Source organism: Homo sapiens, chromosome 2 (assembly GCF_000001405.40).
Source record: "Homo sapiens chromosome 2, GRCh38.p14 Primary Assembly".
In the NCBI taxonomy this organism is placed as follows: Eukaryota; Metazoa; Chordata; class Mammalia; order Primates; family Hominidae; genus Homo; species Homo sapiens.
In genome coordinates, this window is record NC_000002.12 from 169,641,647 (window position 1) to 170,087,942 (window position 446,296).

A 446,296-nucleotide genomic window follows, 5' to 3' on the forward strand; every position below is an offset into this window, starting at 1 on the left:
GTGTCTTTTGCCCAGCAAACTTTCAAGGTTAAGCTCGGAATTTGTATTACTGTCTACTAGATCACTACCATTTGCTTCTTAAGTCCTCCGCATTTTTTTCAGCATTAGGATCACTGTAATAGATCCTGTGCCTATAACAGAGTGGTGAAGTCATGTAAACATAAATGTTAATTGAATTCTGTAAAACATTACCTAGTTTGGGGGCTGTTTTTTCTTACATTAGACATGTAGGGAAAATGCACTTAGTTGAGAGTGCGTCATTGAAAATATATGCCTAGTTATACTGAATATTGACAATGAAAGGTATATACCTAGGTAAAAACCTTCTGAACATTCAGTAGTTTGTATGTGTTAACACGTGAATATTATTAAACTCCCAAAATCTGGAGTGTTCTTAAAAGCTTTATCCAAGAAAATGTATAAAATGCAAGTGCAACAAATGAACTGCAAACTGTGCATTAAAATAACTTCAGGCATCAATTCGCTTTTTCTATTTACTTCCTAGGTTTCTTTCCTAAACATATTTCCTTACCTGATAACTTTGTTATCATAATTTTGTTTCATAATTTTTACATTTCCCCACTCCCATCAAAGTCCTCTCAGTAATCAGAATGCCTTGTTCCAATTTATGTCTTTGCCACAGATTTTATCTATGAGTTTCTCTTATCAAATTAGCAGATTAGAGTAGTTGCGTTTCCACTGCTGTGCTTCAGTTCTTTTCATTGAATTATTTTGTGATTAACATTGTGTAGCCTTACCTTTCTTCTCAGTATACTCTAGTAGAAAGCCCAGCCCAATTTAAAGTAAAATAAATTGTATATATAAGGCAGAAAAACTAGTAATGTCTGGTGTTTTATGTTATCCTTCACTCAAACTAAGTTGGTTGTATAACACTTTTATGTAATTAACCGTTACGTAGAAACTTATTTCCTGTTTTATAATATGGGGGAAGATAGCTGTCTAAAATTACTAATTACCACTATATATTGTATTTATGTAATTTAAAGGAAAGGATATATGGCAGAAGTTCCCAGACTTTCTTGGTTCACTTTACCTGTGTCTCAGTAATTTTAACATGGTGTTATCCCTGCGCCAGAATAAATACCTAACAGATCGGTTTATTAAAAGGCCAGGAGCACACCTATAATCCCATAACTGGGAGGCTGAGGCAGGAGGATTGCTTGAGTCCAAGAGCTTGAGGCTGCAGTGAGTTGTGATTGTGCCACTGCACTCCAACCTGGGCCACAGAGTGAGACCCAGTCTCTAATAAAAAATAAATAAAAAGTTCACATAGCTAAAGTATATCTAACAACTTAGCCATTTGAAATTTTAAAAAATATTTTTACAGTTCCATTCTTAACCACAATTAGTTACTAATGGAATGTGTGCAAATGTTGGTCACAGCACAACTTCTCAAACCTCAAAATCAGATCACACACCATCCTCTACTATAATACATTGATTTTGTGCAATATATGAGTTTTATCCCATCAGCTGCTGAAAATTCAGCTTTACAAACAGGATATCATCAAAAGGCACAGTGCATTTAATATGTTGAACTACCTCAAGCTAGTCTTACAGATGTCAGGTAATTTGTTTCAAAAATTTGTGAGTTCACTGTGGTTCCTCAGTATGCCTTGGCACACAATTTGGCAATCAGTAGATAGTGTTGTTTTAAATAACCAGCTATTTTACTCCTTTAAAACAGTTCATTTTTTAAAACCCGAGGTCCATAAACCCACAAACAGTAACTCAGAATGATGGTTGCCTACAGAATCTGCCATTTTAAAAAAGTACAACCCAGGTATACTAAGCCACAATCTTAGATGTATGTTAGTCACTGTGCTGTGCAGTCTATTAGAGGGCATTGTGGAAGTCCTTAAAACTGTATGCACAATTGTAGAGTATATGTGTATGTGTACCTTACTGCTGAAAAAGCCACTAAGTTTTATCAGATTCCAAGAGGCTCATGACATAAGTAATGTTTGCTCTAAGATTTGGTCTCTTATAGAATGATACACTGAACAATTTACACCTTTACCCAGCATTCCCCTGTGTAGGAATCTATCTCAAAGGTTAACTGACAAAAATATGAAAAAAAAAAAAAAAAAAGGCAGCTGTTAATTACAGAATTTATAATAGCTGAAGACTGGAAACCACACAAATATCTATTGGTATGCCACTGGTTGAATAAACGGGTACACCCTTGCAAGAGAATACTATGTCAGTTGGAAAAGAAGATATTTATATCTGCTGTGTTGTGTCTCTAAGCTATATTAAGTGAAAAGAACGAAGTTATTTTGTGTAAGTAAAATATATGTGTATTTGCTTTTAAAGAGAAATAAGCAAAGGATACAACAGTGAAATGGCAACCTAAGGAAGGAAAAGTATTTGCAAATCATTTATCTGAAAAGGGATCAATCTAGAATACATAATAACTACAACTCAACAACAAAACAAATAACATGAAAAAAATGGGCAAAGGACTTGGAACAGATATTTCTCCAAAGATGATAGACAAATGGCCAGCAAGCATATGAAAAAACGTTCAACGTCACTAATCCTTAGGGAATGCAAATCAAAATCACAATGAGATATCATCTCACAGCCACTCAGGATGTCTACTGTCAAAAAAACATGTTGGTGAGGATGTGCACCTTGTGCACTGTTGGAAATGTAAAAGGGTTCAGCTGCTATGGAGAAAAGTATGAGTTTCTAAAAATTTAGAATTATATGATTCAGCAATTCTACTTCTGGGTATATATCCAAAAGAATGGAAAGGATCTTAGAGCTATTTGTACGTCCATGTTTAAAGCAGCATTATTCACAATAGCCAAGAGGTGGAAGCAACCCAAGTGTCCATTCATGAAGGAATGAATAAACAAAATGTGATATACATACAATGGAGTATTCAGCTTTAAAAAGGAAGAAAACTGACATAAACTACAACATGGATGAACCTTGAGGACCGTACACTAAATGAAATAGTCACAAAAGGACCTATACTGTAGTGGTCAAAATTCACAGAAACAGAATGGTGTTTCCCAGTAGCTGAGGGGAGGGGGAAATGGAGACTAGTTGTTTTATACAGAGTTTCAATTGTGCAAGATGAAAAAATTCTGCAGATTGTTCAGCAATATGAAGATACTTAACACTATTGAACGATATACTTAGAAATGGTTAAGACATTAAATTAGGTGTTCTGTGTTTTTTACCTAAGAAATGAAAAAAAAAATTAAACAGTGGGGGAATGCAGTTCACAAAATCACACAAAATTCAGTGGTACTAAGTACATTCACAGTATCGTGTAGTCATGACCATTATCTAGTTCCAGAAGTTTTTGGTGCTCCACCTGGAAACCCCCTACTCATGAAGCAGTCACTCCCCATTCCCCTTCCCCACAGCCCCTGGTAACTGCTAATCTGCTTTGTCTCTTTGGAAACAAGTTTTGTTGTCTAAAGTTGGCAAAACTACATGTAGAATTATTTTAAGTGACCTCAAAACATGATAATGTGTACATGTCTAGTAAGATATACTCTATAAAATAAACCACAAAGAAGTCTTCATTCAATAATCCTATTGTTAGTGTAATAATGCTGGTAATGTTATCTGATACTAACTGCTGAAGGACAAAGCAAATAAGCATATGAATTTCTGCTGAAGAGAAATATATCAAGGAGAATATTATTCAGCCATAAACCAAAATGAGGCACTGATAAATGGCACAACATGAATGAACCTTGAAAATATGCTAAGTGAAATAAGCCAGACACAAGGCCACAGTATGATTCTGTTTATTCAAAATACCCAGTATAGGCAAAGCAGATAAAGTTACCAGGAGCTGTGGGGAAGGGGAATGGGGAGTGACTGCTTAATGAATGGGTATGGGGTTTCTAGTAAGAGCACTGAAAAATTCTGGAACTACACAATGGTCATGGCTACACAATATTTTGAATGTACTTAATACCACTGAATGTACATTTAAAAAGTAAACTTGTGTATTTTACCACAGTTAAAAAAAGGAATCTCAAAATTGGGGTTTTATATATACCCAAAAGAAATACTGAGAACAATCAATTAAATCAGACATAATTGTACTTAGATGAAGAACAGCTTTATTAACTGAAATCCATTTATATTTGAAGCTCATATATGCTACAACTTAGTCTTCTCAATGTTAAAAATAATTTTTTTCTACCATGTAAAACCTAGCCTTCTCTTTGACTTTTGAAAATTATATTTTGGTCCCTGAGAGTTATAAAAAGGGAGCTGGACTCCAGTAACATCATTTGCCTGATAGCTGGGTCTTAATCCACCTCTGTCCACAAACACTGGTCCACGGCCACCTCCAGGTCCTTCCTGTACAGCTTTTACAAGAGGGTAAATATATTTATTTGTTGTTTCCGATTCAAGTTCAATTACCTCTCTGGCATAGTCCTGAAATTCTTTCTCCTTTTCAGCCACAAGAGCTTCAGTAAGTCTGCAATAATCTAATTCTGCTTGTTTTGCTTGCTTTGCATTAAACTTATTTTTGGCCTATTTGGGAAAGAAAGGAAATTTAACTTAATATTGGTTAAGAACATGAACTTTCTAAATATACATAGCATTTGAAAATGTAGGTATAATTTTCTAAACTCATTGATACTTTACAAGTTCTGATTTAACAACTATATACTATCATTTATTTCAGAATCTTTCCTATCATGCTCAAAGTGGTGGTGCAATGAAACCTTTATTAATAGCCTTATGTGATACATTTGCAAATAGCACAGTGAAATAGCGAAAATTATGAAATTTAGATAAAACTCAGGTAACTGAGTTTAGAGTCCTGTTTCAATCACAAGATGTGAACTTTGGTGGTTTAGAATGCACACCCACCATTGTCTCTAACCATCCACTATTCTGGAGGAATTCACTCAACTCTACTGTGCTGGGTCAGCCCAATATACTATGTCCCCAGCCACATAAGATTAAATCAGCAGTGAATATCTGGACTAAAACCATTTACATTATCTATTTCCCGAAAATTTAAAATTGGAACAGTGAGTGACATTTATCAATGTAGGTTGAGAAGGCACTGAGTGGAATAAGTAGGCAATTTGCCAAAAGCCAATTTACCAATATTTTATACAAATTTTGTCGTTTAATTCTTTATATTAATTTACATTGGATGAGATTCTTTTTATGGCTTTTCTGTGATGCTCTGGTTGGCAACTTCTCATTTTGTATTCTCTGTGGCATTTTAAGAAATGTTGAGTTTATTTTTTAAAATAACAGTTACTTTGACTACTTAGGAATATATTTAATATTCATAAAAATATTTCTCAAAATCCAAAATGTTGGCATAAAATAGTAACCCAAACCTGATATCTATCATAAATTTAAATTTTTGATGGAATAGAGCAACCATATTAGTGTGAAATATCAAATTTTTCATTATTGAGTGCTACAATTCAAAATTCAGTTTACATACTATTTGTGAAATTGGGGATAAAATGCCAGAGTTTTAAAAAGTAGAAAATGACAATAAGATTGGAGAAAAAGTCAAAAAAAAGCTAAAATCGATCTCTAATCGAAGGTAAAATGCTAATATTTGGGAACTTAATAAGCAGCAATTTGGATATGTTTAGTAAATGTAGAAAAATATTGAGGGAACAGAAAGAACCACTTGAAGCACAGAAAGGAAGTGACAATGGAAGGAAAGAATTACTATAATGGAACATATGATTGGTACCTCACATTTGATATGCATTAAGCATAAATATATAAAGAAAAAGTTCCAAAAAATTAAGTTTAAAATCCTAAAAAACGCTAACAGATGAAGGTAAAGTACCTTCGAAGTACATTTGGAAGATAATAGCTAATTAACTGTCTGAAAACTGGAAAATAAGGCAAAAAAAATCAAGTATTCTGTTTTTTTCTTTAAAAATTGTACCTAAGAGGAACCAAGTATTTGATCAAGAAAACTTCTTAAAGACTTCAACAAGTAAATCAGAAGGATTCCAAATACTGATCTTATTTGATCGTGATTGAAACAACAAACTATTTTGGCACCTGGCCAAAAATTTAAAACTTTTATACATCAAAGATACTATCAATGGAGTAAAAAGGTAACTCATGGGATGGAAGAAGACATTTCCAAATCATGTATCTGATAAGAGATTTAATACACAGAGTATTTTTAAAACTTCTAAAACCCAACAACAAAAAATCCAATTCAAAAATGGAGGCCGGGCACAGTGGCTCATGCGTAGTCGTAGCACTTTGGGAGGCCGAAGCCAAGGTGGGCACTTCAGGTCAGGAGTTCGAGACCAGCCTGGACAACATGGTGAAACCCCATCTCTACTAAAAATACAAAAATTAGCCCAGCGTGGTGGTGGGCACCTGTAATCCCAGCTACTTGGGAGGCTGAGGCAGGAGAATTGCTTGAACCCTGGAGGCAGAGGTTGCACTGAGCCGAGAGTGGGTATCATGCCACTGCACTCCAGCCTGGGCAACAGAGCAAAACTCTGTCTCAAAAAAAAAAAAAAAAAAAAAAAAAAAAGTGAAAACCAAACAGAAAAGGACAAATATTGTCTGATTCCATTTATGAGGTACCTAGAATAATCAAATCCATTGAGATAGTAAAACAGAGGTTACTCAGACTGGAGAAAAGAGGGGATAGGGAGTTACTGTTTAACATGTACAGAGTTTTAGTACAGGATGATGAAAAACCCTGGAGATGTATAGTGGCCATGATCAATGTGAATGTACTCAATGCCTCTGAACTGTACACTTAACCATGCTTAAAATGGTACTTTTTATGTTATGTATATTTTACCACAATAAAAATCAATTTTAAAAAACTCAGCACTAAGAAAACAACCCAATTAAAAATTGGCAACACTCTTAAATAGACACTTCACAAAAGAAGGTATGCAGATGGCTAGCAAGGATGTGAAAAAAATGTCCATTATCTTTGGTCATTAGAGAAATGTAAAATAAAGCCATAAGATATCACTATACTAGAATAGTTAAAATTAAGGGATGACTATCAAGTGTTGATGAGTATGTGGAGTAAGTTGTGCTTGCATACATTGCTGGTAGGAATGGAAAATGGTACAACCATTTCAAAAACAGGTTTTAGTTACAAATGATTGGATGCTAGGTCCTCTACACATCTTTTAAAATCTGATATCTCCATTCCTCAAATCTGAAACCTATGAGATCGCAATCAACATAGTCTCTGAGATATGGGAAAAAAGTAAAACAAGATGAACATTATGGCCTCCACATGCATTTGTATTTTCTTTAATATTTACTGAAGTATAATAGACACTAAAGAAGGATAAACATTCATTTAAAAGATAAAACTCACATGGGAACTTCACTGGAGATAGAAACAAACCTCACATTTTTAATACATTTTATTGTGTCATAACCATAATGACCATTTTTTTCTTACCTGATGAAACTGCTTGGGAGTAGAAAACTAGCATGAATTCTGTATTATATACTTATTACTAACATAATTATAAACATTCAGGAGTAATTACCATTTGCTGAATATGGGCATCTTGAACCTCTTGATGTTCTTTATCAGCTTTGCATTTTTTCTCCTTTTCATGTTCCCAGAAAATCTGATCTGCTTTCATGACAGCCAGCAATTGTTCTTTAGCCTCTATTTTTCTTTGTCTTTCTTCTTCCTCTTTATTTTTCATCTAGATGTTTAAAGGCAAAGGAAACATATAAAACCAGTTATAGCAACCAGTCTTGTCTGAAAAGGCACAGAGTCAGAGAGTTGAAGCAGAGGAGAGTCAGCCAGGAGCAATGCAGGAGCAGAAAAGTGCATGCACCTGGGGTGGTTCCCATGCGGCCAGTTTACTTTGGTTTTGTTCTATTTCCTGAATATCAGAAAATACCCAAGTGCTATAGGACAATCCTTATTGGCTTGAAAAAGATGAAAAGCAAGATCTTCTCAAGGAAGGGAAATATATGTAAGTAAAAAATTAATTGCTCCAGCCATACTTGGTGGCTCAACACCTGTAATCTCAGCACTTTGGGAGGCCGAGGTGGGCGGATCACCTCGGGAGGTCAGGAGTTCGAGACCAGCCTGACCAACATGGAGAAACGCTGTCTCTACTAAAAATACAAAATTAGCCAGTCATGGTGGCGCATGCCTGTAATCTCAGCTACTCTGGAGACTGAGGCAGGAGAATTGCTTGAACCCAGGAGGCGAAGGTTGAGGTGAGCTGAGATCGCACCACTGCACTCTAGCCTGGGCAAAACTCTGTCTCAAAAAAAAAAAAATTGCTCCAATGTGTATAAACTATCCAAATTAAATGTTATGACAGTCATGTAAGATATGTTTTAAAATATTAAGAAACAGAAATGTATAATTTTTACATGGTTTGTCTTTAAAACCTACAAATGAAAAGTATAACAAATAACCTTTGCGTTTCAGATGGTTCTGAAACAGAAGAGATTATTACTTTGCATCTATAAATATCTTTTTTGTAACTGTCGTGTCATCTTTGTTAGGAAGTAAACATTGTCCAATTTCAAAAATACAGGAAGATAATTCATACATTGTTTTTAATATCTTGGCTAGTTTTTGGTTAGAGAGGCAGATGAGATGGAAAACACAGTGGAAAGGTCCTAACTCTGTCTTTCTATTTTTATTTTCATAATTGAATTGTTTACCACAATGGCTCGATATTCTGCAATTGTTTTTAATTCTGCTTTGTTTTTTTCATCTTTTTCTCTTTCTCTTTTTTCCCATTCAGCCTCAGCTTCTGCAATATCTCTAGCAATAATCATATCTTCATTGTCAAGTTTCTCTTTCAACAGTTCACTCAGGAAGTTATGTATTCTTTCTCTTCGTTTCTCCATAAGCCTATAACAAAATAACCATACTCGTCAAATCTTCATGAACACATGTCCAATGGAGCCAACATAATTTAATTAGGGAATCTGAGATATTTTGCAGTCTCTTACAAAACTAACAGGAGCCCCATTGCTCCTTACATATATTATTTTAAGTGGACATTATTTTTTAACTATAAAGTAACATATATTCTAAAATCCAAAGACAGTAATATGTATAATCTGTGTGTGTGTGTGTGTGTGTGTGTGTGTGTGTGTGTTTAAGAAATAAGATCTTAAAATTATCTACACTGAAAAATATTTTAGGCCAGGTGTGGTAGCTCATGCCTGTAATCCCAACACTTTGGGAGGCTGAGGTGGTAGGATCGCTTGAGCCCAGGAGTTAAGAGACCAGCCTGGGCAAGATGGCAAGACCCCATCTCCACAAATTTTTTAAGCTGGGCGTGGTGGCTCATACCTGTAATCCCAGCACTTTGGGAGGCTGAGGCGAGCACATCACGAGGTCAGGAGTTCGAGACTAGCCTGACCAACATGGTGAAACCCTGTCTCCACTAAAAATACAAAAATTAGCCGGGCGTGGTGGCAGGCGCCTGTAATCCCAGCTACTCAGGAGGCTGAGGCATGAGAATCGCTTGAACCTAGGAGGCGTAGGTTGCAGTCAGCCGAGATCACACCACTGCACTCCAGCCTGGGCGACAGAGCAAGACTCTGTCTGAAAAAAAAAAAAAAAAAATTTAGCCAAGCGCAGTGGCACGGACCTGTAGTCCCAGCTACTCAGGAGGCTGAGGCAGGAGGACTGCTTGAGCCCAGGGGTTCAAGGTGGCAGTGAGCTATGTACCACTGTACTCCAGCCTGAGTGACAGAGTGAGACTCTATTAAAAAAAAAGAAAAAAAATTTTTTTTGAGACTGAGTCTCACTGTCACCCAGGCTGGAGTGCAGTGGCACAATCTTGGCTCACTGCAACCTCCACCTCCTGGGTTCAAGCGATTCTCCTGCCTCAGCCCAGCTAGTTTTTTTATTTTTAGTAGAGAGGGAGTTTCACCATGTACCCAGGCTGGTCTTGAACTCTTGACCTCAAGTGATCCGCCCGCCTCAGCCTCCCAAAATGCTGGGATTACAGGTGTGAGCCACTGCACCTGGCCACAGAAAATATTTCAATATTTTATCAGACTACCCTGCTTACTCTATCATTGGAGGCTGAGGCTATAAAAGGCCTTTATTTAAATAAAATCAAGGAAATAATCTAATAAAAGTTATCAAAATCCTAAATATCCATCCCCTCACAATACTCTGTCTGGAATTTATTCACAGCACTTTTTTAACTTGATCTGTTTAAATTTCTCCCTTTACACTATAAGGTTCCTTTTTTTTTTTTTTTTTTAAGAGACAGGATTTTGCTATGCTGGCCAGGCTGGTCTCAAACTCCTGGCCTCAAGCAATCCTCCTACTTTGGCCTCTCAAATTCACTATGAGATTCCTCAGGTCAGAAATTGAATGGGTCCTCTCTCTAGTTAAGAGCCTAAGCATGTGCCTGGTACATCATAAGAATACATCTTGTTAAATTAGGGCATTTTTATTTATGAAATTGCATAAAAAATAATTTTGTTGTGACAAATTCACTTAGTGAATTGGCAAAGCAGCATGTGAGAAATGATGAGAAAGGATACAGTGCATACTCCAAGGAAATTACAATTTAAAGTGGAGAAAAGACATTTATGCAAATGTCTTTATAGTTATAGAAGACAAAAGATAATAAATGCCATGAGAAAGCTAGAAAATGATATGGACAAATGAGAAAAAAAGAAAGCCTTCAGAGAAAAGGTGACATTTCTGGTAGAATTCCAAAAAATAGTATTTTAAACAGTTTTATTGATTGCTTACTATGCTCCTGACACTATTCCCGGTGCTGGGGACAGACATAACAGTGAACAAAAACATTAGAAGTTGGGCATGGTGGTGCGCACCTTTAGTCCCAACTACTCAAGAGGCTAAGATAGAAGGATCCCTTGAGGCTATGAGGTTGAGGCTACAGGGCACTGTGATCACGCCTGTGAATGGTCATTGTCCTCCACCCTGGGCAACATAGCAAGACCTCATCTCTAAAAAAAAGTTTTAATAAAAATAAAAATCTCTGCCCTCATGGGGCTTTCATGATTGCTGGAGGAGAGGGACAGTAAACAAAATAAATAGTTTTAAAAAATAGCCGGGCGCAGTGGCTCACGCCTGTAATCCCAGCACTTTGGGAGGCCGAGGCGGGCGGATCACGAGGTCAGGAGATCGAGACCATCCTGGCTAACACGGTGAAACCCCGTCTCTACTAAAAATTACAAAAAAAAAACTAGCCGGGCCTGGTGGCGGGCTCCTGTAGTCCCAACTACTTGGGAGGCTGAGGCAGGAGAATGGCGTGAACCCGGGAGGTGGAGCTTGCAGTAAGCCGAGATCGCGCCACTGCACTCCAGCCTGGGCGACAGAGCAAGACTCCGTCTCAAAAAAAAAAAAAAAAAAAAAAAAAAAAAAATATATATATATATATATATATATATATATATATATATGTATGTGTGTATATATATGTATGTATATATATATAGTGCTATATATCAAGCAACGAGGGCGAGGAAAGCAGGTAAAGTGATAAGCAATTGGGGAGGGGGTATAATTTTAAATAAAGTAGTCAGAGAAAGCCTCAATGAGAAGGTAATATTTAAGTACAGATCTGAAAGAGTTAAGAAAGCAAGTTACGTGCTCTCTGGAGGTGAGCATTCCTTAGAGCAGGCAGAGGCCAGTCCAGTGCAGGTGAGAAGAGGGAGAGGAGGGAATAGTAAGAGAAGAGGTCTGAGGGATAAGGCTGGGAGGGATGAGCTGGGAAGATGGAAATTTGGGTAGGTGGAGAGCCTTATGGGCCATTGTAAAGACTAAGTGAGATGTGAAGCCATCAGAGGATTTTGCACAAGGGGAAAGCATGATTTAGACAGAAACCCCCTGTACTGCAATCTGGCCTCCTACTCTTACCTCTACACCCCATACCAAACTGCTCACTAATATAAGCAATGTCCTCTAAATCTGATGAATACTTCATTTTAAAAATTGTACTTAATCCCATTACGACCTAATACTGATGACTGCTCCCTTCTTACTGAGAGTCTTCTCTCTGATGTTTCCCTGGTTTTCCTCCAATCTCTGGAAACTATTTATTGGTCTTCGTGTTATCTTCTTTTTCCATTTGACTTTTAAATGGAGTTCCCTAGGGACTATGCCACCTTCATTTCTTACCTACTCACCCTAGGTGAGCTCATCTGTATCGACAACTCCAACTACCACTTATATACCAATGACTCACAAAGCCATCTTCAGCTCATACTTCCTCTGGGATGGCAGATCAGCATTTCTGACCATCTACAAGATGATGTCCTCACACCCACGTCCCAAACTGAAATCAAGTCACTGAATGCTCTAGTCATATATAAAATAAGATCTCTGTTCCTAAAGACTACTGTCATAATAATCATAAAATCATAATAATTTCAGATAGTACTTTATTATACACATTATTAAAGCCTACCTGTGTGTTTCAGCCTCTTTTTCTTTCCCCATTTGTATAAGACGCTTTTTTGCTTTGATGAATTTTCTCATCTTTTCATCTTCTTCCTCTTGCTGCTGCTGTTCTACAGCTTTGATAATATGTTTATCCTGCATATGTTCCTTGGGGGAAAAATTGTATATATTAACTTATCACAAAGAAAAATATCTTTCAACATATCAGTAGCTAACAAGAACCTGTCAAATGGTCACAGCTTCTGACCCAGTTATTTCTCTCCTGGAAATTTTATCCCAAAGAGATGATCAGAGAAGTGCATAAAGGTTTATGTGTCATGTAATTTATCTCAAAGTTATTTATAATAGCAAAAAAATGGAAACAACCTCTAAATATTCAATCATAGAGAATAATCATTGAGAATATAGTTAAATAAATCATACTCTCAATTACATGAGATGTGATTCAAATAATATAATCAATAAGTAGGTGGGGGAAAGCAGAATATGTAACATTACATAGTATATTCCAATTTCACAAATACATGTAAGTACAACTTTATAATGTATAAATGACTGGAAGAAATGTGTCAAATGTTAACAGTAGTTATCCCTGGGGTATGAGATAATAGGTAACTTTTATATCTTCTTAATGCTTTTCTGTATTTCTCTTCAAGTATCTCATGTCTTTAAAGTATACAATTTAAAATAATTGTATAAGAAAAAATACACCAAATATATATATATAATATAAAGTTCATTTAATGTTTGAATAGTCATATGGTTCAAAAACCAAAAATGTTTTTTTACATACACAGTGTAGCGAGCGTCCTTCCACTCCATCCACTATGTCTCTTCCTAATCCTCCCTCCAGACTCAAATCACTATTGCTAGTTTCTTGTCCAAACTTTGCTTTTGCATACATATAAGAAAAAACAGATATGTATTCTAACAAAAATTGTAAAAGTAGGTCACTAGTATTTAAAACAAAAAGTAAAATCTGTTCATATTAGCATATGTTCTATGATCTCAGCCTGAGTTAGCCATCATAAAAACAGATGCCATTGAGCACAATAGCCTGAATATATAGATATATTAGTATATTCTGTTATTTAGACAGGGTGTCTGTTGCCCAGGGTGCAGTGGCATGATCACAGCTCATGAAAGCCTTGAACTCTGGGGCTCAAGGGAAACTCCCACCTCAGCCACCAGAGTAGCTGGGGCTACAGGCACGAGCCACCGTGCCTGGCATATTCTGTTATTATGTAAGTAGAAACCAATTCAAGGTAAAAGTTGTTAGGGGCATCACTTAATCTTCCAATATATTTATAACTCAGGGTCTACTATGTGCCCAGCACTCTTAACTAATCTCCTATTTTATGGGTTAATTTTAAAAGCCTGTAATCTGGATAGGAAATATATTGGTCAATATGATCAATATGAAAAACTAAAGCAAACAGCAAACTGTTAAAAGTGTTTTGGATAATTCCTTACATGTTTTATTTTGCTGTTTTCTCCAAGTTTATTCTAATATTCACAAAGACTTTTTATAATACAAAAAATACAGATTTGATTAACACAGAGTTAATTCTCATTTTTCAATATTGAAAGCTTAAGCTCAAGGTCATATAGCCAGTAAATGGCAGAGTTAGCATTAAAAACTAGGTCTGTCCTACTCCAAGCCTACTTGGAGACATAAAAATTATTCCACCCCTTAACCAATAATCAGATTTTAATGAAAACAATAACAACATTTCAAGTAAAAGTCTTAGGAATTAAAATTTTCATAGCTAAAATAAAAAAATTAATAGAAGACTTAGAATACAAAGTTGAAACTCAGTAGAACAAAAAGAAAACGGCAGAAACAATTAGTTGCCTAAGCTTCGTTAGCAGCAGGACCCAGATTTTATTCAGGGTAGAAATATGCTCAGCTGAAAGACTACATGTGCAGCTTTCTTTTCAGCCAGGTGTAACAAAATTATGACCAATGAGATTCAGGGAAAACTGTTAAGTGGGACTTCTTGGAAAATTCCTTAAAAGGAGAACAGCCTGGGCAACATACCAGAACCATCTCTACAAAAAAGACCACAAAAATTAGACAGGTATGGCAGCACATGCCTGTAGTCCCAGCTACCAGGCAGGCTGAGGTGGGAGGATCACTTAAGCCCAGGAAGTCAAGGCTGCAGTGAGCCAACATCGTGCCACTGCACTCCAGCCTGGGAAACAGAGTGAGACCCTGTCTCAAAAAAAGAGGAAGAGGAAGAAGAGGAAGAAGAAGAAGGAGGAGAAGGAGAAGAGAGGAAGAGGAGGAAAAAGGAAGAAGAAAGAGGAAAGAGGAGGAAGAGGAGGAGGAGGATGAAGTAGAGAAGGAGGAGGACGAGGAAGAGAAGGAAGAGGAGGAAGATGAAGTAGAGAAGGAGGAGGAGGAGAAGGTGGTGGAGAAGGAGGTGCGGGAGGAGGAGGAGGAGGAGGAGGAGAAGGAGACAGGAAATAGAGTACTCCCTTTTGACCTTCATCCTTTCTTCTTTCTTGCTATCCAGAATGTGGAGATGAGGGCTAAAACTCCAGCAGCTATTCAGGGCCATGAGGCAAACTTGAGAACAGATGCCATCTATGTACAAAGAATAACAGAGTAGACCGGGCGTGGTGACTCACACCTGTAATCCCAGCACTTTGGGAGGCTGAGGCAGGCAGATCACCTGAGGTCAGGAGTTCAAGACCAGCCTGGCCAACATGGTGAAAACCCATCTCTACTAAAAACACAAAAATTAGTGGGGTATGGCGGTGGGTGCCTGTAATCCCAGCTACTTGGGAGGCTGAGGCAGGGAGAATTGCTTGAACCTGGGAGGCAGAGGTTGCAGTGAGCTGAGATCATGCCACTGCACTCCAGCCTGGGTGACAGAATAAGACTCCATCTCAAAAAAAAAAAAAAAAAAAAAAAGAACAGAGTAAAAAAAAAAGAGAAGAAGGTGTCGAAGGTGTCTTAGTCCCTGTTAATTCTATAGCTGCCATTACCAGACACCCCTGCACTTTAAACCTGTATATTATTTTGGGTTTTCTATCACATGCATTTAAGCCTTCTCTTAACTAATGAGAAAAGATTCTTAGACATTAGAGCATTATTTCAAAAAATCCAATGTCTATCAGAGGGATTCTAGAACAATAGAAAGATAAAATGGGAGGGGACAAAATTATCTAAGAAATAAAACAATAAAAGTTCTCAGGATGAAAGAAATATGTTTACAGAATAAAAGCATCAACTGAATGCCCAGAAAAATGAATGAAGGCACATAATTCAAGGCACATCTGTAAAATTTTGGAGCACCAGAGATAAAGACAGGACCCTAAAACCATTCGGACAGAAAGAAGAAAAAGAAAAAAAGAAAAATGGCTGGGCACAGTGGCTCATGCTTGTAATCACAGCACTTCAGGAGGCCAAGGCGGACAGATCACTTGAGGCCAAGAGTTCGAGACCAGCCTAGTCAACATGGCGAAACCCTGTCTCTATTAAAAGTACAAAAATTAGCCGGGTATGTGGCACATGCCTGTAATCCCAGCTACTCGGGAGGCTGAGGCACAGGAAGTGCTTAAGCCCAGGAGGCAGAGGTTGCAGCAGTGAGCCAAGATCATGCCACTGCACTCCAGCCAGGGAGGCAGGGTGAAACTGTCTCAAAACAAAATGAAACAAAAAAAAAATAAGAAAGAAAAGTAAAAATGATTACATATGTCAGATGAAGATCATCAATGGCATCATACTTTTCAGTAGCAATACTGGATGCCAGAGGAATATGAAACAATTAATACAAAATTCTGAATTCTGAACCCAGAATTCTATAACCAATCAAACTGTAAATCATGCATGACTTTAAAAGATAAGCTTTTCATACTATCATACTTGTCCTTAAAAAATAATAAAATAAATAAAAATGAGTAAAAAATAAACTTTTCAGATAATTAAAAAATTTTACCTCTCATACACCCATTCTTAAGGAAGCTATTCAAAGGTGTATTATAGCAAGACGAGGGAGTAAATCAAGAAAGAAAAAGACATAAGCTTCAGGAAATCAGAGATTTAGCCCTAGAAAGTAATATTCTATGCACACATCACAGTTTTTAATGTTAACAAAGGTGAAACACATAACATACACCCTTACAAAAAAGGTCAAAATGTAAAATTAAAACTTTAAACTCTTAAAAACTACAAAAAAGTTTGTGTTGGCTACCATTTGTACAACATATTTAAACATTTTCATTTTGTGGCAGCACATGAAAAAAGTGATAGTAGAAAATAAAGTCATTGGGGGTTTTCAAATAGCAGAATTGGCAGTTTTGCCATGTAGGAGAAGCAAATAAATATTAGTTTCCCCAAAATTCACATTTGAAAATATTTAGATAAAAGTCACAGAATTTTTCTCAGTAGAGACCCCAATAATTAGCTGCTGTAGGTTACCTGTTTGAAAGGACAATATCTCTTTAGAGTATAACTTTACTAATTTGGGTATAGAGAAGAAGTCTTAGGAATAAGAACATGATCTTAAAGGAGAGAAGAGGAACAGAGGAAGACATAAAAGCAAGAAAAATGTCATGGTAATTGCAATCACTAAAAAACTGTATTCTCAGTCAGTGCAGAATACTGTCTTCTGTCTACAACAGGTGCTTATTCCCGAACTGTTATTGCATCATGGATTTAATTTGCTTGGAGTTAGTCTGATCATTCAAATGTTTTATTGTGTACCGGAGAGCATTTAGAAGATATTTTACACTATTAGGAGGTTGGTCCTTAAGAACTCTGATACAGGCCAGTTGTGGTAGCTCATGTCTATAATCCCAGAACCATGGGAGGCCAAGGCAGGAGGACTGCTTGACCTCAGGAGTTGGAGACCAGCCTAGGAAACATAGCCCATCTCTATAAAAAATTTTTTAAAGTAGCCAGGCATAGTGGTGTATGCCTAGTCCCATCTACTCAGAATGCTAAGGTGGGAGAATCACTTAAGCCTGGGAAGTCAAGGCTTCAGTGAGCCGTGATCATGCCACTGCACTCCAGCCTGGGCAACAGAGCAAGACCCTATCTCAAAAAATAAAATAAATAAAAAATCAGGAAGATATGTTACCTTTGTCCACCAGATTGGGCTTTAAAAAAAAGAACTTGGTACAACCTTTCATACCAAGTTTGGAAGTTTTGGCAAATGCTCCCACTGAATATACTTAATCATAGAGTCTTATGATACCTACTGTATTAGTCCATTCTCAAATTACTATAAAGAACTACCTGAAACTGGGTAATTTATGAAGAAAAGAGGTTTAAATAGGCTCAAAGTTCCACAGGTTGTACAGGAAGCATGGCTGGGAGGCCTCAGGAAACTTAACAATCATGGCATAAGGCAAAGAGGAAGTAAGCATGTCTTCAAATGATGGTAAGACAGAGAGAGTGTGAAGGGGGAAGTGCTACACACTTTTAAACAACAAAATCTCATGAGAATTCACTCACAAGACAGCACTAGGAGGATGGTGTTAAACCATTAGAAACCACCCCCGATGATCTAATCACTTCCCATCAGGACCCACCTCCAACACTTGGGATCACAATTCAACAAGGGATTTGGGTGGCAATACAGAGCCAAACCATATCATTCTGCTCTTAACCCCTCCCAAATCTCATGTCCTTCTCATATTTCAAAACCAATTATGCCTTCCCAACAGTCCCCAAAGTCTTAACTCATTCCAGCATTAACTCAAAAGTTTCTTTACTGGAAGACTTTTTATTATGGCTTCAATCTCATCCCTTGTTATTGGTCTGTTCAGGTTTTGGATTTCTTCATGGTTCAATCTTGATAGGTTGTATGTGTCTAGGAACTTATCCATGTATTCTTGATTGTCCAATTTATTGACATATAGTTGCTCATACTAGCCTCTAATGATCTTTTGAATTTCTGCAGCATCAGTTGTAATGTCTCATTTTTCATCTCTGAGTTTTTTTATTCAGGTCTTCTCTTTTTTTCTTAATCTGGCTAGAGGTTTGTAAATTTTGTTTATCTTTAAAAAAAAAAAGACAACTTTTCTGGCTGGGCACGGTGGCTCATGCCTGCAATCCTAGCACTTTGGGAGTCCAAGGCGAGCAGATCACAAGGTCAGGAGTTCAAGACCAGCCTGGCCAACATGGTGAAATCTTGTCTCTACTAAAAAAAATACAAAAATTAGCTGAGCGTGGTGGTGCGTGCCTGTAATCCTAGCTACTCAGGAGGCTGAGACAGAAGAATTGCTTGAACCCAGGAGGCAGAGGTTGCAGTGAGCTGAGATCACACCATTGCACTCCAACCTGGTTGACAGAGCAAGACTCTGTCTCAAAAAAAAAAAAATCAACTTTTCATTTCACTGTTTTTTTTTGTTTTGTTTTGTTTCTTTCCATTTCATTTATTTCTGCTCTGATCTTTATTATTTATTTTCTTCTACTAATTTTGCACTTGGTTTGTGTCTAGGGATTTTGGGTTTGGTTTGCTCTTGCTTTTCTAGTTCTTTAAGATGCCTCATTAGGTTGCTTATTTTATATATATATATATATTTTTTTTTTTTTCTTTGAGACAGAGTCTTGCTCTATTGCCCAGGCTGGAGTGCAGTGGCACGATCTTGACTCACTGCAACCTCCACTTAGGGCTCAAGCAATCCTCCAGCCTCAGCCTCCTGAGTAGCTGGGACCACAGGCGTGCACCACCCTGCCTGGCTATTTTTTGTATTTTTTGTGGAGACAGGGTTTCACCATGTTGGCCAGGCTGGTCTCGAACTCCTGAGCTCAAAGAGATCTGCCTGCCTTAGCCTCCCAAAGTGCTAGGATTATAGGCATGAGCCACTACGCCTGGCCTGATGGTACATTATTAATCCTTATACAACTCAATGTTCTTCTATAATAGCTGAAATCATTCTGTATAGCAGGATTTGTCATCCTGAGTTCATCAAACCAGAGTGTGAAATGAAGAACTTCTGAAAACTCTTTAGCAGAAGCCTGTTCTTGCACTAGATGCTGGGTGGGAGAATATGGCGTACTTGTCAAGGCTCCCTGAAGACCTTTTAATGCTGCTTCTAACCGCTGAGACAATTCATAAAATTTCTTTAATTTGCCTCCCAGTGGAACAAATGCACCCCATGCCTTCTCTTGCAACTTCTCATCTGCTGGCTGCTGGATTACCTCTTGTATTTCATGGTCATCTCCTCTGTATGACTGTAAGTCCTCCAAGATGCCGTTTGCATCTTTTAATACTACATTCACCTAATTAATTATAAATTTCCTTTTCAGATTCTGTAGGCTGGGCATTTTCAGGCACTGCTTGTAATTCTATCCTTATCCTTTTATCCTCCTCTTGAACCTCCAAGCACTCTCAGCCCCTCTCCTCTGCCCTCCAGGGGCTGAGCTGCACAGACAGCTCCTCAGCAGTGCTAGGGGAAGCCCCAGGCCTGGAGCTAGAGAGCAGTGGCACTGGGACGAGAAGACCCTTCAAACATGCCCCTGTGGTGAACTGCGACAAAAATATTACCATTTGTGGAGCACATATTAATGGCACAACAGACACCAAACATAAATCACCCCATTCATTCCTCACAACTCTCAAGAAAATATATTCATTGTTTTAAAATCTCATTTTCTCTTCTCTCTTTCTTGTTCATGCATGAGAGCACATGCACATAAAACCACAGCAAATATAGCTATCCCAAAAGGATGCACTCCCTTAGAAACCCAACTTAATAGCAACTTGTTTTCTACTCCACTTTTTTTTAAATATTAAAAGTTAGGCATTTGCAGGCACAGAAAGACAAATATATTATGTTCTCACTCATTATGTGTGAGCTAAAAAGTGATCTAGTGGAGGCAGGGACTAGAATGACAGTTATTCTATCAGAAGCTGGTAAGGATGTGGAGACACAGTGGGGATGTACAAACTTACAGTTAGATATAAGGAATAAGTTCTAGTGTTTGATAGCCTAGTGGGGGGACTATAGTTAACAACAATATATTGTACATTTCAAAATAACTAGAAGATTTGAAATGTTCCCAACACGAAGAAATGATAAATGTTCAAGGTGACAGATAACCTAAATTCCCTTACTTGATCATTACATAATGTATGCATGGGTCAAAATACCACATGTACTCCATAAACATGTACAAATATATTATGTATCAATTTTAAAAGTTGGGCATTTGACTTTGAACCTTTTTGGAACTTTTGCCCTTTCAACTTACAAGAAACCGTCTCCTGCTTTCATGCATCTCTTCTCTTTTCTTTTCTAGTTTTTTTCTCATTTCAATTTCATATAATGCATTCTGTCGCTTTATTTCCTCAGCATCTTTTTCTTCATATTTTTTCCTTCTTTCCTCTTCTTCCTCATGTTCCTTTATTCTAAAGCAAAAACATAATTATAATTGAGAACAAAGCAGAAAAATAGGTTATATTTTTAAGAAATGAATTCAATTCCAACCTGGAATGAGTTGAAGCTGCAAGGAAAAATCTGTGAATTTCTTTGGGGGAAAAGAACAGACATTAAATAGCAGTGACTAAAACTAATCCAATCTTGGTTAACCTAGAATTGGCAATACTTTCCTTGCTTCAAAATTTATTTCATTACTCACCCAAGTAAGTGTTCTTTTCCTTTAGAAAGAACCAGTTAATGGGATGACAGTAAGAAGAAATGGTGACATTATTTTACAGAAAGGTTCCTAATCCCTAGTGCTTCCCAACTTCAGCCCTAGATGATGCTACATAAGCCATGGGCCTAGCCTCTCAAGGAATGCAGTTTGATGGAATGAAAGGAAGAAAGGTCTCCTTACTCAACTGACCACTTGGGTTGTAATTCTTTCTGTAGCCAGTATTGACTAGCTGATAATTTCTTCTGAATTGTGAGCCTCCCTGGCTATCTTTCAGAACACATGTGTGAGTTCCTCAGAGATCCCTGAGGGTCCTCCTCACTGCAGAGCCCTGATCTGAGTGATTTAGCTCCAGCTCCATCTCTTCAGCTCACCCCTAAACCCCACCACTATCGCTACCAGGAGCTCCCACACTAAGCAGTTGATTAAAGACTCCAGGTCTCAAAGGCCCTTCATCCAGCAGCCAAACCTCTGCATACTGGCAAGACAGCGCAAGTCCAAGTTGTCTCCTTGCCCATGGAAAACTCACGCATCCTTGCTAGCCAATCAACAATATACAGGCTTTCTCACTACTCTATCTGCCCTCTCTCTCTTTTTTTTTTTTTTCCTGAAAAGGTAGGCATAGGGCAGGTCGACAACCCACCTAAATAGATGAATGTCTGAGGAATAAACCTTTCTTTCTTTAAAAAAATTTTTTTCTATAGAAATGGGGTCTTGCTATGTTGCCCAGGCTGGTCTCAAACTCCTGGACTGAAGCAATCCTCCCGCCTAAGCCTCCCAAAGTGTTGGGATTACAGGCATGAGCCAATGTACCCAGCCAACCTTTCTTTCATATGCACCCAATCGAGAAAACATTTTTTACTGGAGTCCCCTCACTCAGGTTCAGGGAAGGGAAAATTCCCTTCCCCTATGCCATGGAGGACTGTACAGTTAAGTGAGCCAACAAGTTCACTTTGTTACTGTTAAGCCAATTCAGGACAGGAGATTCCTACTTGATTCATCTGTGCAGAATAATAAGCTTTAGAGTCAGATTCACTCTCTTTAGGAGGAGGTAAGAAAAAGATCACTGTTGGCCAATGCTAAACCAGGTTTACGATTGCCCTAAAAATAATAATAAAAAAAAAAAACCAAGCTTCCAGAATTTTGTTAGAATTATTTAATATTTTATATCTACCAATCTCCTAGAAGCAAACTCACAAGTCAACAATCAAGATTTGAAGAACATGTCTGGGCGCAGTGGCTCACGCCTGTAATCCCAGCACTTTGGGAGGCCAAGGCGGGCGGATCACCTGAGGTCAGGAGTTTGAGACCAGCCTGGCCAACATAATGAAACCCCAACTCTACTAAAAAAAAAAAAAAAAAAAAAATTTGGCCGGATGTGGTGGTGCCCACCTGTAGACCCAGCTACTTGGGAGGCTGAGGCAGGAAATTGCTTGAACCTGGGTGGCAGAGATTGCAGAGACCTGAGATCACGCCACTGCACTCTGGCCTGAGTGGGAGCAAGACCCTGTCTCAAAAACAAAAAAAAAGATTTGAAGAACATTGTAAAAAGAGATTCATCCAATTCTAAGACCAGAAGCTTTCAAAGTTTTTAAATTGCTACTTTAAGGGAAAACAAGAAGATACTTTAAAATTTTTCAGCTTTAGCATTTCTTAGCAAATCTGGAAATCACTAACATTATAACTATGCATCCATTGGATAATGCATCATTTCAGCAAAAAATTTACCTATTCTAAGAATAATAACAAAAATGTCTCTAAAGTCAGTTAAAATGTAATATATTGCCAGTGACTTACATAATAATTTACAATAATTAAAAATTTAATTAGCTGTCAAAAGGGACTTTTTCCTTAGTTTGGGTAGTTTGAATAGACTTGTCATCTATATGCCATTAATTTGGTTTAATGCAAAGTTAACTTGTTGAAGTAAATTTGAGATCCTCTAGTTCAAGGAAGAAACACATAACATTCATATCATTACTTCCAGCTCCCATTCCCAAAGCAGAGTCAGCAACCAGCACAAAACTCTTTCCTGCTGATTCTTGGTCCTTCTCAAACAATGCATTGGGAAGCCTCCACCAGGCAATCAGAGTTGAATATGTCAACGCCTTGCTCTTCCTGAGTCAGCTCCTTGCTATCCTTGATTCACATTCTGAAGATTCCAAATCTGTACTTATCTAGCACAGATCTGATTCTTGGGCTTATATAGATGTTGTATAGTTCTCCTGTAAAAGCAAGAAAGACCACTACCCAAAATTTGGTTCAGATGTCCAGACTGATGACACTACATCCCAAGAAAACTTGGTAGAAAGTATTACTCACATGAGGGACTCCTGGGAAGAGCTGGGCAGGCACAAGTAGGTCTTGATTGCTTTGGACAAAGCAGAGGGAAGTGGGACTGAGGAAAAGTTTCTGAGCAGGAGGGATTTAAATTAAGCACTTGTGCCAAAAGAGGAGGAGGAGAGTTCCAGGAGCCTTCTTATCAGCCTGTACAGATGTAGGGCCAAAAGGGAAGTGAGGGTGAGGCCTAAAAAAGAAGTCAGTAGTCAAACATCCAAACTGAGTTCTCTCTCTCTATTACAACAGACAGGTTTCATTCTTTCATTTTTAAAAACTGTTTTTTGAGACTGGTCTCACTCTGTCATCCAGGCTGGAGTGTAGTGGTACAATCATAGCTCACTGCAACCTCATAGTTCACTGCAACCTCAAACTCCTGGGTTCAAGTGATCCTTCTGCCTCAGGCTCCCAAGCTGGAACTACAGGCATGCATCACCACACCCAGCTAATTCCAGCTATTTTTTTTTTTTAAGAGAGACAGAGTTGTTGCAGGGGAAGGATGGCTATCTGGGCTATTGGCATGAGGGTAAAAGAATTTGCCAAGACAATTGTAGATAAAGAAAGGCAAATTTATTAGAAAAAGTATAAAAATACGTTGCCAGTGAGGCAATGGGCAGCCTACAACAGAGAGGCTGACTACAAGGAAACAAGGCTTGCTGGAGGTTTTATAGGATAGTGTTTATGCTGTATGCTGAGGAGGGCTTTGTGCAGTACTGATAACATCAAGGTTGCAGTGAGCTTGTGGTAGTTGAGTACAGGAAGATTGTGAATTATTTGTGCAGAAGGGCTATATGTCCTGAACCAGGAAGAAAGGCAGGCTTGTAGCTTATCTGCATCTTCTTTTGGCTTTTTCTTGCTCCCACCAGCCTGACTCCTTTTCCCTAATTAGGACTCCACAGGGGACTCACTATGTTACCCAGGATGGTCTTTGAACTCCTGGGCTCAAGTGATCCTCCCTGCTTGACCTCCCCAAACTGCTAGGATGATAGGCATGAGCCACCATGCCCAGCCTACCTTGATTCTTATAAAGACAACCCACTAGGCATCATCACCTGGCTATTACACAGGTACTTTACCTTCTCTATGTCTAAAACCAAATTCATCATCCTCCTCTTCTAAACTGATCCTTTTGGTCTCTTTTCTTTATTTTGGTGAACAGTACCACCATCTTTTCAGTTACCTATGCTAGGGACTTAAGAATTATACCTAACTCTTCTCTAATCCTTAGACCTCTCATTCATTTACCTAGTATTTATTGAATTTCTACTACAATGATAAAACAGACATGGCTCACTCAAGAAGCTCGAATTCTAGTGAGGGAGACAAGAAAAAACAAACAAACAAATAAAGTACAGGCATACCTCAGAGATATTGTGGGCTTGGTTCCAAACTAGTGCAATAAAATGAATATCTCAATAAAGTAAGTCACTCAAATCTCAATAAAGTATAGTCACTCAAGCCCACAATATCTCTGAGGTATGCCTGTACTTTATTTGTTTGTTTGTTTTTGCTTGTCTCCTTCACTAGAATTCGAGCTTCTTGAGTGAGCCATGTCATCTACATCTACTGATGTAGCCATTCCATCTACTTCAGGCTTTTGAAGGCTGAAGTGGCTGTGGCAATTTATTAAAATAAGACAATGAAGTTTGCCATATTCATTGACTCTTCACAGAAGATTTCTCTGTAGTACGTAATGCTGTTGGATGGCATTTAACCCACAGTAGGACTTCTTTCAAAATTAGAGTCAATCCTCTCCACCTGCTGCTGCTTTATCAACTAAGTTTATATAATATTCTAAATCCTTTGCTGCCATTTGAATGGTTTTCACAGCATCTTCACCCACAGTAGATTCCATCTCAAGAAACCACTTTCTTTGCTCATCCGTAAGAATCAGCTTCTCATCCATTCAAGTTTTATCATGAGATTGCAGCAATTCACTCACATCTTCAGGCTCCACTTCTAATTCTAGTTATCTTGCTATTGACACCACATCTGCAGTTACTTTCTCCACTGAAGTCTTGAACCCCTCAAAGTCATCCATGAAGTTTGGAATCAACTTCTTCCAAACTCTTATTAATGTTGATATTTTAACCTTCTCCCATGAATCACAAATTTTCTTTTTTCTTTTTTTTTTTTTTTGATGGAGTTTCACTCTTGTTGCCCAGGCTGGAGTGCAATGGCGCAATCTCGGCTCACTGCAACCTCTGCCCCCCGGGTTCAAGAGATTCTCCTGCCTCAGCCTCCTGAGTAGCTAGGATTACAGGTGCCCGCCACCATGCCTGGCTAATTTTTGTATTTTTAGTACAGACAGCGTTTCACCATGTTGGCCAGGCTGGTCTCGAACTCCTGACCTCAGGTGATCCAACCACCTCGGCCTCCCAAAGTGCTGGGATTACAGGCATGAGCCACTGTGCCTGGCCCAAATGTTCTTAATGGCAACTGGAATGGTGAATCCTTTCCAGAAGGTTTTCAATTTACTTTCCCCAGATCCATTAGAGGAATCATTATCTATGGCAGCTACAGTCTTATGAAATGCATTTCTTTAACAGTAAGACTTGAAAGTCTAAATTACTCCTTGATCCATGGGCTGCAGAATGGACGTTATGTTAACAGCCATGAAAACAACATTAATCTCTTGTATATCTCCATCAGAACTTATTACTGCTCATTGACAATGACCAGGTGCATTGTCAATGAGCAGTAATATTTTGAAAGGAATATTTTTTTCTGAGCAGCAGATGTCAATAGTGGGCTTAAAATATTCAGTAAGCCTTGCTGTAAACACGTGTGATGTCATCTTAGCTTTGTAGTTCCATTTCAGAGCCCAGGCAGAGAAGATTTAACATAATTCTTAAGGGTCCTAGGATTTTTAGAATGGTAAATGAGCAATGGCTTCAACTTAAAGTCACCAGCTACATTAGCTGCTAACAAGGGAGTCAGTCTGCCCTTTGAAGCTTTAAAGCCAGGCATTGATTTCTCTTCTAGCTATGAAAGTCCTAGATGGCATTTTCTTCCAATGTAAGACTGCTTCATCTACACTGGAAATCTGTTGTTTAGTGTGGCCACCTTCATCAATGATTTTAGCCAGATCTTCTGGATAACTTGCTGCAGCTTTTACATTAGCACTTGATGCTTCACCTTGTACATTTATGTTATGGAGGCAGCTTCTTTCCTCAAACCTCATGAACCAACTTCTGCTAGCTTCAGGTTTTTCTTCTGCAGTGTCTGTACCTCTCCAGCCATCACAGACTTGAAGAGAGTTAGGACCTCATTCTGGATTAGGCTTTGGCTTAAGGGAATGTCAGGGCTGGTTTGAGCTTCTATCCAAACCATTAGAATTTTCTCCATATCAGCAGTAAGGCTGTTTGGCTCTCTTATCATTTGTTTGTTCACTAGAGTAGCACTTTTAATTTCCTTCAAGAACTTTTCCTTTCCATTCACAGCTTGGCTGTTTGGTGGAAGAGACTCAGCTTTCAGCCTATTTTGGCTTTTGACATGTCTTCCTCACTAAGTTTAATCATTTCTAGCTTTTGATTTCAAGTGAGAGACGTGCAACTCTTCCTTTCATTTGAATACTTAGAGGCTATTATAAGGTTATTAATTGGCCTGATTTCAATATTGTTGTGTCTCAGGGAAGAAGGAGGCCCAAGGAAAGAGAGAGAGATAGGAGAACAGTGCTTGGTAGAGCAGTCAGAACACACAAAATATTCCTCAATTAAGTTTGCCATCTTATATGGGTACAGTTCGTGGCACCCCAAAACATTACAATAGTAACATCAAAGATCACTGATCACAGATCACCATAATAGATACAGTAATATTGAGGAATTTGAAATACAGCGAGAGTTACCAAAATGTGACACAGAGACATAAAGTGACATGCTGTTGAACAAATGGTGCTGATAAATTCGCTCAATGCAGGGTTGCCACAAATCTTCGATTTGTAAAAAACACAATATCTGCAAAGTACAATAAAGCAAAGCACAATCAAACAAGGTATGTCTATAAATAGACAATGTAATTACAAATCGTAGTGTTTTTTAAAAAATAAGAGACTAAGTAAAAGAGTAATAATTGAGGTACTTAGATAACTTTGACCAAAGTTGAACTCTAAGACAGGAAGGCCTCTCTGAGCTGGTAAGAGGTCCACAGATGAAGAATGGAAGGGTAAAATTCCAGACCATAGAGAAAACATGAGGCAAGCAAGAGCTTGGTAGATGTTCGAGGCCCTGGAAGATCAGTATAATGGAGGCATCATAACTAAGAGGAAGGACTGGTAAGAGAGGAGGTTGCGAAGTAGGCAGGCCAGATCATACAGAGCCTTGGAGGGGATGTCAAATTTCCATTTTATTTTAAGTTGAATGGAAAGCCATTGAAGTGCTTAAGGTAGAATAATAATATGATCAATTTTCATCTTGATAAAATATCTCTGGATGATAAGTAAAGAAGAATTTGGCAAATAAATAATGTGAGGCCAATTAAGAGACTGATACAACAACCCATGTGAATACATGAGAGTGGCCTGGACTAGATGATGGCAGTAAATTCATGATTTGTTTTGGAGAAAAAAATCAACATGAATTGCTGAGAGATCTGATGTGGAAGATAAAGGAAAATGAGGAATCAAGGTGAATTATTAGGTTTCTGGTTTGAAAAACTGGTTGGATAAAGATGCCGCTGGAGGAGGCGGAGCTTGCAGTGAGACAAGATCGCACCACTGCACTCCAGTCTGGGCGACACAGCGAGACTCCGTCTTAAAAAAAAAAAAAAAAAAATGCCGCTGGAAACGCTGGAAATCAATAATTCTGTGTAGACATTTTAAGTTTGAGATACTATGAGACATTGAAATGGAGATACCATGGAAGCAGCTGGATATGTGAAGCTGGGGTTCAAAGGGATGGTCTAGACTAGAGTTATCAGATTTAGGATGGCACTTACATCTGTAAAATGGATGAGATCACTTAAGCCCTCTTCTCTCTTTCTACTCTTTCCCTAAATAATCTTTATCTAGGAAAAAGTGATGCAAACTATCCTATGACCATTTTTTCTTTTTTTGTGTGTGAAGCTGATGGGATTAACAGACAGTAATTAGTGAGTTTTTTCTTAAGCAAAGTCTATGTGTCTGTTCCTAGAGGAAGCCTTACCTATATATAGAAGAAAGAAGACCTATACAGTGTCTATAGCTACGGTGTTAAGTTTCTTTTTAATAATTATGTGTAAGATTCCTGGTCAAAATCCCTCTATTTTGGGATTTTGGTGTCACTGTGGTATCTTATTTGTCTTATCGCCGTCACACCCACTGGGCTATGAGTCACACAAAGACTCTTATACTAGTCAAAGCCCCACAGTAGCATAGGATAGATTGTTTAGAAAGCATGTGAAAATTTTCACTTTCAGGCACAGGGCCAGCAGCTGTGCAATATGTTTCAGTTTTATATTGCTGAATAACTAATTACTCTAAAACTTAATAGCTTAAAACAATGAACACTTATTATCTCATACCATTCCTGAGAGTCAGAAACCTGGGAGTGACTTAGTTGGATGGTTCTCAACTAATGTTGTAGTCAAGATGTCAGTTGAAGCAGTAGTCATCCAAGGGCTTAAATGAGCCTGGAGAATCCACTGTCACATATTTGGTGTCAGGATACCTCAGGTCCTTGCCACATGGACCTCTCCATTGATCTGCTTGAGTATCCTTACACCACAGCAGTTAGGTTCCCCAATGAGCAATCCATGGGAGACAGCAAGGAGGAAGCCACATTGCCTTTAGTATCCTAAGCTTAGATGTCACACACCATTATTTCTGACACATTCTATTTCTTGGAAATGAGTTACTATGTATAGCCACACTTAAGAGGGAGATAAATTGGGCTCCATCCTCTGAAGGAAGGAGTATCAAAGAACGTATGGAAATATTTTAAATCACCGCAAGGTAGCACTTGGTAATACAATTAATAGGGCATGCAAAAAGAGACTTGCCCCTTGGTAATCTGCAATTTCCATTTCTTTGTGATTAAAATAATTAAAATACGGTCTCTGCCCAAAGAAGACAGTCATTCCAAATTTTGGCAGGCCTTAAGGCACATGACCTACAAAAGACACCATGAGCCGATCCTAGCCTATCTCTCCAACCTTATCTTTCACAATGCCCCCTTTGTCTTTTATACTACAGCCATCTTGACTACTTGGAGTTCTCCAAATCCACCATATTCTATCCCACTCTGGGCCTTCACTTGTGCTTAAAATACCTCTACAGCCCACTTTTAGCATGGCTTATTACTATTCATTCTTTGAAATTAGGCGCAGGAACCAGTTTCTTCTGCAAAGCCTTCTCTAGACTGGGTCAGATACTCATTTTACATGCTTCCACACACCCTCTACACATATTTGCCAAAATATTTATCATTACATTCTAATTATTTGTTCCATTTCTGTACTCTCCACTCCCAGATTCTGAACTTCTTTTTGAGATGGAGTGTCGCTCTTGTTGCCCAGGCTGGAGTACAATGGCACGATCTTGGCTCACTTCAACCTTCGCCTCCCAGGTTCAAGCAATTCTCTTGCCTCAGCCTCCTGAGTAGCTAAGATTACAGGCATGTGCCACCATGCTTGGCTAATTTTGTATTTTTTTAGTAGAGACAGGGTTTCACCATGTTGGTCAAGCTGGTCTCAAACTCCTGACCTCAAGTGATCCACCCACCTCGGCCTACCAAAATGCTGGGATTGGGAGGCGTGAGCCACCGCGCCCAGCCGTGAACTTCTTAAGAAGACTACATCATATTCATCTTTGTATTCTCAATGACTAGAATAGTGCCTGGCAAAAGGAGGTTGTTCAATAAATGTTTGTATGAATGAATGAAGGAATATCCTAATGAATGAATAAATAGCCTATTTTGAAATTTTGCTCCTGAATAAACTCTTATTCAAGAAAAGGGAAAGTAACTCTCCTTTGCATCTCTTTTTTGCTACATGCTCCTCTTCCCAACTCAGGTTAATACCAGTGCTACTATTCCATTTCTATTGGTTTAAAGAGGTTTTTTATAGGTTCATCCCTATTCGTAACAGTATTTTAAAGTAACATGCATTCTGAATTCTATAAAACCCATACATGAATAAACATTAAACAGAATATAGCTTGGCGATAAGTTTGTAAACTCATACACTTAAACAAATATATAATAATAGATTTATAATTTCCTATGTTGTTTCCAACTACAGATTTGAATGTTTCTTATTAAATTTAAGCTGTAGGACTTTGGAAACAAATTGGCAACCCAGGTTCACATGTTGAACATCTCTATTAGTCAGGGGTTTTCCAGAGAAACAGAACCAAGAGGGTGTGTGTGTATGTGTGAGTTTATTTGGGAGAATTAGCTCACACTATTACAAGGCGAAGTCCCACAATAGTCTGTCTGCAAACTGAGGAAGACAGAAACCCGTAGTGTTCAGTCGGAGTCCAAAAGCCTCAAAACCAGGGAAGCTCACAGTGCAGCCTTCAGTCTGTGGCCAAAGGCCCAAGAGCCCCCAGCAAGCTGCTGGTGCAAGTCCCAGAGTCTAATGACGGAAGAACCTGGAATCTGATGTCCAAGGGCAGGAAAAGCAGAAGGAAGCATCTGGCACCAATAGATAAGGAAGCCAGAAGGCTCAGCAAGCAAGAGTAGCCTACCTTCTTCTACCTGCTTTGTTCTAGCTGTGCCGGCAGCCGACTGGATGGTGCCCACCCACCTTGAGGGTGGGTCTTCTTCTCCCAGACCACTGACTCAAATGTCTGTCTCCTCTGGTGACACCCTCACAGACACACCCAGAAACGACACTTTACCAGCCATCTAGGCATCCTTCAATCCCATCAAGTTGACATCTAATATTAACCATCACAACATCCTCCCTCTCCTAATTCCCCAAAATGCAACCAATATAAAGGAGAAATTCTATACCACTGGTCTTACCCACATAACTGAATTTTCAAGAGATTTCAAAAGAAAATAGAACAGTTGAGAGTACAGTGAGGATAGGTAACACTTGGTCACCATGCACAAGGACAAAGCCCACCATGAGAAGTAAGTAAAGGAATTTATGCTGACGTCAGAGCTTGATGAACATTTCCGAGACTGCACTGAAGATATGCCAAAGAAACAACGAAAATAAATCCTACACCAGCTTGAACCTCTAACCTACTGACACATACTACAAGGAAAAAACACGATGTGGCCCAAACACAGCCCAGATACAAAGGCTATAGGAGGATAGACAGCCTGTGAAGGTGTTAGCACTTGCCAGGTAGCTTGCTGGAAATCTGACTGCCACCTCTGAGCTGCAATATAACAAAAGAGATTTCTCAAACACAAGTGATTCACTGGTCAAAGACTTGCCTTCCTCTGCCAATGGCTTTGTCCCTAACTTGCACAAACCTTTAGATCTCTACACTGCCAAAGAAAAACATTACAATAAATCCAAAGGTTTTTCTTCCCTTGTTACTAAGGACTGAATTGAAAAATACACAATTTGGTAATATATATATATTCTGAGAACTGATGTCTGTGTCATTTAGACATAATGTGATTTTGATAAATTATATATGTGACATACAGGTATGTGAAAAAAGCATGTAATAAGACAATGCTGCTAATTCAAATTTCATTTTATAAAATGTGAGTATATATGTTCAGGAAAAAAGTCTGTGTCGCCAGATCAATGACTGCCAGAGGCTGGGAACAGGAGATAGAACTTAGAGCAAAGGGGCATGAGGGAAATTTTGGGAGTGATGGAAATGTTCCATATCTTGATTTGAGTGGTAGTTATGCAGCTATACTTTTTAAAAGGTGAATTTTACTGAATGCAAATTTTATTTCAATAAGGCTGATGCCTCCTTCATTAAAAAAAAACTCTGCATGGCTATATACCAAAACAGTAATAGTAACTTCCTTTGGTAGTTTAGATTTATTATTCAAAAAAGATTCACTCCCTTCCCCTTCCTGTCTCAATTTAATGGAAGTCTACTTCTCTGTTCCATTATTGTTGTTGGGGTTGGCCATGTGGTTGCTTTAGACTGATGGAAGGCCAAGTATACTTCCTTCTCCATTGACTTTGGGTTACGCTGTGTTTTTGCATGCTCAGGCTTGCTCTCTTGCATCTCTATCAATACCATGTGAAAAGTTTCCCCATGTGGCTGCTTCATCCTGAACCTCAGAATGTATACACATGGAGCGGATCAGAATACTCTCCACAACAATAAGCAAACCCAGCCAGTCCTACAGCTTGAAGAAAAGCTGCCCAGCTGATTCCAGCCTAGATCAGCCAACCCCCAGATGCATGAGAAGTAAACATGTTTTTTTTGCATGCCACTAGATTGTGTGGTTGTGTATTATGTTGCATTATTATGACAATAATAACCAATATACAATCTCTGGGTAAGAAAGTGATAGCGATTTTTAACCTCCTTTTTGTACTTTTTCTACTGACTAATTATTTTAGCATGTATTACTTTTATAATTAGAAAAAAGCTACATCCATTATGAGAAAACGAGAAAGGTACAAAAAGGTATTTTATGTATACATACTGTTTTAGATGATCTTTGGCAAGAGCCACCCTTTCTCTGTGTCGTTTTTCTGCTTTTTCTTGTTCTTCTTTAAAAGCTTTTTCAATGTTGAGTTTCAACTGTTCCTCCCATTTTTTATCTGATTTTATCTTACTCTTTCGGAATTCAATCTGGGCATCACGTTCTTTCATAACTCTACTAAGAAGAAGTCCCGACTACAAAAGAAAAATTATAGTACTTTAAGGAAATGATGCCTAATTATGTACAGATATGTTAAAGATATATAAAAATACAAGAAAACTCAAGTAGTACATGAAAGTTTTTCACTCTTTCTGTCTGGTAAAATTGATATTGCTTTGCATTTTCAATGGCCTTTTTTCTTTTTCCTTGTTTGTATATTTCTTCTTCCAGATCAAGAATTTGTCTTTCTGCCTCTATTTCTTCATCACGCTTCTTTTTGGCTTCAAGTTTCTGTTCTTTCATCCCCTGTAAAAAGACAAACACAATTTTTTGTTTTCATTTTTCAATTTAATTTTACTACAGTTTAACATAATAATATGATAATTTGAGCTTTTATGTTTTTATTGTATTTGTAATATTTTATTAATAAATAAAATGAGGCTACACTTATGAGCTTATTTTTTAGACCGACCTTTTTAGGTAGATAACACATTTACATGGTTCAAAATCCCAAAATATTATAGAGGTATATGAACTTCTCCTTTTGTATTAATCTGTTCTCACATTTCTATAAAGAAATACCAGAGACTGGGTAATTTATAAAGAAAAAAGATTTAATTAGCTCACAGTTCTGTAGGCTGTACAGGAAGGATGATGCTGGCATCTGCTCAGCTTCTGGAGAGGCCTTAGGAAACTTACAATTGTGGCGGAAGGCAAAGGGGGAGCAGGCATGTCATGGCCAGAGCAGAAACAAGAAAGTGAAGGCAGGAGGTGGTACACACTTTTAAATGACCACATCTCACGAGAACACAGTCACTATTTCGAGGACAGTACCAATGGGGATGGTGCTAAACCATTCATGAGAAATCTGCCCCCATGATCCACTCACCTCCCAGCAGGCCCCACCTCCAACACTGGGAATTACATTTCAATATGATATCTGAATGGAGACACACATCCAAACTATATCACCTTCCAACCCATCTGCAATCTCCTCTCATTCTAAGATAACCACTATTAGTTTCTTTTGTCTACTTCCAAAGTTCCTCTCCACAGTTACACAATAAATATATATCTCACTCCTTTTGCTCCTTTAAAAAACCAACAGTTGTATATTTTATATGCTCTTCTATAACTCTGAGGCCTTCACTCCTCATGTCATATGAGGTCTTCCTTTTCCTTATTGGTCCTATTTCCTATGTCCTAAGAAAACCTTGTTTACTCTGATATCCTGAAGATATTCTATTATTTATGTTAAAAGTTTTAGTGTTTTGCCATTTAAATTTAGGTGTTTCGTCTGGCTGAAATCCATTTTTCTGCATTCTGTACTATTGAGATGTAATTTAATCTCTTTCATATGCCAATTATCCCAGTATCAGTTGTTGAATTCCCACCCTTTCCTTTCCTATTTGCAATGAAATTTTTGTTATATGTCAAGTTCCTATATATAACATGGGTTTGTTTCTAGGTTCTCTCTTCTGACCTATTATTTTGTCATTCTCCGTGTCTATATCATAGTTTTTACTACTATGGGTTTATAGACAGTCTTGCTGGTAAGATGAATCATCATTTATTATTCATCTTTAATACCAATGGAGAGTTAAAGCGTTACATGTGCTACTTCTGTGTTACAAAAAAAAAAAAAGGATATATCCCCATCCCCTATCCCTTTATGTACCAGGGACGTTTTTAAAATCAAGTTTTCTATATTATAATTTACATGTGCCCTTATAGTGTAGAGTTTACAAATGCATACAGTCACTTACAAAATAGTTCCATCCTCCCAAAAAATCCCATCATGTCTTATAGTCAACCACTCCCCCTACCTGTAGGCCCTGGCAACCACTGATCTGTTTTCTCTCCCTATAGTTTTGCTTTTTTCAGAATGTCGTATGTTACATATATTAGTCCATCATATAATTCTTCCCTCTTTGAGAAAAGAAAGAATTAATAAATTATGACCATTGTTCCTAAAGCGAGGTACTATAAGTTTTCTATGTCCTTTCCCAAAGATAAATAATGTATACTGCAACAAAGTAAGGAAACAGGCAATGTTAAAAAGAAAAAAAAACAAGTGAGAACTCTCCAGACTGAGTTTATGCCTATCTGTAGTTTTAATAATTCTACCATAAAACAAAAATAACCCTGCCTCTCAGTGCCTCAAACAATGGAGGAAAGTAGGGTGGAGGGAGGGATTACCTTTTCCCAGCATTTCTCCCCAGGCGAGATAATAAAAGGAGTCAGGGGACACCTCCCCATTTCAAAGAAGTTTCCCATTCATGCATAAGGAGCTAAACTGGGCTACTATAACCTTCAGGCAGAGGGAGGCCAGCAGATGCACAGAGAGGAGCACAGCAAAAGCACTATGCAGTTCCAGAGAGAGGAAGAGGCAGGCAAGACAGACAAATCAGAGGCAAATGACGAGAAGCTGCCTTGGTTCTTCACAGTTTCGAGTACTCTGGCTTTCTGCGCAACCCTGCGTCATAACAATAAACAGCACGACTCTGATACTCAAACTAGATAAAGATATTTCAAGAAAACTATGGACCAATATCCCTCATGAACACAGATACAAAAATTAATAACATTTTAGCAAATTCAATCCATCAAAAGGATAATACATTAAGACCAATGGGGTTTTATCTTAGGAATGCAAGCTTGGTTGAATATTTAAAAATCAATCAGTGTAATTCACAATTTTAACAAACTAGAAAATAAGAACCTCGTGATAATCTCAATAGACATCAAAAAAAGTACTTTAAAAAATCTAACATCCATTTCTGATTTTAAAAGAACCAAAACACTCAACAATTTCGATATAGAAGGCAACTTCAACTTGATTAGGGACATCTACAAAAACCATACACTTAGCATCATACTTAAAGGTGAAAGAATGAGTACTTTTTCCCCAAAGTCAGGAATAAGGCAAGAATATCTACCTTCACTACATTTATTCAATATCATATTGGAGCTTCTAGCAAGTGCAGTAAGTCAAGAAAAAGAAACAGGCATCCAGATTGGAAAAAAAAGAATTAAAACTGTCTTTATTCTCTGATGCCATGATTGTCTATGTAGGAAATCTGATGGAATCTATCAAGAAGGGACTAGAACTAATAAGTGAGATTAGCCATGTTGCAGGATACCAGATCAATACAGGAAAAATTTACTGTATTTCTAAAGCTAACAATAGCAGATTGAAACTTTTAAAAATACCATTTACCATAATATTAAAAATATGAAATATTTAGGGATAAATCCAACGAAAGATGTATAAAACCTATATACTGAAAACTATAAAACACTGCTGACAGAAATTAAGACTTAGGCTGGGCGCGGTGGCTCACGCCTGTAATCCCAGCACTTTGGGAGGCCGAGGTGGGCGGATCATCTGAGGTCGGGAGTTCGAGACCAGCCTGACCAACATAAAGAAACCCCGTCTCTACTAAAAATACAAAATTAGCCAGGCATGGTGGCGCATGCCTGTAATCTCAGCTACTCCAGGAGACAGAGGCAGGAGAATTGCTTGAACCCGGGAGGCGGAGGTTGCAGTGAGCCGAGACCTTACCATTATACTCCAGCCTGGGCAACAAGAGCGAAACTCTGTTGCAAAAAAAAAAAAAAAAAAAAAAGAAAGAAAGAAAGAAATTAAGCCTTAAACAAATAGAGAGAATATGTTCATGGTTCAGAAGATTCAATATTGTCATAATGTAACTATCTCCAAATTGATCTAGAGATTCAACACAATCCCAATAAAAATTCCAGCTGGCTTTTTCGCATGAATTGACAAGCAGATTCTAAATTTCATAATGGCCAGGTACAGTGTCTCACGCCTGTAATCCCGGCACTTTGGGAGGCCAAGGCTGGCAGATCACTTGAAGTCAGGAGTTAGAGACCAGCCTGGCCAACATGATGAAACCCAGTCTCTACTAAAAATACAAAAATTAGCCGGGCATGATGGTGCGGGCCTGTATTCCCAGCTACTCAGGAGACTGAGGCAGGAGAATTGCTTGAACCCGGGAGGTGGAGGTTGCAGTGAGCCGAGATCACACCACTGCACTCCAGACTAGGCGACAGAGTGAGACTCCATTTCAAAAAAAATAAAAATAAAATAAAAAATTAAAATTAAAAGAATCATAAGGATGTGCAAAGGACCTAGAATAGTGAAAACAACTTTGAAAAAGAAATGATTTCAAGACCTATTATTAAATCTACAGTCATCAAGACAGTGTATTATTGGAGTAAAGACAGATAAATAGAGCAATAAAACAGAATAGATAGTGCAGAAATGTCGCCTGAATATATATACGCAAGTGGATTTTCAAGAAAAGTTCAAAGGCAATGTAGTGGATAAAGAATGGTATTTTCAATAAATTATGCAAGAACAATTGATCTTCATACACAAAAACAAAAAAAATCAATACCTCATTGCATATAAGCACATATTTAAAATGGTTCATAGACCTATACAGGAAACCAAAAAATATGTATTTCTTTCCAACTTTTATTTTAGGTTCAAAGGCTACATGCGCAGGTTTGTTACACAGGTAAATTGCAAGTCACAAGGATTTGGTGTGCAGATAATTTTGTCACCCAGGTAATCAGCATAATATCCAGTCGACATCTTCCTCCCACCCTCCTCCATCCTTAAGCAGGTGCCAGTGTCGGCTGGGCGCAGTGGCTCAGGCCTGTAATCCCAGCACTTTGGAAGCCGAGGCAGGTGGATCACGAGGTCAGGATATCAAGACCATCCTGGCTAACATGGTGAAAACCCATCTCTACAAAATAAAATACAAAAAATTAGCCAGGCATGGTTGCAGATGCCTGTAGTCCCAGCTGCTCAGGAGGCTGAGGCAGGAGAATGGCGTGAACCCTGGAGGTGGAGCTTGCAGTCAGCCGAGATTGCCCCACTGCACTCTAGCCTGGGTGACAGAACGAGACTCCATCTCAAAAAAAAAAAAAAAAAAAAAAAGGTGCCAGTGTCTACTGTTACCTTCTTTGTGTCCATGTGTACTCAGCATTTACCTCCCACCTATAAGTGAGAACATGCAGTATTTGGTGAAATCTAAAATTTTAAAACTTCTAAAAGAAAACATAGGAGAAAATCTTTGTGACATTAGATTAGGTAAAGATTTCTTGGATAAGCCACTAAAAGAATGATATATACAAGAAAAATTGATAAACCATACTTCACTAAAAGTAAAAACTTTTGCTTTTCAAAAGACACAGTAAGGAAATGAAAAGTCAAGATATAGAGTGGGAGAAAATATTTTCAAGTCAAATACCTAATAATGAATTTGTATTTGGAATATAGTTTAAAAATTATCTAAGCTCAATGACAAAACTAATTTTAAAATGGGAAAAATATTTGAATGGATACATCAACAAAGAAGATATACTGATAGAAAATAAGTTCAGGAAGAGATATTCAACATCATTTTTACTTAGAGAAATTCAAATTAAAACTATAATGAGATATTGCACACCTATTAGAATGTTTATAATTAAAAAGACCAACTATACCAAGTGTTGTTGAGGATGGAGAGGAAATAGAACTCTCAAAGATTATTATTGGGAATGCAAAATTACAACTACTTTGGATAACAGTTTGGAAGTTTCTTACAAAGTTAAATATACACCTATCATAAAAGACAGCTATTCTACACGAAGATATTTACTAAGAGAAATGGAAGCATATGTCCATACATAGACTTATAAGTGAATGTTCATAGCAGCTTTGTTTGTAATAGCCAAAAAGGGAAACAGCTCAAATGTCAACGTTTCATTGATGTCAACCATCAAAAAGTGACCAAATAAACAAACTGTGGTATATCCATACAATGGAATACGATTCAGCAATAAAAATTAACAATTGATACCCACAACATGAATGAATCTCAAAGTAATTGTGTTGAATGAAATCTGTAATAGGAAGCAGATCGGTGGTTACCTAAGGATCCAGAAGAGGAGCAGGGAGAAATAAGAGGGAACAAAACAGGTCATGAGGAAATTTTGGGGTGAAGAACATGTTCATTATCCTAATAGTAATGATGGTTTTGGGGTTTATACATATGTCAAAATTATAGGATTGTACATTTCAAATATGTCCAATTCATTGTATATCACTTATACCTAAATAACACTGTTGAAAATATGTTTCGATGCATTTTTATGAAATTTTACATGTAAAAAAATTTATAAAAAGAAGCATAAGAGTACTAAGAAACAAGAGTAAGTCTTCAGTGCATGTGTACTCCTGGATGGTTAATACTTACTGCATATGTATTAGTCCAGTGTTTTACCACTTCTTGAGATCGCAAATGCATTTCTTTCTTTGCCTTTCTTTCTGCACGGAGGCATGCTGCTTCTCTTGTCAACCTGTCAAGGCTATCTTGAATCCTTTTCCACTCATCGTGTGGAATTATGGTGACCTGCTGGAGATCTACTTTGCTAGGTAGAAGAGGCAGATAGAGAACTTGATCTTCTTCAGAGTTTCTTATTTCTAATAAATTGTAAAAAATGATTATTAAAGACTTACGGGAACAGTTTAAGTGATATTCGTCTGAGAAGTTCCGATATTGGCATGATAACTGGAAATTATTTCAAATACTTAATTTACTCTTGTTATCCTAAGAACAGCTATGATTAAGTGAAAAAAAAAATACAAAGCCTTGAAATCAGAAGGCATATATTTGAGTCCTTGCTTAATCACTTCCTTACTGTGTAAACTTGGGCAAGTCATTTAACTTTTTGGAATCTCAGTATCCTCATCTTTAAAATAGAGATCTCCTAGTAATACCCATCCCAACAGCTTGTTATAAAAGTATTTTTCAAAGTTAACAAAGTGGCAGTTTATAAATGGATAACTTTGTGGGTGGGTGTTCATCTTTTGGGGCTGTAGGCACTATGACTGACTCTACTCAACCTCTTCCCACTGAGCAGCAGCAACATAATTTGGAGAACTCACTATAGTCCCAGGGTGGGCCTAATTGGTTTAAGAACACTTGTATCTCCATTGTCAATCATTATTTCTTTAAAAAGCAAAGAAACAGGACAAAAGGTTTACTTGCAACTTTTAGAAAAGTTCTTCCTTGTTCTTCTGGGAGAGACATCCAAAAGACTCTCAAGCTAAGTTTGAACAAGGAAGAAAGACAGACAAACAGCTATGACCACAAGATAAACCAGCCTTGAATGAAGTTATTATTGCAAAGAAGCTGTTACTGCAAAGAAGAAACAATGGGAGAATCTGAGGCAATGATGATCTCTTTATTCTGCTAATCAACTCAACCTGAAGCCTGGAGTTCCTGTTATAAAGTTAAAAAATGTCCTTATTTTTGAAGATGATTGAGTTGGGTGTTCCGTTATATGAATTTAAAGCATCCTAAATGAAACAGTGGAACTCATAACAGATCTCCTTGGAAAAACGGTCCTACCCTTTTAATCGATCAAGGTTCTTAATTACTAACAGCCAAACTTACTCTAACTAATTTAGGCAGAAAAGGAATTAATTAAGGGGCATTAAGTAATGGACTCAATCTCCTAGAGAGCCATAGTCATCCTTATAAGCTATATATGCAAGACATCATACAAACCACATCATGAGGTTCCAGTGAGGGCCCATGGCAACCGGCTTTGTGTAGGCATCTCAACTTGCCCCATTTACAACTTGCCCCACTGGATACCATTTACTTGAATACTTGAATCTTCGCCACTGTTGCCTCTGAAATTGGTACTCTGTTGTTGCCATTTTCTATACACACACACACACACACAAACTGATTCAACATGCTGTTTGTTTCCTTATATTGCTCTCTTCAGAATATAAATCTGGCATATGTAAAATTGATTGGCTGAGTCTTTGTCCCATGCTTGCACTCTAACTGTAAGGGTGGCTGAAAAAGTGAATTCTGCCTTCTGTCTTAAGGAGGTAAGACATCAAAGGAAGGAAATTCACCAAAATAGGAAAGGCATTTGAACAACGATGGGTGGCCACAGGCATAACAAAGGTAGGACAGCAGAGTGGGTAAGAGTGTGGATTCTGGAGTCAGACTACCTGAACTTTTTCTGAACATACCATATATTAACTATATGAATCTAGATAAAATTATTTTACCCTTCTGAATCTGTTTCCTTAATTGCAAAATGGGGTCATTAACAGTATCTACTGTACGTAAAGAATTTAAGACTAGCGCCTGGTACATAATATGTTCTCAACAAATATTAGCTATTATTATTTTTACTATTAGTATGAGGAGAAGAATGAAACAAGTAGAGAGAAAGGCAGAAGCAAGAAAATCACGTGGTTCCAGAAAGAGAAAGATACTGAAAGAAAAGCCTTTAGGACCAAATAAAGTCTTCTTGGGGTTTAAATTAAGGCAGGTAGAGGTGAGAACTTGGTGACTAAACTAAAGTGTGAGTTTACAACCACAGGCACTATCTTGCCTACCACATACCAAACCTCTGCACGCAAAATAAAGCCAAACAAAGCTGATTTTATCATGAATCTTTAGTTGCAAAGAGTATCATCATGACTCTTTAGTTGCAAATGACTAATCTAACTCACAGCAGTTACGATAAAAAGAAGAATACTGTGTCTCCCGTATCTGGGGATTGTGGTGTAACTTGATTCAGAACACTGTTCTACTTAAGAGTCATGACCAATACATCCTTACAGCCTTGTAACAAATTTCCTTTATTTTGCCTAAACCAGCTCAGCTTGGCTTTTGTTACCTGCAATCAGAAGCTAACCAAACAACGGTCTCTAAGTTAAACCATCTGCCTTTTGATTAACAAATTGCTAGGCATGTTAATATCTTTGTCTGACCCAAGAGTCATTCTAAACTTAATTCGCTAAAATTCTAAAGAGGGTCAGTATAGCACATGGCCTATTCTGGCAGGAGCTGCTCTCCACAAAGTATACAGTGGTAAGTGGGCCTTGGCAGCGGTGGCAGGAGAGCAGGATGTTAGAAAGCTATGCAGTGCAAAGTGTGATCCCTCCTGTTTGACATCTCAAATCTTTAGTAGAGTTAACTGTTCACAGGATGTTTTATTCAAATAGATCTTTTCATGGACTCTGACACAGGAACAAACAAAGAGAACAGCCACAAATGTGGGAATAGAGTTGGGTAACCACAAAGAAAAAAAAAGCCCACAGAAAGCTTGGGAAAGGCTTTTTACTATCTCAGGCCACTGAAGTTGGGGCAAGTTCCCCATATCTTTGGAGATCAGGAGAGCCCTGGTTGAGAACAGAGCTATAGATGATTTCATATATCCCCACTTTAATCCACTGGTTGATGTAAAATTTAGCTCTTAGAGGGCAATCTTACTTCCAAGATTCCTACCCCACAGTAGCTCTCATACAATGTCAGTAGAGGCTGTTAGAGAAGTTGAAGAAGGGCAGGCCACAGTTGAATGAAGGGACATGAAAGACAGAGACAGATGGACAGAGAGAGAATATAAATAGGCAGACTCGCAAGCAGGAGAGAGGGGACAAAAGCAGTGGCAAGTTACCTAAAAGTGTCTAAAATCAGTCCATGTACCTGCCATATTGACACATTTTCCATGGATTAGATCATCTTTTTATTGAGTTATAATACACATAAAAATCCGCCACTGTAAACAGTAGCATTCAATGGTTTTTACTCTACTGTCAAAGCTGGGCAACTATCACTACTATCTAATTCAGAACACTTTCATCATTCCAGAAGGAAACTCTGTATGCATTAGCAGTCCTCTCCTCCTCATAGCTCCTGGCAACCACTAATCTACTTTCTGGCTCTACGGATTTGCCCATTGGAGACATTTCATGTGCATGGAATCATACAATATGTGGCATTTTATATCTGGCTTCTTTCACTCAAATAATGTTTTCAAGGTTCATTCACATTGTAGAATGTATCAATACTTGATTCCTTTTCGTTGTTGTTGTTGTTGTTGTTGTTGAGATGAGTCTGTCTCCATCGCCCAGGGTGGAAAGCTGTGGCACAATCTCGGTTCACTGCAACCTCCATCTCCCGGGTTCAAGCAATTCTCCTGCCTAGCCTCCCAAGTAGCTGGGACTACAGTCATGCACCACCATGCCCAGCTAATTTTTTTTGTATTTTTAGTAGACATGGAGTTTCACTGTGTTGGCCAGGCTGGTCTCAAACTCCTGGCCTCAAGTGATCCACCTGCCTTGGCCTCCCAAAGTGCTGAGATTACAGGTGTGAGCAACCATGCCTGGCCCTAATTCCTTTTTATGGCTGAGTAATATTCCATTCTATAGAAGTAGCACATTTTGTTTATCCATTCATCAGTTGATGGATATTAGGGGTGTTTCCACCATTTGACTATTATGAATAATTCTGTTATGAACATTCACAGGTTTCTGTGTGGACACATATTTTTCATTATCTTTGGTATATGCTTAGGAACAGAATTATAACTCCATATTTAACATTTTGAGAAAGTACCAAATTGTTTTTCAAAGTAGCTGTACTATTTTACATTTCCACTAACAACATACGAAGGTTTCAATTTCTCCACATCCTTCCCAACAGTTATTACTGTCCCTTTATTTTTTCACTCATCCTAGTGGGTGGGAAGTAGTATCTCACTGTAGTGTTGATTTGTATTTCTATAATAGCTAATGAAGTTGAGCATCATTTCATGTGCTTATTGGCTATTTATACATCTTGTTTGGAGAAATATCAGTTCAAATCATTTGTCCCTTTTTAAAAATGGGCTGTCTTTTTATTGTTGAGTTGTAAGAATTCTTTATAATCTGGATTATAGATCCTTAGCATATATATAATTTACAAATATCTTCTCCCATTCGGTGGATGTATTTGCACTTTTTGATAGTGTTCTTTGATGTATTAATACTAAAGTTTTTAATTTTGAGGAAGGCCAAATCTGTTTTTCTTGGGTTGATTGTGCTTTTGGTGTCATATCTAAGAAATTGTTGCCTAATCCAAGATAATAAAGATGTATGTATAAGTTTTCTTCTAATAGTTTTATAGTTCTAGCTTTTATATTTAGTTATATGATTCATTTCAAACTAATATTTGTATGTGGTGTGAGGTGTCTATAAATTTGGGAGTCAAAATTCATTATTTTGCATATGGATATCCACTTATCCCAGCACCATTTGTTAAAAATTCTACTCTTTCCCCATTGCATTAACATTCTTGTCAAAACCCACTTAGTATAGATGTATGGGTTTATTTCATTATTTCTATTACACTCATCTATATGTCTTTCCTTAAGCCAACACCACAATCTCTTGGTGACTGTAGTTTTTTTTATTGTTTTTAGAAACAGGGTCTCTCTATGTAGCCCTGGCTGGAGTGCAGTGGCTATTCATAAGCACAACCATTGTGCACTACACCCTCGAACTCCCGGTCTCAAGTGATCCTTCTGGCCACAACCACCTGAGTAGCTGGGACTATAGGTGCACATTCCCATGTCCAGCCAATGAGTGTAGCTTTGTAGTAAGTCTTAATATCATGAAGCGTGAGTCCTCCTACTTATTAATATTTCTTCAGATTCAAAATTGTTTTAGCTATTCTATTGTCCTTTTCATTTCCATATGAATTCTAAGATCAGCTTGTCAATATCAACAAAAAAGCCAAGTAGAATTTTGATAGGAATTGTGTTGAATGTGTAGATCAATTTGGGAAGTATTGCCATCTGTCTTAGTCCATTTTCTGTTGCTATAACAGAATACCTGAAACTAGATAATTTATAAAGAACAGGATTTTATTTCTTAGAATTATAGAGGCTCAGAAGTGCAAGGTTGAGGGGCTGCATTTGGTGAGGGCTTTCTTGCTGGTAAGGTCTCTCTGCAGAGTCTGGAAGTAATGCAGGGCATCATATGGCAAGGGGGCTGAGGATGCTAGCTCAGATCTCTCTTCCTCTTCTTATGAAGCCAACAGTCTCAATTCCAGCATAAGCCATTAATCCATTCACAGCAAGACCCCATTTCTAATCCATTCATGAAAGCAGATCCCTCATGACCCAATCACTTCTTAAAGGCCCCACCTCTCAATACTGTCATTTTGGGAATTAATTTTCAACATGAGTTTTGAAGGGGACAAATATTCAAACCATCTTAACAATACTAAATCTCCCAGCCCATTAACATGAAATATGTATTAGTATATTTTCATGCTGCTGATAAAGACATACCTGAGACTGGAGAGAAAAAAAGGTTTAGTTGGACTTACAGTTCCACATGGCTGGGGAGGCCTCAGAATCATGGTGAGAGGCAAAAGGCACTTCTTACATGGTGGCAGCAACAGAAAACGAGGAAGAAGCAAAAGCGGAAGTCCCTGATAATCCCATCAGATCTCATGAGACGTATTCACTATTATAAGAATGGCATGGTAAAGACCAGCCCCCATGATTCAATTACCTCTCCCTGGGTCCCTCCCACAACGTGTAGGAATTCTGGGAGATACAATTCAAGTTGAGATTTGGGTGGGGACACAGCCAAACCATATCATTCTGCCCCTGGCCCCCTCTAAATCTCATGTCCTCACATTTCAAAACCAATCATGCCTTCACAACAGTCCCCCAAAGTCTTAACTCATTTCAGCATTAACCCAAAAGTCCATAGTCCAAAGTCTCATTTGAGACAAGGCAAGTCCCTTCTGCCTATGAGCCTGTAAAATGAAAAGCAAGCTAGTTACTTCCTAGATACGATAGGGGTACAGGTATTGGGTAAATACAGCCATTCCAAATGGGAGACATTGGCCAAAACAAAGGGGCTGCAGGACCCATGCAAGTCCAAAATCCAGCAGGAATCAAATTTTAAAGCTCCAAAATGATCTCCTTTGACTCTAGGTCTCACATTCAGGTCATGCTGATGCAAAAGGTGGGGACCCATGGTCTTTGGCAGTTCTGCCCCTGTGGCCTTGCAGGGTACAGCCTCCCTCCTGGCTGCTTTCACGGACTGGCATTGAGTGTCTGCGGCTTTTCCAGGCGCATGGTGCAAGCTGTCAGTGGATCCACCATGCTGGGGTCTGAAGGACGGTGGCCCTCTTCTCACAGCTCCACTAGATAATGCCCCATTAGGGACTCTACGTGGGAGCTCCGGCCCCACAATTCCCTTCTGCATTGCCCTAGCAGAGGTTCTCCATGAGGGCCCTGCCTCTGCAGCAAACTTTTGCCTGGACATCCAGGCATTTCCATACATCTTCTGAAATCTAGGTGGAGGTTCCCAAACCTCAATTCTTGACTTCTGTGCACCTACAGGCTCAACACCATGTGGAAGCTGCCAAGGCTTGGGGCTTCCACCCTCTGAAGCCACAGCATGAGCTCTACATTGGCCCCTTTCAGCCATGGCTGGAGCAGCTGGGACACAGGGCACCAAGTCTATAGGCTGCACACAGCACAGGGACCCTGGTCCTGGCCCATAAAACCATTTTTTCCTCCTGGATCTCTGGGCCTGTGACAGGAGGGGCTGCTGTGAAGGTCTCTGACATGGCCTGGAGACATTTTCCCCATGGTCCTGGGGATTAACATTAGGCTTCTTGATGCTTATGCAGATTTCTGCAGCTGGCTTGAATTTCTCCCCAGAAAACTGGTTTTTCTTTTCTATTGCATAGTCAGGCTACAAATTTTCTGAATTTTTATGCTCTGTTTCCCTTTTGAAACTGAATGCTCTTAACAGTACCCAACTCACCTCTTGAATGCTTTGCTGCTTAGAAATTTCTTCTGCCAGATCAGGCTACAAATTTTCTGAATTTTTATGCTCTGTTTCCCTTTTAAAACTGAATGCCCTTAACAGTATCCAACTCACCTCTTGAATGCTTTGCTGCTTAGAAATTTCTTCTGCGAGGTACCCTAAATCATCTTTCTCAAAGTTCCACAAATCTCTAGGGCAGAGGTAAAATGACGCTAGTCTTTTTGCTAAAACATAGCAAGAATCACCTTTACTCCAGTTTCCAGAAAGTTCCTCATCTCCATCTGAGACCATCTCAGCCTGCATTTTATTGTCCATGTCGCTATCAGCATTTTGGTCAAAGGCATTCAACAAGTCTCTAGGAAGTTCCAAACTTTCCCACATTTTCCTGTCTTCTTCTGAGCTCTTCAAACTGTTCCAATCTCTGCCTGTTACCCAGTGCCAAAGTCACTTCCACATTTTCAGTTATCTTTTCAGCAATGCCCCACTCTGCTGGTACCAATTTACTGTATTAGTCCGTTTTCACACTGCTGATAAAGACATACCTAAGACTGGGAAAAAGAGGTTTAGTTAGACCTACAGTTCCACATGGCTGGGGAGGCCTCAGAATCATGGCAGGAGTTGAAAGACACTTCTTACATGGTGGTGGCAAGAGAAAATGAGGAAGAAGCAAAAGTGGAAATCCCTGATAAACCCATTGATCTCATAAGACTGAATTACTATCACAAGAATAGCACGGGAAAGACTGGCCCCCATGATTCAATTATCTCCCCCTGGGTCCCTCCCACAACTCATGGGAATTTTGGGAGATACAATTCAAGTTGAGATTTGGGTCAGGACACATCCAAACTATATCAAGATGTCTTTCCATTTATTTATATCTTTAATTTTTTCAATAATGTTTTGTAGTTTTTTAAAGGGTAAATTTTTGCTTATTCCTAAGTATTTTTCTTTAGAAATAAAAACTTTTCCTAAGTATTTTGGTGCTATTGTAAATGGAATTGTTTTCTTAAGTTCATCATCAGATTCTTCATTGCAAGTGTACAGAAATACCATTTTGTAAACTGATCATCTTTCAATGCCACTAAACTTTATTAGATCTTATAAATGTTTAGTACATTCTTTAGGATTTTTAATATAGAATATCATGTCATCTGTGAATATAGAAAGTTTTATTTCTTCCTTTCCAATCTGGATGGCCTTTTGTTTTGCTTGCCTAAATGCCATGGCTAGAATTTCCAGTATGATGTTAAACAGAAGTGACGAAAGCAGGCATACTTTTCTTTTCCTGATCAGGGTTTCAGTCTATCACCATTAACTATGATGTTAGCTATGGGCTTTTCATAGGTCTCCTTCATCAGGTTAAGAAAATTCCCTTCTATTCCCAGTTTGTTGTTTTTATCATAAATGGATGTTAGATTTGTCAAATGTTTTTTCTATTAGGATAATCATGTAGTTTTGTTCCTTATTCTATTTACACAGTGTACTACATTAATTGTTTTTAAACCAACCTTGCATTCTTGGGATAAATACCACTTGGTCATGGTATATAATAATTTTTTATATGTTGTTGGATTTGGTTTGCTAGTATTTTATTTAATTAATTAACTTATTTTTTGAGATGGGGTCTTACTATGTTGCCCAGGCTGGAGCGCAGTGGCTATTTACAAGTGTGACCATAGCACATTACAGCCTCAAATTCCTGGCCTCAAGTGGTCCTCCCACTTCAGCCTCCCAAGTAGCTGGGAGGTGTGTGCCACATCTAGCTCATGTGCTAAAACTATGTTGAAGATTTTTGCATCTCTATTCATAAAGGATAATGATCTATAGTTTTCTTGTGATATCTTTGTCTGATGTTGGTATCAGGGTAATACTGCCCTTATAGAATGAGCTGGAAAGTGCTCCTTCCTCTTATTTTTTAAAAAGTTTTTGAAGGATTTATGTTAATATTTCATTAAAAATTTAGTAGAATTAGCCAATGAAGCCATCTGGTACCCAGTTTTTCTTTGTGAGAATTTTTTCAATTAATAATTGAAGGTGGGATCACCTGAGGTCAGGAGTTTGAGACACGCCTGGCCAACATGGCGAAACCCCATCTCTACTAAAAGTACAAAAATTAACCAGGTGTGGTGGCGGGTGCCTGTAATCCCAGCTACTCAGGAGGCTGAGGCAGGAGAATCACTTGAACCTGGGAGGCAGAGGTTGCAGTGAGCCGAGATCATGCCACTGCACTCCAGCCTGGGTGACAAGAGCAAGACTCTGTCTCAAAAAAAAAAAAAAAAGAATTCTTGAAGACTTTTTCTTTCAGTAATTTGAATATATTAGCCTGCTGCCCCTGGACTCCATAATTTCTTATAAGAAATTTGTTGTTAATCTTATTGAGGATTACTTTTATGTAATGTCATTTCTCTTTTGTGCTTTCAAGATTTTCTCTGTCTTTAGCTTTCAACAGTTTGATCATGATGTGTACAGCTGTTGATCTCTTTGAGTTGAGTTTACCATACTTAGAGGATCACTGAGCCTTTTGATTGTGTGATGTTTTTCATCAAATTTGGAAAGCTTTTGGCCATTAATTCTTCAAATTTTTCTACCCCTTTCTCTGCTCTTTTTCTTCCAGAACTCGAGTTACATTTATGTTGGCATATTTGCTGGTGCCCTACATTTCTCTGAAGATCTGCTCATTTTTCTTCATTCTTTTATCTTTTTTTCTTTCTCATTATTCTGAGACTGAATAATCTCAATTGACTTATCTTCAAGTTCACTGATTATGTCTTCTGCAAGTTCAAATCAGCTATTGATCCCTCTAGTTAATTTTTTAATTCAGTTATTGTGCTTTTCAACTCCAACATTTCTGTTCAGTTCCTTTTTATAATTTTTTTAAATATTCATTGATATCCTCTATTTGGTAAGACAACATTCTTAATACTTTTCTATAGTTCTTTAGACTTTTGTTTTAGTTCTTTAAATATATTTACAATAGCTATAAATTTACAAAAGTTTGTATCTAGTAAATCCAACATCTGGGCTTACAACAACTGCAACTGCACAGTTTTAGGTCAGTTGGGGGGGCAGTCTCTGATTTCCTATCTTTTGTCCACCCCTACTTCTGTAGACATCCTCCCCGCCACTTCCACTCCCCCTTTCCCTCTTCCACCCATTCAACTGAGCACAAAATGGCCAGACTTCCACAGAGCCAAAAGATGATTATTGAGGATGCTTTCAACTTGGTGGAGTCCATTTCAAAGACACTTTCTATTGAAACCTTTTTCTTGTGTTTGGGTCATACTTTATTTCTTTTCATCTTTCATAATTTTTATTAAAAACTGTACATATATGTGTCAACTCTGGAAATCAGATTTCTACATACACCCAAAGTTTCTCATTCCTGCTGTTGTTGTTTGTTTCAGGACTTCTCTGAACCAATTCTGTAGTCTGTATTCTTTGTCACATGTGGCCACTGGAGTCACTGCAGTCTCTGGTTTGCTTAGTGGTCAGCTAATAACTAGACAGACATATCTTTGGATGACTGGAACTAACAAGTCTCCCAGTCTTTGCCAAAGGACTGTCTATGAGTATTAAGGCATGCCTTCAATGCTCGGGCAGGCAATTTACAACTCCATCTTAGCCTCTACTTCTTTCTTAAACAGAGTCTCAAGGTAAGTCATAGGTGAGAGGCATTTGCAGGTCTTTCCTGGGCATATACATAGCTCTATGCATGCACTTGGCCTTCTAGATTCCCAGGAATATGTCAGGAGCTTTCCAAAGCCCCCTATGGACATATCACTTCCCAACTGATCCTTTTAAGATTTTCGGTCAGCTTGTTGTTTGCCTCCCAACTGTATCACTGCCTGCCTGTTTCATGCTGTTATAACAGAATACCTGAGACTCGGTAATTCATAAGGAATAGAAATTTATTGGCTTATGGTTCTGGAGGCTGAGAAAGCTAGTATCGAGGTGCCAGCATCTGGCAGGGGCCTTCTTGCCGCATCATAACATGATGGAAGGCATTACATGGCAAAAGGGCAAAGAGAGGGCAACAGGCGCACGCACACACACACACACACACACACACACACACACACACCACACAGAGACAGAGAGAGAGAGAGAGAAAGAAGAGGGCCAACTTTCCCACTTTTATAATGAACCCATTCCCCAGATAATGGCATTAATCCCTTTACTCTGCCCTCATGGCCTATCACCTCTCATTAGTCCCTACCTTCCAACATTTTTACATTGGGGATTAAGTTCCCACACATGCCTCTGATAGCTGTGATATTTAAAATTGCCACTGAACATTTGACAAACATACTTGGTGAGTTTGAAGTCAGACTAAATAACAATAAGCCTCATGAGTGAGATTTTCCAAGGAACTATCAAACATGTCGAATAATAACAGTTGTCTGGCTTTGGAGTGGGTCAAATTCTGTTTTGTCCCCTCTACCAGTTGCTAAGTCACTATTTTTCACTGTGATTACTGTGGTTATCTAGGCTGACACGGGGCTGGGAGAAAAGTATAGGACTATGGCAAGTTAAAATGCCAAAAACCTTGCTGTTGTTACAAAAATCCAGCTGTTTTTCTTTAGTAAACACTCTACAAATTGTTGCAAGCCTTTGGTTAATTTCCAGAGTTCTGAAAAAGTCGATATTGATGATTTTTGCCACTGTTCTTGTTGATTTTATGGAGGAGAGGATTTCAGGCATAGATCCTATTTCACCATTCTGGCTGATGTCATCCCACTAAATCTTTATAAATTATTTATTTTACTAATAGCTGCACACATCTCTGAACCTCTCTCCAACTTAGCCTTCCCCTAAAAATGGAGATTAAAATTTAGCAGTGAGGCTCAGGTGGAAGCTTTTGAGCTAGTTGCCACAAAACATTATTTAACAACTATTAGGTAAATCTAAACCAGGTAGTGCAGAAATGCATATGCAGGAAAGTGAATGTGTGGGACTAATTGTGCTTTTCCAAAACTGGCCATGTTGGTACTGTTTCTTTCCTTTTACATGGCAAAAGTCCGCTGCTAACCTCATAAAACCTCCACTGCATAAATATCCACTAGTGAAGAATGACTGGCTGTCACTCTGCATCTGGTGCAGGGGGCACTATTGCTACAGAAGCTCGGGCAATGACATGAAGATACTTCAAATTGCCAAAGTTCTAGTTGTCACCATGACAACATTAATTGCTAATTTACAGACGTAAGAAACTGTTGTAGCTAGAATTGATAGAGTTCTTTAGAAGTCTATTTCTATTCCAAAATCAAATTGTTATAACAGGTCACCTGAATTACAGTACTTTATGTCACACGATTTTTTTTTAACTCTCTAAAAGCATTTGACTTAGAGAGAGACCTTATATTTACTTTAGAGAGGAGGAAATGGAGATATTTCCTTCAGAGACTTTTAGTAAAGACCAATCAGCAGGTTTGCAGAAGAGCCAAGCCTCTAAAGAGGTGACTTATATTTCCAAGAGATATTCCAATTCAATCAGTGAATAACAAACTTTAAGCGTGCGGGAAATTTAACAAAACCCAGACTCTCAGAGCTGCAACTGCGCAGTTTTAGGTCAGCTGGGGCTGGGGGTGGGGGTCTCTGATTTCCTATCTTTTCTCCACCCCTATTTCTGTAAACATTCTCCCACCCACTTCCACTCCCCGTTTCCCTCCTTCACCCATTCACCTGAGGGCAAGACGGCCTAACTTCACACAGAGCCCAAAGATGCTTATTGAGGATGCTTTCGACCTGGTGGAGTCCATTTCAAAAGGCAACTGAAGCCCTCATTCGGCATCCTCGCCTCTCACTCCATGCCGGGGGTCCAGAAACAATCCCTGTCCCTGGATAGGTCAGTTTAGCTCACCTGTACTTTCCTTCGCCCGTCCACAGCGCCGTCCAAACCGTACCAGCATCTCTGACGAGGTGTCCATGATGCTCCTAGATCTGGAAAAGTGACTGTGGCGCCAAGCGCCGCGGACGCCAGCCGGTGGAGTTGTTACTCGTACCACGCGGTTGCTTGGCAACGCCGCCGGAAGTGACGCCAGCCGTAGCCGAGGAACAAGGGAGGTGCTGCAGTTGGCGGTCGGGCTAGAGAAGAGAGGCGCCTGCGCTTGCGAGCTGGGCTTGTGAGTGGGGCTGCCGAGAGGGCAGGCGTGGGGCGAGGCCAAAGGACTGAACCCGCAGGAGCGTCACGGGCGCCGGGGCGGCTGCCGACGGCGGGACTGGGTCAGTGAGAAGCCCGTGGGCCCCCGCCCTGCCTGCTACTCCCATCCCCACCTGCGCGCTCCCCATGGGGGACGACCCCCGATTGGGTCCGATGCCTACCCTCGGGGTGGAGCCGGCAGGTGTGTGAGCGCGCGAGGCCTAGGCGTGGTGTGTGCGTCCGCAGATCTCCTCGCGGGTGGAGTGTGAGGAGCAAAGCCCTCCCTTAACTATAAAAACCCGCGGATTCGCTGACATAAACGCTGTTTTTTTAATCCTTTGGTTTCTGAGGCATGGTCAGGACTAGATGGGGCCAAGTTTTTTAAAAATAGGAATGTTAAAACGTAATGATATGCTTAGAATATTTACGTTAGGACCTTTGAGATATTTTAAATTTCTTGGTAAATACATGACCACAGAAATCTGTTAGGAGTAGCTGCGCGTTTGGTTTCAAAAGATGCTTTTCTAACACATTGATGTACAGATAACTTCATTACTAACAAGTTGGCTCTGACGTGTACACATAATGCACCAAATTGGAGTCTCTCAAAATGAAAGAACAAAAAGATTTTTAATAACGAATGTTCTAACACATAGTCGTGCTATTTTTCTTTAGGTTTTCTATCAGATGTTCCACGTAATAATGCTGGTAAGTATGGAATAATTAAGAAAATATTTGAAGACAGAAATTAGTTTGTGCACATACAGCGCTGGTAGGTTTTTGGAACTATACCTTAAAAAGTGTCAAGAACTGGGGGCCAGGCGCGGTGGCTCACGCCTGTAATCCCAGCACTTTGGGAGGCCGAGGCGGGCGGATCACGAGGTCAGGAGATCGAGACCATCCTGGCTAACACGGTGAAACCCTGTCTCTAGCAAAAATACAAAAAAATTAGCCAGGCGTGGTGGCGGGCGCCTGTAGTTCCAGGTACTCTGGAGGCTGAGGCAGGAGAATGGCGTGAACCTGGGAGGCGGAGCTTGCAGTGAGCCGACCATCGTGCCACTGCACTCCAGCCTGGGCGACAGAGCGAGACTCCGTCTCAAAAAAAAAAAAAGTTTCAAGAACTGGGAAGGAACAGAGATTTTTACCCTGTTTGCAGGCTAACTTAGCCTGGCAGTTTCATGGAAGACACAAGACTATTCATTTCAGGAATGAATTACTCCCAGCAGTAGCCAGTAAATCAGCAATTTCGCCTGAGTTCCCTAAAGCCCCAGTTCCCACAGGATAATGCAAAGTGGGCAAGAAGTCACCTAGATGTAGTGTGTGTCGAATTACAGGAAAGGAGCCCTGAGCTTAGGGAACCCAGATCTTTATCATTTGGACAAATAAGCATGTTTCTCAAGGCTGTCCAGTGTACAAACATCCTTGAGACAATAGTCTAGAGGAAAGGGCAGTCAGTAAGACATGCAGAACCACCAGAGACGCAGGGAAAATTGTCTCCCAACAACAATTTTCTGGAATTTTAACAAAATTGGTTACAAAAGTATTGAATCTCATGATTTGATGTCAGTTACTTGCCAATTTGACATGGTGGTCAGATATAATTTGACTTCAGACTCGAGATTCCAGCTCCAACCTGTGGATTGTCACAACCAAGTCAATCTAGAGTTATTTGTCCTATACCCACCACTCTTTTATTTCTTTGTTGTGAATTTAATAAGGTAGCATATGCACTCTGATCTGAAACAGAGTTTAAATTATTCTGAGAAGAAAAAAATTTTATTACAAAATTGATGTAGAAAAAGTGTGAACTACGGTTGAACCAACCATAACCATCCCACTGCACATGTAAACATTTTCTAAAACAAAAACAGGATTATACTGTACACACTATTTTGTGACTTGCTTATTTAATTTGAACTGAATATCTTGGCTTTTACTGGCTGGATATTCTGTTATTTGCTATCACATGCATATCTTACTTAATTATTTCCCAATTCTTGGATGTCTGTGTAGTTTTTAATTTTCATTATTGTGTAAAGTATGCAGGATATTGTTACACTATGGAAACATTGCAGACATACCAAATAGACATAGATTGTGCTTTTGAAGAGAACAGTTAACTTTTTGGAATTTTAACAAATTGGTTTCAAAACAGATTCACATTCTTAAAACTAAATCTTTGTTCATATTCTTAATTTTTGGAGACATTTTAATTTCTAGTACAGCACTAAATGTCTATTGACAACAGAATGTGGAACTCCTCTATTATTAAACAAGTACAAAGAAAAAATGGACTCTGAAAATCTCAATCAGCTTAACACTGATTTTATCCACTGGACAAAAACTTATTTTCACATAACATTTCTTATTTTCGACACCAAGTCGATACCAAGTGGAAAGCAAAACTTTGTTCTCCTATTGCCAAAAGATGCTTTTCTGACATTAGAAAAACAACATAATTAGAAAATACAAAAAAAAAAATTTTTTTTTTTTTGACACGGAGTCTCGCTCTGTTGCCCAGGCTAGAGTGCAGTGGCGCGATCTCGGCTCACTGCAAGCTCCGCCTCCCAGGTTCATACCATTCTCCTGCCTCAGTCTCCCAAGTAGCTAGGACTACAGGTGCCCGCCACCACGCCCAGCTAATTTTTTGTATTTTTAGTAGAGATGGGGTTTCACTGTGTTAGCCAGGATGGTCTCCATTTCCTGACCTCGTGATCCCCCGCCTCGGCCTTCCAAAGTGCTGGGATTACAGGCGTGAGCCACTGCGCCCGGCCTGAAAATACAAATGTTAAAGCTTTTAAAATACTTTTATTAATTTTAGGAGTTAAGAAGTTTCCATTATTTTGCTCCAAACCAGAAGACTCTGTTCCCTGTATATAGAATAGGAGTAATATTTGAAAACAACTGGCTGATGTTTAAAACTGAAGATTGTCATGATTGTTTATCCTAATCCCAATGCTGAAGTAAGATTGTCTTGGAAATACTAAGTTGGGTAAGTATTTTTTAAAGGTTTATGTTGAGTGGTGAGAAAATACTAACAGAAAAAGATGGGAAAATTTTAAAAGTGCACTTTCAGATCAGCAGGGGAACTATGTTACCTCAGTCTCATGCTATTTTGAGGCTAATAATTCAGGAATTTCAGTAATTTGTGGCTAATTAAGTTTAGGTTTGAGGCAGTTTTCAAACAACAGTGAGTTACATTTGAAATTTGTTTTAATTATAAATTCAGAATTCTCAAAAAGCATATTTAATTTAAAATGTGCCTAGTTACAGTACTACTGTGATTGTCAATTATGCCTTATTATTTATTACATTGTTTCTGTAGGAAAGTGAATTCTGCATTTAAATTTCAGGGAACCAGTCAGAAGCATCTGGATTAGGCATTTAGTGATACAAGGATCCAGAATAACAAAAACTATGTACCAGCCACATTCACACAACAGGTGATACCCCTATAGGTTAATTATTCTCTAGATATTCTAAATTAAGAGACACAGAATACTTAGTCTTATGTGAGTCAAGAGCTCTATTCTGTCTTCACTACTGGGTGTCTACTGTTATAAACTGGAGAATATGTGTGGTTAAATGCCATGTTTTTCATTTTTAATTGATCTTTTTCTTATTGCTGTGGTTCTTTGCCTTTTTAGGATTTCTTGTAAAAACCTCAAAATGGTTATAAAGAGTATCACAGATGTGGTGTTATGGTTAGTGTGTACTTTGAAAGTAATGAATGTTTTTATGTAATTAAATATCTTTCTGCCAAAATTACCTACTTAGTGTTATATTTTTAAACTAATGAGTAGTCATTAAATATTCTATTTTTTAACACTAGAATTTGGTACTTAAAAGCATGAAGTCTGGAATCAAATCAACCTAAGATTCCAGCTCTGGCACTTTACTAACACCTAACCACTTCAAGATCCAGCTTATATATCTTTAAGATGAGGATAATAATGATTCCTACTTAATAGGGTTGTGACAATTAAATGGTATGATATTGCAAAGTTTTTAGGTCAGTGCCTGACATATAATGACTCTCAAAATTATTATTATTATCTGTTTACACACATTAATTATATCCTTTTCTGGATATTCTATATAGTTATTTTTTATAAATAATGTTTATTCTTACCATCAGTTGACCAGCTTATTCTTTCCTTTTCTCTTGAGATTTATAATTAATCACCTTCATTATATTCTAATGAAAACAGAGACATAAGTAATTGTCACACCACAAACAGTATGATTACTCAGGTGTATTCAAATTATTTGGCACCCCAGAGCTAAACTATCTAGAGCAGCTATAAATAAACATGTGAAAACTCTTAACCAAGTTACTTCTAGTTTGGAAGAATTAAATTGGCCTCCAGTTCTCAGGTAATTTGTTTAGAATATCATATAGAGTGTCAGCAATCATTTACTTATAATATTGATATTTAGAAATTGATTTTAAGCTAAATACTTTTTTAATTTTTTTGATTTCCACCTTTTAAGTTCAGGGGTACATGTGCAGGATGTGTAGATTTGTTACATAGGTAAGTGTGTGCCCTGATGGTTTGCTGCACAGATCATCACATCACCTAGGTATTGAGCCCAGCATCCACTAGCTGTTTTCCTGATGCTCTGCCTCCTCCCACCCCCACCCTCTGACAGGTCCCAGGGTATGTTATTCCCTTCCACGTGTTCTCATGATTCAGCTCCCACTTATAAGTGAGAACACATGGTGTTTGGTTTTTCTTGTTGTTGTTCCTGTGTTAGTTTGCTGAGGATAATGGCTTCCAGATCCATCCATGTCCCTGTAAAGGACATCATCTCATTCCTTTTTATAGCTGCATAATATTCCATGGTGTATAAGTACCTCATTTTCTTTATCCAGTCTGTCATTGATGGGCATTTAGGTTGATCCCATGTCTTTGCTATTGTGAACAGTGCTGCAGTGAACATACGCTTGCATGTATCTTTATAATAGAATGATTTACATTCCTTTGGGTATATACCCAGTAATGGGATTACTGGGTCAAGTGGTATTTCTGCCTCTACGTCTTTGAGGAATCACCACACTGTCTTCCACGATGGTTGAACTAATTTAATTTACACTCCTACCAACAGTGTAAAAGTGTTCCTTTTTCTCCACAACCTTGCCAGCATCTGTTATTTTTTGGCTTTTTAATAATAGCCATTCTGACTAGTATAAGATGGTATCTCGTTGTGGCTTTAGTTTGCATTTCTCTAATGATCAGTGATGTTGAGCTTTTTTTTCATATATTTCTTGGGCACATGTATTGTCTTCTTTCCAGAATTGTCTGTTTGTGTCTTTGCCCACTTCTTAATGGGGCTGTTTGTTTTTTCTTGTAAATTTGTTTAAGTTCCTTATCAAGGAACTACATGATTCTTATCAAAAAGGATTTTGGACAGATTTTATGGGCAGAGTCTTTAACTATTTGGGAGCTAAAGGTGTAAGAGAAGATAAAATGAAAAGAGCAGTGACATCGATGCCTTTCACTTCAGGGATGGTGGAACTTTTCAACTTTATAATAGTTGCTGGATATTAGACCTTTGTCAGATGGATAAATTGCAAAAATTTTCTCCCATTCTCTAAGTTGTCTGTTTACTCTGTTGATAGTTTCTTTTGCTGTGCAGAAGCTCTTTAGTTTAATTAGATACCATTTGTCAATTTTTGCTGTTGTTGCATTTGCTTTTGGCATCTTTGTCATGAAACCTTTGCCTTTGCTGTGTCCTGAATTGTATTGCCTAGATTTTCTTCTAGGTTTTTTATAGTGTTGGGTTTTACACTTAAGTCTTTAATCCACCTTGAGTTGATTTTTGTATATGGTGTTAAGGAAGGGGTCCAGTTTGTTTTCTGCATATGGCTAGCCAGTTATCCCAGCACCATTTATTAAATAGGGAATCCTTTCCCCATTGCTTGTTTTTGTTACTAAATACCTTTTCTTAAAAAGTTATTTTACATCTTCCAAGATTTCATGTTATGTTAAATTTGTTCAGAATTTTGGTTAGTACACAGAGAGTCCTTTATACATGATCTGTTATTTAATATGAGGATTGTAAATATTTTAATCTAATAAAATAAGTGTGGTTTGATTGATAATTTAATGATAGTAAGAAATGCTTTTTTTTCTTTCTTATAAATTCTATAAGAAACACACCTCCAGGAACACAATAATACTATGAATGTCCTTTTTATATATTTTGTTTTCCACTTAAAATACTCAAATACGAACTTTGCTTCTTAGAGAAAAGTGGTTAGGTAGTGGTCTTGAAGTGCTTAATTACTTTGTTTATATTCCTCCCTTTAGCAGATTAACATTTAGTTATGTTTATTAAATAAGTATTTTAGCTAGATATGTAAACAGAGTTTGTTTAGGGAATAATATTTCTTCTTTTTCAGGGTAATCCAAATCTATTTCTGGAACCATGAAAATTTTGCTAGTTTTTGACTTTGACAATACAATCATAGATGACAATAGTGACACTTGGATTGTACAATGTGCTCCCAACAAAAAGCTTCCTATTGAACTACGTGATTCTTATCGAAAAGGATTTTGGACAGAATTTATGGGCAGAGTCTTTAAGTATTTGGGAGATAAGGGTGTAAGAGAACATGAAATGAAAAGAGCAGTGACATCATTGCCTTTCACTCCAGGGATGGTGGAACTCTTCAACTTTATAAGAAAGAATAAGGATAAATTTGACTGCATTATTATTTCAGATTCAAATTCGGTCTTCATAGATTGGGTTTTAGAAGCTGCCAGTTTTCATGACATATTTGATAAAGTGTTTACAAATCCAGCAGCTTTTAATAGCAATGGTCATCTCACTGTTGAAAATTATCATACTCATTCTTGCAATAGATGCCCAAAGAATCTTTGCAAAAAGGTAGTTTTGATAGAATTTGTAGATAAACAGTTACAACAGGGAGTGAATTATACACAAATTGTTTATATTGGTGATGGTGGAAATGATGTCTGTCCAGTCACCTTTTTAAAGAATGATGATGTTGCCATGCCACGGAAAGGATATACCTTACAGAAAACTCTTTCCAGAATGTCTCAAAATCTTGAGCCTATGGAATATTCTGTTGTAGTTTGGTCCTCAGGTGTTGATATAATTTCTCATTTACAATTTCTAATAAAGGATTAATATGTCAGCAATTGAAAAGTGTATCACTTAAGATTAGGTTCAGCAGCATAAAACTAAAACCCCAAATACCAGAGGCTTAAAAAAAAAAAAGAGAGAGAATTTTTTTTTCCTCTCACATGAAAGAATTCCAGAGGTAAGTATTTCAGGGTTGCTGTGTTAGTCTACCAACCTCAGCACTTGGCATTCAACCCATGATCCAAGGTTGCTGGTGAAGCTCTAGCCCTCACAGCAGCACTCTGGCCAGCAAGAAAGAGGGCAGTGAGAAAGTTACATCCCCTGTCTAAAGAAATTTCCCAGAAGTTGTACCCAACACTTCTATTTAAATGTCACTGGCCAAACTTAGTCATAATGCCTTACTTGTAAATAGCAAGGAAGGATGGAAAATATAGCTTTCATTCCAGGTAGTCATGTGCCCAGGAAAAGTTGGGGAAAAAAGTACAGAATTGAGTTAGGTACAGCTAGTGGTCTCCACTAAAGGTGGTTGATAGTTTATATTTTTTAATTTATTCCTGGAGCAAGTAAGCATATTTTATTCTCTTAGATATTCCTCCTTTTTTGAGACAAGGTCTCTGTCACCCAGCCTGGATTGCAGTGACTTGATCTCCGCACATTGCAGCCCCAACCGCCTGGGCTCAAGTGATGCTCGCACCTCAGCCTCCTGAGGAGCTAGGACTACAGGCTCGTGCCATCATGCCAGCTAATGTTTTGTTATTTTTTGTTAGAGATGAGGTCTCACTACTTTGCACAGATCTCAAAATCTTAGATTCAAGTGATCCTCCTGCCTTGGTTTCCCAAAGTTCTGGGATTACAGGCATGAGCCACTGTGGCCAGCCAGATATTTATTTTAAAAGTATATCCAGTAGTTACAGATCTTAAAAAATAAAGTCTGATGCTTTATTCACATAAGAATAAAAGGCTACCAAATTTATATAATATCCTCCCAAACCAGTGTATTTTAAAGATAGGGATGCAGTATCTATTGTTGAAGTTTTCATCAATTTCAGGCTTTCCGTTTGAAGTGAAGTACATATTAATGTCCTTCAGATATTCTAACTTCATATCATAGCACCATAGACAACTACAGTAGCTAGTTTAATCGGTGTGTTGTTTATATTTGGCAATGCAGTTTTGAGCAATTCAATACTGTATGTAATTTGCAGGAATACTCAGTATTTAAGACTTTCATATAGGGATATTAGCAAAATATCAACTGATCTAAAATGTTTTATAAGTCCATGCTAATTTCTAGATTGATGTTTTAGCCATAAAAATGCAGTATTTAATAATATTTTATTTTCCAAATTATGGAAAGCTTCAGAAATAGAAATATTCAATATAATTAGTACTCTCTAATCTTTTTTCTAGGTTGAAAAATCTTTGTTTTGCTTTAGGTTAGATTATGTTGAAACACATCTGTGTTTCAGATGTGTTCAGAGCTGAGGTCTCAGCTGAGGCTCCACTGAAGCAGGATTCACTTCCAAAATAACAGAGTTGTTGCCAATATTCAGTTCGTAGCAAACTACTGGAACAAGAATCTGTTTTCTTGCTGAGTGAATTTCTTGCCATGTGGCCCTCTCCAAATGCTGGACATAAAAAAGTAGGCTGAGCACAATGGCGCACACCTGTAATCCCAGCAGTTTGGGAAGCCAAAGTAGGAGGATCGCTTGAGGCCAGGAGTTCAAAACTAGCCTGGGCAATATAGGGAGACCCCCATCTCTACAATAAATAAAAATAAAAGCTTTCATTTACAATGATGGTAGACCAAGAAATTTGTCCTAGATCTTCACTGAGAACATCTAGAAAAGCTGGCAGCTGAACAAAATTTTAAAAACATCTGGGCTGGGCACGGTGGCTCACACCTTTAATCCCAGCACTTTGGGAGGCAAGGCTAGGGGATCACTTGAGCTCAGGAGTTTGAGAACAGCCTCAGCAACATAGGGAGACCCCATCTCTTAAAAAAAAAAAGATAAACTAAAAATAAATTAATTAAAAACACCTGGTTGAAGACATCAGCGAGCTGGCAACAATGAAGAATTCCTAAGGAAACAGAAACTTTGTTAGGGGAGCTGTTTTCCCTTGTGTTGGCCAATTCTGTGAGTGGTAAGTGATTGCTGAGCTGTTGAATGGCCATTTTGACAACCTTATGGGACAAGGAAGAAGGGGCCTGCACTGGTAAACCCTTTCCCTTACTTGGAGTGAGGATCCCAAATGGCTACTCATTAGGAGTAACAGTGGTCCAGAAGTAAGCAGGCCTTCAAAGGGATGGCAGCTCAGCTTCAAATACCCTCAGTTTCTGAAATTAGATTGAGGTTATCTAAGGTTTTTAGAGCTCTCAGATGCATGGCAGAAGCAAATCTACATTTGCTTTTCAGGAAGAAATTAACATCCTAGGTGTGGCAGACAGACTCTAAGGTGGCCACTATGATCCCTGTCCCCTGGTATTCCTTGTGTGGAGGGAGACTCCCATGACTTGATTCTAATCCATAGACTACCACGAAGATGATGAGATGGACATGATTACAGCAAATTCTAATGTTCATCTTATTAAGAGACTCTTGTTGACTTTGAAGAAGCAAGCTGCCATGATGTAAACCAGCCTTTGGAGAGGGCCTCATGGCAAGAAACTAAGGGTGGCCTCTAGCCAGTAGTCAGCAAGAAAACAGATCCTTGTTCTAGTAGTGTGCCAGGAACTGAAGATTGCCAACAACCTTGTTATTTTGGAAGTGAATCCTGGTTCAGTGGAGCCCTAGCTGAGACCTTAGCTCTGGCTAACACCTTGATTGCAGTCTTTTGAGACCAGGAAACAGAAAGAAGCCAGCTAATCTGTGCTTGGACTCCTGACCCACAGAACCTGTGAGATAATAAATGTGTCTTGTTCTTAACACACCAGATTTGTGGTAATATTGTTACACAGTGTAGAAAACTAACAAACTAGGCCTCAAAATAAATCTATAAACAGTTTTGCAGGTACACTGTAGAACACACAATAAAAAGTAGCCACAGAAAGAGACATGAGTGAATACCAGCAGGAGCTTCTATTTAAACATCTGTAGGGACCTCCAGATATTGGAGTTTTCAGAGACAAGCTTAAAAAAAAAAAGAAAAAGAAAATTAAACTTACAAGAATTTTGGCAAAGAACTGAAAATTATATTAAAAACAAAATGAAACAGCTAGATGGGGGGGATAAGTTCTAGCATTCTTCTGCACTGTAGGATGACTATAGTTAATAATATATATTTCCAAATAGAGGATATTGAATGTTCCCAACACAAATGAGAAATGTTTTGAGTTGAAGAATATGCTGATTTCCCTGATCTAATCACTGTGCAGTAAATGTATCAACATATCACCATATATGCCATAAATATGTACAATTATTTTGTGTCAATTTAAAAAAAATTTTAAAGGAAACACTAGAACTGAAAATTAGCATGCTTGAAATTAGGAGACTGATGGATAGAATTGACAGAACAGGCATAGCTGAAGAAAGAATTGGTGAATGAACACAAATTAGAAAAAAAAATCCAGAATGATGCAGAGAGACAAAATAATAAAAATACAAAAGTTGAGACATAGATTTAGTAAAAGATCTAACAGAGGAAATTTATGTCCCAAGAGAGGAGAGAGAAAATGAAACATAAGCAATAGTTTAAGAGATAATTATTGGCTGGGCGTGGTGGCTCATGCCTGTAATCTCAGCACTTTGGGAGGCCTAGGCAGGTGGATCACAAGGTCAGGAGATCGAGACCATCCTGGCTAACATGGTGAAACACCACCTCTACTAAAAATACAAAAAAATTAGCCAGGTATGGTGGTGGGCGCCTGTGGTCCCAGCTACTCGGGAGGCTGAGGCAGGAGAATGGTGTGAACCCGGGAGGTGGAGCTTGCTTGCAGTGAGCCGAGATTGCACCACTGCACTTCAGCCTGGGGGACAGATTGAGACTCTGTCTCAAAAAAAAGAAAAAAAAAAGATAATTATTAAAAACTTTACAAAATTGAAAGATAGATCCTGAGGCAGGACTTGGGTAAAACAAACAAACAAAAAAATACAAAAAATATATTTAAAAACTTTGTAAAAAAATTGAAAGACATCAAACTTCAGATTCAAGAACGCTTATAAACCCCAAACAGGATAAATAAAATGAAAACCACATGAAATTACACCATTGTAAAACTGCTGATAACCAAAGATGGAAAAAGTATAAAGAAGCCAAAAGAAATATTACTTTGAAAGGAGCAACAATTAAGCTAATAGCTGGCATTTTTTCTTTCTTTCTTAAATGCTTGATAGAATACAACAGTGAAACTATCCAGACCTGGAGTTTTCTCTGTTGAAAGGTTTTAACCACGAATTCCATTTCTTTTACGGATATAGGACATTGTGAAGCTTTTCTTGAGCAAGCTTTGGTAGTTTGATTGTGTTAATTATCTATTGCTACACAATAAATTATTGCAAAACTTAACAGCTTGGAAAAATAAACAGTTATCTCAGTTTCTGTGGGTCAGGAATTCAGGAGCATTTAGCTCAGTAGTTCTGGCTCAGGATCAAGAATGGGTCAAGATGTTAACTAAGGCTGAAGCCATATGAAAGCTTGACTGGGGCTAGAGTATCTGCTTCCAAGGTGGCCCACTCGTGGTTTTTGGCAAGAAGCCTCATTTCCTTATTGGCTATTGACAGGAGGCCTCAGTTTCTCACTGATAGAAAGGCTCAAGGTATTGCTGATTGGCAGAAGGCTTCATTTTCCAACTACATGGGCCTCTCCATAGTGCTGATCAAGTATCCTTAAAAAAAGAAAAGGTAGCTGTTTTCTTGCCAAGTGAGTGAGCCAAGAGAAAGGGCAAAGAAGAAACCACAGGCCAGGCGTGGTGGCTGATGCCCTTAATCCCAGCACTTTGGAAGGCCGAGGTGGGTGGATCACCTGAGCTCAGGAGTTCAAGACCAGCCTGGCCAACATGGAAACCCCATCTCTACTAAAAAGTAGCTGGGTGTGGTGGCAGGCGCTAGTAATCCCAGCTACTTGGGAGGCTGAGGCAGGAGAATCGCTTGAACCCGGGAGGCGGAGGTTGCAGTGGCCGGAGATTGTGCCTTTGCACTCCATCCTGGGCGACAAGGGCAAAACTCCGTCTTAAAAAATAATAATAAAAATTAAAAAAGAAGAAACTACAAGGCCTTTTGTTACCTATATCAGAAGTGGCAGAGGCCGGGCACGGTGGCTCAGGCCTGTAATCCCAGCACTTTGGGAGGCCGAGGCGGGCAGATCACGACCATCCTGACTTAACACGGTGAAACCCCTTCTCTACTAAAAATACAAAAAATGAGCCGGGCGTGGTGGTGGGCACCTGTAGTCCCAGCTACTCGGGTGGCTCAGGCAGGAGAATGGCGTGAACCTGGGAGGCGGAGCTTGCAGTGAGCCGAGATCGCGCCACTGCACTCCAGCCTGGGCAACAGCTTGAGACTCCGTCTCAAAAAAAAAAAAAGGTGGCACACCATTACTTCTGCCATATTCTGTTTGTTAAAATAGAACACTAGTCTAACCCACACTGAAAAAGAGGAGAATTAGACACCACCTTGGGGTGAATGAAAGTCAAAAAAATGTGTGGACATTTAAAAACCACTAGTGTCACTTGAGGACTTTGTTCATTTGGTCAAAGTAGTGAAATTTATGAGCATGTTTTTCATAATGTTCTTTTATTAACCCTTTAATTTTATAGCATATGCCTATATGCCCACTATCTAGATTCTACCATTAACATTTGACTCTTCTTGTTTTGTCATATATCTATCTATTCTATGTAGCCATCCTTTTTTTTCTTCCGCCTTTTTTACGTAAGTATTGTCTTTTCTCTTTTCTTCTTTGCTCCCCAGTTGATTAAACCAGTGTTTCTCTGGGGCTGATTGGGACTCAAGTGTCTTCCAGCTTTGTGTGAGCTCTGGGAATTGTTTAGCTTATAGTTCCGAGGGTCATTCTCTGCCCAGACTTACTGGGTTTCATCCTACACAAGTATATCTTAGTATTCAACCACAGACTCAAGGGGACATCCTCCCTTGCAGATTTCTGGAACTCTTTCTTGATTTACCTTCTTCCTTTCTGGTACTCTGCCCTGCAAATTCCAGCCACTTTTGCCTCCCCAAACTGATCTCCATTCCTTCAACTCAACAAGACTACTGTGGTCTGTTTGGGGGATCCCCCCCTCCCCGCACCTTGGGCTGGAATGTGTCTCCAGGCAAAAGTACAGGCAATTATAAGGCTCTCCTCATTTGTTTCTTCTCTCTCAGGGACCACAGTTCTGTACTGCTTGTTGACCAATGCTTGAAAACTGTTATTTCATATCTTTTGTCCAGTTTTTAAATTATTTACAGTGGGAGGATTAGTCCAGTCCCACTTCCTCCAGAAAGAGTAATTCTGGAATCTCATTTTTATTTTCTAATGCAACATAGTGGTAAGACCTCCACTCTGAATTAGAAAGACCTGAATTTGAATTCTAGCTCTGAATTGAATAAATAGCTTCTTAATATTGTGGTTTTCTTTTAAGTGGGGATAATGAAATTCCCTATCTCCTGAGATTATTGTGAAGATTTACTGAATTAGGCATTGTATTAATTTACTGTGGCTGCTGTAACAAATTACTACAAACTGGGTGACTTAAAACACAGTTTTGGAGACCAAAAGTCCAAAACAGTTTCACTGAGCTGAAATCAAGGTGTCAATAGGACCACGGTCCTTCGCGGGCCCTAGGGGGGATTCATTCCTTGCCTCTTCCACCTTCTGATGGCCACAGGCCTTTGGCTTATGGCTGCATCACTCCAATCTCTGCCTTCATAGTTACATTCTTTTCTCCTCTTCTCTCTGTATCAAATTCCCCTCTGCCCCTTTCTTATAAGGATTGCATTTAGGACCCGCCCAGATAATCTAGGATAATCCCCTCATTTTTAAGATCCTTAATCACATCTGCAACCCATTTTTCTTACAAGGCAACATTTACAAGTTTCAGGGATTAGAACATGATGTCTTTCTGTGGCCATTATTTAGCCTACTACGAGGTGATAAAGCATTTGACACACATTCACTAATAATCAAAACATTTAACAAACACTACAAGGCACCAAGGCACCAACCTATCAGATAATAATCACCAACTAATAAGAATGGATGCTGGCCACAAACCCCCCTAACAGTGCCTTTGGCTGAATAGCAGCCCTGTACTTGCCATATGCCAGCATCTCACACATCCTATACACCGAATAAATATGAGTTCATTGAGATCCGACTTAAGTCATTTCTACTACTTCTTAAATGTCTGGGCATGTTCTTTGGTCATTTATTTGCAGGGTCTTGTGTTCTGCTTCTCTATTTGTCTGAGTACTTCATATAGGGAGGATGCTAACATTCGCATATTTGTGACAAATGTTTGCATTATATTGTGTTAATATTTTCTAAATCTTATACTTGATTATATGTATCTAGATAATATGTTCTTAACCTTCATTTTTAAATATATACATTTAAATTGAGTATATGGCTTATTATCTCATTAGGTTGTATTAAACTTAATGAAATAAATATACTGATATACACTAACTAGGCTTTTTGAATGCAAGATTCTTCTTTAAATCTTTTTCTTTGCAAACAAAAGGATCTCTGTTTTCCCCAAAGATAAGCAAATTTGTCATGGCCAGTTTTTATTATGCTTAAACATGCACTTATAAAATAGAGATGTTAGAGTTAAATGTGAATTGCAAAGACTTGTTTTTTTTTTTTTTTTTTTTGGAGACAGTGTCTCTGTAGCCCAGGCTGGAGTGCAGTGATGCAATCACAGCTCACTGCAACCTCAAACTCCTGGACTTAAGCAATCTTCCAGTCTCAGCCTCCCAAGTAGCTGGGGGAATACAGGGACACACCACCATGCCCAATTTATTTATTTATTTATTTATTTAGCAGAGACAAAGTTCTCGCTATATTGCTCAGGCTAGTCTCAAACTGCTAATCTCAAGCAATCCTCCTGCCTCAGCCTCCCAAAGTGCTGGGATTACAGGTGGGCATCACTGTGCCTGGCTGAAAAGACTATTAAAGTCATGATAGGGTTGGATAGAGAAGTAGAGTATAGAAACCTCTTGTTTGTCACATGAGTCTCTTTAGGACAGTTGTAGTAGGCAGAATTCTAAAATGGTCCCCAAGACTTACCCCCACTGTACACACCCTGTTACTGTAAATTTGATGTATCTACTACCTTGACTAGGTTACGTTTTATGGCACAGTTGACCTAATTATCCAGGTGGACCTGCCCTAATCAGATGAGCCTTTTAAAAGCAAAGAATTTTCTTGGCTGGTTGCAGAAGAGAAAGTCAGAGAGTTGAAGCATATAGGCCATTGCTGGCTTAAAGATGGACGCAGGTATGTAGTAAGGAATGTGGGCAACCTCTAGGAGCTGAGAGCAGTTCCTGGATGACAGCCAGCAAGGAAACTGGGACCTCAGTCCTGCAAGGAAATGAATTCTGCCAACAACCACTTGATCTTGGAAGAGGACCTCAAGCCTCAGATGAGAAACACAGTCCAGGCTGACACCTTGATTATAGCTTGGTGAGACCTTTGAGCAGAGAGCCCAGTCACATTATGGCCTTACTTATGACCTACAGAAACTGGGAGATAATAAACTCTTGCTTTAAATTGCTACATTTGTGGCAATAGAAAACTAATATCTAATTCCATCTCTCAAGGAATAGATAGCCTAATTTCACAGGCATACTTTTTTTGTAATTATGTGTTTAGCAATTTATACTATAAAATACTGAATTGTTTTTTATCCTTCAGACTAAACACCAAGCATCATTGTGATGTGTGAAGAGATGCTAGTTAAAATGTATCTGCCCTTGAGAGTTCTAAGGGTGATCTAATTTTTCTGCAAATCTATTTTTTAATTTTTAATAATATGAATATGATTTTTTTTAAATGAAAAATTTAAAGAAATAACCACCCCACAATCATCTACCAGTGAATGGGCCAGAGAAGAGCTGCCAGACAAGATTGACTACATAATCATTAGGCCCAGAACACAGTGAAAATGCAGCATCCCTTGTTCAAAAAAATTATTAAGAATTTCAAGACACGGCAGCAGAGCATTAAACCAAGAGTGGGGTCCTTCTGAACATGGGGTCCTATGTGATGGCACAGGTCACAAAACCATGGAGCCAACCAGCTCTGTGCCCAGACCTTCTCCAGCACCTTCCAGATAAAAGCTTAACTAAGAGCTACATACTTTCCAAAGGCACCATTGCTTCTTCACTGGGTGACATTTGCAAAATAATTGCCCATAATGCCACCATCTAGGACAATGAGATCCTTTCAGAATTTTCTCCAAGCTTGTATGTGTATATGGATGTGTGTTTGTGTATGTGTCTCTTTGACACAGGTGGATTGTTCTTAACAATTGTTGTACTATTGTGTCACTTAAAATTATAGCAGGAGTATTTCTCTGTATTAATAAATAGTATTTAAGAATAAAATTTAAATATTTACATATTTCCAATCTTTTATATAAGAAAATCTCAGCAAGGTCACAGAACTAAGTAATAAAAGGATACTTCAAAAGCAGGTTATCTTGAGTCAAGATAACTAAATTCTAGTCCTAGCTCTAATAGCTAATTAGCTGTGTGACTTTTGTAAATAATTTCACTTTTCTGGAACTCATTTTATTTTCTGTAAAATGACTAGATTAATGGATTTTTATCCCCCTAAATACTTTCCAGTTCTAAAATTCTATAATTCCAGTATCATTATGGATTTGAGTGGTCTCTAGGTCTGGCTATGGCTATAAGGGGCTTTTAAAATCTATCCTTTGAATGAAACTAAGTCATTATCCAATTTTTAAGGCCTTTAGAAGGAGGTTTTTGTTTTACTGTAATTTAAAACCATTTGGGGGTCAGCCTTTGTCGTGTTCAGTGTCAGGTTCCAGCCCAACTGAGGGCTGAGGGAGTGGGTGGATGTGGGGCAGGGAGCTGGAAGAACACTCGAGAGACACCAGGTAGATGAGACATGGCCTTATTCAGCAGCCCCCACACCTGCAGCTGCATGGCCAGCTCTCCCTTGGCTTCAGGGTCAGTAGCTTAACTGTTTCTCTGGGCACAAGTGAGCCAAGCTGTGTCCTGGCTCCCCCACCGTCTGTCTGCAAAGGACGGCTCTGACTCTCTCTCCCAGTGCACCAGCACAACGTCAACAGGGCAATCATACATTTTACAGACAATAGTGGCATAGAGCCAACTGATGGCCTTCCCATGTATGGCTACATGGCTGTGATAACAAGTGGAGTTATATGCCTGCGCTCTAAACCTGCTGAGTCACACAGGATGTAAACATCCTACCTCGGCCTATCCTTAACCAAAGCACAGCCATGTTCCTTACACTCCACCCCCTAGGCCAAGGGAGACATAGGCCTTGGATACAGGTTATATGCATAAGCTTTGGGTACATAGGCTTGATATACACACACAAGGCCTTATACATAAGTTTTGGGCACACGAGTTTGATAAACAGGCTTGGCACACAGGCCTTACATTCCACCCCCTGGAATGAGGGAGTTCTTTTAGTGGGGATCCATGCACATAGGGCAGCACCCTGAACTCATAGGTCACAACAACAATACAGAGAACAACAACCTACTATAAATATTCCTGTTACGTTACCTATGATTATTAGAGCCCAGCATAGGGTAGTGCCCAGAGGCACCCACTGTCTCTGCAGAGGGTCATCAGTAAGGTGCTCAATAGCCTTAATCTCCTGTGACACCCCTTGTAAAGCTACCATTATGTTCTAGTGGATGTCAGGGATAAATGTACAAAATTGTGTCCCTCCAAGGGCACAGGTGCCACCCTGAGCAACTGTGACTATGTTTAAGGCCATCCGATTTTGCAGCACCACCTTCCTGATCTGATCAACCTCATCAGTTAGCAAAAGGAGAGCAACTCGGGTGTAATTCAGGGCCCGAGCTGTGTGCTCTGCAAGGGCTGTAACTTGCATTTCTATAGTAACGACACCTGCTCCAGGGATAGTTATTGCTAAGGGGTGGAGCCACCAGAGGGTGGCAAAAACTGGGAACGCAGTGCCTCCCAGTTATTCGGGCAACTAGGCAATGTGGGAAGCACAGTGGCAGGCACAGAAAACCACCCCCAAGTAAAACATCCAGTCCAATTGGCTGGTAGATATCGCCATTTGGTTTATGGGCCCCACAGACCCATAAACTCTCAGGGGGCACAAAGTCCATTGGAGCCCAGCCTTGGTAAGGCCGCTTGTTCCACAACACCCTTGGTGTGGTGACATGTTATGTTTGCACAAACCTCAGCAGGCCACCATCCCACAGTGACTTCACCCCAGTGCTGCTCTATGCATCGTGGTACCTGCGATGGGGGCACCACGTGTTCTCCCATTAGCCAGCCCCACCCATCATAGACACTACGAGTCAGCCAGGGGGCAGGCTTGCCATGGGTTTTGCGACACCCCCTGTCCAAAGCCTGCCGTGTTGCATCCCACCAATTGTCTGTGGAACCACAAGTTTCTAGTCGTGTCCAGTTTTTCACAGAAGCTGGGTGCATGTGCCAGGGCAAGCCATCCACAGCTGCTGCTGGAAGGGTAGTACAGATCCAACAGTTGGAGACATTGGTCACCTCAGCGTAGGTGTGGGCCCAGTCCACAATGCAGTTGGAGCATGCCAACCTACGGCCAGAATGACAAAGTAGGCACAGATACTAACAAGGGTAAATCATGTCCCTTAGGCCAAATGCAAGCCAACTTTTATCTCTAGATAACAATGTAGCTGCCAAGGGCTTCTGCCCTGGGTGATGGTACCACACCTTATCAGCTGCTTGTGGTTCTTTTGGGTCCTGTATCCATGCCAAAGTCACAAGGGAGCTCATAATAGGCCACACAGACAGTACATATGTTCCCCCCACCAGAGGAGGGTTCCTTTCCTGGCTATTCCCCTACGAACAGTCAATCATGGAGGCCACACATTAAATACCCAGGGAATAACATATAAGTCATACTGCAGACCCTCCCCCAAGGGGGCTATGATAGCCAACCATCTGCAGTGAGGGGCTTGGAGGGTCCATGGCTAACACCAGGTTTTGTTTGTTTGTTTGTTTCCCTACCTTTAGGGGCATTGGGGCAGGCAATAACAGATTGCCGTTTGTCCCCATACCTGGTTGGAGAGGGTCATCCTTCCTCTCATAGATCTGGCCACATGGCCTGGCCCTACATGGGCTGGTGACTAACTAATTCTGTAACTTTCAGGTAATTAACCACAATGTTAAGCGTTGATAAACTGCCCAGCATTGGTGTAGATTACCATGGGTGTCACCTCCTTGGTGATCCTCATCCGTGTTGCCCTGAGCTCAACTTATTAGCTACTTTGCCCACTCTTGGTATCAAACCATATAATGTCAGTAGTAGGCTGGACTGCAGCAGCAATCCAGGCAGCAGCAGTACTCTGGCTAGACCTGTCTATATATTATGCCTCATCAGGAATGGGGCCGGGGGTGCCTCAGGCTCCATGGCCTTATCTTGCATGAGGACTACAGGCCCTAAGACCTCTTGTAACTCTGCTGCTAAGGGACTTGTATTCAGTGTACTTCACTGCTCTAAGTAGGTGCCCCACTTTGATAAAGTGCTGTCCCAGTCTGTGCTGTCCCAGTCTGGAAGGGTCGCTACCCATGAACGTAGCAGCCATCCTGCTATTGGGTAAGTCATCTGCATGATGACTGTAGCCTGTTCTGCCATGCTCTTATGAGTCTGAAGGGCAGCATATGCAGTTACTAACTGCTTCCCAGTCCAGGGGGTCATTATCCATGAACATACCCATCCTGCTATTACTAACTGCTTCTCTATCAATAAAGACAAGCTCAGCTCCATAGTTGGGGCCAAAAGCCTACTGGCATACTCAAGCACTCCGTGCACTGCTATAGGCCCTAACTGAAACTATCTGTGGTCACATGCACATCTAGCCTAAATGGGCACCTCTGATCAACTACCCATAGGGCTTGTGCCTGCTAAATAGCCTGCTTGAGATAGCCAGGACAGCTGTCTCAACCTCACCATCCAATCCCAGGCAAGAGGGGCATTGTCGCTTTCAAATCTGCAAGATAATCGGAGGTTAATATGACATTATCAATAAAACGATGACACATGGTGGGGCTATGCATCTAGCCCTGCAGCAACACTGTGAAAGTCCATTGTCATCCTCCCATGAAGGCAAGCTGTTCGTGGCTCTCTGGAGCAATGTCAGTGGAGAAGAATGCATTATTCACATTCATCACAGAGTAGTACTGTCCCAGTTCCGTTGTCAAGCGGTTCATCAAATCCATGATGGAGGGTACAGCTGCATGCTGAGAGGGTGTTACTTTATTCAGTTCCCGATAATCCACTGGTATTCGCCCAGTTCCATCAGGCTTTCTGACTGGCCATACCAGGGAATTGTAGGGGCTATGGGTGCCATGCACTATTTGCACCTCCTCTAACTTCTGAATAGTCTCAGTTATGGCTGTATGCCCCCCTGACAAACAGTATTGATGAGTGGAGGTATCCTGTTGGGGTTGTGGCAGAGCTTGGGCTGGTGATGTGTATTGTCCCTGCAGTATCAGCTTTACTGCACTAACTCAGAGCCTGAATTCTCCAGCCATGGTGTGCAAGTCCAGACCATGCAAAATGTCCACTGCCAGAATATATTCAGGTATGAGAGAGACATACACAGTGTATAGGCGGAGAGCCAAGTGGCTGATGCCAAGATAAAGAGACACAGGTTTCACTTTCACTGACCAGCTTTCATAGCTGGTAATAAATGCAGCTCTGCCAGAAAACTTATCCGGGTTCCCATAAACTAGGCTGCAGTCTGCACCAGTATCTACCAGTGCTAGGACCCGCTGTGACCCACTGTACATTAGTCGGGGACCAGCGGATTACTAGCACCACATACAGCCTCTGGTTGTCTGGTTCCCCACACCGAGCTGCATATCTCAGCCAGTTCCCTAATCAAACAAGAAAGGCTCCATATCTCCGCCTGTCTGCAAACAGTCCTTGAGTTGCGGTGTCCAGGCGGGAGTGGGTTGAACAACATTGCTTCACCCCCCATTTAAGCATTCTCCGGAATTGCTGCTCTGGGGACAGTTGCCTCCAAAGAGCCAAGAGCATTCCATTGGGTTGCCTGTTAGTTTTCTCCGGAGCAACCCCAGCTGCAAGTAAATCAATCCACATCTGCATGCAGGTCACCTGCCAGGCTGCTTTTTATCACATGGGATGGTTATCTGCGGAGGGGGCACCTTCCCCTTCTTTCTGGCACGGGTTCCCCGGTCCAGCTGATGCCTTCTGCCTCCCCCAGGACTGCCATAACAGTAGTCACTTCATGTATGTGGCACCCCACATATGGGGTGAGAACAGCAGCTAGAGAGTCAAAAGCACTCGGGGGCAATGAGCCCAGCACAAGACTCCTCATGTGCGAGGTAAAGTGTTCATCATCTGGTCCCCGGGTGTTTAGATCAAACAGCCTGCTGCATACCCAGCTCTCAGAGTATCTGCACCAAATTAGTATATGACTGCCATTTACTCACAGTTTCTGGTATCTTTCTGGCGTCATTCCAAACAGTCCATATGGCTGCCATTAGCCACTCGATTAACGTGTGGTCATCCTGCCCTTGTGCTAACTGTCCACACAGCTGCAGCTGCTGATGAAGGGAGGGATGAGTTGTGATAGAATCCAGCTTCTCCCTCTCAGAGGCAGAGCAAGAAATGCTGTCAGTTCCCTAGGATACTGCCGACACTGTTTACCTAATTCCTGCAACTCAGTGGGGGTATAAACACTATAAGAGGTGTGTTCCACCACTGTGTGGCCAGGGGATAGGGGTGGGGGTCCCTGGGCTCTCCCCTGGGGTCCCATCAGCTGCTCATGGTCTATCTTCTGATGGATCACAGGGCGAGCCCGCAGCAGAGAAGCTGCCTCCTCCTCAGCATCAGACCCAATGGGAGTGTCCGGCCAGGAGGACTGGCTGAAGGTCGCGCTGACAGCTGTTGCTAACTCCTGTTCCAGGTTGTTTATCTGGGCCTCTAAGCGCCCTGCTTGCACATGGAGGTCCCTCTCCACACACCCCACCCCCCCACCCCGCCCCAGGTTTTGCTCCAAGCTGTGCATTTGGGCTCCCGGGCACTGGGCTTGTGCCTGAAAGTCCCTTACCTGTGCTGTGTCCTGCAGGGACTGAGCATGAAACTCAGTTTCTGACTGAATCAGAAACGCCCATCCGACTCTGCCGGCAAAGGTCATTCCTTCTTGGTGCTGTGAGCTTCCAGATGCTTCTCCACACTCATGGGAGACCCATTCACTGCCTCCCACGTTTCCACTGGGGCCTACCCGAGCAGCATCTCTGCCACGGGGTACCACAGCCCATGCTGTGGCCACATAGCCAACCCGGGAGCCTCAGGGGCTGAAGACCTACTCACCTCATCCTGCTGACTACACCAAGTATGCTCAGGGTTAGGTTCCAGCCCCAGCTGAGGGCTGAGGGGAGTGGGTGGATGTGGGGCAGGAAACTGGAAGAACACTAGAGAGACAGCAGGTAGATGAGACATGGCTTTATTCAGCAGCCCCCACACCTGCAGCTGCATGGCCGTCTGCAAAGACAGACAGCTCTGACTCTGTCTTTCTCTGGGTGCCAGCATGCCTGCACAGTGTCAACAGGGCATTTATAGCTTTTACAGACAATAGTGGCGTAGAGCCAAGTGATGGCCTTCCCGTGTTTTGACTACATGGCTGTGATAACAAGTGGAGTTATACGCCTGTGCTCTAAACTCACTGAGTCACACAGGATGTAAACATCCTACTTTGGCCTATCCTTGACCAAAATGCAGCCATATTTCTTACAGCCTTGTTTGCCATTTCTTATCATATTAGATTGTAGACTTGAACTTTACATATTGCTTAGTTTTCTTGTCTTTGAGGTAATTTCCTTATCTGGCACGATATTGGCTCACCGCAACCTCTGCCTCTGGGGTTCAAACGATTCTCCTGCCTCAACCTCCCAAGTAGGTGGGATTACAGGCATGCACCACCGTGCCTGGCTAATTTTTTTTATTTTTAGTAGAGACATGGTCTCTCCATGTTGGTCAGGCTGGTCTTAAACTCCCAACCTGAAGTGATCCACCCGCCTAGGCCTCCCAAATTGCTGGGATTACAGGCATGACCCACCATGCCTGGCCTATTTTTATTTTCATAACTCTCCTCTGACCTACTCACAGGTCCTCTCTGACCTTCAAAATTGTCCCTGAACCAGACAAAGTACTGTATGCAAGGGTCAAGTCACTGATTATCCTTTTCATTTTCCTCTTATAAGCATTATCTTTCTCCTCTCTTCCTTTTTTTTATTTCCCATCAATGTATTAGGATGGTATTTCTCTGGGAATCATGTTAAAATGCCAGTTCTCTTTCAATAAGCCTGGGGTGGGACTTGAGATTCTGCCTTTCTAACATATCCACAGGTTATGTTGATGCTACTCCCTGAACCACACATTCAGTAGCATAGTATATTCCAGTGAAATGTGCTTTGTTAAAAAAGTTTTTTAAATAACCTCTTTCCCACAACCCTAAGTAGTAGCAATCCACAGAATTGTGAGTGTTGTACTGGACCCGTATTAACCTAATAGTGATGGCACTGTGTTTGGGAGACAGAAGAAGAGACCCAGAGCCAGCAAACAAGACATGGGGTTTCACTGGAGGCTTACCTACAGGGGACAGTGTGCAGTGGCGGCAGGCCGGACAGGATATCTGCATAGCCCAGTGATGGCGGGCTGGGCAGAAGAACTGCAACTGCTTGCAAAACACATACAGTTTATATACCATTTTCACCTAGCACCCTCCCCCTAACAACCTCCACCTGGCAACCTCCATTTAACCCAAAACAAAGGGCCTCAATGTGGCCGGGCGCGATGGCTCATGCCTGTAATCCCAGCACTTTGGGAGGCCGAGGCAGGCAGATCACGAGGTCAGGAGATCGAGATCATCCTGGCTAACAGGGTGAAACCCCGTCTCCACTAAAAACGCAAAAAAATTAGCTGGGTGTGGTGGCGGGTGCCTGTAGTCCCAGCTACTTGGGAGGCTGAGGCAGGAGAATGGCGTGAACTCGGGAGGCGGAGCTTGCAGTGAGCCGGGATCGCGCCACTGCACTCCAGCCTGGGCGACAGAGTGAGACTCCGTCTCAAAAAAAAAAAAAAAAAAAAAAAAAAAGGATAAAAAACCAAAGGGCCTCAATGTAGTGGCAAGTTCCATGAGAGGGGCTGGGGACTCAGATGTTTCTCATAGACAAGGAATGGCTCTCCAGGTTGGCCACTCCCAGATAGCTTGGAACTTCCACGTGCATTCAGGTTCATCTGCCATAGAGGGCATTCTCAGTTATGCTTCAGTTATTGCATCAGGTATGTTTACCATACAGTGAGGTAGTGTACCCTTTTTCCAGGAATGCTCACAGGACATAACTAAATTGTGCATTGATACTACAAATACTTCATATACTTAGATGCCTCTTGATTAACTCATCCTGCTGAGTCTAGCACCATTTCCTATAAAGACATTAAGAACCTGAAAGCAATCTTGACTGGCCCATAGGTCAAGTCTGGGTGCCACTGAAATAATCTGAAAGTCAATTCAACCCTTAAAATTGAGTCCAACCATCCTGTCTAAATAAGCAGCCGAATGTGATGACTTTCAAGCTTACCTGCCACAGAATAACCTGCCAAGAATAACCTACCCCAGCTCCTGTGCCTACCCCAAAGAGGAAGTACTAGACACAGAAATAAACTGTTAGAATAGGACCTGGTATACTATGTGACTGAATGCAGGCTTTCTCAACTTTGGTACCATAGGCATTTGAGGCTAGATAATTTCTTTGGTGGAGGAGGATGGGGAAAGAGCTTCCTGTGCAGTGTAGGATATTTAGCAGCATCTCTGACCTCTACTCAATAGCAGAGCAGAGCAGTTGCTCCCCCCACCTCAAGTTATAACAACTAAAAATGTCTCCAGATACTGCCACATATCTCCTGCACAATAAAATTGCCCTTATTTGAGAACCCACTTACTTAATGCTTAAAAGTCCACTTGCGGATCAAGTGAAGTTACAGCAATTGTACATACTGTATGTATATATTAAATAATGGCTTCTCTTTCCTATAAAAAATTTTTGTTATCAAGTTCATAGCCTTGTCACAGCATAGCAATCATCATTTGAGCGTTTAACAAATATTTTTGATGCCTAACTCAGTCAAAAGTTAGGCATTTTTTTGGTAATGCCTACTTTTACTTCTTGTGCTAGATACTTCTTGTGTCAAGTACACATTAGATTACTTTCCTACCTAGGTATTATATATGTATTATGGCTACATCTATTCACTTAAATCTGCTTTTTTTTTTTTTTTTTGAGATGGAGTTTTGTTCTGTCACCCAGGCTGGAGTGCAATGGTGCAATCTCGGCTCACTGCAACCTTTGCCTCCCAGGTTCAAGCGATTCTCCTGCCTCAGCCTCCTGAGTAGCTGGGATTACAGGCCCATGCCACCACGCCTGGCTAGTTTTTGTATTTTTAGTAGAGATGGGGTTTCACCATATTGGCCAGACTGGTCTCGAACTCCTGACCTCAGGTGATCCACCCACCTTGGCCTCCCAAAGTGCTGGGATTACAGGCATGAGCCACCACGCCCAGCCTTAAATCTGCTTTTAAAAGTCTTTTGTAGCACAAGCTATAATCATATCTCTATTCTCCTTGTTTTTTAATGCTATATTTGATATCCGTTTACTTTTACAGCATTTGAATGTTTTAGATCCTGGTTGAAACTAGCCCTGAAGAAGAATTAGATATTTCTCTTTACAGTCTTACAAACTCCTTTAAGGGACAGCCGATAGATTGATGAGATGAGGTACAGATGAGGTACACCATGAGATGGGGTACAGTGACTCTGTTAATAATGTGAGCGGTGTTGGACTTTATAGCAACCTCACTACTCGATACTGGATAATGCTTTTTTTTTTTTTTTTTTTTTTTTAGAAGATGGAAGAGTCCATTATTGACCTAATAACCCCAAAGTACATCTTCAGATGAGAACAGTTGTAGAGGACATGTGGTTAATAATGAATTGACCAAACCCTTTTACCTAATACCCTACATTTTGTGTAACCTGTTGGATTTCTTTTTTAGGTGGACAGTGTGGTAGTTACGTTGTAAATAGATTTTTTTAGAGACAGGATCTCTGTCTGTCACTTAGGCTGGAGTGCAGTGATATAAACACGGCTCACTGCAGCCTCAACCTCCTGGGCTCAAGTGATCCACCCACCTCAGCCTGCTGTGTAGCTAGGACCACAGATATGTGCCACAATGCCTGACTAATTTTTTCATTTTTGTGTACAGATTTGGTCTCGTCACATAGATTTTTAGATGTGCTCTGCAGGGCATATGGAACAATATGTTCTGAGCCAAAAGCTAAATCTATTCTACTTGTTTGTGTTGTACAAAATAATGTCTGTGTGATGATGGTTCATATGGAAACAAAATATTAACATGGATGTTTCCCAAAACAGAATTCTCCAAAACTCCCATTGTTTACGGAAGATGTTACTTAGCAAAAAAAATTAGTTTCTCATTTATATCTAAATAATAAATTTTCAGTCGTGTAGCTAAACAAATACCAAAAAAATATTTACAATTAAACTAAATACTGGTTGCTGCATGGACATTTATAATCAGTGTAAAATGGAAACCTTGCTCATTCACATTTTTTCTGCCACTCTACAGTTATACTCTGGATTTTATTACATACTGCTATGGTTTGAATGTGTTCTCTCCAAAATTCAGGTGTTGAAACTCAATGGTTGATGTGATAGCATTAAGAGGGAGGGATTAGGCCTGGTGCGGTGGCTCACGCCTGTAATCCCAACGCTTTGGGAGGCCAAGGCGGGCGGATCACGAGGTCAGGAGATGGAGACCATCCTGGCTAACAGGATGAAACCCCGTCTCTACTGAAAATAGAAAAAATTAGCCGAGCGTTGTGGCAGGCGCCTGTAGTCCCAGGTACTGGGGAGGCTGAGGCAGGAGAATGGTGTGAACCCGGGAGGCGGAGCTTGCAGTGAGCCGAGATCGCGCCACTGCACTCCAGCCTGGGCAACAGAGCGAGACTCTGCCTCAAAAAAAAAAAAAAAAAAAAAAAAAAAAAAAAAAAAAAAAAAAGAGGTAGGGCTTTCAGGAAGTGATTAGGTCATGAGGGCTTCTCCACTCGTGAATGGGATTAAGGCCCTTTCAAAAGAGGTTTCACACAGCACTAAGCTAGCTTCCACCATGTAAAGGATGGCCTTCCACCTTGAGAGGACACAGCATTCCTCTCCTCTGAAGGATGTAGCAATAAGGGCCATCTCAGAAGGAGAAAGCAGCCCTCACCAGACAATCAAACCTGTCAGCACCGTGGTCTTGTACTTCTCAGTCTCCGGAACTGTGACAAAATCTATTTCTTTTCTTTTCTTTTTTTTTTTTTTGAGACGGAGTCTCGCTCTGTCACCCAGGCTGGAGTGCAGTGGCCCGATCTCGGCTCACTGCAAGCTCTGCCTCCTGGGTTCACGCCATTCTCCTGCCTCGGCCTCCCGAGTAGCTGGGACTACAGGCGCCCGCCACCGTGCCCGGCTAATTTTTGTATTTTTAGTAGAGACGGGGTTTCACCGTGTTAGCCAGGATGGTCTCGATCTCCTGACCTTGTGATCCGCCCGCCTTGGCCTCCCAAAGTGCTGGGATTACAGGCTTGAGCCACAGTGCCCCGCCAATCAATTTCTTTTCTTTATAAATTAGCCAAATTAGCCAGTCTCGGTCCTCCCCTCCCCTCCCCTCCCCTCCCCTCCCCTCCCCTTCCCTTCCTTCTCCTCCTCTCCTTTCCCTCCCTTCCCTCCCCTCCCCTCTTTTTTTTGAGATGGAGTCTTGCTCTGTTGCCCAGGCTGGATTGCAGCGGCAGGACCTTGGCTCACTGCAACCTGCGCCTCCCGGGTTCGAGCGATTCTCCTGCCTCAACCTCCCAAGTAGCTGCAACTACAGGCACACACCACCACCCCTGGCTAATTTTTTTGTATTTTTAGTAGAGATGGGGTTTCACCATGTTGGCCAGGCTGGTCTCGAACTCCTGACCTCAGGTGATCCATCCACTTCGGCCTCCCAAAGTGCTGGGATTACAGGCGTGAGCCACCACGCCTGGCCAGGTATTTTCTTATAGCAATTCCAAAAAGGACTAAGACATGTACCAAAATCACAACTCTTTTCACCACCAAATTTAAGCAATATTTTATTATCCTCAGTTCAATATGAAAGTATATTCTTTGGGGGATTTATTGACAACTTAGCTCTTTTCACATTTAAATCCAGAACACTATCGTGTTCCACAATTTTTAGTATTGAAAATACTTCATTCAACAAATATTTTTGGGTACCTACTATGTGCAAAAAACAAAATAAACTGTGGAAGTATAAGAAGTGTAGGATTATATCTTACGAAGAATGATGTCCTTCAAAGAATTTACAATTTGATTGAAGAGGTGGGATGTGAACATATATAATACATAATACCAAGATATGCTTCATAAACATCTTAGTAATCATCACACTAACAAAAGTACTTGAGAGGAAAAGATGATTACAAAGCATTGAGTTTTGTAATCAATCAGTTAATTGTAAAATAAGAGAAGCCTTATGAAAGAGGTAGACAGTGGTCCATGCCTTAAAGCAAGCTTATCCAACCCATGCCCGTGGGCTGCAAGTGGCCCAGGATTGCTTTGAATGTGGCCCAACACAAATTTGTAAATTATGTTAAAACATTATGAGAGTTATTTGCTTTTGTTTTTTTTAGCTCATCAGCTATCATTAGTGTTAGTGTATTTTCTATGTGGCCCAAGACGGTTCTTCTTCCAGTGTGACCCAGGGAACCCAAAAGATTGGACACCCCTGCCTTAAAGGATAAGAAGCATTCGGATAGATGAAAAGGACTCCACAGAACTTTCCAGATGATGGAAACAATATGAACTGAAATGGGAGTGAGCACAGATTGTTCATCAGGTAGTGATGAGGGGGCTGGCTTGATGAAGTTAAGGGTTTAAACCGGGGAGTAGCAGAATAAAGCTTTGTAAGTGGAATTTGGCCAATTTATGGTCTGGTTTGAAACCCGATTAGAGGAGTTTGAACTTTTTCTTGGTAGCACTTACGAGCAAGTAAAGGGAAGTGATATGGCCGGGCACGGTGGCTCACACCTGTAATCCCAGCACTTTGGGAGGTGGAGGCAGGTAGATCACCTGAGGTCAGGAGTTCGAGACAAGCCTGGCCAACATGGTGAAACCCCTAATTCAAAAATTAGCCAGGCGTGGTGGCGCACACTTGTAATCCCAGCACTTTGGGAAGCTGAGGCGGGAGAATCACTTGAACCCGGGAGGTGGAGGTTGCCGTGAGCTGAGATCATGCCACTGCACTCCAGCCTGGGCTACAAGAGCGACATTCTGTGTCAAAAAAAAAAAAAAAAAAAATTGGGTGGGGGGATGTGATGTGAGGAAAATGGTGTTTGGGGAGGATTAAAGATGGTATACAACTTCAGAGGGAAATAGAGAGACTGAGACAGAAACATCTTGCAGTAAACCAGATGAGAAGTGATAAAGACCTGGATAAGAGTGATATCAGAGGGAATGAAAATGAAGGGATGGATAAACCCAATGCTTTGAATTTGAAAAATGAAAAACAGCACAAAACTTTTAGACCATATGCTGCAGGAGGGCAGAGTCTGTGGATTAAGTCACTTTTGCAATTTCTTAAACAACTATGTGCCCTTGAGCAAGTTTTTAAAGAAACTGAGTCTTACTCTTAATCCAGTCGTTTTCATTTACACAACAAATATTTGTTTGTTTGTTTGTTTGTTTTTTGAGACGTAGTCTCACTCTGCTGCCCAGGCTAGAGTGCAGTGGCACGATCTCGGCTCACTGCAACCTCAACCTCCCTGGTTCAAGCGATTCTCCTGCCTCACGCCTCCCAAGTAGCTGGGACTACAGGTGCGTGCCACTAAGCCCGGCTAATTTTTTGTATTTTTAGTAGAAATGGGGTTTGACCATGTTAGCCAGGATGGTCTCGCTCTCCTGACCTCATGATCCACCCGCCTCAGCCTCCCAAAATGCTGGGATTTCAGGCATGAGCCACCATGCCCAGCCACAATATATATTTCTTGAGCATCTGTTACATGTTTTGAACTATATATAGCAATGAGGAAAACATGAAAATCACTGCTTTCACGGAGCTAACATTCTAGTGGGAGAAACGCAATAAGCAAAATACATAATATAAATGGTAATAAGTACTATGGATTAAAATAAAGCAGGGAAGGGGAATAGAGAATAGCAAATTGTAGTAGCAAAATCTTTTTTTTTTTTTTTTTTTTTTTTGAGACAGAGCCTTGCTCTGTTGCCCAGGCTGAAGTGCAGTAGTGCAGTCTTGGCTCACTGCAACCTCCACCTCCCGGGTTCAAGTGATTCTCCTGCCTCAGCCTCCTGAGTAGCTGGGACTACAGGCATGCACCACAACGCCCAGCTAATTTTTGTATTGTTAGTAGAGATGGGGTTTCACCATGTTGGCCAGGCTGGTCTTGAATTTCTGACCTCAGGTGATCCGGCCGACTCCACTTCCCAAAGCACTGGGATTACAGGCATGAGCCACCATGCCCGGCTGCAAAATCATTTTGAACACATTGGTAAAAGAAGGAATTGCTGGGAAGGTGGCATTTGAGCAAAAACCTGATGGAACCCCACAAGCACAGACAACTAAAGCAAAAATGGATAAGTGGGATCACATCAAGTTAAAAAGCTTCTGCACACCAAAGGAAACAATCAACAAAGTGAAGAGACACTCCACAGAATGGGAGAGAATATTTGCAAACTATCCATCTGACAAGAGATCAATAACCAGAATATATAAGTTGCTCAAACAACTCTATAGGAAAAAATCTAATAGTCCGATTTAAAAATGAGCAAAAGATCTGAATAGACATCTCTCAAAATGAGACATACAAATGGCAAACAGGCATATGAAAAGGTGCTCAACATCATTGATCATCAGAGAAATGCAAATCAAAACTACAATTAGGCAGGGCGGGGTGGTTCTCACCTATAATCCCAACAATTTGGGAGGCTGAGGTGGGTGGATCACTTGAGGCCAGGAGTTCAAGACCAGCCTGGCCAACATGGCGAAACCTTGTCTCTACTAAAAATACAAAAATTAGCCAGGTATGGTGGTGCATGCCTTTAGTTTCAGCTACCTGGGAGGCTGAGGTGGGAGAATCAGGGAAAATCGCCCGAGGCTATAGTCGAGGCTGAAGTTAGCTGTAATCATGCCATTGCTCTCCAGCTTGGGTGAAAGAGAAAGACCCTTTCTTTAAAAACTCTTAAAAATAGAACTACCGTGTGATCCAGCAATCCTGCTGCTGGGTACTGCTGCTGGGTATATACCCAAAAGAAAGAAATCAGTACATTAAAGAGACATCTGCACTCTCATGTTTGTTGCACCATTGTTCACAATAGCCAAGATTTGGAAGTAACCTAAGTGTCTATCTATAGATGAATGGATAAAGAAAACATGGTACATATACACAATGAAGTACTATTCAGCTGTAAAAAAGAACGAGATCCTGTCATTCGCAGCAACATGGATAGAACTGGAATGTCATTATATTAAGTGAAATAAGCCAGGCACAGAAAGACAAACATCACATGTTCTCACTTATTTGTGGGAGCTAAAAATTAAAACAATTGAGATAGAAAGTAGAAGGAAGTTTACCAGGGGCTGGGAAGGGTAGTGGGGGACTGTGGGGATGTTTAATTGGTACAAAAACTAGTTTAAAAGAATAAATAGGACCTAGTATTTGCTAGCACAACAGGGTGACTATAGCCAATAATAATTATACATTTTCAAATAACTAAAAGAGTATAATTGGATTGTTTGTAACACAAAGGATAGATGCTTGAGGTGATGGATACCCCATTTACCATGATGTGATTATTACACATTGCATGTCTGCATCAAAGTATCTCACGTACCCTATAAATATATACACGTACTATGAACCCACAAAAATTTTAAAAAGGCAGGGTGCAGTGGCTCATGCCTGTAATCCCAGCACTCTCGGAGGCCGAAGTGGGAGGATCACTGGAGGTCACATGTTCGAGACCAGCCTGACCAACATGGCAAAACCCTATCTCTACTAAAATACAACAATTAGCTGGGTGTGGTGGCATGTACCTGTAATCCCAGCTACTCGGGAGGCCTAGGCAGGAGAATCACTTGAACCTGGGAGGCAGAGGTTGCAGTGAGCTGATATCACACCATTGTACTCCAGCCTGGGTGACAGAGCAAGACTCTGTCTCAAAAAAAAAAAAAAGAAAATTAAAAAAAAAAATCCTAATGGAGGTGAGAGAGCCAGTCCTGTAGTGGTAGCTGGGAAAAGAGCAGTCCAGGCGAAAGGAATAGCTAGTAGCAAAGCCCGGAGAAAGCCCTGAGGCACCGCCTCCTGGTGAGAGGCAAAGCAGAGCTGGATGTGGGGATCCAGGAGCCTGTTATAAGTACTCTGGCTTTTACTGAATGAGCCAGGAAGTCTTTGGCGAGCTTTAATCTCTGACTTATAGAATAATATCAGTCTTTCTTGGGTTAGTTGAGCCAATGCTCTTACTTGTATTCTTTCTCCATCGCTTATAATGGAAAAAGCCCTAGTTTATTATCCTTCTGTCTTGTATTAATTTTATCTGGGATTGAGCTCTGTGGCACAGAAACATATTCTCAAATAAACTGCTATCTTTTAAATAGTAATAATACTCCCTCAAACAGTAATAGGCTAATTCCTGTTTTGGGACCAGATCAGTGGTCTTTCAAATCTAATAAGTTTGAAAAACTATGTACTCACTTCCATATTTTTAAATCGATATTGGAAACTTTTCATCACAAGTTTAAATATTTGCCAAGGTTGTAATTTCTAACATGTTATAAATAATGACTGTTAAATAATACTTTTAAATCTATTTAGTAAAAACTAAATATAGCCGTTCAAAACCACTGTCATTCATTTAAAAATACATAAACAAGTTGTTCTTTAAAAGTGGGAAATTTTTGGCTTCCTAGTACTTACCATGGTCTGTGTTCTTACGCTGACTGTATAGAAACAGGAGGCAGAGTAAACCGACCCCACATATACCTCAGCCCAGGCCCTGTGCTGCGTCTGTATTGTGAATCAGGAGACATGGAGTTCAGAAAAAAAAACTATTGGAAGTTTTTATTTTCTCATTTTTAAAATTTAGTTCTCAGTCTTCTTTCTTCTTGAGTTCGTACTTCCATTCTACTTCTCTTAGAGAAGGTTGTCCCACTGAAAATACAGGCAGTCCTCACTTTGCACAATAATACAGGACCTTCAAAATAACTGTACAAGTTGAAAATGTATAATGTGATCTAAATAATCAATGGGAAAAATTATGATTGTCCTATGACCTTTACATTTTTTTGTCACAACATTATGAACTCTCTTACTATTCGTTAAAATGTATAGGGAAATAAAGAACATGGTAAGACTGATATTTACTTAGTATACTGCAATTTAAAACATTAGAAACATTGATAAAGTGTTATGTTTCTTTGTAAACACTTAACAATAGTAGTTCGCTTAGTTTCTTGCCTTCTTGTCATAAAACTTATGATTTGGCGTACTCATCTTTCTACGCCTTGATGGACTGTCATAGTTTTACGTTTGGATCAACTTCCAATGTGTTATCCTTTGCATTTTCGATGTGGTGAAATATCTCCAAGAGTTCCTTTAATGTGAAGTTTTTTGCCAGGATCACTTCCTTTGAGACATAAGGTGACTCACTTATGTCATGAGTTCACCTGCACTAAGTTCCCTGGCTGCATATCTGAATTCTCTCCAATGGTGGTAGTGTAAACATTCCCATGGTCAGCTATTTCCTCTATAACCTCATTGTGTTCATTTCACTTTTTTTTTGTTGATTTTTTTAGACGGAGTTTTGCTCTTGTCACCCAGGCCGAAGTGCAATGGCACAATCTTGGCTCACTGCAACCTCCGCCTCCCAGGTTCAAGTGATTCTCCTGCCTCAGTCTCTGAGTAGCTGGGATTACAGGCACCCACCACTACGCCTGGCTAGTTTTTGTATTTTTAGTAGACACAGGGTTTCACCATGTTGGCCAGGCTGGTCTCGAACTCCTGACCTCAGGTGATCCGCCTACCTTGGCCTCCCAAAGTGCTGGAATTACAGGCGTAAGCCACCATGCCCAGCCATTTCACATTTTATTTGCGGTATTGTCACTTTTTATTTCCATGCCATACTTTCATCCTTGTTGGTCAATACCCTTTCTCAATCACCCATTTTTGTAAAATGTCACATGGGTTTTTTACTAGCAGACAAGGAGACAATGCAACTGCAAGCCTTACTGTCTGTATGTGAACTGACAGATGCACAGAGATCAATCACTGACAGACTTTGAAAGAAGATACATGATTGGTCACTGATCAGGATGCGCATTTGTTAATGTAGTAATTCATGGACCTGAGGAGCTAGCAGCAAATTTGTATTTTATGCAGTTACTCAGAGTTAATTTACTTCAGTAACTGAAATTTGAAACCTTGTTCTCAGGGGACAGGTGTTATTTAACTAAACCATGGTAACTAAAATTCATACATATTGGAACCATTCAAAGAAAGCATTTTTGGCCAGGCCAAAAAAAAGAAAGACTTTTCTGTATGGTTTTATACTGAATATCTTTTATTAATCTCTTAACCTTCTCTGTGACAAAAATGTGTATAAATTACAATTTGTATGTCCTTGATGGTTTTATATCTTTGGTTATTTTACAAATCCTGGTCTAATTAATATTATAATTATTATTATAATTAATTAAACATAAATATGTTTAAATCAAAAGTAAAAAATTATTAAAAATTATTTCAATCTGATGAATAGGGCTACTTTCATTTAGAGTATGAAGTCAAGTAGTGCTTACTGCTGGAATGAGACAGTATTTAGGTTCAATAATGTTCCTGCTTAACATTTCTATAGACATAATCGCTGAGAAAACATGTTCACAGAGACAAATAGGTAAGAATGAGATAAATTTTATCATAGTGGCCGGGCGCGATGGCTCATGCCTGTAATCCCAGCACTTCGGGAGGCTGAGACAGGTGGATCACCTGAGGTCAGGAGTTCAAGACCAGCCTAGCCAACATGGCAAAACCCCATCTCTACTAAAAATACAAAAATGAACTGGGCGTGGTAGCATGCACCTATAGTCCAGCTAATCAGGAGGCTGAGGGAGGAGAATCTCTTGAACCTGGGAGGCAGCAGTTGCAGTGAGCCAAGATTACACCATTGCACTCCAGCCTGGGTGACAGAGTAAGACTCCGTCTCAAAAAAAAAAAAACAAACAAAAAACCTTTTTTATAGTAATGCCATTCATTTTGTCATTCCCTCCAAATTATTTGCCAAAAATCCTCTTTCACTTTTGCTGGAAACCAGGAATTGGAAACCTGTGACTTGCAAAAGCATTTTTACCTAGTTATTAGAATGTTCACTTTCTTATTTTACAGGAAACATACCAAAAAAGGTTTTACCAAGACACATCGGCTGCAGGGCAGCCACAGATACCTGCGTTGGTTGTGTACTATACAACTCCTGAGAGCAGTGTTTACACTGTACTCTACTTAAGTTGCATGAGCTGGAATTGTGCAGTGCACAATTTGCAAAGCTGTATGTGGTAGCCTTATACATTTTACCTACTATTGTTTTTTATTTTGAGACGGAGTCTCACTCTGTCGCCCAGGCTGGAGTGCTATGGCGCAATCTTGGCTCACTGTAACCTCCGCCTCCCAGGTTCAAGAGATTCTCCTGCCTCAGCCTCCTGAGTGGCTGGGATTATAGGCGTATACCACCACACCTGGCTAATTTTTGTATTTTTAGTAGAGATGGGGTTTCACCATGTTGGTCAGGATGGTCTTAAACTCCTGACCTCATGATCTGCCTGCCTCGGTCTCCCAAAGTGCTGGGATTACAGGCGTGAGCCAATGGGCCTGGCCTTTTTTTTTTTTTTTTAACTTGGCAGCAACTTGTTTAATCCAGTATGTAAATGAAGTATACAAAATGTTCTATCTATGCCCATCATCTACACACATTGTTAATGATATCACAGCATATCAAACATTTAATGGCATGGCTGTACTTAGTGGAAAGATGTACTAATAAGGTAAAAATTATAAATAAAATCATTATTTTTAGAACTCGGAGTCCTTTGAAAGCTGAAGTGTGATGTCAATAAGTCATCTAACTCCATGCCAAGCTTAGTATCTGCCAAATCATTTATGTCTCATTTCCATGGCAGCACTTTATTTCTTTAAGACTTGGAACCACAGATGGCACATCTGTTTTCTTGAACGGTATCATTAATTTATTTGATTTATGAATGCTAATTATATGTTTCTGAATGCATCAAATCTATCAGCATTTGCAATGGTCTCTTTGATAAGCACATGGTAAAGAGGAACTATGCCAGGCAATACCCTTCAGGACCTGCTCTTCTCTTAGCAAAGTGAAGCAGTATAATAGTCTAATATGTAATATACACTGATATACACTTTTAAGTAGTAATTCACAACCAGGGAACATCACGAAATGAAAGCAAGAGTTTTAGTTGGTTCATGCAGCCATCTGAAATAACTGCATAAATGAGAATATAGTGAATTCTATTATTCATGAATCATTTATTATTACATGTAGTTATGATTCCAGAAGCCCTTACTCCAAGTTAGATGGAGCCTATATTTTTTTATACATCAAACTTGGCAAACAGTAATTATAGCTGCAAAAACAGCCATCTCTACACTTCAGTGACAAAAATGGAGAGAAGTCTCCTTCAATCAGTCACAATTGTGTCCTTGAATGGCAACAGTGACAACAGCATCACTATCAGTTATGAAGGGCAAGCTATAATTACTATTAACTATGAAGTTCATAATTTCTGAAGAAATGTTAAGAAGATGCTAATTTCCAAATTAAGGTTGTGATGCAGAATTAAGTGTAAATATTCTTTCATTATAGTAGCTAACATTTATATATCAAGTCCTAAGTGCTTCATTATTAATTTGTCTTTCCAATAACCTTAGGTTAGGTTGAGAAAGTATCCATGTTGTCTGTGTTTTACAGATCTGAAGACGAAGGATCAGAGAAGTTTAGTAATTTGTGAGAGGCTATATGTTGGATAAGTGGCAGAGATGAGCCTTAAGCCCGAAACTAAATCTCATATGCTTTCCTTTTCTAACTATACTGTTTACCAGATGTTGGGATGTTAAACTTTCATCCTTCTTCCTTTTGGGTCCAACACATTCTCTTATTTGTCCATAAGAATCACCTGCTGCCCTTGATTAGAATGCAGATCCCTAGGTCTCCACCCCGCAGACGTCTGTGCGTGGGGTGTGGTAGTTGTGGGGGCTGCATAACCAGCATCTTACATAATTCAATTAAGATGATCTGACTTGTGGAATTAAACTAAAACCCACCCACAGGAGAACCAACAGATGCTATTTATTCAGAGTTTGCTGTAGAAGGGAGTCCCACTCACCATCACTTTGTCAGAGGCTCAAAGGTGGGGCAGACGAGTGGGAAAGCTTTATAGAAGTGAAGAAAAGCCCCCGGTATGCTCTGATTGGAAGTTGTTGGCATGGGAAAGCTGCAGGTGGGCTACTAGAAGCGGGGGTATTTTATGTGATGGGTTTGCGGAACATATTTGGCTTTCTCTGGTTGGTGCAGAGGTGGAACTAGGGGTAAAAATAGGGAAGTTGCACTTTGGAAGTCCCAGGCAGGAAGATCGCTTGAGTCCAGGAGTTTGAGACCAGCCTGGGCAACATAGTGAGACCCTGTCATGAAAAAATATTTAAAATTTTTCAAAAATTGCACATCTGTAGTCGTAGGTACTTGGGAGGTTGAGGCAGAGGATCTCTTGAGACCAGGAGATCGAGGCTGCAGTGAGCTAAGATCGTGCGACTACATTCCAGGCTGGGCAACATAGCAAGACCCTGTCTCAAAAAAGAAAAAAAATAGGGAAATTGCCAGTCGTTGACTACTTCCTGACTGTTCTGGTTCAGCTGCTACCAAGGTTGTGGTCTGGCTTCCTGGGCTTCTTATGTGGTTCAGAGTTCTGTTGTCACATACTATCTGGCCATTCATGTATATTGCGTTTCTGAGACCATACTCTGGGAAACACATGGTCCTCTGGTGGTGGTGAAGGTCCCTGTGAGCTAGGGACCATCTGTCAACACTCTTATCACTACTAGTGTCTATCCCTATCAGGCACTAGAAGCACTTAATAAAATCTTGCGAATGAATGAATGAATGATATACAAAAATATTTGATACTGGCTTTAGTTGGAACAAGAAAATGAACTTTGTGTACCACATAGACATCTGTGACTAGAGTGGCCGTCACCAGAAAGGCTGCTCCTTCCAGCTGCTATGCTCTAAATACAATAACCTGAATCTTAGCACGACTGGACTTCGCCTGGACTTCGCCTTGGCCCCGGCTGCCCAAAGTTTCTCTCAAAGCTTCAGCTTAACCCCTGATGTGCTCACCAGCACCAAGGCGCCCTCCTGAGTGCTTTGCTGGGGGTGGGATGGCGTTTGTGGGAAAGGCCGGCTACTTCTGGCATTTCAACGGCGCCTCCAATCCCTGACCTTTAGTTGTGCCCCATTCTCTCCACTCTTTCCCCCTTCTCTGTCCTCACGATTGAGTCTGGGCTGGCGAAGCCTACTGAGGGAGGGGAGTGTACACACATGCACACGCGCGCGCGCGCACACACACACACACACACACACACTCATATATGGTGTTATTAATAATTCAGGACTCAGAGTTTATCTAAGAGAAGACGCTCGACCGGGTGTGAGAGAGCGCGCGGGACAGAGAGCGAGCCAAGGAAGGGGAAGGCGGCGGCGCGCGCTGTCTCCTGGGGAAGCAGTCCCACCTGCTGTGGGGGGCGCCGCTGGGGAGGGGCCGAGCCGTGCTCACGCCTGCACGCCCCGCCCCGCTCGCCGCACGGCCCGGCGACGGGGGAGTTCCCGCGAGTGGCCTCGCGCCCAGACCGTGCGGGGGGCTGTTCGGGTGGAGGCGGGGGAGCCGCCGGGACACCAAAATAGGAGCTGCTTGTGGGGTGGAGCGGCACTAGCTGGCGGCTTCCGAGCGCCTCTTCCAAAGATGGTCAGAGGGGCCGGAGGCGTCCCCGCTCCCGCTCGCTACTAGCCCGCGGGCCAGCGCCGCGTCCCGAGCCCCGGCGGGAGGTAGGTGCGGTGTGGACCCGCAGCCCGAGGCCGGCCTGCTGGGAGCGAGCGGGGCCGGGCGCGGGGAGCGGGGCCGGGCGCGGGCAGCGGGGCCGGGCGCGGGCAGCGAGGCCGCGCGGGAGAGGAGCGCAGACAATGGCCGCGCGGGCGCCGGGCCGGGCCGAACGCGTTGCGCTGGGGCTGCCTGCGGCGTCCTTCCCACACCTGCGCGGAGCGCCGGGCAGAGGGACGCGGGCACCGGGCCCGCGGGCGGCACGCGGCGCCCTCGAGTCCAGCCCCGCTCCTGGCCCCGGGGCGGGGCGGTCTCCGGGCGGGAACGTGGGCCGGGGCCCAGGCGCGGGGCGCGCGGAAACCCCTGCGGCGGGCGCGGGGGAGGGGGCGAGGGCTGCAAGGGCTGCGCCGAGCTGCCTTCCTTTCTCTCCTTCCTTAAGCGAAAGGGCTCGGGATTTCCCTTTTCCGAGACCTCTTCTTGTCCATTTATATTTCCATCATCCCTTTCTTGGCATTTCGATGTGATTTGAAAGGGAGACGAGCTTGGGGAAAAGGTTGAATTGGGGCCGAGCCGAGACAGCTGAGGTCCGGCCTCGAGTGGGGTGACCCTCGGACACTTGCCTTGCCTAGTGTGGGATCTCATCTCCGAACGCCAGGCCAGGGTAGATTGCGGTGAATGGAATAGCAAATCAGTACTCTCAAAAGGACTACTGAAAAATCCAGGAGCCTCATTTCAAGCTCCGAGCTACCCTGAATTTAAATTGACCACCATATAAATGATCAAACAGTCCATCCACATTTTGCATTTATTATTTAGATGCTGAACTTAGTCCAGTTTTGGAGTATATCCGATGATAGTCAAGTTATTTAGCGTTGATTATTTGAGAGAATGTGCAACATTGAAAACACATTTGTTATTTCATATTTATTGCAGCCATGGCTCTAAAAGGACAAGAAGATTATATTTATCTTTTCAAGGATTCAACACATCCAGTGGATTTTCTGGATGCATTCAGAACATTTTACTTGGATGGATTATTTACTGATATTACTCTTCAGTGTCCTTCAGGCATAATTTTCCATTGTCACCGAGCCGTTTTAGCTGCTTGCAGCAATTATTTTAAGGCAATGTTCACAGCTGACATGAAAGAAAAATTTAAAAATAAAATAAAACTCTCTGGCATCCACCATGATATTCTGGAAGGCCTTGTAAATTATGCATACACTTCCCAAATTGAAATAACTAAAAGAAATGTTCAAAGCCTGCTTGAGGCAGCGGATCTGCTACAGTTCCTTTCAGTAAAGAAGGCTTGTGAGCGGTTTTTGGTAAGGCACTTGGATATTGATAATTGTATTGGAATGCACTCCTTTGCAGAATTTCATGTGTGTCCAGAACTAGAGAAGGAATCTCGAAGAATTCTATGTTCAAAGTTTAAGGAAGTGTGGCAACAAGAAGAATTTCTGGAAATCAGCCTTGAAAAGTTTCTCTTTATCTTGTCCAGAAAGAATCTCAGTGTTTGGAAAGAAGAAGCTATCATAGAGCCAGTTATTAAGTGGACTGCTCATGATGTAGAAAATCGAATTGAATGCCTCTATAATCTACTGAGCTATATCAACATTGATATAGATCCAGTGTACTTAAAAACAGCCTTAGGCCTTCAAAGAAGCTGCCTGCTCACCGAAAATAAGATCCGCTCCCTAATATACAATGCCTTGAATCCCATGCATAAAGAGATTTCCCAGAGGTCCACAGCCACAATGTATATAATTGGAGGCTATTACTGGCATCCTTTATCAGAGGTTCACATATGGGATCCTTTGACAAATGTTTGGATTCAGGGAGCAGAAATACCAGATTATACCAGGGAGAGCTATGGTGTTACATGTTTAGGACCCAACATTTATGTAACTGGGGGCTACAGGACGGATAACATAGAAGCTCTTGACACAGTGTGGATCTATAACAGTGAAAGTGATGAATGGACAGAAGGTTTGCCAATGCTCAATGCCAGGTATTACCACTGTGCAGTCACCTTGGGTGGCTGTGTCTATGCTTTAGGTGGTTACAGAAAAGGGGCTCCAGCAGAAGAGGCTGAGTTCTATGATCCTTTAAAAGAGAAATGGATTCCTATTGCAAACATGATTAAAGGTAAGTGGAGATTATGTTTATTTTGTATTTTTTAGATGTCTGGAGCTAGGCCAGCAGTCTCACTTCTCTTGAATTTATCACTTTGGGATGCTATCTAGGAACTATAGTTAATTATACAAATAATGCTACACAGAATGTTCCAGATAAAAACAGTATAGCATAGTTCCCAACTTGTCTGAGAGTTATGAGAATTTATATTCAAGTCAAGGGCTAGATGAAGAGACAAATCTGGACAGTTTTTCATTTTTTCATGTTCTTAAAATTGAACCCTTTAAAATTCTGCTATTCAACTTTTTCCTCTCAAAATACGCTGATCAGCTCTCAAGAGGTCCTTCATTAAAACCTTGGAAGGTTTGGTCCCTACAGGATGTAACAAAGTACATTCTTCCAGGAACTAGAGACAACGTCTGCTTTTGCAATTCAGTCCTCTCTGAGAGGGGCAGACACCATACTCTCCCTCATGTGGCCCACAGAACCCGGCACACCCCTGGGTCTCGGTATCTGTCTGATAAACACTATTTTCTGCTGTGTTTGGCGATTTGTTTGCCTTGCTCTCCTTCTCTCCCACTGGAAAAAAAGTTAAACGGGAATCTTATTTCATTGTATTTATTCATTGGTGCTGAGGAGTTGTACAAAAACAACTGGTAGGTCGTTACCAAATTTGTATCATTTTGTCCCAAATGTTTCTTCCCAGGCTTTTCTGTTTCTTTTTTAATGCTAGTGAGAGTGTGGGAATTTGACCTGGTCTGGAAATCTGACCTGGTATGATCCTTGGATGACAGGCAGGAAGCTGAGAGGCAGAACAGTCTTGGGATCAGGCACGCTGCCTCTGAAGCTAAACTGCCTGCATCCAGATCCCTGCTTTCCTCTTACTTGCTGATGAGCTCTGGCAAATTGTTTAATCACCCTGTGCCCCCGTTTTGTCATCTGTATAATGGGGATGACAATATTACCTAGTCTCGGATCATTGAGAGGATTAAATTAATCTATGCTTGTGAAGTGCCTAGAACAGTGTCTGACACAGAGTAAGCATGCTATAAATGTTACGCATGATTGTCCTGAATGTCGGTATTGAAGGACATGTCAGCTCTTATAGAGCAGAAATTGATTTCATGTGAAGTTGTGACCACTGTCACACCAGGGTGGGAGAAGGTAGCAGAAAGCCCGGTGCTGTTGCTCCCCTGGTTTTTGTCTTTGCCTGAGTCTCACCACTACTTGCCGATTCCAGGAGGGCTCTGAATGTCCTGACCCCTCTTCTGCAAAAGAAATAAGAAAAGTCCATATATTTAAGGAGCTATTGTAAACTAGCATACATTTCTGATTCTGTTTTTTAAGGATGATATAACAGTTTCAATGGTTTTGTGGTTCAGAGTATATTTCTTTTTCTTTTTCTTTTTTTTTTTTTGAGATGGAGTCTCACTCTGTCTCCCAGGCTGGAATGCAGTGGCGTGATCTTGGCTCACTGCAACCTCTGCCTCCCGGGTTCAAGCAGTTCTCCTGCCTCAGCCTCCTGAGTAGCTGGGATTACAGGCATGTGCCACCACACCTAGGTAATTTTTGTATTTTTAGTAGAGACGGGGTTTCACCATGTTGGCCAGGCTGGTCTTGAACTCCTGACCTCAAGTGATCCCCCCACCTTGGCCTCCCAAAGTGCTGGGATTACAAGGGTGGGTTCAGAGTATATTTCTTTGAGAATGAAAGCTTATTACTTTACTGAAATTTTAAAAATTTATATTTAGAACAGTGCTTGTTGAAAAAAGATATGCTGCGATGGTGTATCTACTGTGAAACAAAAGCCATATGCATGCTTGCGTTAACCTTGAGTGGAGTAGGAGACCCTCATACCTCAAAGTCCTCCCTCACCTGCTAACTGGGTCTGAAATTCCAGTTTTATACTTTGAACTCAAAGCTTTGATTCTTGTTTATATCTAGTCATCCCAGGGAGAGGTAACACTGCCAGTTATGTGCAGTTTTGACTACTGCTTGTTTTGGTGGGTGGACTCATACAGAACTTTTTTTAAACAATTTTTAAAATTTTATTTTTAATTTTTAAAACTAGAAATGGCGGGGGGTCTCACTATGTTGCCCAGGCTGGTCTTGAACCCCTGGCCTCAAATGATTCTCCTACCTTGGCCTCCCAAAGTGCGGGGATTATAGGTGTGAACCACCACACCCAGCCATACTGAACTTTTAGATTCCCATTTTTTGGTAGAAAGGATAACATTTTTTTCAATTCGTTTTATTTTGTAGCCTTGAAGTGAAATAGCAGCTTTCTCTGGTAATAAACTTAATTTGGGTACAGTCAAATTTAAAATTTATTACCTTTTTTTGGTCCTGGACCCAAATTAAGTTCACTAATGTACAGAGAATAAATAAATACTTGGCTGTTTAGGAACTCCTGAATCTTTATTTTTTTCCATCATAACTGCTCTACTTATAAATCCACTTTTATTTTGGAATAGAAAGGAACAAGAAGATTGAACTGTATCATGCAAAATGGTGCTAGGTAAAAGTTAGTGGAAAGACAAAACCAACGTTTTCAACTAAAATGATCCTCATCATCTTTCTTCCTTTCTTCATCTTCCCTCCAAACCTATTTCCTCCCCCTCCTCCCCCTCCCCTTCCTCACCCTCCCCTCTCTTCCCCCTTCCCCTCCCTCTCCTCCCTATCTCCCTTTCATGTTTCGCCTATCTTCCTCTTTCTTCCTCCTCCTTCCCTCTCCTCCCCCTCCTCCCTCTCCTCCCCCTTCCCCTCCCCCTCCCCCTCCTCCCCTTCCCCTCCCCCATCTCCTCTCCCTCCTTCTGCCTTCTTCTTCCTCCTCCTCCTTCCCCTCCCTCTCCTTCCCCTCCTCGACTTCCCCCACCCCTCCTTGTTTTGGCATCAGTGATTCCAGTTTTTCCAGCTCAGGACCTCAAAATCGGTTTGGTTTGCCTCTGCGTCAGTCAGTCATCAAGACCTGTGTGTTTTACCTGTCTCTTTCCTCTATGCTCTTCCCTCCATACCCAAAGCCCCTTCAAAATCAGGCCCTCGAGACCGCCCACCCTGGCCAGTAACTAGATCTTTCTGGTACCTGTTCTTCCTTTGTTAGTTGCTCTATTCCTCTGTTTAAAAACCTTTAAAATCTGGCTGAATTAAATCCAGATTCTTTGTTGGGCATCAGTAAGTATCCTTTGCTACATGGCTTCAACTTACCATGCCAGCCTTAAAGTCCCATGCAACAACCCTCAATGTGCCACCTGCCCTGGTCAAACTGGGCTACTTAACATTGTCCAGTAAGCCTTTGCACTGGCTTTTCCCTCTGTCTAGAATGGCCTCCTCTCATCTATACTTGCCAACTTCCTACCATCACCCAGGTCAAATTCCACCACCACCTGCTGTGATTTCCCTCGTCAAATGCAGTGTTTTCTTGCCCTGACCATGCCCAGCAGTTCATCTGTCCCTTTTTTCATGGTGTTTCTTCCATTTTATATCTAGTGTTCTAATTACAGCCATGTGCCACTTAACAATGGGGATATGTTCTGAGAAATGTGTGATTAGGCAATTTTGTCATGTGAACGTTATACTTAAACAACAGGCTATACCATACTAATTCTACAGCCTAATACACACCTAGGCTGTGTGGTATAGCCTGTTACTCCTAGGCTTCAGACCTGTACAGCATGTTACTATACTGAATATTCTAAGCAGTATAACACAATGGTAAGTCTTTGTGTATCTAAACATAGAAACAGTACAGTAAAAATACAGCATAAAAGATAAAAATGGTAGACCTATTTGGGGCACTTACCATGAATGGAGCTTGCAGGACTGGAAGTTGTTCTGGTTGAGTCGGTGAGTAAGTGGGGAGGGATTGTGAAGGCCTAGGACATTACTGTACACTACTGTAGACTTTTTACTTTTTTTGAGACAGGGTCTTGCTCTGACACGTACGCTGGACTGCGGTGATGTAAACATAGCTCACTGCAGCCTTGACCTCCTGAGATCAAGCAATCCTCCCACCTCAGCCTCCCGAGTAGCTGGGACTACAGGCACATGCTATCACACGTGGCTACTTTTTTATTTTTTGTAGAGATGTGGTCTCACTTTGTAGTCCAAGCTGGTCTCAAACTCCTCCTGGGCTCAAGTGATCCCCTGCCTCAGCCTCCTAAACTTCTGGAATTACAGGCATTACTGTAGACTTTATATAGCTTATAAAAATACTTTCTTTTTATCCTTATTCTATAAGCTTTTTTTTTTTTTGAGACGGAGTCTCGCTCTGTCACCCAGGCTGGAGTGCAGTGGCACTGTCTTGGCTCACTGCAAGCTCAGTCTCCTGGGTTCACGCCATTCTCCTGCCTCAGCCTCCCGAGTAGCTAGGACTACAGGCGCCCACCACCACGTCCTGCTAATTTTTTGTATTTTTAGTAGAGACGGGGTTTCACCGTGTTAGCCAGGATGGTCTCAATCTCCTGACCTCGTGATCCACCCACCTTGACCTCCCAAAGTGCTGGGATTACAGGCGTGAGCCACTGCGCCCGGCCTCTATAAGCTTTTTTATATTATATATATATATATATATATATATAACTTATTTATTGATTTTTTTACTCGTTAAACTTTTTTGTTAAAAAAGTAAGACACAGACATACACATTAGCTGAGGCCTATACAGGGTCAGGATCATCAATGTCAGAGTCATCAATATCACTGTCTTCCACCTCCACATCTTGTCCCACTTGCAGGCTTTCAAGGGCAATAACAGGCATAGAGCTATCCTCTCCTATGATAATAATGCCTTCTTCTGGAATACCTCTTGAAGGACCTGCCAGAGGCGTAGATTTATTTACAACAGCATCACCAGAAACACATGAGAATGCTTTATGCCATGTCTTTAAAACAGCTACCACAGTATCACTAGGTGATAGGACATTTTCCACTCCATTATAATTTTATGGAGATCATTGTGCGTGGTGCATGGCTGTGTTTGTGTGCACGTCTCACCCTCTCTTAAGAGCACAAAGAGCCTTCCTTTTTTATTCTTTTGTCCCTTATAGCACTTAGCACAGTACCTTGCATTTTACCATCAGTAATAACAAAAACAACAATAAATTTAGCCCAGGGTTCACTGCAAAAAAGAACAAAAGATCAATCTAAAGATGTGATTTTAATTAATACGTAGGTGTGGGAAATGCTACTGCCTGTGTCTTACATGATGTTATCTACGTCATTGGTGGCCACTGTGGCTACAGAGGAAGCTGCACCTATGACAAAGTTCAGAGCTACAATTCCGATATCAACGAATGGAGCCTCATCACCTCCAGTCCACATCCAGGTAACAAAAATACTGTCTCAAATAGTGTATGTTGTGATGTAGTTTAGTAGCATAAAGGATGGCTAAAAATGGACTGGAAATAGAAAATGCTGATTTTATTGTAGACTACACATGGGTAGAATTAAAAGTCTCAAAATATTCATATATGTCCATCTAACAATAATCACAATGAGATTCTGATTGGGTCACATCTACAAATATTTTCCCTGATGTCTTTATACAATGCACATTGTAAGTCTGTGTGGTCAAAAATATTAGCGTCTTTAAAATTTTTTTCCTTTATATGCCATCTTTCATTTATGACATTAATTATATAAAATACAATGTTCATAAGTAGTTGAAAAGCACCATTCTATCAAATAGTCAGAAAGGGTACCCAGTGATTGAAGTTCAGCTAGAAATTGTTTCCTGTTTTAGAAGCATGTTCTTTCTAGGTTTCACTTACTATTAAGCACTCACTCCTACAATGTGCAGAGCCATATGTTGGCCTTACCTTAACACTCATACAGGGAACATGCTGTCTGCCCATAAGGAATGGCCTACCTTCTTGGATGTCTTCTGTTCTTTGACTTGTGTCTTTGTGAAGAGCTCAGAGGGAAGCACAAGTTTTAGTCTGTTTCAGTTATGCCATAGGTTTAAGTTGTTTTCATTAGGAAAGATTCATATCATCGTACCACCATGTTACCTTGAATCATTTTCCATAGAGCATCAGGCTTCCATGTGGGTCAGTGGAGGGGGTAGTGGAAATTCACAAGCTGGAACCATCTGAGAGGACTAGTAATACTTACCATAGATCAGGCACTGGCTAAGCACTTCATATGTGTATTACCTCAGATTCTCACTACAAGTCTGTGAGCAGGTATTGTTTGTCACCATTTTACATATTTGGAAATGGAGGCTTAGAAACAATAAGTAACTTTTCCAAGGTCACAGTTTCACAGTTTGAAAGTGGTAGACCAGGGTTCAAAATCTGACAGTCTGATTCCATAACTTGTGCTGTAGCCACTAAACAATCTGTCTCTCCTTCAGGGAGCAGACTCTCCTGCTTTCAACCAAGGCAGCTACTTCCAGCCCATACATCATCTATCCCATATGATGGTTAATCTGAAGCACACCTAAATCTGGTGCTGCATCTCCATATGCCCAGGCTTTGCATGAGAAGGAACTTTAGCCCCAGGCTTCCCTGGCTGCAAAGACACCATGGAATGGGTAAACTTCTCCCTCCTAGTAGCCCAAATGGACCATCCCAGACTCCCCACCACTTTCTGCTGTGATCAGTGAAGTTATAATGGAAAGGAATAGTAACAACTCACAGTGAGAAATAGCTAGCATTTATTCAGTCAGTGTGTGGCAGGCACAAACTATTCCAGTAATTTTACATGTATAATCTGTTTAAACCTCAAAATAATTCCATGAGCTAGGTACTGTTTTTATCACATTTTATAGGACACTGAGGGTCAAAGAGATTATATAAATTGCCCAAGGTTAGCCAGCTAGTGCTTATTAGAACTGAGGTTCAAACCTAGACAGACTGGCTTGAACTTCACTATTATCTCACCTGAACCTCATGTTACCCTTAGAAGTTAGATGTTACTCTGCCTATTTTGTGGATAAGCTTATCTTTACAAAGAAAATCCGATACATGAAAAGTCAGAATTCACAAATTAGAGGGCAGTTATTTATATTATAAATTTAATGTATATGTCATTAAGAGTTTCCCTCAAAAATAAGTTTTCCATAACAGATTTCATATAGCTTATTAACTACATGAAAAAGAGTCTGAGAGACAGTGTCACTTTGGACTTAATCCAAAGTATTAATAAGTCATGGCAAATTGAAAATCCAAAATAAATGTTAAATTATAATATAAATCAATGGTAACATAATATGCATCCACATGTAGTTTTGATTTACATTGAACTTTTTCCTGATGAAACATAAAAAACAGATTTTAAATCAGTACCTTGCATGATGTGTTCTGTTTAGCTTTCACAGTCCTTAAAATATTTTTGAACTGGCTTGTTACCAATATTTAAAATTTAAGAGAATTTCAAGTAAAAATCATTATTTCTGTCCTTTAAAAGAAAAGGGAAGACCTAGCAGCCTTGGATGTATTCCTTCTAGGCAGCAGTCACGGGAGCCAGGGGGTAGCTGTTCCCCTAAATGAGGCTTGTGTGCTCCGTTTCACCACAGTCCTTCCAATTCTCCTCACGTCACTGACCTAGGGGGCCTGTGCCGTTGTTTTTCTTGCTCCCAGCTGGCTTTGCTCAGCTAGTCTGTTAAATCCTTAAGCTCTTGAAGGCTGTGCATCTGCATCCACTGAATTATAGCAAGGTTTGTTTCTTAAGGATTTTAGCAGTACCTCCTGAGGAATTAAAATGTCATCCTTGAGTTGACTTCATAGAGATACATTGCTTACACTGAGAAGAAATGACTACTATTATTTTTTAAAGATAATATAAGTATTATATTTTATCTTAACCCCTTTAATGGGGTAGTTTGTGTAATTGGAAAACATGGGACTATAGTTGCATTGAATTCAAGGTGACATTTATTGAGACCCTACATTGGAAAAGGTAGGATTCTGATAATTATGTAAGATGATTAAGTGTTAGTCTTTACTGCCGTAGGAGCTCAGAATCCAGGAGCAAATATACATACATAATGGAAATACAGGACAGTCTCTGCTAAGTTCTGTAAAAACAAGTGCTATTGAAATTGAGAATAAAAAGAGTGTAAGTCTAATTAAGGGAAATCTGACTATCTTAGAATGCTTCCAACGGTAGGTGGTTATGAGCTGGGCCTTAAAGAATGGCCCCAAATAAGGAAGGTAGTTTTTGAGGAAGGGTTTTTCTGGCAAGAAGTCAGCCCAGTGGAGGAAGGTGGAAAGGAAAGTTTCAGGTGTATTCCATTACCTGGGAGCAGACATGAATGAATGGAATGTAAGAGGGTAGAATGGGAGATCGGATGGGAGAGTTCAGTTGGAGAGCATGTCATGGAGAGCTTTGAATGGCAGTCTGGGTAATTTTTTTTTTTTTTGAGATGGAGTCTTGCTGTGTTGCCCAGGCTGGAGTGCAGTGGTGTGATCTCGGCTAACCGCAACATCCGCATCCCAGGTTCAAGGTATTCTCCTGCCTCAACGTCCCAAGTAGCTGAGATTACAGGCGCTGCTACTTTGCCCGGCTAATTTTTCATATTTTTAGTAGAGATGGGGTTTCACCGTGTTAGCCAGGCTGGTCTCAAACTCCTGACCTTGTGATTCACCTTCCTCAGCCTCCCAAAGTGCTGGGATTACAGGCTTGAGCCACCACAACCAGCTCAGTCTGGGTAATTTTTAAAATGCAGAATCATAAAGGTTTTCGAGCAAGAGAATGATGTGTGATCAGCTCTAGGTTTTTGTTTTTTGTTTTTTTTTTTTTAAAGACAGTCTCGCTCTGTTGCTTAGGCTGGAGTGCAGTGGCACAATCTTGGGTTCAGCGATTCTTGTGTCTCAGCCTCCCAGGTAGCTGGGATTACAGGCATGCACCACCACGCCTGGCTAATTTTTGTATTTTTTTTTAGTAGAGACGGGGTTTCACTATGTTGGCCAGGCTGGTCTTGAACTCCTGGCCTAAAGTCATCCACCCGCCTCAGCCTCCCAAAGCACTGGGCCACTGCACCTGGCCCAGCTCTGGTTTTAAGAAGAGAACTCTTGGCTGGGCGCGGTGGCTCACGCCTGTAATCCCTGCACTTTGGGAGGCCAAGGTGGGCGGATCATGAGGTCAGGAGATCGAGACCATCCTGGCTAACATGGTGAAACCCCATCTCTACTAAAAATACAAAAAAATTAGCTGGGCATGGTGGCGGGCACCTGTAGTCCTAGCTACTCGGGAGGCTGAGCCAGGAGAATGGTGTGAACCCGGGAGGCAGAGCTTGCAGTGAGCTGAAGATCGTGCCCCTGCACTCCAGCCTGGGTGACAGAGTGAGACTCCGTCTCAAAAAAAAAAAAAAAAAAAAAAAAAAGGAAGAGAACTCCTTTTAGGTAGATTGGGAGAAAGACAGCAAGGGGATCTACTAACACTATTGTGTTTAACCAAGGGAGAAATGCTGAAAGCCTGAAGAAGTGGTAGGAGTAGAAAAGAGGGGCCGATGTGAGGAATGTCATAGATTCAACAGCTGATTGCTTCCTTGGCTGACAGCATACAGGAGATGAAGGAGAGAAAGGAGTTGACAGTCGTCTCAGGGTCTCTGGCCGGTTGTCTGAGAGAATGAGGTATACTGAAGGAGAAGCTGACAGGAAGGGAGAAGAGGGGAGATGATGAGCTCGATTTTATAGTTTAGAGCAAAGGAATCATTGGATAACCCAAAAGAGCTGTCCAGCAGGCAAAGGGAAATGTGGGTTTGCAGCTGAGAAGGAGGGAGGTAGCTGAATGTAGAGATCTGGGGATTGTTTGCTTGGATGGTGGCTCTGGGTATGGGGATGAATAAGATGCCTTGGTAGGGTGGGACCAGCAATACAGCTATGGGCAGAATCCTAGGAAACGGGCAGAGTTGAGGGATAAGCTGAGGAACAAGAGGGTGTGAAGAGCCGAGAGGAAGCAGTATGTGATAAAGGAGGACCTGTGGAGAGTTGTGTGAAGTGGGGAGAGAACTTTCCTGGCCCTGCCATTTATTTACCTGCCTTGCCATCGGCAAGTAGACTAAGCTCTTGGGCCTTACCTTCCAGTGAAATCAGAAAGTTAGACTACATAAACTTTACAGGCTCTTCAATGAGAAAAGATCTTAGGAAAAAAAATTGAAATCAATTCAAATGGATATTGTGGTTTTCTCTGAATCCCTCTAGCTGTTTGTTCATATCACTCATCTAACACTGAATACAGACTGCTGTGTGTTGATGTTTTATACTTCTGTGTAAACTTTTGAGCCGTGACAGATGGTGTCACTCCCATTCTTGATTATTCATTTGTTCACTCATTCATGTCTAACATATCTGCTGTGTGCATCCTACATGCTGCTATATACTCAGTGCTAGGAGCACAGTGAGCAAGGCACAGTCCCAGAGCCTCAGTGGCTTAGAGGGGTTAACTAACAAGAAAAAACGCAATTACAGCTCAGGAAGAAAAAGTTCCTATCCACAACAATAGAACATGTGTTGTATTTGAGTAAAAGAGAAAAAATGATTAGGAATCACTTTACTTAAATATTTTTACTGCTATAGGAAGACAGATGGCTTTCTTAACATATGAATCAAAAATTGGGGTGTTTTGATAAACTTCAAGTAATTTAAGAAAAGCCTAGTGAGTGATGTTGAATCACTTTTACCAACTGATAAAATATTTGAACTATCATTTTCACAATAACCATTAGTTGAATGATTCATATAATTGATATAAGCAGTGTTTCACAAGTACTTGAAACAAGTAAATCCTATAAAAATTCAACATATAAATAACTGGAAAGTAAAAAATGAGTTTTTAACAAGTAGGATAATTATTTTCTTGGATGTCAGTAACGAGAAAAATATGTGGAAATGAAGCAAAAATGCAATCTTCTAAGACTTTCCTTAGCTGTCAAAACCTAGGGAGGGCCAGGCACGGTGGCTCACGCCTGTAATCTCAGTGCATTATTTGAGTCCAGGAGTTCAAGACTAGCACCTGGGCAACATGGCAAAACCCCATCTCTATTAAAAATACAAAAATTAGCCAGGCATGGTGGTGCGCACCCGTAATCTCAGCTACAGTGCACACCTGTAATCTTGGCTACTTGGGTGGCTGAAGCATAAGAATCACTTGAACCCGGGAAGCAGAGGTTGCAGTGAGCCGAGATTGCGCCACTGCACTCCAGCCTGGGAGACAGAGCGAGACTCTGTCTCTAAAAAAAAAAAAAAAAAAACTGAGGGAGAACTTTACTGGTAAGAAGTTGTCTTCCACTCCTAAAGAGGAAATCACTTTTTTTTTTTTTTTTTTTAAGAGACAGGGTCTCACCGTGTTGCCCAGACTAGCCTTGAAGTCCTGGGCTCAAGCAATCCTCCAGCCTCAGCCTCCCCAGTAGCTAGGATTACAGGTGTGCACCACCACATTCATCTGGAAATCGCATTTCTGATTGTATTATTCTTTCTAAAGAGGGGCTTGCTTATAAGCTTTCCTTCTACGTTATAATGTGAGGACACATTGGGACACAAGCGTACAAAGTACAATTCATTCATTATTCAACACATATTTATCGAATTCTCACAAGGTGCCAGACAGTTGCCATTCTCCAATTAGGAATAGGTTAGTGAGCAGGACACAGTTCCTGTGCTGCCAGGAGGGAGAGAGAGACGATAAGAAACACACCTGGCTCACACCTGTAAGCCCTGCACTTTGAGAGGCTGAGGCAGAGGAGGATCTCTTGAGGCCAGGAGTTGTAGACCAGCCTGGGCAACAAAGGGAGACCCCATCTCTACAAAAATACAAAAATTAGCCAGTTGTGATGATGTGTACCTATAGTCCCAGCTTCTTGAGAGGCTGAGATGGGAGGATTACTTGAGCCCAGGAATTTGAGGCTATATTGAGCTATGATTGTGCCATTGCACTCCAACCTGGGTGACAGAGCAAGACCCTGTCTCTAGGAAAGAAAAGAAAAGAAACATTCCAGATAATGAGAAGTGCTATGGAGAGAATTAAAATAGGATGATGTGGTAGAGACGCCTGCCTGGCCACTTCAGGCTGGGTGGTCAGGGAATGCCCTTTGAAGAGGTGAGAGTAAGACAAGACCGGAATGACAGGAAGGACGCAGCTGTGCAGAGACCTGGGGAGAGGAGAGACTTCAAGGCAGAAGGAACAGCTCAGCGATAGTGCGCTAAATCTTTCCTTGCTTTAATTTGAATGCACTGACAAATCCTCCTCTTCCTTTGGGGCTCCAGCGAAAGGTTTTTAAGTGTAATTTTATGACTGATATTCCCAGAGAGTGAACTGACAGGCTAGGAGTGACGATAAAAGCGGGTGTGTGGAAGAAAACAGGGCAGAGACCAGGATGAGGCAAATGAGATGCTTCAGGCACAAAATGTAAGGCCATGCAGTGCAAATGACTCACAGAGTTCTGCCTCCCTGCATTTTGCACCCTAAGCACTTCGCTAGCCTCACTCTTGTCACAGCCCTGGGAAGAAGGGAGAAGTAGAGTTGTGAGATATGCTGGTGCTTTGAAGATCCAGCAGGTTTGGGTGTAGAGGGGGAGATAAAATGGAAAACATTAAAACAGCCTAGGAGGAGGACCGCCCCCCCCCCCCCCCATATACATACTTCCAGCCCCAGGACCCGGATCCCACACAGCAGCCCTCCGCCTGGGGGCACCCTTCACAGCTTCTCAGGATGATAGACTGTCATGCCCCACGAGTCTGGGTACGTTTCTTTAGCTTCTTGAGTTCATAACTGGACTGGCAGTGTGAGAAGCACACAAGGCCACCCTGTGTGGCACCTGTGACAGCAGGCATGCCAGATTGCCTGCCATTGGTTAAGGAGACAGCTGCCAAGACCTGAAGGGACACCACTGCTTATCGAGGGTATCTTTCTATAAGGATTCTACTGCTACCATCTTTTACAGATAGGTGTCAAGTAAAAGTTGTCTGTGTTGGGAAATTCCCAGAAAGGTGATCTGTTGGGTGAGTTCCTCCCTGGCCTCCTACAGAGCCAGCTAAGGACAAGCTGAAGGATAATGGCAGCATGGCAGGAACAGGCGATCTGAATTAGGTGACAGGGAATGATTTTCAGCCTCAGCGTTGCAGTATTGTGTGCCTGAATCAAAATACCACCACTCCCTATTTTTTGTGTGCTAAATTTTAAAGGATTATTACATTACCACACTGTGGAATCTCTTTTGTTTGTTATCCTTTAAAAAAATGCTGTTTTCTTTTTTTCTTTTTAAAAGAATATGGATTGTGCTCAGTTCCGTTTGAAAATAAGCTCTATCTAGTCGGCGGACAAACTACAATCACAGAATGCTATGACCCTGAACAAAATGAATGGAGAGAGATAGCTCCCATGATGGAAAGGAGGATGGAGTGCGGTGCCGTCATCATGAATGGATGTATTTATGTCACTGGAGGATACTCCTACTCAAAGGGAACGTATCTTCAGAGCATTGAGAAATATGATCCAGATCTTAATAAGTGGGAAATAGTGGGTAATCTTCCCAGTGCCATGCGGTCTCATGGGTGTGTTTGTGTGTATAATGTCTAATTGAATCTGCAGAAATGACCAAGCAATCACTTTTTTGGAGTATAGTTTTATAAAAAAAGAATGCAGGGTTTGAAGTTCCTTACCTGATAATTGTGTCTGGCACATGATAGGGGATCAGTAAATTGTAATTCCTAACCCTACTGTACTCCCAAACATGGTGATTCATGGTCAAGAAAAATCTTATATATATATATATATACACACACACATATATGTGTTCATATATATGTATACATATATATGTGTATATATACGTATGTATACATATATGTGTATATATACGTATGTATGTATACATATGTGTATATATAGTATGTATGTATACATGTATGTGTATATATACGTATGTATGTATACATATATGTGTATACATATATATGTGTGTATATATATACACATATATACGTATATATGTGTATATATATACACAGTTGAATCAGTGGGATTAATACCTATAATCTCTGGTTTTCAAAGGTAATATAGAATATTTGACACTTGGTAAAAGGTGAACTACCTTTGTAGTGAATCTTTTCCTCTTGGTAGCATCAACACTGGGGATAAATCAGAACCATTCTGTGGAATGAAATGTTTCTCAAGAGCCTATAATATAGTAGATAGTGCATATTAAGATGTCTGGCTGGGCATGGTGGCTCATGCCTGTAATCCCAGCACTTTGGGAGGCTGAGGCGGGAGGATCACTTGAGCCTAGAAGTTGGAGACTAACCTGGCGAGACCCTGTCTCAAAAAAAAAAAAAAATCAATTTAGCTAGCAGGAATTTGACATTTAAAGAGGGAATCTTCTCTACCTCTACAAAATCAACCCTTAACACTTTTTTCACCTTCAGAATTATTTAGAATGTGGATTTACTTTGTCTAGTTTTTTCCTTTATAGTGTAATTTATTGTTACTCTCTATTTACTGACTACCAGAGATATACAAAATACTGTGCAAAAGATTGTTACTGTTCAAAGAGCTTACAAACTAAATTTAAAAGAATAGCAAGTCTGAAAAATAGAAGATAGTCAAATATTTGTTTATGCTAAGAACTGTTTTTAATTTTCAGCTTTGATGTAAATTGCTAGCTTAGTTGTCTTTAGTTCAAGCATGTTAGGAAATCCTCTTTATTCTTAAATATAGATACATGTCTGCATATATGATTGAATTTTAGAGCCAGAAAGCATGTAGAGCAGTTGTGATTAGTAGAAAATACACTGACAAGAAGATATTTGCATTTATTTCCCAAAGCTGCCAGTAACTAGATTTTGTGACTTAAGTCATTTAACCTCTCCTTGATTAGAGCTTCCTGAGCCATGCACACTGGCACTGCAAATCACAGACAGGCCTAGATACAGATCCCCTCACCCCTTGCTACATCCAAAGGTGGCCTGGGTGGCTGGAGCCTCTGGGCCAGAACCACCTTTGTCCATTTTCCTCAGTGTGCCTACAGCATCGCTTTCCATGTGTGCCATAACTTGGGAATAGTTGGGATGTGTTGCTTAACTCCTTTACACCATTAGTTATCTGTGAGACCATCTATTCCACACTCTTCATTTTTTAAAAAGAGACAATAATTATTTTTAACTCACTGAAGTTTAAAACTACCTAGCATTTCTGATTAAAAAAAATTTAGAAGGAAAATTTTAATGCATTTATTTCAGATGGCGTTTTAAATAGATACAACCCTTTGGAAACACAATATGGTACTACATAGCAAGGGCTGTAAAAATGACCATATCCTTTGCCCCATAAATTCTACTTCTATACTTTTAACCTTAAAAATAATTCAGAAAAAAGATAAATGCATGAAGACATTTATGTCTGCATTCTTTATAATAACAAAAATTGGGGAAAAAAACTCCATGTCAAGAAAGTGGGATAAGAAAAATAGTGAAGTATTATACTGCCATTAAAATAATTATTTGGAAGACTGTAGAAACGTGGACATGTTTGATATGGTAAGTAAAATGAGCACAATACAAAATAGTATGCATACTATGATTGTGACTTTGTAAAATCTTTATGCATGTGGAAGGTAATCTGCAAAACAAATTCATTGTGTTAGTGTAGCGGGATATGGAATGACTTTATTTATTTAAATCTTTTCTTTAATATTACTTTGTATTTTCAATAAAAATAAATCACTGTACATAGTAAGACTGCTTGAATTTGGGCTGATTGGGTTGCAGGATAGTCTGAATTAATGAAAACAAGTGAGTTATACACTACTTCAATCTGTAATTGAATTGTAGACTATTTTATTGCTCTGAAGAACATTTAGCAATTAATGCTAGAACTAATATGCTGCTCAGTAGTGCTTTAGAGATCCACTTTATGGCATAGGTGAGAACAATTGCAGTCACCTTCCCCTCCTTTGCCAGTTTATGTAGGTCCTATGAACTCCTGAGTCAAGTCTGGCCTTCTCTGGAAAGTCTTTCCTGTTTCAGCCACAGTAAGACTCCCATTGTCACATTTAAGAATTGGTCATTTATATATGAATTGTGTATCTCTTGGCTAAGTTAGAGATTATGGACCGCATCTTATTATTGGCCTTCTCAAGATCTAGTATTTCATATGTACGTCCAGCATACAAGGACGATGATATGGATTATTTTTACAGAAAAGCATGCTGGAGGTGCTTGAAGGATCTTGAAAATAGTTTGTGATCTGAGGTATTTAATTTTCAGCTCCTATTTTCTGTTTGTTTTTTGAATTTTTATTTTTATTTTTATTTTTTTATTTTTAGTAGAGAGAGGGTTTCACCATGTTAGCCAGGCAGGTCTTGAACTCTTGACCTCAGGTGATCCGCCCATCTTGGCGTCCCAAAGTGCTAGGATTACAGGCATAAGCCACTGCACCTGGCCTCTTTTTGAATTTTTAAAATGCTGTACTTTGTGTCAAAAGCTCCTGTTTTCTGTTAGAAAACATTTTTGCTATGGATTTGTGCACAGCAAAAAGGATTACAAAGGTGTACAGGTTTGTCAACTTTTTCAAATTTGAAGTCACTGCGGTATGATGAAAAATATTTTACTAAGGCCAAACATTTTAGTAATCCCAGCCTGTAATCCCACGCCTGTAATCCCAGTACTTTGGGAGGCTGGGGTGGGAGAATTGCTTGAGGCCAGGAGTTCGAGACCAGTCTGGGAAACATAGGGAGACCTTATCTGTACAAAAAATAAAAAAAATTAGCCCAGCATGGTGCATGCCTGTAGTTCCAGCTACTTGGGAGACTGAGTAGGGAGGATCCCTTGAGCCCAGGAGTTTCAGGTTACAGAGAGCCATGATCACACTGTACTCCATCCTGAGCAACGGAGTGAGACCTTGTCTCTACAAAAAAAAAAATATATCTATCTATCTATCTATCTATATATATATATATATCTATATATATATATATCTATATATATATATCTATATATATATATCTATATATATATATATCTATATATATATCTATATATATATGTATGTATGTATGTATTTTTGTATTTTTGTCTTTCACTAAAATCAAATGCAAGCCATTGCTTTGGGAGGTCAAACATTATTTTACAAAATAGTGAAAATCATGGAGATTATTTTAAGCGTGGATTAATTAAGATGAGTTTATCCAAATTTTAGAAGCTGTTATTTCTCTTAGGTTTTATTTTCAGTGTTTTAGCTGGAACTGAAAGAGGATTAGCATCTAGGGTACTTGCTCAAAGGCACATTGCCCTATGTTTTCACATTTATATAAATAAATATCTGTAAGCCCCAACTCTCAATGTGACTATATTTGGAGATACAGCCTTTATGGAAGTAATTAAGGTTAAATGAGGTACTGAGGATAGGGCCCTGATTTAACATAAGTGTCATTATAAGAAAAGACATCTTGCTGTCTGAAAGCCAGAAGCAAGCCCTCACCAGAACCCAACCATATTGGCACCCTGATCTCAAACTTCCAGCCTCCAGAACTGTGAGAATAAAAATTGCTTGTTTGCCACCCATTATGGTAGCCCAAGCTGACTAATACAGACTGCAGAGGAGATCACCGTTTATATGATCAGTTTAGGTGCTGGATCAGCCAGTAGCAGACAGTCAGCCCTCCATCCTCCCTCCCTTCACGTATGCAAAGCAACAAAAAACACTTGTTTTATTAGTCTGAAAATGTCTGAAACTATAAATACGGCTTACATTTCTTAGGCCACAGCAGACACAGCTTGGGGCTTCTGTCTGCCTTAGAGCAGTTCTTCCAAAGGCTGTGACTGTGCTGATGCCCTAACTCTTTTTTTATGAGGCACTTACACTTGGACTATGCTATGGTTTGGATGTTTGACCTCTCCAAGTCTCATGTTGAAATTTGCTCCCCAGTGTTGGAGGTGAGACCTAATGAGAGGTGTTTGGGTCATGGGGGCAGATCCCTCATGGATAGATTAACCCCCTCCCTTGTGGGTGAGTTCTCTGTTCCAATGAGAGCTGGTTGTTAAAAAGAGCCTGGCACCTCCCTTCCTTTCTCTTCCTTTTCTTGCCATGTGATCTCTGCACACACAAGCTCCCCTTTGCTTTCCACCATGAGTGGAAGCAGGTGTGAGGCCCTCATCAGATGCAGATGCCCAATCTTGGACTTTGCAACCATCAGAATCTTGAGCTATATAAACCTTTTTTTCTTTCTTCTTTTTTTTTTTTTTGAGACGGAGTCTCGCTCTGTCACCAGGCTGGAGTGCAGTGGTGCAATCTCGGCTCACTGCAACCTCCGCCTCCCCGATTCAAGGGATTCTCCTGCCTCAGCCTCCAGAGTAGCTGGGACTAACAGATGTGCACCACCACGCCCAGCTAATTTTTGTATTTTTAGTAGAAACGGGGTTTCACCATGTTGGCTAGGATAGTCTCAATCTCTTTACCTCGTGATCCATCAGCCTTGGCCTCCTAACGTGCTGTCATGAGCCACCCCACCCGGCCTAAATAAACCTTTTTTTCTTAATAAATTATCAGTCTCTGGTATTCTTTTATAACAATACAAAATGGAATAAGACAGAAAATTGGTACTGAGGAGTGGGGTATAGCTTTAACAATACCTAAACATGAGAAAGCAGCTTTGGAACTGGGTAATGGGCTGAGGTTGGAAGAGTTTGGAGGGCTCAGAATGTAACCAGACTTAGGTTCAGCTGCTGCTGCTCAAACACCAGACATTAGAGGCTAGGATTGGTGGGAGGAAAAGCAGGTTTAATTGGAGAGCCAGCAAACTTGAGAACATAGTGAACAAGCATTCGAAAGTACCATCTTTATTTTTTTCTTCAACTTTTATTTTAAGTTCCCGGGTAGATGTGCGGATGTGCAGATTTGTTACACAGGTAAACGTGTGCCATGGTAGTTTGCTGCACAGATCATTCCATCGCCTAGGTATTAAGCCCAGCGCCCATTAGCTGTTCTTCCTGATGCTCTCCGTCCCCTCAACCCCCATCCCCACAGGCCCTAGTGTGTTGTCCCCCACCATGTGTCCATGTGTTCTTATCATTCAGCTCCCACTTAAATTGAGAACATGTGGTGTTTGCTTTTTTTGTTCCTGCATTAGTTTGCTGAGGATAATGGCTTCCAGGTTCATCCATGTCCCTGCAAAGGACATGATCTCATTTTTTATGGCTGCATAGTATTGCATGGCGTATATGTACCACATTTTCTGTATCCAGTCTATCACTGATGGGCATTTAGGTTGATTCCATGTCTTTGCTATTGTGAATAGTGCTGCAATGAAAGTACCATCTTACATTTTAAAATTTACCATAGGATTTTTAAAGGGAAACTTGGAGACATGTGGAGGTGCAGGGTACAGGGTCTGTGTGTCTTGTTCCAGTGGTTATCTTGGGTAATGCCTGTCCAGACGTCTGGTTGGCATTATCTTGACTTTGGCCTGATAATGGTGGACTAATTGTTGGTTACTCCCTCCAAATGGGAGAATTCCTCAATGAGGGCTCTGTCCCTGATTTGTTTCAAGGTTAGCCTCTGGGATTTCTCAAGCAAGAGCCTAATTAGATAAGCATACATTGTGCTGAAAGGGAGTGTCTAGAGAGGGAAGGAAGAAAAAGAAAGTGGGTGATTTTTAACACCGAGGCCCCTGGTTACAAGAAGACAAAAAGATGAGGAATTTAGAGATTGGAAATTCTAAGAGGTTGGAACTTCTTACAGATTGATTAATTGGTTATGACCAAAATGCTGATAGAAATGTAGACAGTATGTCAAATGGGGACTTTTAAAAAATTAAAAAAAATTAAAAAAAAATATAGACAGTAAAGGCCATCTTGACAAGGTCTCAGGTGGAAATGAGGAACTTACTGGGAACTGAAGCAGAGATCACCCATGTTACAGCACAGCAAAGAACTTGGCTGCATTGTGTCCATGCCCTAGGGCTTTGTGGAAGACCAAACGTAAGAGTAATGACCTAGTGTAATTGACAGAAGAAATTTCTAAGCAGCAAAGCAATCGAGAAGTGTATGATTACTTTTAACAGCATATGTTGAATTGCAGCAGCAAAGGAATGACTTAAAGGCAGAATTTATCATTAAAAGCAGAGTGTAAAATATTGGAAAATTCTCAGCCTGGTCATGTAATAGAGAAGGAAAGAGCATATTCAGGAGAGGAATCCAAGGGTCAAGCTGGAGCCACAGGTTGCTAAAGAGTTTAGGGTGACAAAAAGGGATCTAGGTACTAATAGTCAAGACAGTGGGGAAAAGGCCACAAAGGCATTTCACAAATCGAAATTTCCGCTGGGCAGCCACCCCTCCCATCACAGGCCTAGGGGTATTAGGAGGACAGATTGGTTTTGGGGAACAGGACCAGGGCACCACTGCTCCTCACTGCTTCAGGATGCTGTTCCCAGGCTGTAGCAGCTGTGGCTCAAATGACCCCAGGAACCCCAGATAAGATTGGTGCTGCTGCTCCAGAGGGCACGAGGTGGAAGCCTTGGTGATATCCACGTGGTATTAATTCTGCAGGCCCACAGAATGCAAGAGCTATGGAGATGTGGCTTCCACTTAGATTTCAGAGGATTTATTGGAAAGCCTGGGTGCCCAAGCAAAAGCCTGCGGCAGAGTCAGACCCTTCACAGCCAGCCTCTGCGAGAGTAATGCCTGGTGGATTTGCAGGAGGGCCACTGCCTTCCAGCCCCCAGAATGATAGAGCCACCAGCAGTGTGTACCTTCAGCCTGGAAAAGCCTCTGGCATTTGACTCCACCTTATGAGAGCAGCCACATGGGCTGCACCCAGAAAAGCCACAGGGATGGGTCTGCTCAAGGCCTCAGGACCCACCAGTGTGCCCAGGTTGTGGGACATAGAGGAGATTATTTTGGAGTTTTAAGATTTAATGCCTGCCCTGCTGGGTTTTGGACACGCATGGGGCCTATTACCCTTTTCTTTTCACTGATTTCTCCCATTTGACATGGGAATGTTTGACATGGGAATGCCTGTATAACCATTGTATCTTGGAATGAAATAACTTGTTTTTTATTTTACATGCTCATAGCTGAAAGGAACTGTTCTTGAATCTCAGATGAGATTTTGGACTTTGGACATTTGAGTTGGTACTGGAACAACTTAAGACATTTGGGACCGTTGAGATGGATGATTGTACTTTACATGTGGGAAGGACATCAGTTTTGGGGGCCAGGGGTGGAATGCTATGGTTTGGAAATTCTTCCCCTCCAAACCTCATGTTGAAATTTGATCCCCAGGATTGGAGATGGGGCCTAATGGGAGGTGTTTGAGTCATGGGGGCAGACCTAGAGCTGTGGTTGGCCAAGTTCCCTGCTGTTGGGACTAAGCTGGCGTGAATGAAGAGAACAGATACAGATGCCCAGTGACTGGGGATGGGGGATGATGTTAACGTCTGGTTCTAGGCCTTCCTGACACAGTTCCATTCCTGTCTTTTCCACAGTTGGATGGTGATGTGACCCAATAGATCCTTTTTTGTTTTGAATCAAGTTTCTATCTCTTGCAACGAAAAATATGCTAAGTCAAGGAAGGGCTTTGTCCCTTGTTAAAATGTAAATATTTTTGGAAAGTGTATTGTGTTTTCTATCACTTCTGTAAGAAATTACCACAAACTTAGTAGCTTAAAGTAATACAAATTTATTTTATAATTCTGCAGGATAGAAGCGTGGTACAGGATTCACCATATCAGTGTTAGGAGCCTTAATTCTCCTTTCCATGTAACCTGATACACAGATTCCAAAGATCAAGATGTAGACATCTTTAGGGGACCATTATTCTGCATACCACAGATAGTGATATATTGTCTTATCCTGACTTTCGCAATTCCATTTGATTTGAGAGGAGTTTCTGACAGAAAGAAAAAGAAAAAAACAAAAAACAATGATGGGTGTCAGGAACTCCTGAGGAGTGGAAGATAGAAAGTAGGTTTAGGAAAAAAAAAAAGAAGTTGGTGACAGGGTCATTGACTATTAGACCATTCTGCCAAGGGCTGGAAGCAAAATATAATGCAAGAGAAGTGACTAATTGTGTCAAAGATGTAGATTATCAAGAGCCCCAGGTCTTTTTGCATATTAGGAGGCCATGTAACTTGAATCTTAATTACCCTAAGCCAATCATGGATAGTCCATCCTCCTTGCCAGTGTTTGGTGGAGGAATGTATGTGAAGCAGTTCTAACCTCTAAGATATTAGAAGAAGGGTTCTAGGGGGGTGGTCCTCTACCAAAAAAAAAAAAAAAAAAAAAGGTTTTTGCTCCTAGGAGAGAGAAAGACTCAAGGTGATAAAGAGTTCATCTTTCTTGAGGCTAATATAAAAAGTTGTTTTCACATAATTTATTTGCCAATTATTATTTTGAGACAAAGTCTTGCCTGTTGCCCAGTCTGGAATGCAGTGGCCGGATCTCAGCTCACTGCAACCTCCGCCTTCTGGGTTCAAGTGATTCTCATTCCTCAGCCTCCCAAGTAGCTGGGATTACAGGTACCCCACCACCTCCAGCTAATTTTTGTATTTTTAGTAGAGATGGGATTTCACCATGTTGGCCAGGCTGGTCTCGAACTCCTGACCTCAAGTGATCTGTCTGCCTTGGCCTCCCAAAGTGCTGGAATTACAGGCATGAGCCACTGTGCCTAGCCCAATTATTATTAAATGTCAATCTATATAAGACAACCAAAGTATTTCATAATATCAAGTATTTCATAAGGTGTTTTAGCTATAGCAATTATTATTTAACAGCTAAGAAATAGAGCAGTGTAAGAAAATAATATTTATAAAGTTATGAAATATCAATACTGATATTAAGGCTTCATTAGGCCAGATGTGGTGATCACACCTATAATCCCAGCACTTTGGGAGGCCCAGGCTAGAGAATTACTTGAGGCCAGGAATTTAAGACCAGCCTGTGCAACTCTATCTCTACAAAAAAATCCAAAAAATTACCTGGGCGTGGTGACACATGCCTGTAGTCCTAGCTACTCAAGAGGTTGGGGTGGGAGGGTCACTTGAGCCTAGGAGTTTGGGGCTGCAGTGAGCTATGATCATGCCACCACACTCCAGCCTGGGTGACAGAGTGAGACCCTCTCTCTCAAAAAAAAAAAAAAAGAAAAAAAAAGCTTCATTAACTATCACAGTAGTAAATAACACAACTTACCAATGTTTCACATTTGAAAGACTCTATATGAAATTAATTCTATTGTCAAGAAATTAAATGAGAGGAATTCTCATTTTTATTGAAGGTAATAAATAAAGCATCACCTAACATTATATACTAGTCGTTTTTCTTATTTATTTATTTATTTTCTCTTGAGACGGAGTCTCGCTCTGTTGCCCAGGCTGGAGTGCAGTGGTGCGATCTCTACTCACTGCAAGCTCCACCTCCCGGGTTCACACCATTCTCCTGCCTCAGCCTCCTGAGTAGCTGGGACTACAGGAGCCCGCCACCACGCCCGGCTCATTTTTTGTATTTTTAGTAGAGACAGGGTTTCACCGTGTTAGCCAGGATGGCCTCGATCTCCTGACCTCGTGATCTGCCCGCCTTAGCCTCCCAAAGTGCTGGGTTTACAAGCGTGAGCCACCGTGTCTGGCCTTTTTTTTTTTTTTTTTTTTTTTCTGAGACGGGATTTTGCTCTTGTTGCCCAGACTGGAGTGCAGTGGCGCGATCTTGGCTCACTGCAACCTCTGCCTCCTGGGTTCAAGCGATTCTCCCGCCTCAGCCTCCTGAGTAGCTGGGATTACAGGCATGTGCCACCACGCCTGGCTAATTTTGTATTTTTAGTAGAGATGGGGTTTCTACATGTTGGTCAGGCTGGTCTCGAACGCCCGACCTCAGGTGATCTCCCCCGCCTTGGCCCCCCAAAGTGCTGGGAATACAGGTGTGAGCCACCACACCCGGCCAAGATATACTAGTCCTTTTACAAAAGAAGACATGTATGTGGCCAAAAAGCCTATGAAAAAAAGGTCGGTATCACTGATCATTAGAGAAATGCAAATCAAAACCACAGTGAGGTAATATCTCACACCAGTTAGAATAGCTATTACTAAAAAACGAAAAAAATAACAGATGCTGGTGAGGTTGTGGAGAAAGGAGAACATTTATACACTGTTAGTGGGAGTGTAAATTAGGTTCAGCCATTGTGGAAAGTAGTGTGGTGACTCCTCTAAGAGCTAAAAACAACTATCATTTGACCCAGCAGTCCCATTACTGGGTATACATATACCCAAAGGAATATAAATCATTTTACCATAAAGACACATGCCTGCAAATGTTCATTGCAGCACTATTCACAATAGTAAAGACATGGGATCAACCTAAATGTCTGTCAATGACGGATTGCAAAAAGAGAATGTGGTACACATACATCATGGGATACTATGCAACCTTAAAAAGGAGTGAGATCATGTCTTGTGGGAACATGGATGGAGCTGAAGGCTATTATTCTTAGCAAACTAATGCAGGAAGAGAAAACCAAATACTGCATGTTTTCACTTATAAATGGAAGCTAAATTCTGAGAATCCATGAACACAAGGGAGCAACAAACACTTTAGGGTGGAGGGTTGGAGGAGGGAGAGGAGCAGAAAAAATAACTATTGGGGCCAGGTGCAGTGGCTCACACCTGTGACCCCAGCATTTTGAGAGGCCAAGGCGGGTGGATCACTTGAGGTGAGGAGTTCAAGACCAGCCTGGCCAAAATGGCAAAACCCCGTCTCTACTAAAAGTATAAAAATTAGCCAGGCATGGGTGTGCATGCTTGTAATTCCAGCTACTCTGGAGGCTGAGACATGAGAATTGCTTAAACCCAGGAGGCAGAGGCTGCAGTGGGCTGAGATCATGCCACTGCACTCCAGCCTGTGCAACAGAGCGAGACTCTGCTTAAAACAAACAAAAAACACTGTTGGGTACTAGGCTTAATGCCTGGGTAATGAAATAATCTGTTCAACACACCCCCATGACACAAATTAACCTGTATATCAAACCTGCACATGTACCCCTGAACCTAAAATAAAGGTTGAAAAACAAAAACAATATAGTAGTCTTTAGTAAAATTGGGGTATATAAATTATAAAAATTCAAGAAAAGAAGAAGTTGTGACACAAATTTTATGGACTATATAGCAATGAACATAAAAATATGGCCAACAGAACTGTCTTCTTAAAATCCGGGGCATCGTCATACAGTCTTTAACTCTGAATTGAATTTCGATGTTATTTTGAAGTTGTGAGTCATAGACTGTTAAACTCGTACTGGGGCCCTCTGAGTTAAAAGATAATATTTTTGTGGGGGCCTCACTGGACGGGTGTTGAGCATCCTGCTCAAACCTCCAGTGAATATTGCAGATCCCAACTGGCCGCCTCCTAAGGGTGTTCTGAGCTGGTTTAGGAAGAGTCACTGCAAATTGTGCCACGTTGGATACACAAGATTGCCAACATTTCAACTTTTACCTTTGAAATTCAAAACAGACCACAAGATTGTATACCTACAAGTACCTACAGAGGTTCTCGTTGGGAAATCTGAAGTACCAGCACTGTATCCATCAGCCTTAATAGACTGTAGTTAATTATTACCCACTCCCCAACCTTTGTTCAGTGGCATTTAAAAGTCAGGCTGAGCATGTATAATCTGTGAACACTTTCAGCAGAGACTTGTGAAATACATCTTTCATTTGAAAGTTCACAGACAAACTTTTGTTTCTAGTTCTTTCCTGGACAGATAAATACATAAAAGTGGTACTTGTGGTTTCCCGAAGGTGTGTTTCTGCAGCCCTTCTCTAACCCTTTATAGCTTTTCCCTCCTCACACCTTGACCATCAAGGAAATGAGTCGTACCTTCTTCCCTGTCGAGAGAACACAGGCCCTCCTTGTGCGCGGGCAGACATTTGAGATTAGAGCTTTACTAGTTGTATGATTTTTTGAAAACTTTATTTACTGTTAAATATGATACGAATACAGAAATCCACATGAGACAAATGTACAGCTTGAGTTATTAAAGGGCAACTACCTTGCAACTGGCATCCATGTCAGGAGAGAATACCTTGCCAACTACCCCAGACACCCTCCACATGTATCTCCTAAACCCTTATCGATAACCTCTGTCTTCACTATGGGGATTATTTTCTTTCTCTTGGATATTATCCACCTGTATTATGAGCATCCTGTGGCTGCTGTAAAAAATTAAACTAGATGGCAACAGAAATGTGTTCTTTCAAAGTTCTGGAGCCCAGAGGTCTGAATTTGAGGTGCCAGCAGGGCTGCACCCCTGGGGGACCTAGGGAAGAATCCATTCTTTTCCAGCCTCCTGTGGTTGCTGGCATTCCTTGACTTGTGGCCACATCACTCCAATCTCTGCTCCCTGGTCACATTGTCTCCTCCTCTTCCATCTGTGTCAAATCTCCCTCTGCCTAACTCTTATAAGGACACTTGTTGTTGGATTTAGGGCCACCAGGATAATCTAGGATGACTTTCTTTTCTTTTCTTTTCTTTTTTGAGGTGGAGTCTCGCTCTGTTGCCAGGCTGGAGTGCAGTGGCAAGATCTCACCTCAATGCAACTTCCGCCTCCTGGGTTCAAGTGATTCTCGTGCCTCAGCCTCCAGAGTAGCTAGGATTACAGGCACGTGCCATCACACCCGGGTAATTTTTGTATTTTTTTTGTACAGATGGGGTTTCACCATGTTGGCCAGGATGGTCTCGATCTCCTGACCTCGTGATCCACCCGCCTTGGCCTCCCAAAGTGTTGGGATTACAGGCGTGAGCCACCACACCTGGCCTCTAGGATGATTTTCTTAAGATCCTTAATTACATCTACAAAGATCCTTTTTCCAATTAAGGTAACATTCATAGGTTCCAGGTAGTAGGACGTGGTCATATTTGCATTCAACTCACTACATCACCCAACTGTAAATCTCTAAACACTGTATTTAGCTTTGCTTTGTCTTTTAGCTCTCTTATTTTATAAATTCCTTGTCCATCTCTTCTTTATTTCAACTCCTGGCAGTGTATTTGTTGAAGAACCTTGATCATATATCCTACTTTTTCAATGTTGGTATTTTACTGATTCATGTTGTGTAGATTAGCACATTCCTCTGTTCTCTGTATGTCCTATATGTTGATACTTAGATCTAGAGGCCTAATCAGATTCAGGTTTGATTTTGTTTTTGTCAAGACTACTTCATAGGTGATGATGTGTTTGACAAAAGATACCTAACATTTGGGCCAGGTGTGGTGGCTCACGCCTGTAATCCCAGCACTTTGCGAGGCTGGGATCACTTGAGGTCAGGAATTCGAGACCATCCTGGCCAACATGGTGAAACCCCATCTCTACTAAAAATACAAAAAAATTAGCCAGGCATGGTGGCGGGCACCTGTAATCCCAGCTACTCAGTAGGCTGAGGCACAAGAATCGCTTGAACCTGGGAGGTAGAGGTTGCAGTGAGTCGAGATGGTGCCGCTGCACTCCAGCCTGGACAACAGAGTGATACTCTATCTCAAAAAAAAAAAAAAAAAAAACCTAACGTCTGGTTATCTGTGATGTTAGCAGCTGTAGATGCTCAATCCTAGATCCTTAATTCATTAAGGGTTGCAAAATGGTGATTTCCAATGCTATTGTCTCTTCCTTTTTTTTTTTTTTTTTGAGATAGAGTCTCGCTCCGTCGCCCAGGCTGGAGTGCAGTGGCACGATCTCAGCTCACTGCAAGCTCCACCTCCTGGGTTCACGCCATTCTCCTGCCTCAGCCTCCTGAGTAGCTGGGACTACAGGCGCTCGCCACCACGCCTGGCTAATTTTTTGTATTTTTAGTAGAGATGGGGTTTTACCGTGTTAGCCAGGATGGTCTTGATCTCCTGACCTCGTGATCTGCCCGCCTCGGCCTCCCAAAGTGCTGGGATTACAGGCATGAGCCACCGCGCCTGACCGCTGTTGTCTCTTCTTGGTCTATTTGTTTAAATACTTCTATAAAAAGAGACATTCCCTCATTTACTAGTTGTTTACTCAGAGTTACAGTTTGTGTAGGAAAGGCAGGTTAAATGCTTGATTCTTCCCTTTATTTACTAGTTTGCAAAATAGTTGTTAGCGTCCTCCAAAGATGATTTATTAGGTTTATTTATTTATTTTTTTGAGACAGGAAGTCTCGCTCTGTAGCTAGGCTGGAGTACAGTGGCATGATCTTGGCTCACTGCAACCTCCGCCTCCCGGGTTCAAACGACTCTCCTGCCTCAGCCTTCCGAGTAGCTGGGACTACAGGCGTGCACCACCACGCTCAGCTAATTTTTCTTGTATTTTTAGTAGAGGTGGGGTTTCACCATGTTGGCCAAGATGGTCTCAATCTCTAGACCTCGTGATCCGCCCGCCTTGGCCTCCCAAAGTGCTGGGATTACAGGTGTGAGCCACCGTGCCCGGCCGGTTAGGTTTTTAAAAAAATCATTATTTAATCATTTTTAAATCATTAATTTAAACATTTTTTTTCAGTCCACTGCAGTTACTCTTATTCATGCATGATTTATTCCATCTTGAGCCAGTGGAATCGTCTGCAGATTGTTTCCAACTACTTCAGTTAAAACCTTAATAGTTTTTGATAGCTTCTTTGCTATCTTGTATAACAAGATGCACCTGGCCCATTTTGTACAATTCCTGCGTCAAACCTGGAATGAACCATTTGTTTAAGCAGCACTAGTTTCTTTTAGTGAGAAATGGTATTTCTCATTAAAGACTATAGTCTGGATGCTAGGGATGCTTATTGCTACTGGATTGTTCATTGTCTCTAGGCCTAAAATTAAAGTACATAATAACACAGGTTGGGTGTGGTGGCTCATGCCTGTAATGTCAGCACTTTGAAAGGCCAAGGCAGGAGGGTTGCATGAGCTCAGGAATTTGAGACCAGCCTGGGCGATATAGCTCACTATAAATAATTCTAAAAATTAGAAAAAAAATACATAACACAAAAGCAGGAGAGGGGTATTAGAATTTAACATGTTTAAGGTTCTAGCATTGTCAGGGAAATGGTAAAAGCATTTTAACAACTATAGGTAGCCCTTTTTCCCACAGAAAGTATTCTGGTTCTCAAGGTCACCTGGGATATCACATTGTAACTCATTGCTTTATTCCACATCTCTCTCTCTCTCCCTCCCTCTCTCTCCCCCTCTCTCCCTCTCTCCCTCCCTCCTTCACACACACACACACACACACACACACACACACACACACACCATTCTTAGAATAACAATGCCAACATGCAGTTTGGGTATGAATTTTTAATAATTCCAGATTTTATTTTATTTATTTATTGAGTTAGTTAGTTTGTTTGTTTTGAGATAGTCTCTCTCTCTGTCGCCCAGGCTGGAGTGCAGTGGTATGATCTCGGCTCACTGCAACCTCCACCTCCCAGACTCAAGCAATTCTTGTGCCTCAGCTTCCCGAGTAGCTGGGATTATAGGCACACGCCACCATGCCTGGCTAATTTTTTGTAGAGACAGGGTTTCACAATGTTGACCAGGCTGCTTTTGAACTCCTGACCTCAAGCGACCCACCTGCCTTGGCCTCCCAAAGTGCTAGGATTGCAGGCGTGAACCACCATGACTGGCCGGATTTCTTAAACATTTTAGTCAGAAAGCAGATGAGAAGGTGAGGTTGAAACTGGCAAGCTGCCACCTGAAACTTGAGATTTTAGTAAGAAGGAAAGAATGGTATGGAATTCCAGCCAGAAATACTAAACATACATTAAAAGTAGGAAAGTTTAGAGCATTTTGTTCTTCATAAAATTTTTTAAAGGGTTGAATTAATATTTTATTGTCATTTATAATCAGATGGCAGTATAGTCTCCATACTTATTGTAAATAAAAAAAATTACAAGTTTTAAATAGCCAATGGCTGGTTATATTTTCAGAGAACATGATTAGATTGATTAATGGTTGCTTCAAGTTTTTTCTTATTAGCTCCAGATAATTCAACCACATTTTGTCTCTTTTTAAAAAATTGTAAGGTTGGCAGGGCATGGTGGCACATGCCTGTAATCCCGGCACTTTGGGAGGCCAAGGTGGGTGGGTCACTTGAGCTCAGAAATTCAAGACCAGCCTGGGAAATATGGCAAAACCCCATCTCTATTAAAAATACAAAAATTAGCCAGGCATGGTGGTGCACACCTGTAGTTGAAGCTACCTGGGAAGCTGAGGTGGGAGGATTGCTTAAGCCTTGGAGGCAGAGATTGTAGTGAGCCGAGATTGTGCCACTGCACTCCAGCCTGGGTGACAGAGACCCTGTGTCAAACAAAACAAAACAAAAACAAAACTGGAAGGTTAGCATGCATTTGACTTCACACTCTGAAGCAACATCCTGACAGCCATATCCATTTCAAGGAACATCATACTGGAGTACTTTTCAGAGAGGTGTCCTTCATAATTTCTGAAAGTCTTTGAAACATGATCTTTGTTAGAACTTCCTTCTGCTTTTCTCTTCCCCAATTCCTAGTATAAGGCATTTATTCTCAGAGGTTCAGCTTTTAGAAAGGCTCTTCCATGTAACATTTTTGCTTGTCAACATGTTAGGAGGTCCAATCAACACACACACACAAAAGAAAAGTATTTTCCAGTATTTTTAACACAAAGTTATTGGTTTGAAAACATGCCTATTCCCTTTTATATCTGCTTTTGAAAGAAGTTAGGAAGACAAGGTAATGGAGCCCATAACCTTTGTCTTCTTGAACAAGAAGAAACTTGTCTAAGAAAGTTTGGGGCAGGAATTGCACACAGTTAAGAAGCCCCATGAATCCAAACATTTACTCAGCCTCACTAAAATGACAGCATACAACTGGTTTATGAAATTATTAGAGCTGCTGAAGGGTTCAGAAGTGGACTCCGGGGCGGCCAGCTGGGCTCAGAGTGGAGCAGGGTCAGGATGGACGAGGACATGCTGACCACCCTGAAGACCCTCATCTTCTTGAGAGTGGGGTGGGCAAGTCCCCCCTGCTCTTGAGGTTCACAGATGATACTTTTGATCCAGAACTTGCAGCAACAATAGCATGATGTGACTGCAAATAGTATGATTAGAATGTATGCCAGGTGAAACAAAGGGATCACTGTCATAGAAGTTGCCTCAAATTGCAGTTGTCTGGAAAGCAATGTGAAGTGGACCACCTGCCAAAAAAAAAAAAATACTCAGCGAGCACCAAGCAAGTTTTGGGGGCTCCCCAAAACCAGTGAAGACTTCAACTAAAAGTAGAATGTCAAAGCACTGTAATATGATAAGAAACCAAACCCCAAAATTAAACACGAAGATCAGTGTCTGTGCTGAACAGCCCCATCTGGTGGACACAGGATTTGTGTTACCGACCTGAATGTTACCAAGAATTCACGATTCCTGGCATCCGTCGGTGTTAATTTAAAAGAGTTGGATTAAGTGACAAATACAGTAAAGCAAACCCGGCTTTGAGGCAAGGACCCCTTGAAGTAGTCATGCGGTGCTTTTGTTACGGTTCTGGGAACAAGTCTTCCTCATCCCTCCCACCTTCTCTTGGCCTCCTTGTAAACCTGAACCGCCAGGTACCTCAATTTTCTTCATGACCAGACTGTTGTTAATATTGTTAAATTGGTGGAGGAAATGGGTGAGCCACTGCTTGCTCTGCACGTTGTCCTCCGGTGCTGGGTCTTCAGGTAGTACAGCAGCTGCATGGCTTTGGCCTGCAGAAGTAACTGGCCCATTCCCAAGCTGTCCCCCAAGATGTGTCTTCCAAAGAAGCCGGTCAGGAAGACAAGATGCCCGCTGTGGTTGTAGATGGGGAAGGTGATGCTGCTCAGGTCAAGCGTTTTGTCCACCTGCCAGGCATCCAGGAGCGGGTTGGGGGGCACACAGAGCGTCTGGTGCCTCAGGGACACCTGCTGGTACTGGATGTGGCTTCCGTTTCCCCTTGGGACCTGCAGATCCTGCATCAGGCTGCCCAATTTACCAACTTCGGCAAAGGTATCTGGTTCCAGCTATAAGTCGCTGTGGGAGACCACCAAAATGGAGGCGAAATTGGCCTCGGGGCGCCTCCTGGAGAAGCGGTAGGAGTCGGTGGTGGTGAAATGGCCCCGCATGAAGCCCACTCAGCCTTGGCCGGGCTCCCCTGGGCGCACGGCTCCTCCAGACCTTCTTCGTCCTCGGGCAGGTAAAGGAAGCCGGAGCCCAGCGCGGCCGGCAGCATCATGGGCGCCAGAGGAAGATCGGGGTGCCCACCACCACCCCAGCCACTGGAAGGCGCGGGACAGCGGCCCTTTCAGGCGGTCGGCTTGGCAGTCGCGGGCAGACGGCTACGGATTCGGGGTTTCGCCCCAGCAGGGGTGCGTCCTTCCAACCCACGCCGGGGTGGCTGCGGCCCCTTATCCAGCAACGATCGCCGCTCCGAGGGCTGCCCTGACGCCCAGACCGGCCTCGATTCGGTCCTTGGTCCCACCCCGGGACCTCCACCGACCCGGACCCAGACCTCGAGCTGCGCCGTCTGGCCCCGGCCCGGCTCCGGCTTCCCCTCCGACTCTGACTGACCCCGCTCGGACTCCCGGTCCGACTCCGGGTAGTCGCCCAGTCCCTCTTCCTGGGCGCCAACTTCAGCTCCCGTTTCGCCCCAGGCTCGGGTCCGGCTGCCCCACGACCTTAGAGGAACAGAAACTCATTTCCAGGAAGCACAGGCGGGACGGCAGGTGAAAAAGCCGCTGCGGGGAGCAGATCTCCGCCCCACCCGACGGTTTCCTGGAGGCATTCTAGGGGAGTCTGAGCTCTGGCGGCGCGCCCCGACCCGGAGGCGGCGTTGGGAGCACGTGGCTGGCCCGGATGCCCAACAAATCTTAAATGTGTTTGAGGCGTGCCTGGGCTCTCAGGGGTTCAGCAAACACAAGGAACGCTTCTTCAGGGCCATCAGATGTGTGCTTATCCTACGGGACTCGCAATTTATTGGGAGAATTTGGTGTTTCTCTCATACACAAATAACATAGAAATTCCACATGTCCTGAGTGACAGATATTACCTTTCTTGGGGTTCACCCAGTAGCAGTTTCAGGTAACGCTTTTGTGAACTTGATACACTTAACTTAGTTATTATTTTTATTCTCTATCCACAAATGTAACATGTACATACATTCTCCTTGTGAAGAAGTATAGAATGAAAAGTGGGGAAAAAGATCTAAACCTCTTTATCCCATTCCTCTTAAAGGAAATGTTAAAAAGTGGGTCTACATACTTACAAGCCCTTTCTATGCAATACATGCATATCAAAGATATAGCAAATATACCTTTTTCATAAATATTGTACTATTCATGTTATGCAGATTATATTTTTCATCTACGGTGGCAGAGGATTTGAACATGTCAGTGCATATAAATTTATTTTATTTTTTAACTGCTCTATACTTTTCCAATGTGTAGATGAAACATAATTTCACCAGAATCTTATTGATGGACTCATAGATTGTTTAGTCATTTGCTTTTATAAATAGTGCTCAGTGAATGAATGTCTTTTATTTAACCTATACACAGGAACCATATCTGTGAGATAATTTTTTAGAGTGGATTCACTAGGCCAAAGGATAGTTTCCTTTTAAAGTTTTAGAGCTATTGAGAAATTAAAATCCAAAGAAGTTTTATTAATTTATACCCTCATAAGCAATATATGAATTTGCCTTAGCCTATCCCACAGTGTCAGCAAAGTGTTTGGTTTGTGCCACTGGTATCTTACTTTGGTTTAATTTTGAATGTATTGCTTAGCATCCTCATCTTTCTGAGTGAACTATCTTATCTTTTGTGTGCCTATTCCATTCAGAAGTTTTCCCTATGGATTGCTGAGATTTTCTTCTTGGTTTATAGGAACCATTTATATTTTTTAAAAATGACCACCTTTCTTGTGATCAGAGTTACAAGCTTCTCCCCATTCTGCTCACTGCCATGGCTTATTTTTATAGTTCAATTAACTAATAATTTTATGAGTTCCAAGTTTTTTGTCATAATACTTTTTTTTGTGATTATAAAAAAAGTTACTAGAAAATTTAAACCAAAGTTGTGACCAATAGAAATGATCATTACTGGCTGGGTGTGATGGCTCATGCCTGTAATCTCAGCATTTTGAGAGGCCAAGTCAGGAGGATTACTTGAGGCCAGGATTTTGACGCCAGGCTGGGCAATATAATGAGATCCCATCCTTAAAAAAAAAAAATTTAGTAGACTGGGCTCAGTGGCTCACACCTGTAATCTCAGCACTTTGGGAGACCAAGGCGGGCAGATCACCTGAGGTCAGGAGTTTGAGACCAGCCTGGCCAACAGAGGAAACCCCATCTCTACTAAAAATACAAAAATTAGCTGGGCGTGGTGGTGCATGCCTGTAATCCCAGCTACTCGGGAGGCTGAGGCAGGAGAATCGCTTGAACCCTGGAGGCGGAGGTTGCAGTGAGCTGAGATTGCACCACTGCACTCCAGCCTGGGTGACAGAGCAAGACTCCACCTCAAAAAAAAAAAAAAATTAAACATTAGCCAGGTGTGATGGTGCACACCTGTAGTCCTAGCTACTCAGGAGGCTGAGGTGGGAGGATTACGTGAGCTCAGGAGGTGTAGGCTGCAGTGAGCTATGATTGTGCCACTGCACTCCAGCGTGGGTGACAGAGCAAGACCTTCTCTCTAAAAAAAAGAAAGAAAGAAAGAAAGGAAATGAAAGAAAGCAGAAATTATCATTACTGTCTTGGCTGGATACAACTGTAGTCTTCAAGTGTATTTTGTAGCTTTCTATTCCCTATTTGAGTTTTTCATCTTGCGTAGCTGTAATATATTTAAAAGTAGTTCTAACTGGACATCTTTCCATAGTGACATCCACCTTCTGTGAAGCTCTGTGCTTTTATTCCATAAATTTTAAAGAAGTTATTGGCCATTACAATGGATGAAATGAAACTTTGAAATTTTTTTTCAATGAGGAAGCTCAAAGTTTGACAAGAAAACGACTGCAAAAATATAACAAAACATCTGTGGAAGTTGCACAGCATCCTGGCTCATAAAATCAGGATCGGAAACCATCAGTCTCCTTCCCGTTTCTGTTTCCTTTCTTGTCTGTAAAGACCAAATATTTAGGTCAGGCACAGTGGCTCATGGCTAGTCACCATTTTGGGAGGCCCAAATGCGTGGATTGCTTGAGGCCAGGATTTCAAGACCAGCCTGGACAACAGGGGAAAACCCTGTCTGTACAAACAATACAAAAAATTAGCCAGGCATGGTGGCGTGTACCTGTAGTTCCAGCTACTTGGGAGGCTGAGGTGGGAGGATCAACTGAGCCTAGGAGGTTGAGGCTACAGTGAGCCGAGATCACACCACTGCACTCCAGCCTGGGTGACAAAGCAATACCCTGTCTCAAAAACAACAACAACAACAAAACAACCCCAAACATTTAGAAGAATTTAAGATGAGGGAAAGGAGAGCCACTCGCCCAGTTCTCCAGTGGCCTAGTGTCCCTAACTTGTAGAGCAGCTTTACTTCCAGTCTTGGGGCTACTTTGCAGTCAGTTCTTTGATTAGAGAAGCACCTTGCACTTTACCAGGCTTTCCTTATGAGCAGATAGTTACAGGTTAGTCTATAAGACATTATGATCATGTCACTCCTCTGTTCACATCCCTGCGATGACTCCACATTTCACTCAGAGCTAAAGTCAAAGTCCTTACAATTATATGCATGGGTGCTACAATGACTCACACAAAGATGGACAGCCATAGGCCTGGGTGAAAGCTCAGAGAGTCTGGTTTCAAACAGGAAGATGGGAGCAATGGATACTGTGACAATTGACAGTCTCTGCCAGACATTAAAATGCTATGAAGCCACTATAATTAAAATTCTGGGCCGGGCACGGTGGCTCACACCTGTAATCCCAGCACTTCGGGAGGCCAAGGCAAGCAGATCACTTGAGGTCAGGAGTTCGAGACCAGCCTGTCCTACATGACAAAACCCCATCTCCACTAAAAATACAAAAATTAGCCAGGCGTGGTGGTGCACGCCTGTAGTCCCAGCTACTTGGGAGGCTGAGGCAGGAGAATCACTTGAATCCATGAGGCGGGGGTTGCAGTGAGCCAAGATCGCACTACTCCACTTACAGCCTGGGCAACAGAGTGAGACTCTGTCTCAAAAATAAAATAAAATTCTGCTGTGTTATATTTCAAAATAATGTAAGAAAATTCAAGAAAAACCTCTGGGGTAGTGAGACATGAATAGACCAAGGATAATTGAAAAACATTTATCTAATGCTAACTTTTCTTATATGCCTGGGTGCATATTCATGGAAGGAGTGTAAATTGACACATTTCTGGTGAACAACTGAGAAAAATATATTACAATTACCAATTGAAGACCGTTTTGAACATGAGAGTATTTTGTTAGGGCGGGAATGTTTCTTGATGTGTACTTCCAGGCTGAAGTAGCTCTCCTGGTTTAATGCTGCTGGCCTCTCTTCTCCTCCTCACTTGCTTCTCCCTAAGAAAGGAGGGGTGACTCCTCTAATTGTTAAATTTGTAAAGAATAAACTGGGAAGGCCGCATTCAGCCCATCATCTTCCTAAAACCTGCATGGGGAGACCTATGTTTGAAGAACATTGCCTATGATTAAATGGAAAGAGATCCAGAATTGGGAAGCTCTCTTATCTGCAAATGTAAGCAACATGCTTCAACATCAGCTGTCACCAGTAATGAAGTGACATTTTAATCACCTGTCTGCCTCTTTTGTCTTATTTCCTAATTGGCTTAGAATTTGGGTGAGGATGAGGAGTGTCATTTATTGCTATAAGATCCAAACACACATCTACGGGTTTATCCTACAGACATACTTACATATGTATGAAGTTACATGTGTACAAGGTTATTCATTGTAGCACTGTTTATAATACCAAAAGACTGAGAGCAATCTGAATGTCCATAGAGAGGATTATTTAAATAAGACACTGTTGCACAATGGACTACTATGCAGCCAAAAATATTAGTAAGCTCCAAGATATATTAAAAAAACAGAATCACAAAACAAAAGGTACAGAATTGTGAGTATAGTATGCTATAAATTGTGCAAGAAAAAGAAAAATATATAAATATCTGCTAATACCTTCATAGCATATTTCAGAAATAATATATAAGAAATTGGTCAGTTTATTTATTTTATTTTGCCTCCAGGGAAGAAAACTTGGTACGTAGGAGCATTTTCTATTTGATACTCCCTAAAGTCACAGAAATCATGGGTGAGTGCAAATTCAGAGCAGAAATCCTGTGTCTGAAAGTACTATTAAGTACCTGTATCTTTCAAATCTTGTTAGTAGATGGTTACAAATTAATTACTCAATCTTTCTGTCAAATCAAAATGCATTTGTACTTATTTAGCTAAGGTGTAAAGTGAAGTGATTATTATAATTTTACTTTTTTTAAAACTTAATTATGTTTCATTAAATTAGCATATAATTGAGTATCTAAATGAAACTTTCAGATAAATAGAATAAAAACAGAGGTACAAGGAGAGTTGCAGTACATGGCAAGTTTCATCGTGAAAAGTTTTTTATTTGCCTTATTTTCATTTACTCAAAAAAATACTTATTGAGAGCCTCCTCTGTGCCTTGCTTTAAAAACTCTGGGAAAATGGGAGCAAGACACTCTCTTTTCTTAGTATGGCCTACTCTAGTAGGGGACACAGATAACAAGTAAACAAGCAGGCCAGGCGCAGTAGCTCACACCTGTGATCCCAGCACTTTGGAAGGCCAAGGCAGGCAGATCACCTGAGGCCAGGAGTTCGAGACCAGCCTGGCCAACATGGTGAAACCCCATGTCTAGTAAAAATACAAAAAAATTATCCAAACATGGTGGCACACACCTGTAGTCCCAGCTACTTGGGAGGCTGAGGCATGAGATCGCCTAAACCCAGGAGGTGGAGGTTGCAGTGAGCCAATATTGTGCCACTACAACTCCAGCCTGGGTGACAGAGGAGACCCTATCTTAAAAAGAAAAAAAAGTAAGCAGTAAGCTAATTTTTTAAGTGATAGTACTAAAAGACAATAACACAGAGCTATGACAATACAGAGTGGCTAAAATGGGAGAGGAGGAAGGATTATTTTTTCCCAGTTGATTTTCGGGGACAGATACAATTTATTAAAGAAGCATGTATGATATGCCCCCCGTGCCTACTCCTGTTGTGGGCACTGGGCATAAAGCAACATAGAAGGTTAAATCTTTGCTCTCAAGAAGCTTAAGACATTCCATTGATACAGACTGACAATAAACAAACAAGCAAATTGATATTTAATATGCAGAGTCAGATTTACTGTGATACCCCAGGGAGGGCTGGTAATTGCTGAGGGCCATAGAATGTTCTAGGTGGCAAGTGGAAGCCAGGTTGCAACAACTACACATTTTTACATAAGCATTTCTAGTAAATTGCCTAAATAAATCCTAGAAGGAAGAACTGAAGCTCCAAGACTCCAGCAATTTATGATTTATTTTCACATTAATATTCACTTTCATACTTAATTTTTATTTATTTTTATTTTTTTATTTTGTTTTTGAGACGGAGGCTTGCTCTCGCCCAGGCTGGAGTACAGTGGCGTGATCTCGGCTCCACTGCAAGCTCCGCCTCCCAGGTTCACGCCATTCTCCTGCCTCAGCCTCCCAAGTAGCTGGGACTACAGGCGCCTGCTACCATGCCTGGCTAATTCACCGTGTTAGCCAGGATGGTCTCGATCTCATGACCTCGTGATCTGCCCGTCTCGGCCTCCCAAAGTGCTGGGATTACAGGCGTGAGCCACCGCGCCCAGCTCATACTTAATTTTTAATTGCAATTTTTATATTTTGTTTCTTTAAAAAATGCCCCCCCATTATAAAAACTTCAGGCCCCACAAAATTTGTATGTTCCCATAATAAGATATCAGGTGGTAACAAGTTTGTTTTTTGTTTTTTGTTTTTTGTTTTTTTTGAGATGGAGTCTCGCTTTGTCCCCAGGCTGGAGTGCAGCGGTGCTATCTCAGCTCACTGCAACCTCCACCTCCCGGGTTCAAGTGATTCTCCTAACTCAGCCTCCCAAATAGCTGGGACTACAGGCGCTCACCACCATGCACAGCTAATTTTTGTGTTTTTAGTAGAGAGGGGGTTTCACCATGTTGGCCAGGATGGCCTCGATCTCTTGACCTCGTGATTCCGCCCACCTCAGCCTCCCAAATTGTTGGGATTACAGGCGTGAGCCACCATGTCTGGCTGGTAACAAGTTTTATGAAAAAAAATCAGAATGAAGGTGATGGAGTAAAATCGTTGTGGGGGAGGTACTATTAATATAAGGTGGTCAGCTACGACCTCTCTAATAGATGATGTTTGTGCTGAGCCCTGAAGAAGCAAGCTATAACCTTGGAAACAGTAGGTACAAAGGCCCTGAGGCATGTGTACTGTGAAGCCATCTATAGACTTATTATCTAAGAGGATGTTCCCTAGGCTAAATTAATTCTTTTAGAATATTTTATATCTCCAAAATCAAGGATCAGTTATATTAATAAATACATACACTTATTAAGCTACCCATTTATAAGAAATATAAAAGGTGCATTTTCATGAAAATAGGTTCATTTTCTTCAGATGAGGCTGGAATTTAGGATTGTACACAGTCTACAGGCTGACTCCTGCATTCACCCTTGTCTTCTACAGTGATACTCCTGAAATCCTAAAATGATTAAGTTCTGTTTCTATCAGTTGGCCCTCCTAACACTCTGCCTCTAAGAACCAGAACAAACCACTTTGCATTTTCTGCGAGTCATGCACTGTTTAGACACTAAGGAGGCCTGAGCAGGAAGAATCTGCCGGTTGATAACTCTTAGCTCTGTTTTTAGAATAAACACACCCATTTAATGAAAACAGTGTGTGCACTGAGTGTTATTTTAAGGGAAACAGAACAGAAAGGAGAGATGGGAGAAAACCAAAAGAGATCAAAAGGCTATTAACCAACCTGGAATTAATAATATACTTTTTAAAAAAGTTTCAACCAGAGTATCCTGTTTCTTTGCTGTCTACCTCCTATTTAAAAAATGGTCATGACAGAGAAGCATGATGAATTTAACTAGACTACAAGTGTACTGAGGCAGAAGGCAGAGCCTAAGTTTTATTTACTTTTGGATCTTTAGGGCGAAGCACATGGTAAGCACACCATACATATTTGTGCAATTAGGAATTCATGTTAAACTGTGTGATAGCAACCATAATTATTCTACACCATGTGGTGATAACATGGGTTTCATTTTATATATGGATTTCTCATTGTTTTTCCAAGGCCTGCCCACAAAAAAAACCACAAGAAGATGAGGTGAAAAATTCCTAGGCCCTGCCGTGCAGCCACAGAAAATAGGAACCTGCCTGACTGTGGACATCAAATGAATTTCAAGGCCTGGAACCTGGATAGCATGGTTCACTGAGTCTAAGAATGAATCACCTTATATGGTAGTATAAGTTGTTTCTGAGCTGATATAACTGGGAATATAGAAGGCAGGGAGCCTGTCATTCTCTGCCTCTTTGACCTAGTAGATAGTTTGCTGTGCAGAGCTGGCAAGAATGCAAACTTTATGTGTATTCTGGGACATACAAGGGAGGCAATGGGAAGCAACATTTATCCTTCTGCATCTCTATCTTGTTTATATTCTTTGCTCTGCTTCTTAGTTCATCCAAAACTAAACCAAAGTAAAATCAACTTGAATGAAATCCAAGTCTTTATTCTCTCCATTCCCCAAACCTAGGCCAGATTCTATGGTCTGATTTTCAGCTTACATTCTATTGTCCAGCTCTGTTTTTACAGTAAACACACACATTTAATAAAAGGTGACAATTTGTGCACAGCGAGTATTATTTTAAGGGAAGCTATGGGAATATACTATTGGCCTCAAAGAGCTGACTTTCTACTGAGGCAGATAAAAAGTGTAAAAACCACTACTATCTCTAAAGTCAAGACAAAGTTAGAGGGTCTAAGACCTATGGTAAACTAGAGGATGTTCAATCCAATAGATGTAATAGTGTAGAAATAGGCCTTTTCAAATCATATATATATATATATTTTATTTGTTTGTTTATTTGTTTGTTTTTGAGATGCAGTCTCGCTCTGTCACCCAGGCTAGAGTACAGTACACGATCTCAGCTCACTGTAACCTTCAGCTGCCGGGTTCAAGCAATTCTCCTGTCTCATCCTCCTGAGTAGCTGGGATTACAGGCGCATGCCACCATGCCCAAGTAATTTTTGTAGTTTTAGCAGAGACAGAGTTTCACCATATTGATCAGGCTGGTCTCGAACTCCTGAACTCAGGTGATCCACCCACTTCGGCCTCCCAAAGTGCTGGGATTACAGGCACTTATATTTTTTAATAGGATTTTAAAACACAACAAAAGATTCCCCAGTTTAACTCCAGACCTTCTCTGAGCCTGCGGCAGAGCAGCTAAACACTGGAACAGTGCCTTAAATTTCTGGTATGGAATTCTTTTTTTTTTTTTTTTTTTTTGAGACGGAGTCTCACTCTGTCGCCAGGTATAGTGCAGTGGCGCGATCTTGGCTCACTGCAACCTCTGGCTCCCTGGTTCAAGCGATTCTCCTGACTCAGCTTCCCAAGTAGCTGGGATTACAGGCACACACAACCAGGCCCAGCTAATTTTTGTATTGTTAGTAGAGACGGGGTTTCGCTGTGTTGGCCAGGATGGTCTCGATCTCCTGACCTCGTGATCCGCCAGCCTCGGCCTCCCAAAGTGCTGAGATTACAGCCATGAGCCACAGTGCCAGGCCTCACATCATCACTTTCAAACTATCCTCCTTCCTCAAAAGCCCCACCTCTTTGTGTCTACATTCTAATGATCACCCAGTCACACCCCTCATTCACTGAAGACTTGACTCCTAGCTCACTGTCTTCCTCTTCATCCTGACTGGCGTCCTCATTTTTATCCAGATAGCCTCCCATCTGACACCTGGGGTCCTCAACCCACCAACCTCACTGCTTTTTTTTTTTTTTTTTTTTTTTTTTTTTTTTTTTTTTTTAACTCTTATGTCTATTCTGTGTTCATTCTCTCCCTTATCCACCTTTGATGTCCTGGTCGTCATTATGAAAAGCAATTGTACTTCTTTTATATTCACTTGCCCATCTGAGTATAACTTCTCTGGGCCTGCACCAGAGCAGCCAAACACTGGCACAGTGCTTTAAATTTCTGACCACAAAGCTGAAACACTCTATATCTGCTCCATAATCCTAAAAGGTTTTCCTAGTAAGATTAATATTTTGCTCTCTGAGTCAACTATTTTATATCTTTTTTTTCCTAAAAATTTCAACCTTCCTCTTTTTTTCCTTTCCTTTTTTTCCCTTTCTTTTTCTAAGATAAATACTGTAGAACATAAACCCTTCCTCATTGGCCCCACTCTCACATACTTTACTGAAAAAACATAAGCAACTAAACAGGAACTCTATTCTTCTAACCACCAAATCTTTCTACACTTGTGTCAATATTTCCTGTTCTCCCACTTGTTGTAATTCAAATGCCATCGCCCTATCGAAGCAGTCATGCTCTGGATTCTATCTTCTCTTATTTTCTCAAGGACATCACTCTTGCAATTGTCCCCGCTCTCATAGATCACCAGTTTCTCCCTTTATTATGTGGAATTTGCAATTCTTAAACTACCATCTTTTTTTTTTTTTTTTTGAGATGGAGTCTTGCTCTGTCACCCATGTTGGAATACAGTGGTGCAATCTTGGCTCACTGAAACCTCCGCCTCCAGGATTCAAGAGATTCTCCTGCGTCAGCCTCCTGAGTAGTTGAGACTACAGCACATGCCACCACATCTGGCTAAGTTTTTGTATTTTTGTATTTTTAGTAGAGTAGAGGGTTTCCCCATATTTGTTAGGCTGGTCTTGAACTCCTGACCTCAGGTGATCCACCCGCCTTGGCCTTCCAAAGTGCTGGGATTACAGGTGCACATCACCATGCCTGGCCTTAAACTATCATCCTTTAAAAAACCCTATTGGTGAAAAGATCCTCCGTTCCAGCTGGGCGCGGTGGCTCACACCTGCAATCCCAGTACTTTGGGAGGCCGAAGCAGGCAGATCACTTGAGGTCAGGAGTTCAAGACCAGCCTAGCCTGAAATAAAATACAAAAATTAGCCAGGTGTGGTGGCAGGCACCTGTAATGCCAGCTACTCGGGAGGCTGAGGCAGTAGAATTGCTTGAACCTGTGAGGCAGAGGCTGCAGTGAGCTGAGATCGTGCCACTGCACTCCAGCCTGGGCGACAGAGTGAGACTTCGTATCAAAAAAAAAAAAAAAAAAAAAAAAGATCCTCAGTTCCCTTTGGGAGGCCATCAACAAGGAGGGAGAAGGGAAGATACTTGAGCTCAGGAGTTCAAGACCAGCCTGGCCAACACAGCAAGATCCCATCTTTATTTTTAAAAATAAATAAACCTCAGTTGTCCTTAGATACCCTTCCAGGAACATCTCATTTCTTTGCTTCCCTTTATAGAAAAACTTATTGAAAGAATTGTTAACCCCACACTGTTCCACCTACTCCGGGCTTCCACCCTCATCACATCACTGAAACTACTGTTATCAGGTCATCTGTGACTTACATGTTGCCAAATTCAGTAGATACTTCTTTTTCCTCATTTTGCCTGAGTCTTGTGCAAACTGATCTGATCCACTTTGACCCTTCTCAATTATTAGCTTCTTTTTGTAGGTATCAGTAGCCTCCAGTACATGTAGGTAAATGAGGGCTATGGGTCTCTTTTGATTCTGAGCTGGGTACTTTATGAAGAACATTTTAGCAAACTACTAATTAGCCTCCCTTATAAACATAAAATCTTGAATTTTTCATTCTTCCAATTTATGTCTTCCCCCAGAAACACTGATTCCAATGATTCATTCTGAGGTTCTGGCTACTGCTACCCCAAATTCCCGAATTAGCGCCCTATTTCCACTGTGTCACCATACTTCACCATATACTTCTCCACTGCAAGTGGAGATGTACTACTAAAACCTTTGATTTTTCTACCTTGTTGACTGTTCTAAAAATGATTGGTTTTCAAGAAGAGTTATCACTTAGAATCTGTCATCTATAAATGATTATTGATTTTGATGATTTCTGAAGAATGAATTAATTGTTGTGATAGTGTATGATTGTCTGCTGCCCTACTCCACTGGCTGAGAGACCCATCAGTATCTAAGAGAACTTATCAGTTCAGTAGGGTCAGGGCTCTATTACCTTCTTAGATGGTGCTATTTAGTGCCATGCTTAGCACTGTTGGACTTGCAGCCAAACTAATTGGTTACTCTTGAACAATATTAAGAAACCAACTCATTATTCTAAAAATTGGCGAAGGGAGAAAATCAAGCACTTATCTTCTTTTACTTGTATGTACATCAAGGAAACCAAATTGTGAATATGGTACTTTTTTTTTTTTTTATGAGAGAGGGTCTTGCTTTCTCACCAAGGCTGGAGTGCAATGTGCAATGGCCTGTTCACACACACACTGCCTGGGCTCAATTGATCCTCCCACTTCAGCCTCCCGGGTAGCTGGAACTACAGATGCTTGCCACCATGCTCAGCATTTTTTTTTTTTTTTGTATTTTTTTGTAGAGATGGGGGTTTCACCATGTTGCCCAGGCTGGTCTCGAACTCCTGTAGTCAAGTGATCCACCCGTCTTGGCCTCCCAAAGTGCTGGGATTATAGGTGTGAGCCACCGCACCCAGTCAATTTTTTTTTTTTTTTTTTTTTTTTTTTTTGAGACAGAGTCTCACTGTCACCCAGGCTGGAGTGCAGTGGTGCAATCTTGGCTCACCACAACCTCTGCCTCCCGGGTCAAGCGATTCTCCTACCTCAGCCTCCTGAGTAGCTGAGATTACAGGTGCACACCAACACCACCACGCCAGGCTGATTTTTGTCTTTTTACTAGAGACAGGGTTTCACCATGTTGGTCAGGCTGGTCTCGAACTCCTGACCTCATGATCTGCCCACCTCTGCCTCCAAAAGTGCTGGGATTATAGGCGTGAGCCACCGCGCCCCACCCCAATTTTTTTTTTTTTAACCGAAGAACTCCAGCTAGTGAATGCAGAAGAAATGACAGACTATTACTATTTTGACACTTGAATGAAATAATGGATCTAGGCAATGATTATTGATAGCTGCTGAAATCATTAGGTGAGAGGCTGATGAGGAACTTTATAATGATGGATCAGGCTGACAACACTTGAACCCACCGATTAATTTTAATATTCCAAAAAGAGAGGCAAACAGACATTATGTACTTACTGGTGTGATGCAATAAGAACACAGCATCGCCTATGAAGCACTCTTCCAAAAATATCTAGCCTAAATCTTATCAAGCCTCTAGACCTAATTTTCAGTTTATGTGAAATACACAAGATGGAGAAATGTGTTAAATAACACCTCAGGATACAATTAATCAAATCTGGAAAGTAACAAATTCTATAGGGAAAATGACTTGATTTCATCAACAAATAAATGGCAAGAAAAGCAGAAGAAACTATAGGTTGAAAGAAATTTAAGAGCCATTGTATATCACAATGCAACATGTGAATAGCATTTGGATCCTGATTTGCGTAATGCAACTTAAAAAATATTTATAAGACAATAAAAAATTTAAATACTGACTGGATATTTGATGACTGAGTAATTTTGTTAATTTGTTGGGTATGATAATGGTAAATATGGTTATATATTTTTAAAAAGAGTCCTTATTCTTAAAGATACGTAGATAAGACTTTGTAGATTAAATCAATATGTCTGTCATTTGCTCTAAAATAATCTTATGAGGGCTTTGGGAAGTGGTTTGGCATGTAGATAAAATAAGACTGCACATATGCTGATGCATGTGGAAGGTGGATGATGGCTATTCAGAGGGTTATTATACTATTTATATTACACTTTTTACTTTTGAAGTATGCTTGAAAATTTCTATAATAAAAAGAAAACAAGCAAGAAAAAAAAAATCCAAACTCGAAACCAAAAAGCTTGCAACCCTCTGAGCTCTCCCCTTAAGAATTCTTTCCAGGCCAGGCACAGTGGCTCACGCCTGTAATCCCAACACTTTGGGAGGCTGAGGCGAGTGGATCACCTGAGGCCAGGAGTTCGAGACCAGCCTGACCAACATGGAGAAACCCCATCTCTACTAAAAACACAAAAAAATTCACCGGGCGTGGTGGCACGTGTCTGTAATCCCAGCTACTCGGGAGGCTGAGGCAGGAGAATTGCTTGAACCGGGGAGACGGAGGTTGTGGTGAGCCAAGATTGCGCCATTGCACTCTAGCCTGGGCAACAAGAGCGAAACTCCGTTTCCAAAAAAAAAAGAAAAAAGAATTCTTTCCAAAGTCTATGAATGGTTTATTTTTGGACCCCTGATTCTCTCAAAATTCCCATGGCTTTTTCAAGTTAGCGTATTGCTTCATTTCTGTTTTTGAGTGATGAGGGTAGAATTATTTCCTCTGGGATTTTCCTACTAATTGCAGTCAGTAATGCTTACCAATGTATGGATTAAGGCTTTCCTCCCAGTAGGAGGTGCTACCTCAAAGTATGGTGGCAGCTTAGCCTTTAGAGTAAGTGCCAAAGGCCTTCCAGTGCTGCTCCAGTCTCCACACTGCTTTCCTGGGACCTCTGCATCACAGTGACATTTTTAGAATAGATTTGCTTCTGGAATAATTTTCCACCAATTTGCTGCCAAAATTGTGTGGGCCAGATTTCCTCCAGACTACAATTTACCCATCTCAGCTGGTTCTGCTTTTTTCCCCTTCTTTCCTTAATGAGGTTTGTAGACTCTTTTAAATATTCCTGGTTTGACATGGTGGCTCACACCTGTAATCCCAGCACTTTGGGAGGCTGAGGCAGGAGGATTGGTTGAGGCCAGGTGTTCGAGACTAGCTTGGGCAACATGGCAAGACCCTGTCTCTACAAAAAAATACAAAAATTAGCCAGGTGAGGTGGTCTGAACCTGTGGTCCCAGCTACTCAGGAAGCTGAGGGTGGGATGGTCACTTGAGCTCAGGAAGTTAAGGCTACAGCAAGCTATGATTGTGCCACTGCACTCCAGCCTGGATGACAGAATGAGACCCTGTCATATGTGTGTTTATGTTTGTGTGTGTTGGACTTGCATATATATATCAAACATGCACGCCAGTCTTCTACCCTAGGGAGAGTGCTTCATGTTCTTATTTCATTGCCATTGCTGTTACTGTTGAAGTTTGCCCAGCCCTGTTTCTTTAGTGTGTATTCTGAACGAGGTCACATCAGAATTTGTGGGTCATGGTGTTAAATGCAATTTGGGGAAAGAGGGACTCTTTGGGAAAAATAATACCAAATTATGGATACAAAATTAGGCAGGAGGCCAGGCGTGGTGGCTCACGCCTGTAATCCCAGTACTTTCAGAGGCTGAGGTGGGCTGATCACCTGAGGTCAGGAATTCAAGACCAGCCTGTCCAACATGGTGAAACCCCGTCTCTACTAAAAATACAAAAATTAGCTGGGCATGGTGTGGCATGCCTGTAGTCCCAGTATTGAGGAGGCTGAGGCAAGAGAATCGCCTGAACCCGGGAGACAGAGGTTGCAGTGAGATCGCGCCATTGCACTCCAGCCTGGGTAACAGAACGAGACTGTCTCAAAAAAAAAAAAAAAAAATAGGAAAATGAATATATATTTAGAATAAATAGGTAAATCACAACAAAGGCAAATAGCACAAGCATCACAAAATCCAGGACAAAAAACTACTTGAACGTAATTAACTGCCAGAAACCTTCCCATATTTTTCCCTACATTCTTTAGCCACATAGACTTTGGTTACTCTTCAATTTTGTAACATTTTTTACAGAGAGAGTATTTTCAATGGAGAGGGTGTAAGGATAATTTACTTTTTTCTGGAATAATTAGAATTCCTCTAGAAAGTTTTTTTTAAATTATTGGTTGTTTAGAAAAGTGTCAGCTTAATAAGTTGTTATTGGTGATGTCTTACAAATATGTAAGAGTTCCCTGGTGGTCTAGTGGCTAGAAAAAATTTAAAAAAGAAAAAATATATTTAAGAGTATTACAAATTTGAGGACACTTTTGTAAGTCTTTTTCACATATGAGTGGTAAGATTTCAGGATGTGTAAGTGTACTTCAGGGCACTCATTAAACAGTTTGTCATCAATGTCATTAAAATGGTGTATCATGGGCCAGGCGCGGTGGCTCACGCCTATAATCCCAGCACTTTGGGAGGCCAAGGTGGGCAGATCACGAGGTCAGGAGATCGAGACCATCCTGGCTAATATGGTGAAACCCCGTGTCTACTAAAAATACAAAAATTAGCCGGCCGTGGTTGTGGGCACCTGTAGTACCAGCTACTCGGGAGGCTGAGGCAGGAGAATGGCGTGAACCCGGGAGGTGGAGCTTGCAGTGAGCCGAGATTGCACCACTGCACTCCAGCCTGAGTGACAGAGCGAGACTCCGTCTCAAAAAAAAAAAAAAAAAAAAAAGGTGTATTATGATTTTATGATTTTAGGTTGTATTTGTTGATGTCATTGTTTTCTTTTTTTTTTTTTTTTTTTGAAATGGAGCCTTGCTCTGTCACCCAGGCTGGAGTGCAATGGTGTGACCTCAGGTCACTGCAACCTCCACCTCCCTGGTTCAAGTGATTCTTCTGCCTCAGCCTCCCGAGTAGCTCAGACTACAGGTGGGCACCACCTCTCCCAGCTAATTTTTGTATTTTTTTTTAGTAGAGACGGGGTTTCGCCATATTGGCCAGGCTGGTCTTGAACTCATGATCTGCCTGCCTCGGCCTCCCAAAGTGCTGGGATTACAGGTGTGAGCCACCACACCCGGCCAATCTCATTATTTTCTTTTTTTTTTTTTTTTTTTTTTTAAATTTATTTTTTTATTGATAATTCTTGGGTGTTTCTCACAGAGGGGGATTTGGCAGGGTCATGGGACAATAGTGGAGGGAAGGTCAGCAGATAAACAAGTGAACAAAGGTCTCTGGTTTTCCTAGGCAGAGGACCCTGCGGCCTTCCGCAGTGTTTGTGTCCCTGATTACTTGAGATTAGGGATTGGTGATGACTCTTAACGAGCATGCTGCCTTCAAGCATCTGTTTAACAAAGCACATCTTGCACCGCCCTTAATCCATTTAACCCTGAGTGGACACAGCACATGTTTCAGAGAGCACAGGGTTGGGGGTAAGGTCACAGATCAACAGGATCCCAAGGCAGAGGAATTTTTCTTAGTGCAGAACAAAATGAAAAGTCTCCCATGTCTACTTCTTTCTACACAGACACGGCAACCATCCGATTTCTCAATCTTTTCCCCACCTTTCCCGCCTTTCTATTCCACAAAGCCGCCATTGTCATCCTGGCCCGTTCTCAATGAGCTGTTGGGCACACCTCCCAGACGGGGTGGTGGCCGGGCAGAGGGGCTCCTCACTTCCCAGTAGGGGCGGCCGGGCAGAGGTGCCCCTCACCTCCCGGACGGGGCGGCTGGCCGGGCAGGGGGGCTGACCCCCCCCACCTCCCTCCCGGACGGGGGCGGCTGGCCGGGCAGGGGGGCTGACCCCCCCACCTCCCTCGCGGATGGGGCGGCTGGCCGGGCAGAGGGGCTCCTCACTTCCCAGTAGGGGCGGCCGGGCAGAGGCGCCCCTCACCTCCCGGACGGGGCGGCTGGCCGGGGCAGGGGGGCTGACCCCCCCCACCTCCCTCCCGGACGGGGCGGCTGGCCGGGCGGGGGGCTGACCCCCCGACCTCCCTCGCGGACGGGGCGGCTGGCCGGGCAGAGGGGCTCCTCACTTCCCAGTAGGGGCGGCCGGGCAAAAGCGCCCCTCACCTCCCGGACGGGGCGGCTGGCCGGGCAGGGGGGCTGACCCCCCCCACCTCCCTCCCGGACGGGGCGGCTGGCCGGGCGGGGGGCCGACACCCCCACCTCCCTCCCGGACGGGGCGGCTGGCCGGGCGGGGGGCCGACCCCCCCACCTCCCTCCCGGACGGGGCGGCTGGCCGGGCAGAGGGGCTCCTCACTTCCCAGTAGGGGCGGCCGGGCAGAGGCGCCCCTCACCTCCCAGACGGGGCGGCTGGCCGGGCGGAGGGCTGACCCCCCCACCTCCCTCCCGGACGGGGCGGCTGGCCGGGCAGAGGGGCTCCTCACTTCCCAGTAGGGGCGGCCGGGCAGAGGCGCCCCATCACCTCCCGGACCGGGCGGCTGGCCGGGCGGGGGGCATGACCCCCCCACCTCCCTCCCGGATGGCACGGCTGGCCGGGCGGGGGGCTGACCCCCCACCTCCCTCCCGGATGGGGCGGCTGGCCGGGCGGGGGGGCTGACCCCCCCCACCTCCCTCCCGGACGGGGTGGCTGCCGGGCGGAGACGCTCCTCACTTCCCAGATGGGGTGGCTGCTGGGCGGAGAGGCTCCTCACTTCTCAGACGGGGCAGCTGCCGGGCGAAGGGGCTCCTCACTTCTCAGACGGGGTGGTTGCCAGGCAGAGGGTCTCCTCACTTCTCAGACGGGGCGGCCGGGCAGAGACGCTCCTCACCTCCCAGACGGGGTCTCGGCCGGGCAGAGGCGCTCCTCACATCCCAGATGGGGCGGTGGGGCAGAGGCGCTCCCCACATCTCAGACGATGGGCGGCCGGGCAGAGACGCTCCTCACTTCCTAGATGTGATGGCGGCTGGGAAGAGGCGCTCCTCACTTCCTAGATGGGATGGCGGCCGGGCGGAGACGCTGCTCACTTCCCAGACTGGGCGGCTGGGCAGAGGGGCTCCTCACATCCCAGACGATGGGCGGCCAGGCAGAGACACTCCTCACTTCCCAGACGGGGTGGCGGCCGGGCAGAGGCTGCAATCTCGGCACTTTGGGAGGCCAAGGCAGGTGGCTGGGAGGTGGAGGTTGTAGTGAGCCGAGATCACGCCACTGCACTCCAGCCTGGGCACCATTGAGCACTGAGTGAACGAGACTCCGTCTGCAATCCCGGCACCTCGGGAGGCCGAGGTTGGCGGATCACTCGCGGTTAGGGGCTGGAGACCGGCCCGGCCAACACAGCGAAACCCCGTCTCCACCAAAACCAGTCAGGCGTGGCGGCGCGTGCCTGCAATCGCAGGCACTCGGCAGGCTGAGGCAGGAGAATCAGGCAGGGAGGTTGCAGTGAGCCGAGATGGCAGCAGTACAGTCCAGCTTCGGCTCCGCATGAGAGGGAGACCGTGGGGAGAGGGAGAGGGAGGGGGAGGGGGAGGGGGAGGGGGAGGGGGAGGGGAGGGGGAGAGGGAGAGGGAGAGGGAGAGGGAGAGGGAGAGGTCATTATTTTCAAATAATAAAAAATTTTAATTTTTTCCAATATATTCTTATGAATTGCTCCACTTTGTTATTTGGATTATACACTATCCAAGAAGCTTATTCATTTCTTTTTTGAAATTTATTTATTCTTAATGAATCACTGATATTGGTATGATTTGAAAACTTCTCTCTTATAATTTGCTTCTTGAATACAGAATAATCACTGATTTTGTCATTCATGTTTATGACTTTAGCTTCATATTCTATTAATTTTATCTGTTTTTTTCAGTTCTTAAACTAGGAACTGTAATTTCTTCACATCTTATTAAAATGTTTAAAAATGCCTGCTCAAATTACATTTATAGTGGTTTATTCTCAATTCAACTTCTTTTTAGACAGAAACTCAAAATACTTGTGTCACTTCAGCACCATTGAACACTGGGGAAGTGGAATGGAGGGAGATTTGAAATGGAAGAACAACAGTTGTTTGATGATTTTGGTTAAAATATCTTTTACAAATTTAACAAAACCATATGACCTTATGAACACATTATTAGGATCCCTCCCAGGTCCTTGGAAAGGGCCAATATAATGGAGGGGTCCTGAAGCTTAAACTTTGTTGGCTTCACTGCAAACCCTTCTCTGATCTTGAGTACGTAACACACATCCACTCTTCCTCTTTTTGGACTAAGTGTTTTCCTGTGTTTTGTGTGCTAGATCTTCTTTTTCTCCTCCAGATACATTCTCCACCAGCTCCTTCTCTACCAGGAGGCTGATCTACGCAGAGGAGAGCACTAACAACAGAGTGGGGGAGGGGGGCATTCACTCCAGCCTTCATTCCCCTGGCTCCATTCCTGCAGGGTTGGCATGGCTTGGATGCATCCTCAGGGACCTCTCCGTACAGTCGTCTTTCTCACCAGTGACTAGCTCCTCCTTTCGCTCCGCCACCCTCCCCTTGGGATGGTAATGGAGCCCTCAATATTACTAACTTTGGGGTACCACAGTATCCCTCAGAATTTACTTATGCCCTTCCCACACCTTTGTAAAAAGTAGTTTATTACATTTTCCTGCTGCCAGACGATCATGGTAGCACATACCTGTAATCCCAGCTAGTCAGGAGGCTGAGGAGGGAGGATCCATAGAGCCCAAGAGTTTGAGACCCCATCTCAAAAAAAAAAAAAATCTTGCTGAGACTCTGATACAGTTTGTAACATCAACCTTGTGTAGGCAGTAACTTCACTGTACATTTAACTTCCTCTAAAATCATTTTTAATTACTGTCTTTATTTTCAAGGGATCAGCATAGTCTTACCCCTAAGGTGGATATGATCAAAGGAGAATTATCTTCTATCTGCTTAGTACCTGGATTTTTTATGTGGCTATTTTCATTTCTTTAAAAAAATCTCATTCTAGGCAGGGCACAGTAGCTCACACCTGTAATCCCAGCACTTTGGAAGACCAAGGTGGGAGGATTGCTTGAGGCCAGGAGTTCATGACCAGCCTGAGCAATACAGTGAGACTCTGTCTCTACAAAAGAATTTAAAAATTATCTGGGTATGTGTGGTAGCATGAGCCTTGTAGTCCCAGCTACTCTGGAGGCTAACTAAGATGGGAGGATCACCTGAGCCCAGGAGTTCAAGGCTGCAGGAAGCCATGATCATACCACTGCACTCCAACCTGGGCAACAGAGCTAGACCTTGTTTCAAAAAAAAAAAAAAAGCTATTTTTTAAAATTTGGATAACCATTCTAGAATTAGAATTAGACGTGGTAACAATCTTTTCAACAAATTTTGCTGGAGCAATTATTGTTCATCCATATAGAAAAAGAAGGAACTTTGCCATCTGCCTTATATTATGCCCCAAAATTAATTTAACATGAATCATACAACTAAATGTGAAAATAAAACAATACAGATTCTAAAAGAAATTAGGGGAGAATATCTCTGAACATTTGGAGTAGGCAATGATTTTTTAAATGCAACATAAAAAGCACTAATTATCCAAAGATACCAATAGGAGAGTGAAAAAGAAAGCCGTAGACTGGGGGGAAGAAATCCACAATTCCTACATCTGATGTAACCTTCATATCCAGATTCATATAAAGAATCCTAATTGATAAAATTGGAAGAATTGATAAAATTGGTAATCCTAATTGATAAAATTGGAAGCATCCTAATTTATAAAAATCCTAATTGATAAAATTGGTAAAAATTAATTAAAAACACACACTTTTTTTTTTTAAGAGACACATCTGGCTAATTTTTAAATTATTTTTTGTAGATTCAAGGTCTGGGTCTCACTATGTTGCCCGGGCTGGTCTCAAACTCCTGGCCTCCCAAAGTGCTGGGATTACAGTCGTGAGCCACCGCTTCTGGCCAACTCTCACAATCTTTAAATGGGCAAGGCCCTGAACAAAGGAGGACATCAAATGGCAAATGTGCATCTGAAAAGGTGCTTAACATTGTAAATCAAGGAAATGCAAATTAAAGGCGCAATGAGATACCACCACACCACCATGTGGCCAAAATTTAAGAGAATGACAGACCGGCTGCCCCGCCTCTGGCAGGGGTCCCTGGTGCGGGCGGGGAATGTCCCCGACGGAGCTTGATGAGAGGCGCACGCTGCTGGCAGGGCACCGCTGTGTGAGCTGGGACTGGCTCGCAGCCCTCCGAGATGGCCCAGCAGTCGGACAAGGCCGTGAAGTGCTGCGCCCTGGAGGAGATTCAAAGCACAATCATAGCAAAAGCACCTGGGTGTACGATTTGACCAAATTCCTGGCAGAGCATCCTGGTGGGAAAGAAGTCTTAAGGGAATAAGCTGGAGAGATGCTACTGAAAACTTTGAGGATGTCGGGCACTCTACAGATGCCAGAGAATTCTCCAAATCATAAATCATTGGGGTTTCATCTGGATGACAGATAAAGTTAACTAAGCCTTCAGAATTTTTTTTTTTTTTTTGAGACGGAGTCTCACTCTGTTGCCCAGGCGGGAGTGCAATGGCACGATCTCAGCTCACCGCGACCTCCGCCTCCCAGGTTCAAGCGATTCCCCTGCCTCAGCCTCTCGAGTAGCTGGGATTACAGGTGCGCACCACCATGCCTGGCTAATTTTTGTATTTTTTAGTAGAGACTGGGTTTCACCATGTTGGTCAGGCTGGTCTCGAACTCCTGACCTCGTGATCCGCCCACCTTGGCCTCCCAAAGTGCTAGGATTACAAGCGTGAGCTACTGCGCCCAGCCTTTTTTTTTTTTTTTTTTTCCTTCAAGAGATGGTTTAGCTCTATGTTGTCCAGGCTGGTTTCCAACTCCTGAGCTCAAGGGATCCCCCTGAGTGGTTGGGACTACTGGCATGCACCACTGGAAACCCTTATTACTACTGTTGACTTTAATTCCAGTTAGTGGACTAGTTGAGTGATCCCAGCCATCTCAGCACTGGCCAAAGCCTTCCTGTGTTACCTCTACATGTAGGCAGGAGACTAAATAGCTTTTCAGAAGCCAATGAAAGAAAAGACTGCTTCGGATTAGGGAGAAAGAAGCCAGTGTTAATTAACTATTTCAACTGTCAGCAGCCTTCATCTGAAAGAATAATTTTTAATGTGTCTCTCTTTCCTCCTACACTAGAAACAGGAGTAATTGTTCGATTCTTTCTAAAACTTTTCTTTCTTTTCTTTTCTTTTTTTTTTTTTTTAGACGGAGTCTCGCTCTCGCCCAGGCTGGAGTGCAGTGGCGCGATCTCGGGTCACTGCAAGCTCCGCCTCCCAGGTTCACGCCATTCTCCTGCCTCAGCCTCCCGAGTAGCTGGGACTACAGGCGCCCACTACCATGCCTGGCTAGTTTTTTTGTATTTTTAGTAGAGACTGGGTTTCACCGTGTTAGCCAGGATGATCTGAATCTCCTGACCTCGTGATCCGCCCGCCTCGGCCTCCCAAAGTGCTGGGATTACAGGCGTGAGCCACCGCGCCCGGCCTTTCTAAAACTTTTCAAGTGTGCATTTTTATTCACCAACTTTATTTTGTGTCTTCACTACGTAGTTTACTTATTGTAAGCATGTACTTATTGTAAGCATGTACTTATTTTGTCTCTTCGCTACGTAGTTTACTTATTGTAAGCATGAGCTTTTAATATTAATATTATATGTGGCTTAGAGTGGAATAATGGACACTGGAGATTACAAAAGGTGGGAGGGTGAGAGCAGGGGTGAGGACTGAAAAATTACCTATTGGGTACAATGTTCACTATTTAGGTGATGGATGCACTAAAAGCCCAGGCTTCACCGCTACGTAATATGTACATGTTGCACTGGTACTCCCTAAATATATAAAAATAAAAATTAAAATAAAAAAATAATATCTGGCTTTAAAACATGACAGTGCATTGTCCAGAATGTTTAGCAACTACATTGCTGGTGTGAGTGAAAAATGATATGACCACTTTGGAAAGCTGTTTAGCAATATATATTAGAGCTAAACACACGCCTGCCCTGTGACCCATAATTTCATTCTTAGGCATACACCTAACAGAAATGAGTGCAGAAGACATGGAGAAGAACGTTCAGAATAGCTTTATTCATAACAGCAAAAAACTAGAAACAACAAAATGGTCAGAAACAGAAGAATGGGCCAGACGTCGTGGCTCACTCCTGTAATCCCAGCACTTTGGGAGGCCAAGGTGGATGGATCCCTTGAGGTCAGAAGTTTGAAACAAGCCTGGCCAACATGGCAAAACCCTGTCTCTACTTAAAACAGTACAAAAATTAGCCATGCATGGTGGCAGGCACCTATAATCCCAGCTACTTGGGATATTGAGGCACGAGAATCACTTGAACCCAGGGGGGTAGAGGTTGCGGTGAGCCGAGATTGCGCCACTGCACTCTAGCCTGTGCAACAGAGTGAGCCTCTGTCTCAAAAAAAGGAAAAGAAATGGAAGAATGGATAAATCAGTTGTGGTATGTGCGTATACCACATGTTGTGGACTGTTTGTAGTTCCCCAAAATTCATACATTGACATCCTAACCTCCAGTGGGATGGTATTAGGAAGTGGGGCCTTTGGGAGGTAATAAGATCATGATGGTAGAATTCTACCTCATGAATGGGATTTAGTGCCTTGTAAGAAGAGACTGGAGAGTTTACTTCCTTTCTGCTTTTCACCATGTAAGGATACATGAAGAAGATGGCCATCTGCAAACCAGGAAGCAGGTCATCATGAGACACCAGATCTAACAGCATCTTGATCTTGGACTTCTCAGCCTTCAAAACTGCGAGCAATAAATTTCTGTTGTTTAAGACACCCAGTCTATGATATTTTGTTATAGCTGTCCAAACTGAGACCCAGATATATACATACTACATGACCTAGAACAGGCAAAGCTAATCAATGGTAGTTACTTTTAAGGAGGGTATTGACTGAGAGAGGAGCCCAAAGGAACTTTCTGGAGTGCTGAAATGTTCTATATCTCAATCTGGATGGTAATTACAAGGTGGTGTTCACTTGTGAAACTTCATTGAGCACTTAAAATTCATGCACCTTATAGTTTGTGTGATATAATTCAATTAAAAAAATGTTTAGCCCCCAAAGGCCCTTCTTTTCTCTTTATCTGTCACAGTTATTTTATTTTACATGAAGTCTTGGTAAAGAATCTGTGCTGTTTTATCAACTTCCATGTACTGTCTTCTATAGAAGATCTACTTATCATTTTATGCATGCTGATCTCGTCCACTTGCCAAATATAGCAAATTGACCCAAGTAAATTTGGCTGTTCACAATTATTAGATAATTTAGAGGATAGTGGAGGTCACCAATTGTTAGACATAGGGGTGGGCTCTAGGTCTCCCCTTAATAACCTCACTTTCATATGACTTATTACAATGAAGGAAGTTTTTGTAGACAAGATTCACCTTCAAACATCTATTAGCAAGAAAACACAAAAGTAGTCCTACAATCTATTCCCAAAATTCAGGGAGACCCTAGATTTCTGGCTTTTAGGCAATCTGATATTCATCTTGCGCGCGCGCGTGCGCGCGCACACACACACACACACACACACACAGAAATAGAAAAACTTAGCAAGCCTAGCAGCCTTCAGAGTGGTACTCTTGGCCTGGAGTTTTGATTTAGTTGAGTTTTCTGCCCCTTAGTGATGAATTCTCTCAATTGCCCTAACCAAAAGTCTAAAATATTATAATCATCTGCCTTGAATAATTTTTCATGGATTTTTTTCCCCCTCGCATTTAAAGTCCAGGTTAGAATGATAAGTCCATTCTACGAAGCCATCAGAGTTGGTATGGAACTACAGGATGTTGGGACTTGGCTTCCTTCTATCTTGCTGCTTTGCCACACCTATGGTGTTTCCTTCATTTGCTTGGTCCAGTTTTGCTCATCATCCACATCTAGCTAGTTGAAGAAAAGAGAAAGTGAGGTAAGAGAATAAATTCATTGCATTTAAGAATTACCTGGAAGTTGCACACATCACTTCCACTCATGTCTCATAGGCCAGACATTGTCTTACTAAGCTTCAAGGAAGGCTGGAAAAATGTAGTTTTTATTTCTGATTGGCCATACATTTTGTTGAAAGCCACAGGTGATTTTATTATTATATAGGAAGGAGAGAGCCAAGAGATAAGTGACAGTATCTGCCACAATGACAAAATTGGTTTAGGTCAGCTTGCAAATCTTCTGTCTTAGTCTGTTTTGTGTTGCTATAAATGAATACCCGAGGCTGGATAATTTTTTTTAAAAGAGGTTTATTTGGCTCACAATTTCGCAGGCTGTACAAGAAGCATGACACCCACCAGCATCTTCTTGGCTCCCAGTAAGGGCTTTTCTGCTGAGTCAAACATGGTGGAAAAGGTCAAAGAGAAGCAGGCATGTGTGAAGAAAGACCAAATCTGAGGGGCACCCTGGTATAACAACCCATTGTTTCATAACAACCCATTCTCATGGGAACTAACCCATTCCTCTGAGAGCCAATCAGAAGGGAAAGTTACTGGCTACTACAAGAACAGCACCAAGCCACTCATAAGGGATCCATCCTCATGACCCATACACAATCCATAGCATCTTCTCAGCAATATGTACTCAGTTGGTCCCTCCTTCCTTGAAACATTCCACTCTTTAGCTTCTATGGTGCCATATTTTCATAGCACCTCTCAGGGTCTGCTTATTCTAGCTGCTGTACAGGCTTCTCTTCTTTTATTCATTATCCAAAAAATTCGAATGCTAGAGGGGTCAGTCTGGGATCCTCCCATCTTTGTTGTCTATACTCTTTTTAGGAGAGCTCATATAATGACATGACTTAAAATGTCTGCTATATACTAATAGTTCCAAAATTTATATCTTTAACCCTGACTTCTTCAAACTCATACCAACTGCCTACTTGACATCTTTACCTTGATGTCTAATAAGCATTTCAACCTGAAACTGAGGGCTAACCTGATTTGGCCCACCAAACTTAACTTGTCTCATTTGTTTTTAGTTAATTTTAAAAGCTACATATTTAATAGCTAAAAGTCATGTAGCTAAGCAATATATACATAAAATTCCATTAGCTTCCTTACAGATTACATATCTGAGATATAGGTCACCATGGTAATGGTTGCTTGTTTTTCAGGAACTTAGAGTTAGCTCTTGTCCAGCTTAAGCCAGCTGAGACCAACAACTCTTCAACTGGGCCTGCATGAGTGTCCAATGGGTGACCTTTTGGCATCACAGGACCAAGAGCTCCACCCTCAGATCATGCTAAAGCTGCAATTTTGTGGACATGTGTCCTATGAAGAGCTATGAAGCTTGACTATGCTTGTGCACAGCACCAGTTGCCTCACTGTTTCTTACCCCAATTACCTTTCCCCATGCCTCAGACCACCTTGCTCCTTTATCCCGTAAATACCCTAAAACCCCATCTTTGGGAGCTGGATTTGAGATCTGTTCTCCTGTCTCCTCACTTGGCTGCTTCATGAATAAACCCTTTCTCTGCAGCAAAATTTGATGTCTCAGTGATTGGGCATATTGTGCAACAGGCAGAACAAGCCCAATTCAGTAACAAAACCAAATCTTCAAAATAGAGCAATGCTATTACCCTAGACTAAATGTTCTTAATATGAGGCTGGGAGCAGTAACCAGCCTCATAATTAAGAAGCTGTTTCGAAATGTAGGTGGGATTTTTCATTGTCACAGTGACTGGGGGTTGCTACTTATATTTCTTCTGAAATCTCTTTTTAAACTCAGCATTATGTTTGTGAAATTTATCAATGTCAATTCATGTAGATCTAGTTTATTTTTCTCACTGTATAGAATTTCATTATTTAATTATATCACAATTTAATTTAGTTACCCATTCTTTTGTGGTGAACATTTAGTTGATTTCCAGTTCCCTAAATTTACAAACCATATTGCTATGAATATTCTTTTTTTTTTTTTTTTTTTTTTAGCGACGGAGTCTTGCTCTGTCATCCAGGCTGGAGTGCAGTGGCATGATCTTGGCTCACTGCAATCTCCGCCTCCCAGGTTCAAGCAAGTCTCCTGCCTCAGCCTCCCAAGTAGCTGGGATTACAGGCACGTGCCACCATGCCTGGCTAATTTTCGTATTTTTAGTAGAGACGGGGTTTCACCATGTTGGCCAGGCTGGTCTCAAACTCTTGACCTTGTGATCTACTCTCCTCAGCCTCCCAAAGTGCTGGGATTACAGGCATGAGCCACTGCACCCCGCCCGAATATGCTTGAACATGTTTTCTTGTGTACAGATGTGAACATTGCTCTAGAGTATAATCTTTTTTTTTTTAATGAGACAGAGTCTTACTCTTGTCGCCCAGGCTGGAGTGCAATGGCGCGATCTTGACTCTCTGCAACCTCCACCTCCCAGGTTCAAGCAATTCTCCTGCTTCAGCCTCCCTAGTAGCTGGGATTACAGGCATGCACCACCATGCCTGGCTAATTTTTGTATTTTTAGTAGAAACAGGGTTTCACCATGTTGGCCAGGCTGGGAGTATATTCTTTAGAGTGGACTTTCTGCACCATCAGCTATGCACATCTTAAACTTTAATAGATATTATCAATTTGTTCTCAAAGTAATTGTACTAAGTGTATACCCAGAAAGATGGTCTTTTAGTGTACTGACTTACAAAGTTATGCTATGAGAGATGGATACCAGTATGAGAGAGAGTCCTCTCCTAGGTACTGTAAATGAAACATGAAGCTTCCTGGTCTGCCGCCAGGAATTCATTTTCCTCAGAGGGTGTGTCTGCATGGAACTCTGCTTCTGGAAGGGAACGAGGGAGAAAAAGAAAAGATAAGAAAAGGGTTGGACATGGTGGCTCATGCCTGTAATCCCAGCACTTTAGGAGGCTGAGGCGGGTGGATCACCTGAGGCCAGGAGTTCGAGACCAACCTGGCCAACATGGCGAAGCGCTGACTCTACTAAAAATAAAAAAATTAGCCAGGCATGGTGGCGGGCGCCTGTAATCCCAGCTACTCAGGAGGCTGAGGCAGGAGAATCACTTGAACCTGGGAGGCAGAGGTTGCAGTGAGCCGAGGTGGTGCCACTGCGCTCCAGCCTGGGCGACAGAGGGAGACTGTCTAAAAAAAAAGAAGAAGAAAGAAAAAGATAAAAAAGAAAAGACAAGAAAGGGAGAGCAAAGGACCAGGGACCTGATGAGAACATGAAATAAATGTTTTTTTTGCCGGTGTGACTTCTGATAATAGGCTGTACTGCAGTTCTGCCCAGATGTTGTGGGACATGAAGAAGCAGTTATATTTGTTTAGGTGGCTCTGTCTCTAGGCAGATTCTGACTCTTCTTTCTATTCCCAGTGTTAAGCCTCCATACCAGGACATTAACAGGCATGTAATAAACAGTTAGCTGAATGGATGAATGAGAGTACCCTGACACTGATATTATTTGTTCTGTTAAATACATATATTCTCACTGACTTGATCAAAACAAGAATTAAGGTTTCAATTGTGTCTGGCATAAAATAGAGAGTAGATAAATATTCTTTGAGTGGATAAAAGATAATCTAATTAATTTGAATTTAAACTACCTGAGCACAACCCTGTTAAATATGTTTTTTCTCATTGGCCTTAAGAAAAGAAAAAAGAGCCCAGAGCAGTTTGAACTATGTGAGGTATGCGGAATTTATCAGGCACAGAGAGATATGAGTTTGGGACTTCAGTCATGTCCCTACACCCCTGTATTAGTTAGTTCTCATACTGCAATAAAGACATACCCAAGACTCGGTAATTCATAAAGAAAAGAGGTTTAATTGACTCATAGTTCCGCATGTCTGGGGAGACCTCAGGAAATTTACAATCATGGTGGAAGGGGAAGAGGCATGTCTTACACAGTGGCAGGTGAGAGGGAGCGAGCAAGAGCAGGGAAAACTGCCCTATAAAACCACCAGGAGAACAGCATGGGGGAAACCATCCCCATGATCCAGTCACCTCCCACCCTGTGTGTGGTTCCTCCCCTCCACACTTGGGGATTATGGGGATTACAATTCGAGATGAGATTTGTGTGGGGACACAGAACCAAACTATATCAGTCGCCATGCTTGGGGGGCAATTGTTTCAAGTCACTTTGTCCCTTACTACCTGCTTCATCCATTTTCATGTTCTTCGAATTTGTGATACAAAGAAGAATGTATAGCCAATCAATAGCTTGTTATTGTAATGTAAGTTATCGGTAAACAATTTAGGAACTGCCTCTTCTTTTTTCTTTAAAAGCTACTTGTAAGTGCTGCTAATCAGAGCATATATTCAGGGCAATTTGAATCCATGCTCTCATGTGGCAGTCCTCAAACTTGGCTCAAATAAACTGTCTACTTATATTAATTTTGCCTCAGTTTTTCCCTTTAGGTTGACAATATTGCATCAAGTTGAATACTCACAGCAATTGTATGAACTAGGTAGTATTTATTACCGGCCCTATTTATACCTGAGGAACAGAGAAGTTGAACAACTTGTCCAAGATCACAGTTTCACAGCAGGAGGACCATTATTTGAAGCAGGCAGTCTGATTCCAGACACCCAGTTTTTACACGCTGTACTGTATTGTTTTCAAAACTCTAAGATTTCATGGATCTTTGATTTTTTTTTTAAATTTCACTTGTCCTTTTTTTTTTTTTGAGAACTACTACAACACGATGTGTGTGTGTATTCACACACATTTTTGGAAAATATCTGAAAAAAAACCCAAAGCACTTCACATGAATGGAGGGCCAAAGGAAGGGCTGGGGTACAGACGCCGTCCAGAAATACTTAAAAATAAATGTTTATACTAACACAAACTAGCAGCCATTCCCCTACAACCTGGAGTACTTTTTAACCCAATCTGTTTGGGATTGAGGGCGGGACTCCAGGGTCCCTGGGAGGCCCCGGCAGCCGCGCATGCTCAGAGCACAGGGACCGCTCCACCTCGTCCGTGGCCCTGCCCACCCAGGCCGCAAGAGCTGCCGGGACGGTCCCCATCTTCTTGGAGCGCTTTAGGCTGGCCGGCGGCGCTGGGAGGTGGAGTCGTTGCTGTTGCTGTTTGTGAGCCTGTGGCGCGGCTTCTGTGGGCCGGAACCTTAAAGGTGAGTAACTCTCGGTGGCTAATGAGAAGCTACAAAAGGGTCCGCTTTGCTGGTGCGCGACTGCGCGTTTCCGTTCTTTACTGCTTCTCGCGGCGTCCGTCCGCCCCTCGCCTTCCTCACGTTCAGGCCGAGCGCCGCGTGGGCCGCAGCCGGAGGCGGCGGAGCCGAGGGGGCGCGGGCGGCGGCGAGGCTGCCCCCGCGAGGAATGCGGGATCCTGGGGTTCCCCGCACGTGGCTGGTGCCCAGGCAGTTCCGCGGTTGCTTAGAGACGGGACTGTGGCTGCCCTCATCCCCATTGCGTCTTTTTTTTTTTTTTTTTTTTTTACCTCCACCGCCTTCTAGTCTCACCGAAGGCTTGTGGCCATCTCTGTAAAGTTTCTGGGGAGGTGGGCACGGGGTAAACGCCGGAGGGTTCTGTGGAGCCTATGGGACTGACTGGAGGCCAAAGAACTTTGGGCCGCAGATGTACACCAGCGTCACTCTTTTGGTCTGTTAGGGCCTTCATCGCTCACATCAGGTTTCAGTGTGAAACGGGAAAACGTGGGTAATATTTCATTTACAGTCGTACATTCTGGAAAAGTATCTGATGAAACGCAGTTCCAAAATTAGGCCAAATAGGTTTTGCAGGGTCTAAATAGTTATTTTATTTCATCGTTTGCTTTGTAGGGGGCCCTAGATCACGGTAGTAACTTAGGAGTGTAGATTGTGATAGACAAGACAATGCATAAAATTGAGTAATTTCTCTAGGGGGATGTGGATCACACAGTACCCCGTTGCAAGTGCTTCCTATGTGTATCCATGGTATCGAATGCAATTGCAGTGTGTCAGGGGATGCTTCCAGGAAGTGTACCTACATCAGTTCATAACTAGAGTCAACTAATGGCAATATTCTCGATGATTTGTTCACATAACTTTTGTACAGTTGGGATGACTGGGTGGCTTAGTAGAGTCCTGGAGGCAAGTACTTTGTAAGTAGAAGACTTGGTTTGTAATTTCTAGCAAACTAATAGCACAGCTTCCTTTTTTCATTGCAGTGCTAATGTCAGGAATACGAAACAGGAAACTGGCTATCCAATGTATTAGTAAATTAGTAGGCATACTCCCCAGTTTAATGTTGTGTTAGTATGACCACATTCTCCCATTTTTGTTTTCGTATGTTCCTTAGCATAGAGTATCTAAGGAACTGTAACATTTTTCACCTTAAAGTTATGATGTCTAACTTGGTAACAAGGTTTGGGTAAGTCAGTTGTGACTACATTTTAAAAGAAATGAGGCCGGGCGCGGTGGCTCACACCTGTAATCCCAGCACTTTGGGAGGCCGAGGCGGGTGGATCGCCAGAGGTCAGGAGTTCAAGACCAGTCTGACCAACATGGTGAAACCCCGTCTCTACTAAAAATACAAAAATTAGTCAGCCGCAGCCGTGGTGGTGGGCGCCTGTAATCCCAGCTACTCAGGAGGCGAAGGCGGAATCGCTGGAACCTGGGAGGCAGAGGTTGCAGTGAGCCGAGATCGCACCATTGCACTCCAGCCTGGGCAACAAAAGCGAGACTCCGTCTCAAAAAAAAAAAAAAAAAAAGAGGTGAACCCATACCAAACAAATGCACAGAGAGCCATGGTAATATACAGATAGATAGTTATCTGTTTAAAACTGGAAATGGTTGGTAAGTGATTGGAGTTTTTTTCCCTAAAGCTTGCTTGACCAGCTAAGTGAAGATAAACAGTTTCTTGTTATAGAAGATGGGGTAGTGATTTACTGAAAGACAAGTTTTTTATAGTTTTTAGATTTTTTCATCACTTATTCCAAAGTGTTGCTTTGTTGAGATATTTGAGAACTGAGTAAAGAAACTGAACCCGTGAAAATAGAAATTCTTGATTTTTTAAGAAAACGGGATATTAATACTTTGTAAACATTATCTTTCTATTCTTGAGTTTTATATAAAAAATAACTTTATGCTAATTTGGGAAATTTTACAGATAGCCGCAATGGCTGAAAATGGTGATAATGAAAAGATGGCTGCCCTGGAGGCCAAAATCTGTCATCAAATTGAGGTATGATTCCTGTGCTATAAACTGCAAAAACAAGTTCCTTGAAAGAAAATACAGAAAGAACATTTAATTCTAGTACATGGACATATTCAACATTTGGTTTGCCTTTGATTCTTAGATGAACATATAATAGCATACAGTTTTATATTGGTGGAGCCAGGTTGTGAAACTTAAGATGTACAAACATTTCAAAAGGTAACACTATAAACTAGAGTTACTTAATCTTTTTAAAATTTTAGTTTCATAGTCTCATATAAAATTTTAGCTTCATAGTCTCATATAAAATGAGAATAATAGTAGTTCCCTCCTCATAAGGTAGTTTGGAGGATTAGTGAATATAATGTTAAGTACTTAGAAGAATTCCTGACACATAAGTAACATAAAAGTCCTTGGTAAAGTACCTTCCCTGTTAAATAACACTATATTTTTGATGATCTTAGTTTTTTTCTGCCCAGTCAGTTCTCAGCTATTGTAACTTTAATATAGTTTTTTTTTTTTTTTTTTTTTTTGAGATGGAGTCTCACTCTGTTGGCCACGCTGGAGTGCAGTGGCACTATCCTGGCTCACTACAACAGTATTGGCTCACTGCAGCCTCTGCCTCCTGGGTTCAAATGATTCTCCTGCCTCAGCCTCCCAAATAGCTGGGACTACAGGAGCACGCCACCACACCTGGCTAATTTTTGTATTTTTAGTAGCGACAGGGTTTCACCATGTTGGCCAGGCTGGTCTCGAACTCCAGACCTCAGGTGATCTGCCCACCTCAGCCTCCCAAAGTGCTGGGATTACAGGTGTGAGCCACTGTGCCCAGCCAGTAACTTTAATATAGTATCTGTTTTCAAAACCCTCTTAGCATTTTTTCAAATTTAGGTATTATGTTTATGTTAACGTAATACCTCAAGTGATCCGTAGTACCTTTGCAGTACTGATGCAGGAGGATGGCTTGAGTCCAGGAGTTAGAGACCAGCCTGGGCAACATGATGAGGCCCCATCTCTACAAAAAAATTTTAAAAATTAGCTGAGTGTGTTAGCAGTTTACCTGTAGTCCTAGCTACTTGGGAAGCTGAGGTGGGAGGATTGATGGAGCCCAGAAGGTAGAGGCTGCAGTGGCTGTGATCATACCACTGCACTCCAGCCTGGATGACAGAGCGAGACACTGTTTCAGGGGGCGAGGGGAAGAAACTTGAGAGTCTTCGTGAGCATACTCTGGCTGGGGAGGCTGCCTGATTTGCAAATCGTTCTTTGTTCAATTAAACTCAAAAAGAAAAAAACCTTAAAATCTTTACAATATCGATAATGGTTGCATGGGAAATTATCTCTAAACTTAGGTTCTTGCTAAGAACCCCTCAGATCATATTGTTTGGTGTGGGGTTTTTCTGCAATTCTCAGAACTGCTTTTTTTTTTTTTTTAAGCTGCACGTCTCTGCATTTAAAATGTCTCATGTTCCTTTTTTTGGTATTAATTTCTTTATGACTATGAGGAGAAAAATTAGAAATTATTCATTCTGTGTTTAATACTTAGAACAATACTAAGATGTATATAGAAAAGGTTGTATCTCTCCCACAACCTGCTAACTCTCAAATCCTACTCTTCTGAGGTTATCAAGGTTAAAAGCTTTTGACACTTTGCTTCATGCTCATACTAATTTTTTTAGTGGACCTTATATTTTACAACAGTTCTAGGTTTACAGCAAAATTGAGCAGAAGGTACAGAGATTTTCCATATATCCCCTGCCTCCACACAAGCATAGTGCCTTCACCTTTTAAAACATCCCCCACCAGAGTGGTACATTTCTAACAATTTTATTTCCTTCCCTTTCCCCCGCTAAATATAGGATGCATTTTTGTGGAGAAAAGTTTTGTAATCAATAATCTTTTCATTCTCCTCTTTAATATGAAGGATGTTTCTAATTTTTTTAGCTGTAATCATTCTTTGACAAATATTCTTATATATAAATCTTAGTAAACATGTTTATTGATTTCTTCAAGGAAAATTCTTAGAAGGAGCCATACTGGCTCAAGGATTATGCACATTTAAAAAACACTGATAATTGTCAGTTTACATCTACCTGAATGGCTAGTTCTCTGTGTTCAAGTCAATACTAGGTAGTCTTGGTTTTCTTTCTAATCTTAGCCAGTTTGTTAGGTGAAAAATGCTGTCTCGTTGCTTTAAATTGTATTTCTTTGATTAACAATGAAATGAGGTTGGATTTTTTTTTTAGTTTACAGTACATTATTTATTTATTTATTTTTTGTGATGGAGTCTCACTCTTGTCTCCCAGGCTGGAGTGCAGAGTGCAGTGGCGTGATCTTGGCTCACCACAACCTCCACCTTCCAGGTTCCTCAGCTTCCCAAGTAGCTAGGATTATAGGTGCACACCACCATGCCCGGCTAATTTTTGTATTTTTAGTGGAGACGGGGTTTCACCATGTTGGTCAGGCTGGTTTCGAACTCCTGACCTCGGGTGATCCACCTGCTTCGGCCACCCAAAGTGCTGGGATTACAGGCATGAGCTATTGCGCTTGGCCTATTTTTTATAATTTTTAAAAAAATCATTAGCTGGGCATGGTGGCATGTGCTTGTCGTCCTAGTTACTTGGAAGGCTGAGGAGGAAGATCAATTGAGCCCGGGAGTTTCAGGCTGCAGTGAGCTGTGGTTGCACCACTGCATTCCAGTCTGGGCAACAAAGCAAGACCCGATCCCTGAAAAATAGTGTCTTTTTTTTTTTTAAGACAGAGAGACAGTATTGCTCTCCTCTCAGGCTGGAGTACAGTGGCGGTGATCTCAGCTCACTGCAACCTCCACCTCCCGGGTTCAAGCTAGTCTTGTGCCTCAGCCATCCGAGTAGTTGGGATTACAGGCGTGCACCACCATGTGTGGCTAATTTTTGTATTTTTAGTAGAGTCAGGGTTTCACCACTTTGGCCAGTCTGTTGTCGAACTTCTGGCCTCAAGAAATTGACCCGCCTCAGCCTCCCAAAGTGCTGGGATTATGGGCTTGGGCCACCGTGCGAGGCCAATAAAATATCCTTTAACTGTTTTCTATTAGGGTGTTCTCTTTTTACCCTTCTTCTTTGTTTGTAAGAATTCTTGACAAAATTTGTTTGTCTTTTACTTTTTATGTTACTTCTGGCATTCCAAATAGTCATACTTGGGTTTTTCCTTGGCTTGTATATTGAGAGTTCCTCTATGCTTAAATTTGAGAAACATTTACTTTAACTTTTTTTTTTTTTTTTTTTTTTGAGGCAGCGTCTTACTTTGTTGCCCAGGCTGGAGTACAGTGGCACAATTATGCCTCACTGCAGCTTCAACCTGCCAGGCTTAAGCAATCCTCCCACTTCAGCTTCCTGAGCTGGGACTAGAGGCACGTACCTCTATTTCTTATTTATTTTATTTATTTATTTATTTTTTGGAGAGCTGGGGTCTTGCCATGTTGCCCAGGCTGGTCTTGAACTCCTAGACTCAAGCAATGCACCCACCTCAGCCTCCTAAAGTGCTGGGATTAGGCATGAACCACCACTCCTGGCCCCCCACCCCCTTTTTTGAGATGGAGTCTCACTCTTTTGTCAGGCTGGAATGCAGTGGCACAATCTTGGCTCACTGCAGCCTCTGCCTCCCGGTTTCAAATGATTCTTCTGCCCCAGCCCCCTGAGTAGCTGGGACTACAGGTGTGTGCCACTATGTGCAGCTAATTTTTGTATTTTTAGTAGAGACGGGGTTTGACCATGTCGGCCAGGGTGGTCTCAATCTCTTGACCTCCCAAAGTGCAGGGATTACAGGCGTGCGGCACCGTGCCTGGCCCCGTCCCTTATTTTTTAATTTTAAAAAATTAGAAGGGCAGGTGTGGTGGCTCATGCCTGCAATCCCAGCACTTTGGGAGGCCGAGGTGGGCAGATCGCTTGAGATCAGGAGTTCAAGGCCAACATGGTAAAACCCTGTCTCTACTAAAAATAACAAAAATTCGCTGGGCGTGGTGGTACATGCCTGTAATCCCAGCTACTCAGGAGGCTGAGGCAGGAGAATCACTTGAACCTGGGAAGCGGAGGTTGCGGCAAGCTGAGTTCATGCCACTGCACTCCAGCCTGAGCGACAGAGTAAGACTCTGTCTCAAAAAAAAATAAGAATTGAGTGATTAACCAATTTCTTCCAGTTCTTTTTATTTAACCATCTGTTCTTTCCACACTGATTTGCAAGAGCCTTTTCATATAATCTTTAAATATATTCTTCTTTAAGGTTTTCTAGTCTATTGACACATCTGTTACACTATTTTAGTAATTGACATTTTAGTTTTATCTTTTTGCTAATTTGTAAACATTATTGTATATTTGGGGAAAGTGTTTTGCCTTTTGTAACTTATGTATTTTTAAATAACAGAACTTGGTACTGTAGAGTAATGTCAGGATTGGAGTCCATATTATACAGTGTTCTGAAATACATTGTAATTATCTCACAGTATTATTTTGGCGACTTCAATTTGCCACGGGACAAGTTTCTAAAGGAACAGATAAAACTGGATGAAGGCTGGGTACCTTTGGAGATAATGATAAAATTCAACAGGTAACAAGCTTTTAAAAATAATCTTTAGGTTTTCTGTTTACAATGAGTGCTACTGCTGAGTCTTATGTTTTTATATGTACTCTTCAGGTTGAACCGTCTAACAACAGACTTTAATGTAATTGTGGAAGCATTGAGCAAATCCAAGGCAGAACTCATGGAAATCAGTGAAGATAAAACTAAAATCAGAAGGTCTCCAAGCAAACCCCTACCTGAAGTGACTGATGAGTATAAAAATGATGTAAAAAACAGATCTGTTTATATTGTAAGTGGGCCTGTAATGCATTTAAATATCTTACATTTATTTAGAAAGTAAAGTACGGAAGAATAAGGGCTCAGGAATCACAGCCTCACTAATTACTGTATGTCCTTTCGTAATATTCTTAACCTAAGTTTCTTTTGTTTTGTTTTGTTTTGAGACAGTCTCATCCTGTTGCTCACGTTGGAGTGCAGTGGTGTGATCATGGCCCACTGCAGTCTTGACCTCCTGGGCTCAAGTGATCCTCCCACCTCAGCCTCCTGAGTAGCTGGGACTACAGGTGCATGCTACCATGCCTGGCAAAAAATTTTTTGTAGAGACGGGTCTTCCTGTGTTGCCCAGGCTGGTGTCAATCTCCTGGGCTCAAGTGATCCAATCACCTTGACCTCCCAAAGTGCTGGGATTACAGGTGTGAGCCACCATGCCTAGTCCTAAGTTTTATCTTCATAAACGTGGATATTTTCTACCTTGTAGAACTGTTGTGAGAATTAAATGAAAAAAAATATATATACCATTGGATGAAATCTTTGACATATTCTAAGCACCTATTGCCTATTAGCTGTTCTTATTTATCAGCAGCTAAACTTGATTGCAGTTTTCTTTAGTGTATTTTTAAATAGTTTTTTATTACGGAAAATTTCAGATACATATATAAATAGATTCAATAATGTACCATCACCAGCTTTAGTAGTTAATAACAGAACATGCAAATCATCTTGTTTTATTTCTGCTTCAACTGAATTATTTTGAAGCAAATACCAGATGAATCACTTTTATTGTACTGGAGAGTAGTGGCTCCTAAACAAGGCTGTTAAGTGATTAACAAAGAGAAATAGAGATAGATAGGTATATCCTGGGTTCATTTCAAGAAAAAATGAATCAAATTCTCTCCAATTGTTTATCTGAGAAGTCATTATTTGTTATTTGTACATTTCTTCCCACTCTTCACAGAAAGGCTTCCCAACTGATGCAACTCTTGATGACATAAAAGAATGGTTAGAAGATAAAGGTCAAGTACTAAATATTCAGATGAGAAGAACATTGCATAAAGCATTTAAGGTATGATAATACAGACTTTTTCTAGTTTTAAAATATATGGGACATAACTTAAAAAAATATTTTCCTTCCTTTTTACAGGGATCAATTTTTGTTGTGTTTGATAGCATTGAATCTGCTAAGAAATTTGTAGAGACCCCTGGCCAGAAGTACAAAGAAACAGACCTGCTAATACTTTTCAAGTAAGTCTTTTTGCTGATGTTTCTCCTGGCCTTTTACTTATATGGACACACACTAGGGTAAGGAGCATGGAAGTAGTATCCCCTGAAAGGCCAATATTCTTAGTATCTTTAGATGACCTTTGAGAAATGCTTGATATTTGTTCAGTGAGAACTATAGTCTTTTGAGACTATAAGAAAAGTGTTCATTAGTACCTTTTCACTGTTAACAATTTTTTTTTCTTTTTCTTTTTTTTTTGAGACAAGTTTCACTCTTGTCACCCAGGCTGGAGTGCAGTGGTGTGATCTTGGCTCCCTGCAACCTCTGCTTCCTGGGTTCAAGCGATTCTCCTGCCTCAGCCTCCTGAGTAGCTGGGACTACAGGCGCGTGCCACCTCGTCCACCTAATTTTTGTATTTTTAGTAGAGATGGAGTTTCACCATGTTGGCCAGGCTGGTCTTGAACTCCTGACTTCAGATCATCCGCCTGCCTTGGCCTCCCAAAGTGTTGGGACTACAGGCGTGAGCCACTGCGCCCAGCCACTGTTAGCCATTATTAAAGGAGGTTATGTTTTAATACTGATTTTGCATCTAAAACTTTTGATCAGGCTGGGTATTAAAATTTGGTCTTTTGTGTGTTTGGAAAATATATCAATGCAGTTTTCATCTTATTTTTCATAGCCTATATGTCTTTTTTTTTTTTTTTTTTTTTTTACAGTACAAAGGATTTGAGATTTGGGTCACATTCTTTGTGAATGTGTGTCTGTCTAAGTGTCTAAAAATGGGGATGAACCAGAGCATTTTCATGATAAAATTAGGTGTAGGGCCATAGTTCCCTACTTTAGAAGACTGTGCATTAGTCTTCTAAATGGTATATACTAAACTTGATTGACTTAGAGATGCACTGTGATGGGTCATAGTATCAGTGTTAAATCCTCAAAAATTATTTAACATGATTTTCATATGTTATTGTTGGATCTTGGGGATTTTAGAATTTTCTCCTTTTGTGGAATTAACACTATAGAAAACTGCAATATTATTTGCATGACTTCTGATACACTTTTTTCCCTATACATGAATGATAAATGGAAATCAACATGAAATTGCTAATGGATAGGGGGTTTCTTTTTGGGGTCATGAAAATGTTCTGAAATTAGTAGTGATGGTTGTACAACTGAATATACTAAAAAACATTCAAGGTACACTTTAAAAGAGTGAATTTTGTGGCACATGGATTTTTTCCTCAGTAAAGCTGTTATATAAAAAAACATGAGAGAGTAAATTCCTTGGCATATTTTGAATTTTTAGTTGATGATTATGTTGATAGTAAGCGTGTGCAACATTCATTGCTGTGCCATGTCTTAAGTTATTCAAAATAATCTGCAGTCTTAACTTTGTTCTCGTGAACTTAGCCTCTGTACTGTGTGTTCTTTAGGGACGATTACTTTGCCAAAAAAAATGAAGAAAGAAAACAAAATAAAGTGGAAGCTAAATTAAGAGCTAAACAGTAAGTATGTTGAACTAATCACGACATAATTTGAATTCCTTAAAGCTCTGACAGAAATATAGCTGGTGAGCTCTGAAATAGTGGCAGTAGACCTTTCTCTTTGCTAGTGAAACACTGAGATCTTAAGCTGCCTTGACAATCTCAGGGCCAAATTGCATTGCAGTCTAGCATTGGACGATCAAAAAAACCTAAGGACTTCTGGCTTTGGTTAAGTAAGTTTAGTGATCATGATTGGTTAACTTTATTAGGACTTAATTTTCTTATATAGTAAATAGAAGTATGTTATAATTATATTTTTATTTGTAGGGAGCAAGAAGCAAAACAAAAGTTAGAAGAAGATGCTGAAATGGTAAGTATATATTACTGCTATCTAGTACATCTGTAATTCGAAGTTAAATGAATAGCTTTTAAGTCTGAGGACTTTTTCAAGAAAATACGTAAGCAAAGCTATCTATAGTTGTTATTGCATTAAGTAATACATCAGGTATTATATTGAGGGAAAAGAGAAAACTAAGGATAGGAAATATGTTCTAAAATATGGAAAAGGCCGGGTGCAGTGGCCCACGCCTGTAATCCCAGCACTTTGGAAGGCCGAGGCGGGCAGATCAGTTGAGGCACGGAGTTCGAGACCAGCCTGGCCAATATGGTGAAACCCCATCTTGACTAAAAATACAAAAATTAGCCAGGCGTGGTGGTGCATGCCTGTAATCCCAGCTATGTGGGAGGCTGAGGCAGGAGAATCACTTGAACCCAGGAGGCGGAGGTTGCAGTGAACCAAGATCATGCCACTGCAGTCCAGCCTGGGTGACAGAGTGAGACCCTGTTTAAAAATAAAAAATATAATAAAACACAGGAAAATATATTTTGAAATATTCAGAAAAAGTTCATTTATGCCTAGAACTTATTTTTATGAGAAAATGTCCTATAACTTCTAAAGATTCTAATCATAGGTTAATACTAACATGACTTTTATTTTTGACTTAATAAGATACTGATGTGTATTTCCATTTAGAAAGTTACAGGTAAAAATTTTTATTTGGGGAAAATAATGACTATAAAATTTTTTTTTTTCTTTTTTTGAGACCGAGTCTCACTGTTGCCCAGGCTGGAGTGCAGTGGCGCGATCTCGGCTCACTGCAAGCTCCACCTCCCAGATTCATGCCATTCTTCTGCCTCAGCCTCCCGAGTAGCTGGGACTACAGGCGCCTGCCACCACGTCCGGCTAATTTTTTGTATTTTTTTTTAGCAGAGACGGGGTTTCACCATGTTAGCCAGGATGCTCTCGATCTCTTGACCTGGTGATCCGCCTGCCTCGGCCTCCCAAAGTGCTGGGATTACAGGTGTCAGCCACTGCGCCCGGCCTAAAAATTTTTTAAAGTATGATAAATACTGCCTAGAATTATTTTCCAAGATAGTTTAATAGCCAGATTTATGTAGTTTATAACTAATTAAATACCAGTTGTATAAGAGATCAAATAATATTGAAAGCCATTTTGGAATAAAGGATGACAAAGGAAAACACCAACACTATGAAACTACTTTATTTATTTATTATTATTATTATTTTTTGAGATGGAGTTTCGCTCTTGCTGCCCCGGCGGAAGAAACTACTTTAAAATAGCATTTTGGTTTCTAGTCTTTTTCTTGTATAGCTATAAGGTGGTGTGAGTCATTTCTGGTCTGTTGTTGCTTTTAAGAAACTTTTTGATCACTTTGTATATTTTTATAGAAATCTCTAGAAGAAAAGATTGGATGCTTGCTGAAATTTTCGGGTGATTTAGATGATCAGACCTGTAGAGAAGATTTACACATACTTTTCTCAAATCATGGTGAAATAAAATGGATAGACTTCGTCAGAGGAGCAAAAGAGGTTTGGATACATCCCTATCCTTTTTAGCAATCAGTTTGAAAATCTGTAGAAACTTAGACAAAATTAGTAGAAAGTAATTTTAAAAATTGTGTTTATTAAATTAGTTTCTACTTGATCATTTGTTATTGCCACTAGATGTGATGTCTGATATTTTCTGAATTATACTAAATTAGTTTCTACTTGATCATTTACTTTGTTGTTATTGTCACTATATGTGATGTCTGATAGTTTCTGAATTATACTATGAATAACTGTTCATACTGATGATTGCAGTTTTACTTCTGTAGCATTCCTTTTCTACTGTTCAGTAAAATTCATTCAAACTGGTAAAGACATGGAAGGTTTGCAGGGTAGAAAAAATTACTTTGGACAAAGAAATTAATTGTGGGACTAAAAACCAAGGGTATGGCTTTTGTTTTCTGTCTCTGGTATAGGGGATAATTCTATTTAAAGAAAAAGCCAAGGAAGCATTGGGTAAAGCCAAAGATGCAAATAATGGTAACCTACAATTAAGGAACAAAGAAGTGACTTGGGAAGTACTAGAAGGAGAGGTGGAAAAAGAAGCACTGAAGAAAATAATAGAAGACCAACAAGAATCCCTAAACAAATGGAAGTCAAAAGGTCATTTATTCTGATTTTTCTTTAACAGTTTGGTTGTTGAACCCATTTACTTGAGCAAAAACTTTAATCAGTGTTCAAAAACATTGACAAGAGACTTAAAAAAAGTTCTTTACAGAGTGCTCAATTGTGTCTCTACAGGTCGTAGATTTAAAGGAAAAGGAAAGGGTAATAAAGCTGCCCAGCCTGGGTCTGGTAAAGGAAAAGTACAGTTTCAGGGCAAGAAAACGAAATTTGCTAGTGATGATGAACATGATGAACATGATGAAAATGGTGCAACTGGTAAGTTTTTTTTAAGTCCTTTGGTAGTTTCATGAGAAAATTTCTACTTCCATAAATAAATGATTTGCCAGAGAGAATAGGGATTTGGCTTTTCAACTCCTGGATAAGTGCCATTCTTGGATTATTAACGATTTACCTCGGTTATGCTGTTGTATAAGTCAGGGACAGGATATTTGGAAGATGAATCTAGAGGTCAGGTCTGTACTAAGAGAAAAGCCTTTTCTCATTGGTGCAAGGAAGTTGTTGCATCTTTTTCAACAGTATCATTATTAGTAATTGTGCTCAGTATTAAACTAGAGCAGTACTTACGTTGAATTTAACAAAAATTAATTGTTACGTTATAGGACCTGTGAAAAGAGCAAGAGAAGAAACAGACAAAGAAGAACCTGCATCCAAACAACAGAAAACAGAAAATGGTGCTGGAGACCAGTAGTTTAGTAAACCAATTTTTTATTCATTTTAAATAGGTTTTAAACGACTTTTGTTTGCGGGGCTTTTAAAAGGAAAACCGAATTAGGTCCACTTCAATGTCCACCTGTGAGAAAGGAAAAATTTTTTTGTTGTTTAACTTGTCTTTTTGTTATGCAAATGAGATTTCTTTGAATGTATTGTTCTGTTTGTGTTATTTCAGATGATTCAAATATCAAAAGGAAGATTCTTCCATTAAATTGCCTTTGTAATATGAGAATGTATTAGTACAAACTAACTAATAAAATATATACTATATGAAAAGAGCAAAAACAGTTTTTGATTTTTTTTTTCTTTTTGTACCCAAAGCATTTAGGAAAGAACTAGAATATTAGCTATTGACGATGGGCCTTTCCCACAGGCCATTTATGGTGTCTCCTAGGCTGGCTTTGTATATTTACACAGGAAAGTTGGTAACACTAGAAATAATTACTTGTCACAAAGCTTTCCTTTTTTTTTCTTTTTCGAGACTGAGTCTCACTCTTATCGCGCAGGCTGGAGTTCAGTGGGGCAATCTCAGCTCACTGCAACCTCTGCCTCCTGAGTTCAAGCGATTCTCTTGCCTCAGCCTCCCGAGTAGCTGGGATTACAGGCATGAACCACCACATCCGGCCCAGAAAGCTTTTCAATACCGAATGTAGACCAGCCAAAATCAAGAGACTTACTGATTTCTTTTTGTGAAACTTGTATGATGCTGGCAGGTCATATCGAAGTTCTGTAAAACAAAAGCCACCTAAGGATAAAATTGTATTTCCAAGCGTTTACCACCCTTGACTAAACAACAACAACAACAAAAACTAAGAAAAGTGTTAAGTGCTGGTAAGCTGAACATTTTAGAACCTTTAACTTATCCAAGTAGTGACTTCTGTATTCCTAGCATTAGCCATGGCAGCTTGGCATTTCTGTTATTATGGCCATTTATACTGAAATTTGAGGTTATAAGTGATGAGTTTAGAAGGATAAACAGTGGACGAAAAAGTAAATCCTATGAAAATGATGGTACCTTTCTATTTTTAATTTCCTAATAGTCTATAGCTAACTTAATCTCATAACCATATTTATTTCAAAATTTTCTTACCCAGAGTTTAATAATGGTACTAAGTACCCATTTTCCTCCTAAGCTCTAAAACGAAAACCAGTTTTTCATATTTCTTCCTTCTAAAGAATAATGTAGATTCTCCAAACTCTTTACTACTGATCTATTTTAGAGGGATGGCAGTGAGTCTACTACTCCTGTATGTCACAGCTTTCAAGTTTTAATGTGCAATCAAATCACCTGGGGATCTTGTTGAAATGCAGATTCTAGTTCAGTAGGTCTGGGTGGAGTCTGAAATTCTTTTTTTTTTTTTTTTTTAAGACGGAGTCTCGCTCTGTTGCTCAGGCTGGAGTGCAGTGGCGCGATCTGGGCTCACTGCAAGCTCCACCTCCCGGGTTCATGCCATTCTCCTGCCTCAGCCTCCCAAGTAGCTGGGATTACAGGTGCCTGCCACCACACCCAGCTAATTTTTTGGTATTTTTTAGTAGAGACAGGGTTTCACTATGTTAGCCAGGATGGTCTTGATCTCCTGACCTCAAGATCTGCCCACCTCAGCCTCCCAAAGTGTTGGGATTACAGGTGTCAGCCACCACGCCCGGCCTGAAATTCTTTATTTCTAACAAGGAAATCTCAGGGATTTTAATGCTGATGGTCTGAGGGCCACATTTGGAGGAACAAGCCTCTGGCTTGGTATAGTACTGGGACTGTTCTAAGGTGTTCCGTACTGCATATAATACCTAAAACTGGCCGGGCGCGGTGGCTCACACCTCTAATCCCAGCACTTTGGGAGGCCAAGGCGGGCGGATGACCTGAGGTGAAGAGTTCAAGACCAGCCTGACCAACATTGTGAAACCTCATCTCTACTAAAAATAATAATAATAAAAAAAACAGCTGGACGTGGTGGTGCGCCTGTAGTCCCAGCTAGTTGGGGAGACTGAGGCAGGAGAAGAATCCCTTGAACCCAGGAGGTGGAGGTTGCAGTGAGCCAAGATCGTGCTGCTGCACTCCAGCCTGGGCAACAGAGGGAGACTCCATCTCAAACAACAAAAAAACACCCCTACTGAAAATAACAGGAAGACGAACAGAAGTGTATATTACATTATTATTATGAACAGTAATATATCTAGCTGTATGTTTAACACTACAGTGGCAATTCATTGTTAGTTTATTATTGTGAAAAAACATGTTCCCTTATTGCACTCTTATTTCAGGCTTAGATTATAATTAGCTTCTAGTTATATGCTTTTCCTGTTTTGATGTTTGTGACTATTACCCAATTTAGTAATAAAAATGTATCAAACATGATTTACTCATAGATATTTAGAAGAAAAAGATAAATGTTATTTGATTCCAGGGGTAATTAGAGAATGAAATTAGAGGCTGGGCTCAGTGGCTCACACCTGTAATCCCAGCACTTTGGGAGGCCGAGGCTGGAGGATCACTGAGGTCAGGAGTTCAAGACCAGCCCTGCCAACGTGGTGAAACCCTGTCTCTACTAAAGATTAAAAAATTAGCCGGGCGTGGTAGTGCATGCCTGTAGTCCCAACTATTTGGGAGACTGAGGCAAGAGCATCGCTTGAACCCGGGAGGTGGAGGTTGCCACTGCACTCCAGCCTGGGTAACAGAGCAAGGCTTTGTCTCAAAAAAAAAAAAAGAAAAAAGAAAATGAAATTAGATTATCTAGGAATAATGTGGTGGCATTTTCTATGAATGAATTTCAAACCAAGATCTGACCAACTCCAAGCCCACTTTTTTTTTTTTTTTTGAGATGGAATCTCACTCTGTTGCTTAGGCTAGAGAGCAGTGGCGCGATCTCAGCTCACTGCAAGCTCCGCCTCCCAGGTTCACACCATTCTTCTGCCTCAGCCTCCTGAATAGCTGGGACTACAGGTGCCTGCCACCACACCTGGCTAATTTTTTTGTATTTTTAGTAGAGACGGGGTTTCACCATGTTAGCCAGGATAGTCTCAATTTCCTGACCTCGTGATCCGCCTGCCTCAGCCTCCCAAAGTGCTGGGATTACAGGCGTGAGCTACCGCGCCCGGCCCACTTTTTTTTTTCATTTGTTTGTTTTTGTTTTTTTGAGACTGAGTCTCCTCTGTCATCCAGGCTGAAGAACAGTGGTGCGATCTCGGCTCACTGCAACCTCTGCCTCTGGGACTCAAGCGATTCTCCCGCCTCAGTCTCCCAAGTAGCTGAGATTACACGTGTGCGCCACCATGCCTGGCTAATTTTTTATATTTTTAGTAGAGATGGGGTTTCACCATGTTGGCCAGGCTGGTCTTGAGCTCCAAACCTCAGGTGATCTGCCCACCTTGGCCTCCCAAAGTGCTAGGATTACAGGCGTGAGCCACCACACCTGGCCCCCAGCCCATGTTTTTAGCCATTGTGCTGCTATACAGTGTTCTGCCTGAGTCTGGAGTGACCAAATACCTGAGTGCTATTAGAAATTTTCAGTAAATCGCATAAATTAGGACAGTCTCAGGCTAAGTGTTCATTCTGCTTTTACTCCATTTCCAATCTATTACCAATCATGCACATTTTGCCACACTGTAAAGCATAGTTTATCTTCTCAGCACCTGCATGAAAATTTTGGTTGGGCGAATACATGTTGGCCCTTTTGGATATTAGGATTGAGATTTGTCTTACCTGCTATAATATCTATCTTGATTTTCCATTCTGCAGCTTTCTTTTGAACATGCTGAACATAAATAATATGTTGTTATGAGCTGATTTTTAAATAATGATTTTTTAAAATTGCTTTTTACTAATACTTGAGATTGAGTTTTTAAGCTTAAAATTTCATTAGAATCTAGACCCTTATAAAAATTTCAATTGAATGGATAGTATTCTGAAAATAATAAATCAATTTCAATACATTTAACAATCTGAACCAAATCACACAATAAATCCAAGTGATAGAAAGCTACTCATGCACCACATAATGCCATTTGGGGTTATCTAGGGACTGCATATATTTTGGTAGTCCCATAAAATTATAAATGGAGCTGAAAAATTGCTATTGCCTAATGATGTAGCTATCTTGACATCACAGCACAACACATTACCTTCTTGGTGTTTATATATGTTTAGATCAAAAGAATACCATTGTGTTACAATTGCCTGTAGTATTCAATACAGTAATAGGTTGACAGGTTTGTAGCCTAGGAACAACAGACTATAACCACAGAGCCTCGGTGGTCCACTCTATGTTTGCACAATGATGAAATCACCTCAGAATGCATTAGTCAGAACATATCCCTGTTGTTAAAGGATGCATGACTATTTCAGAAATCTATCAAAGATGTGTAATGTTCTCATATGGTTTCTGTAGCATTATTTCATTGATATATACAGCTAGCTAGCCTAGAAACCATTTGGCAGAGATATAGGTACATGGGGAATTCAGTTCATGCAGTAAAACTGAGTTTTATAAAATTCATGTTATGCCAAGACTATACTTTCAGGGATCATTTCTATAGTTCGTTACTAGAGAAGTTTCTCCGAAAGTGTAGAGCACTGTATCATGAAAATGGCCATACTACCCAAGGTAATTTATAGATTCAATGCTATCACCATCAAGCGACCACTGACTTTCTTCACAGAATTGGAAAAAACTACTTTAAATTTCATATGGAACCAAAAGAGCCCACATAGCCAAGACAATCCTAAGCAAAAAGAACAAAGCTGGAAGCACCATGCTACCTGACTTCAAACTATACTACAAAGCTACAGTAACCAAAATAGCATGGTACTGGTACCAAAACAGATATATAGACCAATGGAACAGAACAGAGGCCTCAGAAATAACACCACACATCTACAACCATCTGATCTTTGACAAACCTGACAAAAACAAGCAATGGGAAAAGGATTCCCTATTTAATAAATGGTGCTGGGAAAACTGGCTAGCCATATGCAGAAAACTGAAACTGGATCCGTTCCTTACACCTTACATGAAAATTAACTCAAGATGGATTAAAAATCTAAATGTAAGACCTAAAAACTCTAGAAGAAAACCTAGGCAATACCATTCAGGACATAGGCATGGGCAAAGATTTCATGACCAAAACACCAAAAGCAATGGCAACAAAGCCAAAATTGATAAATGGGATCTAATTAAACTAAAGAGCTTCTGCACAGCAAAAGAAACTATCATGAAAGTGAACAGGCAGCCTACAGAATGGGAGAACATTTTTGCAATCTATCCATCTGACAAAGGGCTAATATCCAGAATCTATAAACAACTGAAACAAATTTACAAGAAAAAAAAACCCATCAAAAAAGTGGGCAAAAGATATGAACAGACACTTCCCAAAAGAAGACATTTATGCAGCCAACAGACATATGAAAAAATGCTCATCATCAGTGGTCATCAGAGAAATGCAAATCAAAACCACAATGAGATACCATCTCATACCAGTTAGAATGGCAATCATTAAAAAGTCAGGAAACAACAGATGCTGGAGAGGATGTGGAGAAATAGGAATGCTTTTACACTGTTAGGAGTGTAAATTAGTTCAACCATTGTGGAAGACAGTGTGGAGATTCTTCAACGATCTAGAACTAGAAATACCATTTGACCCAGCCATCCCATGACTGGGTATATACCCAAAGGGTTATAAATCATGCTGCTATAAAGACACATGCACATGTATGTTTACTGCGGCACTATTCACAATAGCAAAGACTTGGAACCAACTCAAATGTCCATCGATAATAGACTGGATAAAGAAAATGTGGCACATATACACCATGGAATACTATGCAGCCATAAAAAAGGATGAGTTCATGGGATGAAGCTGGAAACCATCATTCTCAGCAAACTATCACAAGGACAGAAAACCAAACACCGCATGTTCTCACTCATAAGTGGGAGTTGAACAACGAGAACACATGGACACAGGGAGGGGAACATAACACACGGGGGCCTGTTGGGGGGTGGGGGGCTGGCGGAGAGATAGCATTAGGAGAAATACCTAATGTAAATGACAAGTTGATGGGTGCAGCAAACCAACATGGCACATGTCTACGTATGTAACCTGCATGTTGTGCACATGTACCCTAGAACTTAAAGTATAATTAAAAAAAAAATTCATGTTATGCCAAGCTGTGCAGAAAAGAGTTCACAGCAGGCCTGGCTGCTTATCCTTAGAAAGGCCTGCTTAGTTTGGCCCTTGTCTGGAGACTGGGAACTTAGATTTTGGGAAGCCTCCCACTCCCTACTCCCTTAATAATAGTGACTGACTGTGCCTAACACTGTTTATGCTGAACACCTGTTTTCCTACTGGGAGTCTAGAATTTGGGTATGTGTCAGAAAGGGAATTGCCTACATGATCAGTCCCTAATAAAAGCCCTGGGCACTGAGTCTCTAATGAGCTTCCCTGGTTGGCAATGTTTCACATGTGTTATCAATAATTCATGCTGGGAAAATTAATTGTGTCCTGTGTTATTCTACTGGCAGAAGACTCCAGAAGCCTGGCCCTGGTTTACCCCATTCTCTGCCTAATGCACCTTTCTCCTTGCTGATTTTGCTCTATATCCTTTCACTGTAATACATCATAGCCATGAATAAGACTAGATGCTGAGTCCTGTGAGATTTCCTAGTGAATCATCAAACCTGAGGGTGTTCTTGGGGACACAGGTTTGGATACCAATGTTTACTGGTGTTTGCTTTCATATATAGTGAGTGAGGATTTATTTACTAGCTATGTTGTGTCCTGTTGCTTGCCTACATGTACCACTACTTATTATTAGCAGTATAGTTCTTTTTAGCTGTTATATTTTATGCTTTTTAAAAGGTTATCACATTACCATGTAACTAGAATGTATTATTTCCAACTGGGTTCTTACGTACTGTATTTACATGAATTAAGTATTTTTCCTACAAAAGCACTTTAAAATCTTTGAATACATGTATGATTTAAATAATAATAGCTAACACATAGCAATTACACATGTCAGACACTGATCTAAGTGCTTTGTAAATATTAACTCATGTAATCCTCACAATTCTTATGAAGTACAATTGGTACTCTCAGTCCCTTACACTTAGAGTACAGGTGAGGATAGTATAGATGACAAAAGCTCAATTACCTTGATGATGAAACTCAATTACCTTGACCAAGAAAACAGCTGGGAGGCAGCAGAACTTGGATCTGAACCCAGAGAATCTGGTCTGGCTTCAGAATCTCTGTTCCTAACTATTGTGTTATACTGACACTAAAAAAATGTACTGCCCCTTCCCCCAGTTTCCTGGACTACAACTTATACACCTCTCCATGTGTTATATGCTGCAAAAGTAAGAATAGGTGATTTCTGAACTCAGATCTGTTTAGCTCCAGGCTCAAGTGTTCTGAAAACCTGGCCTTACTGCCTCCCTTAAGTACATCAGGCCACACCGGGACAATGGGACAAAAGGGATCAACTAAGACTTACTCAGAGAAACCAAAACATACAGTAATCCTAGTTACAACACACTTTTCTACTCCTGAGTTATAGTCTCTCCTCTGGCAACAGTTCCTGTCTGAAAAAAATCTTTGAGGAAATAAGTCTTATAGCCTGGAAAAAGGCCAATCAGATGCTAGCTGGTTAAGTGGAAAATTTAAGTTTCACATGTCAAAATGGTCAGGAGAAATAGATACTGTGGTATCTAGTATTCACAGCAAATCCTAAAAACACTGTCATGAATTTAAAAATCAATGCCACAGAATATCAGATGATTTGAACTTACTTCTCTAGTTGAGGATTTGTGTAAGGAATATACTGCTGTTCTTGCCATTTCCAAAGCAGTCTTTAGAAAAGCCATATCTGTCCCTGTGAAGAGTAGAAAAAAAGCTCCTATTTACCTCTTCTCAAAACAGAAGATTAAGTTAGTAGGATTTAGAAATATTTTCTTCCAAACTTCAAAATAGCCACCTTGAAATCTTTTAGCAATAAGGGTACAAATAAACTATCAAAATATTATTTTAAGGCTGGTAGAATAAAACCAGAATTATACTGTCTTGGTTAAATAAGGATAAAGTAAAAATTTTAATATTATATTCCAACATTAATGACTTCAAAAAGGGGAGAAGGAAATGCATAGAGTACTATTCAGAATCATCTTGGTGGGGGCAGGGTACTTTTTAAACTATGCATGTCTTTTTTTTTTTTGTTTCGCTCTTGTTGCCCAGGCTGGAGTGCAATAGCATGATCTCAGCTCACCGCAACCTCCGCCTCCCGGATTCAAGTGATTCTCCTGCCTCAGCCTCCCTAGTGGCTGGGATTACAGGCATGTGCCACCATGCCTGGCTCATTTTGTATTTTTAGTAGAGACGGGGTTTCTCCATGTTGGTCAGGCTGGTCTCAAACTCCCGACCTCAGGTAATCCACCCACCTCAGCCTCCAAAGTGCTGGGATTATAGGCGTGAGCCACCACGCCCGGCCAAACTATGCATGTCTTTTCCTACCCTCACTGACTTCCTAACCTCCTTGCCCACAGTACACACAAAATTAACAGCCACGGTGAGTCACTGTTACTGATGGGCACATGTAGAAACCCTTGGGTCTGTTAAGACATTAAAAAACAGATTCTGAAAGTATAAAATTCTTTCTATGTTTCGTATTCATTCATAAGGGTTAGGCAAATTATTCCTGAAAGCAAATGGGAGATATACAATAAATGACATGACTATCTTTGTTTACTTAATACAAATTTGTAAAAATGAAAGTTGAAAAACTCAGTTTCTTAGCCATGCATTAAACAAATTGAAATGTAAATTATAAGAACTATACAAATAAGAGATTGGTTTACTTAATGAAGAGTAATAACATCACTTAGCCTTGGTTTATTTAATGAAGAGTGATAAAATCACTTAGCCCAAACAGTGATAAAAATGGTTTTTATTTTTGTTTAATTTTTTCTAGACAGGGTCTTGCTGTTACCAAGGCTGGAGTGCAGTGGCACATTCATGGCTCATCGCAGCCCCGAATACCTGAGCTCAGGTGATCCTCCCACCTCAACCTTCTGAGTAGCTAGGACTATAGGTGCACCACCACACTTGGGAAATTAAAATTTGTGTGTGTGTGTGTGTGTGTGTGGGTAGAGGCAGGGTCTAACTATGTTGCCCGGGATGGCTACCAATTCCTGGCCCCAAATGATCCTCCTGTATCAGCCTCGCAAAGCACTGGCATTACACGCCTGAGCCACTGCGCCTGGCCTTAAAAATGGTTTTAAAATCTTTTCTATAAATATACCAATATACCCGATTCTTGTTACAAACCTTTATTATTTTTGGTCCCAAAGGGAGGATTCATAATTACTGTATCGAATGACTTGGACATTCTGTTAGATAATAAGCACACATCACATTGAACCATGTCAATATTTGTTAACTCAAACTCTTCTGCATTCCTATTAAATATTTCCAATGCGTCTTCATCTATGTCAAATCCAACACACAACCTATAAATACAAAACACATACAAAGAGTGGCGACTTATAGCTCCCAAGTAAAAACAAAACCAAAATTAGCTGTTTTTTTTTTAAACCATATATCTTTTTAACCCAATTAGCAAAGTAAGAGTGAGTGTTTTCTTCTTTTTTTTTTTCTTTTTTCAGACAGGATCTTGCTGTGCCACCCAGGTGAGTGTAGTGGTGCCATCTTGCACTGCTCAAGCAATCCTCCCACCTCAGCCTCCCAAGTAGCTGGGACCACAGGCGCACACCACCACATCCAGCTAATTTTTGTATTTTTTGTAGACATGGGATTTCACCATGTTGCCCAGGCTGGTCTCAAACTCCTGGGCTCAAGTAATCTGTCCACCTTGGCCTCCCAAAGTGTTGGGATTACAGGCATGAGCCACTGTGCCCAGTCAAGTGTAACAGCATAATTTCCAAACCCGGCAGGGGTTGGAAACTCAGGTTTGTATAAAAGGAACTGCTGCTTTCACCATTTTTATTTAATTTTTGTAGTTTGTTTAGATCTTCTGCCCATTCAAAATGTATTCAGTATCAGATTTTTGCTCCCTATATCTCATTCTGTGGAGTCTCATAAATATAATTCAGTTAATCCCATTGATGCTCCTTATTAAAGCCACCCAATACCCAAATAGCATATATTGCATTACGTACCCTGCTCCTAACATTGCAGTTCCGATGCTAAGTACTCCACAACCACATCCTAGATCTGCAACGACTTTATTTTCAATGTCATCATAAGTGTTATGGATTGTATAGAGCATACATGCTAAAAAATAAAAAAAAAAAGAATAAGTAAGCAAGCCGGTGACTAAAATCTAATTTGTGCAAATGACTCTTTCTAAAATAATTTCTTGTGTTGCATTACTTAGTCCTCCCCAAATGCCATTCCAGATTATTTTTGTAAAAGATAAGGGGTAATGATTTGGTATGTAGTAAGAGGCACCATAAAGGAAGCTAATACCCACCAGTGTTTCTCAAAAAATAGTCTCTGCTAGCAATGCCAAGAATGACAAAACTGTGCCCAGTCTCTGAGGTAAAATAAAAAAAAGTCAAAACGTTTAGTTTTTCCTCAGCTTGTTAAAAACATTGCCATATACTCATATCGGTTCTTTCTTTGATGCTGAAATATTTTTAAGAAAGAATGGTAAGAGTAAATAGTTTTTAAAAAAATCCTTTTTTGTCAACATAAATTTGGCAACTCTATCAATTTCCAAAATTGTTTTGAAATTTTACTTATCTGTGAAATCTATAAGACTAGGAACCACTATCAAACAAGCATTAGCATCACAAAGACATAGAATCTTTTTTTTTCTTTTTTTTTTAAACACAGGTTCTCACTATATTGCCCACGCTGCTCTCGAACTCCAGGGCTCAAGTGATCCTCCCGCCCCGGCTTTCCAAAGTGTTGGGATTACAGACATGAGCCACTGTGCCTAGCCACAGAACTTTGTTTTAACAAGTTTGTCACCAGAACACAAGCACCATAAGCTCCACAATGTAGCCTTTAGACACATATACTCATGATCTACAGACATATATATTCATAATCTACAAATGAGACCTGATAATAGAACTACTGGGTGTTAGATACACACTGAAGGTCAAACATGAATACCACCACCACCGATATTTCCCTGAAGATATCTGAACCCAGCAAGGACTGTTGGCCACTGATTCCTGCGGATCCAGAAGTTTTTTGTTGTTTTTTTTCAGAGACAGGGTCTATCTCTATCACCCAGGCTGGGGTGCAGTGGCGGATCAGAGCTCACTGCAGCCTGAAATTCCAGGGCTCAAGCAATTCTCCTGCCTTAGTATCAGCAGCTGGGACTATAGGCACATACTACCACACTAGGCTAATTTTTTTTTTTTAAGAGCTGGGGTCTCACTGTATTGCCCAGGCTGATCTTGAACTCCTGGGCTCGTCATCCTCTTGCCTTGGCCTCCCAAAGTGCTGGGATTATAGGGGTGAGTCACTGTACTTGGCCAGATTGTTATTATTTTTTAAACTGGATTCCACTAAAAAAACCTACAGTCAGAAGACTAGTAAGTCATTATTTGAGAAAACTGGTCTTAACCTAGACACAGTAGTTTTGTGTGAATTTTTGGTTGGAATCATGACAGTATCTTGGAGTTAAGTGTAAATACACATGTATTCTCCTTGACTTTCATTGACAACTTAGAAACAACTATTTTGGAACTGGAAAAAACTCCTTGCAGGTACTCTCAGAAAATTAATTTTCCTAAGGAGCCAGCCTCAGTGGCTCATGCCTGTAATCTCAGCACTTCTTGAGGCCCCAGTGGGAAGATCGCTTCAGCCCAGGAGTCTGAGACCATCTTGGGCAACATAGCAAGACGCTGTCTCTACAAAAAATAAAAAATATTAGCCAGGCATGACGGTGCATGCCTGTAGTCCCAGCTACTCGGGAGGCTTAGGTAGGAGGATCACTTGAGTCCTGGAGGTCAAGGCTGCAGTTGCCGTGATCATGCCACTGCACTCCAGCCTGGGTGACAGAGTGAGACCCTTATCTCAAAAAATAATAATAATAAAATTTTTTTCCCCTAAGGTTTCCCAATGACTTCGGTAACATAAATATATGTTGTCCTGTATTCTCTCTTGTACTCCCAGTATCAATATCTGGCATGAAGCAACAATGCTAATGCTCAGAAAATCTGTTAAAATATGCATGCTCATCTTTACACAGCACATACTCTGATTTTGTTAAACTATCATTCCACTATCAACTCTGGTATTCATTTCTAGGGCAGAGTATATAGCACAAGAATCCTTGCGTAGGCAATTAGTAGCAATGGGAAACTGATCCTTATTTAGTAAATGTTTACTGAGCTCCTAAATAGTACCAGCGACTCTTCTGGGCACTGGGAATTCAAGTATGAACAAGTCTAACAAATTCCTTGTCCTCAGAGATTGTAATGTGAGAAGAGAAAAAAACACATTAAAAAGATGTCTGGCAGTGTTAAGGGATATGCAGAAAACTAGACAGTAAAATGATAGTGTGTATGTCTGTGGAGGGTGTGCCTTGAGCTGCAGTGTCAAGGAAGGCCTCTCTAACGCGACAGGTGATCTTAGGGCAGAATTTCTCTAGACATTCTCTGTATCCAAATAACTGTTCTATTTTTATCACAGAGTAGACTGGACTAACGCCGAAAGCCGGGGCGTGGTGAACCAGCCGCCCTACCTGCAATGTGCGGCCTGGTAGGATACTGTTCCAGAAGTAGCTTGGGCTTTTCAAATCCATCCACTTGTTGCAGGCGACTCTCTAGTTCCTTAAGCCTTACTTTCTTCATTTTGTTTTAAAGTATGGACTCGTAGGGTTTGAAGGCACAGGATCTGCGGAGAAATCTATTGAACTGGGATCTTGTTTCCTCCCTACCCCCAACCTTCTCCCTTTTTCAGCACCGCTGGCCGGACCCGAAGACGCGCCCTAAGGAGACGCCCGGACGCAGGGCACGGGGCGAGCCTCTGACCCACCTCCCGGCTAACCCAAGCCGCCCCAGGAGACGGCGGCGGCGCACTGCTGGAGCAGCCTCAGGATCCCTCGCGCCACGACCACGCACCTCTGGAGGCGACCCGCACCTCGGCCGGTGCCGGAAGCGCCAGGCCGCACGCGCGCACGCGTTCGCCGCCCAGCGGCCCGGCGCCGAGCTGCAGCGTTTATCTTGAGCCGGGGTTCCGCTGGCCACCTGGGGGCCTCATTGCCCCATCCCCTCCGCCTGCAAAGCCTGCGCTACTTGCTGACCCACCGCCAGTCCTCGCCGCCTGTCGCGTGCTCATTACCCTCTAGTTTGCCATGAGTACCTGCGGGCCCTCAAAGGATGGGGAAAGACAGAGTGAAAGGGATGCGGGAGAGAAAGTCACAGTCACTTTGTTGTATGGCCCAGAGTGACTCTTCTTGTTTCCCAAGTCTCGGCTCAAAAAGTAGCGATCTCCATTCACCTTTACCTCCTTCTCCATTCTCATGCCTTATTTTATTGTAACTTTGTTTCCCAATTTTTAGGTCATTTGTGTCACTTGCAATTCTCACAGGAGTGGTGATGTCAAAGAAACCCAAAGAAGAGATAGTGGAGAGGCAGGGCGCGGCGGCTCACGCCTGTAATCCCAGCACTTTGGGAGGCCGAGGTGGGTGGATCACGAGGTCAGGAGATTGAGACCATCCTGGCTAACACGGTGAAACCCTGTCCCTACTAAAATTACAAAAAAATTAGCCGGGCTTGGTGGCGGGCGCCTGTAGTCCCAGTTACTCGGGAGGCTGAGGCAGGAGAATGGCGTGAACCCGGAAGGCGGAGCTTGTAGTGAGCCGAGATCAAGCTACTGCACTCCAGCCTGGGAGACAGAGCGAGACTCCGTCTCAAAAAAAAAAAGACAGTGGAAATGAAAATAAAAGAATAGGTAGTGGTGTCAAATACTGGAAAGAGGTCGGGCTTCATAAAGTAGGAGCAGAAATTAAGTTGTAGCAGATTGTGGAGCGAATGGAAATTTAGGAAGAAGAAAGAGTAAATGTGAACAATTAAACGTGGCCCCGGAAGCGGTGGCTCACCCCTGTGATCCCAACATTTTGGGAGGCCGAGATGGGCGGATTGCTTGAGACGGGAGTTTGAGACCAGCCTGGGCAACATAAGGAGACCCTGTCTCTACTAAAAATACAAAAATTAGCTGGGTCTGATGACGCGAGCCTGTGGTCCCAGCTGCTCGGGTGGCTGGGGTGGGAAAATCGCTTGAGCCCGGGAGGCAAAGCTTCCAGTGATCTGAAATTGCGCCACTGCACTCCAGTCTGGTCGACAGTGAGACCCTGTCTCAAAAAAAAAAAAAAAAAAAAGAAAGAAGAAAAGAAAGAGAAAGAGAAAGGTGGCCTACGAAAAGAATGGTTGGATGCTTAGTAATGGGGGAAGCTTTATTATTTTTTCAATTATTTTTAAGACAGGAGGAGACAAATTCTGACAAGAATTGAGCTAATAGAAAGAGAGGGGTTAAAAATGCAAGAGGATATTGGATGGAGTTGGGATCCTGAGAAGGCAGGATCCAGTGGTTAAGTAAAAGGATTGCAGGATTGCGTTTAAGCCTGTGGATGGACACCTCTTTGCATTATTATAGGAAGAAGAAAAAGAGTGAATGGACGATGACGAAGTAGAGAAGTGTCTGAGGCTGCTACTTCTAGGAATAGCAGAATTCAAAGTTATCTGTTATGAGAATCAAATGAGTTAAAACATACAAAGTTTTAGCATGTAAAGTTAATACATAAAGTTTTATTTAGTTTATAATTTAGTGATTCGTAAAATTATTGAGCAAATTTAACTTATCACTGTTATATGATGATCGTGACATACTTAACTCATGTAGAAGACCAGGAATAACCTGTTTTAATTATGTTTCATTCATTTCAAACACAAGGTTATGGATTGGAAACACTCCTGTTCTTCTTTGTTGTTGTTGTTGTTGTTGTTGTTTTTAGAGACGGAGTCTCGCTTTGTCACCCAGGCTGGAGTGCAGTGGCGCGATCTCGGCTCACTACAACCCCCGCCTCCTGGGTTCAAGTGATTCTCCTGCCTCAGCCTCCGGAGTAGCTGGGATTACAGGCGTGCGCCACCATGCCCGGCTAATTTTTGTATTTTTAGTAGAGACAGGGTTTCACCATGTCAGCCAGGCTGATCTCAAACTCCTCACCTCAAGTAATCCGCCTGCCTCGGCCTCCCAAAGTGCTGGGATTACAGGCGTGAGCCACCGCGCCTGGCCTTCTGTTCTTCTTTGGATTGCTTTTCCTACAGTTTTTGTTTTCCTTAAGTTGGGGTTTCATTCTGTCGCCCGCTGGACTTTGATAACAGTAGGAATGTACATCTCAGACAAAATGCAGATGCCTAAAGTACATCTGAAAGATGATGTGAATAATTCCTGTAGTCTATGCAAATAAAGAAATAATTGCCCTTATTAAAGATTTCCTATAAGGTGAGTACTTTATTTCAGTAGCTCTTAACTTAGAAAGTTGGGAGCCTAGCTTGGTCCACAGGCGCCCAGGAGAGAGGGGCGGGAGGAAGGCTCTGCAGCCCGAGGGGGCGTGTGTAGGGGCGGGGCTGCGGGCGGAGGAGCGCGGACGCTCCGGGTATCGCGAGAGTTGGGCGGGCCGAGCAATCGCAGCAGTCTATTCCCTCACTCTCCCTGGAGGAGCCGCTGGCCCTGGACTCTCCAAATTCTGAGCTCTCATCATGGCGGCGGCGGCCGCGGCGGCCGTCGGGGGCCAGCAGCCGTCACAGCCCGAGCTGCCCGCGCCGGGGCTGGCCCTAGACAAGGCGGCCACCGCCGCGCACCTCAAGGCGGCCCTCAGCCGGCCGGACAACCGCGCAGGTGCTGAGGAGCTGCAGGCGCTGCTGGAGCGGGTGCTGAGCGCCGAGCGGCCGCTGGCCGCGGCTGCCGGCGGCGAGGACGCGGCGGCGGCCGGAGGCGGGGGCGGTCCGGGGGCGGCCGAGGAGGAGGCCCTGGAGTGGTGTAAGTGCCTTCTGGCGGGCGGCGGCGGCTACGACGAGTTCTGCGCGGCGGTGCGGGCCTACGATCCCGCGGCGCTCTGCGGCCTGGTCTGGACAGCCAACTTCGTGGCCTACCGCTGCCGGACGTGCGGCATCTCGCCCTGCATGTCGCTGTGCGCCGAGTGCTTCCACCAGGGCGACCACACCGGACACGACTTCAACATGTTCCGCAGCCAGGCCGGGGGCGCCTGCGACTGCGGGGACAGCAACGTGATGCGGGAGAGCGGGTGAGTGGAGCCCTCCCCGCGGGCGAGGCGACCCTGGGCCGGGGACGTCGCGGGAGGGCCTGGAGCGGAGCACTGGGAGCCCACTCTGAGCTGTCAAGGGGAGGGTGCGGGGGAGGGTGCAGCCACAGGGGGATGGAGGTGACTGAGCTGTCAGCGGTGGAAAGGGGGTGGGGAGGAGAAGGAGGGGAGAGGAGAGCGGAGAGCATGTTTAGGAAACCGGGCTGTGAATTTTGGGGAAGCCAGGGTGGGTAAATGATAGCGAGAAAAGAGCCAGTGTATGGGGTAGGAGGGGAGTGAGGGGAAATGATTTTTGGGGAAGCTCGTGTCGAGCTGTCAAGTGTGTACTTGTTGGGAAAGGCTGTAAAGCCTGGTTCTTGGGAAGAGACTTAGGTTGTGATTTGGATTGGCTGGGAGGGGATGTTATTGGGGACCGTATTGGCTCGCGGGATGATGAGAGCTGGGGAGGTGGTCTTGTACGTGCAGGGAAGGACGCTTGAGGAAAAGGTCTTCTGAACTGCCAGTGTGTCTGTCACTGTGAGAGAAGGAGCTCTTGAGGGTTGAGGGAGGAGGGAAGGGGAGGGGCCTGCATGAAAAGTGACTGTTGAGCTGTCAGTGGATTATTTGGTATGCTGGAATGACATTTAGAATTGGGCTACTGAGCAGTCAGTTACAGAATACCCTCCATACCAGGAGAACAAACAAAATACTGAGCGAACCAGGAATCAAGTGTTAGGTCTTCTCCAGTTAAGGGCACTTTGTTCACTCACTGATACGTGAACCTCTGTCTAAAAGGAGACAACAAATGCCCTTTTGACAGAAGCGATGCATCAGATGTTGGGACTTATGAGAAAAGACATTTCAGAGTTTGCAGTGAGTTACAGAGAGTTGGTACATGTAGGGTCGTGGCTTGGAACATGATGTCAATGTCAGGGACAGTCTGAGAAAAAAGGAAAAAGTGAAAGGGGCGATTTTGGATGGGCAGTAGTTGAAAGAATATTAGCAACTACAGGTTGCTATCAGTTATTAAACTTCTTCAATTTTCAGGTCTTAGGATTAATGACAGAGTACAATCTTTTTATAAATGGTCACCTTTTTCTTCGGAGTACTTGTAAGGTTACTGTTACTCCAAAATGTTTGTACCTACTATGTGCAAGCAAGGCTTCTTGGATATTAAAAATGAATGAAACATTGACCAACCCCTTACTCTACTTGCACTGGAGTAGAAAGTAATAAATTCCTTAAACAATAACTTGGTAGCTAGAGGAGGGAGATGAGGTTTCTGTGCAGAGGGAGTAAGAAAAAGTCTTCAGAAAGGAGGTATTTTGAATTTGCTAATAATAATAACAACATAATTGCAGCTAACATTTGAGTTTTTTTTTTTTTTTTTTGAGACGGAGTTTCTCTCTTGTTGCCCAAGCTGGAGTGCAATGGCGCGACCTCGGCTCACTGAAACCTCCGCCCCCTGGGTTCAAGCGATTCTCCTGCCTCAGCCTCCCAAGTAGCTGGGATTACAGTCATGCACTACCACGCCTGGCTAATTTTGTATTTTTTTAGTAGAGACAGGGTTTCTCCATGTCGGTCAGGCTAGTCCCGAACTCCCGACCTCAGGTGATCCGCCCGCGTCGGCCTCCCAAGTGCTGGGATTACAGGCGTGAGCCACCGCGCCCGGCCAACATTTGAGTTCTTGAACTGTATGTCTGATACTTTAAAAGTACTTTTTAAAATTTAATATTTGAATAGGTAAAATATATAGCTAAAAAGTACACACACACACACACACACACACACACACACACACACACGGAAGTTTTTCTCACATCTAGTCTTCTATCTGTCCAGTTCCTTCCCGCTTAGTTTCTCTTGGTGCAGAACAAGCAAAGATGTTTCCTAGTTTTTCAGTCTCTTTTTATGCAAAGGGTTACATACTTTCCACTGTTCTACATCTTGCATTTTTTGGTTATCTTAGATGTATTTTTCCTATTAAAAAATCAGTGTCGTCATTCTATTTTTTTAAAAAAACTGCTGCATAGTGTTCCATGTTTTCAATTTGCCATTCTTTAATTTCTTTTTTTATTTTTATTTTTATTTTTTGTGCGTGTGAATTTGCCATTCTTGATTTAATGTCTCTTCATGGGCATTTGGCTTTCCAGTATAAAATTAAAAACGTGGTGTATCTGTCTTTTCCCCACCTGGTCAAGAGAGTCAGTGGGATAAATTCTCAAAAGTGTGATTTCCAAATTGCCCTCCCTAAGGCTTAGTACTAATTACTCTGTGAGACTGCCTGTTTTCCAACAGCCTCATCAACAGAGTAGTAGTAAAATTTTGGACTTTTATCTATTTGGTTAAAAGTGGCCAAATTCTAGCTGTTTTATGTGATTTAACTTATTTATTCTTTGACTCTGAGATTATTACTTTTATTATTCTCATTGTACAGAAGAGGAAAGTAGGGCAGAGTTAAAAACCTTGCTCAAGTTCACACAGGCAGTAAGCTAGGCATGCTGGCTCCAGGGCTCTGGAGCCAGACTAATCAACCATTTCTCTTTACTGCCCCTACTAAATAGCATTCTTACTGGTTTTTCTTTTCAATTCTATGTTTTATCTTTTTTTTTTTCCTTAATATGCTATTCTTATTTGGGCCTTTGTTTCTTTCTTTTTAAACTTTTTTTGTTTGTTTTGTTTTAAAGAGGCACATCAAAACAGGAGTTGGAGCAATCCTTTACTGATATTTAGACATTTTTACTTCTTGGACTGGGTTAGCATTTAGGAAAGCCTCCAGAGAACCTGAAGGTAGGAAATAACACTGATTCTTTCCTGACTTTTGGAATACAGTGGTAATTATCAGGTTGTCGTGGATGAGATGGAAGTCTGATCGCTTGTGATGCTTCAGTGTACTACCAGAAATATGTCAGTGAGTTTCTTTGAAGGTATTCATACAGTTTTAGGGCATCCAGGCTATAGACAGTCAACATCCTAACCTCATGGTATTTGCTTTTACTGGTGTCTCATAGGTAAGTATTATTTTCCCAGTCTGGCAACCCTCTATGAGTTGGTACATTATATATATATATATATATATTTTTTTTTTTTTTTTTTTTTTTTTTTTGAGAGAGAGAGTTTTGCTCTTGTTGCCCAGGCTGGATTGCAGTGGCACGATCTTGGCTCACCGCAACCTCTGCCTCCCGGGTTCAAGTGATTCTCTACCTCAGCCTTCCAAATAGCTGGGATTACAGGGATGCGCCACCACACCCGGCTAATTTTTTTTTTTTCTTGTGTTTTTAGTAAAGACAGGGTTTCTCCATGTTGGTCAGGCTGGTCTTGAACTCCTGACCTTAGGTGATCCACCCGCCTCGGCCTCCCAAAGTGCTGGGATTACAGGCATGAGCCACCACACCCGGCCGGATACATAATATTTAAAGATTTATTATTATCTTTGTCTGAAACCAGAGCTATTGCCTGTATGTGTCAGCAGTTGCCATGTCCAGTTTCATAAAGGGCAAGATTGAACAATAAACAGTATTGTGGCCATGCAATTACTCTGAATTTTTTCTAACTGCTTGGATTGGATAGAGTAATTTTCCTGGGCTATACAGCTAATTTACTGCCTCAAGAGAAATAGGTGATGTTGACCAGCTCTGCAACCTAAAAGACTGCCTCTGGAACCTTTTTAGAACTGGAAATCATCAACAGCTTGTAACAGTGTTCTCATGGGCAAAGCTGGACTACACTGGCATGAACAGAATGTTTGAACTTTTCTAAGTTTTTGGTATTTTAAAAACCCCTTTAGATTGCCAAAGATTGAATGTGTGTTGATTTTGGGGTTTTTATTCTAACTGCCATAAGTTTGTAAATTTCATGGTTTAGTCACTTTTAGAGGAAGGATTCCTTTTTTTCAGCTGTATTTGTGCTCTTAGTAAATGAGAATAAATCTTTCTGTGCCATAATCCTTTTCACCAGTGTCTGACTGTTGCCTGTAGGATGTTCTTGATTGGAGATGGAGAAGAATCTTGAATCTATCACAGCTGTATTTATATTTAATTTTCAAATTAGCAATTATAGAACTGTGGGGAGGATTTAGTTATTTTTGACTGAGTAGTATTGATATAATCAATGTGGCAGTATTAGCAGATATACAAACCAAAGGAAGAAAACAATTGAGGATTCATTTGTGGGATGAAATCACAAAGGCTATGGAAATTGTGTGCTAATAACTGTATGTGGCTGGGCGCGGTGGCTCACGCCTGCAATCCCAGCACTTTGGGAGGCCGAGGTGGGCAGATCACGAAGTCAGGAGATTGAGATCATCCTGGCTAACATGGTGAAACCCCGTCTCTACTAAAAATACAAAAAATTAGTCAGGCGTGGTGGTGGGTGCCTGTAGTCCCAGCTACTCGGGAGGCTGAGGCAGGAGAATGGCGTGAACCCGGGAGGCGGAGCTTGGAGTGAGCTTGGAGTGAGCTTGGAGTGAGATCCCGCCACTGCACTCCAGCCTGGGCGACAGAGCGTGACTCTGTCTCAGGAAAAAAAACAAAAAAACTGTATGTATAACTACAGTTTTGCCACTAGTGAGTAAGTGCAGTCATTGTCAGAAATGCTTTATGGGGGCCGGGCGTGGTGGCTCACACCTGTAATCCCAGCACTTTGGGAGGCCGAGGCAGGCGGATCACCTTAAGTCGGGAGTTCAAGACCAGCCTGACCACATGGAGAAACCCCATCTCTACTAAAAATACAAAATTATCTGGGCATGATGGTGCATGCCTGTAATCCCAGCTACTCTGGAGGCTGAGACAGGAGAATTGCTTGAACCCAGGAGGCGGAGGTTACAGTGAGCCAAGATCATGCCATTGCACTCCAGCCTGGGCAACAAGAGTGAAACTCCATCTGGAAAAAAAAAAAATGCTTTATGGGTGGATGAACTCAAAACAAAATAACCTGTAATGGAAAGTCTAAAATACACTCGTTCCTCAGTATATGGTATACATAGGAGACTGGTTCCAGAATACCCACCTCCCACCCACTCTTCAGGGTATACTGAAATGCTGCTTATATGAAAAGTCTGCCCTTCATGTATGTGAGTGTCAGATCCCATGAATTCTGCATTTTTGATCCATGTTTAGTTAAAAAAATCCTTGTATAAGTGGACCCTTGTAGTTCAAACTAGTGTTGTTCAAGGGTCAACTGTAATGTCTGACTAGCTGGTTTTGGGCTCTGATGGGATACTAACTGGAAACTGGGATTTTAAACATTTAGTTCTCAAATTTTGGTGCAGAGAATGAGGAGTTTCATGTTCTGTCCTATATTACAGATATTTTTGTCTCCTTGCTTGTTCTTCCTCACATATTCTAAGCTCCTTAAAAGATAAGGACCACATTTTGCTATTAGCCAGAGGCCAGCACCTACTAAGTCTCTTGTACTTAGGAGGTGTCAGTAATTTTGAATTAAATTGGATAAAAAAGTGGCTGCTATACCCAAAAAGTTACTGTAAGATTACATTGCTTTAGTTACTCATGAGGTGGCATTGATTATTAAATCCATAGCAGCTTTTTTCAGAGTGCTTTCATTCTTTTTTTAGTTTCAGAAGTAATACACATTGATTATAACATAAAAATAAGTGGATAAAGTAAAAAGTAAAGGTGCCTTTCTCCATCCTACCCCTCAGTAAGAAATTTCCTTTTCTTTTAAGGTTACTTATGTGTTTAAAAGAGATTAGTTATAATTTATCCAGCATTTCTAGATTTTTTTTTTTTTTAGTGACAGGTTCTCGCAGTGTCTCCCAGGCTGGAGTGCAGTGGTGTGATATCACAGCTCACTGCAGCCTCTACCTCCCAGGCTCAAGTGATCTCCCACCTCACCCTCCCAAGTAGCTGTGACTGTAGGCGCACACCACCACACACAGCTAAATTTCTTTTTGTATTTTTTGTAGAGATGGTATTTCACCATGTTGGCCAGGCTGGTCTTGAACTCCTGGCTTCAAGCAGTCTACCTGCCTCAGCCTCCCAAAGAGCTGGGATTATAGGCGTGAGCCACAGTGTGGTGCCTGGCCTGTGTTGTGGGAGGTTTTTAGGTTTTCTGATCTGTGGTAGCCAGAAATTGAACCACGTGAATGTCTGGTTGAATAGTGTTACTCTCTTCAGTAGCTTGCTTTTTTCCCCTTAACATATTTATGGATACTATCTCAAAAGTAGAACTGCTTCATTTTTAAAGTTAAATAGTATTTCATTGTATTTCCATGTTTTTGTAATGTACTATGATTTTTGCGGTCAGTCCCTACTGATAGACATTTAAATTGTTTCCAGACTTGGGCTGTTGTAAACATTGTTGCAGTCAGTATTCTTGTATACACTTGTTCATATGTGTGTGAGCTTATGTATGAGGATACATTCCTAGAAGTTATATCTTGGTTGAAGGAAATTTGCAAATTCAACTTTGATAGAACCCTCCAAAGAAATTAATTTACATTCCTGCCAACAATGTATGAAACAATTTGTTTCCCCATATTCTGGCAGTATATATGGTGGTATCAGTGTTTCTGATCTTTGCTGCTCTCATAAGTGAAAAGTTATATCCCATTTCATCTGTTATCTCCCTGTCCCACTGCTTTTTCGTCCCAGCCAGGACTATTTTGAAGCAAATATCAGATACCTTATAATTTAATTTAAAAATATTTGAGTATGCATCTCAGTAAAGAGATGTGAACTCTAAAACATAACTCAAATGTCCATCAGCAGATGAATGGGTAAGCAATATGTGGAATATACGTACAATGGAATATTTAACCTTAAAAAGTAATAAAATTCTGACACATTAGAATGTTACAATGTAGATAAACCTTGAAGACCTTATGCCAAATGAAATAGGCCCAGCACAAAAGAACAAATGCTTGTATGCTTCGGTCTATATGAAGTGCCCGGAATAGTCAAATTCATACAGACAGAAAGTAGAATAGTGATTATCAGAGGCCAAGGGAAGGGGAGATTGGGGAGTTATTTTTTTAACAGGTACAGAGTTTCAGTTTGGGAAGATGAAAAAGTCCTTGAGATCGATGGTTGTGATGGTTGCAAAACAATGTGAATGTACTTAATGCCACTAAAACTGTACACTTAAGATGTTTTAAATGGTAAATTTTATGTTATTTATATTTTACCACAATTAAAAAATAATGTCAGGTATGGTGGCTCGCACCTGTAGTCCCAGCTACTCCCGAGGCTGAGTTGGGAGTATTGCTTGAGGCTGGGAGTAAGAGGCTGCAGTGGATTATGATCACACCTGGGAATAGTCACTGCACTCCAGCCTCAGCAACATGAAGTGACCTCATCTCTTGAAAAGAAAGCAAAAAACAAACAACTCCCCCAAAACCACAATACCAATACTACACCTAAAATATTCATATTTTGTTTGTTTGTTTGTTTTGATATGGAGTCTCACTCTGTTGCCAGGCTGGAGTGCAGTTGCATGATCTCGGCTCACTGCAACCTCTGCCTCCTGAGTTCAAGCGGTTCTCCTGTCTCAGCCTCCCTAGTAGCAGGGACTACAGGTGCATGCCACCATGCCCAGCTAATTTTTGTATTTTTAGTAGAGGTGGGGTTTCACCATATTGGTCAGGCTGGTCTGGAACTCCTGACCTCAGGCAATCCACCTGCCTTGGCCTCCCAAAGTGCTGGGATTACAGGCGTGAGCCACCGTGCGTGGCCTAATTTTTAAATCATTATAAAACTCAGTTAAAACTATTTTCAATTATGAAACAATTTGAATTTACAGAAAAGTACAAAAGTAGTATAACAGATACCTTTGTACTTACCATTGAGATGAATAGATATTAACCTTTTGCCATGTTTGCTCTAGAGTTGCTTTTAGTCAAAAAACCAAAGAAAGGTCAACCCACCTTTCCCTTTCTCTTTTCCTCTCCAGACGTTAACCATTTTCCTGAAATTCCTGTGTGCACTGTCTCTCTCTCTCTCTCTCTCTCTCTCTCTCTCTCTCTCTCTCTCTCTCTCTATATATATATATATATATATATATTTTTTTTTTTTTTTTTTTTTTTTTTGAGATGGAAACTCGCTCTGTCCCCATCAGACTCAGGCTGGAGTGCAATGGTGCGATCTCGGCTCACTGCAACCTCCGCCTCCTGAGTTCAAGCAATTCTCCTGCCTCAGCCGCCTGAGTAGCTGGGATTACAGGCGGCCGCCACCATGCCTAGCTAATTTTCATATTTTTAGTAGAGATGGGGGTTTCACCATATTGGCCAGGCTGGTCTCGAACTCCTGACCTCCGGTGATCTTCCCGCCTCAGCCTCCCAGAGTGCTGGAATTACAGGCATGGGCTACCACGCCTGGCCCCACCAGGAATTTGAGGTCTTGTTTTTCTGCTTATTGAAACTTGGTGTTAATGAGAACACATGGACACCACGAAGGGAACAACACACACAGGGGCCTGTTGGGTCGGGGGCAGGGAGAGGGAGAGCATCAGAAAAAATAGCTAATGCATGCTGGGCTTCATACCTAGTTGATGAGTTGATAGGTGCAGCAAACCACCACAGCAACCATTTACCTATGTAACCTGTACATCCTGCACATGTAATTCAGAACTTAAAAAAAAAAAAACCAAAAGACACTTGGTGTTATATATATAAATTTATAATATTTTACCAATCTGTTGGATACAAACATCTTTTTAAAATTTATATTTTCTTGACTAGTAAAGTTGAACATCTTTTCATATGTTTTGGGGCCATTTGGGCTTCTTTCTTGGTGAACTGCTGGTTCATATTATTTGCCTGTTTTGTTTTTCTGTTTTACTGAGTTTTAAGAATGCTGTACATACTCTAGATGCTGATCCTTTGTTGTATAAATACTTAATTTCATCTTCTAGTTTGTGTCTTGTCTTTTTACCTTGAAATATATAATTTTGTTGTAAACGATTTTAAATTAAAAATGTAGTTTTTCTTCTACAGTTTGTATTATTTGTATCTTGTTAAAGAAATCTTCTTCACCTTGGTTTAAAAAAATGCTTATATGTTTTCTACTGAAAGATTTAAGGTTTTTCATTGTACACTTAGGTCTTTTGTCCATCTGGAATTTATTTTTACATGTAGTATGAGATTGAGGTCTGTATTAGTCTGTTTTCGCACTGCTATAAAGAACTGCCTGAACGGGCCCGGAGGCTCACGCCTGTAATCCCAGCACTTTGGGAAGCCGAGGCAGGTGAATCACCTGAGGTCGGGAGTTCGAGACCAGCCTGACCAACATGGAGAAACCCCATCTCTACTAAAAATACAAAATTAGCCGGGTGTGGTGGCGTGTGGCTGTAATCCCAGCTTCTCGGGAGGCTGAGGCAAGAGAATTGCTTGAACCTGGGAGGCAGAGGTTGCGGTGAGCCGCGATCACGCCATTGCACTCCAGCCTGGGCAACAAGAGGAAATCTCCGTCTCAAAAAGAAAAGGAAAAAGAACGGCTGGAGACTGGGTGATTTATAAAGGAAAGAGGTTTAATTGACTCACAGTTCAGCATGGCTGGGGAGGCCTTAGGAAACGTAGAATCATGGTAGAAGGCACCTAGTCACAGAGCAGCAGGGGGGGAGAAGCGAGCAGGGGAAATGCCAGATGCTTATAAAACCATTACATCTCGTGAGAACTCACTCACTATCATGAGAACAACATAGGGCAAACCATCCCCATCATCCAGTTACCTCCACCTCATCCCACCCTTGACGTGTGGGGATTATGGGGATTACAATTCAGGATGAGATTTTGGGTGGGGACACAACCAAACCATATCATTAGATCTAATTTTATCTTTTTCAATATGAGGATTCACTTATTGAACATTTTTTTCCTCCATTGATCTATAATGTCACCTCTATCACAGACCAAACCTATGTGTGTCCTAAGTTCTCTATTGTATTGATATGTCTCTTATAACAATACCATACTACTTTATTAGAACATTAAAATGTATTTTGATATGGCAGGATTTCCTTATTATTAGTCTTCAAAAGGGTTTTTGGCTGTTCTTGGTTCCTGTTTTCATTTGAATTTCAGGAGCTTGTCAAGTTCTCTGGAAAACTTCTGTTAAGATGTTGACTGGCATCACATTAAATATGAGGAGGTTGCAGAAAGATACATGTTCAAGTATGTTCATTGTAACACTGAAATAGGGAAAAATGGAAACAGTGAGATTAGTGAACTGTAGTTTAATCATTCAATGGAATACTTTATGGCAGAATACATAAATTGCCATCCATCTTAGTCTGTTTGTGCTGCTGTTACATCAGACGGAGTAATTTAGAACAGAAATTTATTTATTCCAGTCTGGAAGCTGGGAAGTCCAAGATTAAGGCATTTGTGTGTGTGTGTGTGTGTGTGTGTGTGTGTGTGTGTGTGTGTGTGTGTGTGTGTGTGTGTCTGGTGAGGCCTTCTTGCATACTCACATGGCAGAAGCGGGGAAGAGGGCAAACAGGGCCTAAGGTAGTTCCCTCCAGCACTTGCTTAAGGCAGAGCCCTCATGACTTAATCACATCCCCAAAGGCTTCCGCCTCTTAATACCACCACAGTGGAGATTAAGTTTCAATGTGAATTTTGTAGGGGACACACGTTCAGACTGGTGCTCTGCCTCTGCCCCTCGCCCCCAAAAAGTTTATGTCCTTTTCACATACAAATACATTCATTCCATTCCAGTAACTCCAGAAGTCTTAACTTGTTCTAGCACCAGCTCAAAAGTCTAAAGTTGAGTCTCATCTAAACATCATTTCAATCAGATACGGTGAGACTCAAAGATACGCTTCATCCTGTGGCAGATTTCTCTCTAGCTGTGAACCTGTGAAGTCAAACAAGTTACCTGCTTTCAAAACACAGTGTCTACACTGTTGGTGGGAATGTAAATTATTAATAGTACAGCCACTGTGGAGAACAGTATGAGGTTCCTCAGAAAACTAAAAATAGATTACCATGTGATCCAGTAATTCCACTACTGAGTATATATCCAAAAAAAGGGAAATCAATATATGGAAAAGAGACCTGAAGTCCCATGCTTATTGCAGCACCATTCATAGTAGCCAAAATATGGAATCAACTTAAATGCCCACCAATGGAAGAATGGATAAAGAAAATGTGGTATATATGCACAATGGAATATTATTCAGCCACAAAAATAATGAAATCTTGTCATTTGTAGCAACATGGGTGGGACTGGAGGTCATTATGTTAAGTGAAATAAACCAAGGGCAGAAAGACAAATATCACATGTTCTCACTCATGTGTGGGAGTTAAAAAAGTGGATCTCATGAAGATAAAGAGTAGATTGGTGGTTACCAGAGGGAAGGGTAGAAAGGAGGAGGGGGATAAAGATAAGTTAATTAGTGGATACAAATATATGGTTTGATGGAAGAAATAAGACCTAATGTTAGATAGTATCTATCAGTAGGGTAACTGTAGTTTACAATAATCCATTGTAAATTACAAAATAGCTAGAAGAGAAGAATTTGAATGGCTGTAGCATAAAAAGACAAATATTTAAGGTAGTGGTATTCCAAGTACATTGATTTGATCTTTACAAATTATATGAATGTATTACATTATTACATGTACTCAGAAACTATGTACATCTATTATGCATCAAATAAAACACACACACACACATATAGTGCAATGGTGAGAGGCAAGCACAGATGTGTTCATTATGAAGGGAGGAACAGGCAAGAAGAGAGGAGTGACAGATCACAAGTAAGTGTAAAACTCAGTAAGGCAAACAACATTAAATCTTAAGGCTTGAGAATAATTGTCTTGCTTTCTGGACACACTGTGTTGGGGGTTGGGTCCCCAAGGTGTAAGAATTAAAGAAAGAGGAAAGAAACACGAAAGGTGGCTTGCTGGTCAAGACAGATTTATTTTAGAGAAAACAAACCTGAGAGGAACCTTCTGGCAGAGTTAGGCCCACTGTCTTACAACTAAGAGTTTTTAAGGATTCAGGGTGGGAGGCTTGGACTGCTTCTGTGTCTCTTTGTTGTGCTTATCTGGGAGGGAGAGTTGTGTGTCTGTTCCCATACTTTTTTCTGCAGCTACAGGCATACCTCCCGAGTCTGCTTTTAGCTTCCCTATCTTAGTGCACTTGAAGGGAAAGGGATGTGCTTATTAAGGCCCACTGTTTTACTGGGGCCCATTGTATGAGCCTGAAGTTTGGCAGTTACTCAAGAGACTTTCCCCCCACCTCCCTCTGGGCCTGAGCTGTCTTATCTGTGTTTTACTGTCTGCTCTTTCTGGCTGCTTGTAGTTAGCAGAGAAGTTATTTCCTTGAAATGCATGAGGCTAGAAAGGGAGCTGGAACTAAAGTGGCGGTATCTGACCGAGATGTCGGTGCTCCTGCTCTGACACAAGGCTCCTCCGGGTGGCTCCACCCCTGTAGCCTCTCTTGGGTGCAGTCCACACTGTACCTCTCACCGGTTGGAATCAGGTACCCGTGGTTCTCCCAGGCTGGAGTTGCAGGTTGGTGACTATGTGACTATGGTTCTGGGGTTTTGGGGGCAACCCTGCCCCCATAGCTCTACTGGGTGTTGCCCTTGTGGAGACTCTCTCTGGTGGACCTGCCCCTTCCCCCCACCGCGGACACCACTAGGCATTGCCTTCGTGTGGACTCTGCTGCTGACCTGCCCTGTGACAGTTCTCTGCTTGGGCCTCAGGCTCTCTGGTACATCCTTGGAAATTTAGGTGGAGGAAGCCATGCCTCCACAGCCTGCAGAGTTAGCAACATGTGGACACTGGGAAGGCTGCTTACTGCTTGTTCCTTTGGGAGTGGCAGCCTTAGCAGCATCTGGGCCCACTTGAACTACAGGTGGGGTGCAAGGAGCACTGCACTGGAATGCAGGGAGCAGAGACTTGAGGTGGTGCTGTGCAGCAAGCCCTGAGGCTCCACAGGTACCCTGGGCCCCTCCCTTGAAACAGTTCTACCCTCAAGGCCCTAGCATTCTGGACCTGTGGTGGGTATGGCTGTCTCAAAGATCTCAACAGCTTTTGGGGTCATTCTTCCACTGTCTTGACGAAACAGTCACACCTTTGCCACGCCCTTGGATTTTTTTTCTCCTAAGCATGCTTTTTTATTCTTTACCTGGCCTGGTTGAGAATTTTCCAAATCTTTACATTCTATGTCTTTTTTGATTATAAATTTCATCTTCACCTCATTGTCTCTCCTTGGATTTTACTATAAGCAGCCAAGAGAAGCCATGCAGTATCCTGAACACTTTGCTTAGAGATTTTTTTCTGCTAAATATCCTAGTTTATAGCTCTTAAATTTTGCCTTTCACAAGGTGGTAGTGAGAGGTGACAGCGTGCTGGCAGTCCTCAGAGCCCTCGCTTGCTCTCGGCACCTCCCCTGCCTGGACTCCCACTTTGGTGGCATTTGAGGAGCCCTTTAGCCCCCCCACTGCACTGTGGGAGCCCCTTTCTGGGCTGGCCAAGGCTGGAGCCCACTTCCTCAGCCTGCAGGGAGGTGTGGAGGGAGAGGCACGAGCCGGAACTGGGGCTGCGTGCGGCGCTTGCGGGCCAGCTGGAGTTCCGGGTGGGCGTGGGCTTGGTGGGCCCTGCACTCGGAGCAGCCAGCCAGCCCTGCTGGCCCCGGGCAATGGGGGACTTAGCACCCGGGCCAGTGGCTGCGGAGGGTGTACTGAGTCCCCCAGCAGTGCCGGCCCACCGGCGCTGTGCTCGATTTCTCTCCGGGCCTTGGCTGCCTTCCCGCGGGGCAGGGCTCGGGACCTGCAGCCCGCCATGCCTAAGCCTCCCACCCACTCCATGGGCTCCTGTGCGGTCTGAGCTTCCCCGACGAGCACCACCCCCTACTCCACGGTGCCCAGTCCCGTCGACCACCCAAGGGCTGAGGAATGCGAGCGCACGGCACAGGACTGGCAGGCAGCTCCACCTGTAGCCCCGGTGCGGGATCCACTAGGTGAAGCCAGCTGGGCTCCTGAGTCTGGTGGGGACGTGGAGAGTCTTTATATCTAGCTCAGGGATTGTAAATACACCAATCAGCACTCTGTGTTTAGCTCAAGGTTTGTGAGTGCACCAATCGACACTCTGTATCTAGCTGCTCTGGTGAGGACGTGGAGAACCTTTAAGTCTAGCTCAAGGTTTGTAAATACACCAATCAGCACCCTGTGTTTAGCTCAAGGTTTGTGAGTGCACCAATCGACACTCTGTATCTAGCTGCTCTCGTGGGGCCTTGGAGAACCTGTGTGTCGAAACTCTGTATCTAACTAATCTGATGGGGACGTGGAGAACCTTTGTATCTAGCTCAGGGATTGTAAACGCACCAATCAGCGCCCTGACAAAACAGGCCACTGGGCTCTACCAATCAACAGGATGTGGGTGGGGCCAGATAAGAGAATAAAAGCAGGCTGCCCTAGCCAGCATTGGCAACCCTCTCGGGTCCCCTTCCACACTGTGGAAGCTTTGTTCTTTCACTCTTTGCAATAAATCTTGCTACTGCTCACTCTTTGGGTCCACGCTGCTTTTATGAGCTGTGACACTCACCGTGAAGATCTGCAGCTTCACTCCTGAGCCCAGCGAGACCACGAGCCCGCCAGGAGGAACGAACAACTCCAGACGCGCTGCCTTAAGAGCTGTAACACTCACCGTGAAGGTCTGTAGCTTCACTCCTGAGCCAGCGAGACCACGAACCCACCAGAAGGAAGAAACTCCGAACACATCTGAACATCAGAAGGGACAGACTCCAGACACGCCACCTTAAGAGCTGTAACACCGCGAGGGTCCGCGGCTTCATTCTTGAAGTCAGTGAGACCAAGAACCCACCAATTCTGGACACAGTAGGACATGGGTACAATTCAGCCAATTTTTTTGCCATTTTGTAAAAAGAATGGTCTTTCCTCCAGTTTCTGATACGATATTCCTCATTTCTGTTTAAGAGATCATCAGAATGGCTTTTGCTATCCATATTTCTACCAACATTCCATTCTTCCTTTTAGCCCTCACTGGAACTATCCTTAATGCTTCTTTTATGGCAATCTAAGCTTTTCCTAGCATTCACTTCAAAACTACTCCAGCCTCTACCTATTACCCAGTTCAAAAGCCACTTCCACATTTTCAGGTATTTATTATAGCAACGACATCATTTCTTCGTATCAATTTCTGGCTTAGTTCATTTTGTGCTGTTATAACAAAATACCTGAGACTGAGTAATAAAGAACAGAAATTATTTCTTACAGTTTGAAGGCTGGGAAGTCCAAGATCAAAGCACTCATATTTGGGATCTGGTGAGGGCCTTCTGCTGCATCTTCACATGGTGGAAGGGGTGAAAAGAGCAAAAGGGGCAGATCTTGTGTCCTCATATGGTGGAAGAGTGGATAAGCAAAAGGGGCCTGAGCTAGTTCTGTCCAGCCCTTTTATAAGGCACTAATCCATCTGAGAGGGCAGACCCCTAATGATGTAATCACTTCCCCAAAGGCCCTGCCTCTTAATACCACCACAGTGGGGATTCAGTTACAAACCTGAGTTTTGGAGAGGTAACATATTCAAACCATAACACCATGTATGTAGTATTACACATGGAATAATTATTGACTATTGAACCAGTCTTGCATTTCTGGGATAAAATCCACGTCATGATATATTATCCTTTTATAGATTGCTGGATTTAAGTTGCTTGTATTTTGACATGAGGATTTTTGTATCTGTAGTCAAGAGGGATATTGTACTGTAGTTTTCTTCTTTTGCAATATCTCTGTCTGATTTTGGTCTCAGGGTAAAGCTGGCTTCATAAATGAGTTGGGAAGGGCACCCTCCTCTTTATTTTGTAAGAGTTTGTGTAGAATATGACATTATTCCTTTTTTAAATATCTTGATAGAGTTTGTCCGTGAAACAATCTAGGTTTGGAATATTTGTTGTTGGAAGCTTTTTAGCTGTAACATTTGTTGAATAAGGTTTTAACATACTCCATTTCTTTTCTTTTTTCTCTTTACTTTTTTTTTTTTTTTTGAGACTGAGTTTCGCTCTTTTTGCCCAGGCTGGAGTGCAATGGCGCGACCTCGGCTCATTGCAACCTCAGCCTCCTGGGTTCAGTTGATTCTCCTGCCTCACCCTCCCTAGTAGCTGGGATTACAGGTGCCTGCCACCACGCCTGGCTAATTTTTGTATTTTTAGTAGAGATAGGGTTTCACCATGTTGGCCAGGCTGGTCTCAAACTCAGGCGATCCACCCGCCTCAGCCTCCCAGAGTGCTGGGATTACAGGCGTGAGCCACTGCACCCGGCCTCATATTCGATTTCTTTAGTGACCTGTATCATTTATTCAGTACTTTTTTTTCTTTATGTGAGCTTTGACAGTTTGAATCTTTCATGAAGTTTGTCCATTTCATCTAAGTTGTTGAATTTATGGGCAGAATGTTGTTTGTACTATTTCTCCTTATTTTCTCAATGTCTGTAAAGTATGTAGTGAAACCCTCTCTCTTTTTTTTTTTTTTTTTTTGAGACAGGGTCTTACTCTGTCACCCAGGATGGAGTGCAGTGGTGCAGTCGTGGCTCACTGCAACCTCTGCCTCCTGGGTTCAAGCGATTCTTCCTCCTCAGCCTCCCCAGTAGCTGGAACTACAGGTGTGCACCACTGCGCCTAGCTAATTGTTTTGTATTTTTTGGTAGAGATGGCATTTCACCATGTTGGCCAGGCTGGTCTCTAATTCCTGACCTCAGGTGATCTGCTACGTCGGCCTCTCAAAGTGCTGGGATTACAGGTGGGAGCCATCGCGCCTGGCTGGCTTTTTATCACTTTTGTTACTTTTTCAAGGAACCAGCTTTTGGTTTTACTGATTTTTTGTTGTTGTTGTTCTCAATTTCATTGATATCTGCTCTTTATTATTTTCTTCCTTCGTTTTGTTTGAATTTAATTTCCTAGTCTTTTTATGGTTTCTTAAGGTGGCAGCTTAGATTTGTAGTCTTCTTTTCTAATAAGATATAATGCAATAAATTTCCCTCTAAGCACAGTGTACAGGCATCCCACATTTTTGATATATTTTCATTTTTATGCAGTTCAAAATATCTTCTATTTTCTGTGATCTCCTCTTTAGCCAATGGGTCATTTAGAAGTTTTGAGTTTTTTAAGGCTGGGAGTGGTGGCTTCTGCCTGTAATCCCAGCACTCTGGGAGGGTGAGGGTGGTGAATCACTTGAGCTCAGGAGCTGGAGACCAGCCTGGGCAACATGTTAAGACCTCATCTTTATAAAAACTAGAAAAATTAGCCAGGCATGGTGGCGTGTGCCTGTAGTCCCAGCTACTCAGAAAGCTGAGGTAGGAGGGTTACTTGAGTCTGGGATATAGAGGCTGCAGTGAGCCAGGATGGCGCCACTGCATTCCAGTCTGGGTGACATAGTGAGACCCCATCTCAAAAAAAAAAAAAAGAAATTTTGAGTTTTTTTTTTTTCAGATTGTGACTATTAGTAATTCCTTTCCCTCTTCGTCGTCATCGTCGTCGTCGTCGTCGTCGTCGTCGTCGTCTTCTTCTTCTTCTTCTTCTTTCTTCTTCTTCTTCTTCTTTCTTCTTTCTTCTTCTTTTTCTTTTTTTTGAGATGGGGTCTCGCTCTGTCACCTAGGCTGGAATGCAGTGGTGCACCATCTCAGCTCACTGCAGCCTCCATCTCCCGGGTTCAAGCGATTCTTGTGCCTCAGCCTCCCAAGTGGCTGGGACTACAGGCACACCACCACACCCAGATAATTTTTGTATTTTTAGTAGAGACAGGGTTTTGCCATGTTGCCCAGGCTAGTCTTGAACTGCTGGACTCAAATGATCCACCTGCCTCAGCCTCCCAGAATGCTAGGAGTACAGGTGTGAGCTACGGTGCCCAGCCAGTAATTTCTAATTTAATTCCATTATAGTGAGATAGCATACTTATATGATGTCAATTTATTTAAAATAGTTAAGGTTTCTTTTATAGCTCAGAATGTCGTCTCTCTTGGTGAATGTTCCATGTGCACTAGAAAAAAGCGCTTATTATTCTGTTGTGGGGTGTAGTGTTTTATAAATGTCAATTTAGTCAAGTTGGTTGATATTGTTGTTCAGGTCTTCTATGTTCTTACTGATTTTCTGTCTGCTTGTTTTCTTCATTACTGAGAATGGTGTTGAAGTCTCCAAATATAACCGTGGATTTGTCTCTATTTCCTTGAAGTTGTCAATTTTTGCTGCTTGTATTTTGGAGTTCTGTTGTTAGGTATACACTTAGGATTGTTATGTCTTTGTGGTGAGTTAACTTCTTTATCATTATATAATGTCCTTTTTATTCCTGGCAATATTCCTTATTCTTTAGTCTGTTTTGTCTGATATTAATGTCGTCACCCATATTTCTTTTGATTATTGTCAACATGGCATGTATTTTTAAAACTCCTTTTTTTTTAGGGGCTGGGTGCGCTGGCTCACGCCTGTAATCCCAGCACTTTGGGAGGCCAAGGTGGGTGGATCACAAGGTCAGGAGTTCGAGACCAGCCTGACCAACGTGGTGAAACTCCGTCTCTACTAAAAAGGCAAAAATTAGCCGGACGTGGTGGCATGTGCCTGTAATCCCAGCTACTTGGGAGGCTGAGGCAGGAGAATCGCTTGAACCCAGGAGGTGGAGGTTGCAGTGAGCCGAGATGGCACCACTGCACTCTAGCCTGGGCAACAGGGCAAGACTCTGTCTCAAAAAAAAAAAAAAAAAATCTTCTTTTAAAGTATTTTTTTGGAGACAGCATCTCACCCTGTCATTCAGGCTGGAGCGCAGTGGCACAATCATGGCTCACTGCAGTCTTGACTTCGTGGGCTCAGGTGATTCTCCCACTTCAGCCTCCTGAGTAACTGAGACTATAGGCATGTGCTACCACACCCAGTGAAATTTTTGTATTTTTTATATAGAGACAAGGTTTTGCCATGTTGTCCAGGCTGGTTTCAAACTCCTGGACTCATGCAATCTGCTGGCCCCTTGGCCTTTCAAAGTGCTGGGATTATAGGCGTGAGCTACCATGCCTGGCCAAAATTTTTTTTCTTTTAAACTGTTGGTGTCTTTTCTTAAACTGTGTGTGTGTGTGTGTGTGTGTGTGTGTGTGTGTGTGTGTGTGTGCGCTGGCAGTTGATCTTGTTTGGCCTTGCTATTTTAAAATCCAGTCTTAAAATCTCTGACAATGGTACTTAGTCCATTTACATTTAAAACAATTATTGATATAGTTAAATTTAAGTCCATCATCTTGTTTCCTGTTTATCCCATCTGTTCTTTGTTTGCTTTTTCTCTTTTATGCCTTCTTCAGACTTTTTAAAATGTTTCCATTTACTCTTCTTTGTTGGCTTATGAACTGTAACTCTGTTGTTATTTTATTGATCTCTTTATGGTTTATAGTATATGTCTTTCACTTATCACAGTCTACTTATACTACTTTATGTGTAGTATAGAAACCTTATAATAGTTTGCTTTTTAAATTTCCCTCTAAGCCTTTATCCTATTGTTGTCAAACATTTTACTTTTATATATTTAATAAACCCCTGAATATAATGTTATTTTTATTTACAGTCAACAATTTTAAAGAGATTTAAATAGTAACTAAAAAATCTTACCCATCTACTTACTATTTCCAGTGCTCTTTGTTTCTTTATGTAAGTTTCTATTTTTTCTAGTATTTCTTTCTAATTATTCTCCACTACTGAGGAAAGATACTACTGTGTCACCTATCTAATACCTGTTGAATTACAAGTTTTCCATCAGTTTGGCTGATGGGAACAGACACCATTCTCAACCTTACATGTGAGCATGTACTGTTTTCTAATCCTTTCAAATGTTTTTATCCCTGGCCTTTGGTAGTTTCCATACAGTTATGTGCTAATTAGTACTCTGGCAAATAGTCAAATACTCAGGAGCACTCTGTGTAGATTTCTGGGATTATTTCTCTGTGGAATTCTTTACTTTTTAGTACTCTGTCCTATAAGCTATAGCAGCATTGATTTTCCTAGATGCTTAGTTCTGTCTTCTCAGCTTCATAGAGTTTGGCCCCATTTTGATTCTCCTTCCTTTACTGTGGCCTGGAAACTCTGTCAAGGAAGTAAGCTCTGACACATATCATCACGTCACTTGCTTCCCATCTATCACAGATTATTGTCCTTCATTACCTGATGTCCAATATCTTGAAAACCATTGGTTCATTTATTTTATCTGGTTTTTTGTTTGCTTTGGATGAAGGGGTTAACCCAACGACCTGGTTATTTTTGTTTTAGATACAGATTTTATTTAATTTACTTATGTTAATAAAGTATTTTTGAAGTAAGTATAAAAGTATCATAGTTTTTTTTTTTTTTTTGCCTTTAGGGTTAAGTAGTACTTTGATTATAATAGATAGAAGAAAAAGTGGTATTGCCTGGCTTCTCTTGCAGAGAACAAATTACTTAGATGTTTAACTTAATTACGCACATATTTACAGTACAATATTAGGTTCTATATTACAGTTATATTTACTTTTTTATATTTATATTTAAGTTCACTTAGGGCAGTTACCTAAGTGAACTTTCTTTCATATATGTGCTCCCAGAAAGTCTATTGCTTTCTGCTCTATTTTTGGGAGAGGACTATCTCCTTTTGGGAAAGGACCTCACACCTGTTATATATATGAGTAATATATATGAGTAGATCTTGAAAACATGTAATGTCAAGTTTTTTAATTTTTTTTTTTTTTTGAGACAAAGAATTCTGTTGCCCAGGCTGGAGTGCAGTGGTGTGATCTCGGCTCACTGCAACCTCTGCCTCCCAGGTTCAAGTGATTTTCCTGTTTCAACCTCCTGAGTAGCTGGGATTACAGGCGCCTGCTACCACACTGTTCTGTGTGGGAAACATGCAAGGGGAGAAGAAAAGACAAACACACACAATCCCTTTAATGGTAAACAACCTTTAACCCACGTAAATGGCAATGCAGATATAATAAGCAAATAATATAAGCAAATGGATATAATAAGCAAATTGCAATGGGGAGGGGATAAGGGAAAAGATACATATATATTTATACTCACCAGACTATGGAGGATTCACCACCAGACTGGCAAGCAACAGCCTGGGCTCCAGAGTCGGCCACTTGTCCGTTCACAGATGAGGAGAGGTCTTTCATGAAGCTTTGGCGCAGCGTGGGGCCCTAGCTGTTTTTGTAACGAGTTGTTTGGCATGAGGCCCAGTCAAGAGGGCCCTGCACTACTGGGCTCAATGAACACAATAAGGTCAACTTGTTTTTGTGATTGTCTATTGTTTTTCAATAACTAACATATAGGAATAGATTGAAATAGAGATTTCTCTGAAATGGTGCTGGATGAACGCCTCAAGGGGCTCACACAACCTCTTCTGGGACTTGGTGACCATTGTTTGTGTCCACATTCAGTTGAGTTCAAATTTAATATTTAACTTTTCCTCCACACACACCTGGCTAGTTTTTCTATTTTTAGAAGAGATGGGGTTTCACCATGTTGGCCAGGCTGGTCTTGAACTCTTGACCTCAAGTGATCCACCCACCTTGACCTCCCAAAGTGTTGGGATTACAGGCATGAGCCACGGTGCCCGGCCTGATTTTTAAATTAGGAACTTTTAGCTTGTTTTTTATACAGTTGGTCAGATACTGTTAAGTCAGATAGAATTTGGATGGTATATCCCTCTCTCTAACCAAAATGCAGATTCAGTTGTTTGCTGCTTGCAGAATCCAGTCAACAAGAACAAAGTCTCGTATAAAGTAACTTTTTATTCCAAAGGTAGCTTAGGGGAAGGCTTCCTGCTTTAAGGATGCTGCTTTGCTTTTGGAGCAGAAAGGGGGAGCACTTTTAAAAGGGGGCCTAACATAAATGGCATGCAGGAGAGGAAGGAAGCAGGTGGGGATCTGCATGTTGGCTTGGTGCCTTATCTGCTGGGAGATCTAGTTGATGACTGCTGATACCTTTGTGGGCAGGATTAAGTTGTAAAAGTGGCTAAAAACCCTCCAGGTTAGTAGAGAGTTTTGTAGTGGGCACACTTTGGGTTGTAGCTGGACTGTTGTCTCTTGAGGCAGCCTTCCAGTAGGAGAGAGTTTCACAGTGGACACACTTTGGGTTGTAAGTCAACTGTTTTCTCTTGAGGCAGTCTCCTGGTGGGTGAGAGTTTGTTCTAGAGCTTTTTTTTTTTTTTTTTTTTTTTTTGAGACAGGGTCTCACTCTTTCACCCAGGCTGGAGTGCAGCAGCATGATATTGGCTTACTGCAACCTCTCCCTCCTGGGCTCAAGCAATCCTCCCACTTCAGCCTCCCAAGTGGCTGGGACTAGAGGCACACGCCACCATGCTTGGCCAATTTTAAAATTTTTTGTAGAGACAAAGTCTCACTTTATTGGCCAGGCTGGTCTTGAACTCCTTGAGTCAAGGGATCCTCCCGTCTCCTCCTACCAAAGTGGTGGGATTACAGGCATGGGCCACCGCACCCGGCCTGCTCTGGATCTTTTAAGCACATATTTAGATGAATTTGCCCTGTAAGAGTTTTAGGTGAAGGGGAAGTAAAAAGTTATAATTGAGGCCGGGCACAGTGACTCATGCCTGTAATCCCAGCGCTTTGGGAGGCCGAGGCGGGTGGATCACGAGGTCAGGAGATTGAGACCATCCTGGCTAACACGGTGAAACCCCGTTTCTACTAAAAATACAAAAAATTAGCCGGGCGTGGTGGTGGGCGCCTGTGGTGCCAGCTACTCGGGAGGCTGAGGCAGGAGAATGGCATGAACCCGGGAGGCGGAGCTTGCAGAGAGCTGAGATTGCGCCACTCCACTCCAGCCTGGGCGACAGAGAGAGACTCAGTCTCAAAAAAAAAAAAAAGTTGAATTTTAAAGGGCTAAGTAGGAAGTGGAGAACAGGGAGACATGGAGAAAAGAGAAAAACATAATAAAAAATATTTTCTTTTTCTTAGAAAAATGTGGGTACTTGGTTACATTTCTGCTTTTCTACTTTTAACTTAAATTTGGATTTTGCCTTAAAAAAATCTGATTTGACAATCCTTGTCTTTCAGTAGGTATGCTTAGACTATTCACAGTTGTTTTAATTTTTGATATGGTTTTATTAACGTCTACCACCTTGCTAATTTTTTCTTCTTCTTTTTTTTCTGAGACAGGGTCTCGTTCTGTTGCACAGGCTACAGTGCAGTGGCACGATCTTGGCTCACTGCAGCCTTGACCTCCTAAGCTCAAGTGATTATCTCACCTCAGCCTCCTGAGTAGCTAGGAACACAGGTGTGTGCCACCATGTTTGGCTAATTTTTGTATTTTTTGTATACATGGGGTTTTACCATGTTGCCTAGATTGGTCTCAAACTTCTGAGCTCAATCAAGTGATACGCCTGCCTCAACCTCCCAAAGCATTGGGATTACAGGCGTGAGCCATCGCAGATTATAGGCGTGAGCCATCTCACCCAGATGCTAATTTTCTATTTTGTGTTACTTTTTACAAACCCCTTTCCTACCCAACAGTGTTTGAGGTAGATATTATTGTCCTCGTTTTTTGGAGAAGTTAAAGATAATAGAGAATCTTACTCAATGAGTAGGTAGTTGGCCAGGCACGGTGGCTCATGCCTGTAATCCCAGCACTTTGGGAGGCTGAGGGGAGCGGATCACAAGGTCAAGAGATCAAGACCATCTTGGCCAACATGGTGAAACCCTGTCTCTACTAAAAATACAAAAACTAGTACTAGTGACTCAGGAGGCTGAGGCAGGAGAATCACTTGAACCAGGGAGGCTGAGGTTGCAGTGAGCTGAGATTGTGCCACTGCACTCCAGCCTGGTGACAGAGCAAGGCTCCGTCTCAAAAAAAAAAAAAAAAAACAACAGTTAAGTGACAGAGCTGGGGCCCAGGTCTTCTGAATTGGAGTGTGCACCGAATAAATATTGGTTTGAAATGTGAACTACTCTTTTGCTTACTGCTGAAACATTTACATGAAGACATCTTTTGAGATGTTTTCATATTGCCTGTAACTTTGTCCTCCATGGTTATTTTTTTTCCCGGTAATTGTTTATGATCAGAAGACAATGTGGTTTAATCTCTCTGGGCATTTAGACTGCCTGTTTATAGATGGGCACATAGAATTTTTAATGCTAGAGCATAATTTGGAGGTCATTTACTACCAACTCTTCATTTTATAGTTGAGGTATACCTTAAGACCTTTGGAACAGTGACTCAGATTTCTGTTTTAAACCCTTTCTTCACTAGCTAAGAGCACTGACCTCATTTGATTAAAAGATGAATGGAATAATGGATTAATTTGATAAATGAGATTAGGTAGGCTTTTGTGTTTTCTTTTCTATGGCTTTACATGCTTTTGGATCCTTTTGGAACGTGAGGTTGGCAAACTATTGCCCAAGGGTTGGCAGCTTGTTTTGGTAAATAAAATGTTATTGGAACATACCACACTAATTTATTTACTTATTGCCTATGGCGGCTTTCACTCTACAAAAACAGAATTGAGTAATTACAACAGACTGCATGGCCCTCAAAGTAGAAAATACTATCTGGCTCTTTAAGGCAAATTGAGGCTGGGCACGGTGGCTCACGCCTGTAATCCCAGCACTTTGGGAGGCCAACGCAGGCGGATCACTTGAGGTCAGGGATTTGAGACCAGGTTGACCAACGGGGTGAAGCCCTGTCTCTACTAAAAATACAAAAAAAAAAAAAAAAGCTGGGTGTGGTGGCAGATGCCTGTAATCCCAGCTATTCAGGAGGCTGAGGCCGGAGAATGGCTTGAACCCAGTGGGTGGAGGTTGCAGTGAGCGGAGATCACACCACTTCACTCCAGCCTGGGTGAAAGAGTGAGACTTCATCTCAAAAAAAAAAAAAAAAAAAAAAAAAAAACAAAACCAAACAAATTGAGTCCTTTAAGAGAGCCATAGGTTTTTATGGATATATAAATTTATGTTTTTTTCTCAACCAAATTATTAGCAAACGTGTGTATGAATAATGACTAAATTAAATAATTAACTTGAGATTTCATTCAAACCAAAACAATGAATGAATGTAAATTTTTTAATAGCTGTGTTTTGGCTTTACACACCATATGATAGCCTAAATATAACTAACACATAACTATTTGAATTCCAGTTTGAAAGGTGAGAGGGAGTAGTTACTTATGAATGCTTGAGAAAATGGTGCTGTCCTTAGCTGCAATACGGAACCCAGGATGGGAACAGGTGAATAGAGTTCATGGAGAAGAGCTGGGCAGGAGGCAGACAATTATTTAGAACTTTCAGTTTTGTCTAGTAATGACTGGTTTATCTTTTACCAGTTTATGATAAGCTATGAGCAGGATCTTTTTGTCAGGCAATTAGAAAGATGTATAGGTTCTTTCTTATAATGCAAATACTTTTTTTCTTTCTTTTCTTCCTTCTTCTTCTTTTTTCTCTTCTTCCTCTTCCTCTTTTTCTTCTTCCTCTTCTTTTTTTTTTGAGGCATAGTCTCACTCTGTTGCCCAGGCTAGAGTGCAGCGGTGTGATCTTGGCTCACTGCAGCCTCTGCCTCCCAGGTTCAAACGATTCTCCTGCTTCAGCCTCCTGAGTCACTGGGACTACAGGTGCGTATCACCACACCTGGCTATTTTTGTATTTTTAGGAGAGATTGGGTTTCACCATGTTGGCCAGGCCAGTCACCATCTCCTGACCTCGGGTGATCCACCCACCTCAGCCTCCCAAAGTGCTGGGATTATAGGAGTGAGCCATCGCCCCTGGCCCATTTTTTTCTTTATAAAGGGACTTCGTTTTTTTTTTGTTTTGTTTTTTGTTTTTTTAAATCTGCATGCATTTGTGTTTGTTGTTTATATGTGCATATGTATGTGGAAGTGAATGAGGGAGAGAAGAAAGGAAGAAAAAGCTGTTTAAAAATTCTAGTCTTGGGACTTCCTTGGGCAAACCAAACACCACATGTTCTCACTCATAAATGGGAATTTAACAGTGAGAACACATGGACACAGGGAGGGGAATATCACACACTGGGGTCTGTTGGGGTTGGGGGCAAGGGGAGGGAGAGCATTAGGACAAATACCTAATGCATGCGGGGCTTAAAACCTAGATGACGGGTTGATGTGTGCAGCAAACCACCATGGCACATGTATACCTATGTAACAAACTTGCACATTCTGCACATGTATCCCAGAATTTAAAGTATTTAAAAAAAAGTTTACAAATGTTATCTATGTATTATAATTAATAATATGAAAAATTCTTGTCAGAAATATACATTGGCAAATAGTTTTTTAATGACAATAGGAAGAAAACCTGTAAGGTAGATGTTCTTCTTTGTCTCTGAAACTGTTAATGCATTACCATAGTTTTGGAAATTATATTTCTCATCATGGACTCAATTTCCCATCCTGTAATTAGGTACTCTAAAAGAAAGAGGTTTAGGTTTTTGTAAAGTGGAACTTTAACACTGGTAATTAGAGTTAACCCTTTTTTTGTCATTGAGAAAGTGGGAAGTGATTACTTGGATTTATTTAGAATAATATTGAGTAGGAATTTTAACTTAGATTAAGAGTTTCTGTATTGATAAATCTTAAGTTTTTTTAATATTATAAACTTACATACACAGGAGAGAGTTTATAAAATGTATATGTACAGTTTAAAGAATTTCAGTACAATGGACATTCATGTACCACTATCCACCTTATGAAATACAACATAAAGTGTTGATAAGTATTTTATATTACCTTATTTCTAATCTGAAATGAATTCAAGCTAACATAGTTATAAAATCTCAGGGTAAAGAAGTTTTCTGGTTGTTTTTTTAAGACTTAAAAAAGCAATAGAGAGTATTTAAGGGATTATGTGTTGAGATTAGGAAGAGGTTAAAAAGGTTCATCTTTAATGCTGGTATTAAAATACTATATATAATAAATTCTTAAACCAAGATAATTTCTCGTTTTCATTAAAACATTGTCATTTAATGTTTTAGGACCGTGCAGCCTGGATTTTTTGAGTCAGTGCTGATTTTGATATTTTAATTGTTTCTTGAAACCATTGAAAATTATGGGAATTGCAGAATTTTTGTTATTTTGGCTAGACTACATTTTCCTCCAGGTTGACTCATCTGGGAATAATATGCAGATTCTTTCTTGGACTTTGGTTTGAGAAAATGTCTTCACGGGTATGGAGAAAAGGATGAAAAATTAAGAGATCCTGCTCTAAATCACCATTTAATTATTGGGTCAAATGGATGTAAATTTATACTTTTGATAAATTTTTGCCAGATTGTTCTCATATATAATACGCTAATTTGTACTCCTTCCATCAGTATGAGAGTATCCATTACTTTTTATTTTTTAATTTTTTAATTTTTATTTTTTTTAGTATTTATTGATCATTCTTGGGTGTTTCTCGGAGAGGGGGATTTGGCAGGGTCATAGGACAATAGTGGAGGGAAGGTCAGGAGATAAACATGTGAACAAAGGTCTCTGGTTTTCCTAGGCAGAGGGCCCTGCCGCCTTCCGCAGTGTTTGTGTCCCTGGGTACTTGAGATTAGGGAGTGGTGATGACTCTTAACGAGCATGCTGCCTTTAAGCATCTGTTTAACAAAGCACATCTTGCACCGCCCTTAATCCATTTAACCCTTAGTGGACACAGCACATGTTTCAGAGAGCACGGGGTTGGGGCAAGGCCATAGATTAACAGCATCCCAAGGCAGAAGAATTTTTCTTAGTACAGAACAAAATGGAGTCTCCTATGTCTACTTCTTTCCACACAGACACAGTAACAATCCGATCTCTCTTTCTTTTCCCCACACTTCCCCACTTTCTATTCGACAAAACCGCCATCGTCATCATGGCCCCTTCTCAGTGAGCTGTTGGGTACACCTCCCAGACGGGGTGGCGGCCAGGCAGAGGGGCTCCTCACTTCCCAGACGGGGCAGCCAGGCAGAGGCGCCCCCCACCTCCCGGACGGGGCGGCTGGCCGGGCGGGGGCTGCCCCCCACCTCCCAGATGGGGGGGCTGCCAGGCGGAGACGCTCCTCACCTGCCAGACGGGGCGGCTGCTGGGCGGAGGGGCTCCTCACTTCCCAGACGGGGCGGCTGCCGGGCGGAGGGGCTCCTCACTTCTCAGACGGGGGCAGCCGGTCAGAGACGCTCCTCACCTCCCAGACGGGGTGGCGGCGGGGCAGAGACACTCCTCAGTTCCCAGACGGGGTCGCGGCCGGGCAGAGGCGCTCCTCACATCCCAGATGGGGCGGCGGGGCAGAGGCTCTTCCCATATCCCAGACGATGGGCAGCCGGGCAGAGACGCTCCTCACTTCCTAGACGGGATGATGGCCGGGAAGAGGCACTCCTCACTTCCCAGACTGGGCAGCCGGGCAGAGGGGCTCCTCACATCCCAGACGATGGGCGGCTGCGCAGAGACGCTCCTCACTTCTTAGACGGGGTGGCGGCCGGGCAGAGGCTGCAATCTCTGCACTTTGGGAGGCCAAGGCAGGCGGCTGGGAGGTGGAGGTTGTAGCGAGCCGAGATCACGCCACTGCACTCCAGCCTGGGCAGCATTGAGCACTGAGTGAGCGAGACTCCGTCTGCAATCCCGGCACCTCGGGAGGCCGAGGCTGGCAGATCACTCGCAGTCAGGAGCTGGAGACCAGCCCGGCCAACACGGCGAAACCCCGTCTCCACCAAAAAATACAAAAACCAGTCAGGCATGGCGGCGCGCGCCTGCAATCCCAGGCACTCGGTAGGCTGAGGCAGGAGAATCAGGCAGGGAGGTTGCAATGAGCCAAGATGGCGGCAGTACAGTCCAGCCTCGGCTTGGCATCAGAGGGAGACCGTGCAAAGGGGAGAGGGAGGGGGAGGGGGAGGGGGAGCTATCCATTACTTTACTACCTGGCTAGCATAGTATGTCATCAAACTTTTGGTCTTTGCAAATATGATAGGTAGAAAAAAGGTGTTTCAGTCTAGTTTTCTTTCTTTTTTGGCCTGTGTGTTATTTAGAGGTATGTTATTTATTTAATTTCTAAATTTGGGGAATTTTTAAAGGTATCTTGTTAATGATTTCCAGCATAATTTTATTATGTTTTTTTTTTTTTTTTTTTTTTTTTTTGAGACGGAGTCTTGTTCTGTCTCCCAGGCTAGAGTGCAGTGGTGCGATCTAGGCTCACTGTAACCTCTGCCTCCTGGGTTTGAGTGATTCTTGTGCCTCAGCTTCCCGAGTAGCTGGGACTTACAGGCACGTGTCACCATGCCCAGCTAATTTTTGTATTTTTAGTAGAGATGGGGCTTCGCCACATTGGCCAGGCTTGTCTCAAACTGCTGACCCTTCAGATGATTCGCCTGCCTCAGCCTCACAAAGTGCTAATGTGAGCCACTGCGCCCGGCCCCATTGTGTTCTGAGGTCTTACTTTATGTAATGTCAGTTTTCTTAAATTTATTTATTTATTTTTTTGAGACAGAGGTTCACTCTTGTTGCCCAGGCTGGAGTGCAATTGTGCGATCTCAGCTCACTGCAACATCCGCCTCCCAAGTTCAAGCGTTCCTCCTGCCTCAGCCTCCCAAGTAGCTGGGATTACAAGTGCCTGCCACCACGTCTGACTAATGTTTTTTTTTTTTTTTATTTTTAGTAGAGGTGGGGTTTCACCATGTTGGCTAGGCTGATCTCAAACTCCTGACCTCAGGTGATCCACCTGCCTTGGCCTCCCAAAGCGCTGGGATTACAGGTGTGAGCCACTGTGCCTGGCCAAATTTAATCTATTTTTATTTTTATTTTAAGTTTGAGGCAAGATTTCACTGTTTCCCAGGCTGGAGTGCAGTGGCACTATCATGGCTCAATGCAGCGTTGACCCTCCTGAGCTAAAGTGATCCTCAGACCTCAGCCCCTCAAGTAGCTGGGACCATAGGTGTGCACCACCACGCCTGCCTAAATTTTTAAGTTACGTTTATTGAGACATATTTTATGACCAGTAGAATGAGTGTCCAGCTTTTGTAGGCTGTAGTGTTATTGTCAATTAGCTCTAGTTGGTTGATAGTGTTTTTAGGAGTTACCTATTGTTGTGTAACAAATCACTCTAAAACTGAGCAGCTTAAGACAACAGGCATTTATTATCTCATAGTTTCTATGGGCCACGAATTTGAAAGTGGCTTAGCTGGGTGGTTCTGGTATAGCATCCCTCATGAGGTTATAATAAAAATCTAAGTTGGCACTGTAATCTTCCAGAGGCTTGGTTGGGACTGGAGGATCGACTTCTAAGTGGGTTACTCACATGGCTGTTGACAAAGAGGGTCATTTTCTAACCATGTGGGCTTATCATAAGCCTGCTTGAAAAACTTCCTTTAATATTTCTTGTCACCGGGTATGATAGCAATGAAATGTCCCAGCTTTTGTTTGAAAAGCTTTTTTATTTTTATTTTTTAAGAGACTGGGTGTTGCTATGTTTTCTAGGCTGTCTTGGCCTCCCAAGTAGCTGGGACTGTAGGTATGTGCCACCACACGGGCTTGAAAGAGTTTATTTCTCCTCAGTTTTGAAGGGTATTTTCTCTGTGTGTTAAGAATTCTAGATTTTCGATGTTCTTTGTATATTACTTTTCATTTAGTACTTTATTTATTTATTTGAAATTTATTTATTTATTTTTGAGACAGAGTCTCTCTCTCTTACCCAGGCTGGAATGCAATGGGGTGATCTCAGCTCACTACAACTTTTGCCTCCCAGCTTCAAGCGATTCTCCCGCCTTAGCCTCCTGAGTAGCTGGGATTACAGGCACCCTCCACCACACCCAGCTAATTTTTGTATTTTTAGTAGATATAGGGTTTCACCATGTTGGCCAGGCTGGTCTTGAACTCCTGACCTCAAGTGATCCACTCACCTTGGCCTTGCAAATTGCTGGGATTACAGGTGTGAGGCATTGTGCCCGGCCTCATTTAGTACTTTAAATGTCTCTCCATTTTGTTCTGGCTTGCATGATTTTTTACAAAAAGTCTCCTGTTATTTGTATCTGTTCCTTTGTATATAATGAATCAGTTTCTTCTGGTTACTTTGATTATTTTCCTCCTAATCACTGGTTTTCAGCTATTTAGTTGTCATGTGCCTCACCATGGCTTTTTTTTTTTTTTTTTTTTTTGAGATGGAGTCTTGCTCTGTTGCCCAGGCTGGAGTGCAGTGGCGTGATCTCGGCTTCACTGCAAGCTCCACCATTCTCCTGCTTCAGCCTCCCAAGTAGCTGGGACCACAGGCACCCACCACCATGCCTGGCTAATTTTTTGTGTATTTGGTAGAGATGGGGTTTCACCGTGCTAGCCAGGATGGTCTCGATCTCCTGACCTCGTGATCCACCCGCCTCGGCTTCCCAGAGTGCTGGGATTATAGGCGTGACACACTGCACCTGGCCCTCAGCATGGCTCTTAAAAAAATATTTATTCTGTTTGGGGTTTGAGTATTTTGGATCTGCAATTTTAGTTTTTAACGAATTTGGAAGAATTTCAGCCACTAATTCTTCAGATTTTTTTTTGTTTCCCCTCCTCTTTTTTGGGATTCCAGTATAATGCAAGACCACCTTGTTATTATCCCACAGCTCACTGAGGTTCTGTTTACTTTTCTAGTCTCTGTGTTTTATTTTGGATAATTTTTATTGCTGTGTCATTAAATTCACTGATCTGTTTTTTCTAGTGTCATTCTACTGTTAATTCTCTCTGGTGTATTCTTCATTGCTGATATTTTATTTATTTATTTATTTATTTATTTATTTATTTTTGAGATGGAGTTTCACTTTTACTGCCTAGGCTGGAGTGCAGTCGCATGATCTTGGCTCACTGCAACCTCCGCCTCCTGGGTTCAAGCGATTCTTCTGCCTCAGGCTCCTGAGTAGCTGGGACTACAGGGGCACGCTACCACACCCGGCTAATTTTTGTATTTTTTTAGTGGAGACGGGGTTTCACCATGTTGGCCAAGATGTTCTGGATCTCCTGACCTTGTGATCCACCCGCCTCGGCCTCCCAAAGTGCTGGGATTACAGGCGTGAGCCACCGCACCTGGTCTTATTTTTTAATCTCTACAAGTTTGATACAGTTCTATTATATATCTTCTATTTCCATCATTATGCTTTCATTCCTGTCCTTTCTCTTCTTGAACAAATGGAAAATAGGTTTGTTAGTCTCATTATCTCCATCACTTTTGGGTCTATGTCTGTTAATTTTCTGCTGGTTATGGATCGTATGTTTCTGTTTTTGTTTTTTGTTTGTTTTTGCATGCCTAGAAAACATTGATTGTATGCCAGAATTTCTGCACTTTATGTTGTTGATTGTGGATTAAGTTGTCTTCCTTAGTGAGGGTTGGATTTTGTTATGGAGTGCAGATAAGTTACTTGGACTCAGGGCTTATCTTTAAGCTACATTAGTGTGGGTTCAGAGCAACCTTTAGTCTCAAGTGAATTTATCTGCACTGGTAATGCAGTGCCCTTCAGAAGATTCTACGTGATTCCCATTTATTTTGAGGTTTCGCCATTCTCGCTGTTGGGAACATGAACTAATTGTTTAAGATGAGGGAGTAAATTTGGTCCTTGCTACTCCATCTTGACAAGTTTTTCCTCAGTGTGAGTTTTTCTGTTTTTTTTTCCTCAGTATAGTTTTAATGTGTTTATTGACTGACTTGAGCATCTTTTCATATGGTTAAGAACGATTGGTATTTCCGTTTCTCATTTTCTCTTGGATTGTCTTAGGAAAAATAGCCTTGTATTAGTCAGGGTTCTCTAGAGTGACAGAACTAATAGGATATATGGATATATGAGATGGAGTTTATTAAGGAGAATTGACTCACACAATCACAAGGTAAAGTCCCACGATAGGTCATCTGCAAGTTGAGGAGCAAGGAAGCCAGTGGTGGATCAGCCCGAGTCCCAAAACCTCGAAAGTAGAGAAGCCGACACTGCAGCACTCAGTCTGTGGCCACAGGCCCGAGAGCCCCTGGCAAACCGCTGGTGTAAGTCCAAGCGTCCAAAAGCTGAATGAAGAACTTGGTATCTGATGTTCAAGGGCAGGATGCATCCAGCACGGGAGAAAGATGAAGTCTGGAAGACTCAGCAAGTCTGGTCTTACATCTTCTCCTGCCTGCTTTTTTCTAGCTGCTCTGGCAGCTAATTAGATGGTGTCCACCCAGAATGAGGGTGGGTCTGCCTCTCCCAGTCCACTGACTCAAATGTTAATCTCCTTGGGCAATACTCTCACAGATACACCCAGGAACAATACTTCGTATCCAATCAAGTTGACAGTCAATATTAACCATCACAAACTCTTTGACCAGTTATGAGTTGCAAACCTTTTTTCCTACTCGTCTTTTCAAAAACAAATGCCGGCTGGGTGTGGTGGCTCACGCCCGTAATCCCAGCACTCTGGGAGGCCGAGGCGGGTGGATCACGAGGTCAGGAGTTTGAGACCAGCCTGGCCAACATGGTGAAACCCCGTCTCTACTAAAATTACAAAAATTAGCTGGGTGTAGTGGCGGCGCCTGTAATCCTGGCTACTCGGGAGCCTGAGGCAGGAGAATCGTTGGAACCTGGGATGTGGAGGTTGCAGTGAGCCGAGATCGCGCCACTGCACTCCAGCCTGGGTGACAGAGCAAGACTCTGTCTCAAAAAAAAAAAAAAAGAAAAGAAAAAGAAAAGCCCATGGGCATTTATTTTTGTACAGAAATGTTTTCTTGTCAATTTTTATGTTTATTAATTTTATGTTTATTAATCTTTTATGTTTATGTAGTTATTAAAATCTGGTGGCTTCTAGATTTTGTCATACTTAAGCTGTCTCTTCTACACAATTATTAAGTAACTCTCCCTACACCAAGTTGCTTCTAGAACTCTAATGATTTCACATTTTACATTTACCTTTTTGATATGTTAGGAATTTATTATCAAGGTATAAGATGTGAGGAAGTTCCTCCCGCCTACCCCCAACTTTGCTGGTTTACCCAATTATCTCAGTATCATTTCTCTGATTAAGCCCTGTTTTCTGCATAGATTTGAATTTTGCCTTTATTGTAAATTCCACATGTATTTGGTTCTATTTCTGGACCCATATTATTTTTCATGTACCGTTACCATATTGTTTGTTTCTGCTTCAAGGTTTCAATGTATATTTACTGTCTTAATAGTTTAATAGATTTTCAACATCTCTATTTTTACTTTCAAGTTTTCTGATCTTATGTGCATGCCGTAATTTAATTTAAAATTTTTAGTTTTCATAAATTTTTTTTTTCTGGTACCTTAGGGCCCACTAAATAGTACTTAAACCCGTGTAGATGGAATTTAAAGTTTTTTCTTTTCGTTCTTAGAATTTATCTAACAGTTTTAGACATGGGATGGAGCTGTACTTTAGTCCTTCCTATTAGCGATGTAGAAATGTATATTTAGAAAAATGGCCCAGGAATATGTATAGGTGAATTTGGAACTGAATTTCTGATCTCCCTTTCTCTGCTTTGTAGTTTACTTAATTGTATTCATCATCATTGTCTATCTCTGTCCTACAGAATGTTAGCTTCCCAAAGGCTGGAATCAATACTTCTGATGATTTCAACTTTAAAATAAGTTTTCATCTCTGATAAAGCTACTTCACTTTTATTACTCTTGTTTTTCTGAATTTTCTTAGTGATTCTTAGTTTTCCATATGAACTTTAGAATCAGCTTGTTTATTCTTTATTGTTATTTTCACTGGATCATATTAAATATATAGATTGGTTTAGGTAGATATCATATATGTTTATGGTATGCCTTTTATGTCATTTTGGGCTTTATCCTAAATATCTTTTGATAATTTTGTTAAAATTTAGTCAAATATGTCATTTAATGTTTCTGAGATTTCCCCACCTGTCAGATGAAGGGCACAGATTATATCATCAGGGCTTTTAACATGGGGCGGGGGTATGACTCTCCAGGAATCTCCATGAATTATCCAAAATTATATGCAGAATAATGTGTATCTGTATAATTTGTTGCAAAATAATGTGTAATGTGTGTAGTAAGTTGAGAATGGGATGTTCTTGCCAAAGGCTTACTTGTAGGGGAGCTTATTATCTCACATACTTTTCAAATTCTTGAAAAATGTGGTTTCGTTATTTGAGTTGGCCTCTCCTTGCCCTCCTTCTCCCCACCAAATATCAGTAACTTGCAAATAGACCACCAGAACCCCTGCCTCTCCTTTTGTTTCCTCTCTCCTCTACTTCTCCCACAGTCCAGGAGATTTACTTTTAGTCATTTAAATTTGATTTCAGAGGAATCATAAGGAGAGTTTCTGGGGGTAATGTTCTGTTTCTTGATCTTGAATTGGCATTTACATGAGTATGTTCATTTAGTGATATTTCATTGAGTTGCATACTTAACCTTTTAGGCAATTTGTTATCGGTTATGCTTCAGTGAAAAATTTTAAAATGATGATGTCAAACAAAATTTAGAGAAGTCATTTTGTCTAGTATTTTTTTAGTTCTATTTTATCATTCTATTATTGCTGTAACATCCTTCCCCACTAAGGACTATTTAACCTTCTTAATCTTGCAAATCTATTGGGTTCCTTGAAGAAAGTTATCTGTGACCTCTGAGCTGCTAATGTGAATGTATTACTTCCTGCCTTATTTTTAATTTAGAGCTATACCAGTTGTCTAGAAAGCTCTTCTCTTGTTCACTTGGGGAGAGATTGTTAATACATGTTTATATGCAGTTTCATTTGTCAGGTCTTTGACTGATTTTACTGGTGTCTTTTGGTTAGCTCACTTGACTTACTGGTTCTACCTGTAGCCGTAGTTCATTGCTGATGAAGTGACATGAATTTTAGGATCAATTTAGGCGTTATAAATGGAGTAAATTTCTTGATGGCGGAATTGGTACAATCTAAACACACGAAGTAAAAATAGCAAACTTTCTCCCTTATCCTCCTCCAGAGCTTTGCATGCCTAGCCTACCTCCTTCATGTCATTTTGGCCTATAGCCTAAATATCACCTCTTCAGAAAGGCCTTCCCTGACAAACCCAATCTAAAGGAGCGCCATGGATACTTTTTATGTATGGTGCTGTCAAATACTTTCTTTTTCTTTTCTTTTTTTTTTGAGACAGGATCTTACTCTGTCATCCAGAATGGAGTGCAGTGGGATGATCTTGGCTCACTGCAACCTTCTGCGTACAGGTTCAAGTGATCTTCCTACGTCAGCCTCCTGGGTAGCTGGGATTATAGGTGCATGCCACCACATCTGGCTAATTTTTGTATTTTTTGTAGGGATGGGGTTTTACAGTGTTGCCCAGGCTAGAAATAATTTCATAGAATTTATTACTATCAGATATTTCCATATTCTTGTTTCTCTCTTTCCTCCTTCCTCAGAAAGTTAGCTCCATGAGGACAAGGCCTCCATATTCCCAGGACCTATGTGCCAGGCATGTAGTAGCTCTTCAAAAAAAATTTGAACAACTGGGATTATTAAATGGGTCGCAGATTATTATTTAATTGGATGCCCTTAAAATAATTTTGTTGGCCAGGCACAGTGTCTCATGCCTGTAATCCCAGCACTTTGGGAGGCCGATGCAGGCAGATCACTTGAGGTCAGGAGTTTGAGACCAGCCTGGCCAACATGGCCAGGCAAAACCCCATCTCTACTAAAAATACAAAAGAAGGCCGGGCGCGGTGGCTCACACCTGTAATCCCAGCACTTTGGGAGGCTGAGGCAGGCAGATCACGAGGTCAGGAGATTGAGACCATCCTGGCTAACACAGTGAAACCCCGTCTCTACTAAAAAAAATACAAAAAAATTAGCTGGGCATGGTGGCGGGTGCCTGTAGTCCCAGCTACTCGGAAGGCTGAGGCAGGAGAATGGCTTGAACCTGGGAGGCGGAGCTTGCAGTGAGCCAAGATCGCGCCACTGCACTCCAGCCCGGGTGACGGAGCGAGACTCCGTCTCAAAAAAAAAAAAAAAAAAAAAAAGAAAGAATTAGCTGGGTGTCATGGCACATGCCTGTAATCCCAGCTACTCTGGAGACTGAGGCAGGAGAATTGCTTGAATCCGGGAGGTGGAGGCTGTGGTGAGCCGAGATGGCACCAAGGCACTCCAGCCTGGGCAACAGAGTGAGACTCCGTCTCGAAAAAAAAATTTTTTTTTTTGTTCTACTATTAATTAAGTCTTTGTTTCAGCAAGTCTTTTTCTAAGACTTGATAAAATATTAATAGTAATTTTAAAAAAGATTTTTTTAAGAGACAGGGTCATGCTATATTGCCCAAGCTGGTCATGAATTCCTGGGCTCAGGCAATCTTCCTGCCTTGAACTGAGTATTATCAATTCTTTATTGAGCATCTGCTATGTTAAATGGTCAGTCCCCACACTATGCTTAGCCTGAATTACAAAAACCAGTATTTTTCGTCAGTCTTACAGTATATTACATCCACTTTGGACAGTTCTGCCGTACTGACACTAGTTCCCAGAGTTTGATTTTTTTACTTTTTTGACCATTAAGTTTTTAATCTCCAGTCTTCTGATACACTTCTGTAACCTCAGTCTCAAAATTACTTAGACCATTCTTGCTGTTCCTTTGGCTTAGCTACTTGGTACTCTGTTCAAATTTTTCTTTACTCCACCCAGTTGCTCTTTGGAATTGGTTTCTTTCCTGCACAAAGTGTCCAAGAGAGCTTTCTGTGTTTTCTAATCCTTTCTCTTTCTGCTTTCCAGCTCTCAATTCTTTTATTGCATCCTTCAGTTTCATGCCCAATTATGTTTTCCTATTCTTCTCTCCTGGCTTTCCTTTCATCCATTTTCTCTCCTTCACATTTATGCTTACAGGCTTTTTAATTAAGTTGTCTTTGATCACAACTAGCTCTCTAATCTGTCACACAGGCCAGATTCTCTTTTATCTTTAAAAGCTTTTACAGGCTGGGCACGGTGGCTAACGCCTGTAATCCCAGCACTTTGGGAAGCTGAGGCTGGTGCATCACCTGAGGTCAGGAGTTCGGGACCAACCTGGCCAACATGGCGAAACCCCATCTCTACTAAAAATACAAAAATGTAGATGGGCATGGTGGTGCGTGCCTGTAATCCCAGCTACTCGGGAGGTTGACTCAGGAGAATCGCTTGAACCCGGGAGGCGGAGGTTGCAGTGAGCTGGTATGGTGCCACTGCACTCCAGCCTGGGCAACAGAGCGAGACTGTGTCTCAAAAAAAAAAAAAAAAAAAAAAAAAAAAAAGCTTTTATGGGAATACAGCTTTTAAAACGTGTACTTGATTTTCTCCAGCCTGGGCAACAGAGTGAGACTGTGTCTCAAAAAAAAAAAAAAAGCAAAAAAAGCTTTTATGGAAATACAGCTTTTAAAAAGTGTACTTGATTTTATTTAGATATTGTGTGTCCTAGCTGGAAGAAGTTTTTTTGTTTTTTTGTTTTTTTTTTTGAGATGAAGTCTTGCTCTGTCATCCAGGCTGGAGTGCAGTGGCGAGATCTCAGCCCACTGCAACCTCCGCCTCCGGATTCAAGCCATTCTCCTACCTCAGCTTCCTGAATAGCTGGGATTACAGGCATACGCCACCATGTCTAGCTAATTTTTGTATTTTTAGTGGAGACAGGGTTTCACCATGTTGGCCAGGCTGGTCTTGAACTCCTGATCTCAAGTGATTCGCCCACCTCGGCCCCCCAAAGTACTGGGATTACAGGTGTGAGCAACCGTGCCCGGACTGGAAGAAGTTCTTAAATTCATTTTTTCTTTTAAATCAAGGTTTAAACCTTAAGGTGTAATGCTTCCTAACCTTTATCATAATATGGCAGATGTGGAAAATAGTATTTGGATGGGACACAGAGGCAACTGAGGAGGCTGCTCAGGCTCTGCCTGTGTGTCTGCCTTGAGGACCAAGGAAAATCCATCTCTGCACTGTAATCTGCTGACCTAACAATTGAAAGACCTACCTGAAGGGTAGATAGACTTCAGCAGAGTGTGAACATGCTAACTTTTATTTTGTATTTATGTATATATTTTCTTAAGAGTTGTAACTTTCATTAGATTCTCAAAAGGGTCCTTGAAGCAAAAAAGAATACCAATGATGTTTTAAATTGTGGAGGTAAAACCAAATGTATGGCATAACTTATTTTTTGTTTTTGGTTTAAATTTTTCCTTTTGATTACAAAGTTGTATGTATGTTTGTTATATAAAATTCAAACATTATACGTAGAATTAACGTCCTAAGTAGAAGTATATCATATCATACCCTCAGTTAATTTCTACAAAGTTTGGTATGTATTTCTGAAAATGTTTTTCTTCTTATATATATTAACATTTGTTTCCCTTCTCCAAAATAGTATTTATAGAAGAGATTAAATGTATATACAATTCATTTCTCACTTAATTTATCTTAGATATAATTATACTTCAGTGCTTATTGATCTACCTCATTTTTGTAAAAATCAAAATATGTTATGGATCTGCCATAGTTTGGTTCACTTTTCTTCTATGATTAAATGCATGCATTTTTAACTTTTTTATATTGTAAATGGAGGTATAATAAACATCTTTGCAAGCATATTTAGGAGTATTTCTGTATAATAAATTCATAGAAATGGAAATGCTAAGCTTGTGTTACGAACATTTACAATTTTAATAGATATGGTCAAGTGCCACCAAAAACTCAACCTGTTTTACACTTCCATGTATACAACAAAAATTTCTGAACATGCTTTCAACGAATTAGTAAAGGGAATCTTTCCTGATCTGCAAGATCAAAAACTGTTTTTATATTATGAAAATTTCCAAACACATGCAAAGGTAAATACAATAGGATGTTGAACCTTCCAGTGCCAATCATGCAGACTCAACATTTTTAAAGATTGTAGCCACATTTGCTTCAACTGCTTTTTTCCCTTTCGCAGAGTATTTTAAAGCAATTCCCCCAAATCGTGTTATTTTACCCAGACATGCTTCAGCATTCATCTTTAAAGAGTAGGGATTTTTTTTTCTTTTTAAGATTTTTAGTTTTTTAGTATAGAAAATTTAAAACATATATAAAAGCAGTCAGCACAATGAACCTAACTAGTATGATCTTTTTATTAGGGAAAATATCCCTTGGTGTCATTTTTGACTGAAAGACAAATTTAAATTACAATCTTTTAAATGAATTCCTTAAACATCAGAAGAGAGTACTTTATTGACTTTGATATCTATCCACATTCTTTTTCATGAACATAACAATGAAACCTCATGTATCTCTCAGTTTCAACAAGTAGCAATTCAGAGCTGCTCTTGGTAAACTCCCGCCTACTTCCCTTTATCTCACCAAATTATTTTGAAGCAGGTCCCATATATTAGAGCGTTTCATCTGTAAATCCCTGTCTCTGTCTAAAAGACAGGGAATTTACTTTTTTTAAATTTTTTATTTTTATTTAAGACAGAGTCTCATTCTGTCATCCAGGCTGGAGTGCAGTGGCGCACGATCTCAGCTCACTGCAGTCTCCACCTCCCGGGTTTAAGTGATTCTTGTGCACACCACCACGCCTGGCTAAGTTTTGTGTTTTTAGTAGAAACAGGGCTTTGCCATGTTGGCCAGGCTGGTCTTGAACTCCTGACATCAAGTGATCTGCATGCCTTGGCCTCCCAAAGTACTGGGATTATAGGCATTACAGGCATGAGCCATTGCACCCAGCTGGGAATTCACTTTTAGTGATAATCACAGTGTTGTTGTCACACCCACATAAAATAATTCCTATATCATCAAATAACCACTAACATTTTCTTGTATAACCACAATGGCATTATCACACTAATAAAATCAACTGTAATGAACTAGTACCCAGTTTATAATCAGATTCCCTCGGAAAGGAATTTCCTTTTTGAAAGACTAAAATATGCCTTTCAAAAATTCTTTTCAGAGTTGGTTTGTTAGAATTGGTTTACATATTGCATGTGCTTATTGGGTGTTTCAAGCCTCTTTTAACCTAGAGTAGCCCTGGTACCCCTTTATTCCCCTCTGTCACTGACAGGTTACAGAAACTGGGTCAGTTGTCCTGTATAATGTCTCACATTCTCCATTTGTCTATTTCCTTTTTTGTAGTGTATTTAACGTGTTCATTTATCTCCCGTACGTCTTGTAAATGGAAGTTAGCTCTGGAGACATGGTACCATTCAAGTTCAGTTTGTTTGATAAGAACATTTCATAAATGGTGTTGTGTGCTTTACTCACATCACAGTCTCTCTGCCTTTTTTTTTTTGTTTAAACTTCTGGTGATGCTAAGATTGATAAGGTTTTTTTTTTTTTTTTTTTTTTTGAGATGGAGTCTTGCTCTGTCACCTAGGCTCGAGTGCAGTGGTGCGATCTCGGCTCACTGCAACCTCTGCCTCCCGGTTTCAAGTGATTCTCCTGCCTCAGACTCCTGAGTAGCTAGGACTACAGGCATGTGCCACCATGCCTGGCTAATGTTTTGTATTTTTTAGTAGAGATGGTGCTTCACCATGTTGGCCAGGCTGGTCTCAAACTCCTGACCTCAAGCAATCCGCCCATGTCAGCCTCCTAAAGTGTTGGGATTAAGGACGTGAGCCACCTCACCCAGCAGATTGATAAGGATGTAATAGTCAGATATTTTTCTTATGTAACCACAATATTGTTATCACACCTAATAAAATTAACTGTAATGAACCAAAGAACTGTAATGAACTGTAAGTAACTGTAATGAAAATTTCCCCTCAAGCTTTCCTCTAATGGCTCAATTGCATGGGTCAGTTATTTCACTAGATATCACAAAATGGTTTCTCCAGTTATTCATTTTTTGTTTTAATAAAATTCATTGCTTTATTAGAGAAAACTGGAGCATCTTTCCATTTGTTTATTGGCTGTTTGGTACTTGTTTTGTGAATTGTTCATGACCTTGCTTGATTTTTCTGTTGAATTCCTTTATTTTTCTTATCCATTTTTGAGAGTTTGTAATCATAGCTATTAATCTTTTATCTCATTTATAAATTGTAAATATTTTTTCCAGTTTGTTACTGTCTTCTGTGTAGAAGCTTTTGATTTACATAGTCAGTTTTTTTTCTTTTGTGGCTTTTGGTTTTAAGTCTTAACTTAGGCTTTCTATATTCTGAGATAATGTAGGAAAATAGTTAATTATCTTCCAGGCTCCATTTCTTACATTTGATTTTTAATGTATTCCAGAATATATTTCGTATATAGTATAAGATAGGAATCAAATTTGCTTCCTGCATTTAAATAATAGTAAATTTTGTTCTAAAGTAGTTTATTAAGTCTTCTTTCCACTATATTGATTTGAGATGTCACATTTATCACAAATTTGTATGTTCTTTTTCTGGACTTCATTATTGTTCATTTTAAATTAAGTTTTTTTGGTAGACTGGGTCTCGCTATGTCACCTAGGCTGGTTTTGAACTCCTGGCCTCAAGTGATCCTTCAGCCTCAGCCTCCCAACATGCTGGGATTACAGGCATGAGCCACCATGTCCGGCCCATTGTGGTCCATTGATGTTAGCACATTACCACAGAATTTTAATTAAAATAATTTTATACTGTGCTTTAAGGTCCAGTTCATTATCATTAACCTTTTTTTTTCAGGCTTTAATAGTATTTTTCACAAATATGATCTTCCATTTGAACTTTAGAATTAGTTTGTGATTAATTCTATTGGGATGTAAATCTAATGGCATTAAGTCTGGGGAAACTGTCTTTTATTATTATTATTATTTTTTTTTTGAGACAGACTGTCACTTAGTCACCCAGGCTGGAGTGCAGTGGCACGGTCTTGGCTCACTGCAACCTCCGCCTCCCAGGTTCAAGCGATTCTCCTGCCTCAGCCTCCCAAGTAGCTGGGACTACAGGCATGTGCCACCATGCCTGGCTAATTTTTGTATTTTTAGTAGAGATGGGGTTTTGCCATGTTGGCCAGGCTGGTCTTGAACGCCTGACCTCAGGTGATGCACCGGCCTTGGCCTCCCAAAGTGCTGGGATTACAGGCATGAGCCACTGTGCCTGGCCAAAACTGTCTTTAAAAAAAAAAAAAAAGATCAATTTTTCTGTTTAGGAATGTTGTTTTTCTCTATTTATTCAGATCTTTTATATTTTACAGCTTAAATAGCTTCTCTTCCCTTCTACTTATTTCTAGGCATTTTACATGTTTAATGTGGTAATTATGTGTTTGGTCACAGAATAACTTATTTGTGATTATTTGGATGTTGACTATAGAATAGTTTTCTTCAGGGTGGGGCACAGTGGCTCACAATCCCAGTACTTTGGGAGGTCAAGGCTGGAGGATCGCTTGAGGCCAAGAGTTGTACATCAGCCTTGGCAATGTAGCAAGACCCTGTCTCTACAAAAAGTAAAAATAAAAAAATTAGCCAGACATAGTGGCACATGCCTGAGGCTGAGGTGGGAGGATTGCTTGAGCCCAGGACTTCCAGGATGCATGTGAGTGACAAAGCGAGACCCTGTCTTTAAGGGAAAAAAAAAAAAAAACAGTTAACTTCATTTTTGCTTAAGCATACCAATCATACTTAAAAATGAATATAGGCCAGGCACAGTGGCTCACGGGGCCGAGGCGGGCGGAGCACCTGAGGTCAGTAGTTTGAGACCAGCCTGGCCAACCAACATGGTGAAACCTCGTTTCTACTAAAAATAAAAAAAATTAGCTGGTGTGGTGGTGCACACCTGTAGTCCCAGCTACTTGGGAGGCTGAGGTGGGGGAATCGCTTGAACCTGGGAGGCAGAGGTTGCAATGAGCCGAGATTGTGCCACTGCACTCCAGCCTGGACGTCAGACCAAGACTCTCAAAAAAAAAAAAAGAATATAAACAAGATTAGAAGGAATGTATACACTTCAGTGTATAAACTTTTAAAATAAACTTCAAGGTTTTGTATCACTTACCTATTCATTAATGCAATAAGTTAGAAATAGGAAAAATGTAAATGCTTTTAAAGTGATCAACTTGTACTTAATGGTTTAAAAGAGTGGAAGTCATAAAGTGGTACCTGAAAGTAATAAATTTCAGTTAAAAAAAAGTGCCCTGTAATGAGATTTTCTTTTTGTATTCTACTTGGAGTTTAACTATTAATAGTATGGGTCTTTTCTTGGGAAAAATATACCTGAGTGCCATTTTTTGTATAAACACTGGTTTAAAATTACATTCTTTTAACCTGGTACCTTAAAAATCATAAAGGAGGATTTATTGGCCTATATTCCATTTACGAATATTGTAAATAGAAATAATATATTTTTAGCTGATTAGACATTACTGTTAATTTTTTTCTTTTTCATATTACAGGTTTTGCAAAAGGCATCAAATTAAATCAAGTTCAAATATTCCCTGTGTCCCTAAAGACTTACTGATGATGTCTGAATTTGTTCTTCCAAGATTTATATTTTGTCTTATTCAGTACTTAAGAGAAGGCTATAATGAACCAGGTATGTTTTAATCTACTTCTTGTTAGTACTCTTTTTAAATTGTAAATTTACAAAGTTTTAGTATTAATTATGAGGTGAATTTTTTTAGATATCTTTTTTTGTTTAACATTTAAAAAGAGATGACTATAAAATACGGATTGAATAGAAACACACTAAAAATTAATTATATAACCTTATATGTTGCAGTAGATGTAGTTTCGTGCTTTCTGCTTCCGGGGTCATAAATGTTTTTGATCAAACTTATTTGAGCTTTTGCAGATGAGGAAGTAACCATTTTGTGGGGTTAACGTGACTTTATTTGCAATATTATGATAAAGCAGAATTGAGAACTCCTGGAAATGTTTAAATTTAACTTAGATTTTTAGAAGATAAAATGTTTTATCAACTTTTTTTTAGAAGTCTGTATATATTTTTATTCTCTCTATATATTATATAATAACTTATGATAGGGTCAAATTGCTGACTTCCAGATTACTGGTAGAATATATGGGTGTGTAATCATCATGTTAATATTTAAAAGAGAAAATTACAGATGTTCTTCTTACTTTTTAAGATTTAATCACAATCTTGATTAACATACTTCAGTTAGGTAAATATTTGGATTTAGGTATCTATTAAAAGTTCTCAGTCTGACATTGTCAGTTACAGATATTCATTAGTAGTATGAATCAAATTTATTAACTTTTTATGATGTTTTTTACCTTTCTAATGATACTTGAATTTCTGTTCTATAAGAGATTACATTTTGCATTATTTTTAGAGGTTTAAAATTATTTAGTACTATAAATAATTTTATATTCATTTTGAAACTGTGGCACACATTTTCATCTTCTATCTCCATCCTTAAAGTGTAGGGGAATGTTATATAATGTCCTCATTTCTAAAACTGTCTTGTTATCTTTATTGTGAGCAAACCATTATACTTCCTTATTTGTACATTTTAAGCAAAAATATACAATCCTTTGTTAAGTACTTCTACTTAACAGAGTATATATCTTAAAATATAGAAAAATAAGCTGGGCATGGTGTTTCATACCTGTAATCCCAGCACTTTGAGGGGCTGAGGGAGGAGGATTGCTTGAAGCCAGGAGTTCAAGACCAGCTAGACAACATAGAGACTCTGTCTTTACAAACATTTTTAAAAGTTAGCTGGGTGTGGTGGTGGCATGTGCCTGTAGTCCTAGCTACTTGGGAGGCTGAGGCAGGAGGATCCCTTGAGCTCAGGAGTTCAAGGCTGCAGTGAGCTATGATTACATCACTACACTCCAGTCTGGGTGACAGAGTGAGAGTGTGCCCTGTGCCCCACACCGCCCCCCAAAAAAAAGAACAGAAAAAAGAATATATAAAGAAAAATATTATTTTGATTTGGTTTCAAATTACTGTCTCTTCGGAATGAAGGAACCAGTTACTAGCTGGGTTATTGAAATTGCCTTATGCATTATTTCTTATATACTAGTTAGGAGACCTTTTTGGGAATTTATGTTTTGTATTACAGGTGTCCTATTTTAGAAATAGAAATTATTTATTATGAGAACCTTAAAGCTTATCATTAGTTTAATGAAAGAGTACTTCACATGAAAGTGTCTTATATTTTTTGTTGTTGACATAACAGTTATAAAATGTAGACAACGTAAGTACATAGCTTTATAATTATCTGTTATCTGAAAACACGAAGGAAAAAATGGAAGCATTTTTTATCTAAAGATGATCTGCATGAATGTAGGTTCATGGAAGTTTCTTCCTTATATTACTACTTCTGTTCAGCATTAATTTCTGTCTGTGCAAAAAAAATTCTGCCTTTTTTTTTTTTGAGATGGAGTTTCGCTCTTATTGCCCAGGCTGGAGTGCAGTGGTGCGATGTCAGCTCACCGCAGCCTCCGCCTCCTGGGTTCAAGTGATTCTCCTGCCTCAGCCTCCCAAACAGCTGGAATTACAGGCGCCCACCACCACGCCCGGCTAATTTTTTGTATTTTTAGTAGAGATGGAGTTTTACTGTGTTGGCCAGGCTGGTCTCAAACTCCTGACCTCAGATGATCCACCGCCTTGGCCTCTGAAAGTGCTGGGACTACAGGTGTGAGCCATTGTGCCCAGCCAAAATTCTGCATTTTTGTGTAGAGATTACTGTTTAAAATTAAAGAAATTAAAGAAAGGTCTTGCAATAACCAATCCAAGGTAATGAAAACTCAGAGATCTTGTGGTTTCCCAATTTCTTTCAATTCTGTTTCTCATTCATCCAATAATCCTTATATCTGTGTTAGAGTTTGTTTCAGAGCCCTTGAAAACCAAGAGCAAACATTAATTAAACATCTACTATATTACTATATAAGTCACTGGGGAGAATATAAAGTTGAATAATATATAACATTAGCTTTACACTGAGAAAGTAGGTTTTGAGATTCTGAATAAATGTTGAATGAAATGGACATCCCCTTTCCTGGGCACACAGGTTCTCCATTACCTCTTTTATAGGTGTGGTTTTGTTCATTTGTTTGTTTTTGTTTTAAAAAAATTATGGTTAAGCTATACATCTCTTTATTCATTTCCTTCCTTTTAGACCTCGGCTTCTGTAAAACCTCTCTATATTTTTCGTCTTTAATATTCTTTTTCAGTTGTTGTCCAAGCTTTTCTTTCTCTCCATCTCTATTTGCCTGTTTTTTTTTTAGTTTTTAATACAATTATTCATATTTATGAAAAGTTATCTTTCACTTTAGTTGCTTTGACCTTCAGCTAACATGTATCTGTATTTTTGGAATATTATAGGGGATAGGTTATTTGTTATACAGGTTTAAATTTGACATAATACTCTTATACTACTCTCAATGTATTTGAATTATATCTTGTTTTATTCTAGGATGTGATCTAAACTTTTTCTTAAATACTATCTTTTTTTGAAATGATCTTATGATGACATTTATATATGTGGAAGTATAGGGCCCACAGATCAAATGCTGCTGCTTCTTTTTGTTGTTTTTGAGATGGGGTGTCACTCTGTTGCCCAGGCTGGAGTACAGTGGCATGATCTCAGTTCACTGCCACCTTCACCTCCAGGCTTAAGCCATCCTCCTGCCTCAGACTCCTGAGTAGCTGGGACTACAGGCGCGCACCACCACACTTGGTTAATTTTTTGTATTTAAATGCTTCTTACACAAATTAAGTGCTTCATATCTTAGGAGGTCATCTGTGTTTTTCCATCTACTGTTTTCCAAAGGACTGAATTCCTGAGCAAGTCTACCCTTGCTTGGCTAGGTGCTGGGCAGATACCAATTTCTAAACAGAGTTCTTGTATTGACTTTTTTGATTATAAAATACTATAATTTAAGCCATTATAATTTTAAAAGAATAAATACTGTTATTTTTAGTAAGATATTTTAAACAAAATTACCCTTATTTGATTTTTTTTCTTTTTTTCTTTTAGCAGCTGATGGACCATCAGAAAAGGACCTTAACAAAGTCCTTCAGCTTTTGGAACCTCAAATTTCCTTTTTAGAAGACCTGACTAAAATGGGAGGAGCAATGCGGTCTGTTCTTACTCAGGTTTTGACAAACCAACAAAACTACAAAGATCTGACTTCTGGTGAGTAAAATGTTAGAAGAAATTTATAGTTTTCATATCTTACTATAATGATAAGAAATTGAGTCTTTTAGAACTTAAAGGTAAATTGTAGAATTTTCATAGAATGCTAAAGCTGGAAGTTATTAAGAGAACTTCTTTTTTTTTTTTTTTTTGAGACGGAGTCTAGCTCTGTCGCCCAGGCTGGAGTGCAGTGGCGCAATCTCGGCTCACTGCAAGCTCCGCCTCCTGGGTTCACGCCATTCTGCCTCAGCCTCCCGAGTAGCTGGGACTACAGGCGCCCGCCACTACGCCCAGCTAATTTTTTGTATTTTTAGTAGAGGCGGGGTTTCACTGTGTTAGCCAGGATGGTCTCGATCTCCTGACCTCATGATCCGCCCGCCTTGGCCTTCCGAAGTGCTGGGATTACAGGCGTGAGCCACTGCGCCTGGCAAGAGAACTTCTTGTTTTATGGATGAGGAAATTGAGCCCTAGGAAAATGAAATGGCCTGTTTAAACCTCACAATTAATTTATGTTGGAGTTGGTACTGGAACCTAGGTCTCCTAACTTTTGGTGTGACATGATAATTATGCTCTGCCTCTCTTTATTGTATTGTATTGTATTGTATTGTATTGTATTGTATTTTTTTGAGACAGAGTCTTGCTCTGTTGCCCAGGCTGGAGTGCAGTGGCGTGATCTCAGCCCACTGCAACCTCTGCCTCCTGGGTTCAAGCGATTCTCCTGCCTCAGCCTCCCGAGTAGCTGGGATTACAGGTACCTGCCATCATGCCCAGCTAATTTTAATTTTTGTATTTTTGTAGAGACAGGGTTTTAACCATGTTGGCCAGGCTGGTCTTGAGCTCCTGACCTCGGGTGATCTGCCAGCCTTGGCCTCCTAAAGTGCTGAGATTACAGGCATGAGCCACCACGCCCGGCCCTACGTCTCTTTCTTTAAACGCAAGGCTGAGAAGTGATCCCCTTTCTTTAACAGTAACAACCATCATGTCTATGTTTTCACTTTTGATATTTTAAGTTTTTGTGTTGTATCGCCTAGGATTTTCTAATATACAGCTTAAGTTATAAAACTTGGAATTGTTGAATGGTGTATTGTTATACAAAACATTCATACGCCTTTCCCAAGCACTCTGCTTTCGATAACTGCATGCTTGGTATTACGAGAGCACAGACTGTCAAACCAGAAGGTGAATTCCGCTACATAATTATTATCTACCATATTACCTCTCTGACTTTCTTTACTGTAATTTTCAGGTTCCTTTAAAGTTCGGATCATGTCTTATTAATTCTTGTGCCCCACATTCCCTTGGATATTTTAGATGCCCACCTACTTTGTAGATTTCATTATTTGGTATAAACATGCTGTGTATTCTCGGATTGTTAGTGCTAAACATAAGCACAAAAGTGTTATTTGAAGCTATCTTATATTATTCATTCTAGGGCTCCCACTCCATTAGAATATTCACCTATTTATAGATACTAGTTAATGAAAAGACCATACTGAGATTTTGAATGGAATATTTTTTTCTGATTTGAAGTTTGTTTTAATTAGGTCTTGGAGAAAATGCTTGTGTAAAGAAAAGTCATGAAAAGTACCTTATAGCTTTAAAGAGCTCTGGACTTACATATCCTGAGGATAAGCTTGTATATGGTGTGCAGGAGCCATCTGCTGGTACTAGTTCTCTGGCTGTTCAAGGTTTGTCTAAATATTTAATTTGAACAGTTGTAACTTTTCTGTATTAAAACCAAAAAAACCTCTCAAACTTTACTCATTATTGAAAAAAATTATTTTGAACTAAAACAGTATTATTCTTTTTAAGAAAAGTAATAAAAGTAGTAAAAATTTAGAGGCAAAAAAGAATAGATTGACCAAAGAAGAGAATGCATTTTTCTTAAATGGAATTTGATTAGCTTATTAAGGTTCTGGTTCTAACTCATGAAAAATGTACAGTTGCTATTCAAGAGTAGCCCAAAACTTTACTGCCTCAATATTTTAGTAAACTATGGTTTAAAACTAAAAAGAGATCCTTCTGAAACACCATTTGTAATAACTGTATTAAATCTGAGTTTTCACTGGAGAATTCCTATTGAAGTATCAACCTATTAGGTCCAAACTTATTTGAGATAAATGTTGGAGGCTGGGCACGGAGGCTTATGCCTATAAATCCCAGCAGTTTGGGAGGCCGAGGTGGGTGGATCACCTGAGGTCGGGAGTTTTGAGGCCAAAATGGCCAACATGGTGAAACCTCGTCTTTACTAAAATACAAAAATTAGCTGGGCGTGCTGGCAGGCGCCTGTAAGCCCAGCTACTTGGGAAGCTGAGGCAGGAGAATTGCTTGAATCTGAGAAGTGGAGGTTGCAGTGAGGTGAGATTGCGCCACTGCACTCCAGCCTGAGCAACAGAGCGAGAATCCCGTCTCAAAAAAAAAAAAAAAAGTTGGACTTTGCCAAGATAACTGTTAGAATGAGGTGTCCTAACGTAACAAAACTTAGCTTTTTGATATTTGTATTTCTCAGAATAATTTGAAAATAAAGCAATATGTAGCAACTATGAAGGACAACTATTTTTCTTCTCCTCCAAAGGTTTCATAGGCGCAACAGGAACTTTGGGACAAGTGGATTCTTCAGATGAGGTGAGATTTAAAGTTCAAAACTTTTTAAAAAGTACAATTTTGTGCTTTTTTATACTTTTTTATTATTTTATACTTCTTTATAGTTCTGAAACTGTATAGATTTGTAGGCATTATGTAGTTTAAGTTTCTCATTCTATAGACAAGGACACTGAAGCCCATAATGGCTTCTGGGAAGCCTAGATCACACAATTACTTAGTGAGAGAACGAGGTGTGTAACTAGATTTTTACTTCTTGTTTATAATTCATTTTTCTTTTTCACAGTTTAAAAGTGGGTAGAAAGAGGTAGAGATTTCTCCTCAGAGGCTATCCCCAAATTTACCCGTATAGTTGTCATATGTACAATGAAATTATTTTTGAAAATTTCGCTAAGTTTAGGATAATTTATTAAAAGACTATGAAATGGAACTGTTTTTCTAATCGTATAATAAAGTTACATTTTACATGTCAGGGATTTTTTTTTAAAACTATGTACTGGGAAAAAGACCATCAATTTGAAATTTCAATTTTTATAGTGTTTATTAATAATAAATAGGAAAAATCATTGTTATATTTCTATATTTTATTACATAATTTATAAGAGAAAAATTGCTGTTATATTTGCTTATAATCTTGTTGCTTATTCAACTTAAATTTTATATTTCTAATACATTTAATTAAAATCTAAAAAATAAAATTACATTTAAACATATATATCTTTTTTCTTTTGGAAATTCATTTTGAGTTGATAATGTAATGTGAATTAAGCCAAATATACTCCTTTTAAAGGGATGATTTCTGTTGTGGAAGTCTTGTAATTGATTTAATACCTTAAAATTTAAATTTTATAGTTTTTCCCCTCTAAAAAGGCTTTCACACAATGTTACATTTTGTGGAGTCTCATTTTGGGCAATTTTCAAGAATTTTCATCAGATTGGAGAGGCAGTTTATTATGCTGTGTAGGAGTCTGACTCTGGAATTAGACTGCCTGGGTTTGACTTCTGGCTCCTTTACCTATTAGTAGTGTAACCTTGGGCAAGTGTCTTAACTTCTTCATGTCTACATTTCCTTATCTGTGAAATGGAGATAATAATAGTACTTATTTCATGAGAATATTATGAGGATTGAATGAGTTAACATATGTAAGCACTTACAGCCCTGGTGCCCAGCATATTGTAAACACTGTATGTGTGTTAGTTAAATAAAATAGAGTAATTTAAAAAACTTATGTAAATGGTTAGCTTATAAATTTTGCTTCTGTTTTGTAACAAAATAACTTCTGAGAATCATATTGTTACAATGACAAATGGGAAAAATTTTCTGATATTTAAAATAGACTTTCAAAAACATATAAACATTATTATTTTAACTAAACTGTAATAATTCCATTTTGAAGATAGGGGAGGGGAATGGTGGAAGTAAGACTGCTAATTCTTCGTATGCCAAAGAAGGAAGTAATTGGTAATACACATATAGTTTTAAACTGCTTATTTTGCTCTAAGAGCATTTTGTGGGGAGGTGGAATGGCCTATTAAAAGGCGAGTTCTCAGAGTAGGAGTTGACTATGAATGGGTGAATGAATGGGCACTTCTTTAGCTAAAGCCACCTGAGCAGGGGTCTTATATCTGTAGCCAGTAGGAACTTTAGACAACTATTGCATGATGAAATGGTTTGGTCATTGTTCAGAGCACTTTATTAAAATAAACATCTTGACTTGATTTAAAACAACAAAAATCTGTGGTCTTAAGTTTATATTTATGTGGTAGGTTAGAATTGTCATATTATTTTAGCATGCCTAGCATTATGTATCCAACAGGCTTGCTAACAATTCTACTTTATTTTCATGAATTGAATTTTATTTCTGGATATGTAAAAAGCTGATCTTCAACACAGATGCCTTCTCCTCTGTCTAGGACAGAAGTAACAATCATTTTTATCTTGGCCTGAACTCTCCAGATTAGCATTTGAATTTCCCGTGGAGACTTTCATTGTACACAACTGCATTGCAACAACATTCTATTTTATGGTTGGGTGCTAGAAGGACATCCTTGTGTGTGTGTTTGTGTGTGCACGTGTGTGTGTATTGAGGGGCTTTTGAATCTCTTCTAGAAGTAATTTCTAGATGATATCAGATAATTTTAAATATTGCCCCTTTTTTATTCATTACTATTGCTTCTAATCTGTCCTTTTTAGGTCCTCACTTCTGTTTCCCGCCTCCATCCTCAAGTAGGCCCCAGTGTCTGTTGTTTCTCCCTTTGTGTCGATATTTTCTCATTATTTATCTCCTACTTAAAGTGAGAATATATGGTATTTGGTTTTCTGTTCCTACATTAGTTGGCTAAGGATTATGGCCTCCTGCTCCATCCATGTTCATTTCTCTTAGATTCTGTTTCAGCAACTTCTGTGTGTAGTATGTTTTATGTAACCATTTGTTCCTTAATTATGATCATGTCTCAGTGTGAATATCATGGTAAATACTTTTTGATGTTAACAACTTTAAAATACTTTATTTCAGCCCCTAGTCTCTCATAATACATTGTTTTTGTTATAGCTGAGAAGATTTACTTTTAAAGCATGTGATGTATATTTAATACATTTAAGTAGTTTAGACCCTTTGACCTTTATTTTTTATTTATTTATTTTTTTGAGATAGAGTCTTGCTACATTGCTCAGGCTGGAGTGCAGTGGCATGATCTTGGCTCACTGCAACCTCCACCTCCCGGGTTCAAGCGATTCTCCTGCCTCAGCCTGCCGAGTAGCTGGGATTACAGGCATGCACTACCACGCCTGGCTAGTTTTGTATTTTTGGTAAAGATGGGGTTTCTCCATATTGGTCAGGCTGGTGTTGAACTCCTGACCTCAGGTGATCCGCCCACCTTGGCCTCCCAAAGTGCTGGGATTATAGGTATGAGCCACCGTGCCCAGCCCCAGAAAGCTAAACTTTTTATAGTTTATATATTGATCATATTTTCCAAAGGGATAAAAATAGGGTCATTTAGGCATTTGAAAACTTAAGAATTTGAAGTAGAGTTGTTTAGCCAGAGGTATCTACCGTATGTTTCTTTTTTTTTTTTTTGAGATAGGGTCTTGCTCTCTCAGGCTAGAGTGCAGTGATACTTTATATATATATATACACATATATACATATATAATTATATATGTATATGTATATTTATATTATATATTATATAATATATATTATATATTAATAAATTATATATAATATAATATATATGTATATTTATATTTATGTTATAATATACATATAATTATATATGTATGTATACATGTATACATATACGTATATGTGTATATGTATACATATAGGTATATGTGTACATGTATACATATAGGTATATGTATATGTATACATGTATACATATAATATAATTACATATGTATGTATACATACATATGTAATTATATTATATATGTATATGTATATTTATATAATATATAATATGTATTATATATTATACATGCATATTTATATGTATATTATATATACACATATAATATAATTATATATGTATGTATATATACACATATATATTTATATTATATATGTATATTATATACATATATTTATATTATATATGTATATATATTTATCATATTTATATGTAATATGCATGTGTAATAAATAATATACACATTTATATATGTATATTATATACATATATTTATATTGTATATGTATATATATTTATATATATTTGTATATCATATATTTATATATTGTATATTTATGTATATTATATATTTATATATTATATATGTATTATATAATATATATGTAAATATATATTATATATGTAAATATATATTATATATAAAAATATATATATATAAAATAAGGTGTTTGCTTTATGGTTTTAAACTTGTCAAGTCTTGAGTTAGAAAAGTCAGCTGGGTGTGGTGGCCCATAACTGTAATCCCAGCATTTTGGGAGGCCGAGGCGGGCAGATCACCTGAAGTCAGGAGTTTGACACCAGCCTGGCCAACATTGTGAAACCCCATCTCTACTGAAAATACAAAAATTAGCTGAACATGCTGGCACATGCATGTAATCCCAGCTACTCAGGGCACTGAGACAGGAGAACCCCTTGAACCTGGAGGCAGAAGTTGCAGAGCTGAGATTGCACCACTGCACTTCAGCCTGGGTGACAGAGTGAGACTCCATCTCAAAAAAAAGAAAAAAAAAAAGAAAAGTCATGTGATACAACAAAAACGAAATGAAAATTAGTGTCAAGCAATTCAAGGGTTATAAAAATTATGACTGCTTGAGCTAAAAGGGACTATATAATTCATCTTGTCTTTCTTATTTATGGATGAAAAAACTGAATTCCATAGAATTAACTGATTCACTCAGGCTAGTGAATGCCGTCTAGTTAGTGGTAGAGTTGAAATTGGGCACTAGTTCTTCTATCTGCTGGTCTAAGTGTTCTTTCTATAAAGTGGATAAACCATGATTGTCATTACTGTTGCTATGCAGCAAATTTGCCCAAAGCTTTATGTCTTAAAATTACCATTTTATTTTGCTCACAATTTTATGACTTAGGAACGTGAGAATGGCATCTGGGCAGTTCTTACTTTGGTCATCATATGTGGTTGCAGTTAGTTGTTGGCTGCAGCCATAGTCATCTGAGGGCTTCACACTGAGACGGAGATCTAAGATGGCTCACTCATAGGGCTGATAGTTGATGCTGACCATCCGAGAACTCAGCTGGTTGTTGATCAGTATGACGACATGTGGTTTCTCCAGCATGGTGGTCTCAAGTTGGACATCTTACATAGTAGTGACTTACTTCTCCCAGGCCAACAGCCCAAGAGTAGAAGCTGTAGAGCCTTTTCTGAGCTAGTCTTGGAAGGTATGTGGTGTCACTTCATCCTTTTTGTTATAAACGAGTTGCGAAAGTATGTCCAGATTCAGTGGGAGGTGATATAGATCCCACCTCTTGATGGGAAGAATGTCAGAGAATTTGTAAACATGTTTTAAAACTTCCACAACCAGGATATGACATTAGTCATTCTTTTCCCTGGATTCAGTTGATAATCCAATAGTGGGTAGTGATAATAGCTAAATAATGTACCAATAATTTCTTATAAATTTTCTATCTATTTTAGTGGCACTATCTCTTGGGAAAAAATACAACTGATAAAGTAATGCCATTTTAGCCAGTAATGGCTATTACAGAGTTTTAATGAAAATCAAAGCTTTCCTTAAGTATAGTAGTTACTATTGTACATCAAGAGAATAAAAACTTATATTTAGATTATAAGGTTATTTTATTTATTTTGAGACAGAGTCTTACTCTTTTGCCCAGGCTGGAGTGTAGTGGTGTGATCTTGGCTCACTGAACCTCTGCTTCCCAGGTTCAAGTGATTCTCCCGTCTCAGCCTCCCGACTAGCTGTGACTACAGGCGCGTGCCACCACACCCAGCTAATTTTTGTATTTTTAGTAGAGATGGGGTTTTGCCATGTTGGACAGGCTGGTCTTGAACTCCTGACCTCAGGTGATTCACCCACCTTGGCCTCCCAAAGTTCTGGGATTAGAGGCGTGAGCCACCGTGCCCAGCCTGTAAGGTATTTTGGAGAGCTGACTTTTTTTTTTTTTTTTTGAGACGGAGTCTTGCACTGTCGCCCAGGCTGGAGTACAGTGGCGTGATCTTGGCTCACTGCAAGTTCTGCCTCCCAGGTTCACGCCATTCTGCCTCAGCCTCCCGAGTAGCTGGGACTACAGGCACCCGCCACCACACCCGGCTAATTTTTTGTATTTTTAGTAGAGACGGGGTTTTTCCGTGTTAGCCAGGATGGTCTTGATCTCCTGACCTCGTAATCTGCCCTGGCCTCCCAAACTGCTGGGTTTACAGGCGTGAGCCATGGCTCCCAGCCAAGAGTTGACTTTTAACTTTGTAAAGCAGAAGAAAATATACTGAAATTTTATTAGTATTCATTGTAGGTTAAAGAACAAAATATATTTTTGAATTTAATTACTAATGAGGCTATGAAACTACTGTGACTCTTCCGCTAGTCTCTTTTTGGGGTTGTGTATCCTGTTTTAATCTGGTTTGTTTTTTGTTTATTAGTGGAAAACATTATTTTATTAGGACTAATGGCCTACATGGAATAAAAATTCTGTTGGTGGCTAGGCATCATAAGCAAGAAGCAATGTTAATTGAGTTTGCGCGATTTATTTGGAAAGAAAGATAAGAAGTTCCATCAACCCCTTTAAAAATGAATATGATTATTATTTAAAATTTGCTTTTACTTTTGTTCTTCTCAAAGTATTTTTTAACATATATTAAAATGGTCAAAATGCAATAATTATTATAGAATAGAATAGATTAAGGTGAAAATAGATGAAGGGATAAGATAGATGGAAAGAGGTTGATAGAGGAAGAGTACTTAAATATAGATGTTCTTGAACAAATAACTATTTTATGCCATTTAAATATTCATTAAGGCTTTTAATGTCATGTTGCATTTTACTTGGAACTGTAGGCACAAATGACATATTTGCTTTAGTATTTATATTTGAAATATAGTGAAGAGCTAGGTATGGCTTCAGGATTAGAATTTCTACACCATTACCTTATAGGCCCATGGGATTGTTAAGCAAACCCTTTTCATGATTTTATTGTTGTAATTTAAGATATCATAAAGGAAGATAGGATGAGAATAAATGGACAATGACATTTTAATTACTACTATAGAGTAGGAATTGTAACAATTAAAAGATATTTTGGCTGGGCGCAGTAGCTCATGCCTGTAATCCCAGCACTTTGGGAGGCCGAGGCGGGCGGATCACCTGAGGTTGGGAGTGCGAGACTAACCTGACCAACATGGAGAAACCCCATTTCTACTAAAAATACAAAATTAGCCAGGCGTGGTGGCACATGCCTGTAATCCTAGCTCCGGAGGTTGAGGCAGGAGGATCACTTGAACCTAGGAGGCGGAGCTTGAAGTAAACTGACATTGTGCCACTGCACTCCAGCGTGGGTGACAGAAGGAGACCCTGTCTCAAAACAGACAGAAAAAAAAAACAAAAAGAAAACATTTACATTTAGCCCTACCATCCAAAGATTATCACTGTTTATAAATTTTGCTTGTTTACTTTTCTTTTTTTCCTGTATACTCTTACATAATTGAGAAATAATCACTTTGCAAAATAAGTTACTGTGTAGATATGCTTTGAATATTCTTGTCTTTATTCAAGACACAATCCAAGTGAACAACAGCTTTCCAAAAATAATAGCAAAAGTAGGACAGTTGAAATAAAAAATCAGAGATACTTTTCATAAGTGAATAGGTAAAAGAAAAAAGGCTGGGTGCAGTGGCTCATGCCTGTAATTCCAGAACTTTGGGAGGCCGAGGTGGGCGATCCCTAGGTCAGGAGATCGAGATCAGCCTGGCCAATATGGTGAAACCCCGTCTCTACTAAAAATACAAAAATTAGCCCAGCATGATGGCACGCGTTTGTAGTCCCATCAACTGGGGAGGCTGAGGCAGGAGAATCGCTTGAACCCGGGAGGTGGAGGTTGAAGTGAGCCGAGATCGCGCCACTGCACCCCAGCCTGCGCGACAGAGTGAGACTCCGTCTCAAAAAAAAAAAAAAAAAGTTAATTTTACTTTTGGAGGCATAAGGTTTAATTTTAATTTGGTATCATAAATTACATTAATGGTAAGGGTAGGGCAGGGAATCACATAAACTGTTGGTGGGAAAGGCCTTAGAAATATTTAATGTATTTCTTTTCCAGTGCAGGAATTGATTTTACAACATTCCTGACAGTTGGTAAGCCTCTCCATAAATACTTCCAATCGTAGGGAGCTTACCTAGTTTATGAGGCAACTTATTCCCTTGATAGCTCTAATTATTAAATTCTTCTCAATATTGTGTTAAATATTGTAACTTTCGCATATTTCTTGTTTTGCCTTCTAGAAAGATTTTTATTTCCAGATGACACTTTTAAATATTTACTTTTAGATATTAATATTTTCTGTCGCGCATAGTTCTTTCTTTTCACTGTCTAGTAAACTCATTTTCTTTTAAAATCTATGTCCTCATTTAGTGCACAGTGATGGGACATCTTTTGATAAGCATACCGTGTCTTCATTAAGGCCCAAAGCTTTTTGTTATTTTTTTAGCAGCTATCCTAAATTGTTGGCAGGAGCCACAGAGGTCAAACAAAATGCCCAACATTTCCCCCTGGGCCCCACCTTACAGCTGACAAGTTAGAACTCCCTTGTAGTGTTATACTTGTGAAGTTGATTTAAAGCAAACAGTCTGATTATAGGGGCTTACATAAATCTTCAAGTTTCATCTTATTGTTATAGTCTTAAGATCTTTGTATTTCATTTTTGTAAGGTGACATATTAAATATTCCTTCTAGCCCTGTGTAGTCTGTGTTAATATTCTTTGAGTATTGTTGTAACCAGCTGTGAATTTACCTGACTTCTTTTTATGAAGCTCACATTTATGAAAAAATGTGATGAAAACTGTCTAGAAAATCCATCAAAAAAAAGAAAGGTTAATTTAGGTTGAGAAACCATCTGTAGATTTTGCAGATTGGGAGTTTGAATCTGTTTTTCTTGGATTTTCTTGTCTCATGTCTTCTTGTTTCTTTCCAAAATGTTTTGGACCTGTGTCCATATTTTGTGCCTGAAACACATGTAGCAATAGTGCCTACTTCCATGCTCAGGGTCTATTTAAGGTCTGAAAAGTTCCTGAGGGCTGTACAAATGCTGTCTGGGTTGAGATTGTATTTGATTTATTTCCTCTTGTCAGTTGGACCATCATCTTCTCTTAGGATCCTATACTGCTTCCTCAGGGACAAATGAACCTTAGCTCCACATCATGAATTTGGAGGAATGGGAAATTGTGGTTATGATAACTGTTTTGTTTTCGTTTTCCTTAATGCCTGAATTCTCTACTTTTGGGAGTTATTTCTGTTTGTTAACAGTACTGTACTTTCTAAAAATAAAAATATAGAACTTATAACTGATAATATAGTAATCTGTTATTGTTGGAACAAGTAGTATTGGAAATCAGACTTGTATTTTAAAAAGATGTTTATTAACTTAAAACTACAATCCATATTCATTGTTGAATAAGTAGAAAATAAATATTAACAAAAAGATAACATTACCTAAATCTCTATCACTTAGTGGTGACTCACTGTAAACCTCTGACATTCTTTATTTTTAAATTTTTTTCTTTTTCTTTCTTTCTTTTTTTTTTGAGACGGAGTTTTGCTCTTGTTGCCCAGGCTGGAGTGCAATGGCACGATCTTGGCTCACTGCAACCTCCCCCTCCCGGGTTCAACCTATTCTCCTGCCTTAGCCTCCCGAGTAGCTGGGATCACAGGCATGTGCCACCATGCCCAGCTAATTTTGTATTTTTAGTAGAGATGGGGTTTCTCCATGTTGGTCAGGCTGATCTCAAACTCCCGACCTCAGGTGATCCGCCCACCTCTGCCTCCCAAAGTGCTGGGATCTCAGGCATGAGCCACCACGCCCGGCAGTTTTTTCTTTTTCTTTTTCATCTGTGTTATGACTTTATTTATTTATTTATTTATTTATTTATTTATTTATTTATTTATTTTTGAGATGGAGTCTCTTTGTCGCCCAGGCTGGAGTGCAGTGGCACGATCTCGGCTCACTGCAACCTCCGCCTCCCGGGTTCAAGCAATTCTCCAGCCTCAGCCTGCCGAGTAGCTGGGATTATAGGTGCCTGCCACTACGCCCAGCTAATTTTTGTATTTTTAGTGGAGACGGGGTTTCAACATACAGGTCAGGCTGATCTCGAACTCCTGACCTCAGGTGATCCACCCACCTCAGCCTCCCAAAGTGCTGGGATTACAGGCGTGAGCCACCGCGCCTCGTCCTGTATTATGACTTTAAAATGTCTGACATTCTAACAGATTTTATGTATGTCATATTTTAATGGTTTCATGCTGTATATACTCGTGTATTACTTGCTTTTCTCACTGATGACAGTTTTGAACATCTATAAAAAGGAATATACTAACAGATTTTATTTGTGAATGTTATCAATACTTAAATAATTTCATACTGCATATGCTAAAGGTTATGATTCCACCTCACTATCCCAGCTCTCCTAAACCAGGGATGTTACATATGAATCAACAACTTCCACATTATAATGACATATTTTCCCTATTTTAAAATAGCATGCTTTAAAATTCCCTGTTTTAAAATAGCATGCTTTTCTCATTTATAATAATAGTTTTTGAACATCTGTTTGGTCACAATGAATATAGAGCTCCAGGGTTGTTTTTCTTTATATGGTACAGGTGTGCTATTATATATTTACCTAATCATCTACTATTGGAAACCAAAGACTTTTTTTTTTGCCATTATAAATAACATTGTGATGAATAGGTATGCATATAGTCCCAATTCACTTGTCTGATTATTTCTTTGGGTTAAATTCCTAGAACTGGAATTTCTGTTCCAAAGATTGCCAAATTGCCATTCAGGGAAATTTTACTACTCTATATTCTCACCATTGGTATGTAAGAGTACCTATTTTCCCACCAGCTCAGATGCAGATAATCTCCCTTCTTAGCTGTATTTGATATCTAGAATGATGTTAAGGCCAACTCAGTGGTCTGTGTTTTCAGACTTTTGTCTTTTGCCTTTGCTTATGCTGTATTCTCTTCTTGGCATGACTTTCCCCTTCTTTGCTTGGCTAATTCTACTTGTCTTTTAAGTGTATAAGGCCAGGAAATTTATAAAACTTCATATTGCCATGACCATCACTTGATCAAGGATACTGTTTTCATAGGAAGTTTATATTTGAAATTATGAAATAATTCTCACCTAGGACATAACATGTTTTTCCAAGTTTGCCTTTTCTCTCAGGTCTTGGAGAACCAGTTTCATAAATGGCTATTAGCTGAAATCTTAAATTTCTGAACCCTCTGGGCCCTGTAGTATGCTTTTACATTCCTGTGTCTGTTTTCTATCTTTTAAGGCTTCATATTTCTTTCTGGTGAATTTCTCCAGTGGCAAGCTAAGAGCGGCAGAGAGGGATTGTAGTTTGACTGTTAGTTCTGTTGCCTGGTGGATGGCCAGAGAGGCCTGGCAAAGGTGGAGATTAACAGGGAAGACATATTGAAGTGCCCAGTAAATGCTGAATGACTGAGCTAAGTAGTAGCTCTGGAAAACCCCAGAAAATGGCCCTGAGGATTGATGCTTGACGGAAACCCAAGTTAAGGCTATTATTTAGGCCAAGGAAGCTGCACCAGTAAATAGAGCTCCAGCATGAAGCTGAGGCTACTTTTCTGCTTTAGAAATTTGATGGGTGCTAATTGAGAAAAGTATCTTGGAATTTATACTACAGTTCTAACCTGCTACCAACACCATTGTTAGCACAACTGACTATATGCCACATTACCGCACCTCTTTATAATATTGGTTGGTTCATATATGTTTGGAAAATAGGGAAAATATGTCATTATAATGTGGAAGTTGTTGATTCATATGTAACATCCCTGGTTTAGGAGAGCTGGGATAGTGGGGTAGAATCATAACCTTTAGCTGGAGAGGAAAAAACTCTGAGTTCTGCTGCAAAGACAGCAGGAACCTTTTCAGCACCATACTAAGAAAATTAGAAATGAGCACCTACACTCAGGGCTTCCTCCCCAAGAGGTGCACCACTACTTTTACCTTGGTTTTACAAGAGGCGGGCTGCCTTCTTTGCTCCTCTTCCCTCTGCATTGTCATAGTTGGCTGGCTTTCTTTACTCTGTTGTACAGTGTTAACATGCTCTGATCTAGCCTTAAACCACCACATGATGTTTGCCTGGGCCTGCAAATGATCTTCCCAGGTACCAATTACTGCTTTTGTTACTTCTCTGGTTACAAACTTGAATAGGTTGTGAGTGTCCATCCCTTACCCTTTTTTTTCCCCATAAGCCTTGTTATTTTTAGTGCGAGGTTTTTCTAGGAGAGAGAGAGAGAGATATATATATATATATATATATATGTGTATATATATATATGTATATATATATGTATATATATGTATATATATCATTGAGCAGAATGTATTTCCTTTTTGGATTTTTTTTCTAAGCATATTTTAATTTGTTTTTATTATTATTTTTAACTGTCAACTCCAACTTCTAATATGTTGTATTTATTTTTCAAAATTTGATTTGTTGAACTCATTTTTTCTTAGACCCTTCAAAGCCTTTCCTCTATTCATTGTTTTAGTCCTCTCCTCTTCTCTCCTACCTTCCTATAATAATCTCTCTCATTCCACCCTTTAGCTTCTTTGTGCATTCGATGTTAATTTATAAGGTTAGGAAAATTTTTATCTTGGCATTTTGGGGTACTTAAGAGTCTTCCATTAGAAGCAGAGATTACATTTAAGAGCTCTTGTGTTTTGATATTTAGGGATATTTCACTGTATTTTAAAATCAAAATTAACACTAAAATATATATTATAGCAAATACATAGATGTTGATTAGTAGTATGTAAGCATGCATATATTATGTGTTTAATGTAATTTGTAAGCACATTTATAAAGTGTATCAATTTATGAATGTGACTGTGTATAATGCTAATATTATTTTCCTTCAGGATGATCAGGATGGTAGTCAAGGTCTGGGCAAGAGAAAAAGGGTAAAACTAAGCAGTGGCACCAAAGGTATTTGTATTTATTATTATTTTTTTCCTTGAATAAAATGCTTCTAAAAAATGCCTAATCACTAAAAATACTTGATGGGCTAGCCATACTGACATCAAAGCTGTTTGAAGGGAGGCTTATGTTATTAGATTTATCTAATAAGTCTTGGAGAAAGTATTGTTAAGCGATTACTATTGGGTTTTGTTCATTATTTTCATCATAAAATATGCATTATCATATTTGAGTCCCCCCCAAAAGGAAGTCTTTTCATTGATTGACTGATTTGGCTCCAGTGTTTTTTGTGTGAATTTGTAGTTTGGCCTAGTTCCTTTTATAATCTGGGGTATGCAATTTCTAGAGTGAAAAAAGACAAGGGAGATGACATGGTGAGAGAGAGACAGAGACACACACACACACACACACACACACAGGGAATGAACAAATAGTACTTAACACGTCATAAAGGCTCAGTAGGGACTCATGTGTTTACTCAAAGGAGAAAGTATTATAAATATGCTTTGTAGTGAGGGACTAGATTAGTAATAATAATGAGTAATATTTATTGAACCTTTTGTATGTGTTAGACATGTTAGAGATTATGGCTAATGAGAGGTAGATCCTAAATTCATATCCCAGAGCCTAAGCTTTTAACCACAATGTTTACTTGACTGTCACTAAAAGCTTTTCTAGAATACTTGCGATTAGTTGACAAGTCTGTGCTTTGGATTTTTGCCAGGGATTTTCATATCTTAACGTGTGGTTGGTTTAGAAAGTCTCCAGAGGCTAAAATGTTATTTTGATGAAAATAAATTTCTTACTTCTGCTGTTGATTAAGTGTATCTTGTGAAATATCTAGGACTGCCTAGAAAGGTGGAATATGCAGGCACTTTGAGTTGCAGGTTCCTTTTCTAAGTCTCAGTTACTATGCTGCTGCATTTAACTTGGGGGTTGCTAGGAAAGGGTATGGAATTTGATCTGCAGTCCAGGATGCACACATACAGGTATGTTCTCCTTTTTTCTGGCTCAGCAGAGAACCTGTATGTCTGAAGGAAATTAGGAACTCATATGGCCTTCTGGCTCTTTAACTTATCAGATATTAAACTGAGTCCTTGTGACACATCTGAGTTGGAGATTGTTAGGCACATAGTTGAGTTTAAGCTTTAGGGGTGCCCAGAAAATACCTGCTGTGGTGTAAGAGGTCATTGTTTTCCTTCAGCCTGGTCACACTCTGACTGAAGATACTTTTTATGCAGACTTAAGTTAAAGTGTTTTTTTCTTTGTCTGTTTTTAAATACCTGAACTTTTTTCACATGTGTGTTTGGATTGAGTGCCTTCTCTTCCTTGTAATGGTAAGAAATAGTACTGAAATTTAAAACTTCATCAGTTACCATTTTCAGTTTAAGTATGTACATGGAAGGAATGGCTTTGTGAATTAGAACCCCAGGTGTTTTCAAAAACTGACCTTATTTTGAAGATATCTGAAGTTTGGGGAATGGCTCAATTTTTGTAAGAATTTTGTTCCACAGCTTGAAAAGTGCACTGAAAAGAAAATATGTAATGGTAAGGAAGAGGCCAGACACTATGCTAACCTCATCACTGCCTGTTCTCTAAACCTGCATTTTAAGGGTGAGGAAACTGAGGCCTTGAGGGCTTTAACTATATGGCCAAGATTCCAAGATTATTGAGCTAGTGAGTTGCAGAACTTGAACTCTGCTCTCTTAATTAAAACCTTTGCTTTAGTCATGCATTTACAGTACATAATGATTCTTTAAAAATCTCTTTTTACAATTTGACTTAAGGTAGTTTACACATTGTTAAAAGTCATGTCAAGATTTAAAGATAGTCAAACATAACTAATGGAAGCATTTCTGACTACATTTTCATAATATTACACAATATAACACGTGCTTTAACATCTTGGGAGACTGACATCACCTATTTTAAGAACAACAAAGAAGACATTGCTGGAGTTTTTTTGGTCTGCAGATAAAAATATTGAATTCTACATAACTGCAACTATTTTTATTTTAGCAGAAGCCACAGCTTTCCTGGTATATTCAGGTTGTTTAATTGATTTAAAACATTGTTAATGTATATTTTCTTTTAAGTGCTTGACAATTAATAATAATTATGATGGCTTCAGGCTTTTCATTTGCCTAATGCAGGCTTGCAGAGTCATAACTATGAATTCTATGATTAATAGTACTAGTTTTATTCAGCTTTGTAAATACATTAAGAAGCACTTACCAATGAGAGCTTTCATTTTGGTAGTCTGTGAAATTATCAGTCACATTGTGTTAAGTGAATTGTGAGAATTAAATTAGGTACAGCAGTGTGCTGTGGATTATAATTTATTTTTTTCAGCACAGGGTCTCACTGTGTTACCCAGGCTGGAATGATCAGTGGCATGGTCTTGGCTCACTGCAACCTCTGCCTCCCAGGCTCAAGCGATCCAATCCTCCTGTCTCAACCTGCCGAGTAGTTGGGACTACAGGCGCATGCCACCCCACCTGGCTGATTTTCGTATTTTTTTTAGAGACAGGGTTTTGCCATGTTATCTAGGTTGGTCTCAAATTCCTGAGCTCAAGCCATGTGCCCACCTCAGCCTCCCAAAGTGCTAGGATTAAGGTGTGAGCCACTGTGCCGAGCCTATATTATAATTTTTAGTTACAAATCTTAAATTCCTGCTACCTGATTCTCTTGGGCCCTGTTTTTATTACTTTTTATCTTTGAATCTGTCAGTGAATTCTTTTGACTGTATTTTACCTCATTTCTTGCAATCTTGGTTTTTGTTTTTAAATCATTGTCATGCCCTGGAAATGATCTGTTTCAGGAAGAATAGATTTCTGTTTTATAAGTAGAAAATTCTGAGTTTTGAAAATAATTACTTAATTGCTAATAATAAAGAAATGTAGCCTGGACAACACAGCAAGACCATGTCTCTTCAAAAAATAAAAAATAAATTAGCAGGGTGTGGTCTTGCACACCTATAGTCCTAGCTATTCGGGAGGGTAAGGTGGGAGGATAACTTGAGCTGAGGAGTTTGAGGCTGCAGTGAGCTATGATTACGCCACTGCACTCTGGCCTCCAGAGTGAGACCCTGACTCTTAAGAAAAAAAAAAAAAAAAAAAAAAAAAAAGATGTATAGTGTTACAGTGTACTTGTCTTTGTATGTTAACCACTACTATATATCACTTATGTCACCACTGAAATGGAATTAGGGAGTTGGAAGATATTTTTGCCTTTCTGTAGTTAAAATCATAATATCTTCAGAAAATACGATATTTTGGTGCTGTTTTTCTTGTTATTAATGAAAAAACTGCGTTAAAGTTATATCTAATAAGGACTGATTCAAGCCTTAGTAAATGCAGTGTTTTGTAAAGAAAGTGATGACATACTGAGCTTGTTACTCATTTAGACCCATTACCTGGGGAGATGTGGTATGAACACATTATTCAATATTAGAAGAAGTATAAAGCTGGGGTAGTGTTAATTGAAAAAACTCTACAAGGTTATCCTGGAAGACACCTTGAACAGTGATGTAGTTAGGGCTGGACCTGAGGATTTTGATGCGTGTGAGATACTGTTTTTTCCAGTCTCTCATCTAAGTTTAGCCCCTGCTTAAGCAGTGTCACTGGAGCCAGTACATCATAGTTGACACTTCTTGTATCCTCTTGATGTCTTTGTGGATAATGCTTTCTTCCATTGAATACCTTTATTTAAAAAGGGCATCCATTCCCCCCATTCATTTTTCCACTTACTGCTTTATATTAAAATATATGCATTAAATTTTTTCTTATTTATATACTGTGTACATTATAGAAATCTAGCTTGTCAATATTATTGCATTATTGTAAGGATATTTTTAACTTTTAGATACTTTCCCATTTTATGGTTTATGGGTTATTAGTTATAAAATGAGATGAGCAACTTCAATCATTAACTGATAAATTTCATTTTTCATGTGCAGATCAATCCATAATGGATGTTTTGAAGCATAAAAGCTTCCTAGAAGAACTATTATTTTGGACTATAAAATATGAATTCCCTCAAAAGATGGTAACTTTCTTACTCAACATGCTTCCAGATCAAGAGTATAAGGTATCTATATATTTTCCTGCTTTTCTGAACTTAGCTTTTCTTTCTTTGCCTTTCATTATTAAATCTTTTTTTGATATATTTCTCAGGTGAAGGTTGATATAACACTATAAACAAGTGTTAGTTTCTTCTCTTGATAACACAAGTTCTTCACAAAAGGCACAGTGTCTTAGCTTTGTGGCAAAGCAGCATTACTCAGCAGAATTCCAAAGGATTGCTTTTCTGCATGGAACTTGGTCTGGAGGGAATGCTGGGGAACAAACATTGAAACCACAATTTTTATTTTGCAGAAATAAATATGTAGTTACAAATTGTTCTAAATCCTCTGAAGAAGAGTACAAGGTGCTATAAGAATGTTTAATGGGGGCAATTGAATTTAGATTGTGAGATCAGGCTGGGAAAAGCATGGGTTGAAAAGTTGCTGGTCACAACTGCTAAAGAGAGAACAGTTATTGACTCATATACAAATGTTGGCAGGTGAAGTTTCTAGTCCCAGGGGGTCAGAACCCACCTGTTACTATCTTACGGTTATGGCAAAATGACGAAGCTCGGTGTATGAAAAGAAAATAAAGCATGCTGTTATTTTTATGGTGTAGGTTAGGAGAGACACTTTGATAGTGTCATTGTTTTGTGTGTCTTTATATCTGCTAAAAAAAAAAACCAGAGAAAATGTACATGTAAAGGAAATAAGAGTAAAAATAAATACGGCTGGGCGTGGTAGCTCACGTCTGTAGTCCCAGCACTTTGGGAGGCTGAGGTGGGCAGATCACCAGAGGTCGGGAGTTTGAGATCAGTCTGGCCAAACCCCATCTCTACTGAAAATACAAAAATTAGTTGGGCGTGATGGCGTGTGCCTGTAATCCCAGCTACTTGGGAGGCTGAGGCAGGAGAATTGCTTGAACTGGGGAGGCGGAGGTTGCAGTGAGCTGAGATCATGCCATTGCACTCAGGCTTGGGGACAGAGCAAGACTCCGTTTTGGGGGAAAAAAATTTTTTTTTTTTCTTTAACCATCAAAATATTTTGCAAATGTTCCAAAAAAGTGAAAGACTACCTCACCATCGAGATTTTTTTTAAGTTATCTTGGGCATTATTATAAATTAGTAATAGCTGTAAAATGTTAACATGATATATTGAAAATGATTTTAAATTAAAAATTAAAACTAATGTGTTTTTTCCTTTCTATTAAAATGTTTACAGGTTGCTTTTACAAAAACTTTTGTTCAGCATTATGCTTTCATTATGAAAACACTGAAGAAAAGTCATGAATCAGACACAATGTCTAACAGAATTGTGCATATTAGTGTTCAGTTGTTCAGCAATGAGGAGCTAGCCAGACAGGTAACAGAAGAATGTCAGCTGCTGGATATTATGGTCACTGTGCTATTATACATGATGGAAAGTTGCCTTATTAAAAGTGAGCTACAAGGTAACTCAGAATTATATTCACTAGTTCTATTATTATCAGTATTATTATTCTAGTATTATTAGTGTACTTCATATACTTAGTAATATTACTAATAATGATACTTAGTATTATTAATCATATTCTAGTATTAGTGAACTTTGTATAACTAGTCTTGAAAACACCTTATGTTTAAAAAAATTATAAAATAATACATGTTTGTTACGGACATCTTTGAAAATTTCCAGTGAAGTTTAAAGAAAAAGTTAAAAGCACTTGTAGTTTTGTTATTCACAAATACCTGTTGTTAGCACTTTGCTATATTTCTTTTCTTTTTGTGTAATGACTATATTTATAGATACAATAAATACTTTTTAAAAAGTTGCCATAGTGTACATGTCAAAAACATGCATTTTAATAAGTGCAGGTATTAATATCATGGCTATACCATAATTTATTTAGTCATTTCCTTATTAGACATGTTTCTGCTTTTTTATCATAAATTTGCTGCTATCAGTCTTAGATATTTTTACATGCTTATACTTTTATAACTTAAAAATTGGGATAAATCTTGCCTTTACTCCCTTAGTGAGAACTTTATATTCTTCTTTTGTGCCCACTATGTGGTTGATACTCTTCAACCTGCCATAATGTTTCTGTACCTCTTCCCATTCTCATTTCTCTATAGTTACTCATCTTAACTTTACCTCCCTTAAATTCTATATATATGTATATGTGTGTATATATGTATATATGTATATACACACATATATAAATACATACATAATTTTTATTATTATTTTTTGAGACAGAGTCTTGCTCTGTACCCCAGGCTGGAGTGCAGTGGTACGATCTTGGCTTACTGCAACCTCCGCCTCCTGGGTTCAGTTCAAGCAGTTCTGCCTCAGCCTCCTGAGTAGCTGGGATAACAGGTGTACATCACCATGTCTGGCTAATTTTTGTATTTTTAGTAGAGATGGGGTTTTGCCATGGTGCCCAGGCTAGTCTTGAACTCCTGACCTCAGGTGATCCCCCTGCCTCAGCCACCCAGAGTGCTGGGATTACAGGTATGAGACACCACGCTTGGCCAATAATATATAGTATTTAAATATTTGCTATGTACCTGGTACTGTGCTGAATACTATTTATGTATTGTTTCAATTAAGCTTCTGAACAAGTCTCTGAGATTGGCATTATTATTATCCTTGCTTTAAAGATGAGTACATTGAGGCTTAGGAAAGTTAAGCAATTTGCCATAGGTTATACAGCCAGCAAATGACACAGTTAAGAAGGATTTCCTGGCTCCTAATGTCAGAACTCTTACTATTCTTAACCTTGACACAGCCAGTCCCTGTCAAAGACTCTTTGATAGGATGTGTCTTTACTTGTTGGCACTAGGAGCTAAACTTTAAAAATAACAACAAACAATACTTCAGATTAATTAAATCTTAGGACCTCTCCATTCTCTGAGGAGGAGAAATCTTATAGTTGAGCCTTGCTTTGTTCCACTCTTGCCTCTTTGTGCATATCAGCTCCTGTTTTCTCCTTATACTGATAATCTGTCTGTTCTCAGGTGTGACACCATGTCCTGAAAATTGATATGAACTCAGTGCAAGGCATAATGCGTTATATATAATAGCTAGCTAATTATGATAGCTACCATCTCTAGAGTACTCAACTATATGCTAGACTCTTTTCTCAGTACTTTATATGCATTATATCACTTAACCATCAATAATTCTTTGAAGGTATTGTCATCTCCATTTTATAGATGAGGCAGCTGAGGCATAGGGAGTTGAAGTCAATGATCTGTGATCTTACAGCTCTGAGTGGTAAGGCCGGGTTGTCTAACTTCAAAGCCTGTACTCTTTCTTACCTACTTTGTGAGTCTGCCTTCCCATTGTAGGTATAGTGGGAGCATAATACATTATTTACATTAAAGAATATACTTCTTCACCTTTTTTTTTTTTTTTTAAAGATGGAGTTTCACTCTTTTTTTTTTTTTTTTGAGACGGAGTCTCGCTCTGTCGCCCAGGCTGGGGTGCAGTGGCGCGATCTCAGCTCACTGCAAGCTCTGCCTCCCAGGTTCACGCCATTCTCCTGCCTCAGCCTCCCGAGTAGCTGGGACTACAGGCACCCACCACCACGCCCAGCTAATTTTTTGTATTTTTAGTAGAGACGGGGTTTCACCGTGTTAGCCAGGATGGTCTCGATATCCTAACCTTGTGATCCGCCTGCCTCGGCCTCCCAAAGTGCTGGGATTACAGGCGTGAGCCACCGCGCCTGGCTGGAGTTTCACTCTTGTTGCCTAGGCTGGAATGCAATGGCGTGATCTCAGCTCACTGCAACCTCCGCCTTCCAGGTTCAACTGATTCTCCTGCCTCAGCCTCCCGAGTAGCTGGGACTACAGGCGCCCGCCACCATGCCCGGCTAATTTTTTGTATTTTTAGTAGAGACAGGGTTTCACTGCATTGGCCAGGCTGGTCTTGGACTCCTGACGTCAGGTGATCCACCCACCTCGGCCTCCCAAAGTGCTGGGATTACAGGCATGAGCCACCATGCCTGGCCTACTTCTTTGCTTTTTAAAGGAAAATTTAAAAGCTGCTTTATGTTTTAGTTTTACTAACTTCATGTAATATGATCTATTCTTTCCTAGAGATTTATCTACATATATTGCTTTTTCTTTTTTCCTTTTTGAAATAGTATCTGCTGTCATTCAGCTGTATCAATGATATTCTTATATTTTATTATATATTTAAAGACAGACTTTTCACAAAAATGGTGTTTTTTTTAAATTTTTTTACTTTTTAATTATACTTTAAGGTCTGGGGTACATGTACAGAATGCGCAGGTTTGTTACCTAGGTATACATGTGCCATGGTGGTTTGCTGCACCCATCAACCTGTCATCTACATTAGGTATTTCTCCTAATGCTGTTCCTCCCCCCGCCCCTTGCCCGGCCTGGTGTGTGATGTCCGCCTCCCTGTGTCCATGTGTTCTCATTGTTCAACTCCCACTTATGAGTGAAAACATGCGGTGTTTGGTTTTCTGTCCTTGTGATAGTTTGCTGAGAATGATGGTGACCAGTTTCATCCATGTCCTGCAAAGGACATAAACTCATCCTTTTTTATGGCTGCAATAGTATTCCATGGTGTATATGTGCCACATTTTCTTTATCTAGTCCATCATTGATGGTCATTTGGGTTGGTTCCAAGTCTTTGCTATTGTGAACAGTGCCGCAATATACATGTGCATGTGTCTTTATAGCAGCATGATTTATAACCCTTTGGGTATATACCCAGTAAAGGGATTGCTGGGTCAAATGGTATTTCTAGTTCTAGATCCTTGAGGAATCGCCACACTGTCTTCCACAATGGTTGAACTAATTTACACTCCCACCAACAGTGTAAAAGCGTTCCTATTTCTCCACATCCTCTCCAGCGTCTGTGGTTTCCTGACTTTTTAATGATCGCCGTTCTGACTGGCCTGAGATGGTATCTCATTGTGGTTTTGATTTGCATTTCTCTAATGACCAGTGATGATGAGCATTTTTCATATGTCTGTTGGCTGCATAAATGTCTTCTTTTGAGAAGTGTCTGTTCATGTCCTTCACCCACTTTTTGATAGGATTGTTTTTTTCTTGTAAATTTGTTTAAGTTCTTTGTAGATTCTGGATATTAGCCCTTTGTCAGATGGATAGATTGCAAAAATGTTCTCCCATTCTGTAGGTTGCCTGTTCACTCTGGTAATAGTTTCTTTTGCTGTGCAGAAGCTCTTTAGTTTAATTAGATCCCATTTGTCAATTTTGGCTTTTGTTGCCATTGCTTTTGGTGTTTTAGTCATGCAGTCTTTGCGGCAAAATGGTGTTTTAAATTCATAATTGAGAAAACAAAATTTAGAAGTACCTGTTCTTTTAAAAGAATCTGGAGTCTCTTTTCTTCACTAGGTGATTTAGCTGTGCTTATTACATGTGGTTTGCATTTGGCCTTTAAGGGAGAATATTTGGGAACAAGATGAGTCTTAAACCTGCCTCCCTTTTTTTTTTTTAATAGCTAGCTTTCCTCACTTTTTATATTCGTATCCTTACCTACCTCATTTTAATGTTCACTCCCATTGTTCTATTGAAATCTACAAAATTGTCCATGACTCATGTAGACATAGTCCTAGTTTTCCCAGAATAGCCTTAAGTTATGCCTGTTAGTCTGACGTAGTTATTAATACAATTTCTTTTACACTCAAAAGCGTCCCAGTTTATATGATAAATTATGTGGTTTACCCTTTTTGTAAACTACATGTTGAGGAAGCCAGTGGTCATAGTTTAAACTTTACCTTGCTTGATTTTCAGTAGCATTTCACACTGTTGATTCTCTTTCTGTGGCCCAATACTCTTCTCTACTTGTCCTATCAATATTGGTGTTTCTTGGCACTTTGTCCTAGTGTCTCTGCTTTTCACACTTTTCCCATATTTTTCTGAAATCATATTATATGGTATCAGTTGCTTTTTACATATGCTTCTAATGCAGTTAGTCTTTTCTGGAAATTCTTATACAAATTGAATTTTCAACAAGCTGAAATAAAGATTGGTAAGATCTTTAAATATAATTTTTTTTTAGCAGTAAATTACATTATTTCCAGCCAAGTTCTAAAACTATCTTTGGAAGCCTTCAAACTTTGCCATACTATTTTTTCCTCTTTCAGTAGTAGCATAAGATATCATGATATATATTTACTGCTTTTCTAAAAGTATCATAAGCTTTTCCCATTTTTACACTGAGTATTAGAATAAACCTTAGCTGTACTGAACTACCCATAACTAGCCACGGATATTACAACAGGATCTCTGTACTTTCTTTTTATTTTTTAGCAGCCTCTATCTAGCCTTGTCTTGAATTGTTGTTAGATGATATTTTAAAATTTTATCTATACTTTTAATAAATACAGGAGCTGATACAATGAGAATTTGGCCACAGCGATAGCTGAAGACTAAAGGGAAAAAGCCTTATAGTAGTATGTGATTCCTACCTTCTACTTTTACTTTTTTATATTCAATTTTATACCATATGCTTTGTGGTTCCAAACATAGCTCATAATTTTTCATGTCCCAGAAATTTTAGAATTTATCTTTTGAAACAGTCTTTGTAAAGTGGAATCTAAAACCATGTGTTGTATGACATAGGAATGTCTGTAGATGCTCATAATCCCAGACTGCCTTTCCTCCCTGCATATCAAACTACTTATTGAACTATATTGTTTGGATGTCTATAAACACCTCAAACACACAGTGTCCATAGCGAAGACTCATTATTGCTCCATTAATCTGGCTGCTTTTACATTATCTTGTGTGTGTGTGTATGTACATGAGCACATGAATGTGTGTTTTGATTCCACTGTCTAACTATCTAAACAGCTGTGCAGCCTAAAAACCTAGGAGTTGTCTTTGACTTCTTTTTATTCCTTGCAGATATAGCACACATTACCAACTCTGTCCTTCAAATCTTCTGAATATCTTTACATAGCCTCTTCATCACTGCATCTTTTTGCCACCACCATAGTTCAAACCATGGCCATCTCTAAGCCTCTTATCTCTAGTTGTTGTCACTCTCCTTCAGTCACTTTTTACATTACACTTCTTATAATGTTCTCTCTCTTAAAACCCCCTAGTGGCTTTCCATTCTCTTCATGTGAACTCTAAAGTCCTGACGCTGGTTTATAAGACCCTGTAGCCTCATTTGTACCATGCATCCTCTGTATTCTTTCTTCAAGTGATTCTAACCTTTTCTTAGGTACTGCTCCTTCCGCGTATAGCACCATCTGCTCCACCATCACTAGTTTTATCTGGTTAATCCTAATTCCTGCTTTATTTTATAGGCCTCAGTTTAAACTTCACTTCCTCAGGAGAGTCTTTTTTTTTTTTTTGAGATGGAGCCTTGCTCTGTCACTTAGGCTGGAGTGCAGTGGCACAATCTCGGCTCACTGCAACCTCCGCCTCCCGGGTTCAAGTGATTCTCCTGCCTCAGCCTCCTGAGTAGTTGGGATTACAGGTGCCTGCCACCACGCCCAGCTAACTTTGTGTTTTTAGTAGAGGTGGGGGTTTTACCATGTTGGCGAGGCTGGTCTCGAACTCCTGACTTCAGGTGATTCGCCCATTTTGGCCTCCCAAAGTGCTGGGATTACAGGCGTGAGCCACCATGGCCAGCCAAGTCTTTTCTTGAATTGTAGTCTCGCTTTATTTGTTCTTATGAGTCCCTCTACTTTTCCCATTGCAGCCCTTATCACATTCTGCCTTCTTAGATGTTAATCTCCATGAAGACAGAGATCATCTAAATCTTGATTTATTTATCACTTTATTCTCAGAGATTAGTTGAAAACTTGACCCTTAGTAGGTGCTCAATAAATATTTGTTGATGAGTGAATTTAATTTTACACTGAATCATTGCTCTTTATATCTGTAATGAGGAAAGTACCAGTTTGAGTAAAAATAGAAGTCCTAATCATTTTATTTCATTAATGATTCCAAGGCGTTTTTTACAAGAACAGTAGTATTTAAGCAGTGTCATGAAAATAGTGAGTTTGATTAATTATATTCTGCTTATTCATCCTCTGGTTTCAATTATATAGAACAGTGATTCTCAATTTTTAACTTAAAAAAAATCCCAACATTCCTTAGCACTGTTGCATCAATATCAATGGCTCACTAGCTCAGAAGTGGAACAGTAGTTGTCAGTCATGGCCAGGGGTTAGTATAAATAATTTGTAAAAAGCCCCTAGTCCTTACTTCCTCATTGAGTTAGACCCTCTCTCGTCCATTGAGAAGTACTGAAAGAGAGTGTACTTAACTTCAGTGGACCCTGTTCTTAGATATTGTTAAACTTATTTAATATTTGGTAAAATAATTCTGTGGACTGAAACCTAAGTTTAATGTGTGGAAATTAAAAAGTGCAGTAGAGGCCCTCCTGACTGATGAGTATGACAGGTAGATAGGTAGTTGAATAAGTTGGTTAAAGTGAGGAATCATTTAAAAAATATGAGCCGGGTGTGGTGGCACATACTTGTAATCCCAGCTACTGAGGAGGCTGAGGTGGGAAGACTGCTTGAGCCCAGGAGTTTGAGTCCAGCGTGGGCAACATAGTGAGACCCCCATCTTTGAAAAAATATATATATACCTTAAACATTGTATTTTAACTTAAAACACAGAACTGTGTGTTCATTCTCCAGGCTTTTAACTTTGGGCAAAGTATTTTCAGGATATGATTTCCTTGACTGGAGTTCTCGCTCATCTTTTTTATAAATAGCACATCTATAAAGCATCATCTGTGGATCCAATTTTAATCTCTTTAAAATAGAGTTAGAATATAAAGCAATCTGAGTGTAAAATATACTTAGGCTTTTATGATTTTTCTGTCCCAAGGTTTTTTAGCTTTTTTTCCTGGCACTTGTTTTTATTTTATTGTCTCTCAAAAGCATATGATTCAATTTCTGTAATACCTCTCTGTGCTTTCATATGTCATTAGTTCATATACTTTTGATCTAAATTGTGTAATTATGATAAAAAGAACAATTAGCATGAATAGAAACAAAAATTGACTCTAGGTAACCATACGCCCCAGCCTGTGTACAGGGAATGAGCTATGAGCCTTGAGCATTCCATGTATTATGGGTATTAATATGTTTTACAGTGGGAATGGAAACTTCCTAGTCCAGTGAGTCAGTGAAGTTGGAATAGGTTAAAGAGAGTGAATGCATATATACTAATAATTTTTAATGATAAAGATTTCGTACAAGCCTATCCTCCCACCACCCCCAATGATGTATTTAAACTTTGAGGATTTTTTTTTCAAGGCTTAAGAAGTTGGTGTGTGTGTGTGTTTCTTTTTTTTAAATGTGTGTTTTTTATCTTTGAAATATTGTTTGCTAAAGATTGTATTGATGTATTTTTTGCATAGAAGAAAGCAATTAAATGTACATCTCTTGAAATCATACAGATTTGGTTGATAAGATGAAATGAGATTAATCTAGGGATAAAAATTTTTTATTGATTTCAACAGAAAATACTGCATTATATCATTAGAATCAAGAAAATAAGGTTTTATAAACATACAGCTACCTCAGTATCATGTCATATATTGGACATATGGTAATAATTACTATAATGATATACTAAGTACTTTTGTTAATGCTTCATGTAATTCTTTTAAGATGGATGTTTTTATTTTCTACTTTATAAATGAAGAAATTGATTCAGAGAGTGTAAATATTGTGCCTAAAGCCATATAGGTATTAAATGGAAGGCTGGGGTTTGAATTTAGGTATATCTGATTCTAAAGTATATATATTCTGTATTATTGGTTAAGCTTTTTAAAAAAATCTTATGAAATTTTTGGGTTGTGTGTGTCTTTTTTTAGATGAAGAAAATAGTTTACATGTGGTAGTGAACTGTGGAGAAGCATTACTGAAGAATAACACTTACTGGCCTCTTGTTAGTGATTTTATTAATATTCTTTCTCATCAAAGTGTGGCCAAGAGATTTTTGGAGGATCACGGTTTGTTAGTTACATGGATGAACTTTGTATCTTTCTTTCAAGGTATGAATTTTATCCCTTTGTTAATTTTTTGGTTTACAAAATTCCTAATGCTAAATTATTAAATATCAATTAAAATACAATAGCACATCATTCACGCTACACATGAAATAGCTCATTATTTTAATTGGTATTTGTAAGTACTTTAATAAATTGTTCATAAAACATACCAAGGAGTTAGGAAAAATGTCAAATGATTGAAAAAGAAACAGGAGTATAACTTTTTAAGCATTTAAACAAATTTAACTTAATTTTTTTATTTTTAGTAGAGACAGGGTCTCACTATGTTGCCCAGGCTGGTCTAGTACTCCTGGGCTCAACCAATCCATTTGCTTCAGCCTCCCAAAGTGCTGGGATTACAGGGATTAGCCACTGTGCCTGGCTTTGAAGCATTTGTAACCATTAATCTAGAAATGTGAAATCTATTGTCTGAGAAAGATTCGTAACACGTAAAGCTTTCAACTAACATCAATTAAAATTTTTTTGACTTTCTTATCAAAAGATATTCAGTTTATTACATGAGATAATTCATAAAATGTTTCTAAGAAAACCTAGTTTGTAAAAAATTCTGAAAGGACTAGATTGTTTCATTTTTAGTAATTTACTTATTTCTATATGTACTGTGTCAGTAATGCTATTTGTGTGCATAAATGTGTTTGGGACTGGGAAATGTACTTGATATTTAACATGAATGTGTGCTTCCACTTGACAAGGTTTATATCTGCTTTAATTTTTGCCAGGTATGAACTTAAACAAGCGAGAACTAAACGAGCATGTGGAATTTGAGTCTCAGACCTACTATGCTGCCTTTGCTGCTGAACTTGAGGCCTGTGCACAGCCAATGTGGGGGCTTTTATCACATTGTAAAGTTAGGGTATGTTGGAAATATTTTTGTTAATTTCTGTGTTTAAGAAAAAGACTTGTGAAAATATTGGTTTGTTCATTTGTATATAATGTGCAGTGTTTAATTTTGTTTCAAATTGAATTCAGCTTTATGAAAACTGACCTGAGACAGTAATTTTCATTCTTAGGCAGTTTGGAATTCATTATTATCAGATTTTTCCAGCCTGTTGCTATTGTGAACAGTCTTCGGAACTTCATTAGTCTCCACATTCATCTTTATTGTTTCATTTGTTATCAGTTGCCTAATGCTTCTTTCTTTCAAGGAGTAGGATAGTCCTCAATATTACACTTTCAAGATTCCAAGGACAAAACAAGTATAAATTCCACAAACCTTCCAGTGGTTGTTATATAATGTATATTATAATATATAATATTATAAGCATTGGTTTGATGGGTCTCCAGAAACCTTGGGCAGTCCAGACAAATGGAATCCCCTGACCCTATTAAACTAAAGACTTGACTAAAATTTTGATAATAGACACCATGCAGTTCCAGCCTGTTATTCTATACCAGTAATCATGCTGGACAAGATTTTGTAGTAGACATATTTTGAAGCCCTGGGTTCTAGTTTTGACTCTGCTTCTTTTTTACTTGCGTGACTTGGTCAGCTCATTTAAAAATATTTGAATTTCTCAGTCTGTTTACTGACCTTTTAAAAACAAAGTGAAAGAGAAATGGGACAGTAAAGCCTGCTCTTTGTTATTGTGAAGCTGTCTTCCATCTACCACTTAAGCGTATGTGTTTCTTTAAGTAGATTTATACTTTCTTTTGTTAGTTCAGCCATTCTCTAAATGCAGATGACTTACAGCCTTGTTACAATCTTACTAGGTTCAAATTTCTTTCTTTTTTTTTTTTTTTTTTTTTTAGAGGGAGTCTCTCTGTTGCCAGGCTGGAGTGCAGTGGCACCATCTCAGCTTACTGCAACCTCCATCTCCCAGGTTTAAGCAATTCTCCTGCCTGAGCCTCCCGAGTAGCTGGGATTACAGGTGTGCACCGGCACACCTGGCTAATTTTTGTATTTTTTGTAGAGACAGGGTTTCACCATGTTGTCCCGGTTCAAATTTCTAACAGGTCTGATTATTCATGTAGATCCCCTTGTAGGTACATGAATTTTCTCAGGTTCTGAATTAACTTTTAAAAACTATCTGTCCATATGATATTTCCTTTTGTGCCCTTTTTGTCATTTAATGGTATCTTAAATTATGTAATTGTCCATTCTGGAAACTTTCTTCCCTTGCTGTGCTAGCTGTGTTTAACCTGTAAGCAGATACTAAGAATCTTTCGTTCTAGAAATATTCCTCTCCTGCTTTTTTCCTTTATTTCTCTGTATTTTAAAAATATGGATTATTAAGGTAATTTCTTAACTGGTTTTCGTGTTTCTAGACCCTTTCTACTGTAATCTGTCTCAATACCAAAGTTACTTTTCTAAGCTCTATATATCTCCCTCTCCTTTACTTAAAAATCATTCAAGTTCTCATCAATCTACAGGATAACATCTGTTTTTCCTATAGAGACATTTAAAATTCTCCACAAGTTGCCCTCAACTTGTCTCTCATAATTCGTTATCTTTTTTTTTAATTTTTAAATTTTTTTTTATTTTTTGAGATGGAGTCTCACTCACTGTCACCCAGGCTGGAGTGCGAACTCAGCTCACTGCAACCTCTGCCTCCTGGGTTCAAGCGATTCTTCTGCCTCCACCTCCCAAGTAGCTGGGATTACAAGTGTGCACCACCATGCCTGGCTCATTTTTGTATTTTTAGTAAAGACAAGGTTTCACCATGTTGCACATACTTGTCTCAAACTCCTGACCTCAGGTGATCTGCCCACCTCAGCCTATAATTCATCTTCTTATACCCCCTCTCCCTCCATGCCTTTATTGGATTGATTATTATTCCCCAACATGCAGTGTCCTTTCTTGATTCCTGTGCTTTTGTTCAAGCTGGTCTCTTTCTTTGGCATATGGTCTTTCATTCTCTTTTGTTGGCTCAGAGTTTTTCTTGCATGAGAGTTATCTTGGAAGCTTAAAAAATATGTATGCATAAGCCCCAGTGTCAGAGGTTTTGATTCATTTGATATGCAGTGGGACCTGTGTAGTGATTCTAACCAAAATGAAGAACAATTAATGTTAACTCTTTGAAATTTTAAAGTTTTCTTAAAAAATTCTCAAGACTCAGATATATAATCTACTCATTTATTCCTCCAGTCAGGTTTGTTTTCATAGTGTACCTTGTTTAATTTCCACTGTAGCATTTATCAAGAAACTGTCATATAATATGAGGTTTGTTTGTTCATTTATTCAAAAAATATATGCCAGACATTGTTTAGATGCTTAAGTTTTTGGTACTGAACCAAATAGATATGGTTCTTGCTCTCATAGGGGAGATAAATCTTAAGTAAGTAAACACATCGATTTACTTCAGAAGCTTTTGTAAGTGCTCTTTGGGAAAATAACAGGTTGTTATGAGGGAGAGTAATGAGTATGAGGACTGAAGATTTGAGTATCAGAGAATGCGTTTATGAAGAGAGAATATGAAGGACCCAGCTCTGTGAATATTAAATTGGGGTTAGTGTTTGTCGTGGGGGAGATAAGAGGGAATAGCCTACCTTCAGTAGGAAAGTGATTGGTCCTTTTTTTTTTTTTTTTTTTTGAGACGTAGTCTTGCTCTGTCACCCAGGCTGGAATGCAGTGGCACAATCTTGGCTCACTGCAAGCTCTGCCTCCCGGGTTCACGCCATTCTCCTGCCTCAGCCTCCCGAGTAGGTGGGACTACAGGTGCCCGCCACCAAGCCCGGCCAATTTTTTGTATTTTTTTTAGTAGAAACGGGGTTTCACTGTAGCCAGGATGGTCTCAATCTCCTGACCTCGTGATCCGCCTGCCTCGGCCTCCCAAAGTGCTGGGATTACAGGCGTGAGCCACCACGCCCGGCCTTGATTGGTCCTTTTAAGGAATTTGTGGCTGGAACCACAGAGTAAACAAGTTGGAGTTGGAGAGATAGGCAGAGATCAGATTATTATTGCAGGTATTCGCAGATCATGTTAAGTACTCTTGGATTCAGTTTTAAGGAGAAGCCACTGAAGATTTTTAAGCAAGGGTTTAATGTGATCAGATTTACACTTAAAAGATCATTCTGTTCCTGGAGAAGACTGGATTTGAGCAGGAGTAGCGTGGGTGGGAAGCAGCAAGACCAGGAGTAAATAGACCAATTAAGAGGCTATGGTAAATTGATCTCACTTATATGTAGAATCTGAAAAAGTTGAGCTTATAGAAGTAGAGAGTAGAATGTTGGTTTCCAGAAGCTGGGGCTGAGGGAGTGGGAAATGGGGAGATTTTGACTAAAGGGTACAAAGTTTTAGCTAGGGAGGAGGAATAACTTTGAAATCTATTGCACAACATGGTGACTATAGTTAATAATAATGTATTTTACATTTCAGAATTGCTAAAGGAATAGATTTGTAATGCTCTCACTACAAAAAATGATAAATGTCTGAGGTGATGGATATGTTAATTAGCTTGATATACCCATCCCACAATGCATGTGTGTGTGTGTATATATATATATATATCTTGAAACATCACATTGTACCCCATAAATACATGTGTTTATTTTTTGTCAATTAAATAAAAACATGCTGTGACAATAGTCTAAACATGAAATTCAGGTAGCATATATTTGATATGTATATATTCAAAGTATATTTTGGATATTCAAGATGTATTTTTGAGGTAGAATCTACAGGCTTGGTGATGGATTGTACATTGTTGATGAGAGAGAGAGACTTTTGAGTAACTGTGTATGGAAGTGCTATTTACAAAGCTAGTAAAGACTGAGAGAATGTCAAGTTTAGAGAGATCAGAGTTAGCTTTAAATAGGTTAAGTTTGAGATGTCCGTGAAATGTCCAAGTAGAAATAGTGAATAGGCAGTTGGATATATAAGTCTCATGCTCAAAAAGTAAGTCTGGACTGAGGTTATACATTCTAGACCCTTCGGCATATAGAAGATATTTATCACCAAGGGATGGATGAGATTAAATAGGGAGAAAAGAGATGTGAACCCCGAAGAAAGAACTGACATTTAGATATTAAGGACAGGGAGAAGAGAAAAATCAGAAGAATGCCATGTCATGTATGTAAGCCCACGGAAGACCGAGCCTCAGTAAAGTGGGTTGATATGATATTGATATAAAAAGATCAATATTTTAGGAAGATTATTCTGACTACTGTGTTTAGGATGAATTTTAATTATGAGGCTGAGGTTATGTTTATCTCTTTGATAATGAAAAATCATTATTTCCGGGCAGTAGTTCATATTTCAGCTTTCAAGGCTAGAATTACAATGCAGTATGATTCACCTAATCTATGAAGTAAAGATAACAGAGAGAAAACAGGCTCCTGTTGTCCTGGCAGTATCTGAGAGAGTAACTTCTCAGTTATAGGAGCGTCTGGTTCCTAGATAAGACATTCTCTTCGTGAGCACTTACACTATGTGAGACATTGTTCTAGGCACTTTTCATATATTCTTATCTAACATTCATTGCATCTCCTATAAAGTACATGGCATCATTCTGTTCTTTCAGAGGTTAAATGACTTAAGTTCACATAGCTATAAGTAGACGCTGAATTTGAAAGCAAATTTATCTAATTTAAAAACCAATGCTATTTATCACTTTGCTGTTACTGTTTTTAAAGCCAGAATTTCCAAAGCTTTTTAGCTGCAGTGCTGTCAGGGTTTAGAAGTATAAACTAGAAGAAACACTATTATTTATAGGAAAAAATGTTATTTCTCTGTTTAAATTTTCTACTGTAAAATATAAAACTTAAGGATTAAGTAATTTAAAAGGAAACTTCACTTGATAAATTACTGTCTTTGTATGATTGCACTGAATGCTATTTGATTCTTGAAAACATTAAGGGCTAGTTAAAAAAAGTAATACTACCCAGATAGCTCAGTCAGTAGAGCATCATACTTTTAATGCTCGATTAACTAATGACATGAAGATTGGATAAGAGGATGACATGTTTCTAGAATTTTACTGATACTTGCTTTCTGAGGAGAAAAATAAGCTGCAAAATCTTCATCTGGTGGCAACTATAGGTTACTACAGACTTGATAGAAGATTAATGTGGTCTTGACTCTTCAGAGCACTTAACTATTTGTCAGACATAGTGTTAACCTATGATACAGAGCATTTTATGTACATCATTTCACTTGCCTCTTCAGAACAGTACTGGGAAGTAGGTTGTATTATGCTTATTTTTACATGTGGAGAAACTGAGACTCATAAAATTTAAGTAATTTGCTCAAGGTCATAAAACTAGTAAGTTAGCATGCATACTGACTTTTTTGGGGGTTGAGGGGTGGTAGTAGTGGGAAAATAGGAGAGAGACAATCAGAACATGATTATTAAATATGCTGTATTTGTGAATGGAATTGACTTGTCACCTTTTTAAAGAGTCTTAGTACCTACTTGTCAAATTGTTCTCCAGAAGGGTGGTACCAGTTTACACTTGCGCTAAGAGCATGTAATGGTACCTCATTGCCCAAATGCTTGATGAAATAGGAGAACTTTCGGTTTTAAAAGTTTATTTATCTGTGAGTTACCTGCTACTTTAGTTTGGTTGTGACAGATTATTTATGATAACTTATAAGTGCCATTAATTTGTTTTCAATGAGAGGTATGGAATAGAATGTATCAAATACTATTTTATAAAGACAAATCTCATATAGCATAGATTAAAACAGGATGAGAATGTTAGTAAGGTGACCAGGTAAGTGATTTCGGTCTGGATTGTGGCAATGGAAATAAGCATGAAGCTATATTATAATATCAAGCAAGAATTGACAGGACATGGAGATGAGTAAGGTGAAGGAGAAGTCAAGAATGAATGTGAGACTTTCAGCTTTTTAAAAAGGCATATTTATATAATTTACATAGGTAGCTGATGAGTTTAACTCACGTGGATTTGATGCTTTCTGCACTTACACATTATACGTGATGCCCCAAAATATCTGTTTTTAACTTAAAAAAGGAGATAAAATTCACCATTTAACCATTTTAAAGTGTATACTATTCAGTGGTTTATAGTGTATTCACAAAGTTTACCACTACTACCACTATCTAATTCCAGAGTATTTCCATCACCCCCAAAAGAAATTGCATACCTCCCAATTCCAACCTCCCCTCATCTCTTGGAAACCACTAATCTTCTTTCAACCTTTATAAATCTACCTAGTTTGGACATTTCATATAAATGGAATCCTATAATATGTGGCCTTTTGTGTCTGACTTCTTTCACTCAATGTAATGTTTTCAAGGTTCAGCTGTGTTGTAGCATGTATCAGTACTTCATTCCTTTGTCTGGCTAATATTTCATTGTATGGATATACAACATTTCATTTGTCCTTTAATCAATTGATAGATATTTGGGTTGATTCTACTTTTTGGCTGCTATGAATAATACTTCTGTGAATGTTTATATACATTTTTTGTGTGAACATATATTTTCAATTTTCTGGAAATATACATAGGAATGGAATTGCTTGGTCTTATGGTAACTCTATATTTAACTTACCAAAGAACTGCCAAGCTTTTTTTTTTCTTTTTGAGATAGGGTCTCACTGTGTTGCCCATGCTGGAGTGCAGTAGCATGATCATAGCTCATTGCATCCTTAAAATCCTGGGCTCAAGCAGCCCTTCCACCTCAGCCTCCCTCCCAAGTAGATAGGACTATAAATGCACGCCACCACTCTTGACTAATTTTAAAATTTTTTCGCAGAGACAGAGACTTGCTGTGTCCCAGCTAGTCTTGAACTCCTGGCCTCAAGTGATCCTTCTGACTTGGCCTCCCAAAGTGTTGCCATTATAGGCATGAGCCACTGTGCCCAGCTGCAAACAATTTTTCCAAGCAGCTGTACCATTTTACAGTCTCATCAGCAATATATGAGGATTCCAATTTCTCTACATCCTTCCTAACACTTTCTGTTTTATGTTTTTAAAATTACAGCCTCTCTAGTTGGTGTGAATTGGTATCTCATTGTGGCTTTGATTTGCATTTTCCTATGATGTTGAGCATCTTTGTATGTGCTTATTAGTCATTTGCGTATTTTCTTGGAAGAAATGTCTTTTTAAATCCTTTGCCTGTTTTTTTTTGTTTGTTTGTTTTTTGTTTTTTTTTTTGTTTTTGGTAAGCAAGCCTATCATTATTTCTATTTCTGTTTAATTTAGAACTCGCCTATTTTGGTGGATCTGTTTTACCACAAAACATTGTAGTTGTCTTTTACAGTACTTTTATTTCAAGTGGTACACACATCATTTCTTCTCCCAAATTCTGTTGTAAGTCAAGGTATTCACAGGTTACTTACAGTCCACATATGCTCTGCCCTTTCTTTTTAATTGTGTAAAATACATATAACATTTACCACTAACTATTTTTAGCTGTAAAATTCAGTGACTTGAAGTACATTTACAGAGTTGTACAACTGTCGCTACTATCCATGTCCAATACTTTTTTGTCAGCCCCAAAGAAACTCTGTACCCATTAAACAATGACATTAGGGAATTTATAATAAATTGGGGGGGGTGTCTCTTGAAATGGAGTCTGATTTAAATCTATTTAAAATCTATTTCTGCTTTCATTCATTTTTAGAAATGTATTGTAAAAAAGGAAGCGTATTGACTTACTTAATTTTCATATTTGTCACTGGTTGTTTATGAAGGGAGAGTTTCTTGAAATGGCAAATATAATCTTAAAATCTATACATTTTACCATTTTATATATACACAATGCATATAATTACATATAATTTAATGTTGAAAATATATGTTTATATATCATAAATTTATTATATATAACTTACTATTTTAGGAAACTCAAGAGTATACCCGAAATGTTGTTAGATATTGCCTTGAAGCTCTTCAAGACTGGTTTGATGCTATTAACTTCGTAGACGAGGTATGTATATTTTTGATGTATGTAAATTTTTTGATGTATGTAAAGACATTTAAGAAAAGTGTTAGATTTCATTTAATGTTGAAAATAATGAATACTTTTTCATAGGCGAGGGAAGGAAGTAATGAACATATTATTAGGCTTTGAAAAAGAAATCTAAAGGGGAGACTAGTTCTTTAGTTCTTTGACATTTAGGAGATTCTGGAGCGCACTAATATGTCTGCTTATTTCCTACAGAAGAGTGGCATGATTTGTTTTTCCATTATTAAGTATATGTGTCTCATTATTTCTCAGGGTGAAATAGTTTCAGTTGAATATATAAAAGTGACAATGCAAATGTGAATAGGATAGGGGAGATTAATGAAAAGGGTATCATACAACTCTATTAATTGGACAGTGTTCTGTTTGTCAGAGTAGGAAAAGATGGACTTGAACAAAGGTGATTAGTGTTAATAATGAGAAGAGCTGGCACAGGACATGGTATGTATGAATTGAACAAGTAATTGCTTTTATTCGTTGGCCAAGTTTACCATCAGAAGCTCCTTTTATTCCTCCTATGAAGTAGGGTCAGAATATGCCATATGCAAAAGAAAGACCATGTTTCAGACAGCTCACCCCCACTTTATCTGATTTCTGAACCTGGGCACACAGAACCGTTGCTGTGTGTTTGTGTGTATATGTGGAGGGCAGGCAAATTTTATCTCTTGTGTGTGTGTGTGTGTGTGTGTGTTTTTTTTCCTTTCTGTTTAAAAAATTTTTGACACAATCACAAATTTATTGAAAAGTTGAGTGGACAAAGAACTTTCTATTCTTGAACGATTTGAGAGTTCAGTTGTTGACTTGATGCCTCACTACCCCCATGCATTTCAGTGTTTCCTACAAACAAGGATATTTTCTTATATAGCCAGAATGCAACTATAAAAATCATTAATATATTATTAACATTTAATTCTTATAACTCATTCATGTTTTACCAGTTGTCCCATGATACCTTTTATAGAAAAAGGATCTGGTTCAGAATTGCATTTTGTTATCATGTCTCTAATCTCCTTCTGGGACATTTTCCCAGTCTTTCTTTGCATTTTAGGACAGTGACTTTTTTTTTTTTGAGACAGAGTCTCACTCTGTTCCCCAGGCTGGAGTGCAGTGGCACAATCTTGGCTCACTGCAACCTCTGCCTCCCAGGTTCAAACAATTCTCCTGTCTCAGCCTCCCGAGTAGCTGGGATTACAGGTATGTGCCACCGCACCCAGCTGATTTTTTTGTATTTTTAGTAGGGACGGAGTTTCACCATGTTGGCCAGGCTGGCCTGGAACTCCTGACCTCAGGTGATTCACCCGCCTCAGCCTCCCAAAGTGCTGGGATTACCAGTGTGAGCCACTGCTCCTGGCCAGGACAGTGACATTTTGAAGAATGCCTCTCAATTTGGGTTTGTTTCATGATTAGATTCAGATTATGTATCTTTTTCAGGAATATTATGGAAGTGATGTAGTCTTTTCATTGCATCCTATCTGGTAGTTTGTGATTTGTGTTCTTTACTAATGATGTTCCCTTTGATCACTTGATTAGGGTGGTACCTGCTAGACTCCTTCATCATAAAATTACCCTTTTTCTCATTTAATTAATAAAGTATTTTGTGATCCAGTTTTCAATTCATTCATTTATTTTTGTCTCTAGAGATTCATAGTTTCTATTTTATTCAATGGGTTATAAGCTATTGCTGTTACTATTTGATGCTCAGATTATTTCAGATTTGGCCAATGAGAGCCCCTTTAAGCTTAGTTTCTGCTTGTCCCATCATTTTTTGAGAACTTCCATGTTTTCTGGCCCATCAGGATGTTTCAGACTCATAGTTTCCCCACCCATTTCTGGAATCAATCATTTCTTTATGGATCCCTGGTTACTTTTAGTGTGGAACAGTATTTAGAAAAATCTAGGTGCTGCTTGTGCTCATTGCTATTGGGGTATCACTGCTCCCAGGACTTCACAGTGAACAGAGGAGTATATGTACATAAGTACATATACATATTTGCATCTATATTTTTCTGTCTATAGTGAAAGCTGTGAGTTCAAACTGATATTTTTAATTCCAGTTTAACACTGTAGGAGTTATTCTAGTTTTCTTCAACAGTGGGAAACCTGGCTTCCATTATCTTTAATATATTTACTTATCTATAAATACATATTTATGTATGACCAATCTCATATATAAATATGAGAAGCAACTCTCATCTCAGTTGCCTCTCTTTCCCCTGCATGGATGCCCTCTTTTCTCTGCTTTGACTCTGAGTCCTCATCCTATTCCCCCTTTTCCCACACGTGGACACCCTCCTCATCCTGCCTGGGCTCTGACCCCCACTTTGGACTGCCCTTCTGTGGAGAAGCCCTGTTCACCCTCTTCGTGCTTGAAACTCCCGCACCAGACTCCTCCTCTTTTTGGATGCCCTCCTCATTCTGCCTTGGCTCTGATGCCTCCTGCTCTTTGCACATGTGGATAATCTCCTTACCCAGCTTGGATTTTGATTCCCTATTCCAGGCTGGCCCCCTGTATTGTTGCCCTCCTTACCTCAGTCAGGCTTTGATTCCCCATGCCAGGTCAGTCCCCATTTGGAGGCCCTCCTCACCCAGATTGGCTCTGATGCTCTACACTGGTCTGCCCTGCTGTGTGGGTCCCCTCTGACTCTGTCCACATCTGATGCCCTATGCTAGGCCACACCCCCTATGCCTGAGCAACCCCCAACATCTCAACCCCTCAATTACCCCAGCAGTTGCCCTCCTCAGTCTGAGCTCTGACTTCCCTCTCAGTTTCCTAACCTTTAGATGCTTATTTTTACCCTGCTCCCTCTCTTTACCTCCCAGTGGCTTTAGGAATGGTTTAGGAAGGGAAGAACCCTTTGTTATCTTTAATTCTAATCCCTCCTGCCCTGAATTAATTTTTCTTTACCCCTCATTACCCCTCCCCCAACATTTGTGTCAGCTCTTAGCCTTCAACCTAGATTTTGTACATTTGGATTTTGATTCTGCCCTGACCAACTCACCTTGATTCTTTGCCTTGTCTAATTGTTGGTCTTTAGGCTTAAATTTTGTTTATGCAAATGGTAATGAGTCAGTCTTCAGAGAGAACATTGTCCAGCCTTCACGGAGCACCATCCCACTTCCAACCTGCTTCCCTCCTTCTTCACCCTGTCCAGGGTCAGTCCCTCAGCTGGAGCTTTAACTGAAGCTTTTCTCAATCCAGTTTTCTTTGGTATTTGAAACTTCAGGAATTATTGTTGAAATAGTAGCATCAGTAAGACAACAGTAAGATTGAACTGGGAGAAAATTATACACAAGAAAATGATATTTAAATTAATCATGCTTGGAATCATGAGTGTAGTGAAGGACAGTTAGAATCATGTATGACATACAGAGCAGCTGAACTCTAGGAAATAGTGTATCTGTTTTTCACACAGAAATATTTTTAGGAAGATATTGAATGTTATCAAAAATTTAAATGGATTCTTAAAAGAAGAGAAATTAAGTATAGAACTTAAAGAATCAAATAATATGTTATTTATTTATTTATTATTTTTTTCGAGATGGAGTTTTTGCTCTTGTTGCCCAGGCTGGGGTGCAATGACACAATCTTGGCTCACTGCAACCTCCACCTCCTGGGTTCAAGCGATTCTCCTGCCTCAGTCTCCTGAGTAACTGGGACTACAGGCGTGTGCCACCACACCCAGCTAATTTTTGTATTTTTAGTAGAGATGGGGTTTCACCATGTCAGCCAGGCTGGTCTCGAACTTTTGACCTCAGGTGATCCACCCACCTCGGCCTCCCAAAGTTCTGGGATGACAGGCACGAGCCACTGTGCTGGGTCCATGTCATGTTTTTATATGGTGCTTAAAGGTTTTATTATTCCTCCTTTTTTTGTCATTGGGAAGTGGAGATGCAGAGATATTAAATGACTTGCCTATTGTTATGTAGCAAGTTATGGTACTTCTGGGTCCACAGTCCTCATTTTGGAACTCCTTGTCTGGTAATGTTTTAACTGTATTGGTTGTTGGCAGTGGAAAGAGCTTTAACGTAGGCAGATCTGAGTGTAAATTGTGGCTCTGCCATAATTCAACTAGCTATGTGGCCTTGGACAGATTTTTTTAAGTTTAATTGTTAATATATTTTTACTTTTTTTTTTTTTTTAACACTGCTGAGCCTATTTCCTCATCTATTGAAGGTGATAATATTAACCAGTGAGGATTGACTAAGAGGCACATATTACATGTGTGATAAACATTAGTTCTTCTTCCATCCTTGTGGGTGGATGTCAGAAGTTATTATGGTAATCTAGTACAAATCAAGCAAATAATTTTTTTTTTTTTTTTTAAGACAGGGTCTCGCCATCTTGCCCAGGCTGGTCTTGAACACTTGGGCTCAGGTGATTCTCCTGCCTGGGCCTCCCAAAGTGTTGAGATTACAGGTGTGAGCCATTGTGCCTGGCCAATAATATGTTTTGAACTGAAGTAAGCCAGATCAAACAATCATATAGAAACAGGAGATGGAATACATTTTCCTATAAGATAGGCCATTTAAGAGTTCTTAAAAACATGAATATCATGTAGGGCAACAATTGTGAGTTTGTAGCAGGGTGGGTTTGGCTAGAGTCCTCTGGTAAGAGGAAAGTAGAACGTGCATTCATCCAGCAAATATTTATTGAATGTTTACTATGTTGTAAACATAGGGGATACAGTGATAAAACAGTCCCTGACTTAAGGAAGTGGAAAACAAGTATATGGTTAATTTGATTCCTGTGCTTCTGTAAAGTTGTGACCAGGTGCTATGTGGGACCATAAAAGGGAGCACCTGATTTAGCCTGAAGAACCCAAGAAAAGCTTCTTAGTAGAAGTGTCAACTGAGCAAAGTCTTAAAGATACAGTAATCCAGTGGGAGAAGGGATATATAGCATTTGCGGCAGGGGGAATAGTGTATACAAAGGCACAGAAGCTTAGTAAGTTAGGGATACTACCTATGGTGCATGAATTTATGTGACAGAAGATGAGGCTGGAGAGGTAAGCTCTTTCTTCTTAGGAATTGGAAGGTTATCAGGAGGCTAAAACCATAGGGAGTCATTAAAAGATTGTGAGTGGAAGAAGTTCAAGGTTAAATTAATGTTTAAGTAAGACTACCTTCTGGCAGCATATAGAGGGTAATAGGAGATATGTTAGTCAAGGTTCTTTTAATGCAAGGGGAAAAAATAATTTAAAGCAGCCTGAGTTAAAGAAGCAGTAATTTCATGTCTAAAACACCAAAAGCAATGGCAACAAAAGCCAAAATTGACAAATGGGATCTAATTAAACTAAAGAGCTTCTGGACAGCAGAAGAAACTACGATCAGAGTGAACAGGCAACCTACAGAATGGGAGAAAATTTTTGCAGTCTACTCATCTGACAAAGGTTCATCCAGAATCTACAATGAACTTAAACAAACTTACAAGAAAAAAGCAAACAACCCCATCAAAAAGTGGGCAAAGGATATGAACAGACACTTCTCAAAAGAAGACATTTATGCAGCCAAAAGACACATGAAAAAATGCTCATCATCACTGGCCATCAGAGAAATGCAAATCAAAACCACAATTAGATACCATCTCACACCAGTTAGAATGGCAGTCATTAAAAAGTCAGGAAACAACAGGTGCTGGAGAGGATGTGGAGAAATAGGAACACTTTTACACTGTTGGTGGGACTGTAAACTAGTTCAACCATTGTGGAAGTCAGTGTGGCGATTCCTCAGGGATCTAGAACTAGAAATACCATTTGACCCAGCCATCCCATGACTGGGTATATACCCAAAGGGTTATAAATCATGCCTCTATAAAGACACATGCACACGTATGTTTATAGCGGCACTATTCACAATAGCAAAGACTTGGAACCAACCCAAATGTCCAACAATGATAGAGTGGATTAAGAAAACGTGGCAGATATACGCCATGGAATATGTGTATATTCCAGCCATAAAAAATGATGAGTTCATGTCCTTTGTAGGGACATGGATGAAGCTAGAAACCATCATTCTCAGCAAACTATTGCAAGGACAAAAAACCAAACACCGCATGTTCTCACTCATAGGTGGGAATTGAACAATGAGAACACACGGACACAGGAAGGGGAACGTCACACACCAGGGCCTGTTGTGGGGTGGAGGGAGGGGAGAGGGACAGCATTAGGAGATATACCTAATGTTAAATGAAGAGTTAATGGGTGCAGCACACCAACATGGCACATGTATACATATGTAACAAACCTGCACATTGTGCACATGTACCCTAAAACTTAAAGTATAATAATAAAGTAAAAGCAGTAATTTATTATGAATACATAGGGATGTCTCAGGGTTAGGGCACCTGGACCTCAGGGATGGACTGGAAATCTGAATAGGAACTCCTGTCGCCTGCCTTTGCTTTGCCCTGAGTGTATGTGCCTCATTTTTTCTTCCCTTCCTGTGCTTTGCCTATGTGGTGAAATACTGCCTTTTTATAGTTGCCTAACGTTACCATTTCAGGCATACTCCCAGATTGTCTGTGAATGTCTCTGAATCCTAGTTCAAATTTTTTAAGAGAGAAAGTCATTGCTCAAGCGGGGGTAGATGTCCCCTGCCCTGCCTCCAGTCAAGTATGGCTACTATAAACTTGACTGTCAGGCCCCAATCTCTGTGTGTGGTTGAGGTGGCAGAGAGTGGGAGAGGGAGACACATTCTGAGAAGATGGGAAGGTTGTGAGCTAGGCAGACACCACAAAAGGTGTTTTATGCAGGATAATGGTAGAAGTAGGGGTTATCACTAAAATCTAGGCACTAGGTGTTGAGGGCCTGAGCTAAGGTTAGTTAGGTGCAGTGTAGACAGAAAGAAGAAAGTGGATTTAAGAGATACTTAAAAAATAAGTAAACATAATTTGATACCTCATCAAATATAGGAGGCTTGTGAGAAGGAGGAAGTCTACATTTCATATTTAAATTACTGGGAATCTGGAGAAGAAATATTGAGGAGGATTGAGTTTTATGGCAAAGATACTGAGTTTGGTTTGGACACGCTGTATTTGTGGTCCTATGGAATATTAAGTATTGCTGTTCAGTAGACACCTGAATGTAAGATTTGGAGTTCAGGAGTGAGATTTCCACTGAGATTTGGAACTCATCTGGGTAGAGTTAGCAGCTGAAGCTGTGAATCTGGATAAATTCACATAGAAGACTATAGAGTGAAGAATGGAATCCAAGGACTCTCAGTATATATAGGAATAGAAGAAGTGCTTATCAAGTAGCCAGTCTGTGACATTAGACAAGGAAGGAATATGGACTTTAACGTTATGGAGAATGTGAACATAGGATATGCTAAAGCCCTGAAAGATAAAATAGGGTCCATGGCTTACTAGTTAATAGCAATATGTACTGGGTACTGTGCTGTTTTACTTATTTCTCGCAGCTACTAAACTCTTTATTATTCCTACTTTAAGGATCAGACAACTTAGGCACAGAGAGGTAACTTGCCCATAGTTTTACAGCTGGGTGGTAGAACCAGGATTCTGCACTTAGGAAGCAGGCACAGTGGTTCACGCCTTTGGTCCCAGCACTTTGGGAGGCCGAGGCAGGTGGATCACTTGAGGTCAGGTGTTTGAGACCAGCCTGGGCAACATGGTGAAACCCTGTCTCTACTAAAAATACAAAAATTAGCCGGTGTGGTAATACATGCCTGTAGTCCCAGCTACTCAGGAGGCTGAGGCAGGAGAATTGCTTGAACCCGGGAGGCAGAGGTTGCAGTGAGCTGAGATCGCGCCACCGTACTCCAGTCTGGGGGACAGTGCGAGACTCAAAAAAAGGGTCTGCACCTAGGCTGGGCCTGGTGGTTCACGTCTATAATTCCAATCCTTTGGGAGGCTGAGGCGGGCAGATTGCATGAGCCCAGGAGTTCGAGAGCAGTCTGGGCAACATGGCAAAAACCCTGTCTCTACCAAAAACAGAAATTAGCCAGGCATGGTGGTGTGTGTCTGTAGTCCCAGCTGCTCAGGGGGCCGAGGAGGGAGGATGACTTGAGCCCGGGAGGTGGAGGTTGCAGCGAACTGTGATCGTGCCACCATACTCCACCCTGGGCCACAGAGTGAGACCCTGTCTATTTAAAAAAAAAAAAAAAAAAAGAGTCTGCACTTATCCACTGTGCTTAGTGCCTCAAAGGAAATTGAGGGAGATTCTGACTTAGCTAGTTAGTGTAGAATATGTTACTAAGGCGATTATGGTAATGGAGGGCAAACTTTTTAAAATTTTATTTTTAATTGTGGTAAAATACACAGAAAACATAAAATTCACTATCTTAATCATTTTTAAGTGTATAGTTCAGTAGTGTTATGTGTATTTGTATTGTCGTGCAGCCAATCTCCATAACTTTTTTATCTCATAAAATTGAAACTATACTCATTAAATAGCTACTCCCCATTTCCTCTTCCCCCAGCTTCTGGCAACCACCATTCTACTTTGTATCTCTACGAATTTGGCTGCTCTAAGAACCTCATATAGGTGGAATCATATAGTTACTGTCTTTTTGTGACTGGCTTATTTTACTTAGCATAATATCCCGAAGGTTTATTCATGTTACAGAACATTGTTAGACTTTCCTTTCTTTTTATGGAGGGCAAACTTTTATTTATTAGAACAAATTTTTATAGCCTTTACATATTGAAGAGGATATTATTATCTTACTGGTTTTGAAAAAAATAATTATTTCAGGGATGGTGACATATTTAGACTCCTTATAACCTCTATAATGTAAATTATATACATTAGCATAATTATCTGAATGTCCGGGATAAACATTTTTAACAAGAGAATATTTAATAAGAACTTAAAAAGCATTAAAAACAAACAATACCTTTTCAGTTCTTAACTCATTTGTTTAAGAAGGACAGCTGTGGTGTATTTTTGCCCTGTAGTGATTTTGTGATCCATGGGATTCACAGATTTAAAATACAGTTTTTGTAATATTTACAGGAATGCCTAAGGTCATTCACATATTTTTTATGAAGTTTTGTTATGGAGGCTGGTGCGTTTGGTACTGTTTGGAAGCATCTTATCTAACTGGTGAAGGAATCTAACGATGCCCTGCATTTATACCTCTGTTTAGGGATGTGGTCAGAGTCTTCTTACAGTTTTGAATATGACAGTGGAGTCCAGATTAGCTCCCCAGTTCACTACTTTTGAACTTTAGGAAGTTAGTTAAGTTTTCTAAGTTTGAATTTTGCTACTTGTAGAATGAGAATATTAGTAGCTCCTACCCCATAGCATTCTTCTGAGGATTAAATGTGGTAATGTGAATAAAGTGCTTAGCATGGTGACTGGCACATAGGAAGTGTTCAATGAATGTTATATGTGACTGTTATTACTGTCATGATGTTTGGTATACATGCGTTTGAAGAGTCCCAAATGGTCTACTGTAGCTGGAAATCCATTCCATCCCTTGTTTTAATAATAATTATTTGCTTTAGCTGAATTGAATTTAGGAAATATTAATCTGTACTGGATGCTTCAGAGGATTCAAAGTTGAGTAGAATACAATTTCTGCCTTCAAGAAACTTATACTTAAGTGTTTAAAATGGAAAAATTTTATCTATAGTGATTTTGGAATCTGCATCTTCTAAAATGTTAAGTTTTGAACTAAAAGTATAGGAATAAATCCAGGTGAGAGTATGGTTTAAACATTTTACAACCATCTTAAAATTTCTATAAAATAGTCTTTGACTTGTGCATTTTGTTTGTTTATTCCAGCCAGCACCTAACCAAGTCACTTTTCATCTGCCACTACATCGTTACTATGCTATGTTTTTGAGTAAGGTAAGACTGTCATTAAACAATTCTGTTCTTTTTTTTTTAATTTTCAGAAATAAGAATTGAATTAGTAACTTTTTTATTGTAATTTTTAGGCTGTGAAATGTCAAGAACTAGATTTGGATTCTGTTTTACCAGATCAGGAAATGTTAATGAAACTAATGATTCACCCACTCCAAATTCAAGTATGTATTCAGGCATTTAAAAAGTTTTGAAGTGGATTCCTTGTTTAAGTGATTCTTCCTTTATTTATATGCCTTTCATTGTTATTATAGCTGAGATGTTTGAAAACTTTTTTTAAAAAGTTGTTATTGTATTTTTGCTAGATTATGTTTAGGTATTTTTCATTTTATGAGATTTACTTTTTAGTTTTACTTTTTCCAGGAATTCTTTTCATGATATTTGCTTATGGGGTGGTATTTAACATACTATATAGCACTGTTTTGGGAGTCAGGAGATCCAAAAGATTCTAGCCTTGGTGCTACCACTGTTTTATTTTCCGCAAGGTTTAAGGTAATTCACCTCCTTGATTCTCAGTTTCCCTATCTGTATAGTGAGAGGAGAAAGAGGAGAGAAGAATTAGCTTATATAAGCACTGTGATTTCTTTTAATACCAGCAATGTAATTTGACAGGCCAGCTTTTTATATACATTAGAGGGACTTGCACTTCCATTTGTTTTTCCTGGCAATTTTAGATTTGTTAATTATTATAATATTGAACTTGAACTCTGGGTGTTAGGAAACATAAAATTATGACTGCTTGAAGCCAGGTGTGGTGGCTCACGCCTGTAATTCCAGCACTTTGGGAGGCCAAGGCGGGCAGATCACGAGGTCAAGAAATCGAGACCATCCTGGCCAACATGGTGAAACCTTGTCTCTACTGAATATACAAAAATTAGCTGGGCATGGTGGCGTGCACCTGTAGTCCCAGCTACTCGGGAGGCTGAGGCAAGAAGAATTGCTTGAACCTGGGAGACAGAGGTTGCAGTGGGCCAAGATCGCGCCACTGCACTCCAGTCTGGCGACAGAGTGAGATTCTGTTTCAAAAAAAACAAAAAAAATGATGACTGCCTAGTTTTAGTTGACACTGGACATAAATACATGAAGAATTAAATACTGATGTAGTGAGAACATTTATTCTAACCTCCAATATTTGGAAAATTAGCAGTATAGATTTAAGATTGAGTTAGGGTGAATTAAAGATGTAGAATGTATTCATTGACTTTGAACAGTTGGTTTTATTTTATGCTTATTCTAGTGTCTTTCTTTAAACATGTATATTAGGATTGTTGTTGTTGTTACTTAGGGTTTTCTTGAGGGAGAAATAGAGTGAAACATAAGCATTGATTTCTTATGAAAGATGTCAGTGAAAATCATCATAAATGTATCCAGAGGCCAACATGGAAAACCAACTCATTTGTTTAAACTCTAAAAAAGTGGCTATGTAAAAACATAATTATTGTTAAAAAAAATGTAAAAATGTATATTTCAACTGATTATCTTTAACATTGGACAGAATATCGGGCTTATACTATGATCACATCATTAAATATTTTGAAATGGTTATTTATAATATTTTGTAAAGATTGCATTTAGATAATTTATTCTTTGTCCAATTTACTTTTATTAGGCAAGTCTTGCAGAAATCCACAGCAATATGTGGGTAAGAAATGGTCTGCAAATCAAAGGACAAGCCATGACGTATGTCCAGTCTCATTTCTGTAATTCCATGATTGATCCTGACATTTACCTGTTACAGGTAAGCCAGCTAGATAATGCAGATATACTTTAGAAGTGTCTCATTTGTACCCAAGGGATTTTAATTTATAGAGGTGACTGCGTGATGACATGGAGAGGCCAATGCCATTGAAAGAATAATTTTTTACTTACATTTCCCAGGAGAAGAGGCATACCACCCAACACAAGGCTACAAGGAAAGCACCAGATTTTGGTCAAGAGGCAGAAAGGAGTGAGGGGAGAGCCTAGGCCAGAGCCTTTATTGGGGTTTCTGCAGGAAAGGCAAGGAAAGGCAAGGCAGGATTGGCTAATTTGAATAATTCCAGCAGGCTTTGAGGCATAGGGGCTGTATCTGGCTCTGCGGTACCTGGCCCTGGGTTGATTTAGGGGAGGGGAAATACTGGGTTGATGTGTGAGAGTTAGATAAAGACAGTGGTTGGCTTGCATGACAGGCATTTTCCCAAGTAAGTTGTTTAGTATGTTCAGGAATTAACTGGCTCTGGGAGGGACTATCTGTCTTCAGGTCTGTAATGCCCCTCAAGATGTCAAAACATCATAATATACAGAAAATAAAAATCATAGCCAGGCGTGGTGGCTCATGCCTGTTATCCCAGCACTCTGGGAGGCCAAGGCAGGCAGATCACTTGAGGCCAGGAGTTTGAGACCAGCCTGGCCAACACGTCGAAACCCTGTCTCTACTAAAAATACAAAAATTAGGCAGGTGTGGTGGCACACACCTGTAAATCCCAGCTACTCGGGAGACTGGGGGATGAGAATTGCTTGAGCCTGGGAGGCAGAGGTGGAGGTTGCAGTGAGCTGAGGTTGCACCAGCTTGGGTGAGAGTGAGACTCTGTCTCAAAAACAAAAAACAAAAAACAAAAAACAAAAAAAAGTATAGAAAAACATGATTAATAGAAGAAGGAAAACTGAATATTGAGAAATAAAGCATTTTGTTTTCTTTTAAAGGTTTGTGCTTCTAGACTTGACCCAGATTATTTTATTTCATCCGTCTTTGAAAGGTAGGCATAATTTTATTAAGACAGGTATTAGGAAGTGTCCAGTTAATTTTGTTTTAATTTATAAAAATATGTTTCAAATATTTCTTCTTGTAGATTTAAGGTAGTGGATTTGTTGACAATGGCATCACAACATCAAAATACAGTACTTGATGCAGAGCATGAGAGGTCGATGTTAGAAGGCGCTCTTACATTTCTTGTGATTCTTTTGAGTCTTCGTTTACATTTAGGTAAAACTCACTGATACTAATACTTATGCATTAACTGTTTTCCTCCCTTTCTCCCCCTCCCTGTGGTAGTAACTGGCTTAGGGAAAAAAGGAAAGGATGTAGATAAATGTAAACAATGTTTCAAACTCTTGATATGTTGTACTGTAGGTATACCTTTTAGAATATCCTTTGCTTAAGGGAACTGCAAACAGCAGTTAAACTGCAGTTATGTTTGGAGCATAGCTTCTTTACTCTTTAATTTGAAGCATCTTATATTTGGTAAAACAGCTTAGTAAAAAGTGTGGTAAGTTTTTTTCTTTATAATTTATGTATACTCAGATTTGTTAATTCCGTTTTTAATAATTTTAGGAATGTCTGATGATGAGATTCTCAGGGCCGAGATGGTAGCCCAGCTGTGTATGAATGACAGGACACACAGTTCATTGCTGGACCTCATATCCTTTTAAAATTTTACTTTCTGTTAGTTGCAGGATCTAAAATAAGTATTTTTTATGATTAATAGTTTATCAATTTTTTGATTAATTTTTTTTCAAAGTTGAAAAATAATATAGAAAAAGAAGAACACCAGTTGTGTGCTCAAGTATGTATTCAAGCCTGGTGACTGTTTTTTTTTTTTTTTAACCTCCTGTTATTACCTCTTGGGGAACTCTTCTTAGACTTTAGGGTAGATTTCAGGACTGAATGATGGCTTTGGCCACCCCAGCATTTAACCTCCTAGTGGACAGCATTACTGAACGTTTTATAAAAGGCAGCTAGGTCCATTTTGTCTGTGTAGCCAGGATGCAATTCATGGTTAACAGTTAAAGGTATACCTTACGATTATTATTACCAGGATTTTAAACATTTTGAGGGTTTTTCTGTAGAATTTGGTCTTAAAGGATTTTTGAATTTATAGATTTTTGTGTACAAACAGGGAACCTGTGGTTCTTTGTATAGGACTGAACATACAATGAGAATCTGATTATCTTTTTAAGTTAATGTTAATAAAATTTTACACAAAGATTATCAAGTAATTTTGTGATAAAAATTCTGGCCGAATTTAGTATTTGTATATCTTATGACTATGTTTGGAAGAATTGGCTAAACTTTTTATTTTGTGAAATAAGTCCTATTAGAATGCCTGTTTGACAACCTTGATTTTTGTAAGCAGCCTCAATTTGATACTGTCTGATGATTTCCTTCAGTCATTATGAACTATGTGTCAGTGCTATTATAGAGTAAAAACGATCTCTGTGTCTTTCAATTTTAAAGATTTATGTGCTTTAATGTGAGGAGAGAATCTTTTTGGTTTGCCTCTTTGCTTATATTTGCTTAGTATTTTTTTCTTTGGGGATGAAATTTTGTGTTTTTGGAAAAACAATCTTTGCTCATAAAAATCTTGGCTAATTTTTCACAAGTTCTTTCTGTTTTTTAAGGAAAAGTTATTTACAAAATGGTAAAAATGAAGACACATTTTTAAAAGTTTTTCTATCGTTTTCTGAAATTTGATAAATTTATTTCGGGGAAAATATACCTGGGAACTACTGCAGCATACAATTTATTAGTAGGCTCCTAGATTAAACATATTTTCAAAAATCACAATTAAAAACAGTTATTATTGATCTGTTGTATTATATAGCCCTCTTGTGGCCAGCTTTGTATATTACAACCAATTACTATTTGTCTACTTCAGCAAAATGAGAAACTAGAGTACCTTGGAAAGGCTATAAATCTGGCTTTTTGTTACTAATATTTTTTTCTTGACATATATATCATATTCCAGAAAATCCTAATCCCAAAAGTGGCATTATTCCAGGCAGTTACAGCTTTGAATCAGTTTTATCAGCTGTAGCTGATTTTAAGGCTCCTGTTTTTGAACCTGGAGGTTCTATGCAACAAGGCATGTATACTCCCAAAGGTATGTTTATATACATAAATGGACTCTTTCAAATATCAGTTCTTGAATGGTGAATTCTTCTGTGTATTAAAAGAAAATGTTTACCTTTTATTCGTTCAAGCTTTGGTTTTCTTTTCTCCATTTTGTTATAAATGTATGTCTTTATTGGTAAACAGTGATACTGCTTTCAATTACTTAGAAATCTATAGCTTTATGTTACACTAAGACTTCTTAGATGACTCTAAACTATAAAGGAAATTTATATTTGAACTCTAATTCATTTTTATAAGTGATCATAACCATAAATGAACCAGAAACTATAAAACAAAATGTATATTAAAAAATATTTTGAATGTATTTACTCTCCAAATTTGATTTTGAAACAGCAAAAGAATCCTCACGACCCAAATTTTAACTTGAAATAGTTCAAATTAAAGTCTGTATAGGCCGGGTGTGGTGGCTTATGCCTGTAATCCCAGCACTTTGGGAGGCCGAGGTGGCTGGATCACCTGAGGTCAGGAGTTCGAGACCATCCTGGCCAACATGATGAAACCCGTCTCTATTAAAAATGCAAAAAAATTAGTCAGGCATGGTGGCAGGTGCCTGTAATCCCAGCTACTCGGGAGGCTGAGGCAGGAGAATCACTTGAACCCAGGAGGTGGAGGTTATAGTGAGACCCTATCGTGGCCACTGCACTCCAGCCTAGGCAACAAGAGTGAAACTCCATCTCAAAAAAAAAAAGTCCACATAGAATGCTGATAGCACTTACTTACATTTTGAACCTATGTTAAATGCACAGAACGTTTTCCTTAAGTGGATGATTGGTTTTGGAAGGTTTCTCCCGCATAGATTCATAGTTGACATCCTTGACAGCAGCCAGAAGTAAGTGAGGTTTTGATTTACACAGTCTTTTTTTGTTTGACTTTCATATTTTCACTTCTCTAAGTGAAAATTTTGAAGGAAGTAGCAGTTACGTGCTTCTTGACTCCCTCAACACGTTGTCTAAATGAAAAACCAATGCCCATTTTGAAGTTGTAAATAATATACACTGTACTGTGTGTGTTTGGCAAAGCAGAACAGAAAAGCCTTATTTGGGATTTTTCAGGGAGTTCACAAGGAGCAAGAAAATCCAGTCTCTGGTTGGAAAGTATTCCATTAAAAGAAAAGCACAGTATTTTTTTAGTGTAGAGGATATTTTGTGTGTAAAATTAGATGAATTTGGGAGTGGAGTGGTGCTGTGGTGTAGTGCAGTGCTTATAAAAGTGTGATGTGACGATTACATCTCTGTCAGACTCACTTGCGCTCCTCATTAAGAATGCAGGCCCCTGTGTCTCACCTCCTATCTGCTATCATCAGAATCTCTGTGGGTGAAATCTGGGAATCTGCTTTTTAAAACAAGCTGTTTAGATGACTGTTCTGAACAATGCTGAGATGGAATACTGGGCATTCGGAGATTAGAGCAAGGAAATTGAGTGTCATATTTAAATACCATATGAATTATATTTGCTAGTTGTGTGGTTTAGGAAATTAGTTGTTTTTTTTTTTGTTATTTTTTTGGAGACAGAGCCTCACTTTGTCGCTCAGGCTGGAGTGCAGTGGCGCCATCATAGCTCACTGCACCCTTGACCTACTGGGCTCAAGTGGTCCTGCCACCTCAGCTTCCCCAGTAGCTGGGACCATAGACACCCACCACCATGCTGGCTAATTTTCATGTGTTTTGTAGAGACAGGGCCTTGCTGTGTTGCCCAGGCTGGTCTCGACTGTTGGGCTTAAGCAATCCTCCTGCCTCAGCCTCCTAAAGTGCTGGGATTGCAGGTGTGAACCGCCATGCCTAGCCAGTTTTTTTATCTTTGGATTTGGCTTCTTATCTGTAAAATAAGTTTTTAAACTTTTAAAAGTGGTTGAAACAAGCCTCTGGTTTCGGGGACTAAGCCTTAAGTGAATTTGTCATATTAATATAAAACCAACAAAAGCTGGCTTACTCCTGTTAAAGTGGGTGTGGGTAGTGAACCTAGCTTCTTCTCTGTCCTGCTATCTACTTGCTCCTAAAGTGGCCCCTGTTATACATCTGTGGTAATTCAGCTCCATGGAACACTGTTTGAAGCCCACTGGACTAATTAATCACTGAAGTTTTCTTCCATTGCTAAGGTTGTGCAATTCTGATAAAAGCTTTGGCATGTTAATTATGCAAAATAATAGACTTTAAAGAGAAGGACGATCAAGGCCGGGCGCAGTGGCTCACGCCTGTAATCCCAGCACTTTGGGAGGCCAAGGTGGGTGGATCACGAGGTCAGGAGATTGAGACCATCCTGGCTAACATGGTGAAACCCTGTCTCTACTAAAAATACAAAAAATTAGCCGGGCTTGGTGGCGGGCACCTGTAGTCCCAGCAACTCAGGAGGCTGAGGCAGGAGAATGGCGTGAACCTGGGAGGCGGAGCTTGCAGTGAGCCGAGATCGCGCCACTGTACTCCAGCCTGGGTGACAGAGCGAGAATCTGTCTTAAAAAAAAAAAAAAAAAAAAAAAGGACGATAAATGATTCTAGAAATACTAATAAAGATCTTTGTGAAGGACTGTCTTCAGAATTTTAAGTCATACTTCTGATACTTTAAGATGAATAGCTTGTTACATGAAACTAGGGACAGTGGTTAACAATGGTTAACAGTGTCTTGTGCTAGAAGGTTGTAATTATAGTGGATGGTTAGGGAGAAGCTTAAGCTTCTTACCATGTTTTCAAATGTTAAGAATTTTGCTAGAGAGAATGAGAGAAAAAAATCTATTAAGGAGATACTCTTAAGGCGGTGGTTTCTAAAATTATTATCTCAGTTTATCCTTTAGATTTTTGCCACATCTAAATAGCCTCTCTACTGAAATATACTTAGTATTTCACTATTTTTTAAAATGAGTTAACTTAAAAAAAACCTTGCCTCTTCCTAAGCGTGATTATTAGTGAGGTGTCATGAATTTTATTTGCAAGTTACAATTTTCTAATATACATTATACACATTAAAAATAATTACATAATTATTAAAATGAAAAGCTTTATATACTTAATACTTAAAATCATCTTGTGAACCATCAGTTGTACACATTCCACACACAAGATAGTGGTTCCTAATTATGCAGAAGGTAAGAAGACAAATTATCAGTTTTAGCAAAGGAGCAGAAAATCTTTTATAAACAAAAAAGACTTATAAAGTGGGTCTCTTCAAAATCAATAGCTCATTAATTTTTTTTTTTTTTTCTTGGAGACTGAGTCTCACTCTGTTGCCCAGGCTGGTGTGCAGTGGCGTGATCTTGGCTCACTGCAACCTTCGCCTCCTGGGTTCAAGTGTTTCTCCTGCCTCAGCCACCCGAGTAGCTGGGATTACAGGTGTGCGCCACCACGCCTGGTTAATTTTTGTATTTTTAGTAGAGACGGGGTTTCACCATGATGGCCAGGCTTGTCTCAAACTACTGACCTCAAGTGATCTGCCCACCTCAGCTGCCCAAAGTGCTGGGATTACAGGCATGAGCCACCGTGTCCAGCCTCATTAATCTTTAAATCTAGTTTTCATGTTTTTACTTTTAAGTACTTTTTTTGTTTAATACTTTTTTTGGGAAATGAGGTCTGTCTTTGTTGCCTGGGCTGGTCTCAAACTCCTGGGTTCAGGTGAGCCTCCTGCCTAAGCCTCCCAAGTAGTTGGGACTAGAGGTGTAAGGCATCATGCCCTGCTTAACTTTAAATACTCTCAGAGATCCTAACCTGCTGTGTTTCTTTCTAATTGGCACCTTACAAACAACAACAACAACAATGAAGTAAACTTTTCTGGTGAGGCATTGTTGTATTACAAAACTTTTGTTCTTTAGTGCTTGCTGAACTCAAGAGAACATTCCTGATGATGAAATTGTGATTTTTGACTTAGAAAAGTAATCATGGCATCAAGCTTCTTAAGGCAAATACTATAATCAGATTAAATTGTTCTGTGTTTTAAATGTAAAATATACTTAACAAATGTAATAAGTCAATAAATATTGATTTTATTTCTGAGAAGTCAATGTTTCTACTTTCTTTTGAATAATAGCTGAAGTCTGGGATCAAGAGTTTGACCCCGTCATGGTCATTCTTCGAACAGTTTACCGTAGAGATGTGCAGTCTGCAATGGACAGATATACTGCATTGTAAGTCCATCAAATTGATTAGCATCATAACAGTATTTTATATTTATATGGAAAAATTTCAGTGATAACACAGATATGATATGCTCTCATTAAAGTATACTTTCATTCTTTAAAGGTGAAAATAATAATTTAAGGTTTAAAAAATAATCTGGTGGAGATTTATGTTAAGATCTTTATCCAAAATTTGATGTTAATCTGATAAATTTAGAACATGATCACTAAATTAAAAAACAGAAACTTATTTAGTTGCTGTTCCATCAGTGGAATTAAAGGCTTGGTTTTGTGTTGTTCTACTTTTGAACCAGTAGGGGAGGCACAAGTTAAGAGAATAGAATTCTCTGACATCAGAGATGGTGACGGGTGTCTGTAATAAGTGAACATATTTCTGTGTTCATGACAACTGGGAAAATAGCCAAAGCAAAATTAATTTTACTTGTAAATATTTAACAAAATAGTTTACGGTATTGATGACTGCAGAAGACAAAAATTTTGAAAGATATCTTTTAAATGCAGAATTCAATTTTGTATGTTATTGTAAATTGTAGACCATTGTAAATGTATTATTTCACCTCTTTTTAAACCTTAATAGTTAATATTATATTGCCAAATATCACAAGATATCATCTTTTACTTGTGCTTTCCTACAGCTAAAGTTAAACATTTAAAAAGCAAGTTTAAATGATGCAAATGTCCTTGATTTTGAGAAAGTATTAGTACTTATCCAGATAACTATCAAAGTGAAACTTCTCTTTTGCCAAGACTTTGCAGTAATAGAAATATCTATCACAGACAAATATCTGAAGAAAATTTTTAATGTGGAATTTTAATTCACTTCCTCCCCCAAACAAAACCAAAACGATCTTTAAATCAATAACAACAACAACAACAACAACAACAACCCAGTTCAGCCATCGGCATCTCTCTCTCCGTTTCTCTAAACCCTTGGAGAAATTAGACTGAGGTTCTCTTTCTCTGGTTTCTTAACTCCCTCTTTTTCTGCTTTTCATATAGTTTTGTAAAAATGTACTTGCTTGTAGTCTTTTACTTAACTCTTAGCTCCTTGAGGGAATATATTTTTATCTCTGTATCTCGTCTACATCTTTAATACTTATCTCAATTCTGGCACTTAGTAGGTATTCATAATATATTTGTTGAATAAATAAATTTGAGTAATTCCTGTTGAAAAATTGAAAAATGAAGAAAATTGGGAAGAAGCATTTGCATGGAAAACCTTATTGAGACTTCATAAACACCAGTCTTAAATGGCTCTGCCTTTTTTTCAGGGTAGTGATGATGGTTAGTTGTTTTGAATGTATAAGAATTAAGTAAATTTTATTCTCTTTTACTTTGTAGTTACTAGAAATTTGTACTGAGATTGGGCTGAAACTTTCAAAGCTTTGAAGGAATCATTAAATAATGTAATCAATTTTAAATGGGAAATTTTATTTAACAGTACATATTTATTGAATGCTCTGCCTCGGCCTCCCAAAGTGTTGGGATTACACACATGAGCCACCGTGCCTGGCCGATTTGTTTGCTATTGATCATTTTCATCTGCTTTTTAATTTTAAGGGACAAAAAGTGGCTTAACTGATTATACTGGGAGGGATCTTTTCTTATTTGTAAGCAGGCCTTTTGGAGGTCATCTTGCAAACTAAAATGAAAAATGGTCAGATAAATTTAAACTTTTGTGTTCTCACAATTTAGCTCTGTGCCAGGCACTTTAAAGGCAATCAGTAAATATTTGTTAAACGAATGAAAAGTAGATTTCTTTCAGTTTTTGTGCTGAGAGTTTAAGTGAAAGTAAGCCGTTTGCTTTATGTGATGCTTAGATGCTTAGAATTTTAGGCTCTTATTGCTGGAAAAGGCCTTTAAGATCTAGTCCAGGTTTTATAAAAGCGTCTTGTGGGCCATCACTGGAAGACAGAGTTGGGCAACAGCAAGAAGAGGCTTAAGCGAGTGAAAGTGGCTCATCCTGCTTCCCTCACTCCCTTCCAAATACCCCTGAGTGGGCATTCAACTCTTAAAAAGAAAACAAAAACAATACAACAACAACAAAGCAAACCAGCAGTTGGAAAACCATCCATTCATTTCAGTGTTATATTTTATATATGAAGACATTGTGGCTCAGAAAAGCTCAGTGAAAATATGTCTGTTTTTTGTTTGTTTGTTTTTGAGACAAGGTCTCACTTTGTCACCCAGGCTGGAGTGCAGTGGCGTGATCATAGCCCACTGCAGCCTCCAACTTCTGGACTCAAGTGATCTTCCCATCTTACCCCCCTGAGTAGCTAGGACTACAGGTGCACACCACCATGCCTGGCTAATTGTTTAAAAGTGTTTTGTAGAGGTGGGTTCTTGCTATATTGCGCAGGCTGGTGTTGAACTCTTAGTCTCAAGTGATCTTCCTGTCTCAGCCGCCCATAGTGCTAGGATTATAGATGTGAGCCATTGTGCCCAGTGAAATATGTCTGACAGTGGCAGTGTTGTTAGAACTATGAGCTAGGCCATTTCCAAAGATAGAAATGATTTCATAAAGCATCTGTTTTAAATTCAACTGTAAAGTACATTTTTTAAAATATGTAATTTCTTATATTTCTGTTGCCTCCTGTCTCCCATCTTGAAGGTTAATGGCTGCTGCCCCATGTTTGAAAGTATGATGTATGAGTTTATATATATCATTTTTGTCTCAAACTAGTCAATAATTACGTGTTGGTTTGAGTCACTTAAATAATTTTTTTCTGTCATGTAGCATTTCATTTGCATTATTCTATTAATGCTTTTGAAAAGAGCAGTCAAAATGATGTATTACTTGGGCCTTCAACAAATATATAACCTTTATTTTGGAACAATTTATTAATCTAGGTGCCACATATTTAGTGGCTACTGCTTAAAGCAAACAAAGAAATGAAGTAAAATTAAAAATTGCTTTTTTTATGCTAAATGAAATAGAATAGTTGAAATATTTCATCATGACTATTGGGATCATTTTGAAAATTACATTTATATGTTGTCACTGTAGTATTATATACAAACCAATTTATTTATTTTTTATTTATTTTTATTTTTTTGAGATGGAGTTTCACTTTTGTTGCCCAGGCTGGAGTACAATGGCATGATCTCGGCTCACCGCAACCTCTGCCTCCCGGATTCAAGCGATACATCCGCCTCAGCCTCCCTAGTAGCTGGGATTACAGGCATGCGCTACCATGCCCGGCTAATTTTGTATTTTCAGTAGAGATGGGGTTTCTCCATGTTGGTCAGTCTGGTCTCGAACTCCCGACCTCAGGTGATCCGCCCACCTTGGCCTCCCAAAGTGCTGGGATTACAGGCGTGAACCACCGTGCCTGGCCCAGAAACCAATTTTTTTAAATGCAAAGTTAATTTTATAGCATCTTCATAATCATAGGTACAGCATATTTCTCTGATATATTAATGATAGTTTTCTTATTTTGAAGATTTTTTTTCTTCATTCTATGTAGTATTTGTTTCCTCTAAGATGCGTTTTCTTTTTATTATTATTATTATTATTATACTTTAAGTTCTAGGGTACATGTGCACAATGTGCAGGTTTCTTACATATGTATACATGTGCCACATTGGTGTGCTGCACCCATTAACTCGTCATTTACATTAGGTATATCTCCTAATGCTATCCCTCCCCACTCCCCCCACCCCACAACAGGGCCCGGTGTGTGATGTTCCCCTTCCTGTGTCCAAGTGTTTTCATTGTTCAATTCCCACCTATGAGTGAGAACATGCGGTGTTTGGTTTTCTGTCCTTGCGACAGTTTGGTCAGAATGATGGTTTCCAGCTTCATCCATGTCCGTACAAAGGACATGAACTCATCCTTTTTTATGGCTGCATAGGATTCCACGGTGTATATGTGCCACATTTTCTTAATCCAGTCTATCATTGTTGGACATTTGGGTTGGTTCCAAGTCTTTGCTATTGTGAATGGTGCTGCAATAAACATACATGTGCATGTGTCTTTATAGCAGCATGATTTATAACCCTTTGGGTATATACCCAGTAATAGGATGGCTGGGTCAAATGGTATTTCTAGTTCTAGATCCTTGAGGAATCACCACACTGACTTCCACAATGGTTGAACTAGTTAGTGTAAAAGTGTTCCTACTTCTCCACATCCTCTCCAGCACCTGTTGTTTCCTGACTTTTTAATGATCGCCATTCTAACTGGTGTGAGATGGTATCTAATTGTGGTTTTGATTTGCATTTCTCTGATGGCCAGTGATGATGAGCATTTTTTCATATGTCTGTTGGCTGCATAAATGTCTTCTTTTGAGAAGTGTCTGTTCGTATCCTTCGCCCACTTTTTGATGGGGTTGTTTGATTTTTCCTTGTAAATTTGTTTAAGTTCTTTGTAGATTCTGGATATTAGCCCTTTGTCAGATGAGTAGATTGCAAAAATTTTCTCCCATTCTGTAAGTTGCCTGTTCACTCTGATGGTAGTTTCTTTTGCAGTGCAGAAACTCTTTAGTTTGATTAGATCCCATTTGTCAATTTTGGCTTTTGTTGCCATTGCTTTTGGTGTTTTAGACATGAAGTTCTTGCCCATGCCTGTGTCCGGAATGGTATTGCCCAGGTTTTCCTCTAGGGTTTTTATGGTTTTAGGTCTGACATTTAAGTCTTTAATCCATCTAAGATGCATTTTCTATTGTTCAGTCTCTAGCTTTCAAGTTAGAGGCATTCCCCAGATGTCTGACAATGTTGACTGCTTGTTATTAAGAGTTCTTGAGTGCATTGGTGGAACTAGTAGATTCTGAATTTTAATATAGGGTGATTTGGGTAGGCAGGTTGGTTGAGAAGCACTTGTGTTAGATCTTTCTTTTTGGCCTGGTCAGATTCCTCAGGGAAGTATCCTCAGATATTGCCCAGAAGGAAATGGTATTGGTGCTATTATTCTGTAAACGGATTGAGAGACAAGGCCTAGGGACTCTGAGTCAAATACTTATATGATGATTTTAATCTCTCATCCTCATATCCTCAATTGTACTTGCTATTTGATCCTCCCCAGAGATGAGTTCTGTAGCCAAAATTCTGTTTCAGTGGTGGAAAGGCAGTTTTCATCCGATCCTCCTTATTTTAGCCCCTTGCCTTCCCACCTCCATTTATAAAGGTATCAGGTGCTGCCAATTTTGTTGCTCATTTTTTAATTGCACTTTTTATTATTGAGTTTTAAGACCTCTTCATATATTCTGAATACTAGACTTATCAGTTATATGATTTGCAAATATTTTCTTTCTCCTTTTTTTTTTTTTTTGAGACACTGTCACTCTGTTGCCCAGGCTGGTGGCATGATCACAGTTCTCTGCAGCCTTGGGCCTTCCCAGGCTCATGTGGTCCTGATTGGCTTCCCGAGTAGCTGGGACTACAGACATACGCCATCACACATGGCTAATTTTTGAATTTTTTGTAGAGATGGGGTCTCTACATGTGTTGCCCAGGCTGGTTTGATCTCTGCAGCTTAAGTGATCTGCCTGCCTCAGCCTCCCAAAGTGTTAGGATAACAGGCATGAGCCATTGTGCCCGGTCTGTAAATGTTTTCTGTCATTCTGTGGATTGTCTTTTTCACTTACTTGAAAGTGTTCTTTGGGTCACAAATGTTTTAAATTTTGATGAATTCCAATTTTTTTCTTTAATTTTCCTGTTTGTTGCCTAAATTAATTTAATTTTCCTTCTGTTGCCTAAATCAAGGTCACAGATACCTAAACCTATGTTTTTCCCCAAGAGTTTTATGCCTAAAAATATAAAACTAAAGCTGAAGCTTTTACATCAAATTCTCTGGTCGATTTTGAGTTAGTTTTTATGTATGCTGTGAGGTAGTGGTCCAACTTAATTCTTATTCATGTGGTGTTCCTTTGAGTTTTAATAGACCTTGCCTGTTCAACAACCTGGGCCTCATACATCTTTTTTTGTGGATAACTTAAAACTACACATTCACTTTCTTTAAAGGTTTTAGGCTTGCTTAGGTTATTTCTTGAAAAAAATTACTAAGTTATATTTTTCTAAGAAATCTTTATTTTACGTTTATATTTAATGATTAAAAAAATCTTCCTTGTGTTTTTATTCCTATTATTTATTTGTGTTTGCTATTTCTTATTTTGAATTAGGTGTCATATGAGATGATTATCAGTTTTACTATGTTTTCTAAGAACCAAGTTTTGATTGTCTCTCTCCTCCCACCCCCATTTTCTATTTCATTCTTATTCTTTTTTCCTCTATTACTTATTAACTTTTTTTTTTTTTTGAGATGGAGTCTCGCCCTGTTGCCCAGGCTGGAGTGCAGTGGCAGGATCTCTGCTCACTGCAAGCTCCATCTCCCAGGTTCATGCCATTCTCCTGCCTCAGCCTCCTGAGTAGCTGGGACTACAGGCGCCTGCCACCACGCCCGGCTAATTTTTTGTATTTTTTTTTTTTTTAGTAGAGACAGGCCTTCACCATGTTAGCCAGGATGGTCTCGATCTCCTGACCTCGTGATCCGCCCACCTCAGTCTCCCAAAGTGCTGGGATTACAGGTGTGAGCCATCGTGCCAGGCCTTTTTTTTTCCTTTTTTGAGACAGTCTCACTCTGTCTTCCAGGCTGGTGTGTAGTGGTGCAATCTTGGCTCACTGTAGCCTTTAACTCCTGGGCTCAAGCGATCTTCCCACCTCAGCCTCCTGAGTAGCTGGGATTACAGGGGTGCATCACCATGCTTGGCTAATTTTTGTATTTTTTGTAAAGACAGGGTTTCATCATGTTGCCCAGGCTGGTCTTGAACTACTGAGCTCAAAGTGATCTGCTTGCCTTGGCCTCCCAAAGTGCTGAGATTACAGGTGTGAGCCACTATGCCAGGCCATTATTATCTTCTTTCAATTTAGTTTGGATTGTCTTTTTTCCTTTTCTTGGATACTTGGTCATTGCTGTTGTTTCAGTGCATTTGGTTTTCATTTTTAATTACTCCCTTTTAATTTTTATTGTTATAGATTTTAAAAATATTTTTAATTGATATATCTTAGCCTTAACATTACCTTTTACACAGTATTTGAAGATACTTCTCTGATAGTTTCATACATGTATACAATGTGTAATGATCAAATCAGGGAAATTGGGATATTCATCACCTCAAACATTTATCTTCTTTTTATGTTGGGAACATTACAGTTCTTCTAGCTATTTTGAAATATAAAATACATTATTATTAACTATAATTTGGATGCTTAGTTGTTGATTTTTTAACAAATGTATGGATTTTAAGGCTATGTATTTCCTTCTAAGTACTACTTTAGTTGTGGCCCACAACTTTTTCTATATAGTTTAGGCTTTAAATTTTTCTGTTATGATTTTTAATGGCTTCTGAATTTCTAAGAGCATAGCGCCTTAAAATGTCTGCATGTCTGGAGTTTTGAGTTATATTTTTAAGTTGGTTTCTAGTTTTATTTGCTATGTGACAAGTGAATGTGGTTCATGTATCTGTTTTTTTGATATTTTTGAGATTTACTTTGCATTCTACATAGTCAATTTTTATAAATATTCTAAGCGCTGTTAAAATTATGTGTATTCACTACTTGTTGCATGTTGCCTTTGCCCATGCTTCTTAATTGTGTTGTTAAAAATCTTAAAACTGTTTACCAATGTTTTTCTGGCTCTCATTTAGATAAGTATGTTAATATCCTTTACTATGGTTGTAGATTTGTCGTTTTCTCTGTGTAATTCCCTCAAAATTTGCCTTTTGTATTATGAGGCTGCTATTACAGTTGTCCCCTCTTATCTGTGGTTTAGTTTTCTGTACTTTCAGTTACCTGTAGCCAATGGCTGTCCGAAAATATTAAATGGAAAATTCCAGAAATAAGTAATTTATAGATTTTAAATTATATGCCATTATAAGCAGGATGATGAATTCTTGTGCCATCCTGCTCTGTCCCACCTGGAATATGGATTGTTCCTTAGTCCAGTGTACCATGCTGTATATACTACTCACTTGTTAGTTATTGACATTGTCTGCTCCTGACATCCAGCCATCACATTGTCATGGCCTGATGATTCAGGATCACCTGAAGCAGATATTCCTCCTTCTGATGACATGTTGTTAGAAGGTCATTAGTAGCCCGATACCATGTCACAGTGCTTACCATCATTCACTTCACTTCATCTCATCACATAGGCATTTTATCATCTCATATCATCCCAAGAATAACAGGAGTGAGTATAGTACAATGGTCCCCCTCTTATCCTCAGGACATGTTCCAAGACCCACAGTGGATGCCTGAAATGAGGGATGGTATCCAAACCCTATATATACTATGTTTTTCTCCTACAATACATACCTATGATAAAGCTTAATTTATAAATTAGAGATAGTGAGAGATTAACAGTAATAACTAAAGATAAAATAAAACAATTATAACAATACTCCGAATGGCATCCAATTGAAAACCTGTGAATTATTTCTGGAGATTTTCATTTAATATTTTCTGACCATGGTTGACCATGGGTAACTGAAACTGTGGAAAGTGAAACTAGGTATAAGGGGGACTACTATACATAAGGTATTTTGAGAGAGAAAGCATGTACACATTCACCTAACTTTTATTACAGTATATTGCTGTAATCTATTATCACTTACTGTTGTTAATCTCTTACTGTGTCTAATTTATAAATTAACCTTTATCATAGGTATGTATGTGTAGGAAAACATAGTATGTAGAGAGTTTGTTATTATCCATATTTTCAGGCATCTACTGGGGGCTTTGGAACGTGTTCCCTGAAGATAAGAGGGGACTACTGTATTTGCATACAAGTTCATAATTATCTTCTTGGGGAACTTGTTCTTACATCCCAGAAGAGACAGACAAGCTAATTCATTCTCCTTGTGAGTTACTCTTTCAGTGAGGGTAAAGCCTGTCAAGGGTCTCAGCTTTAGATGGGATATCAGTTCTATCTCTGAGCCTTGTGTGAGCCCAACATACCTTGTGATCTGTTTGCTCAAGGACTTTAAAACCACTGGCACAGTGTTAGTGCTTGTCATTAATTCCTTCTTTTTTTCTGGTAACTGGAGAATTCCACTTTTGTGTGAGCTCAAATACGCATTCAAAAGATTACATTTATATTTTATCCAGCTTTTCCAACCATTCGTAGTGGGAGAATTTTCAGGTCGTCTATTTTGCTTAATCGTTACAGCTGGAAATTTCCTTGCTGAGTACTTCATGTGTATTCTTTCTGTTCATTTCTCTTTGTTAGCACTTTAAAGTTTATATATTTTTTAATTTTCAGCTTAGCTCTCTTTACTCATCTTTAGCCATTAGGAAAAGAAATAGTAATGTTCATTGTGTAGAGAATAGATACCTCTTTGGCATTTTAAGCAATTTGATTAAAAATAGCACTGCATAAAATATTGTGACAGAAATTGGTGTCTATAAATTACATTTAAACCACAGTTTGATTTTGAGGCTATCATCTAATTCTAGTTTTGTTTTATTTTTACAGTTTAAAACAGAGTGGAAAATTTCCTGGAAATCCCTGGCCTCCATATAAGAAAAGGACATCACTCCATCCTAGCTATAAAGGTCTTATGAGACTTTTGCACTGTAAAACTTTACACATTGTGCTATTCACTCTGCTTTACAAGGTACAGTAGTAATTTGAATAGAAAGACTAAGCTTAGAATTTATTTTCAAATAATAATCCTAAAGGATAATATTTACATAAAAGTACCACTTATAAAGCAAAGTGTATTTATGCATTTAAGATGTATGAAGATATGTTATAATCACATGTATTTGAAATCCAAGTTGAACATAACAGAATAGCTACAGCATTCTTTGTGAGAAACTATTTATCTTATCTAGCTACCGATAAAAGTATTTATTTATGGATTCTGTAGAACAGTAAGTGAAATACCGTGGAACTACAGGAGGTGTGGAATGAGCTACAGGGACCAAACAACCATCAGAACCCACTAAAATGACAAAACTAGAATGGCAGTTATGTGAGGCAGTGAATCTTAGGTTGGGGGGTTCTTTTTGCTTTTTCCCTCTAATCAGGAAAGTGACGTGGAAGGATTTGAGTGTGGTTTCTATGTGGCAAGATCAAAAATTGTTTTTGATAAACATTTTAGGAACTAACAAGATGATGCTTTTACTTGCTTGTTATCTAAAATTTGTTTTATTTTGGGATCTTCTCACGTAAGACAGATTTATTTGACTAACATTAATTGTGTACTCAAAAACTTGTGTGAAGCATAATATTGTATAGTATGTATGTGTGTATATAATAGGGATTTTTATAATCTCATCTGCATGAAAGATGAAAGAAGGCTGGGCGCGGTGGCTCACGCCTGTAATCCCAGCACTTTGGGAGGCTGAGGTGGGCAGATCACGAGGTCAGGAGTTCGAGACCAGCCTGGCCAACATGGTGAAACCCTGTCTCTACTAAAAATACAAAAATTAGGTGGGTGTGGTGGTGGGCGCCTGTAATCCCAGCTTCTCAGGAGGCCAAGGCAGGAGAATTGCTTGAACCCGGGAGGTGGAGGTTGCAGTGAGCCCAGATTGTGCCACTGCACTCCAGCCTGGGTGACAGAGCAGGACTCCAACTTGGAGGGGGAAGAAAGATGAAAGAAAAAAGAAAATAACTATACTCATGTAGATAATATAACTATATAGACATGATAAATGTTATGCAGGTAGATACAAAGAAAACCTATTGTTCTTCTTCCTAATTAGAATTTGAAAAATTAAAAATTAAAAGAAATTCAAAGAAAAATGAGAATATTTGTTATACAAATTTCCAATTACTATGTACAATCATTTAACACATTATTTAAGAAAGTATGTATTTAGTTAGGTAGGAATTTTATTTTTTTTCTTAATCTTATAATGAAATAGTACTTTTAAATTTCTATACTTCTCTTCCTTTCAACCCTACCCGTGACCAATTTTTCAGTGTACTTGTTTCTAAAGTTTTCCTGTTACGATTTTGGACAGGTGCCTCAAAAAACACCTTGGGTGGTTTATTTTCATTAACTTCCAAGAGGGTTATTCAGTAATTGATTTAAAATGCTCTTTTTCTTTATTAAAAAATGTAGAATATCTTTTTGTACTGAAAAGATATTTGTATTTGTTTTACAAATAATGGACAGTCTTTGAATGTTTACTTAGTGCCAGATTTTGTTTGAAATGCTTTATATATACTTGTAGACATTATTTTGTTTAAGCTAGCAAAAATCCTTATAAGTGAAAGTTCTGTTATTATTCTCCTTTTTCAGATATGAAATTGAGTTTTAGAAGTTAAATAACTAGTTCAGATGGGGAAGCTAAGTACTGTTATAAGTAATAATTAATAAGTGACAAGTAATTCATGAAAAATTAAGGAAGCCTTATGGCAAATTATTTATTATGCTCTTTCAAGTTATATTTTTCAATTTTTTGTATGCTAAATGTACAAATAGTATTTTATGAAAAATAAAAAGACAATGTTTTAGTTGTTACAAGACTATTATAAATGAATTTTTCTCAACTTTAAAATAACTTTCTTGATTTTACTACTAGTAATAATAAAGTTCTCCATTGACATTGCGTTGGCAAGTCAACTTTTTAAAAATCAATTTTAGTAAACCACCTTTATCTTCTGACATGTTTAATGTCAAAATAAAACTCCCTGGAAACATCATTTTTATTTCTTTTTTTTTTTTGAAGTACCTAATAGAGGGATGTTTTCCTCTTTAGCTCTGAAGTTACTCAATTAAAGCTGTAATCCCACAAGCTGTGAAGTGAAAATTTAATTGAATTTAGCTGGTAATGTTTTATTTATCAAGAGGAGATAGTATAGTAATGATAGTCAGTGGCCTGGGGGTCTGAGGTCTGTGTTCTAGTGTTGCTTACACTAGCTAGCTGGTTGTGTGGCTGAGCCTTGGTTTTCTCTCCATAACATAGTGGATCAGAAAGGATGACTTCTGTGGTCTCCCAGCCTTCAGTCTCCTCCTGCTGCTGCCTCTGCTCCTCACATCATTGGCACCACCCACTCACTATTTGTTGAACACCCATTGCTAGACACTATACAAAGCAAATGACAGATATTAACTCATGCAATCCTTACAACAATTCTGGGCTATAATTTCAGTTTTATTTTTCTTTCTTTTAGTTTTTTTTTTTTTGGTTGGGGATGGGACAAGTGAAAGGGCTAGGAGGGGCTCTATAATTCCAATTTTAGAGATAAGAAAACTAAGACCAGAGTCTGTTGCTGAAGGTCAACTAGGAATAGACAGAAATTTGTTTAAAAATCTGTTTTTTAAAAGGTTTTGAATGCCTATGCTCTTCACCACTGTGCCACACAACAGATGAATATAGAAGCCCTCTGAATAGTCAGAAAAACATGAGAGAGTCAGTGACTTGAAAGTCTCTCTATTCTTTAATTGTGGTAGGTTAGGTCTTAAGCAATTAAGACCTCCTTTCCAAGTCCCCTCAGCCATCTGGGCAGCTTCTGTGAGGCTCAGCTTATCCTGTCCTCTTTTTTGCTCTCTGCTATCTCGCCCACAATTAAAACTGCTGCTGCCTACAGAATTTCTTCCTTTCATCCTTTCCATCATTTGGCCAGATGACTTTTATAATGAGGACAAGATGATATCTGCCAGGCCATTTTGTTACTTGTGGTATTTTAGGTATCTTCTGGTTAGTGGTCTGTTATATCATATTGAATGAGTGATTGGTGTAGGTAGCCCAGAAATCCTGTGTAAGATGTATAAGGCTTGTATTGAGTAATCTATAGGTCAGATGTATCAAATTTTCCTCAGAGAAGCCTTTTTACTAACCACTTGCATTCCTTCTACCTTTCTCCTCCATATAAATCCCACACTGACATACATAAGAATGTAGCTACTCAAAATACTCAGAGGCTCAGAACTTTAATTTTAGAGACATATTTTTAAGAACATTAATGTACCATAAACATTTATTGTGCTGCCAGTTATATGCCAGGTGCTGTGCTAAACACATTTGCATGGATTATCCTATTTGGTAAACTTATTTATCTGATGGCCTTGTCATCAAGAGAAGAGTGTCAGCAAATTAGGATATAAAAATATTCTTATTAAATTATTTTATTAAATACTTATATTCGTATGAATTTTTTTAGTGGACTCTGACATACCTTTAGAAAATTTGTGAACTGGTATTTCTAGATATTAAAGTACTTTTCGTCTAGAACAGTAAAATATTTTTGGATCTCTAAATGAAATACCTTTTGTGGAAAAAAGTAATTATGAGGCATTTTCTTCCCTTTTTAAAGATTTTGATGGATCATCAAAATCTGTCAGAACATGTACTCTGCATGGTTTTATATCTGATTGAATTAGGACTTGAAAATTCTGCTGAAGAAGAATCAGATGAAGAGGTAAGTAGTTTTTATAATTTAAAATTTTTAGATAGGCAGCCCCTATCTGGCTCCAACCAATTGTTGCCAAACCAGGCATGTTATACTTTTCCTAGTTATGACATACCTTAGGAAAATGTATTTGTGAATTCATCTTGAGGTGTATTTATGTTTTCATCAGACTCATAAGATCTTTTAAAGAACTACTAGAAAAGGCCCTTTGGGATCTTCAAATACGTACAGTTTTTTAGGGCCTTCATTGATACATTAAATTCTATTATGGAATTATTGAATTTGAAATTTGTAATTCCTATCACAAAAATTAAGAAAAATGTTTAATGCATTTTTGGTGTTATGCTAAGAAAATTGATTATTGGCAAACAATTACCAGTAATCAATAAATAACCAGTAAAACTGAAGTTAGGACTTAGCTCCAAAAATTCTAATAATTTGATTAGGGATTATTTTTGAGTAACAAATTCTTCCTGTAAAGGTTTGAAGGTAATGGCATGAATATTGTTATATGGGAGAATGTTTAAAGTACTTAAAAGTTGTTACTTTGTTTCAGGACTTTAGAAGTATTGTGTCCATAAAAGCAATTGTTACTACAAATTAGTTTTACTAATGTGTAAGATTCTCCTCATCTCTTCCCTCCTAAATGACAAAATATAACACAGCATAATAATAGCAAAAACAAGTTAAAGAAACCACTTTGTAGTTCTTTGTAGTCCAAGTTGAATCAACATATGTTCTTTCATAGATTTTAAAAGGTTATAAAGATTCCTCTATGATTAGTGATACCTTTGGTTGATTTTTCAATTTCCTCCCAATTTGTCCAAATTAGCATTATTTGTATTACTAATGGGTGAGGATGAATATTCTGTAATGTTCAGTATTCTAGATTGAAAAATGTATTTAAAAATGTATTTTAAATCAGGAATTTAGCTGATTCCATTGGACATACCCATATTAGTATTGAGATATTCCTGCATTTTTTGTTTGAATTTGGTTTTATTATTTAAATTTATTCACTTTATAATTTGTGGATGAGACAATAAGGGATTCAGGATTATGATAGGCAGTGGATGATTTTGGGGGGCTTGTTACATCTCCATTGTACCTTGGACGTGATGTGGCAAGACTTGATATTCATTTTTTTTTTTATTTTAGGCATCAGTGGGTGGACCAGAACGTTGTCATGACAGTTGGTTTCCTGGCAGTAACTTAGTGTCAAACATGCGACACTTTATAAACTATGTTAGAGTAAGAGTTCCAGAGACTGCTCCTGAAGTAAAGAGAGACTCACCTGCAAGTACTAGCTCTGATAACTTGGGTTCTTTACAAGTAAGTGTAAATGTAAGAAAGAAAATAAGAAAAAGCTTTATGTTATGTATGTTATGTTGGGATATACTGTTCCTATAATATCCAAAAGAAAAAAAAATGTGGTTGTAGATAACTTTAAATTGTCTTTTATTTCCTCTGATATATCTATGTAACTTCTACCTTACCAGTCTTTTTCCCTTAATCTGCCAGAGTTCACGACGGCCTAAAGTTCTTCAAAGAGAGGTAGATGTGTATGATATTTTCATTAACTAGCAACATGGCTTTAACTGGAAATGGGGAAAAACCGCTTTGAAGTATTTGTGTGTGTATGGGTGTTTAATTAATATGGTTAAATTTAAAAGAAGGTTTCTTGGATTTATGTGTGTTTTTTTTTTTTGACAAAGTGATTTAAGCTTAATATTAAAGAAAATTTATATTATTGAGCTTAAAAATAATACTGAGTATAATAGTGTATTTTTCTTATTAGTGTTCGAAGTATTTTGGACCAATTATAGGTAGCATATTTGAGTCTCTTTACATTCATCATTGCCACTGTATTACTAACATCTTAAAAATGACTTGGATATTTTCTAAATTAAAATAAATTTAATTGCTAGCAGCATGCTCATTTGCAAATAACTTTTTTTTTGCTTCTATGGCAATTAACTTTGATAAAATAAGCCTATAAAGTCTTAAATTCTGTATATTATGGCTTTGGACTCATTTTGAAAATCAGCGCTCTCATTGCATGTAAGTTAACTTTTAAAAAGCAGTAATGAAAAATCTTGAAATGACATTGTAAGTAAGTAAACTTAAGCAGTTTTAGTCTCCACAACCTAGATTTTCGTGAGTAGAGAACATTGAATCAGACATTTCTTCTAGTAGAGTCTATTTGTAGGAGCTTTCTTGGTCTTTGACAACGTGTTTTCACTGTAAGCAAAAACTGGAAACTCTGTAAGAGGCTTTTGCCTCTAATGCTGGTAGAGAGTACTTTAAAAAACAGCTTGGATGTTAAAAAATAGTGTATACTGTCATTTAACTCACAAAAGCTCAACTGATATTACAGCATCCTTTCTATGCTCGCTTTTAAAAAATAAATTCATTAAACTGACTCATATCTTAATTAAAAGATGTTTTCTGAGAGCCCTGGTGCAGTTTGATTGCTTTAGCAAAAAAGCTTTTTAGGAGATGAATTATTGAGGAAAATACTTAGTTTAAAAAAAAAACTGTTCAAAAAACAAATCATAGTCCTTGACCCACAAACCAAAAACAAATCAAAAACAAATCACAAATCACAGTTTTAATTTCATATTAAAATTTAATAAAACAAATTAAATTTCATATTAAAATATGAAAGTTTGATTTTTCATCCTTATATTTCAATTTAGTAACTTTAAGCATTTATGTTAGAATTTTCAAACTTTAAAGTTCCTTAAAAGTGAAATTAATTACTAGTTCAGATTTATTAGCTTAGAAAATTTTTTTAAAAACTAATTTATAATTTTCTTAACTGGAAACTTTAGCAGTCTTCCAGAAGTTAGTAAGGAGTATCCTATTCTTCATGAATGTTGACCAGAACAGCTTTTCCTCTTTTAAAGTAATGAATAATTTAGTTTATGATTCTCTTTAATATGGCTGTAGATACTACTTAAGCTTTGTCTGTTTTCAGAAGGTTGAAAAGGAGATGTTACTGCTGATGATCTCCTCCTTATTACTGTTTCTAGATTGAGTGGGATTAAATATATTTGAGAGAGAGGTCAAGGGAGAAATTTATTTAAAGAGCAAATCTATTGAATAAATCTTTGTATGAAACTGAGCATTCCCTTTAGAAAATATAGTACTAATATGTTTTTAAAATGATGCTAAATAACTTCTCTTGATTTTTCTTTGTTTCTCTTTGTTAATGGTAGAATTCTGGTACAGCTCAAGTTTTCAGTTTAGTAGCAGAACGTAGAAAGAAATTTCAGGAAATCATCAATCGCAGTAGCAGTGAAGCAAATCAGGTGGTTCGTCCCAAAACTTCAAGTAAATGGTCTGCTCCTGGTTCAGCTCCACAGTTAACTACAGCCATTTTGGAAATTAAAGAAAGCATATTGTCTTTGCTAATTAAACTTCACCACAAACTCTCAGGAAAACAAAACTCCTACTATCCTCCTTGGCTTGATGACATAGAAATTTTAATCCAACCAGAAATTCCTAAATACAGTCATGGAGATGGTATAACTGCCGTGGAAAGAATTTTACTAAAAGCTGCATCGCAAAGTAGAATGAACAAACGCATCATTGAAGAGATATGTAGAAAAGTGACCCCTCCTGTACCACCTAAAAAAGTCACTGCAGCAGAGAAGAAAACATTGGACAAAGAAGAAAGGTAATTTTTATTTTTAATGTTTTAAACGTGTGTATAGTTGAAAATTTGATATTTTCTTCCTTTTGGTCATTTGAGGATAATCACCTGGATGTTTAACAGGAACAGTCATAGCTGATTAGTTTGTAACATAAATGGAATGGAGCATAGTCAGTGCTTGTACATGTGATGTATTGAGTTTATTGATGGACAGGTGAGACTTTCTGACCCCAATGTAAAATTACTACCTTAAACCTGTGTGTCTCTTTGGAAAAATTGCTACTGCTTTTATTGCTGTAGGGATCTAATAATTCTCTTACTGTTAAAGTTGAACTGTTCAGCTTTAAATGAGAATATTAAAAATATTTAAAATATTTCTCAAAATAAAAATCCAACTGCTTTAGTTTCTTTTGGTCTTTTCTAATCTTTATTAATATATGATTGCTGATTTTTAAAAAGTGATGTTTTAAAACACATTCTGACTAACTTATGCTTCTAGCTTTTGGATCTTTAGGTTGCTTATAATTTGTTGTTAAATTATATTTATAAACTTTTTTTTCATCTTTTGACTTTCTTGAAAAAAAAATGGGATTTTTTTAAAATCTCAAGATATATACTATGTTATGTGGGGTTTGTGGGTCAAGGACTATGAGCATGGTTTGGTTCTTTTTTTTAGTGGTACATTGTTTGCCAGAAGAGTTGTGTTACTGTGCATTGTCACAAATTGTTTCCCAAGAGCCTTGTCAACATTGCTGACCCTGCTGTCATAAACATGACAAGGTGAATCTTGAGAGATTGAAACTCTGCATAATTGTCAAACTCTTGGAAAGGGTTCAGTGTTTATTAAAGAAAAAAAAAAAGAGCATGCCTTCTAATGAGTGTACACAGGCTAAAAGACCCAGGACATTTAAAAAAAAGATTTCAGATCAAATTCAAGATAGTCATTGCTCACTTCTCTGAGGTTATAAATAATATTCATTGTTTTAATTTCTTTATTATTTAAGACAAATTTGTCTACCAAAGCAACAATTATAGGGGAAGGGTACACATTTCCCGTTAGGGAGGGTCCAAAGAGATCACATCAATATTATCTTAATTTAAGAACCTAGGACCTTTATCATCTCAATCTGTTTTATATAGGTAAAAATCATTGTCAACAGAGTTATCTGGACTACTGTTGTGAGCAGTATGACTAATACATTATTTAGCAGTTTGAAGTGTACTTTAGAGGTATTTTCTGGATAATTTCATCTTCTTAGTTACTTTTAAAATTAAATATAGGCAGTTATGGGTTAAATGATCAGTGGAAGCAAGCCTAAGATGGATCTTACTTGATTGATCCGTTTCTCATTCATTGGGTGTCAGTCAAGCAGTTTTCTAGACATATCTGTGTCTGGTGTTGGACTTCCTGACCTCGAGGAATTGATACTATAATGGAGAGACAGACTGGTAAACAGATAGTTTGTTAGTAGTGTTAACATAGTGTAACAGATACTATCTTAGGTACACAGGGTGTTAATGGGAGTAGTAGGACATAAGGCTAAGAAGGTAACCATGTATCGTTAACTCGCACAGGGTATAAATGGTTACAGGGAAACTGTGGAAGGATTTTAAGTGAGGAATAATATATAGGGTAATTACATGAGGGTAGATTAGAGTGGGGTAAGACTGGAAATTGGGAGAGCAAGCTACTTAGTCATCTAGTGGGGCAGGTGTGGTAAGGGTCTGAACTAAGACAGTGATGATAATAAAGAGAGGAGGAGATGTGTATGAGATATTTAGCAGGTACAAGTTGTTAGACTCAGTCATCAGGTTGATGTGAGAAATGAGGGAGATGTCTTGAATGGTGCCCTGATTTCTGACTTGAATAATGTTCCTTTTACCAAGATAATGGAGTGTAGGAGGGGTCCCAGGCTCATTAGTAAAAGTGATCTGTTCAGTTCTGGACGCTACTAAGTTTAAGAGGGACACCCAGGTGAAGGTGTCCAGTCAGATATAGGGTTTAAAACTTAAGGGAGAATTCTTAGAGCTACAGATTTGAGCAGCTAGGTAGTAGTAAATCCTTGTATATGGGAGAAGGTTTACAGTAAGAAAATGAGAAGACTGAATGTAGAACTTAAGGGAAAAACATTAAAGGGAATGACTGAGGAAGGGGTACCTACAAAGGTGACTGACGAAGGGATGGCTGAGCAGAGTAAGAGAAAAACTGGGGTGAGTGGCATTAGAGAAGTCACAAGAGGAAGTTCAGAAAGCAAGAAACTTATCAAAATTGTTAAGTGCTACAGGAGTTCAATAAGATTGGCCATCCTATTTGATTTGTTAGTTAGGAGGTCATCCGTTGGTACCTGTATAAGGAGCAATTTTAGTCACATATATAGTTACACTACATCTCTGATGTAATTAAAAGTTTGTTGGGAGGCCGAGGTGAGTGGATCACAAGGTCAGGAGATCAAGACCATCCTGGCCAACATGGTGAAACCTCGTCTCTACTAAAAACATAAAAATTAGCTGGGCGTGGTGGCGTGTGCCTGTAGTCCCAGCTACTAGGGAGGCTGAGGCAGGAGAATTGCTTGAACCTGGGAGACAGAGGTTGCAGTGAGCTGAGATCGCGCTGCTGCACTCCAGCCTGGCGACAGAATGAGACTCCATCTCAAAAAAAAAAGTTTGTTATAAAAAATTTATATTAATATATGCAAAAGCTTATGGTAGATTAAGAATTTAGGAGAATTCCTAAATTGGAGTTATAAAGAACTAACACAAAATTTGTTTCCGTGGGAGAAAGGACATTCAGTAACATATAATTCAGATGACCATTCATTAAGTTTGAATTAGTAATAGCCTAGAATGTAATAAATCTACTGACAAAATTAGAAGGTTGAAAATGAGGTAAGATTGTTATTTTTGTTAATTAGTGGTCTCTCTTAGTGGTCAGATCCTTCTTTCTGTTATATAATAGTATATCCTTTTATTTTGAAAGAAGATAAACAGTGAATCAAAATCTGTTTTTCTTGATTAAGGGAATTTTGTAATTATTACTAATAATGTGATACTGGAGGACATAGTTTAGATGCTGCTTTTACAAAGGCCCTGATGCTATTGTAATAAATAATATTCTAAAAATTTTAAAGGCTTTCTTTGTGATAGGTTTTGTTTTCTTTGAACAATGATGGTATTGACAAGGACTTGAAACTAATTTTGTAGCAGACAGCTAAGGATTAAGATGACTCTATTTGGATCTCACCGTGCTTCTCACATTTGTCTTTCCTCTGGTTTCGTTTTGGATTTTCATAATAAAGGCAGAACAGTTCATAAACACTTAATGAGGATCCATTTCCAAGTACTTCACCTTTAGACAAACTCAGCATCACTTTCATAATAGATTAACTTAATAGAAAACAAGATGCAAGCAGAAAACATTAGATGGTTGTAATAAAATGCAGCTTCAATGTCTTTAACCCAGGAGTTAATGGAAAATTTTTGAGTTGTCCTGAATCTGCCAGAACTTGTATATGTTCTTGTTAATGGCCTTTATTTACATTTATGCCCATTTAGAAAAGCAATAATCTCGATTAAGAAAACATTCACAACAATGACATCCCATTTCTGGTTAGTATAGAAACCTGCTATAGAAATGCATTTTAGTATTAGTGTCAAGCAGTTACATTTGAGGTTTTCTTATGTTTAATAGATTTTTAAAAAGTACACTCTATGGACATATGTATTCTAATTGTAAGTGTACATGTTTAAAGGTGAGCTGTAGAGTGAGTGGCATTAATTAAAGAAGTATGGCAAAACTTACAGATTTACGAACTAGTGATTCAGAAGACCAAAAATGTAGTCTGTCAATGCTGTTGTTGCTCATAGCATTTTTGGAGGTCACTTAGAGTGCTTTGAGCATCTAGAGCACATTTTTCTTTGCTTCCATTTCTTCCATTGTGGCAAATATTTGTCCTTTGAGGATGGATTTAATTTTAAAAAGCTTTTTATTTTGAAGTAATCTTAAACTTACATAAATGGTTCAGGAAGTTCTTTGTACCCTCAACTATCAGAATTAGCAGATTGATAGTGGTATTTGAGTATGATTTAGATCCCAAGTTTTGATAGTTGTCCCAATAATGTTTGATTTGTCTTGTCTTGTCTTGTCTTGTCTTGTCTTGTCTTGTCTTGTCTTGTCTTGTCTTGTCTTCTCTTCTTAATTCATTTCTTTTCTTTTCTTTGAGACAGGGTCTTGCTCTGTCACTCAGGCTGGAGTATAGTGGTATGATCACGGCTCACTGCAGCCTTGACCTCCTAGGCTCAAGTGATTCTCCCGCCTCAGCCTCCTGAACAGCTGGGACTACAGGTGTGTGCCACCATGCCTGGCTAATTTTTAAAAATTATTTGTAGAGATGAGGTCTTGCTATGTTGCCCAGGCTGGTCTCAAACTCCTGGGCTCAAGTGATCCCCCCGCCTCAGCCCCACAAAGTGGTGTGATAACAGGCATGAGCCGCTGCTCCTAGCCCCCAATAATATTTCTTTTGTTACTTACCTTTTTTTTTTTTTTTTCGTTTTTGAGACAGAGTCTCTTTCTGTCACCCAGGCTGGAGAGCAGTGGCGCGATCTCAGCTCACTGCAACCTCTGCCTCCTAGGTTCAAACAGTTCTCTGCCTCAGCCTCCCGAGTAGCTGGGATTACAGGTGCTTGCCACCATGCCCGGCTAATTTTTGTATTTTTAGTAGAGACAGGGTTTCACCATGTTGGCCAGGCTGGTCTTGAACTCCTGACCTTGTGATCCACCCGTCTCGGCATCCCAAAGTGCTGGGATTACAGGCGTGAGGCACTGTGCCCAGCCAGTAATATTTCTTATAGCAGAAAGATCCAGTTCATAATCACTCCTTGCATTTAGTTGTCATGCCTCTTTGTTCTCCTTCAATATGGAAGTTTTTGTTTTCATAACCTTGGCACTTTTAAAGATTATGAAGCAGTAGTAACATTGTAGAATATCCCTTAATTTGGGATTGTCTGTTTTCCCTTTATGTTTTGACTCAGTTTATACAACTTTGGCAGGAATGTAAATGAAGTGTTGCTGTTTTCTTTTCATTGTATCCCACAAGCTGTTATATGATTTCAATTTGTTTCATCACTGGTGATTAACTTTGATCATGTCTGCCAGACTTCTTCACAGTCAAATTACCTTTCCCACCCCACTTTACAATTAATACGTAATTTGTGGAGAGATACTATGAGATATTGTAATATCCCAATTCATATCAACTTTATATTCATTTATTTTTATCAGTGTGGACTCATGGGTTCCTATTTTATTTTATGGGTTATAATCTCATATGCTTGTTATTAATTTTGGTGCTCAAATTATTACAGATTTGGCCACTAGGAGTCATGTCAAGCTGGTTTCCGGGTCCTTTTGATCTATTCCCATCATTCTTTGAGCATATTCCTATTTTCTGGGGCAATAAGATGTTCCAGGCTTGGCCAGGTGTCGTGACTCACACCTGTAATCCCAGCACTTTGGGAGGCTGAGGCGGGCAGATCACCTGAGGTCAGGAGTTCGAGATCAGCCTGGCCAATGTGGAGAAACCCTGTCTCTACTAAAAATACAAAAATTAGTTGGGCATGGTGGTGCGTGCCTGTAATCCCGGCTACTCAAGAGGCTGAAGCATGAGAATTGCTTGAACCTGGGAGGCAGAGGTTGCAGTGACCTTAGATCGTGCCACTGCACTCCAGCTTGGGCCATAGAGTGAGACTCCATCTCAAAAAAAAAAAAAAAAAAGATGTTGCAGGCTTATCCTGTACTTGGAGTCAGCCATTTCTCCAAGGAGTCCTGGTTGCTTTTAGGAGAGAATGGTATTTAGAAACCCCAGTCCATGTGTTTATTCTAATGAAGTATAGCTGTCTCAGGCCCTCTTAGGACAGAGCTGGGGAAAATTGTGTGTGTGTTTCTTTGTTTGTCTGTGTTTGTGTTGGAAGGTAGTGTGAGAGAGGAAGGGAGAAATTTATATTTAGTTTTATGTCTGACTTTATGTACTGAAAACTGTGAGTTCACTCTGATACTTTCAATTCCAATCCATCCCTCTAGGAGTCATTCTTGTTTTCTCTCTTTCTCAGTTTCCAGAGTAACTCTGTAACTCTCTACTTCTGCAGTGAGATACCTGACACCTATAACTCTCTCTCTCTCTCTCTCTCTATCTGTGTATCTATCTATCTGGATAGATATATTTAACTTTTTTAGTTAAAAATTACATATATTTAACTAAAATGTTATATATATATATATAACTTTTTTAAAAATCAACTCCCTTATATATAACCACTTTCTTCTAATCTTTTACCATACAAATGCCCTCCCGTGCCAGGTTGTCGAGTCCTGACACTCTGTGCTAGGACATGTTCAGAAAGGGAAGAGAGGGGATGGGTAGATTTAATTTTTTGAAATGGCCAACATCATTGAGAGTTAACTTTGATGAATAAGTTGAGTGATCAACCTGGATAATAATATTTTGGCTCAAAAACAGTATAAAAGAATTGTTGTTATAAAATAATAAGGCGAGTTTTTTATGTGGATCCTAAATTATCTGTAAATGTTAGAAAAGGAGTGTTAACAATTTTTTGAATATTATTGGCAAAAATATGTAACTTCTCATGGTAAAGTGGACCACAGAACTTGACTTTGTAGTTGCTCCTGATTATCCCCACTAATTTCATGGGAGCAAATGTGTGGATAATTTAAAAATTACTGTATTTCATTCTTCTGAATTTTGTATGTTATATCCTTGAATCATATCAGATTAATAGAAAAATACTTTTAGGTTTCCCATAACAGTGATTGCATAGACTCTCAGTTTAACATAATGCTTTGACTTCTATACTGTATAGATATAATAAATGGTCATTAAAGAAACTGCTGTAGTATACTCTGTCCATTATGTTCTCATGTCTTCTGTATTATGGGTATGACACAAAGGACATCAGTTCCTCTTTGAGTTTTGTTCAAGTAAAAATTTATCTCTTCCGTGAACTAACATATAATTTACCTTTTCTAACCTTTCATTTTTTCTTCTTCCTCTCCTTCACTTCTTGTTTAAATTATTAATTTAACTTTTCCTTACTGGGAGTGAAACTTTATGCTTACTAGTATTGTTAGCATCACATAATCTGAAGAAACCTGTCTCCTTTCTTTATTAGTTGACTTATTTTCCTATTCTTATGTTATGGTAACACTGTATTGGTGGATTTTTTTTTTTTGGCAACCAGTTGCAATTAAAATATTCTTTGGATGTCCATCAGTGATAGACTGGATTAAGAAAATGTGGCACATATACACTGTGGAATACTATGCAGCCATAAAAAAGGATGAGTTCATGTCCTTCGTAGGGACATGGATGAAGCTGGAAACCGTCATTCTGACCAAACTGTCACAAAGACAAAAAACCAAACACTGCATGTTCTCACTCATAGGTGGGAATTGAACAGTGAGAACACTTGGACACAGGAAGGGGAACATCACACACCAGGGCCTGTCGTGGGGTCGGGGGAGGGGGGAGGGAAAGCATTAGGAGATATACCTAATGTAAATGACGAGTTAATGGGTGCAGCACACCAACATGGCACATGTATACATATGTAAGAAACCTGTACATTGTGCACATGTACCCTAGAACTTAAAGTATAATAAAATAAAATTAGCCGTTAAGCTACAAAAAGAAAAAAAATATTCTTTGGAAGTAGATAAGGCATACATAATAAATATAATATAGTGAATTAATCCAAGGGAATATTTAGGGCTTTGTAATACAGTTTTATTCTTATGTTGTGTTTGAGACTCCTTCACATTCTTTTACTTTATACAAAATAAACCAAACTTGAAATATGTCCTAGTAGAAACGGGGAAACTTACTGGCTTCTGTTCATTCTCTGTTAGGAGAGGCCTATTCTTAGGGTAACAGTAAATATGACTATTCCTATCTTTTAGACTTTGTTTATATCTAAACATCATAGCTTCTTCTAGCAATCAGTTTACTGTTATTTGTGCCTGGGATTAAATTGTTAGTCTCTTGCTAAAAAAATATGTTCTTGGTCTTGCTACCTTCTGACGTATACTTAGGAACTTGTGTTATTGGAAATCCAAATATTCTATCTACCTTAATTATTATTTCACATTTTAAAGTACATCTTGGCTTTTATTTTTATCTATTAAACCAGTGAGTTTGTAACCTTTTAAAATTAGTAGAATCCTTTTAAGGACAATCAAGTATTAGAAGAAATTTAATACATAATACAGAAAATAGATTGTTCTCACCTGTGTGCCAGGGGCTTTTCATACATTATATACTCCTGAAATATAGTAGCTAGGTCTTAAGCGCATCTGATACTTAAAACTTTATTTCTGTTTAATCTAGGCGACAGAAGGCTAGAGAGAGGCAGCAGAAATTGCTTGCGGAGTTTGCTTCACGACAGAAAAGCTTTATGGAAACTGCAATGGATGTTGGTAAGTCAAAATTATTAGTTTAGAACTCTCATAATTATACTTATTACTTTAGGGATGATGTAGTCCAGTCTTTTACTAATTTAAAACATTACACACTTTTGATTTCTAGTGTTTATTTGGTCCTTAAACAATATAGTGATGGAAGATCAGACTTTTATTATAGACTTTTATTATATTCTGTTGTTAGTAGCTGTAATTGTTAGGAAGTTCTTCCTGATGGTAGCAATATAGTATGCTCCTTTTGTTCTCTTCTGTTAAACGGTCTTTAGATTTGTGAGATCCATCAATGTACATTTACTTGTCTTGATCTTTTTCTGTGAAATTATCTTAAAATCCTTAAAATAGTTTCAAATGCTTCTAGTGCCTCTTTCTGGTATCCCTTCATTATTTCTTAAAATCAGGTGAACTTCTCATTTCCATTAAGATTAGCATTAGAATTTATACAGTGAGAGAGGATACCATGTTTCTGTATGATAGTAGCCTTTTACACACATTGGAGAAATAGATTAAATCTCAGTGTCAGTCTTTAGTTAACCAGGGTATTCCCTTCCCTGACTATTTCTTCCATTCCAGCAAATTTTTTTCTTTGATTTTTAGAAAAAATTGTGGAAAGAAAATAAAGTCATGCATTTAGTTAAAATACACACATATATGCATTCAAGCAGGCATGTACATTTTCATGCATTTTTGTTTACCTAAACTCATAACCAACTTCCTGAAGAAATGTATAGCGATCAGTTCAGATTTAGCCTAATGGGTTCTAAACCATCTAGTGTAGTTAATGTTCAGGATATAACTTTGACAGAAAGAATACAGATTGAGCACCCCTAATCTGAAAATCTGAAAATCTGAAATCTAAAATGTACCAAAATTCAAAACTTTCTGAGCATTGACTTTCCACTTGTGGCATCATGCCACAAGTGGAAAGTTTTTAACTTAAGATTCGTCTTTTGAGTTCCTTTTCTGGCAATTGTTGATTTCCTTTTCATTTGGGTCTGTTACTGGAGAGCTATGAAGTTCAAAATCTCTATTAGGTTTTTCCAGAGGGACAGAAATGGTAGGATATGTATATATGAAAGGGAGTTTACTAGGGAGAATTGGCTTATGTAATTACAAAGATGACATCCCATGATCAGCCATCTGCAAGCTGGGGGATGAGAAAAGCTAGTACCATAGTTCATTCCAAGTCTAAAACCCTCAAAACCAGAGAAGCTGAAAGTACAGTACCCGGTCTGAGGCTGAAGGCTGAAAACCCCCAAGAGGCCATTGTTACAGGTCTGAAAGACCAAAGGCCAATTTATCCATTTCTTTTAGGTTTTCCAACTGGTTGGCATATAGTTGTGGCATGATGCCACAAGTGGAAAGTTTCACACTTGACCTCTTGTGATGGGTTGCAGTCAAAACTATATTTCATTTACAAAATTATTTAAAATGTTGCATAAGGCTGGGTGCGGTGGCTCACATCTGTAATCCCAGCACTTTGGGAGGCCGAGGTGGGTGGATCACTTGAGGTCAGGAGTTTGAGACCAGCCTGACCAACATGGTGAAACCCGTCTCTACTAAAAATACAAAAAAATTAGCTGGGCTTGGTGGTGCACACCTGTAATCCCAGCTACTCAGGAGGCTGAGGCAGGAGAATTGCTTGAACCAGGAGACAGGTTTCAGTGAGCCAAGATCATGCCATTGCACTGCAGCCTGGGTGACAAGAGCAAAAAAAAAAAAAAAAAAAAGATTGTATAAAATCACCGTAGCCTGTATGCATAAAGTATGTATGAAACGTAAATGAATTTTGTGTTTAGACTTGGGTTCCAGCCCCAAGATATCTCTTTATATCTATGTAAATATTCTGAAATCTGAAAAAAACTGAAATCTGAAACACTAATGGTCCCAAGCGTTTCAGATAAGGGATACTTAACCTGTACTGAAATTCTGTTTATGGAATTTATTTAGCATCAGTTGACTTTATCATATGAAAGAAGAGGGTTTAGTTTATTGACACTACTTTCCCTTTCTCTCTCTCTTCTTTACAAAAATTGATAATTATATTTTTGTTTTTTTACATGTTTAATATAATTACAATATTTACGTATCGTTCTATTGTAGTAGTCAGTATCTTGATACCGCTTCATATAAAATGAACTAATAAGCACCCCATCCTTCCTTTCCTCTTTTACCTCTTGCCTTTTTTCAGATACTTTTAAACTTTTAAATTGTCAAAGTTGCTGACATTTTGTTTTGCAGTCACATTAATGTCTTCCATATGAAGACATTAAAACAATGAAGAGTTTGTATTAGTATGACTTTTTGAATGCTGTTGAGTACAAGACTAGATAATGTGCTACATAATGGTTCTACATCGACTGTTTTTGAGTCCAGTGGCTCAACTCCTGGACCCCTTCAAAGAGACTATCTTTAGTACGTAGCCTCTTTTCTTCCAGTCCCTTGATTGCTAAACCCATACCACCTCTTATTTGTTTCTATATGGACCATGACTTTGTTATGTTGCCTTTTGTTTTCCTTGAAGTTCCCCAACTGTCTTTTTAAAATTTTATTTTTAAAATTTTATTGTAGCAAGAACCAATGTGCCTTTATGATATCTCTATTATTCTATCTACTCAATCATACAGTAGTCTTTTGCATGGAATTCTTTTCCAATGGACCAGTTCTTTTCCAATCTGGTCCATTTGTTCTCCAGGCATGCCTTATAGCTATTACCTTAGGATTTTCCCCTTTTGGGATTGATAATAGAGATTCTTACATATTAACGTCATCTTTTTAAAAAATCTTATTTTATTGGGGTACCAATTCAAGTATATATATACATTTTTTTTCTTTTTTAAGAGTCAAGGTATTGCTATGTTACCCAGGCTGGATTTGAACTCCTGAGCTCAAGCAGACCTCCCACCTCAGCCTACCTAGTATCTGGGACTATAGGCATGCACTGCCATGCCTGGTTCAGATCTTAATAATGCATGTTTGGTAGCTAAACCGTCTGATTCTTTATTTCTGGAAGGGACTTTAGTCTACTCTCACACTTGATTGTTCATTTAGATGGATATAGAATTCCAGGTTGATAAACATTTTCTGTCACAACTTTACAACTGAAGGCATTGCCCTTTTGTCTTTTACCGTTCATTTGATAAAAAGTCTGGTGGTAATCTAATTCTTACACCTTTGTAGGTGAGCATTTTTTCCTTTCCTGTGACACATTTGTGATTATCTGATCCTTAGAGATCTGAAGTTTTATCATTTGTATCTATGAGATCTTTTCCCATCCTCCTTAGTGCTCAATGAGCCTTTTCAGTCTGAAGATTCATATCTCTGAAACTATGAGAATTTTTTCCCATGTTTTTTTTTTTTTTTTGATAACTGGTATAGTCATCCTCCGAGATGGTTCTGAATGATCCCTGTCTCCTGGTCCTGATGCCCTGTGTAGTCTTCTACATAGAAGTGCATGACCTATATGGCAGAAGTGAAGGTATATTGTTTCTCATATTAGGTAATGAAAGACGTTGTGGCTTCTGTCTTTGTTACTTTTTCTCTCTCTTGGATTACTCATTCTGGTGGAAGCCAGCTGCCATGTCATGAGTATCCCTGCGGAGGCCCATGTGAGTGAGGAACTGAGGCTTCTTGCCCCAACAGTCGTGTGAGTGAGCTTGGTTGTGAAACTTCCTGTCCCAGTTAAGCTTTTATTTAATTTTGTTATTTTTTTTCTTAAAAATTTTTTTTTTTAATTAAAGAGACAAGGTACTTTCTGTATTGCTCAGGTTGGTCTGGCCTTAAAGCAATCCTTCTGCCTCGGCCTCCCAAAGTCCAGGATTACAGGTGTGAGCCACTGCACCTGGTGCCAGTTAAGCCTTTAAATGACTGCAGGTTTGACAGCAATTTCAGGAGAGCTCCTTAGACAGAACCATACCACTAAGCTGCTCCCAGATGCCTGACCCTCAGAAACGGTTTGAGATAATTCTTTTTAAGCCACTGAGCATCAGGGTATTTTGTTATACAGCAATACTTTCCTTCTTACATTTTATTCTCTTTTGGGACTCGTAATTGGATGTTGGATCTCCTAGATTGATCTTTTAATTTTTTAATGTGTTTTATCTTTTATATCATTTGTTCTTTTTGTTTTACATACATAGAGATTTCCTCTCTTCAGTATCTTGTTCTTACTATGTGTATAGAATTTTCTCTAAAAATCTTTCTGAAAGAGTTTAGGGTGTTTCTTTTTTTTCTTTATCTGTTTTTCTAAATTATCCTTCTAAATTGCTTGAAAAACTTATGTTAGTCTTTCATGTTGCTAGTTTTCCTCATTTGCCTGATGATTCTTGATTGTCCTGGAGAGGTGGTCTGGGTAGCTCTTGTGGGTTTATTTTACTGAGGTGTAAAGAGGTTTGGTCCTAGTAATTGTCTCTAGTCTGTGTACATGGGTAAAGTGTGTTGACTGTCAGATTTGGATTAGGGTTGGGAGAAGGGCTGACTGCTCTAGGTCAGAGCGCCCAGATGCTAACATTCACGTTAGAAGCCCCAGTTTTCTCTAAGCTGCTTGTTCAGTTTCTTTGGATAAGAATAGGCTGGTTTTTGTTGTTGTGGATGATCCGTTTTTTCTGTGAGGTAAATGCCAAGCCCCCTGGATGCTCTGTTTAGTCAGAGTTGGGGAAGGAATTGGGGTGCTATGTAGTGAAGTCTGTATACAGTCCTTCAAATAATTATTCTGTTTTCAGAGTCATTTTATACTTATGGCTCCTGTCTTCTGCCTCATGTGCTGATTCTGAGCCCAGAGTTGACATTCTAATGGATAGATCAATTCTTCCTTTTCTGTAACTTTCCGATATCACATATCTTTTCTCTGTCATCATGTCTCTTTCTCCTCCAGTCTCAGAAATGTTATTGACATCTCTTATTTGCTGGTGAAATTCTCTCCTACCACTTCATCCTTTTTCTATATTCTGTGGGAATATTTCTTCATTTTTTTTTCTATCTTTATTTCAGTAGGAGTTTTTTAAAAAAGAATGCGGGACAAAAGCAGATATTTAGCCTGTAATCTTGAGTTAAATACTTAATATGTATTATTTCAGTGTATAAAGTTAATTTTTTATAACAAAAGCACTAAATTTTTTATTAAAAGTTAGAAAACACAAATAATAAAAAATAAGAACTAATATATTTTTACTACCAGATTTCCTAACCTAGGTTATACCCTTACAAGACTTTTTCTAAGTACATATGCATATAAATGCATTTTTTACCAAAATGAGGTTTTACAATGCTATTTTTTTCTTATGAAAAATTCCAAACATAGAGGAAAGCTGACAGAATAGTGTTGTGAACACCCATATACCAATATAACCATCACCTTGTTAACATTGTTCTGTATTTGTTCTCTTGCTTTCTCTCTACTAAATGAAGTAAGTTGCAGACCTTACTGCTAAATACTTTTAACATGCATGCCTTAGGATTGAGAATCTTCTCTTACACAATCACAGTACATCATACCTAAGAAAATTACTTTCCTACAAAACAAAGAAAATAGCTTCAGAATATCTAACTCAGTACTATGTTAAACAATGAAATTATTGAATAAAACTTTTAAATTTCTTAAATTTAAAAAAAATGTTTAAAAAGTATAACAAATTTTAAATTGTTTACAGATTATTTTGTCCTCATTGCATCCCACCAAAGATATATAGTCAAAGTTTTGTGCTCTGAAGTTACTTAAGAGCAGTCCTTTTTTTGTCAGGTGATGTAACTAGTCTGATGTACAGTTTTAGTTCACCCATGTCAGTATGTTTGCAATTTTAAGAACTAAGAGAAAAGCTTAATTAATACTTTAAGAAATTGTTTTTATTTGCTACTTTCCACTCACAAGTGAGACAAAACAAAAACAATTTTCTGAGGAATCAATTAAGCAACGTACCCAGAGCAGATTGGGTGGTATTGCCTTGAATAAGAGAATGGTCACCTTATCCTCTGAGGAAACTGGAGGGAAGGAGGAAAGAATGGATGGAGATAGAGGTAAGTTCCACTGGCTTTAAGGGAAATGGGAAGCTCAGGCAGATGACGTTTGATTGCTTTAGTTTTCAGGGTTAGGTAAAAGGTGAGTTCTGGGTGAAAAAGAATGTGACCTGAAGTTTGGAATTGCTGAGGAGAGTGGGAGACATTGGTCATGAAAGCTGACTATAAATAAAGATTGATAAACAATGCTTACAGCTCAGTTATAGTCAAGATCATAGATTTGAATGTCATAAGTGCAAAGTTATTGACTCCATGTCCTAATTTTTGGAAGGTTTGACCTCTTTTGGCAGTAGCCAGGGCACAGGAAGAACAATTGAGGGATCAGGCAAATATGATTGCTAGCAAACAGAGGCAGTTCACAGAAGTCTTCAGGATAATGAGCTCTACTTTCTCCCAGTCTCGGTTCTTGTATGCTGCAGTGGTGACAGGTGAGGCAATAAAGATTTACGGGCATTTCATTTGTTTATGTTGGCCATGGCCACACCACTAGGATTCCAGATCACACTGATTCTGTATTCCCTTTATTTATAACAGTCTCTTTCCAGAGATATCTGACCCCAAAAAGCCTGTTTGAGACCCCATTTTCACCCATTGCTCAAGATAAAACTTGCAAAGTCACATGTTGTTCTGCTTTTAATGACTATTTACATGTCACTTTTTGTACTATAGTATTATTAACACACGAAGCAGGGCCTATACCTGAAGTAGTATTAATACTTGGCAGCAGTACTGATACAATTTAACCTTAGCCAGATCCTCTCCCTCATTTGTCAAATTCCTTTTTTTGTGTGTCTTATTTCATATCTGTGTTGTAAGGACATAAATAATCTGTATAGTAGTATCTCCTTATCACTGGGGATCTGTTCCAAGGCCCCCAGAGGATGGCTGAAACTAACCATGGGTAGTATCAAACCCCATATATACTGTTTTTTTCCTATACATGATAAAGTTTATAAATTAAGCACAGTAAGAGATTAGCAACACAATAATAAAATAGAACAATTACAACAGTATGCCAGCATCACTGCTCTTATACTTTGGGGCCATTATTAAGTAAAATAAGTGTTACTTGAACACAAGCATTGGGATATTACAGCAGTTGATCTGATAACAGAAATGGATATGCTGGACAAAGGGATGATTCACATCCTGGACAGGACCAAATGGGACAGTATGAGATTTCATCACGCTACTCAAAATGGTGCATAGTTTAAAATTTTTGAATTGTTTATTTCCGAAATTTTCCATTTAATATTTTCTGACCATGGTTGACCACAGGTAACTGAAACCATGGAAAGTGAAATCCTAGATAAGGGGAGACTACTGTAGTTGCTCCTTTTTATTGTGTCTATATCTTTGTATATAACAAAAATTCTAATGTAGAAGCATAACATACAAAATATTTCAAATTTATAACATACAGTATGTTATAAATCCTCTAATCAAATATAGTACATTATTAGGTAGTTTAAGTATGAAAACTTTTCTCTCTGAATGCAACACATTTCTACTGTGATTAGCACTCTTGCCTATCTGTTTAATGCCTTTCTCTAGTTATCAAGTTTCCTACATGAAGAGGCAGTATTACTTCTGCATTTCCTTTCATCCTTCTTTCTTGATCATTATCCTCCCCACCACCTTTTTTAATTTTTACTAGCCATCTATGTGTAGGAGTCAAGGTGTTAGATTATAACCTTGATCCATTAAGATTTGTCCGGTTTGTCAGATAGGTATAGCTGAAATGCAACAGAATTACGTTCCCAGTGAGAGTTCAGGTACTTAATAAAGAATAAGAATTTATTTGGGAATTACTTTCTGTTATTAAACATATTACATTTTAATTGTAAAATTTATACAGTACAGAAAAGCCTCAAGAAGGAACAATTTTATCCCTGATCCCACTATCCAAATAACATGTACACTACTGATTATACTATATAGCACAATTTTATGCCATGCCTTTTTACCCAATATTTTAGTGTAAGAATTTCCCTACATTATTATTGAAAGCTTCTTGTAACTATTAAAGTCTGTACTTCTTTGGGGAAGCAGTATAGTGTAGTGGTTGTGAGCATGGACTCTGGAGCCTGACTGGGTTTATAGCTCAGCCACACTCCATTGCCTCGAGTAATTTACTTAACTTCTCTCTACCTCGTTTTCACATTGTTACAAAGGAATTTTTATACTACCTCATAGGGTTGAGAGGGTCAAATGTACGTACATTTAAAATGCTTAGAATAGAATGGTACATAATAAGCATTATATAAACGTTGGCTATTGCTGTCATCATTTTTATTCTACAGCTTGCTTAATCATTCACCCACAAGTGGACTGTGTAGGGTTTTTTTTTCTAATATTAATGATAATAAACATTATGTACATACAGTTTTTCCTCTATTTTTGGTCTGGGTCCAAGAGTATGAATTTTGGTGGTTGATCATGATGAGGATGAAACATATTTTTGTATGTTAACTGTGTACTCAGCACTGTGATAATACATTCTGTATATTGCATTTTGTCTTGACACATCCATGAGATAGGTAGTATTATCCCACATACAGATGCCTAGGCTTAGAGAGATTAAGTAAATTTGAGGTTATACAGTAGTAAGTGTGGAACAAGAGCTATTAATCAAGAAGTTTTGCATGCTCTTTACTATTTCTTCATATTAAAGCAAATTGAGGAGAGTATGCCCCCCCCACCCCCCTACAGGGTATGCGCCCCCCGCCCCCCCCCACACACAGTTGGTAGCCTATAGATAGGAAGGGATAGATATGAGATCAATTGCAAAATAAGAATTAATAGACCTGATGGTTGGTTGAGTGCTTCAGGCACAGGATAGAAGTGATATTCTGAGTGTTGGGAAAAGTTTTATTTTTTTATTTTTAAAAAACAGAGTGAAAACACTCCATTTCCAATAGACACAGCAAAAATCCTTGCTGTGACTCTACCACTCTTGTGTGGTTGTACAGTCAGTCCCACCTAAATCGTAGGAATTGAAAAGGGTGGTGAAGGAGTGATTTTTGTCAACAAAAATTGAGGCCTGTTGTTTGTTATCAGAAAGGACAATAGCTACTGGGTGGATAAGAACAGCATCTTACATTAAGATTTCCTTTGGAAAGTAGGAGAGTCTGAGCTGAGAGCAGCCACATTGCAGGATTTGGTTGACTTTTATTGTTGTTATAGATGGAAGGAGTTGTTTTATTTAATAATACAGTTTAATTTGTGATTTGTCCTTTTATTTTTAACAGTATAAGCAAATACCTATATATTTGCTTTGTGTGCTACCATTTATATAAGAAGTAGGGCTGGAGATATGAATATATCTTCTTATATAAATATATATAATTATGTATATTGAGATATAAAATATTTAATTTTTCCTAGAGTCCCTTTCTTAGGTAAGTGTATACCTTTCTTAGGTAACACATATGTACACTTTCCCTACCTTGCTTTTTCACTTAATGTCATATCCAGGAGATCCTACCATGCAGTGTGTAGAGATACTCTTCATTCTTTTAAAAAAATTTAATATTTACAAAAATTTATACATAATAACTACATATTTATGAGGCACATGTGATATTTTGATACATGAATATGGTGTGTAATGATCAAATCAGGGTAATTAGGATGTCTGTCAGCTCAAACATTTATCATTTCTTTGTGTTAGGAACATTTCAAATCTTTTAGTTATTTTTAAATACATAATTAATTATTGTTAACTATCGTTACCCAACTGTGCTATCAAACACTATTCCTTCTATAACTGTATGTTTGTACGCATTAACCAACCTCTCTTCATATCCTCCTCCCCAACCCTTCCCAGCGTCTGGTAACCATCATTTTGCTGTCTACTTTCACAGGATTCACTTTTTAAATTCCCACATACGAGTAAGAAAAAGTGATATTTGTCTTTCTGTGCCTCGCTTGTTTCACTTAACATAATGACTTCCAGTTCCATCCATGTTGCTGTAAATGACAGGATTTCACTCTTTTTATGGCTAAATAATGTTCCATTCTATACACACACACACCCACCACATTTTCTTTGTTCATCTGTTGATAGAAACTTAGGGTGCTGTCTTCACTATTGTGATAACAATAAACATGGACACGCAGCTGGCTCTTCAATATACTGATTTCTTTTCTTTTGAATATATACCCAGCACTTGGATTGCTGGGTCATTTGGTAGATCTATTTTTACTTTTCTGAGGAACCTCCATACTGTTTTTCATAGTTGCTATACTAATTTACATTCTTACTAGTAGTATACAAGCATGCCCTTTCTCTACATCCTTGCCAGCATCTGTGATTGTTTTCTTTTTGATAATAGCTATTTTAACTGGGGTGAGATGGATGATATCTTGTTGCAGTTTTGATTTGTATTCCCAGAGGATTAATCATGTTGACCTTTTTGTTTTTTATATGCCTGTTTGGCCATTTGTATGTCTTTTTTGAGAAATGACTTATCAGATAATTTGTCCATTTTCAAATTGGATTATTTTCTGCTATTAACTTGTTTGAGTTTCTTCTGTATTCTAGTTATTAATCCTTTGTCCCATGGATAGTTTACAGATATTTTCTCTCATACTGTAGGTTGTCTCTTCACTCTGTTGATTGTTTTCTTTGCTGTACAAAAGCTTTCTAGCTGATATAACCCCATTTATCTATTTTTGCTTTTGTTGCTTGTACTTTTGATGTCGTACACAAAAAAATCTTTACTCAGACCAACGCTTTAAGCATTTCCACAGTGGTTTCTTCTAGTAATTTCATGATTTGAGGTATTAGAAAGTCTTTAATCCATTTGGATTTGATTTTTGAATATATTGAGAGATAAGGGTCTAGTTTCATTTTTCTGCTTACAGATACTTGGTTTTCCAAACATCATTTATTGAAGAGACTGTCTTTTCCCCAGCACTGAATGTTTTTGGTACCTTTGTTGAAAATCAGTTGGCTGTAAATATGTGTATTTATTTCTGTGTTCTCTATTCTGTTCCATTTGTGTCTTTTTTTTTTTTTTTTGTTAGATGGATTCTTGCTCTGTTACCCAGGCTGGAGTTCAGTGGTGCAATCTCGGCTCACTGCAAGCTCCACTTCCCAGGTTCATGCCATTCTCCTGCCTCAGCCTCCCAAGCAGCTGGGACAACAGGCGCCTGCCACCATGCCCGGCTAATTTTTTTATATTTTTAGTAGAGATGGGGTTTCACTGTGTTAGCCAGGATGGTCTCCATCTCCTGACCTCGTGATCCGCCCACCTCCGCCTCCCAAAGTGCTGGGATTACAGGCATGAGCCACCACGCCCGGCCTGTGTCTGTTTTTTATGCCAGTACCATGCTATTTTGATTAATATAGCTTTGTAGTATATTTTGATGTCAGGAAGTATGATGCCTCCAGCTTTTTTTTTTTTTTTTTTTTGGCTCAGGATTGCTTTGGCTATTCAGGATGTTTTGTGGTTCCATATCATATGAATTTTTCTATCTCTTTTTCTACCTCTGTGAAGAATGTCATTGGTATTGATAGGGGATTGCATTGTGTAGATCACTTTTGGTAGTGTGGTCATTTTCACAGTATTCTTCCAATCCATGACATGAGATGTCTGTCCATTTTTTGGTGATGACTTCAATTTCTTTCATCAGTGTTTTATAGTTTTCCTTGTAGGAGCTTTTACCTCCTTGGTTAAACTTGTTCCTAGGTTTTTTTTTTTTTTTTTTTGTAGCTGTTGTGAGTTTTTTTCTTGATTTCTTTTTCTGCTAGTTTATTATTGATGTATAGAAACACTACTGATTTTTTTTTATTATACTTTAAGTTCTAGGGTACATGTGCACATTGTGCAGGTTAGTTACATATGTATACATTGTGTCATGCTGGTGCGCTGCACCCACTAACTCGTCATCTAGCATTAGGTATATCTCCCAATGCTATCCCTCCCCCCTCCCCCCACCCCACAACAGTCCCCAGAGTGTGATGTTCCCCTTCCTGTGTCCATGTGTTCTCATTGTTCAATTCCCACCTATGAGTGAGAATATGCAGTGTTTGGTTTTTTGTTCTTGCAATAGTTTGCTGAGAATGATGATTTCCAATTTCATCCATGTCCCTACAAAGGACACGAACTCATCATTTTTTATGGCTGCATAGTATTCCATGGTGTATATGTGCCACATTTTCTTAATCCAGTCTATCATTGTTGGACATTTGGGTTGGTTCCAAGTCTTTGCTATTGTGAATAATGCCGCAGTAAACATACGTGTGCATGTGTCTTTATAGCAGCATGATTTATAGTCCTTTGGGTATATACCCAGTAATGGGATGGCTGGGTCAAATGGTATTTCCAGTTCTAGATCCCTGAGGAATCGCCACACTGACTTCCACAGTGGTTGAACTAGTTTACAGTCCCACCAACAGTGTAAAAGTGTTCCTATTTCTCCACATCCTCTCCAGCACCTGTTGTTTTCTGACTTTTTAATGATTGCCATTCTAACTGGTGTGAGATGGTATCTCATTGTGGTTTTGATTTGCATTTCTCTGATGGCTGGTGATGATGAGCATTTTTTCATGTGTTTTTTGGCTGCATAAATGTCTTCTTTTGAGAAGTGTCTGTTCACGTCCTTCGCCCACTTTTTGATGGGGTTGTTTGTTTTTTTCTTGTGAATTTGTTTGAGTTCATGGTAGATTATGGATATTAGCCCTTTGTCAGGTGAGTAGGTTGCGAAAATTTTCTCCCATTCTGTAGGTTGCCTGTTCACTCTGATGGTAGTTTCTTTTGCTGTGCAGAAGCTCTTTAGTTTGATTAGATCCCATTTGTCAATTTTGGCTTTTGTTGCCATTGCTTTTGGTGTTTTAGACATGAAGTCCTTGCCCATGCCTATGTCCTGAATGGTAATGCCTAGGTTTTCTTCTAGGGTTTTTATGGTTTTAGGTCTAACGTTTAAGTCTTTAATCCATCTTGAATTGATTTTTGTATAAGGTGTAAGGAAGGGATCCAGTTTCAGCTTTCTACATATGGCTAGCCAATTTTCCCAGCACCATTTATTAAATAGGGAATCCTTTCCCCATTGCTTGTTTTTCTCAGGTTTGTCAAAGATCAGATAGTTGTAGATATGCAGCGTTGTTTCTGAGGGCTCTGTTCTGTTCCATTGATCTATATCTCTGTTTTGGTACCAGTACCATGCTGTTTTGGTTACTGTAGCCAACATACCAGAATCTCTGGGATGCATTCGAAGCAGTGTGTAGAGGGAAATTTATAGCACTAAATGCCCTCAGGAGAAAGCAGGAAAGATCCAAAATTGACACCCTAACATTCACAATTAAAAGAACTAGAAAAGCAAGAGCATACACATTCAAAAGCTAACAGAAGGCAAGAAATAACTAAAATCAGAGCAGAACTGAAGGAAATAGAGACACAAAAAACCCTTCAAAAAATTAATGAATCCAGGAGCTGGTTTTTTGAAAGGATCAACAAAATTGATAGACCACTAGCAAGACTAATAAAGAAGAAAAGAGAGAAGAATCAAATAGACGCAGTAAAAAATGATAAAGGGGATATCACCACCGATCCCACAGAAATACAAACTACCATCAGAGAATACTAAACACCTCTAAGCAAATAAACTAGAAAATCCAGAAGAAATTGATAAATTCCTCGACACATACACTCTCCCAAGACTAAACCAGGAAGAAGTTGAATCTCTGAATAGACCAATAACAGGAGCTGCAATTGTGGCAATAATCAATAGTTTACCAACCAAAAAGAGTCCAGGACCAGATGGATTCACAGCCGAATTCTACCAGAGGTACAAGGAGGAACTGGTACCATTCCTTCTGAAACTATTCCAATCAATAGAAAAAGAGGGAATCCTCCCTAACTCTTTTTATGAGGCCAGCATCATTCTGATACCAAAGCCAGGCAGAGACGCAACAAAAAAAGAGAATTTTAGATCAATATCCTTGATGAACATTGATGCAAAAATCCTCAATAAAATACTGGCAAAACGAATCCAGCAGCACATCAAAAAGCTTATTCACCATGATCAAGTGGGTTTCATCCCTGGGATGCAAGGCTGGTTCAATATATGCAAATCAATAAATGTAATCCAGCGTATAAGCAGAGCCAAAGACAAAAACCACATGATTATCTCAATAGATGCAGAAAAAGCCTTTGACAAAATTCAACAACCCTTCATGCTAAAAACTCTCAATAAATTAGGTATTGATGGGACGTATCTCAAAATAATAAGAAATATCTATGACAAACCCACAGCCAATATCATACTGAATGAGCAAAAACTGGAAGCATTCCCTTTGAAAACTGGCACAAGACAGGGATGCCCTCTCTCACCACTTCTATTCAACATAGTGTTGGAAGTTCTGGCCAGGGCAATTAGGCAGGAGAAGGAAATAAAGGGTATTCAATTAGGAAAAGAGGAAGTCAAATTGTCCCTGTTTGCAGATGACATGATTGTATATCTAGAAAACCCCATTGTCTCAGCCCAAAATCTCCTTAAGCTGATAAGCAACTTCAGCAAAGTCTCAGGATACAAAATCAATGTACAAAAATCACAAGCATTCTTATACACCAACAACAGACAAACAGAGAGCCAAATCATGAGTGAACTCCCATTCACAATTGCTTCCAAGAGAATAAAATACCTAGGAATCCAACTTACAAGGGATGTGAAGTACTTCTTCAAGGAGAACTACAAACCACTGCTCAAGGAAATAAAAGAGGATACAAACAAATGGAAGAACATTCCATGCTCATGGGTAGGAAGAATCAGTATTGTGAAAATGGCCATACTGCCCAAGGCAATTTACAGATTCAATGCCATCCCCATCAAGCTACCAATGCCTTTCTTCACAGAATTGGAAAAAACTACTTTAAAGTTCATATGGAACCAAAAAAGAGCCCGCATCGCCAAGTCAATCCTAAGCCAAAAGAACAAAGCTGGAGGCATCACACTACCTGACTTCAAACTATACTAGAAACACTACTGATTTTTCTATGTTAATTTTGTATCCTGAAGCTTTACTGAATTTGCTTATCAGTTCTAAGAGTTTCTTGGCAAAGCTTTTAGGATTTTCTATATGTAAAGTCAAGTCATTTGCACTTAGTGACAATTTGACTTCCTCCTTTTCCATTTGGATGCCCATTATTTCTCTTGCCTAAATGCTCTGGCTAAGACTTTCAGTTCTGTGTTGGAAAAGAGTGGTGAGAGTGGGCATCCTTGTCTTGTTCCAGTTCTTGGAGGAAAAGCTTTCAGCTTTTCCTTATTCAGTATAATGTTAGCTCTGGACTTGTCATATACAGTCATCATTGTGTTGACATACCTCCATCTATACCTAGTTTGTTGAGGGTTATCATGAAGGGATGTTGAATTTTGTCAAATGCTTTTTCTGCATCTTTTGAGATGATTGTATAATTTTTGTCCTTCATTGTGTTGCTGTGATGTATCACGTTTATTGATTTGCATATGTTTAACAATTCTTGCATCCTTGGAATAAATCACATTTGATCATGGTGAGTGATCTTTTAGCTTTCTAGTATGTGTTAAGGATTTTTTGCATCTGTGTTCATCAGGGATATTGGCTTATAGTTTTTTTGTTATGTCTTTGTCTGGTTTTTGTATCATGGTAATGCTTGCCTTGTAGAATGAGTTCAGAATAATTCCCTTCTTATTTTTCTGGAAGAGTTTGAGAAGAATTGGTACTGGTTCTTTAACATTTTGGCAGAATTTAGCAGTGAAGTCATGTGGTCCTGGGCTTTTCTTTGATGGGAGACTTTTTATTACTGATTCAATCTCATTACTCAATATTTATCTGTTCAGATTTTTAATTTCTTCTTGGTTCAATTTTGGTAGGTTGTATGTGTCCAGGAATTTATCCATTTCTTTCAGGTTTTCCAATTGGTTGGCATATAGTTGTTCATAATAGTCTCTAATGACCCTTTGTATTTCCGTGGCATCGTTTGTAATGTTTCTTATTCATTTCTGATTTTATTTTGAGTCTTTTCTCATTTTTCCTTGGTTAGTATAGCTAATGGTTTGTCAATTTTATCTTTTCACAAAACCAGCCTTTCGTTTCATTGATCTTTTGCATTTTTTAACTCTCAATTTTATTTATTTCAGCTCTGATCTTTATTATTTCCTTCCTCTTGCTAATTTTAAGTTTGGTTTATTTTTGCTTTTCTGGTTCCTTGAGATACATTATTAGGTTGTTTATTTGAAATCTTTCTACTTTTTCAATGTAGGTGTTTATTGCTATAAACTTCCTTTTAATTCTACTTTTGCTGTATCCTATAGGTTTTGGTATGTTGTGTTTCTATTTTCATTTGTTTCAAGAAACTTTTAAATTTCTTTCTTAAGGCTGGGCATGGTGGCTCTTGCCTGTGATCCCAGCACTTTGGGAGTCCAAGCGGGTGGATTGCTTTAGTCCAGGAGTTCAGAACCAGCCTGCACAACATGGCAAAACCCCAAAATACAAAAATTAGCCTGGTGTGGTGGTGCATGCCTGTAGTACAGCTACTTGAGAGGCTGAGGTGGGAGGATTGCTTGATCCCGGGAGGTGGAGGTTGCAGTAAGCAGAGATCATGCCACTGTACTCCAGCCTGGATGACAGAGTGAGACCCTGTCTCAAAAAAACAACAACAAAAATTCCCTCTTAATTTCTTCCTTGATCCATTGGTTGTTCAGGAACATGTTATTTAATTTCCATGTATTTGTACAGTTTCAAAAGTTCCTCGTTATTAATTTCCAGTTATATTCCATTGTGGTCAGAAAATAAACTTGATCTGATTTAAATTCCATTAAGTTTGTTGTGACTTGTTTTTTGGCCTAACGTGATCTATCCTGGAAAATGTTCCATGTGCTAATGAAAAGAATGTGTATTCTGCTGCTTTTGTTGAAATGTTCTGTAAAAGTCTGTTAGGTCTATTTGGCTTAAAGTGCAGTTTAAATTCAGTGTTTCTTTGTTGATTTTCTGTTTAGATGATTTGTCTAGTACTGAGAGTGGGCTGTTGCCAACGATTATTGTATTGGAGTCTGTCTCTTCCTTGATATCTAATATTTGCTTTGTGTATTTGGGTGCTCTGGCATTGAGTGCATATGTATTTAGAATTGTTGTATCCTCTTGTCTGGGTGTGGTACCTTGTGTCTGTAGTCTCAGCTACCCAGGAGGCTGAGATGGGAGGATTACATGAGGCTAGGAGTTCAAGACTGCAGTATGCTATGATTGTATCTGGGCAAGAGAGCAGCAAGACTCTGTCTCTAAAAAAACAAACAGGAATTCAGAATTCCTTTTTGGATCTGCAATTATCTGGATCTGCATATATCTGGATCTGCAATTAAAAACATATATATATATATATATATATTCTCTTTTTGAACTGATCTCTTTATCATTATATAATGACCATTTTTTTCTCTTTTTACAGTTTTGGACTTAAAGCCTGTTTTATCTGCATGTTTTTCTTTTTCATTTGCTTGAAATTTTTTTTTTAATTCCTTTACTTTCAGTTTATATGTGTTTTTACTGGCAAAGTGAATTTCTTGTAGGCAGCATATAGTTGGGCCACTTTTTTTTTTTAAATCCATACAGGCAGTGTGTATGCTTTAAGTGGAGAATTTAATTGGTTTACATTCAAGTTTATTATTGATAGATGAGGGCTTTTTGTTGTTGTTAATTGTTTTCTGGTTGTGTATCCTTTGTTCCTTTCTTCCTCTCTTATTGTTTATCATTGTGTTTTAGTGATTTTCTGTAGTGATAATGTTTGATTTTTTTTTTTATTTCTACTATGTGTATCTGGTCTGCCAGTGAGTTTTATACTTTTTCATTTTTTCATGATGGTGATTATTGCATTTTTGTTTCCACATGCAGGACTCTCCTGAGCATTTCTTGTAAGTTTGGTCTAGTGGTGATGAATTCCCTCAGTTTCTCCTTGTCTAGGAGAGACTTTATTTCTCCATTATTTCTGTAGGATAGCTTTGCTGGGTGTAGTATTTTTGGTAGGCAATTCTTTTCTTTCAAAATTTCAGAACTTTGAAAATATCTATTTTTTACTGGCCTATAAGGTTTTTGCTGAGAAATCTGTTCTTAGTCTAATGGGGATTCCCTTATATGTAACTTGATGCTTTTCTCTTGCTGTTTTTAGAATTGTCTCTGTCTTTCACTTTTTACAATTTGACTTTGTTTGCCTTGGGGAGGACCTTTTTGAGTCTAATCTATTTGAGAACTTTTGAGCTTCTTGGATCTAGATGTCCATATTTCTTCCCAGGCTTGGGAATTTTTCAGGTGTTACTGGTTTTCTATGCCATTTTTATCTCTTCTTAATTGTTCACTTAATGGTGTTCCATAAATCTTATAGGCTTTTTTCACTCTTGTATTCTTTTCCCCCTCAAGTAATTTTAAATGACTTATCTTCACGTTCAGAGATTCCTTTTTCTACTTGATCAAGTCTGCTGTTGAAGCTTTCTGTGGTATTTTTTTGTTTGATTTATTCAGCTGTTTGTTTGGTTCAACTCTTTTGGATTTTTGTTTGGTTCTTTTTCATGATATCTGTCTCTTTGTTGAATTTCTTATGCATAAGAAATTTTCCTGATTCTATTGAATTATATATCTGTATTTTCTTGTATCTAATTGAGTTTCCTTAAAATTCGTCTTTTGAATTTTTTTTCCTGGCAATTTGTTGATTTCCTTTTCATTTGGGTCTGTTACTAGAGAGATACGAAGTTCAAAATCTATATTAGGTTTTTCCAGAGGGACAGAAATGGTAGGATATGTATATATGAAAGGGAGTTTACTGGGGAGAATTGGCTTACATAATTACAAAGGTGACATCCCATGATCGGCCATCTGCAAGCCGGGGGATGAGAAAAGCTAGTACCATGGTTCATTCCAAGTCTAAAACCCTCAAAACCAGAGAAGCTGACAGTACAGTACCCGGTCTGAGACTGAAGGCCTGCAAACCCCCAAGAGTCTTTTGTTACAGGTCCCAAAGCCCAAAGGCCAAAGAACCTGTGTCAAATGTCCAAGGGCAGGAGGAGAAAAGGTGTTCTGCTCTGGGAGGGAGAGAGAGAGAGGAAACCAAGCAAGCTGAATATCACCCTTCTGCCTGCTTTGTTCTAGCTTTACCCACAGTCTGTTGGATAGTGCTCGCCCACAATGATGGCAGATGTTCCTCTTTCATTCACTGACTCACATGTCATTCTCCTCTGGAAAACCCTCACAGACACACCCAGAAACAATGTTCCACCAGCCATCTAGGCATCCCTCAATGCAGTCAAATTGACACCTCGTATTAGCCATCAGTTCATTTTGTCGTGTCATATTTCCTTGCTTTTTCATGTTTCTTATGTCACTGCATTGATATCTGTACATCTTGTGGAATTGTTGTGTCTTCTGAACTTCCTAGATTGGCTTTTGTAGAGAATGATTCACCTGCAGTTGAATCTTAGTGTGCTGGCTGGGAAAGATGTGGTGACTCTGTTTCTGGGTGGGTATAGTGGTATAACTTCCATGCAGCTTCTCTGGTGGTGTTCAACATCAGCAATAACTGTGGCCTAGGCTATAGAAGTTTGTGGTAGCAGCAGTGGTGACATAGGCTGTTAATGTCCTTGGTGGCAAGGCCTTTTGGGCTCCGCCTATTCTCATTTTCTCCACAGTGGGGAGACTTACCCAAGGGGATCCCTCTTGGTGTCATGTCTTTCATGGACTGTGAGTACCAGTAGCAGCGCTGGGTTCCAGGTGCAGGTGCTTGGAGGGGCTGTGGGGCCTGGGTTTCATGAACCTATTATGGCACTTGGGTCTTGGCGTGACATTTTGCTCTCTGTTGTAGGGGTAGATTTAGGTTGCCACAGAGTCAGGATCTGTGACTCTGAGGCACCTTCTAGCAGCTTGGATTCAGGGAGTTGGGTTGTTTACCCCGGGGGAACAGGTCACATCTTGCCTCTGGGGAAGAAAGGGTGCTCCTGAGGTTTGAGCCCAGGGTGCAGGGTATAGCCACTATTTGGGAGTCTGAGCCAGTAGGGCTTAGTAGCAGCCATGTCCCTGGGGATGTAGTACTGTGTAGTGGTTACCTTAGACCCTGTGATGGTGGGGCTTGGCAGTATCCCAGACTCTGTGATCCCAGGTGCAGTGTCAGCAAGTATGTCAGAATGGCCAAATACAGATGTCATTTGGGCCCTTGAGGGTTATGGAGCAGCACAGCAGGGAGTCCACTCCCCATGGAGAAGGGTGTCTCAGCAGCTCAGACTCTAGGGGCTAGTCTAGCTCCAGGGAAGCAAGTTACTAGAGTTGTTTGACCTGTATGGAGGAATGTCTCAGCTCAGCCACTGCTCTGTTTTCCTGGGATGAGGGGTGTTATATCGGCCTAGCCCTAGGCTCTGTAGCTCAGCCAGGGCATCAGTTCCCCAGGAGGTATTGTACTGTTAAGAGAATGAAATGATAAGCCATAGACTGAGAGGAAATATTTGCAAAACACACATCTGATAAAGGACTGGTATTCAAAAGATATAAATAATTCAACAATAAGAAAACAAATAACCTAGTTTTTAAAATGAGCAGAAGATCTGAACAGACACCTTACAAAGAAGATGCAAGAATGGTAAATAAGTATGTCAAAAGATGCTCAGCATCATTATCATTAGGGAAATGCAGAGTAAAACAACAGTGAGATACCACTACATGGCTATGGCGAAATCCTGAAATCTGACACTACCAATTTTTTGTGAGAATACAGAGCAGTGGGAACTCTAATTCATTGATGGTTGCAATTCAAAATGGTACGGCTGCTTTGGAAGAGTCTGGCATTTTCCTGTAAAGCTAAGCTTAATCTTACCATATGATCCATCACTTGTGCTCTTAGATATTTATTTAACTGATTAAAAAACTTATTTCCACACAAAAAATCTTCATACTTATTTTTATAGCAACTTTATTTATAATTGCTCAGAATTGGAAGCAGCTAAGATGTCCTTCCATAGATGAATGGATAAAGAAACTGTGGCACATACGTATAATGAAATACCGTCCAGCAATAAAAAGGAATGAACTATTAAGCCACATGAAGACATGGATGAATCTTAAATACATACCGCTTAGTGAAAGTAGCCAATCTGAAAATATTACATACTGTGTGTTTCCAGTTATATGACATTCTGGAAAATGCAAAACTAGAGACAGTAAATAGATCACTGGTTGTCAGGGTTGAGGCACAGGTGAATAAATGAAACATGGGAGTTTTTTTAGAGCATTGAAATTATTCTGTGTGACACAGTAAAGTTCGATATGTAACACTGTTAAAACCCTTAGAACTTTATAGCAGAAAGAGTGAATCTTTAAAGTATGTATATTTTAAAAAATCATTTAGGAGTTGGGGTGATCCCAGGATGGAATGCAGACTATGACAGGAGAATATAACTGTATTACAGATGTATGAACTTGTGATGTATGAAACAACCTCACTGAAAAGAGTAGGGGGAAAGGTGCTGGCTACCTAACTTTGGAAATAAATAGCAACAATAAGACTAAAGGCAAAAGAAACTGTGTATAACCAGTGAATAAAAGTTTCCCCATGGCATCATGAGTTAACAATTCTGAAACCACTATACGTATATACTGAGGTTGAACAATTAAGTAAATGAATGGCAGATGATGAGAGCTGGATTTCTCGCCGTTGGAGTAAGAAGTTACAGATAAGGGGAGAAGGCTAGAATGATTCATGTGATAATAATGGATTAGAGTTGGAGACATTAGTATGAACTCATGTTTAGACAGCTCTAGATAAAGATGGAATTATATATGTATAAATACAGGCATATGCATATGCATGAGTTAGTGTACAGACACGTAGTCCCTTCTTTTGTCAGCTGAAAGGGCCTAGAAGCAAGGACATCCCAGTAGAAACTGGAATGGGGAGTTATATTCCACCTCCTTGAGGGTAAAGGCACTATATAAAATATTTGGCATTCTTCTGCTAAGGAAACTTATCTGTGTTCCCTTGTTTATTTGTTCGTTCATTTATATTAGTATGTACTCATGGATATTTCCCAGGTACAAGCACACCCATTGCCCAGATCTTGGTTTCTTTTTTTTTTTAATTATACTTTAAGTTTTAGGGTACATGTGCACAAAGTGCAGGTTAGTTACATACGAATACATGTGCCATGCTGGTGTGCTGCACCCATTAACTCATCATTTAGCATTAGGTATATCTCCTAATGCTATCCCTCCCCCCTCCCCCCTCCCCCCGATCTTGGTTTCTAATACAGTCCCCTCCTCCCTTGCTGAAAAGAGGAACTAGGGTCCTTGGAGGCATGGTTGATTTTTAAGAACTGGGGCAGGGAACATGCAGGGTGGATCTGGTGTATCTCATAGGGCCAGAAAGTAGAGGGGTACTCAAAAACAAACAACCCCCACCCCCTCTAGTGATGATATGGGCTGGGGCTATGTCAAGGGGCACAGGAGTCAACTGAGAGTTTCCAGTGGCCAAAGCTGGAACAATTTGAGCAACAAAGTAAAGTATAATGCATTATAACCCTGAGTATAAAAGAAATATCAATGAGTATATACTAGTATAAATGATTGAATAAATAAGGTAGCATAGAGAAGTTTCCTATGCAGAAGAATACCTAGTATTTTATGTAGAGCCTTTACCCTCAAGGAGGTGGAATATAACTCCCCACTCCTTAAGTGTGAGCTGCATGTAATGGCTTCTTGGTGTGGAAAGGGGGAAAAGAGTTATTTTACAGTAGAGAAACTTGGGAAACATCTTAACCAGGTGATCAAGGTCAGCATCAGCAGTGGTAATTCATGTTAATATTATGTACCCTTGATATGATGTGATGAGAATGATGCTTCTGTGATCTTCCTCTCTAAAATCGATAACCTTAGACTAATCATGAGAAAAACATCAGACAAATCATAATTGAGGACTGTTATGCAAATACCTGGATACTACTCCTCAAAACTGTCAAGTTCATCAAAGCAAGGAAACAAGGAAAGTCTGAGAAACTGTCACAGTTTCTTCTTAGAAGAACATAAGGAGACATAACAACTAAATGTAATGTGGTATCCTGGGATGGAAAAAGGACATTGGATAAAAATGAAGGAAGCCTGAAAAAAGTTGGACTTTAGTTAATTTGTCAATATTGTATCAATAAAAATTAATATATATTCATTAATTCTAACAGTCATACCATGCTAATGTAAAGTTTAAGATGAAACTGTGGGGGGGAGGGTACATGTAGTATCTGCAAATCTAAAACTATTATAAAATGGGAAGATTATTTTTTAAAAAAGAAAGCGAATACTCTATACACCAACTAAAAAAAGAGGAAAGCAAGAATGATAATAAAAATGATGACTAATTGAAGATAATACTGTAAATCCTTATCAAAATTAATGATAGTGTGCAGTGGGAGTTTTGCAGTATTGGCACTTATCTGAGGGAAGTCAGACTTCTTAGCAGAAATCAGGGAACTCTGGTAGTGTACTTAGTTTATGAATAGTAACTCACCTGCTAGGTTAGTAGCAAGTACTTCTCAGTTGTTTTTAAAAATTAAATTGTGTTAAAAAATTTAAAATTTTCTATTAATGTATGCAATAAAAATTCTCTGTGCCTGCCACTGGGCTGCAAACCAGCTACTTGTGTTTTGCAGTTGCTTATTCCTCTTTCAAATAAAAATGTATTTCACATGATTTTGAGGGCACCGAATACATCATCCCTATATCATTTCCCCATCCTTCCATTCAGCCACAAAACCCACAAACATGAAAGCAAAACATGAAGCAAGAAGATTTTTGATTGTTCTATAAATACTTATTTTAGTTTAAATTAATCTAATTAATTTATAAATATAAAGGTTAAGAAAGGCAAAGGCTATTTTGTAATTAAAGATTAATTTTATATTAAAATAGGCTCTAACTATTTTTAACAAATATTAGAACAGGAAATTTTATGTAACAGTGTAAACTCTTGAAGTAGAACTGTGGTATTTGTGAATATGGAAGCTTTTCACTCTGATGATGTTAAATTAATGGTTGTAAAATAAGTAGATATTAAAGATAAAAATCATTTTGGAAAATGATTTTTTTAATTCCTTAGACTAGAAAATATTCCAGACGGAAACACCTTTATTACTTTAAATATTAGTTTTCATGACTCATCTTGGTAAGGCAAAGTACTTCAATTCTTTTGAGTTTCTATATTATAATTAACATACAGTAGAATTATTATATTAGTTAGCAATTGTTGTGTAACTAGCTGTCCCCCAAAATTTAGTGATTTAAAAAAACAACCCCTAGTTAGTTTTCATCAGTCAATGAGAAGACTCAGTGGTTCTGTTGTGAACCAAACTTTTCTGGAGAAGGCTTAGCTGATCTCATCACCCACAGACCCATGGGCTGAATTGTGGGTCTGTGATCTGCTGATTGGTTAACAGGGGGCTGCCATGAGCTGGTGAGACAACTTATGTGTGTTCCATTTGGTCTCTCCTCCTCTGGCAAGGTAGCCCACCTTGACTTATTCTCATGGAGATGGTAGAGTTGAGAGAGTGAGAGCGAGAGAGAGAAACTATGCAAGGTGGAGTTGAGAGTGAGAGCAAGAGAGAGAAACTGTGCAAGGTGGAGTTGAGAGTGAGAGCAGGAGAGAGAAACTATGCAAGATCACCTGAGGCCTAGTTTTGGAAGGCATATTGTTGTTTTTGCCACATTCTCTCTCCTTTTTTTTTTTTTTTTTTTTTTGAGATGGAGTCTCACTCATTCTGTCACCCAGGCTGTAGTATGGTGGTGTGATCTTGGCTCACTGTAGCCTCCGCCTCCCAAGTTCAAGTGATTCTCTTGTCTCAGCCTCCTGAGTAGCTGGGATTACAGGCACGCATCACCACACCCAGCCAATTTTTGTATTTTTAGTAGAGATGGGGTTTTGCCATGTTGTCCAGGCTGGTCTTGAGCTCCTGGCCTCAGGCAATCCACCTGCCTCGGCCTCCCAAAAGTGCTGAGATTATAGGTGTGAGCCACTGCGCCCATCCTCCACATTCTCTTCATTAAAACAAGTCAAGGCCAGCTGATATTCAAGGAGTGGGGAAATAAACTCTCTCTTGATGGGAGGAATTACAGTATCACATTGTGAAGAGCATGGATACAGGGAGGAGTGGAGAATTGGGGCCATCTTGCGGTCATTTGGCTAAGTGTAATAGCATTCAGAAGAATCAGCTGCTTCATTCAGATAGATTCTTTTCTGTTCATGTAAAACCAAACAGATAAATTAACTATTGCTTTAGTTATCTTTTTTGTATTTATTGTAATAATATCAATTATGGTAATTTAAGTAGTACTTTTGTTCTAAAAGGGCAAATGTGAATTTTATACAGAAACCCTTTGAATTTGAATTGAACTGAAAGTTAAAGTAGAACTTAAGAATTCCAGGGTTATTTGGTAGCAAGAATATTTTCATTATTAGTCTCTAGTAACACTTGGATTTGTCATCTTTGACTATTACTCTATCAGTTTTGCATCTTTTATTCATTTAATTTACCTAGATTGTAAATCATTGTAATTTTTTCATTGCCTCAATTTGCATGGCACATCATTTAGATTTTTTTTTTAGTGTGGAAAATATGTGCAGATATTGATGTGTGCATTAAGTACCTTTATTATAATACTTGTTACAGAATATACCAAGTTACTCATTTAGAGTAGGGGTTTTTAAAAGAAACCTTTTTATTGAAATATACTCATAATGCATGTTTCAGGATTTTAGAGCTCTTTGAGTTTTAACAAACAGATTGTGACTGTATAACTGAATCCAGATTGAGAAACCAGCATCCAAATTGAGAAATAAAAATTACTAGCATCCCATAAGCTCCCTTCATGGTCTCTTTCTGTCACTGCTTCTTCCAAGAGTAACCAGTATCATTACTTGTGACTCTGTATATTAGTTTTTCATGCTTTTGTTCTTTAACAATTTACATACAGTATGTACTTTTTTGGGGCCTGTCTTCTTTCAGAATAGGTTATTTATTTTTTCATATCTCACAGATAAGTGAGAAACTATAATCACATTTAAATACAGCATTTAATTTGGACACAGATCCTTTTTAAATCTTACTAAAAATGTCAGAATTTGGTACTGGAATGATAGAATCAACCATATATTACCAATAACATTTTAATTCAACATAGGATATAAAAAGCTGTGACTTTTCCTCCTCTTTTCAGAAATAAACCATGATCCTAGTTTCTTGAAGAAAAAAAGGGACATTGGTGTCTGTAATTTTTAAAGTCAGATTTCAAATAAAAAGTACTCTGCATGAAAATGAGTTCACCTATTTTATTTTCATGCCATTGGTACTGTATCACCATTGAAGATTGTCATTGAAGTTTCTTTTAAAAACTAGAAAAGATGACTTAGCAGCATCTTGGATAATGTATTTTGGCATCAGGGTTTCCTTGAGGTTTTCAAGTCGATTGTACCAAGACTTATTAAAAAAAAAAAGATCTTTATGTGTGAGATAGGGTCAATGAAATTGTATTTCTTTGGCACTTAACACGAGACTGAGTTATTTCACTGTACTTTGTCAGGTATCTCTGTGTTCTCCTTTGCACTTGAGAGCAGACAATTTCTTTTTTCTGCATGGTTTTCTCTTCTCTTTTCTCCCTAAGACCCAAAGTAGTCTCATATCAACTCTTTTCTTTTTTTTTTTTTTTTTTTCTGAGACGTAGTTTCACTCTTGTTGCCCAGGCTGGAGTGCAGTGGTGCGATCTCGGCTAACTGCAACCTCTGCCTCCTGGGTTCAAGTGATTTTCCTGCCTTAGCCTTCCAAGTAGCCAGGATTACAGGTGCCTGCCACCATGCCTGCCCAATTTTTTGTATTTTTAGTAGAGACAGGGTTTCACTATGTTGGCCAGGCTTGGTCTCAAACTCCTGACCTCAGGTGATCCGCCCGCCTCAGCCTCCCAAAGTGCTGGGATTATAGGCATGAGCCACCATGCCCGGCCTCATATCAACTCTTAATGGCTTCTGGTACTTTTTTCTTTTGAAATCTTCTTTTCATTTTGACCTACTAGTGTATTTTCCTAGACATTGTGATTTTTGGTTTGATTCTATTCAGGTACTGTTTTTGTTTTTGTTTTTGTTTGCTAATTTCTTTGTGGCATCTTTTTATTTCCATTAATACTAGGCATTACCCAAAGTTCTATTTTAGGTTACTGTCCCTTTTCCTCTCAGTCATTCTTCATAAGTATCAGATGTGTGTATATCTGCATGAATTCTTATTTTAAAATATCTAAACTTGACTTTTTTCTCATTTCTGACGTGTATTTTTACATATTTACTTAGATGTGCCTCCATCTTTTAAACATTTCATAAAGCACTTCTGCTTCCCTGTTCTTCCCAGTCTCTTCCACCTATTTCTTTGTCACCAGTGGCAGCATCACTTATCTTCGTGAATTTAAGTGTCTTTATCTGTAAATAATTATTAACTCAATATTTTATTTTTTGCTATTAGTAACATTATATCACCAGAGGATTACTGCTATTTTTGATGAGTTCTGCTTTATTCATATATAATATGGTCATATCTTTATGATTTCCCTACATTAAAAAACATATTGATAGCTACTATTTCTGAGATATAATCACTAGAATTGAGAGTGAGAAAGAAATAGTTTTTTTCTCTTTTATATTCTAGTAAATACTACCATATTTTCCCAAGAGCTGTCATGTTGTTGTGAATAACCCCTTAGGTGCCTCAAGGAAAATTAAAACAAACATCTCCCTTCTTTCTGTAACATGTTATTTTAAAATATTTCTCTTTTGATACAAATATCTTTGCCTCTATGTTTTCTGTATCTATTTTATATTTGAATGATACAACATTAGAAGTGTATTTAACCATATTTTAGTTTAAATCTTTCATTATTAAAGTCTTTGCATTATTTTATCTGTCTAAATATTTTACTTGAGTAAGGTTATTTTTTCCACAGTTTTATTACTGTATACTTTATTGATATTGAAGCTAAAAATTGTTTGAACTTGATTTTTCTCTCACACTTTCATTGAAGAGAGATTTTCCTCCTAAGGAATTAAAGAGATGTAACTTTTTTCCCTCAGATTCTCCTGAGAATGATATTCCTATGGAGATCACCACGGCAGAACCACAGGTTTCCGAGGCAGTATATGACTGTGTTATTTGTGGACAGAGTGGCCCCTCCTCTGAAGATCGACCTACTGGATTAGTTGTACTGTTACAAGCATCCTCAGGTAAAATCAAAGTAATTTTTTCATGGGAACATTTTAGAGCTGAAGTATATACAACAGATTAATAAATATCTGTATTAAATGAAAATTATATCTTTGTCTACTTATAACTAGGCAAGGGTCAGTTTAGATCCAAATAACAAAGATTCTTTATCGGTTATATCTTATTTTCCTGGACATGAGTGTTAGAAGAAACTCCTAACAGAGATCTTGCTGTATGGTTTCACAATTTTTTTCTTTAAAGTGTGATGGTATATTACCAATGCTAGGTGGCCAATAACTGCGTTCAGCTTTCTTGGTAATTATAATTGTTCTGGCCGGGTGTGGTGCCTTGCATCTGTAATTCCAGCACTTTGGGAGGCTGAGGTGGGCAGATCACCTGAGGTCAGGAATTCAATACTAGCCTACATGGCCAACATGGTGAAACCCCGTCTCTACTAAAAATATAAAATATTGGCCGGTGTGGTGGAGGGCGCCTGTAATCCCAGCTATTTGGGAGCCTGAGGCAGGAGAATCGCTGGAACCTGGGAGGCAGAGGTTGCAGTGAGCTGAGATTGTACCACTGCACTCCAGCCTGGGTGACAGAGCAAGACTCTGTCTCAAAAAAAAAAAAAAAACAAAAAAAAAACAAAAACAATTGTTCTAAAATCTGGGAAACTCCTTAGCCCATAAATATTGTCAGTTTTTAATTACACAAGGCATATTTAGACAGCTCTGCCTTTATTTGTTCAAACAGTCTGTGAATTGGTATGTTTAGCAGTCTATAGTTTTAAACTATATAATTTTATTATAAATTATAAATATAATTTTAAAAGTTTGAAGGATTTGTCTGAATGGTGTCCATTGTCTTCCATAATGAAGTATTTTTGAGGGTAGTGATAATTCTTGTACAATCTAGTCACAATAAATTTAATCCTTTTCCAACAAGAGTATGTGTAAAATAAAGAGAAAAAAAATTCTTACATATTTCTCCAGAGGATTATTTTCTAGGGTGTTAACTCTCTGAATTAGTAGGGTAAAGTGGAAAGAGTTAGATATTAGAAACTCCCCTGAATTCAAATATGGTATTGGTTTACTTACTGTGGCCAAATATGTTTTTTTCTTTTATGTAGAGAGCTCATATTGACTTTAGAGGATTTTTGTATTGGTTAAGCAATGTAATATAAACAAAAAGAATCCAATATGATGCCTAGTAAATTCGTTTCTTCTGTTACTCTTCTTGCCTAAAATGAATTGATTTGGGAAATCTTGATTTAGTGGGACATTGAAGTAGAGCTGTCCAAATCAGAAATGCTTACTGAAAGGGAAATGTGTGGAAGTATTAACTACTTTTACAGCTACTTTTCCTTTTTACTACTCTTAGGAAAGCAGTTTATTAGATTATTGCCAATTGACTTTCAACTTCGTGATTAAATACTATATAGTTATCAATGTAATGATTTGTTTTATTCATTAATTTATTTCATAGATATTTATTGAGCTCCTAGGTGTCAGGCACTGTTCTAGTAAGAGACAAAACAAAATCCCTGCTCCAGTGAAACTTATGTTCTTGTTTTAAGCTTTTATTTGTTCATTATTTTATGTTTTTAAGTTTATTTGGTCTGTTACTTTTTAAAGTCTCTTTTAAACAATTGTATATGCTAGCTAGACCAATAAATATTAAACAATTCCACTATACTGTAGCTGCCTTATCCCTTAGAGATAGAAGGAAAAAAATAAGAAACTAATATTGCCAGGACACAGTGGTTCACGCCTGTAATTCCAGCATTTTGGGAAGCCAAGGTGGGAGGATTGCTTGAGTCTAGGAGTTCAAGACCAGCCTGGGCAACACAGTAAGACCCTGTCTCTACAAAAAGTAAAATTAGACAGGTGTGGTGATGTGCACCTGTGGTCCCAGCTACTCAAGAGGCCAAGGTGGGAGGATTGCCTGAGCCCAAGAGGTCGAGGTTGCAGTGAGCTGAGATTGCACTCTAGCCTGCGTGATAGAGTAAGACCCTATCTTTAAAAAAATTAAAAAAGAAAAAAAGAAACTGACATTAAAGAGTATTAAAACTCAGGAATAATTTTAGTATAATAGGTGAATTCTCTAGCTGTTTCCTTCTTTACCATCTAAGCCTTATCCACCCATTGATACTTTCCCCCTTTTACCCCTTTTTTCTCTGGGCTGCTTTATTTTGATTCATTTCTTCTCTTTTAGATTTGAATATGGAAAATTTTTAACAGTATGCTAAGGAGATGTGCAAAGTGAACCCCCATGTCCCCATCTATCTTCAACAGTGATTAATTTCTGGCTAATTTTATTTCATTTGTTCCCTCCTTATTAGAATTATTTCGAAGCAGATTTTAGACATCATATAATTTCATCTGTAAAAAATTCAGTGTTTCTGTTAAAAAGAAAGGTCTTGTTTTTTAAACATAACCACAGTCAGTCCTAAATAAATTCTTCAGTATCATCAAACATCTAGTCAGTGTTTAAAATTTTCCCATTGTCTCTATTTATTTATTTATTTTGCTTAATTTATTTATAGTTGCAGTATTCCTTTGTGGTCTTTTAATTAATAGATCCACTCTCCCTCTATCTTTACCCCCTCCTCCCATCATTTTACTTTTTTAAAGAAATTGGATCATTGAAAACCAATTTGGATTTTTCAGAATGTTGCTGTGATGTTTAACATATTCCTCTGTTCCCTCTGTTTTCTCTCTGTGAGATTAGTAGGAAGTGATGATTACTGCCTAAATCCATCAGTTGATCAGAGATTACAAATCTCTTTCATGTTTTTTGTTGTTGTTTATTAGCTGACATATACTTCTATAAAAGAAATTTCACTTCATCACCTATTTTTTGTTGCTCTGAGATACAGATTACACAGGAAAGGCAGGGTAGACATAGTATTCTTTCCTTTTATTTACAGGTGCTCAAAATATTGAGATAGTGGGGTTTAAAAATCATTTTCTAAAGATAATTAGTACTTTCAGGTATCATTAGTGAACTGTTTTTAATCATTATGAACTCTATTAATAACTCTATAGTTACTTTCTTGTTGATGCTCGTGTTCTTCCATCTTTGTTCACTGAGAGCTTATTCGAGTTGTCTCCTGAGTTCTTTTGATACAAGGCTAGAGTAGTAAGTAGCCTTGGGTCTTTCTACATTTTTTGGTGTGGCAAGTTACAATAAATTTATCTTACACATTTCCTGCCCTGAAATCAGCAATCTCTCAAAGAAGCATTAGTTCCTTTTTAGTGGGAAATGGTATTTAGAGACAAAAGTCTGGATGCTAGGTGTGCTTATTGTTCTAGATCTTTTTAGTGTTCACTGATACTTTATTGCCATGTTCTTCAAACCATGTATTAAAGAAAAGTCTCATGCTTTTAACTCTTTATTTTTATATTTGATTTATGCTAAATTACAGACTTTTGATTAGGAACCCTTCAAAACACTGCTTAATTAAGGGCCTTTAAGTACATTTATCTACATGGAAAGATATTAATTTATGTGCCATCTCATTATTGCTCAGAATGCCTGTTGTAAACATTACTGATTTGGGGAGCTTCAGTTCTCCATAGGAGAATAATACAATATTATATAGTCTTTTCATTTTACTAAACCCTACAATCTTTGCAAAGATTCAGAAAGTCCAAAGTTGCAAAGATTCAGAAAGAGCAGTTAGTTTTCATAGCACTTCAAAAATATATATAATAAAAGAAAGTAAATCCGGAAAGAACTGTATATCTAGATTTGTAAACCAAATAATAATGTTCTTGTTTGTGGAAGAGTGTAGGCATTGAGATAGAAACACAAAGGGAAGGGGGATGGAGGAGTTTTTGTATATTTCTGAAATGAAGTAGATATTTATTTAAATTTGATTGTTACAAAGTGAAGATGTTAATTCTAATCCCTGGGGTAAACACTATAAAAAAAAGTTATACACACACACACACACACACACACACACACACATAAAAGAAAAGAGAAGGGAATCAAAATTTTATACCAGAAAATTCAATTAATTACAGAAGAAGGCAGTAATCAATTAAAGAAGAAATAGAAAACAAATAGCAAAAAGGAAGAATTAATTTTTTTTTAAAGTTAATAATTACTTAAAATATAAATGCATTAAACTGCCCAGGTAAAAGGCAGAGGTTGACAGAATGAATTTTTAAAAATGTGATGCTACAAGAGATTCACTTTAGATCCAGAGACACAATAAGTTGAAAGTGAAAGGATGGGAAAAGATTCCATGCAAATAGTAACCAAAAGAGAGCTGGGGTGGTTATAGTATGAGACAAAATAAACTGTAAGTTAAGAATTGTTACAAGAGACAAAGAAGGAGATTATATATTGATAAACAGCCAATCCATCATGAAGGTATTATAAACATATATGCTCCAAACAACAGAGCCCCCAATGTAGGAAGCAAAAATGGACAGAATTGAAGGGAGAAATAGATACTTCTAAAATAATAATTGGAGACTTTATAGAACAACTAGACAGAAGATCAGAAAGGAAACTGAATACTTGAGCAACACTGTAAAACAACCAGACCTAACAGACTTATATAGAACACTCCACCCAATAACAGTGGAATATATATTTTTCTCAATGGTATATGGAACATTATCCTAGGTAGACCATATGTTAGGCCACAAAACAAGCCTCAATAACATTTTAAAAGATTGAAATTATTCAAAAAATTGTCTGTGGTCATAATGGAATGAAACTAGCTATGAATAACAAAAGGAAACCTGGGAAATTCACAAGTATGTGGAAATTAAACAACATACTCTTTATTTTATTATTATTATTTTTTTGAGATGGAGTCTCACTCTGTCATGCAGGCTGGAGTGCAGTGGCGTGGTCTCGGCTCACTGCAAGCTCCGTTTCCTGGGTTCACACCATTCTCCTGCCTCAGCTTCCCAAGTAGCTGGGACCACAGGCGCCCGCCACGATGCCTAGCTAATTTTTTGTATTTTTAGTAGAGATGGGGTTTCACTGTGTTAGCCAGGATGGTCTCGATCTCCTGACCTTGTGATCTGCCCACCTCGGCCTCCCAAAGTGTTGGGATTACAGGTGTGAGCCACCGTGCCTGGCCTAAAACAACATACTCTTAAACAACCAATGGGCCAAAGAATAAATTACAAATGAAATTAGAAAACACTTTGAGGTGAAGGAAAATGAAAATGCAACATACCCAAACCTTTAGAATGCAGTGAAAATGGGGAAATTTACAGCTGTAAATGCATACATTAAAAAAGATTCAAATAACTAAAATCAGAAATGAAATTATTGACTTTACTACAGACCTCACGGAAATAGAAAGGATTATAGGAGAATACTATGACCAATTTATGCCAAAAAATTAGATGACGTGGATTAAATGAATGATTTCCTACAAATATACAAACTACCAAATGGACCCAAGAAGTAATAAAAAGTTTGAACATATTAATAACAAAAAGATTGATTCAGTAATTTTTAAAAATCTGACAGTGAAAAGGACTGGACCAGATGGCTTCACTGGTGAATTCTATCAGTCATTTAAAGAATTAACACCAATGCTTCTCAAACTTGTCCAAAAAATAGAGGAGTGAACACTTCCCAACTTATTCAGAGGCTAGCATTCTATGAGGCTAGCTTTGATACCAAAGCCAGATAAACACAGGAAAACAGTAGACCAATATCCCTTATGAGTATACATGCAAAAATTCTCAACAAAATTCTAGCAAACTGAATGCAGCAGCATATTAAGAGGATTATGCATCATGGTAATTATATTTTAGCTGGTAGCATCTACCAGCTTTTGTCTCTTATTTCTGTTGCTGTTATAAATCCTTGCAAAACTTAAGGCCCGCAGTGATAAACCTATTATTCCCTTTTTTAAGAGCAGCTCTTCTGATGCACACATCATGACATTTTATCTGTAAATACTTTAGAATATAACTCCTAAGAACAAGGTTATTCTTTTTTAAAAATTTCTTATATATATTTTGAGACAGAGTCCCTCTCTGTTGCTCAGGCTAGAGTGCAGTGGCACGATCTCAGCTCACTGCAACCCCAGCCTCCCAGGCTCAAGCAATTCTCATGCCTTAGCCTCTTGAGTAGCTGGGATTACAGGTGTGCACCACCATACCCAGCTAAATTTTTTATTTTTATTAGAGATGGGGTTTTGTCATGTTGGCCAGGCCGGTCTTGAACTTCTGGCCTCAAGTAGTCTGTCCACCTTGGCCTCCCAAAGTGCTGGGTTTACAGGCATGAGCTACCACACCCAGCCCAAGGATATTCTTTTACATAATTATGGTACCATTATCATTCCTAAGAAATGTAACATTAGTAACATCAAATACTGTTTATATTCAGATTCTCTCAGTTGTCCCTGCAATATTTTTTGTTTCTTATTTACTTGATAAATAAAAATTGTACATATTTATGGGGTACATAAATGTGATATGATATTTTGACATGTATACATTGTGGAATGATTAAGTCAAGCTAATTAATGTATATACCACTTTACCATTAGGCTGATTAACATATACACATATACACTTATATCATTTTTTGTGGTCAGAGTCAGTAATATTTTTATAGCAGATATTTCTTGATCCACAATCGAATAAAAGATCATGTATTGTTTTTCATTATCATTTCTTGTTAGTCTCCTGTAATTTAGAACAGTTTCTCTAGCCCCTTTTTAAAGTTTCAGAGTCCAAGTTGGTTGTTCCATAGAATATCTCAGAGTCTGGATTTGTGTGATTATTTCCTTGTTACTAGATTGAAGTTAAACAGTTTTGGCAAGGGTATTATACAGGTGATGTTCCTTCCAACAGCATTACATCAGGAGGTTCACTGTGTCAATTTGTCCTATTGTGGGTGGTGCCAACTAAGTTTGATCCCTTGGGTAAGGTAGTAGGTAATCTATAGGATGATACGTTAAGACTCTACTCACCCTTTTACCCTTTTATTTGATTTTCCTTGCCTGGGTCAGTGAACGTATTGTATTATCTATTACTATTATTATTCTTTTTAATATTCAACTTTTCTCAGATTTTACCAGAACTCCAGGTCTTTATAAATCTGCTCCCTCAGTGTTTGAACACTTCCTTGCTCTTTTTAATCACACATCCTTCCGGGCTCACCTTGCACTTTTCCCCAACCCCGGACTCAGCTCTTTCTCCAAGGATCTCTTCTTCCTTTTAGTGAGAAATAGTATATTTAGAAATAAAGTTTGTGAATACTGGAGAGTTATATCATGTAGGCTTTTTCAGTGGACAGATTTAGGAACCCATCCATCCATCCATCTTGAGTTTATAATCATAGTTCAGTGTTAATTTTTTAAAGTAAATATTGGCATATGTGAAGCTTTATTTAGCCTGTAGGAGAAAACTAGAATACCACTTTTTTGAGGGGTCTTTAAAAATATTCTAATAGTGAAATAATTTGAGTTGCTTGTGGTAAATAACTCAGCTTTTCTTGGAGTTACAGGTCTATGGCACTGATTATTTTTGATTAATGAGCTTTTATCTGTTAATGTAGTTTTGGGGCAGTGCCGTGACAATGTTGAGCCAAAAAAGTTGCCGATCAGTGAAGAGGAGCAGATTTACCCTTGGGATACCTGTGCAGCCGTTCATGATGTGAGGCTTTCATTATTACAGCGTTATTTTAAGGATGTAAGTACTCTTTATAAAATAGTACTTTTGTCTGCCAAGTTGATGGTTATTTCCCTCCAGAATTTTACATGTCTTTTACCAAAATGGCATTCTGATGTTAAATTTGAAAGTTTATTAGAAAAAAATTAATATGTGGATAGAAAGAAATGGAAATCTGTTAATAAACATTTCAGGTAATAAATGTGATACCTTTGTTTTAAATGTTGTTTGTTGTGTGATACACACATTCAATTAAGTGGAATGAAGAGTACAGCAGGTCCTTAAATAACGTTGTTTCTTTCAACATTGTTTTGTTATAATGTTGATGAGAAAAAAATAAATTCCCTACTGGGGCCACTGTCAGTGGGGAATTTATGTGTTCTCCCCATGTCTTTATGGGTTTTGTCTGGGTATTCCAGTTCTTCCTACTTCTCAAAGATGTGCTGCACATTAGGTTAATTAGCATGTCTAAATTGTCCTGGTATGAGTCAGTATGGGTGTGGATGTGAGTGTGTCCTGCCATGGGATGGGGTCCTGCCCAGGGTCGATCCCTACCTTGTGCTCTGAGCTGCGGGATAGGCTCCAGCCACTTATGACTGTGAACTGGAATAAGTAGGCTGGAAAATGAATGAAATAATGAAAACATATTAATTTTTTTAATTTATAAATTTATAAAGTATATGATAAAGTAAAAATTTATAAAGTATATGATAATTATACAGCTGCATAATAACGATGTGGTATGAAAGGGCTCAGTGAACCCGCATATTTGTTATTGTTTGTTTTTAAACTGCATGGTAATAGGAAGTGCTCTTTAACGATTTTCACTTTGCAAACATTTATTCCTTAATTTAACCCATCACCACTACTACTGACAGCACTCATTGTTTTGTCAAAAATTGGGTAAATCGTTATCTTGTTTTTATTAAACTTTCTCAAATGTATGCATACTCCGCATTTATTTCAGTGTTTCGTATTAGAAATGTTTTAGGTCTTTAGAAGTTTTGATGATGTTTTTGTAATCAGAAATATACTACAGGAATTTAACTCTTGTTTATATCAATTAACCTGTGGTTAAATTAGTTTTGTTCCACATCATCTGCTTAAAGTCACAGTTTCCAAGAACCTACTGATAACATTAAAGTGAGGACTTAATGTATTAACTCTGTAGAAACTTTTATTATGGTAGGAATGTTGTATGAAGATTTTTGCCTCCCTCTTTTACTTTCATTTAAAGATATATAATAAAATTTCATTATGATACTTTTAAAATGTGAAGTAAGGATGGATTTGATTCATATCTGCTACGACTTCTTACAAACTTAGTAGTTTTTTTTCAGGCTCTGACACTCAGAAGTATCTGAAGGCCTTCAACATAAACTTTAGTAGCAGCAGCATTGTTAACGTCTTTTTAAAATTTCTGTATTCCTTTTGATGTTTCCTGAGTGGATTATCAAATGGGGTTTCCTTTCTCCTGTTGTAGTTTTTTAAATCTACTGTGTCTTGAATTAAATAAATGTAAGATATTAGCTTAAAATATAAAGTAAAACATTATTTTTAGTTAGCTATATAAGATGATTATATGGATAGATTTCCAAATAGAACTTCTTTCTTGCCCATAAATCCATTGGTTGAAGTGGAAGAAATTAGTAAGATAAGTGGAAGACAGAATACATAATCAGAATAAATAGGAACTGACCTAGTGATGATAAGAGCCAGAGTAGAGTCTGGTTCCTTAATATGCTAGGCTGACAAGAAGGTTTCTGGTGGCTTCTGCAGGAGCTGATGGACCTACAGGGAGGTATTGTGTAGAGTAGAAAGAGTCCTAGACCAGAAAAACTGGGGTTTGGTCCTGATTCTGCCATTTCTGAGCAATGTGAGCTTGGCCAAATCCCTTAAGTGGTCTGAGACTCAATTTCCTCATCTGTAAAATAGGGCTGATAATGATCTTTCATGCAGTAATCACCAGGTTAGGGTTCACTCTGCATATAGGTCACTCTGCATATAATACAGGTCAATATAAATGTAAAGTGATGTTTTAAATATTCAAGCTATCCCATTTAGGAAGGCTAGGTTAGGCCTGTTAGACAGTTTGGGTTAGGTAATAAGGGTCATGCTTCCGTATATTTTCAGAGACTTTAAAATGAAATTATGGTTATTTTGTAGCAGTCTCTGTATGTGTGTGTGTATAAATACACGTATGTGTGTACACATATTTTCACACTTTTTTCTTTGTTCTTTATTGCTTTGGACTTTTGTTTTTTTTTTTTTTTTTTTAGATAGAGTCTCACTCCATCGCCAGGCTAGAGTGCAGTGGTGCGATCTCAGCTCACTGCAACCTCTGCCTCCTGGGGCCTGGGTTCAAATGATTCCCCTGCCTCAGCCTTCCGAGTAGCTGGGACTACAGGCGCCCACCACCATGTCCGGCTAATTTTTTATATTTTTAGTAGAGACAGGGTTTCACCATGTTGGCCAGGATGGTCTCGATCTCTTGACCTCGTGATCTGCCCGCCTTGGCCTCCTAAAGTGTTGGGATTACAGGCGTGAGCCACCATGCCCGGCCTGCTTTGGATTTTTTTTTTTACAGGATACATATATTACTTTATTAATCAGAGACCAATAAATATTTTATTTTCAAGGAAAATTGGGAAACAATGCTAAGTTCTGCTTTTGCAGAAATTTACTATTTAGACTTTATTTAGACTTTATTTTTTTGTCATAACGACACAGGATTCTTTTGGTGCCACTTCACTAGGCAGAAACCTCTGTGGCTGGTGGCACCTCTGCCTGGGCTTCACTCGGGCCCACTGGGCTCACTCTACCCAGGCTGGCTGGCAGGCTGCGCTCAACTCGCTCCCCAGCCTGGATCCCGCAACCACTGCAGCTCCAAGCTCTTCCTGTGGTGGGGCCAGGTGTGCTGCAAGCAGCTTCTATGGCTGGGTGCCAGCATTCAAATGAGGGGGATGCAGTGGCACCCGAAAACTCAGAGACACCAGCAACCACAGAGCCCCAAGGGGGTGTCACAGCTTCTGCTTGGGGAGTGCTGAGGTCTGGGCCCCCAGAAGGGTCACAGCTCTTCACTCCCGTAGTCTAGTGAATGGAGGCATGTCACAACTCTTTTCATTTCCGCTACCCACAGCTCTGTGAGCCGGCCAGGAGCATGTTACAGCCCTTTTTGCTCCTGCCATTTGGTGGGTAGGTTCTTGTCCCACAACCAAGAAGAATGAAGTACATGGACACCAGAGAGTGAGCAAGGCAGAGAAGAATTTTATCAAGTGACAGAAAAGATCTCAACAACAAGAGGGGACCTGAAGTGGGTAGCCTTCTGTGTGAGAGGGGGCCTGAAAATGGGTAGCTGCCTTGTGACTGAGTCCATGGTTTTCATGGTCTCAGAATGGGGGAGTGCATGCTGAATGATCCATGTGTGGACCTGATAAAAGCACCATTTGATTTTCAAGGAAGTTCTCACTCCAGTCATGGATTCTACCTGAAACTGCAGCTCGGTTTTCAGGCTTTAAATTGTCTGTGGTTTGGAGGTTGGGTTTCACCAGGGACCTGGCCCTGTCTGTCTAGGAATTTGTCTGTCTCCTGCCACTATCAATAATCCTGGTTTTAATTTTTATCATTTTTAATTAGACCTGGCCCTGTCTGTCTAGGAATTTGTCTGTCTCCTGCCACTATCAATAATCCTGGTTTTAATTTTTATCATTTTTAATTACTTTAGAGTAAACAGGTAAAGATGAATCCCAACACCAAATAGAAAACTTTTTAAAAATTCAATCAAAATAAACCTAGACCTAAGAGCATAATAATTTTGAGGGAAGAGACGATCTAATAAATGGGAGCAAAAAGTTAGGGTATCTCTTTTTTGCAGCCAGAGTAATTATTCATTTCTAGAAAAAAAATCTTTTTTATAAAAAGTCTCCGAGCTGAAATCTGAGTTGGATTATACTCTGTTGTGTTTCTGTTAGTGATTGTGAGATTTTTATTCCTACATCATTACTTTTGTATGCTTTTATAAGACCTGTTTTATGTATATATGGCATTTTCCCTAGACTGCATACCTCTGGAGGTCCAGGGCTATGCCTCATGTTGATTCAGGGGCTAGCACATGCTATGTGTGTTGTAGATGCTTACTGGGTTTCTTCCTGAATTACTCTAAACATAAGAGTACCAGAGTGGTAGCTGGACCAGACTGTATAGAGCAGAAGAATGACTATCAGTGGGCACTGATATTGATTATAGGATTAAACTGTAGATTCTACTGTCTTCAGATTAAATGCATGCATTTTACAGAATTGACATGTAGAATATTAGTTATATAAGACAGTGCATTCACGGTAGAAACTGGAAGTGTAACACATGGGAAATATGACACAACAGAGAGAAGGAACCTGAGCTGTGGAGTCAGACAGACTTGGGTTTGAACTTATAACTTAGTGATCTTGGTAAAGTTATCATTCCTCTCTTGTAAAAAGGGATAACTCCAGCTTCTTTATGAGGTTTTAGTAATTATTGAGGTTGTGACATTTCAGTGTTAGGCACTTAGCACAGTGGTGGATACTTGAGGTCTCCCTAAAATACTAGTCTCACATTATTAAGTGTTATCCTGCATTTTTTGACTGGCAAACTCAAATGTCTAAAAGTTGTGTAGACGAATGACTCATTGTTTCCAGTTTTAAAAGCTAGCCATTTTTATTAAAAATACAGATTAATTGCCTTTTTGTAGTATAGTGCCAAAGAGAGCAGCTGGTTTATTAACGGACTACCAATCATTCTAAAATGATCTAACTCCAAAATCTGCTTCTATTTCAAGCAGCTCCAAAACATAAAACAAAGATGAGCAGGCCTCCTGTTGTTTTTCTGATTTGTAACAGTAGAAGCCTGCTCACCAGCTGTATTTGATTTATGCAGCTTCACATCTTTAAATTGGCTGGGAAGTCATTTTGTACTATGTAATACACAGTACTTTCAACTTTAGATACTCGTGAAGAGTCTTCATTTAATATCGGAACTTTGTTTACTGTCATTTAAAGATCATTGGTCATCTTACATTATAAAAATAAAATTTAAAGATTGATTCAGTTTTTTAAGCATGTAAGTACATGCTTGTTTGATGGCTCTCAAATCTTTCATCATATGTTGCCAGTCCTGTTAGATCTTGTGCCTTCATATTGCTCTGGCCCACCCATCTATTTACTACAGATTGTAGAGAATGAATTAAAGTTTGGGCCCAAATGCTATTTGACAGAGGCCAATTGATGAAAATTCTAAGAAAGAGATTTTAGGAGAATAAGTCTTCAGCCTATTTATAGATTTAGAGGGAGGAATTAGCAATGAAAGCGAAGTTGAAGATGTAAAAGAGAAAGGAAAGATGAAAGAAAGAAACTTTTAAAACAAATTTGGAGCCAGGCACGGTGGCTCATGCCTGTAATCCCAGCACTTTGGGAGGCCGAGACGGGTGGATCACTCCCTGAGGTCGGGAGTTCGAGACCAGCCTGACCAACATGGAGAAACCCTGTCTCTACTAAAAATACAAAATTAGCTGGATGTGGTGGCACATGCCTGTAATCCCAGCTACTTGGAAGGCTGAGGCAGGAGAATCACTTGAACCCGGGAGGCGGAGGTTGTGGTGAGCCGAGATTGCGCCATCGCACTCCAGCCTGGGCAACAAGAGTGAAACTTAATCTCAAAAAAAAAAACCTCAAAAAACAAAACAAAAAAAAAACAAATTTGGAAAGGATATATAGTTTGCTTATATAGTCTGGGTCCCTTCTTTATTGTATATTATATTAAGACCTTGTAAATATTAAGGCATGTTTTTGGGTTATTCTTGTGACTAGATTTGTACTTTATAAAGCTGTATGGAGGTTACATCATGGAGAGAACAAATTTGAGTTAAGGAGACGAGTTAAGAAACTGTTTAAGAACCACTTCTCCCACTCCGTGGGATATAGACTTGAATATTATGTACTGGAAATGAAGAGGAAAGACCAAAATCATGAATTATTTAGGAGACAGAATCCATATGATTTGGGAACTGATATTGTGGTATGAAGGTAAGAGTGTGATATAGAATGACTCTTGGCTTTCTGACTTGGTGACTAAATAGATTGTGGAGTTATTGAACCAAGAGGAGGGAGATGATTCATGGAGAAGATAACAATTTACGTTTTTGGCACATTGATTTTATATTGTCTGTGGGACATTAAACTGGAGATTTCTGAGTGGCATGAGTACTTGTATCTAATGGTCAGGCAAGAGATCTAAGTTTGCAGGGTAGTCAAAATTACTGCTTAAATCACTAGGAAAAATAGTTTTAATGAGAAGAGACTTGCACTGAGAATAGAACCTTGAGGATTAGAGGAATAGACATTGAAGGGGTAAGCAAAGAAAAAAAGATCCTTAGAAGGAAGGCTGAGAAAAACAGTTAAAGAGGCAGGAACGAAACCGAGAGAGTAGCATTAAACCAGAGGAAAGTAGGCGTTTCAAGAAGTAAGTTGTTAATGTCAGAAATCATAGAGAGATTCAGTACCATACTTTATCTCAGCAACAGTATAGTTCATACTGAACTATAGTGTAATATTGAGAGCATATATTTTATGGAGCGGACAAAGGCTAGTTCATAATATTTATTCTCTTTCATTATGAGTATAGAAGTTTGGGAGCTACAACTTCATGGTATTCCAATTTTAAAGATAGTGCCTGAAGACTATCTAGTCAGGCATTAATTGATATCACAAGAATAGAAACTCCACATTAATATAAAAATAGGAAATCATGCAGAGGTTTATGTGGACATACTAATATTTAAATATGTTTGTACTTCTTTAAAATTAATTGTATTTGTCTTCTTTTTATTTTGAAGAGTTCATGTCTCTTGGCAGTATCAATTGGCTGGGAAGGAGGTGTTTATGTACAAACCTGTGGTCACACATTACATATAGATTGTCATAAATCTTACATGGAATCATTACGGGTAAGTTGATTGCAAAAATTTTTTAAAGGTGCATGTATCTTTCCAGGTATTAAATCTTTTTATAGTATATACATCCCAATTCCAGCTCATCTTTTTAGGTGATTTTGATCATCGTATAAACTATCCAGTCTCACTTTAACACAGACCTGTTCAACTTCAAGGATTTTCATTTTTTAATTTCAGTTTCATTTTAGCAACTAGCCAGACGCAGTGGTTCATGCCTGTAATCCCAGCACTGTGGGAGGCCGAGATGGGCAGATCACTTGAGGTCAGGAGTTCGAGACCAGCCTGGCCAACGTGGCCACCTGGCCAACCTGGCAAAACCCTGTCTCTACTAAAAATACAAAAATTAGCCGAGCATGGTGGTGTGCACCTGTAATCCCAGCTACTTGGGAGGCTGAGGCAGGAGAATCACTTGACTCTGTGAGGCAGAGGTTGCAGTGAGCTGAGGTTGCACCACTGCACTCCAGCCTGGGCAACAGAGAGAGACTCCATCTCAAAAAAAAAAAAAAAAAAAAAAAAAAAAAAGAAAGAAAAATTTTTTTCACTTTAGCAACTGACTTTCATGGCTGCACTTTAGACTTTGCTACTCTCTCTGAAATATTAAGCTTTAATATCCTACCATGTCACCTTATGATTCTCACATAAGTTCTCTTGTCTTCACTCTCATTATTGTGATTTGCCTCTGACATCAAGATCTATAGTCCTTTAACCCTTTGAATTTTTTCCTAGTGTATTAGCTCTTTGCTATCCTCACTTTCTTGTACTATACCCATTCTATTCTTGTCAATCTCATTTAATCAGCCTCCTTTGATTTTAGACCCAGTCAGCTATCCCAGCTTGAAAAGTCATAAAACTAGGTTAATGATTATTATCACAAACTTGTGGCTTCCTATAACAGTGGCTTAGACTAGGGTTATGGGCTATAAATACTGCCTATTAATTCATTTACCTGTCTTTGATCAGTTCCCTCTCCCATTTTCCTCAGCAGCTATTCCAAACCTTTGCCTCCCCAAGATTCATTTCCTCTTAACAGATTCTGTCTCTTCCTTTGTCATTAAGAAAACAGCGTCTGTTGTCACATTCCCTTAGATTCCTATCTTGCTTTTCTGTTCCCTGATAAATGAGTCCAACATCCCAGCCAGTCTTTTCTTTGCTACTCTTTGAGGTAGTACTGTAGCCCTTCTTCTGTTCAGGAATAACTTTTCTGCCTGAGCTCTGGTAGACCTTTCTCCCCAACACCTCAGGGGCCTTAATTCATCAGTAGGTAACTTCTTTTTCTTCTGTATTTTCAGTTTTTCTGCCTCTTCTGCCCCTTCTCAGCTCATCAGGAGCTGAGTTCAAACCTCTCCCATTCAGAATCCTTCCCTGGATGTTACATTTTCTTATTTTCCTATAGCTGAAGACTTCTCTTTCTCCTTCAGTGTAACTTTTATTTTATTTATTTATTTATTTTTGAGATAGGGTCTCACTCTGTTTCCCAGGATGGAGTGCAGTGGCTCGATCATAGCTCACTGAAGCCTTACGCTCCTGAGTTCAAGCAGCACAACTTCTTAAAAGCAACTTCTTAAATACAGGTCTACTATATTCTCATGTTCCTAACTCAGAAGCAGTAGATATCTCTTTTTTCCTTCCTATTCCTCACCTCTCACTTTCAGTCCCTTACCAAAATTCTATTGATTCTGCCTTCTAAATCTCACTTGACTATATTCTACCTTCATTAATCCCACTGCTACTTTTTTGTGTATGCCTTCCTCACTCATCTTGATTATAGGAATTGCTTTCTTACTGATTTCCTTATTCCAGGTGTAACTTATTTACTACATTGAGCTTTCTAAAATTTAAATCAACAATACGTGTTGTTGGCTTAAAATCTCTTGCTGTCTTCCTCCTGATAGGATAAAGTTCACTATTCTCTGAATGGCATTCAGGTACTCCAGGATCTGGTCTTGCCCATTGCTTTAGTGTTGTCTTCCATCAGTTCAACATTAATAAGCTAATTACTAGTTCCTTAAACACATTATGCATTTTTCATATCCCTGTATTCAACTATTCCTTCAGCAATATTTATTCAGTATCTACAGTGTTCCAGATACTATGATAATCATTGTGGATACAATGGTACATAAGGCACAGTTCCTTCCCTCAATGAGTTTACTATGTATTACGTAAGAGAGACAAGCAAACAGTTACAGTACGCATGCTAAATGTTAGGTATACACAGAGTCTTTTTTTTTTCCCCTCCGAGATGGAGTCTCACTCTGTGCCCAGGCTGGAGTGCAGTGGCGCGATCTCGGCTCACTGCAAGCTCCGCCTTCCAGGTTCACGCCGTTCTCCTGCCTCAGCCTCCCGAGTGGCTGGGACTACAGGCGCCCGCCACCACGCCCGGCTAATTTTTTGTATTTTTAGCAGAGACGGGGTTTCACCATGTTAGCCAGGATGGTCTCGATCTCCTGACCTCGTGATCCATCCGCCTCAGCCTCCCAAAGTGCTAGGATTACAGGCGTGAGCCACTGTGCCTGGCCATCTGCCAGGTTCCAGAACATTTTGATGAAGTAAGGTGCTTGAGTGATGAGAGATTAGACAGGATAAGTAGTTAAGGTTTACATTGTAAGGGGCCTTCTGGTCCATTTAAAGAATTTGGACTTTATGTAGATTCCTTAGAGAAAGCCATTAAAGACTCTTAAGCAGAAATATAAAATGTCCAGAAGAGTCATTGTGACAGTTGTGGAGAAAGGGAATTGCAGAAAAGTAAGAAAAAATGTGGTGGGGGCTTGGACTTACTCATGTCTATGAAAATGGAGAGGAGAATATAGATTTGAAATATATTTAGAAGGACAATCTTCTGGAGCATGAGGGGGAAGAAGGAATCAACGTGATAGGTGATGATGACACTGAAAGATTTTGATTGGAAATAACAAAGTCTCACATTAGACATTAGACACTAGATACATTAGGTCATGTAGTGGTATGTTTGGGAGACTACTTAGGAGAGAGATGAGTAAAGGTGATAGAAGAAAGTAGCTGGAAGGATTGATGGGGTTAATTAATTATATATTTGTGATGGGAGAGGGCAGGATGCTGAAGGAGTTGCCATGAGTCTCTTCTGTCTGAGATATGAGGTATAACCTCATGCTCCTAGAGTAAAGGGGGCAGGGGTGGGGAAGGTGAGTGACTTGGCAGGTGAGGAGGTGGTTTGAAAAACCACTTTGGGGGCCAGGTACGGTGGCTCATGCCTATAATTTCAGCACTTTGGGAGGCTGAGGTGGGTGGATCACCTGAGGTCAGGAGTTCGAGACCAGCCTGGCCAACATGGCGAAACCCCATCTATACTAAAAACACAAAAATTAGCTGGGTGTGGTGGCGAGTGCCTGTAATCCCACCTACTCGGGAGGCTGAGGCAGGAGAATTGCTTAAACCCGGGAGGTGGAGGTTGCAGTGAACTGAGATTGTGCTATTGCACTCCAGCCTGGGCAACAAAAGCAAAACTCCATCTCAAAACAAACAAACAAAAAGAAAGAGAACAAGGCTGGGCATGGTGGCTCATGCCTGTAATCCCAGCACTTTGGGAGGCCGAGGCGGATGGATCACGAGGTCAGGAGATCGAGACCATCCTGGCTAACACAGTGAAACCCCGTCTCTACCAAAAATACACAAAAATTAGCCGGGCGCTGTGGCGGGTGCCTGTAGTCCCAGCTACTCAGGAGGCTGAGGCAGGAGAATGGCATGAACCCTGGAGGCGGAGTTTGCAGTCAGCTGAGATCGCGCCACTGCACTCCAGTCTGGGCAATAGAGCAAGGCTCCGTCTCAAACAAAACAAAACAAAAAAACCGGGAAAACCACTTTGGGATTGGATGAGAGAGTGCTTCCTAGGATGTAGAGAAAGAGTGCCAGGCAGTATTCAAGGACAAAGTTGAGGTTGGAAACAGTTTGTAGCAAGAAGGCATTTTATTTTTCTCTGACAACACTCAGTTTGAGTGCAGAATTGGAGACGGCATACATTGGATTAATTTAATATGAAGGCTTTGTTTGGTGTGAATGATGAAAGGACACATAGAGGGCGAGTGGGAAATGTTGCCATGAGTTTTTGAAGTGGTAGACAATGGTGTGCAGATAGGATAAGAAAAACCTGATGAACTGGGAGAAAAAGAAGGGAGTAAAGGAGGTGGAAGTTGGTAGTCAGAATATAAGATGTTTAAATTTAATATTTTCAGATCACGAGTAATTTTGAGTTATTACAGGACAAGGATGTTGTTATGGTAACAGGTGCTGGAGTAGAGTGGAGGCCAAAACTATAGGAGCTGATGAGGTTAAGGAGCTGAAGGACTAAGGTATAAGATTGGTTGTATACATATATAGTGAAACTGCATAGGAAGATGCAGGACTTGGAGTGATGAGGAAAACATATCGAGGTACCAAAGTCTTCAGTGGTTGCAGGCAGTAGGTGGCAGTGAAAAGGAAGGAAAAGGATAGTATTGCTAAATGACATGAGCCACAAAGACAAGGGAATGCAGGAGTAATGATCTGGGGCCAGCACCAGAGGGTGCTGAGATGTGAGAGATGTAGGAGGGTGAGTTGAGAGGGTTTCTGGGGGTGCTTCAGGAGAGAACCCAGCTTCAGTTACAGCAAAAAAGAGTATCTAGCATTCTTTGGAATTAAGGCTGTCAAGAAGCTTATCACAGAATGTTCTTCTGTGACCAGGACCCTTGCCCCAATTTTTTAGCACACTTTTTTGTGTATTTTTAAAACTTAGCTCACAAATCTTCTTCTCTGGAAAGGCTTCTCTGTTGTGGCATTTATCACACTAAATTTATTTGCCTGATTTTGCTTTTAAATCGTGAGTACCTTAAGAAGGAAAAATGTATCTTAACTCTTTATGCTATCACCTTGCACAGCATTTATCACATAGTAGGAGCTTAGTAAATGTTTGTAGAATTGGATTTAGGAAGATATGTTGTTACATTTTTAAGGACTTAAAAAGTTAATGTCAAAAAGTGAAAAATAGAATTCATAGTTCTCTTAGTCAAAGTACTTGAGATGCAAGATATAATGAAATGAGCACTAACTCAGTTGTCCAATCAGTTGTATTTAGCAGTTAGACCCCTTAGAAGTCACTTTTTTTGAGGCTTATTTACTCTTAAAAGCTATTTATCCTAGATCAAAGAACATGAGCATTGGGATAATCTTCCCAGTAGTCAGTTACAGATTATGAAAACAGGGGTATGGGGTAAGAGGAGGGCAACCCACTTTAATGTGGCCTGTTTTTTGAATTATTCTTTATCTTAAATCCACATTTCAGATTAATTGCACCATCACTTGAAAGTTTCATATTGAGAGAAGAGTAAGATACTTAAACAGTGTATTGGTGAGGGCAAGTGTTACGTAATTGCTATGATGTAAGAAGTGATTTGGTGAACTTTAACAGTTAAATGAAGGATTTTGTTTATTTCTTTATGACATATATTAGAGATGTCTTTTTTCTATGGTTTATTAATTTACTATAAAATGGGTGGTATAATTTTTGTTTTCTATGAATGTGTATATCACGCATCTGTATGTTTATTTCGTCTTTTAGAATGACCAGGTTCTTCAGGGCTTCTCGGTGGACAAAGGAGAATTCACGTGTCCACTCTGTAGGCAGTTTGCTAACAGTGTTCTTCCATGTTATCCTGGAAGCAATGTGGAAAATAACCCTTGGCAACGTCCTAGCAACAAAAGCATACAAGATCTCATAAAGGAAGTGGAGGAGCTGCAGGGACGACCGGGAGCTTTCCCAGTAAGCATCAGTGTAAGGCATAAATATCCTGGTTAACTCAGCTCTGATTTTCTGCTTTCATTTTAATTCAGTTTATAAATTACTCTGGACTTTTACATATTTAGTAGAAATTGCTTTTAGAGGTTTTGTTCTCTTCTATTTATACTTAAATAAAAGTAATAGAACAAATTATTATCAAAGGCTATACTTCTCTTTAGGCTAAATTCTGAGTTTTAATATACGTCTTCTAGGTCAAGAACCCCTATAGGTTTAGATGGAGTTAGCCTCTTTTAAGATGTTCAAATAGGCCAGGCACGGTGGCTCACACCTGTAATCCCAGCACTTTGGGAGGCTGAGGTGGACAGATAACTTAAGGTCAGGAGTTTGAGACCAGCCTGGCCAACATGGCAAAACCCCGTCTCTACTAAAAATACAAAAATTAGCCAGGCGTGGTGGCGCTGAGACAGACAGATCACTTAAGGTCAGGAGTTTGAAACCAGCCTGACCAACATGGCAAAACCGCATCTCTACTAAAAATACAAAAATTGGCCGGGCACAGTGGCACACACATGTAATCCCAGCTACACGGGAGGCTGAGGCAGGAGAATTGCTTAAACCCAGGAGCCGGAGGTTGCAGGGAGCTGGGATCGTGCCACTCCACTCCAGTCTAGGCAGCAGAGCGAGACTCCCTCTCAAAATAAAAAAGATGTTGAATTATTTAAAAAACAAGCTATATATACTCTGTGTGTGTGTGTGTGTGTATGTATCTCAATATAAAACACAATTTAATCACTTAAAAATATGCCCATTAGGTATATTAGGATTAAGAAGATATATTTACACAGACATGCACATGTATTTACTGTGTGTATGTGTATTCGAGAGATAAAATATTGTGTAATTGATTGAACTGTTCATCACAAGTCAGACTACTGTAGGGGGGAACTCATCTTTTATCCCATCCAGTAGGATTTGTTTGGTCTAAATTCTTAAAATATTTCACCTTCATAAAAAAAAATTTCACCTTCATTATAGATTTGTGATATGGTCTCTGAGAGAAGTGACAGCTGTGTCTGGTTTATGTAGTAAATTTGTGAAAATTGTGAATATTTGACTTTTGAAACAGAAATGCATACTTTAAACCTAGATAGATTCATCTGGCAATTCCCTTTCTCAAGCGAAGACTAATTTTAGAATTTGTGGTCTTTTTAAAATTTTATAAATCCAAATTCTTATGTGTTTAAAATATGCTTAAACTTACGGGACATTGATATTATTCTTTGAAAAATGAACTTAAATGAAAGTCAGGTTTTTTATAGACATGGAAACTTTGTTCTAACATATTATTTTAATACCATCATCTCATTGGCTTAGCATAATTTATGTGGTTAATTCATAGTTGGATTACAGTGTTACCAGTCACAATGTAGAATTAGAATAAAAGATCACTGTTTAGAGAGTATTTTTTGATTGGTTTAACTTTGTACACTAAATATATTTATAATAGATAATGTTCTGTTTTGACTTTTTAATTTTAATTTCCTACTATGTTCATATAATAAACATTCTAGTTTCAGACCATTATTAAAGAAAGTGAATATAAACTTTATATGTATGTTTGCATTTTTTTATAGTCAGAAACAAATTTAAGTAAAGAAATGGAATCTGTAATGAAAGATATAAAAAATACCACTCAGAAGAAATATAGAGACTATAGCAAGACCCCGGGCTCACCAGACAATGATTTTCTCTTTATGTACTCTGTTGCTAGGTAGGTATATATAGTGTATACTTTTTAGTTTACTTACTATTAATAGTTGATTTTATTATTTAATAAATATTTGTTTTATTTATTTAAAGGATGCATATTTTTAATATCAGTTGAAATTATGGCTAGTTTTAGTGCCTGCTAGGATAACTATAACTGTGCAGCTTTATTTCCTGAAGAGGTTTTATTTTAATGAAATATTTGCATAAATGTTACTAAACATTATAGTACATGGGGGAAAGTATGTTACTAACATTTTGGGGCAGATATGTACCTCGAACATGTGAGTATTATCTATGAGACCTGTCAAAAAGTGATAATACTGAGAACTAAAACGTTGTAATATGTTAAACACTTTGATTTATGGAAAAATAAGAACAGTAAGAAATAGAAGAACTTTGTTTTAAATAGAAACCGAAAAGATCTAGTGATAACCTAAAAGACAGGAGTTTAGAAGAATCAGATAAGGGAGAGGAAGCAAGGGATCAGGCATGTTCTAAACCTCAATTTGTAGTGAGTAAGGGGCTCAAGAAAGCTGTTAGAAGTGAATGTTTCTCATCTTTCAGATTAGGAAGGATTAGTCTAATTGTATGCAATACAGAAGCAGTAGTTCTAAATAGGAATTTTGGAAAACTTGAGTGAAAATGCAGAACCATAAAAGCAGTAAATAGAGGAAAAACAGACACAACTAAGAACTTGTAAATGCATTCTGCCAAAACTGACTCTGTACATCCTTGAATATCTTTGGAAGCATACTTTATATTTTATCTAAGTAGTATTGTAATAGGTAAGATTTAGAGAGGTAATGTGACTTGAGGTCAATACAGCAAGTCTGTGGCAGAGTAGGATCTCTTGAGTCAAGGTTTACTGTTTTTTTCAATTGCTATCTTCCTTTTTCCTCTCCTATGTTTAGCTTTTATAGGTTCTATTATGTATATAGTTGATCATGGCTATTCTCTCTGGTCCACTCCTGGAACAGAGGGTAACAAAAGAGTAAATGAACTATACATAGCCTTTGGAACCCAGGAGAAATGGAACCAGATTTAGAATAATTGCAGCAAGCAAATTAGAGCTCAAGATAAGGAACATTAGTTGGTCTGAGAATGCAAATACTGGACATGGGTTGATGTAAAAGGATTTAATGGATTGGAAAGTAACTTTGTAGTCTATATATTCCTAGCCTCTTGTTTATCTAGAATGTTTTTGGGGAAGACATAACATTTAGTATTTTGTTTCTGGAGAGTTACTAGTTACTACATTCTTGCAATAAAAGACACTATGTGAAAACAAAACAATATAATTTAACTTTGCCAGGGTGCCAAGGTTTTACAGAACTTCCATATGATATTGTGATTATAACATTGTAGACGATTGGGTTGAATATGGATCAACTCAGTTCTGTTATACATATTTATACACAATCACAGACCTACACACATTTATGTTGCTCATTTATTTATGCCTTTAATTTTATTAGAGTTGACCTTTTAAGAAAATCTTTATTGAATGGGAATAATCTGTCATTGGAATTTTCCTGTAGTATGATAAATCAAACAATTTGATTTAAATATAATTTAGTGGAAGTTTTAGATCCTTATTTCTTGGTTTAAGTTTGTAAGTAACTTACAGAAAAAAGCTTGCAGTGATAGTGGGAGACCTTCTGGATCAAGACATTTTGGTTTCTCTATTTTTTAGAGAAGCAGGGACAGATGTCGAATGCTTTACTAAGGTGTAAACGGAGAAACAGAGAAAATATACTTCCCCCATCCTTTTCTGAAACTTAATAAATTCTAAAGCAGCAAAACAATAATTCTGAAAATGAGTGTATATAACACTTTAAAACTTTATTATCTTTTGCTTGGAATTCCCCAAAATATTGCAAAGCTCTTCCAGTGAGGCGGCATTCCTTCTCTAAGTTTTACTTAGTCATTACAAAGAAAACAAAGGCTGGGCATGGTGGCTCACACCATAATCTCAGAACTTGAGAGACCAAGGCAGGAGGATTGCTTGAGACCAGGAGTTTGAGACCCGCCTGGACAACATAGTAAAACCCTATCTCTATGAAAAATAAAAAAAAATTAGCTAGGTTTGGTGGCACACATCTGTAGTCCCAGCTACTTGGGAGGCTGAGATGGGAGGATCCCTTGAGCTACAAGAAATGAGAGGTCAAGGCTATAGTGAGCTGTGATTGAGCGACTGCACTTCAGCTTGGGCAACAGAGCAAAACCCTGTCTAAAGAAATAAAAAATAAGATAAACAAATTGACTCAGAAATTAACAACATATATTGAAGGAAAAAAGTATGTTGTATTTAAATACATTGTAATTTTCTCAAAACAGGAAACCAGGCCTTTTATGCATAACATATAACTTATTTATGCATAACATATAACATTCCTAAAAGGTGAACATTAAAATATTTAGCAATATTTAAATATTTAAGTAGAATATTTAGCAATAAACTTACTTTGAATTAAGTTTTGAATTAAATGTAGTGATTTTTAAATGTATAATTCATTAGAACTTGCACATTTATTTGTATTTAGTATTAGTAACGTGAGTGGAATACAACCCTCATTTCTTAGAGCTGGATTTCTCCCTGCTGAATAAGTAATTTTGTTTGCTCTTCAGAGGGTTTGAATTTTGGATATTTAGAAACAAAGTATTTCTGGTGAGTTTTACAGCTTTTCTTTTTTTTTTTTTTTTTGTAAGACAGTACATGTCTTTTGGTTTTAAATTTTATTTGCATGGTGAAGCCTTGGAGAATTTTCTGAGGGTATCAGAGAAGAAACTGTTGGAAAATCCATTCAAATTTAAAATGATCTAAAAATTAATCAAAATCATTACATTCAAGTTTCAATATATTTCCAAAATTTTCATTTTATTACACATGTCAGTCATCTATACAGATAATGGAAACCAAATTGGGGGGAAGAAGGTTTTCTTTTTTCAATACCAATCATTATTTTGTTCTTGAAACAATGAATGACATGAATTTCAGTAACTGATTTTTCCAAGGATTTTTGGACTCAAGTTTCATATAGTCTAGAGATACTGGTGAGTAGCAGGTGGTTTGTATAGAGAAAAATGGAAAGAAAATGAAACATAAGTAACTGCAATGTAGGTGGAGAGACATCTTTAAATGGTGGGTACTCAATAGAGTGAATGTACCTTCATAGGTTACTTTGTAAACTAATCATGTTCAAAATAAAAGGGACGCTTGCTAAATACCAAATTATGAATCTTTTTAAAAAAACAAAAAATTCTTTCCTAAAACAATCCTTTTTTGGGGCTTGGTGGGGTCAATACTGGGTTTAAGGGAATGGAAGAGTTAGGAAAAGAAAGAAAATAAACTGCAAGGGCTAAAGAGAATCTTATAATTGGTTACATATCAAAAGAAAGATGTTGTCAGTTCCCATTTTTTTTCTTTTTAAGCATCTTATCAGGTACCCTGGGGATTTAGAAGCTATATTTGAAATAGTCCCTGTTCTCCATGAATTTACAGTTTAGTTGGAGAGATGGAACTAATATAACATCAATCTATATAACAGAATATAATTTGTTTTTAAAAATATCATATAGAGAAAGCACTGTAGAACTTCTAAAGGGAAGATGAGCAAATTGAAATATAAAATATGTGTAAGTCCTTCTTTCTGTCCCAGGAAAGCTTCCTGGAGAAGTTAAAAGTTGAATTGCCTCTTGTATAATATAGGCTGTGGTATGGATGAAGATACTGGTTTTTTTTTTTTTTTCCCCCTGAGAAATTGAGTAACTTGCTCAACTACTGAGTGGTAGACTCAGGCCTTGAACCTAGATCTCTTTCCAGAAGCTTTGCCCTTTTCACCAAACCAACGTGTGTTTGAGAATGTGGGGTGTGTAGTGTGTGTACACACGTTTGCTTTTCAAATTATAGTCTAAAATAGAAGTTAGTGTTGAATGGGGGGATTGAGAGGACAGCATACTTTGGTCATGCAAAAAGAAGCTGGAGCATAGTTAGAGGGGTTTTTAATGTGCACATCTAGGTGGCCACTAGGGTAGGCTTTAAACAGTCTTTCTCATCATTCTTTCAAATGTAGAGATTTTCGCCTCTTTTTTTTCTTCCAAACTAATTTGAATGTATTTGTGTTAGAAAATATAGAAAAGAGTCTGCTTTTCTTTGACAGCAAAAAGCTCGGAAAACTTCCACTCCCAGCATATCTTTATTTTTGCATCATTCATTGAGGAGGAAAGAAACATAATATTGCTGTGTGATTTTCAGCAGTCGGACATGGGACATATGACCCATTTGTGTGTTCTTTAGCATGTCTCAAAGGACCAATTTTGACATATATGAAACAAAGAAAAGTTGGTATTTAGAGCCATATTGATTTTTAAAATCCTAGATATTGCTGGATACAGTGGTGTGCGCCTATTCCTGGATACTTGGGAGGCTGAGGCAGGAGGATTGCTTGAGCACAGGAGTTCAAGTGCAACCTGGGCAACACAGCAAGACTTCATCTCTCAAAAAAAATTTTTAAGAAATGTAAAATCCTAGATATTATTACACATTAATCCTTTGGATAGGTAGTTTTTGATTTTTAATTCAGAAAGAATATTGCATAGGAGATCTTCCAGTCATAATCTGGAATAATTAATTAGATTTTACTAGTTTTTTTCGAGAATTCTTTACAATGAAATTCTTAGTAATATGTTTGTCATCCGTTATATTTGGGGATTGAGAAAACAGAATTGTTCTTATATTTATATTTTAATAAATATTTTTGCAAATATGGTGAAATGTTGACATTCTGGTTTTGACATTCATTTGTAAGTATTGTTTGTGTTTCTGGTTAGCTCTCTTAAAAGTACTATCTAGGAAATCTTAGTTTTTATAAGAGAATATAGCCATTAATTTTTTTCTACAGATTAGGCAACAGAAGATTTGTGAAAACAAAATGTATTGATCTCATTTATATTCCCTTGATGAAGGAACACATGCTGGTCTCCGCTCGCTTTCTGTCCACTAGTATGAAATCCTTGTCCCTGCTTCCTTGCTGGTAGGTTTTTAGAAGTTCAGTGAGCAATGCAAATCGCCTGAAGGGTGGAAAATTCCCTTGTCACACAGATGCCCTTATCAGCAGCAACCAGATGGAGCTCTGAGCTGGAACGTTATCGGTGTTAAATTGCTTTTTCTCCCACCCTGAGTAGAGAGGATTAAAGCATTCCTTTAGAAATGGGTGGCAAATGTACAGACTTAGGAATATTAATATTCTTTAACAATTTGCATTTATAAGTAAATACATGGAAATATAATCTCCAAAAAAGTCCATGTTCAAAATTCAGCCAAATCAGTGCAAAATGTTTTGTTTTAAATAAAATAGGATAATAGTCTTTCATGAATTCACTTGCAAAGAGTAAGCTTGAAACTGTTTTTTTTTCTTTTTTTTTTTTTTAAGTGGGAGACAGTATCTCACTATTAGGGTCAAATGCATATTAGGGTCAGTTTTGGTTGTAGAAAATAAAGGTATGTCTAAGTGTATTCATACTGTTGAAGAAAAATACAATTTAAATTATTTCTCAGAGTTGTCATTTATTTTGGCATAATTAATTGGTTCTTTTACTGTTACTGTTTTTGGGTAAATCCTTAGATTCTGCATTAGTTTGATTTTTGAAATGTTGATTTATTAAATATTGCTATTTTGTAAGCTAATAATTGCTAAATACCTTGCAATTTCAGGTCTGTATGAACAGTATTGATGGTTAGCCATATCAGTAGTTACACAGTGTATTTTAATGAAACTAGTTTTAGAAGTCCGTAAGAGAGACTGCTGTTAAATTATATGTGTTGTTCATAGCCATTTCTATATTAGTGATTTTGTTTCTTAATATTGATTTCCAGATACCATCTAACCTCCAATGAATGATAACCATTTCTCTGATAGAAAAATTGGTATGCCTTTGTGTTTTATATGGCAATAACCACCTACACAGTGGCTGACGTTGGAGTAAAAATTCTTTCTTCATATTCATATGCAGGTTTATGAAATATGTTGCAGTTTTTTTTTTTTTCTTAAGGCCTAGTTTTTAGTATGTGCCAAGAGTTGGGACTTTGCAACAATTACACCATGATGTGTGCAATTTTTTGCAGGTGTAAATATGAACATATAAGTAAGGATGGATAAATTGTTCCCTTTGTATTTCTAAATATCAGATAAATATGATTATTACTGATACAACATAAAAACTGCTTTTGCAAAAAATAAAGTTGAAGAACTTTATTTTTTAGGTTGATTCAGACATGTCAATAAAGCAGATTAATAAAGAATCTTCAGTTTAATGACTGAGATATAATGTTTTACTTACAGAACCAATTTAGAACTTGAATTGATTCATCGAGGAGGCAATTTGTGTTCAGGTGGTGCAAGCACAGCTGGCAAAAGGTCTTGTTTAAGTAAGTACTAAATACTGCTAAATTTAAAAAAAATTCTGTCATTTTTGGAAGCATTGACAGGAAAAGTGACATTTTGGTATATTTCAAATTTTGTCTGTTATATATGATCTATTTAGATAGTGATATATACTTTAAATGGCTAATCTTGTACTTGGAAGAATCATATGGATATTTAGCTCTTTCTAGATTATGATTACCTAGCACATAAATGTGATGCTAAGTGACGAGGTTTCAAAATTAAAGCACTGTATGATTCTCAGCTATAAAAAATTGTTCTTAAACTTTAATTCTCTTAAAGAATTTTTACATTGAATTAAGAAAATATTTTTATAAAGACAATATATGTTACCCACAGATTTCTATTATATTATTGCTATTAAGATATTTGTGCTATATTTTGATGTGTATATTAAAATGTATTGAAATTGCACGTTTGCTTTTATTTATATATATACTTTATGTTATAAAATGAGAATAATTCTTCAATCTTGTGTGTAAGGATATATTTGAGAGAAGTGTAATTTGTAATTTAAAGTAGATTTTTCATGAGCATGGCTTTGATGCTATCATTTTTTAGTCATTGTTTAGAGAATTAATGTGCATAGTAGGAATAATATTATTGAATATCAGCATATAGCTGATTATTTGCCCCAGATCACTGAAGTTGAAATATTACCTAATGTGATTGGTGTAGGAAATAAAACTTGTTTAAAACACATAATATATTCTTTTGAAAAATGAATATATATTCTCAAATACTAAAAAATAGTAAGTATTAAAAATTATCAATACATGTTGGTTTTTTAACAAAATATATGTTATTTCAAAAAATATGTAATTTTGAATTGATTCCAAAGCAAAGGGATGATCAAAAGCACTTTAAAATTTCTAACATAAAAGCAAACTTATGTGAAATTTTAACTTGGTTATCTTTAAAGTCTTATAAATTGCAGTAGAATTTGATATTTTCTTTTGGATTGTCACTTTATTCCTAGAACTTAAAATTTTGGAGGTTATTATTTTTATTTTTTAACCGAGTATTAGTAAAAATTGACCCCTTTATGCATTCATCTAAACCCTATTTCTATTCAGTGCTTTACTAGTATGTTTCAAAGGAAGTTGTTGATACATGGGAGTTTTAGTTTCTAATCTGTTTGAATTAATAGATATAATAATCATTTTAGTTATATAAATTATTCCTTCTTGTTAATTTGTTATTAATTGATGTTTGGCATTGGCTGATAATATTCCAGAAACTGTTGTGTTACAAAGTGTTTACTTTAGCGAAGGGTTTTCTGTTTTTAAAAATCTACTTATTTTTTTCTCTGAGGCACTTAAACTTATCTAGAGGCTTGTAAATAATGAATTTATCCAGATTCCTGAAAATAGTAATAAAATTCTAGTGGTAATCACTTTAATTACCAGAGTCAATTTTGTAATTTAAATTGTTAAATTTATACTTTCAGACTTTTGCTTCATTATTTTTCCCTTTACTAAATCAGAAATTATACTGTGCCAATATAGAAAAAGTCATGATAAAGTTTATCCTAAATGTAAGTTAATATTTCTTAGTTTTTGTATAATTTATTATTGTTCAGTTACTTATTTATCCTAATATTAATAAAAGCAGCCTGTAAGTCATATATATATATAGAATATGTTGTATATATGCAAAATCCCACTATCTTACAAGTGTATGAACTTAGTATTTGTTATTTATTCAAATAAAATTCAAACTTAAGTTGTACACCAGGACTTAAATTGATGATGATTCATGGGATCTCACTGCAAATATCTCATTTTTTTCATCTTCCAGTGCAACTTCAGTGGTATTATTAAAAAAAAAAAATCTATCTTTTTTCTAGGGAAATATCTTATTGTATTCATATTTTCCTTTTCCCATTGATTGCTCTTTATTGCTTTTTGAACATCTAATTTTTAATGTTTTTTCTTCCATAATGTTTTTGAGGAGAGTGAGAAAATGCCTCACTGATTAAGCAAATGATAAGGGAACTTTTTTCATTCTAAGAATATCACACTTTTGAAATACTGTTCTGTTACGACTTCTTGATGAAACTGAAAATTTGTCTAGTCAAGAAAACTTTTAATAAATTTTGTCTAGAGAGGATTGCGTAATGCCTGGTATATAATTACGGACACACACACACACACACACACAGACACACACACACACACACACACACACACACACACACAGGGGGAGAAGGGAAGATTGTTCTTTCTACAACAATGAAAGCAAAAAATATTAATGGCCAAATCTCTACTGAGAAATAAAATTGAAATGGAACAATGCCATTCAACTACATCTTCAAACATTTTTAAATAGTTGAGAGTAGTTAACCAGTGTCAATCAAAATAAAAGGTCAGTCCTAAAAATACGTGTCTGGGAAATTTTCCATAGTAAAAAGTTACTCAAATTAGCTCACATAGCAGCATAGTATGGTATTTTAATAATATAATATCCTACATTTGTAGTTTTAAAGTTTGTAAAGTTCTTTCACATAAATTATTTAATCTTTAGAACGACCATGTGAAATAGGTGTTATCTCTTTTTCATAGAAAAGGAATCTCAAGTTCAGAGTGATTGCCTTGCCAAGTCACACAGCTGGAAAATGTCAGAGCTTGCACTTGAGCCCAGCTCTTCTGACTCTAATTCAGTTATATAAGACATATCTCCTGCCCTTAAGTGTCCCAAAGGATGCAGAACTTTTAAGACCTTTCAGCCATTGGTTTAGTCAAAGACACTCTACTGTACAACATTGCCTTGGGATCTTTCCAGGCCCTTCTGTGCTAACTCTCCTATTTATCTTGTCTATTTTCTTTTGTCAGCCTTTCACCGTGAATCCTTTTTTGTTTGTTTGTTTTTGTTTTTGTTTTGAGCCATCTTTTCAGACATTTTTGCAAGTACTGAGTCCTTCTGCCCTGGATACCAGTTAGCTCTTCTTTATTCCTTGCCAGTTTGCTGGCTGGTTCCCCTTGCTCTTGCTATGAGCCATGTGCGTTAGTTCTCACATATAGCATAGCTGCCGATTCCTGGGTCAGAGCTCTAGCCCTCCTCCTTACCCACCAGGGAAGATCAGGCATTCAGGACCATGTATTCAGCACATGATACTGGTTCTAGAGACTGGTTCTCATCTGCTGGACTTGTATTCAGCAGATGAGACTTGTTCCAATGCCATGTCCACCAAAAACTTCGCTGATTCCAGCAGTGAATTTCCTAGAAGTTCTAGGGAATTTAGAGGTTTGTGATCATATCTATCTGCTGGAATCAGTGAAGCTTTTGGTGGACAAGGCATTTGAACAAGACTTTGAAAGATAAGTGAGGTTTAGAGTTTTTGTTACAAATTCGTATATACAGTAAGTACCACCAACTTGGTTAGCAACATATGTTGGAAAAAGCAGATGTAAAAATTAAAGGCATAACTTTTTATTAAAAATATTAAGCTTACTGTATTAATTTCTTCATTAAAGTGATTTGAAAGTAAATATGACACTCCATAAATTCTAGTGAAGTTCACATTCTTTCAGCACATTTTTGGCATGATATTCTCAGTGTATTTCTCAAGTAGAAATTGTTGAAACCATTGGCAATGCCATTTGATAAATTATTAATATTGGAGCATAATATAAAAAATTATTTCATTTGTAGGTAAACGTCTCTTCCTGTCTTTGGGTCTGAGAATTTGTCTGCTTATTACTGTCATTTAACTAAGAAACCACAGTTCATGTCTCAAATGGATTCCATGATTTTATAGAAAGATTAAAAATGAAATGTTAGTCAAGAAGAGGATAAGGCAAACTCTTGCCTTGACATTTTCATTTGGGAAGTTCTGACTTAATTTTGATGTAATCTATGATCTGATCAAGAAATTATGCATAGTCACTGCAGTAAATAATTTCTACCAGATTTGCTTTTCATAGCAAGCAACCCAGCTTAGATCTGTGCAGGCAACTTAAAATAGTTCTACTTGCTCAAAGAGTGAATTTTTGGTGAATTTAAAATTACAGAAAATTAGCCAGGTGCGGTGGCTCACTCATGTGATCCTAGCATTTTGGGAAGCTGAGGTTGGGAGGATCGCTTGAGTCCAAAAGTTGTTAACAGCCTGGGCAACATAGGGAGAACCTCATCTCTAAAAAGAAAAATAAAATTAGCTGGGTGTGGTGGCGTGTGCCTGTGGTCCCAGCTACTCAGGAGATGGAGGTGGGAGGATCGCTTAAGCCCAGAAGGTGGAGGCTGGAGTGAGGCATGATTGTGCCGTTGCACTACAGACTGGGTGACAAAGCAAGATACTGTCTCAAAAAAAAATTATAGAAAATTATTTTGACATTAATTTCTCCCTACAGTTAGGGAGCATAAAGATGTTAAACAAATAATGAGTTTTTACAAAATTACCCTTTTATTGTTGAGAGACAGGTTCTCCCTTTGTCACTCAGCTGGAGTGCAGTGGCACAATCATAGTTCACTGCAGCCTCGAACTCCTGGGCTCAAGCATTCCTTCCACCTCAGCCTCCCGAGTAGCTAGGACAGCAGACACACACCATCAGGCCCGACTAATTTTTTAATACATTTCTTTGTAGAGATGGGGTCTCACTATGTTGACCAGGCTGGTCTCAAGTTTTTGGCATCAAGCAATCCTCCCACCTTGGCCTCCCAAAGTGCTGGGATTATAGGCATGAACCACTATGCCTGGGCTAAAATTACTTTTAAGTAGTCTGGCCTTATTCTTTCACACTTAGTAGTAAAATTCTGACACTGATGGCTTATGAAGGCCTTTTTCAAATTTAAAAATACCAATTTCTGCAAGCAGATTGAACCACAATTTTGTTCAATTTTTTTTGTTACCATAAAAAAGGAAAATTTGGCCATCAAATTATTATAATGGTCAAAAGGTATAAATTAATACAAAAATGTGTAAATTGTCTCCTGAGACTAGTTATTGATCAGATTTGATGGCTAAAAGGTGATTTTGTGGTATTTGGGAATGTTTTATGTTCTGAAGAGCAAGTTGGTATGTATTTAGGGCCAACATGAAAGATACATATGTGGTGGAATAGACAACAGCAAACTAGGATCATAAGCATGTGCTTAGGCAAGACATTTTATGTTTTTGGCTTCAGTTTCCTCATCTATAAAATTAGTGTACTAGGCTGGATGCTCTGTCTCCTGACAGATGTTCATGGTTGTTAACTGTTACATGCAAAGCTCAAATCTGGAGCTTTTCCCCCCTGTTAATTAACATCATTGACATTAAGCATAAAAGGCAAATAGCTGGACTAGGAGTTATACTCTAGGAACTTTTAGAATTATACTTTATCTACAGTCATACACTGTAGAATAAATCAAAGCTTGGAGTTTTTGTTTTTCTTTTCTTTTGATACATCTTACAAATTCAGAAGATTTTGGTATTTTGTTTTATATTTTATTTTGCTCTTCATTTTAAATAGTGCATAAATAAAAAATAGAGGCTGTCAGTGAAATCACATGATAAATAGAATCAGAATCTTTGAGCTAAAAGTTACTTAGGAAATCTCCTAGTCTAAATGTTATCTAGCTCAGGCATCTTGTACCTACTATTCCAATCGTTTGCACTGTGCTTGAACACTTTCAGAGATAAGGAGTACTGTTTGAGATAGGTGAGGAGTTTGGTAAGCCTTTTAAAGGATGGTGATATTAAAAGGCAGCATAGTGTAAACTAGAGAGTGAGATTCTGTTCCTCATTAATACCCAATCAGAGGATTGTTGTAAGAATTCAATTTTATAATATATATTCTAGTTTCTATAGATTGTAAATCTCAACATTAATATTTCTCCTATTTCAACACTATAATTGTCAAATTGGGGGGTGTGTGGATAAGGAGAAGGAGCAAGATAACACTTTTTAGCTCAATTTTTGTCTTAGTCTATAACAATATACCATAGACTGGGTGGCTTATATACAACAGAAATGTATTTCTCACAGATCTGGAGGCTGGGAAGTCTAAGATCAAGGCTCCAGCAGATTTGGTGTCTGGTGAGGGCCTGCTTGCTTCCTCATACATAGCTGTCTTCTCACTGTAACCTCACGTGGTGGAAGGGGCAAGAGATCTCTCTGGGATCTCTTTTATAAGAGCACTAATCCCATTCATGAGGGCTTCCTCGTGACCTAATCACTTCTCAAAGGCCCCACCTCCTTATACTAACCTTGGGGTTAGGACTTCAACATATGAATTTTGGTGGGACATAAACATTCAGTCCATTGCAGTTTTTTTTAAGGGACTTGACAGACTTTCTTTTGACCTCTTCAGAGATGAGATTAGGAGGACAGAATGAGATTTATCCCCATGATAAAGTTTATCTTTTGAGAACAAAATACATTGTTAATTTGGAGAGGTTTAAGAATGTGGCATGAAAATTTAAGTTAGAGGAGTGGCTTTAAATTTTCTTTAAGGCCTTTCTGAAAGTGCCATGATTTGTGACTTAAGTAGCCAGGCCTTTCTGTATTTATAATTTGGGCATTCAAGAACTAAGTACCATAGATAGTAATTTTCACTATCAGGACATAGGAGTCTTTGGATCTTACTTGGCTTAGGGCGAGGCAGCTTCTTTCTTCTGCAGTTAGATAGGACAAACTCTACCCCCATTTTAAACGAGGTGCTTAAATAAGACCTGGATTCATGGAATGTGCCTCTTTAGTAAAGAGGAAGTTAGGAGTCCTAAGAACTGACCTCTCTTCCTAGGACTACCTATATGCAGAAGCAGAATTGTCCTCTCCCTGTCTCTTATCATCCCAAGCTCTGTCGGAAAGCGAAAAGGGGAGGCTTCTAGTCCCTGAAACCTTAAAGTAGAAGGTGAACAATTTGGTGAAGCTAATAATAATACTTGTGGATACTTGGGTTAACCAGAGAATTATGGCATACTGTGCCTGGGAGTGGAGACATAGGAACTCCGGGAGGCAGGAGAGGAACACAACATGGAAAGTATGAAAGTACTCAAGACAGCCTTTTTCTTCACTGTCTTCCCTTCCTCACATGGCAGAAAAAACCTCTCCAAAGGAAGCAACACTTCCCCACTCTATTCCCAAAATCCCATGTGTCCTTGTTGACTGGTGAAAACCTAGCATATAGTGCTGGAAGGAACACCGGGTTGGAGTTTGAAGGCATGGATTCTAGTGTATTTGTTATCTGTTGGACTTTGGGAACCTAACCTAACTTTTTACCTCATTGTGGAAGTGAGGATGATGGTACTTATACTGACTATCTGATATATCCATCATAGTTAATGTAATGATCAAATAGTATTAGATATATGAGCTAAAGTATCTTACATAATATGTTATTATATATAATAATAATTATTAAACTTGTCTTTTAACTCTTTAAAATTCTACCATAACTGCCACTTGATTCTCTGCCCTGCCTTGCCTGGAGTGCTTAGGAATGGGATAGGGAGAGATGAGTCAGCTCCTGTCATCCATGGCATCAACCTTCTGTCTCTTGGGAACCAGATCTACAGATGTTCCCTTCTTCTTGGACCTGTTCCCAGACCTCATTTAAAGAGCTCTTTCCCATCTCTTCATGGCTGATTTCTCAGGGACATACAGAGGAACCAGTGGAAGCTGGCTTTGATGTGAGAGGTGTATACTCACACCTATTACATTCACCTTAGGATAAGTAGGTCAGAACCATTTCCTCACTTTGATTATTCAGTTGCAGAGAAAGGGAGATTTTTTTCTCCACCCCCATGATATTTCAGAGTCATTTGGCTAGTTGAGTTTTTTTTTTTTTTTTAAGGGACAGGGTCTTGCTTTGTTACCCACGCTGGCCTCAAACTCCTGGGCTCAAATAATCCTCCCATCTCAGCCTTCTGAGTAGCTGGGACTACAGGTATGTGTCACCTTGCCTGGCTGAGGTTTTTTCCATTGACAGTGATTTAACCATTGATGACTAGACTGATAAGACTGAAGTCTTGAATACAGACCCAGTTAAGTTTACTTTAGGTGCATTTTAACAGTGGTACGATTTAAGATAGAACCAATTTATGAAAATTTTTTTTTTTTTTTTGAGACGGAGTCTCACTCTGTTGCCCAGGCTGGAGTGCAGTGGTAACATGTCGGCTCACAGCAACCTCTGTCTCCTGGGTTCAAGCAATTCTCCTGCCTCAGCCTCCAAAGTAGCTGGGATTACAGGCACCCACCACCACACCCAGCTAATTTTTGTTTTTGCTTTGTTTTGTTTTGTTTTTTTGAGACGGAGTCTTGCTCTGTCACCCAGGCTGGAGTCCAGTGGTACGGTCTTAGCTCACTGCAACCTCTGTCTCCCGGATTCAAGCGATTCTCCTGCCTCAGCCTCCCGAGTAGCTGGGATTACAGGCACCTGCCACTACACCTGGCTAATTTTTGTATTTTTAGTAGAGATGGGGTTTCACCGTCTTGAACTCCTGAACTCGTGATCCACCCACCTCGGCCTCCCAAAGTGCTGGGATTACAGGCGTAAGCCATTGTGCCCGGCCTAATTTTTGTATTTTTTAGTAGAGAAAAGGTTTCACCATGTTGGTCTCGATCTCCTGACCTCATGATCCACCCACCTTGGCCTCCCAAAGTGCTGGGATTACAGGCATGAGCCACCGCGCCTGGCAGAAAGTCTTTGGGATAACTCTTTAATGTCTTTATATCTTAATGATCAGTATGAGTATAGTAAGAAATAACCTACCAGTTTTAGATTTCTTGCATGTTTAGAAATAACTGACAGAGGGCTGAGGTGGGCAGATTACGAGGTCAGGAGATCGAGACCATCCTGGGTAACAACCTGAAACCCCGTCTCTACTAAAAATACAAAAAATTAGCCTGGTGTGGTGGTGGGAGCCTGTAATCCCAGCTACTGGGGAGGCTGAGGCAGGAGAATTGCTTGAATCCGGGAGCTGGAGTTTGCAGTGAGCTGAGATTGCGCCATTGTCCTCCATCTTGGGCGACAGTGCGAGACTCCATCTCAAAAAAAAAAAAAAAAAAAAAAGAGAAAAGAAATAACTGACAGAGGTACACAGTTTCCGGGATGGTACTGGAACATCTGTTTCAAAAGCATTTTTGAAAGATTTCAACATATGGTAACTTTGGGTTTAGTTTCTTTAAGTGGATATTCCTGAGGTCATAAAAATTGGCATAATGGTATCTGTGTGCATGTGTGTGTGTGTGGTATTCATACACATACATGTGAAACTCATATAATAAATTTGGAGTTATATTTTTATTTTATAGAGTTTTTTTATGTAAAATAGTCTTACCTTAATGTTGATAAAGGTAGAGGGATTTCTTAAACCTTACTTTTTGGTTCTAGCTAGGAGTACTTATAATTAAGTCTTAGATTTTCCTAAGGACAAACTGGTCTTTCAGTGTTGTTTTCTCAGTTTCAGTAATGATGTGTCTGTCTTGTGATGAAGCACATTATAATACTTTAGACTTGTCACAGTTGTAAAGAATTTGATTAGATTTTGCAGAAAATAGAATTTATCCCAGGTGAGTTGTCGCATGGGAACCAGCATGGGAAGAAGATGGTAGGAGCAAATAGGTCAAGCACTGCTTTAGTAGTTAGAGTTGGGGGTCAGTCTCTTTTGGGGAAGTGAAAGTAGGGCTGATTAATTGGCCTGCTTCTTGGTAACTGAACCAATGTGTCATTGCAACAGAAAGGGAAAAGTAGAAAACCATCATGAATTTTATGCTTATATTTATGATTTTTTCATAGAATTGTAGATATATAATGCTCAGACTACTTTTAAAAATCCTATTATATGTCAAGCAGTTGTGCTAGCCTAGGGGGTACAAAAATGTAAAGACACAATTGTCTTCTTCAGGGAGATCTGACCATCCAATGAGAGAGGAAAACATGAAAAATAATTACAAGACTGTGTAAGAGATGCTAAAATTGAAATAGATAGCACAAGGTATGGAGAATGCATAAAGTAAGGGGATAATCTGATCTTTCTGAGGTATCAGAGAGAACCTTACAGAGCAGCACATGAACTGGCTCTTGAAAGATGAACTGAGTTGGCCTGAAGGACAAAATGATACTATTCTAGGCTGAGAGAACAGCTTGCAAAGACATGAGACGACATGACACGTTGGGGAATACTTGGAAAGAAAAGAAGGAAGGTTAAGAAATAAACCTGAAAAAGAAAATGGACTAGCTCATAAAGGGCTTTCTATGCCTGTTCCTTCAGTGGTTCAGCAATCAATTATGAGATATTGTGAACAGATTTATTGATTAGATGGATTGGAAGGGGTGAACCAAAAGGCATACTGCTGAGTGAGCATTCTGTTGAGCAATTTAGGTGGAAAACAGTGTAGTGGCAGAGTGGTCCAGAATAGGATGGATCATAAGAGGCAGAACCAATGGGATTGGTGGAGGGCAAGGCTGTAGGAGATGACTCCCGAGTTTTTCCTTGGTTGTTTGCATGGGTAGTGGTGTCATTCACTCAAATAGCAATTATAAAAGGAAATTCACTCAAGTAAGAGTGTCATTCACTCAAATAGGAATTTTAAAAGGAAATTAACATTGGAGCTGGGCTGGGCTGTATAATCAGGTTAGTCTGGGTGTATTGATTTTGAGGTGCCTGTTGAACATCTGAAGTACCAGAGAGCCTTGTGAATTGTGAACTTAGAGGTAGAAGTGGGCTTGGGTAAAGTAGTGTGTGCAGAATGAGAGGGAAAGAGGACTAATAAAGGATGGCTTTTCCTTTTTTTTAATGAGAAATGTCACCTTTTAGGGTTCATTAGCAGAAGAAGGGCACATAAAAGTAACTGAGAAGGAACCAGAGGAAAGCCAGGAGAGAGTGGTACCAAAAATTAAGGAAAGAAGAGAGAAGAGAGTTAAGAATATATGTTAATATGTGTTTGTAGAGTGATGGTTTTATGTGGAGATCTTATGTTTCCAATGTATAATAATCTATAATTTTAGTTGTAATATCTAGTTTTAGTTGTAAAGTTTATAAATATTAAATTTATTTCATATTTGTACAAACCATGTATGTATCTGCCTGTATGTAAGCCCAACTTACAAACATACTATAGATTTATTCTATGATTATAACTATTATTACTATATAATAGACCAGAAAGATGACATTATATTTATTTTATGGACTGTAAAACTAAGGTTAGGTAATTTGTTTAAAGACACATGGCTAGTACAGACTTGGATTGAATCCAGGACTTCCTGGCTCCTCCCAGACAGTGGTGCTTCCTATACATAGATTGAAATCACAGCACGCTTATAAATGAATTTAAAGGTATTTCTCTTTTCCAAATCTTTTTATATATGTGGACCAAACTTTAGAATTTTAAAATGTGTTATACTAGGAAAGGAGTTATCCTTTTTTGTTATTGTTACTCAAAATTTTAATATGCTTTCGTGATATAATTATTTTCCAACTTTTTATATGTCATGCATGCAGTTGGTAGTTAATACATTTTTTAACTTTTGATTATGATTATAGATTCTCTTCATCCTACGTCTTTAATATTCATCTGGTATAAGACGTATTTTTGCTGCTAAATGAATATTAGAGTTCAGTCTTACTGATAAGACTAAACTTTCAAAACAATGAATAAATAACAATAAATAATGAATTTTATTAACAAATTGAAGTTGTTAAAATGGTTATTTGGTCAGTTCCCTGAGACAGAGAGAGAAGGAATCTTGTACTTTTATTTTAATCATAAACCCCCCAAAAAGTGGAGTGGTAGAAATAACTAAGAGGTGGCAAATCTTGAATCCTATTCTTAGCTTTTAGAATAACTATTAAGAGTGAGCTGGCAATATTAAATTTATTTCATATTTGTACAAACCATATATGTATCTGCCCGTATGTAAGCCCAACTTACATACTATAGATTTATTCTATAACTATTATTACTATATAATAGACCAGAAAGATGATATAATATCATTTAAATATCATTTAAAGATGATATAATATCATCTTTCTGGTCTATTATATAGTAATGGTACTTCCTTTCTCTGGACATATTTTCTTATCTATAGAATGAGGAAATGATGAAAAACTTTTCTACTAACATTTTGAAAGTCTTAAATTATGATAGGGATTAGGAAAATAGGTGAATGTAACATTATTTTCTGTGCTGGCTGTGGTTTCAATGCAAAACAGGTTAGTACAATTGCAGCTTCTATGCTTTTGATTAAATTAGGGAAACTAAGATGATCCACCTTCATCTTGGTAGGAGATATTAAAATGAGCCCTTTGATCAAGTTAATACCTATATAAAAAGAATGCAGAACTCCTCACCGTGCAGCTTGAGATAATCTTAGTATTTTTCTGTGAGAAGAATTTAGTTTTTTAAACACTTTTAGGTTTTAGTCATTAAAACACTCATTAAAAGTATAAATTATATGCTTAGTAGTCTCATATGTATAATTGAATTGAAATAAAAGAAAATTTACCAATCTTTAGTCATGTTTTTCCTCTGCTAAAACTTCCCTTGTTCTCAGTATCATCTACGAAACCAGGCTACCATAAAAACTGGAAATTTGGGAAACTTAACTTGCCTCAAAAGTGAGGGTTAATAATATTACCCGCCTAGTAGAATTTTTGTGAAAATTAATTGAGATTATCAATCAATGTAACATAATGCCTGGCACGTAATAAGTAACTAAGTCAGTAATAGAATGAAGAAATTTAAGGAAGATGTAGGCTACACATTGACTTATAAATAGGAGATGAAACAGGGTAAGGTATTTAGATTCCTCTGTTCGTTATAGAGAGATCAGATTGAAACTTACAAAAATATATTTCCTTTATCCTGCCCCATAGAGTAGAACATTTATTTTACTCAAATTACAGCTCCCATATGTTTTATAACAGCTTCCCAAAATACTATACACATACACGCATGTACACATAAACACACATGTACACCCCATACTACCCCATTTATATTGATGGATCTTGAGTAAATTAACATAAAATGTAGTTAATTTCTAGGTCTGCTGGCTCACAGCAACAAAATCTGGTCTAGTTTTAATTAGAAAATAAGTAACAATAATAGGTTTGTGTCATTCAGTTAACTTTTTTCCTAGATTTAAGAATTAATTTTAATCATATGTTAAGAAGTATCATATCTGATTTTGTAAAATATGACTTTTGATTTCCAAATATGTATGTGTGGCAGAATAATTTAATTATTGTCATAATTAAATTACTATGTGTGGCAGAATAATAATTAAATTATTATTCTGTGTGGCAGAATAATTTAATTATTGTCATTTATAACAAAAAAAGAAGGGGTGCATCAGATACAAAAGCAATACTTAGGGTTTTTTTTTTTCCCAGAATAATTTTAAACATGATATTTTCTTCTAAATGTCATGAGCAGAATTTTGTTGAAAGCCAAGATTGGTAGATTATTGTTATAATTCAGGTAGAATAAATTTAAATAGTTGGAATTGTAACAAATAATACTCTATTTCAGTTACTTTTTCTTTATGTAGAATCCAAAGATGATGAATTCACTCTTCAGTCTAAATGAGGTTTAGAGGGACATACTAGGCAAAGAAAGAACTTCACCTAACAGTGAGTTATTAGGATGTTGTGGTTCATATTACCCAGGGTAGAGGATTGAAGATAATAGTAAAGTTTGGTTAGGAAGAGAACACAATGGTGAGAAGTACAAACTGGCAAGGCTGCAGCGTAAAGTCAAGGACAAGTATGTCTGTGATAGGAGATGAGGAAAACCATTCCTGTATTAAGATTGAGTCTAAGGACAGTCCAGATTCTAGCACAGATTATTTGGATATGTATTTCAGAGGTTACCATAAAAGAGAGTGTGAAGTAATTGGGACTTAAACTTGGTGAATTTTAATTGTCAGGATGGGAAACAGATTTCCTTATGAAATAACTAGAAATTTTGTCTGAATTTTGTTCTGTAACAAATGTGTGAACTTTCTAATTACCTTTTCTTCAATTTTTTCAGATCAGCTGTTTCATGTATTAGCCTTGCACATGCGGCTTTATAGCATTGACTCTGAGTATAATCCCTGGAGAAAGCTCACCCAGTTAGAAGAGATGAATCCACAGTAAGTATAATTGAAAGACTAAAATCAATTAAAACTCTTTATGAAAAACAGGTGTTAAATATAAAAATGGAATTGAAATTTCAATATATGTGATTTTTTCACATTTTCTTTATGAAGCACAGAAATATATCATAAGAATTGAAAACAGTTTACCATTATGCTGTCTGTAAAAATTGCATACAAATTCCCACCATGTGAGAAAATCTTTTAAAGAATCCCACTGATTTTTATGCAGATTAAATAGTCAAGTGGAGGCATGTAATGGCTGGTTGTCTCTCTATTTATGTTACAATTAGTGGATTCAAGTAGCTTTAGTCTGATTCCTGCATTGTAAAGTGCCCCATCAGTCTTTCACCTAATGGTTTTAAGGACTCCTGATAATTCTTGCTAAAATCCATTATTTCATTAGGTGCTGCAAAATGGTGATTTAAAAAAATGCTTTCTTCTGATTAAATGGAATGTTTTTATAAAGAACTTTACCATATCAACTATTTGTTGACTCTGAAATACAGTTTGGCAGGATGAATACTTGATACTTTTCTGATTTATAAATTTTCAAAGTAAGGAATGGATGCCCTATTAACTTCCAACAGTGACCAATAAGTTTGGTCTTTGGTGTATTTTATGATCTCATGGATTTTATATATATTTGATGTGTTTCACTCCATTTCAATCTTTCCTCTTTTTGATACAAATTGTTCCCTTTTACTTTAGTGAGAATCTTTCCAAACTGACTTTTGTACTTTTGACATGAGCCAAGTAGTCTTTCATCATATCCTCACTTTCTGGTACAAGTTGGCCCGGGTTCGTTTTGTACATTTTCTATTTTATACTTGGAATCAGCCATTTCTCCATTTAGTTCCTTTTAATGGCAAATGGTATTTAGAGACCACAGTCTGGGTGCTAGAGGGCATACATAGCTAATAGGTTATCATTGTTTATAGGCCATTTCAGTGGACAGAGTTAGGAAATATTTTTTTAAAGGAAAAAAAGATCCTGTGTTCTTACTGGTATTTCTGATCAACATAAGATTGCACAGTTTTCATTTTATTTCTTTTTTGTTACTTGTATCTTTTTTCTCTTAAAGTCTTGATTCCTAATAATATTAACATAATTATTTGTATAACTAAAGTATAGCCTCGATTATGTTTTTAAAATACCAATATTACTACTAACCATAAATTATCTTTGTCATTAGAATATGTACTTCTAGGGATGTATAGTCAAAAACTGTGTTTTTAAATCACATAAAGTAACTTTTCCCATGTGATTATGCCATCAACTTGATTTATAGTTCAGCTCATTTCAGTTTTTTTCCTCAATATTTAAAGACTGCTTTTTTCCCCCTTGACTTATATTTTATTGTATAAAATTTATATTTTTCTGAAGTAAAAACTATATAACAAAATAAATTCATAGACATCAATCTTTCATTCCCATCCATTTGCATTTCTTTTTATGAAGTCTCTAATCTGTTGCCTATTTCAAAAAATTGGATCATTGGTCTTTTCCTTATTATTATTTTTCGGGGAGATGGGATCTCACTTTGCTGCCCAGGCTGGTCTCAAACTCCTGGCTTCAAATGATCCTCCCATCTGGGCCTCCCCAAAGTACTGAGGTTACAAGTGTGAGCCACCGTGCCTAGCCTTCCTCTTTATTTTTATTATTTGTTGTTTTAAAGACCAGATCTCCCTGTTTTGCCCAGGCTGGACTCAAACTCCTGGGCTCAAGCAATCCTCCCACCTCAGCCTCTCCCGTGTTGCTAGGATTACCGGTGCGCACCACTGCACCCAGCTTTCTCTTCATTTTTAAGATATGTTTATGTATTATGGGTATTAGTCCTTTTTGTTATAAGTTGCAATACATTTCACCAGATTGTCAAATGTCTTTTTACTTCATGTATGATTTTTTTGTCAAAGTTTTTTTAATATAGTCATATTAATCTTTTCATTTATTCTGAATTTTGAGTCACAGTTAAACACGCCTTCCTCTACTCCCTAGTTAAAAAGCATTCATCCATGTTTTCTTCTAGTATTTCTGTGGTTTTAATTTTTATGTTTAGATTTCTATTTTTTAAAATAATTTCAACTTTTATTTTAGATTCAGAGGGTACATGTGCAGGTTTGTACATGATTATATTGCAAGATGCTGAGGTTTGGGGTGTGATTGTTTTTATCATCCAGGTGTAGTGAGCATAGTACCCAATAGTTTTTCAACCCTTGCTCCCCTCCTTCCCTCTTCTAGTAGTCCTCAGTGCCTGTTGTTCCCATCTTTTGTCCATGAGTACCTAATGTTTAGCCCTCACTTATAAGTGAGAACGTGCAGTGTTTGGTTTTCTGTTCCTGCATTAATTCGCTTAGGATCATGGCCTCCAGCTGCATCCATGTTGTGACAAAGGACATAATTTCATTCTTTTTATAGCTGCATAGTAGTCCATGGTATATAGGTACTACATTTTCTTTATCCAATCCACTGTTGATGGGGACCTAGGTTTATTCCGTGTCTTTGCTGTTGTGAATAGTGCTGTGATGTACATGCAAGTACATGTGTCTTTTTGGTAGAACGATTTATTTTCTTTTGGATAGATACCCAGTAATGGGATGCTGGGTCATAGGATAGTTCTGTTTTAAGTTCTTTGAAAACATTTCTGATAAATTTGGAAAAAAAAGTGAAATTCTTTGTTTACTGATCTTGAAATATCAACAACACCCAGAGACAATGTCAAGAAAATATCTAGGAACAGAAAATATGTACTTTATGCCATCATTTGTGTAAAAAAGGGCAGGGAGAGAAAATAAATTTGTATGTGCTTGTTAAAAACAAAAACAAAAACAGTCACACATATCTGGATATTTGGATTTATAGCAGAAATGACACAAAGGAACACTGGGGGAATCATAGTCTTTATAATAAATGGTGCTGGGTTAATTGGATATTCACATGAGAAATAATTATTAATAATATTGGCCTCTACCATATGTAGACCTATTCAGATTTTGCCAGTTGTTGCAGTAAAGTACTGTGTAACAACAACAACAAAAAGATTATGCTTGCGTTTAGTTGCCATGTCTCTTTAATTTCCTTTAATCTGAAATTAAGCCTGAGTTTTTCTTTGTGCTTGATGACATTCACTTTTTTTTTTTTTTTTTTTTTTTTTTTTTTTAGTTCAGGCCAGTTATTTTGTAGCATGTCCTTTAATTTGTTTTTGTCCAGTATTTCCTAGTGATTAGATTCAGGTTATAACCTTTTGGCAGAAATGCCACAGACTAATGTGTTCCTTTTTAGTGCATAGTATGAGGAGGCACATGCTGTTGATTTATCTTGTTACTGATGATCATAACTCTGATCATTTAGCCAAGGCAGTATGTGCCAAGTTTCTGCACTGTAAAGTGATTATTTTACCCTTCGTAATTACTAAGTATCTTATAGGGAGATACTTTGAGACTATGTATGTATCTTGCTACTCTTCATAAAAACAACAAAAACAAAACTTTGTGTGTGTATTTTGTGTTTATAAACTAAATTAGCAAACTGAGTATTTTGTGTGTTGTTGCTAAGGAAAGTCATTATCCTTAGTAGTAACTAGTAATTTTCCTTTCTAGCTAGCATACTTAAGGACAAAGATGGTATACAGAGTATTCGAACACACAGCTCTTTAAGTCTAAAAGGTGTTCAGCAAACAAAAAGTTTCTAAGCCTAGTATTGACTAATTAAAAAGCTTAAAGTACAGACATAGATATTATGCTTTCTGTAATACTGATTTCTGGATTTTGTTCTTTTCAAGCCCTAATAATTAATGGACATTAGGATAGTAGTAAATGCTGTGAACACTTATATAGTACTTCATGCTAGGCATTTTGGTGCTTTGCATATATAATCTCATTTAATCGTCAATAATAACTCTATGTACTAGGTACTGTTTTATACCAGTTTTTATATATGAGGAACCCAAGTTTTAGAAAAGTCAATTAACATGATCTTTAGGCACACATAGCTGTTGAGGAACGGAGCTGAGATTTTAATCCAAATCTCTCTGATTCCAGAGCCTAAGTTTTAACTATCATTGTATGCTTCTTTTCCTAGTACTAGATCTTAGGAATTTCCGGAAAATTTGATTGGTTTTTCCACACCCACCCCCCCCCCCCCCAATATTTGCTCTCATTTTTATGGTTCGTTTATTCATTAAGTTGTAATATAAGAGTTGATTATAATATGTCATCTATATTTCATATTTATATATTTTTAAAATTGAAATATCTTTCTAGTTCCTCACCTCAACACTCTTCCAATATAAAATTCTATATCTGAGGATGTAGGTTTTTCATATATACTTTTTTCTATAATCCTATGAAAATTATTTTATTTCCTTCTAATTTTCATTGTGCTGATAATCATTTTTTATTTTTAAAAATGGAAAAACTATATTCCTATTAACTCTTCCACCCATTTCCTCTTATCCATAGAATCAACAGTTGCATTAATTTTTATAATCTGGATTTAAAAGACTATCTAAAACTTTAAGAGATAGATAAGAGATAGAAACAATTATTTTTTAAAGACTTTGGTTTGTTTTTTTTTTTAGAGCAATTTTAGATTCACAGCAAAATTAAGAGGAAGATACACAGATTTCCCATATACTCCCCACTGTAACAGATACATAGCCTTTCCCATTATCAATATCCACCACCAGTGTGGTACATTTGTTACAGCTGATGAGCCTATATTGACATACTATAATCACCCAAAGTCTGTAGTTACATTAGGGTTCACTCTTGCTGTTGAAGATTCTGTAGGTTTAGGCAAATGTGCAATGACATTTGGCCACCGTTGTAGTATCATACAAAGTAGTTTCACTGTCCTAAAAAAACCCTCTGTGCTCTACCTATTCATCCCTCCTCAGTACAACCCCTGGCAACCACTGATCTTTTTACTCTCTCCATAATTTTACCTTTTCCGGAATGTCATATAGTTAGAATCATACAATATGTAGCTTTTCACATTGGATTCTTTCATTTGGTAATATGTATTTAAGTTTCCACAATGTCTTCTCATGGCTTGATAGCTCATTTCTATATAATAGAAATAACAATCCATTGTCTGTACCACAATTAATTTATTCATCACCTATTGAAGGACATTTGGTTGCTTCGAAGTTTTGGCAATTATGAATAAAGCTGCTCTAAACATCTGTGTGCAGGTTTTTGCGTATATAAGTTTTCAGCTTTTTTGGGTAAATACTAAGGAGCATGATTACTGGATCATATAGTAATAGCATGTTTAGTTTTGTGAGAAACCACCAAACTGTTTTCCAAAATATCAGTATCATTTTGCATTCCCACCAGCAATGAATGAGAGTTCTTGTTACTCCACATCTTTGTCAACATTTGGTATTATCAGTGTTCTAGATTTTGGCCATTCTAATAGGAATGTAGTGGTATCTCATTGTTTTAATTTGCATTTCTCTGATGACATACGGTCTGGAGCATCTTTTCATATGCTTATTAAGCATCTGTATATCTTCTTTGGTGAGGTATCTGTTAATGCCGTGGTACCATTTTTTAATTGGGTTTTTTTCCTATTAGTTTTAAGAGTTCTTTATATTTATACGAGTATTTTACATATCAGTCCTTTATCAGATGTGTCTTTTGCAAATGTTTTCTCCAGGACTGTGGCTTGTCTTCTCATTGTCTTGACATTGTCTTTTGCCAAATAGAAGATTTTAATTTTAATGAAGTTCAGCTTATCAGTTATTTATTTCATGAATTATGCTTTTGGTGTTATATCTAAAAAGTCATTGCCATACCCAAGGTTATCTAGGTTTTCTCCTATAAGAATTTTATTGTTTTGTGTTTTACATTTAGGTCTGTAATCCATTTTTAGTTAATTTTTGTGAAGGGCATAGGTCTTTGTCTAAATTCATTTTTGTGCATGTGAATGTCCAGTTGTTCTAGCACCATTTGTTGAAAAGACTGTGTTTTTTCCACTGTATTGCCTTTACTCCTTTGTTAAAGTCAGTTGACTATAATTATGTGAATCTATTTCTGGGCTCTCTGTTCTGTTCCATTGATCTTATTTGTGTGCTTTTTTGCTAGTACCATATTGTCTTGATTACTGTAGCTTTATGATAAGTCTTGAAGTCAGGTAGTGTCAGTCATCTAATTTTGTTCTTCTTCGATTTTGTGTTAGCTATTCCAGCTGTTTTGCCTCTCTATATAAATTTTAAAATCAGTTTGTCAACATCTACAAAATAACTTGCTGGGATTTTGATTGAGATTGCATTGAATCTCTAGGTCAAGTAGCAAAGAACTGACATCTTGACAATATTGAGTCTTCCTACTCATGAACATGGACTATCTCTCTCCATTTATGTAGTCGTTTGATTCCATTTATCAGAGTTTTGTCATTTTCCTTAAATAGATCTTTGCATATTTTTTTGCTAGATTTATACCTAAGTATTTTATTGGGGGGGGGGTTGCTAATTTAAATGATGCTGTGTGTTTATTTTCAAATTCCAATTGTTCCTTGCCAGTATATATGAAAGTGATTGACTTCTGTATATTAATCTTGTGTCCTGTAGCCTTGTTACAATCATTTATCAGTTCCAGGAGTTTTTTGGTCAGTTTGTTCAGATTTTCTACATAGACGACCATGTAATCTGTAAACAAAGAAAGACAGTTTTATTTCTTCTCTCCCAATCTGTATAACTTTTATTTCCTTTTCTTATCTTGAGGCATTAGCTAGTACTTCCAGTATGATGTTGAAAAGAAGTGGGGAGTGGGGACATCTTTGCCTAGTTCCTGATCTTAGTGAGAACAATTATGTATTTTAAAATATTAAGCATTTTAAAAGATAGTTATCACAATGATCATATTAAACCCTGTAGTTGAAATCTTTGGTTCTCTTTTCTACAGAGGGGTGCATCAATCCATTCATTCATTCCAGTTATGGGCCAGTGATGTGCTAGGAAAGATCCATTTCTCTCTCTGTCCTTAGAATGGCTATTTTTATCTTATCAGCCAATAACTGCCAGGATTTTTTCTGATTATTATTGGGGAAAAAACTTACCAAAAAAAGTATTATCACTTAAACATTTTTTGGCTAATATGAGTGATTAAAAATGGGATCCTAAAGTAATGGAAATCTATTTGATTTCTAGCAAAGTTAAGTATTTTTATATTTATTAGCTATTTGTATACATTCTTTGTGAATGATATATTCTGGACCTCTGTCCATTTTCTGTTGGCATCTTATTGTTTAAAATTATATGAATGATTCTCCATGGTTTAAAATATTAAATCTTATTTTGTCATAGTTGTTTATAAGTGTTTTTCAAAATATGTTTGCCGTCTACTTTTGTAATTACTTTTCTTGACCCATTGAAGTTTTAAATTTTCATGTAGCCAGATCAATCAGACCTTATATTTCTTATTTTTTCCTATTACTTTCATACTTAGAATGCCCATGTCTTCCAAGAGCTGATGTATACTTTTATAACTAGTATTACAATGTGTAATCCAGTCTTAGGATTTGCAATATCTACCTATATTTTCACTTTAGAGTTTTCTCATGGGATGATTTTTAAAACTATATAACGTACTTGGAATTCATTCTCACCTGTAGTGTTAGGTGAAGATCTAAAATTTATTTGCAAATAACCAAGTAGTATTTTTAGTGATTTTATATCCTAGTTATTAAATACTAAGGGTTCCTACATTATAGGCCTGATTAGGAGCTTTCTTCTTTGTTCTATTGAGCTCCAAGCCTGTTTCTCTGACAATACCATGATGGTTTATTGTTTAGGTGATTTATTATGTCTAGTTATCGGGCTGAGTTAGGTTCCTCTCATTTCTCTTCCCCAAACTCTGACTCCCAGTTTTTCTTTGCTGTTCTCACTTATTCTCCAGAAGGTTTTTAGAACATTTTCTAAGCCCTTCCCCTCACTTATAATTTTTTTTTTGAGACAGAGTCTTGCTCTGTTACCCAGGCTGGAATGCAGTGGTGTGATCTTGGCTCACTGCAACCTCCTCCTCCTGGGTTCAAGCAATTCTTCTGACTCAGCCTCCCAAATAGCTGGGACCACAGGTGCACGCCACCATGCCAGGCTAATTTTTGTATTTTTAGTAGAGACAGGGTTTCACCATATTGGTCAGGCTGGTCTCAAACTCCTGACCTCAGGTGATCCACCCACCTTGGCCTCCCTAAGTGTTGGGATTACAGGCGTGAGCCACTGCATCTGGCCTAACTTGTAATTTTGATTATAATTATTTTAAACTCATAAATTAATCTGGGAAAGTAGTTATCTTTATAATATGCAGTTTCCTCAACTAGAAATATTCCCCATTCTTTTAATTCATTTTTTGTTTTATTCTGTTGTATGCATATTATGTTTCAGTTTTGAAACATTTGTTAATTATGCGTTCTTAGTAGTATATAATTCTTGCATACGGCAATTTGGACTGATTTTAAATAATATTGGAAGGTCACATACAATAATAAGCAAATTAATAATAGCATAAAGGAATCCACCTCTCATTTTGAGAAAGATTGCTTGTATTGTAGAAAATAGCTGTTAGCATATAATGTAAAATAAGATTCTAGTATTCTGTTAAGCACTTTAAGTTTTTCAGTTGCATATACTACCCCTATTTTATTAAACTATATTTAATTTTTTTATTTGGGAATGCTTTTCTTTTCTATACCTAAAAGCTCTGCAATTTGTTGGTCTGTAGGTTATCATGCAAGAAGTTCTCAAGCCTTTTTGATTTTTGTGCAATAAAGTACAGCTTTGCATAAGAGTGAAATTGGGCTAGCTTAAATGGATCCATAAACTTTCTTCTAATTTTAAGTGAGACTCTTTTAAACACCTGTTAAATTTAATGTAGCAGTCTGAGAATCTAAAATTATGTACCACTCGTTTATTTGTTCATTCATCCATCCCTTTTCCCATGAATATTTCATTTGTTTATCCAGCTAGTTTTATTAACTGTTTTAATCCAGGCATTGGGATATAATGATAAGCAAGATATCATTCCTGTGGAAACTTCTTCCAGGCACTAAAGATATAGAGGATGAATTAGAGGAACATAAAATTGGAGGAGATTGAATACTTAAAGGCAGTGGCCATAGGGATGGCAAAGAGGAAGTAGAGATAGAGTCATTAGGACTTAGTGCCAATTAAATACGGGGTGAGTGAGAGAAGATGGCTTTGGGATGTCCTCAAGTTCCTAGCTTATTTATTCATTATGCTTTTATTGGAGGACTATCATGTTTTAGGCATTGTTATGTTTCAGGCATTGTATAAATGCAGGAGGACGTAAGAAATAAGCCACATCAGAACTTAGATTATAGAGGGGAAAGTATTAGGTTGGTGCATTGCTTTTAGTGGCAGAAACAGCAATTACTTTGGCACCAGCATAATAGAATGGTTGTGACTGGGGTGGGAGTGTGCGTATAGAGAGAAAGATTATGGGTTCACTTTCAGGCCTGTTGAGCTGCCTGCCTGTTAGATATACAAGCGGAAGTAATGGATATTCAGATAGAGAGTTCGAGAGAGTCATTGCTGGACATACAGTCATCAGTGTATAGCTGGCAATTGAAATCATGGATTAGAAGGTCTTTCAAAAAGAGTCCTTAGTGAGAAAAGAAAGGGAGAATTGGAATCTTGAGGAATAACAGTTTGTTAGTCAGAGGAAGATGAACCTGTGAAGAAGACTAAAGTGGAGTAATCAGAGAGATAGAAGGTAACTTGGGACAGTGTTTCACAAAAGCCAAGAAAATTTTCCAGGCAGAATGTTCAGCTGTATCTAAAGTCAAGTCAAGGGTCTGTAAGATAAGGATTTAAAATGTCCACTAAATTTTGTAATTAGGAGATCATTGTTGATCATGTGAAACTATTTCTGTGGGGAATTTGAATAATAGAAATGGTGTGACCCCTACACTTTTTTTTTTTAGACCTTGGCCTTGCAGAGAGGCTAGATAAACTTGAAAGACCGTATCAGGATTCATAGCATTAATGAAGGGTTATCCTTGGAGAGGAAAACAAGTATACTAAGGAATATTTGTAGAAAATGGAGAAATTCAGAGAGCTGTCTTCCTCTGTCAGCCAAAAGTTTCTCAGCAGCAGGGGTTGATTTACTCAGCAGTGTGTTTAGTGCCTGACCTGTAGTAAGTAATTAGTAAATATTTGCTGAATGATCGAGCCTAATAAAAGAGTTGAAGAATTTTGTTCATCCCAAGTCTAAAGTGTAGCTTCAGAATTTAGCCACTTCTGGAGCTTAAGATTTACTTTTCTTCTCTGTCATTAAAAATTAAACATGTAGTCAAAAAATTAACCTTCTAAAGGCATTTAAAAAATTCTTTTAGAATAAGCTCTGCTTTATAATATAGTCTATGTTTTTCATAGTACTGCACATTCCTAAGGTTTACTACTTTGTCTTTTATAGTGTACTTTTTAAAATTTATTTTTTGTAGAGACAGGGTCTCACTGTGTTGCCCAGTTGGATCTTGAACTCCTGATTTCAAGTGATCCTCCCACCTCAGCCTCCCATGCCTATTGGGATTACAGGCATGAGACACCACATCTGGCCCTTTTATAGTGTATTTTAAGTTCTGCTTTGGTTATCTCTTTTTGAAACTTTGCAAATGTTAAAGATTTTATTTGAATTTTGTTAGTTATAAAGTTGAAACATTTTATTTTATTATTAATTTTGAGACAGAGTCTCACTTTTTCACCCAGGCTGGAGTGCAGCAGCACAATCACAGCCCGCTGCAGCCTTGACCTCCTGGGTTCAAGCAATCCTCCCACACACCACTAAGCCCTGCTAATTTTTTATATTTTTTGTAGTGGCGGGTTTTCACCATGTTGTCAATCTGGTCTCAAACTTCTGAGCTCAAGTGATCCGCCTGCCTCAGCCTCACAAAGTGCTGGGATTACAGGCATGAGCCACTGTGCTCGGCTGAAACATTTTAATAAGAGCAGTTAACCATACCTTTTCAACAGGAATTGATTTGGGAACTCTGCCTATCTCTTTTTAAAGATGTGAAAACTTACTTATTCGTTATTGCTAAGTTTGTGATAAGTATCCTATAAGCCACTCCATTTGTAGTGAAACTAATTCTTTCATTCTCTATGTAATACTTTAATTTCTGTAATCTAAGATCAGAAACACTCATAATCAAGTTAATGTATCCTAATTGTTCACTTTGATAACACAACACATTTTCTATACATTTTCTTCATGTTAGAGTCAAGAGAATATGAGTCTAAAATGTAATTTTTTTGCAAAAAATATGACTCCTAAGGTTTTTTTTTACATTTCTTCTTTGTGTATTAAAGTTTTTATTTCTGTTCCATAGATATATATGTGACATATAAAATAAATTAGAAAGAGAAGATATACAATACTATGTAAAGTGACTACATTTTTCTTTTAGGCTGGGATATGAAGAACAACAGCCTGAGGTTCCAATTCTTTATCATGATGTAACATCCCTTTTGCTCATCCAGATCTTAATGATGCCACAACCCTTACGCAAAGGTATGTCTTTATAATTCAGATTCTTTGATTATATACTATGTATTTTGAATATTCTAGAGATTATAGAGACAAATAGGCTGGGTGTGGTGGCTCATGCTTGTAATCCCCGCACTTTAGGAGGCTGAGGTGGGTGGATTGCTTGAGCACAGGAGCTCGAGACCAGCCTGGGCTATTAATATAGTGAGATGCTGTCTCAAAAAGAGAAAGAGAAGTAAATACAGCAGTAAGTATGATGGATACTTTTTGTGGTAATAACAGACATTGTTTTTTCTATTATTAGCAAATAGTAATCGTATCTAAAAAATGACAATGAAAAAGTGTTTTTTAAAATTCTTGTGGGTCTGTTCAGCTTTTTAGTCACTAAGAGGTAAAGACATGGGAAAACATTCTGAAAATGGTTTAAAAAATTGAAGTGATGATACAAATGAAAATTCGAAAAATAGAGCAAACTCTCAGCCTTAGTGCCTTTATCTATGTGCATACATATTTTGATATAGTAGTAATTGTAGAGTTATTAAAAATAGTCTCATCATTTTAAGTTAGTGTTAATATCATAACATTATTATATTAACAGCATCAGTATTATATTAGCAACATTTTAATTATTGCTCCTTGGTCTTTGTAGCTTTCACTTGAAGACAACATTTAAAATATTCAATCAGATAATTAACATCTTCTGTATTAGAAAACTAGTTTTTATTTTGTTTAACTATTACAAGTTACAGTAGAATGAACATCTATGGGTGTATAAAAGTCTTGTTCCTGGGGAAGACATTGTTTATACAAACTCCAGCTTGATCTTTGATAAATCCTTTTACCTAAGGGTGTGAAATAATCATTTAAAAATACATAGGCAAATTATGATATTTCATGCAAATTATGACATTCTGTAAAAAGTAAAACAATATCATTGATAAGCATAATATACTAGCACTGTGTGCTTCAATTAATATTTTTTAATCATGAAATTCACATAAAATAAAACTTACCATTTAAACAATTTAAAGTATACAACTGAAGTGCCATTTAGTACTGTCACAGTATTGTGTGATCATCACCATTCACACCATTAGTTAGTTCCAGAACATTTTCATCAGCCCCAAAGGAAACTCTGTGCCTATTAAGCAGTCATTTTCTTATTTTCTCCTTCTCCCAACCCCTGGAAACCACTAATCTGATTTCCTGTCTTCATGGATTTGCCTATACTGGATATTTTGTATTAATGATATTATACATTACGTTGCATTTTGTGTCTGGCTTCCTTCACTTAGCATGTTTTCAAGGTTTATCCATGTTATGGCATGTATCATTACTTCATTTATCTCGATGGCTTGGTAGTATTCCATTGTATGGATATACAACATGGTTTATCCACTTGTCAGTTGATGGACATTTGGGTTATTACCGCCTTTTGGCTATTGTGAATAGTGCTGCCATGAACATTCATATAGAAGTTTTTGTTTGAGGCCAAGTGTGATGGATCACTTGAGACCAGGAGCTCATGACCAGCCTGGCCAACATGGTGAAACCCCGTCTCTACTAAAAATACAAAAATTAGCCTGGCATGGTGGCATGCACCTGTAACCCCAGCTACTTGGGAGGCTGAGGCATGAGAACCACTTGAGCCCAGGAGGTGGAGGTTGCAGTGAGCTGAGATTGCGCCACTGCACTCTAGCCTGGGTGACAGAATGATACTCTGCCTCAAAAAAAAAAAAAAAAAAAAGTTTTTGAACACTTTTTTTTTTTTGTGGGGGATGTATAGCTAGAAGTGGAATTGCTGGATCATATGGTAATTCTGTTTAACTTCTTCAGGTAATTATATATTTAACTGCAAAACTTCAGATATTTTTGAATGTTACTTTTTTGGGGGGTTAGACTGTGTCTGCTAATTTAATCATTTGTGTTTATAGAGTTTAAAAACCTGTTAAGTAGTCTTATTAAAATTAATCTCTTTGTAAAATTAGTTTCAAATTCTTTAGGCTTTTTGTGTCACTTTGGTTAGTTTTTCTTAATCTAGGGAAACAGTTGCCTTGGATCATGCTGGTTTACTCCTGATTGTGCTCTTCTAATTATATTAGTAGTATTACGTTTTGAAATATTTTAAAAATTACTTTATGTCTTCAAAATATTTAAGTGTGTTAAATATACCTTTTACTTATGAGTTATTACATAAACCTGAAAAGGTAAAAGAGAAGGAAACTTGACATAGAGAAGATTGTCTCTCTGTCACTATTTAATCTATATTAATCAATATTTAATCTAAAGAGAAAAATATTTTAGTTAAGAGTAAAGGACCTGTTGTGTCAGTGTCTGAGAGCTGTAGCTGGTGCATCACCCTCGTTGTCAGAAGTTACTGTTGGCACTGGCTTTCAACAGAAGACGAAGTTCATGCTCAAAGAGGATGCAATACATGAAATTAACCAAACTTACTGAATTTAATTCAGTAGAAACAGAGTTTAAAAACTATATCATAAAGTGAGTCAAGAAAATTGATCTTAGTAATGGTTAAATAAATAGAATAAATTCAGGAAATCATCAATGTAAAAATGTATAATATTGTTAATAATCATGCCTTAAAGTAATATCATTAAAGAAGAGTTTCTTGGACAAATTTAATAAGCAAATTCAATAAATTCATTGCTTGATTCAGTTCAAGAAATACTTAATAAGTACCTACTGTGTACCAGGTTGCTATGCTTCTTTGCCAAGTGCTGGACACACAAAGATGACCAAAACATGTACTTCACCCTTGGGGAGCCAAATAGCTAGGTATTTAGCAGTCATTAAATTTACCTGTAGTTAGAATTGCTTTTAAAACTTGTGCTTTATATTATTTCTTAAAATTTTACAATAATTCAAGATTGGATTATCTTGATATTAGATTATACTGCTGTCGAACACATTGTGTAATATTTTGCTAGCTGTCATTGTGGTGATGAATTCCTCTTAGAATTTAGGGTCAGAGAAAAAAATGCCATTCCTTATTAATTTTTTTAGTCTTTCACACTTTGAGAACTGGATAGAGGCCTTTAATTCCTAGGAAGTTCAGAGCTTAATTACATTAATTTTCCACAGAGGTTTTTTTTGAGGGGAGGTGGAGAGTTGGGGAGATAAGGAGTTATTAATATAAATTTTTCTTCTCCACTCCCTTTTGATGTAAGAGTTAATAGTGGTCTTTATTGGGACAGTGTTATTATAAACTATTTTTATTGTAAGAATATGTATTTGTGTAACTGTTTAAGTTATTGTTTGTTATTAGAAGAGAAAAGCAGAGGAAGGAAATTTTACTGTTTAGACTTACTAGAACGTTAAATGCTTCCCATGGTTTTATCTGAAAAATAGATGGATGCAGAAACCTAGCTATATACCTCTTAAATCTTTTAATGCTTAGCATTGTTTTCAGGTTGAAAGACCTTTTTATGCCAATTATCTCATCAGAAGCTCAAATTAAATATATTAAAGACAAGTTTTTTTCTTTGATCTCTTATGTCCTTGCATCTTATGTTTCATAATACCCATCACATCACTGGCCTCTAAAGAATAAACTCGGAAGTAACTTCTGACATCACTGTTTTCAGGTATTCATATTTAGTTCTTTATGTACAAGGGGAAAGAAGATTTATAACTTAGGATCAGATTTGGCTATATAATATAAAGAAGAAACCAAATTAACACAGTAGCTTAAATAAGATACTACTTGTTTTTCTTTCATGTAGAAAGAAGTGTGAAAGTAGGCAGGCCGGACACTTCTACTTCACAGCACCAGATTCTTTATGGTATGGCCCTCATCTCCCTGTGCCAAGGTAGCTGCTAAGAGTTCTAGCCATCACAGTCTAGTTTAAGGCAGCAGGATGAGAGTTAAGAGAGGAACTTCACCTTCTTTTTTAAGAAGCCCTCTTAGATGATTCACACAAAATTTACAATTATTATCTCCTTAGATGATTCACACAAAATTTACAATTATTATCTCTCAGGCTAAAATTCTTTCTTATTTTTGAGCCTCCAGGGTTTAAGACATAAAATCATCATCCTTTATAGGGAGTGTATTAGTTCATTTTCATGCTGATAATAAAGACACATCTGAGACTGGGCAATTTAAAAAAGAAAGAGGTTTAATGGACTCACAGTTCCATATGGCTGGGAGGTCTCACAATCATGGCAGAAGGCAAAAGGCACGTCTTACATGGTAGCAGACAAGAGAAGAGAATGATAGCCAAGTGAAAGGGGTTTCCCTGCATGAAACCATTAGATCTCATGAGACTTATTCACTACCATGAGAACAGGATGCGGGAACCACCCCCATGATTCAGTTATCTCCCACTGGGTCCCTCCCACAACACGAGGGAGTTAAAATTATGGGAGTTAAAATTCAAGATGAGATTTGGGTGGGGAGACAATCAGACTGTATCAGGGAGGGTCAGTTACCCAGGTTTGGATCATGTTGCTGTTCTTGAGGAGCTTCACAAATCTGTTCTTAACCATGCTGTATAGAATACAGACTCCCAAGATTCTATAGAGCATTTGGGACCAGTGATTATAGAATATCCCTGCTTCCAAGATCCCATAAGCAGGGCCCAGAAAAGAGAGCTTGAATCCTGCTTATTATTTTCCATTGACTTGAAGAAAGAAAATATCTCAGTTTTGCTTTGTTATAAACCAAGGGCTTAAAAAACTATTTATTTACAAGCATACATAACAGTAAAGAGCAGAGTTTCATGAACCCCCATATCAACTCATGGCCAGTCTTGTTTCATTTATACCCTCACTTATTCCCTCCTCCCTCCCACCTGTGGTTATTTTGAAGCGAATTCCAGACCACATATCATTTTATCTCTATAGTCTTCAGTATGTATCTCTAAAAGATAAGGATTCTTAAAATAATTTTAAAAAATCGTGAACACAATTAAAAATGAACAGTTATGCCTAAATATCAGTAAATATCCCATCAGTGTTCAAATTCCATAGTTGCTTCTTGTAAATTTTTTTTTTTTTTTTTTTTTTTGGAGACAGTTTCTCTCTCGCCTAGGCTGGAATGCAGTGGCACGATCTCAGCTCACTGCAACCTCTGCCTCCTGGGTTCAAGCGATTCCCCTGCCTCAGCTTCCCAAGTAGCTAGGATTACAGGCGCCTGCTACCACACCTGGCTAATTTTTGTATTTTTAGTAGAGACAGGGTTTCACCATGTTGGCCAGACTGGTCTGAATATCCTGACCTTGTGATCCACCTGCCTCGGCCTCCTAAACTGCTGAGACTACAAGTGTGAGCCACTGTGCCCAGCCTGTAAATTATTTTTAAATATTATTTGGTTTATTTGGCTTAGGATCCAAAAAAGATCCATACATTGGATTTGGTTGTTATAGTTCTTTTAAATCTGTGGGTTGCCTCCCTCCTCCTACCTCCTTGCATTTTATTTGTTGAAGAATCTGAGTCTTTTTCCCTTTAGAACTTACCATAGTCTCTATTTTGCTACTTGTACCCCCAACAATATCATATAATAACATGATCTTCTGTCCCTGTGTGTGTCCTACAGACTGGCAGATAGATTTAGATGGAATCAGTTTCTTATTTCTTTTTACAAAAATACTTCATGGATAATGTTAAATACTTTTTTATCAGGAGATATAATTTCCAGTTGTTCCTCTTTATGTGACAGTAGAAGCTATTGATTATTCTCTAGATTTATTCCTTAATTATTTCATTTCTTAAGTGGAATTCATAAAACTAAAATTTTTTCCTATTTTTCCTATTTGTTTACACATTGGTAAAGTTGATATAGGAAAGGCAGGTTAAATGCTTGATTTTGTACCAGTTTTCAGAAAAATGACTTTTTTTTTTAGCATTCTCCAAAGATGATTGCTTTTTTCCCAGTATTATGAATTCTTGGATTTTAATATATTTAGTGTCCTTCAGTCCCATAGTAAAATAATAACTGTTTAAATACTTCAGGTTGGCTTGTATCCTATTGATGTAACCCCAACAGTCTTTGATAGCCTCTTCAGACCAAAGCTTTATTTTTTTTATTTTTTGGGGAGACAGTCTTGTTCTGTTGCCCAGGCTGGAGTACAGTGGTACAGTCATAACTCACTGCAGCCTTGACCTCCTGGGCTCAAGCAGTCCTCCTGCCTCAGACTCCCCATGTAGTTGGGACCACAGGTGCACACCACCACATTTGGCTAATTTTATTTTTTGTAGAGACGGTGGCGGTGTCGGGGGGGGGGTCTCACTTTGTTGCCCAGGCTGGTCTCGAACTCTGGGCTCAAGGAATCCACCTGCCTTGGCCTCCCAAGGTGCTGGAATTACAGGCATGAGCCACTGTGCTGGCCTAAGACCAAGGCTTTTTAGTATGTGGTTCCAGAGTTCATTAATAGGCTTTAAGAAATCCTAAAATGGTAAGGAAAAAATTGTACATATATGTGCATTTTTTTCTGAGTAGTTTCACAGCTTTTACCAGATTTTCAAAAGGATTTTGACCTCTAAAATTTAATTACTTATATATTATCCTGGGGACTCCTGGCCATATACAAATATATTTTGTAGAATCAGCAGATTACAGTGGGATGAGAAATGAGAAGGAAGTGAGAGAATTGAGACAGTGAACAGAGAGATCTTTCAAGAGAGAATGGAGGAGGAGAACAGAAGCCATACGTGATGTACAGTAGTCCCCCCTTACCCATGGTTGCACTTTCTGTGGTTTTTGTTACCAGTGGTCAACTTTGGTCCAAAAAGAGTAAATGGAAAATTCCAGAAATAAATAATTTATACATTTTAAGTTGCATGCCATTCTGAGTAGTACACTGAAATCTCATGCTGTCTTGTCCCTTTCTCCCTGGGAAATGAAGTCATCCCTTTGTCCAGTATATCCACACTGTAGATGCTACCCACCCATTAGTCATTTAGTGGCCATGTGGGCTATCAGAACAACTGTCGTGGTATCACAGTGCTTGTGTTCAAGTAACTCTTATTTTACTTAATAATGGCCCCAAAGCACAAGACTAGTGATGGTGGCGAGAAATAAAAATAAAATCTTAAGCTCCTCAACTGAACAGATGTTATTAAAGAATGATCTTTTGTTTCTTGTTTTCTAGAGCTGGCTTCTGCTTACTCCTTAGAAAATAATTCAGGTTAAAGGTTGATAAGGGAGGGGCACACTGAGGTGTGAACGATATTCTTTAGGATCATTGTGAGGATCATTCTTTAATCACATTTAGCCAATCATCTGGGGTTGCAACTGAACTCCCCTGTCCCTCTTTGCAATTTTACAATACACCCCTTCCCCAAAGCTGACCAGCATCTCTGGACTAGTTTTGGCCGATTCATGGAGGAAGTTCAGTGAGGGTTTTTGTGTCTTCTACTCTACCTTCTAGTGTCAGAGGGTCAAAACCTCACTCTGGCATCATGCTGTTGCCACCATTTTTTGAACACGCAACCCATGAAGAGGCATGAAGCTAAATTGCTCATGTGCGTGTTTCTCCTTTCATAAATACTCATGACTCTTCCTATAGCTTATTGAACGTGTACACTTAGCCACCCTATTTAGCATAAATTCCTGACCTTCCTCAAAGGACTTGCTCTTGGCTTATGCTAGAGGCTGTGATTCCCAGCTTGCTGATGGCTAGCCTGCAGGATGCAACCTTTTATGAGAAATAAAGCCCTCGTTTCCAAATTCGTAAACCTTGTGTTTCTTAAGTTGACACTGGCAATTTGGATACGCCAAAGAGAAACTAAAGTTTTTTCTTTTAAGTGAAAAGGTGAAAATTCCTTACTTAAAAAGGAAAGGAAAAAAATTGTATGCTGAGGTTACTAAGATCTTTGGTAAGAATGAGTCTTCTATCCATGAAATTATGAAGAAGGAAAAACAAATTTGTGCTAGTTTCACAATCACACCTTAAATAGTAAAAGTTATGGCCATAGTACAGTAAATAATTTTGAGAGATCAGATTTTCATAATTTTTATTATAATTGTTCTATATTATTGTTAATGTCTTATTGTGTCTAATTTATAAATTAAACTTTATCATAGGTATGTATGTACAGTTGACCCTTGAACAACACAGAGGCTAAGGGTGTGGTCCCCCTTTACTTCTCCACTTCCCACCCCACTCCACCATGCAGTTGAATCCACTGCACATATTTTTTGATTTCCCAAAAACTTAGCTACTAATAGCCTATTGCTGACCAGAAGCCTTACCAATAACACTGTCAATTAACACATAATTTATGTTATATGTATTACGTACTTTATTCTCACAATGTAAGGCTAGAGAAAAGAAAACATTATTAAGAAAATTATAAGAGAGAAAATATATTTACTATTCATTAAGTGGAAGTGGATCATCATAAAAGTATTCATCCTTGTCATCTTCATGTTGAATAGGCTAAGGAAGAGGAAGGGTTGATCTTGCTGTCTCAGGGGTGGCAAAAGTGGAAGAAAATCCTTGTATGAGTAGACCTGCACAGTTCAAACCCATCTTGTTACATAGTACTGCAGATGTAGGATTCAGAACTATCCGCAGTTTCAGACATCCCCTGGGGTCTTGGAGTGTATCTCCTGAGGATAAGGGGGGGATTACTATTTCAAAGGGGTTATTTTTTGTTTTTAAGATAGGAGAATTGTGAGCATCTTTAAGTGTTTGCCATTTATCCATTCTTTACTTAATAACTCATGATGGTCCTTTACCTTGTGTTGCCCTTTCTAGAAGCCTTTCTATTGGATATCCTTTTTCTCATTGCCATAATAACTTCTCCGTGATTCTGTTTTGATACTTGTCTGACTTGTCTGATTTTCTTTACTATCGCCCTCTCCAGACTGTCAGTTCCTCCAAGACTAGCAGCACTATCTATCCTAATGCCCACTTGGTACATCATATGTTCAGTAAATGCTTTGGGGATACAGTGGATGTGTTAAAAACACAATACTCTTATTTTATGGTAAATTGCTTATTTTCCATTTTAAAATTCAAGAAAGCTATTACTTTCATTTGAATCTTTAACACTTATATTGTGATCACTTCTATATAATGTTTTTTGAGAATGTTGGCAGTTTATTGGACCCAAAATTCAATTGCCTGAAGTATACCCAAAGGACCAGCATTTACTACCCTATTAGTTGTTAGACGGACTTGGTATCTTTTCTTGGTTCTATGTTGACTAAGGCAAATGAAGTCTTTTTAAACCGTTTGGATTCTTCACTCATCAGAGAGAAAATAGACTTGAGTTTTTCACACAGAAAAGAACATCACAAATTGATTTTTCTTGTAGACTAGACTTTTTGGAGAGGGTCAGAGCACATGTAGTTAGTAACTCCAAATCATAAAAGGTAAGACTGAGAAGATTTGACATCTGCATGTGGTATATGCAAAGTGCTTTATGGAAGCAGTGGAATAGTATTTTTACAAAAAATTATCATGGTGATAGGAACAGAATAAAATGTCTGATACCTTCTTCAGATCATGTCCTGTTTACCTGTGTGCTCTTCCCCTAGGGATTTTGTTATTTTAGATATACTCTACCTTGTCTTAAAAGAAACTACAGGTAGTTTGCTTCTAAGGCATTTCAAGTAAGTATTGATCTTCCTTTGTTCGTCCTCAGGTATTTTGATAGTTTTTTTTGTTGTTATTGTAGTTTTTAAACACATTGACTTAGATTAGATGTCCAATCCTTTTTTGTTCTTTTTAAATGTTGATAATTGTATTTGAAGGACTTTGTTTTCTGTTTTAATGTTGGTAGTTAGCAGCCTGTTGACCTAATATAAACCTCATGTGAGAGATTCCTTGTTTCTTGTAGGTCCCTAAAAGATGTTGGTGTTACACATGGCAAGCATTCAATAAATAAACATCTGTTAAATGAACAAGTGAATATGAGAACTTAAGCCTTGACTTTAAATTGCCAGTTAATCATCCATTGGTATCCATGGGAGATTGGTTCCACGACCCCCTGCCAATTCCAAAATGCACAGATACTCAAGTCCCTTACATAAAATGGTGTAGTATTTGCATATAACCTACACATATCTTCTCATATACTTTAAATCATCTCTAGATTACTTAGTACAATATAAATGTTATATAAATAGTTGTTATACTGTATTTTTTAGGGCATAATGAGAAGGGCAAAAGTCTGTACATGTTCAGTACAGACACAACCATCTATTTTTTTTTTCCAAATACTTTTGAGCCATGATTGGCTGAATCCATGGATGAGGAGCCCACAGGTACAAAGAGCTGACTGTATTTTTTTAAATGATGATAATCAAGACAGACAAATGGACTAAAACCAGAAATTAGTACTTTTCTACAATGAAAAGCTAAAACTATAGTGGCTATCATTTCTTTTAGTACATTACTTCTATTTTATTTATTTTATTATTATTATTTTTGAGACAGAATTTCACTCTTGTTGCCCAGGCTGGAGTGCAATGGCACCATTATCAGCTCACTGCAAACGCCATCTCTTGGGTTCAAGTGATTTTCCTGCCTCAGCCTTCCAAGTAGCTGGGCTTACAGGCACCCGCCACCACGCCCGACTAATTTTTTGTATTTTTAGTTGAGACGAGGTTTCACCATGTTGGCCAGGCTGGTCTCAAACTCCTGACCTCAGGTGATTCACACACCTTGGCCCCCAAAGTGCTGGGATTACAGGCGTGAGCCACCGCGCCCGGCCACATCACTTCTTTTTAGTAAAAGAAAAAATATATGTATGTATAGTTTAAGAAGAAGCTATATGTCAGTGGTGTTTCTACACAATATAAATGACTTTCTGGTTAGGATGTTTTTGTTTGTACTTAATAGACAAATTCTGTAATGTCTGTCACTTATTAAAATATTTCATTAAATGATGGAATATTTTTCTTGACTTTGACGGCACCATCCTTTCCTAGTTCTTCTACTGTCTCATTTCCTACTCATTTTCAGGCTCTTTTTAAATGAATTGTTCTTTATTTACTGTCCTCTTCCTTCACAATTTTATCTTTTTTCCCATAGCTTTAACTATACCTATTATCTGATGATTCCCAAATCTCTAGCTTTAGACTACAACTCCCCAGTGAGTTCCAGACTTGAATTTTTAGACATGCCTCAAACTCAGTATATATAATGTTAATTTTCTACCTATCCAAGCCTGCTCTCATCCTCTGTTTTACATTTTAGTCAATGCTGCTACGTCTATGAGATACCACCATCACCCTCTACCTCCAAAGGTCCATGAAATCCTATAATTTCTGTCATCTAAATATTTCTCTAATATGACTCATTCTGATTGTTGACTCATTGTTTTTCCTTAGTTCTGGGCATCCTGAAACTGTATGGAGGTTCCTCAAAAAACTAAAATAGAACTACTGTATCATCCAGTAGTCCCACTTCTGGGTGTACATCCTAAGGAAGTAAAATCAGTATCTCAAAGAGACATCTGCACTCCACTCCCATGTTCATTATGGCTTTAATCACAATAGCCAAGATATGGAAACCACCTAAGTGTCTGTCAATGGATGAATAAAGATAATGTGGCATATAAGTACACTGGGACGTTATTTAGCCTTAAAAAAGAAGGAAATCTTGCCATTTGCGACAGCATGGATGAACCCATAGGACATTATGCTAAATGAAATAAGCCACAAAAAGAGAAATACTGCATGATCTCACTTATATGTGGAATCTAAACAAGTCAAAATAGAGAGTAGGAGGGTGGTTCACATGGGACAGGGAGGTGGGGAAAATGGGGAGATGTTGGTCAACGGGTGTGTACTTTCAGTTATAAGATGAATAAGTTCTGGAGATCTAATATACAACATGATGACTATAGCTGTAATATTCTCTTGTATACTTAAAATGCACTAAGCAAAGAGATCTTAAGTATTCTCAGTGCACACACATACACACAGACACATGTAACCATATGGGATGATGAATATGTTAGTTAACTTGATGTGACCATCATTTCACAGTGTATGCTTATATCAAAACTACATTGTCTACCTTCAATAATATAATTTTTGTCAATTATACCTCAGTAAAGCTGGAGGAAAAATAAAAGATCATTCTGGCTGGAATAAGGAAAGTAGATTGCAGGGGGCTGAGAGGTGATACAGATAAACTACTGTGCTGGAAAGAATTAACATAGAAGGCCTGACTGCTGTCCTTTGAAAGGCCTGCTTGCAAGGTTAGGCCTTGACTAGCATCTGGGAACTTGGATTTCAGGAGGGGTCCCACCATTCCCAGAATTGATAAGAGTGGCACACTATGCCTAAATTGTTTGTACAAAGAGTATGGTTTATGCCGAATGTACCTGCTTTCCTCTTGAGAGTCTGGAATTTTGGTATGTACTAGGAAGAGAGTACCTGCATGACCCCAGTAAAAACCTTGGGCACTGAGTCTCTAATGAGATACCCTGGTATCCATTTCCTACGTGCCATCACAGCTGGTTGTTGCTGGGGGAGTTTAGCACATCCTGTGTGGTTCTACTGGAAGAAGACTCTGGAAGTTTCCTCTGGACTTCACCCAATGTGCCTTTTTTCCCTTTGCTGATTTTAACTTTTATCCTTTTGCAGTCATAAGTCATAACAGCTATGAGTATGACTCTGTACTCAGTCTTTTAAGTCCTCCTAGTGAATCATCAAACCTGGCAGTGGTCTTGGGGACCCCCAACACAGCCACTTTAGCTGGGATTATAGGTCTAGGCAAGAAAGGATGGAAGTCTAGTCCAGGGTGTTGAAACTGACGAGAAATATTTAAAAAGTAGAATTAACAGGACTTGGTGATTATTTTAATGGGGAAATTGTCAAGAATATCTGCAAGTTTTTGACTCCAGCAACTGATTAAATGGTAGTATCCATTTACTAGGGGAGGAGTATAATATAATAGAAGGAACACTGAACCTGAAGAAAAATGATCTATATGGATTCAAGTTCAGACCTGGGTGCTTATTAGCTTTGATATCACAAGCACATCTTTCTGAAGCTCAGTTATCCTGTTGAGACTGTTTTGAGGATTGAATGAGACACTTGAAGAAAATTGCTAAGTTATTAGGTAAATATAAATGTTAATTATCAGTATTAAAGCTTCCATTTATTAAGTACCTAATATGTGCCAGAAGCTACCAGGCACTTTACATATTGTTACTACTATTTCATATTGCTAAGTTTTTTATTTTTATTTTTATCTTTATTTGAGACAGGCTCTCACTCCATTGCCCAGGCTGGAGTTAAGTGGAGTGATCTTGGATTACTATAGCCTTCCCTTCTGAGCTCAAGTGATCCTCTGCCTCCCAAGTAGCTAGGATGACAGGTGCTTGTCACCACACCCAGCTTTTTTTTTTTTTTTGGAGACAGAGTCTCACACTGTTGCCTGGGCTGGAGTGCAATGCCAGAATCTTGGCTCACTGCAACCTCCGCCTCCCGGGTTCAAGCGATTCTCCTGCCTCAGCCTCCCAAGTAGCTGATATTACAGGCACCCGCCACCATGCCTGGCTTATTTTTTGTATTTTTTAGTAGAGACAGGGTTTCACTATGTTGGCCAGGCTGGTCTCAAACTCCTGACCTTGTGATCCGCCCACCTCAGCCTCCCAAAGTGCTGGGATTACAGGCGTGAGCCACCGCCCCTGGCCACACCCAGCTATTTTTAAAAATTTTTGTAGAGAGGGGGTCTGTGTTGCCCAGGCTTATTGCTATAGTTTTCATTAAATTCTGAAGCCAAATTAGTAACCTAAACATCAAGATTTTTTTTAACTTTGTAAGATTTATATCATATTCCATATAATACTATCCTTATTAAGATGTGCATCATATAGGGGTAGATGATGTGTTGGTTTTAAACATTGAGACTCCCAAACGTTGTTATTGAGCATGTGAAGCCCAGGAAGGGCATTTGCCAGGGTTCCACAGCTATTCCAAGGTTGAATGGCATTAGCACTCTGGTCTTCTGAAAGAGAGCACCCTTTCCACTATGCTGAGTACTTCTCATTTATATGTTCTTTGGATGAATAGAGGAATTTTGCTTTCATAATTTCAGATCTGTTGGGCAGCAAATATAATAGTACATTATAATTTCAGACTCTCATGTCTCTAACCCCAGCTCTTTGGGAGGCTGCAGTGGGAGGATTGCTTGAGCCCAAGGAATTTGAGACTAGCCTGGGCAACATAGGGAGGCCCCATCTCTACAAAAAATAAAAAGCTAATCAGGCGTAGTGGCACATGCCTGTAGTCCCAGCTACTGTTGGGCGGGGCAGATTACAGGCTGAGATGAGAGGATCGCTTGAGCTTGGGAGGTCGAGGCTTCAGTAAACTGTGATCATGCCACTGTACTCCAGGCACCACACTGCCTGGGTGACAGACTGAGACCTCGTCTCAAAAACAAACAAAAAAACTATTAAGTGTTGAAAACAAAAACCAATTACATATGCAAGGAAAGGCATATATTTGTAAAACTATGTTGAGTACAAAATATCTAGATTCCAAAGAAATAATGATTTTTTTTCTCTTGCAGACCACTTTACCTGCATTGTGAAGGTACTTTTTACCCTACTGTACACACAGGCTCTTGCAGCACTCTCAGTTAAATGCAGCGAAGAAGATAGGTCAGCCTGGAAACACGCGGGAGCTCTCAAAAAGGTTAGGCTCTTTCTAAATTTGTCATTTAGCAGGTAGGTGAAGTCATTTAAGCTGGGGATATTGAGTGAATAAGAGTAGGTGTTACAAAATGAGTTATTGGTATTTTAATTGTAAATTGAGCACCTACAGGCTAAAAAATGTTTAAAATGTTTTCACTAAACAATGAGGACTTCTATATCTGTCTCTAAACCTCATCCTTTTATCCCTTTATATTTGAGCAGTTTTGTTTTGCTTTTTCTGCAAGCCTTAAACTTAGAGAAGTTATAAAAATTGTGCTAACACAGTGAGCACATGATAAAATATCTGCAGACTTATCTATTTTATTCGCCACTTTTTCTTTTTGTCCCTATCCCCAATCACAATCCAAAGATAGCTTTTGATGCACCACTTCTAAATTTAAAATCCTAGTCTTTTCTTTCTTTTTTTTTTTTTTTTTTTTTTGTGGCAGACTCTCTGTCTGTCACCTAGGCTGGAGTGCAGTGGTACAATCTCAGCTCACTGCAACCTCTGCCTCCTGGGTTCAAGCAATTCTCCTGCCTCAGCCTTCTGAGTAGCTGGGACTATAGGCGCCTGCCACCATGCCCAGCTAATTTTTGTATTTTTAGTAGAGACAGGGTTTCACCATGTTGGCCAGGCTGGTCTTGAACTCCTGACCTTGTGATCCGCCCACCTCAGCCTCCCAAAGTGCTGGGATTACAGGCATGAGCCACCGCGCCCGGCCAGTCCTAGCCTTTTCTTAATTATGCATCTTGAAATATTACCTTTTTTCTTGTTAGAATATGTACAAGTTCTTAGGAAACTCAAAGGAACTCAGTTTAAGCTAAATTATGCAAACTATTTAGAAAAATTATGCTAAATGTAAATACTTTCAGTAGCTTGAGAACAAATGAGATACTATAGAGTTATAGAACCGAAGAACTGAGTGGTTCAGCTTAGAGACAGATAAAAGAAGAAAATTGCTTCAGTGTTTATTTGTAGAAGTTGGTAGGAAAAATAATAGGTATAGTGTAAATTGAACCTTTTGATTGGCTCACAGAGTCTTAAGGGGTTTTTAAATGTCATTAAAACTTTTTTTGTTGAAATTATATCTACTTGTATCAAAGGAGAGAAAACCAATTATAAATACATGAAATGTATTCAATATAACCTTCACTGTTATCATCAGTTTACTCTCATATCACAATTATGTGTACATTTAATATCGTATCATCACAGAGTTCACTGTGTCTTAATTATGGGTTAAGAATAATTATTTATTATGTGTCAGTTGGCCATCAAACCCAAGTACAAGGCCAATCTCCTGCTACTAAATAGAGATGTTACTTTTTTAGTCAAAACATAACTGTCTAAGCCTCAGCTTTCTCAAAGGTAAATGAAAGGTTTGGACCATATGATTTATAAGGGCACTTCTATTTCAATTCTGTTATTCTAAATTCTCAAAATTAATTTCTGTCTTTCTTGAAAGATTTTTTCCCCCTTGTTGCTGGTTAATTCTTGGACAGTTTTTCTTTTTGTAATTATCTTTAGTTTTTTCTTTTTTTTTTTTTTTTTGAGACAGGGTCTCATTGTCACCCAGGCTGTAGTGCAATGGTATGATCAGGGCTCACTGCAGCCTCAACCTCCTGGGCCCAAGGGATCCTCCCACCTCAGCCCTGACGAGTAGTTGGGGCTACAGGCTTGTGCCACCACACACAGCTGATTTTTTGTATTTTTAGTAGAGCTGGGTTTTTACCATGTTGCCCAGGCTGGTCTTGAATTCCTGGACTCAAGGTAATCCACCTGCCTTGGCCTCCCAAAGTGCTGGGATTACAGGCATGAGCCACCTTGCCTGGCCTATTTTTCCTAAATATTCTTTTAATTTTTCTGACTGCAATGTAATCTGATATTTGGATTGTTAGTGTTCAGATAGTATTCAAATGAGGTATATTAGGTTTCTGTGCTGTGTCATTATTTAAATGTTTCCTTAGTAAGCTGTCTAATCATGAAAAATAACACATTTAAGAAATTTGCTGATAAAATTTGGGTCTAACTATTTACAATTGTAAATCTATGAAGGGAGGAACATGATGTAATTTAGGTAACTGGTCCAGTTTTTTTCTGAACCTCGTAATTGTTAGTTATTTTTAAAAAACACTTAATAAAATACTTTATATGAGACAGATTCTTATCAGAACATTAATTAGAAGTATATTGGCTTATAGCCATATAAATATATATTAGTGTATTAGTTTATAGCTATATAAATATATAATTTTCTTTAGTGAAAGAAAATTAAAAATTACGATAGTCTGTAGGTTGATTTACTACGTTATTAGCTTTTTCTATAATAGACATAAACATTTAGATACATAGCAGTTTGTAAATGCCTGTAATACCAACAACTATACTGTAATACACTATTTTATGTTAGGAACTTGAGGATCTATGGATTTTGGTTTCCAAGGGGTGGTTCCTGGAACCCATCCATCATGGAAACTGGGAGACAACCATATTTATGAGTGATGAAATATACCACTGTGACCTCTGTAACTACTTAGATTTCTGCATCATTGATTACTCTTATTTTTTCACTTCCTTCTTTACGTCTTCTCTCACCCCTTTCCTTCCTTTCTTCCTTTCTTCATTGAATTTCACTTATTCGCTTCATCTCTTTAATTGCTTATGTTTGGCATACTAATTGTAATGAAAACGTATTTTTGCCAGATCTCATCTGGCCTATGGTAGTAAAAATATCGGTATTATATATTATTTGAAGGGGTGTTAATTTGATAATGAGATTTAGTTCTGAAAAAGTCATCATTCCAGTTAGTGTAACTCATACTTTTTTGGTCAATGGAATTTCTGCTAAGAGTCTTTATACTAGAATTTCTTTTCTTTTTTCTTTTTCTTTTTCTTTCCTTCCTTCCTTTTCCTTTCTTTCTTTTCTTATCTTTTCTTCCTTTTTTTTTTTTGACAGGGTCTCACTCTATCGCCCACGTTGGAGTGCAGTGGCATGATCACAGCTCACTGCAACCTCAAACTCCTGGGCTCAATTGATCCTCCCACCTCAGCCTCTGAAGTAGCTAGGACTACAGGCACACACCACCACACCTGGCTAACTTTCCCATTTTTTGTGGGGAGGAAGTCTTGCTGTGTTGCCCAGGCTGGTCTTGAACTCCAGGCCTCAAGCAATCCTCCCACCTTGGCCTCCCAAAGTGCTGGGATTACAGGCGTGAGCCACCATGCCCAGCCTACTAGAATTTCTTAGTCTGGGATCCTTGGATAGGTTTTGTTGTTTTGTTTGCTGGGGTGTGGTATCATAGCATCCAAAACATATTGAAATCAAAAACTTTAAGAAATACTGTAATTTAGACAAAGTATTCTACCCAGCACAGACTCTCTTGCATCTCTCGACCCTTGATCCTTTTTTAAATTTAACCCACATACTTTTGCCACCTCCCCCTTAGGATTCTTCTTATCTCGATTTTAGGTCTTTCATCCATGTTCTCAGAAATCATCTTTCTTAAGCTTCAAGAGCCTACTTTTTCGTTTATTCAAAGATTGCCTATATAAAATATTTTTCTTAATACTTTGTATTGTGAAGAAGTCTCAATACAAAGCAGTGAACATTACATTATATTTAACTTTCTGATATGATATAAAATTTGCCATGTGTAAAATAAGTGCTCAAAATGTATTTGTTAATAATGACTTAAAAGTCAAGTTATCACTCAGTGACTTACTTAGCTGATCTGAACAGAAATACTCTTCTGTTGTACTCTTTGAATCTTTTACTCAGAAAAGTATATTGAATTTAGGAAGCTTTTAGACTGAATTGTACATTTAGAGAAACTTAACTATGCCACATTGATTAATAAATAGCAAATCTGTGGTAGTTTGAGTTTTCTACAAATCTATGGTAGTGTTTTGAGTTTAGGTGAACTCTGCCTATTTAAGAGATAATTTACTTAAATCAATTTTAAAAACATGATACATTGCTGTTTTGATATTTAGCGAGATATTGATTCTTGTGAATTATATGTAATCTATAGGTTATTAATATTTAACACGTAATCATACTGGTGATTAATTAGGTAAGGATGGGGCAAGTCACATGATATAAGGAGAACCACCGCAGAGTCAGAGTCGTTTTTATAGTTTAGAATCAGGACATAATACTACATGGCTGAGTGAATATGGCGGAAAGCACAGGAGCAATTTAAAGATAATGCAAAGAAGTGATTATCAGAAGAGGCACACCCAAGCAAGTTCCAAGGTCCAATACTCCAAAACTTCAGTATTACCAAAATAAATTTCATCAGTTAATTAGCAGGTATTTCTTGCTCAGATTTTTGTTATGCAGAGGGATACGTGGGAAATAAAAAGCATAGTTCATGATATTTTGGAATTTACAGTCTAGTTGGAAAGAGCACAGTAACATGAACGAAACAATGAGGAACTATAGAAAGACCAAATATCATCCAATAATAAATTCTCTGATCCAAACTATCAGTGCCTTAAAAGTTTAGGTTAAACTTACATTCTGTGGTGTTTATCCCTTCCTATATTTTAGGATTTTAAAAGTATAGTTAATAAGTAGAATAAAGGACATCATAGCAGTTCTGACTTTATCCCAATTTACATTTTATGGTAATTTGCATGTTACACTTTATATTTCAGTGAATATAAAAAGAACTGCATTTCTTTATGTATAAAGATCTTATTGACATAAATTTGAATTCATAAAAAGCCATTATTTTTTCTTTCTGATAAAAATGGAAGTAGGACACTAAGATCAACTTGTAGACTGTTACTTAATGTCATTATCTGAATATTCTGTAATAAATATATTGTCCTATTTTATTTTTATAGTGTATTATTTTAATAAATCCTCAAAGACATTTGAGGGAAATTGTAAATGAAAAAAATTTGTGGTCTATATTTTTTCTATTGTATGCATATGTTATATGCATATATTATACCACTATAATGACTATATCTTTTTTAAATTTGGCTCTTTTCACATTGTAAATATTTTTCGTACAGCTTAAATTTGCCACATTCGCTGCTTAGAAAATGTTTTTTAAGTTGGTATTCCATTTTTTAGGTAACTCCCTCAGTCTTGCTGGTCATTTCTAGGTTCTTGCTGTAATAGTGCTGTACTGGATGTCTTGTACATATAGCTATTTTTTTTCTTTTGGATTATATCCCTGGAAAGAATTCCCAGGGGTGGGAATTACTTGGTCAAAAAACATGATTTACATATGTTTATTTACATATAATTATGTAATTTATATGCTGTCTTTTAAAGAAGTGTTGGAATAGCTTTGACCAACTACCCAGTTTCATTGTGAATCCAGAGGTGTACAGTTTTACCCAAATTTTGAAGAATTGAAGCTCATATGCTTGAAAAATAATATAATCACAGTTTTACTCTACTCATTAAAAATTATTTCCAATGTAAATTTTTTATAATTTTCAGTGACCAGTGTAACCAATATTTTAATTTTTTCAGAGTACATGTGATGCAGAAAAGTCTTACGAAGTATTACTGAGCTTTGTGATAAGTGAACTATTTAAAGGAAAGTTATACCATGAAGAAGGAACTCAGGAATGTGCAATGGTATGTTTCTGCAAAAATCAGATGTAGCGGTTATTTAGTAAAAAATTTACATTTTCTTGCCATTATGAATGTAATTTTTAAAAACTCTTTATTGTAGACTGACTTGTTCAAATTTTCTTTTTTAACTTTAGGTTAACCCTATTGCTTGGTCTCCTGAATCCATGGAAAAATGCTTACAGGACTTCTGCTTACCTTTTCTCAGAATCACCAGCCTTCTTCAGCACCACCTTTTTGGGGAAGATTTACCTAGCTGCCAGGTAGATAATTTGGGATATGTAAGAGGGAGCTTTTTTTTTTTTCAGATGGAGTCTCTCTCTGTTGCCCAGACTGGAGTGCAGTGGCACAATCTCGGCTTACTGCAACCTCCGCCTGCCAGGTTCAAGCAATCCTCCTCCCTCAGCCCCTCTAGTAACTGGGATTACAGGCACACACCACCAGGCCCAGCTAATTTTTGTATTTGTAGTAGAGACAGGGTTTCACCACATTGGCCAGGCTGGTCTCAAACTCCTGACCTCAGGTGATCTACCTGCCTCGGCCTCCCAAAATGCTGGAATTACAGGCATGAGCCACCGCACTAGCCAAGCCTTGTTTTTATAATAAGCTATTTTGTTTTAAATATACTGGTATGTAGTGTAGTACATATGTAACTGTCATATGACTATATGTTAATCTAGCTTAAAGGAATAAATATTTAGGATATTTACTATTTTTGTTGTATTTGTTAACATCCACCCATTTTTATGATAATATTACTAATATTGGATATTTGAGCAGCTTTGGATTAGATCAATGATGATACATTCCCAGTACTTGATGAATAGGACCATAGGATTCAGTCTTATTGACATTTGTGTCCCTAACATCGTCTGCTTTTAATATTCTTTTAAAAGTTATGTTGGTCAGAAAACCGGTTGGTTGAAGATATGACAGCATTTATAGCAGTATTCAGTTTGTAGCCAGTTGTATTAAAATGGGTGAATGAATTATCACTGGTTTAATCTATTTCATAAAACTGTGGATTGATATGAGTGGGCAAGAAAGTGACAGGGTAGGAAACCAGAAGGTAAGTAAACCCAAACTGTGCTTATAGGAATGTGATCCTGACTTATCTGCCATTCAGTTCTAGGGAATTTGATGTGGAAATTAAACATTTATCATATTTATGGCCTTTGAATCCTGAAGTACATCAGAATTAAGCAGTTTTGTGTTCCCTTTTTCTTAAGTAATTCACCATTACATTAAATAGTTTTGAATTCTTTCATTTTTATCAAGTGCTTCAAGACATATGCTGCACATTTGTCACCAAAACATTCTTTTTAGAGTTATAAGATGTTGAACAAATTCTTAGAATAATCATTCATTAGATATTTTCTTTCACAGTTTTTAAATTTTATATTTTAAAAAAGTGTGTTTCTTTCTGGCATATGGGCATCCTCAAGCATGGAGAAGAGTAACCAAACAAAATCAACTTCTTTTACCACCTGTACTTTTTTCACATTTAAAGGCCATTGGCTGTGGTTCTCTCTGTTCTTGTTACCTTATGGCTTATTTTGTCATTTGTTTTTATGAGAAAGTATTTTTTGCCCATAAGTTGGAAAGTATGTGGAGGCAGAAGTTCTTGAGCTGGGCGTTGAAAGTTGGTCTGGTGTTTGAGTGTACAGTGATGCCTGTAGTGGAATACCACACATATTTAGACCAAGAAAGAAATACATTCAATATGTTGCATAGAAAGGAACAGTGTGACATAGTGAAGAAAGAGATTAAAATATAGTTGTAATGGATCTTGAATTTCATATGAGGGAATTTGGACCATTGAAAGATGTTAGACAAAAATATGATATGATTCAAATTGTGTTTCAGGATAAAACCTCATTCTAGTATAAGACAGATTGTGAAGAATAGACAGATGGGAACAGAATAGACCAGTTAGGAAAGGACATACTGGGAATAGAAGAGGCTGGAGAGCGATTAGAGATTCAGAGATAAAATAGGATGTGACAACTAGTTGAATGTGTGAGAGTCAAGAGAAAAGGAAGAATCATACTATACTTGTTTCTTGAGACCGAGAGACATGAACTTTTAGGGAAAACTTAATAGAAGGAGGAAATACAGGGCAGATGCACAGGGGATGGAATGAAAGTACTTTGTGTATATTCAGATTGAGGGATAGTTGGACCCTTTAGGCGGACCTGTTCAACTGAAGTGAGAAAAGTGAGATCAGAGCTTTAGATAGAAATTTGTTCTCCTTTTATTTAGTTTCTGTCATCTGTGTAATCTTACTTTGTTTGTGTATACAGTAGTACCCCCTTATCTGCGATTTTGCTGTGGCTTTTGTTACCCATGGTATACTGCAATCTGAAAATATTAAATGAAAAATTCCAGAAAAAAACTATTCATAAGTTTTAAATTGCACACCATTCTGAGTAGCATGATGAAATCTCATGCTGTCTTGTTTGGGACATAAATCCTGTCTCACACTGTCCTACTAGGAACATAAATCATCTTTTTGTCCAGCATATTCATGCTGTCATCTTCCAATATATTTTTCCCACATCGATTTATTTTTCACTGATGAACATCCAGGCTGCCTCCAACTCTTTGCTTCCATGGAAAAAAATTAACTCTTGCTATGAACCTAATATGTTGTATATTGTAATATAAAGATTTCTTTAATATAAAGTTTCTCTGGGCTGTGTACCAGCTGTGGGATTGTTGGAGCCATAGGATACATTCTACCTATTTGTTTTTCTAAATGGCTGCTCAAGGCTTATATTCCCATTTGTAGTGCAAGAGGATTCTTGTTTTCCCCCATATACTTGCCAGCAGTTCTTCTTAGCCAGTGTGTAATGTTTGGCAGTCAGTTGAGTACAAAGCATATGCTTATGGTTAATTTAATTTGTATTTCTCTAATTATAAATGCAATTTCATATATTCATATACTTAGCCAGTTAAATTTCCCTCTGTATACTTTCTGTTCCTAGTCTGGCCCTTTTTAAAAATTGGGTTTCTGTGATTATCTTCATTCTGTTTTTAAGCATAGTAGATATCTTTTCACTGGCTTTGTTTAGCCATAGTGTCCTTTGTGGAATAGAAATTTTTCAGTTTAATGTTGTTAGAACGATTACCTTTTTCTTTATGACTTGTACTTTTAGAATCTTATTTTAAAAATTCTTTTCCATCATATACCCCAGAAATATACACACCTACTATGTACCCACAAAAATTAAAAATTAAAAAAAAATCCTTTTCCACCCTAAAATTATAAATTTATTTTGTATTTTCTTCTATTATTTTCATAGTTTTATCTTCACATTTAGATTTTTAATTCAGTCTGGAGTTTATTTTGTGGTGTGGTATGAGGTAAAGCTCTAATTTTTTCTCTATTTGATAAGACAGTTTTTCCAGCACTATGTACAAATTATTTATGAAATAATGTAACTTTTTTGGACTGATTTTTCATGGTATCAAGTTTTCAAATTTCTGGATTATTATATACTATTAAGCTATTTGTTTCTGTACTAGCAGCAGTTTGTTTTAATTACTGTGGTTTTATTATAGACATTATATCTGATAGTGTGAATGTCCAATTTATTCTTGACGTCTTTTTGCTTTTTCTATTTTTTTTTTTTTTTTTTTTTTGCTATATATGAGCTTTTATTCTTTTTTATTTTTTTGAGACAGAGACTCGCTTTGTCGCCCAGGCTGGAGTGCAGTGGCGCGGTCTCGGCTCACTGCAACCTCCATCTCCTGGGTTCAAGCAATTCTCCTACCTCAGCCTTCCAAGTAGCTGGGATTACAGGCATCCACCACCACACCCAGCTAATTTTTGTATTTTTAGTAGAGACAGGGCTTCACCATGTTGGCCAGGCCGGTCTCGAACTCTGGACCTCAGGCGATCTGCCCGCCTTGGCCTCCTAAAGTGCTGGGATTACAGGCGTGAGCCACCACACCCAGCCAAGCTTTTATTCTTATATACATTTTTTAATCTGTCAAGTTACTTCCCAAATCCTACAAGATTTTGGTTTGGAATTATCTTCAATTTATAGTTTTAAGACATTGAACGTGGTTTATACATTCATTTAGTCAGGTGTTTTAATACTTTTTTTGGGTGGGCGGGAGGAAGACAGTCTCACTCTGTTGCCCAGGCTGGAGTGCAGTGGCACGATCTCAGCTCACTTCAACCTCCACCTCCTGGGTTCAAGCAATTCTTGTGCCTCAGCCTCCCAAGTAGCTCGGATTACAGGTGCGCACCACCGCACCCGACTAGTTTTTTTGTATTTTTAGTGGAGACAGGATTTCACCATGTTGGTCAGGCGGGCTGGTCTCGAATTCCTGGCCTCAAGTGATCCACCCCCCTCAGCTCCCAAAGTGCTTGGATTACAACACTTTTAATAGAATTTTTTAATCGTCCAAGTAAGTCTGGAGCATTTTTTTTTATAAAGCTAATTAATTCTAGAGGCTTTATGGTTGTGATTTCTATTTAAATGATATCTTCTGTTACATTATCTGATTAATTTTTACTGGCATGTACAAATACCATTGATTTTTATATAGTTTTCTGACTGGCCACTTGCAAAGTTTTTTATTCTAATAACTTGCCTTTTTACTATTTTAGGTATTCTATATAATTATGATCATATAATCTGAAAATACTATATGTCCCATTTTAAGTCTTTATTTCTCTGTTGTCTTAGTGCACATCCAGTACTATTTTGAGCCGTGGAAGTGATAGGTAGTGCCCTACCCCACCCCCCGCAAAAAAAATGCTTCTACGTATCCCGTGCCTTTTTTTTTTTTGCTTTTATTATAAATAGAATCATTTAAGAGTTATGTTTTCTATGTGTCGCTAAAATGTAGAAACTTAATGGAATTTTTGAACATTAATCTTAGACATTTAGCTGTCCTGCTAAATTCAGTTATTCTTTCTAATAGTCTGGAGACTCTCAAGCTTAGCAGTACATTTTTTAATCAAACATTTTGTTAAGCATAGGAAATAATCAAGAATGGTAACTAGTAGATGTTCTAACACAGCAAGCTTGTTCTCCACAGTAATCTATTAGACTTCCTAATTTTGTTAAATATCTTAGTCTAGCACTATTTCTACCACCATGTTAGGACTAATGATAGTAACCTATATAGTTCCCTTATCTTTTCTCTCTTCTTAAATGAATCTGTCTCATTTATTCTCTAACTCCAGAATTCTAAATAGAGCAGCTTCACATAACTTTTAAGTTCCATAGCATTGTTTGTAAAGTAGTTTGTGTATGTGCATTTTTATTGGAAGAAAATAGTTATAAGATTCTCTGAGGGGCTCATGATTATCTAGCCCCCCCACCTCCATAAAACTTGAAGAACATTAATATATCTCCTTTTTTTCTTCTTCTGTCAAAATAATTTTCCCATGAAAAAATAATGATAGCTAGCATTTACTACACATTGACTACATGCTAAGCACTGTTTAAGTGCTTTGCATTTTAATTCATTTAAACTTCGTTATAGGCTGGGTGCAATGGCTCACGCCTGTAATCCCAGCACTTTGGGAGGCTGAGGTGGGCGATCACAAGGTCAGGAGATCGAGACCATCCTGGCTAACACGGTGAAACCCTGCCTCTACTAAAAATACAAAAATTAGCCAGGCATGGTGGCGGGTGCCTGTAGTCCCAGCTACTTGGGAGGCTGAGGCAGGAGAATGGCGTGAACCCAGGAGGCAGAGCTTGCAGTGAGCCGAGATCGCGCCACCGCACTCCAGCCTGGGCGACAGAGCGAGACTCCGTCTCTAAAATAATAATAATAATAATAATAATAATAAACTTCATTATAACTGAGAGGTAGCTATTATCCTCATTTTCCAGACAAGGAAGCAGGCGCACAGAGATGAAGTAACTTGCTCAAGATTCACACCTCGTAAGTAAAGCAGGCAGAATTTGAAAACATTTAGTTTGAACCCTGACCCTACACTGTTAACATCTGGACCCAGGCTATGCTGTTCCTTGCCACACAAAACATTTTTTGAGTTTCCTATCATAAGCTGGAAAAATGTTGCTATTTTTCTACCATTGGCAGTTCCCATCTTCCCAAGTTATTTTGTGCATTACATGTAAAATAAATTCCCTCTCTCAATAGAGCAAGAAGATATAATAATTGTAAACATATATGCACAAAATAACAGTGCCCCAAATTATATAAACAAATGACAGAATTGAAGGAAGAAACAGACAAATCTACATTATATTTGGAGACTTCAGTGTGCCTTCTTAGTAATCAATAACAAGTAGAGAGCAAATCAACTAGGATAAAAGAGACCTGAACAACACTATTATGACATAACTACATCTATAACTTCTCCAACAAACAGCAGAATATATATTATATATATACAACTACACATGGAATATCGTTCATTAGAATAAACCATGTGTCAAGCCGTAAAGTATCAATTTTCAAAGAAGTGAGTTATAAAGTGTGTTTTTTGACTACACAGAATTAAATTAGAAATTAATAACAGATAGAAAATCATCAAATCTGTGATAAGCATCATAATTCTAAGTAATTTGTGGATCAAAGCAGAAATCACAAGGAAATAATTTTTTTTTTTTTTTTTTTGAGACAGTTTCCCTCTGTTGCCCAGGCTCGAGGGCAGTGGTGTGATCTCAGCTGACTGCAACCTCTGCACCTGGGTTCAAGCAATTCTTCTCCCTCAGCCTCCTGAATAGCTGGGATTACAGGTGCCCAACACCATGCCTGGCTATCTTTTTTTATTTTTAGTAGAGATGGGGTTTCATCACGTTGGGCAGGATGGTCTTGAACTCCTGACCTCAAGTGATCCATCCACCTTGGCCTCCCAAAGTGCTAGGATTACAGGCATGAGCCACCTCACCCAGCCTAGAAAATATTTTTAACTGAGTGAAAATGTAAACACAATATACTGAAATTGTGGGATCCAGCTAAAGCAGTTCTTAGAGGCGTATTTATCACTTCAAATACTTTATTTGAAAAAAGAAGGGCCAGGCACAGTGGCTTTCGTCTGTAATCCCAGCACTTTGGGAGGCCAAGGCGGGCAGATCACGAGGTCAGGAGTTTGAGACCAGCCTGGCCAATATGGTAAAACCCCGTCTCTACTAAAATACAGAAATTAGCCGGGCATGTTGGTGTGCACCTGTAGTCCTAGCTACTCAGGAGGCTGAGGCAGGAGAATCACTTGAACTTTGGAGGCAGAAGTTGCAGTGAGCCGAGATTGTGCCACTACACTCCAGTCTGGGTGACAGAGCGAGACCCTGTCTCAAAAAAATTAAAAAATGAACGAACGCATAAAAATTAAAAAGAAGAAAGATCTAAATCATTATCTAAGTTTCTACCATATGAAGCTAGAAATAGAGCAAATTAGACCTGAAGCAAGTAAAAGAAAAGAAATAATAAAAATCAGAACAGAAATCAGTGAAGTTGTAATAGTGAAAACAGTAGAGAAAATGAATGAGTCCAAAATCTGGTTCTTTACAAAGATCAGTAAAACCCAGATGACAGGAGCTCAGCTGAGCTGGAAGAGAGCTGATTGATAAGAAAAAAAAAGGAGAGGTGGTACAAATGACCAGTATCAGGAATGAAAGGGAAGACATCCATATTGAGCCATAAGAGAATATATAGATAACATTTGCCAACAAGTTTGACAACTTAGATAAAATGGTTAAATTTCTTGAAAGATACAAATTACTAAAACTGACTCAAGAAGAAATAGAAAATCTGAATATATGTATATCAAGTAAGAATTAATTTAGTTATCAAACTTATATAATTGTTATGCATCCAGAAAAGAAATATCAAGAACTTTATACCAACAAAGATAACATTGTGGTAAACTCTGAGACATTTAAGAAAGAAATTGTACCAATACTCCTGAACCTATTTCAGAAAATAAAGGAAGAAGGAACACTTCTGAACTCAATTTATAAGGCCAGTTTTATCCTGATAGTTGAATGAGGCATTATGAAAAAAACTACAAACCCATGTCTCCCATGAACATAGAAGCAAAAGCCTTCACAAAATATTAGCAATAGAAAGGATAGTACACTATAACCAAATGGGTATTTTTCTTTTAGCTTTATTGAGGTACAAGAAATATTTGAGTTATAAATATTAAGGACAAGTAAAAATTATATATATAGTATACAATATGTAATGTTTTGATATATATGTATACATTGTATATGATGACCACAATCAGGCTAATTAACATATCCATAATCTCACATAGTTATCTGTTTTCTGATAACATTTAAGACCTACTCTGTTAGCAAATTTCAAGTATACAATACAGTATTATTAAATATAGTCATCATGCTGTACATTACCTCTCCAGAACTTATTCATCTTATAACAGAGTTTGTACCCTTTGGCCAACATCTCCCCATTTCTCCCAGACCCTGGCAACCACCGTTCTACTCTGCTTCTACTTTTTAAGATTCCAGTGTGAGATCATGCAGTATTTGTCTCTCTGTGACTGGCTTATTTCATTTAACATAATGTCCTTCAGATTCATTCATGTTGTGATAAATTGACAGCATTTCCTTCTTTTCTTAGGTTGAATAATATTTCATGTGTATACAGTCATCCATCGCTATCTGTAGGGGATTTGTTCCCCCCCCAGATACTAAGAGCCTTAGATGTTCAAGTCCCTTACATAAAATAGTGTAGTATTTGCTTATAACATATGCACACCCTCCCATATATTTTAAATCATCTCCACCTTAGATTACTTATAATACCTAATATAAATGCTATACGAATAGTTATTATATTATTTGTATTTTATTGTTATTTTTTAAAAAAATATTTTTGATGTATGGCTGGTTGAGTACATGGATATGGAACTCCTGAATACAGAGGGCTATTTCTTTATTCACTCATCCATCAATGGACACTTAGGTTGATTAATATCTTTGCTATTGTAACTAATGCTGCATTGAACATGGGCATGACCAAATGGGTTTATCCCGGAATGCACAGTTGGTTCGACAACAAAAGTCAATTAATTTAGTTCACATATTAATTGAATAAATGGGGGGGAAACCATATGATCATTTCATTTGTCAAAGAAAAGCATTTAACAAAATCTAATGTACTTTCATGGTAAAAACACTCACAAGGCTAGGAATAGAAGGGAATTTTCTCAGCCTGATAAAAGAGCATATCAAAAACTATTAGCTAACATCATGCTTAATAGTGAAAGACAGGAACAAGATTGGAACAAGACAAGGATGCCTGCTCTCACCACTTTTCAGCATTGTACTAAATTTTCTAGCAAGGCAGGTAGGCAAGAAAAAGAAAAAAAGACATCCAGATTGGAAAGGAAGAGGTAAAACAGTTCGTTTGCAAATAAAATGACCTTACCTCTAGAACACCATAAGGAATCTCCAAAGAAACCTATTAGAGCTAATAAGTTCAGCAAGGTTGTAGGATACAGATAGATGTACAAAAATTTCACTGTATTTCTATACACTAGCAGTGAGCAATCTGAAAATGAAATTAATAACATAATTCAAATTACAATGGGGTGATGAAAATATTTTGGAATTTGATACTGGCAAGGCTTGCACAATTTCATGAATATACTGAGAACCACTGAATTGTATATATTAAAAGAGTAACATTTATGGTATGTGGCTTATACCTAAAATTTTTTTCTAGCTGTGTGAAAGAAGACTTGTATCCAGAATGTGTCAAAAATTCTTTTAACTCAAGTGTAAGAAAACAAAAACCCAACACAAAAGTGGGCAAAACACTTGAATAGATACTTCTTAAGAGAATATATATGAATGGCCAACAAGTAGATGAAAAGATACTCAACATCCTTGTTCATTAGAGAAGTACCAATTAATATCACAAGTGATAATACCAAGTGTTGGCGAGGATTTGAAGTCCTAGAAATCTTATTCATTACTGATAGGAATGCAAAACGGTATAGTCAATTTGGAAAAAGTTTGGCAGTTTTTAAAAATATTAAGCATATGCTTACTATACAACCCAGCAGTTCTGCTAAGTATCAACTGGAAGAAATGAAAACATATGTCTACATTTAGACTTCTAAATGAATGTTCATAATAGCCAAATTCATAGTCAAAATCTGGAAACAACCATCAACATGTGAATGCATGAACAAAATGTGGTATAACATGAATGAGTCTCAAAATAAGTGAAAGAGGCCAGGTACATAAGATTACATCCTGTATGATTTTAATAGTAGAAATATCAGTGGCTGTTTGGGTCCAAAGAGTAGGGGCCAGGATTGGCTGCATAGGAACATAAGCAAATTTTAGGGTGTGATGGAATTATTCTAAAACTGTATTGTGATGGTGGGTGCATGACTATACATTTACCAAAATTCATTAAACTATACATAAAATGGTTGAATGTTATGGTATGTGGATTTATAGCTCAGTAAAGTTTTTTAAAATGCCTTCTTTGTTAAACTATATAAATGGAAGAATTGTAAATTTCTAGATATTTGAAAATTAACATGTTTCTCAGCCTGCATATAATTTTTCTTTTTCATCTGCATTTCTTCTTTGTAGCATATTTCAGAATTTTGTACTTAATGTGCATAATTAGTTTTGCAGACATTTGTTGAACGTCTGCTATGTGCCAAGCATTAGGAGGACAGAGTTCCTACTTCCAGAGAACTCACAGTTTTATGGAGAAGGCAAATTTGATTTTAAAGCAGTCATTAAAAAGTCAGGAAACAACAGGTGCTGGAGAGGATGTGGAGAAATAGGAACACTTTTACACTGTTGGTGGGACTGTAAACTAGTTCAACCATTGTGGAAGTCAGTGTGGCGATTCCTCAGGGATCTAGAGCTAGAAATACCATTTGACCCAGCCATCCCATTACTGGGTATATACCCAAAGGACTATAAATCATGCTGCTATAAAGACATATGCACACATATGTTTATTGCGACACTATTCACAATAGCAAAGACTTGGAACCAACCCAAATGTCCAACAATGATAGACTGGATTAAGAAAATGTGGCACATATACGCCATGGAATACTATGCAGCCATAAAAAAGGATGAGTTCATATCCTTTGTAGGGACATGGATGAAATTGGAAATCATCATTCTCAGTAAACTATCACAAGAACAAAAAACCAAACACCGCATATTCTCACTCATAGGTGGGAATTGAACAATGAGAACACAGGGACACAGGAAGGGGAACATCACACTCTGGGGACTGTTGTGGGGTAGCGGGAGGGGGGAGGGATAGCATTAGGAGATATACCTAATGCTAAATGACGAGTTAATGGGTACAGCACATCAGCATGGCACATATATACATATGTAACTAACCTGCACATTGTGCACATGTACCCTAAAACTTAAAGCATAATAATAATAAAATTTAAAAAAAGTAATAGGAACATAAATGCAAGAATAAAAGTGTTTACAAGATTTGAAGGACTAATTATATCTGAATGGAGCTGAGTGGTCTGAGGTTTCATTAAATGGTGTCAGGGAAGGCTTCCCTAGTGAGCTGGAATTTGGAGGATAATAGGAATTGATTCTGTGGACAAGGGAGAGTAGACACATTAGCTTCCTATGTGGTCTTTCGGTTAAATAAAGAGGGATTGGGGAATATATTTCTGTGTTTCCAAGACTAATAAGCTTCTTTAAATATCAACTTTTAAGATATGAATTCTTGGTCACTGATATCTCTGGTACTTTTATTAGCAAATAGAGCTTTGGATTACCTGGCTCCTAACAATTCCACCCCCCTTTTTAAAACTGATTTTGTTTCACACTCATTCAAAGTCTAGGCACATTATTTAGCACTCTCTCGTGAATTCCATGTTTTTATTATTGTTCCTTATCCACACTGACAACCTAAAAGTTTTAAACCAGAAATAACTTTCTCTTTGCCCCATATTAACATTTGCTTTCATAGAGTAGCTAGGTTCTATAGAACCATTAGATATATAACAACTCTATTTAAAAAATAAATGTATAAAAGAAGCAGATGACATTTAGGAGTTATATTTCAAAGAGATGTATTTTGGGGATATTTAGATATAACAGCTAGGAACCTTTTTCTCTCTTGTTTCTCTTACTCCCTTCACTTTTTTTCAGTTGACTCAGTTAAGAAAGTTTTCTTATTGTCTCAAAGTAATTGATGAGGGTGACCTTTTATGTAATAGGAAATGTTCTTGATGAAATATTTTCAGAATTTCCTATTTCATGTCTAAAAGGAAGAAGAAGAATTTTCAGTTCTTGCCAGCTGCCTGGGACTTCTGCCAACGTTTTACCAAACAGAACATCCATTCATCAGTGCCTCCTGTCTGGATTGGCCAGTTCCAGCATTTGATATTATAACTCAGTGGTGTTTTGAGATAAAATCATTTACTGAAAGACATGCAGAACAAGGAAAGGTATGTTAAAAGAGTTGTACTAGCTTGTCACGGTGGTGATATGCTAATAGGTAAGAGAATAATGAGGACTGTTAAATTTTAGGTCATCTGTTTTTGACAGCAATTATAAAACTTGATTAAATTGAAAAAATTGTTTACTTATGTAGATTGTATTTATAATGGAAGAAATATTTCAGCTAACAAAGGTAAGGCATTAGTCAATACTTTTAGTTTGTTTGGGGTCAGCAGATTTTTATTGAATACCTTAAGTAATCATAGGATTAGACTTGGTAGATACAAAGGAATTTTAAGGTAGACAAGGAATTTACATTTTTGTTTGAAGAACTGGCTTATATTTTTAAAACAAATTGGACTAGCAAATCTAAAAGGTCATGTCTTTAACTTTAAAATTTCTTGGGCCTATGCTACCAGCTCAGCTAGTTAAAGGGTTTGTATTGAAGATAAGTAGAGTGGGAACAGCAGTGAGTGGCTGTGTATGCCATGGTTGGAGTCTCAGAATTCTAGAACTACAGTTTTTTAAAATTGAATAATGTGATGAAAGTAGTATTTTGGGGAGTAATTCTGGTGTCTTTTTAGTGGATAAATTAAAGTAAGGATAAAGGGAAGCCAGAAAATATTTAGGTGGTGAAAAAAATCTAGACTATTTTTCTGATTGTAAAACTTGGAAAGTAACTAATGTAAGAGACATTTGAGAAAAATATAGGACTTGGTGACCAGATGTACATGACTTTAAGATCTTGAACTCCAATCATTAGGAGAGTAGTGTCTAGTATATACAGCTACAGTAGGAACATGCGGCTGCTTAAACACCATTGCTGATGCCCCATTGCCTATGGAAGAAGGTATGGACTCCTTGCATGGCACTCAAGGATCTTCACCATCTTGCTTGCCTTTCCATCTCATCGTATAGCCTCCCTCTGCCATTACCTTGCTCAAATCACAAAAGAATGTTTCATAAGTATGCTATACATTTTTAAACTTCTAGAACATTACTTATTGCTGTTACTAAAGCAACCTTCCTACCCTTCTGTTGAATTAATAATCACTGTTTGCTAAGTAACATTTACCTTTGCTAAGATAAATGTGACTTCCTCCATGAAGATTTGTCTGATAGTCCATCTTCCTTACATCCTAATCCCTTTTTTTTCTGTTGTTCTATAAGGCTGTACTTTTGTGACTTTCTCTAACAGTTGCCATGTTCATTACATTTGTTTCTTTAATGTATCTGAATGGGGGCTCCACGAAGCAGAAATTGTTCCTTATTTATCCCCGGTTTCTAGAAAGTGCCTCATATATACTAGTCACCTAATAAATATTTGTAGAACAATTAAGTTGTGGGGTGGTGTCTTTGGCAGAAATAGAACGTATTAAAGGGGAGCCAAGTTTCAGGGAAAGTGAGAATTTTAATTTTGAACATCAAAGGGACAATAAAAAATTAATATTTCAGATGAATGTGTCAGACTAGGTTTCATTTTTAAAACATTGGAGTGAATAATAAAAGATAAGCATAAGTTATAAATGTCTCTGCTTTTGTTCTTTTCCATTTTTTGCTGAAATCCTTAAAAAGATGCTATCTCATTTTATACCCTTTTTTTAAAAAAAAAGGGAAATTCAAGTTAATTGAATCTTGCATATTACATATACAAATATCTTCCTGTCTAGTAATTTCTTTATTCACAGAGCATATAGCAATAATTTGACATCATACTTTGATGTCTGAAAACCTATGCAGGATGACATGGAGTAAGAGGGGTATAATTGTAGAACCAAGGCAGGGAAAAAAGTGATGAGCACACCCAGAGTTTGTCTTCATATGAGCCATAGGTTAAAATCAAGCCTACATTTTAGATGAATGATTATTGTATGTATGCTGATGGAAAATAAGAATTTTTCATTTTAAAATATTTAATCTTTTCATATAATTAGGTGATAATTATTGTAGAGGCAGTGTAGTAGACATTTGATTAATTTATTAATTTATGCTAATGCAGAATTTTTGCCAGTTATGTAAGTACACCACCATTTGACCTGTATTCCCCCTTGTGTCCCTGCTCCACTCTTGTGTTCCTAACCCTGATCCTGACCCTAGGTCAACCAGATTCTCTTTCTCAGGAATGTTAAATCTGTATAGCGAGACTTAGCAGGGTAAATGGTGACAGGAGCTGTATAGTCCAACAGTACTACCCTTGAAAAACTGTCTGTGAATTACTACTTCTGAATTTTTTTATCAGTTAAGATTCTTTGTTTGGGAACAACAAAATCCAGTTCTGATTTAAAATAAGGAAAACCAAAGCAAACTATGACAGAAAAAAAAAAAAAAACAGGATTCATTGGAAGCATACTTGGTAACCTGCAGAATTGAAGAGCTTAACTGTCATCGCTTGGGAAGAAGAGAAACCACAAATATCTCTGCTCTGTTTTCTCTGAAGTGCTGCCACCAGATAACTAAGCCTCAACCATTTTCCTTCCTTTAATTTGCATGCTCAAGGTTCAGATTCCTGGGAGAGAGAATCTGGTTGGCCTAACTGTTGTAATACATATACCCCAGTGGTGGGGCAGGATCTTGTGTTGGGGACAGCCCCATCAGAACTGTACGGAGCAAGAAAAGGGGTTATTTTCTAAAAGAACTTATAATGTTATTAATATAAGAAAGCAGCAAAGGATGCTAGGAGGATTTAAAAAACAAACTAGTGGCCCACTACTTTCACATCTTACCTGCCTGGCTCATACACACCCTTCTTCTCATTCACAGTTTCACTTCTGCTGTTGAAAATGATGTAACCATTTTACTTATGACTGCAAATGCATCTGTGACTTTCCCAAATAAGCAACCTGATGTCACATATAGTCCTTACATCATCAGGCCTCTCTGCATCCAGTAGCTCTGAGAGATGTCCATTGTTCCTGTCATTTGTACTCACACCCAGATGGCCTGGAAAATTTTAATTAGTACCTGCTCACCCTGAATTCAATAGTAAGAGAATGAAAATGTTGCAAAGATATATGATACAGTAAGCAAGATTTGCAAGTAGTCATAAAGCTGCAGCTAATATACAGTCAAATATATATGACTTTCTTCTTTTACCATCCGTGATCCAGCACACCTCAACGGATGATTGGATTTGTTTGAGCAAGGATGTGATACCAAACTTTATTCTGAAAGGGCTGAGCTTCTGGTGATTGGTCCTGTCTTTGTTTCTATAAGGCTGTAATCATTCTGTGTTAAATTTCTGCCTTTCAAGCTTGGTCTATGGTAGGGGTGGTGGTAGGGGTTTTTAAGTTCCAAAATATTGCTCTACCAATTGTATGGCAATATTTTTATTCTTCTTGATAGTCATGGTCAATCCCTCCAGGCAATGCGATAAGCCACCCTTGTGATGTTATAAACCGTACTAGAGGTTAGACAGTACATAGCTTGTAAATCCGCAGAAGAGTCCGGAATAGCAGTGAAGCAGAAATTTAAGACCGAATTTTTTTTTCCATTTTAATGTTTACAATTTAATAAATCTCTTGATTGCAGACATGTAAGGCTGTTTGGTAGTATTCAGAAACATCACAGTAATGGCAGTTTTTTCAGTTGGTGTGTAGTCTTCAATAAATATCTATGAAAGTGCTGTCAGACCAGTAAGACTGCATTTATACATCCATCATTTTCAGGATTGTTGGTAACCACAGCCTATTTTCCCCAAATAACCTTGCCTCCTTGTGTCACAAGGCCCAACTCACATTCACCTCAGTAACAGTACCTTTGGTAATAACATCCAAAGTTATATACATTGGGAATGAGGGACTCTTCTTTACACCAAGTATTGTTAGGCAAAAGGTGGCTTTCAGTTCAGGATGTGTTACATGGGCTTTCTTGAAACGCAAGCCCATTGGCCTGATGAATCTTCCATAGATAAGTAGTTTTCTTGTAAAGCCATCTCCAACAAAGCAGACTTTAGTAACCATCCTCCTCTATGCCTGCGTCTTTCTCTTTCCTGTTGGAATAACTTTGAGACAGAGTCTCACTCTGTTGCCCAGGCTTGAGTGCAGTAGAGCGATCTTGGCTTACTGCAACCTCAGCCTCCTGGGTTCAAGTGATTTTCCTGCCTCAGCCTCCTGAGTAGCTGGGATTACAGGCGCCTGCCACTATGCCCAGCTAATTTTTGTATTTTTAGTAAAGACAGGGTTTCACCATGTTGCCCAGGCTGGTCTTGAACTCCTGACCTCAAATGATCTGCCTACCTTGGCCTCCCAAAGTTCTGGGATTACAGGCATGAGCCACTGCACCTGGCTCTGTTCAAATAACTCTTAACACTTCTGTATCTCCCTGGGCAAGTTACATTTAGACAGAGGGACTTTCCATTTTCCTGCTTTCTCTTTTCATTTCGGCTTAATCATACTGGGAAGTACGTTAGCTTGAGGTTGTCCCTCTCTGTCCAGCAGATAGGCAGGTACTGCTCCCTGTGGAGTCTTTCTTTTGTCTGGTGTTTCTCTTTTCATGCATCTTGATGGTCTTTTTCATTTGTATTTTCTCAGCATGGTGCTGTTTAAGATAAAGCTTAGCCTTCAGACCAATCATTTTCTTTGACTTCTTTGAATGTTCATAAGCCTCTCAACTTTCCTTCTTTCCCTTTTTCTCATGGTAATCCAAATGATATCCATGGCATTTACAGTGTAATTCAATATATTTGATCTGTGGCATGGCACAGGCGCAGCCCCTGGGGTGCGAAAATGCTCTCAATTTTTGGGTCTCAGAGACCCACGAGTGAACTCCACACAGGCCGCAACAGGAAAGGCAAGACCGAATTTTAGGTGTAATCATGAGAGGTGTTACAGCTGTTAAATACTTTCCACCTCTTGTTTCCCATACATATGCATTCCAATTGTGAAAAAGGTCACCCATATATACTGGTTGCTGTTTAGAGCATACACATTCTGTAGGTGATTTCTTCCAGCTGGTGCCATCTAAAAGTTTGTAAATTTCATGAATTTCATAATTTTTGTGGCACTGAAAAAATCAGTTTTGTAGTTCATGATTTAAAATACCACAGCTTTTTTCAGATGATTGAATATATGTTAAGATCAGTGAATTCCATGGACATCCACCTGTTGCCTTACATCTCTCTTCATGAGGGAAATTATTGGAGGTAATGTGCTATGGGCTACTGGATAACATGCAGCCTAACCTATAATAAGTGTCAAGTTCAGTGAGGACAAATTGTTATCCCTTCCCTTTAATGGAAGGGTTCCACTGTAATCAACTCATTACAGAATGCCATCCTTGGAGTCCAGGGTTGGGTGCTGAGTATTGGCAAATGATGTATTGTATACTGTTCTTATCATTGCTTCCATGGACACTTAATCCATGAACTTGTTGATGAGGAACAAGCTAGCTTAGTTACTCCACTGATTTAGGTGGATTATGGCTGCATGTAGGTAATGTGAGATGATCTCCATTTAAATTGACTATTACTTACAGTTTCTTAAGATAATAGACTCACTCTACATTTTATCTTTTTTAAGTGTGAATGGAGTAGCATCTAGAAAAATTTAGTGCTGCTGCCAGTATTTTTATACAGCTGCAAATAGTTAATAAAGCATACCCTTCAGGGAAATTTAACTAATTTGACAATTTTTTTATTCTTATAGCAAGACATTTATGAAAAGAATTGTAGCCCAGCACTTATGGATATAAAAGATCTTAACAGCTTGAGGTGCAATGAATTGTACATACTCTAGGAAAGCAATTCTACATTATAAAGTATTAAAGTAGAAAAAATGAGTTATAACCATGATCTGTCCTAAAGAAAAAGCTAAAGAATTGTTTGAGAATGATCAAAACTTGGTTTTAAAAAATACGTAACTTTTAAAAACCTTTGCACTATGCATGTTTAAAGTCAAATACAATTAGATGTATTTTCCCTGCATGCTTAGAGATGGTGTTTTTCTTTTAAAGTAATAACAAGTTTAAATGTTTTAAGGTGCTTAATCTAAAAAATTAAATCATACTGTAATTGGAAACTATAATACATTAGATAATGGTAACTGTTGAACTACTATTTTAGTCATGTATAAGATGGAAATGAGAGGAGTGTTAATAAAGAAAATAAGCCACATTCTTGGAGGCAGATTTTTCTTTCTGTAAAAATACATTTAAAAAATATATTGTGTTAGTGACTTAAATACATAAAACTAATGAATATTTTTGGATAATGTTTTAGGCCTTGCTTATCCAAGAGTCAAAATGGAAATTACCACACCTACTACAGTTGCCTGAGAATTATAACACCATTTTTCAGTACTACCACAGAAAAACCTGTAGTGTCTGCACCAAGGTTCCTAAAGATCCTGCTGTTTGCCTTGTGTGTGGTACTTTTGTATGCCTGAAAGGACTTTGCTGCAAGCAACAAAGTTACTGTGAATGTGTACTGGTAAGCAATAGTAGATAATACAAAATTTATGAAAACACAGATCTCATATCACAAAATATGGTCAAGCCATCTCTTCATATTAACTACTCTTTGAATTAAGTATATAATACATATAGGGATTGTGTGTGTTTTTTAATCCAGTAGAAGAGTAAAAAAAGAAAGTCTTTGAGGCTTTAAGTGAGTAAATCCTTCCTTAAGTACAATTCTAGTTCTCCTTTCATCTACTATCCCTTTAATGGTATGTACTTTGGAATGTGCTGTGAAACAGAAGTCATCTGTGCTGTTGAAGATACTAGACTCTGAATTAGGTTGGCTCTTAATTGCTTTACTAGATATTCCTTACCCAAATACCTCCTAATGTATTAATAATAAAGTGTTAGGAATGGAGTTATAAGTTTAACTTAAATGAAATCTTACTATTTTTAAATCACTGTATTATTTAGAAGGCATTAATATATTCTTGATTTTATTATAAAGCCTATTTGATTATGAAGTTCATTAATATATTTTTAATTTTTTAGCACTCTCAGAACTGTGGTGCAGGAACAGGTATTTTCCTTTTGATCAATGCATCGGTAATTATCATCATTCGAGGTCACCGCTTCTGCCTCTGGGGTTCCGTGTATTTGGATGCTCATGGAGAGGAAGACCGGGATCTTAGGTTAGATGTTCATGGATATATCCAGGTGTTTTATTGAAATTTGGTCAGTGAAAACCAATATGCTATTCCTGGCTTTGTAATTACAATTTTTTTAATATTAAGAAATTCTGACAGTCATTAATTTAGAGCTATTTCTAGTTTTTGAGCTATTGTCCCTATCAATACGTTGAGGAAACATGAAATACACCAAATTACCATGTGAGGTTTTTGCCACAAAGAATCCGTTGGCCAGGCCCAGTGGCTCACACCTGTAATCTCAGCACTTTGGGAGGCTGAAGCAGGATTGCTTGAGCCCAGGAGTTTGAGACCAGCCTGGACAACATAGTGAGACCTCATCTCTACAAAAAAATAAAAATAAATAAGCCAGGTGTGGTGGTCATACACCTGTGGTCCCAGCAACTCGGGAGGAGGTGGAAGGATCGCTTGAGCCCAGCAGGTGGCGGCTGCAGTGAGCTGTGATCGTGCCACTGCACACCAACCTGGGCAACAGAGAAAGACTGTCTCAAAAAAGAATCTAGTAAAAAAAGAAATGTGGTAGGTGTGGTGGCTCACGCCTGTAATCCCAGCACTTTGGGAGGCCGAGGTGGGTGGATCACTTGAGGTCAGGAGTTCGAGACCAGGCTGGCCAATATGGTGAAACCCCGTCTCTACTAAAAATACAAAAAATTAGCCGGGTGTGGTGGCGGGCCCCTATAGTCCCAGCTACTCTAGAGGCTGAGGCAGGAGAATGGCATGAACTCGGGAGGCGGAGCTTGCAGTGAGCCAAGATCGTGCCACTGCACTCCAGCCTGGGTGACAGAGTGGGACTCCGTCTCAAAAAAGAAATAAGTAAATAAAAAATAAAAAAATAAAAAAAGGAGGCAGGCATGGTGGTGAGCACCTGTAATCCCAGCTACTCGAGAGGCTGAGACAGGAGAATTGCTTGAACCCAGGAGGCGGAGGTTGCACTGCGAGAGACTGTCTCAGAAAAAAAAGAAGAAAGAAATGCATGTGAAATCTTCCGTGTATGATATTAATACTTTTTTTTTCTTTTTGTTCTAGGCGAGGCAAACCTCTCTACATTTGTAAGGAAAGATACAAAGTTCTTGAGCAACAGTGGATTTCTCATACTTTTGATCACATCAATAAAAGATGGGGTCCACATTACAATGGGCTGTGACTCTCCACCTCAGCATTGCATCGTATCATCATTTTCGCTACGAATTTATTTTTCAACAATAAGCTTTAACTTAATTTGGGGGATTAACACTTTTGCTGAGGGAGAAAAAGAAAACATACATTATGAAGCCTTTCCAAAATTAGGTGCTTGGTAATCACGTTAATGGTATAATTTTTTTTTTTTAATATCTGGAGAACATTAATAACAAGTTAAATTATTCTTTAGTGGTCATTTTTTAAGTGCACAATTAATAAGAAGCACAACTTGTTCACAAACTCATTCAGAAATGATTCTCCCAACAATGCGTATCAGCTATTCATTGATACTTAGAGTGGGTGTGATTTATTTGACATTTTACTGCTTCTTTCTGTCTGTGTGTTTTAATTTGCATCTGCCAAGCATAATGCATCTTTTTTCCTCTGCCATTCTTGTGTTGATTGGAGAATTTTTCTGTATGTAATTAGAAAAAAATGTAAAACATGATTTATGTGAAATACTGTATAGTAAAAGTTGGTCTAATAGTAGAACTTTAAAATTTTTTCTTATTGTGAGGAATCTGTTAAAAGTTTAAAGCTTTGCTGAAAACTGAATTCATTCTCAGGAATTTCATAAATCTTCTCCCCAGGTAAATAATTGAAATAGCTGTAAAATAAGTAGATAGCTGCTGTTAATATAATACAGTACATTTTGGGGGGCATATGTGTGGTTGGGGGGTCCTTAAAAATCAAAATTTGCCATTTCAGTTGGATGAATTACTAGAGGTAATAACAAATCTTACTATGAAATCAAGAGGTTTAAGAACATACACTGGGCAGATGTTGATTCCGTGCATGCCCACCTTTTATTACCAAACAAGGTTTTGTTTATATGATTGTATTAGAAATGCTCAGACTTCCCCAGAAATGAACCATAAATTTTGGAACTTCCTTTCAGCTCAAGAGGTTCAGCTATATTGTATTTGTGCAGTGTAATCACTACTATTTCTGCTCGGTTTCCTAAAAGGAAAAAAAAGGCGCAGTGGTGATGACCCTCATGAATGAGCCACGCTTCTGCATTCTTCTTAGAAACTGCTGTGAAAAACAATTTATGTTTGCAGGGTTTAAAAATCAGTAAAAATGGGAATGATTGAGCTAAAACCCACTCTATGAGAAGGAAGATTACTGAAAAGCATGTGACATATTGCTACAAAGATTTTTTTTCCTAAATGATTCAGTAATTGAATGATTATTTAATATATAGTGCTATCAAGCAATCCCTGGTACTTTGGACTTCCATGGCTTGTTATATAAAATTACATTTTTACATGTAAAAATAAACTAAACAAATCTAATGATAAAATATGTCAGATCCATGTTCTAAAAAATTTTTGTAATGACATGACATTACAAGAGTATAAAAATGGACATTAAATCATGGCCTTGCATTAAAATATGGAAAGCAGAGCAGTACATATTCAAATGTATTCAGAAAGTCAAAAGATTACCTATCGTTCTACAATAAAATACATGGAAATAGCTTGCTATTTTTATATACATTTCCAAAATATTAAGATAACTTTCTGTAAGAGTCAATGATTCTGTTCGACTAAATAGCTGTCCTTTCCAACACATTGCTACTTTTTTAAATACTGTATCATAAGTTCAGCCTGTCATACTTTTTGCATTGATCGTTATGAATACCAGACCATTTGTAAGTGTGGTTGAAGAGCAAAATGCTAATTGACATCTCTAGTAAATACTGTTACAGGATTCATGAACTTGAATAATTCTACAGTTTGAAACTCTGATGCTATATATACATGGTATAATGTATTCAGACTTTGATTACTACTTATTTAAAATGGAATGTTTTATGGTTGTGCATATGGATGTGAAGTGAAAATATTAGCCTTAACTTTAAAATTTGGGTGTTTGATAGTGTTTATTTTGATATTGGTGAATTAGTCACCAGTAAATTTTAAAAAAGCACTTGGTTGAAAATTGTACTTGAATACATACATGCATGCTGCTAAACTAGAACTTTAATTTTTCCCCATAACTTTTATAAGTCCCATTTATAAACCCACTTTTAAAAATAACAGGTCCAAGTTAGAGTGATGTGTGTATATTATTCAAAAAAATGTACTGGTGTGATATCTTGTATGAATGATCATTTAAATACAGTACATTACTGTAGAAGCTAAATTGATCTTTATAATTAAGCAGAAATTACAAAACTAGGAATAATCAACATTGTAAGATATGTTAATAAAAACCTGCTGTCATTTGGTTTGTGAAAGGTCCTTAAAATGTTTACTGCTTACATGTTTTTTTTTCCCCCAAAGATATTGACAGTAATATATGTGAGTGAACATGGCTGAAAAGATCAAAGCACAACATAATTAGTAGTTGCTTTAGGGTGGAGTAAGTGTAAAGGGTTTGCTTTGCTTTTTTTCTTTTATTTGCAGAGTGAGTTCTTGCTTCTTCAGTCCTTGTCTCATAATCAATGCACATTCTTTGCTAAGTGTGTGTGTTTGGTAGGGGGAGAAGGAAATGGGTATGTAGATCTGAGGAATTGTGATCTCTGTTCTTTTCTGAAAGTTCCCAGCCAGACTTCAGAAATGTTTAGTGCTTTATGAGAATGTTTATTTTGAGTGGTTTGCATTCTTGTTTGAATTGACAGTCCTCACCCCTACCTCTCCATCCTGAAGCTCACCAGCCATTTATCAGCTAGCAGTCCATTTCTCTTCAGACCTTTCTCTGTTTTATGTATTCCGATATTTACTGATTTCTGTGACTTAGAAAAAGATGCTGACTAAAAGCACTGAAGGCTTAGAGGAAACAGCAATATGGGAAGAGATGTGGTCTAAGACTCTCTGTATTATCTCCAGGATTCTAATTGCTGACTCTCAAATGGCTGTTGATGGCTTATATTTGAGATCATATTTGGGGTTGGGGGGGACACAAAGCATGGTTTTAACCACTAGAATCAAATCACCGAGAGAAGATGAATTCATTGGTGAGGATGCCTGATGATTGATGATTGTGGGAGAGCAGATGACTTATGACTGTGTCTCAGTCCCATTCACAGCACATAGTTCTTTCCTCTGCCTTATGATCTGGCTAGATGATATCAAGCACTGCTTAGTTCAACAGGGATGAGCTGGAGTGGGCAAAACAGCAACATGATCACTTCTCTATTTATGACACTTCAAGCTCCCTATTAATTAGGCATATCAGGTATGGAAGAGCTATGACCTGCCATCTTAGTGTACAGTACAAGTAGTGGAATGAATGTGACTTCAGCTGATGCAACACAGTGAAAACACACAATGGAACCTTGTGTAGAGCTGCCTTTGTGCAAGTTAAATTAATGTAAGATGTGACAGTACCAAAATCAGTGAGGTAGAGCCCAAGAGCAGACCAGAAGGAGTGGGGTCAAGAGCACAGATAAAAGCTTCAGGTTGAGGGGAAAAGATACAAGAGAAAAGGAAAGAAAGTCTAGAGCAAAATAAGAGGATTTGTGTCTGATTCCCTCTTCTCTTGGTGACAAAGGAGCAGGATCATGTACCGAGAGTGAACAGGCCTAGCATATCTGGGGGCTTGAGATAAGTGGCAAAAGCTTAGACATATGCTAGGAGAGAGAACAGGCCAGAAATAAGGGGAAGCACCACTGAAGTTATATTGACAGCCAAGTGGGGTTAGAAAACCTAAGTTTAATGGAGCCAGTTAGAAAGATTCTGTAACTTTGTGGAGCCCCTGAGTTTAGCAGCTTAGGACCTGAAGGATAGAAATTAGACTGCTAAATTAACTGGGGTTTGGAGACACGGATACAAAATGTAAAGGATGCAATATAAGTTAAGAGAATTAGGGGAGCTGGTTGAAATGAGTGTGGGGTTCATGTTGGATTTGTAGGGGCGTAGGATTGGAAGACACAATAAGATTTAGTAAGACAATGAACTCTTTCAAAGTTTTCTTTTGAACTTACGCAAAATTGCTGCAATGTTGAAGCATTTAAATTCGTTTATTTAGTAAATATTTATTGCACTCCTCCTGTGTACCAAGCACTATGATAAATACTGGAAATACAGTGGAAAAGAAGTCAGATAGTCCCTTCTCTCACCTCGCTTTCTGTATGATTAGTGTTACAAATGGTATGTGTGTTTGGAGGAGAAGAGAAGTAGAGTAGAAGGTGCTATAGATGGACCCTCTAAACCAGACTTGGGTGTATGAGGAGGCTTCCAGTGGGGAGAGATGATGATTCCCAAATATTGTGTAGGTGATATCTGGGTGAAACAAGTGTGGAGAGTAGTGATTCAGGCAGGCATAGAGAATATTGTTTGCGACGAGTTGAGAGAGCACTTGTGGATGTGAAAGGGAATCATTTTGACTGTAAGCATAGGTGCTTTTGAGAGGTAAAATCTAAATTACAAAGAGTTTTGTAAGCCATGCTGAGGGTTTTAGACTTTTTTAGAGAGCAATGGGAAGGCATTTTAGGGCTTTAGATAGTAGAGTGACATCAGATTTGCATTAGAAAAGTCAACCTGGCTGCACTCTGGAGAAAAATCCACTAGAGTGGAGAAACCTGCCAGGCATCTGTTGAAAGACTCCAGATAAAACATGATAGTTGGCTCAAGTAGGGGAGTTGTGGTCGGGACAGAGAGATGTGGACAGTATCTGAAGAGAGTTGACAGAATGCAGTAACATGAGGGACGGCCAAGAATATTGAGTGCCTAAGGTGTGCCAGATACTAAAGTAAGTTATAGGGATCCCACGTTGAACAAGACAAAGGGTCAGTGTCTGCCTACAGTCTGGTGGAAAACAACACTGATTATGTGATTACAGTTCAATAGGATGTTATCAGCAAGTTAGTCTATGGGAATCAGTAGACTCGTTTAGTTTGGGAAGTTCACAGGTTACATGGAAGAAATGATGTTTAAGCCAAGACCTGCCTGAAAAAGTGAGCTAAGTGAAGAGGGAATGGGGGAGGGCATTCTAAAGAGTGCAGCACATAGACCCTGAAATAAGAATAAGGAGGGTTGCACTCAGGAAACTGAAGGAAGTACAGTATGGTTGAAGCATAGAAAGCAGAAGAGCATGTGGTAAGAGCTGTTGCAGGAACAATAGGCAGGAATCAGATCATGGCTTCCTGAGTAGTGTTATGGATGTTGGGCTTTGTGGCCTCTATTTTGGTTATTACCTCAGTTTAGAGCAGAGGTCAGCAAACCTTTTCTATTTTGGTTATTGCCTCAGTTTAGAGCAGCAGTCAGCAAACCTTTTCTATAAAGGGCCAGATGGTTTCTGTCACAACTATTAATCTCTGCCAGTATAATACAGAAGCATCCTAGACGTACACACACACACACACACACACACACATATGCATATGGATGTGTATGTGTGTGTGTGAATGGGCATGGCTGTGTTCCAGTAAGACTTAATTTACAAAAGCAGGCCGTAGGCCAAGAGAATGAGAGGAGGGGAACAGGAACATTTGGGAAAACCATTCAGGAGGGTAACTCAGTAGCCAGAGGAGAGATGAGGATGGTGTATGATGTATACTAGGGCAGTGACAGAAACCACTTATGTTCTGGCCTGATGGTTGGTTGTGTTATTTCATGAGCTAGAATCAACTTTATCCAGGTATAAAGTTGAATGTGATATGTACAGATTTTGACCAGTTGAAAGTGAGGCTTTTGTGAGTCATCCAAATGGGGATGTGATAATTGATGGGTTTGAAGGGTAGATGCTCAGGGGAGTCATCACCAACAAACTGTAACTGAAGCCGTGGGAATGGATCTCATCCAGAGAGAAAAGGGCCTGTGGTAATACCCTTAAATACTATCTTCATTTAGAGGACAAGCAGAAGATGGTTAGCCTGAGGACAAGATTTATGAGAGACGCAGATAGGAAGGAGAAAATTTGGAATGTGAAATCCTAGAAGGAATTATGTTTTTTTTTTAAAAAAAGGAACCAGTCAACAAGTGTCAAGTTCTGTGGAGAGGTTAAGAGCCAAAATGTATTCATTGGATTTTGTGACAAAGGAGGCAGTTGATATCCTTGATGAGGATAGTTTTGGTGACGTGGTTGGGGTAGCAGCCAGAACATGGCTTTTGGAGGT

At 38.7% G+C, this 446,296-nt stretch overlaps 7 protein-coding genes, 2 long non-coding RNA genes, 2 other non-coding genes and 5 pseudogenes across 25 annotated transcripts, besides 19 other annotated features; 9 read left to right on the forward strand and 7 right to left on the reverse strand.

The window, feature by feature from the left end:
• Positions 1–3,778: 3,778 nt before the first annotated feature.
• On the reverse strand, positions 3,779–52,759 carry CFAP210 (cilia and flagella associated protein 210). Of its 4 annotated transcripts, XM_047443326.1 has the most exons (10): positions 52,615–52,759; positions 39,624–39,724; positions 39,361–39,535; positions 33,221–33,394; positions 32,930–33,123; positions 20,634–20,790; positions 12,429–12,568; positions 8,683–8,875; positions 7,536–7,700; positions 3,779–4,536 (listed from the first exon to the last, which is right to left on the reverse strand). In XM_047443326.1, exons 2-10 carry the CDS (start codon positions 39,668–39,670, stop codon positions 4,195–4,197), a joined length of 1,587 nt encoding a protein of 528 aa, XP_047299282.1. In that variant the 5' UTR covers positions 39,671–39,724; positions 52,615–52,759; the 3' UTR covers positions 3,779–4,194. The 4 variants fall into 4 exon arrangements, with proteins under 4 accessions (XP_047299282.1, XP_011508892.1, NP_001078916.1 ...); XM_011510590.2 differs by lacking the exon at positions 39,624–39,724; NM_001085447.2 differs by lacking the exon at positions 39,624–39,724 and having other exon boundaries at positions 39,361–39,587.
• Positions 5,999–6,199: a silencer, noted in NCBI's record as "peak3919 fragment used in MPRA reporter construct". NCBI's record gives its function as "represses an SCP1 promoter by STARR-seq MPRAs in K562 erythroleukemia cells {active_cell/tissue: K562}" and the evidence as "EXISTENCE:reporter gene assay evidence [ECO:0000049][PMID:32103011]".
• On the reverse strand, positions 16,878–19,904 carry LOC100421474 (CYFIP related Rac1 interactor B pseudogene; annotated as a pseudogene).
• Positions 52,542–52,721: an enhancer, noted in NCBI's record as "active region_16742". NCBI's record gives its function as "activates an Ori minimal core promoter by ATAC-STARR-seq in GM12878 lymphoblastoid cells {active_cell/tissue: GM12878}" and the evidence as "EXISTENCE:reporter gene assay evidence [ECO:0000049][PMID:35858748]".
• Positions 52,823–60,062, forward strand: PHOSPHO2 (phosphatase, orphan 2). 5 transcript variants are annotated; one of them, NM_001199287.2, is made up of 5 exons: positions 52,823–52,976; positions 53,569–53,601; positions 55,715–55,885; positions 56,219–56,336; positions 59,300–60,062. In NM_001199287.2, exon 5 carries the CDS (start codon positions 59,326–59,328, stop codon positions 60,049–60,051), a length of 726 nt encoding a protein of 241 aa, NP_001186216.1. In that variant the 5' UTR covers positions 52,823–52,976; positions 53,569–53,601; positions 55,715–55,885; positions 56,219–56,336; positions 59,300–59,325; the 3' UTR covers positions 60,052–60,062. The 5 variants fall into 5 exon arrangements, with proteins under 5 accessions (NP_001186216.1, NP_001186215.1, NP_001008489.1 ...); NM_001199286.2 differs by lacking the exon at positions 56,219–56,336 and having other exon boundaries at positions 52,823–53,095; NM_001008489.4 differs by lacking the exon at positions 56,219–56,336.
• On the forward strand, positions 52,823–110,232 carry PHOSPHO2-KLHL23 (PHOSPHO2-KLHL23 readthrough). Of its 2 annotated transcripts, NM_001199290.3 has the most exons (6): positions 52,823–52,976; positions 53,569–53,601; positions 55,715–55,885; positions 93,367–94,581; positions 99,739–99,891; positions 107,776–110,232. In NM_001199290.3, the coding sequence occupies exons 4-6, from the start codon at positions 93,369–93,371 to the stop codon at positions 108,084–108,086; spliced, it is 1,677 nt and encodes a 558-aa protein (NP_001186219.1). In that variant the 5' UTR covers positions 52,823–52,976; positions 53,569–53,601; positions 55,715–55,885; positions 93,367–93,368; the 3' UTR covers positions 108,087–110,232. The 2 variants fall into 2 exon arrangements, 1 of the variants encoding a protein (NP_001186219.1); NR_144936.2 differs by lacking the exon at positions 93,367–94,581.
• Positions 52,852–53,131: a silencer, noted in NCBI's record as "silent region_12082". NCBI's record gives its function as "represses an Ori minimal core promoter by ATAC-STARR-seq in GM12878 lymphoblastoid cells {active_cell/tissue: GM12878}" and the evidence as "EXISTENCE:reporter gene assay evidence [ECO:0000049][PMID:35858748]".
• LOC124906089 (uncharacterized) lies at positions 65,723–75,744 on the reverse strand. Of its 2 annotated transcripts, none has more exons than XR_007087288.1 (2): positions 75,263–75,744; positions 65,723–74,756 (listed from the first exon to the last, which is right to left on the reverse strand). It is a non-coding gene; the product is annotated as an uncharacterized LOC124906089 (long non-coding RNA). The 2 variants fall into 2 exon arrangements; XR_007087289.1 differs by having other exon boundaries at positions 65,723–74,801.
• Positions 86,226–86,357, forward strand: LOC124900531 (small nucleolar RNA SNORA51). Its single transcript, XR_007088724.1, has one exon. It is a non-coding gene; the product is annotated as a small nucleolar RNA SNORA51 (small nucleolar RNA).
• Positions 92,057–92,496: a silencer, noted in NCBI's record as "silent region_12083". NCBI's record gives its function as "represses an Ori minimal core promoter by ATAC-STARR-seq in GM12878 lymphoblastoid cells {active_cell/tissue: GM12878}" and the evidence as "EXISTENCE:reporter gene assay evidence [ECO:0000049][PMID:35858748]".
• On the forward strand, positions 92,186–110,232 carry KLHL23 (kelch like family member 23). The gene is made up of 4 exons (NM_144711.6): positions 92,186–92,441; positions 93,367–94,581; positions 99,739–99,891; positions 107,776–110,232. The coding sequence occupies exons 2-4, from the start codon at positions 93,369–93,371 to the stop codon at positions 108,084–108,086; spliced, it is 1,677 nt and encodes a 558-aa protein (NP_653312.2). The 5' UTR covers positions 92,186–92,441; positions 93,367–93,368; the 3' UTR covers positions 108,087–110,232.
• Positions 92,517–92,586: a silencer, noted in NCBI's record as "silent region_12084". NCBI's record gives its function as "represses an Ori minimal core promoter by ATAC-STARR-seq in GM12878 lymphoblastoid cells {active_cell/tissue: GM12878}" and the evidence as "EXISTENCE:reporter gene assay evidence [ECO:0000049][PMID:35858748]".
• Positions 92,697–92,876: a silencer, noted in NCBI's record as "silent region_12085". NCBI's record gives its function as "represses an Ori minimal core promoter by ATAC-STARR-seq in GM12878 lymphoblastoid cells {active_cell/tissue: GM12878}" and the evidence as "EXISTENCE:reporter gene assay evidence [ECO:0000049][PMID:35858748]".
• Positions 124,279–124,910, reverse strand: LOC171417 (thioredoxin 1 pseudogene 7; annotated as a pseudogene).
• On the reverse strand, positions 126,043–126,897 carry PTCHD3P2 (patched domain containing 3 pseudogene 2; annotated as a pseudogene).
• Positions 147,878–148,557: an enhancer, noted in NCBI's record as "OCT4-NANOG hESC enhancer chr2:170646034-170646713 (GRCh37/hg19 assembly coordinates)". NCBI's record gives its function as "activates a minimal SCP1, AML or CMV promoter by ChIP-STARR-seq in naive and primed H9 embryonic stem cells {active_cell/tissue: H9 hESC(naive and primed)}" and the evidence as "EXISTENCE:reporter gene assay evidence [ECO:0000049][PMID:30033119]".
• Positions 148,360–148,714, forward strand: CYB5AP2 (cytochrome b5 type A pseudogene 2; annotated as a pseudogene).
• LOC124907905 (uncharacterized) lies at positions 152,005–153,747 on the forward strand. Its single transcript, XR_007087290.1, has 2 exons — positions 152,005–152,186; positions 153,378–153,747. It is a non-coding gene; the product is annotated as an uncharacterized LOC124907905 (long non-coding RNA).
• Positions 157,008–157,508: an enhancer, noted in NCBI's record as "H3K27ac hESC enhancer chr2:170655164-170655664 (GRCh37/hg19 assembly coordinates)". NCBI's record gives its function as "activates a minimal SCP1, AML or CMV promoter by ChIP-STARR-seq in naive H9 embryonic stem cells {active_cell/tissue: H9 hESC(naive)}" and the evidence as "EXISTENCE:reporter gene assay evidence [ECO:0000049][PMID:30033119]".
• On the forward strand, positions 157,225–170,418 carry SSB (small RNA binding exonuclease protection factor La). Of its 2 annotated transcripts, none has more exons than NM_003142.5 (12): positions 157,225–157,330; positions 159,306–159,380; positions 163,828–163,931; positions 164,019–164,193; positions 165,139–165,246; positions 165,325–165,425; positions 166,836–166,907; positions 167,214–167,256; positions 168,637–168,777; positions 169,212–169,398; positions 169,537–169,677; positions 170,022–170,418. In NM_003142.5, the coding sequence occupies exons 2-12, from the start codon at positions 159,315–159,317 to the stop codon at positions 170,108–170,110; spliced, it is 1,227 nt and encodes a 408-aa protein (NP_003133.1). In that variant the 5' UTR covers positions 157,225–157,330; positions 159,306–159,314; the 3' UTR covers positions 170,111–170,418. The 2 variants fall into 2 exon arrangements, with proteins under 2 accessions (NP_003133.1, NP_001281074.1); NM_001294145.2 differs by lacking the exon at positions 157,225–157,330 and adding an exon at positions 157,656–157,870.
• Positions 157,460–157,659: a silencer, noted in NCBI's record as "silent region_12086". NCBI's record gives its function as "represses an Ori minimal core promoter by ATAC-STARR-seq in GM12878 lymphoblastoid cells {active_cell/tissue: GM12878}" and the evidence as "EXISTENCE:reporter gene assay evidence [ECO:0000049][PMID:35858748]".
• Positions 170,111–183,259, reverse strand: METTL5 (methyltransferase 5, N6-adenosine). Of its 5 annotated transcripts, none has more exons than NM_001293187.2 (8): positions 183,222–183,259; positions 182,843–182,994; positions 180,297–180,411; positions 179,446–179,627; positions 177,915–177,997; positions 173,831–173,882; positions 170,811–170,860; positions 170,111–170,212 (listed from the first exon to the last, which is right to left on the reverse strand). In NM_001293187.2, exons 2-8 carry the CDS (start codon positions 182,949–182,951, stop codon positions 170,174–170,176), a joined length of 630 nt encoding a protein of 209 aa, NP_001280116.1. In that variant the 5' UTR covers positions 182,952–182,994; positions 183,222–183,259; the 3' UTR covers positions 170,111–170,173. The 5 variants fall into 5 exon arrangements, with proteins under 5 accessions (NP_001280116.1, NP_001280115.1, XP_047299971.1 ...); NM_001293186.2 differs by having other exon boundaries at positions 183,136–183,259; XM_047444015.1 differs by lacking the exon at positions 173,831–173,882.
• On the forward strand, positions 174,633–174,732 carry SNORD3K (small nucleolar RNA, C/D box 3K). Its single transcript, NR_145754.1, has one exon. It is a non-coding gene; the product is annotated as a small nucleolar RNA, C/D box 3K (small nucleolar RNA).
• Positions 183,805–184,008: a silencer, noted in NCBI's record as "fragment chr2:170681961-170682164 (GRCh37/hg19 assembly coordinates)". NCBI's record gives its function as "represses an EF-1alpha promoter that drives an FKBP-Casp9 reporter gene in an ReSE screen in K562 erythroleukemia cells {active_cell/tissue: K562}" and the evidence as "EXISTENCE:reporter gene assay evidence [ECO:0000049][PMID:32094911]".
• Positions 185,602–186,161: a silencer, noted in NCBI's record as "silent region_12087". NCBI's record gives its function as "represses an Ori minimal core promoter by ATAC-STARR-seq in GM12878 lymphoblastoid cells {active_cell/tissue: GM12878}" and the evidence as "EXISTENCE:reporter gene assay evidence [ECO:0000049][PMID:35858748]".
• UBR3 (ubiquitin protein ligase E3 component n-recognin 3) lies at positions 185,808–442,485 on the forward strand. The gene is made up of 39 exons (NM_172070.4): positions 185,808–186,406; positions 230,590–230,729; positions 234,145–234,303; positions 235,848–235,991; positions 236,879–236,928; positions 249,519–249,585; positions 253,535–253,665; positions 254,861–255,089; positions 263,468–263,647; positions 264,385–264,518; positions 272,414–272,500; positions 282,283–282,348; positions 282,438–282,527; positions 283,973–284,101; positions 285,046–285,098; positions 285,192–285,325; positions 285,674–285,759; positions 287,081–287,222; positions 291,266–291,362; positions 300,847–300,988; positions 304,642–304,746; positions 305,896–306,069; positions 307,959–308,419; positions 316,792–316,880; positions 344,999–345,148; positions 352,677–352,810; positions 359,658–359,768; positions 365,344–365,544; positions 367,158–367,294; positions 373,635–373,720; positions 387,700–387,802; positions 399,236–399,339; positions 413,814–413,938; positions 419,433–419,540; positions 419,672–419,797; positions 431,782–431,961; positions 438,168–438,377; positions 438,899–439,038; positions 440,080–442,485. Exons 1-39 carry the CDS (start codon positions 185,862–185,864, stop codon positions 440,195–440,197), a joined length of 5,667 nt encoding a protein of 1,888 aa, NP_742067.3. The 5' UTR covers positions 185,808–185,861; the 3' UTR covers positions 440,198–442,485.
• Positions 186,422–186,551: a silencer, noted in NCBI's record as "silent region_12088". NCBI's record gives its function as "represses an Ori minimal core promoter by ATAC-STARR-seq in GM12878 lymphoblastoid cells {active_cell/tissue: GM12878}" and the evidence as "EXISTENCE:reporter gene assay evidence [ECO:0000049][PMID:35858748]".
• Positions 187,569–188,070: an enhancer, noted in NCBI's record as "H3K4me1 hESC enhancer chr2:170685725-170686226 (GRCh37/hg19 assembly coordinates)". NCBI's record gives its function as "activates a minimal SCP1, AML or CMV promoter by ChIP-STARR-seq in naive H9 embryonic stem cells {active_cell/tissue: H9 hESC(naive)}" and the evidence as "EXISTENCE:reporter gene assay evidence [ECO:0000049][PMID:30033119]".
• Positions 188,071–188,570: an enhancer, noted in NCBI's record as "H3K4me1 hESC enhancer chr2:170686227-170686726 (GRCh37/hg19 assembly coordinates)". NCBI's record gives its function as "activates a minimal SCP1, AML or CMV promoter by ChIP-STARR-seq in naive H9 embryonic stem cells {active_cell/tissue: H9 hESC(naive)}" and the evidence as "EXISTENCE:reporter gene assay evidence [ECO:0000049][PMID:30033119]".
• Positions 198,507–198,731: a silencer, noted in NCBI's record as "fragment chr2:170696663-170696887 (GRCh37/hg19 assembly coordinates)". NCBI's record gives its function as "represses an EF-1alpha promoter that drives an FKBP-Casp9 reporter gene in an ReSE screen in phorbol 12-myristate 13-acetate-treated (for megakaryocytic differentiation) K562 erythroleukemia cells {active_cell/tissue: K562(+PMA)}" and the evidence as "EXISTENCE:reporter gene assay evidence [ECO:0000049][PMID:32094911]".
• Positions 311,610–312,809: an enhancer, noted in NCBI's record as "MED14-independent group 3 enhancer chr2:170809766-170810965 (GRCh37/hg19 assembly coordinates)". NCBI's record gives its function as "activates an origin of replication core promoter dependent on BRD2, BRD4, P300/CBP and CDK7 cofactors, and independent of MED14, by STARR-seq in HCT116 cells {active_cell/tissue: HCT116}" and the evidence as "EXISTENCE:reporter gene assay evidence [ECO:0000049][PMID:35650434]".
• Positions 365,333–365,627: a silencer, noted in NCBI's record as "tiled region #15130; HepG2 Repressive non-DNase unmatched - State 15:Elon". NCBI's record gives its function as "represses a minimal TATA promoter and a strong SV40 promoter by Sharpr-MPRA in HepG2 cells {active_cell/tissue: HepG2}" and the evidence as "EXISTENCE:reporter gene assay evidence [ECO:0000049][PMID:27701403]".
• Positions 371,451–373,009: an enhancer, noted in NCBI's record as "VISTA enhancer hs1867". NCBI's record gives its function as "enhancer in: midbrain (mesencephalon)[6/8]" and the evidence as "EXISTENCE:transgenic organism evidence [ECO:0001131][PMID:17130149]".
• NSA2P5 (NSA2 pseudogene 5) lies at positions 435,822–436,741 on the reverse strand (annotated as a pseudogene).
• Positions 436,130–436,909: an enhancer, noted in NCBI's record as "OCT4-NANOG hESC enhancer chr2:170934286-170935065 (GRCh37/hg19 assembly coordinates)". NCBI's record gives its function as "activates a minimal SCP1, AML or CMV promoter by ChIP-STARR-seq in primed H9 embryonic stem cells {active_cell/tissue: H9 hESC(primed)}" and the evidence as "EXISTENCE:reporter gene assay evidence [ECO:0000049][PMID:30033119]".
• Positions 442,486–446,296: the final 3,811 nt, after the last annotated feature.

Bases quoted from the DNA above. Each gene is read 5' to 3' on its own strand.
- CFAP210 (NM_001085447.2), bottom strand. From the start codon at position 52,681: ATGGACACCTCGTCAGAGATGCTGGTACGGTTTGGACGGCGCTGTGGA. The intron at 8,876-12,428 runs GTAGGCTTTAAT...ATTTTGTTATAG, and splicing joins AAAGAGGCTGAAACACACAG to GCTTATGGAGAAACGAAGAG. The intron at 4,537-7,535 runs GTAATTACTCCT...TTTCCCAAATAG, and splicing joins ATGCCCATATTCAGCAAATG to GCCAAAAATAAGTTTAATGC.
- PHOSPHO2 (NM_001199286.2), top strand. From the start codon at position 59,326: ATGAAAATTTTGCTAGTTTTTGACTTTGACAATACAATCATAGATGAC.
- KLHL23 (NM_144711.6), top strand. From the start codon at position 93,369: ATGGCTCTAAAAGGACAAGAAGATTATATTTATCTTTTCAAGGATTCA. The intron at 94,582-99,738 runs GTAAGTGGAGAT...ATTAATACGTAG, and splicing joins TATTGCAAACATGATTAAAG to GTGTGGGAAATGCTACTGCC. The intron at 99,892-107,775 runs GTAACAAAAATA...TCTTTTTAAAAG, and splicing joins CACCTCCAGTCCACATCCAG to AATATGGATTGTGCTCAGTT.
- PHOSPHO2-KLHL23 (NM_001199290.3), top strand. From the start codon at position 93,369: ATGGCTCTAAAAGGACAAGAAGATTATATTTATCTTTTCAAGGATTCA. The intron at 94,582-99,738 runs GTAAGTGGAGAT...ATTAATACGTAG, and splicing joins TATTGCAAACATGATTAAAG to GTGTGGGAAATGCTACTGCC. The intron at 99,892-107,775 runs GTAACAAAAATA...TCTTTTTAAAAG, and splicing joins CACCTCCAGTCCACATCCAG to AATATGGATTGTGCTCAGTT.
- SSB (NM_003142.5), top strand. From the start codon at position 159,315: ATGGCTGAAAATGGTGATAATGAAAAGATGGCTGCCCTGGAGGCCAAA. The intron at 159,381-163,827 runs GTATGATTCCTG...ATTATCTCACAG, and splicing joins AAATCTGTCATCAAATTGAG to TATTATTTTGGCGACTTCAA. The intron at 169,399-169,536 runs GTCATTTATTCT...GTGTCTCTACAG, and splicing joins AAACAAATGGAAGTCAAAAG to GTCGTAGATTTAAAGGAAAA.
- METTL5 (NM_001293187.2), bottom strand. From the start codon at position 182,951: ATGAAGAAAGTAAGGCTTAAGGAACTAGAGAGTCGCCTGCAACAAGTG. The intron at 177,998-179,445 runs GTTTGTAACAAG...TACTCTTCACAG, and splicing joins TGGGACCAAAAATAATAAAG to GGACAGATATGGCTTTTCTA. The intron at 170,861-173,830 runs GTAAGACAAATC...TTTGTTTTACAG, and splicing joins CAAGATAGATATTATAGCAG to AACTTCGATATGACCTGCCA.
- UBR3 (NM_172070.4), top strand. From the start codon at position 185,862: ATGGCGGCGGCGGCCGCGGCGGCCGTCGGGGGCCAGCAGCCGTCACAG. The intron at 373,721-387,699 runs GTAAGTACTAAA...CAATTTTTTCAG, and splicing joins TGGCAAAAGGTCTTGTTTAA to ATCAGCTGTTTCATGTATTA. The intron at 399,340-413,813 runs GTATGTCTTTAT...TTTCTCTTGCAG, and splicing joins GCCACAACCCTTACGCAAAG to ACCACTTTACCTGCATTGTG.